At 48.6% G+C, this 534,852-nt stretch overlaps 5 protein-coding genes, 2 long non-coding RNA genes and 2 other non-coding genes across 32 annotated transcripts; 4 read left to right on the forward strand and 5 right to left on the reverse strand.

The window, feature by feature from the left end:
- The first annotated feature begins 17,672 nt into the window (after positions 1–17,672).
- ALPK3 (alpha kinase 3) lies at positions 17,673–92,321 on the forward strand. Of its 2 annotated transcripts, XM_053272327.1 has the most exons (14): positions 17,673–18,127; positions 23,738–23,776; positions 31,546–31,667; positions 47,032–47,149; positions 55,039–56,497; positions 69,531–71,355; positions 73,174–73,321; positions 74,578–74,705; positions 75,605–75,640; positions 76,906–77,180; positions 79,043–79,131; positions 80,498–80,718; positions 82,547–82,595; positions 84,923–92,321. In XM_053272327.1, the coding sequence occupies exons 1-14, from the start codon at positions 17,964–17,966 to the stop codon at positions 85,251–85,253; spliced, it is 5,004 nt and encodes a 1,667-aa protein (XP_053128302.1). In that variant the 5' UTR covers positions 17,673–17,963; the 3' UTR covers positions 85,254–92,321. The 2 variants fall into 2 exon arrangements, with proteins under 2 accessions (XP_053128302.1, XP_053128303.1); XM_053272328.1 differs by lacking the exon at positions 23,738–23,776 and having other exon boundaries at positions 17,674–18,127.
- Positions 92,322–94,622: 2,301 nt separating this feature from the next.
- LOC128334929 (sodium/nucleoside cotransporter 1-like) lies at positions 94,623–119,254 on the reverse strand. Its single transcript, XM_053272504.1, has 17 exons — positions 119,162–119,254; positions 117,779–117,874; positions 117,609–117,691; positions 115,541–115,638; positions 113,890–114,079; positions 113,324–113,465; positions 112,166–112,279; positions 111,295–111,372; positions 108,438–108,518; positions 107,448–107,528; positions 105,986–106,111; positions 104,525–104,655; positions 101,829–101,997; positions 100,222–100,419; positions 97,668–97,749; positions 95,055–95,153; positions 94,623–94,743 (listed from the first exon to the last, which is right to left on the reverse strand). Exons 1-17 carry the CDS (start codon positions 119,252–119,254, stop codon positions 94,625–94,627), a joined length of 1,980 nt encoding a protein of 659 aa, XP_053128479.1. The 3' UTR covers positions 94,623–94,624.
- Positions 119,255–123,120: 3,866 nt separating this feature from the next.
- On the forward strand, positions 123,121–139,799 carry SHF (Src homology 2 domain containing F). Of its 3 annotated transcripts, none has more exons than XM_053273120.1 (7): positions 123,121–123,254; positions 129,978–130,107; positions 133,235–133,459; positions 134,279–134,485; positions 135,836–135,968; positions 137,554–137,673; positions 137,946–139,799. In XM_053273120.1, exons 1-7 carry the CDS (start codon positions 123,246–123,248, stop codon positions 138,151–138,153), a joined length of 1,032 nt encoding a protein of 343 aa, XP_053129095.1. In that variant the 5' UTR covers positions 123,121–123,245; the 3' UTR covers positions 138,154–139,799. The 3 variants fall into 3 exon arrangements, with proteins under 3 accessions (XP_053129095.1, XP_053129096.1, XP_053129094.1); XM_053273121.1 differs by lacking the exon at positions 123,121–123,254 and adding an exon at positions 126,936–126,984; XM_053273119.1 differs by lacking the exon at positions 123,121–123,254 and adding an exon at positions 127,059–127,653.
- On the forward strand, positions 123,314–123,385 carry TRNAH-GUG (transfer RNA histidin (anticodon GUG)). Its single transcript has one exon. It is a non-coding gene; the product is annotated as a tRNA-His (tRNA).
- A 4,334-nt stretch (positions 139,800–144,133) lies between the features above and the next one.
- Positions 144,134–208,545, forward strand: PARP6 (poly(ADP-ribose) polymerase family member 6). 5 transcript variants are annotated; one of them, XM_053272883.1, is made up of 23 exons: positions 144,140–144,524; positions 152,977–153,222; positions 155,572–155,649; positions 158,380–158,474; positions 164,867–164,927; positions 165,425–165,515; positions 167,306–167,372; positions 168,443–168,592; positions 170,721–170,871; positions 173,772–173,825; positions 174,188–174,283; positions 176,738–176,830; positions 178,918–179,043; positions 180,847–180,912; positions 182,031–182,098; positions 185,209–185,257; positions 186,812–186,924; positions 188,122–188,194; positions 192,579–192,648; positions 201,317–201,396; positions 204,159–204,222; positions 206,703–206,787; positions 207,987–208,545. In XM_053272883.1, the coding sequence occupies exons 2-23, from the start codon at positions 153,220–153,222 to the stop codon at positions 208,087–208,089; spliced, it is 1,836 nt and encodes a 611-aa protein (XP_053128858.1). In that variant the 5' UTR covers positions 144,140–144,524; positions 152,977–153,219; the 3' UTR covers positions 208,090–208,545. The 5 variants fall into 5 exon arrangements, 4 of the variants coding, with proteins under 4 accessions (XP_053128858.1, XP_053128856.1, XP_053128859.1 ...); XM_053272881.1 differs by having other exon boundaries at positions 144,141–144,524; positions 170,721–170,898; XM_053272884.1 differs by having other exon boundaries at positions 144,141–144,524; positions 186,815–186,924.
- A 6,211-nt stretch (positions 208,546–214,756) lies between these two features.
- CELF6 (CUGBP Elav-like family member 6) lies at positions 214,757–458,672 on the reverse strand. 17 transcript variants are annotated; one of them, XR_008311402.1, is made up of 15 exons: positions 458,088–458,672; positions 445,850–445,932; positions 300,802–300,850; positions 277,558–277,686; positions 272,353–272,432; positions 264,316–264,459; positions 262,003–262,150; positions 257,429–257,578; positions 254,511–254,573; positions 249,495–249,575; positions 243,662–243,706; positions 243,377–243,520; positions 240,729–240,884; positions 233,273–233,319; positions 214,757–228,855 (listed from the first exon to the last, which is right to left on the reverse strand). XR_008311402.1 is itself a non-coding variant. In XM_053272141.1 (14 exons), the coding sequence occupies exons 1-13, from the start codon at positions 458,422–458,424 to the stop codon at positions 240,757–240,759; spliced, it is 1,578 nt and encodes a 525-aa protein (XP_053128116.1). In that variant the 5' UTR covers positions 458,425–458,672; the 3' UTR covers positions 214,757–228,855; positions 240,729–240,756. The 17 variants fall into 17 exon arrangements, 15 of the variants coding, with proteins under 15 accessions (XP_053128116.1, XP_053128115.1, XP_053128114.1 ...); XR_008311403.1 differs by lacking the exon at positions 233,273–233,319 and adding an exon at positions 233,476–233,580; XM_053272141.1 differs by lacking the exon at positions 233,273–233,319 and having other exon boundaries at positions 277,558–277,683.
- Positions 346,712–346,783, reverse strand: TRNAA-UGC (transfer RNA alanine (anticodon UGC)). The gene has a single exon. It is a non-coding gene; the product is annotated as a tRNA-Ala (tRNA).
- A 32,036-nt stretch (positions 458,673–490,708) lies between the features above and the next one.
- On the reverse strand, positions 490,709–494,380 carry LOC128334710 (uncharacterized). Its single transcript, XR_008311366.1, has 3 exons — positions 494,277–494,380; positions 491,666–491,775; positions 490,709–490,822 (listed from the first exon to the last, which is right to left on the reverse strand). It is a non-coding gene; the product is annotated as an uncharacterized LOC128334710 (long non-coding RNA).
- A 12,346-nt stretch (positions 494,381–506,726) lies between these two features.
- Positions 506,727–519,879, reverse strand: LOC128335176 (uncharacterized). The gene is made up of 3 exons (XR_008311533.1): positions 519,587–519,879; positions 517,730–517,824; positions 506,727–507,161 (listed from the first exon to the last, which is right to left on the reverse strand). It is a non-coding gene; the product is annotated as an uncharacterized LOC128335176 (long non-coding RNA).
- Positions 519,880–534,852: the final 14,973 nt, after the last annotated feature.

The following is a 534,852-nucleotide window of genomic DNA, read 5'->3' on the forward strand; positions in this document are numbered from 1 at the left end:
CAGCAGGGCCCAACAAGCCACCCCCGTTCCCTCGATCAGGGGCTCCCAGATGTGGTCGACTACAACTCCCATAATCCCCAGTCAAAGGCCTTTGCCGCTGGGGATGCTGGGAGTTGTAGTTAACAACACCTGGAAATCCCTGTTAGAGGAAACACTCCTTGACCCGCGCTTTCTGGCCCGCACCTCCTCCAGCATCGACCCCTCATACGCTTGCCATATTCTGGCTTTCCAAATCCGGGTGCCTAATTTGCATGTTATGTCAATTGGCTTGAAAATAATGTTTGAGCACGGTTTGCTCCAGAACTCCGCTTCTACAAGGGCTAGAGCTTGTAGAAGCTCTAACTTGGTTTTTGGTGTTTTTTTTTTTTTAAATGAAAGCCAAAATCCAGGTGTATCTGGGTGGGTGAAGCAATCTGGGTGATATGCTTAAAATCCAAGTGAAACCTGAAATTCCAGGGGCATGGCAACTCTAACTAGGGATGTGCACGAACCTGTTCGGAGGCCCGTAAAAGGGCCTCCGAACCGGTTCGAAAAGGGGTGTGTGTTGAAGTTTGAAAAGGGGTGTGTGTCTCACTTTAAGGGCGGGGGTGCACTTACCCCTCCCATCGCATCCCCCCACCGGCACTTAGAGTTAGTAAAAGCCTTCGGGGTGGCAGTGTACCTCACTGCCCCTTCCCCCTCTTCGGCCTTTTAAGGGGCCCTATAAGGTTTTGAAAAGATCGAGAGGAAATAGTATCCAACAACTTCATTTTCTTTTTATCTTTCCCTGCCTTTCCCTCATCAGTTTCTTTTTGAGAAACAATCCCGCCCCCATGTGCCCAGCTGCACAACAAGAACTTATTTCAGGCTGCGCAAAATGTGTCTGGCTGCAAGTTAAAATAAGCCATGCCTCCCCGCACATCCCTTCTTTCCGACCCAACAGCTTCCTGCATTGTGTTTTAGTCGGCTACTCTTGAAACTACTTATTCCTCACCCCTGCAATTTCATTCTCTCTTTTTTAAAAAAATAATGTTAATTGTCTATCTATCTCTATCTATATCTCTATCTATATCTCTATCTATATCTCTATCTATATCTCTATCTATATCTATATATAGCAAGCAAACATTGGTAGGAGGAAATTGTTTTGTCAGCAAATCAGTTATAATATGGACACAAGAGGTCAGTTTTGGTTGGGACAGGTGTGTTTCTGGTGTAAAACTGCTGAAATAGCAAGTTTTATCCATCTATCTATCTTCTATCTATCTAAAAGGGTTAGGTGGTCCATGGCAAATGGTGTGTGGCAAGCCCCGCCCACACAGTGCTTTACCAATTGGAGGTAACAGAGCAGGAGCACCATGGTGATTGGGCAGTGGGCATTCCATATACAGATAGGGAAGAGGAGCTTATGATGGTTAATGTCAGTTGGAATGCAGCTCTTACTAGTGGGAAGATTGTAGAGGAGAGAAGAATCTATCTATACATTTCTTTAAGGCATACCTGTCGCTAATCCCATGTGTGGCAGCTCTCATGAGATTTCACGAGCAAAGGAAGGGGGAGAGGAAGGCAAGCGGTCAGCGACAAAAAGGAGCAGCCAGGCCAGCTGCCGGCCTGCAAGAGGAAGCAGCAGCCAGAGGAGGTGGTGGCCGGGCTGGCCGGCCGCCTGGCGGGGAGAACGAACTGGGGCTGAAGGGAGAGGGGAGAATGGCAGAAGGGATGTGGGGAGAGACAGGGAGAACTAGGGGTGCAGATGCTCTGTGCCAGGTCAGCTAGTATGTATATGTCAGGATGCCATGTTACCTGGTCGCCTGGGTGGCCCTGTAGAGTTTGGAGAAGGACATGGCATCCCTCTTCTCAGGTTTTCATTCCCTTTGGGGGGTAGTGGGGATGAGAAAGGCCCAGGCTGGTTGGATCCCAGTGGGGTTAAGAGGGCAAGGCAGGGAGAACAGCAGGAAACAGCTAGGTTGGGTGTGGCAGGAAACAGGAAGCCAGGTCAGGAAGGGGGCGGGGCTGGAAGTCAGCTTGAAGCCCGGTCAGCTCTGCACGGGAGCATTTAAAGACCAGGCAGCTGACGGTGAGGGGCTGCTTCTGAGCAGGGGAGCCGGGAGTTCTCCAGGAGAGGGAACTGGCTGAATGCAGCAAGCCAGGAGGAGGACTCGGGTGACAAACTAACCTCCTCTTCTCTCCTGGCTGTCCTTGAGGCTGACTTTTTGGGGGTGCTCCCGTCATTCTGAAGTTCCAGAAGGTCTAGGAGCTCACCTTGTCCCCTGGGAGTCTGACAGTATATAAAAGGATAGTGGGCAGGGGTCTTCAAAGAGAGGGGCTGTGAGGGAGGAAAGAGCTCCTTCATGAGAAGGAGGCTGCCGTTGTATGAATTAGATGAAGAAACAAGACGAACAAGATCTGTTAACTCAGGAAGGGAGAGAAAGAGAGAGCGAGAGAGAGCAGGGATGTGCACAAACCTGTTTGGAGGCTCTTTTACGGGCCTCCGAACAGGATCGAACACGGGGCTGGTTCGAAGGCCCGGGGGTGGCACTTTAAGGGCGGGGAGGGTGCACTTATCCCTCTCGCCGCTCCCCCCCCCTTTTTTTGTAAAAACCTTCAGGGCTGCAGCGTACCTCCCTGACGCCCTGTTGCCCCCCTCAGCTGGAAGTACCGAGTGCGCATGCATGCCAGTCTGATGTGCATGTGAATGCACACGCTGGGTACACACGCACCCAGTACTTCCGGCCATGGAGGGCGGCAGGGAGGTACACTGCTGCCTTGAAGGTTTTTATGAAAAAATGATGCCGGTGGGGGGAAAGCAGCAGGAGGGGTAAGTGAACCCTCCCCCTGCCCTTAAAGTGCCACCCCCGCCCAGCCGTGGTTCCGCGCATGTCCCTGAGAGAGAGAGTAAAAAAAGAAGGGAGGGGAAGAAAGACAGAGGGGAAGGGCAAGTGGAAGAGAGAGAAAGAAAGAAGGGAGGAGAAGAGAGAAAGAAGAAAGGGCAAAGGACGGTCCTGGGTCTGTCAGCATCCTGAGGGGAACAGGCAGCCATGGCGGCGGCGGCGGCAGTGAGGAAGGGCCCAGTCAGCTGCTGCTGCTGCTGCTTCTCCTGCAGGGAGGAGCAGGAGCATGGCTCAGGTGAGGGTGGGGACTGGGAGGTCTCTGGGGTTAGGGGGCTGTGGCTTGGCCAATCAGTGGAAGCAATGGGATGCAGGAGCAGGAACAGAACGCAGCTCCGGTGAGGGTGGAGAGAAAACCGAGGTGAGAGGGCTGTGGCAGGGGTAAGGGGAGCAATCAAGTACTAGCATGCAGATGCTCTGTGTGGGTTAAGATAGATTATATTTAATTTGGAATGTATTAAACCACCTTTCACATTGTCCCAAGGTGATGCATGTAGTGAAGAACAAAAATGCAAAACCCACAATGAGCGAGAATAAAAGCAGCAGGTTTCAAATGGCAGAAACAGATAAATGGAGCAGATGATCCCAAACGCTAATCCAGTTGAACATGAACGCTTGCTAATTCTCATGTGTGCATGTGTGTGCAAGGCTGCACGTGCATCCTTACTTGAAGCTCCATTGAACATAGCACAACTTCTTTCTGAGTAAACGTGCAGGATTGGTCAGAGAACGGGTTCAAAGAACCCAGGCCGCCACCCCCAGGGTTGTGCCTCGTGGCCCAAGACACGCCCTCGACATCTGACATCAAAAGCAAGGGGCATTATTTCACTCCCAAACAGAGTAGGTAGCAGAGGATGATTTGGATATTGCAGCTATTTAGAGAAAAGACATGGAGATCCTTGTATGACTAAACACTAAACATTTATTGGTTAAATACACTTAGATAGGAAAGACCTATCTCTAATCTAAAGGACTACATAGTGCATAGGTAAGGAGAGAGAGAGAGAGGTTTCCATCTGCTCTCTAGGAGGAAAGGAAGGATTGTGGCTCAGCACAGGAAGTGCTGCAGAGTCTGTTCAGGGGTCAGAGAGTAGGGACATATAGGGAGACCCTGACTCACTGTCTCTACTCCCAATGCCCCTGGTGGTCATTAGGACAGTTGGTGCAAAGTTCGATGCACTGGAAGTTCATCTTCAACAAATCCTAGGCCTGCAGAGCCCACCAGGACCACAGAATACTCTAGTAGGGAGTGAGAAGGGAGAGGAGTTGGAGCTCATTAATTATTTGTTATTAGTGAAAATAACTGGCTTGATCTGAGCCACAGTTTCTTCCCATTAGCTGAAAATTAGGGACAAATGGCATCCTGTAAGGGGTGGACAACTTTTGGCTGAAATAAGGGACGTCCCTGCTAATAAGGGGCTGTTGGTAGCCCTAGTGAACACCCACCTCATCCTCCGCAAGAGTTAATGAAAAGGAGGAAGCAGAAGAAGAACTGATGGAAGGGGAGTCATCACTTCCGGCTCTGTTTCTCATCCTTCTTACTACTCGGAGTGGTGTGGCAGAGCATCAGAGGACATGTGCTGGGCTAGGAGGAGGAGGCGGCAGCGCACTATCAAGAAGAGTGCACCATCTCGGTGGCTATGGCACTGCCATTTGGGGGAAGAGCTGGTCTGAAGGTGGTGAGTGGCAGGCAGCAGAGCGAGGCAGGCAAGGAAGCCGGGGGGGGGATCTTGCTGCCCTGCTAGCACCCCAAAACTCTGCTGCGGAGGCGGAGATCCAGTCTTGCAGTAGCAAGCATGGATTGTCCCCCTTTGCTAAGCAGGGCCTGCCATGGTTTGCATTTGGATGGGAGACTACATGTGTGAGCCCTGTCTGCTGCAAGACATTCCCCTTAGGGGAGGAGGTCATAGCTCAGTGGAACAGCACAGTATGTTTGTAAAGCAGAAGGTCCCAGGTTCACTCCCTGGCAGCATCTCCAGGTAGGGCTGGGAGAGACCTCCTGTCTGAAACTTTGGAGAGCCTCTGCCAGTCATTGTTGTGTAGTAGACTGGCAGTGTTTTGAATATTTTAAGTTGTTTTCCTCATGGTTGTTTTGTTTTATTGTGTTCTATTGTATTTATGGTTTATGGGCCGCCTAGAGCCTTCTAATGGCTCTGAGGGGAACTTACTGGCGCAACGGGGAAATGACTTGCCTAGCAAGCCAGAGATTGCCAGTTCGATTCGAGATGGTATGTTTCCCAGACTATGGGAATCACCTCTATCGGGCAGCAGTGATACAGGAAGATGCTGAAAGGCGTCATCTCAGACTGCGTGGGAGATGGCCATGGTCAACCCCTCCTGTATTCTACCAAAGAAAAACCACAGGGCTCTGTGGGCGCCAGGAGTTGACATCGACTCGACAGCACGGGCACGCTTTACCTAGAGCCTTCAGAGTCAGGCATTATATAAATTAAAATACATTAAATAATTAAATAAATAAAAGATTGAGCTAGATGGACCAATGGTCTGACTCTGTACAAGGCAGCTTCCTTTGTTCCTATGCTCTCACCTCACCTTATGGAAGGCTCACCCCAGTTGGTTAAAAAGACAAACCAACCCACTATCTTTTAATAGGTACTGGTCAAAACACAGCTAATTTTCATTAAGACTCCTACTGTGGACTGTCAGTTGGACCTTTGTGGTATTTCATTCTGATCTTGTCCGCAAAGCACATTCTCTGATAGCTCGGTTTTTTTCTTTGCTTTTTTTTCTCTTTCTAATTTTGCAGTGATCAGTGGTCAAAGCAAACAAGCTGAAATGAGAACTTCCGTGAGTAGGGTCTCTGCACAATCGAACTGTGAAATGCCTTCCCTGGGGGATGCTTGCATGGTTACCTTGCTCTTCACCTCTTGACAAAATGCGACTGCTTGTAAACCTTTTGGCTGGTTTTAATTGTGCTTCCTGATCTTGTACATTTTCTTTTGGCTGTTTTAGCCAGACCCCCTCCCCAGCTCGTTTATATTGTTTTGAAATTGATCGTTTTTAAATGTTGTCTCATAAGCTGCCCTGAGGGTCTATGTTGCTTTATTATTACATTAATAATAAATCAGGTATTGATGGAAGCCTTGGTCCACACATCCTTTAAAGCACATGGTGATAGGGATGGGAGCTTGTCTGCTCCCCTGTAATGAATTAATGAGAGTTCATCAAAGTACAGTAATCCCTCGCCAACTGCTAGGGTTATATTCCCACAAAACCCCATGGTTGGCAAATTCATGGTTGGCGAGACATAGGTATGAATGGGAAACAGGAGACTAGGGAACTGTGCTTGCAAAAACACCTCAAAATAAAGGGGAAAATGCTCGAAAAATGCTGAAAATCACCAAAAATCCCTTCATATCACCAAGAGGAATGAGCAGGTTGAATCTCTGGAAATTTTTTTGAACCTCCATAAATCACTCAAATGCACTTTAGATCAGGGATTCTCAACGTTGGGTCCCCAGATGTTATTGGACTTCAACTCCCATAATCCCCAGCCCCAGTGGTCTTTGGTTGGGGATTATGGGAGTTGAAATCCAAAAACATCTGGGGACCCAACGTTGAGAATCCCTGCTTTAGATCACCAAGAGTCACCAGGAGTCGGCAAGGGCCGCTAAAAGGAACAAGCAGATTGAACCTCTGAGCCCCCACAAATCACTCAAATGCCTCGCCAGCCGTGGATACTCAGGTCATGTTGACAAGGCCGGTCACAATTCCCGATTCATGGATACTTTAAACTGTGGTTGGTAAAACCATGGTTGGTGAGTGATGACTCATCATTGACCAGGGCTGAGCCAGTTTTACCAGAACTAGAATGGATGCTGATCTTCATATACCGAAAGGGGGTGCAGCGTGCCAGCCATCTCTGGTGGGGGAGTGGAAGTAGGACGAAGGGCGTGTTGATTGGAAGGGGGTTCGATCTGATGCCTCTTGAGGTTCATTGCTGCAACTGATGGGAGGCACCCCAGCTCAGTGGAAGGGCACGTCATGGGGGCTATTCTTATGATCACAAAAATCAGGCTAGGGAAATTTTTGTGATCGTAAGAACCACCAGGCTCGGCTGCGAGCCTGGTGGTTCTGGAGTGGCAAACCCACTCCTGTAGCCTGCCCCTTAGCCCTGGTTTGCAGAGTGAGCGCTCCGCAAACCCGGGCTATCTGCTCGTGAGTAGCTGCGGCGTGGCTCTGCACCCCGGCTACTCATGAGTAGACCCCCGGCCAGGAGGCTTAAAAGCAGCCTCCCAGCTCGGGGGTCTCCCCAGTATGCCCTGCGCGCTCGCGCACGGCATACTGGGGCTTCTGGGGGCCGTGTGGCCCCCAAGCTCCCCAGCCCCGGCCGGCTTTGTCTCGGTGCCGGCCATCGTATGGGCGGCCGATCCGGCTGCCCAGGGCTCCCTTGCCACTCGTGAGCGGGGAGAGTGGGCTTAGCCCGCTCTTCCTGCTCAGCGCCCTAAACCAGGTCTTACTGATCGTGAGACCCGGTCCATGGTTTGTATCCAGAAAGTCCCAGGTTAAATTGCTGGCAGCATCTCCAGATAAGGCTGGGGGAAACCTGTCTGAAACCCTGGAGAACTGCTGGAAGTCAGTGCCAACAATACTGACATAGGAACATAGGAAGCTGCCTTATACTGAGTCAGACCCTTGGTCCATCTAGCTCAGTATTGTCTACCCGGACTGGCAGTGGCTTCCAAGGTTGCAGGAGGGAATCTCTCTCAGCCCTATCTTGGAGATGCTGGGGTGGGGTGGGGTGGGACTTGGAACCTAAATGCTCTTCCAGGAATGGCTCCATCCCCTGAGGGGAATATCTCACAATGCTCACACTTCTAGTCTCCCATTCATATGCAACCAGGTTGGACCCTGCTTAGCTAATCGAACAAGACATGCTTGCTACCACAAGACCAGCTCTCCTCTCCACTGTCAAACCACTTTGGGCTTGTCATTCACTGGCCATTGTTTATAGGTAGAGGCCACACCGTTCCATCCAGTTTGACACTTTATTGATCAAGGTACCAGGCATCAATCATGAGGTGAAAGGGCCCCAATTAATGGCGGTTACAGATGATATATCAAAGCCTTATCACATATGCAAATAACATGATCCAGACATGCACCCGTACATCGTCCATCCTCAGACCATCTCCAGGCCAGCACTGACCAATGTTCTATAGCTACTGCACATGTCCAACCCCAGAGAGGCCTTTGTTTTTAATATCTGCACCTGCAGCATCTTTCCAAAGACATAGACAGGGAGTCAAAGTTTGGTTCATTTCTCCATCTTTGATTCCTCTCCTCCACTTCAGATTTTTTTTTTTAACAACACCATCCACACAGGCTGCACATTTAACCCTCAAATGAGCAGCTTGTTTGGCTCAAGTTAAAACTGGGGCTTCACATCTCTCAGCTGGGGTCCCCTCCAAAATCCTTGCCTAGGGCACCAAAAAAAGTGGGGGGAGACCCCAAGGGCTTGTGGCCAGCACCTGACTGATATTCCCTGGGGAAGCAGCCATTCTGAAACAGAGTCTACAACAAGGGAAATACATTGGGCTCGGGACACCAGTGGTTCCCAACCAGGGTCCCTCCATATGTTGCTGAATGACAACTCCCATCATTCCCAGCTACAATTTATTGTGGCTGGGGGTGATGGGAGCTGTCGTTCAGCAACATCTGGAGAACCCTGGTTGGGAACCACAGGTCTACAAAGAGCCCAGCATATTTCTATACCACCCAGAGATGCCTATATTAGGTGGTAGGTGTGGTGTTTTTGGTTAATCTGTTCCTTGATCCAGGCCAGCTTTTGAATGGAGCTTTAGTTGTATTCCAGTCCTGGCGTAGAGGCGGGGCTAACAAATAGCCTGCAGCAAGAGCACTGAAAGGAGGCGGTGCTAACAAAATAGAGGTGTGGCTAACAAACAGCCAGCAGCAAGAGCACTGAAAAGCAGTGCTCTGTACATAATATCTATTTCATTAAACTATTAATATTCCTGATTCCACTCCACTGCCTTGTTGTCCTTGTGTACCACAACTCTTTCCCTTGGATTCTACAGCACATAAATATGCTAAATAAATTAAATAAAGGGTCAGCCCTGCTACTGGTCTAGGCAGGTGCAGCTTTTTAAATGATTGTTTTATTTCAGAGCCATACTGAGCAACAGATGTTCTGCAGGGCTCTGAAATGAAATAAGCCATCTCCTCTCCTGCAGAGAAGTTGCATGCTGTATCTCATACAGAGGGAACATCTTGCAAATGCTTGATAGCTAGTTGCGAACGCACTGTTCGTTGCATGCTCTTCTCTGTTGTTGAATACCAAGGATAAAATATTAAATCAGATAAATACCTTTGGCCTTTTTGCAGAAGAGGATAAAAAAGTCTTCTCGACTCTCTGCTGAAATGCCACCATTTTCACTGAAAATGCTAATGGGATTATGTAAAAGGTTATTTCGTTCATTTGAGAGGAGAATCACGTTGACACCGTTGTGATGCCCTTTGTTTATGTGGCCTTGATAATTGTTTCTTTTTTATCTCCAAGCACCTCGGGTCTTGTGTACAGTTTAAGTCCTCCAGTCTCTCACTTCAAGTACATCCCTAACTTATCAAGTAGTTTGTGAGCAGATCTAATGGATATTAATGAGTGCCAGGAAGGGGCTGGTGTGCTCCTCTGGTGGAGAACATGTCTGTTGCTGATTCACGATGTGTTTTATCAGTCCTGGTTTGATAGACACTAGACAGCAAGACAGAGTAGACAAAATGGGACAGAATCTGCCTCGGGGGATGATGGGCACTGGGTAGATTCTGCAGCCAAACGGAAATGCTCAGCTCTGATCTGCATATATGGCCGTGGATATGTGTCTGTAGACTTCCATAAATGTACAGGCATGTCGCAGTGGGAGAAATGACTTGACTAGCAAGCCAGAGGTTGCCGGTTCGAATCCCTGTTGGTACGTTTCCCAGACTTTGGGAAACACCTCTATTGGGCAGCAATGATACAGGAAGATGCTGAAAGGCATCATCTCATACTGTGTGGGAGATGGCAATGGTAACCCCCTCCTGTATTCTACCAAAGGCAACCACAGGGCTCTGTGGGCACCAGGAGTCGAAATCGACTTGATGGCACACTTTACCTTTTAATTAGGAGTGTAGCCACCTAATGGCACAGCGGAAGTGGCGCAGCAGGGAAATGACTTGACTAGCAAGCCATTGGTTGCTGGTTCGAATCCCCACTGGTCTATTTCCCAGACTATGGGAAACACCTACTGTATATCGGGCAGCAACGATATAGGAAGGTGCTGAAAGGCGTCATCTCAGACTGTGAAGGAGATGGCCATGGTACTGCCCCTCCGCCCCGTTCTGGCAAAGACAACCACAGGGCTCTGTGGTCTCCAGGGGGCAACATAGACTTGATGGCACACTTTACCTTTACTTCTACACATACTGTATGCAAAATAAATACAAATTTCCCAGTGCCCTAAAGCAGATGTCTGATGCAATGCTTCATCCTGCTTCTTCAATGGAGCTAGAAGCAGGAACAGTTTTGTTTAAAAGTGGTATATAAATGTTTATAGTAGGTGGTAGAGGAGGAACTGCATCCATGGGTTCCTGATTCGAGCTCCCACAGATAGTTGTATCTCAATGGCTACCTGGATTTCTCAGTGCCATTTTTTATTTGTTTCTTTGTTTGTTTGTTTAGCATGTTTAATTTATTTAGCATGTTTATTTAGCATGTTTATGCTAAATACATAAATAACCCTAGACTTACGTCTATGGACAGTTTCCAATAAAACAACACATATTAAAACAAAATTATTATTACATTTATATCCCGCTCTTCCTCCAAGGAGCCCAGAGCGGTGTAGTACATACTTGAGTTTCTCTTTCACAACAACCCTGTGAAGTAGGCTAGGCTGAGAGAGAGGTGACTGGCCCAGAGTCACCCAGCTAGTATCATGGCTGAATGGGGATTGGAACTCGGGTCTCCCTGGTCCTAGTCCAGCACTTTAACCACTACACCACGCTGGCTCTCAATGAATGAAATGAAAACATTACAACAGTTTAAAAGGAAAGCCAGATTCTAGAAACTATATCCTTTCTGTGCTGAGTTCTCTGATCATGGCTGCATCTTCACTGTGTGTTTTCTTCTTCTTGGCAATGCCCTGTCCCGTCCCCCGCTTTCCATTCTTGACTCTCCTCTGCAACTGAGGCCTGCCATCAAGATCACCTGCTATTCCATCTGCCTCCCTTTGGGATCTTCTCCTGAGTTCACCCAGTTCCTGCTCTGGTTTTCTCTTCCAACTGCTGTCACTGAATCCATGACTACCTTTACCTGATAGGACCCTATCAAAAACAACAGCAAAACCCCAGACTCTGCCACAAAGCTACAGTCTGGCACAGGGGCGTAACTATAATAGGGCCAGGGGAGACAGTTGTCTGGGGGCCCACTGCCTTGGGGGGGGCAGAGGCAAGTCACATGACTGACTCCCCCAGCTGCACACCCACCTGGGCTTCCTTCAGTTGTAGTCATCCTCTGAAACTTATGCAAGTTTTAAGACCTGGAGCTACCAGAACAGCAGGTCTTTCTCTAGTACCATGAAATGACTTGCATGGTCCACAATTTACAAAACCTTAAAAAAAATAATTTAAGATGATGTTCTGTTGTGGCACATAGGTTATATATATTCAGTGAGGGGGGGGGCATTTTAAAATCTTGCTTTCTGGGCTCACTCCAACCTTGCTACGCCCCTGGTCTGGCACAAAAACTCATATGCCTGTAAAGTGTGCCATCAAGTCTGTGTCGACTCCTGACAACCACAGAGACCTGTGGTTGTGTTTGGTAGAATACAGGAGGGGTTGACCATTGCCTCCTCCCGCGCAGTATGAGATGATGCCTTTCAGCATCTTCCTATATCGCTGCTGCCCGATATAAGTGTTTCCCATAGTCTGGGAAACACACCAGTGGGGATTCGAACCGGCAACCTCAGGCTTGCAACTCAAGTCATTTCCCCACTGCGGCATTAGGTGTCTACTCTTCTAATTAAAAGGTAAAGTGTGCTGTCAAGTCAAATTCGACTCCTGGCGCACACGGAGTTCTGTGATTTTCTTTGGTAGAATACAGGATGGGTTTACTACCATTGCCATCTCCCGTGCAGTAGGTTGCAGGAAACTGGCAACCTCTGGCTTGCTAGGCAAGTCATTTCCCCGCTACTACAAATATCTATATACCGCTTTTCAATAAAAGTTCCCAAAACAGTTTACATAGAGAAATAAAAGATAAACAAAGATGGACCCCTGTCCCCGAAGGGCTCACAATCTAAAAAGAAACATAAGATAGACACCAGCAACGGCCACTGGAGGTCCTTTGCTGGGGATGGATAGGGCCAGTTGCTCTCCCCCTGTGCAAGGGGGAGAAAATGCACAAAGAACAAAGAAAAGAGAATTCTCCTTGTGGCTCCCTCCAGGTTAAAGAGAGTTGCCATTTTTAAAAGATGTTGTAGTCCAACAACCTCTGGGGACCCAAGGTCATCTGAAGATATGAAAAAGATGACAGAGTGATGGCAGTGGGCATAAATCGACAACCTGGTAGTCTTTCTTCACAAACCTTCATTTACATTCTGATCTGGTTTGTAGTTCATAAAACTTAGTTTGGATACTGATTGCTCCCTCCAACTTTCGGATCACACAATTTGTCCTGGTAATTTGTCCCCTTAGTTAAAACTCTGGACCTGAGAAAGTCCATCCTGCCAACATTTCCTGCCTACCTTCTTTGGAACTGGAAAGCTCTGGGCTATGAACTTCAATATTTGCTTGACCTTGAGGTCTGCTTACCTTATTTTAGGGGTTCTCAAACTTGGGTCCCCAGATGGTGTGAGATCACAAAACCCATCATTTGAGATACCCTGCCTTGTTTGAAATAATCTAGGATCACTTCATTGGCACAGGAAGAACTGGAGAGCTGAAAGAAATGGCTTATGTGCTTTTATACAAGTTGTACTGAAACTTATTTTTCTCTTTTGCCATCTAGACAAGCTGGGCATTAGAATATGCACGATGTAGGTCTATCGTAGCAGAAATCTCTAGCATGCTTACATCCTCCCTGTATTTTGTAAGATGTAATATCTCAACTGTTTCATCAGCTTGACACCCAGGCACAAGAAAAGAAACTTAATGAAGCCAAAATGATCAAAGGGGTTTTAGTTTTTAATTGCCATTTGTGATCTCTGATCTGTGCTTCCATTTGTGCAAAGTCTGGACAATCATTGGATAAGTCTAAAAGAAGATTTCTTGACTCCTTATGAAGATGTGTGAAAGCCTTTATATTTGAAAGGGTTAGTGAGGACGCAAATTCTTCCTTGATCTCAAAAGATGAGGTCAGCTGTCAGGGCTTCAGAGAGGCTAATGATGTAGAAAAACAAGGATCATTTCAAAAAGCAGAGTGAGTGGGGACATAAACTTGCAGTGGTGAGGGTGAGGGGAAGGAGGAGAGAAGGAATGTGGAAGAGCGTGATTTGGTCACTATGGCCTTGCTCATCAATGGGATGGTCCTGGGAAGATCAAATCTCCCTCCCTCCATGCTTCAACATTCTATCCCATCCCAGGATGAGCCAGGACATTTGTTTGTTTATTTATTTATTGTTAAATTTATATACCGCCTTTCATTAAAACAATCCCAAGGTGGATTACAGCAAAATTTAAAAACAAGATTGTAAAAAAGACACAATTAAAATATTAAGCTAAAAATATAAAACAAATCTGATTAAAAATTTAAAACACAAGCATAAAAGCAGTACAAAAGTACTCTGCTCTACCAGCAGCAGAGACAACAATATAAAAGCCTGGGTAAAAAGCCACGATTAAACATGCTTTCTAAAAGCGGTGATGGAAACTGAGGAGCGAATAGCCACCGGGAGAGTATTCCAGAGTCTGGGGGCAGCAACAGAGAAGGCCCTGTCCCGCATGCACAACAACCAAGCCTCCTTCATTGTCGGCACCCAGAGCAGAGCCCTCTTAGATGACCTCGACAAGTGGGCAGCAACCCTTGGGCCAAGGGAGGGATCCAGGAGGATCCCAGATAGCTCCAAGGAAAAAGAAGGCCAGGACCTCAGGCCGATTCAGGGTGCTTTCCAGGTTAGACCCTGCAACGGGGTCACAATGTGTCTCTGAAGTGTGCTTCCACACTTCCTGTGTTGTGACACCGCAGTCCTTATGCGGACAGTAGGGTGCTGTTCACATTTCCGATGCCTTGTTCAGAATTTAATCGCTGTGATATAGTGCTATAACGTCATATATCTGGTGCCAAAAAGTTGCTGTTTTTCCAGGTTGTTCGTTTTCGTGAGACTGCCCCCCCTGCTGGGTGCTTTGCTATGTATGTTTTGAAAGCGATTTGCCTGAATGGAAGCATTTTGCTGCTGTTGAGTGGCTAATCTGGAAAGTGCCCAGGCAGGCAATCAAGAGTGCTGGGTACAATAGGCATAAGGTGGATGTTGCTCGTTCCTTACGCATCCCGACTTTGCCCTTGCGGTTCAGGCGATATTGAGACTACTGAATATGTTATTTTACATTGTGACCTCTACAAGAATGATCAATCAACACTTATCTTGCCGTATCTTGTGATGTTTCCTGGTTATCCAGATGAGTCACTCTTACAAAATTTATTGTCAAATTTTAATTATAAATACACCAACACAGTGGCTAAGTTTTGTTATATTTTATGCAAATTACATTCTGTTGTGTGTGATAATGTTTCTGGTCAATGACCGAAATAAAGTATGTTCTGTTCTGTTCTGTTTTGATGTTGCTCTAGCAGAGCCCTGGAGCAGACTGGATCCCTGGATCTCCAGCAGATCTCTGGAACTGACTTCCATTTTTTCTAGCTATTGCTCAGGTGGAGCAAATATGGGGTAGAGAGCTGGTCTTGCCAGACCAAGCATGAGCTGTTTTGGCTTGGTAGTCAAGTCATTTCCCAGCTGCGCCATTAGGCGGCCAGCCTTGGACTACGGCTTCCTTATAGAGAAAGTGGGACACGAGCCACATGAGCACCAAGACATGCTGTCATGCCCAGGACAACCAGCAGGGGTCAGCCTCTGCTAGTACTGTTTTCTTTTAGTAAGTAAAGCAAAGTGTGCTGGTTGACTCCTGGCGACCACAGAGCCCTGTGTTTTTTCTTTGGTAGAATACAGGAGGGGGTTACCATGGCCACTTCCCACACAGTCTGAGATGATGCCTTTCAGCATTTTCCTATATCGCTGCTGCCTGATAGAGGTGTTTCCCATAGTCTGGGAAACATACCAGTGGGGATTCGAACCGGCAACCTCTGGCTTGCTAGTCAAGTCATTTCCCTGCTTTTAGTAGGGTAGTGATATAGCTTGGCCTCACTCTCCACCCCCAAATTCAAGGATGCCTGTTACTTATGCACCTCAGTTGCTTTCTTTTGCATGAGTCAAGGCATAGCCAAATAAAACTCTTTAGATTTACTCCATGTGGATAAGAACATAGGAAGCTGCCATCTACTGAGTCAGACCATTGGTCCATCGAGCTCAGTATTGTCACTGACTGGCAGCAGCTTTCCAAGATTGCAGGCTTTGCAGAACGTGAATCTAAAAAGTCTGGGTTGCCTTGAATTTGAAACCAGAGACAAACCCCAAAATGCAGAAACAGGTAACTGGTTCATAAGAAGTGATTCCCCTAATCAAGCACTCCACTTTCAATAATATGATTAACGTGTGTGTTTCCCCTGTCTTATAAAAGGATTTTAAATGCATTTTGTTGTAAAGACCTCCACAAAATGCAAAAATAAACTGTTGAAATATGTCCTCAAGTATTCCATCATTTCCACTGCACAGAGTTCAACCGTCAGAGTCCTGTAATTTTTCACAAAGCATATCGAAACCCTCTCAAAGTATCTGAACCAAGCAGCAAATTTCTTTTTAGGATCTGAACCAGAACTGAAAAGGAGAGTTTAAATATAAAAATATGAATTGGAACTGGAACGAAGTCCTCCTCTTTGGAATATCTGTCTGCAGAACTTTAGGTCTGAGTTATTCAGTTGTTCTGGTTTTAAAAGTGCACCCCTTGGACCTTAGATTCTATCCCCTGGTCTCATTAAAGGTAAAGTGTGCCATTGGGTCGGTGTCGACTCCTGCCAACATCCCATTGAACTCAGTGGGTCTTCCTTGTAAATAAACACAGGTTTACACAGAATAAGAATATCGTGGGTGGAGGTGCTGCCAAGGAATGAACCTGGGACCTTCTGCGCAGGTGCAGATGCTTTACTACTGAGCTATGACCCTGTCCCCGAAGGGGAATATCTTCCAGCCGACGGTGCTTACATGTAGTCACCCATCCAAATGCATGGCTGGGATCGCCTCTCCCTGCTTGCAAAGGCAGAGAGCTGCGTTCCCAGCCAGGCTGGGAGCCCAGAGCTGACTGAAGCTTCTCAAAAACAGAGCTGGGTGGCCCAGGCCTTCATTAGAGGAATGCCTTAGCCACTCTGGTTCAGCAATCTCTATCTTTCTTATCTTCTAGATCAGGATTCTCAACGTGTGGGTCCGCAGATGTAATTGGACTTCAACTCCCATAATTCCCAACCAAAGGCCACTGGGGCTGGGGATTATGGGAGTTGAAGTCCAATAACATCTGTGGACCCACACGTTGAGAAACCCTGTTCTAGATCATTATAAACTTGCGAGTTAGCCAAGTATTTTATGCATCACTACTATCACAAGGCCAGCATAATTCTACACCAGGACAGACTAAAGAAGATTTGGGGGGCCCCCACACAGTGTGGAGGCCCGCCCTGGACTTCAGCCCTGAAGTCCAGGGGTGAGAGCGCCGTCACTCTGTTCTGTCTTTGGGCTAAAGGCGGGGTCCTTGGCCTCCCTCTGGCGCTTCTAACCCACAGCCCTTCCGATCCACTCAGGAAGGCACCTCTAGTCCCCAAATCCTATGCTGCCGCAGCCGTCGGGCAAGCTGCGCGGAGGAAGGGGGAGGAGAGAGAGGAGCGGGATTTGAAGAGGCAGCAGAGGAAGCGGGTGATGATGATGATGATAAAGGGCTGCCCGGCTTCCATTCTCCAGGTTGCAGGACTTGCGGCTGCGCTCCAGCTCGCTCGACCACCCAGGCTCCCCGAGGGAAAGGGCGCAGCACGCCTCCTCCAGCTGCCTCTCTTACGCCGCCCGCCCGCCCCCCTCCGGAAGGCAATGGTACTGCACTTCTTCGCGCCGCCCCGCGGGACAGGAGTACCCCCCCATCCCGCCCGCGCCTTCTTCGGCCCTCTCCCCGCAGCTAGTCTACTACGCTTGGCTCCTGAGCGGCTCTGCTCCATGGCCTTGCAGAGAGAGCTCTGGTCTCCTGGCCAAGGGCAAGCGGGGGCCTCTCCTCCTGCCGGCATCGCTTCGAATAATAATTAAAAGGAAAAAGCAATGGTGACCCTCTCCTGACTCTGTGCTCGCCCGCGGCACATCTGCACCAGAGCTCACTGGCAGAGTCCCTGCCTGCACGCAGAAGGTCCCCGGCTCCATCCCTGACAGCATCTGGGAGAGACTTCTGCCTGAAACCCTCCAGAGCTGCTGCTGAAAGTCAGTGCGGACAATACGGAGTTTGTTAGATGGTCCAGCAGTCTGGTTCATTATAAGGCGGCAGCTTCCTGTGCTCCTTTTGGAGGGGATGCCGTTGTAGAGAGCATCGGAAACCCTGGCGAGCTGTTGCCAGCCAGTGTCGACAATACAGGCTCCGCTACACCGAGGGCCCGACTCCGTAGCGGGCCGCTCCCTGCGTTCCTCTGGGCCTCCATGCGCGGGCGGGCGGGCGCGCGCAGCCCAGCCTCCTCCTCCGAGGTGCCCCGTCGTCGGCGGGCAGCTCCCCTCCCATCCCGCCCGCCTCCCCTGAGCGACAGCTCCATGTGCGGCCGGCTATAAATAGCGGGGTCGCGGCCCCTCCTGGGTGATTGATTGACGGCTGCCGACGCCGCTCGCTGTCCCGCAGCCGAGGAAGAGCTGCGCTCCGGGACTCTGCGCTCTGCCGCCCCAGCTCCCCGCTCGCCGGCCGGGCCAGGAGACCCCCGCGCCGCTCCTCTGCGTGGTGGCGGCGGCGGGGCAGATGGGCTCGCGGCGGAGGCCCCTGGGCCGCTCCTACTCGGGCACCGGCCGGTACTCGGCGTACAGCCCCGGGCAGAGCAGCGACGGCGAGGACAACAACGGCCCCCTCGTGGAGAGCCGGCCGGAAAGGCGCAGCTATCTGCTCAGCGTGCGCCCGGAGAACAGGTAGGCTGGACCGCGCAGCAGCTCGGGCAGAGAGCGGCTCTCACTGGAGCTGGGGGGCCCCGAGGCTCGCGCCCGGTGGGCGAGAGCAGAGCAAGGGCTGCAGGCGGCGGGCCGGGAATGAGTCGCAGCTCCACCGGACGGATTGCCAGCGTGCGGATTGCAGGCAGCGCGATTTTCATGCGGGTGGGGGAGAGAGAGAGGAGCAAGCTCTACCTGACGTGACGAACTCTCCCTGACCGACGGCCAGCCTGCGGGCCGCGCAGCTCTCATGGGCGGCGGGTGGGAGGAGAGAGCGCTGCTGCGGGAAGCCGAGGCAGCTGTGCCTCTCTTGCTCCCTCCATGAGGACCAGCTGCTCCTGCAGGGAGGCCCTCCCGGGACTGGGTAGCCGGAGGGAGCTAGCCTGTTCTGGCTGGAGGAAGCATCCTAAGATTTTGTTCCTGGCAGCCTTACGATGCAGGATGCACTTGTCGGAGCCGGGCTGTCCCTTTGTGTTGGAGGCGGTTGGCAAATCAGAGCAAGGCCTTCTCCACAGGGATGTGTCCTGTGGAATTCCTTGCCACAAGATATGGTGCTGTGGAGACTAGCTTGAAAGGGGGATTAGACAAATTCACGGAAGAGAGAGGTCTGCCAGAGCTAAATCGAGCCTCCGTCTTCAGAGGCAGTTAGTCCTGAATACCTGGTGCTGGAGAGCAGCCGCATCAGTCCACAACTGGCCTTCATGATTTGCTTGTGTAGGCTTCCTGGAGACCACTGGTTAGCTGCTGTGGGCAGCAGAAGTTTGGCTGGACAGACCCTCAGCTTCATCTGGCAAGACTAAAAAAAATGGCTTTAATTTTTAATGGTTTCTTCGTCTTGTTTCTATTAGTGTGAACCACTCTTAGAGCCTCTGGGCTAGGCAGTATAGAAATTTAATTCATAAATCAAAGTATTCTTCTGATGCGTCTGCTGCAGCATGGCCGGGCCTATTTCATTCACAGAGGTCTTGTACCTGGAACTGGCTTTCAGCCCCAAAGCTGGGCCCTGAAGAGGGAAAGTGTTGGGTGGGAGGGGGAGAGGAGAGAGTGCCTTGGAGTATGTGCAGAATGCCCACAGCCTTTGGCTACTGAGTTCTCTACGATGGGGCCCCTGCCAGTGTCCCCTCTAACAGGGATTCCCAGATGTTGTTGACTACAACTCCCAGAATCCCCAGCTGCGATGGCTTTTGCTTGGGAATTCTGGGAGTTGAAGTTGACAACTTCTGGGAATCCCTGTTAGAGGGAACACTGGCCCCTGCCTGTCTGGAGTTTCTGGGAAGAGGGGGAGCAGTTGGTAGACCAAGGACCCTGTGACTTCCAGGCAGGCTGGAGCGCTGCCTCCACGGATGGGGCCCCGCTTTGGGAAGAGGCCAGAGGATGCTTGATTGGCCTTGCGTGTGAAGTGGGGAACTTGGCCACCTTCCCCAGCCAGGGGACTGGAGGGAGGAGGTGGCCGTTCATTCGCTGGGTTTCCTAGAGATTGGAGGAAAATCATTTCGCAGGGGTGGGCTGGGAATGCGTTTGGCCTTCCCCTGGGCCTTGAGGAATGCCTGGAGAGGAGGGAAGGTCCTTTCTGCTGCCTGAAGAAGCAAAAGGAGCTGTCCTGGCAAGATGAGGCTTGCAGGGGTGGGACCACGACCAGCTCTCCCTTCTGGACAGCTCTGAGCAACAAAATAGTTTGCTGCCCCCCCCAAATTGAAGCCATATTGTTCCAGGCTGTGTGTCTGCAAGGGGCTCTGTACATACAGGGCCCTGGGCGACCAACCGCTCCAGCCCTCCTGTTCAGAGTAGGGTTGCCATGTCCCCTGGAATTTAGGGTAGCTCCTGGATTTTGGCTTCTCCACCCAGCTGCTAAATTCCACCTGGATTTACATGGATTTCAAATGTGCCGCCCAGATTTTATTCTGGATCCGATGCTGCATAATTTGCATAATGTGCCAATTAGGCCACCTGGATTTGGGAAGCTTGAATATGGCAACCCTAGCAGGCGGTCCTGGATGAGACTCCGGCTGGAAGATCCACAATGCCGTTGCATTGTGGCTGTTAAACTTTGTGGTGGCGGTATTGAAGGCTCTGTGTGCTCTAGCGAAGGAAATGGTAGAATCTGTTCAAGTTGGAAAGGGCCTGAGGTTCTCCCCACCCTCACTCCAACATAGGAGCACTTGTAATGCACGTGAGCATTCTGGTTTTCAATTGTCGGTTTTCTGTTTGCCTTGCAAATGGATTGACTGAGAATGGCTCTAAGCACTGTCATGTTCGGTGGTGCTCCAGTGTCTCGCAGAATGCCTCTTGTGTCATCACCTTGGCTCGCAGCCCTCAATGAGGCTGCCCTGGGGGTCCTGTCTCTTCCACTTGCAAAATTAGTAAGTGTGAATGCAGTGGCTTACCCCAAATGCTCCTTTGTACAAGAGAGATGTTTGTTGGCTTTAGATGTGACCCTGGTGTCATCCATGTCTTGGAACACAGGATGTACTGCATAGCTGTGGGCAAATGGGGGGTGGCACTTTCAAATGGAGAAGGAGAGATCTGGAGGGGATCTTCATCTTTCTTCTGTCACTTGTTTTTGCTCCCCATCTGCTTTTCTCCCCCTTTCTCCCCAAACTGCCTTTCCCCATCTGTTTTTTACCTAATCAGGTTTATTTTCACACAGAACCTGTCTGGCTGGGAGGAACACAACCAGCACAGGGTTTATTGAGGACAAAAGTGTCAGGTGAAGGAAAGGTTTAGCATCCTCATTCTGCCAGTTCCTCACTTTATAGCACATATTTAGTTAGGCCTGAGGTTAGTGTTCTGTAGCACCCCCTGCTGATGCCCAAAAGACTCTCTTGATGCTGATAAAGAGGAATCTTCTGAAAAACCATCATTCTAGGGGAAACAAGTGGTTGATTGCTTTTGTAGTTTTCTGCAACATCACTTTCCCTTCTGTTTTGAAGAGATCAAATTACTCTTATCTTGAATGGTCAAATGTTAATGTTTTGAATTCTAGGGAAGGAGGCTTAATTTTTGGTTAAGAAACTGAAGACAGCAGTAACTATGCTAGCTATCCAATTTTTAACAATAAAGTGGAGAAGAGGCAACCTATTTATTTATTTTTATTTATTTGATTTATATACCGCCCTTCCAAAATGGCTCAGGGTGGTTTGAGGGCTGCATCTCCTATATGGCTGCTAATTTGCATTTTATTTATTTGACAGATTTGTATACTTCTCTGCCCTCCCATGTGATCGGATCCAGAGTAAAATCCGGGCAGCACATTTGAAATTTGTGTAAATCCAGGTGGAATTTGGCAGCCGGGTGGAGGAGCCGAAATCCGGGGGCTACCCTAAATTTTGGGGGACATGGCAACCCTAGTTAAAAGGCAGTCTGGTAGCAGGTGCTGAGAAAGATTTCTGCCTGTATGCTGCACATACATCATCTTGGTAGTCTTTCCAAGAATCATGAGGGTGATCTTTGTTTTACAGGCAGGGCAAATGGCTTGCCTATGGCGCTTGAGAGCATTTTGGGCCAAGCTGAGACTTGAACTAGAGACTACTGTTCCCTCTAACAGGGATTCCCAGATGTTGTTGACTACAACTCCCAGAATCCCCAGCTACAGTGGCTTTTGCTTGGGAATTGTGGGAGTTATAGTCCACAACATTTGGGAATCCCTGTTAGAGGGAACACTGACAGAGACATCCAACTCACCACTCCAACCCAGAAAGTGTCCACAATGCCTGCACAACTACAGCCTATGCAGCAGCAGTCATGATAACTGACTAGAGGCAAATGTGGCAGGAGCACTGAGGAAAGATAGAATGTAGTAGTAGTAGTAGTAGTAGTAGTACATGCTTTGCATGCAGAGAGGATCCCCTGTTGCTTGCCAGGGGCAGAGTCACCATTGAGCGGACGGGTACAAAGAACCTGGGCCATCCCTCATCAGGGGCCACCCCTTGTGACCCTGACACGCCCCCTGCATCTGACATCAGATGCAGGGGGTGTGGCTAACTGCTCCCTATGAGATGCTGATTCAGCGGGTGAGGCTTGGGGGGGGGCAGTGTCCAAAAGCCACTGTGGCCTGGGATGGGAGTTGTAGTCCACCAACATCTGGGGACTCACGTTCAAGAACCCCTACAGAGTAGTGAAATTTACGACGAATATGACACACATTGATATATATTGAAAACCGCCTTGGGGTTTTCTTTTAATGAAAGGCGGTATAGAAATGTAAAAATAAATAAATAAAAATTAAATAAATAAAATACTGCTTTCCAACAAAAGTTCCCAAAGCGATGTACATAGATATAAATAAATAAAAATGGCTCCCTGTCCTCAAAGGGCTCACAATAATAATAAAAAAGAAACATAAGATGGACACCAGCCACAGCCACTGAAGCGATGCTGTGCTCGGGCTGGATGAGGCCCGTTGCTCTCCCCCTGCTAAATAGAGAATCACCACCTCAAAAAGGTGCCCCTTTGCTCAGTTAGCAGGTTTGTGGCCGACCGGGAATTGGAAGCTGCCCCCCACTTTTTGCCACCCGACACTCTAACCATTGCGCCAGACTAGCCCGAGGAAGGCGCATCAACACACTCTCAACAAATGCCTAGCAAGTGTGCACTTACTGCTGAGAAGTTATTGTCTGGAAAGGTTGACAGATATTGCTATTAGAGTTAGAGAAGTGACCGACGAGCTGAGAAAGCACCGGGCAGGCTATTTATATCTCCCTTCTTCGCTGGAATGCTGCGCTCCAAGGCAGCCACAACCAGATCCTGCTCCAGCGGCCCTCTGGTTTCTCCAAGAGGTATGCTGGCACCTATGGACTGATTAACCCAGAGCTCACATGTTCCAGCTGGGGTGTGTAACCCCTTGTGGCTCTCCTGTGTGTGAATCCTATGCCCGGAGGTGGCTGGTCCTAACAAGCCGGAGGGGTGTGTGTGTGTGCGTAATGGGGCACAGCTCGTTCCCGGCAGCCGTCTTCCTCATCCCACCCTATTCATCAGGTAGAGACGCAGCTCTACCTGATGAGTGGCCAGCCTGCCGGCAAGTGCGGTTCTCGTTAACAGGTGGGATGGGAGAAACGGGCCCAGTCGGGCTGCCAGGAGCCAGAGACAGCTGTGCCTCATTTGGCGTCCCCGGATCATGACCTGCTGCTGACTGAGCCATGCGTTTTGTGAGAAGTCCATGCCAAGGAGATGGGTGGTGGTCTGGTCTCAGCCGTGCACTTTTCGCCTTGACCTTGCTGCAAGGGTGGGGATTTCCGGCTAATCCAGACTACTAAACTGGCCATCGCTGCTTTGCGCCCAGACTCTTAAAATCACGTGGTGTTTGGGGGAAATGTAACCCATGAGCTGAATGTAACTCTCCTTGCTGCATTTGTCCCCTGCTGTTCATAACTCTTCTCATTCACAGCCCTTGGTTACAATTTACAACGGAGTTTGCTTATACTGGCAGGCGGTTGAAGGCAGCTGAATTATATTAATAGTAACTAAGACCTGTGCGAGGCGACTGATTTAATACATCCCCATCACGGTTGTTTAAGTGTCCTTCAAAGCTTCTGGTGGTGGTTTTTTTTTTTTTTAAATTAAATCTTAATTCTTTTGTTTGATGTCTCTGCTTAGCTTACCAACCAACCGATTATCTCCCTCCAACTTTGGAAGGTAAAGCATATTGTATTCGCCTTTTCTGACTGCAGCTTTCTGGGGTCAAGGCTTTGATGCAAATCACTGGTGGTTCAGGGGTACTAACCGCACTGACTGACCTTGGCCTTGATGCTGCATGCCCGTGCTTGCTTGTGTTGGAAATAACATCTTGATCTTTCATGCTCCGTTATATAAAGCGTGTGGAATACCCAGCTTGCATCACTTGAGGATGAAGAATGCCGTCCTGCCACTTTGGAAAACTCCTCATTCTCTTCAGCAGGATATCCATGCCTTATCAAACTGTCTGTTGCTTGAAAACACAGAGGCCTGAGTGATTTCTAGAACTGCCTCCTCCTGTTAAGGCAGGCCTTGACGAACTTTCTTTGGATCTAGGAGCCAGCCTCCCAAATGCAGGAGCCGGACAATGGATGCTTGGCAGAATTGCTAGGTTTAGTGACGGACATTATGGGAGGATGGTGAATGGTCCCCTTTACAAGGAACGAACTTAGAGCAGCTCAGGGCTGCCTGGGACAAGGAAATAGTTTTGGCTCATTCACATGATGTCCAGCCAGGGTAGAGAGTTGGGCATCTTCCTGATTGGAGGTTGTGAGAACTCCAAAATCAAGGTAGGGACAGTGATTATGTGGGAAGTGGGAGCTGGGTTGGACGGCTTTTCATCCACCCTTGGTCAAATGCTGGAGAGGGAACCTGGGTAAAGCGTACCCATCTGACCCATAGGAACATAGGAAGCTGCCATATACTGAGTCAGACCATTGGTCTATCTAGCTCAGTATTGTCTGGAGCAGCTTCTCCAAGGGTGCAGGCAGGAATCTCTCTCATCCCTATCTTGGAGATGCTGCCAGGGAGGGAACTTGGAACCTTCTGCTCTTCCCAGAGCGGCCCCATCCCCTCAGGGGCATATCTTACAGTGCTCATACCTGTCTCCCATTCAAATGCAAACCAGAGTGGACCCTACTTAGCAAAGGCACAATTCATGCCTGCTACCACAAAACCACCTAATGGTACAGCGAGGAAGTAACTTCACCTGGGAGTTATTCACACTTGGCTTCAGACTTCAGGGTAAACATTGAAGCTACTTTGAAGTACACTTTGAATAAGCCCCTCCACTCTGCTCTCAGTTTGCTTTTGAAACAAGTCCACATGGCAGCCCATGAGTGTTTTCCTTCTAGCCAATGGGTGGGGGCGGTTCCCTGCAGAGATAGATTTGCATTTGTAAAGAGAGCGTGCCTCTTATCATGCTTATGATTCTATGCCAATGCCTCTCCCATTGGCGTTTTCAGAAAAAGTTGCTTAAGACCAGCATTTTAAAAACCCGGAGAAACATTGAGATAATCTAGAATTTGTATGACAAAGCCCAATTTGTGTGTGGAGTGGATCCAAAAATCTCGAAGGGACTTTGAGGTAAGTTTGGCTGGTGTGTGTGTGAATGCACACACTCTCTTCTGAAGGCGATTCAGTGCAAAAGCCTCCTGGCTGGGTTGTGATGTTTAGTTTATCTTTTGGGCCTGCATTCCAACAGGCAGTTTTTAAGCATGCAGGCTTCCACCCAAGAGAGAACTCTGCAATCCACACTGCACCCAGTAGCACTATCTGTCACTGCGCCCCACTTGTGTGCATGTGTGTGCACGCGTGCCCTTGCACAATAGCTTGTGCCTCATTAAAATGGATCACATTTTTGCACAATTGGTTGGGGCAGAAACCTTTTGCTCTTTGTTATCCAGCCGAATTACCTACAGTGAATGTGAACCAATTCACCTGAATTTTCACCAAGACTCTCTTTTTATTGTTCTTTTAGCACAGTGTTCTTCATTGTAAATTCTGAGGGCCAGTGGCAGCCCCATCCACCTTAACTGCAATTCCCCGACTCATGGTTTATTGAGTCTGTGTGAAGCTTTGGCCAAAGCACTGAAAAAAGCACAGTGCAGAATGGCTCTCAAACTGAAGTGTGTGTGTGTGTTTTTTTTAACCAAAGTGGCCCCCAGTTGAACAATAGTGAAGGCCACTGTTTCAGCAGCAGCTAAGCCTGCTCCTTCATGATCCCAGAACTCGGTCTTCATGATCCCACTTCAAATTCCCCACAGTCCATGGCTTCCCCCAAAACAAAACTCTAGGCTGAAATTCCAGGAGGAAGCATGCATTTATTATGGGAAACGAATGGATTATTAGAACCAAGAGAGTGAGGGGCGAAACCAAAACATAATGGACTGCAACAAGAATTTTGATCTGCCCCCCCCCCTCCCGCCCCTCCACTAGATCAGTCCTTGGTTTTAATGGGCAAGGCTGTTCATATCTACCATTCTGTGCATACCAAGTTGTGTGAAAGCCGATACCCAGTGAAGAATTTGGATCCCTAAGAATCTCTGCTTATTTTCTCCCCTTAAAGTAAATATTATAGTCCGGGCTGGAGAAAATATTTCAGACTTCTAGGCACTAGCATCAAGTTTCTTGATTCCTGGGATTTATCTTGGTTGTAGAGATACACTTGAGGCAGTGCCTGTAAAAGGCTTATTTGTCCATAACCCACATTGCAGTCTTAGTGTCTGTTAGTTGTATCCAGCTCATCCAAGAGAGCTGTAGTGTTAAACATACAGGGAAGAAAGTGGTAAGAAGCATTGTAACAGGGTACCAAATAGTGTGGGATTTTGCCATGCATTCTGTTCTTACCATTAGCAACAACTTTAAATCCTGTGATCCTGTGCTTGATCCTTTAGGAGTAAAACCTATGGAGTTGAACCCAATGGGACTTGCTCCCAAATAATGCTCATGGGATTGTAGCCTTTATAGACAGCAAGTTGCACTGAGTTGGTGAGACTTATGTCTGAATAAACAACAATTTGGGTCATGCTGCATGAAGTATAGCGTATACTTCCTCCCTTCTTGGACATGCAGAAGTTGATCTGCATGTCTTAAAATTCCAAGTGAAATGGAACTGGTTGTAAATGGTTCAACATCCTTCTCTGTTACCCTAGGTTTGCTTGTAGGCACAAAGCTTGTACATTAGATTGGAGTATTTTGTCAAAGGCTCAGAATAATTGGACTTGCACCTCTAAAAACAAACAAACACCCGCTCCTTGTGTAGGCTTTTAACTGAACAGTAGGTGCCACTTAAAACCGTGGAAGAGCATGTTGGACCAATTGCAGTTATTGTGAAAAAACCGATGGATGCTTCATTGATGAAGCACTGTGGGCTAAGCTATGGTGCTTCATCAAGCCTGCCATTAAGAGATGGGCTTAATGGCAAAACCTATCTCCCCACCACCACAAAAAAGGAGACATGCCGGGGGGGGAGTGATGGAGGTTGGGGCCATGGCATGTGGGGAGGGGGAGCATGTGGGGAAGAGAAGCAAGCTTACACTTTCCTTCCAGCATTTTCTTGCTGAAAACCACCCCTCCCGAAATGGCTATTTGCATCTGTATGGAAGAATTATTCTATGTGTTATCATCTTCATGTGATAATTCCAGGGATCCGTAATGCTGAGCAGGAAGTCAAACCATTGCAAATCTGGGTTTGGTTCATTGGCTGATAAAAATTTTGGAATATGCGGAGATGGCAAAACTTACAATATTGATAAGAGACCAAAATTTAGAATGTTTTAAAGAAGATTGGGAACCCTTCTTGTTGTATCTAAAGAACTATTTTCCTACTATTGATTTTACAACAGGGTTTGAAATTTAGTAATTGCAGGTGGGGTAGATTAAAATCGTGTTTGTAAGGTTTAAATCAGTGATGCTCAAACTTGGGTCCTCAGGCGTTATTGGACTTCAACTCCCATAATCCTCAAGCAAAGGCCACTGAGGCTGGGGATTATGGGAGTTGAAGTCCAATAACACCTGAGGACCCAAGTTTGAGAATCCCTGGTTTACATTTAAGTTTTGAATTATTATTAGAGCAAGGGTTAATTCTATAGTTGATGATTCACGAGGAGGTGTGAGCGGGAAGTCCATATTTGTTGTGAATGTTAATGTTATTGTTAAAATTAATAAAAATTTAATTAAAAAAAACCAAACAAATCTGGGTTTGGTTCTGGACCATTGGTATTTAAAAACAAAAAACAAAAACAACACTCTGGGACCTGCCCCCATTGTGCGAGGGTGTGCAATGTGCCCAGACCACAAGTGCCTGGGAGCTGCCATGCTTGCTGCCTCTGCCTGCCCCCAGGTGGCTCGTCTCCACCTTTGCAGCCACAGGCTGCAGCCCCGATCCCAGTGAGAACAATTTGTGAGCTGCCTAGAGCCAGCGGGGCGAGGCAGTATAAAAACCTAATTGATTAATTGGTCCCTTTAAGCAGGCCTCTTCTCTCTGGCAGTTGGGGCAAGTGTGGCCCAACAGGCAGGCCGCTGGCAAGTGAGGGGAAGTGGGAGGCCAGCAGCAAGTGAGGGGCTGCACTGCAAATTTTGCCCCGAGCTGCCTCCAGTGTTGCTAAGCCACTGTCTGGTAGGGTCCCAGTGGGATGCTCTCTTCAAAAAGTGGTCCAGTAACTGGTTCAGACACATTGAACTGCTTTAGATACATCTTGTGAAGGCATCATCACTGCAGGGTCACTGTTGCTTGCAACTCTAGAAAAAACATACAATTATTGTTTCACTTGAGGAAAAATATTCTTATTAGGGGGTGTGCGTTTCGTTTCGGATACAAAACGTTTTGTGTACAAAACAGGCCATTCCGGCTGTTTTGTAGCCAAAACAAAACGCCCAATGCTCAAAACAGAAAATTTTGTAGCCAAAACAAAACGTCCATGTTTTGGATACAAAACGTTCTGTTGTTTCGGCTGTTTTGGAACTCCATTTTGCAATCGCAAACAGTCTTTCTCCTTCAGTCTGCATTTTGAGTTTTGACATCTGTTTGAATTTCCAGCCCGCAGATTGGCCAGCAAAAGCATGCGCTGATCTGCTGGCAATTGCCTCCTTATTCCCTTTAAGCAAATTTAAGGGTAAATTTTACCCTCATTGGCCAGTGGGGCAGTGTGCATTTCATTGTTGTTGTTTCACACTATTGTGTGTAGATCAATTGCATTTCAGGCGGGGGGGATGTGGATGTGCATGACCTTTGGAAATCTGCCTGATTTTCTTCCAAAGCTCTGCTGTTGTTGATGTGTGATGTTATTTGGGGTGGATTTGGGGCAGAAAGGGGGTTTGGGGGGCAGAAGAGTGGTTCAGGTGATAGTGCCCCAATGGGTGCCTGCTGCCACCCAGATTCCAGACGAATTGGGGAAAGGGCTGATTTTTAAAGAATTTTTGAAAAAGGGGCAGAAAGGGGGCCTGAGGGGCAAAACAGTGAGTTGGGTGGCAGTGCCCCAAGGGGTGCCTGCCACAACCCAGGTTCCAAAGGAATAGGGCAAAGGGCTGATTTCTTAGGAATTGTTGAAATTTATGCTTCTTTAAGGTCCCCCCCCCGGGAATAATGGAGGTTTCAGCAGACCCATAACTCCACCTGGAGGGCACTGGGGTGACCGGGAGCAAGTGGTGGTGTAGTGCGCATAGGGTGCCAACCGCCCCCATGGGTTGCTAACCCACGGGGTGCTGGGTTCTGTTGTTTCTGAAGTGTTCTGAGTGTAGATTCTCTGGTAGCATATGAGATTTTCAACGACAAACCATGAATCCACTCTCATATGCTACCAGAGAATCTGAATCTACACTCAAAATATCTCAGAAACAACAGAACCCAGTACCCCATGGGTTAGCAACCTATGTGCTCTACACCACCACTTGCTCTGGGCCACCCTGGTGCCCCCCAAGTGCATTTATGGGGCAGGAATTATGGAGGTCCATCATTCTCTATGGGGAAGAACTTTACAGATGCAGAAACTCCATTGCATCTTTAAAAATCAGCCTTCTGCCCAATTCCTTTGAAATAATTCTGGCAGCTTCCTTGCCACCACTGGGCACTACCACCCACCCTACTCTGCTCTGGGCCACACCTTTCCCCCCAACATGAAGCTATACTTTTGCTGAAACCTCCATTCTTCCCTATGGGAAGAATCCTATACTTCAAAAATTCACCAAAAACCAGCCCTTTGCCCAATTCCTCTGAAACTTGGGTGGTAGTTTCCACCCATCAGGCACTACCACCGTTTTTCCCTGGGGCCATTTTTAAAAATCCAAAACGTTTCAGATTCGGATTTTGCAATTTCGAACAAAGAACAAAATTGGGGTGTTTCGGATTCGCTGATTTCGAACAAAGAACAAAATGGGGTTGTTTCAGATTTGGGCCAAAAACAAAACAGAAAACAAAACAAAACGCACAACCCTAATTCTTAATTAAATTGGTTTTGATTTTTTAAAAGCATTCGTACAAACAAGATGCATGGAATGGGATTTTTTAAAAAGGAAAATACTAGAGATGTGGGTTTTCCAGAACATGTTCAACTGGAAAATTTTCGTGGGGGGGGGATTTCCAGAAGGTTTTCCAGAAAAAATTCCCATGCAAGATTTTTCATTGGCACAATTTTTTCCACAGAAAATTTCATGATGCAAAACTTCAAGATGCCATAAATAGATTGTGTGATCAGGTTATTTGAGTTGTATATTTAGTAACCCCTGCTTATTAATTTCCCACATTGTATCTGAGTACTTTCCAAGTAGGCAAGTAGCAGAACTGAAATAGTTGGAGAAAAAGGAGGAGAGTCATCAGGGGATGAAATCATTAAAGAAAGGAACATAAGTAGTTGTCATATACTGAGTCAGACCATTGGCCCATCTAGCTCAGTATTGTCTTCACAGATTGGCAGTGGCTTCTCCAAGGTTGCTGGCAGGAATTTCAGCCCTTTCTTGGAGATGCTGTCTGGGAGGGAACTTGGAACTTAGATGCTCTTCCCAGAGCGGCTTCATCCCCTGAGGGGAATATCTTACAGTGCTCACACTTCTAGTCTCCCATTCCTATGCAACCAGGGTGAACCCTGCTTAGCTAAGGGGACAAGTCATGCTTGCTACCACAAGACCAGCTCTCCTGGTCTTTTTGTATTAATAAATGTAGTTTAAATGTTATACTGAAACAAATGCAAAGCTTTATGTGGAAACAAAATTTAGAAATAGACAATTTTCACACACACACACACACAAAATAAGTATGGGAAAATTTTCTGTGGGAAAAATGTCAACCCCATATCTCTGGGAAATGCCCTGTGCAGGAAGAATGACAGCAAGAAGAAGCTGCAATGCTGAGGAAACACAAGAAACCTTCGGCCTCAGTTCCTGGAATCCTCCACACGGAAGCCTTGTTGCGAGGCAGGCTTCGACTTGAGCACTCGGACTACCATTCCTGGGCCTTGCCCGCCATCCTCTTCTGCTTCTCTTCCTCTTTTTTCTTTCTTTTCACATGGGGAAATGCAGTTTCTCCCAATCTAGCTGGAGTAGAGAGGAGTCCTTAGCCACCCCTTAAAAGTGCCTGTTGATTTTCCGAACCGTTTAGGTTACCACTTCTTTTGGTTTGTTTAGGGGTTCAGTTCCCTTTCAAGGTCAAGGCCACCGGGAGTGTTTAGGTTCAGTTTTCATTTCGGTTCACTGAAGAAACCGCTCTGAACCAGCGTTTGGGTTTGGTTTGGTTTGACTCCCTGCCCAAAAGTTGCCTCCTGGTCGGTTGTCGCAGACCCGTTGCTTCTTTAACTCGGTGTCCCAGCCAGCCCTGGGAGCCATGCTGGGCTTTGAGCCTGGGGCACAAGCTGGATCACTGTGTGTGAGTAGCAAACCAGGGCAGGGAGGGGATGGGTTCTCTGGCCTTTCTCCAGCCCTCTCCTCGGGTTCTAATCTTGCTTCTTGAATTGTTTTAGGAGCACCTTCTGCACAATTATTGCCCAGCTGACAGAGGAGACCCAGCCCCTTTTTGAAACCACCCTCCGCTCGTATGCTGTGTCTGAGGACGCAGACGCCAAGTTTACGTGCATCGTGACAGGTAATTAGCAAAAGGGGAGTGTTGGGGGTACTTGATTATCAGCAAAAGCCAGGGATGAGGATAAAGCCATATTTCTCACCCTCAAGCTAGCTCTGATGGTGGCAGCCACTTCTGTTTATATGTCTGCCTGGTCCTCATATAAATCAGTGTATGTGTGTGTGAGGAAGTCTAATTCTAATATTAAGTGAGGGGAAACTGAACCTTCCTCTCCTTACATAGGAAGCTGCCTTCTACTGAGTCAGCCTATTGTTCCATCTCACTCAGTAAGGCTCATCTCGGGCCCGGTTTCCCTCCATCGTGAGACCCACCAGGCTTGCAGGCGAGCCAAGTGGTTCAGCGGCAGCTAGCCCGCCTAGGGAGCCCTCCCCTAAAATGAGGTTAGCGGAGCGCTCGCTCCTCTAACCCCGTTTTGCTGATTGTGTACCACCACGGCGACACATGAGGAGAACCCCGACCGGGAGGCTACAAGCAGCCTCCCAGCCTTGAGGGTCTCCCCTGGGAGACTCCCTGGGGCCGGGCGGCACCCAATCCCCGCCGCCCCTGCTGGCTCTGTGATGGAGCTGGTAGTCCGTGCTTGTCTGCGGGGAGAGCAGGTCAAGCCCATTTCCCCCGCAGAAGCCCTGCAGGTTCTCCACACTGCTTGTTTGGAGAGCCTTAGTGTGTTGTATTTGTAGTTTTAAAAGGACTGAGGAAGGAAGCCCAATCTTCTCGCTGCCGGTTCCTAATCTTCCAGGCAAGGATGGTTGTGCTTATCAATGTGGTCCATGTGGTCTGCGATCTGAAAGTTCACTGCTCCTGGATGAGACCTGTGTCTGGGACAGAATTTGGAATACTGGGGACAGAAAGGGGTAGAAGGCATTGGCAGGCTATCCATGTGGTTCCTGTTCTCAAGAGCCTTTCATGTCTGAGCAGACAAAGCGTGTTTTTTTGGTGCTTCATTTGTAAACTGTTTTCACTTGTTGGGACTGCTCCGAGATTCATGCTCCAAGGTTTAAAACTGCTCCAAGGGTCACGACTGACACCAAAACTGCAAGCCAGTCAGGGCTGTGCAAATCCAGCTTCTACTGGAAAGCAGAATAATAGGCTTCCCTTGGACTTGCGGGGAAATGCTGGACTAACAAGCAGAAGGTTGCCGGTTCGAATCCGTGCTGGTAAGTTTCCCAGGCTATGGGAAACTCCTATATCGGGCAGCAGCGATAGAGGGAGATGCTGAAAGGCATCATCTCATACTGCGCAGGAGGAGGCCATGTTAAACCCCTCCTGTATTCTACCAAAGACAACCACAGGTCTCTGTGGGCGCCAGGAGTCCAAATCGACTTGACGGCACACTTTACCTTTACCTTGGACTTGGACAAATGCTTGGGTTGCAGTGAGTGTGCTTCTACAGCTGACTCACTGTTAAAATTTTATGCCTTTAAGAAACCTAAACTGTTGTGTTATTTTAGCAGATGTGGTGTTGTGTCTAAGAATGTGAGATTCCTTGCACTGATGTAAATAACCATCTAGCCAATTGCCCACTCATTTGCCTCCGAGTTTATGTTAATATCCAATTATGATCCATTTCCTAGGGCTGAGTCAGGAGTGGCTAATAGCTGACCCTCTCTATTTCAAACTTTTGTCTCCCGGACAGACATTTTGACAAAATAGCTCTTTGAGGTGTTTCTCATCTCTCATGACAGAATGAGATAAATGACTGCAGGCTGGAGCCCTTTGTTCTGATAACAGCCTGGCTCTGGGTGCTTCTGACAGCCTCTTCGTGGTGTGGAATTCACAAGATTTCTTTTTTCCACAGGCTGAATTCACAAGCCTGTTGCTTGGCTGGAATTCAGTGCCTAGCAGGAGTGCAGATCACCCCCCCCATAAACATTTGAGGAATCCCTTCCCTCATTTTACTGAACTTTCCCCAGACCCTTTGGGGAGGGCGGGGGGGAGGGCTATTGCCTTGGGCCCCATACATGGAAGCCCCCCCCTTGCAAAGTATGGTTCAGTATTTGAAATGATCCAGTTGACCATTCCATTCAAGGCAGTAAAACTAAACCGTTATATTATAACCAGGATCCAGAGTAGTATATCTTTGTCTTTCAATAATAAAATCACAACATATTGTTATGTTTATTTTGATGTCAATATAGATGGTTTTCAAAAACTTTATATGCATATCTAGCTTTTTTTTTAAACTGAGGAAAAATTACATGGACACAGGATGCAGTGAGAAGAAAGTGTGTGTATGTGTGTGTTGGGCTCAAATGAATCTTTCAGAGTCTTAAAAATGCCCTACTCACCCCCCAAAGAGCCCTTCCCCCAATTAAGTGAGGTTTTTGTTTATTTAGAGGTTTGTTCCAGTGGGGATCCTGTAGAGCAGGGGTTCTCAACGTGTGGGTCCCCAGATGTAATTGGACTTCAACTCCCATAATTCCAAACCAAAGGGCTGGGGATGATGGGAGTTGAAGTCCAATAACATCTGGGGACCCACACGTTGAGAAACCCTGCTGTAGAGAGTATGCAGGGTGAAGTTAGAAAGGAAAAGAGAGGGAAAGGAGAAGGAGAAAATGGAGTTGTTTCTCAATAAACTCTTAGTTAAATCTATATAAGATCACTTTGGTGTTTGTGAGGGACCAACCTCCTGAAATCCAGGCTGTTCAGGCTAAATCCTTCCAAACCCAATCTTCTCATATGGCACTGCCCGATAAAGTTGCAGTACAAGAGAGGAGCTGCTGCTGATGTGGAGATTCTGCCCACAAAGCCAATTTTGCTCACTGTCCTGCACAGAAGGTCACTTTCAAGAGGTGCAAGAAAAGAGGACGCTTTGCTAAGGTTTGCAAGTCTGCCGTCTGCTCCATTACTGATTCAGCATATGATAAGAATGAGGCGAATTACAGATGATGGAGCATCCATATGCTGATGTAATTGCTGATTTCCCGGACATTTTTTCTAATACTCCTGGACTTGCCATACATCTTAAAAATAGAATCCAGATGAAGGCAGATACAATACAGGTACAACACAAAGTGAGGAATGTACCCATATCATTGCGCCAACTACTTAGATAGAAGCTCTTAAGATTACAGTGTACTGACATCATGGAACCTGTTGATTCATCAGAATGGGTCACTCCCATTGTTCTTGTGAGGAAATCAAACAGTACACTTCAAATATGCATATATTTAAGAGATGTGAACTCTAATATAGTACTGGATTACCCAATATATCAGTGAAATGCTGCTTACTCTGAACGAGGCCTCAGTGTTCACAACTTTGGACTTGTCTTCGGCCTGTCGTCAAATTCCTCTGCTCAAAGGTTCTCACAAATACACAGCCTTCATTACCCCAGAGGGACTCTTTCAATACAAAAGACTGCTCTTTGGATTAGCTTCTGCAGCTTTGGTATTTCAAAGAATGATGCATGCAATTTTGGGGACTATGGATGGCATCACTTACTTTCAGGACAGCATCTTAGTGTCTGACAAAACCATTGAGGAGCATGATGCAAAACTGACAGAAGTCTTAAGAAAACTCTGACAACACAGACTTACTAGCTCGGCAGAGAAAAGTCAATTTTGCACACACCTGGTGACTTACTTGGGACACACAATATCTCAGAGTGGTGTACATCCCAAAACAGACTTGGTAAAAGCTATTCGGGAAGCCCCAGAACCGCACAACAAGGATGCACTTCACTCATTTTTAGGACTCTGAGAGTCTGACTCTAAATTTGTTAGACAGTTTGCCTCAAAAGCTGCTCAATTGCATCTTCTTTTAAAGAGAATGTAGCATTTAACTGGGATGCATCCTGCAAGGGTAGTTTTCAGACTATCAAATCAGCCATTGCTGAAAGCCCTGCTCTTCTTTTGACAGTAACATGCACACTATTGTAAGCACTGATGCTTCTGAATCTGGTTTGGGTGCTGTCTTATTTATTTAGCATATTTGTATACCGCCCAAAATCTTTGGCCGGTTTACAACCAGAGATGTTTGCTGTCTTGACCCAGTAAAAAGGGGACAGGGAAGTTACAGTTGCTTTTGCTTCCAGAGTGTGTGTTTGTTTGTTTATTATTTATTTATTTGATGTATATACCACCCCTCCAAAAATGGCTCAGGGCAGTTTACAACAAATAAAAATAATTAAAATCAATTTAACAGTTAAAATCAAAACTAAATCAATTAAACAAAATCATGTAAACATTAAAAACATTAACATTAAAATCATTTAAAACCAACATTAAAATTTAAACCATGTTTAAATCATGTTTACTGCATCAGAGAAGATGTATTCTGCCATTGAAAAAGAAGCTCTAACATGTTTCTGGGCAGTGAGGCACTTCAGGACTTACTTGTGGGGCAGAAAATTCATTTATGGTCAGACCATAAACCATTATTTGCTTTATTTACTACTCGGGGATCAAATCGAGCAACCCCAAGAATAGCCAGATGGATCAACAGACTTATGGATTTTGATTTCCAGGGGGAATGTCTTCCAGGTCTTCAGAATGCAACTGCAGACTGTTTATCTCGACTTCCATTTCCAGGCCAAGAGGAGATCCCAAAAGATGAGGATGAAGGAGTCGTAATTGCACAACTAGCTTCATCCACTCATGAAGTGATCACATCTTCTGAGTGGAAAGTGGCCCTCAGTCCTGACTGAGTGCTTACTGAACTTAAACCTTACCTAACTAATGGATTGCCATGCAAAAACAAGGTACCTGAACATCTTCAACCATACATACATGTAGGAAGTGAGCTGTCTCTTCTTAATGAGTTGGTGCTGAGGACTGATCGTTTGGTGGTTCCAACCTCCTTACAAGCAAAAGTGATCAAATTTCTTCACGAAGGTCACCTGGGCATGAGCTTGACTAAAAGGTGAATCAGAGAAAGTCTTTGGCCAAGTATGGACAAACACATTGAAGATGTGATTGAGTACTATATGGCTTGTGCTGTATCTGGCAAGTTGCAGAAGACTTTTGCCATCCCCTTGACTCCAGTAGAGTGTCCCAGTGGTCCCTGGGAAAAACGTACTCTGGATATAATGGGGCCTTTTGATAAGACTTGTTATAGTGATGATGGATTACTGTCCCAGGTGGCCAGAAGTTTCATTTGCTGACAACATTACTACAATCAAGGCAATCCCGTTCATGGCTGCAGTTTTTGTGAGGCAAGGTCTTCCTAAAGAAGACTGACAATGGGACACAGCTTACCTCATTTGAAATGGAGCAATGATTGTATAACCGTGGGATAAAACAAAAGACTCTTTCCTTGTATCATCCTCAAGTGAATGGCTTAGTGGAAAGAATGAACAGATTGGTGAAAGAAGGTTTACAACTGGTTACTATGCAACAACAATTGCATAGGGAGAGGCAATCGGTGAAACTCTATTTGCTTATTGAACTACTCCTCATTCCACTCCAAGAAAATCACCTTTTGAACTGCTGAGAGGACGCAGAGCTATCACCAAACTTTCCCAATGGCAACAACTGATAGGGTTTTCCATGTCATCTCACCCCAAGGATGCAGAAATTTGAGATCGGGTAAGGGAGAAGCAACAAAAATACAAATTGTACGTGGATCAGAAACGGGGTGTGAAACAGTGAGCATTTCAACTGGGGGACTTTGTGCGAGTACAGCTGTCAAAAATTGCCCCTTTCTTGCTACAATTAATTGGGAAATGCTGGTAGCCTAATTCTCTTGCTGCACTGGTGCTTCCTCACTCCATATGTCAGTCACCAATTACAGTCACCAAAAGCCTGGTTAAAAAGGTGCATTTTTTAAAAAAAACCTTCTTAAAAGTTGCCAGAGATGTTAGGCCATTTCAGCAGGAAGTGCATTCCAAAGCTCAGGGGTGGCTAGAGAAGCCAATAAGTAAATATGTTTGCATAGTTTTCCTGGCTGCCACACTGGGATTTCCTTGGCACTGAACTGCATTTGATTGTGCTTATTCCTGTTGGCACAGACTAGTGCAAGTAGCACTATCTTTAATTTGATTTTACTGCAGACCATCTCTGGATTATGGGAGTTCCTGCAGTAACCTTTCCATAGAGTGTTCTTGTCTATGTTCCTGCCACCTCCTTTGCCCTTCTGTTGCACTTGGGAAACACGCCCCCCTGCCTGTTGGCACTGTGGGACCTCCCCCACCCCCATTGCTTGCATTCCTTAACCAATGGCTGTTATGGGAAGCTCCATCATAACCCTAAAACCAAATAAAAATAGCAGCTCCCAGACACATGCCTGGCTTTCTCAGGCATGTGTCTCAACAATTCTCAGCATAAATCTCAACAATTTATGGTCTCAGCATCCCTTCCACTAAAGTATTTCCTTCCTTTTTGGAGGCAGGGCAGGGCAGCCCAGAGAGTTAGAAAAGAGGCAGCCATGCTAAATTTAAAAACATACAGACATTCAAAGCCATCATTTTTCCTCTAGCAGGGGGGAGATGAATTGATTAGCAAGCCAGAGGTTGCTTGTTTGAATCCCCGCTGGTATGTATACCAGGCAGCAGCAATATAGGAAGCTACTGAAATGCATCATCTCAGACTGTGCAGGAGGAGGCAATGGTAACTAGGGTTGTGCGTTTTGATTTTTTTTCTGTTTTGTTTTTGGCCCGAATCCGAAACACCCCCATTTTGTTCTTTCTTTGAAACCAGACCATTGGTCCATCTCGCTCAGTATTACCTACCCAGACTGGCAGTGTCAGGCAGGAGTCTCTCTCAGCCCTATCTTGGAGATGCCTTGGAGATGATCTGGGACCATAACCCCTTTTGTGCTGCTCTCCCTAAAAGGGAGTGCAGCTGATGCCTTCATTGTTATCAGTTAGGCCAAGGGTTCTCAACTTCAGGTCCCCAGATGTTTGACTACGGTTCCTATTATCCCCAACCAAACGGCCTTGGGCTTCATACCCTCCTGATCCTCCTTTGCAAAGGAGAAGCAGCAATTAGACTTTGAAATTAAACTCTATTACCACCACCATCCTAATTGTACTAAGTGTGATTAACTCCTCCAAGTAAGACAAAGTTGCGTATCATTTGCTGGCTTTGGTCTGTTAAAAGAAAGAAAAAATTATCTGTGTGAAGTATCTGGATTTTTAAAGAAAAATAGACCAAATGGGACTAAGCAACAGTTGCATCTTATGGTTCACAATCTTAAATTCTATTAAATGGAGGTGAATCCCACATAATGCATTGCACACTCGTGCAGTGCATTGTGGGATCTCCAGGAGCTAGGATGACGCATCCCGATCCTTGCACCTCTGTGCTGCCTGTGTCCAGTTAGCCCAGTTACGGCCTGTGGGAGCCACAGACCATCTGGGCACGCAATTAGTGCACCCAGCAAATCCCAGAGGATCGTCTGTGAAGGAGGTGAGCTTCTGCTGCCTGCCTTCAAGCCCTCCAATTTAGGGATGCCATCTTCTGGCTTTCCAAATCCGGGTGCCTGATTTGCATATTATGTCACTTGGCTTGAAAATAATTTCTGAGCAGAAGAGTGACGGCACGTTTTGCTCCATAACTCTGCTTCTACAAGGGCTAGAGCTTAGCAAAAATTAAAAAAAAAGAAAGTTGAAATCTGGGCAAATCTGGGTGGGCTAAGCAATCTGGGTGAGATGCTTCAAATCTGGGTGAAACTTGAAATTATTTTTTTTGGGGGGGGGGCATGGCAACTCTGCTCGAACTGGATTGTGAGGGGAAAGGGCTCATAGACAAAGGAGGACTGCATGTTTCCAGGCTATTCTTTGCATTCATAATTACGGCCTTAAGAAGTAACCCGAAAGCTGAGATTTTGTGAGGACCTCTATATTGTGTGAGTGTGGGAGGGGAGTTCTTGGCTCTTGAGCCGTGCAGGGCACCCTCAGTGCCAGCAGATCCTGGCTGCCCCCAGCAAACACCTGTGGCTCTCTCTGGGTGATGTGTCTGAGAAATGTAACCGGAGCCCATGGAGGGAAAGGGGCTAACCAAGTTCTTGGACAGTTCCCTCACATGCTGCTGGGGGCAGGGTGAGAGAAAGACAGCTCCTCTTACAGCCTCCGACCACTGACCCCGTCATTCCTCTGATCCTTGGACAGAAGATCTGCTGAAGGGGCAGCCATATAGCGATCAGCCTGGCCCTTCCCTCTGCCCTGGCCTCCTTGCTGCAGCCCCTTCCATCCCTCCCCCCAGTATGAAGCTGCAGTGTCCCAAGAGGCTGATTCATGACCCTCACGGTGCAAATTAAGTCATGCAGGGTAACTCTGAGAACAGTCGAATGTGGGATCTAATGTAGAAGCAGGACCTATTCTAGAACAGGGGTCCCCAACCTGTGACACTCCAGATGTTGCTGAACTGCAGCTCTCCTCATCCCCCAGCCAACGTTTATTGTGGCCCTTTCTGGCCCTCCCAACCGGTTCGAAAGACCGGCTGCTCGGCCGGTTCGAAGGCTGGGGGGATATCTTTAAGGTTGGGGGAAGGTGCTCTTACCCCTCCTGCCGGATTTCCCCTGCTGGCGGTGCCTTTTAAAACGGTTCGGTGGGGCGGCAGCATACCTCCTTGGACCGGAAGTGACTTGAGGTTGCAGCTGTGCATGCGCATGTCACGATGTGCACATGCACAGCGGCAACTTCCGGTCCAAGGAGGCACCGGAGTGGCACGGAGGTATGCTTCTGCCCTGCCAGACTGTTTTAAAAGGAAGCTCTGGTGAGGGAAATGCAGCGGGCGGGGTAAGTGCACCCTCCCCCATCCTTAAAGAGATTTCCCCCCCCTTCGAATCGGCAGGCGCTGGTTCTGTGCACACCACTAGTAGAGGGTACCTCTGCCCCTTGCAGTCCAACTTTGAATAAAGTGCTCCTGTCTGTTTATATACCACTCCTGTATATACCTCTATAAATATTTAGATATCATTTTTCAACCAAAGGTCTTACAGTGGCTTATGTTGAAAAATAAGTATTAAATTAATAAGATTGGTCCCCTGTCCCCAAAGGCCTCACAATCTAAAAGAAACATAAGGCAGATACCAGCTACAGCCACTGGAGAGATGCTGTGCTGGGAATGGATAGGATGATGTTCAATTTCAGGTTTGGGGTTGCAGAAGAGCTTTTTTTTAAAAAGCATATGATGAGATTCACTTTGCAAAGCAAAGACCACTTTATACCGCTGAATTTGGAACTATCTTTTAGGGTCCTTCCAGATGGCAGAAACCTACAAGACGTGAAAGGTTTTTGCAGTCTGGAAGGGCTGTTAGTCTAGCGAGAGGGGGCAATGTACACGCACTAAAGTGATGCTGCATTGCTTTCTGTTGTGACAACCGAAACTCCCAGCTTTCACTCCAATAAGAAACTAAGCTTAAGAGCTCATAGTGCAGAGAGAGAGAGTCACTGTCCAATGCCAAGGGTTTAAAAAACAAGGTCAGGTTGAAAAGAAACCCAGAACTCAGTGTGTGTGTGTGTGTGTGTGTGTGTGTGTGCATTTATTTGAAAACCCTCTTGTGTTTTTGGGATTTCTCCAGTGTTTTTCACACAGGGCTTTTAGCTCGCATCTCCTCCGGAATGGAGGGTGTGCATTCACATATCGGCCAGATTTACCCTGAGCTCTTGGGAGCTTGATTTGGGGTTTTCATTGCATGTTAGAGCCTAGCCCCAGTTATATCCAGGGTTTAAAAAAATCCACTTTTTGCATTGGTTTTTTTTTTTTTTTGGCAACTTCAAACTCGCAGTAAAGCCTTGCAGTAAACTCCCAGTAAAGCCTGCTGTATGGAAATGCAAAGATCTTTGCAATTGAAAAAGATGATTTCTAAAGAGTGTTATAGGGTGTGTGACACTGACATCCCCACCAAGTGTATTTTTGACCTCTTTTGTAATTGAAAATGTCATGCCAGTGATGACCGAAAAATGCAAGTAACTATGTGGGTTCACCTTAAGTGGTGCAGCGGGGAAATGCTTGACTAACAAGCAGAAGGTTGCCGGTTCAAATCTCTATGGGTATGTTCCCTAGACTATGGGAACTATATTGGGCAGCAGGGATATAGGAAAGATGCTGAAAGGCATCATCTCATACTGCGCGGGAGATGGCCATGGTCAACACCTCCTGTATTCTACCAAAGACAACCACAAGGCTCTGTGGGCGCCAGGAGTCGAAATCTAGTTCAGTATGTCCTGCCAGCAAATTAGCACATCTAGGTATTATCACAGCCTGTGTACCAGTCTGAAACTGGCTGTTTCAGACCTGGCCGTAAGGAGAGCAAAGAGGAAGTGAAAGCCTTTTGAGTGCAAATGCAGTCTTGTGCATCTTTCCTTGGGGGGTGGGGGAGAGATCTGCAATGGAAGCCTGGAGGCTGGGCCAGAGCTCAGTGGTAGAGCATCTGCTTTGCTTGCAGAAGGTCCCAGGTTCAATTCCCAGCATCTCCAGGTAGGGCAGGAGAAGGGTCTGAAACCCTGGAGAGCCTCTGTCATTACTGAGCTAGATGGACAAATGTTCTGACCCCATAGAAGGCAGCTTCGTATGTTTGTCAGGAGCATCCACAGTTCAGTGGTAGAGCTTCTACTTTGTGTGCAGAAGGCCCCAGGTTCAATCCCCAGCAGCATCTCCAGGTCGGGCTGGGTAGGATTCCTGCCTGCAACCTTGGAGAAGCCGCTGCCAGTCTGTGAAGACAATATTGAGCTAGATGGACCAATGGTCTGACTCAGTATATGGCCGTTTCCTGTGTTCCTACCTATGAGTATCATTGCTTGCTGTAGCAGGCAGTGGACATCCAGGATTGGCGGTGGAGGTCTCTCTGGCTGTGCCGACCACCAGCTGGCTCTCTCTCTCATGTGTATTCGAGAGAGAGAGAACGAGCCAGCCAGCTGACACAGACAGAGAGACCTCCACCACCAATCCTGGATGCCCGCTGCCTGCTACAGCAAGCAGTGTCATGCCAGCCAGAGGCAGGCAGTGGGCATCCTAGTGGCCGGTTTTCTTGACTCAGAATCGTTTTGCCTGTGCTCTGCCCCTGAGCTGCAACTCCCTGTGCTCGGGGAGACTTTGCTTAGACCAGGCTTTTGACTAGAAGGGATCAAGAGCTCTTCGTAAGTAAACTTTAGCCGGGTGAAGGAGCCCAAGGGGCCTGCCAAGAGGGCAGCAGGCTGGGCAAGCAGGAGGAGGAGATGAAGCCAGGTGTTGGCTACTGCCAGGTGTCGGCTGCCTGTGAGCTGAGGTAACTGTTGAGCGTCACCCAAGCACAGAGATCTAAGCAGGAGAGGGAGGGAGAGAGAGCCACTGGAGGTGACCTTGGCTGTAACCGGTCGGAAACATGGGCTGGGGGGGAGGGGACTGTTGCGAGAGGCTGCTTTTAGACTCGAGCAGAAAAAGGAGTCGCTGCAGAGAGAATAAAACGCAGGAGTTACTCCCCCCCACCTTGCATTCTTTATTAAATTTGTATCCCACCCTTTCTCCAAGGAACTTGGGTGTGCAAGGTGAGTTGTTGTCCCCCCGCCCCACTTTAATCCTCACAACAACCCTGCAAGTCAGGATAGGCCGAGAGGCAGACCTTGGGCCAGTCACAAGCTGGCCTTTGCAGACTTGAAAGTGGCATGGGCGGGGGGAGGCGGTTGCCAGCAGCATCTTCTTCTCTCTTTCTGCTTCTTGCACGCTTTGCAAAGTGTCTGAGGTGCCCTTTGCAAGGCTTGCAAGGCTCAAATTCATCCCGAAGAGCTGCTCTGACAGCAGCAGCAGACATCTCAGCATCCTGCCAGCACCCCAATAATCTGCCACCTAATGCAACCGCTTCACCTTGCCTCATGAAAGGGCCGCCCCGACTAATGATCCCCAAACCCCACTACTTGGAGCAAGAGGCTTCAGACTGAAAGATGATCAGAGGTAACCAAAAATGTAACTGTCCTAATTCCCTAAGTAAAACATTGGACCTCACATCCTTAGAGACTGCTAGTCTTCTTGATCGCCATGCAGATGGCATTGCGAACCTCTCTTGACACTCATTGCAAATCATGTTCAAAATCAGCCTCCAGATGCAACCAGAAATGGTTTCATTTTGGGGTCAGTGCTTTTCTCAGATGTTGATGTGCGTGTTGGTGTGCATTCTAGAGTGATCCTTCCTCCTACCAAGCAGAGATAACCAAGTAAAGCTTAGACATGGGGCAATATGGAACCAGTGAAAAGCAAACTATCCTCTGGGACACTTTGCCTCTGCAGCATGACAGCGTGTAAAGAAATAGGAATGGTTTCAGGAAACAAGTCTCTTGGGTTAATGTGTCGGGGTTTAAAGCTGTAATTATCACTGTGCAAACATCCCTAAGGCTGAGAGGAGATGCTGCTCTGCCTTCACCAGAATACAATCTAAGTTCACGCAGAGTTCCTAGAACTATGCTATGCAAGGGCCACTTAGGGACCAAACTCTCTTGAGTTGGTACCTTTTATATTTGATCAAGGATTCAAGAAGTCTCAGCAGCCTTTCTGAAATCCAGAGGCAGGAGAATTTTTCCCGTTAACCACCCGGGAGTTATTCATACATGCCTTCATGCTGAGGGGTATCTGAAGAGCGAATCTACGTTGCAGCAGATTCACAAGATGTTTAATTCGGGGGATTAAATGGGCAGTTCACATCGGGTTGACTCCTCTCTGCAATCCCTGGCAGATCTTTTTCCTGCCAGGCAGTGCTGTGCTTGACCCAGCTTCTTTAAGGGAACTTGAGCCCTCTTGGGCCCCAGTGCCATCTAGGAAGGGCACAGCATGGAACATTGGGAAGTGTAGTCTTTCCCAGCGCTTTCCCCATAGAGCTGTAGGGAGGAAGGACTATGCTTCCCAGTCCTCCATGCACTCCTCCAAAGATGACGCTGGCGCTCAGCAGGGCTCTGCTTCTCTTAAAGCCACCCGCTCCTCCGCCCAGTGCTGGGGAAAGCACGACAATGTGCAGTGGCAAACTAAAAGCTGGGTGTGAAAAAGTTCCTGGAAACACAAGGCTCAGTGACATCTCTGCTTGGTATCCCAGGTTCAGAAACATGCTTAGCTTTGCACATAACATCCGGAACACCCTCTGAATTTCCCAATGTTCTGTTTGGGCTTTGAGAGAGGCTCTGTGAGCAAAAGCTACCCTCCGAAGACTCTCTCCTTCCATGTTTTCTGGCAAGGAGGAGTGAAGACTGGTAGAAGCTGCTTGATAAGGCAAGCCAGTGACTTTGATTTGCCTGGTTGGGGCTGGGGGCGGGGGGCTGTGGGGATCAGTTATTCAACCCCCCCCCCCACAAACACATCGCTGATCTCTGCAAGAATACACTGTTTGGCTCCGAAGCAACCAGTCACACACCTCATGATGTCATTGGCCTGAAACGGCCGGCAGCATCTGTTGTCCAATGGCATTTGGAGGGCACAAGCAGGCGGTGATGCAACGGCTTCTGCTTCGGTCCAATGGAAACTTTGGGTTCAGTTTACAGTGTGATGCTTGGTTCTCCATGGAGCCACCAGCCTTCTGCTAAGTGTCTGTTTTTTAACCTTAGGCAACAGTCCACCAGAGCAGGCTCACTTCCTAGAACAGCCTGGATGTTCTCATCTCCTGTCTATGTCAAATGTGACTAGAAAAGACCACCTGATCCACACAACTCTCCCAAAGCAGTTGTTTTTCCTACCAGTGCAAAACAGCCAGGAGCTTTTTCAGACAGCAGTCTTCACCACAGGTTTACTGTGAGACTTTACTGCGAGTTTGGGGGCATAACAGATAAGATACTCTGACACAAAAAGAGGATTTCTTTTACCCCAGACATAAATCAGACTGGGTTCCAATACGGAGGGGGAAACCCGAATTGTGTGTGATGTGCTCTCTGAAATATTACACAGACCTTGGAGTAAATCTGGCCAATATGTGAACGCACACCACTTTCCCAAAGTAAAGTTGCCATCTGGAAAAAGCCCCAGGGACTTTTACACACAGCAGGCTTTACCGTGAGTTTACTGGGAGGCTTTACTTTGAACTCGAAGTCGTCCCCCAAAACCAATGCAAAAAGTAGATTTTTTTTTACCCTAGATATAAATTGAGCTACACTATATCCGGGCTACCCCGGATATAAACGCACAGAGAAAAACCCGAATTGTGTGCAAACTGCTCCCTGATAACGCGCAGGGACTTCGGGGTAAATCTGGCCGATATGTGAACCCACCTTCTCCATTCTGGAGGAGATGCAAGTTAAGGGGCTTTAAAAGCCCTGTGTGTAAAACTTCCAGGAGATATGTTATATAGTTCACCGCTCTCCTTTCCTCTTGAACTAAGGGCAGTGCATGCTGCATTTTTCTTAAAATGCATTTAAGCAGGGATGAAAAAAACCCAGGGATGCATCCTGGTTTAGCCCACTTCTGGAAGATACATTAGGAGAGTCCAGCCTGGTTTGCATTTGGATGGGAGCTCTAATACCCAGCATTTGACTAAGGTAGGAGGCAAACCCAGCTTTTCCTCCTACCTTGATTCCCAACCTGGGTGCCCAGATGTTATTGGACTACAATTCCCATCATCCCTAGCCATGATGGATGATGGGAGATGTAATCCATCAACATCTGGGGAACTAAGGTTAGGAGGAACCCAAGCATTAGGATGTGTGTAAGTTGCCATCTGAACTAACCCGCTTGTGAAGCCCACCCCACCACCCTGGTGCTACAGCAAAGCTAATGTGGCTCTTTCCATTTCATGGGGATGGTGATATAGTGCCACTGATATTGGACCAGGGCTAGCACAATGTCATCTCTTGTAATAGCAAGCTCTTAGGGGATCTTTGGGGATCTGCCCTGAAACATCCAGAAAACAGGTGCATGAATCAAACATCAGATGCTTAGTTCATGTAGGAGTTTTCCTTATGATTTTGGGGCTCGTGCTTTCAACCAGGGTACATCAACGCTGAAAGCAGAACCTCTCAGTGGGTGCTGAGTAAGATGCATTCTGTGTTTGACTGCTCCTTGTTTATCTTCAGGGTCTTATCTTCTTTTCTGCATAGTTGTCCCTAGTTTCTTGTGTCCGGCCTTTCCACTCCAGTCCACGAGGGTCATTCACACAACCAAAAACTGGATAGGACAATTTGGGAGCTGTGTGTCCTCCCAATTTTTGGTTGTGTAGGAGCAAACAACTAGGTAGGAGGAGGGAGAAATGATTGTGTGGACTGTGCTGTCCTGCCCAGCTCTCATACCCAGCATTTGACTAAGGTAGGAGGCAAAGCTGACCTACCCAGCTTTTCCTCCTACCTTGATTCCACACAATCACTTTAGTTGTGTGAATGGCCTCCCGGTATCATACTGTAAGGGCAACCTCACCTAAAATTATATACCAGTTGCAGGATGTTGAGATTTCTGCTTGCAGTTTAGAATTGTATTCGTCTCAGAAGTAGACAGTCTTTGACATGGATGCCCCTGTGACTGCTAATGTGTAATGTCCTAATCAGGCTATCCACAACCAGAAGTGACCTGGTACAAAGATGATGAAGAGATGGACAGATACTGTGGCTTGCCAAAGTATGAGATCTTCCGTCATGGGAACCGACACACACTGCAGTTGTACAGGTAAGGACAGTGGGAAATGGCTGTGTCTTGGGGATACTGATAAACTGCCTGTTATCTGTCTGAATGGAGTAGAGATCCAAAATGCCCACTTTCTGAAATCAACAGTTTATCTGGGCCTCTCCCACTTCATGGACATCCAATCAAGCTTTCTGTTGTTAAAGGGGTTCTTGCATGCGATTCCAGACATAACCAAAAAGGCCACAATGCAGATTCTTAGATTCCTTTTAACATCCACATATCTGTAACCCAGTCTCTATAATTGTTTTTAAAGAGGAAACCTGACAAGACAAGTTTGACAAGCCATCGATTGATGGCTTTGAGGTCCCCCCAAAAGCTACAACTCAGGGTTAAAAGCTCTCTACTACCCGCAGTATGATCTGAGCAAAACAGAGTTTTGATCTTTAAGTACTGACAAAGTAATCAAACACATACATCTATATCTGAACACACTGAAATCAGCTCCTATGCATATACTGTACCAAGTTTTGCTGAAAATCCACCAGGCAAGTTTCAACAGTTGTCTTCAGTGGTTACAACACTGACCCCATATATAACAAATCATAACTTAACAAGAATCTGAAATGTGAAAAGCCAGTAATCATGAAACACATTTCAATGCGTTAACACCTCCAAACAACCAACATTGCAAACCTTCAAAACTCACCAGTGAAGTCAGTCACCAGCTTGGGAATAAGGTCATGAAGCATTTCATATTTTTGTGAGCTTTCAAGACACAACTTTTTAACCAGGCATTTTAATTTTAACTTTTATTTGAACTTCAGTTTTATTTAATTGTGGTTTACTGTTTTAACTGGTTAAAAATAAATAAACAAACAAACCACCTAGAGATTTTTATTAATATATGATTGAATCATCTAAATCTTTCACTGTTGTTGTTCTAATTGTGACTGCAAGGCTGACTCACTGAATCTCCCTCTTTTAAGTTTCTTGAAATATAACACATCAAAAAGCTCTGAAGAGTTTGTGTGTAACTCTCTGTTTTTTTGATCTGTTACATTTGGAGGACCTTAAATGAAGGATCTTCAATGAGTCAGCCTTGCCGACACAGTTAGATGAGCAACAGTGAAGTTTTTAGATGATTCAGTTACTCCGGCGGGGGTGGGGGCTGTGACTTGACTGGTGAGTTTTTGAAGTTTTAAATTTTTGTGGACCAGCAGTGTTAAAAGAATGCTTTATGAGTACTGGTTTTCTATATTTCACTTTCTTGATATGTTGTTACTCTGTATGTATGGGCTTAGTATTTGCAACTGTCGAAGAAGACCTTTTGTTGAAATGCATGGATTTTTGACATATACACTGGCACTTACATAGGGACACAGGAAGCTGCCATATACTGAGTCAGACCCTTGGTCCATCTAGCTCAGTATTGTCTACCCAGACTGGCAGCGGCTTCTCCAAGGTTGCAGGCAGGAGTCTCTCTCAGCCCTATCTGGAGATGCCAGGAAGGGAACTTGGAACCTTCTGCAGGCAAGTAGGCAGATGCTCTTCCCATCCCCTAAATCTATTTAGATTTCTATATATGCCCTTGAGGGCCAGATCAGGCATGGTGGAGTCATAATTCATGCGTCCACCCTGTTCACATGTATAGTGGTAAATAATACTTTAATGGGTTTGTTTTTTAAGTGTGCATGGGAGAGAGTGCTGAACCTATTGTGGCTCTTCCATGAGGCAAGGTGAGGGAGTTTCCACCGGCAGTGGGTGGCCAGTAGGTTGCCAGTCAGCTGGCAAGATGGCCCCTTGCCCCTGCTTTAAAATGGGGGGAAGAGAGGGGAGGAGAGTATGCACAAAGGGGGTGGCATTTGGCACCCTGCCTTGGGTGCAGCAACATCTTGAACCACCATTGCCTTTCCTCCCCACATTCTACTGTCCTGCAGCTGCTCTTCTTTGATTCCAGCTCCAGTATCAGAAGTTAGTTGGAAATGGAGAAAGGCGCATTGAGCAACAGATTGAGCCAGGGGCGGCAGCCGGGCAGGGGGGGGCATGCATGGTGGGGGCGGAAAGTATTGATTTATTCTGTTCTCCCACCCCTCTTCCAAGGAACATAGGGCAGCATGCATGTCCCCATTTTATCCTTGCAAAAATCCTATAAAATAGGTAAAGATGTGGGTTTTCTGGAAAAAAAATTTGAATTGGAAAATTTTATAGAAATGTTTCTGGAAAAATTTCCCTATGCAAAGCTTTCTCATTTGCATAAAATTTGCATGACGTTTTCCTCAGAAAATTGTACTATGCAAATTTCCCAGATGCCCTAAAAAGATTATAATTGTGTGTGTGTGTGTGTGTGTGTGTGTGTGTGTGTCTATATATATCTGTGTAAACCGCTTTGGAAACTTTTGTTGAAAAGCAATATATAAATATTCGTAATATTCGTACCTGATTTGGCATGAGTTATATATTTAGTAAGAAACCTCAGCCATATTCATTTCCCATGCTGTATCTGTCTCAAATTTTTTCAAGTGGCCAAGGAGTTGAACTGAACTATTTGATTAAGGCCAGGTGGAGGAGGGAGTGATATCGACAACGGCACTTAAATGTGGCTTAAACGTTATACTGAAACAAATTCAAAGTTTTATGTGGAAATAAATTTAGAACTGGAAAAATTTCCACAGAAATGTAACGTACAGGAAATTTTCCTGGACCAAATTCACTTTGCAAAGTTTCCCACAGAAACCCTACATCTCTGAAGGTGAGTCCGAGAGTGACTGGCCCAAAGAACCCAGTCCGTTTCCTGACTGAGTGGGGATCTGAACCTGGGTTTCCCCAGTCCTAGTTGGACACTCTAACCCCCACACCTTGCGGGTTCTCCAGACAACGGTTCAGTCTTCTGTCTGCTCCTTTATTGTTGGCATAAGACCCCACACCCACCCCTTGCTTTATATGTAAAAGGGGCAACCACATGAGGGTGAAAAAAAAAGTCCCCATCATATATTCTTGTGCAAATGGTTTTATTACAGCAGAGGCCTGAACGTTGACCCACCGTCTGATAGTGGCCGACCCTTGCACTGGGGATCCAAGCCAGCCTTGTCGCCTCAACCCCATCTTCACTAGTGTCCCCTTTCATTCTTACAGATGAAATCATTTTCTGGATGATCTTTTCATTGCCTCACAAATACACAGCTGTTACCCACTTATGGGTGTTGGAATTTTTCTGTGTAACTAAGCATTGTCTCTCTTCTTGCCTAAAGCATACTTACCTCTGTATGTATGTGTCTATGTTGGGTCCTTGGGGTGGAGTCAGTCTTCAGTTCTGTTGGTTGTTTTATCAGTTCAGTTGGTTTTGCTCTCTCCGTCTGACAGAAGTGACTGTCAGCTTGTTAGCTTGTGTTAAGAAAGAATAAATAATTAAGATGTGTCTGCAATGAATGTTAAGCCTCTTTTTGATGCAAATGGGCTGTGTGCACTAGGTGCAATGCTCTTGTTTAATTCCTTAGAAATCAAGGAATCACTGCAACCATGGGGAATGTGAATGTCTTCCCCCCACTTAGGATATCTTTTGCATGGAACTGTAATTTTTCCAGCACTCAAGCTGCACTAGTCTGTTGCTGAAAAATGTGTGCATGCATATACACACATTGGCTGGGTTCGGACATAACACAAAACAGGGGGTTGGAGAACTGTCGGGTTCCAATTTGAAACTGTGAATTGCATCGCAGGCATTTGTTCAAATGCAGCCTGATATCCCCCTCCCTGAGAGCCCCTCCCTGCTGCCCGGCCACCGAGGACTATCCCAGCAAGCCCCGTGGCCAGACTGTGGGAAAAGCATCAGCAGATCAGAGGAGTGGTCCCCTCACCTTCCCCAACCTTTCTATGAAAATATAGAACTTGGCTGCTCGAGAATTCTTGCTGGGGGCTGTCTTTTAAATGTGACCCTGGGCACACCCCAGCCATTTGATTCCCTCCCAGTGCTGTGACAAGGTGCCTTGCTTATGTTGCCACCTGTAGTGTTGTGAACATACATCATTGTTGCTTCATTCTCGAGCAGCAAAACACTCAGTGCCCGTCCAGTCATCCCATCTGCTTTCCCGCCTGCAGGTGGCGCTGTAAAAATCCCGCAAGCTTCAGGCTCTGCGTCTGGCCACAGAGTCAAATCATGCTGTGTGGGGCCCTATGACCTTCTGTGAAATAGTCTGGAGACACTGCTAGAAACTTGTGCAGAAGTTTTTTAAAGGCTGCTTTTAAAAAACTGCTTTTTAAAAAGGCAAACTCACATCTGGAGAAGCCCACTTGGAACTGCTTTTGAACCAGTTTAGATCGATTTCATGCAGAATAATATCAAACTTGTTGGCTTGCTGTATAAGATGAATACAGTGCCAACTGTTTAACTTGAGAGAAAAAATATTTATTTTCTTAACTGTTTGTTTTTGAATTTTAATGTACAGCGGAGTAAAAAAAAGAAAGATGAGAGCAAAATGTTAATCCTGCATCTGAAAGCTGATAGTCCAATGACTGAAACATGTGTTTTGAATTGGTTACCTCTTCTCAAGTTTAAGGGTACGATTCAGATTTAGGTTAAAGGCAAGCAAGAGACTTTAGGTTTGGGTTCAGTTCTGGTTAAACTGGTTTTGGGGTTGGGGTACGGACGGGGTTTGACTCCCTGCCACAGTGTGCTGTCCTTCCGGGTGCAAAGACCGAGAGAGCAGTAGGGACTGCACATGTCTAAGAGTGCTATGAGGCTCAGAGGAGGAGAGGGTGCCCCTGCATGAACTTTGGAGCTGTGCCGACTGACGATTAAATAGCTCCTGACTAAATTTGTATTAATTTAGTTCCTAGATGCAGGCTCGTGATCCTGGTCTCTTCTGTGCATGTGTGCCTATAGTGCTGTCTAAGAATGTGCCTTGGGAGCTCTGAGAAAGGCAGTTTAGGCCTCATCCACATACCCACTGCATTTGAGGGCCTTGCTCAAATGAGGATGCAGGGTCCTTTCCAACCCTTCTCAATGCATGCCAATGCCCATTCAGAATGACAAGCCTTTGCTAGAACTTTATGCAGCGCAGGCTTACAACCCATCCTGGTGCATTCAGAGTGACCATTTGGAGTGACGAGCCTTTGTATACGTTTTTTCAGAGGCGTGCAGGTCAGGATGCAGGATCCCAGCCCAGTCTAATGCTTTGCAGTGTCCGTTCAGAAAGGCAATGATGCTTTGTCGGGCTATTTGGCGACAGTCCCTAAACACCAGTGTGCAAGCAATGGATGATCCTTTGTTTAATAACAAAGGATCATCATTGTTTAATAGCAAGAGCCTTATAGCACCTTATAGCACCTCAAAGGGTAAGGCTTCTTGGACTGTAGTCCACTTGATCAGATGTACCAGGTCTCTTAGAGGGCCAGTTAGAAAACAGAATGAGGGGTTGATGTTTGAGACCCTTCCTGCAAGCCCACAAAGTGGCCTGCTGGCAAAAGCTATTGCCACAGACTCCCCCCATTAGCTGCCAGATTGGCAAGAGCAGGGCCTTTAAAAAAGAAAAGAAAAGTACAACCAGATGCAAAATGTGCAGTTCCAAAAGAACATCTGTGCATTTTAAAAACTGCAGTCATGCAAAAGTTGAATTATGTTAGATGAAGTAAAAAGCGACTGATGGCCCCGAGAAAGGGAAACTGAGTAGTCCAGACTCCTCTAGGACCCATACCTTTATCAAACGGCCCCGTTTCTCCACCCGCCCGCTGCCAAAGACGCTTCCTGCAGACTCCACTGCTACTCCCCACAGAGCCTTTACCCATGAATATGGGTATACAGAATATGCCTTCTGCAACAGCACTGCCAAATTCCAGGAGTCTGCATTTAAGGACGTTGAGCCACCAGCTGATGAAATTGATACAGGGTTATAGATTTGGGTGTTACCAGCATATTGATAACACTCTGCATCAAATCTCCTGATGATCTTTCCCAGTGATTTCATGTAGATGTTAAAAAGAACTGGAGACAGTATGGAGTCTTGTGGAACTCCATACATTAACTCCCTCTTTTCAGAGCAACAGTCTCCAAATGACACCATCTCAAATCTGCCAGAGAGGTAGGAATGGAACCACTGTCAAACTGTGCCACCCAATCCCAACTCCCTTAGGCGACCCAGAAAGATACCATGGTCGATGGTATCTAAAGCTGCTGAGAGATCCAAAAGGATCAACAGTCACACTCCCTCTGTCAATACTCAATTGGGTCAGGCCAACCAAGGCAGTCTCAACCCCACAGCCAACCCAAAAAGCCAATTTGAAAAAGGCCTAGATAATGTGTTTTCTCCAAGACTGCCTGGAGCTTATGTTTGAGAAGCAAGAACAAACTAGCCCTAAAACATCCTGTGAAACATCCACTTTACGTAAGCATGCTTGAAAAACACTTTGCAGAACCAAAGGTTGTAGGTAAAAAAGGGTTATAGATAGGCCATCATCTCTAGTCCTAGGAACATAGGAAGCTGCCATATACTGAGTGAGACCATTGGTCTATCTAGCTCTGTATTGTCTACACAGACTGGCAGTGGCTTCTCCAAGGTTGCAGGCAAGGATCTCTCTCAGCCCTATTTTGGAGAAGCCAGGGAGGGAATTTGAAACCTTCTGCTTTTCCCAGAGTGGCTCCATCCCCTGAGGGGAATCTCTTCCAGTGCTCACACATCAAGTCTCCCATTCAGATGCAACCAGGGCAGACCCTGCTTAGCTAAGGGGACAAGTCACGCTTGCTACCACAAGACCAGCTCTCCTCTCCCTGAATCAAAATGGAAAAAAAGGAAAGATGGGGTAATTGTATTCCAGTCTCGATCATAAACGGAAGACTGTGCAGCATGTCAGAGTTACTAGTGTCAGAACTGCCTATGTACAAAGTAGTAGTCGTGTGATGTTACCCATGTTAAACCTTAATGTTTGCTTTAGATCGAAGGCCGTAAATTTAGCTCTGGATTTCAAGAAGCTCCAAAGACTCGCTGGATCAGTCCAAAGCCCATCTAGTCCAACCAGTGGTGTTCTTACCCTGGACTTCGGCAGGTCCAGGGCCTGCACAACCCCTCCACAAATCCTTTTTAGTCTGTCCTGGGTGGTGGTGGTCACTGCTCGCCCGCACAGAGCTGGGTGACCGAGTGTGGTTATGACCTGTGCCAGGTGCTTTAGAGATAGAGGGGGGAGTGGGGAAATAAATATGTGGGATGGGCATATGTTAGGTTGCATGTTGAAATGTTTCTGCTACTGCATATTTGCATATACACAGAACTGTTTTATATTCTTAGATTCTTGTAAGTTCAGTTGCTGTTTGTGCCCTCAAAAAAGCCATGTGTTAAAAATACTACATTTGACATGGTGTGTGTGTGGGGGGATAGTGCTTAACTTGCAGGGAGGGGGCGTCCAGCAAGGGCGAGGGGCTCCAAAGGCCTTTAGGTCCAGGCTCCAAAATTATGTAAGTGCACCTCTGAGTCCCAGAGTGACCAGCCAGAAGCACAGGATGAAGGCAGCTGCCCTCCCCCCAACATCCATTCTCCCCACATGTTTATTTTATTTTTAAAAATACAAGATGAGACGCATGCGTTTCCCCACATGTCCATGTTTCATGGCATCCCCAGTTCCCACTTTCCTGAGGCACCTTTTAGCCATCCTCCTCCCTGCATTGGAAGTGGCTTATCTGCGAGACCCAATCACCTGGGTGGGAGTCCATCACGTGAGACTTTACCATGGAACTGGCAGTCTGGGGTAGTGCTGATTCCATGGAGAAGTCCCATGAGATTGGCACTTGCCCATGCGGTTGGGTTATTAGAAATGTTCTCCTGGCTGCATGGGGGATGTTCCTGGATAAACAGCTCCTAGATTGTTAGGAGAAGGCCCAAAGGGCACCTGCAGAAGAATTCTTCTCCCCCGTGGTTGCTCATAGTGTTGTTTGGCTTCATCCCCAGGTGCAGAGAGGAAGACGCGGCCATTTACCAGGCTTCTGCGAGAAACAGCAAGGGCATCGTGTCCTGCTCGGGGGTCTTGGAGGTCGGAACCATGACAGAGTATAAAATTCATCAGAGATGGTTTGCCAAGCTCAAGCGGAAGGCCGAAGCCAAGTTGCGGGAGATAGAGCAGAGCCGGAAGCGAGGGAAGGAGAACATGGAGATGGAGCAGCTGAGGAGAGTGAGCCCAGACAGGTTCCAGCGGAAGCGCCGGCTGACGGGAGAGGTTGGCATGCGCTCTGGGGCCTCCCTCTGGGACAAGGAGGAGGTGGCCAAGGTGCATATTCCAGATGGGAAACCAAGGTTTAGTGAAGACGATCGAGCCAAGGGCAAAGGGCCTCCTATCCATGCAGCAACCCTCTTCTCAAATAACTTTATAACTGGACGTCTGGAAGCAGAAGTGAGCACCAACGGGGACTCTTCTCTGGAGAGCGGGGAGGAGAACGGGGAAGAAAACACCAATGGCTTCCTCACGTATATCTATGAGACGGTGGAGAGTATTAAAAACAAGCCTGTAACCAAGGAGTTTTCTGCTAAAAAGAAGAAGAAAGAGGAGGAGACTACTGCCCTTCCGAATGCAAACCAGGACATTTTCCAGCGAGAGGGTGGGACACAACAGAGGAGAAATACTGTAACCCAGAGAGATGTTCGGCCTTCTGAGAACACACCTTCACTAGCAACCAATGGGGAGCAGATGGAAGCAGAGTCCAAAGACCTCCCAAGCTGGGTTACCGAAAAGCATACGCCTCTGCCCTATTCCACGCCTTCCAATGCAGATGTGTACTTTTCTCTGAAAGACATGTATTTTGATATCAGAGCAAAACCTGAAGTGGAACAGAAGTCATCGGAAGAAAAGGCAAGTAGGGCTGACATGTGCCCACCAGGTGTGGATGTGCCTAGGTGGGAAGAGACTCCTCCAGCCGCCAATGTGGCTTTGGAAAGGCTCAAGCCGGAGGAAGTGCCAAATGAACCCTCCGCAGAAGAGGAAGCCAAGGACAAGGATGCCGGCGAGACACAAAACAACCAAACAGCTCCTGAAAGGGCAGGGGGGTTAAACGTGACATCATTCCAGTGTCATAACTGGAGTACGGCACCCACGGCGGAGGGACAGCCTTCCCTTTGGACGGGAGACACAGCCGAGATTTCTGACAACAGCATTTCCAGAGCAGATGCCCAGCCTCCTAGCTGGGCCGCAGAGACGGATGTTGGGGCGAAGGAGAAGGCGATGCTTTATGCAAACCTCAGAGAAACCGACCTGCTGGACTCTCTACCCACGGACGATGCCGAGCCAGACCTGCAGCCTCAGACCCTGCCCCGGAGTGCTGCCTCAGAGCCCTGTGTGGATTCGTCTTTGCACATGCAGAAGGCCGCGGGAGAGCAGCCGCCGCCCTCCTTGGGAGAGCCTGAAGGGCCTTGTGAGGTACTGTAAGTTCTATTTCTTTGGCTAGGCTGACCTCATGCAAAATGTTTCCAAATCAGTTAAGCAGCAACTGCTGAAGCTCGGCCTGCTATTTATAGCCGGGAATGCGGGATGTGTGCATGACCAGCAGCAAGTCGGGCGGCTTCTCTTCAGGCTCGCCTTGACTCCTGTCTTTAAAACACTCCGTTCGCTGGTCGTTGGGCAGCCAGGAAAGCAAATGGGTGGTGTGCGCACTGGGTGCAGTGCACACAGTACTGTACGCTCATGGAACATCCCATTTCAAGACCTACATTCACTTCGGCTCGAGCCTGACACACCGACCCACACAATCCCGCTCCCCCAGATCATGGCTGCAGCATGCAATCCCAGAGAGTCCTCTAGCTGTGAGCAATCTTAAAGGCAGCCCTGCTTGTCCTCACAGCGGAGTGACAGTTACACAACAAATATACACTATAAAAATTAAATTGCATTTCAGGAGTATGTAATGCAATCAGATGCCTTTGAGCGCATCTGGCTATTTATATGGGCTACTTATATGCTAACTGGGCAAAGAGGCACCTTTTTAAAGTGGTGATTCTCTTTATTTAGCAGGGGGAGAGTAACTGGCCCCGTCCACCCCCAGCACAGTACCTCCAGTGACTGTTGCTGGTGTCTATTTTATGTTTCTTTTTAGATTGTGAGCCCTTTGGGGACAGGGATCCATCTTATTTATTTATTTGGTTGGTTGGTTGGTTGGTTGGTTGGTTGGTTAGTTAGTTATTTCTCTCTCTATGTAAACAGTTTTGGAAACTTTTATTGAAAAGCGATATATAAATATTATTATTATTATTATTATTATTATTATTATTATTAGTAGTAGTAGTAGTAGTAGTAGTAGTAGTATATGTGCGCCTTTAAACACACGAGTCTTTATAGATTCACTTAGGAACACAGAAAGCTGTTGTATACCAAGTCAGACCCTTGGGTTTGTAGGCGGCGTGGTCCGTCCCTCGGCCTGTATGGTGGTTCTACTCGGCAGCAGGACCTCATTGTGTGGCCTGCAGCCGTGGCCCCAGCTGTCTCTGACACTCATCGTTCCGGTTCAGTTGGCGTCTATTTCTGTCCCTGATTCCAAAGCGCTTTCCATGTAATTCTGCATTCGGAAGGAGGCCGGGTCCTTCATTAACAGGTTTCCTAATGCAGGGTCTCGTGCTTGGGGATTCGGCTCCTCACAGGACTGGCATCTGAAGAATCTGGCCAACAAGGAGGGAGTGCGTGGGGGTGCGTAGGTGGATTTATCTGCGCAAGACTTGCGTAGGCCAAAGAGGTGAAGCTGATCTCTCGGCCCAAGCAGCTGCAAGTGTATTCCGGCTCATCTTCCCAGAGGATAAAGGCCTACCCTGCCTGGGAACTCCAGAGCCCAGTAGCTGTTGAGGCATTCTTTCGGCATGTGAACATAGGAAATGGCTTATATTGAGTCAGATCATTGGCCTGTCTAGCCCAAGAACTGTCTGCTCTGAATGACGTTGGTTCTCTAGGATTTCAGATGTGGGTCTTTCTTGGACCTCTTGGAGAGGCAAGAGGTTGAAGCTGGGGCCTTCTACAAGCAAAGCACTGTAGAATGCTAGAGATCTAGTGTGGCCGATCCTATTTTATTTTAAGAACATAAGAACAGCCCTGCTGGATCAGGCCCAAGGCCCATCTGGTCCAGCATCCTGTTTCACACAGTGGCCCACCAGATGCTGCTGGAAGCCTACAGCAGAAGTTGAGGGCATGCCCTCTCTCCTGCTGTTACTCCCCTGCAACTGGTACTCAGAAGCATCCTGCCTTTGAGGCTGGAGGTGGCCTATAGCCGTCCGACTAGTAGCGGATGATAGACCTCTCCTCCATGAAGTTATCCAAACCCTTCTTAAAGCCATCCAGGTTGTTGGCTATCACCACATCTTGTAGCAGAGAATTCAACAAGTTGATTATGCGTTGTATGAAAAAGTACCTCCGTTTGTTGGTCCTAAATTTCCTGGCAATCAATTTCATGGGATGACCCCTGGTTCTAGTGTTATTATTTTATTTTATTTTATTTTATTTTATTTTATTTATTCGATTTCTATACCGCCCTTCCAAAAATGTCTCAAAGTGGTTTACACAGAGAAATAACAAACAAATAGGATGGATCCCTGTCCCCAAAGGACTCACAATCTAAAAAGAAACATAAGATAGACACCAGCAACAGCCACTGGAGGTACTGTGCTGGTGGTGGATAGGGCCAGTTACTCTCCCCCTGCTAAATAAAGAGAATCACCAAGTTATAAGGTGCCTCTTTGCCAAGTTAGCAGGGGTTATGTGAGAAGGAGAAGAATTCCAATCCTGTGAAGTAGCTTAGGCCCAGAGAGAATGACTTTCTCATGATCACCCAGTGTGTGTCATGATCGAGGGGGGATTTGAACCCACTAGCACACATTGAGATTTCTTCACTGTGCTTCTGAAAGTCTGTGCGAGTCAGCATGGGTCAGGCTGCATGCTGGGAATGTGGTGAAGCAAGCACATGACTTCTGCCCCAAAGTTTGGTCACCCTGGGTGTAACTAATGCCTGATATGCCATGAATCACATTGGATGCTTTTGGCTCAGACACTGGTGCCCGGCTTAATCAGGTGGTTGTAAGAATGAAATGTGGTATCCTTTGTACACTTTCCTTGGAGGAAGGGCAAGGTGTAAAAGTGAAAAATAGGAACATAGGAAGATGCCTTATACTGCGTCAGACCATTGGTCCATCTAGCTCGGTACTGCCTATGCTTATTGGCAGCAGCTGTCCGGAATTTCAAGCAGGGTACCTTCACAGCCCTACCTGGAAGTTATCCAGACTTCATGCCATGGGTTATCTGAAGAGTGAATCTGCTTCGCAGCAGATTCGCAGCTGTTTAATTTGGGGGATTAAGTGGACCGTTCACATAGGGTCAGCTCCTCTCTGCAATCCCTGCAGATCTTTTCCCTGTGTGCGTTCCCACAGCTTGTTCTGGGTTTTTTCTCCAACCAATCACATCCCAGAGGAGGAGGCGAGAGAACTTTTTTTTTGTTAGTTTGACAATCAATTGCGGAAGACTGGCGAAACAAGTTGCCACGCATCCTCATCAAGGCCAGGGACTCTAGTCTGCAGTTGCACATAAACCAAAGTAGCTATGTTGGGGATCAGTCCTGCCTCCTGAAGTGCTGTCCGCCCAGCTTAGGTCTCCTCCGGGCATCTGTCCACCACGGATGGAGTTCCTCGGGATCCGTCTCCCTGCCTGCCTGCTGCTTTTGGCCTTACTCAGCCATCAGTGGTGTGGCCATTTGGCGGCATCTCGCACTTTGCAGTTAGGAAGGACTCCAGCCGCCTTTGTGCAGATGAGAGAGGTGCTGGCCACCAGAAGGATGGGGCGAGCAAAGAGAGGTCTGGGGCGATTGGGGCTCCCTGCCTTTTGGTGGTTGTGTTTGTGGTTGCCTTCAAAAAACCTGTGTGGGAGGGAGGGGATTTGGACCAGGCAAAGCGGGCTGGGGCAGGCGCCGTTATTAATTAGGATTCCCACTGGTTCCCAGCGTCAGTCTCATTGCCCTCCAAGTTGTTGTTAGCCACAGAGAGGAAAACGTTGGGGCACGATTTGGGGCATATTATAAGAAAGTGGGAAAGTGGAAATGGGGAAAGGGGGGAAAGAAAAAAGAAAAGGGAAAGGGGGAAAGACAAGATGGGAGACTTTCCTTCTAGGTGCTCTAGTTGGACCCTAACCTTAACCCTCTCTGCTGACACTTGGCGGTCCGCAAATCTATCCAGCAAATATTTTTAAAAACACATTACGGAGAAGCATCAGGGCATAGCAGAAACCTCGGTTCCCCTCCACAGAAAAAGCTGCTGTAAACAGAGGATTTTTTTACCCTGGACATAATTTGGGCTAAGCTAGAATACTCAGCCCTCATTTGGGGAAAGCCAGAATTGTGTGTGAAATGGTCCCTGATAGCCCACTGTAACTTTGGGGTAAATCTAGCTGATATGTGAACTCTCACCCTCCTGTCCGGAGGAGATGCGAGCTAAAAGACACGTGTGTCCCAGGAAGTTTATCACACCCGGCTTTTAGTTCACAACTCCTCTGGAATGGAGGGTGCAGCGCTTCACACACAATCTGTGTTTTTCATCACACATTAGATTGTGGGCCAATCTATATCTGGGGTTAAAAAAACCCACTTTTTGCATTGTTTTTTGGGGGGCAACTTCAAACTCACAGTAAAGCCTCACAGAAAACCCCCAGTAAAGCCTGTTCTCTGAGAAAACTCCTGGAGATACTGCCTGGGATTGAACCTGGAACATTCTGCATGTAAAGCAGATGCTCTGACACTAAGTGGCGGCTTTAGTAGATAGTAATATTATGGGTTGTGTTGTAAACCGCCCAGAGAACAATTTGTTATGGGGTGGCTAATGAATAACTTCGTAGTAGTAGTAGTAGTAGTAGTAGTATGCTATTTATACACAGTCTACCAGATGTTATTGACTGGATTTGGTACTTTAATTATTGGGCCCTTTCCAAGGGTCTAGGATAAGTAAAGACAAATTAAAGATAGTGTCATAGTATTCATGTTGTCCTGAGCAGTGTGGCCTTCTGTAGTTGATGTGTTGTAATTTTATCGATGCCCAAGGTGTCGAGATGGTGTTCAAGTTCTTTTGGTAGTGCACTGAGGGCACCAACAACTATTGGCACCACTATTGTTTTCTTTTTCCAGAGCTGCTCAGTTTCATTCTGAAGGTCCTTGTATTTAATTATTTTCTCCTATTCTTTTTCGTTGACTCGTCTATCCCCTGGGATTGCAATATCAATAATCAGAACCCGATTCTTCTCAATGACTGTCAGATCTGATGTATTGTGCATTAAATGCCTATCAGTTTGTATTCAAAAATCCCAAAGGATTTTTGCCTCCTCATTTTCTGTGACCTTCTCAATTGGATGATTCCACCAATTCTTGCTTGCTGACAATTTGTAATTCTTGCAAACGTTCCAGTGGATCATCACATCAACTTTATTGTGTCTTTCCTTATAATCAGTCTGTGGGATTTTCTTACAAAAACATACAAGGTGCTCAACTGTTTCATCCGCTTCCTTGCATAACTGACACTTACTGTCTTTCTGGGTCTTATCAATTTTTGCTTTTATAACATTTTGTTGTTGTTGTTGTTGTTGTTTGTTATTATTTATTAACAACAACAACAAATAGATATGTGCATAGGCACGTATTTAAATTAAAAGGGAAAACTATGTACAAACAGATGTAACTTAGCCATAGTTAAAATAAGATTTATTTACTTTGTTTTTTGTTTATTTATTTATACTATATACTGCTTTTTTACAAACCGTTTTCAAAGCAGTTTACATAGGAAAAGGAATCAGATGAATTATCTGTCCCAAAGGGGTTGACACTCTAAGAAGAAAGACAAGTTAAACAGCAGTTCATCCATTGCTTGACACAGAGAACCACCATTTTATAAGGTGCCTCTTTCTCCAGGTAGTGGGTTAAAAAGCCAGTAAGGTTAGAAAAAGGCCTCTCTAAACGTATAGTTAAGTAAAGTCCAAAGGGCTAATGCAGACAAGCAGAAAGAGCATGTGGTGGAGTATTTCTGGGACTGTAACGTTTCAGATTTCAGGTGGGGATTGCATGTTTCAATGCTGCCACATGTTAAAACAATATCATGGAAATCTAGCACATCAAGGAGAAGAGAAGACTAAAACCCTTCAATCTGACAAGCTGCCTTTCATATGCTGGGTCCTGCACCTTATTGTTGTCTGGACACCCCCCAAAGAATGCCACTGTGCAGATGGTAGCTTACCTTTGTGTCAGTGTTCCTGCTATTTTCCCCCCCATCTGTGTGCAGAATGAGTTTTGTTCTGGGTGGCAGTATCAAGGCACTGTGTGCACACATGCATTCATAATGAGGCCTTCCTAATTCAACCTGAGCAGGATCTAAGATGAACTGAGCGGACATCTAAAAACTTATATGCACATGGACATGTGCGCGTACACACCTTAGATGAAACACTGCTGTGTGTGTGTGTGTGTGTTTTAATCATTAGGGTGTCATTTGCTAACATAAGTAGGAGTGAGGGCTGGTTGTCCTTGAGCCCTGTATAAAAGTAAAGTGTGCCATCGAGTCAGTGTTGACTCCTGGTGCCCACAGAGCCCTGTGGTTGTCTTTGGTAGAATACAGGAGGGGTTGAGCATTGCCTCCTCCTGCACAGTGCGAGATGATGCCTTTCTGCATCTTCCTATATCGCTGCTGCCCGATATGGGTGTTTCCCATAGTCTGGGAAACATAGCAGCAGGGCATCGAACCGGCAACCTCTGGCTTGCTAGTCAAGTCACTTCCCCACTCCACCATTAGGTGGCTTTGAGCCCTCTATAGTCGGGGGCAAAATTAGCTGCAGCAGAGCAAAACAAGGTCCATTCCAGCACCTAATTCAACAAAGCAAAATAGTTGACTAAGGCTGCATTCACACAATCACAAAAATTCACAATTCACACATACTTTTGAGTATGAACATAGGAAGGTGATCTTGAAAGTTTAAAAATGAGCAAATAATAAAGATAAGCAAATAAAAACCAGAAAGGTTAAAAACAAGCATCTGAAGCTCATTTAGATATTGAGGCTATTCCCATGATGGACGGAAAGCGGGCTAAGGAAGCTTCGCCCGCTTTCCGTCGATCATGGGAGCCACCTCGTGCCTATAACACCCTCCCCTTAAATGAGGCTAACGGAGCGAGAGCTCCGAAAACCTAATTTCTTTGCTCGTGTGTCGCCGCGGTGTGCGGTGACACACGAGTAGACCCTTTACCGGGGGGCTGCAGCCAGCCTCCCGGGCTCAGGGGTCTCTCCAGGATGCCCCACGCACTTGCGCGGGACGTCCTGCGACTTCTGGGGACTGTGTGGCCCTCAATCTCTGCAGCCCCATGACAGAGCTGGCCGGCAGACATGTGGGTGGCCGATCCGACCGCCCCAGAACTGCCCTTTGATCGTCTGCGGGGAGAATGGGCTAAGCCCGCTCTCCCCGCAGACCCACCCGAAGCTCTTCTCACAGATCGTGAGAAGAGCTTTGTTATGTGTTAACTTTCTACCAGAGGCGACATGCAGAGGTGGGGCACAGCCAAGCATGATCGTAATCTCTGCTCTGGGGCTGCCTTGATGCTGAACATGACAGAATATACCCCATAAGATGTTGGCACAACAGCACTTGTGAAGGCCTTTACTGTCTTTTTTGTTTTTAAAAGAATGAGCTTTTTATTTTTGGTGGAGGCAGAAAAGGCTTAGCAGCCAAAAAAACCCTATCTCTAGCTTTTTGTTGATGAAATAGCATTATTTTGCAATTCAAAGAAATAAAAGGGAAAAATACTTATGGGTTTGCTCTGAATTGTTTTAATTTATTTGCAGAATAGAACTGTTTCCATGGGGCAGAGGAACTGAGGAAGCTTCTAATTAAAGCTGTTAGGGGTCACTTGTTGAATGGAGCATATTTCTTAGCCAACGTTAGAGAAGGATCTTGGCCATGGGAAACTGCTGGATCATATAGCATCATGTGGAATAACCATTTGAATTCTGGTTTTTGGTTATTGCAGGAAAGAAATGTCTCAATATAGCCAAAGAACCCTAGTTTGGAAGCAGTCCTTATTTGAATCTGGTGCTAGTCCTAGGTGATTCGTCTCCTCTCTGTAAGCGAAAGGTCACATATGCCTGCAACCTTCCCAAAAGAGCTGTTCATTTGCTCTGCAGTCAAGGGGGTCTAATGGCTATCCATTCCTTCCTTCCGTGACATCGCAACGCTGCTGAGTGGGCGCTCTTGGCAATGCTCTGTGGAGCAAAACTGGCCAGTAGATGGACTGGGAGCCTGTGTTTCTGTGGAGAGGCTACATCCCAGTTTACTTCCTTCTCTCTGAAGGTGCTTATCAGCCTCCCAAAGTGCCTTTCAGCACTTGAGTATGTGCTAGTGGTGGTGCCGCCGCCCAATTGGAATTTGCTCGGTGCGTCACCATTTTAGGAAATGAGAAACAGTCTCAGCCTTTGACAAGGAAGAGTTGCTCTGTGCTAATAATGGGAATAGGCATGCCCATTGGAACACTGGTACGATGGCTGATTCCACTTCTGCTCTCTGAATGAAAGGTGTTGGGATGGCTGACTGTAATCTCTGACTGGCGACTCAACTTGCTGTTCAATATAAAAGGGCCTCATTTAGTGATTTTACCCCATCTTCAAGTCTAGACTGATTTAGACCACAAGTCTAAAATACAGTGGCCACTACTGTGCAATGGTTGGAACAATAAACTCCTTGATCTCGAGCCGAGACTTCGTTTATGGTGGAATTTGTCCCTTAGGAGTCTCAGGCAGGGAGTTGTCTTGGCTAAGAATTGGAGTTAGGGTCCGTACTTAGAATCACAGAACTGGAAGTCATCTTCAAGGTCTTCTAGCCCAAGCACTGGCTCAGTAGTATAAGAATCTACTATGGCAGATTCTTACCAATGTGTTTGTCAGTGGTAGCTGTAGGAGGTGGCTTTGCTGGTGAGTGTGTGTTTTTAGGGATGTGCACAAAATTTGCTCATATAGGTTCAAATTCAAATAGAATTCAAATTGATTCAAATTTAAAACCATTGAATAGTGTGTAGATTTGCTCAGATCAGTTTGTATTTGCCCAACGTCAAATCGAATCTGGTTGAATTTGACTGAATTTGATTTGACTTTGGGTGAATTTGAATTAATTTCAGCTAATCTCCACTCTGTTCAGTGGTTTCAAATTCAAATCAAATTCGATTCAAATCCAAATCGATTCGAGTGAATTTCATGCACATCCCTAGTGTGTGTATGCCTTGTTGTTAACCATGGGTTGCATATTGTCTCAGAGCTCACCACATTTTTCTGCAAACCCTGCTAAATATAAGAGAATCACCACTTTAAAAGGTGCCTCTTTACTCAGTTAGCAGGGATTCTGAGTAAAATGCATTAGCACTGGGGAGGCCATATTACTTACCGCCATATTTCTTGACTACCCAGCTTCAATTTCCCAGCTGGCTTTGTCCCACCTTTGTTTCTCTGGGATCCTGCAGTGTCCTCCTTGGGACCATCCCTTCTCTGTCCACTGCTTTATCTGCAGCCTTGTGTACATCCCTAGCCCTCTGCCTCTATTCAGCTTGGAGAGAGTTGTGGGACCCTCACAGACATGTTTTAGGGAGGCACAGAAGACAATGAAAAAAGACAGTGAAAATCTTCCCTTCCCCCTTGTGCCATGAAAAATGATCTTCCACAAGTGTGTGATGTTAGTCTGGATGTGAGCCATTGACTGAATTGCTAGATTGCTATTGACTGAAGGCAGACTGAGCTTATCAGGGCTAATGGTGCATTAAGTCCATGATAGAATAATCGGACCTTAGAGTTGAAACGGACCTTGGAGCTCTTCTCGTCCGGTCAGGAAACTCCTCCTAATGTCTAACCTGCCTACTCTTAGCCAAAAGCCTTGCCTTTCGGGATCCAGCTGTGTCCTGTGTTGTGGAGAGTGCTGTATGACATAAAGAGCTGTGCTGATGGCTGTTGCCTCTTAGAGGCCCGTCGGGGTATGAATCGTTCCTCCAAAGCCACACTTGATACCTCCTAGGGATGCTTTTACGCTTCCGATTGCTGCGGGGAACAGCCTGAGCTGTGTTGCAACCTGACCTGAAGGCACGGGAGTGTTTGTCGCTGCATTATTGCAGCCTTCTCCTTGGGTAGCACTCTTCCCATATGCATCCATATTGGAAGGAGCAGCCACCGAAAAGACAGCAACTTAATCCCAAAGCATCCCTACAGAACCAGAGAGTTATTAGAACCAGAGAGTTCTGGGGGAAACCAAAGCTACGTGCTGATTGTGGCTGTTTTTCTGACTTTCAAGAGAACTGAAGCACTAACCTGTCGACAGGTGGAGCAGCAAAACGCAGCCACTTTTCCTGGCAGGAGGTGCGTTCTTTGAGGTTAGAGGGACATGCTTGGGCGGTGCCTTTCCTGGCTGGACTGCCAGTTGGTTCCATTCTCCAATTGCTTTTCAACAGGGGCAGGATGGCTAGAGTGGGCTTGGCTTCCCCCTACATTTTGCCCCTAATATTTATTTTACAAATTATAAGTGCTCCAGGCCAGGTGCCTGCTCCCCGCCCTTTTTTCTGGTGCCCCCTTTGAACCTCTAGACAGATGATGGGCCAGCTTTCCAAGAATAAAAAGAAAAGTGGTGGTGGAGGGAAGTGCACTAGCCCTCAGCTTTTCCTGGGCGCTTTCCAGATTAGCCACTCAAAAGCAGCAAAATGCTTCTATTCAGGCAAATCGCATTCAAAAACGTAAATAGCAAAGCACCCAGCAGGGGGAGAAGTTTTGAGAAAACTGACCCGAGAAAACAGCAATTTTTTAATGCCAGCTATACAACATTATAGCACTATATCGCAGCGATTAAATTCGAAACAAGGCATTGAAAATATGAACGGCACCCTGCTGTCAGTGTAAGGACTGCAATGTCATAAAACAGGAGGTGCGGAAGCACACTTCAGAGATACATCGTGACCCCGTTGCAGGGTCGAATCTGGAAAGCGCCCTAGTCCATGCTTTAGATGTTCGTCTTGATATCTTCTCCTCTCCTCTCACTCTTTGTCAAAGCATCCTGGCACTGATTGCTCTCAGAGGCATGGAAAAGCTGCCATCTTTTTTCTTTTTTTGCCCCATCTCTCTGCCTTTGGATTCCTTCGCAGATGGTTTGACACTGCTGTCATGGCCCCACACATCCCCTCCCCGCTCCAGCAATTGCTTAGCCAAGCTTGACAGATATAGCTCTTTTAATCTTCTCCAGACGTCAGTCCTTCCAGCCACCTGATCTGGTTGCTCCCTTCAATCTGTCAGTGTTGTTCGGATGCTGCCCATACCCGGGGTTGCTATTCCTGGGCCGATTGCACCAGCCCTCAAGCAGAGGAATTGTCCTCTCTTTGCACTGTATAAGGAGGCCTCGGTTGCCATGGCTACAGATTGGCGGTCTTGGTTCTCACGGGCAAAGTTGGCCAAATATGGTTACCATTTTTTGTTAAGTCAAAAACCTGCAGCTAGGAATTACCCAAGAGCCGAATTGTGTGATTTATTCTGAATGCAGTTTGCAGTTGGAGAGTTCTCTGGTTTGGAGAGGTGTGAGGACAGAGACCGAGAGCTAGATTTCGAAGGAAGTGGGAATTGTGTAGAGGACAGGGGTGAAGAGCGGAGGCGAGGGACAGGGAGCTGACCCTCAGCCACCAGCAAGCAATTTGTTCTCTCTGAATCTCTGGGCTTTCAGTAGAAACTATACATCTTCAAACATCTGTGTGCAAACATGAGGGCCGCACACTTTTAAAAGAATAAAAATTAAAATTGAAGCAGGGACTATGAGAACAAAAGTATGGCTTCTTCTGGATATTCTGGGGTCAAAGAGGTGTTCACTATATATAGTTGTTCTTTTTGAGAAATATAGATTGCCACATACACACATTGTAGTACAAAAAACCACCCTCAAAACCAAGCTCTTTGTAAATTCTAAAATTTTGAGATCATTTTTGCTTTATTTTATTCTTATAAAATACCATATGTTTGGAAAGCTGGTTTATGTGGAAGACTTTTTCCTTATGCATCATGTGCATAGTCCAAATTGCTCTGTGCATACATTGCTTCTAAACATCAGTTTCAGGAGAGCAACAGCAGGAGAGAGGGCATGCCTTCATCTTTTGCCTGTGGGCTTCCCATAGGCATCTGGTGGGCCACTGTGTGAGACAGGATGCTGGACTAGAAGGGCCTTGGACCTGATCTGGCAGGGCTGTTATTATTTTATGTACTGGGTTAGTCATGTGTCAGAAGACTGGATAATTTGGATTTGCTATTACATCAAATAGCCACCTAATGGCACAGTGAGGAAGTGACTTGATTATCAAACCAGAGGTTGCCAGTTCAAATTCCCACTGGTGTGTTTACCAGAATATGGGGAACTCCTATATCGGGCAGCAGCGATATAGGAAGATGCTGAAAGGCATCATCTCATACTGCACGGGAGGATGCAATGGTCAAGCCCTCCTGTATTCTACCAAAGACAACCACAGGGCTCTGTGGACGCCAGGAGTCGAAACCGACTCGACAGCACACTTTACCTTTACATTTATTAAATCAAATACAGGTACAAAGAACCTCTTTAAACTTCACCAGATGGTCTAATGCTACTCCTCTGGGCACATCCTTACAGTATTTTCATATACACAGGCTGACATTCTGGTAAATTGCTCAATGAAAGTCCTATTGAAATTAAATAGTCCTTTAGAGTAACTCCTGAGTAGCACTGTTGAGTAATTTAGTCTGGATGTCAGCCACAAAGTATGGAGACAGTCTATTCAGTGTTGTAAAGGAGTTTGCATTTGGCAGAGCACAGGGATCTAGTCAGTGTCGTTATGATCCCTTTCTTACGATCGAGAGAAAGGACTCAAAAGGGGCAAGGGGAGGAAGCCTCAAAATGCTATTAAAAGTAGTGATGTAAGTTCCGACCAGCAGGTGGAGCTATGAAAATTATGCAAGGTCCATGCTCAGCGTGTTGCCAGAGAGTCAAATCATGCTACGAGGGAGCATGGGAATCTATGGAAGCCTACAGAAGCATCTGGACATGTGTGAAACTAGTGTGGAAGTTTTTAATGCCTGCACTGAACTGTCATCTGGAAAGACCCAAAGTGGTGAATGTCACCAAATTTTATCATTACCAGGTTTTAGAACACAAGTTCAACAACCCTGTAATACTCAGAGGTAGGAAAAATGGAGCTATGATTAGTGTCCATCATTTGGACAAAAAAATAGGTGACGTTTTGAGGCACCATTGAAAACTCACTGGAAAGTGGAGGTGCTTTTAGACAATAGAAGCAAAACCGCTTGGGAAACAGGTGGGCTTTTTCTGAGAGTTCTCGGAGAAATCATAAATCCTGTGCCAATTCTGAATCGATTCGAGAGTGCACCCGCTGCTCAAATAACCCTGTGTTCTTTGTTCCTAGGCTCCAGAAACTTTGCAGCCAGCAGAGTCGGCTGTCCATAACATCTCACACTCACCAGATTCAGCACTTAGAGAAGAAAATAAGCAGGAAACCGGGTACCTGACAATAAGAGAAAGTGCTCCTGTAGAGACGGGAGATGAATGGTCCAAAAAGAGAGACAGTCCTAGTCCAGAGACCCAAGAATCGAGAATGGTAGTGGTAAGCCAGGAAAACAACCAGTACACCTCAGTGACTTCCCAGAATCCTCCAGCTGTTTCCCTGAGCGGCATACAACCAACTGGGCAGGACAATCTGGTTTTGACAGAAGATGTTGGGAGGCTTTCCCCAAGTTTTGAGAGGGATGAAATCCAGCACAGGAAAGCTCCAAGTCCCGAGAGGAAGGAGCTGGTCACTCCTGGATCCCCAGCCCAGAGAGCCGACCTGGAGTCTAGGCCTTCAGACCGATTGGACCGAGGTGTCCCACAGACTGAACCAGTAATCGGAGAAAAGCAAGAACAGACTTCTGAGTTGCTGAGGGACAACAGTCTTGACCTGAAGATGGATTTGGGGCTCGAGGCTGAGAGGACTCCTGTAGTGACAGCAAGACCATTGCTGCTCCCGGAGGTTGCTGTAGGGACTCCGGTTCCATACCAAAATGCTCTGGAGAAGCCACATCCCGTTCCCACAGTGGTGGTGCCTCAGGCACGCCATGAATCCCAAGGGCCACCAGCTGTGCTTTCTCCAGTCAGTGAAGGCCTTGCTGAGAGGAACCAGTCTGTGGCCCATTTGCTGAAGGATGTCAAGAGAGAAATGGATGCTCGGCTCCCAGTCAATGGATTCTCTGTGGAGAAGGGCCAGGCCAAAGAAGGGTCCCTGTCGCCTCTGATGGGTGAAGAAAATGGACAACGAGGGTTGATTCTTGGCAAGGAAGTTGGTGCTAAAGAAAGGGGAAGAACAGCCCCAGTACAGGATTTGCCACAGCCGGAGACCGCTATGGAGGAAGAGAAAGCGCAGAATGCAAATCTTGTGAGTTCCCTGAAGAATTATTTGCTGCTTCTCTTGAAGATGACCACAGAGACAGATAAGAGTAAGGGCAGCCCCAAGCAGGAAGTAAAGGCTGTGGAAGAAAGGAGTCCACTGAGTGCTATTCCGAGGCATCTGCCCGAAGTGGGTATTGCTGGGTTAACTCCCAGGACATCAAGGAAGATCTTTGAGCGGGTGGAAACCGACCAGCTTTTCCAAAGCGCGGAGAGTCTCCAGCTGACTCCTAAGACTTCCCGGAAGATCACAGGGATGATCAATCGAGAGCTGCTTGCCTGCCAGGAGAGCCTGGGGGCCGAACCAGAGGCCCCTCCGTTGCCCTGCGTGCCGTCGATTGTCGTGGGGAGTGCCCCTGGTGAGGCAGTCGGGCTTCCAGATCTCTCTCCAGGGAGTCCCAGTGAGGCACCAGCAGCTCTGCCTAGTGCTACCCCTCAGGAGCTGGCATCTGGGGCCCGCCGTAAAATATACCTGCCTAAATCCAAGCCATCCGATGAGATGGAAGGGGCCGTCCCAGACGGCCAGGAACGCCCCCAAAGAGAGAGCCCCACCGTGTCTCCCCAGCAGAGCCGCAAGAACGTGTCTCTCCTGCAGACCCCGTCCCCGGCTTCGTCGCCGCCTGTGGAGAGGCGCTCCCCGACCCTTGCCAGAAAGATGGCCACGTTAGAAGTGCCCAAGATATACGAGGAGCCCACAGAAGAAAGCAAGGATGTGGCTGACGGCTCCCATGGAGCCCTCGAGGGTTTGGAAAAGACTGGGCCGGAAGGGCAAACAGGGGAATCCCGGAAAGCAAACGACCCGTTTAAAGGTGAGCGGGATTGTTGCCCTTCCTCAGAGAAGCCGCCTGATACTGTGTCAGACGATCTCGCTCAGTCTTGCCTGCACAGACAGGCACCAGCTCTTCAGTGATTTAGTTGGGTCTTCCCCAGCTATACTCACTTTTTTTTTTAAGATTGTGACTCTTTTGGGGCAAGGGAACCTTTTTTATGCATTATTTATTTTTTCTACGTAAACGGCTTTGAATTTTGGTTGAAGAGCGGCATATAAATATCCATAGTAGTAACAGTAGTACCCAGAGGTGCCAGGGATAGAACCTGGGACCTTCTGCATGCAAAGCAAATGCTCTGCCACTGATCTACTGCCCCTTTCTCTGTTTATGTTTTCGTTTATGTATCGTTCAATTTCTAGACCATAAAACTCATTCCAAAGTGGTTTACAAAAGTTAAAATACAATAAAACTCCATAGAAGTAACATTAAAATGTTTTTTTAAAAATCAATTAAAAGGGGACATCTCAGAATGTCCCCTTCCCATTTCCAGAGGGGGGCAGTAGTGCACTTTTTATACCCCTTTAGAAGGGAAAGGCAGAGTCACATCTGGAGGGTCCCCCCCGTCCCCCCCGCAGCTCCCAGAGCAACTCTGCCTCTTGAGTAATAGGCAGCGATTCCTCACACTCCTGGCCTTAAGCTCCTCTTGCAGGAACTGAAATCCTACTTTCCCTAGCAGACTCCAGCAACAGCCACTGGAGAGACACTGGGCTGGAATTCAATAGGGATGGTTTCTCTTGCTGCTGCCCCTTTAAAAGGTGCAGAGGTGATTCCCAAACTGCACGCTACAAGAGAGCCTGAAGACGGTCCACTGCCCCAAAGAGGCTCACCGTCTAAACACAAATCCAAGGGAAGCAACAGCCATTGGAGAGATGCTGTGCTGGGCTGAATAGGGACAGTTGCTCTCCCCTTGCTTAATATAAGAGAGACCACTTTAAACTGGTGGCCACCACTTGGCCCAGTTAGTGGGAGTTTCTGTCCTGTCCCTCCATTAGGGACCACAATCCAAGAGAAAGCCCCTGAAATTGTTTACAGGTGCCTAGATACATGTCACACCCAGTGCAGCTCCCAACATCTCATGCAGCTCTCAAACATGGAGTTCTTGCCTCCCAGGCAGGGCGGCCCTTCTATGAGGCCAGGGGAGGCAATTGCCTCAGGCAGCAGGTTATTAGGCCCCCAGCAACATGGACATCTGCAGGACTTTTTCCAGGGGGCAGGGTGGGCAAAAGCTGCAATTCTATACTCACTAACTTGGGAGTAAGCCCCATTGAATTCTGTGGGATTGGCTTGATCCAGGGGGAGCAGCTGCTCCTCTTCTCCCTGGAAGCCCATGGCCAAGCAAAGTAGCAAGATGCCTCTTGCCTTCTTTTATAAGAAGGGGTGCACACAAGGGGGGAGGTGGCATTTGGCACCCTTTTTTAGGCACACAAAGACCTTGAGCTGCCACTGCTCCCTGAATCCAAAGTATTAGCCCCTGGTGGCGCAGTGGTAAAACTGCCGCCCTGTATCCAGAAGGTTACAAGTTCGATCCTGACCAGGGGCTCAAGGTTGACTCAGCCTTCCATCCTTCCGAGGTCGGTAAAATGAGTACCCAGAATGTTGGGGGGCAATATGCTAAATCATTGTAAACCGCTTAGAGAGCTTCCAGCTATAGAGCGGTATATAAATGTAAGTGCTATTGCTATTGCTATTGCTATTAAAAGGGCAGCAGGCAAAGGACCAGCAGGTCTGGAACCCCTGCATCACACAGCTGGCACACAGAATTCCCAATCCGATATACCAACCTTCATCTTTTTGTAGCCCCGCAGGTGATTCGCAAGATCCGAGCAGAGCAGTTCTCAGATGCCTCCGGGAACCTGAAGCTTTGGTGCCAGTTCTTCAACATTTTGAGTGACTCAAAGCTGACCTGGTACAAAGATGAGATCCCTGTGACAGATGTCAGAAGGAGGTTAGTTATGCAGGAACTGGAGGGAGCAGCCGGGCTTTTGGTGACCAGGAAGAAGGTTGCTTTACTCAACACCATTCCTTGTCCTTTGGGGTCCTTATTGCAAGCCTACGACTCCGACCTTGCTTCTTCTCCCTTTAATCCTTGCCAAAGTATTTTGCATTCAGTGAAAATTCAGATATTCAGAGCAGCTCAGTGTTATGGTTTCTGGACATTAGACAGAATAGCATTCTGTACAAGGCAAAGTGAATTCAGAACAGAGTTAACTGTGCACCGTTTCTACTATTTAGTCCCAACACAGCATTCTGAGTATTAGCGATATGCCTCCCACATGCAGAAAGATCTCCGTGAGTACAGAGAACCCAGAGAAGACATTTCTGCTTCGAGGGCTGGAGTGGAAGCCAAGAAAGGCCACCTTGCTGGCTCAAGAACCTCCTGTCTGGTGACTCGGTGACCTTCAAGGAGGGCATGCTGCTCCTTGCTTCTTGGCTTAAGGGATGGTGATGGTGGGGGTGTCAGTTTGCCATACTTTTTCCAAGGACGCCAGTGATGTAATTTCTCAATCACATGTTATTGTTGTCATTATTTCTGTATTTGAAGATATCCTGCTTTTCCACAAAGAATTTTTCCCCTCTTTGTGGAAAAGAAGTTGTTGCATTTAACAACAAAAGGAATGAGAAGGTGGTTCCCTGTCCCCAAAAGGAAACACAAAGATGATGCCAGCAACAACCATTGGAGGGGTACTATGTTGGGCTGAATCCGGACCATGGTATTAGCCTCTGATCCACAAAAAACACACCCTTGTGCTTACAATTCTGAATGCAGGCTCTTTTTTGAGTGGGTGGGTGAATGCATGGTGGGTAGCAGGAGAGGTTGCAGAGTCCTCCTCAGCGAAGGACAGCGGAGCTAGTGAGCGATGTAGGCAAAGGCAATTGAAAGGAGTAGGTGTCATTTTAGTCTGTTTCTGACAGGGGATAAATTATATATATGACAAAATATGTATATACCGCTTTTCAACAAAAGTTCCCAAAGCGGTTTGTGGAGATAGATAGATAGATAGATAGCAAGCCATGCTTGCTGCCACAAGACCAGCTCTCCTCTCCAATGTGCCCATAGGGGCGTGTGTGTGTCCCACCCGACAACATCTCATCCTGGGCCCCTCCAGACTTGGAGCAGGCCCTCTTTCCTTTTCAGAACAGCTTGAATGGGTTTCCCTGCAGGCTGCCTTGCTCTCAACTCTCTGGGGGATTCTCTTGCAGCTCCGGAGACGAAGGGCAGGCTGCCCTGGCCATTGTGCAGGTGTCACTCAAGGACTGCGGCGTCTACCAGTGCACCATCCAGAATGAATACGGCACTGATTCCACCGACTTCCTGCTGAGCGCAGAAGGTGAGGCTTTCCACAGCTGCTCCTTGGAGACACACGCCTTGGAGACACACTCCCGGGTGGTGGGAATCTAGATTAATCCCATTCTGTATCATGGCTTAGGTATGTGGGACAAGCTTCCGTGAAATGTACTAGCCCTCTTTCATTTGCTCAGCTACAGTTACAGTAATCTTTTTATGAGGAGCTTGTTGCACACCGAAGGCATGGAAATTGAATTAATCAAGGGCAGCGGGGGGTGGTGGGGGGGTGCAGGCCCTTCTCCTACACACACACACACACACACACACACACACACACACACACACACACACACGCATTCCTGTTTTCCAGATGTAGAAATACTCCATTTGAAAATGGAAGTTCTTCCCACTTGGCCTCACGGCGTTCAGATGACATTGCTGGCCATTGTACAATTTCACACTGCCATCTGCTGGCCACTTGCCGCCAATCTTTGATGAGAACAGAGGCTTTTAGTGGCAAAAGACTGCAATCTCATCACAGACTGGCTGCAAGTGGCCAGCAGATGGCACTGCAAAATTGCACAATGGCCAGCAACATCAACTGGACGCCCTATGGGGGAGCAGTAAGAATTTCTGTTTTCAATCAGAGTGGGTCTCCATCTGGAAACACCCAGAGACACAGACTTGTTTTTGTTAAGTGTGCATGTTGCAGAGGAATGCAGTATCTGAAGCTTCTTGGGGCAAAGCACCCCTTCCCAGGCACTTCAGAGGTGTGAGGCAGAGAAGCAAAGCAAAGCTTGGCTTACATGGGGACACCCCAGAAAGGGAAGAGAGCATGCCCACGGGTGCCCATCCAACTGGGGGAAGAGCTCTTCCTCCCTTCCCTGCCCCTCTTCTGCTCAGAGGCCTGCAGCCATGACCCATCTCTGTATCTCTCCTCAGTGCTGTCGGGATTTATCTCCAAAGAAGAAATAGAAGGTAAAGTGTGCCCAGGAGATGGCGCGGTGAGTCTGTGCCCCACCAGGTAACATGGCCCCCACCCCACACGTGAATCCCACCTGCTCCTCCTACATGCCCGAAGTCTCGTAGAAGGCCTAGTATGCAGAGGGCCCGAGGGACCAGAGAGAAGGGCTTCTCTTTCATGTCAAGGCCAGAGATCGGGGAGAGCATTCTTTTCCCCCATCTGTTCTGAGCCTAGCCTCCTGGCCTCTGTCTGTCTCCCCCTCTCTGACTCCAGCTAACCTTTCCTCATCCATCCGCCCTGGTCCAGAATTCCTTTCACCCAGGCATCCGTAGCCACAGCAGCTGGGCATTCCTTGCTAAAGTCTCCATCTCTCTTCCTCTCTTCCTTCTCCTCTTCCATGCTGTTGTAGGAGCCTGGAGGGCTGCACGTTGCTCACCCATCTGTGGTCTTGGGCCCCTTGGACTTCTTGCTTGCCATCTCTGCTTGCTCTTGCCTGTTCTCCCCAATTCCCTCCTCTGTTCTCCCTTCTCCTGCGGAGCAGCAAGAGCAAATGCAACAGCAGTGTGCTGGAAAGAGAGTCCTTCTTAACTTTTGCTGCAGCAAAAGTTTCCCTAGATCATATGGGAGGCTTCTACTGGTTCAGACCATTGGTACATCTGGCTCAGTATGGTCTACACCAAGCCTGCTCAACCTTGCCCCCCCCAACTGTTTTTTTGGATGACAACTCCCATAATCCCCAGCCACAGTGGCCAATAGTCAGGGATTATGGGAATTGTAGGCCATTTGCAGGAGGGCCGAAGTTGAGCAGCCCTGGTCTACACAGACTGGCAGCGGCCTCTCCAAGGTTGCAGGCAGGAGTCTCTCCTAGACCTATCTGGAGATGCTGCCATGGAGGGAACTGGGAACCTTCTGCATGCAAGCAGGCAGAAGCTCTTCCCAGAGCAGCCCCATCCCCTAAGGGGAACATCTTACAGTGCTCACATGGAGTATCCCATGCAAATGCAAACTGGGGCAGGCCCTGTATAGCAGAGGAGACAATGAATGCTTGCTACCACAAGACCAGCTCTCCTCCCTTCTTCCTCCTCTTCTCCTCCCCAAGAGAACAGAATCCCACAAAGCAGGGTTTCTCAAGCTTGGGTCCCCACATGCTGTCGCCCAGCAACATCTGGGGACCCAAGGTTGAGAAACTCTGCCATAAGGTAGTGAACCCTTTCCCCCTGGCCCCTTCACCCACCCTTGAGCTCAGCCCTCTCCCCCATGTCCTTTCCCTCTCTTGCAGTCGGTGAGGAGATCGAGATGACACCCATGGTGTTCGCCAAAGGCCTGGCTGACTCTGGCTTCTGGGGAGACAAACTCTTTGGCCGGATCATGATGGAGGACCTGGAAGTGGGCCCCGGTTTTCTGCGCAAAGCATGCCGGGCCCGGGCCATCTACGGCCTCGAGCCAGTCTTTGAGTCCGGGCACACGGGCATTATCAAGGTCCGCAACCTCATCGCCTTCGGTGGGCGCAGCGAAAGCACGCTAGTCGAGAGGAACTATGACATCACCATCCAGGTGGGTAGAGGGAGACGTGGCTCGCTGCCCATCCCCACATGGCATTTCTTTCTTTATTTTCATGTTTATATCCTGCTCTTTCTCTGAGGTGTCCAGAGCAATGTACATGGTATTGTCTGTCCTCACAATAACCCTGTGAGGTAGGCTAAGCTGATAGGTAAGTGACTGGCCCACAGTCACCCAGTGGATTTCATGGCTAAACGGGGATTTGACCTTGGATCTCCCTGGTCCTAGACCCACACTTTAACCACTACACCGCAGAATAGGGATGTGTACAAACTGATTTTTTAAATTCAATTTGTACCTGAATTGAATCACCCCCAATTTGTTTTGGGTCCGGATCTGGCCAGCAAGCACAGGGGTGATTTTTTTTGTCCACAAATCTCCTGAAACAGGTAGATTCGGGTACAAATTGTTTTGTACCCAAATCGATTCACACATCCCTACCACAGAATCCTTGATTCTCTGCATGAAAACTCTCTCTCTCTCTCTCTCTCTCTCTCTCTCTCTCTCTCTCTCTCTCTCTCTCTCTCTCTCTCATATTTTCCCACTCTGGAGAGGGAAGAGCAGAATGAGCATCTAGTCAGACTCATTCAGGAATGTGTCTTGCCAGTCTGTGCTAGATTACCCTGGAAAATAAATACAAAATTGCAAATAAATACCAAACAACCCACCAGCCAACAGAAGTGATTTAGCAGCCCACAACGTGCGTTGCAATCAATGTATGCGCCTCGCAGGCAGCTCACCAGGATGGGTCTGTTAACTTGTCTCAGGTGGGAAGGTGGCTCACTGCCAGGCTGAATGGAGCATCTACTGGTGAAGCAAGTAGGGCTAGTTAATCTGTGAGAAACTAGATCAGAATGATCCAGTTAAATCGCCAGCCAGCCTGGGGCACGTCCTCACCCCCAGCTGCACTCCTAGGTCATCCCCCATCCCATGGATTCTGCTCACAGCGGCCACTGCTGGCCAAGTGCTGGTTGCCATGTTTTCCTAGGATGTTGCACCTACACCCAGTACAAAGATACTGCAGACATTATACAGATTTTATAATGATTATCATAAGTATTTACATGCCACTTTTCAACAACAAAGGTGGCATGTAAATACTCACAGTAACCATCATAAAATCTGTATAATGTCTACAGTATCTTTGTACTGGGTGTAGGTGCAACATCCTCTTCAACAACAACCAAGCCACCTAATGGCGCAGTGGGGAAATGACTTGACTAGCAAGCCAGAGGTTGCCAGTTCGAATCCTCACTGGTATGTTTCCCAGACTATGGGAAACACTTATTCCAGGCAGCAGCGATACAGGAAGGTGCTGAAAGGCATCAGCTCATACTGCGCGGGAGGAGGCCATGGTCAACCCCTTTTGTATTCTACCAAAGACAACCACAGGGCTCTGTGGTTGCCAGGAGTCTACACTGATTTGAGGGCACACTTTACACTTTACCTTTCAACAACAAAGCTTTCAAAATGGTTTGCATAAAGACATCAGGTGGTTTCTTGTCCCTAAAAGGCTCACAATCTAAAAGGAAACTCAGGAACAGAGGAAGCTGCCTTCTACTGAGTCAGACCATTGGTCCATCTAGCTCAGTATTGTCTACATCAGGCAAGGCGTACACACAAAAACCCTGCAATGTCCCCCGAAATGTGGCAAGTCAGTTGCAATTCCTCCTGTTGCTTAGAATGCAATGAGTGGGTCACACAATCAGCCCTCAGTCCAGACCACCCCCCTTCATGTCTAGTACCGGTTGGCCTATCCTTTATGCTAGCATGTTTTTTACTCTTTCACTGCAGCACCTACTAGGTTAGGGAGGTTCAAGGAGGATAGTCACTCTAGTGTGTTTGCTTCCCTGCAGGAGTGTAAGATCCAGAATTCAAGCCGGGAATATTGCAAGATCTTTGCTGCAGAGGCCCGTGCCATCCCTGCCTTTGGGGCAGTGCCTGAGTAAGTGGGACATCTCGGACAGCAGAGGAGGGTGGAGCATCCTTGCAGCAAGCTCAGAGAGACTCCAAGCCTTGGCAATGTGTGCCACAAATCTGCACATGATGTTTTTCCTACCTAGGGGTAGGAGGGGGGAAATTTGGTACACGCTTGTATTCTATTATGCGTGTAGATCAGACCTGCTCAACTTAGGCCTCCCCCCAGCTGTTTTTGGACTACAAATCCCATAATCCCTAGCCGCAGTGGCCAATAGCCAGGGATTATGGGAGTTGTAGGCCAACATCTGCAGGAGGGCCAAAGTTGAGCAGCCCTGGTGTAGATGGTACATAGGAACATAGGAAGAGGCCTTATTCCAAGTCAACCCCTTGGTCCATCTAGCTTAATATTGTCTACTCTGGCAGCAACTTTCCAAGGTTTTAAGCAGGAGCTTCTCCCAGCCCTACCTGGAGATGCTGCTAGGGATTGAACCTGGGACCTTCTGCATGCAAGCAGGTGCTCTACCACTGAGCTAGACCCCTATCACTAAGGCACATAGGAAGCTGCCTTATACCGAGCCAGACTACTGGTCTATCTAGCTCAGTATGATCTACACTGACTGGCAGCAGCTCTCCAAGGTTTCAGGCAGGAATCTCTCCCAGCCCTACCTAGAACTGTCAGGGATTGAACTAGGGTCTTCTTCATACAAAGCAGATGCTCTACCACTAAGCCACAGCCCCATCCCCTAAGGGGAATGTCTTACAGTGGACAGCACTCACATGTAGTCACCTGTCCAAATGTAAATCAGGGTGGATCCTGCTTAGCAAAGGGGACCATACGTATCTGCCGCCGCCAGACCAGCTCTCCTCCTACAGACAGGGGGGTCTGTATGCATGTGCGGGGGAACTGCTGCCAATTGCGGCTTCCTAGCATACCATAATCATCATTAATAGTGAACCAGCACCAGGTTGTTGACACAAGTTCTGTCTTAGCATTTGTGTGAGCAAAGAGATGTCATAGGAGCATAGGAAGCTGCCATATACTGAGTCAGGCCATTGGTCCATCTTGCTCAGTATTGTCAACACAGACTGGCAGCAGCTTCTCCAAGGCTGCAGGCAGGAATCTCTCTCAGCCCTATCTTGGAGATGCTGCCAGGGAGGGAACTTGGAACCTAGATGCTCTTCCCAGAGTGGCTCCATCCCCTGAGGGGAAGATCTTACAGTGCTCACACATCAAGTCTCCCATTCATATGCAACCAGGGTGCACCCTGCTTAGCTAAGGGGACAAGTCGTGCTTGCTACCACCAGCCCAGCCCTCCTTCCCGTGTCATGTGTGAAGCATCTCTTTTGGACAGAAGCTGCTCTAACTGCAGTGCAACTCTCCTTTGGCACAGAATCATCCCTCTGTACTTGATCTACCGCCCGGCTAACAATATTCCCTACGCGACCATGGAGGAGGACCTGCCTGGCAAGTTTGAGCGCTACTGTGGGCGAGCGCGAGACTCCAGCAGCCTGGCCCCAGCCAGCGCCTCCGAAGTGGGGCACAAGTGCTGCACCTTTCAGCACTGGCTGTACCAGTGGACAAACGGCAACATTCTGGTGACGGACTTGGAAGGTGAGGCTCCCTGGCTGCGGGAGGGGTGGGAGAGCCCTCACCCCTTAGCTCTCCGGAAAAGGCCCAGAGGAGGGGCTCAAGGGCTGGTGGCTCTTGTTACTGAGAATGCTTATCAGTTGCTTTTCAGCAAAAAGGTTCTCAACATGATTTGTGTGGGGAAAGGAATACGGCGATTTCCTGCTCCAAAAGGGCTCAGAGGTCATCTATACAATCAAAAACTGTCTTCTACCCGGGTTTTAGGGATGTGCAAATGTTTCGAATTCTAACCGGTTCGAATTTGAGCCGGTTTGGTTCGATGATCTGAATTCGAACCGAACCAGCCATCAGGTTCGAGCTGCAGGTTCGAATTTGAACCAAACTGGGGGGTGGTTCGATTTGAACTGGTTTGAATCTCCAAAAGTGGGTGGGGTGGTAGCTGGCACCCATGGGTACTTACCACGCAACCCCCAAAGCAATCAGACACTCGTACAAATTTTTATGAATTTTTGAAATTTATTTTTATTTTTTCTCATAGGGTATAATGGAACTTGAATCAGCCCATTATTCCCTGTTGTGGAGCACCCATGGGTGACAACTACCACCCAAACCCCAAAGCCATTGGACCATCCTACGTTTTTTTATGAATATTTGAAATATTTTTAATTATTTTTCTCATAGGGTATAATGGGACTCAAACCAGCCCATTATCCCCTGTTGTGGAGCACCTAGGGGCAGAAAAGTGGGGTGGGTGGTAGGCACCCAGGGGTGCCTACCACCCATGAAACCCCAAGGCAATTGGACACTCCTCCGATTATTAGTGAATTTTTAAAGTATTTTAAATTTCTCATAGGGAATAATGAGGATTCCAGCAAATTTATCGCTTCACGTCGGAGGGAAAGGGGTGGCCTAGAGAGGAGTGTTGTGGGTGGTAGTTCCCAAGGGGAGCAAGGAAGCTACCAGAATTATTTGAAAGGAATTGGGCAAAGGGTTGATTTTTAAGTGATTTTTGAAGTTTACGCGTCTTTAAGGTTTTTCTCCATAAGGAAGAATGGAGGTTTCAGTAGCCCCATAACTGTACTTGTGGGGTGCCACCGTGGCCCAGAGCAAGTGGTGGTGTAGTGCACAGAGGGTGCCAACCACCCCCATGGGTTGCTAACCCATGGGGTACAGGGTTTTGTTGTTTCTGAGGTGTTCTGAGTGTCGATTCTCTGGTAGCAAATGAGATTTTCAATGACAAACCATGAATCCACTCTCACTCTTGAACCTCCGCTTTTGGAGGTTATAACCAGTTCTAACTGGTTCAAATTCGAACCGAACCAGCTGGGTTCGAGCAAAACCAAAACTGAACCTCTCCCTCCCGGTTCGAACCCGGTTCGAATTCGAACCGAACTGGGTGAACTGGCTTTGCGCACATCCCTACTGGGTTTGGGAGCTGTGTGTGCTCCCAATTTTTGGTTGTGTGGAAGCCAGGTAGGAGGAAAAGCTGGGTGGAAGTGATTGTGTAGAGGCCAGGTAGGAGGGAAACCTGGGTCACTTTTCCTCCTGCCTTACTTCCACACAGCCACTGCTACCCATGTTTTCCTCCTACCTTGCTTCCACACAACCGAAAATGGGGAGCACACACAGCTCCCAAACCCAGGTAGAACACAGTTTTTGACGGTGTGAATGTCAACAACTTGCATCATCCCTAACCACTATGGCCTGGGGTGGGGGGAGTTGTAGTCCAAGAACATCTGGTAACCCCTAGTAGAGAGGACAGCAGCCTTGGCTGTATTTGCTTAGCAGAGGAGGAGGAGCGACCAGCTCTCTGCCAACCTGCTCCATGACCCAGGCTGGGCTTCTTTTGCAGGTGTCGGGTGGAAGATCACCAATGTGAGGATTGCTACCAAGGCAAAAGGGTAAGTGATCACCCAGCAACAAGCAGGGTTTGGGTATTTATCTCTGTCCCAGATACTCCGTTCTGGGAAGACCCAGGCCGTTGGGGTGCCCAGGCCCATGCAGAGGTTGTTCAGCCAGAGGAGGAGGTTGGATGTCAAAGGACAGTTGTTCCACTCCTACGCACTCCATGTTTTGGAGCTAGTGCCTTTGCCATTCTGTCTGCATCAGCTGGAAGCTCAGGACAGATGGCAGAGGTGGTGTCTTAAGTGTGGATCTTCCATGACAGGCACGGAGCCTGACCGCCAGCGGCCCGTGTGAGGCCACAGCGGCGGCCCTGCTCACCCTGCCCGCCGCATCTGACATCAGATGTGGGGGCTAGCCATGCCCCTGTGTCTGACGTCAGATATGGGGTGTATGGTCTGGCTCCTGAACAGAGCTGTGCAGCTCCGTTCGGGAGTTGGAATCCAGCCGGTGTTGCGTTCGCAGCGCCGGCCATTTAACTCCCAAAGGGGCCACAAGGCACCTTTGGGAGCTAGCGGCCAGGAGCAGCTCTTCCCTGCCTTAAAATCAGGGAAGAGCCACTCCTGGCCATGCCGTGAATGCAGCAGCATTTAACTCTCGAACGGGGGCTGCGCGGCCTCCGTTCAGGAGCTAAACCAGCGTCCCTGCGTCTGACATCAGACACGGGGGGCGTGGAGGTGCGAGGCGCGGCCCCTGATTGGGCACAGCCCGGGTTCTTTGAACCTGTTTGCCCAATGGTGGCTCTACCCCTGTTCCAGGAGCAAATCCAGGAGTGAATCTTTGCTTCTTAACCTAGACTCTCCTGTTCTCTGGTCATTTTGGGATGGGGCTGGGAGAGACTGCTAACCAGTGCTCCCTGTAACAGGGGTTCCCAGATGTTGTAACAGGGATTCCCAGACGTTGACAAACCCCATAACCCTCAGCCAGGGGCAGAGCCACCATTGAGCCAATGGGTTCAAAGAACCCGGGCCGCTGACCAATCAGGGGCCGCGAGAGCGGCCCCAACATGCCCCCCGCGTCTGATGTCAGACGCGGGATTGGTAGTTTAGCTCCTGAGCGGGGACCTTCGGGAGCTAAACTAAGGCTGGCGCTGCGTTTGCAGCGCCAGCCAGGAGCGGTTCTTCCCTGCAAAGGCCATTGCAGCTGGGAATGCTGGGAGTTGTAGTCAACAACATCTGGGAATCCCTGTCACACTGCTGCTATCCCCGTTCTAAGGAGTCTCAGGGCCCTGGGAGAAGGGTAAAAGCAGCACAGAACAAGGTGCCCCCAAATGCCATGCCAGTTTCCTTCCAGTGTTGCGGTGGTATCCAGCAACACAGGAGCACATCCTGAACATCCCGAGAGACAAGCTGAAAACGATTGGTTGGGGGAATTGGCAGCCCTGCCCCCGCCCAAGCAAGGTTCTTCTGGTTATAACTGCATCTTCCAGAGTCTAGATAAGCTGTTTTATGAGCGCAGACAGGGATTAGACCAGGGCTACACTGGGGATTTGCACAGAACTGGGTGGGGGCGGTTCGAAGGTGGGGGGGTGCATCTTGAAGACTGGGGGAGGGTGCACTTATCCCTTCCTCTGCTTCCCCCCCGCCAGTGCTCTGTTTGCTCTGTTTGTCGATCAGGGTGATAGTGTACCTCCCCGACACACCTTCGAGTGTGCACGTGACTGCGACGTGCGTGTGCCCATGCCCAGCGTGCGAAGGCACGTCGGATACTTCCAGTTACTTCCAGTAAAGGGGGCAATGGGGCGGCAGAGAGGTACGCTGCCGCCCCAATCGACTTTAAGAAAATGGAGTGCCGGTGGGGGGAAAGCGGAGGAAAGGATAAGTGCACCCTCCCCCGCCCTTAGAGATGCACCCCCCGCCTTTGAACTGGCAGAACCGCCCACCGTTCGAACTGGTTCCGAGGCCCATAAAGGGCCTCCGGATTGGTTCTGTGCACATCCCTAGGCTGCACAGCTCCAGCCCTCCAGCTGCTGTTGACCTCAGCTCCCATCCTCCCCAGCCACAGCGGCCAATAGTCAGGGATGATGGGAGTTGTAGGCCAACATCTGCCAGAGGGCTGAAGTTGGGCAGCCCTGGTTTAGACACTTGACCACGCTATGCCCAGGTTAGCCCACCCTTTGCATCAGGGCCCTCCAGCTGTTATTGAACTACAACTCCCATCATGCCCAGCCACAATAAATTGTGGTTGGAGGTGATGGGAGTGGTAGTTCAACAGCTTGAGGGCCAAGTTTGGCCACCCCTGGTAGACATCGAGGGCAACGGGTAGCTGGGGTGGGCATAGGTGGCGGAGGGGTTCCCCTGGTGAGTCACCCCCTCTCTACCGCCAGGTACCAAGGCCTGAAGGAGAGCTTCTGCCCCAACCTGCTGGAACACTTTGCGGCCTCTCATCAGTGCAACCGCTACTGCGAGCTCCTGGCCCTGAAGAGCCTTGAAGTCCCACAGCCTCCCCCCAGAAGCAAGGGCTCCAGGAGTCCCATCACGGGCAGGAAGGCCCCGTCGGCCCAGTCCAGCCCCCAGCTCCCGAAGAAAGGCCTGGCCAGCCCCCAGGCCCCCAGGAAAGGTTCCGTGAGCCCCAAGAGCGCCCGGAAATGCCCCGAGACGCAGGAGGCAGCCAGGCCCCAAGCAGGGGACAGTGGCAAGGCCAGCCGGCGGCCATAGCGGGCACGGGCCCCTTCTCCGAGGTGTGCTGCGTGGCCTGTGCTTGCCTCCCTGCCACCGCCGCGCCCACCCGTGGCCCCTTCCCTCCCGTGTGTGAGGCCTGTTTGTGGTGTTTGAGGGAGGGGAGCCACGCCCTGCTCTCGGGGTGGCTTGGGAAGGGCTCAGGGAAAAGAGAGAACCAAACAAGGACTCTGAAGGCAGCGGCTTCGTCTCTGCAAGCCCCACTCAGAGGAGCGCCCGCCACATGCCCACAGCTCCCCCACATGGGCCCGGAGCCCTGCTTCTTCCCGGGTGGCATTGCTGGGCCTCCTCTGTGTGTGCTGTAGATGCAAGAAGCTCAACTTGCACTCCAGGCCGCTCCTGGGTTGGATGATGTCACAGGCAGGGGCCAGGCACCCCTGTGCTTGGATTCCTTCTGGGGGTGACAAATTGGCCCTGTGTACCGTCGGCTCCAGCTTGGGGCGGCCTGCCTCTAGGCTCCCACGCCGGGCACTGCCTCCAAGACCCATCGCTGTTCCCGCCATGATTGTGTGGGCCGTGGTCCCCGCGACCCCTTTGACCCTCCCTCGCCTGCTCCACTCAAAAGCAGGAGGAAGAGATGTCTGGATGGGGCCGCGGCTGAGGTGGATCAGGCGGTGTCTGCCTGCCTTAGCACTCAGGATCGTTCACGTGCCAAGTGCTTTTTGTGGCTGATGAGTTTCGAAGACGTCTCGAAAGTGGTGGGGCACAGGGCTGTGAGTGCCCATTGTAGAGGAGGCGGGGCTCTTCTTTTGATCCTCTCCGCCCTCCCCTCCCCTCCCAAAGTGCCACTCCGTCAATGACCTCAGCAAGACCCCGCCCCATCCCTGTGGTGCATTGGCCTGTCAGTCTCCCCGTGGGGTAGAAATGTCTCTTCCTTCGCACAGAAACTTGCTTCCCGTTGCCCTCCCGTTGCCCTCCCATGCACCCGCCCTAGCCTGCCTGCTCCCACAACCCCTCACCCATTGCATGCCCGTGACAGACCCTCCCTCTGCTGCCCACATAGAGGGAGGGGCACAGCCTGCTGCCGTTGACCCGTGCACCCCACAGCCCTGCCCTATAAGCAGCTCTTTCCCGCGTGCTGCACGGCTTCTCCTGGGCTGCGGCCAAGGGCGGCACAGTGAGATTCTGATGGAGGGGCAATTTGAAAAGGATGCTTTGGGGCAGCAGACACCAAACGCTTGTCACTGCTTTGAATCCAGGTGTCACCAACCAGCTAATGATGTCCGGCAGGCAGGCAGGCAGGCTCCTCTTTGACCCCTTTGATTCTGACTCCTCTCTTTCCAAACGGCGACGCCAGTAAATAACACTTGTGCTTTCCCACTGCCCTCTTAGCTGTTTCGGGCGATATACGAGGACATGGTCAGAGCTCACAGAGGTGCAACAGTTCATCTTCTGAATCTGCCTCAGACTTATACCATTGGTCCATCTAGGTCAGTGCTGTCCCCACAAACCGGCACGCAGCCGCCCTCCTGGGTTTCAGGGAAGGATCTTTCCCCCCACCAGCCAGGGATTGAACCAGGGATCTTCTGCATGCAGAGCATAGGAGCCCTTCCGATAAGGAACTGAACGTGCATAAAACCATACTGAGCTGCCTTGTACCAAGTCAAGCCCTTGGCCCAGCTCGCGGTTCAGTCTCGGCTGCACGCACTGGCAGCTGCTCTGCAGAATTTCAGACGGGGCGTCCTTCCCCTGCCGGAATCGACCGTGTGACTGCGCTTGGTATACTGTGTATAGTTCTGGTCACCACACCTTAGAGAGTGTATTGTAGAACTGGGAAAGGTGCAGAAAAGGGCTACCAGAAATGATCAGGGGGCTTCTCTACAGGGAAAGGCAACATTTGGGCTTTGTTTTTAGTTTAGAAAGAAGGCAGGTAAAGGGGGACGTGATGCAGGTGTGTAAAATTATGCATTGGGTGGATCAAGTGAGGAGAGAGTGTTCTCTCTCTCTCCCTCTCTCTCTTTCTCTCTTAATATTAGAACCTGGAGGTCATCCATTGAAGCTAAATGCTGGTTGATTCAGGACAGACAACAGGAAGTAGTTAAGAACCTAAGAACAGCCCAAAGCTGGATCAGGCCCATCCAGTCCAGTATCCTTGTTTCCCATAGTGGCCCACCAGATGCCTCTGGGAAACCCACAGGCAAGAGCTGAGGGCAGGCCATCTCTCCTGCTGTTGCTCCCGTGCAACTGGAATTTAAAGGCATCTTGCCTCTTAGGCTGGAGGTGGCCTATAGCCCTCCGACTAGTAGCCATCGATCCTTCTTAAAGCCATCCAGGCTGGTGGCTGTCACCACGTCTTGTGGCAGAGAATCCCACAGGTTATTTATGCATTCTGTGAAAAAGTACTTTCTTTTGTCAACCCTAAATTTCTCAGCAATCAGTTTCATGGGCTGACCCCTGGTTCTGCTATTATGTGAGAGGGAGAGAGGAAAATACACTTTTGTGATTTTTCTTGTGTAAAGAAAATTTCTCTCGTGTGAAGAAAAGTTCTTTGCACAATATGTAAACTATGGAGTTTGCTGCTGCCGGATGTGGTGATGGCCACCGATCGAGATGTTTATAAAGAGATTAGACAAATGCATGGAGGTTAGGGCTATCGCTGGCTAAAGGTAAAGTGTGCCATCAAGTCAGTGACTCCTGGTGCCCACAGAGCCCTGTGGTTTTCTTTTGGTAGAATACAGGAGGGGTTTGCCATTGTCACCTCCTCTACAGTCTGAGATGATGCCTTTCAGCATCTTCCTCTATCACTGCTGCCCGATATAGGAGTTTCCAAAAGTCTGAGAAACATACCAGCAGGGATTCGAACCGGCAACCTCGGGCTTGCTAGTCAAGTCATTTCCCCACTGTGCCATTAGGTGGCTCATCACTGGCTACTAGCCTGTATATTTTCATCAGGGTCAGAGGGGGGAAATGCCCCCAAACAGCAGGTGCGAGGGAACAGCCATGGGCGGGGGCAGTTGCCCTCTTTCTTTCTTTCTCCCACTTTCCCCCGATGTATCTTGTTGGCTGCTGAAGCAAGATGCTGGACTAGATGGGGTTTGGGCCTGATCCTGGAAGCAAGATGCTGGACTAGATGGGGTTTGGGCCTGATCCTGGAAGCAAGATGCTGGACTAGATGGGGTTTGGGCCTGATCCAGCAAGGCTTCTTCTTGTGTTGTTCTGTTCTCACCTGGAGAGGACAGGGGTCAAAGCCAAGACCTTCTGCATGCCAAGCAGAAGTGTTACCACGAAGCTCCAGCTCCTCCCCTTATTCTTTCCTTCCCAGCCGCTGGGATTTCCTTTGCAGCCTGGCCTGCTGTGCAGCTCCAGTTCTGCCCATGGCTTGGCACCAGTATTCCTGCCCAGCCCAGAATTTCTCTCTCTCTCCTTCCTCCCCCCATTAAGACTTGATGGTTGCATCTAAGATGCAGAGGAGAGTCTGGGCAGTTGGAGCATGGAACAACAGGGAAGGAAGAAACCCACCTTGGCCGTCAGAGCTGCTGCTGAGACCCTGCCAGCGTGGCTCTGGAGGGCCAAATGCTGACCACGAGGCTCTTTCTGATGCAAGAACCACCCCGTGGGCTCTCTTGCAGGAACAACCCTTCCACGAGGCAAGGTGAGGTGGTCATCTCAGGGAGCAGATTACTGGGGCACCAGTGAGCCAGCAAGATGCCCTCCGATTCTGGGCGGCAGTATATGGCGCCCCCTCCCCATCTCTGTCTCACAAAGACCTTTGGCTGCCAAGGCCTCTCGATCGGACTGATCAAGACTGATGGCTTCTCTGGAGAGAGGTGGACTGAATGAGAAGTATCTTCTGGGACCAAAGAGGGTAGGACAGTCTAATTTCTTGGCCCAAGGAATGTTGATGAATGAGTACAGCCCTTTACCTGGGCCCTTTCCAGACGAGCTGCTCAACAGCAGCAAAATGCCTCCGTTCAGGCAAGTCGCACTCAAAACGTAAACAGTAGGGGGAGCAGTCTCATGGAAACTGACAACCCCCCAAAACAGCAACTTTCTCACACCGGATATACAACGTCCTAGCTCTATATCGCAGCGATTAAATCCGAAACAAGGCATCGGAAATGTGAACGGCACCCTGCTGTCCACGTAGGGAATCACACTTCTGAGATCCGGGCGTGACCCCGTTGCAGGGTCTAATCTGGAAAGCTCCCTGCTGAGAACTGGCTTTTGAAGTTTTGGGAAAACACAAGGAAATAACTAGTTTGGAGCAGGGGGCAAGTTTCAGCAGGAAAGGGGCACAAGGGGAAGGAGTTGATTAAACTCTCCTTCCCCCCACACCATGGTCCCAAGTGGGATTGCCCAGGGCTGTTCTTTAATAAAAAGAGGTTTGTGCCCCTTTGCCACGTGTTCCCATGAACATATGGCTCGACTCTTACGATTGGTCCTGTTTCCAGACTCTCAGCAAAACTGCAGAATCCAGACTGGAGAGCATTTGTCTTCCCCAGATAAACAGGGATGGGCATATTCACTCTTTTTAAAAAAGCCAAAGTCACCGATGGAAGGGCAGCTCTGAGTGAATGCTCAGAGACAAAAACAGACAGAGCCCCCCCAAATACACCTTCCCCCTCCCAGTGACGGAAGGGATTCTTTCACAAGCCCTTCTGAACTTCTCTGCAGTAAACTCTTCGTGCCCTCCTGGAATTTCACAGGTCACAAAACTGAAAGAAGTGAGCAGTCACTGTTGTGTAACTTCCCCCCAAAAGGAATGACCTCCTGGTACCTCTGGTGTTCGCACTGGAACATGCAGCCCGAAAACACGTCAAGCGTTTTTACACATACTGAGAATTGCTGCACTCTTAGGGAAAGGCTGACCTCCGCGTGCTATGCTGTTGCTACATTCTGTCCAAGAACTACTTTGCAACTTGAATTGCAATGCACACCATTCTACTTGCATCACACAGACACACACGTCACACTTCTGCACACAGTTTTCCAGTATAAACAAATACTTTATTGCTTGAACCGGTAGACCTGGTCCTTTGTTCAGTTGAGACGCCCTCTTTTGACCCTCTCCTTTGTGCTTAAGGTCTGGCACAGACGGTGACATTATAGTGGCTGCAGCACTGGCTGAGATACATCACCAAAGAGCTGAAATCCACACTCCCCCAAGCGCCAGAAAATGACTCATTGTTGGTTGAGGTGCTGTGAAAGAGAAAAGATACCAGAACTGTGACATTAACATTGCTGTCTCCTCCTAAAGGTGAAGTGTGCCATCGAGTCAGTGTCAACTCCTGGCAATCACAGAGCCCTGTGGTTGTCTCTGGAAGAATACAGGAGGGGTTGACCATTGTCACCTGCGCAGTAAGAGATGATGCTTTTCAGCATCTTCTTATATCGCTGCTGTCCGATAGAGGTGTTTCCCATAGTCTGGGAAACATACCAGCGGGGATTCGAACTGGCAACCTCTGGCTTGCTAATCAAGTCATTTCCCCGCTGCACCATTAGGTGAGGGCTCTCTAATCTGCGTAGGCCAAAGCAGACACACAGCAGTTGCCCTGGCAAAAAGGTACCTGCCAGTAGCACAGCCACTCTGCTTCGTAGCTTTATTGCATGCCTCCAGCATTAGGCATAGGGGATTTTGCCTGCTCTGTCCAAGGGAAGCTAGTAAGGGATGCCAAAGCTCGGTGTGCCTGTTCTAAAATGAAGACCACTGTGTTATAAGGTGTTCCGGATTAAGGACCAATGAAGCCAAATAAAAGGTCTTGCAAAGCTCTGACATAGAAGGGGAGTAATGGCAGGAGAGAGGGCACGCCCTCAACTCCTGTCTGGCTTCCAGCGGCATCTGGTGGGCCACTGTGTGAAACAGGATGCTGGACTAGATGGGCCTCCATGGGCCTGATCCGGCAGGGCTGTTCTTATGTTCTTATAGAAGCCTACATGGCCAGGGCATTGTGTGCAATCTGGCTTTTGAGAGAAAACTCTGGTACCTTCAGTGTCCTAAGAATCTTCTTTCATTTTTGAAAAGGATGCTTTGCTAGCCATTGTGGTTGAAGAGAACACCTGAAATGCCACTTGGGCTGTCTCTAACATTGACAAGTTCACCCCGTGAGAATACACATATGGGCAAGATAGTAGGATGATGACTTGTCCATGGTGTGATGCTTAGAAGGTTGGGCTAGAACCGGCAAGACCCAAGTTCAAATCCCCATTCAGCCATGAAGCTCACTGGATGACTCTAGGCCAGTCACTTCTTTCTCTGCCTAACCTACCTCACAGGGTTGTTGTGAGGAGAAACATAACCATGTACTATGCTCTGGGCTCCTTGCAGGAAGAGTGAGATATAAATGTAAAATAAGATGAAACAGTCTTGGGAGGAAGTTCTTACATTCAAACTGAAACTAGGGATGTGCACAGAACCACGGAGGCGTGGTCCGGCACTGGGGGAAGTGTGTCTTTAAGGGCGGGGGGTAGTACTTACCCCCCGCTGCTCGCACTGCATACATCATTGCGGGTCCTTACTATTGATGGGAGACTGTGCATCATGTTGGCCATCCTTTGCAATCCCATTTTGAGGGATGGTTGTCTGATTACAGAAGGGGGGAAAGTGAAAGGAGAGCTGGTCTTGTGGTAGCAAGCATCCCCTTTGCTAAGCAGGGTCCACTCTGGTTTGCATTTGAATGGGAGGCTATATGTGAGCACTGTGAGATATTCCCCTCAGGGGATGGGGCTGCTCTGGGAAGAGCGCATGCATGCTTTAGAAGGTTCCAGGTTGCCTCCCTGGCATCTCCAAGATAGGACTGAGAGAGACTCCTGGCTGCAACCTTGGAGAAGTCGCTGCCAGTCTGGGTAGACAACACTGAACTAGATGGACTGATGGTCTGACTCTGATGTTCCTATGAACACCTCCGGAATGAATGTAAATAGGAAATGCTGTGATGCAGATTATTTGTGTAGTGGAATACCAAATGCACCACTGTATGTCATCCAGTGCCTGACAAATCACCCTGCCATGTTTCTTTGTGGGAAATTAACTATCAGCTGTACGTTTGCTGAATCATTTGAAGCAGTCAGCAGTTTTAGGACTCCCAATAAACATTTTTTGAAGGAAAATGGGTGCCATCTGCTGGTCACTTGACGCCAGAGGAAAGAACTTCAATGAAACGGAGAACTTTGTCCTCATTCTTGGAAGTTGTCCATCAACTTCTATAGACACAGTCAGGGGTGCTCCTTTTATGAGGCAAGGTAAGGCGGCCACCTCAGGTGGCAAATTATTGAGGCATCAGCAGGGCAGCCAGATTTCCCCCCCACACACACCCACACACTCCCATCAGATCAACTCTTTGGGCCAGACATGACCTCTTGCAACGTCTGCAGGTCACATGAGGAAAGAGGTGACTGTTGCTGGCAACCTTCCCCTCTCCCTGCCCCCACATCACTTCCAAAGCTTGAAAGGCTTGGTTTTGAAAGAGGGCTAACCTGGGCTGTGGGATACGGCAGCAGTGGGCGTCTTGCCCAAGTGCCACAGCCCCCTGGCCACAAATCATGGAGCCCAAACACAGACTATCATGGCACCTTCCACATTTGTCAGGAACTTCGCTCTCATTGCTGCCACCCTGGTGCAGATGCTTCCATGCACCTTCTTTGCTTGGAGAAGAGGCCTTTCTCAGTATTCAGCCCTACAACCTGCTTTCAGTCCTAGGGGCCAGCTCTCTAATACTTCAAGTAGTAGTTGTGGTGTGTGTGTGTGTGTTTGATTTCTCTCTGTGCTCTCTTGATTTCTCACTGGATGGATACAGGCAAGCAGGCTTGCTCCTTCACTCCCTCGGCTTTTGCAGTCGGTGGCAAGCAATTGGATCCAGCTGCTCCTAGAGTTTCAGTGAGAACATCCTGCAGTGGGTCAACGCAGCTGGAGAGGCCACGGGAATCTCTAGGACTACTGGATTCACACAATGCCGTGATGGGAAATCATTGGGCCCTGTGGGGGGAAATCTGGCTGTCTCAGATATTCGAGCTCATATTTCCAGACAGATCAGTGTTGCTGATCTTTCCCATCACGCACCAACAGCTGCTGCACTTCAGGGACTGGCACTTTCATGCAGTGTGCCTAATCCCCATCATTCACCCATGAGTTGTGTGTGTGACTCAGAGGGGGCAGCACTTAGCTCGGTCAACGTGGCTCACACAGATGACTGGGAGACCAGCGCAAACTGCCTTGCTTAGGTTGGCTTCCTAAGGGTTCTGCTTTCTTTCCAGGGGTGTTCCATGGGTTGAATGCCACAGAACCCAAGCAAAAGGGCAGGCAGCACCAACAGCAGTGGAAAAATGCACTTGAACATGTGAGTTCATTGAAGTATGTATTTTAAATGATCTCTAAAGTTTTACCATTCAAAACAGAATTAGCCCAGGACTACCACATGCAGTCAGGATTAGGGTTCCTGCTGGCCACATTCCAGTGCAGGCTGAGATGAAAGCACACCAGCCCAGTAGAGATGTGCACAAAATGGATTCTGTGACTTGTTCTGAGCTCGAAATGCAAAGTGGATGAAATGTTTTGCTGAAACAGCAGTGGAACTGGCTGTTTCGATGAAACAACTCGAAATGTTTCAAGTGTTTCGGCCATAGGGAACAATGGGGAAACTCGAAACATCCCACTGTTCCCCATTGGTAGCTCCTAGGGACACCAAAGTGGCTTGTGTGGTAGGGCATGATTTGTGCTACTATCACCCAACCCACAAAAGAAATGGACAAGCAGGAGAAAACAAATTTTTAACCATTTCCCCAAATCCCCCATAGGATCCTATGGGGGTTCTGGGGAAAGGTTAAAATTCTGCAACCTTTCCCCAAAACTAGAGCAACTTCAACCACATTTTGACTGAGTATACTTTGCAATGCAGATTGCAGAGCAGACCAGCGCAGTGAATAAAGCACAAGTTAGTTTCAAGACCAGACATGGAGCTCATCACAGCAATTGCTCAGAAATATTACACACAAATGAGAGCTACCATTGTCCATTTCTTGCTACAACACTATCTCACAAACAAAACAAAACCCAAGGCAGGCAGGCAGGTACCCGAATTCTGCCTTTGTTAATCAGATCCAGCAAAACCAGATACTTACAGCAGCAATAGCACAGTATATTATACTCACCGCTGTGGAAAGAAAACCACAAAATCAAACCTTACTCAAAACCAAACCTCTCCTGATGTATCCAATTTTGGTCAAACAGACCAGACTGGCCAATTCGCCTGAACCAGTTCGGCAGCACACGGTTCAGATTGAATTTAAGCCAAACTGCGGTTTTTTGGTTTGTGCACACCCCTACCTTACACCATACTCCTTGCACTCCCCCTGCTGGCTAGAGGTGGCATTGTATACTGCACAACATCAATCAGCGTTGCAAGAGGTATGAGTGCTCACCTGGTAAACAAGTCATTACAGCAGACATAGATTGGGTAGCTGGTAGAGGTTAAGTTGGTGGTGTTGAAGAAGCCAGGGCAATCAGTCACTTCTCCTCTGGGCACATAGAGGATACCTGTGGAGGTGGGAGGAGAAAGGGCCATGAAGGGGATTCTCTCTTGAAGACCTGGACACAGAGCACTGCAATGCAGAATCAGTTACACCCATAGGGGACACCTGTCCAGTAGCTTTGCATTACATATATTTTGGCCTCTCCCTTCAATGAGCATATTCAGTGAATGATCCAAAATCAGCACCACCCAATTTCTCCCACCTCCTGTTTCAATCGGCCAAGAATTCCCCCTTTCATTGCTCCTGGTCTGGAACTTGATACCCCCCTCCCCTAATTCCTGGGACAAATGCTGTCCCCAGACACCAAGGCCATACCTGCAATGCATGAATTGATCAAGGAGACGGTGGCACCAGTGAGCAAAGCCCGTAGAACAATGGTGGAAAATTCACTCTTGCGCTGTGGGGCCATGGTTGCTGGGCACAAAAAGGAGCAAGTAAGTAAGTAAGTATGTCTGTCTGTCTGTATGTATGTATGTGAGTAAGTAAATCCTTTATTACGATCTTTGACCAGATGTAATATCACATAGTGGTAATATAACACCAGATGTGATGTAATAGGAATATAAATCATATATATAACAGTATTATATGTAATGGCAGTATAACAGTAACAGTTTTTGCATCTCAAAAAGAATGATAGAATAAAATATCAATTGAAACCGACTGTGCACAGAGACCAATTAAATTCAACAAGCTGGCCTGGGCGCAGAGCATCTGTGCCTCTAGTTCTCCCCCCTCCCCCCCTCATTCTCAGCCCTCCCCCACTCCTGCCCCCCCCAGCCGCTGCTTCCTCTCCCTGCTGGTCGGCCGCCCGGCCACCCATTCACCTTTCTTTTCCTCCACCGCCATTGTTTCCTCTCCCTCTCCCAGCAGCTCGCTCGCGAACTCTCGCGAGAGCTGTCACACACAGGATTAGCCACGGGTACGTCTTAGATTATTATATATATATATACTAGCTGGGCTGCGTGCAGTGCATCTGCGCCTCTGGCTGGCCCACCCAACTGCCTCCACCTTTTTCTCCCCCGCTGCAGCTTTCTGGTGGCTGGCCCACTTCTTCTCTCCCCAGCCGCTTCTCTGCCCCCACCCCCCGCGTTCTGGCCAGTCGGCTGGCCTGCTGCTTCTCCCCCCCCTCCGCTGCAGCTGATATATAAACGTCAATAGTTTATCATTTCTCAGTTCACCCAATTACCACAAAAAGGAGGACAGAGCAGAATAAGCGAGCCAGACACTGCCAAGGGTCTTTTTATGGTTTGTGCCCAGTGGTGCAGGGCTGGGCAGGGATGCAGTCCTGGTACTCTGCCCCCCGCCGCCCCAAGGTCTCAGCAGGGATGCAAAACCTTTGGCTTTCTACATGGAGATAATGCACTGCTCTTGCTACTCCAACTGTTCTTTACCATTCCTCCTGTTTGGGGAACTTAGGAAGCTCCCTTATACTGAGTCAGACCCTTGGTCCAGCTAGCTCAGTATGGTCTACTCCTAGGTTGCCAGAACCTAAGGGGTATACTCGTGGGTCAAATGGGCCGTAACCCAAAGTTTGGCTTTTTTACTCTGACTGGCAGCAGCTCTCTCCATGGTTTCAGGCAGGAGTCTTTCCCAGTCCTTCCTGGAGATGCTGCCAGGGATTGAATCTGGGACTATCAGCATGCAAGTCCTACAGTGGAGTAGAGTCAGGGCATCCTAAAAATGAATAATTGGGAATGCCCACTGAAATGCACTGGTTCCTTCCAAATGGCCATGGAATGCTTTGAATTTCCAAATGACCAATGGCCATTTTGAAATCCCATGCATTCCTATGGTCATTTGGGAAGAACCAGAGCATTCGAGTGGACGTTCCCAGTCATTCATTCTAGTACATCCCCTAGAGTCTACAACTTTGGCCCTCCTGCAGATGTTGGCCTACAGTGCCCATAATCCTTGGCTGTTGGCCACTGTGGCTGGGGCTTATAGGAGTTGTAGTCCAAAAACAGCTGGGGGTGGGGGCAAAGTTGAGCAAGCCTGGTCTACATGATCCTTGACTTCTTGTAACATAACCTCCCAAATTATTGTGTGGCCACTGGGATGGGGGGGTGGCTGTCATGGTGGGGGTGGCTATGGGGGCTGTCATGGTGAGCCCCTGCCCTTCTGAATTTGCAACCACATCACTGTTTTGTGCCTGCCAGGCTGAAGCCCCCAAGATCTTCCCCAGTGGAGACAGTCATGGTTATGACAGGCAACCTTGGGCGAGCAGTAGCAGCATGGGTCACAGCCAGAGGTCCACCTAGGTCATTTTGGAGCCTGGACCAAAAGGCCTTTGGAGGGCCCCCCCTGCAAGTTAAGCATCATTTATAACACATAAGGCCTTGAGGGCACAAACCACACCGCCCAGGACAGTTTAAAGAGGATTTGGGGGGCCCCCAGGGGGTGTGGAGGCCTTGGACTTCGGCCCCAAAGTCCATGGGTAAGAGTCCCTCTGGTCACAGCGCTGGGCCAGGCAGTCCCTGCAAGGCATTTGGGGTCTCAGTTTTAAGGCCTCAAGACTTGGGGACAGGGGTGATCCAAGCAGCTGTGGCTAAGTGCCCAATGCCGCTTTGGCCCACAATTCTGGTGAGGGCCAGCCCCCTTTCAAAACCAGTGCTCGTTGCAAACTTTGGAAAGTGGAGCAGGGTGTGGGAGGAAGGAACATTGTCAGCAGCCTCTTCTCGCCTTGTGCTTCTTGCACGTTTCGCAAGGAGTGTCAGGTGAGGCTCTCCTTGAAAAGCCTGCAAGGCTTTTGGCCCTGAAGGGCTGCTTCAAGGGCAGCGGTGGGAGGCCTCTTACTACCCTGCTCGGGCCCTGATAATCTGCTGCCTGAGGCCACCGCCTCTCATCGCCTCATGAAAGGGCGCCCCTGCCCTTTGCTGAGCTCTCGGCCTCAGAACCTGGACTTTGCTCACTAGGCTGCCAACTCACTCAAGCCGCCCAACATGATCCCAATGGAGCTGAGGTTGGCAAATCCACACAGGGCAAAGGTGGTGATGGTTTCAGCTCTCACCTGGGGAACGAGAGAGGGAAATGTGATCAGTACCATGATAATGCCGCTGATAGTGTCATCTGCCCTTGCTGTGCCTAATCGACACGGGTTGCTTCCCAGGCTCTGCTGCGCTTATCTACAGAGCAGGCACTTTCTGGGGAAGCAGCATAAGCATCCTCTTGCAACTCACCATATCTGTAGGGTGACCTCTGTGTTTAGTTGCCAACATGACCCAGAACTAGGAACATAGGGAGCTGCCCTATACTGAATCCAGCCATTGGTCCGTCTAGCTCAGTATTGTCTACACAGACTGGCAGCGGCTTCTCCAAGGTTGCAGGCAGGAATCTCTCTCAGCCCTATTTGGAGATGCCAGGGAGGGAATTTGGAACCTTCTGCGTGCAGAATAGACGCTCTTCCCAAAGCAGCCCCATCCCTTAAGGAGAATAGGATCTTCAGATGTTGTTGGACTACAACTCCCATCATGCCCAGCCTTCACCATTGTGGCTGGGGGTGGTGGGAGTTGTAGTCTAAGAGCATCTGAGGACCCACGTTTGAGAACCCCTGAGGGTAACTAAAGAGGCAGGACTCAGATTTGGTCCTAAGTTGCTGCACCAGATGCACTCAGAGGATCGGCCCAGTGCCCTTTCACCTTGCTTGTTATGTGTCCGGGAGCTGCTCAGCTCTCCAGCTGTTGTTGAACTACAGGTCCCATCATCCCTGGCCACAGTTTATTGTGCTAGGACAGCTCACTTCTGCCTGGCTAGGAGGACACTGAATGGGTTGACCAGAGAATATGCATTTTTCAACTCATTGACACTGACTCTTGACAGCCTCACTCAGAGGGTTTAACCCAGGGATTCTCAGTGTCGGGTCCCCAGATGTTATTGGACTTCAGCGCCCATAATCCCCAACCAAAGGTTGCTGGGGCTGGAGATTATGGGAGTTGAAGTCCAATAGCATGTGGGGACCCAACATTGAGAATCCCCCTACCAACGTACACAGGGCAAACGGGTCCCTTCGTGAAGCAGGGAAGAAGTCCTTGGCCAGAACCTCATCTATGTTGTACAGGATGGGGCCAATCCTGGAATTTTCCAGGAAATATTAAGGCCTCTCTGTTACTGAACGTCATAGCCTGGGATGAGTTTTAGATATGTTCCAAGCTGCAGGCCCTGGTGTTTGCATCTCAGAACCACGCTTGGGTGTTGCAGATGGGTCCCAAAAGGTATCTACCAGGAGTGACAACTGGCAAGGCATATCTGGCAGGGGAAGAATACCGGTCCTAAACTGGTTGCCAGTTTTTGTGTGAGAACCACCCTGAGCCATTTTTGGAAGGGCGGTATAGAAATCTAATAAACAAACAAACAAATAAATAATAAATTTCAGATGGGTGTCTAAGTGCTACAATGGAAACTGCTTTGAACATTTTGTCTTGTTTCTGTCAACTAATGGTGCAGATAATGGCCACCTAATGGCTCAGTGGGGAAGTCACCTGCCTAGAGAGCAGGAGTCTGTTGGTTCGAATCCCTGCTGGTGTGTTTCCCAGACTATGGGAAACTCCTAAATCGGGCAGCAGGGATATAAGAAGGTGCTGAAAGGCATCATCTCATACTGCGTGGGAGATGGCAATGGTAAACCCCTCCTGTATTTTACCAAAGAGAACCACAGGGCTCTGTGGTCACCGGGAGTCAACACCGACTCGATGGCACAATCTTTCCTTTCCTTTCCTTTCCTTGTTTCTGTACAGGCATCTAGTCTCTCTCAAACTTCACCCAACCTATATTATTTCATTACTTTCCGGAATAAATGTCCTGCTAGTTTTACTATATGTTGGACTGAGGATCATGTATGTGGAACTGAGGGGTGCAGAATGAAGACAAATTTGCTAACTCTAGGCCTATTGACTTGAGGAAGTCAGTAAAGCTGTTATCATGAGCAGCCTAACCCAGGCTAGGGCAATCCAGGCAAGAGCAGGCTGCTTTTTCAGGGCTCCTGCTGCTGGCTGGTTTGTTTTAGCTCTGCCTCTATTCCAGGACTGGAATGCAAGGAACTCAAGCCCCATTCAAAAGCTGGCCTGGATCAAGGAACTGATTAACCAAAAACACTACATGTATCCTAGGAGAGGAGAGCTGGTCTTGTGGTAACAAGCATGACTTGTCCCCTTAGCTAAGCAGGGTCTGCCCTGGTTGCATATGAATGGGAGACTTGATGTGTGAGCACTGAAAGATATTCCCCTCGGGGATGAAGCTACTCTGGGAAGAGCATCTAAAGGTTCCAAGTTCCCTCCCTGGCATCTCCAAGATAGGACTGAGAGAGATTCCTGCCTGAAACCTTGGAGAAACTGCTGCCAGTCAGTGAAGACAATACTGAGCTAGATGGACCAATGGTCTGACTCAGTATATGGCAGCTTCCTATGTCCCTACATCAGTAGCGTTAATGACGGTCTCCCTCCACGCTCACCTCTCAGCCCCCAAGTCCCATTACTGATGCACTTACCGAAATCCACTGCTTGTTTGTTCCATCCCACTCCGGCAGCCCATCCAACCGTCGCTGCTTGTAGGTGGACAGCTGCTGATAGGCCACAAATTCGTTTAGGAAGATCTTGATTCCCAGCAGCTCGGCTACCACCCCTGCATCTTCCCAGCTGGCCCCTAACAAGAATGCTACAGGCATCAGCACATAGGAGCAGATCAGCTGGAAGCAAGAAAAGGGGTTCTCATAAACTCGGTGACCAAATCACTGGACACCTGCTCACTCCACCATCCCATGCCATCTTTCTTACCCACCCCCTCCAGCTTCTATATCATGGCCACCATTATGGGTCCTTCCAGATAGCAATAAATTGTGCAACCTAGAAGCACTGACTTAATGACCACACACATGCTCCTGTAGGCTTCTGAGCTCCTTCCTATTGGGAACATATTCTCCGACTGTGTGCTGATTAGAGACCTTGTGCGATTTCCTCAGTGCCACCTGCTGGCCAGTGCTTGCAATTTGAGATGAACCCTTTCCTTTTTCTATACTACTTTTGTGATGACCTGGTTCTTCTCAGAATGTAGGCACTGTCCAGCAGGTGGTGCTGCAAAAATCATACAGGGTCTCTGATCAGCATGTAGCTAGAAAGTAAGATCTTGATAGGAAGGAGTGCAGAAGCCTAACAGGTGCATTTGTACAGTCAATAAGACTACATTTTGGAATTGCATAGAAGCTTTCAATGCCACACAATTTATTGCCATCTGGAAGGTCCCTATCTCTCTTCCACACAAACTCACTTGTCATCTGCTCCTGACATGTTTCCTTCTTTAAGACCAGAGGAATCAATCTAGTATAACTCTACACTCATCATAGCCTAGAGAGAAAGAAGTGGACCTGGTCAAAGTTGCTTCTTAGCATCCTTGAAACTATCCTGGTATAGGGATGTGCGAACCGGCTTGACCCATGACCAAACCCAGGTCACACAAATGCCCAGCGCACATGTCAAAGAAATGGCCTCCATGCATGCACAGAGGCCCAAAACAGGCTGAAGAAGGCCTGAGCTGGCCCTGGACACTGGGTGTGTGTGTGTGGGGAGGCTGACAGGGGTCGGGGGAACTGCGGCCGCACCCTCCCCTGGCCATCACAGCAGCCGCCAGTGCATTTAATGAGAAATTTCTGTTATTTTTTCTACTTCTTAAAACACTTTTAGAAGCATCCCCACTTTTATGCCACCTTAAGTGGCACAGTGGGGAAATGCTTGACTAACAAACAGAAGGTTGCTGGTTCGAATCCCTGCTGTTACTATATTGGGCAGCAGCGATATAGGAAGATGCTGAAAGGCATCATCTCATACTGCACGGGAGGCGGCCATGGTAAACCCCTCCTGTCTTCTACCAAAGCCAACCACAGGGCTCTGTGGGTGCCAGGAGTCGAAACCAACTTGACGGCACACTTTACCTTTACTTTTAAAAGCCCCCTGCCGGATTCCCCTTTGCTGGAAGGGCTCCAAACTGGGCCCAGACCGGTTCGAATCCAGTTCGGATCCAAACCGAGCTGGGAAAATGAGTTTTGTGCACATCTCTGCCCTGGTGTGCTCACACTTGGGATGGCTGACTTGCGGGCGGTACCTGGAAGGAGAGTTCTGGCAGGTTGACCAAGCCTCCCAGCCAAGCCAGGCTGGCGTTGATGAACTCCAGCACAGCCAGGAAGGCGATGAGATTGGCTGCAATGTTAGCCACCAGCCCCACAGAGACTGCAGCGCCATTGCCAGCAGCTTCCAGAACATTCTTCTCCTCCCTGTGAGGATACATCAAGGATGAAGAACGTCAAGAGGCCCCGGTTTAGATTTTACAGCGGCAGCTACACATCCCTTCCCCAAGTGTCTTGCCAGAGCAGGGAAGGCCAACCTGAGGCTCTATAGCCATTAGACTACAACTCCCATCATCCCCAGTCACAATGGCCAATAGGGATGATAGAGTTAGGAGAGCTGGTCTTGTGGTAGCAAGCATGACTTGTCCCCATAGTTAAGCAGGGTCTGCCCTGGTTGCATCTGAATGGGAGACTTGATGTGTGAACACCGCAAGATATTCCCCTCAGGGGATGAAGCCGTTCTGGGAAGAGCAGAAGGTTCCAAGTTCCCTCCCTGGCTTCTCCAAGATAGGGCTGAGAGAGATGCCTGCCTGCAACCTTGGAGAAGTCACTTTCAGGGCCAGAGCTTGCCCAAATTTCAGGGCCAGAGCTTGCCCTGGGCGCCGTTTCCCCCCGCTACGCCGCTGCCAAGGCCCATCTAGTCCACCATACCGTTTCGCACAGTGGCCCACCACATGCCACTGGAAGCCACAGGCAGGAGTTGAGGGCATGCCCTCTCTTCTGCTGTTACTCCCCTGCAACTGGTACCCAGAGTCACTCCGTCCCCGAGGCTGGAGGTGGCTTACAGACATCCGACTAGTAGCCGTCAATAGACCTCTCCTCCTGAATCCTATCAAGTTTCACCATTAATGGACACACACACACACACACACACACACACACACACACACACACACACACTTTCTTCATATTTACATACTGCCTGCTGCATACTATGAAGCCTGAGAAAGGTACAGACATATTTATCTATCAAGGGCAGGTGTAAAGCTCCAAGGGGGAGGTGGTGAGTTCCTGGCCTTCCTTGAACCCAGAATTACAGGATGGGAGCAGACAAGGTCAGCCTCAGAGTAGGCCAAGGGAGGAGGGCTGACTTCATCACCTCAGCCCTCCTCCTCCTCCTGGCTTGCTGCACCCAGCCAGTTCCCCCTTCCGACTCCCATGCCCAAGAAGAGCAGCCCTCATCACGCAGCCAGCCCAGAAGGCCATTATAGAAGGACTCCATTGTGTCGCCATTGAGCAACTATGCCCTTGTGGCTCAGGGAAGATTGACATTACCGAGCATGTCCTCCTCCACAGTTTGATCTCTAGAGACGTCCATCCCTCTCTCCTCCTCTCATTGCTAGGCAAGCATCATCCGGGACGTTTGAGCCGATCCTACAGCTCCTTGCTGCTTTCTGACTTTAAGCCTGCCATCACATACAGCGTTGCCAGATTCTGTACAGCAGCAACCAGCATTCGTCGGCGGATGGTAGGCAGTGGGTGTTCTCAGCCTTACTCTGACCCTTGGTGACCCAGGGTGGGCTCTACACTCTGCTCACTCAATACTGATTCAATAGAAAGAATTCAATTATTTGAATTCATTTAAATACAATCAATTATTTAGGCTCCTCTATGGATCCTCCCTTCCTTTTTTTCTTACTGGCCCTTATAGTCTTATAGCCTTACAGAAGTTATTCCCACGATCAGGAGAAAGCGGGCGAAGGGAGCCTAAATTGCTTTTTACCGATTGTGGGAGCCACCAGGCTTGCGGGCGAGCCCGGTGGTTCCCAGGCGGCTAGCCCACCTAATTCACCCCACCTTAAATTAGGTTAACGGAACGAGCACTTGGTCAACCTTGTGTTATTGCTCATGTGCCACTGTGGGGCATTCGGGGACGTCCGGGGACTGGGCAGTGCATGATCCCTGCAGCCCCCACCGGCTCCATGACAGAGCCAGTAGCCATGTGGGTGCCCGATCCGGCCGTCTAGGGTTCCGGGCATGGTTGTCTGCAGGGAGAGCGGGCTACCTCATCGAGGCGCTTATTCATTCATTCATTCATTCATTCATTCATTCAATTTCTATACCGCCCTCCCAAAAATGGCTCAGGGCGGTTTACACAGAGGAATAATAAATAAATAAGAAGGCTCCCTGTCCGCAAAGGGCTCACAATCTAAAAAGAAACACAAGACAGACACCAGCAACAGTCACTGGAGGTACTGTGCTGGGGGTGGATAGGGCCAGTTACTCTCCCCCATGCTAAATAAAGAGAATCACCATGTTAAAAGGTGCCTCTCTGCCAAGTTAGCAGGGGATATGAGCGTGTGAAGTGCCTCATAGTCTGGCCGTTATCCAGTTTTATTACTTAGGCTTTTATGCATGTTTGGCTTTTCATGTCTTTTAATCTTTTTACATCCCTTCTAATGCCCCCCCCCCATCCTTTTTATGCACTTAGATGCCTTTTAAGGCTTTTTTTTATGCCCTCATGCTTCCTGTGCACTTTCTATTATTTCTGTGATTAATATCATTATGTAGCTAACATCATATGATTCACTGCCGTGCTCTATGCAATCACCCTGTGTACTTGTTATCTGCTCTTCCTTTCGCTGGGTAATCCCCCCTTATGCTTTATGCGGGTCCGTGGCCGTAATAAAGATGGGTTGATGGCAGTCTGGTGACCCTGTTCTGCTGCACTCACCCGCAGGCAATTTTCACGCCCTCCTGGCTCCGGAACTTGGACTCTTCCACTTCTGGGTAGACCAGTTTCGCCATGGCCAAAGCACAAGGCGCAGCCATCACTGAAGCTGCAATCAAGGATGAAGCGTCAATCTGAAGCAGGATACAGAGCACAATGAACGGAGGCAAGGCGGGCCGGGCGTCTCCAAGAGGCACAGCAGTGGGATCACGGGGAGGCGGCCGGCAGACTCCCTCCAGGGCAAAGGCTGTGCTGGAGACCACGGTGCATTTGTCACCCTAACCATGACGTAATTATGTTTATGATCATGAGTATTTATATACCGCTTCTCCACACAAAGTTTCGAAAGTGGTTTCCGCAGAAAAAGAATACACAGAATAAGATGGCTCCCTGACTGCCCTCCCCCCAAAGGCTCACAATCTTAAAAAGACACATAAGGTAGACACCAGCAACAGCCACTGGAGGGATGCTGTGCTAGGGACGGATATGGTCAATTGCTCTCCCCCTGCTAAACACAAGGGAATGGCCACTTTAGGAGGGTAAGGAGGTTAAACATGTGCTTGCCCCATTTGCTATAAAGTGGGAGTGGGACGCCCCTCTCTCTCTCTCTTTCTCAAGCGGAAGTGGAATGCACCTTGCCCAAAAGGAGCAGAGTGTGGAGGGGAGTAAAACCTGCCCCCTCCCCAGCCTGACCTCGCCATGTGCAGCTATTTTAAGCAGTTTTCTCCCCGCCTGGCACACTTCTAGTGTCAGAATCAGGCTAGGGCAAAAGTGTGTAAAAACAGGGTTGCTCTCCTCATGTCTGCCCTGCTGTTGTGTGTCAGTTTTGTATTTTGATCGTATCATTTTAATGATTATTGCGAAGTTGTAAGAGGCCTTGGAGATTTTTAAAATGGAAAGGCAGCAAAATAGAAATATTTTAAGTAAGCAAACAGAAACGTAGGGACACAGGAAGCTGCCATATACTGAGTCAGACCCTTGGTCCATCTAGCTCAGGATTGTCTACACAGACTGGCAGCGGCTTCTCCAAGGTTGCAGGCAGGAATCTCTCTCGGCCCTGTCTTGGAGATGCTGCCAGGGAGGGAACTTGGAACCTTCTGCATGCAAGCATGGAGATGCTTTTCCCAGAGTGGCCCCATCCCCCCCAGGGGAATATCTTACAATGCTCACACATGTAGTCTCCCATTCAAATGCAAACCATGGTGGACCCTGCTTAACCAAGGGGACAATCCATGCTTGCTACCACAAGACCAGCTCCCCTCCCCAGCAAGCCCTTGATCTGCCTACAAACACATTTATGCAATTGCTTCCCAATATATGAAGTCAAGTCAAAATCACCATTTGTTGATTTTTCACAGTTCTTGGTGGGGTGCCCCAGTTAACTATGTGTCGGGTTCTGGGAAATGCTCCTGTCTAGAAGAGTTCTCCTCCGCCTCTCGATACTTTCTTCTATGGCATACTCACCCCAAAGGAAATATAGGCTCCCATCACGCTGCCTGCAATGGTGGCAAAACCGCCCGTCATCACAGCATGGACTTCTGAACTGGTCATCTCGAGCAGGTAGGGGCGGATGAGCAGTGGGGCCTCTGTCTGAAGGGCAGAAGAAGGGCTCAGACTGCGAACAAGCACCCTCAAGAAACAGCACCCACAAGCAATGGGTGTGATGTGATAAAGCTTCCGAAAATTATGCATGGTGTGGAGAGAGTGGACAGGGAGAAATGTTTCTCCCTCTTTCACAACACTAGAACCAGGGGTCATCCCATGAAACTGAAGGCCAGGAAATTTAGAACCAACAAACGGAAGTACACAGCACATAATTAATCTGTGGAATTCTCTGCTGCAGGATGGGGTGATGGCCACCAGCTTCTGTGGCTTTATGTGGGGTTTAGACAAATCCTTGGAGGACAACTCTATCAATGGGTTACTAGTCCTGGTGGCCATAGGCTACCTCCAGATTTAGAGGCAGGAGAACACCTCTGAATACCAGTTGCAGGGGAGCAACAGCAGGAGAGAAGGCATGCCCTCACCTCTTGCCTGTGGGCTTCCCAGAGGCATCTGGTGGGCCACTGTCAGCAACAGGATGCTGGATTAGATAGATCAGCAGTTCCCAACCTGGGTTCCTCCAGATGTTCCTGAACTACAACTCCCATCATTCTCAGCTTCAATTTATTGTGGCTTGGGGTGATGGGAGCTATAGTTGGGCCTGATCCAGCGGGGCTGTTCTTATGTTTAAGAACATAAAGCAGTCTGACAGAACAAGAAAAGGAACCCCTGAAATAAGGATGTTAAGAAGGAACAGAGCATGCCCCGTCTACTTGTCTAATAGTTATGATGGCTATATACATAGTGTGAGTGAGTGTGTGTGTACACACACACACACACACACACACACACACACACACACACATATATATATAAAATAGAGGCAGTATAGCGATGGTTGGGGCCTGGGGTAAGGTCATTGCCTTCATGTCCCAGACATGGACAAGCTGCCTTATACCAAGTCAGACCATCGGTCCATCTAGCTCAGTATCGCCTGCACAGACTTGCAGTGGCCCTATCTTGGACATGCCAGGGAGGGAACGTGGAACCTTCTGCATGCAAGCATGCAGGTGCTTTTCCCTGAAGAATATCTGAGAGTGCTCACACAGGTAGTCTCCCATCCAAATGCAAACCAGGGTGGACCCTGCTTAGCAAAGGGGGCAATTCATGCTTGCTGCCACAAGACCAGCTCTCCTCTGCCTTGGCTACTGTGGGGGGAAAAGCTGGGCGCAAGCTGGGCTCAGCGGACCTCAGCTCTTATCCAGTGGGGCTCCTCTTATGTTCTGGTCTGTTCTTGCTTAGATCAAGGCAGGTTGGGCTTGCCAGGAGCACTCAGGAGACGGCCCCCAGTGAACAGCAATAACAAATGAAACCATGTGCTCACCATCCCCACAAAGACATTTCCTACGATGCTCAGAGACTCTGTGGCTGCTGTGCCCATGGTGATTTGCAGGATCCAGGACAGCTGCAGGAAGGAGCCAGAGATGGTCAGGCAGGAGGCCACAGCTTGCAGGAACCAGACCAGAGGTTCTTAAGCAGGCATGATTCCCCCTCCCCTTGCTCATTCAAGCCACCTAATGGCGCAGTCACCTGCCTAGAGAGCAGGAGGCTGTTGGTTCGAATCCCCGCTGGTGTGTTCCCCAGTCTATGAGAAACTCCTATATCGGGCAGCAGCGATACAGGAAGGTGCTGAGAGGCATCATCTCTTACTGTGCACGGGAGATGGCAATGGTGAACCCCTCCTGTATTCTACCCAAGACAACCACAGGGCTCTGTGGTCTCCAGGAGCCAACACCGACTCAACGACACACTTTACCTTTACCTTGCTCACTCACTTACTCACCTTGCAGCTCAGTCACACCCCTCCCCAACCCACGCAAGTTTTCAGCACCTGAACTCGGGCTTCATTCAACGTCATCCACATGGCAGACGCCCCAGTTTGGAAAGCGGAGCCTGAGAACCTGTGATTCTTCAACGCCTTTATGATTACAAATGGGCGGCCCTTCCGTGAGGCGAGGTGGATGACTCTGGTGGTGGATGATTGGGGCGGCGGCAGGGTGGCCAGATGTCCCCTACTGCTGCCATCATGGAAGCTCTTTGAGACCAATCTGACTCTTACCTTTCTTCTCAGGCTCCGTGCAAAGTTTGCAAGAAGCTCAAGGCGTGAAGAGTGGGCCTCCTGCAAACATTCCTCCTGGAAAGGATTGTTTTTGAGAGGGTCCCCAACAGGGGGTTTGGGGCAAGGCAGTATTTGGTGCCTTGTCTCGTGCACCACAATACCTTGGGCCACCCAGACCACCGTGTGAATTTCAGCCACACTGTGGGAACTCACAAGCACCTCCCCACTCTCGACATGCTGAATGCACCGTATTACCTTCAGGATCACCCACTGCATGACTCCCAGGTAGTAGAGAATGGACATCACGCAGCTGAAGAAGACAATGATGGGCAAAGCCTGGAGACAGAATGGCACCGCACAGGTTTATTTTATTGTTGCATTTATATACCACCTTTCATTAAAAGACAACCCCAAGGCAGTTTACAAAAGTTAAAACATACAATAGAAAGGCAATAAAACATCAAGCTAAAAAAATATATAAAAACATATAAAATACAGGCATAAAAACAATACAGCAGATAAAAACACACAAAAGCAGCAGTAAAAACGATTATGTAAAAGCCCGGGCAAAAAGCCAAGTTTTAACAAGCTTTCTAAAAGCCGTGATGGAGTCCGAGAAGCGAATGTTGGCCGTTAGCAACTGGTAGCCAAGGTTGGCATTTATTGCTGCTTAGATCAAGGCAGCCTGGACTTGGCAGGGGCACTCAGGAAACCACCCCCACCGAACAACAAATGAAACCACGTCCTTACCATCCCCAACAGTTAAGTTTCCCACGATGCTCAGAGACATCACCCCCTGCTAACTGAGCAAAGAGACACCTTTTAAAGTGGCGATTCTCTCATATTTAGCAGGGGGAGAGCAACTGGCCCTTTCCAACCCCAGCACAGCATCCCCTCTAGTGGCTGTTGCTGGTGTCTACCTTATGTTTCTTTTTAGATGGTGAGACCTTTGGGGACAGGGGACCACCTTATTTATGTATTATTCATTTTTATATGGAAACCGCTTTGAGAACTTTGATTGAAAAGCGGTATAGAAATATCTGTAGTAGTAATAGTAATAATAGTAGTTGTTTTATTTTTATTTTATTTTAAAATATTTATACCCCGGTCCTCCAGTACACTACTGCTTGGGGTGGCTCATAACGTTCTAATAAAATAAAATATTAATTAGCAAGTTAATAAAATAAATTATTAATAGAACAGAAACAACAGCAAAAAATTAAAAATTAATAAAAGGAGCACACTTCCAAAAAATTAATAAAAGGAACACACTTCCACCCAGGGACATAGTCGAAGGGCACATGACCCAGCCACGTTGCTGAAGCTAAGCATCCTTGGGTCGGATCAGTGCCTGGATGGGAGACCATGTCCACTTGAGAACCCCCGAAAACTTTGCTTTCCATGCTGGGGAAAAGTGGGACAGAAATATAAGTTAAGGGGTATATCATTGCTTCTGGCCAACACAGGATGTCAGCACAGGTTCTAGGATGCAGGCTGGTCTAGAAATAGCAGGCACTGGGAGCTGAGTCAGTAGCTGGGATTGGCATAAAAACCCCTCCAATGGCTGTTGCTGGTGTCTACTTTGTGCTTCCTTTTAGAATGTGAGCCCCTTGTGGGACAGGAACCCGTCTCTTTTTTCTTATGATTTTTCTATGTAAATCACTTTGGGAACATTTTCATTGGAAAGCGATATATTAATAATTGTAGTACGAAAGCAAAATGAAGTGGAGTTAACATTGCCAAGCCTGTACATAGGTGAACAACAGAGAGGCATACTACTTGGCTGTTCTGGTCCATTTTGGGCTGAATCATTTAGAGCCAATATGATATCATGTTTAGTGTTGGACTAGGACCAAGGAGACCAGAGTTCAAATCTGTTGGAGATCCTTATGGCATCGACTCTTAACACCATAATCCATATTGACCACTAAGGGCACCAGGAGTAGATAGTGAGCAAGAAATTCCCTCTATGACTACGCTTTCTCTACTCCTTCCCTTTTGTTAAACTGATGGGGTGTGCACAAACTGGATTTTGCGATTCGACTTCGAATCGAATAGCAAAATCTTGAATTGATTCAATGATTTGATTGGTGAATTATCAAATTGATTCAATTTTCCTGTGGAGAGCAGGTCTACCCATTAAACCCAAATGGTAGACCAGCTCCCCCAAGAAAAACAGTGCTCAAATTGCACTGGCATTAATGGGTAGACTTGCTCTCCCAGAAAATCTATTGGTAGACCTGCTCTCCCCACAGAAAACCAGTAGAATGGGCAAACAAAATGGCGGTTAGAATCAATGAATCAATTCATATCAAATCAGGGTTCATTTGATTCAACCTCTAGAACCGCCATTGAAATCAGTGATGATTTGATTTGAGGTTGGATCATTCAAATTGACCTGATTCAAATCAAATCAATTCATCCTCGAATCGCTGTGCACATCCCTACTGATAGTCTCAGGATTCATTCTCTCACCTGGAGAGAGAAACTTCCATCTTCTTCCTTCTCCTCTTCCTGTATGGAGCTAGCAGCAAGGCACGTAGGCCTTAATCTATCTCCCTGATAGATTTCCTAAATAAACTATTTTATTTATTGATTTGATTTGATTTGATTTGTATACCGCCCTTCCAAAATGGCTCAGGATTTATTTAGAACTTCAACTCCATTGTCTGTCTCTATTGTCTCCAGACAATATTAATTAGCAGTGCTCCCTTACCTGTGCACTTCCGCTATAGCTGGGGCAGATAAAGTAATCTCCCCTCCTGAGCTCTCTAACAAGATCCCCATTTAGCTATGAAACTCACTGGGTGACATTGGGTCAGTCCCTTATCTCTCAGCCTAACCTACCTCACAGGGTTGTTGCGGGGATAAACATAATCATGTATACTGCTCTAGGCTCCTTGGAAGAAGAGTGGGATACAAATGTACATATGTCTGAATAAACAAGGTGCATGTCCCTTGCTTAGATTGCAGCCCACACATTCGGGTATAAGTCTCATCCCAGGCATGGCATGAAAAGTCAGCCTCTGATGTCAAGGACTCAGTTGTAAAGGTGACCAAGGATGAATAGGAACCAACAAGGAAGTTCTGTCAACCGTCCCTTTCAGCTGACCTGAAAGGCAAAGGCCTCTTGGATCAGGTTGTTGCCAAAGACGAAGCTGGATCCAGCTGTGGTGTAGTTCAGGAATATCTGCAAGGGAAAAACAAGGGGTGCTTGAGTCGGGGAGGCTATGGTTGGGTTCACCTGGAAGAGAAGGTTGCAAAGAACTTCTCGCTCATTTCCGAGCAAATTTGCTAAAACCGGAGTTCTCAAACTTGAGATTCCAGAGGTTGTTGGACTACAACTCCCATCATCCTCAGCTGCAGTGGCCAAAGCGGCCCTTGAAAACTGCGAGGCAGGCCTGCGGGGAGGCCTGCTTGGCTCACACACACACCCCCATGCACATTGGCTGCTAAAATTAAGGTAAATTTGGTGGTTTGGCACGGTGGGGCAGGTGTGGGGTCGCGGTAGGAGCCCTGCCCAAAATCAGGGGGGCCTGGTGTGGGGGGGCTTGTGGCAGGCACAGGGTGGTGGCAGGAGGCCCCTCCCCAAATGCAGGGGCACCTCACAACAGGGATAGTCCAGGTACCAAAATCACCTAGGTGCGCCACTGCCTAGCCAGCTTTGGGAGCTGTGCATGCTTCTGATTTTCAACGGTGTGTGAGCCAACAACTAGGTAGGAGAAGCAGGTGATGGTCTGTGAGAGAGGGGCTGAGGAGGATGGCGCTGATTACACGACCGCACGTTGGGAGTGCTCCCAGTTCCTGAAGTGCATTCCTTTCTTTCAAAACCTTAAACAGAGTTTTTCCTCCTCAACTCTGCTCCCGGAGATCTTTTTCACTGGAGATACCAAGGACTGAACCTGGGACCTTGGGCATGGCAAAACATGGGCCCTACCCCGCCCCGAGCGACAGCCTCTCCTAACGATGATGGTGAGCCATACCTGGATTTGTTTGCCAAGCCACTGGAAAGCCTGAAATCCAGGTTCTGTCCGGATGATAAAGACACCGAGGACAAACTGCAGACCAAGACCCCAGAAGACGGCTCTCCAGGACACCTGCAATGCAAGTGCATACCACGAGAGAATGGGACGTGGGATGTCGGAAGGAAGCTGAGTTGGGCCGTCCAGCTCAGTATTGGCTACACTGACTGGCAGCGATGACTCTCCAAGGTTTCGGGTCTTCCCCAAGATGGCAGGGAGTGAGCCTGGGACATTCGGCATGCAGGTCCTACAGTGGACTAGTGTCAGGACATTCTAATATGAACGGCCGGGAATGCCCACTGAAGCAGAGTTTCCTTCTAAATGGCCTTAGGAATGCATGGAATTCCCAAATGGCCATTGGCCATTGGGAAATTCCATGCATTCCATGGCCATTGGAAAGGAACCAGTGCATTTCAGTGGGCATTCCTGCTGAACTACAACTCCTAACATCCCCAGCCATAATAAATTGTAGTCGCAGAAGAGGGGTGGCACATCCTCCTTTCCTAAACCCTTGCTATTTGGTCATTTTTATTGTATATTTGATCTGTTTTGATCTGATTTAATCTCAACACAATCTGTCTCAATCTGTGTTGAGATCAGCTAGCTGCCTCATGAGTCTTCTTAAGAGAGGAAAGGTGAGAGACAAAATAACCAACCAACCAATCATCCTGCCAATCTTATAGAATGCATGCAATGAGCAAAAGGGAAAGAGTCAATGTCTTAGCTGTGCCCCTTAACCGAAGTGAAGCTCACTGGCCTGGTTCACACAACCATTTGAATCTAAGCTTAAAGTTGGTAACTGACATCAGTGTCCTTGTGTGAACCCTCACCAAGATTACTGATGTCTGTTTGGGTCCTCAGCTAAATCTGAGATTCCTGCCTTAAAATGGGTTCACACCACCACACTAATGTCAGCTACTGACCTTAAACCTAGGTTCAAATGATTGTGTGAACCAGGCCAATATGCAGGTTTTAATTTAAACCACCCAGTTCTATCAGAAGGGGTAGATATTTCTGGGGAAGCAATGGAAAGGGCGTGACAATGTGGATTGCTACACCTAATTCTCCAGGCACGCCAAGGGAAAGCAAGTCCAAGCCAAAGGAAATGCTGCTACTTACAGCACAGTGGTGTTTGGAGCACATGAAGAGCATCAGCACCAGTGCACAGAAGCCACCCAAGGACACCAGCTGCTCCCGCCTCTGGAGCATGTCCAGAACCAACCAGGTGACCAGGCCAATTAAAATGATCGCACACAGCACCCTAGGAAAGGAAGTAGCAATCATTACCGGGATACACCCTACTCCCCGACTAATTGTGGAGCCGGATACTCTCTGCAGACCCCTGGCATTGTGTGTGGGGCGGCTGTTCCCACTGAGCAGTGCTGTGCTCTGTCCAGCACTGGTGGGGCTCCTTTAAGGGAATGGAGCTCTCTCGTCCCCCAGCACCATCTTGGAAGGTGGTGCATCCCCAGGACCATAAAAAGAAGGGAAAGGGGAGGGCATCTGAGTGATGTGTGTGGAGACTATTGAATTCTAAGATGGAATAAAACAGAAGGGAAGAGGAACATGATACTATCTAACAGAGAAGGTGCAGGCGCCACATACGTGGTCTACAGATGACAGAGCTGACCTGCTTTTCCATGGGCTTAAGTCAGACCCATGAGGCTGGCTGGTCCCCAACTTACCATTTCAGCCAAGGCCAAGAGTTCCGGAAGCATTTCCCACAAGGGCTCAGCATCTGGACAATCCTTGGGCCCCACCACTTCTTGATCATGCTGTAGGCCCCGAGACAGACGCCCAGGCAAGTTAAAACGACCAGAGCCAAAGCTCGCTGGAAGTCCAGCCAACAGGCCACGGAGAAGTATGCCAGGTAGGCTGGAGAGAGGAGACACCAAGAACGGCACCCGTGGGTCAAGTCAGCAGGGCAGGGCTGGCGTTCCGGCTTCCATTCATTTGCAAGGCAGTGGGGCCATTCACATGACCTACTGGATGGGTGGGTGGGAGAATGCTTCCCAAACCTTGCTTTCTCCCCAAATGACCCTTTGTTGTTTGGTTGGAGCACACTTCCACACGAACAGCCCTGCTCAGAGGCGTAGCTAGGGGAGGGGGGGGCCTGTGTCCACCCCTCTCCCTGGCAGCCCCTCAGGGTGAGGGAGATAAGAAAATAGAGGAGGGTGGAGCTGGGGCCCCTCAGGAGCTGGGGCCCCCGGGTTCTTGGAACCTATCTGCTCAATTATAGCTACACCCCTGGTCCTGCTCCATTCAGCACCCGGGCTGGGCATCCCTAGGCCGGGTTAGGCTGCACATGAGAACAGCTTCAGTCTCTTGCATGGGGCAAGGCCACTCCGTGCCCAAACTTCACACTGTATCTGCATTTCATCCGGCATTTAGGCTGCGTTCACATGAACAACCGTCAATAGCTGTGGGCCCTTTGGGAGGCGTTATTAAGAGCAAAGGCCTTCTGTGCTACCCTCATGTCCGTTGCCTCTAATTCAAGCATTCCTCCCAAACTTCCATCTCCGGTTGTGGCCATCTCTGGTGGGTTTTTTTTTGCAGAAGGAGAGGAAAAGCTACATCCTCAGGAATCTTAGCCTGTGTCCTGTGCCTAAGGTCAGAACTCACCCTGCTTTCTGAAGACAAGGCAGAAGACTCGGGAGGAGAGCGAGATTAGGGAATGCTCTTGGTCCAGACTCCACAAATGCCCCTACTCTGCCTCAAATGCTCTGCACAACCCTAATCCCTGCACAACCTTTGCACCCTCTCCATGACCCAAGGACACGTCTCTGCCCTTTCCCTCCGATTTGGAAGTTCTCCTGAGGACCGAGAAAGCAAATCATGGCCAACTCTAGCATTATTAGAGCCAGCACCTGCAAAATCTGGCAAGGGCCCTTTAAGAGAGCATTTCCAAGGAAAAGACAGAGCCCACCACAGCAGCAATATAGGAAGATGTTGAAAGGCATCGTCTCATACTGCACGGGAGATGGACCCTCCTGTATCCTACCAAAGACAACCACAGGGCTCTGTGGCCGCCAGGAGTTGACACTGACTCAACGGCACAACTTTACCTTTACCACACGACTAGACAGGAGCTTCCATAAATCCAGAACTTTGCTAGAGCAATGTCCAAACCTCCTCTGGTGTTAGCATCTAGCACCTCGCCTTGGAGCATGCAAGACCTTGCTTGAATGCCAACCTTCCCTTTGTGCTGTCCGTCCAGATCCCCTGCTAGAGCGTTTGCCTCTGCCTAGACCCCCTCCTCCAGCTGGCGTCCTGGCTTGGACAAGTGACCCTACCCAGAACAAATCGCCTGTTTCCCTCCATGCTCCCCAAACTCACCTGCACATAAGATGCCCAAGAGGATTTTGCGCAGAATCTTGTCATGAGCCTTGCAAAAGTGCCTTGCTTTGGATAAGGGCTGAGCCACACTCCTGATCCTGAGGAGAATCATACTGTCAGAATTTACCAGCTCCCAGAGCCTGATGGAACCTACTGGGAAGATCATGAGGAGTCCCCTTTAGCTTCCAGGACATTCTCGGACCAGGAACTGGCTCCCCTTGCTGGGGACACCCCACCTTTAAACCTCACTGAATCTGGACGTATACTCCTTGCCATATGTGTGTGCTTTCTGTGCCCCCATAATCACACCCTAGACCCCAAGAACAAAGGCAGTGGGGGACCCAGAGACCATTTAGGGTTGCCATGCCCCCCCATAATTCCAGCTTTCACCCGGATTTTAAGCATCTCACCCGGATTGCTTAGCCCACCTGGCTTCGCCCAGATTTCAGCTTTCAATTTTTTAAAAAGCTAAGCTCTAGCCTTTGTAAAAATGGAATTATGGAGCAAAATGTGCAGTCACTATTCTGCTCAACTGCTGGACTTGGATTAAGAGAGGAAGATCACAGGAGGCTAGCTGGGAGGGTTTCACTTTCATAAGTACAGGAGGAATGTTGCCTTACTTTTTTTTATCAGCAGGGGATCTCTATCGGGCAGTTGAGAGAATAATTTGCTTTTGATATACATCAATACCTGCCTACCAGGCTGTGTATTGTAATGTTTAAGGACTTTCTTGGCTTTACATTCAATGCATGCCTACCTAGCAGCAAGAACCATTGGTTTCAATCAGATCTCTCAAATAAGTGTGTACAGAATTGCAGCCTTAATTAAAAAGCTGTGCATTTTTTGTTCTATCGCAGTTGTTAATATGTCAAGGAAAATGGTTAGGCAAGGATATCTTCCCCAATGATTGTTGCTAGATATCCAGAATAAATACAAGTAACTGGAAAGTAACTGAAAGTTGCATACACATTATTTGCAAGTCAATTAACATAATATGCAAAATAGGTGTCTGGATTTGGAGAACCAGAATATGGCAAACCTATCACCATTAGAAGTAGGGAACCCAGAGAAATGCTACCATTTGTCTGGCAGCACAAGGCCTTCCTTCACTGAGCCATGATCTAGATAGTGAGATGCTGGCAAATGCTTCCAGGATCATGGCTTCCACCAATGCGTTTTTCTTACCAAAAATCCACTACCCTCCAACGTTTTGCAAATGAACATAGGTTATGCTGGTAAAAACCAATTTTCATACCAAGGATGACTGGAGAGGTTGCTGGATCCCTGAACAGTGACAACTCTAGTGGTTCACTTGACCAAAACTGAACAAGACCTCCCCAAGCAGGGACAAAACAGGGACAAGTGGTTTACTAGGAACAGGAAAACAAAGGCTCTCCCTGGTAAATACAGACAGAGCATCCTAGGAATCCCCTTTGAAGCTGCTACAGTAAGGGCTCTGAACGTGTCCTTCAAACAACGGCATCTTCAGGGGTCCATAACAGATGTGATGGGGAGCAGTGTTCTCTCTAATTTTTTCATCTGTGCGTGGAATGAGTCCATCTTTTATGTGTGTATTTCTAATGAACGACAATATTACTATTGTTAAAATTAATAAAAAATGAATTTGGAAAAAGAGAGTTTTGTTCTGGGTTGGGGTATCAAGGCAGTGTGTGTGCACACATGCAGTCAGAAAGGAACCCTCCTGATTCAACCTGAGCGGGATCTAGAATTAACTGAGCAGACATTAAAAAAACTTGTGCGTGCCAGCATGTTCGTACGCCTTAGAGGGAACACCGATGGGGAGGTTGGCAGAAAAATGGCATGGAAGTAAATTGTCAAGCACTTACAACCTCTGGGCTGCGGTCCAGGTCTGGACTGAAACCATACACGGCTGCTATTTTGACCTTAAGTAAACCCCAAACCAGATGCACAATGTCTTATCTATTTTGGCCTGAATTCTCTCCCTCCCTCCTCCCCTTCCCTGGAAGAGCCCTGAGATGGATGCTCTCTCCCCTCAACAGAGTCTCCCTGCCACCCCGCCTTCTCTCTCAGGCCTACTTTTCTGTACCTCCAGGCAGGAGCATGTGGGGCATCATTTCCTTCCTGGAGTTTAGGAGAACGGCCATCCTCGGCTATCTCTCCTTCTGATTCCTGCCAAAAGCACAGTAAAAGCTGTTACCTTTAGAGGAGGCAAGGTGCAAAGGGCACACACACCTAACGAGAGCAAGAAGGATTTACCGTCAGCTCCAGTGCTGGATTCTCCACGCCGCTGTCCCGTTCTTCCAGCGAAATCTGGACTTTCCCCATCTTCCGGGCACTCTGCAGAGACCAAACCTGAAGGGAATCGGAAGGCACAGCACACAGTCAAGCTGGGAAAGAGTGGGGCCCTTTTTCACCACTTCCCTGGGGGATCCACAAGAATGACTCCCCCATGCTGACTCCTGTCTTGCAATCCTGCCTGCCTTAATCCTATATAAGTGCAAATCTTATGGAGCCACAAAGAGCCAGAGACAGAACGCTAAATTCATCTTAACATGTCTTGTGATGCCCAGTAAGAGTCAGGCATGGACAGACAAGATATAGTTTGTTTGGGGCCCTGGATGTCATCGATAAAGAAAAGAGATCCGTGTCGTCTTGACTGCAGTCAGACGGCACATTCTTTCCTACTCAGAAATGCTTCCAAAGCAGGAAACCCCTCCATCTCTGTTCCACGGATTCAGGTATGCCCCAATCCCTGCTCCTGGGCTTGCTCTTCCTCCCACAGTGGAGCCTGTTCATTATCCAGCTCTGAGCGCCTGGCCGGTCAATAACTCACAGCAGAATCAAGCTCTCTCCAGCCCTCTGGAGATTTCCTTCTCCTAATCTGCTCACGCCTCAGACTGGATCAGTTATCAATTAACAGCACAGTCCAAAGAACTGGAGGTGAAACTCCCATCCCAGCAGAGTCCTCCTCCTTTGCTCACATACCTGGAGGAGAGCGCTCCTTTCGCCGCTGCTAACTGAGGAACGAGGCACCTTTTCAAAGTGGCGATTCTCTTGTGTTTAGCAGGGAGAGGACAACTGGCCCTATCCACCCCCAGCACAGCATCCCTCCAGTGGCTGTTGCTGGTGTCTATCTTACGTTTCATTTTTAGATTGTGAGCCCTTTGGGGTCAGGGAGCCACTTTATTTATTTTTAACTTTGGTTGGAAAGGAAAGGAAAGGTTGTGCCATCAAGTCAGTGTCAACTCCTGGCGACCACAGAGCCATGTGGTTTTCTTGGTAGAATACAGGAGTGGTTTACCATTGCCTTCTCCTGCACATTATGAGATGATGCCTTTCAGCACCTTTCTATATCGCTGCTGCCCGATATAGGAGTTCCCCATATTCTGGGAAACACACCAATGGGGATTCGAACCAACAGCCTCCTGCTCTCTAGGCAGGTTGCTTAATATCCGTCATCATTGTCTCTACCCTGCCTCCAGATCCCCACCCCTTTTTTCTGTGGTCTTCCCATGGCAAATTTTAGATTGCATGCACCTTGGGGCGGGGACTTATACTCTTGTACTTCGAATAGTTCTGAGTACATGGATCGCTTAACAACAAGAGTGCAAGAGGTTTAAAATGCCAACGCTAACTCACAGGATTGTTGTGAGGATAAAACTGCGAAGGGGAGCCATGCATACCACCCTGAGCTCTTTGGAAGAAAGGAGGGACATAGGCAATGATGACCATGGTGACAATATAAAAATGCTATGTAAAACACATTTTCTAGAATGGAGCATACAATATGAATATAAATACAGTCTGAATCTTTTAGAAGTACTGTATATGGGCAGCTTCAATCAATCACTTCAGCATGCTCTCAGTCAAATACACACAGGCAAAGGGGCCATGGGAAGCAGCTTGGGAGGCAGGGGGTATTGAGGTTTCCCTCTGGGAGCAAGTGCAGACAAATTCCCTGGCACTTGCCCTCTGCTGTAAAAAAACACCACCTAAGAAGCGTGCTAAATTAAAATTCTCAGAACAATTTCCAAGTGCTTCCATGAACAGGCTTTGCAAATGCAGTGTGAATTATATTGGTGGTTTCAGGTAACAAACAAAAGTGAAATTGACTCACTTCTGGAAATGCTTACGTAAAACTTTGCATATTTACTCAGAAGGACATGCCATCATTCAGTTCAAAAAGACTTGACCGACTAGCAAGCAAATGTGCATCAAATTGCAGGCTTCGTAGAAGAAACGGGAGCACAACAAGAGCTGGTAGAGAGCAGGAAATAGAATAGTTGACGATGCTAAACCTTCTCATCCAGAGACCTGTGATAATTTATTTATTTTAATAAGAGCATTGTCATGGCAGCTTGCAAGAATTAAAATCAAACACACACACATACAAATAAACATTGCCACGAGATAATATCAAATGTGACAACAGCGAAAAAATATTATTCATTAAGGAGCAGAAAATATCCAAAATGCAAGACCTGGAGAATTGAGAGCAAAAAGATCTTAGTTCTTGTACACTGAAGGAGCAAAGGTGAGTATATACAGTTCATCACTGCTTTCACCAAGAGTAACCTTCTGCAAGCTAGTGATACTCCAAAACTGTGATATTGGTGCTCATTCTAATATGCAATCTGTATATTAGACTTTACTGGGTGGGTGTGCGTTCACATATCGGCCAGATTTACCCAGAAGTCCATGTGATACATCAGAGAGCACGCCATACATGACTCAGGTTTTCCCCTATGTATTGGAGCTTAGTTCTATTTATATCTGGGGTAGAAAATTCACTTTTTGCGTCGGCTTTTTGGGCAAATTCAAACTCACAGTAAAGACACACAGTAAACCCACACAGTAAAGCCTGCTGTCTGAGAAAGCTTCAGCAGATGCAGATCTTCTGTGGAAAGGCAGACAGGTTGGGTGCTAATTGGATCTCCTAGGGTAGGGTTCCTTCCACATCATTAGCCACATCAGGTAGACATTGGTACTTGGTCAATACTAGGCTCAGCCAGTGCAAGAAATGTTCTGCACCAAAACAACCCAAACCCTATTCAATGTTCACGTTTGCACACTAGCTTCTGAGATGTATGAGACCTTGCCCAAACACACAACGAGCTACCTTTGAAATATGAATCTTCCTAAACCGGAACATAAGAACAACCCAGCTGGATGAGGCCCAAGGAAGCCCATCTAGTCCAGCATCCTGCTTCTCACAGTGGCCCACTAGATGCCTCCGAGAAGCCCACAGGCAAGAGGTGAGGATATGCCCTCCCTACTGCTGTTGCTCCCCTGCAACTGGTCCTTAGAGGCATATTGCTTCTGAGGCTGAAGGTGGCCTATAGCCACCAGGCTATAATCATTGAAAAAGCTGTCCTCCATGAATTTGACTAAGCTCTTTTTAAAGCCATCCAAACTATTGGCCATTACCGCAGAGGCAGTGTGGTGGAGTGGTTAGAGTGCTGGAGTAGGACCGGGGAGACCCGAGTTCAAATCCCCATTCAGCCATGAAACTAGCTGGGTGACTCTGGGCCAGTCACTTCTCTCTCAGCCTAACCTACTTCACAGGGTTGTTGTGAAAGAGAAACTCAAGCATGTAGTACACCGCTCTGGGCTCCTTGGAGGAAGAGCAGGATATAAATGTTGTTGTTTTTTTTAAAAAACCCAACAATTAAAGGCCCCCCTGCCGCTACCCCCTTAATTAGAGCACCACATGAAATTTGGATACAGAATGGGTCAAGATGGATACAGAAAGTAGTATTCCAGGAACTGCAGCTTTCCTGAAATGCAAGGAGACAATAGGAAGGGTTGGAAAAGTTGTGCTGTCGAGTTGGTGTCCCGGGAGCATAGTGATTCTTAGGCAGTAATCTGTCTGATTATGGCAGCGGTTTTCCCGACTCAACTTTTCTTTGTTTGTTTAACAATCTCTTGGTGCACTTGCGCAGATCTGCCAGGAGGGGTAAACACCTTTTTTTAAAAATGCCTTTTGTCAATGCAGACTAGCCAAGACAAGCAAGGATAATTTTCTTTTATTTTAAAAATCCAATGGTAGAAAGGGAAGGAGGAGGCAGAGAGGAGGCGAGCAGTCTGAGGACGCGGGTGGTAGCGGGGGTGGGGGGACAGTTACTGTGCACAAGGATTTACAAACCCCTTGTCTTGATTGGGAATGATCTGAGCAACCACATTGCCCGACATGCCTGTGTCAATATGGTTACAGGCAACCAGGCCCAAGCAAGCTCCAATGAGATGGCACCTAGGGACAGAAGCCCTGCTCTCAGACCCACCAAACCTCATTGAGGACCAGCCACTTGCATCACACTCAAATACCAGTGATGCCAAGCAAAAGGAACAACAGGTGCCCAGAGTCAACCCAGAGACCAATCCGGTCCAAAAAGCATCCGATATAATGATGACCTACACTTACCATCAGAGGCAATACATGATGATGGCCTTTAATACTTGCAACATTCACATGGGGAAAAAAGCAATGTGCTAAAGTCCCCTCAGGGTTGGTTTTCCTTCAATGCAGGGGGCATCAATCACTTCACCAACCTTGGAAGGCACTGATAAACTGCTGGTAGCAACTTCCGTGTTCACACTAAGCCGTGCAGTTCGGTGTTTATTTCCAGTGTTGGCCCACAACATTTTGCTGCCTGAGGTGAAGCACCTAACGGTACACCTCCCTTCCTCTCTCTTCTCCCACTCCATGGAAGTCACACACTATTTCAGTATTACACATTTATTTTGTTATTGTTATCCCTTCAGAATGGTAGCTCGTTGCAGCAACAACAAAAGGCGGGGAGGAGGTCTTATTTCTCTTCTTGCAAAGGGTCACTCTGCTGATTCTTATATGAATTTTGCATATAATTGCATTTTATGCTCGTTTGACTCCATTGTTCACGTATGTATGTATTATATATGCCAAGCAAAGGTAATACTTCATTTATTAATCTGATGGCTGGACTCACGGAAGCTTCTGCTTCCTGAACTGGAGGGAGTAGGGATGGAACCTAGAAAGATGTCTTGCTGCTGTCCAATATGTCATTGTAGGCAGACCAGAGCATGCTGTTTGTTGGGGATACTTGAGAGTGGCCATATCCACGTTTTCTCCTCCACACCAACACAAGAGACACACCACCAATAGCTCCAAGAGAGAATCTGTGCTGGGCTGTAAAGACTGAAATGTTATACCCGTTCAGCCAATAACCTTATGCAAACTGTACTGTTCATGTCTTTTAATTTACATAACCCCTTTCCACAACAAAAGTTCTCAACGCGGCTATAAAGCTGCTGAGAATTTTGCGGTGGGTGGGTAGTTCCCTGCCCCAAGGAACTCACAATCTAAAGAAAGGGGAGGAGACATAAGCTTCAACAAAAAGGGCTCCTTGCTCAGTTACACAGGAATATCTTCTTTGCGGGGAAGACAATCGTGGATAAGGAAATAAATCTGCCCAATCTAGGAGAGAAATCGTGCAGGAGAAAATTCGCTTGCCTAAGACGTAAGCACTAGGGAAGCGAAGGGAGAGGACCGACAGTTGTCTCTGCGCATGCGCTTTACTTTCTCGGCGCCCCAGTCACACGACTGAAGCCCGCCCCGTAGACGACGATGGGATATCGCAACTAGAGCGCAGGCGCACTTGGGGAATTAACAAAGTACACGTACGCAAGAGGCTATGCTTCTAAGGAAGGGGCGAACAGAAACCAACCAATTGCGAGACACGCTGTGATGACGTCAGTGAGTATAATAATGAAGAAGGCGGTTGGCAAAACTTGATCGCAGAGCTCAGGTGGCGCGCCGTGATCGTATAGTGGTTAGTACTCTGCGTTGTGGCCGCAGCAACCTCGGTTCGAATCCGAGTCACGGCACAATGGAGCTCAGTATAGCTTTTTAAAAAACTCGATCTAGGAAAGTGTTCTCGGCAGCTTGGTGCTTTCCTAATTATTGTTCCAGGATGGAGCAAATATTTTGATGAGAAATGCAGCAAGATTAGGCAAAGCAGAAAAATACGTCTATTTTGTACTGATGTGATTCAAAGCACAGAACCTAATGGCTTGGCCGTTCCTGGAACAGCTGAGGTTTCTTTACTCTCCAGCTCTTTATAGTGTCTGGATGAATGTGTAGATGTTTGTGGGGGGACATTTTTGTCAGCGACCCCTCCCCCCCAGGGCTTGAATTATGGGGGCAACTTAATGGAACTGAGCCTCCTGCAATGGCTTACTAACAGCAGCAAAAGGGGCCATCCCAAATACTAAGGGTGCTTTGGACCTCTCTGCCTCCCTGTAATTCAAATGCTACACCCCCAAACAAGTCATCTGGATTGGGCCCCTCTCCATAGCTTTCATTGGGGAGGGGGCGTGGGGAAACAGAAGTGCAAGGGCAGTGATGCTTTTATCACTGTGTACCGTTTATCTGAAGGTTGGGTGTACACTTGTGGACTTTTAAGATAATTGTTTCATCCTCACACACCACCCAGATATTGGGGGCAGCTCCCAACCAGGACAGAATACAACTGGATCATATTCACTTGAATTTTTCAGGGGTTTTTTTTCAAGGGAACTCTGAGTGCTTCAAAGCCAGCCTGGACAGGGAGATTTCTTAAACTTCCAAAATCTGCCCAAGCTTTTGGTGAATCTCCAGCGAAGGGTGTTGCAAAAGAGGGGGGGGGGCAATCAGGAGAATGAGATCTGATGCTTCAGTTGTATAATTAAGAGGGTGCCTACCATGGATCTTGGGGTACAACCCCTGCTAACTTGGCAAAGAGGCACCTTTTAATGTAGTGATTCTCTTTTATTTAGCAGGGGGAGGGTCACTGGCCCTATCCACCCCCAGCACAGTCCCTCCAGTGACTGTTGCTGGTGTCTGTCTGATGTTTCCTTTTAGATTGTGAACCCTTTGGGGACAGGGGTCCATCTTATTTGTTTGTTATTTCTCTGTGTCAACCACCCTGAGCCATTTTTGGGAGGGCGGTATAGAAATCAGATATAAATAAATAAATAAATAAATACTTGAGAGAAGGCACTAGATATTAAAGCAGAAATGTGGGCTTCAAAATCTTGTGTTTCTTTCCTAATGCTAATCTGGGGACAGGACTTTGCAGGGGAAGGCAGAGGCTTATTGTTTCCCCACCTACTGATTTTCTTTTGGAAATGTCCCTTCAAGATTGTTTTAAGCTGACTCCCCCGACTCGGGCTCCAAAACTGGACTGATAACTGAGTAGAGGAGGAGAGACTTCTAATCTTCTAGGGGAGAGTTGACAGGCATGGAAAGGGTTAAGTATGTCTTGCTCCTACCTGCTGGGCCTGCCCTGTAATTTCTCCCCTGCTCCCCTGTTTAGATCACCTTGACAAATGTGTCAGAGGACCAGCCAATACAATAGCCCTATTCACATGTTATCTGCAAAACTTGTAGGATGGGTGCACACAGATACAGATGGGTACAAGCAAGGTCTGTACCCATTTTCACTTTTAACATGAATGCAGGTACAGTGATTCACACACGCACATGCATGTGGACACAGACATCTGTCCATTTGTACAACGTAATGTCTGAACAGGGCTAATGTTTCAAGAAATTGTTGTGACAATTCTTTAAACGTCTTTAAAAGACGTTTAGAAGACACGCTGCTGAAGACATGTTGGCATCAAGCCAGCAGCCCTCAGGAAACAGATAGCATGGCTGCAGCCTGAGGAGTTAAGAGGGCTTTGAGTCCCTCCTTCAGGTACCCCCTTTTGGGAACCCTTGCATTCTAGCATCCCTCCCATGGCTGTTGCTGGTGTCTCTCTCTTGTGTTACTTTTTAGAGGGATAGCCCCTTTGGGGATGGGGAACCATCTTCTCCTTACTTTTGCTGTGTAAACCACTTTGAGGACCTGTGTTGTTGTTGAATGTGGTCTATGTATTTCCTTAATGATGATGGTGATACGCTCCAAGAAAGAAAAAAGGCCTAAGATTTTGGAAGATTTTCCCCGTGAGGATTTTCCATTTCTGAATTTCTCCATGAGGATTTTCCCATGAGGATTTTCCATTTCCGAATTTCTCCATGAGGATTTTCCCATGAGGATTTTCTCTTTCCGCATGGAGAATTTTCTGGAGGATTTCCCATTTCTGCATTTTCCCATGAGGATTTTCCCATGAAGATTTTTCCCATGAGGCCTAAGATTTTTGGAAGATATTCAGCATAGCATCACCTTCCCAGTGGTTGTTATTGGTTCCTTGGGTTTCTTTTTGGGGTGCAAGGCCCTTTGGGACAGGGAACAATTTTCTTATTCCCTTTGCTATGTAAAGTCATCTGGGAACTCCCCCCCCCTGAAAAGTAGTATATAAATAATTTTAATAATAATAATACAACAACAACAATATAAACAGCCAGGGCCATTTTAAATTAATATGCATACAGAAAAAGAGATCTAAAATGCCAGGAAAAAAGCTCATTAAAAGCTGAAAAAATAATCTCTTCAGCCGGCCTTAGAATTCAAACAGAGGGGGAGCCAGCTGGACTTTAGGTGGCAGGGAATGGGGGCCACTGTGGAGAAGTCCCTGCCCTTCTCGCTACTGTCCCCAGTCATTAGTGTCTCTCTAGTGGCTGTTGCTGGTGTCTGCATTGTATTTCTTTCTAAATTGTGGGCCCGTTTGGGACAGGGAACCATTTGTCATTCTTTTCTTCGCTCATCCCTTTTGCTATATAAACTGCTTTGTGAACTTTGTGTTGAAAAGTACTACTATTATTTATTTATTTACACAGTCAGACAGGTGTTATTGACTGGTTTGTTTTATCCAGACATCGAGTCCTTCCCAGGGACCTGGGATGCCAGAATTTTATTGTCAATGTTGTTGCTGTTATAGATATCGTCGCAGAATATAGGCTGTTCCCAGTGAAGTTGCTTTTTGTAATTGGCTGATGGTGATTTCTGTGACCCCTATGGTGTTGAGGTGCTCTTCAAGGTCTTTTGGGATTGCACCCAGGGCGCCAATTACCACTGGGATTATTTGGGTCTTCTTCTGCCACAGCCTTTCAATTTCAATTTGTAGATCTTTGTATTTGTTGATTTTTTCCTATTTCTTTGTCTTCTATTCTGCTATCCCCTGGTATTGCTATGCCGATTATTTTGACTTGTTTTTCTTTCTTCTCGACTACAGTTATATCTGGTGTATTGTGTGGCAGATGTTTGTTTGTAATCGGTTTGTCTGTTTGTAATAATATTATTTCTTGTTTACACAGTCAGACAGGTGTTATTGACTGGTTTGTTTTATCCAGACATCGAGTCCTTCCCAAGGACCTGGGATGGCTGGATTTTATTGTTACTTGTTGTTATTAAGAATGTGAGCTAAAGTCAAGATGTGTGTACACAGGTGCAGACAGAGAGGGAAAGCCCGAGGAGTCACTCATTTGATTTCTTTTGTGGAGGAAGGCGAGACCAAGGCATTTGCGTTCTGTGCTCAGCTCGGGACCAGGCAAATAAACGAAGGCTAGTAGTGTGTTACCAGGCTCGGCTACCAGAAACGAGTGCCTGGCAAACAGGAAGGGGTCTTGGCACATATGGATTCAGAGGGGGTGGGTGCCCTGAGGGCGCGGGGCCGTCGGGCGGCGGGGTCGTGGAGAAGGCCACGGCGGCGCGCAGGGCGCAATGAGGGCCGCCGCGGGGAGGCGAGCCAAGGAGCCTACGCGGGCGCAGCGAGAAGAAGGGAAAGGAGGGGGAGACGATGGGCGGGCGCAGGGAGTCAGCAGCGCCGGCCGGCCAGCCCGGCAGGCGCTCCTCGGCTCCAGCTGCGGCCTCCCGCTTGTTGCCGGCGCTGGGGCTCCTCAGCCAGACGCCCGCCGGCGAGGGCGCACCATGGCGCACTGGCTCCGCGATCGCCTCCTCTTCCGCAGCGCCAAGCCGGCGCCGCCGCAGCCCGATTACGCGCCGAGCCCGGAGGAGCAGCCCGACCTGCTGGCCGCCTACCGGCTGCAGAGGGAGCGGGACTTCGAAGACCCCTACACCGGCAGCGCCGCCGCCGCCGCGTCCTCCAGCACTGACGGCCGCCGCTGCCGATCGCCCAGGCGCCTCCTCATCAGGGTGGAGGCGGCGGCGGCGGCGGAGATGGCACCCGCCGCGGCGACCCGGCCCGGGGACCCCACCGGCCTGCCAGAGAAGGTCTGAGCGGCGCGTGTCGTTGCCCCCCTCGCTGGGTGGGCCATCGGGTGGGGCGCGCGGGTGCTGCCGGCGCGCGGTGCTTCCCCTTCCCTCTCCGCGAGGGACCCTGGTTTTCTTTGGGGAGATACTGAGCACTGAAGGCAACGCTTTCCTTGCGCGTCGCCTGCGAAGTATTGTCCATTGTTTTCCGGGCTCGGATATACAGTCTGTTTTATTGCACACACACCCACACACACACTAGTTTTTATTATATAAATGCATACACCCCCCCTCTCCGTCTATAAATACATACAGTACATACACATCTGCTTGTGTAGTCATAAATACACACATACAATTACACACACACACACACACACACACACACACACACCCCATACCCATATGTGTGTACCATATATTAATAATAATAATAATAATAATAATAATAATAATAATAATAATAAATTAATTAATTCGATTTCTATACCACCCTTCCAAAAATGGTTCAGGGCGGTTTACACAGATAAATGATATATACATAAGATGGATCCCTGTCCCCAAAGGGCTCACAATCTAAAAAGAAATGAAAGATAGACACCAGCAACAGTCACTGGATGTCACAGTGACATACATGCACATATACTTGGATTTTTGAGACATATGTAATGCTCTATCTACCTATATCTACATCCAGGCTCCTATAAGCACATATATAACACACGCACACCCCTATACGCACACACAAAGATCTAGAATACCCATATGTGCACCATAGATATGTACATCATGCACATTTTATTTATTTATTTATTTGTCAGATTTGTACACCGCCCCAAACTCTCGTCTCTGGGCGGTTAACAACAACATAAAACAAGTTAAAACATACACAAAAATCTTAGAACAATTTGGACAATCTAAAAGTCGAAACAGATCAAAACTTAAAAATTTTAAAAACTGAAAAAGCCTGGGTGAAGAGGTGGGTTTTCAAGTTCTTTGTAAAAATTGTCCGATTTATGTGCGTGTTTGATACATATTGTAATGCTATATCTTTAGTATATCTTAAATCTCATTTATTTATTATTTCTCTATTATTTCTCTGTGTAAACTGCCCTGAGCCATTTTTGGAAGGGTGGTATAGAAATTGAATTAATAATAATAATAATTAATAGTTCCTAGCAGAGCAAGTGGCTGTACATTATGCTGTCCTTTATTGGCCCAATACCCCGGGATAGTCTGTCAACAGCAAAAGCCGAAACAAACCTTGTTGCACTTTAAAGATGGGTAGATGCCCAGCCCGGAGTGCAATCCTATGCATGCTTACTCAGAAGAAGTAGCTCCCACTTTGCTCAGTGGGGTTTGCTCCAGTGACATATGCATAGTACAGTTGCAGCCTAATTGTGGCAGAACCTTTATATGCATTAAGATCCCCCCACATCATCATGAAGTCTTCACCCACAGATGCTGCTGAACTGGGCTCTAGCCATTGTGCACTCCTGCCACCATGATTATTATACCTTATAACTGTGCAGTGAGGCAGCTTTTAAAGTGGAGGCTCTCTTATATCTTGCGGGGGGAGAGCGACAGCCCCCCATCAGCCCAACACAGTATCCCTTCAGGAGTTTTGCTGTGAGTTCAGACTTGCCCCCAAAACCTGGCACAAAAATCGGATTTTTAAAAAAACCCCAGATATAAATCTGGCTACACACTTAACGCACAATTACAACCCTGAATTGTAATTGAATGTAATTGTGTGGAGTGTGAATTTAATTGTGTGAAGTGCTCCCTGATAGTTTGTGGAACTTTGGGGTACATTTGGTCAATATGTGAAAGCGTCACACGTCACACTCTCCATTCCAGAGGAGATGCGAACCAAAAGCTGGGTGTGAAAAACCTCCAGTGGCTGCTGCTGCTGTTTCCTGTGTATCTTTTTTTGATGTATTGATTGTGAGCCCTGTGGGAACTGGGAAGTATATTGTCATTCCTTTTGCTCTGTAAACTGCTTTGAAAGCTGAAAAGTATTTGTTGAAAAGTGTGTGCGTGTGTACACACACACACACACACACACACACACACACACTTCTAGTCTGACCACACTGTGGGATGTCCTGGCCCCAAACAACAACCTACCTTCTCCCCCAACTTGGGCCAACCAACTTTCCTTCCTTGACTGACCTCAAGGTAGCATCCGTAGGGTTTCTCGGTCAGACTCCCATACAGACGCTGATCTGCTTGGCTTCAGCACAGTTGATACATCACCTTGCTGTGTTCCCTGGCAACAGCGACAGGTGTTTGCTTTGCTCTCCATCCTGAAGTAACTCTCTGGCTCTTCTTTCCATGGCCAGATGATGATCCTGGAGGACTACGCCGATCCATTTGATACCCGGCAAGAAGTCAATAGTCAAACAGGAGAGCAGGAAAGGGTGAAAAGTGGAGGCTACATGGAGCCATATGAAGCACAGAAATTGTTGGCTGGTAAGGTACCCGTTTTATGTCAAGCCCTCTCTCTTGCTGAACTCCGTGGTTCAGGTTTCTGGAATGTGTCCTCTCCCCAACATGGAACCAGACTTTGAAAACACAGTAGCCCTATTCACAAGTTATGTTCAAAGCATGTGCAACCTAGCTCTGTTCAGACATGATGCTGTACATGTGTGCAGGGGTCTTTAGACATGTACATATGTTGCTGTGTGAATGCCTGTACCTGCGTTCATTTTAAAAGTGAACCTGGGTAAAGGTAAAGTGTGCCATCAAGTCGATTTCAACTCTTGGTGCCCACAGAGCCTTCTGGTTGCCTTTTCGGTAGAATACAGGAGGGGTTTACCATTGCCTCCTCCTGCACAGTATGAGATGATGCCTTTCAGCATCTTCCTATATTGCTGCTGCCCGATATAGGTGTTTCCCGGACTATGGGAAACACAGACTATAGGAAACATACCAGCAGGGATTTGAACTGGCAACCTTCTGCTTGTTAGTCAAGCAGTTCCTTGCTGTGCCATTTAAGGTTCTAGTCTAAGGCCCCACAAATGCCTGGTATAGATAGAAGCCCTTTTCAGACATTAGGTTTGTTCACATGAGCATTCACTGGCTATGGAAAGAGTCCTACCTAGTTTCTTCATTTTTGATCATCTGCAAGGGAACCCACTGGGTAAGAGGGCTCATACTGCATTCAACTGCTGAGTACAGGGAAACCTCGTAATACGTGGAACTGCTGTTCGCGGTTTTGCGTATCCGCGGGTGGCAAAAAGACAGCTGATCTCTTTTTATTTATTGTTCAATTTTTATACCACATTTCATAATGCCTCTCAAGGTAGTTTACAAAAGTTAAAATACAATAAAATTCCATAAAAGTTACATTTAAAACCTTAAAATCAATCAAACATTAAAACCATAAAACGGCAAGAAACAAAAAGAAACACATGCAAGAAAGCTGAGAAAACTGGAGCCTCTAGGAAGTAAAAGCCTGAGTAAATAAAAAAGTCTTTAGTTGTTTTTTAAAAGCAGCCACGGTTGTCACAGAGCGAATGTTTACTGGGAGAGCATTCCAGAGTCTGGGGGCAACAACAGAGAAGGCCCTGTCCCGTCTGCATGGCAATCTAGCTTCTCTCAACGTCTGCGCATGGAGCAAAGGCCCTCCTGACGATCTCGTTGGGCAGGCAGAAACCCTTGGAAGCAGGTGGTCCTTCAGGTATCCAGGGCCGAAGCCATCAAGGGCTTTAAAGGTAATAACCAGCACCTTGAATTGGATCCAGAAATAAATTGGCAACCAGTGCAACTCTTTCAGAATAGGTGTAATATGCTCTGAGCGAGAAGTTCTGGAGAGAACCCTGGCATTCTGCACCAGCTGAAGTTTCCAAATATTTTTCGAGGGCAGCCCCATGTAGAGCGCATTGCAGTTATCCAGCCATGATGTGACTAAGGCATGGGTAACTGTGGCCAGATCTGCCTTCTCAAGAAAGGGCCGCAGCGGGCACACTAGCCGAAGCTGTTCAAAGGCACCCCTGGCCACCGCAGCATCCAAAAGCAGAGCTGGGTCCAGCAACACCCCCAAGCTGTACACTTGCTCTTCCAAGGGGAGTGCAACCCCATCCAGAGCTGGTTGAATCACCCTATCCCAATTGGCTTTCCTACTGACCAACAGCACCTCCACCTGATTAATTTATTATTTCTCTGTGTAAACCACCCTGAGTCATTTTTGGAAGGGTGGTATAGAAATCAAAATAATAATAATAATAATAATAATAATAATAATAATAATAATAATAATAAAATAAATAGCAACTTTACTGGGAACAGCCTATATGTTACGACAATATCTATAATAATAACAACAACAATATTGGTAATAAAATTCAGCCATCCCGGGTCCTTGAGGAGGACTCCATGTCTAGATGAAACAAACCAGTCAATAACACCTGTCTGGCTGTGTAAACAAGAAATCATCATCATCATCATTATCGTCATCATCATCATCTTGTCTGGATTCAACCTCAGTTTGCTAGCCCACATCCAGCCCATCACCGCCTCCAGCCCTCGATTTAGGACATCCACTGCTTCCCTCGGATCTGATGTCAGGGAAAGGTAGAGCTGAGTGTCATCTGCGTACTGATGACACTTCAGCCCAAACCCCCTGATGATCTCTCCCTATATCTGCGAACTGGTCTCTGGGACAAACCAAAGGGACCAAATAACACCAATTTTTAAAGAATTGCATTGGCTGCCGATACATTTCCGAGCAAAATACAAAGTGCTGGTTATTACCTATAAAACCCTGAACGGCTTGGGTCTAGGGTATTTAAGAGAGTGCCGCCTTTGTCATGAACCCTGTCACCTATTAAGATCATCTGGACAGGTCCGGTTACAGTTGCAACTGGCTTGTTTGGTGGCAACTCGGGACCGGGCCTTCTCTGGGACATAGGAAGCTGCCATACACCAAGTCAGACCATTGGTCCATCTAGCTCAGTATTGTCTGCACAGACTGGCAGATTTGCCAAGCCCTGTCTCAGATGATGGTAGTGATGCACACCCTATCTTTGCAAGGGCAGGCTTTTGTTACCATAAGTGGAGCGGCATGCTGACCACAAGGTAGAAGGAGAGGACATTTGCTCAGGTCTTTTGGGGCAAATCAAATCAGATCAAATTTATGACGGTCCACAACCAACCTATAGGTCTCTTGGGGCAAGGAGTTCCATAGGCCAGACGTCATCACTGAGATGACATTGGCTGGGAACACAAAACAGGGCCTCCACTGAAGAGCTAAGTATGTGGGTTGGACATGCAGGAATTCTTCTTCCTGCGCAACATCTTGGGGAGGAGGCATTCCTGCACAACTCCTTAGGGGAGGAGGCATTCCTGCACAACACCTTAGCTTTTCTGTCTCCATCTCCTGTTGTACCTGCCAAATAGTCTCTCCAGTACAAACATCAAATAATAGCCCCCACTGCCTCTGTGCCTCTCCAGTGAACAACAGCAGGGTGTTACTCAAATGTCCCGCAAGACATTTAATCTGGAAAGTGCATCTGATTGTCCAGGTGAAATTCCAGAAATGCAATACTGAAGTCCAGGGAGGGAATATGATGTGGGTGCTTTCCTTCTTTGCTTCCAGAGATTCAGAGGAAGGGCTCCAGGGAGGCGCTAGCTGTTCAGAAGCCACTGCACTTGTACGACATTCCCTATGAGGCACCGGAGAATGGCGGAGATTCAGACTTCCAGCACCTGCCGGGCATCCGGTGCCGCTACTCGTGGCTTCCTGAAGATGATGAGCGGCCACCGGAAGAATATGACCAGCCTTGGGAGTGGAAGAAGGAGCGGATCTCCAGGGTCTTTGCAGGTAAGCAGCAAAGGGAGGCTTCGGCGCATGTTTGGTGGGGCGTGGGAGGTGAGGATGAGGCTGGGGCAAATATTCCCCTCAGGGGATGGAGCCGTTCTAGGAAGAGCGGAAGGTTCCAAGTTCCCTCCCTGGCAGCTTCTCTAAGATAGAACAAGAGTTTTTTTTTTATAGGACAAGATTTTTTTATTGAACCAACAAACTACCAAAGCATACAGTACCGAGAGCTGGTCTTGTGGTAGCAAGCATGACTTGTCCCCTTAGCTAAACAGGGTCCACCCTGGTTGCACATGAAAGGGAGACTAGAAGTGTGAGCAATGTAAGATATTCCCCTCTGGGGATGGAGCCATTTTGGGAAGAGCAGAAGGTTCCAAGTTCCCTCCCTTGCAACATCTCCAAGATAGGGCTGAGAGAGATTCCTGCCTGCAGCCTTGGAGAAGCCGCTGCCAGTCTGTGAAGACAATACTGAGCTAGATGAACCAATGGTCTGACTCAGTATATGGCAGCTTCCTAAGTTCCTTTCCTGGCAGCTTCAAGATAGAGCTGAGAAACACTCCACTATCAAAGCATACAGGCTATCATAGTGTCCTACTTATCTCTTCTCTCTGCCTTCAAAACAACCTAACCTATAGGCTTCTCCTATTAAATCTCCCCAGTTTTCTCAGCTATATATAAACACTACCTGTGTATAACACCCTTCATTTCTCAGAACTGCCCAGAGAAGGAGGTCATCATTCCGTGCTCCAAGTGTGGCCTCAGCCAAACAGGAATTTAGATAGTTGCTGACCAGTTTTCTCTTTTCTGTTCTGATAATTTATCCAGTTGAGATTGAAGGGATCAAGGAGTTACCCTGGCCACCGCCTGTTGGACAGCTTGATAGCATTGCTAACCACCTGGAGGCTGAGGAACCTTTCTCCCTCCAGAGCATCAGTGCCAGATACCTGTCTGTAGACACCCCACCAACCCTTCGGAACATCAGTACCAGCCTGCCAGATTCCACAACTCTGTCCGATCCTTTGGATGTCAGTGGTAGGTATCCCCAAAGTGTACAAACTTTGGAGGGGGAGTATGGATGTTACAGCCATTGAGATCATCTCAGTGAGATCATCTCAATGAGAGGAAGAACTGGTCTTGTGGTAGCAAGCATGACTTGTCCCCTTAGCTAAGCAGGGTCTGCCCTGGTTGCATATGAATGGGAGATTAGAACTGTGAGAACTGTAAGATATTCCCCTCGGGATGGAGCCATTCTGGGAAGAGCATCTAGGTTCCAAGTTCCCTCCCTGGCTTCTCCAAGACAGGGCTGAGAGTGATTCCTGCCTGCAACCTTGGAGAAGCCGCTGCCAGTCTGTGAAGGCAATACTGAGCTAGGTAGACCAATGGTCTGACTCAGTATATGGCAGCTTCCTGTGTTCCTGTGATCTAGCCAGAGGTTCTAGGGAACTGCATTGAGTCAACTGTGCTACGGATGGGAGGGAAAACACAAAATCCTGAGGACCTCTGGCTTAATTTTATGTTTAAAAGCCAAGCTTCCAGTTCTTGTAGTTGTACAGCATAACCGGAACATGTGGACGGATCTTGTTTACATGTTATGTGCAATCCCATGATTGTTTCCCATAACTTTTCTTTTAAAAATAAATAAATCTAAAACAGCCCCAGGTAGCTTCAGGCTGAGTGGAGAAATGGGATGGAGGTGAAGGTGCTGTTAACCCTAACCCGTGCTCAATCTACCCAGTTTCCCACCATGGGGGGGAGTCAGAACATGAAAATCTGCTGCATCAGACCAAAGTCTATCTAGTTCAGCATCCTCTTTCTTCCAGTGTACAGACAGACCATGGGCCTGCTTGACCCTCTCTTCTTCCTATTGTACTTTAGGGTCTAGTAAAGGTAAAGTGTGTGCCATCAAGTTGATTTCGACTCCTGGCACCCACAGAGACCTGTGGTTTTCTTGGGTAGAATACAGGAGGGGCTTACCATTGCCTCCTCCTGCGCAGTATGAGATGATGCCTTTCAGCATCTTCCTGTATCGCTGCTGCTACAATATAGGTGTTTCCCATAGTCTGGGGAACATACCAGCGGGGATTCGAACCGGCAACCTCTGGCTTGCTAGTCAAGTCATTTCCCTGCTGCGCCACTTAAATTCCTTGTATTTCTTCCCCAATCCAATTCAATTCATTACACTTCTATCCTGCCCCATCCGATAGTCCTGTATGGTTTACGAACAATTAACAATTGTATTCTGTCTTGGAAAGCACATGAATTCCGGAGATCGGTGCCCACCATCACTTACCATGCCATCACTAGACATCACTTGCCTGGCAGAGCCCACTCTCACTTGCCCTTACTTGACAGCTGTTTTTGATGTTGTTGTTTAATCCCAAGGCAAGGGAGCAGTGAAAAACCAGCTGCCATCTTGCCTGGCGAAGAGGAGAAGGAGTGCGTGCTGGCTGAGCATGGAGTCTGGATTAGCTTTCGGTGAACGCGTCAATCCCAGTTTGCCGCTGGAGAGCCAGGCGTGAGTAGCCTGGGAGGTGGGCACCGGGAGGTTGCAAAAATGTGCAACCAGACACAGAAAGAGCTGTTCTAAAAGAACATTTGTGTAGTTCCAAAATCCAAGTCAGGTCAAAGTTGTGTTCCCTTAGATGATGTAAACAGTGAATGAGAAAAGTGACGTGTGTTATCCAGGCGCTTCCAGAACCCAGACCTTGATCAAGCAGACCCGATTCTCCTCCCCTTCCCACAGACTCCACTGCTACTCCCCACAGAGGCGTCAGCAATGAGTATAACACTCTTCTTCTGCAATGATGCTCTCCAATTCCCAGCTGTGAGGATTTCCCTCCCACTTTATGTTGGCTTGTAAATTGTGCCTGGGGATGATGGGAGTTGTAGTTCAACAACAGCTGGAAGACCAAGTTTGCTCAGCCCTGCCATAGGGTGTAGAATAGGGTGTTCTAACTTTTTTTACATCTATGACCCCTCCTCACCAGATCCTCAAGTATTACCAGTGGTCCCTTCACTCTCTTTATATATAGTCATAAGGTAAAGTAAAGTATGCCTTCAAGTCGGTGTCGACTACTGGCAACTACAGAGCCCTTTTGTTTTCTTTGGTAGAATACAGGAGTGGTTTACCATTGCCTCCTCCCACGCAGTAAGAGATGATGCCTTTCAGCATTTTCCTATCTCGCTGCTGCCTGATATTGGTGTTTCCCATAGTCTGGGAAACCTACCAGCGGGGATTCGAACTGGCAACCTCTGACTTGGTAGTCAAGCCATTTTCCCACTGAGCCATTAGGTGGCTCATAGGCTCCCCTAAAAATGAGAGAAATAAAAGAAGTACTCAGGATCCTTATTTTCAGGAACTTTATTCTGCCTCACCTGGAAACAAACTAAATTCAGGGCAGCAAAGATTTTCCGTGGACCCCCAGATTAAGAATCTCTGACAGAGGGCGGCAGGATCTATCAGTGTAAGGCGTGGGGTGGGGCAGTATTTTCTAATTTTTTTTCATCTGTGTGCGGAATGAGTTTAGTTCTGGTTGGCAGTATCAAGGCAGTGTGTGCGGACATACATTCAGAGTGGGCCCTTCCTGATTCCATCTGAGCGGGATCTAAAAGTAACTGAGCAGACATCAAAAACTGTGTGAGCGCGCATACATGTGCACGCCTTAGAGGGAACACTGGTGTGCGTGTGTGTGTGTGTGGGGGGTCTCATTAATACTGTCTTACTTTAAGCCAGTCACAAGCTGGTCTTGTGGTAGCAAGCATGACTTGTCCCCATAGCTAAGCAGGGTCCACTCTGGTTGCATATGAATGGGAGACTTGATGTGTGAGCACTGTAAGATCTTTCCTTCAGGGGATGGAGCCGCTCTGGGAAGAGCATCTAGGTTCCAAGTTCCCTCCCTGGCAGCATCTCCAATATAGGGCTGAGAGAGATTCCTGCCTGAAGCCTTGGAGAAGCCACTGCCAGTCTGTGTAGACAGTTCTGAGCTAGATGGACCAGTGGTCTGACTCAGTATATGGCAGCTTCCAATGTATTAGATGGCTATCCATGTCTCTAGACAATGGTTCCTGAAGTAACTCCTTGTGCCCTTCTCCTTCCACAGGTGGTATCATGGGACCTTGAGCCGGGTGGATGCTGAGGGGTTGCTGCGCCTTTGCAGAGAAGCCAGTTACCTGGTGCGGAACAGTGAGAGCAGTCAAGACGCCTTCTCCCTCTCCCTCAAGTGAGTGCTTCAGCATGGAGGATTCTTCATGCCTGCAGCGGGCAATCTGGTGGTTATTTATTTATTTATTACTACATGTATATCCCGCTCTTCCTGCAAGGAGCCCAGAGTACATGGTTATGTTTCTCCTCACAACAACCCTGTGAGGTAGGTTAGGCTGAGAGAGAAGTGACAGGCCCAGGGAATCTCTTGCAGGAGAGATTCTGTACTTGGGGAGAACAGAGGAAGAACACGGAGCATGCTGACCACCATCCTCCTTTCTCTTCCCCTAGGAGCAGTCAAGGCTTCCTCCACATGAAGCTCTTGCCGACCGACGACAAGAAGTTTGTCCTGGGCCAGCACAGCCCACCATTTGACAACGTCCCCGAGATCATCCACCACTACGCCAGCCACAAATTGCCCATCAAAGGGGCGGAGCATATGTCCTTGCTCTACCCAGTCACCACGCAACCCACCAGCTGCCTTGCAGCAGAACAGTGACCTCTAGAGGAGGACTCCGAAAGGACAGGGGCAGACTGAGAAGGGCAGTTGAACGGCAGGCAAGAATCGGATGTTTTGGCGTCTCTGTACTGCAGGTGTGTGCAACGACCAGGAGAGGAAGGGCTCAAAACACAGCAAGCCTAGCGATTAATTTCGGCAGCTCAAGCAGAGCAGTGGCCAGGACTAAAGGGCAGAGTCACTGTTGAGTGGAAGGGTTCAAAGAACTCGGGCCGCCAATGAAAAGGGCCGCCGGAGCCCTCCTTGCGTGTGATGTCACGCGCAAAGGGGCGTGGCCCAAGCTCGGTGAACCCACGCACCTTCTTCAGAGCTCATTTGGCTGAGTTTATTCCCCCCCTCCAACAAGGGAGAGAAAGGGACATAAATTAAAATTGGTAAATTGGAAATGCCACCAGAGGGCTGGGGCGGACCTTCCGGTGATTGGGCCACGCCCACTGTGCATGATGTCATAGACCGCGGGGCCACCAGTGGGGCGGAATACAGGCTGCTGTTCTGCTGGCTATGCCACTGCCAAGAGCACGAAACTAGCGGCCTTCTGTCGTCTGCTCTGTATTTTTTCCAGAAGCAACTGTACTTTGCATGTTGGATCCCAGGACATCTGTTTGGGGTGCCTTAACCCTGTGATATAATCATAGCAAATCCCCGCAAAATAGAAACAGATCAGTTCTCAGATTGGAGGGCCTGGAATTACAGGATCCACCTTGTGGACTGTGGAGTCCAGTCCCTTGCACTAGTGCGATTCCATATCTTCAGTCGTATCCAGCAGGTGCTCATTCCAGGCCAGTTCACACATGCGCATATATATTGTATGTTGACTGCAGCATGTGTGAATGAAGCATCAAAAGCCGAACTCTCATATCCTTTGACATCAAGCCAAACCCACTCGTTTTCAATGGAGACAGTTGCAAAATGTGACTTTGTGTCATCAAGGGACGAGAGGTCAAGCGAGGGAATGCGCATGTGTGAACCAACTCTCAGCTTGCTGTTGATTTCACAACTTCACTTGGACATTGTTCCCTCATCCAACTATACATAGCTCTACAGTTTTCTCATCACTTCCTAGCTTGACCTCCATTTGCGGCAACTTTATATTTGACCAAGAGAGATGTCTTCTGTCAGTAGACAAACTTCCCACAGGACTTTTCATCCCGGCTGATGTCACCCTGGACTTAACACAGATGGATAGACTGCTGCACAACATCTCCTCCTTCTTTAATGGAGGGGATGAAGCTGGTTGTGATATCTCTTATGACTCGATTGCATGCATTGAATCGGGGCAGTTTTCCCAATTCAAGGACCGAAGAGACCTGAGTCCAGTTTGTAGCAGCCAGCCTGGCAGCTGGGTATTCGCTCTTTATCTCGCTGGTGAAGTGGGAAGCAGAAATGGGAGCTTCAGAGTGGCTCATGGAGGATCCCATCAGCATCTCCCAGGCAGTGATATGACGAATCGAGACCATTAAGATGAGGATTTAGGGAAAGAACAATTGTAAGAGAGATGGAGTGTTTGCATGTGTTGGTATCCCTATTATGAATTTACCCTGGATGCATTGTTAACTCCTCATTTGATATTGGTCAGGTGGTCTTTCTCCCTGGCTTCTTTGAATGAAATAAAAAAAGATTCTGTGGAATACCTTGCTATTTTTCTTCATTTTTGTCAATAAACTTGGGTCTGAGATTTATGCTTGCCTATGGCTTTCCTCTCCAACCCCCACACCTAGGGGTGTAAAGGTAAAATGTGCAGTCGAATTGGCATGGACTCCTGGCGCCCACAGAGACCTGTGGTTGTCTTTCGTAGAATACAGGAGGGGTTTATCATTGCCGTCTCCTGTGCAATATGAGATTATGCCCTTCAGCACCTTCATAGTAACATAGGAAACTGCCATATACTGAGTCAGACCATAGGTCCATCTAGCTCAGTATTGTCTTCACAGACTGGCAGTGGCTTCTCCAAGGTTGCAGGCAGGAATCTCTCCCAGCCCTATCTTGGAGATGCTGCCAGGGAGGGAACTTGGAACCTTCTGCTCTTCCCAGAGCGGCTTCATCCCCTGAGGGGAATGTCTTGCAGTGCTCACACATCAAGTCTCCCATTCATATGCAACCAGGGCAGACCCTGCTTAGCTATGGGGACAAGTCATGCTTGCTACCACCAGACCAGCTCTCCTCTCCAAATTGCTATATCGCTGTAGATACCGGCGAGGATTTGAACCGGCAACCTCTGGCTTGCTTGTCAAGTCATCTCCTGCCACCATTAGGGGGCTCTCCTAGGGGTGTAGAAAGACTTTTTTTCATTGGGGGTAGTGGTGGTGCAGAGATAAACACTGGACAGACAGGTCACAAACAGTGAGCCTCATGTGCTACCATGGAGCATGTCATGAGACCCCCCAAATTTCTGGGTTATCGTGGTTAAATTGTTGCAGTTAAGCTTATCTATCAGTTAAATTCTGGTTAATGGCAGCAATTTAACCGGGATAGTGCGGACGTGCCAGTTTCTCATGACACACTCCACAAGAGCAGCTGGGGCTTGCTGAGCATGTGTCACTCTTTCATGCTGAGTGTGTCACTCTTCACCTGTGATTGTCCTCATCGTGAGAATGTGGACGGCCCACATATATCTCAGGGGGCCTGTACCCAGGTTCACTTTTAAAATGGACACAGGTATGTTCATTGACAGAAGAACATGTGCACGTGTACAGACATCTGAACACAGGTGTAGATATAAGGCTGTTCTCATGAACGGAGCTACCTCCTGGGTTAAGCCTCTTCTACCCAGCTAGCTCTGGTCATCTGCAGCAGCGGGAGCTCTCCCGAGCCAGAAGCGGCATCCCTGGGTAGCCCAGATTGGTTACCCAGGTTAAAAGTGAGGTAGGAGAATTCACCCCTTTCTACTACCCCCATTGGTCATGTGTGCTGCCACGGCTTCCAGCGTGGCTCCTGGGTGGTCAGAGAGGCCGAGAGCCAGGGGGGAGGAGCAGCCAGGCAGTGTGGAGCTTCCCCAGGGCACCACGCCACTTGTGCATTGCACTGTGGAGTGTCTGTGTAGAATCCAGAGGGAAGAATTGGGCTATGCAAGGACAAGGCAGTGGAGTGGAATCAGGAATATGAACAGTTTTAATGAAATAGAAATTATGTACAGAGAGGCAAGTGGAGGCTGCTTTTCAGTGCTCTTGCTGCTGGCTGTCTGTTAGCCCCGCCTCTTGTCCTGACTGTTAGCCCCACCTCTTTTCAGTGTTCTTGCTGCTGTCTGTCTGTTAGCCCCGCCTCTTGTCCTGACTGTTAGCCCCACCTCTTTTCAGTGCTCTTGCTGCTGGCTGTCTGTTAGCCCCGCCTCTTTTCAGTGCTCTTGCTGCTGTCTGTCTGTTAGCCCCGCCTCTTGTCCTGACTGTTAGCCCCACCTCTTTTCAGTGCTCTTGCTGCTGTCTGTCTGTTAGCCCCACCTCTTGTTCTGACTGTTAGCCCCACCTCTTTTCAGTGCTCTCGCTGCTGGCTGTTTGTTAGCCCCGCCTCTGTTCCAGGACTGGAAATCAAGTAACTCAAGGCTCATTCAAAAGCTGGCCTGGATCAAGGAATGGATTAACCAAGGACTGGAATACAAGTAACTCAAGGAATGGGTTAACCCCAATCGCCACAGTCTCCTGGCCCAGATTTCGTTCGCCCCTCCCAATCACTGTTGGGCTCACCACCCTAATGCTTGTGTGGGCACATGGACCGTGGAGCCCCGATGGGCAGATGGTCATCTGGGGGAGGGCAGGTGGGTGCGTGCCTTCACCCCAGCCCACCCCCTTGTGGTTGTGGGAAGGGCAAGAGCTACCCAAATGCTCAAGATGCTTCCTGGTGCTGTAGGAGCACTGGGGGGTGTGCTTGCTCCAGAAGGCGACTCCCAGGGACACCCTCCCCCTTTCCTTCCTTCTTTCCAGGCAAACGGGAAGCCCGCCAGGACCTGTCACGATTCAACAGCCTGCCCGCTGGTATGTGGGGGCTGCAGAAAGGCGGAAAGAGTTTGGAAGGCTGTCAATGTGTCTGATGACAAAGGGGTAGGGAGGTTTCTCAGTGACTCACATGGTGGATTGGCAGAGTGTCTGGAAGCACAGATGCGTGCTCTCTCCCCCTAGCCTTATTAAGTAAGGTATGGGCCTGGATCACACAAACATTGGAATCGAGGGTTAATCTGCACCACTTAATGGTGCAGCGGGGAAATGACCTGACTATCAAGCCACAGGTTGTCAGTTCGAATCCCCACTGGTATGTTTCCAGACTATGGGAAACACCTATATCAGGCAGCAGCGATATAGAAAGATGCTGAAAGGCATAATCTCCTACTGTGCGGGAGGCAGCAATGGTAAACCCCTCCTGTATTCTACCAGAGAAAACCATGGGTGGGGGGAGTTTGCAATGGGGTCCATTTTGTTACAGGGAGAGCTGGTCTTGTGATAGTGAGCATGAATTGTCCCCTTGCTAAGCAGGATCTGTCCTGGTTTACATTTGAATGGGAGACTACATGTGAGCACTGTAAGATATTCCCCTCATGGGATGGGGCTGCTCTGGGAAGAGCATCCACACACTTGCATGCAGAAGGTTAGGGCATCTCCAAGACAGGGCCGAGAGAGACTCCTGCCTGCAACCTTGGAGAAATTGCTGCTAGACTGTGTAGACTAGGGATTCTCAACGTTGGGTCCCCAGATGTGAATGGACTTCAACTCCCATAATTCCCATCCAAAGGCCACTGGGGCAGGGGATTATGGGAGTTGAAGTCCAATAACATCTGAAGACCCAACGTTGAGAACCCCTGGTGTAGACAATACTGAGCTAGATGGACTAATGGTCTGACTCAGTATATGGCAGCTTCCTATGTTTCTGCTATTCCTTGGAAGGGATAGGGAGCTAGCCACCTAGTCAGGTGCTGAAGCCTCTCTGCTTGTCCCTGATCACTGGAAACCCTACTCATCCCCACTCTAGATGATTGTCTGGATCAGGGATTCTCAACATTGGGTCCCCCGATGTTACTGGACTTCAACTCCCATAATCCCCAGCCCAAGGCCAGGATTATGGGAGTGGAAGTCCAATAACATCAGGGGGCCCAATTGAGAATCCCTGGTCTGGTTGACACTGGAGATTTCCTCAGATGTTACCCTCACACTTCCCAGTGCATCTTCACTACCAGCGTGGTGTCGTGGTGGTTAGAGAGTTGGACTAGGACTGGGGAGACCCGAGTTCAAATCCTCATTTAGCCATGGAACTCACTGAGTGACTCTGAGCCATTCTCTTCTCTCTCTCAGCTTAACCTACCTCACAGGGTAGTTGTGGGGATAAACGTAACCATGTGCCCCACTCTGGGCTCCTTAGACAAAGAGGCAGCATACCAATGGAAGGAAGGGAATAGCCTTTACAAAATGAAGAGAGGAGAGCTGGTCTTGTGGTAGCAAGCATGACTTGTCCCCATAGCTAAGCAGGGTCTGCCCTGGTTGCATATGAATGGGAGACTAGAAGTGTGAGCACTGCAAGATATTCCCCTCAAGGGATGAAGCCGCTCTGGGAGGAGCAGAAGGTTTTCAAGTTCCCTCCCTGGCAGCATCTCCAAGATAGGGCTGAGAGAGATTCCTGCCTGCAACCTTGGAGAAGCCACTGCCAGTCTGTGAAGACAATACTGAGCTAGATAGACCAATGGTCTGACTCAGTATATGGCAGTTTCCTATGTTCCTATGAAGGTTGACACCCCCAGAATTCTGCCTTCCGCAGCCAGGGCTGTGTGCCTGCCCGGCCTTTCACACCGCTGCAGAACGCACGCTGTGCAAACAGATTGGAGAAGGCCGCAAAGCGAGACAGTGGCCTGCTTCAAAGCGGCGCACCTGTAAACAAAGCCATATGCAAGGCAGCGAGGCCTTTTCTCTCCCCCTTGGCGGAGGCTTAAGTCTGCGCCAAGAGCCAGAGACCCACAGTGCGAGTGGCCAAAGGGCTGCGCTTTCTCCCCGGCGGAGGGGCCGCTTTCCCGGTGCTGCGTGTGCCTGCATCCTTGCGCATGGCTGCCTCTTCCCCGGCAGCCTTCGGCCGAACCTGTTTGCCGAGCAGCACAGCACCATGTGACTCCAGCCCGGAGCTGTACTGAGCATGGGCGAAGCCATCTGGGCCGCGGTGCTCCTTTCGGAGAACAACAAAGCCAGCGGGAGCAGCCCGCTGACGAGCCTTTTTTGTTTCCGCCCAGTCAAGCGGCTGGGTGCTCTTTTTCTCTGGCCCTTTGAGCAGTGGAGACCGCTCCGATTCGTGTGCAGGGCTCACGGCTCTGGCAGCGTCGCATCGCCGGCCCCTTGAGCGCACCCCCCTTCCCGGGCCTTCAGCAGCGGCGGAGGCAACTGTCATGTGTGAGTAGGAGACCCAGCGTGTGGATGTGCCTGTTTGTTTTGCTGTGCGGATGCTGATGCTTGCAAAGGCGGGAGGAGAGAAAGAGGGGCCCCTTTGATGCCTCTTTTGGTCATCTTCCAAAGGTTCCTTGCTGTGCATAAGCAGTGTGCATTGGGGCGAATGTCCTGCTTTGTAACGGCCCCATCCTTTGGGTCATAGGTCAGTGGCAGAGCGTCTGCTTAGCTTGCTGAAGGTCCCAGGTTCAGTTCTTGGCAGGGCTGGGAAAGACTCCTGCCTGGAGAAGCCACTGACAGTCAGTGTGTAGACAATCGTGAGCTCGATGGACCAACGGTCTGACTCAGTATGCAACAGCTTCATTTAAGGACGGGGCCGTAGCTGTGAGGTACAGCATTTGCTTTGCATGCTGAAGGTCCCAGGTTCAGTCCTTGGCAGAATCTCTAGGTAAAGTTGTTCCATCGAGTCGGTGTCGACTCCACAGAGCCCTGTGGTTGTCTTGGGCAGAATACAGGAGGGGTTGACCATTGCCATCTCCCACGCAGTATGAGATGATGCTTTCCAGCATCTTCCTATACTACTGCTGCCTGATATACAGTAGGTGTTTCCCATAGTCTAGGAAACACACCAGCATGTGAGCACTGTAAGATATTCGATGGGGCCACTCTGGGAGGAGCACCTGCCTGTTTGCCTGCAGAAGGTTCCAAGTTTCCCTCCTTGGCATCTCCAAGATAGGGTTGAGAGAGACTCCAGCTGTGGAGAAACGTCTACCAGTCTGTGTAGACAGTACTAAGCTAGATGGTCCGAGGGTCTGTCTCAACCTTTTGGAGGAGGAAGAGGAGGAGGGAGGAGGAGGAGGATCCCACTCCAGCGGACACCCCCCAGCCCTGATTAAAGATTGGGCTGGGAGAGACTCCTGCCTGCAGCCTTGGAGAAGCTGCTGCCAGTCTGTGTCAACAATACTGAGCTAGCTGGCCCAATGGTCTGACTCAGTACAAGGTAGCTTCGTATGTTCCTATCTAGGAGGAGGAGGAGTTTCAGGTGGGGCTGTCTCATCTGGCCTGGGGCTTTTCATATTATCCTGGTAGCATGGGAAGATGTCCTTTAATAGCTTTTGCACAACCAGCATCAGGGAAGAAGGGAGTCAGGCCAAATTACACATTCCCTTAAACCAGGGGCAGGCCACCTTTGGCACTCCAGCGGATGCCAAACCTTCGTCCCATCTTCCCCAGGCCACAATATGTCTGGGGATGATGGGAGCTGAAGTTCAGCAACTCAGCTGGAGGGCCAAAGGTAGCCTATCCCTACTTTAAACCCGTTAGGAGCAGATGGGCTCAGAGCAAGAAATGAACCAGAAGCGGCTCTTTGAAGTTCCCAAACAATGATTCATTGTTTGGGAACCCACTGATCTGCATTGAATCAGATCAGTGGGTGATCTGATTCAATGCTGGAGCACATTATCTGGTGAGGGGGGTTAGTGCTTTCTGCTGCTATTCTTTCCTTGCTGAAAATCACTCTCTAAGTGGCCCTTTGCCCCCAGAGCAGCCATCTGCAGATATAGTTGTTTTGAGTGTGTGTCTATGTGTTTTTTTTAATAGAGTCATAGAAAATTAGAGTTGGAAGGGATCTTGTTCTTCTTGTCCAACCCTCCTCTGCACAATGCAAGAAATTGCTACAGCATCTCTGACAGATGACCGGCAGTATTCTCTGTAACAGGGATTCCCAGGCATTGTTGACTACAACTCCCATAATCCCTAGCCAAAGGCCACTTCAGCTGAGGATGCTGGGAGCTGTAGTCAACAACAACTGGGAATTCATGTCACAGGGAGCCTTGATGACCATCCAGTCTCTGCTTGAAAACCTCCTGCAAAGGACAGCCCACCATGAGGCAGACTGTACCTCTGTCAAGCAGTTCTTAAATTTAGAAAATCCTTCCTAATGTCCAGCCTGATTCTGCTTCCTTGTAATTCCAACCTGTTAATTGATACTGGCACACCAGTGCCAGCAGTGTTCCCGGTAACAGGGATTTCCAGATGTTGTTGACTAAAACTCCCATAATCCCTAGCCAAAAGTCACTGCAGCGGAGGATGCTGGGAGTTGTAGTCAACAATAACTGGGAATTCCTGTTACAGGGAACATTGAGTGTCAATATAGTTTAGGGTTGTGCGTTTTGTTTTGTTTTCTGTTTTGTTTTTGGCCCGAATCCGAAACAACCCCACTTTGTTCTTTGTTCGAAATCAGCGAATCCGAAACACCCCAATTTTGTTCTTTGTTCGAAATTGCAAAATCCGAATCTGAAACGTTTTGGATTTTTAAAAATGGCCCCAGGGAAAAATGGTGGTAGTGCCTGATGGGTGGAAACTACCACCCAAGTTTCAGAGAAATTGGGCAAAGGGCTGGTTTTTGGTGAATTTTTGAAGTATAGGATTCTTCCCATAGGGAAGAATGGAGGTTTTAGCAAAAGTATAGCTTCATGTTGGGGGGAAAGGTGTGGCCCAGAGCAGAGTAGGGTGGGTGGTAGTGCCCAGTGGTGGCAAGGAAGCTGCCAGAATTATTTCAAAGGAATTGGGCAGAAGGCTGTTTTGTAAAGAAGCAATGGAGTTTCTGCATCTGTAAAGTTCTTCCCCATAGAGAATGATGGACCTCCATAATTCCTGCCCCATAACTGCACTTGGGGGGCACCAGGGTGGCCCAGAGCGAGTGGTGGTGTAGAGCACATAGGTTGCTAACCCATGGGGTACTGGGTTCTGTTGTTTCTGAGATGTTTTGAGTGTAGATTCAGATTGTCTGGTAGCATATGAGAGTGGATTCATGGTTTGTCATTGAAAATCTCATATGCTGCCAGAGAATCTACACTCAGAACACTTCAGAAACAGCAGAACCCAGCACCCCGTGGGTTAGCAACCCATGGGGGCGGTTGGCACCCTATGTGCACTACACCACCACTTGCTCCCGGTCACCCCAGTGCCCTCCAGGTGGAGTTATGGGTCTGCTGAAACCTCCATTATTCCCTGGGGAGGGGGGGAACCTTAAAGAAGCGTAAACTTCCAACAATTCCTAAGAAATCAGCCCTTTGCCCTATTCCTTTGGAACCTGGGTTGTGGCAGGCACCCCTTGGGGCACTGCCACCCAACTCACTGTTTTGCCCCTCAGGCCCCCTTTCTGCCCCTTTTTCAAAAATTCTTTAAAAATCAGCCCTTTCCCCAATTCGTCTGGAATCTGGGTGGCAGCAGGCACCCATTGGGGCACTACCACCTGAACCACTCTTCTGCCCCCAAAGCCCCCTTTCTGCCCCAAATCCACCCCAAATAACATCACACATCAACAACAGCAGAGCTTTGGAAGAAAATCAGGCAGATTTCCAAAGGTCATGCACATCCACATCCCCCCTGCCCGAAATGCAATTGATCTACACACAATAGTGTGAAACAACAACAATGAAATGCACACGGCCCCACTGGCCAATGAGGGTAAAATTTACCCTTACATTTGCTTAAAGGGAATAAGGAGGCAATTGCCAGCAGATCAGCCCATGCTTTCACTGGCCAATCTGCGGGCTGGAAGGGCTGGAAATTCAAACAGATGTCAAAACTAAAAACGGAGCCTGAAGGAGAAAGACTGTTTGCGATTGCAAAATGGAGTTCCAAAACAGCTGAAACAACAGAACGTTTTGTATCCGAAACAGGGACGTTTTGTTTTGGCTACAAAACTTTCTGTTTTGAGCATTGGGTGTTTTGTTTTGGCTACAAAACAGCTGGAATGGCCTGTTTTGTACACAAAACGTTTTGTATCCGAAATGAAACGCACACCCCTAGTACAGTTAAGAGGAAGAGTTGTTTCAACATTATACTGTTATTAGCCCTGGACATTCTTTTGGTCATACAATCAAAGCTGTCTGTCAAATCTGCCTGACCGTTTGTAGACCTCAGCCTGGTAACAAGAGACACCACCCTTCCAAATTTGGTGCAGATCCACTGAAAAACGACAACCGTTATAATATCAGCTCCTGAAAAGAGGGGTTCCCATGCTGGCTGTATGTTTTGCCATCAGATAACATTTCTTAGAATTCTTTTAATATTTTAAATATATATATATATATATATGTATGCTGATGCATTTATTGTTTTTTGGGGGAATCGATTCAATATTTCCTGAGTTATTAACTCAGTCCCCATAGCAACAGGGTAAAATCAGCTAAGGGAATTTATCACTGATTTTGCCTGCTGAGGGTTCTGAAGTCAGAATTGGAAGGGACAAATCCTGGCAAATTCTGCAAAATGACTTCCTGGTTATGAACATGCCTGTTTGATAAAACTCTGGCACTTGCGGAATTAAACAAACGTCCCCTTCCTCCTCCCTTTCTCCTTTGGGGCTTTAATTTTCTCCTCCCACTGAATCAACAATGAGGTGGCAAATAGACTTGGGAGGAGTGATTTGTGAGCAAGCGTGCGGTCTACTCATGTGTAAAGGCATGGGTGTATGGAGCCTCATTCCTAAAACAGCATAAGACTGTACAAAGTCCTTACATCATGTGCAAGTTAAGATGGGTGCCTTAACTTGCCGTTTCCATGTTCTTTAGGGCACCGTTGAAAATTGAAATCATCTTAACTTGAAGGTTTTGGGATGACTGAATCTAATTCTTCCCTAAGGATCAGCAAAGAACAAGTCCACTCTTTCTTCTCTGAGAGTCCTCCAGATATCTGAAGAGCTGGTTTGGTGGTAGCAAGCATGGCTTGTCCCCTTTGCTAAGCAGGGTCTACCTTGGTTTGCATATGAATGGGAGACTACATGCATCAGCACTGTAAGATATTCCCCTGAGGGGATGGAGCAGCTCTGGGAGGAGTACTTGCCTGCAGAAGGTTCCAAGTTCCCTCCTTGGAATCTCCAGGATAGGGTTGAGAGAGACTCCAGCTGTGGGGAAACGTCTACCAGTCTGTGTAGACAGTACTAAGCTAGATGGGCCGAGGGTCTGACTCAACCTTTTGGAGGAGGAGGAGGAGGAGGAGGAAGAGGAGGGGGAGGAGGAGGAGGAGGGAAGAGGAGGAGGAGAAGGAGGATCCCACTTCCAGTGGAGACCCGCCAGCCCTGATTAAAGTCTTCTAGATCCATCAGACTTTGAACAACTAGAGGCTGTTGCCCCTTCCTTTGTCACATTTTATGTAAATTGCGATTGGCTATTGTGTAATGTAATGTTTTTGGTCAATGACTGAAATAAATTGATTGATTGATTGATTGATTGATTGATTGATTCAGGAAGCGTAGCTGGGGGGGGGCTGTTGGCGGTGGGCTGAACTGGGCCCGCTGCCGGCATCCCTACACCACTGCCCTGCAAAGCTTAGAGGGAACACAAACCAAATAAAACAATCCACAAAACATAAAGGGAAGGAGTCCTTCCTTCACATTAAAGGTAAAGTGTGCTATTGGTGTCAACTCCTGGCAACCACAGAGCACTGTGGTTTTTCTTTGGTAGAATACAGGAGGGGTTGACCATTGCCTCCTCCCACGCAGTATGAAATGATGCCTTTCAGCACCTTCCTGTATCCCTGCTGCCTGATATAGGTGTTTCCCATCGTCTGGGAAACATACCAGTGGGGATTCAAACTGGCAACCTCTGGCTTGCTAGTCAAGTCATTTTCCCACTATGCCATTAGGTTAATATATGGCAAATCAGGAAGGAGGATTTACAATGGCATTTCACTCTTTGTTTTTTGTGTCACCTTTGAACAGTTGTGTTCCCCCTTATTCACATTTTTAGTCTCCCACCCACACTTTAACCCCTCCTCTCTGTTCTGCAGTAGTGTCTTTCTTTGGGTATGGCTCCTGTACCCAGTTCCTCCTCCTTTCCCTTTACTATGGGTATGTGCTCCAAGGCAAGTTCCAGAGCCTTGCCAGTTTCATTGATACCTCCTCAGTTTGTTTGTGAGTAGGAGTGCTGTGATGACACTTGTGCTCTTTTACACTTTACACTTGTGCTCTTTTGGGGGTGGGGAAAGAAAAGACAAAACTGACAAGACCAGTCTCACAAAACGACAGAGTAGGACAAGGCTTGTCAAACTTGGGTCCCATCATGATCGGAGTTGTAGTCCAATAACATCTGGAAATGCAAGTTTCCAGATGTTCCAGATGTTTTATTCACCCCTGGAGGTGAATAAAGATGGTGGTGAATAAAATGGTGGATGACAATGGTGGATGCATAAGAGGAGGTTTCACACTGTTAGACCATCACCACATCATTCAGTGGCAGCACTAGAAAAAAACTGGGGGGGGGGGCACAGAAGGGGCAGCGTGCATTTCTGGGTGGGCAAGCCATGTATGTCCCCACATGTTCGAGTTCTGAAACAGAAATGGAAGGGAGCAAGCTACTTGTTTGAGGTGTGCTTTCTCCTTGCTCCCCTCCGCCTGCCACCTGTTAATGGCACTGCTCCCAGGGGAATTGGCAAACATCCCTGACTACTTTTTGGGATTGTGTGGGGAACTAGTGAGGTTAAATGGAGCAGCCCATTTCAGAATAAATTTGTGCAAAGCTTTGGTCTTGGAAAGAACTGACAGAGAGGTTGATGTTCAAAAATAGAATCAGGTTTATTTTAAGGTTTAGGGGCACAGGAAATGAAATATTGATTAATAAGCAACACCAATATTAATTGGTAAAACTAACAAGACTAACACAGCCTTGATGGGATTGCCTCTTAATCTAGCCAAAGGGCAGTATAGGCCAGCATCTGGGGCAGACAAGTGGGAGAGTGTCTTCCCCTTTCACTCGCTGGAAACTTGGGTTGTGTGTGAATGCCATGACATTTAAAGTGGGGAAAGTATATCATCTTGTGAATGGAGATAACATGCATCAACTGAAGCTGCGCATAGTTCCTGAGTGATCTTTGAAGTGCTTTAAAAATGCACAAGTGAATTTGACCTCTGTCCCTGCTGGGCCCTGTGGCACGTCAGTGACTCATTCTGTTTCTGATTCCGTTCCTCTTCAGGAAAGTAGGAATATTAATGACTGGCCTCAGAGGGGTTTTATGAGGATTAAAGAGAATGATAATTTCTGTAAAGTACTTTGCATGCTACAATATGCTGTAGGAATGACAGATAATAACAACAATGAAGATTGGTGCAGGCATGGTTCAGACTCCTAATTATCTGTCAGCTGCTGTGTTTTTGTAGATTTCTTTAAGAAGTCAGAGTCTAGATTATAACTTGCTTGGACTGTGAACTTATTTGTTTCCTAGATACAAAGCACAACAAACTGTTTTCCCATTTCTTTAATTTGGAGCTGAGGCCATTTTGCACAAGTGATGCTTACATCAGTTATTACATTTTCTGGTCCAGCAAACTGAATCTAAAATAACCATAGAACAGAATAGATAGATGTGATTTTAAAGTGGCTCTCTTTCACCTTCTGTTTTGCATGGCACATGTGACTTTGACATTTCCAACTTGCTTCCCAAAACGTTAGAATTGTGAGGAGCATGAATTGTTTTTCACCAAGAGCTTTTTCAGACAGCAGGCTTTACTGCGGACTTACCACGAGGCTTTACTGTGAGTTTGGGGCACAACAGATCCTCCAACACAAAAAGAGGATTTTTTTTTTTTAATCCCAGACATAAATCAGTCTAGGTTCCAATACGGAGGAAAAACCCCGAATCGTGTGTGAAGCGCTCTCTGAAATCTCGCACTGACTTCGGGGTAAATCTGGCCGATACGTGAACGCGCACCCACCCTCCCAAAGTAAAGTTGCCGTCTGAAAAAGCCCCGACAGAATACACACCAGAAAGGAATGAATACCACTGACACAGGGGCGTAACTATAATAGGGCACGGGGGAGACAGTTGTCTGGGGGCCCACTGCCGTGGGGGGCCCCCTAGAAGCAAGTCACATGATGGACTCCCCCAGCCACACACCCGCCCAGGCTTCCTTAGTTGTATTCATCCTCTGAACCTGATGTGAGTATTAAGACCTGGAGCTCCCAGAACAGCATGTCTTTCTCTAGTACCATTAAATGACTTGCATCGTCCACAATTTACAAAACCTTTAAAAAAATAATTTAGGATGATGTTCTATTGTGGCACATAGGTTATATATAGGATATATATAACTATGCTTTTTGTTACCACTATACCACTATTCAGCCTCATTTAAAATTTCTTTACTTCATGAGCTGAGCTTCAGTGGGGGGGGGGCATTTCAAAATCTTGTCTCTGGGCCCCCTCCAACCTTGCTACGCCCCTGCATTGACATTATGGCTATGAATGCAAATGTGATTGCGTATCATGTTGTGTGGGTCTGTGTGTGCACTTTGATTTGTATTGCAGTATGGGCAATAACATTTCTCCTTCCAGGTGGATGGCCAAGGACTAATGCTGCAGCTTGGAGAAGGGGAATTCTTGCCTCCGCCTCATACACAGTATTTACTATAGGCTTCCACTGAAAGACCAACAATGTCTTGGGTTTCCCTTTCAGGAGGCCGAGTTTGCCCTGGCCAATGAGGAGCCCGCAGCACAGCGCTGACGTCAGGCCCAGCGCTGCGCTCTCAGCCTTTTGGAGTGACTTGGTTGCCCGGGCGACGGAAGCACATACTCCCTAGACTGGCTCACCGCCCTGACATCAAGGCTTGGATGTCTCTCTTGCCGCTTCCAGGCTGGATGGTAGCATGGAGGGGAGAGGCCTATAGCCCTGCAGAAGGAGCTGTCAACCACTAAGCAAATGGTAAGCAGCATGCAGTGCGGCTCAATGGGTGGATTGGGGGGGGGGGGCGGCGGCGGCAGGCAAGCGGGCGTCGAGTGGCCACTGGCAAGGGAGGAAAAGGCTGTGCTACCTGCTCTGGGGACTGACAGAGGATGTGTGTGTGTGCGTGTGCATGTGCATGTCTGTGCCTGTATGTGCGCGTGCTAAGGTTGCCCAATCAAAACGGCAACGATCCAAGGCGGATCATGCTGGGATGCTGGAATTGAGAGCCATCTCTCACATTGCGTGGAAGGATGGATGACATGTGGAAATAGAAGGTGCAAGCAATACTCACATAAGCCCTGTCCAGGCATTATGGTTCCCTGTGTCCGGATGTCTGTAAACATATGCATATGAATGTGCACCTGCATTCATTTTAAAAGTGGATCTGAGGGCAGGCCTCCTCAAAATGCAGGTGGAGTTAGGAAGGGTGCAGTTTATGTGTGTGCAACCAGGGGTGCAGAACCCCACTAAGCGTTTGGGCCCCCATTTTACGGAACTCCCCCTGCCAAACCGATTTGCCCATGGGCCATATCTTCAATCCTGAAAACATTTTTCTGTCTCCCACGTGTCTTTCCTCTCCACCCAGAAATTCCATTGAGGAGTTGTTCCTTAAGCTTGCCCTCTATCTGCACCCCTGCATTCAGCATAACATGTGAACATCTGTGCACATGTGCAGTGGTATGTGTATCTGTAAGCTGTGCGGTATAGAAATTGAATTATTATTATTTATTTACACAGTCAGACCGGTGTTATTGACTGGTTTGTTTTATCCAGACATCGAGTCCTTCCCAAGGACCTAGGATGGCTGAATTTTATTGTCAGTGTTGTTGCTGTTGTTATAGATATGTTTTGTTTTAATGTAAACCTCCCTGAGCCATTTTTGGAAGAGCAGTATAGAAATTGAATGAATGAATGAATGAATAATTGATTGATCTAGGATCAGATTTGGTCTAGTCATCCCACCAGACAAAAGGGACCAGGATCCACTGATTGTGTGAAACCATGCCAGGATAGATCAGTCCTGGTAAATAGGAACATAGGAAGCTGCCTTCTACTGAGTCAGGCCATTGGTCCATCTAGCTCAGTATTGTCTACACAGACTGGCAGTGGCTTCTCCAAGGTTGCAGACAGGCGTCTGTCTCAGCCCTTTCTGGAGATGCCAGGGAGGGAGCTTGGAACCTTCTGCATGTAAGCATGCTGGTGCTCTTCCCAGAGTGGCCCCATCCACTAAAGGGAACATCTTACAGTGCTCACATCTAGTCTGGTTATCTGTCCTAGTCAAATGCTGGTTAACTGGAGTAGTTTGATCAGGATTGCCCTGAAATTCTGTTTTCACACCATCAGCTCTGCTGGGCTTACTAATCCTGATTAACTTTTAATCAGGACCCTTGTAATTGTATGAACACAGCCATTTAAAAACACATTTACCCATTCCTCCTCACTTGGTGTCCCACAACAGCATATCATTTAAAAAAACCCTTGTAAAAACACATGTCTCTCAAGTCTGTTGGAGTATATCAGGGCACGGATGGTGGAAGTGTAGGCCCCTTGTCTTTGAGCCTGAAGCCAATGGAAAACATGCACACTAATGCTGCACATGTGCACCGAGCAAAAGTATGCACACAGTGACAACATCTCCACTTCCAAAATGCAAATGCAGTATTATGTGCATGTCAGCCAATATTGATTTTATGTTTGCCCCAAAGCTTTTATCATCTGTGAGGACTAGCAGCTTAATTTATTTTATTTTTTTTAAGGGAAGAGTTCTGTGATATTGGATGAAGCACCAAATTGTGTGATTCATTATGTGATTGTGACATCTGTTTACCAGGATGGGGTAGTGGTTTTGAGTGCTGAATAAATCCTGGGGAGACCTGTTCAAATCCCCACTTAGCCATGAAGCTCACTGGGTGACAGGGGTCACTCTCTCAGCTTAACCTACCTTGCAGGGTGGTTGTTTAAATGTCAGGCGAAGTCCTTCTTGCTCACCCAGGCCTTAAAAAAAATAAATCTGTAAAACATTTTGAAATTAAAGAATTTAAATTAAACAAATTGATGCTTTCTATTTTATAGTTGCCTTTTGTTTCAATGTGCTTTGAACTGTATATTTTATTCTGTTGTTTTATTGTCTTTGAGCCTCCCAGAGAACAATTGTAATGGGGGCGGCCAAGAAATAAAATTATTATTAGGATAAAATGAGTGGGGTGGGGGTGGGGTGGGGAATGACACCATGTCCTGTGTTCCTTGCAAGAATACTGGTCTAAAAATGTAATTAATAAATCTCCCCTTGCCCCACACACCTGCTCTGACGTCTTTCTTGCCTTTTAGGACATCAAAGGCCAGTACTGGACTGATGATGATTCCGATGGCGACAATGAGTCAGAGGAATTCTTATATGGAGTACAGGTGAGGCTGCTGGTATCTCTGGAGGGGGAAGGCTGTGTGCTAGCGGCAGCTCAGCCAAGGTGGGGTGGGATCAGGGGCATAGCTAGGGGAGAGGGGGCGATAATGAAGAAAATAGGGTGGAGCTGGAGGGCCCTCAGGAGCTAGGGTGGGGCTCCCCTGTGTTCTTTGAACCCTTCTGCTCAGTTATAGATACACCCCTGGGTGGGATTCTTTTAAATTCCCTGTAGAGCTTGAGGGTAAGCAATATGGACGCATCTTAGGAACTTATGAAGCTGCCATATACTGAGTCAGACCATTGGTCTATCTAGCTCAGTATTGTCTACCCAGACTGGCCGCAGCTTCTCCAAGCTTGCAGGCAGCAATCTCTCTCAGGCCTATCTTGGAGATGCTGCCCGGGAGGGAACTTGGAAACTTCTGATGCTCTTCCCAGAGCGGCTCCATCTCCTGTGGGGAATATCTTCCAGTGCTCACACTTCTAGTCTCCCATTCATACGCCACCAGGGCAGACCCTGCTTAGCTAAGGGGGCAAGTTGTGCTGGCTACCACAAGACCAGCTCCTTTTATTGCCAGCAGCAATGATGTGAAGGCGATCCTTCTGTGACGTCTTGGCCATCTTTCCCAAGCCTTAGCAACCTGTTTGTCCAGCTTTTCTGAGCTGAAAGCTAGGAACTGGGTTCTGTGGTAGAAAATTACTGAGTACAGAATGTTCCTTCTTTCTGCCATTTATTTTATTTCTTTTTTGAGGCCACACCTGATGTTATTTTAAAAACATGCTCTGTGGCTCCCATGCTTGTTTTTTCAGCAAGCCCCACCCCTGAGCAGGACCACAGTGGGAGAAGTGGGCTTTTAATAGGTTTCCATCCTTGGGTTGGACTACGACTCCCCTCCCCTCCTGCTGAGGGTCATTGTGGCAGGGGATGATGGGAGTTGTAGTCCAACAATATCTGGGGAGCTGTGGTTGGGAACTTCTGCTTTAAGTCATTCCCTTTGCTATGGTCTTGATCTGGATTGCCACACTGCCTCCCCCACGGTTGCTTTTTAACCAGGGAGGAAAGCTCCTGTTGACTAGGATCGGGGAGACCCGAGTTCAAATCCCCATTCAGCCATGATACTAGCTGGGTGACTCTGGGCCAGTCACTTCTCTCTCAGCCTAACCTACTTCACAGGGTTGTTGTGAAAGAGAAACTTGAGTATGTAGTACACCGCTCTGGGCTCCTTGGAGGAGGAGCGGGATATAAATGTAAAATAATAATAAATAATAATAATACATGGGAGCAACTGGGGCTACATTCTGGATCAAGGCTGTGGTACAGGCATGTTGCTGAGTCGATCTCGACTCGTGGCGATCACATATCCATGTGATTTCCTTGGCAGAATACAGGAGTGGCTTCCCATGGCCTCCTCCTGCACAGTATGAGATGATGCCTTTTCCAGCACCTTCCTATATCGCTGCTGCCCGATATAGGAGACTACAAATATATTTTTCTTTACTAGGCACAGTCTGGGAAGCACCCCACCGGGGATTCGAGGGCCACCTCCAGCCTCAAAGGCAGGATGCCTCTGAGTACCAGTTGCAGGGGAGTAACAGCAGGAGAGAGGGCCTGCCCCTTTCAGCTCCTGTTGTGGGCTTCCAGTGGCATCTGGTGGGCCACTGTGTGAAACAGGATGCTGGACTAGATGGGCTTCCTTGGGCCCGATCCAGCAGGGCTGTTCTTATGTTCTTATGCCTCTTGCACTCTGGGCAACTTAAAGTATTGTCTAGTTCCACAGTGTATAAATTAGTTTAAGTATCAACCAGTAGGTGCTTAGCTCCACCTACCCGAAAGCTGCTCTGCGCAGCAGTGTGCCAGACAGCATTCCCCGCAGCGGAAGATCAGCTCCACCACTGACCTGGCTTCTGTGGAGCTGATCTCTCGCCCGGCGGCCGGGTGCGTGGGAAAGGGGCTGCAATGGAGATAAGCACTTACTAATTTATGCACAAAGGTGCCTCTCGCCCACCCACCCTGGCGGCACCCTCACTGGCCACGGCTGCTTATACTGAGTCAGACCCTTGGTCCATCCAGCTCACTATTGTCTACACTGACTGGCAGTGGCTTTGCCAAGGCTTCAGGCAGGAGTCTTGCCCGGCCTTTCCAGGAGGCTTTACAGACACGGCTGTTACCCCGAGTCCCCTTCGGGAGAGTGTGTGTGCGCGTTCACACACCAACCAAACTTACCCCGAAGTCCTTTCGAGGTCCTCGGACCCACTCCACACACAAATTGGGCGCTGTGATGCGAATTCTAACTTCTCGACTTATGTCCCGGTTTTGAAAATGCCGGTTTTAAGCTGCTTTTTCTGAAAACGCTGGGGCAATCAAGGAGAGGCACTGAGGTAGAATCACTAGCATGATAAGAGGGATACTCTCTTTACAAATGCAGATGTAGCTCTTTAGTAATTTCTGCTCCCCCTCCCACCATTGGCTAGCAGGAAAACACGGAGGCATGCCATGTGAACTTGCACTGAAAGCAAAACCCGCTCAACATTTACCCCGCAGCATGAAGTCATGTGTGAATAACTCCCTGGAGATGTTGCCAGGGATTGAACCTGGGACCTTTGCATACAAAGCAGATGCTCTGCCCCTGAGCTACAGTCCTTCCCCCTCTGGGCTAAAATGATGCAAAATCTCTCCCCCTCTCTCTTGGGCTCTCTTTGGATGTGTCCCCATCATTATTGTGTGTGTGTTTCTGCAGGGGACCTGCGCGGCGGACCTGTACCGGCACCCGCAGCTGGATGCGGACATTGAGGCTGTGAAGGAGCTCTACAGTGAGAATTCTGTGTCTGTCCGGTGGGTACTGCGGCGTAGACCTGGGCAGGACTTTTTAAAAGGGCAACCAGACAGAAAAGGTGCAGGTTTTTTTTAAAAAAGGCTGTTCTAAAAGAACATTTGTGCAGTTCAAATTTTCAAGTCATGCAATTAAAGGATTTAAAGTGACAGGTAGCAATGAGAAAAGTCTAGGTTCCTCTAGTTGTCTAGGCTCCTCTAGAACCCGTACCTTGATCAAGCATTCCCATTTCTGCTCCAACTGCTAAAGGCCTTTCCCTCAGACTCCACTGGTACTCCCCACAGAGGCTTCCCCAATGAATATAACAGAGGCTTCCCACAGAGGCTTCCCCAATGAATATGAAGAGCCCCTGGTGGCGCAGTGGTAAAACTGCTGCCCTGTAACCAGAAGGTTGCAAGTTCGATCCTGACCAGGGGCTCAAGGTTGACTCAGCCTTCCATCCTTCCGAGGTCGGTAAAATGAGTACCCAGAATGTTGGGGGGCAATATGCTAAATCATTGTAAACCGCTTAGAGAGCTTCCAGCTATAGAGCGGTATATAAATGTAAGTGCTATTGCTATTGCTATATAATGCTCTTCTGCAATAGTGCTGTCAACTTCCTGGTTCTGAGGATTTTCTTCTACTCTGAGTCAGTTTCTGAATGTCATGGAATGTACCTCTAGGCTATAAAGTATGTGTGCACAGACTAGGAATATAGGAAGCTGCCATATACTGACTCGGACCATCTAGCTCAGTTTTGTCTACACAGACGGGCAGCGGCTTCTCCAAGGTTGCAGGCAGGAGTCTTTCCCAGCCCTATCTTGGAGATGCTGCCAGGGAGGGAACTTGGAACCTTCTGCTCTTCCCAGAGCGGCTCCATCCCCTAAGGGGACGATTTTACAGTGCTCACATGTAGTCTCCCATTCATATGCAACCAGGGTGGACCCTGCTTATTTAAGGGAACAAATCATGCTTGCTACCACAAGACCAGCTGTTTTCCCTAGACCAGCTCTCCTCCCTAGTCTAGGAAAAGGCACTGGCGTGTGTTGTAGTGAGGAAGTTTATGAGTGTGAATTGACACTTGCATATCATTGTGGAGTTCTGAATTTCCATTCTAAAAAAGCATTGGACCTCTGTTAACTAATTTAGGCTTCCAGGGCCAGGGTTCTTTCCCGACTGCTTGGGAAGAAGTGGTGTAAAATCCCATGGCAAAGCCTAATGTTTTGAAGCTGGTTAGAGTTAGGTGTCGGAATTTTACACTACTTTCTGCGCTGAGGTTTTGAGCGGAGAGGAAGGGGCAGGTGACGTGATGGCTTTCCTGCCCCTCCTCCCCCACTTTGGTGAAATTGCTCGAGCAACGGGCTCTTGCAAAAAAAAAAAGGCTTTTTTTTCCCAGTACCACTGGTACCATTGTGCAAGAGAATGAAAGGGAGCACCAAAGCAAAACACACACACAAGCTGTCTCCCTCAACTAAGAAGCAGACAGGACGTTTCAATTACTCACAACAGTAATAATAAAACACACAGATACACACACACATACACACAAACACCTCTCAAAGGCATGGAGGGAGAAATACAGCTGCAATCCTATGCATTCTTACTTTGGAGGAAGCCCATTGAACTAAATAGTTTACTTCTGAGGAAACTCAGCAAGCCTGCAAACTGTTCTCAAAACTAAAAACTAGCTACTCTTTTATCACGCACATTTAGAGCTTTAAACCTGAAACGTCAAGAAAAGACATGAATACAGGCTGTGGCTGTGTGAACGGCACCTTGCTGTTCCCATATCCAAGATGGTGTCAAAACCCAGATCGTACGAACGCACACCAAACCTATATGTAGCAAAGTAATTTTAAGTTCCCTTCTGGAAAGTACTCAGGTTTCATGTTTTCTGTGTTTATGTATTTTAGGGGAGTTAGGGCAAAATTGGGGGCATACTCCTATCTCTTGCTTGTGGGCTTCTTAGAGGCATCTGGTGGGCCACTGTGGGAAACAGAGTGCTGGTCTAGATAGGCCTTGGGCCTGATCCAGCAGGCCTCTTCTTATGTTCTTATGTGTTGCTGTGAGATCTCTGAAGGTTCCCTGAGGTCTGTGTTCAGCTCTCTGAGTCGCGCAGTAAATGGAAGCAAGATCCTGGGAAGGCAGCACTAAGAGCTGGAGAGATGGCTATAGTATTCTCTTATGGGGAATCCCTCAGTAATGGGGCCAATCCCTGGCAGCATCTCCAGGTAGACTCCTGCTTGAAACCTTGGAGAGCTACTGCCCGTCTGTGTAGACAATACTGAGCTAGATGGACCAGTGGTCTGACTCGGTATAAGGCAGCTGCCTATGTTCCTATCAGCCTCTCTGTCACATGCTGTTTAACAAAGAAAAAAACCCAAGCACGCATATGCACAGTATATGCTTAAAGTAACATCTAACTCGACCCCAAATTTTACTTCTAGAGATCCTGGAGGAAGGGAGATGAAGCTCGCAAACTGATAACATTGACAGGAAGCTTTTTAACAATTCATTTCACTTCATTTTATTTATTTTTTACATTTATATCCCACTCTTCCTTTTGAGGCGCTCAGAGTGGTGTACATGCTTATTTTTATCCTCACAACAACCCTGTGAGGTAGGTTAGGCTGAGAGATACATGACTGGCCCAGAGTCACATGGTTGAATGGGGATTCGAACTCGGGTCTTCCCGGTCCTAGTCCCACGCTCTAACCACTATGCTATGCTGGCAGGTCCCAAAGTAGAAATAGAGACAACGTAGGGACAGTGATTTCCAGGGGCAGAGACCAGTTAATAGGGACTGTCCCAGGTAGGCAGGTGACCCGCCTGTGGGAAGAGACTTCCCTGAGGACAAGAACAAGCAAGTGGCTGGGGTTGGGGGGGGGGGATAAAACCTGCAGATCCCTCATGTCAATCCTTGTCTAAATCAGATCAGATCCCTATCTAAATGGCAAGCTCTGGTAACCAGACTGCAGTGCAGCTTGCAGTCTGCACGACGGACGTTTACTTCCTCACTCGCATGGTGGATTGTGTGCACACACCCCCTACGAGGTGGGGAGAACAGGAATCAGCGTGTACAGGAAAACATCTTTGCCGTTTCATGGAAAGCTCTCTGAGTGCTCCTGCTTTTGCCGTCTAAATATAGTCACACTGGACGAGCAATGTAATCTTATTCAGGAGCATTCTCTGGCTCTTTACAGACCATGTGTGTGTGTATTTGTGAGCTGCCAGTGTCCTGGGGCAAATCACCTCTTCTCCTCCTGCCTTCTGGAGCAGAGATGCCAATTAGCAATAGCAGCAGCTGAAAGCCTGTGCCCAGAGAGATAAGCCGGAGATGATTTGCAGCCAGCACACTGAAGCCAAGACTAATGGGGTAATGCACATACCCCTTGCAGCTGAGCACAAAGCCAGCGAACCACGAAAGCAGCCCTGAAGTGGTTGCATGTCTTGGCACAGAAGGTCTTTGCATAAAGGCTGGTGCTTTAGGTTAAACAGGAATGAGAAGGATTCGTACAAGCAGGTATGATGCGTTTCACAATTCAGGGACCTGGAGTGCCATTCCACGAGGCAGAGTGAGGCAGTTGCCTCAGGTGGTGGGTTATTGGGGCGGCAACATGCTCCCCACTGTGGCCACAAGAGCAGCTCTTCGGATTGTTTGCAAGGGCATGATTGCACCATGTCTTTAACAATGAGAGGATATAGGTGAAGCTGATTTTAGGATACAAACCGATTTGTAAGGGAGAAGGTAATTCTTGATTAATTCTTATTGGGCCAGAATTAGGCCATTCAGGACTTCAAAGTAGGCGTGCGCAGCTCTTCAGATCGCATCAGAGCTGCAATCCAACCCTTGCAAACTTTGCGTGGGGTGTCTCCCCTCACACTCCTTGCAAATTCTGCAAGAAGCACCAGGAGAGAAGCGGAGGCGCTTGGCAACCTTCCCTCCTCTCTGTTCCCCATGCCACTTTCAAAGTTTGCAAGGCTCAGTTTAGAAAGGGGGCTTGCCCCCACTAAAGACGTGGGGCAAGGCAGCATTTGACGCTTTGCAGAGCTGGATTCAAACTAAGCTGGCTAGGCTCGGCTTTGATTCAGGTCAAACTGGACCTGATCTGGTTCGACCACTGAACCGATTAGATTCAATTCGGCTCTCTACTGGTAAAGGGGAATCTGGTGAGGGTTCCTCTTACCAGTAAAGGTGGGTGGTGGTGGTCAGGGGGGCTTTCCTAAAGGTAGAGCAGGCAGGAGGGGCATCATTTACTACTCACCACTTCCATTTACTACTCACCACTTCCATGGCGGCCGCAGGGGTGGGCGGGTGGGTGTGGAGGCTCCCTGCTACCCCCACTGGCCTCCCCCAGAGTAGCCCTGGCCGGTGGCAGCCTTGTTCGGGCCTTCTTTGGCTCAGTTCAGGTCTCTGTGTACTTGTGGCGGCCATTTTAATGACTTCTGTACACACGGGGTGTGGAAGTCACTAAAATAGCCCCCACATGTGCACAGAGGCCTGAACAGGGCCAAAAAAAGGCCCAAACTGGACCTCTGGCAGCCCCGGCTAATCTGTGGGATGCCGGCGGGGGTGGGGGTGGGAGCTGTTGCTCCCCCTGCTCCCCCACCCACGGCAGTGGCGGATGAAAGCTGTGAGTAATAAATGACTCCCACCCACTCTACCTTTAGAGAAGCCCCCTGCCCTGCCCTGTACTGGTAAAGAGGAATCCTCACTGGATTCTTCTTTACCAGCAGAGATCTGAACTGGTTTGAACTCAGATTGGCCGAGGCCGGTCTGGTTCGACCTCCAACCTGTCGAGCCGAGCTGGTTAGATATTGAGCCCCGGTCGCACACCCCTACTTTAAAGTCCTGTATGGCCTAATTCTGGCCCAATAAGAATCAATCAAGAATTACCTTCTCCCTTACAAATCTGTTTGTATCCTAAGATCAGCTTCACTGATATCCCCTCATTGTTCGAGACATGGTGCGTGACTGTTATAGAGAAGAAACAAGCCCTTTTGGGGGATGACACCACAATGCTGCCATGTCCTCCTCAAGGCTCCTTCTCTTTCTAAGTTTCTATGGGCATTACAAATGCTTCTATCCCCCTCCCCCCCAAAAAAGGTCTAGTGGTTGACCTGAAATTTATATTTAGTCTTTGCTGTACTTGTTTTGAACTGTGCATTTCATACGTTTGATTTGTGTCAACTGATTTAATTATTTTTATTTGGCCTGTCTGTCAAAATGTCCGATCCCGACAAATGTGTATCATCACCCCACTGGTGATGTGCTCCCAGCACAGCCAGCTCTGTGCAGTTCCCACCATCTCTAGCACTGGGAGAGCCTCTTCTACAGAACTGGGGTCGCTAGGAAGGTGCAAAGGAAATCTGGGAAGTGTAGTTCCTCCCTATGGGGAAAGAGCTAAGGGAAGCTACACTTCCCAGCTCTTCTTGCACAGCTTCCTAGTTATCCCCGTGTACTATAGATGAGACTCCCCCGGTGTCGAAGACTATGGACTCATTCACATGTAACAGGGGACCGGAGTTGTAGGGACCCACGGTTTCCTTACTGTTACATCCGAATGCGTGCAACTTTGATCCTGTCAGTAGTGTGGCTTGAGGCTGTGCTGAGAATACTCCTATTTGAACCTTCAGTTTTTAATGAGTTTCACTGCTCCAAACTGAGGGTCCAAGGAGTCTCCCTGCTGTCCGAATGCAGCACTGGAGGCTGCATTCAGCCAGACTGGAGTTGAGGGAGGAAGCCCCTCCCTTTCTCCCTCCCTGATTGGCTATGCAGGCTGTCCTTCAAGCAAGAAGGAAGCCTGCACAGCCAGCTCCCCCGCCTCTCTGCAGTCTCACTGACTGAAGAGAGGATGCTCTCCAGAACATCCAAATACAGACAGGAGAGCAGGAGGAGGGGAGGTGTGGAACTGCGGGTCCATTGGACCCGCGGATCTGTGCTACATGTGAATGCAGCCATGAGGGACTTCATGCAGCTAGCTGTGCTGGGAGCACTTGCATCCATGCAGTACCCAGGGTTGGGGGTACGTATTAGACACACAGGCCTAACTCCCTCCCTCCCTCCCTTCCTCTCCCCTGGAGACAAAACAAACTGGTTTCTAAAGCCCAGATCCAACACAGGAGTCTTCATCAGCTGTTGCTTTCTCTTTCTGCTGGGACCTCAGAGCAGTTAAATCAAAAATTAAAAAATAAGAGACACCCTGGAACTATGGAACATCTTTATATAGAATGCTGTGGAGCCAGGAATTGGGACTGTGTAGTAAGCAACATTTATTACATTTGGTGAGATGGTTCTGTTTTGGAATAAGGGGCACCTAGTAGCCCTGCTAGAAAGCCCTCATCCTTCTTCTCCTGTTCCTGCTATTCCTTTTCACATCATGTGTTTTCTTAACCCTTCTGATTTGCTCCACAGAGAATATGGGACCATTGACGATGTGGACATTGACCTGCATATCAACATTGGCTTCCTAGATGTAAGTAGTGGGCAATCTAACAGTGTGTGCATTCTACAAATGGCAGGAGTGGAGAGGGTCACACGAATGTTGGGAGACCCCTTTCTTCCTTTCCAAACATCTGTAGGCCTAGAAGCTTGAGAGTTCCAGAACTCTTGGTCCAGTTAGAAAGGCTCAGTTTCTGGGATTAGAACGTCACCCTCACACACCCCTCTGTACTTTCTAAAGTGCAATTATCTATCTATCTATCTATCTATCTATCTATCTATCTATCTATCTATCTATCTATCTATCTATCTTTACATGTATCTCGCTCTCTTGCTTCAAGAAACCCAGAGTACATGGTTTTGTTTATCCTCACAACAAACCTGTGAGGTGGGTTAGGCTGAAAGAGAAGTGACTGGCCCAGCGTTATATGGTGAATTTCGTGGCTGCCTGGAGCTTGGGACTCAGGTCTCCTAGTCTAACACTCACAATCTCAAAACTGGCCCCAGGATTTGATCTGGTTCTCTTTGCAGGAGGAAGTGGCAACAGCCTGGAAGGTCCTCCGGACCGAGCCCATCGTTCTGCGCCTGCGGTTCTCCCTTTCCCAGTATCTGGATGGCCCCGGTGAGTAGTCCATCTGCAGGACTTGGAGATAAGGAAGTGGGGTGAGGAAGCTCAGATGGTCCATCTAGCTCAGATCCTAAAGGGAGTGAGAAAGCTGCCACTAGAGACACCGTCTGTGGTGTTGGACAATGATGCCCACGTATACCTTGCAATGATGCATCACAGTGGTTGAAGCTTCCAAAAGGATGGGGCTGCAGCTCAGGGGCAGAGCATCTTATTTGCATGCAGGAAGCCCCGGTCCAGTTCCTGGTATCTCTAGGCAGGGCTGGGAAATGCCCACTCGAAACCCTGGGTTGCTGCTGGCAGTCAGTGTAGGCAGACCTGAGCTAGCTAAACCAATGGCCTGTCACGGTATGGAGCAGCTTCCTGTGAGCCAGCCCATTGAGCTTGATATTAAGGCCGTTCTCGTGACTGGCTCTACCTAGGCTAGGGAAGCCCTACCTGGGTAGAGCTGGTCATGAGAAGCACCAGGATGAGTCCCAGTCGTGGTGCTCTGTGACTAGGTAGCCTGTTGTTGTTTTTTAACCTGGGCTTATAGTATGGTAGAAGGGTGTGAGCGACCCCACTCCCTGGTCATGTGACTGCTTGGGCTGCCCATAAAGCCGGACGGCAATAGTGCCCAGCAGCGGCGGAGTGCACAATGCAGTGCATTGTGGGTTTTATATATATTTATTTACGACCCGTTGTCAGCTTACAAATCAACTAGAAATAGTAGAATAAAAGGAATCCTATAAGAGGTTAACAGTTGCTAGAAAATAATAAAACATCAATCACAGACAGTACCAGTCAAAGACTTGACTAGCAATGGCTAACAATAAGATATAAATATAAACTAAAAATTCAGGAAGAACATATGCATGAAATAAAAAACTGACGTAACCACATAGCATTAGAGCAAAACTTCACCACCTTATATGTAATAGATGGAGATTGATCTGGCGGAAGAGGAGAGCTGATCTTGTGGTAGCAAGCCTGACTTGTCCCCTTAGCTAAGCAGGGTCTGCCCTAGTTGCATATGAATGGAAGACTACATGTGTGAGCCCTGTAAGATATTCCTCTTAGGGGGTGGAGCTGCTCTGGGAAGAGCAGAAAGTTCAAAGTTCCCTACTTGGCATCTTCAAGATATATTGCCGAATCACGTTTCGGCACATCCCTCGTAGGCAATACTGAACTAGATGGACCAATGGTCTGACTCAGCATAAGGCAGCTTTCTATGTTCCATACTTCCTGAATGGCTAAATCTTGTTGCTATTGTAACACTGATTTACTGAACCACAAAGAAGGCCTTTGCAGAAAACCATGCTGCTTTTGACTGTGCTGGCCAGTATTTCTCCAAAGAGACTGGTGGGGGTTAGCCTCTTTTTAAAACTGGCACAGGTTTGAAACTGGCATGAGGGGCAAAGGACAGGGAACATTGCCAGCAGCCTCCTTTTCTCTCCTTATGCTTCTTGCACGCTTTGCCAAGAGTGTGAAGAGAGACTCACCCAGCAAAGCTCTCAGAAGCCAGATCGGTCCTGAAGAGCTGCTCCAATGGCAGCAGTGGAGACTATCTTGCCACCTGGCTGGTACCCCAATAATCTGATGCTGGAGGCAACAGCCTCACCTCGCCTGATGGAAGGATCTCCTTTCTTCATGTCCTCATCCAGCAGCCATCTAAGCCACTAAGCATTGTGGGTACTGCATATTCCATGGGTATATGTTGCATATATTGTGGTTACTGCCTTGAACAAAAAATGATATATAAATGCAGTAAACAAATAAAGCAAACTAATGAATTCCTCTTTCTCTAGAACCATCCATCGAGGTTTTCCAGCCATCCAATAAGGAAGGGTTTGGACTGGGCCTACAGCTGAAGAAGTGAGTAGGACCTTTTTATCCTTCCCAGTGAAGGATAGCAAATCACTCTATAGACATCTGTCATTGCAGAGCAAATTGGACACTTTTTGGCAGGAGGCGGGGAAAGGACCATTGTCATTCATTTAAATGTCAGAAAAATTAAGGTTACTACATGAGACTAAGAGGCTATTCACACGATGGGGCAAAATTGGGCTAGTGGAGGCTAGCTCGATTTTGCCCCATCGTGTGAACCGGTGGTTCCTAGGCGGGTAACCCGCCTAAGTACCCCAGCCCTCAAACCAGGTTTGCGGAGCGAGTGCTCCACAAACCTGGTTTTAATAATTGGGAGTAGCTGCAGCGTGGCTTTGTGCCGTGCCTACTGACGAGGAGACCCTTGGAGGGGAGCTGAAAAGCCACGTCCCGGCTCCGGGGGTCTCTCCAGCATGCCCTGTGTGCTCACGCAGGGCATGCTGGAGCTTGCGGGGAGCGATTAGCCCCCGCTTCCCCCAGCCCCCGTCGGCTCTGTCACAGAGCCAGCAATCGTATGGGCAGCCGATCCGCCCGCCCAGGGCTCCCTCTCTGCTCTTAGTCCGCTCTCCCCTCTCACCGCCCCAAACCGGGTCTCACTGATCGTGAGACCCGGTCCTAGATGTGATAAGAAACAAAAATGGGTAAGGCTAGTTATTGACAAACACCCATTTAAAAGGTTTACAAAGCAGTTTACATAGAAAGAGAAAGAAGCATTAGACAATTCCCTGTCCCAAAAGAACTCACATTCTTAAAAACAACAACCAAGCAAACCCCAAACTATTTGTTTCCAATAACTGCTGGGAAAACACTGTGCTGGGGTTGGATAGGGACAATTCCTCCCCCCTTGCTCAATATAAAAGACTCTCCACTTTAAAAGATGCCTCTTTGCTCAGTTTGCTGGGTATGTGTGTGTTTTTTAACTGTCTATTGTCCTTCTGTGTGCAACTGGGATCCATTTCCCATGGCAGTTGCCAAATCTGGGGAAACCAGGCTCAATGGGGTCTTATCACACTGCCTTCCCTACTGATTGACTATGCCAGTCACTGTCATCTTTCCACTAGGATACTGGGAATGTTCACATCCCAGCAATGGAAGCACCTCAGCAATGACTTCCTCAAGACCCAGCAAGAAAAGCGGCACAGCTGGTTCAAGGCCAGTGGCACCATCAAGAAATTCCGGGCTGGTCTCAGCATCTTTTCACCCATCCCCAAGTACGGTGGCACCCCATCTGCTGTCTCTTCCTAGGGGTGGTTTCTTTTCATCTCCCCCCACCCCGCAACCTTCCCCTTGCTGCTGCCCACTTCCAGGAGTAGGAGCCCCCTCTTGATCCAGAGTGGAGTCTTTGGACCAATTGGAGCACTTCACTTGCACCACTTCAGGTTGTTTAAATGCTCCTCTGCTTGGTTCTGCATTGCCCTGAGGATTCATATATTTAAGGGTGCAAGGCTCAAGGAGCAACCTGCCTACTTGGCAGTGTCAGCCCATGGTATTCTGCGACCACTAAACAGCCCTCTCCCTCCCCTCTCCTTTTTCTTCCTTATCAAAAACAGAACTCTCAGTTCTTTCTTTCTTTCACCTCTCTCATCCTTCTTTCCTTTTTCTGCTAGGAAGGGAAGAAGAGGAAGAGCCAATGTGGTGCCATTTCACCCTCTGCTGGGGGTGTAGGGTGGGCGGCCATGTTGTCCCTGAGAACTGGTCCACACTTTGCCACCTGAAGCAGCCCATGCCACTTTTCCTCACAATGGGGCTAGTGCAGTGGTATTTTCCCTTACCCCATGAGATTTCTTTATGCAACTGAGCATGCTCAATTCCTATGGTGGATTAAGCTTTTTGCCGCCTGTAGGCAAATAGCCGCAGAAGCCCGAAAGGGGCTGAAAACAGCCCAGCCTGTCATTTGGGAGGCAGGCGGGCCCACTAGGAGCTCTTTCCACCATTTCTGTTGTGCTGCCGCCAGGCAGAGGTGGTTTTGAAAGGTATTAAAAACAGATTTAATCCCCCCCCCAAGATTTGCTGCCCCTCAAAATTTGCCACCGTAGGCAAGTGCCTATATTGCCTATGTGTTAATCCACCCCTGCCCCCCACACCATCTGCCGGTGGGCGCTCAGCAGGCCACGTTGCCAAGGCAGTGGCAGGGACACACAAGGAGGTCATTCACACAATCAAAAACTGTGTTCTGCCCAGGTTTGGGAGCTGTGTATACTCCCAATTTCTGATTGTGTGGAAGCAAGGTTAGAGGAAAACCTGGGTAGAAGTGATTGTGTGGAAGCAAGGTAGGAGAAAAAGCTACCCAGGTTTTCCTCTAACCTTGCTTCCACACAATCAGAAATTGGGAGTACACACAGCTCCCAAACCTGGGCAGAACACAGTTTTCGATTGTGTGAATGACCTCAAGGACTCTCCGATAATGCCACCAAATCAGTCAGAACGGGGATTTGAACTCGGGTCTCCCCGCCAGTGTTCAGAGGTGCACCTAGGTAATTTTGGAGCTGGACCTAAAGGCCTTTGGAGCCCCCCTGCCCCCCCTGCAAATTAAAGCATCATCATACTCAGCTGGGCAACCAAACCACCTGGGGTAGACCAAAGAGGATTTGTGGGGCCCCCAGGGGTTGTGGAGGCCCTGGACTTCGGCCCTAAAGTCCAGGGGTAAGAGCGCCTCTGCCAGTGTTCCCTCTAACACAGATTCCCAGATGTTGTTGGCAGGGGAGTTCCTGGGTGAAGTTGGGGGAGAAAAGAGGTGTGCTTAGTGGAGCAAGGAAGGGAAAATTAACTGCCTCAGTGGAAGGGTAGTGGCAGGAGATGGCAGAGTGGTGCCCACAGCAGCAGAAGCACAGTACTTGCCACCCTGTGCCCCTCCCTGCACCTGTGTCTGAGGTGACCACTTCACCTGGCCTAATGGATGGGCCGCCCTGATTTCCTTGTTCCACTGTAAGAGTTTATCATGCATTACATTCACATCCTGCTCCTCCCGCAAGGAGACCAGAGCAGTGTACATGGCTTTATGCTTCTCCTCAAAACAGCCTTGTGAGGTAGGGGGAGAGAGAGAAAGAGAAGTGACTGGCCCAGAGTCACCCAGTGCGTTTCATAGCTGAACGGGGATTTGAACTCAGGTCTCCCTGCCAGTGTTCCCTCTAACAGGGATTCCCAGGTGTTGTTGACTACAACTCCCAGAATCCCCAGCTGCAATGGCCTTTGGCTTGGGGGTTCTGGGAGTTGTAGTCAATGACATCTGGGAATCCCTCTTAGAGGGAACAGTGCTCCACGCTCCCAGTCCAGTACTCTAACCACTACACCCCGCTGGCTCACGTGGTCTGAGAAGACTGAGAAGTCTTTGTTTTGCAGGTCTCCCAGCTTCCCTGTCATCCAGGACTCCATGCTAAAGGGCAAGCTGGGTGTGCCAGAGCTGCGTGTCAACCGTCTCATGAACCGCTCCATCTCCTGCACGATGAAGAACCCCAAGGTGGAGGTGTTCGGCTACCCCCCCAGCACCCAGGCAGGTGTCGCCCCATTCAACATCCTGGTGGGTTTCCTCTCTGGCCTTGTCCCTTGGGGCTGGCTGTGGGTTTTCTCTTGGGGATGCAGTCCTGCTTCCGTCCCACTCACACAAGCAGTCAGAGCCAAGCTGCATGCTCTGGGGCATCACATGGTTTGGCTAGTGTGGTGTTGGACCACATCAGGCTGCAGATGGAAGAATCACATCTATGCCGTATTTACCCCCAGAGAAGACAACTCTGCATTTAAGACGGCCGCCTTAAAAATTAGAGCTTAAATACAGCTTACAGCTGTATTTACAGCAGTAAATACAGCTGTATTTACCCAAAAGGAAGATGACTCTGAATGTAAGACGATTTAAACCACCACAACCCAGTCCCCCCGCCGCCTGATTTCTAACAAAGAGAATTTGGGGGAAACTTAGTTTTGGATTCTGGTAAATACGGTGTCTTCCTGTAAGTAGAAAGCTAGCATCTTAAGGAGAAAGCTAGGCTATAACTTCTCCCCGACATGCTAGTTTTCATTGTTTTAAGAGCCTGTTGTTGTTGTTTGTTAAACACAGGAAAATATTCTGATGTGATCCCTTCCCTGTAGTTTAAAATGGTACAGCCCAGCAATTGCTGTACCACCTTATGCTGCTGGTTGTGTGGCTCAACTCTAACGTACAAGCACTCATTTTGATTGCAGTTCCGCTGTAGTTGAGAGACTTTGGATCTCTGGGTATTTCTAGCTGGGGTATTTAGTCCAGGATTGTTGTACCTTGTTTATTCAATCTTCATTGGTGGGTGGAGAGGAGTCACATGGCACCATCAGCCATCCGTTGTCCATCGATATTTTCCCCATGCTGACTTAATCACATTTATTGATGCGGAAAATCTGATATTTTTTAGAACAGCGGTGCATGCACCAATAACCACAGGTGTGCTTAATGCTGTTTTCCCCCCTGCCTTTTCTTGAGAGATGCATGCCCAGATACAACAGACCGAAAGAGAAACAAGAGAGGTCAAGTAGGAGGTCGGGGAGTCAGTCTATGGGGGAGTATTCCCTAAACAAAGGAAGCTACCTTATACTGAATCAGACTCTTGGTCCATCTAGCTCAGGGTTGCCCACACTTACTGGCAGCAGCTCTCCAAAGTTTCAGGCAGGAGTCTCTTTCCCAACCCTATCTGGAGATACCAGGGATTGAACCTGGGACCTTCTGCATGCAAAGCAGCTGCTCTACCACTGAGCTACAACCCCATCCATGCAGTAGATGTGCATGAGATATTTGCTGCAGTGTGGAAAAGAGTGATTCATTTCCACGTGTGACTCCTAGCAGAAAAATAATGACAGTGTGGAATGCATCTAGAAGTGCCCTCTATCAGCAGTGGGTGCGGTCAGGAAGAGGATGCCCTTTGCTCCCAAGTTAACAGCTCTGCATGCATAAGGTCCCAGATTCAATTCCTGGCATCACCAGTTTAAATAAAAGATCCTGGGTAGCAAAGATGGAAAAGGCCAGTGGTGGAGGCCTTGGAGAACACTGCCAGTCAGAGAATGACAGAGCTGAAGGTCCTTCTCATGACCAGCCAAAACTGGGTAGGGGTGAGGAAAACAGGGTAGCAAGCAGTGTTCCCTCTAAGAAGGATTCCCAGATGTTGTGGACTACAACACCCATAATCTCCAAGCAAAAGCCATTGCAGCTCGGGATTCTGGGCATTGTAGTCAAGAACATATGGGGATCCCTGTTAGAAGGAACACTGGTAGTGAGGCTCATGTGGAGCCACAAGCCCTGCTCCTACCCTGCTGCCCCAGACCAAGGCTACCTAATGCTCTTACCTGGGTTTTAACCAAGGTAAGAGGGGGAAAGTCCCATCTTACCTCACAACCCCAATCGTGTGGGTGATCAGAGCTGTTTGAAGCAGCTCCCGGCAGCCTGGCTCACTCTCCATCAGTCAGTCCTGCCTATAGAGCAGCTCCCAAGTCTGGTTTCAAGATTGCCTCCCAGTTTTTGATCCCTTCAAAGAATCTGGTGGAGGCCTCTATTCTTTGCTGCCTGGAGCCGAGGACATCTCTGATTGGGTTATCCTTCCCGCGTGCTCCCAGGCAGGACTAATGGAAACATATTACAGGCCTTAAGAGCCTGGGATGGATAACCACGCCCAGTTCTTTTAGTCCTGCTGTGCTCCTAGGCAGATCTCCATAGCTTCTGTTTGAATGCTCTTCTTAATTCTTATTATTTCATTAATAAACCAGTGGGAGTTGCTTGGAGAGATTAGGCTTGTTCACACAACCCTAACCAGGACTGGAGGAGTGCCCAGCCAGGGTCAGAGAGCTGTGCGCGCTTCTGACCCATGAGCGTTCAAATCATTTGAAATGAACGATTTCAAGCTTCGTGAAATCGTGGGGCTTGTTTTGTTGTTGTTTTTACAAGTGCTTCTAAGATGACTCCACCCACAGGTGACCCTGACCACAAGACAACCACCCAACCACTTGTGTCCCGTATTCAGGCAATGGAATTTTGGCTACTGGTAGGATGGGTAGGATGGGCACAACCTGGGTAGGATGGGCACAACCAACCCCCATCCTTTCCCCAGCATTTTATTGAAGGTGGGCAAAAAGCTACCCAGCTCCTGCTTCCCACCCAATCAGTCTCCCCCCCACTTGATGTTTGAGTTCACAGGACCGTGGATTTGGAACATGCCTGGCTCCCCGACCCTGCCTGAGCACTTCTCCGATCCTGCTTAGGGTTGTGTGAACAAGCCTAGAATCTTTAGAAAGTGGTAGCATGGAACGGGGACAAGAAGTGTGTCACTGAGTCTCCTGCCAGACATGCGTGTGGAGAAAAGAAATGTGCCTGCCGGTGATGGATGAGCAGGTGCTGCCGAGTAATATGGCCGGGCTTCCTCTCTCTGCTCTCTGCAGGTTGGTGGCCACTGCAAAAACATCCCCACCTTGGAGTACGGGTTTCTTGTCCAGGTACGTACGGATGCTTCTGTGTCCCCCTTCTCCTTAACGCAGCCCACCACACCTGAGGGCCAAGAGACACATGATGTTAAGTCCAAAGTCAAGAAATGGGCTTAAAAGCAGAAGTGTCTCTCCTCCTCATCCCGTCCTCTGCATAAAGCAACTGAAGTTAAAGAAGGGTGGCAAAGTGGATCAGGACTGTGATGCATGTGGTGTGTGTGTGTGTGTGTGTGTGTGTGTGTGTGTGTGAACCCTCTCTTCCTGCACTGTCTTCCTGCCCAAAATTGCCCCCTGAAGTGACTGTTTGCCCCATTTATACTAGGCTGTGCATCATGTTGGGTCTGATGTAGATGTCGCCTTCCTTTCTCCCCCAGATTATGAAGTATGCAGAACAGAGGATTCCTACGCTGAATGAATATTGTGTGGTTTGTGATGAACAGCACGTCTTCCAGAATGGATCCATGCTGAAGGTACTGCCCCACTTTCGGGGGCATCAGACTCTTGGCTCTCCAGCTTGGATGGGTCAAGTTGAGATGGGTACCCCTGGGAGAGGTCCCCCCCTCCCCCTGAAAGCAGTTGAGCAAGCAAACCCTTTTCTGATGGGGTCAACTCTGACCTAACAAAGTTCCCATGGCTATCCCAAGTGTGTGATAAACAAGCATGGTGTCCAGATCACAAGAAGTAATTAGGAATAGAGGAAACTGCCTGATACAGAGTCAGACCACTGGATCATCTAGCTCACTATGATCTACTACACTGACTGGCAGCAGTTTCTCCAAGGTTTCAGGCGGGAGTCTTTCCCAGCCCTACCTGGAGATTGAACCTGGGACCTGGGACCTGAGACCTCTGCATGCAAAGCAGATGCTCTACCACTAAGCTATGGCCCCCTCCTGTTCCACTCCATTCTGGCCTCACTTGGAATAGTGGCCAACATTCTGTGCAGGGGCCAGTTGGTGTTAGGGACCCTCTGGGATCCCTGGACAGCTTGAAAGGGAGCCTCCATAGTGTGGCGGGGCTGTCTGGAAGCAGTTCTAGGTCGCTCCGTAGCCATTCTGTCATGCTACGGTGTTAGGGCCGCCTTTCAGGTTGCCCAGCAGCCCCGGGGGTGGGTCCCCTAAAACCAATGTTGCCCCACATGGAATGTTAGCCACTGTGTCCACTTCTGGGCCCCACATTTTAAGGAGGATGCTGATCAACTGGAATGGGTACAGAGGGGAGCAACCAAGATGGTGAAGAGTCTGGAAACCTTTGAGGAGGTGGGTGTGTTTAGCCTGGAGAAGAGCAGACTAAGTGGAGACGAGAGCTGTCTTCGGAGATCTGATGGGCTATCCCACGGAAGGAGAGCTGGTCTTGTGGTAGCAAGCATGACTTGTCCCCTTTGCTAAGCAGGGTCCATCTTGGTTGCACTTGAATAGGAGACTAAATGTGAGTGCACCATAAGATATCTCTCATTGGGGATGGGGCTGCTCTGGGAAGAGCACCTGCATGCTTGCTTGCATGTAGAAGGTTCCAAGTTCTCTTCCGGGCATCTCCAGGACAGGGCTGGAAGAGACTCCTGCCTGTAACCTCGGAGAAGTCACTGCCAGTGTGTGTAAATACTGAGCTCGATGGACCTATGGTCAGTATAAGGCAGCTTCTGATCTTCCTATTTAAGGAGGAGCGGACTTGTTCTCCGTTGCTTCTGAGGACAGGGATAAAACCATTGGCTCGAAATGGCAAGGAAGCAGATTTCAGCCAGACATCCAGAGGGATTTCCTCATTTTCAGTGCTGTTAGACAGTGGACCAGTCTGCCTCATGCCGTGGTGGGCTCTCCTTCTCCGGAGGCTTTCAGACACAGGCTGGATGGCCATCTGTCCAGGATGCTGCAGCAATATCTTGTTCTGAGCTTGGACCTCAAGACCTCCAAGGGCTCTTCCAACTCTAAGCTTCTGTGGTCATCTCTCTGACATCTAATTATTGCAGAATCATATCTTAGGGAGTTGCCCTGCACTGAGTCAGGATGTTGGCCCATCTAGCCAATAGGGTTGTTCACACAACCATTATACCTGGGGCCAGGGAGGGTCGGGGGGGGGGGGGGGAAAGGCAGGACACAACCTGCCTTCTCCCACATGGCTGACAGCACGCCTGCATTCTGCCCTGCTGCGTGCCCACATGGTCATCACAGTGGAGATGTCCTTAGCAGGGATCTGGAGAAGGAAGTCCTCTAGTATCCCACAATGCACTGTGTGGGCAGAGGAAAGGCTGCCAGTGTCTATACAGCAGCTCCCAGCTTCCTGGCTGCTCTATAGGCAGGACTCACTGATGGAGAGTGAGCCAGGCTGCCGGGAGCTGCTTCAAACAGCTCTGATGAGGTAAGATGGGACTTTCCCCCTCTTACCTTGGTTAAAACCCAGGTAAGAGCATTAGGTAGCCTTGGTCTGGGGCAGCAGGGTAGGAACGGGGCTTGTGGCTCCACATGAGCCTCACTACCAGTGTTCCTTCTAACAGGGATCCCCATATGTTCTTGACTACAATGCCCAGAATCCCGAGCTGCAATGGCTTTTGCTTGGGGATTATGGGTGTTGTAGTCCACAACATCTGGGAATCCCTCTTAGAGGGAACACTGCTTGCGACCCTTTTTTCCTCACCCCTACCCAGTTCTGGCTGGTCATGAGAAGGACCTTCAGCTCTGTCATTCTCTGACTGGCAGTGTTCTCCAAGGCCTCAACCACTGGCCTTTTCCATCTTTGCTATCCAGGATCTTTGATTTAAGCTGGTGATGCCAGGAATTGAATCTGGGACCTTATGCATGCAGAGCTGTTAACTCTACCACTGAGCAGTTTTGGTCCAGCCAGGAAGGATGATGACAAAGGAACATTAGCCTGGCTTGCAGAGTGTCTTGGGTGCCTCTTTAAGTAGCTGTGTGCCTTTTGTCTTCTTGTAGCCAGCAGTATGCACACGGGAGTTGTGTGTCTTCTCGTTCTATACTTTGGGCGTGATGTCCGGTGCTGCGGAGGAGGTGGCTACAGGAGCAGAGGTACCAGTGCGAGAAATGGGACTTGGATGGAGGGGTGTGCCGAGCTAGAACTAGGCAGAAGGAAGACAAGTTCCAGGTGTGCAAAGAAGAATACAGCACTTGGTCTTAGGCCCACAATAAGGGCTTATTCTTGAACATGTCATCTGTTGCTCTGGGGCGTCTCTGGCATAACTCTTTATCCATATGAATAAAGTGTCATGGGGGCGTGATGGTTGGAGTGCTGGATGAGAACTGGGGATACCTGGGCTCAAATCTTTGCTCAGCCATGAAGCTCACCTTGGGCCAAGCATCCACTCTCAGTCTGCCCTACCTTGCAGGGTTGCTGTGGAGTGAAAAAGAGGGAGAAGCACCATGTGCACTGTCATAAACAAAGGAGGGTGTGCATTGATTTGCTCTTAAGGATTTTATCTTCTTGTTCTAAGCTGTCCTGAGTCCTCCAGAAGAAGGGCATAAACCAGTAGTTCCCAAACTGGGAGCCCCCAGATGTTGCTGAACTACAACTCCTATCAGCCCCCGCACTTGTACCCGGGTGATGGGAGTTGTAGTTCAGCAACATCTGGAGGCTCCCAGTTTGGGAACCACTGGCATAAATATTTAAAAATTTATGATTGTTGGATGCAATGTACACCAGAAACTTCACAAATGCACAAGGTGTGTGTTTGTTTAAAATGAGGACTAATAAATATGTGCCAATGAGTTAATGCAGGGGTGCACAACCTTGGGTCCCCAGATGCCATTGGACTACAACTCCACTGTTCCCTCTAAGAGGGATTCCCAGATGTTGTTGACTACAACTCCCATAATCCCCAAGCAAAAGCCACTGCAGCTGGGGACTCTGGGAGTTGTAGCCCACAACATCTGGGAATTCCTGTTAGAGGGAACACTGTACAACTCCCATCATTTGTAGGCACAATGGGTGGGGATGCTGAGATTTGTAGTCCAACAACATCTGGGGACCCAATTTTCAAAACCTCTGAGTTAACACAGAGATGCAAAGTCTGGCTCAGAAGGGAGGAGACACTTTGTTGGAACTATCTGGGAATATGGCCTCAAAATCTGCCCATTCCCACGGGGGAAAAACATCCAAATCTTATGGGCCTCCCAGACATTCAAGTTTATTTTCTTGCAGGTCGAATACCTAGCCATTTTTCTCTGATCTGTCAGTGTGGAGGAGGGAGATTAGATGAGGTGTGGTGGAGGGAGGGCGCTATTCCTATCCCTGGGGCAGTCCTTTCATGAGGCAAGGTGAGGCAGTGGCCTCAGGTGGCAGACTATTATGGTGGCAGGAGGGTGTTAAGATGCCCTCTGCCACTGCTGTCAGAACAGCTCTTTGGAGCCAGTGTGGCCCTTTGTAACTATGCTTCCCTCCTCCACACTGGCAGCCCAGAGAAAAAGCTTGCAAGAAGCATGAGGAGAGAAGAAGAAGCTAAGCTATGGACAACTTTCCTTCTTCCCTGCCTTGAGCCTCTTTCAAAGCTTGCAAGGGCCAGTTTTGAAAGAGGGCTGGTCCCCAGCAGGCAGCATTTGGCTCAGCTCAGGCCCTGCCGCACCTTAGTCCACCCCTGCCTACCAGTGTCCCCTCTAACAGGGGTTCCCAGATGTTGTTGACTACAACTCCCATAATCCCCCAGCAGAAGCCTTTGCAGCTGGGGGTTCTGGGAGCTGTAGTCCATAACATCTGGGAACCCCTGTTAGAGGGAACACTGGACTCTAGGAGTATATAAAGCAACACAGAGATATATAGAGATCCACATCTAGAGAGAGTGCACAAATAAAACTCAAGGCAGAAGTTCCAAGCCTGAGTCTCCAGATGTTGGACCACAACATCCTCAATACCAACAGCCAACAACATCTGGGGAATCAAGCTGGGGGAGCCTGCCTTCAGCCATGGGTGTTTCGGTCAAACAGTATTGAGGGGCACTGTTCCCTCTAACAGGGATTCCCAGATGTTGACTACAACTCCCAGAATCCACAGCTGCAAAGGGTTTTGCTTGAGGATCATGGGAGTTGTAGCCAGTCACACCTGGGAATCCCTGTTAGCCAGAACACTGCTGACTCCTCGCCCTTCACCTGCTTTTCTTTCCCAGGTAGTGGACCTCCTTGTGGCCATGTGCCGAGCAGCCTTGGAGTCCCCGCGCAAGAGCATCATCTTTGAGCCTTACCCTTCCGTTGTGGACCCCAGTGACCCCAAGACCCTTGCCTTCAACCCCAAGGTTGGTGTGAGTCAGAGGGCACAGGGCAGGGAGATACCCCTGAACGTCTGGTGGGTTTTGTAAACATTTAACACTCAACATCTACCTTTGGAATTTTACGGAAATGAATTGCAAGTTGCAGATTTGAATCCAGTTCGTCAGGGTTGCATGTCTTTATTTCAATCGCAGGACTGGATGGCGTATAGCAGAATTGTTACATGCTTGCTATGTCCTCAAGTGGTGAGGAGTTCCAGAGGCAATGCTTTGGGCTTTCATTTCTTTCCCATAAGAATGTACTGGGGACTTAGTATCTTTGTAGCACTTAGTTTGTATTGTATATTGTAAACAAATATACAAGCAGAGCATAAGAGGAACTTCTGCGATCAGGAGATTCCCCCAGAATGGTGGTGGTGGTGGTGGGGAAGATGCACTGTACTGTGACTCTTGGCACCTAGAAGAGACAAATCTTATTTATTTATCTTATCTTATTTATTTATCTTATTTATTTATTATTTTATCTTATTTATTTATTTATTATTTCTCTATGTAAATGTCTTTGGAAACTTTTGTTGAAAAGCAGTATATAAATTGTTGTGATATGTTGGTCCCAATGAATGAGGGCTGGGGCAAGCCTGTGAGAGCTCTGATGCCCGCTGGTATGTTAGAAAAATTAACTCAGGAGCATGGGCTCAAACTTTCTGACATTCCGCTTCTGGCTTCCTTGGTAGTGATCGAGGGCAGGGGTTCTCAGCCACTGGCCCCCAGTTGAATGACAACTTAGGAACATAGGAAACTGCCATATACTGAGTCAGACCATTGTTCTATCTAGCTCAGTATTGTCTTCACAGACTGGCAGCGACTTCTCCAAGGTTGCAGGCAGGAATCTCTCTCAGCCCTATCTTGGAGAAGCCAGGGAGGGAACTTGGAACCTTCTGCTCTTCCCAGAGCAGCTTCATCACGAGGGGAATGTCTTGCAGTGGTCACACATCAAGTCTCCCTTTCATGTGCAACCAGGGCAGACCCTGTTTAGCTAATGGGACAAGTCATGCTTGCTACCACAAGACCAGCTCTCCTCTCTAAAACTTGAGAAAAGAAGAAGTGGGTAGGAGGAGGATGCAGCACCAGAAAGTCAGAAGGGAAATTGATGTGGGTCAGGGGAGGGAATTCCCAAGGGTGCTAACTGGTACCTAACCCCTGCTAACTTGGCAAAGAGGCACCTTTTAATGTGGTGATTCTCTTTATTTCGCAGGGGGAGAGTAACTGGCTCTATCCACCCCCAGTACAGTACTCCCAGTGACTGTTGCTGGTGTCTATTTTATGTTTCTTTTTAGATTGTGAGCCCTTTGGGGACAGGGATCCATCTTATTTCACTGTGTAAACCGCCCTGAGTCATTTTTGGATGGGTGGTGTAGAAATCGAATGAATGAATGATTCATAAATGGTTTATTAAATATTGCCTTGATGTTTTGTGATCAATGGATGCTCTTCTTCAGAGGGAAATATCTTTCTGTTATCTTTCTGGGGATTATATCCTGCACCTGCCTCTGAAGAAGAGCAGCCATGGCTTGAAACGCTTCAGGCACTATTGAATAAACTCTTTATTAACCCATTCAGCAACCTTGTGAATTTGCTCCTCCCTTTCCCCTTCTGAAGTACAACTCCCATCATCCACTGCCACAATGATGGCTATCTGGGCTGTGGATGTTGGCAGTTGAAGCCCAACGACATCAGAGGACCCAAGATCGGGGACCCCTGGTCAAGGGAAGCAAGACTAGGCCATATGAGTGTCTGATGCTGATCTTTCCTTCTTCATTTGTCACACAGAAGAAGAATTATGAGCGACTGCAGAAGGCCCTGGACAGTGTCATGTCAATCCGTGAAATGACCCAAGTAGGTATCCACACATTCATTCCGCCTATTTATACTGCCTAGAGAGGTACATATCAGGCAGTATTAAAATATGGTAAATAAATAATAAATAAATTCCAAACCTTGTCCTTTTCTTGGGTGTCCTGCTCCCACCAGTTTTCGTTTGGGGTGTCTTTAGCTCATTTCTAAAGAACGACACATGGCTTTATCTCTGTGATGTTCTATAGTTCAATGTTTATCCCAGGAGTGTGTAGCAGTCTTGTACATGAAAGCATTCCAGTCATTGGGCCGTTGACTGGCTGTCTTTCTGGGCTGAGCCAAAACAGTAGTGATGGGGTATTGAGCAAAACAGTCCATCCTCCAAATATGCACCCCCCATTGCCTCATTTCAGTAATTGGTTGGAGGGGGGGAGGGCTGCAAAGTCAGATAAAAAGGTCCACCCATTCAGAGTGAGGGCAGGAAGCATCGCCATCGCTCTGACTTGTCTTGTGACGTCGTCAAATAGCCATGTTTGACTATGTGGTGCTATGATATGATTACACTGGCTGTGTGATGCCTGATTGGCTGGATCGTGTCAGCAACTAGAAGAACCCTCTTTTTAAAAGAAAGGGCACCAAAGTAGATGCGGAGGAGGACAACAATCCAATGCGCAAAAGAAAGCATGGAAAACATTCCACCCCCTCTGTAACACCCCTTTTCATATTGAATATGTTCACCCGTGAAAAATTGGTGCAGACCTGATATTATTTAGGGAATGGCAGATGTCTAAGAGGGTCAGGGACAAGATGGTATTCAGATCAGATCTTCTGTTCTATGAGACCAAATGAAGTCCTGTTGTCCTCCTGTGGATGGGGCTATAGCACAGGGCTAGAGCATCTGCTTTGTATGCAGAAGGTCCCAAGTTGAGTCCCTGGGATCTCCAGGCAGCGCTGGAAAAGACCCCTGCTTGAAACTCTGGAGAGCTGCTGCCAGTCAGAGTAGACAGTACTGAGCTAGATAGACCAAGGGTCTGACTCAATAGGAGGCAGCTACCTACCCATCAGGTCCCTTTACTTAATTGTTGCTGGCACGATTATTGCATTGTGTGTGTTGTGATTATGCTGTGATTATACCTGCTTCCGCTACCCCTTTTCTACAGGGTTCCTACCTGGAGATCAAGAAACAAATGGACAAGTTGGACCCTCTGGCCCATCCTCTCCTGCAGTGGTGAGGAAGCAGGAGATCTGATTGCCCAGAGGTTGCTGGGTGGGGCAGGGCATGGGGATCAAGTGTGTGGGTATCCGTGAGGGAAGAGACCACTGCTTGCTCATAGGTGTATGTGTGGGAGCTCAGCTGGGTACAAATGGGAGAGTGAGGGGAAGAGAATAATCTTATTGTCCCGTTTGGGGTGGAGGTTAAAGTTCTAGCAAATTGACTAAGAAATATATTCCACGAGATCACTTTCTACGTGTAGTTCTTGGAACTGGGTTGGTGGTTGTGAATGCAGTGGAACCTGGGGAAAGGATGACATCATGGATTAGAGTTGCCATGCCCCGCGAAATCTCAGGCTTCACCCGGATTTTAAGTACCTCACCCAGATTGCTTAGCCCACCCAGATTTGCCCGGATTTCATCTTTTTTTTTTTTTTAAAAAAAAAGCTAAGCTCTAGCCCTTGTCGAAGCGGAGTTATGGCGCAAAATGTGCAATCACTATCAGTGTTCCCACAGGGATTCCCAGATGTTGTTGACTACAACTCCCAGAATCCCCATCTGCAATGGCTTTTGCTTGGGGATTATGGGAGTTGTAGTCAAAAACATCTGGGAAGCCCTGTTGGATGGAACAGTGGTCATTATTCTGCTCAACAATGATTTTCAAGCCAATTTACATAATATGCAAATTAGGCACCCGGATTTGGAAAACCCGACCATGGCAACCCTATCATGGAAGGACACACCATGGGAATGTTTGCCTTCGTGTCACACTGCTGCCTGCCAGGGTGGTCTTGCTGCACAGCTTCACACCAAACTCTTTATCAGGGTGCCAACCACCCCCATGGGTTAACCCATGGGGTACTGGGTTTGGTTCTTTCTGAGATGTTTTGAGTGTAGATTCAGATTCTCTGGTAGCATATGAGAGTGGATTTATGGTTTGTCATTGAAAATCTCATATGCTACCAGAGAATCTACACTCAGAACACTTCAGAAACAACAGAACCCAGCACCCCATGGGTTAGCAACCCATGGGGGCGGTTGGCACCCTATGTGCACTACACCACCACTCACTCCCGGCCACCCCAGTGCCCCCCGGTGGAGTTATGGGTCTGCTGAAACCTCCATTATTCCTTTGGGGGGGAACCTTAAAGAAGCATAAACTTCCAACAATTCCTAAGAAATCAGCCCTTTGCCCTAGTGATGTGCACGGTCTGGAGAAGTCCGGACCGGCACCGAAGGGGGGCCTTGTTTTTAGGGCGGGGAGGGCTTGCTTAGCCCTCCCGCCTCCTTGCCCCCGCCAGCGCCCGTATTTTCTAGTATAGGGGCGCTGGAAACCGGCTGCCCCCCCCGCCGCGGCGGCGGCGGCGAAAGAACTCCCCATGCCAGCCCTCCCTCCCTCCCAGCTAGCTGCCCGCCCGCCCTCCCGCCCGCTGCTCACCCGCTGCTCACCCGCTCACCGGATAGTAAACTAGAGGAGCTCCGGCACAGAGCTCCTCTCGTTTGGAAGGCCTCCGGCAGAATGGTGTTTTGCGCGCATGCGCGTGCCGCAAAGCACGCCGTTCGCCGGAGGCCCGGTCTACCCGCCGGGAAAGGGCCGGGTAGACCGGGCCTCCGATCGCTGGGTAGACCGGGCCTCCGATCGCCGGAGGCCCGGTCTACCCAGCGATCAGAGGCCCGGTCTACCCAGCGATCGGAGGCCCGGTCTACCCAGCGATCGGCGGCCCGGTCTACCCAGCGATCGGAGGCCTGGTCTACCCAGCGATCGGAGGCCCGGTCTACCCGGTCCTTTCCCGGCAGGTAGACCGGGCCTCCGGCGAACGGCGTGCTTTGTGGCGCGCGCATGCGCGCGCGCGCGCAAAACACCATTCTGCCGGAGGCCTTCCAAACGAGAGGAGCTCTGTGCCGGAGCTCCTCTCGTTTACTATCCGGTGAGCGGGTGAGCAGCGGGCGGGAGGGCGGGAGGGTGGGCGGGCAGCTAGCTGGGAGGGAGGGAGGGCTGGCATGGGGAGTTCTTTCGCCGCGGTGGCGGCGGCGGGGGGCGGCTGGTTTCCAGCGCCCCTATACTAGAAAATACGGGCGCTGGCGGGGGCAAGGAGGCAGGAGGGCTAAGCAAGCCCTCCCGCCCTTAAAGGCATACCCCCCACCCGGACCCGAACCAGACAGGGCCGGACCGGTCCAGCAGTTCAGCCATTCTTTGGAATGGCCGCCGGACCGGTTCGGGCACACCACTACTTTGCCCTATTCCTTTGGAATCTGGGTTGTGGCAGGCACCCCTTGGGGCACTGCCACCCAACCCACTGTTTTGCCCCTCAGGCCCCCTTTCTGCCCCGAATCTGCCCCAAAGACATGTAAACTTCAGAAATTCTTTAAAAATCAGCCCTTTCCCCAATTCCTTTGGAATCTGGGTGGCAGCAGGCACCCATTGGGGCACTACGACCTGAACCACTCTTCTGACCCTAAAGCCCCCTTTCTGCCCCCAATCCACCCCAAATAACATCAACATCACACATCATCAACAACAGCAGAGCTTTGGAAAAAATCAGGCAGATTTCCAAAGGTCATGCACATCCACATCCCCCCTGCCCGAAATGCAATTGATCTACACACAATAGTGTGAAACAACAACAATGAAATGCACACTGCTCCACTGGCCAATGAGGGTAAAAATTACCCTTAAATTTGCTTAAAAGGAATAAGGAGGCAATTGCCAGCAGATCAGCCCATGCTTTCGCTGGCCAATCTGCGGGCTGGAAGGGCTGGAAATTCAAACAGATGTCAAAACTAAAAACGGAGCCTGAAGGAGAAAGACTTTCTGCGATTGCAAAATGGAGCTCCAAAACAGCCGAAACAACAAAACATTTTGTATCCGAAACAGGGACGTTTTGTTTTGGCTACAAAACTTTCTGTTTTGAGCATTGGGTGTTTTGTTTTGGCTACAAAACAGCCGAAATGGCCTGTTTTGTTCACAAAACGTTTTGTATCCGAAACGAAACGCACATCCCTAGTCTACTCTACTGTAGTATGTGGTAGGATTCTGCACCATGGCATCACCCTGTCTTTTTTATAGTCCAGACTGCAGATGGCTGAATTTCTCCAGAGTTCTAATAAGCTCTTTGTCCTCCATAGGATAATCTCCAGCAACAGATCTCACATTGTCAAGCTACCTCTCAGCAGGGTAAGTGGCCACTCCTTTCCCTCGGTTTATGCCACCCCACTTACAAGGCATGCCCAGCCTTGGCTTGGATACCGTTCCAAGACACAAGAAATGTTGCTGCAATATTAGGTCCACATTCGGTCCACGCTGGCAGCTGGTTTACCCAATTAGAAAAGAAGTACAATATCTTGTGGAATAAATGGAAGTCCCGAACCGGTGTTCTTGTGCCTTCAAGATCAGAGAGGCAAGGAGGAGTTCAACAGGTGCAGCTTCACCTGTCCCTGCAGTGCTATGATGGGGTAGGGACCAACCTCTGTGCTTCTGGAACTGGCTGGCCTATTGGTGAGTTGACTTGGGAATGTGCAGAGAGCAGAGAGAACCTCATGGCTGAAAATGCAAGGACATTAGGTTGGTGTGATCTCACGGCCATGAATTCAGTTTTAGATTGGTATATTTTAGTACCTTGGTGCTGTGACATCCCCGGATAACAAGCAGGAGGTTCATGCATGATTGAAAATAGCCCTCTGACTTATGAGATTCAAAGAATATAAGTATGGGGGAAAATGTTGCAGTATATCCCTGGTGTTCATGTGCTACTTAGGCCTGAACCTGAGCATGGTGAAAGTTTTAGATACCTTCCCCCCTCAGAAGCAGGAGTTATGATTGTCTTCAGCTTGAAAAATTTCCTGATCTTTTTGTTTAAGCCCCGCTTCCCTCCCTGCCCTTACCACTGAGTTCCATTACCTCTGCCCATCTGGTTGTCTGTTAAGTACCCTCTGAGTCCGTGAACATTCTGATCCATTGAGTTACATTGGGATAGTTTTGGATTTATTTATTTTTTTGCCCCCTTAGGTTTGTTTTTATTCCAGATTTTTGTGAATCCGACTTATCTGCGGGGTACCCTGAGTCTACCATTATTCGCCCCCTCGCCCCCTGGTGCTCTGGTTATGTGTCCAAAAGGATCACAACATTTCCAGCTCTTTCAGAAAAAGAGATATGTAGATTTTAGGTGGAAGGCAAATCAAATCAAATCTTTATTACGGTCAGTGGCCAGCTTCAGGTAGTAAATACAACCGTATCAGCAGAACAAGACATTTTGCATACAGATATTTAGTCAAACTCTAAAGTCGATCGTACCGTCAAGTTGATATCGATTCCTGGTGACCACAGAGCCATGTGGCTTTCTTGGTAAAAGGAGGGGGTTACCATTGCCATCTCCCACGCAGTGTGAGATGATGCCGTTCAGCACCTTCCTGTATCGCTGCTGCCCGATATAGGAGTTTCCCATATTCTGGGAAACACAGCAGCGGGGATTCGAACCAACAGCCTCCTGCTCTCTAAGCAGGTAACCTCCCCACTGCGCCATTAGGTATAGAACTAAAAGTCAAATGCGCTAGGTGGAAGGCAGACTGCTGGCTTTTCCTGCAACAAAGAAGATGTTATCTGCAACCAACTTCCATGCATGATGGTCCCCTCTCTCTTTCTCTTTCTCTCTCTCTTTCTCTCTTTCTGCCCCCTTTTGCCCCTTTCTTGTTCCCCCCTTTCCCTTTCATGTGGGTCTGTTTCCTTTGGTAGCAGCTGAAATTTATGCACACCTCACACCAGTTCCTCCTGCTGAGCAGCCCGCCTGCCAAGGAGGCGCGCTTCCGGACAGCCAAGAAGCTGTATGGCAGCACCTTCGCCTTCCAGTAAGTCTGGATGCTCCTTGTTTCCTTTCTCCCATAAGGCCAAAGAGTTTGCCTCATTACAATGAGACTTCTTGGCCTTTCGCACTACTGCTAACTTGGCAAAGAGGCACCTTTTCATGTGGTGATTCTCTTTGTTTAGCAGGGGGAGAGTAACTGGCCCTATCCACCCCCAGCACAGTACCTCCAGTGACTGTTGCTGGTATCTATCTTAAGTTTCTTTTTAGATGGTGAGCCCTTTGGGGACAGGGATCCATCTTATTTATTCATTATTTCTCTGTGTAAACCGCCCTGAGCCATTTTTGGAAGGGCAGTATAGAAATTGAATTATTATTATTATTATTATTATTATTATTATTATTATTATTAATACTGAAGCCTCAACAGGATTTCAAATCATAATTATATATTACCCTTTTCTTCCTTCATGGGAAGAAAAGGTAGCATGCATAGGATTCCGAGGTGGACTACCAGCCCCCACCTCTTTCCTTGTGTGTTGCTGAACTGATTATGAAAAGGGGGAGGAAACAGAATTCATAATCAGCCCAGCATTGCAGAGAGGAGGAGGTGGTGGAAGTGGAGCAGGATATGCAAGCATTTATTTATTTATTTATTTATTTATTTATTTATTTAGCACATTTGTATACCGCCCAAAACGCAAGTCTCTGGGCGGTTTACAACAAAACACTCAAAACAACAAATAAAAAGGTTAAAACATGACAACAATTTGAAATTTAAAACGTTAAACCTACCAAAAACACAATTAGAACAGTTTCTAATTAAAAGCCTGGGTGAACACATGTGTCTTGACTGCCTTTTTAAAAGCTGCAAGAGATTGTGTGTCCTTATGTACGTCTGTGCAGATTGCACTGATTCATTAATCCCTTAAAAATCACAATCCACCAAGATTTCATCCCTCTGATGACAGCCTTAATTATTATGAACTAGAAACTGCTGTTGGGATAAATAATGCACATTGGACAAAATGAAAGCAATTTCCTTATTTGCATAATTGTGTGGGACTTTTTGCCCCTATAGAAGTTCGATGTTGCTCAGTGTCTTTGTTCTAGTCTTGGGTAGAAAGGGGTACATCGGAAGATGGCCACGTGGGCAGTTTGTATGTGTGTATGTGCACACACGTTTGCCTGCTTGCAGCAGGGGGACATGTGGACAACTTAAATAGTTTCTCTCCCTCTTTAGTGGCTCTCATATTGAGAACTGGCATTCCATTCTGCGCAATGGGTTGGTCAACGCATCCTACACCAAGTTGCAGGTAAGGCACCCCTTCACATGCTTCGTTTGCTTATTTATATTTGTTTCCCACCCCTCCAGTGCAATACTGTTTGGGGTGGCTCACAAAAACTATAAATCACATAAAACTGTATAAATGAGTAAAACTTAACTAAAGGAGAAACCAGTTGAAACTAGAATTACAAAGAATTAGCAACAAGAAAACACCAGATAGGGACTTCAATAAAAGGCGACTAAAGAGCCTCTTAAAAAAAAACAAAAAAACCATTTAAAGATAATGTTCTTAAACCCTGAGAGAGGGAGCACAGCAAGCTCTTCTGGAAGGGCACGCCAGAGCTGAGGGGCAACCACCGAAAAGGCCCTGTCTCTAGTCCCTGCCAACTGAATCCGAAGGGCCCTGGCAGATTTGTATGGGCAAGTGTTATGGGGCTTTAAAGCTGTGTAGGGGTGTAAAGGTCAAGAGCAGACTATGAATCCAGCCCAGGAGCAAACTGGGAACCAGTGAAGCTGCCACAGGATTGGGCATAATACTCGAGAAGCAACTAGTACCCACAGCCATCCTTGTGGCAACATTCTGGACCAGCGGAAGCTTCCGAACTGCCTTCAAGGGCAGCCACACGTAGAGTGCACTGCAGTAGTCCAATCTAGGTGTCACCAGTGGATGAGTGACCTCATTCACAGCTGGCTTACAGCTGCAGTTGGTAGAAGGCTTTTCTGCACACTGCCGCCACCTGTGCTTCCAAGGACAGTGTCAAGTCCAGGAGTGCTCTCAAGCTATGACCCTTGTGACCAGCTTCACTGGCCTCCTCCATAGGCAGATCACTCCTGCATACCTAGGCGGTTGGTGACCTCTCTTTCTCTCTCCCCCGCTGGAGGTTTTGAACCAGAGGCTGGACAGGCATCTGCTGGCGGTGCTCAGGCCCTGGATTTCCTGCAGCCAGCAGTGGGTTGGACTAGATGGCCTCCAAGGGCACTTTAGGATTCCATGATCTATAACAGAGAACTTGCTGGGCATAGCCTCTGGGTCCCTTCCTCTCACTTGTTGCTTAGACAGGACTCAGAGAGGAGAGCTGGTCATGTGGTAGCAAGCATGACTTGTCCCCTTAGCTAAGCAGGGCCCACCCTGGTTGCATATGAATGGGAGACTTGATGTGTGAGCATTGGAAGAGATTCCCCTCAGGGGATGGAGCTGCTGTGGGAAGAGCATCTAGGTTCCAAGTTCCCTCCCTGGCAGCATCTCCAAGATAGGGCTGAGAGAGATTCCTGCCTGCACCCTTGGAGAAGCCGCTGCCAGTCTGTGTAGACAATAATGAGCTAGATGGACCTATGGTCTGACTCAGTATATGGCAGCTTCCTATGTTCCTATGACTTGTTTTCTGATCCACTCTATGTTAGGTGTGTAGCCTTCACTTCTGGACTGCAATCCAGTTCCGAGCTGCTGGGTTGAGCCCAATATGTTGCTCAGTGCAGCAAGTGCCAATGTGCCTACCTCTTAAGGCAACTGTTTGTCAGACACGCCTCTCCTCACTGGGGCTCCTTGGAGAGCCACCCTGTGACCCACCGGCTCATATGGCTCCACATCACAGCTGGAGGATGAAGGATCCATCCTCTCACCCTCCATATTTGAAGTCCAGGGACGTGCAAACTGGTTCAAAGCAATCGGACACTCATACGATCTTTTTAACAATTTTTTGAAAAACATTTTTTTCTCATAGGGTATAATGGGAGTCGAACCAGCCCATTATTCCCTATTGTGGAGCACCCATGGGTGCCAACTACCACCCAAACCCCAAAGCAATCGGACACTCTTACAATTTTTTTTGAAATATTTTTTATTATTTTTCTCATATGGTATAATGGGACTTGAACCAGCCCATTAGTCCCTATTGTGGAGCACCTAGGGGCACAAAAGTGGGGTGGGTGGTAGGCACCCAGGGGTGCCTACCACCCACCAAACCCCAAGGCAATCGGACACTCCTCCGATTATTGGTGAATTTTAAAAGAATTTTTGAATTCCCCATAGGAAAGAATGGAGGTTTCATCAAATGTATCGCTTTACATCAGGGGGAAAGGGGTGGCCTAGAGTGGAGTGTGGTGGATGGTAGTGCCCAAGGGGGCAAGGAAGCTAGCAGAATTATTTCAAAGGAATCGGGCAAAGGGCTGACTTTTAAGTGATTTTTGAAGTTTACACATCTGTAAGGTTTTTCTCCATAGGGAAGAATGGAGGTTTCAGCAGCCCTGTAACTCCACTTGGGGGGTGCTGGGGTGGCCTAGAGCGAATGGTGGTGTAGTGCACAGAGGGTGCCAGCCACCTGCATGGGTTGCTAACCCATGGGGTACAGGGCTTTGTTGTTTTCCTTGTGTTCTGAGTGTAGATTCTCTGGTAGCAAATGAGAGTGGATTCATGGTTTGTCATTGAAAATCTCATATTAGCAATTCATGGGGGTGGTTGGCACCCCCTGTACACTACACCACCACTTGCTCACAAAAAAATCGTACGAGTGACCGATTGCTTTGGAGGTTGGGTGGTAGGCACCCATGGGTACCAACTACCACCCCACCCACTTTGGGAGTGTCGAACCAGTTTGAACCGGTTCAAATTTGAACCGAACTGGGGGGTGGTGTTTCAAGCAAAACCAAAACCGAACTTCCCTCTCCCGGTTCGAACCCAGTTCAAATTCGAACCGAACCGGGCAAATCGGTTCGCATCGGGCAAATCGGTTTTGTGCACATCCCTATTGGAGTCTCTCCATTCTGACAGCAATGCATGTTTTCACTTCAGGGACCACCGAAATCTCTCATGGTTAGGGGTGTATGCACCATGAGTGGCTAGTTAGTAGGTCTGCATTCTTGCAGGGGAATGGCTGGCCAGACGGACAAGCCAAGACCAAACTTTCAGTCAGGGTCATCCCGAAGTAGTAGTAGTAGTAGTAACAACTACTTTATTCATATGACCGCCTGATAACAAATTGTTCTCTGGGAGACTCACAAAATAAAGCAATAGAACAACAGTAAAATAAAACATACAACTGAAAACATACAAAACCAAAAAACTATCAACAAATACAACTAAAAAGTCAAAAGCATTTTTTAAAAAAAGCCTGAGTGAACTAAAATATCTTCACTTGGTATCTAAAAGAACATAGTGATGGTGCCAAGTGAGCCTTACTTGGCAGGGGGGGATTCCCTAAATGGGATGCCACTGCCAAATACCCTCCTCCTAGTCGCCACCTGGCTCACCTCGTTTGGTGGGGGCATGGGAACATAAGCAGCTGCCATATACAGAGTCAGACCATGGGTCCATCAGGATCAGTATTGTCTACACAGGCTGGCAGTGGCTTCTCCAAGGTTGCCGGCTGGAGCCTCCCTCAGCCTTAACTTGGAGATGCTGCCAGGGAGGGAACTTGGAACCTTCTGCATACAAGCATTCAGATGCTCTTCCCGGAGCAACCCCATCATCCTACAGTGCTCACACATGTCTCCTATTCAGATGCAACCAGGGTGGACCCTGCTTAGCAAAGAGGACAATTGATGCTTGCTACCACAAGACCAGCTCTCCATTCAGAGCACGGCTTCTGTAAAGGGTCTTGAGGTCTGGTAGCACACATGGAGCAAAGTCACCTGATCGTGAGCTGTTTAGGGCTTTAAAGGCTAAAACCAGCACTTTAAATTGGGCCTGGTAAATGGACTGGGATCCAGTGCAACTGACAAAGCACTGGAGTAATGTGACCAGAAGTATTATGGCATCCAAGGCGAGGCACCAAATGCTGCCTTGCCCCATGGCCCTGGTGGGGTCAGCCCCCTTGGCTCCCAACTGGCTCTTGGAAGCTTTGGAAGTGGCACAGGGAGGAAGGAAAGTTGCCTGCCGCCTCCTCTCCTCTGTTCATGCTTCATGCAAACTTTGCTTGTATGGGTATGAGGTTTGGTGCTCCTTTTTAAAATGGCAAGACTCAGATCCATCCTCTCTGATCATGGTGGCGGAGGTCATCTTGCCACACACCGGCAGCCAGGAATCTGCCACCCAAGGTGACCGGGCCTCACCTTGCCTCATGAAAGGGCCGCCCCTGCATTCAGTACAAGTTGTAAGGACAGGCAAACCGATCACAGGGGTTCCCAATGTCTACTCCATGCAGAGGTGAACCTCGGTAATTTTGGAGCCTGGACCTAAAGGCCTTTGGAGGCCCCCCGCCCCTGCAAATTAAGCACCATCATTCTCCACCAGGCGACCACACCACCCGGGACAGACTGAAGAGGATTTGGGGGCCCCCAGGGGCTGTGGAGGCTCTGGACTTCAGCCCCAAAGTCCAGGAGTAAGAGCACCTCTGACGCCATGCTGTGCCCAATTCCCTGGTTTTTTTTGGTTTTTTTAATTTTTTTTTTGGCTCACATTGGTGTTTTTCTGCAAGCTGCATGGAGCAGCCTATGGCAAAGGCATCTATTTGAGCCCCATCTCCAGTATTTCCTTTGGATACTCAGGTAAGCGGCTCCCTCTTCGTCCCTTCATCTGTCAGTGCACCCTCTGTCCGGCAGACGTGCTTGCTTTGCATCCAAGAACTGCTCCCATTGTCTGTGTCTCTCATCCACATTCTGGCCTCCCGGGAGCTTGAGATGTACAATATGGGTTAAAAGGGACTCTACATGGCTCGGCTGTTCCTCCACACCCTCTGGTGGACCCACATGGCATTACAATCTGTCTGGTGTCAGCTAAGCCCATCCCTGCCGGGAGCTGGGATCGTTCAGATATGATGGTCACCTGCCTTGTTCCCCCTCTGTGCATCCAAACTAGACTTGGAAAAGAATATTCTACAATTCAGCTCCCCCCAGATATTCTGTACCTTCAGCAAGAAAGAATGGCTAAAAGAATAAAATTGCACCAGTAAATTCTCAACCACGGATATTCTCAGAGAAAGCCAAGATCTGAATCCGTAAAATCCTAGTGCTTCAGGGCACAATGATGGTTCTGTGAAAAGTTAAATCTGTCTTCTTTTACATATGAATGGATGCTGGTTATTACCAGCAGTTACCAGCTTAGCACCAGGAATTAGTGTCTCTCAGCAGGGGAGGTAGAGTCATGCCTTCTCTGAAAAAGGCAGTTTGTGTCAGAATATAGAAGGGTTTTTTTTAATTAATCAATTTGATTTTTGATTAATCTCAGCATGGGATTGGCACAAGATCACTTGGTTAGCTTAGTGGTTGAGAAGGAGGACCCACCCCTGTCCTGGAACATGGCTGCACAACTTTGGCCCGCCTGCAAGTGTTGGATTCCAGTTCCCATCATGCCCTGCTGTGATGGACGATAGGGTGATGGGTATTGGAATCCAGCCACAGCCGGTGAGCCTCAGGATGGCCACCCTACCCTGACCTGGAGCATGGCTGCTCAATTTGGGCCTTTGACTCTGAATTCCATCATGCCCTGTTGTGATTGACAGTAGAGTGGTGGGCACTGGAGTCCAACCACAGCTGGGAACCCACAGGGAAGCAATATTATTTTAGAGTCATAAGGTACCAATCTCTTTGTATAAATCTGAGTATGGCCACTCCACGGTCTTCAGAGCAATGGGAAAAGAACCCCTGTCCAATTCTCCTTCTCAACCACTAAGTTAACCAGGTGACCTTATGCCAATCCCATGCTCAGATTAACTAAAGTGTGTGTGTGTGTGTGTGTATACACACATACACACATAGTCTTACTTCCATACCTTAAAACAAACTGCCTTTTCCCAAGAAGGCATGACTCAACCGCCCCCCACCCACCCCCTGCTGAGAGACACTAATTCCTGGTGCCAAGCTGGTAATTGATTTTCAGAAAGGTGCAGATTAACTTTTGATTTGCAAATGAAACTACAGAGAACATTCTGAGAGTAATTCGAAGTCCAGCAGGATATTCTTGGAATTTCCCACCTCATCCATTCGCCACACGAATCCTTCGAGAATACTTTGTGGCATATTCGTCCCAAGTCTAATCCAACCTTGATGGTGGGCCCAACATTCTTCATAGCACCATTGGAATGAATGCAAGCAGGCCGGGTGTGCCATCCATCCCATTCCTGCCATTGCACGGGAGAGGTGGGAATCGGTCGTGTCTGCTTCCATCATCTCAGGGCTGTTGAAGTGTGGTGTTGTGTACGTGCGTGAAAGAGGAAGCCGTAATTCTAAGGCAAGGTGCCTTTCCTTTCCCCACCTTAGGTGAAAGCCGGGCCACGTGGCTTCAGCCTTTCACTGTGTTTCCCCAGAGTTCCTGTTGTACAGCAAGGCTACTCCACTTCGGCTCGCCAGCTGGTTTTTGACTACAAGTCCCCTATTTCCCAGCTGCAGTGTGGCCAGGGATTATCGGAATTGTAGGCCAACATCTGCAAGAGGGCCGAAGCTGAGCAGCCCTGGCGTAGAGGGAGGCTTATAAGTTCAGTGTCTGACATAGTGCACAATGTTACACATGTGGCAGTTGTGCCGTGACAGTGCAGCCGTCCGTCTGCACAATTTGTGTGTGCGCGCGCAACAATGTGTGCTCTTGTGCAACTGCGCACAGGTTATGTTCTACTGTGCATGTAACATTGCACAGTCTAGCAGCCACTGTCTGGGTTGGGGCCGTCGCTCTCATGCAGGTGGAGCACAGTCCCGGGTTCTGTGGGTTCAGATCAGTGTTCCCTCTAACAGGAATTCCCAGATGTTGTTGACTCCAACTCCCAACATCCCCTGCTGCAATAGCCTTTGCTTGGGGATTGTGGGAGTTGTAGTCAACAGCATCTGGGAATCCCTGAACCTGAACCAGGGAACACTGGGGAACCAGGAACCAGGGAACACTGGTTCAGATGAGCCATTTTTGGAAGGGCGGTATAGAAATCGAATTAATAATAATAATAATAATAATAATAATAATAATAATAATAATAATAATACTCTGCCACACAATGAAAGAACACCCTGACAGCACATGGGGGCATTCTCCTGCCGTGACATCAGGAGGGACAGGCATGCTCTGGGTGTGTTCCCATCTGAACTGGCCCAATGGCTCTTTATTAAACTGGAAGAAGTTTTGCATGGGGTGTTGCAGAGATCTGCCCTTGGCCCAGGAGTCTTCAGTGGTGGAGGGAATCCTAATCCGCTTTGCAGATGACCCACAACTGGAAGGGATCGCCAACCTCTTAGAAGACCGGAATACAATTCAGATTGTATGCTGGCCTTGGGCTGAAATAAACAAATACATACATACAATTCAGATTGACGTCGATAGAATGGAAAACTGGACTGAAACTAACAAAATGAAATTCAGCAGAGACAAATACCCAGTTTTGCATATGATTAAAAAAACAACAACAACCGGCAATCTAAATAAAATGTGTCTTTGTATAGGATGGGATACTTGGAACATAGAACATAGGAAGCTGTCTTATATTGAGTCAGACCATTGGTCCATTTAGCTCAGGATAGTCTACAGGGAGTGGCTCCTCCACGGTTGCAGGCAGGAATCTCTCTCAGCCCTATCTTGGAGATGCTGCCAGGGAGGGAACTTGGAACATTCTTGCTCTTCCCAGAGCAGCCCTATCCCTTAAGGCAGAGCTGCTCAACTTTGGCACTCCTGCAGATGTTGGCCTACAGTTCCCATAATCCCTGGCTATTGGCCATTGTGGCTGGGGATTATGGGAGTTGTAGTTCAAAAACATCTGGGGAGCCTAAGCTGAGCAGGCCTGCCCTAAGGGGAATATCATACATTGCTGGTACTTGTAGTTTCCCATTCAAATGCAAACCAGGGCAAACCAGACCCTGCTTAGCAAAGAGGACAATTTATGCTTGTTACCACAAGACCAAGTCACCTTAAGTGGCGCAGCAGGGAAATGCTTGACTAACAAGCAGAAGGTTGCCAGTTCGAATCCCCCACTATATCAGGCAGCAGCAATATAGAAGATGCTGAAAGGCATCATTTCATATTGCGTGGGAGATGGCAATGGTAAACCCCTCCTGTATTCTACCAAAGAAAACCACAGGGCTCTGTGGGCGCCAGGAGTCGAAATCGACTTGACGGCACTCTTTACTTTATTTTTATTTTTATTATTACATTTATATCCCGCTCTTCCTCCAAGGAGCCCAGAGCGGTGTACTATATACTTGAGTTTCTCCTCACAACAACCCTGTGAAGTAGGTTAGGCTGAGAGAGAAGTGAATGGCCCAGAGTCGCCCAGCTAGTTTCATGGCTGAATGGGGATTTGAACTTGGGTCTCCCCGGTCCTAGTCCAGCACTCTAACCGTTACACCACGCCGGCTTAGCACAAGACCAGCTTTCCACTGGCTGCCACTTGGTTTGACAGTAGCACATGTGAAGAGGATTTCGGGATTGGACATTAGTTGGTAGTGTGATGCAGCTGCAAGAAAGGCCAGCCCAATTTTAGGTTACATTAATTGAACCCACAATTTCCAATTGAACCCACAATTTCCAAAAGGTTATAGTTCCACTTTATGCTACTCTAGTCAGACCTCATCTGAACTAATGTGTCCAGTTCTGGGTGCCCTGCTTTAAGAAGGATGTAGCCAAATTGGAATTGAGTGCGGAGGAGGAGAAGGAAGATGGGCAGAAGTCTGGCAAACAAGGTTGAAGGAGCTGGGCATGTTTAGTCTGGAGAAGAGGAGACTGAATGGTCATAGGATACCGAAAGGACGGCCACACAGAAAAGGACTAAGACTTCTTATCTGCTGCCCTAGAAGGCAGGACTAGATCTAATGGGTTTAAGTCAGGCCTGCCCAACATAAGGCCTGCAGCGGGGGCAAATCTGGCCTGCAGGAACCTTTTATGCTGGCCTCCAGCAAGGAACATCCTATCGCAGTGGCAGGAACCATGAAGATCTCTTGGACTGTCCTGCTGACGAGCAGCAATGGCTCAATGCAGTTGGCCAGTAGAGACCGGGTGTTGCCCGTCCACCCTCCGTCTTCCTCCCTGGCCTTTCCTCCCAGCCCCAGCCCTCAGCCACCTCACTTTCAGTGATATTTTTAAGAATTACTGTAATAATTAACACACTGAAAATTGACCTTGGCCACCCACACACCAAGTCATGGTTGGTTCTGGTCCATGGGGAACTTGAATGGTAGCTTAAGTTAGGAAGTTGGGTATGCTGCTGCCCCAAGGGGCTTAAGTTAGGAACATGGGAAGCTGCCATATACTGAGTCAGACCACTGGTCTATCTAGCTCAGTATTGTCTTCACAGACTGGCAGTGGCTTCTCTGAGGTTCCACGCAGAAATCTCTCTCAGCCCTACCTTAGAGTAGGGATGTGCATAAAACCGGTTCTCCCGGTTCGGTTCGGATCCGAACCGGGTCCGAACCGGACCAGGGTGGTTCGGTTTTGGTTTTGCCGAACCACCCCCCCGGTTCGGTTCGGATCCGAACCGGTTCGGATCCGAACCGAACCGGTTCGGATCTCAAAAAATAGCTGGTTTGAAAGGGGACCTTGTGTTCTACCTGCAACCCAAATTTCAAGTCGATTGGACCTTCCTCTGATTTTTGGCGATTTTTTAAAGTTTTAGTGACTTTGGGGCAGTTCGGGGGCATAGCATGGGATCTGGGCAAAAGGAGTGGGGTGGGGTGGTAGTGCCTAATGGTTGCAGGCTACCACCCCAATTTCAGGGGGGTTGGGCAAAGGGCTGATTTTTGGTAAATTTCTGAAAATTTCATGTCTTTGGGGCAGATTGGGGCAGATTGGGGCAGAAAGTGGGGGCTGGGGCAGAATAGTGGGGTGTGGTGGTAGTGCCTAATGGGCGGAGGCTACCACCCCAATTTCAGGGGGTTTGGACAAAGGGGTGATTTTTTGAGAATTTTTGAAGTTTTAGTGACTTTGGGGCAGTTTGGGGGCAGAAAGTGGATCTGCCCCAAAATAGTGGGGTGGGGTGGTAGTGCCTAATGTGTGGAGGCTACCACACCAATTTCAGGGGGATTGGGCAGAGGGCTGATTTTTTGAGAATTTTTGAAGTTTGGGTGTCTTTGGGGCAGATTGGGGGCAGAAAGTGGATCTGCCCCAAAGGAGTGGGGTGGGCTGGTAGATAGTGCCTAATGGGTGGAGGCTACCACCCATCCCCAATTTAAGAGTGATTGGGCAGAGGGGTGAATTATGGTGAATAGAAAAGGTGTGAATTCTCATTCTATCATAGCAAATGAGATATTTTTCAATTAAACAACTCTCATGACCCCACTTTCACTTTTTCACACTTTCCTTTACTATGAATAATATGAGGAAGTAATCAATTTAGCACACTTCACCTTATGAAGACAAACCTCATACAAATAAATTCACCATAATTCACCCCTCTGCCCAATCACTCTTAAATTGGGGATGGGTGGTAGCCTCCACCCATTAGGCACTATCTACCAGCCCACCCCACTCCTTTGGGGCAGATCCACTTTCTGCCCCCAATCTGCCCCAAAGACACCCAAACTTCAAAAATTCTCAAAAAATCAGCCCTCTGCCCAATCCCCCTGAAATTGGGGTGGTAGCCTCCACCCATTAGGCACTACCACCCCACCCCACTATTTTGGGGCAGATCCACTTTCTGCCCCCAAACTGCCCCAAAGTCACTAAAACTTCAAAAATTCTCAAAAAATCACCCCTTTGTCCAAACCCCCTGAAATTGGGGTGGTAGCCTCCACCCATTAGGCACTACCATCACACCCCACTATTCTGCCCCAGGCCCCACTTTCTGCCCCAATATGCCCCAATATGCCCCAAAGATATGAAATTTTCAGAAATTTACCAAAAATCAGCCCTTTGCCCAATCCCCCTGAAATTGGGGTGGTAGCCTGCACCCATTAGGCACTACCACCCCACCCCACTCCTTTTGCCCAGATCCCATGCTTTGCCCCCGAACTGCCCCAAAGTCACTAAAACTTTAAAAATTCACCAAAAATCAGCCCTTTGCCCAATCCCCCTGAAATTGGGGTGGTAGACTCTACCCATTGGGCACTACCACCCCACCCCAAAATTTTGCCCCTGGGCCCCTTTTTACCCCCCCGAATCGATTCGGATTCAGATTCGGATTAAATCCAAATCCGAACCAAATCAAGGGTGATTCGGGTGACCCAGATTTGGGCACAAAACAGAACAGGGGTGATTCGGTTCGGGTCCGAGCCAAATCACCCGAAATCCTGAATTGCACACCCCTACTAAGCACACACACAGAGAAGAAGCAGGAGGCGGAGTGTAGATTCTATGATAGCATATTAGAGTGGATTGATGGTGTCTCATTGAAAATCTCATTTGCTATCATAGAATCCACACTCAATACCTCAGAAACAAGAGAACCCTGTACCCATGGGGGTGCCCCTACCAGAGATCCCTGTACCCCATGGGTTAGAAACCCATGGGGGTGGTTGGCACCCTATGTGCACTACACCACCACTTGCTCTGGGCCACCCCAGCACCCCCATGTGCACTTATAGGGCTGCTGAAAGCTCCATTATAACTTATTATGAGGAAAAACCTTAAAGACGCGTAAACTTCAAAAATCACTTAAAAATCACCTCTTTGCCCAATTCCTTTCAAATAATTCTGATAGCTTCCTTGCCCACCCTAGGAACTACCACCCACCACACTGCACTCTATGACACCCCTTTCCCCCCGATGTGAAGCTATACATTTGCTGCAATCCTAATTATTCTCTATGAGGAATTCAAAAACACTTAACAATTCACCAATAATCAGAGGAGTGTCCAATTGCCTTGAGATTTTTTGGGTGGTAGGCACCCGTGCCTGTCTACCACCCACCCTGCTTTTGTGCTCCTAGGTCCTCCACAACAGGGGATATGGACTGGTTCGGGTCCCATTATACTCAATGAGAAAAATAATTAAAAATATTTCAAATATTCATAAAAAATCATAGGGGTGTCTGATTGCTTCAGGGTTTGCATGGTTGTTGGCATCCATGAGTGCTCCACAATAAGAAATAATGGCCTGGTTCGGGTCCCATTATATCCTATGAGAGAAAAATAAAAATATTTTTCAAAAATTCATAAAAAATCGTACGAGTGTCCGATTGCTTTGGGGTTTGGGTGACAGGTACCCCTGGGTGCCAGCTACCATCTGACCAATTTTCAGCTTTCCGAACCGATCCGAACCGGTCCGAACCGGTTCGAAACGAACCACCCCCAGTTCGGTTCGGATTCGAACCGAACCAGGGGTGGTTCGGTTCGATCCGAACCTCCGAACCGGAACCGGTTCGGACCCGAACCGGTTCGGATCCGAACCGGTTCGCACATCCCTACCTTAGAGATGCCAGGGAGGGAACTTGGAGCCTAGATGCTCTTCCCAGAGCGGCTCTGTCCCCTGAGGGGAATATCTTACAGTGCTCACACATCACGTCTCCCATTCATATGCAACCAGGGTAGGCCCTGCTTAGCTAAGGTGACAAGTCATGCTTGCTACCACAAGACCAGCTCTCCTCTCTGCTTATAAGAGGGCAGATTTTAGTTGGAGAAACTTCTCAACTGGGAAAGCAGATCAGCACTTGAACCAGTTCCCTGGGCGGTGGGCTCTCCAGGCAGGGGCCGGACAGCCTCCTGGCTGGGATTCTCTAGCTCTGGATCTCCTACGCCAAGTAGGGGGCTGGACGAGATGGTCCTCTCCAACTCTAGGATTCTGTGTTATCCGGGAGATGCTTGGGGGAGACAGACATGCAGTTGGGCCCTTAGCTATTGGTTTCTTCACTGTAAAGTGGGCAAGGGATGGTCTTTCCTCTCTTCACTGGGTGGGTATTCATCATGAGGCTCTGAAAAGGGGCAGTTGTGATTAGGATCCACACAGCTCCCAGACTAAGTTGCCGCATTGCAACCCACAGACCTGGCCAAGCTCTCAAGCAGTGGGAGAGTAATTTAAATATTAAACAGGGTTAATGTTTAACCACACACACACAGTGCCGTAAATCAGCCCCGGCTTTCTAGCTGTTGTGACTGAATGTATGTTTTTGCACAGCAACCTTCATGCGAGGGTTCTCAAACCTGTGTGTCCCCCTACCCCCCGATGTTGGACTACAAACCCCATCATCCACAGCCATTGTGGTTGTGGCCAGGTTTTTCTCCTCCCACTTGACACCACCGTCTCCGAACAGGCTTGCGAACAGTGTCCAGCGTTCTATTATGTCCCTCCTCACGCTCTTTATTTCCAATGCAGGGATGGGGAAAGGGCAACACAGAATGCCCTCCAAGGATGAGCTCGTGCAGAGGTATAACCGAATGAACACCATCCCCCAGGTAAACATGTGGTTTTATTTGGGGTTCCCCCCCCCCGCTCCCCTACAGGCATGAAACTTCCTGCCTTATCAGAAATTCTGGGTCCGCAGCCCCTGAATTCCACAGGCATCTCTCAGATGTGGTGACAGCCAACAACCTGGATGGCTTTATGAGGGATTCGGATAACTTCATGGAGTAGAGGTCTATCAATGGCTACTAGTCTGAGGGCTGTGCACCTGAACTCACGAAAGCACGGTTACGGGCCAAATGCTAACTCCGGTTTGCCTCGTCAAACTCCAGTTGGAGCCTTCAGTTATTGCTAAGTTTCGCTGCCGACAACTGAAGTTTTATTTATTTATTTATCCATCCATTCATCCGATTTTTATACCGCCCTTCCGGAATGGCTCAGGGCGGTTTACAATTAAAAACAGAAACCATTAAAACCAATCACAATTAAAACAGAGATATAAATATTAACACCAATTAAAACATCTTAAAAAACGATTCAACTATCATAACAATTAAAACCCTGGAAACCAGATTAGCATTAAAACGATTAAAACTAATTAAAAACCCTGAAAGGCCAGGCCAAACAGGTGGGTTTTAAGGGCTCTCTTGAAGGTCAGTAAAGAATTAAGATGACGAATTTCTGCTGGGAGTGCATTCTACAGCCCGGGAGCAGCCACAGAGAAGGCCCGCCTCTGAGTCGCCACCAAACAAACCGGTGGTAACTGGAGACGGACCTCCTCGGATGACCTTAATGTGCGGTGGGGATCATGTAAAAGAAGGTGCTCTCTAAGGTATCTCGGACCCAAGCTGTTCAGGGCTTTAAAGGTAATAACCAGCACTTTGTATTTTGCCTGGTAACATATTGGCAGCCAGTGTAATTGTTTCAAGACAGGCATAATATGGTCTCTCTGGGTTGCCCCAGAGACTAATCTGGCTGCCTCATTCTGAACTAGCTGAAGTTTCTGGGCTACATACAAAGGCAGCCCCACGTAGAGCGCATTGCAATAGTCAAGCCGGGAGGTTACCAGCTGATGCACCACTGTTTTGAGGTCATCCTCTTCAAGGAATGGGCGTAGCTGTCGAATCAGCAGAAGCTGATAGAAATCACTCCTGGCCATGGCCTCCACCTGAGATACCAGGGTGAGCCCTGGGTCCAGGAGTACTCCCAAGCTGCGCACCTGCTCCTTCTGGGGGAGTGTAACCCCGTCCAGCACAGGAAGATCTAACTCACCCCTCAGATTCTGAGCCCCCACAATGAGCACCTCCATCTTGCTTGGATTCAGCTTCAATTTGTTATCCCTCATCGAGCCCATTACTGCCTGTAGGTAGGCATTTAGAGAATGAGTGCCATTTCCTGAAGATGAAAAGGAGAAGTAGATGTGGGTGTCATCAGCATACTGATAACATCCAGCACCAAACCTCCTGATGACCTCACCCAGTGGTTTCATGTGGATGTAAAAAAGCATTGGTGACAGAATGGAGCCCTGAGGGTCTCCATATAACAGCTCCTGTTTTGAGGAGCAACTGTCACCAAGCTCCACCATCTGGAATCTACCCGAGAGATAGGAACGGAACCACTGCAAGGCAGTGCCCCCTATCCCCAACTTCCCCAGGCAATCCAGAAGGATACCATTGTCGATGGTATCGAATGCCGCCGAGAGATCCAGAAGAACCAGCAGAGTCACACTGCCTCTGTCGATTCCCCGGTAAAGGTCATCTATCAGGCCAACCAAGGCTGTCTCAACCCCATAGCCAGCTCTAAAGCCAGTTTGAAATGGGTCTAGATAATCAGTTTTTAGGAGCAATCATGTCTATTGCCCTGTTGAGTTCCCTGTTCCAGGTTCCCACCAGGGTATCGACAGAATCACCAGCCGCACCAGCGTCAAAATCCTCCAAGGCCTTTTGAAATCCCACTGGATCCAGCAGCCTTTTCAGACGGACCATCCTAATAGGCCCACCACCCCTGCAGGGGTGGATTACGGCTGTGAGACCAACCTTAACCAGGTAGTGGTCCATCCATGACAATGGGGAAACTACTGGATCCCCCACCCACAGAACACCCCCCTGAACTCCTGAGACAAGCCAGCCCCAAAGTGGGTATTGAAGTCCCCCAGCACCAAAAGTCTAGGAGACTCCAACACCAACTCCGCGACCAGTTCCGTCAGCTCAGTTAGGGAGTCAGTTGGGCAGCGCGGTGGACGGTACACCAAGAGAATCCCTAATCTATCCCTAGTTCCCAGCCTCCTGGAAACGTTTTGCCGCTGAAACGTGACGCCCAAATGCTGACTCGGCTTTAACCGCGGTTCCATGCCTATTCCAAACTCCAATCATAGAGGCAGCGGAGGATGTGCCTCGGCAGCCGGGCAGCAGAAAGGGGCTCCCCTCCCCTTCAACTGGAGTTTGGCTGGCCACGGTTTGGTGAATGTCTGCAGCACGATTTGGAGTTGAGAACTGACACCTCGGCCACACTTAACTCCAGTTGCATGTCTGAATTGGGCCTCTGTGACATAAGAGGGGACAGAAGCAGAGTTTTGGGATAGTTATGGTGATCACATCCTTCCTGCTGCCTTTAGAAGTCATGAGAGACCAGCATGGTTCAACCCCGAGGTCTGGGCAAGGACTCTCAGCCAGCCTTTTTCTTTGTTGTCCAAGTACATGGCTTGTGGTTGGCGGGTATCATCGTGGGTTGCTAATGGTGCAGGTGTTAATGATTTAGCCAGTGATGCTCCTGCCCAAAGAGAGAGGGGGTAACTCTTGTTCTTTGTTGCCTGCAGACTCGTTCCATCCAGTCCAGGTTCTTGCAGAGTCGCAATCTCAATTGCATCGCACTTTGTGAAGGTGAGTGAGAGGGAGGGATGTCCGCCAGTGTCTCCTTTCTTCTCAGAGCAGCCTCATTTCCAGGTCTGTTCAGATCTGAGCAAGTGCTCTTGCGAAAGTTCACGAGCAGCTGCCAGGAGAGGGAGAGGAAGGCTGGAAAGTGGCGGCCAGCCGGCCGGCTGAGAGAAAGCGGCAGTGGCGGCAGCAGCCGAGGGAAATAAGGCAGGCGGAGGCGGGTGGGGGGAGAGAAAACGGCCGTGTGAGCTGACACTGCTGAGTATGCAGACAGTGCCCAGCTGTTGCTCCTGCTTGAGTGCTGTGTGTGGCCTGACCACGGTTGTCCTCCTTGTGAGGAGACTGGCTGAGCAGGCAGAGGGAAGGGCGGTGCAGCCTCCTTTGGGCTCACCTGCCAGCCAAATGGCCATTCGGGCCGCACGGGGGCCCACTCAGACCTCTCTGCGCCCGCAATAAGGTACTAGCATGCAGATGCTCTGCGCGGCTTCAGCTAGTTGAAATTAATAGGATAAGTAATTAATTCAATAATTAATCAAGTAATTCATGTCCCTTTGATTTCAATAAGACTGCTTATGCATACCTTTATCTGGATGTAGGCCAGTGCCTGGAGTTGCCTGTCTCGTAACCGTGATATTTAAATTTGTGTGCCATGTATACACAAATTTCAGTGCGACCGTTAGGGAGACAGGCTATTCTCGTCCCTGGCTCACATCCACATGGAATTACTCATAAGAAGTCTCATTCTTATAAGTGGGTTATACTTGGAAGGAGGACTCAGGGTTCGTTTTCTGAACCCTGTCAATCAGGCTGAGCTTCAGCAGGTAGCCAGCCAATCAGGAGCAGCGGAGGAGGGTCTTCTTCAAGGGGAGGGTCTTCCTCCCCTCCTGCAGCAGCTGAGGATGCATCTGCTTCAAGCCAGTGACCCTCATATGGGAAACAAATAGCATGGCTTTGGTGTGGGGAGGCAGGAGAGCTCTGAGTAGCAGTAGCCCCTGTGGGGAGCCCCTCTGTTAGTGGATGTACATGTAGAGAAAGGCAAAAGGGCACAAGAGTGGTCTTACCTGGGCAGACGAGAGATCCAGCTAGTCTCGCACTCTGTCCCCATCAGAAGCTAGCCTTATGCCCCCGGGGGTCTCCCAAGCAGGGCAAGTTCTCCCCCACTCCCTCCACCCAAACACCTCCACTCCTCTGAGCAGGGAGGTTCTGTAGACCTATTATGACAAATATCGATCGATAGACAACCTCCAGGAAGATGGGTCTGCTCTTTTCCCAGAGCCATCTAATCTGTATCCATGGGTTCAGTTCCATCAGCCACTCACATTCCATGTACCTTGTAACGGAACCTGTGCACAGTTGCGTAATGGTGCCCTTTGCACACATGCCCACGTGGCACAAACGGAGTTGTGTGATAAGCAGCTGTGGGAAAGCCGTTGGTGTGTTCCAGAAGGCGAGGCTGGTGAAGGAGAGGAGGAGTGGGCCATTGAAGGAGGTGGGGGTTTTTGAAAGCAAGATAATAGTTCCTCTTCAGGCATCATCTACAACTATGAGGTAGCCACCTTCAGGACTCGGTCACGCCCTCCTTGACTCACTTTGCTGAGACATTTGCCTGGACTGCCTCATCAGGACAGAGCAGTTGGCGCCTCTGGCTAAGGACCGCCACTCCGTGACAGAGGACACTTTTTATGTGCATAAGGTCCCAAGTTATGCACCTCCAGTTAGAAAGTGGCTCTAAAAGGTCCCCCCTGGTGCCTCCAAATAAAAAGATCTCTGGTAGTAAGGCCCAGAACAGACCTCTCTTTGGGATCCAGAAGAGCCACTGCTGGTCAGAGTAAACAATAGTAAGCCAGATGGACCAGCGGCTGGACTCAGTAGAAGGCAGCTTCATAGCTGGGTTGTAGGCAGCCTCTGAAGCAGGCCTCACAAGCCTGGAAACTGGAGGCATCGTCAGAGCATTCACTCAGCTGTTCAGGGGAGCATCTAGTGAGACTTTGGAGGTGTCTGAGGAGCAGTACTCCTTGGAACAGGGATCCCCAGATGTTGATGACTACAACTCCCAGCATCCCCAGCTGCAATGGCCTTTGGGTGTTGCCGACCTCTGGGAATTCCTCTTGAAGGAAACACTGCCAAGGATCCCGAGTGCTGCGGTCTTGCAAACCAGTGGAATATTGGCTGCCACTGCTCTGTTTGTACTATGCCGAAAAGCCATCAGCGCCCATCTGTGCGAGGGAGCAGACCGTGCAAGAAGTGAGAAAGTGTGCCTGTCCAGTGGGGCATCCCAGTATCCCTGCTGGGTGGTCATGTGAGGATCCCAGCTGTACTGGCACATCACACTAGACACATCTCTCCATTGAGATGTGCTCTTTTGGAGGACCTGCCTCCCACAGGCCAGGCTCTCCTCCCTTGAGTAAATCCGAAGCTGCATCCCCAGGGCCATCTTGCTTTGTGAATGATCTTGTTGGGATGGCTGACCCCTTCCTCCTTTGCAGTGATCACGTCGAAGGATCTTCAGAAGCACGGCAACATCTGGGTGTGCCCGGTGTCGGACCACGTCTGCACTCGCTTTTTCTTTGTGTGAGTAACGCTCAGGCCTTGGGGCTGGGTGGATCTTGGTAGTTGGGTGCTGACATCTGAGGCAAGTTGCCCAATGCCGCTCTCTGACTGGGGAGAGCTGGTCTTGCAGTAGTGAGCATGAGTTGCCCCCTTTGCTAAGCAGGGTCTGCCTTAATTTGCATTGGGATGGGTGTCTCCATGTGAACTGTCAGATATTCCCTTTAGGGGATGGGAGCTTAGCTCAGTGGTAGCACATCTGCTCCCCGTGCTCCGTCGTAAAGCATTTGCTTTGCATGGAAAAGGTGCCAGGTTCAAGTCCTAGCAGCATCTCCAGGGAGGGCTGGGAAAGACTCCTGCCTGAAGCCCTAGAGAGCTGCTGCCAGTCAGTGTAGACAGTGCTGAGCTCAATGAACCAATGGTGTGATTTGGTACAAGGCAGTTCTCCATGTACCTATGAAGGACCACCCCTGGGTCTTAAGATATGGGAAATGACTTGCCTAGCAAGCCAGAGGTTGCCGGTTCGAATCCCTGCTGGTCTGTTTTCCAGACTATGGGAAGCACCTATATCAGGCAGCAGCAATATAGGGAGATGCTGAAAGGCATCATCTCATACTGTGCAGGAGATGGCCATGGGAAACCCCTCCTGTATTCTACCAAGACAATCACATGGCTCTGTGGTCGCCAGGAGTTGACACCAACTGGACAGCCCACTTTCCTTACTCGCTGTCCAAACAAGCAAGCAGATCAAAACAAGCAGGTCAAAGTCCGAGGGGCCAGAGGCAGGGATGTAGCCAGGGCTAGGCTGAAGGGTCAGCTGCAGAAACTTGACTTCCAAACCTTCCAGAGTGAGGCAAATCTGTTGGGCTGACTCTAAGGCAGAGACGTCATAGGCATAGGTCAACTGCGATTGGGCTGTGCGGGTCAGCTGACAATTTCCCCCGCTTAAGTGGCTCCAGTGCTCCGCTGAGCTTGAGGAGGCGGCAAAGCACTGGTGGTACAGGAGGGGAAGATGCCAGGTCTGGATTGCCGACTGTCCTGGTCTGAGATCTGTGCTCCACCCCACTGCACAATTCTTGGGTCAGGAGGGAAAGTGGGCATTGCACATTCCTCTTGGCGGCGTGGTAGGCTTGGGCAGTGCCCACTTCACGAGTCAAGGACAGCCAGTCTGTTCAGGGCCGTCGGACGCATCTAGACTCAAAGATCCTCCCTCTTCCCCCCAGGTATGAAGATGGCCAAGTCGGAGATGCCAACATCAATACTCAGGACCCCAAGATCCAAAAGGAGATCATGCGTGTGATTGGCACTCAGGTCTATACAAACTGAGGGGGTAGCACACTCCTTTCCTTCAGCACGGGCCAGCGCGACCCCTGCCACCCCCGCCTGGGTGGAAGGGGGCCAGGCATCAGAGGCGGCGGAAGAAGCAAGGACCACCCTGGCAGGATGAGGACCAAGACGCACAGGGGCCACGGGGTTGCCGGCCTCACTTCTGGGCAGCCGAGGCCCTGGCAGCCCCTCCGGAGGGGTGCCGGCTGCTTCACCCAGCCTGTATGTAGAGTACCGAGAGAGACTTGGAGGGCTGGACTTGGAACCAGCCCCTCGGATGGTTGGGATGGCTGACTTGGCACTCCCGCGTTTACAGTGATGATCTTTTAAACAATGAAATCAAGCAAAAAAGAAAAAAAGAAAAAAAAATTGCGAGAGAGAGTGAGCGAGAGAGCGAGAGAGAGCGAGAGAGAGCAAATGGTTTTAGCTTATTAAAATACTCTTTAAAAAAAAGAAGCTCTCAGTTGCACATGCCAGCACGCAGACTCTGGACACCTCTCCAGGCTGATATTGTGCCTGCACTCTTCCGTCCGTGTTGCACATGAGAGCAACACATCTCTCTGTGTGACCATCACACTCCTTTCCCTTTTTCTTGAGAAGGCCACTTCACTGGCACAAGCGTGTGTGATGCACACATGCAGATGTCTGCAGGGGTGCTGGTAGGTCCTCCGAAGATGCTGGGCCTGCACGTCCTGGGTCAGACTCCCACCACCTCCATTTTGAGGTGGCAAAGCTGGGGCCATTTCTCTATTGTGCCTCTCTCATAACCCTCCCATTCAGATCTAGTTTGCGTGTGTGTGTGTGTGTGTGTCTGCAAAGCTGACACATGATTTTTTGGGGTGGTGGTTTTGTTTTCACTGCCCTCTTCCTCTGCCATTGCCCCCTGTCCATTTAACTCAGCAAGCACCTCCAGCTGCTGTCTCTTCCTCTGTTCTCAAACCAGCATTGGGGAGGGGGCAATGGAGATCTGGGGCACCCAGAAAAACACTTGGGGCACGTGCCCCCAGAACCCAGGGCTAACAATGCCAACATCTGTATGTAGGACCTGGAGCGACTTGTCCTAATGAGCCGGGTGGTGGGGCGGCAAAGGAGGCACAGCTTGCTCTGCTTCCGGGAGCTCCGTTTGCTCCTCTCTCTCTCTCCCACCCCAGCATTAATGAGAGCCCTGCTGCCTGCAGGCTGGTCATTCGTCAGGTAGAGCTACGAGGTGAGCTGCGCAGCTCGACCTGACTAATGGCTAGCTTGCAGGCAATACACCTCTCATAAATGCTGGGGTGGTAGAGAAAGAGGAGCAAATGGAGCTCTAGGGAGGATAGGCAGCTGTGCCTCCTTTGGCCGCCCCCCCGGGCTCATCAGGACAAGCTGCTCCTGGTACGTATATATGTGTGACAGATATTCACTCTCTAATCCTCCTGCACATCTGAAAAACTGGGTCAAGATTATGAACATTTTATCTTTCCTTTACTCACTGTCTTTCCTGGGTTGTGTGTGTAAATGAAAGGAAGGAAGAAAAAGAGAAAGAAAGCTACTTTTGGTCCCCCATTCTGGTGTATATGTGGAACCACTAATTGTTGTCTTTTCCATTGGTGCTACTTGACTAGGACGTGCGGAAATAGGTGTTGATGACATCCAGACTAATATCACACCGTTCAACAGGGTTTTCTGTTGTATGGGATGGAGGCATTTTCCGCAGTCCCCCCCCCCCCCCCCGTCGCTTCCTCTTGCAGCTTCCTCTGCCTTCTGAAAATATGACCCTGAGGGTCCGCTGACACCCCAGGAACATACAGGTAGCCCTCGTTTTCCTTGCTTTCAACAAATGCGGTTTCACGTATCTGCAGATGGGTCTTAGAGAAACGTTTTAAAAATCTGTGGCATAAAATAGGCTAAATGTCCCCTATTTGCGGTTTTGAGTGGCCGGAAATGACTCGGAAGTGACTTCTGATGCCATTACTGGCTGTCATTTTACAGTGCAGAGCCATTTAGTGGCTCTTTAAAAAAAAAAAAAGACCTTTTTTTGGTAAAAATTGGAGGAATTGGGGGTTGGGGGGGCCTTGCTGGAGACCTAGAGAGCCAGGGGGAGTGCTTTATTTATCTTATTTATGCTCCCCTGACTCCATTTTTACCCTTGGTGTGTGTGTAGGAGCCTAACCCCTAGATTCCCATAGGGGCAAGTTTTCGTTATTCGTGATTTCCATATTTGCGCCTATGGGCAAGAATGGAACGCCCATGAATCGTGAGGGCCACTAGGGGTGTGCAGACAGATGTTGAGCCAGTTTGACGTTGAACCGGTTTGTTTCAATGGTTCAGATTCGAACTGAACCACCCCGTTCGGTCCGACCCTGGACCGAACACACCCCGACTATTTGGGGGTTCGTGGACTTCCCGCCAATTTTTTAATCTCTTCCCCATTGGGGAAGGTCATCGAAGCAGTGGTGGTGGGGTCCACAGAGGTTCCCCCTCCCCATGTCGGCCCATTCGGGACTCCGTATTTCGGGCCGCTGCCACTCATGTGCAAATGGCCTCTGCGAGGCCTGGCATGATAACAGAGGCTGGTGGAAGGAGGGGGAACCTCCACAGACCCTCCCCCCGCTGCCCCAATGGCCTTCTCCGATGGGGAAAAGGTTTTTTAAAAAGTCACCAACCGAACCGAACCAGGACAGGGGGGCTCGAGGGGGTGCCAAACTGAATTGGTCCAGTCAGGTTTGAATCCGATCTGGACTTGAACCAAACCGGGCCAGCCGGTTCCGTGCACATTCCTAAGGGCCACCTGTATTTTCAGAAGGCACAGAGGGCTGTGAGGGTGGGGAGGGGGGATCACTGAAAACCACACCCTCCACATGATGGAAAACCCTGTTGAATCTGGGCAGCTGTAGTAGAGGTGCCTCTTTTCCTTGTCATGCACATCTGGATGTTGTGTGTGTGTGTGTGTGTATGTGTATGTATTTTTGCCCTGCATTCTAGCCACCTCGCTGGGGATGTGAGGTTTGTGTTCACCACAACCCTTTGGCAGTAACAAAAGCTGTTGGGTGTGCAATACCATTATCCCTAGCCACAATGGCTGAAGGCTGGGGATGATGAGAGTGTGAGTTCAAAGGCCATTGTGGCTGGGGATGATGGGACTTGTAGTCCAGTGTCATTTGGGGGCCAAGGTGGGGGGATGCCTGTTCTAATGATAAGTCTGCCAACCAGCCTGACAACAGTCTGCAAGGTGTCTTTTATGTCACTAGGACAGCACAATGGCTTATTATGGGGGTTCTCAATGGATGTTGTTGCACAACAACATCCATCATCCTCAGCCACAATGGCCTCCAGCTTATAAGTTACATTTTACATCTGAAAATGGATATGGCCCCCAAAGGAGGCACCAGATTCATCCCTTCTGGTTTCTCAGATCAAAAACTGCCTACGCAAGGCTCAAGCTCTTCCCGCCTCCAACGTCCACTCACTTCCTGTGAGCTGCGGTCCCAGCATCATCTCTGGGCTGTGACGAGGGCATCCGTGCCTCTAGCTTCCCTTCAAGCAGGCCTACTGACTGACCCAGGCTTCATATAATGCAAGCAGAGGCAAAGGTGGTGTTCAAGTTTGCTGCCCCCCCCCCTTCGTTCCCTGTGTCACCAAAGGAGTCGCATGGTTTCCTGTTTTTATACCACCCCTCCCAAACTGGCTCAGGGCAGTTTTACATGTCATGCTGGGAGCACATAACAGGTCAGCTGCCACTTTGGCTGAAGGGTTGGCTGGCTCCTTGAAGCCTGAAGCTGCCCCTTGCCAACAAGGGGCGAGCTTGCATGTGGCCAGCTTGGATATTCACCCTTTTAGGGCAACAGATTATTGGCTCTTGTCCGTTCCATGGTTGAACCATTCCTTGATTGTACCATGGAGAAAACGAGTGGCACATTGGCTTTCATAGGGCATACTTGTGCTATGGAGTTGTTGTGGCCCAGACCACTAGCAGCAGTCAGGGCTTGCCCCATAGGCGCAAGACAAAATCCCCAACATTGTGCAGACATCATGCTCCAGGGGTGATGATGAACCAGGCAAGTAGGATGAACCAGGCAATGAGAACCTAGGAACCCAAACTCAGTCCCCAAAGATAAAGGCCTTTCACCCAGATGAACATGGCAGCCATAGTATCCAGCATGGAGAAATGGAGCTTGGACCTCCAAGGATCATGGGAGGTATCCCAGAATGCATTGCACTCACAGCAGCTCTCTTATGCTTGGCCCCTCTACCTGCATGCAGCACTCTATGACAAACATGGCGGCCAGCTGCCAAGAGCTGCAGAGAAAGGGAAGTGCCGCTCCTCTTTTCGCTCGACCACAGCAAAAACTCAGGTACAGGATCTGGGCTGCCCACATTTGAGCAGGCTGATCGGGAGGGCTTCCTGTGGGTTCTCAGGCACAGTACTAGCTGGGTCTGTCATCTCCTACCCTCCAATTATTAGGCACTTGAATGGGCTCCTAATGGAATCTTCTCTGAGACAGACCCACTCAAGGTGCCCTATTAGGAACCTCTTGCCTTTCAATGCTTGTCAATGCAAGGGATACATCAGATGAGATGGGCGAAGTGCTTGGTTCCAGGCCTGGAGGGTTGCCCCTTTAAGTATCCTCACTGTGCAAGAGAGCTTGGAGCCTGAGGCAAGCAGTGGGCCCAAGAGACAAGAAGGGCTCAGTTGGGGCTGAGACACCAATCAACTTGCTCTCTTGGGAGCTCTCCAAGGTTCTGGAACCAGGACCAGAAGGGATATGGGGTGACCTGAGGGAATACAGGACTTCTCCCTCCACCCTAATAACTGTGAACTGGACCCTTGTTGAAAGCCCCTCTTCTAGACAACCTTTTGAGGTACATGTGCTCTGTCCTCCATGTTTTCTGGTCCTCTTGGTAGAGATATGACTGGTAGTATTAGCTGTCATTAGGTCCTAGTGAAAGTGCAAGAGGACTAGCTGTATCAGCACCTGGACCTTTGTTTTGGATCCTATGGCCCCCTTGGGCTGAGGCGTCATTCAGCGTGGGCGCTGTAGCTCAATGGCAGAGCATCTGCTTTGCATGCAGAAAGCACCGGGCATCTCTGGTTGGAAACCCTGGAGAGCCGCTGCCAGCAAAATAGACCTGTCTGAGTTAAGTGGACCAAGGGCCTGATTCAGTAAAGGCCACTTCCTATTTGAAATCCAGGTCCAAATCCCCGCTTGGCTGCAAAACTAGTTGAGTGATCTTAGGCCAGTCACTGGGCTCATTCCCACAATCCTAAACAGGGTCGGAAGAGGAGCACCCAGCCAGTGTAGGAGAGCCATGTGTGCTCCTCATCAGCAGTTGTGTGCATGCAAAGATTAAGGGGAGAGGAGGGGAGGATGATAGGGAGTTGGGTAGGATGGGAGGAAGAGGATTGGGTAGGACGGGGTGGAGAAGTTGTTGGGTAGGATGGAAGGAGTTGGGTAGGACAGGAAGAGGAGAAAAACATGATTGTATGGGAGCTGGCTAGGGTGGCTTTCTGTCCACTCCTGTAAGATGCTGGGAACAGAATGTGTGGTGGCCACTCCTGTCCTACCCAGATCCCAACTCCCACCTGATCATTCACTCCTTCTCCGCCTCCCTTGAGCTTTGAATTAACACGGTTACTGATCAGGAGTACGCATGATTCTCCGACACTGGCTGGGTGTTTCTCTGGCCCTGTTTAGGGTCATGTGAACAAGCCCACTGTCTCTTGCTGAAAGGGAGGACTCAGTGGAAGCGCATCTGCTTTGCATGCTGAAGGTCCCAGGTTCACTCACGGGCAGCATCTCCAGGTAGGGCTGGGAAAGACGCCTGCCTGAAACCTTGGAGAGCTGCTAACAGTCGGTGTACTGAGTAGAAGATGGCTTCCTACGTTTCTGTTCTTCAACCCCCCAAAAACTCACCAGGGTGGACTCTTTGCAAGGTTGCTAACTTTGCTAGGTTGTTCTTTTAGAAGACAGCCCTGCTGGATCAGGCCCAAGGCCCATCTAATCCAGCATCCTGCTTCACACAGTGGCCCACCAGATGCCTCTGGGAAGCCTACAGGCAAGAGGTGAGGGCATGCCCTCTCTCCTGCTGTTGCTCCCCTGCAACTGGTATTGAGAGGCATCTTGCCTCAGAGGCTGGAGGTGGTCTATAGTCACCAGTCTAGTAGTCATTGATAGTCCTGTCCTCCATGAATTTATCTAAACCCCCTTAAAGCCATCCAGGCTGTTGACTGTCACCACATCTTGTGGCAGAGAATTCCATATGTCAATTATGTGTTGTGTGAAAAAGTACTCCCTTTTATCAGTCAATCAGTTTCATGGGATGACCACTAGAATGTTCTAGTGTTATGCAAGAGAGAGAAGAATTCTCTCTATCAACTTTCTCAGACCATGCATGAGTTCACGTCTCCCCACAGTCGTCTTTTTTTCTAAACTAAAAAGTCCCAGGTGTTGTAGCCTTGCCTTGTAAGGAAGGCGCTCTAGGCCCCTGTTCATCTTGGTTGCCCTCTTCTGCACCTTTTTTGAGATATGGGATGCGGCTATGTGCAACCTGGGTTGCTATTTTGCTCAGCAGAAGTAACAATTTTTTAAAAGGCTGGCGTGAAGATTCAAATGGGCTCGTTCCACCCAGCAGCTTCCCTTGGGTGGGAAGGGAGACCTCTTAAGAAGAGACTCACGCGTGACCAATCATGGCAAATTCCCACTGGACTGTGCTTTATTTCAGTCTAAGCAGAATATCATTAACTACAGAGCTACAGAGATAACAATGTCCATTTGTTGTTCTTTATTATACTACAAGAAATCATAAGAAGGATCAGTCAAAAGAATCATAATCCACTGGAATGCCAACGCTGCTCCCACCAGGGAGGAAACGCTCCTTTTGGAATGACAGAAACAGAAAGCCCTGTTTTGTTTTTTGTTTGGGGGGGGGGAGTGGAGAAGAAGTGTCCCTTCCGAATAGCCACTCAATGGAAAAGGTAGAGGAATGCCCAAAGAATGGACGAGACCTCAGCTGGGCACGAGTAGTCATCACAGAACATCTACAGGGCACCTTGTAGATGAGCAGCTGAGGTGTACCTAGGTAATTTTGGACCCTGGACCTAAAGGCCTTTGGAGGCCTCCCTACCCTGCAAATTAGGCATCATCATGCTTGGCCGGAAGACCACACCACCCAGCACAGACCAAATAGGATTTGGGGGCCCCCAGGGGCTGTGGAGGTCCTGGACTTTGGCCCCTAAATCCAGGGGTAAGAGCACCTCTGATGAGCAATTAGGCCCACTGATAAGCTGGGCTCACTAGAATGAAGGAGTTCGTTGGCTCAGCTTCTGGCTAGGTGGCTAACAGGCTTTGTCTATGGGGGGCACAATGGGGCCTCCTCAATCCTTGTTGAGATGTTCCACTTCTCCTTGGGTCATACTTACCTCTCCCAATACCCTTCCTATGGATCAGGTTCTCCTTGCTTTTGCTAGGCACAGATTACATTTGGGGGCGGGGTTGCATTTGGGAGATGTGACTGCTAACAGCTGCTGAAGTCACCCCCTTTAGGCTGCGGTGGGGGTGGGGGTTGAAGAGAGCCATCTGTTTTTTTAAAAGCATGTGCTGCAAAGGACCATGAGATGGTTGAGACTGAAGGGAACCCCCCCCCCCACCTGCCCTATAGACCTAAGGTGCACCCAAGCTTATTTCTGGAAACAAATACTTAGGCTGTTGGGTGGAATTTCCCACGTAACTTCCTCAAGCACATCTTTCGACATCACCTCGCCACATATTTGGGACACGATGGCTTTCATGTCATGACGTGTGCATGAAATGTTGGCATAAGCTCTCCTTCAGCTCTTGTGCCTTCTACAGGGGGCTGCATTGGGGTTTGCTTTAGCGTCTCTAGGGCCCAACTCAAACACCTACGGTCTGGAAGAGGCACCCTTCCCTCCTTGCTCTCTTCCGACGTGTGGCCTTCATGTACCCTGCATACCTTCCCTGGTGGGGCAATCTTGAAAGACTGAGGACATGCTTTGCAAATGCTTCAGAAGGGAGGTCAATACCAGCCCTGTGGGGTTAGGAGCAAGAAGCCTCATGAGTGATTCCATTTCTGGGGGTGTCGTGAGCAGTCTATGCTCATCACCTATGCAGAGACTGGAGGCAAGGGCGAGAGGTTTAGAATGGCAAATGGATCCGCTTAGAGATCAACCAAGAGATCGCCCTCTGTCACCTTAGGAATCAACCCTAGTCATCTATGGGTGCTACTGTTCCGTTAAGAGCTGTAGAATGAAAAAGGCATTGCTCAGTTGTCATCTTTCTCACTCGTTGGTGGGAGGATAGCCAGATGGTCCCCTCTCCAATCTTCAAGAACCATTTCTGTAGGTGCACACAGATTTAACAGTCTGTTAAAGAGCTGATCTGTTGCCCTGCATATTACAGTAGCCATAAAAGAAGACTGGCAAGCCGGGCAAAAAGCCCCACACTGGTACCATTGGTTTGTATGCCCCTAGAATGCAACACACACACACTCACACACACACACACACAAATAGGTAGTCTCTGCACCAGGAAATGGCAACCAGATTCCCACTAGTACTTAATGCAAAGGTCCCCCAGTTTGGTATTTGGCATTAGTATCTAATGCAGTTTGGTTCTCCAGATGTTGGACGACGACTCCCATTATCCCCGGCCCCAATGACCTGGATGATGGGAGTTGCAGTCCAACATCTGGGAAACCAAACTGCATTAGGGACTAATGCCTGAAGAACAAATTGGTGGACATCTGGGGACCCAAGGTTGAGAAACCTGGCCCTAAGGGGTGAAAAAGATTAACTGGAGAGATGCATTCTCTGACTTGGAAGATCAACTCCTACAATCCCTGACGTGGGAGAGGTGGCTGTAGGAAGTGACCAGTAAAGGGAAGGCACTCTTCTTCATGCCCACAGCACCCTCGTCTTCAACCAGGCAGCAGGCACAGAGCAAAGCACAGGACACCCAATACTCAAATTCCGACACCCAGGGTTGGTTTTTGACACAACTGCTAGGTAGAGATGTGCATGAAATGAATTTTTTGACTTGTTTAGAATACAAATCAAATTCCGAAAATTCATTTCAGATTCAAGTCAAATTTGAATCGGATCCAAAAATTCAATTTGAATTTGAATCAAATTCAAATTGATTTGACAATGTTTGCATCTTTTTTAAACCCAATCAGGGGGCCTGAATAGTTTTTTAAAAGCTGCCACATGGCTCTTGAATCAAATTAGAATTGAATTTCAAAGATTTGTTGCCAATTACCCTTTGAAGGGGTGATTTGATTCAAATTTGAACCACCCAGATTTGAATCGATTGAAATTTGCACATCCCTACTGTGCCCATCTCTGACTCCAGCAAGCCCTGGCATTGCAGGCTGATTCCTCCACACCTTCAAGAACCATTGCTTAGGTGTGCACAGATTTAAATGGTCTCACACCACAATCATGGGCATCAGCATCACCCCCATTATGGACATCCCAGCCTCGTGCTGGGAGGAGGAGCAGCAGTGACAGATGAGCGATCACATGAGCTGAAGAACAGACACTCCCAAGGCTTCGTCTTGGAAACCTCATGGCAATTTCTGCTTCCGGGAGGCAGCACATGGCAAGCATGGAGTGAGGCTCAGGGTCATGTGAGTGAGAAGGGAGGGGCAGATCAGCCTTGAGGTCAGAGGTAGCTTTGCAATAAGAACCCTCCTACAGTGTCCACCCCAAGCCTCTCTCCAAAGGTAGCAAAATATGATGGCAGCAAAAAGGTAGCCCTTCGAAACGGCAGTCACTGCTTTGTGCTCTGTGGGAGTTGAAGGTAGCGATGAGATGGTTAGGGTGAGGTCAGGGCTGATGCACATGCAGGAAATGCCCCAACACCTTCTCTTAACTAGCTGTTTAACTAAAGGCCAAGACGTCATAGTCTCTTAACCAGAACTTCTCAACCTGCGTCCCCTGTAGTTCAACACTACAACTCCCATCATCCCCAGTCACACTGGTCAAGGGCCACTGTGGCTGGGGCCGATGGGAGTTGTAGTCCAACACTGCCTGAAGACTCAAGGGTGGGAACCCCTGTCTTCCATAGCTAAGCAGTGCAGGCGGAAAACCCATCCGGCAGGGATCGCAGCGCCTGTCATCTCCAGACTCTCTCTTCAGAGGGGATTGTCTATGTCTAGGGACTGTTTTTCAAGAAGAGCTGTTTAATAAAGTTGAGCCCTCTTCTTTCCCCATGGACCAAACTCTATTCTGGGCTGATAAGGATCTAATGAGCAGGTGGTACCGACCATTTGCCCATCGCCCACCCCCTCCTTTAAAGACAACCCCCCACCCTTCCCCTTGTCCCCACCACCGCAGGGGACTTCATGCCCAAACAGCAGGTGTCTTTAGGACACAGCTCGCCCGCCCACTTCCTTTTTGTCACACAAACCCAACGGAATCTCTTGCATGTGTGAACTCCGAGTGCATAAAGTCAGTCCATCAAATTGCATTTTTAAAAGCGATCTTGTTATATACAGCTGCTGTGCATAGCTGGCAGTCACCAGAAGCAGAAACCAAAGGGGGAAGTGGGGGACACACACAGGAGCAAAGGCTGTCACAGTGTGACTGGGAGATCATGGCTGTTTGGATTCTCACCTAGAAAGATAAGCTGCAGAAATCCGATGGCACACCCCCCAGCCCTGGGCCCTTCAAAGCAGAGGATGCCAAGACAAGTGGTTCAGGAATCTGATCGGAATCCAGCCCGCACCTGTACAATTCCACCACCATTTTAGTGATGGTGGCGAAGGATTAGGAGATCTCTTTGCAAATACTTCTTTAGAACCAATGGCTGTTCCTGCAGGGACGTGGCGCCTCAGAAGCGAACCTCAAATGCTCAACAGCTCTCTTCTGATACTTGCCACTGCTGCTGGGTAGAATTCTCTGCTAACTGAGCAAAGAGGCACCCTTTAAAAGGGGTGCGTCTCTTTATTTAGCAGGGGGAGAGCAACTGGCCCTATCCGTCCCCAGCACAGCATCCCTCCAGTGACGGTTGCTGGTGTCTATCTTATGTTTTTTTGGTGGGTTTTTTTTGTTTTTTGTTTTAAAAAAGATTGTGAGCTCTTTGGGGACAGGGAGCCATTTAATTAATTAATTAATATCGATGTAGACCACTTGGGGAACTTTGGTTGAGAAGCCGTATGTAAATATTCATCGTATTCATATTCGTATGCCCAAACAGCAACACCAAACAGAGTTCTTGGAAGATTTTTTTTTTAAAAAAAAAAAGATCTCTCTGACCCTTGCGCCATCTATGGCCGAAAACGACAGTGAAGGCCTGTTTCTTTCCACGTACACAAAGGCAAAGAGACTCATAGCCACTTGTCCAGCACATGTGCCATAACAGTAGCCAGTGCTAGCAAGAGCAGGTTTCTCTGCACGTGCTCCAAGGCACTCTCTTCTTTGTGATGGGTATAACCCCCACTAGACGACAGCCGAGCGGAGAACCTGGCCCTTTGTCCCACTTGAAACTGACATCCTGCTTTAAAGGAAGAACCAGCTCTGAGTTGATATACGGCCACCTTCCCTGATCACAGACACAGAGAATTCCCACTGCTATGAAAGGGGTATTGGGAAGTGGAATAGGCAGGAAGGGACTGCTTCGATTTGAGCAAGGTGGGGAGTTACTAATGCTCCTGGAACTGGGGGTGGAGATACGATTGGGCGACTGTATGCAGTCAACACAGGCCGTCCAATGAGGTCGAGGCCAGGGGGGGTGGGTCCACCCAATGGGGTCAGTGCTGCAGACTGCCCGCCTCCCTGCCTCCCTTGTTCGCACAGACTGTATGAAGCTATCAGAGCAAAGAGGCCCCTTTTCAAAGTGGTGATTCTCTTTATTGAGCACGGGGAGAGCCACTGGCCCTATCCATCCCCAGCACAGCATCCCTCCAGTGGCGGTGGCTACTGTCTTATGTTTCTTTTTTAGATTGTGAGCCCTTTGGGGACAAGGAACCATATTATTTATGTATGGATATCTATGTAAACTGCTTTGGGAACATTATGTTGAAAAGCAGTATATACATATTTGTCCTATTTGTATGTATTCAGGCCCAATTTAGCAAGCACTCAGAGATGCCACCACTCCGAAAGCATCATGATTTGGGAGAAAATCCTTGGAAAAATGGATTTCCCCCCACAGCAAATGACCTGGCTCTTTGGAAATGGAAAGGGTGGATGCCACCCCTCCCAGACAGAATGGGCGGGGAAGGGGTGGGTGGGTTCATTTGCATATTCCTTCCAAATATATGCAAGCATATAATAGCCACAGCCTACTGGAGCAGGGCTATTTCAAAATGCAGACCACCCATTGCTGAATATATCAGAATAGTTTCAGTGTTTGAGCCCCTGTGCCCAAAGAAAGTTGCTCTCCCATATGAAATTAGATAATTAATTTTTTTTAAAATGCATAAATATTCTAACTGGCAGGAGATACTCTATCCCCTGCAAACTGGGCAAGAGGCACCTTTTATCGTGGTGATTCTCTTTATTTAGCAGGGGGAGAGTAACTGGCCCTATCCACCCCCAGCACAGGACCTCCAGTGACTGTTGCTGGTGTCTTCCTTATGTTTCTTTTTAGATTGTGAGCCCTTTGGAGACAGGGAGCCATCTTATTTATTTATTATTTCTCTGTGTAAACTGCCCTGAGCCATTTTTGGAAGGGCGGGATAGAAATCGAATGGTCGAATGGGCTGCACCACTTTAAAAGGCAGTTTTGTGTGTGTGTGTGTGTGTGTGTGTGTGGTGGGTCTCCTGGTAGGTCAGGGCCTTTATAGAGATAGTTCTTAGAACTAATAATAGCTAGGATCTCAACACAACCCCTACCCCATTCTTAAGACACATATCCCACTTTTCAGCTTTCCAGAGAATGCCTGGGGAAACACAGCCAATGCCGCTCTGGTTTTGACCGTGTGGAAATGGGTCCCTGGACTCCGCAGACCAGTTATCCCAGAGGGGGCCAGCCCTTTCCAGTCCATGCATTTCCTTCCCATCATCACCCAGTGGAGCCAGCCAGACCCTGTCCCAACTCTTCCCCATCTCCCACTCCCACCCATTTCACACAGCCGCCCATAACTCTGCAATCATGTCTCAGTACCCCACCGCCCCACCCACCCCAATTTGGGTCTCTCAGTGTCATGTGATCCCCCCTCCCCATTTTGTTTTGCTTTTTTGTTATATTAAAAAAAGTCACTTTCACAAGGTCACTCAAGTCGATTGTCTTTTTTGTTGTTGTTGTCTTGTTTTTAGGTTTCCTTTGTTTCAAATGGAGGGCTCTCCTATGTTTAAACGCTAACCGCTCTACAAAAAGCATTCTGTTCTAAATCACTAGGAAATGTTAACAATGAAGCACAAAAAAGGGGAAAAGGAAAGAAAGGAGGAAAAGGAAAGAAATCCAGAGGCCAAGCGACCGCATCAGGGAATGTGAACCATGAAGGGCGACGCAACAACTCCAGGTCCTTCATGCGCCTTGACTTCCTTTCCTTCTATTTGGCACTTTCTTAATCTTGCCCCCCGCCCCATCCCCACCACAACCCCTGACCTCCTCCTCTCCATCAGCTTCTCGGAAGAAAAGATCAAAGAAGTCGGGACATCGGTCAAGCCACTGACTCTGGCGTGCTTGCTCTTTGTGTGCAAATAGCACATGCCCAATTCAAATTGTGACCGGCAAGAGGTTTTAACCTGATGTTCCCACCAGGGTCTCGATGTGGATCATGCCTCACCATGCATGTGATTTGCCCTGGCTGGAGCCAATGAAAGCTTTTCTCCCCAGGGAAGATCGTACTCCTACGAACTGAGCAGAGACATCTTTTAAACTGGCGATTTCTCTTCCATTTAGCAGGGGGAGAGCAACTGGCCCTATCCAACCTCGGCACAGCATCCCTCCAGTGGCTGTTGCTGGTATCTGCCTTATGCTTCATTTTGGACTGTGAGCCTTTTGGGGACGGCGGGGGGTGGATGGATCTTATTTATTATTTCTTTTTCTGCTTTGAGAACTTTGGTATATAAATATTCATAGCAGTAGTAGTATATGTATGTGGGGGTGGGGTCGGTGGGTGGGATCTGACCCAGACCGGGACCATGGCAGGGGAGGGCTAAAGCTCCCCTAACCCCCCAAGTATGCCACAAGGCAGTGGCATATCAAAACTAGTTTAAATGCATTCACACAATTAAAAACAGGGTTAATTGGGTTTGGGAGTTGTGTGTGCTCCCAATTTCTGGTTGTGTGGAAGCAAGGTAGGAGGAAAAGCTGGGTGGAAGTGAGTATGTGGAAGCAAGCAGAGGTGGACCTAGGTAATTTTGGAGTCTGGACCTAAAGGCCTTTGGAGGCCCCCTCCTCTGCAAATGATGCATCACCATGCTCCACCGGGCGAACATAACACCCAGGACAGACTGAAGATTATTTGGGGGGGCCCAGGGGCTGTTTGAGGTCCTGGACTTTGGTAGAGCTTTGTATGAAGAATCTCCCAGGTTCACTCCTTGGCAGCATCTCCAGGTAGGGCTGGGAAAGACTCCTGTTTGAAACCTTAGAGAACCATTGCCAGGCAGTGTCCATAATCCTGAGCTAGATGGACCAATGGTTTGACTCAGTATAAGGGAGAGAGGAAGATGCACATGGAAGATGTGCAAGGGGAAGATGCACTCTGGAACACACTCCCTGTTAAAATAAGAGCATCTCCCTCTCGACTTTCTCTTGGGAAGACCCTTAAGACGTATCTGTATTTCCCAGCCTTTAACTGAGATTTAAATCTTCTTTAATGTTTTTGTTCACTGAGATTTTTTTATCTGTTTTATAAATTTTAACTCTTTTATACTGATTTTACATTTATTATGTTTTAACTTTATACACTGCCTAGAGAGGTCTATATCAGGCAGAATAGAAATATGATAAATAAATAATAATAAATAAAATGAGGTGAAATTGTGCATACACCAATTCTAGAATTTTAGAAAGTCTCTTAGTTAAACTGGAATTCAGGAAGAACTGAACGACAATATTGTGAAATTTGGAAACAATAAAGGAATGCTACAGAAGAAACGGACTCATCACTTATTTTTAAAAAATGGCTGGGCTGAAACATCAGCTCCAACTTTGTATAGCCTTTCTGTTAATTTGGGTTTAAAAGGCTGGATTTTGCCCATCTTTCAGCACTGTGGACAGCTCCCAGCTCTTGAACAACTGGAAGGTAAGGATGTGTTGACCCAATTGCTCAGGCAATTGGGAGAGGCTCCCTTACCTTCACATGCTGTCCTAGGAACTGTGGGGAAATTGCAGCTTGCTTTTGCTGCCTTCTTTCTTCACTGGCTGCAAACACAGGTGTTTTTACATAGGGAGCTGCCATATACCGAGTCAGACGGTTGGTCCATCTAGCTCAGTATTGTCTACGCAGACTGGCAGCGGCTTCTCCAAGGCTGCAGGCAGGAATCTCTCTCAGCTCTCTCTTGGAGATGCTGCCAGGGAGGGAACTTGGAACCTTCTGCTCTTCTTAGAGCAGCTCCATCTCCAAAGGGGAATATCTTGCAGTGCTCACACTTCGTGTGCAACCAGGGCAGACCCTGCTTAGCTAAAGGGACAAGCCATGCTTGCTACCACAAGACCGGCTCTCCTTTCCTGTGAAATCAAGGTAAGTTGGGGGAGGCCTTCTAAACTGCATATTATGGCCCATACCTCTGCAAACTCTGAAGCAACATCTGAGTGGTAAAATTCTAAAATCTCTTAAAATTTACATATCGAGTTATGGAAAAAAGTTGCTCTTCCCCCCACTGTCAGATTGGTATTTGAAAATTTGGAAAACTAACAGTCCTTAACAGGATGAAAAAGAAGTAGATGAATTTAGGGAAAATTGATTATATTTGTTACATTTTGGAACACCACACTTCATCCTTCCCCCCACCTGCTTGATGTAATGTCAATATACATTATAACTTAACATTGGTGTTGTTGTTGTTTTTTTAAAAATAATATATATACAGTGTATTGCAGTATGGGAACCACCTAATGGCACAGTGGGGAAATGCTTGACTAACAAGCAGAAGGTTGCCGGTTCAAATCCCCGCTGGTACTATCTCAGGCAGCAGCGATATAGGAAGATGCTGAAAGGTATCATTTCATACTGCATGGGAGGAGGCAATGGTAAACCCCTCCTGTATTCTACCCAAGACAACCGCAGGGCTCTGTGGGCGCCAGGAGTCAACACCGACTTGAAGGCATACTTTACTTTACTTATAGCAGTATGGAAGGGCCTATTTCTATGGCTGTTGTGCAACATCATGGAGCACAGCTTTGCATGACTGTGCAACCTTCTTGCATCAGTGCAAATTTGTGCAAGCGTTCAGTCAGGCTGTCTGCCCATTGTCTTCTGCTTTGGGATAATAACATTTAAACCAATTATCAATCTGTTGCCATTATTATTATGACCATTGCTTGAAAGGCTAGTGGTCTTAATTTTTGTGGCAGTATCAAGGTAGCCCTCGCCTCTTGCCTGTGGGCACCCCAGAGGCGTCTGCTGAGCCACTGTGTGAAACAGGATGCTGGACTAGATGGGCTTCCTTGGGCCTGATCCAGCAGGGCTGCTTTTACGGTCTTATGGTGCTTCACTGTTATCCAGACAAAAAGACTACTCAAAAGGGGTGTGTGTGTGTGTGTGTGTGTGTTGTTAAGGGCAAAATAATCCTGCAGCTCCCACTGACTCCTTGGTTCCGGGTTCAATCCAAGAGGTGAGTGGGAGCCCTTTGTCTACACAAGGAACACTCCATGTCGGTGTTCCCTCTAACAGGGATTCCCAGATGTTGCTGACTACAACTCCCAGAATCCCCGGCTATAATGGCTTTTGTGTGGGAATTCTGGGAGTTGTAGTCAACGACATCTGGGAATCGCCGTTAGAGGGAACTCTGCTCCGCATGTGCTTTTACGGAGAAGCCAGACTGAAGGCACAGGTCTTCTGGGGAATCAAACACAGGGAACGGATCTCACAACGGGAGCGGTTCTTCATATATGGCAGGGGCTGCGGCCTGGCAGAACAGCCTGATGTGATCTGAGCTTGTGGGCCCCACGTTCTGCTCCGATTCTGCCTGCAGCCAAGCCCTTGTGATGGTCACTCCTGCCTTACAATCTCTCTCTCTCTCTCTGCAAATACTTAAAAAGACTCCAGGGCTCTCTGGCCCAAATGTTCCGCTCAACAGGGAAAAGGGAGCATGTGAAGAGGGATGGGGTTGGGCACAAAAGATTTCCTCTTTGGAAGAAATGAGAAATGTGCTTTTTTCTTGTCTTTGCATCAAATACGATGGGCAGTCTTCACCCTTAGGCTTATGGTGTCTGGCATTAGAAAGGCAAAGCAAAAGGGGGCGGAAGAGTCATGGGTCCCACAAGCATCATGCTTAGACTTTCTCCTCTATTGAGCTCTTGTGGCTCAATTGCCTAATAACACATGGTATCTACTAGGGACATCTCAGTGGCACAGCTCAGAGGCAGAGAATCTGCTTGCATGCAGAAAGACCCAGGTTCAATCCCTGGCAGCATCTCCAGGTCGGGAAAGACTCTGCCTGAAATCTTGGAGAGCTGATGCCAGTCAGTGTAGTGTGCTAGATGGACCAAGGGGAGAGCTGGTCTGGTGGGAGCCAGCATGACTTGTCCCCTTAGCTAAGCAGGGGCCACCCTGGTTGCAGATGAATGGGAGACTAGAAGTGTGAGCAATGGAAGATATTCCTCTCAGGGGATGGAGCCGCTTTGGGAAGAGCAGAAGGTTCCAAGTTCCCTCCCTGGCAGCATCTCCAATACAGGGCTGAGAGAGATTCCTGCCTGCAACCTTGGAGAAGTCGCTACCAGTCTGTGAAGACAAGACTGAGCTCTCCTTCTGCCCCTAACAGGTACTGCCCCAACACTGGCTAGTTCAGGGCTTCTCAAGCTCAGCCTCCCAGAAGTTGCTGATGGGAGTACAACTCCCATCCTCCCTAGCCACAGCAGTCAAAGGGGATCATGGGAGTTGTAATCCAAAAACATCTGGCTGAGAAGCCCTGGGCTAGTGCTTGCAAAGCTGAGGCACAACAGGATCCCGTTCCAGATCGTATCAGGGGTAAAGGGACAAGCTGGAGGAGAAAGTTTATGGTTCTTGGCGTCTGCTGAAATGGATGAGGGGGGCCTGCAGGAACGCAGCTCCACAGAGCCAGTGCAGTGCAACCGCAGAGTGCTTGACTTCGACTAGGGAGACACAGGTTCAAATCTCCACTCAGCCCTGAAGCTTCCTGGGTGGCCTTGGCCCAGTCTCTCTCAGCCTAGCCTACCTCACAGGGTTGTTGTGAGGATGAAGGTGTCGGGGAGAATCAGCTGTGTCGCCTTGAACTCTGGTAAGGGAGGGTAGGATGGAAATGGAATAAAGCTCTCTGTAGCCAATCTGCTGGATGAAGCCATTTTTCAAATTTGCCCTTCCAGGGGACAGATGGAGAAGCAGACTTCAACTCGGTATCTAGCTTTTTGACATCGCTCTTGGGGTGTCCAAGCAGATTGGAAGGGGAGCGGTAGGAGACACTGAGGCCGTTCTGACACTCAGCCAAAGCCGGGCTAAGAAAGAGAAGCCCGCTCTGGGCTGAGCGGCAGAACCGCTGGGCGCCATGTGGGTCCAAGACGCAAACCTGCCTCCTAACCTGCCTTTAAAATGAGGTTAGGGAGCAAGCCCATTTTTAAAAGTTGTCCACCAGGGAGAATGTGGGGCTCTCGGCCGGCGTTGGGGGAATCCCCATAATAACCCCTGCTCAGTGCCTTACGGGCAGGTCCGGAAGCTTCCCGAAACCTCCCAGCTGCCGGCAGAAGCCGGCAATAATCTGGGCGGGTGATCGACCCACCAAGCAAAGTGACGGAGATCATCTGCGGGGAGTGAGCTTTTCGAGGTTTCCTCCCCTGCCCCTTCAAGCCCTTTCTCACGGATCATGAGAAAGGGCTCACTGGGTGGATTGACACGTATTTGGGGAACCTATGGTTCTCCCAGCATGAGATATGGCAGGAACTTGAAGTTGGCAGGGCAGACAGTCAAGGACCTTGGTTTGCTGGAAGTTGCCGAATTGAACCAGAGGTTTGCCCCCCTCCCTGCACCTCCCAGGAAGACCCTGGGCGCCATCCCAACCTTGCACTTCCCTGTGACTGGTAAGCTTCCCGACATCAGCCCCTTTGCAGCCCTTGGCCCCGATGTGAAAGGGGACTGGCCCCCAGAATACCAGAGTTCATAAAAAGCAGGGGCCCAAAAGCAGGGCAAAGCTATGGCAGAGCATTACTGGGGTGGAAACCCAAGTTCAATTCTGGGTTCCCCATCTAGGTTTCCTGCCCCGAAGGAACATGGTAGCTCCCGACATAGAGCGGGTTCACACCGTCACAGACAACTGGGTAACTGAGATTGTAACCCGACTGGGTGACCAAGACTGCAAGTAGGTTCCTCGTGATGCTGCACCCACTCACTGAAAATGATGGAGAGCCCCAGCCACTGTTGAGATACGGATGCCACCATTTTCCGGTCCTGGTACAGAAGAAGCTAGTAATTTGGATTGACTCCGTACAGGGATGAAAATGATGGCCCTGTGTCTCTTCTCACACTGGCTGATGTTTCCTTCTGAAGCATGGGAGGAGCAGGTCAGGGGCTGCAATGACATTTCCCACCCACCCATTTTCTGAAAGCCAAGGTTCTACCTGGAAAGAGGAGGAGAGAGCCACAGTGACCGCGAAGCCCGCCCAAATGGCCCTTCCTGCCAGCTTCTCCGCTCCCTCGGCCCCCTCCAGCGTCCGATGCGGTCCCGAGGCCATGGGTACATGCCACACTGGCGCACAAAGCCACATCTGCTTGCTTGCGCACTTGCACTTGCTTCTCTTGGAAACACTTGGAGCTTTGACATGAAGCTTTTTTTTTTTTTAAACCTCTTTGAGTTTCTTTTTTTTCATTTGTTTTGTTTTTTAAATTAATTAATTTATATATATATTAAAAAAGCAATAGTCCTTTGGTCCCTAAACTCTAAGGAATGATATGACTTTGAAAGAAGTTAATCCAATCTCCCTGAACTGGTGGACAAAGTGGAGAAGAAACCCCCACCCCCAATCCATGGGATATAGATATATAGACCTATTTATATATATATATCTTCTGTTAAGTTCAACATCTTCTTAGCATTTGATTTTCTTTTCCCAAACAGAGGTGGGGGAAAAAATCCCTTGGTTTTTTCCGCTTTCCCCTTTAAAAACAAAGCATTTCCCAGGTGTGACGTATCGGCCTGGTCCAAACCCACCGGCTTTGGTTTAGATCTGCTTGGCCTCCCTCATACGAAGTCTCTCGCATCGGACAAGTGCTCGAGAGAGGCAGGTCACACCAGCAGGCCGAGCGCCCGCGACCTTCCCTCTCACACCATCTCACCCCTCTGGTGGCGAGGGGCTGGAAAAAAAAGGTCTTCTCCAGAGGCCTCTTCCTGTCATGGAGTTTTGAGTCAGCAAAGATCCATGCCTCTTTTCCCCCTCTTGTCCAACACGGTCACCACAACAGCTTCTTTGCTTTCTCACGCCTTAAAGAGACAAAACCCAACTCGTTTTGGAAATCAAAAAAAGAAAGAAAGAAAGAAAGAAAAGAAAGGTACAACCAAACTGGCTCTCTTTTTCATTCGCATCTCTCCTCCGCTTTCGCCGCTGCCGCCTCCACCTCCATGATATGTTGCAAAGAAAGAGAGTTACAAGTCTGGATACTGCACTTGGGACAAGGGGAATACTCTTCGTATGCCGCATGGCATTCAATCTGCAAGACAGAAAAGGTATGATAAAAATGGCTGGAGCGGCCTGGATGGAGGCACCGGGCAGATTCACGCTGCCTCAGTCACAACTGAGCCCCATTGAAACAAACAGGATAAGTTAGTCATGACTAACAAGTCCCATTCATTTCAAAAGGACTTAGGACTAAGTCTGGATCCTGCCCATGGTGTCCAGGAGCGATGGTGTAAAGACAATGGACCATAAAACCAGGGCTGTGTCTTCTCTGGGTTCCAGAAATAAATAACGTCTACCTTCTGCAATCTGCACCCAAAAAAGTGGAATTCTGCAGTTTGTGAAATTATGCCAATAGCATGTATTCGCATAGATTTACTGCACTTGCGTAACTGATTCTGCTGGTCACCAGGAAAGGGTATGCAATGAACAATGCCCCCCAAAGATTGATTGCAGTCCTACTGCTTTTGAGATTTTATCCAACTTTCCAAGTGCACTTTTGGACTTCGCTTGGTAGCCAATAAGGACTAGAAACTTGTCTTTTAGTTTTTGTTTCAATCACGAAAGCGGAGATTCTCGGGAGGCTGAATCTGATGCCCGACCATGCATTATTTCCTGCAGTTGGGCAGAATGTGGGAATACACACAGCCCTGGGAATAGCACCAGAAAAGTACACACAGAGAGGACAGGCCCTGCATAAAGGATGCTTTAGACACCTTTCTGCCACGTCACATCAATAATGCCTCCCTCCCCCCACCCCCCGCTAATAAATGTTTCTGTCTGCTAAGGTACCACATTCCAGTCCTGCTGTTAGGGATAAGTATTTCATGTGTCAAAACCAAAACGAGATCTACATCAAAATAAGCCAAAATTGGGCAATCTGGCCAATTGAGAAATATCATTTCAAAGAACTATTGAATCTGATATATGCTGGCTCTCGTGATGGGAGAAGAATCTGTTCAGTGCCCAGGTGTCAGGCAGTCCTGTTCAGCCTCATTTTGGCTTCTGTAGATTTCACCAGCTTGTTCGCACGGCCCTAAATATTTACTTCTCCAAGGAAAGGAGTCTCAGCACAAAGAGAATCAGTAATCTTGTACATTCTTCCTTGACCATTCTCCAGGGCTGCTTCCCTGATAACCCCAACGTTTGTCATCCTGGGAGCTGAATGATAATAGTATTGTGGACAAAAGATGCTTCCTCTTGTAAATAGAGCAAGGGTAGGAAGGTGAAGTTGGTTGTTTTTTTGTTGGCTGGTTTTTAATTCATTTGCAATTCCTAGCTCCTGATGCAACAGGAAATTGGACCCAACTTTAATCCAGAGCCAAACTGGATGTGAGCAAAGGGGATTCTGCAGACGATGGCATCTAGTAGTGGCAGGGGGTTGACGCTATGGTCACTGTCCCCACTATGCTGATCACTGATCATCTGACCTGATCACTGCTAGTTGCTTGGACTAGCAGCAATCGGGATAGATGTCACCACCGATGGTGGTGTTCTCATGTGGGTGAGAACAGGGCATCCCAACGCACTTCTTTTTTATTGTTCTATACAACCACATAATCAATAGGACGGGAGTTATTAGCCCGGTTCAGACATTGTGTTCAATGCACATACACTCTGTGTATGAGGTACACATGTACAGAAGTGTGCGCACTATGCAATACATGTACAGCAGTACACATCTTCATCCTGCATTTGAGGGTGGTCTGTACCCAGGTTCACTTTTAAAATGAACTCTTCATTCACACACACACAAATGTACATGTACACTTGTATGTATACACAGCCTAATGTCTGAATGGGAATATTATCTTTGATCATCGGACTTCAGGGTTCTATAGAAAACACACAGACCCATGAATGGCCTTTGATAGTTGGCAGACAACTAGGAGTCCACAGCACCTTGGGATGTGTCCATTGCCAGGATAAGGATAAAGAGTTTGGACCGGGTCTCACGATCAGTGAGACCCGGTTTTTACCGGTGAGCGGGAAGAGCGGGCTAAGCCTGTTCTCCCCGCTCACGAGCGAGCAGGGAGCCCTGGGGGGCCAGATCGGCCGCCCACACGATGGCCGGCTCCGTGATGGAGCCGGTGGGGGGAGCGGGGGCCGTGTGGCCACCACAATCCCCAGTATGCCCTGTGCGAGCGCACAGGGCATACTGGGGAGACCCCCGAGCCGGGAGGCGGTTTTTCGCCTCCAGGTCGGGGGTCTACTCATGAGTAGGCGCGGCGCTCGCTCCGCAAACCTGCTTTTTAGCAGGGGTTCTCGAGCGGGTTATCCGCTTGAGAACCACCGGACTTGGCTGCGAGCCCGGTGGCTCTTACGACCAACAAAAAATTTGTTGGTCATGAGAATCACCCCTACGTGTCAGCCAGAATCTGTGTTGGGTAAGGAGTTTTCATTAGCATACTGTGATTCATATTGGTTTACTGGTAAAATACCAATCAGTATAACAGGGTGGTGGTGGAGGGAGAGCCCTATTTCCGCCCAGTAGGGCAGCCTAATAGGGTTTGTTTGTGCATGTGTGAGCCTGACATTTGGAATAGCTGGTTTCACCTCAGCTGCATCCCAGAATGCAGCCCGTTTACAGATGCTGCAGACCTCAGTGGAAACCACCGAGCTTGCCCCTATCTTTATCTCCCCACATTTTGCTAGGGTCACGATAGGGTCAACATGCACACGGCAATATGGCATCATTAAGGGATCTGCTGAAAGCTTTTTCTGTTTAACCTAAAACAGCTGCAGAGGGAGAAGCAGATCCACATCAGGACTATGGTGGGGTGGTTAAACTTGCCCTGCTGGTCTTTTGCTGGATCCAGCCCCCACGCCTCCACCCCTGTATTTAAATAGCCACTTCGAGGGCATACCTCAAAACTGTTTTGTGGAGCAATTTCCAGCATGAAAACAGTTCAGGGGGAAAGAGTTAACTCACCCTCTCCATACACTGCATTCCCAGTTGGGATCAGGCCTGTCAAAGCTGTTTCTTTTTTTAAAAACAAGAGATGCTTCTCTGGTTGAGCACATCCCTTAATGACACATTCAGCACTGACGTGTCCGTTTGGCATTAGCAAACAGATCCCAATCTGGCTCTGATGTACAGTATATCAGTGACCCCAGTACTCGTAATCCTAGAGGTCATTCACACAATCAAAAACTGTGTTCTACCTGGGTTTGGGAGTTGTGTGTGCTCCTAATTTTCGGTTGCGTGGAAGCAAGGTAGGTGGAGAACCTGGGTAGAAGTGATTGTGTGGAAGTAAGGTAGGAGGGAAACCTGGGTAAACTTTCCTCCTACCTTGCTTCCACGCAACCGAAAATTAGGAGCACACACAACTCCCAAACCCAGGTAGAACACAGTTTTTGATTGTGTGAATGACCTCCTAGAATGCTTACTCACTTCAGGAAATGAGGATCCTACCCTCTTCTCACATCTCCCTTTTGCCTGCCCTCCCTGAAAGTTTAAATACAGACTTTGTACCTCACCTCGTACCTTGAAAGATGGCAAAAGGCACATGACGCCAGTCCATGGGACTGAGGCCTCTATGCTGCTGATATTGTGGGATGCTTCCTTTCTCTATGCCAGGGGTGCTTAACCTGGGGTCCCATGGGAAATGCTGAATTCAATTTGTTTCCTGGTGGACCAGAATAAAGCTATGGAAAATAACAGGGTGCTTCTAGGCTGGGAAATACTTCATTTGAAAATAGAAGATCATTCCTTTGACCTACTCTCTGTCTACATTACATACCTCATTTCCGCACAATGTCTGTGCATTTACGGACTCTCTATCCACATTCCTCACTTCCTCCTTATGCTGTTTCACATTGTGCTATTTCCCGTTTCACCTGCTGGCCATCTGCGCGAAATCCGTGATGAAAATTAGAATACTTTTTAAGCAGTCTCAAAAGCCGCTGTTTTTTAATTATGGCTTTCCCACAAATGGCCAGCAGATGGCGCTGCAAGATAGTGCAAGGAGGACATAAGCAATATGGACAGAGAGTTGATAAACAGAAAGAGATTAGGCAGAAGGGAATATCTATTATGGACAGAGAGTCAATAAACGGAAAGACCTTCAGGTTTCAAATGGAGGATTTCTCTGTCTGAGAATACTCTCAATTATATGCTCCCGGGCACTTATTTTTCCTCAAATTTTTATTGGAGCCTTATTTAAATAAATAAATAAATAAATAAAGGATCCAGGGTGTCCATAGGTGCATAGGAACCTCTGCTCTAAGCCCTGGAGTAATGTAGAGGCAAAACGTTTTGTAGGCAAGAAACTCAGGATTCTTCAGGCAGTCCTCGCCACCCCCCCTCCCAGCCAGCCACTATTCCCACACAGTGAATATAGAGGGAACAAACATCATTTCACGTCACAACAACGAGAAGAGAAGAGGATACAATAGAGGACAAAGTAGAGTTCATGGGCTCAAAAATCCACAACTAGTAAAAGACTGACCAATCAGCACTCCAAAAACTATCCACCAATGGGCATCAAAGATGGCACTGCACAACCGCCAAAAGAGAGGAAGAAGAGGGGGAAAGAACCAATAAAAATAAAGCATAGATATAGAAAGATCCACGTCAAGTCATGCAACAAGGTTACAGCTGGCCACATGGCGTCATCGAAGAGGACGATGACAACATGATTGAGTCACTTACAGTTTCTGATAATTTGGGAGGGGGAGTTTTTGTTTGGGTCTCCCATAACAGCTAGAGGGTTGCTAGGCAACTGTGGGGTCATCTTGGAGCTATGATTGGCCTGGTCTGGTTAGAGACACAGTAGTGGGTGGGTTGGAGGAAACAAAATATAAAGAAAAGATGAATTGGTTGGATGGTGTTCCCAGCGTCATCGTTATTACTTCTTGATAGTTCAGAGATGGAACACAAGCCTTCACCACCATGTCCCCCTCCCTCCGTCCTTCCCTTCATGGGGTTTCACTGGGCTAGAGGCCTAAGGAATAAATTTCCCTTGGATGTACTATTCCATTAACGTATAGCTTGAATCACCACAACCCATATAAGCCGAAGTAGCTGACCTTGAGCAAAGGTGCCCTGAATATGATTGGGGGAGGGGGGCATTGTTTTAGTTGATCTGCAGCAAATCTCATCGTGAGATCACATCATCAAAACTCAGCCTAGTTTGCACAGTCATTTGAATCTAGGTTTAATGTGGGTTAGCGACTTTAGCGTGATTGTGTAAATCCATGCCAAGGTGGGTTTATGGTCCAAGATGAATCTGAAGTTCCTGCCTTTGTGTAGGTTCACACAATCACACTAATGTTGGTAGCCCACATGAAACCTAGATTCAAAAGATTGTGTGAACCAGGTCAGTGTGGTTTTAGGGCTGGAATTGAAATTCTCCAAAGTGGAATTCAAAGGATGGGTTCAGACATTATGGGGATTCTCTGTTAAAGCCGAGCTGTGTGTGACTTCCCTCGGTCTCAGTAGCGTGCACTCCCCCATCCCCACAAGGGTCTATTTCCTAATTTAGGATAAGTCAAAACTTGTTGTGACATTCTCAGCTTCTTCTAACCTGCTTGCTTCAGAGAACCCAAGATCTGAAACTCATGGGTTCTCTGAAGAAACCAAGCCAAGGTTAGAAGAAGCCAAGACTGGTGAGTTCGGATAGCACGGCCAATCTTAGCTTATTATAACCCTAGAAAGGAAGTAGAAGCTGATGTCAGGATGGAGTGGGGTGGGTGCGTGTGCACTCCTGAGGCTGAGTGACATCATGCGGAGTTCAGCTTTAACACCAGTTCTGTGTGCCGTCTGAACACATCCATAGAGCATTTAATGATTCCTCCTCCTGGGAGAAACTGAAATGGGGAAAAATATGTTAGAATTCCTACCAAGAAGAGATCTTTGGGGTGAATTAAGTAGTGCTGATCTTATCAATAAACAGCAGTTCATGAAAGCTTCAAACTAAAATGATCACAATATTTGGAGTAGGTTTTTGATTGTGGTATTCTGTTGGATGTTATCTTGTACCATTTTGTTGGGGGTGGGTTTGAAACATTCTCAAGAAATGAATATAACCATTCCAACTGAGTCTTATGCCTTGATTTTAAACTGAATTGCTAGCAAGGAAGGAAGGAAGGAAGGAAGGAAAGAAGGAAGGAAGGAAGGGAGATAATTTCAATGGAGCTTGCTTTCAAGCTAGAATTGCAGCCTAACTTCTGTTGGCCTGGAGACATTATGCTACTTTTTTTTTTTTTTTGGCTTGCAGATTTGTCTGAATTGAGGCTATCAATATTTTATTTTTTTCCATCTCTGTGGTCTAAATTGCAAATCATCAGAACTGTGATGCAGGTGATTGGTCATTGAAGTGTTAAACAGTGGTCTCTGCTTTCTGGTTGGAAAAAAGTTGTGGATAAAGAGTGAAACATGCAGGATTCCATGCTTGGCTTCACAATCTTTGGGAAGTGTAGGATGGTTTTAGACATCATGTGGAATCCTGGATTATTTCATCTAACTGTGGTTAGTTTGTATGTCTGAACCCAAGCCAGGGGGCTGCCAAAGGAGGCAGATCAAGTTGCTCTTTTCTCCTCTGCCCCGCCCGAGAGCCATGCTGCCTGCAGGCTGGCCATTCAACAGATAGAGACTGGTGGTTAACCAGCTCTGCAGTTCACCAATACATGGCTGGTCTGCCAGCAGCATGGCTCTCAGGCGGGCCAGGAGGGAAAAGAGGAACTCTAGCTGCCTCCTTGGGTGGCCCCTGGCTCGTAAGGACAAGCCGCTACTGCATGGTTTATTTTGGGCAGTCAAACCACAACTTAACCCAAGACTTGAAGCTAGTTTGTTTGCCCTAATTATGGACTCACATGATGCCTGAACCCACAATCATGTTTTTGGTAGGGGTGCCTCGCTCAGCTCTCACACACAGAGACAAACCGAGATTACGGGAGGTCAGGAGGGGGTAGGGGAAGACCTGAACAAACCAAAGCATGGCAAAACAAACGGAGATCTGGTGATTGTAGTGCCAATCCTGGTTCTGCGTGATGTCTGAACCTGCCGAGGACTTTGGTCTGTTTTCGATCTTTTGTAAACCATGCAAGCTCTCCTTTGACTGCCTTTCAACTATGGAAAGCAGAACTAAGCAGAAGACTCCAAATGAGATCTTACCGCTGAGCTAGATGTTTAGGAAAAAAAATGCAGGTGGAAGATACATAAAGTAAAGTTGTGCCGTCAAGTCGGTGCCGACTCCTGGCGCCCACAGAGCCCTGTGGTTGTCTTTGGTAGAATACAGGAGGGGTTGACCATTGCCTCCTCCCTTGCAGTATGAGATTATGATGCCTTTCCGCATCTTCCTATATTTCTGCTGCCTGATATAGGTGTTTCCCACAGTCCAGGAAACATACCAGCGGGGATTCGAACCAGCAACGTCTTGCTCTCTAGGCAAGTTACTTCCCTGCTGTGCCATTAGGTGGCTGGAAGATACATAACCGTATTAATTTAATTTAATTAAATCAATCAATCAATCAATCAATCAATCAATTTTTCAAATTTGTAGGCTGTCCCAAACTTCCATCTGTGGGCAGTTTAAAACAAAATAAAACAAATGAAAACAAAAATGAAAACCTTAAAAACAATTTTTCAAAATGAAAACTCAGACTGGCCAGTTTTCCATAGGCAGAAATGTTTTGAAAACCATGTGATTGCTTACCTGGCTTCTGGAGTGGGATAGTCTTAGAAAAACTGGACTACAGCTATCCTTTAGGGCACGGCTGCTTAACTTTCACCCTCCAGCAGATGGTGGCTTACAACGCCCGTCATTCATGACTACCGGCCACTGTGGCTGGGGTTGATGGGAGTTGTGGTCGAAAAACAATTGAAGGGCCCAAGTTGAGCAGCCCTGCTACAGGAGATGGGGCTGTAGCTCAAAGACAGAGCACCAGCTTTGCATGCAGAAGGTCCTCGGTTCAAACACTGGCAGCATTTCTAGGTAGAGCTGGGAGGGACTCTTGCCTGAAACCTTGGAGAGCTGCTGCCAGTCAGTGTAGACAAGACTGAGCTAGATGGACCAGTCATCTGACTCAGTATAAAGCAGCTTCCTATGTTCCATGTACACAGGGACATAGGAAGCTAAGCCCGCTCTCCCCGCACACGAGCAGGTCGGGAGCCCTGGGCAGCCGGATCGGCCACCCACACGATTGCCGGCTCCGTGACGCAGCCGGTGGGGGCTGGGGGGAGCGGGCGCTGGCCCTGCACAAGTGCGCAGGGCATGCTGGGAAGACCCCCGGAGCCAGGAGGCAACTTTTCGCCTCCCCTCCGGGGGGGGGGGGTGTCTCCTCGTGAGTAGCCGTGCCACAGAGCCGCGCCGCAGCTACTCACGACCGGGAAGCCCGGGTTTGCGGAGTGCTTGCTCTGCAAACCCGGGCTAAGGGGAGGACTACAAAAGCGGGCTAGCCGCTTGTAAGCCACCGGGCTCGCCTGCGAGTCCGGTGGTTTACACCATCAGCAAAAACCGGGCTCGGCTCTCCTAGACCGATTTTTGCTGATCGCGAGAATAGCCCCAATGAGGCTATTCACAAGAGCATGCAAAACTGGGCTAAGGGAGCCCAGCCCAGTTTTGAATGATCATGTGAACTACCGGGCTCGCGCCTGATCCCAGTGGCTACATGGCAGCAAACCCGCCTGTGAAGGCTCCTAGTTAAACATGGTGAAAGTAACGCTGCTTGCAGCTGTGGCAGACACACTCAGGGTAACCACCGCTTGTCTGGGCGGACAATCCACCCACCCAGCGAAGGATGTGATTGTATGCAGGGAGGCCGAGCGAAATCCGCTCTCCCCACAGACCTCGAAGCTCTTCTCCGTGATTGTGAGAAGAGCTCCCATCACTTCTACCCAGGTTGCGCTTCTACCTGGCTTCCACACAATCAAAAACTGGGAGCACGCACAGCTCCCAAACCTGGGTAGGACACAGTTTTCGATGGTGTGAATGACCTCTGTATGTTCTTTTGCTAGCACGGTCTCCCTACGCATCCTATTCTGCTCAGGATGGGAGCAGAATCATTGTGGATAAAGGACAAAGGGCCCTTCTGCCAGTAACTGGAGTCATGAACAAGGCTGAAGTTGGGTTGTAGTTCCTTATTTGCATTTCCTAGTTCTTGAACTCAGCTTAGTTTTATGACTGAATCTCCAGGAAGCACTACTACCTTGTAGTGCAGGGATATAAGAGAAACGATACAAGAGAAACTAGGAATCAGCCTCAATCTTGTGGACTGTGTTAGGAGAGCAGAACTTCCAGGGGGGAAAGCACTATTTAATAGTGCAGGGTTTTGGTGTCATGGTCACTGTCCCATCTGTGCTGCTCATCTGCCCTGACCTTTCTGTTAGTTACTTGGATTAACTGGTTGGCTAAGGGCATGCTGATTTATATCATCACAAAACTCTCCCATCGATCAGTAGGTTTCACAGAAACACAACGCAGGAGAGCCCTAACACTGCGGTTTACTGTGGGTGGGTTTTTACAATCACAATGAGCCTGGCCCAGACCTGTAGCTGGAATGGGGGGGGGGCCTTAGGGCAGCAGCACCCCCGCCCCCAGTTTATCCAAACAAATATTTTTTTAAACTGCTATATTGTAACGTGATGGAAAGCAATCGAGGTGGTGAAACCTGGCTCCCTCACCATTCTTGGTGCCCAGCTTGGACCAGTAGAAGGGGAATCGGCACGCATGCATGCTCCCCATTGTCAGTGGTAAGAACCCAGAGCCTTTCATCCATGTCAGGTTGGCACCGGGCCAACCTGGCATGGAGGGAGGGCAAGAGAGAGTGGGGCAGGAGGGGGGAAGGAGGGTGAGAGAGTGGGGGGGGGAGGGCGGGCAAGAGAGAGTTGGGTGGGAGGGGGAGGGTGGGAGGGGGGAGGGCAAGAGAGAGGGGTCAGGAGGGAGGGGGGAACAGCCGGCCCCAAAGAGCAGATGCTCTGTGCGGGTTGACTAGTCAGACGAAAATCAGTTATTTTCATGGGCTTCCTTTACTTTTTGTTTTAACTTGGAGCCTTTTCTGCTTTTAATGCTTCCTTCATTCTCTCATGCCTTCCTGTCTCCCATCTCTTCTTTCTTCATCCATCTCCGTATTCTCGTTGCTCTTCTGGATCTAACCTCACAACGTTCAGGACTACTGTGGCTTCCACCTTCCACCTGCCCTGCCTGCTGCCTCCAATCTCTTGGAATTCCCTTCTACTTGACATTGTGACATGGAAGTGATCGTGGTAAAGCTGAATATCCTGGCTACCTGTGGCCTGACCAAAGCACTCCATGGGGTCAAGAAGACGTTACATGGTAAGATGACTGGATATGGGGGGGGGAGCGGTGGGGCGGGCTAGATTGCTTCAGAGGGCAGGGGAGATTGGTGAAAGTCACCCCCACCCCCACATGGGTGCCAATGCTCCTTTGTCAGGAATGCAACAAACTGCACATGAGTTTTCTTTGCTGCACATGCGCAGCATTGGTCAGGATCAGACATTAACCTCAACTCCACTCACTGATAGCTCCACAAGACAAGTACAATTCCCTTTCTCTTGATCACAGCCATTCTGTACATATAAACACACACACACACACACACACACACACACACACACACACACCCCTACCTACACACAGCTAGGATGGGTGAACTGGACATTATTCATTAGAATAACAAGTTTCAAATGCTTGAAGTTGAGAAGCCATATATATATATATATATATAGCTGGATCTTATGATCAATCTAATGTCAGTTTGGTGGGAGGAACATTCCATGTGAACTCCGGATTCTTTTTTGCCAATCTCAGTTTGGCAACACGCCAACCTGACATGGACCTGACATGAAGCAGAGATCTGTAACCGTGAGCTGAAATCAGCTTGACCATGTCAGGTCTATGTCAGGTTGCCAACCGGGGAAGGGCAAAAAATCCTGAGTCCACATGAAATGTTCCATGGGAGTGTGCATGCCATGGGAATCTCAGGTTCCTGTCAGACTAACACTCAAACTAACATTCAGTTGATTGCGAGAACCAGTCCAGTGTCTTGATGCACCTCTGGTGGTTTTCCACCCCAGTTTTTCCAGGTCTAATGGAAGGTTAGCATCAATCAAGCATTGACGTTTTTGAACTTTGGTGCTGGAGAGGACTTTTGAGGATACCATGCCAGGAAAACAAACAAATGGATCATAGAACAAATCAATCCAGAATTTTTACTCGAGGCACCAATGAGCAGGCTCAAACTATCATACTTCGGACACATGATGCGAAGTTCCCACTCCCTTGAGAAGTCCATAATGCTGGGAAAAGTTGAAGGAAAGAGAAGAAGAGGACGTCCAGCAGCAGGGTGGATGGACTCTATTATGACAGTAATGAATGCACCACTGAGAGACCTTCAAGGCCAACCTGAAGACAGATCATCCTGGAGAGAATCTATCTATGTGGTCGCTAAGAGTCGACACTGACTGGACGGCACTTACTCAATCAATCAATCAATCAATCAATCAATGGAAGGTCAATGCCTCTTCTATAAGAAGTAAGACCCTGCTAACTGAGCAGAGAGGGACCTTTTCAAAGTGGCCATGCTCTTTATGGAGCAGGGGGAGAGCAACTGGCCCTATCCATCCCTGGCACAGCATCCCTCCAGTGGCTGCTGCTGGTGTCTCTCTTCTGTTTCTTTTTAAAATTGTGAGTCCTTTGGGGTGCGGTAGCCATTTTATTTATTTATTTATCTCTCTGTAAACTGCTTGGGGAACTTTTGCTGAAAAGCGGTATATAAGTATTTGTTGGATTCGTATCAGGAGATGGCCCTGCCTCCCCCTCGCTTGCTGGCAGCAATTGCAGATGGTTTGATGCCGACGCCAAAGTGCCCCCGTCTCTCTAGCTTGCAGTACAGCCAGGGCAAACTGGTCCCCACCCCACCCCACCCCCACCCTCCGTGCCTTACCTGTTTCCAGGGCCAGGGTGAGCAGGGCTCAGTAGGGTCTGTTGGCATCTTTTGGCCGCTTTAGTTGTACCTTTAGCCTCTTCATGCCGATCTGGAAGCCGTTCATGGCCTGAATGGCTGCCTGAGCACTAGTTGGATTGTCGAAACTAACGAAACCTGGGAAGGGGAATTGGGAGGGGTCGGGTGGCGGGACAGGGGCGGAGAAGGGCGGAAGAGGACAGTTCAGCATCTGCAGCACCAGAGACATCTTTCAGCATCTGCAACATCTTTCAGCAACATCTCTCAGCATCTGCAATACCAGAGACCACAGCAAGTAGCTTTCGAAGAACTTCGAGCAGGTGAGATGGCATTTTGTCGGGCCAGTTAGTTGTTTGAGGACACTGGTGGACATCTAGGCTACTTCTGAGTAGTTCCATTGAGATGAAGTAGTCCTTTACCATAACTTCTATGTAGCACAACTGAGTAACTTAAGTCTGGATGTCAGCCAGGGGTATAGATCCCCTCCCAAATATTTGAGGTCCTCCCCCAGGTCCCACTTGTGGATCTAATCCAGCAAGGCTCTTCTTATGTTCTCAGGGAGTTTCCCCCCAGTGTTCCCTCTAACAGGGATTCCCAGATGTTGTTGACTACAACTCCCAAAAGCCACTACAGCTAGGGATTCTGGGAGCTGTAGTCAAGAACATCTGGGAATCCCTGTTAAGACTATTCCCTACTTCTATGCCCTGTTTTCGAATGAGTTATCACCCCTTGGTGGGTGTCTTACCAACACATCAACAAGGATGGGCTACCGATCCACTGGACTGAAGGGAAGGATGCAGGTGAGGTACTGGACAGACCTCAAGGGATGGCGAGAGGGTGGAAACAGCGGCCAAAGGAAAGAAAGGAGAGATGAGAATGGATGTCGATGCTGGTAGATGTTGACGTTGGGGATGGGGCCGTAGCTCAGTGGAAGAGCATCTGCTTTGCATGCAGACAGTCCTAGGTTCACTCCCTGGCAGCATCTCCAGGTAGGGCTGGGAGAGACCCCTGCATGAATCCTTGGAGAGCTGCTGCCAGCCAGTGTGGGTAATACTGAGCTAAACGGACCCATGGTCTGACTAGGGCAGCTTTCTATGTTCACCCTTTAAGAACATAAGAACAGAACTGCTGGATCAGGCCCAAGGCCCATCTAGTCCAGCATCCTGTTTCCCACAGTGGCCCACCAGATGCCTCCAGGAAGCCCAGAGGCAAGAGCCGAGGGCATGCTCTCACTCTTGCTCCCCTACAGCAGGTATTTAGAGGCCTCTGAGGCTGGAGGTGGCCTATAGACTAGTAGCTACTAATAGACCATGAATTCATCTAAACTTCTCTTCAAGCCATCCAGGCTGTTGGCTGTCACCACATCTTGTGGCAGAGAATTCCACAGGTTGATTTCAGTTAAACCCACCTCCATGGCCACATTTTTACACATATGCTCATCATCTGGGTGGACATCTTGTGACGAAACACCCATTTAAGGGGTGGTGGGTACTTCTGAAGCATTTTTGCACACTGTCTGTTTTTGAGGGCCCTCAAAATTTGAGGCCCCCTCGCAGCTGCCAACTCTGCCTATCGGTAAATCTGGCCCAACATTTTCCTTCCCATGCTTGGAAATGAATTTTGGTGCTTTGGTCGAGTAACTTCCCAGGGGCAGAAATTAATTTAATGGGCCTATAAATCCCTCCTTTTAAAGTTGCGTGTTATGTTTGCCTTTCTCCAGTCCACTGGCACTTCACCTGTCATGCCTGATTTCTCAAAAATGATTGCTTCATGACGCCGTGATCTCTTTGGCGTCCTGAGCGTAATTCCTCATGGCCGGCTGACTTCCAATCATTCTAGGCAGTCAAAGACTCTCTGAACACTTCTTTGCTTGTCCTCACCTTTGCCCCTCCCTCGTTGTGTACATTGATTCTATTAATCATCTGGCCACAATTTATCTTGCTGGCGCACACCGAAGCAAAGGAGGCATTGACCAATTTTGCTTCCATGGTATCGCGGGTTAATAGTCTTGCCGAATGGACAGTTCTCGCCACTTTCCAGACTGTGTTTATAGAGCCTAGCCCGATTTTAGTGGATTGTGTGCTGTCACGTGTGGCTCCCAGCAACAAACTCCGCAAATTCCCCCTCTCCGTAGCCCAGGTTAGAGGAGCGAGTGCTCCGCTAACTCAGGTTTTTTGGCCGTGTGTTGCCACTCGGGGGTCTCTCCAGGATGCCCCCGATCCCTGCAGCCCCCGCCGGCTCCGTGACAAACCCGCTTCCAGCGAGTCTCACTGATTGTGAGACTCGCCTCATTATTTTAATTGTGTTTTAAATAGTTTTAAAGTTTTAAATTTTAATTGTTGTAATGTTTCAGTCTCTTCATCTGTTGTTTTTATTGTTTTGCTGTAAACTACCCAGCGAACTTGCGTTTTGGGCAGTATACAAATGTGTTAAATAAATAAAATGAAATAAAATTTTTAAAAAATGATTATTTGTTATTGTTAATTACTGGAAAACCAAGACAATATTAGTAATAATGATTTTAAAAGAGCAGGAAGAACAAAAACAGAACTCAACAGCGTCAAAGTGACTGTTGGGAGAATCCGGAAGTTGGCAGGTCAGATCTGGAAGTTGGCATGTCATATACTTACCAAAGCATTTACTTTGGTTGGTGGCCCGGTCAACAAAGACTTTGGCAGAGATGACATTGCCAAATGGCAAAAACATCTGCATAAGCTCTGCATCCCCAAACTCCTGGGGCAGGTGATAAATGAAGAGGTTACATCCTTCAGGACCTGGGGCAATCATGTAGGTGCACATACAAAGGAAAAGACAGGCCGTTAAGAGGAAAGCAACATCCAGTGAATCCAGTCATTCTATGAAGCACGAGAATTCATTGGAATGAAACACAAAATCCAAAGAGAAGTATACCGTACCTTGTTGATGAGATTGACACCACTGATTACAATCAAAGCAGGTAGCTATAAAAGAATCAATTCATTGAAATCCAGTCCCAGGAATACAATAAGTTATTCATTTTCCAGCAGCATTCCCTGTAACAGGGATTGCCAGATGTTGTGGACTACAGCTCCCAGCATCCTCAGCTGCAGTGGCCTTTGGCTGGGGATGCTGGAAATTGTAGTCCACAACATCTGAGAATCCCTATTAGAGAGAACAGTTTCCCAGGCTGCAAAAACATGGCATCATGAGAAAGACAGGCCTGGTACAAAAAGTCATTCAAATCTACACAGTCAAGATTACTGTCGTTTTTACTGACATTCATGTGATGGTATGAACCCATCTCAGATTAATCTCGGGCCATAAACCACCTTGGCGTGGGTTCACACAAGCTAATGTCGGTAACCCACATTAAACCTAGATTTGAATGATTGTGTGAACCAGGTCATAGATAAAGTGTCCTCCCCACTCCCCCCCCCAAACCCTTGTACTTTCATAGGACAACTGCAATCTTAATTTCATTCTAAACATCCAATAAGGTTGTTCACACGACCTTCTGCTAGGGAGGGGAGGGCAGGCAGGTGGGGGGAAGGCAGGAGTGTATCTACCTTCCGCCCAGATGATCCAGTGGCAATCATAGCCATGCAGTTCGCATGCGCACGTGACCACCACTGCCGAAAGCTGTGCGGCATTCTGGAGGCCGGGAAAATGTGTCCCAGCCTCCCCGATTCCCAGAATGCAGAAGGGCTGATCGGCCAGAGTCAAAGCTGGGAACAGCCCAGTCAATGCTGACGTCAATGAGGCTATTCCCATGATCAGGAGAAATCGGGCTAGGGGAGCCTAGCCCGATTTCTCCTGACTGTGAGAAGCACCAAGCTCACAGGTGGCTAACCCGCCAAAGTAACCTTCCACTTAAACCGGGTTTGCGGAGCGAGTGCTCCGCACACCCGTTTTTTTTTTGCTCGTGAGTTGCTGCAGTGTGGTTCCGCGGCACAGCTACTCACGAGTAGACCCCCCAACCGGGAGGCTGAAAAGCGGGTCTCCCCAGCACGCCCTGCATGCTTGCAACGCGCAGGCTCCGTGACAGAGCTCTGTGACAGAACCGGCAGTTGTGTGGGCGGCCGCTGCGGCCATCCAGAGCAGACTGTCTGCTCGTCTACGGGGGGAACGGGCTAAGCCTGCTCTCCCACCAACCCCCCTAGTGTGAAGAGCCTCTAGGGGGGTTGCCCCTAATCGGGTGAAGAGCCTCAATGTCTGTATCTCAAGGACAGAAAAATTAACCACTCAGTGAGGCGATTCTCACCGTCGTCCCAAAGCGGGCTAAGGGAGCCTAGCCCGCTTTGGGGGCGATCGTGTGCTGCAACGGGAGATGCGTGGCTCCCAGCAGCTAGCCCTCAAAAATACCCTTCCCCTCAGACGAGGTGAATGGAGCAAGCGCTCCGTTAACGGCATCTTTTTGCTTGCGTGTTGCCGCCGTGCACAGCAACACACAAGTCGCCTCCCAGGCATGGGGGTCTCTCCTGGAAATTCCAGCCCCAATCCCCCACCGGCTCCGTGACGGAGCCGGCCGTCGTGTGGGTGGCCAAGGACTGCCTTCCGCTCTCCCCACAAACCCCCTTCTGGCGAGTCTCCCTGATCGTGAGACGCACCTCAGTCATTAGCGAATGGCAGTCTAGAGCCAAACTGACTCAGCCCAGCAAATTCAAGGCTCCAGAACCTGCCCACTGCCTCTGACCTGCTCATCTATTTAGTAGGAAGGCTGTTTGTCCACAAGACCCTTTTCCGATGCTAAACCCGCAAGCCACATTCAGGCTGTGAATACATGAAGCTGCCTTCGACCCAGTCAGGCCATTGCTGCATCTAGCTCAAGACTGTCTACTCCAATTGGCAGCAGTTCCCCAGAATTTCTGGTGGGTCTTTTGCATTCAGAGCATGTGCGCGAACCCTGAGCTTTGGCCTCTTCTCTTAACTGTGATGATCTCCAGTCAGTGAAATCTGTCAGGAATCATATCAGGAACGAGAAGGATCAGTGCAAGAGACACAGCTGAAAACAGAGACGTTTGCCAATGGCTACTTCTTGCTTTTGGTACTTCAGGTAAACACAACAGACAACATGGTGTCATTGCACTATTGCATATTGCTCCTGCCTCAGAGATGGGGCCTCAAAGATGTGTCAGAGGCACATCATCATGATCATGACGATGCCATGATGATCCTAGCTTCCCTAGCCCGATCTTTGCTGATTGTGGGAATAACTTTCACTTCTACCCAGGTTTTCCTCCCACTTTGCTTCCACATGACCGAAAACTGGGAGCACACACAGCTCTCAAATCTGGGTAGGACACAGTTTTTGATTGTGTGAATGGTTGCGTGGGGTAGTGGCTAGAGTGCTGGACAAGGACTGGGGAGACCCAAGTTCCAATCCCCATTCAGCCATGTTACTTGCTGGGTGACTCTGGGCCAGTCACTTCTCTCTCAGCCTAACCTACTTCACAGGGTTATTGTGAGGAGAAACCTAAGTATGTAGTATACCGCTCTGGGCTTCTTGGAGGAAGAGCGAGATATAAAATGTAAAAAATAAAATAAATAAACAAATAAAATTTATGTCACAAGACACATAGGGGACGAGGCCGTGGTTCAGTGGAAGAGCATCTGCTTTGCCTACAGAAGGTCCCAGGTTCAAGCCCTGGCAGCATCTCCAGGTGGGGCTGGGAAAGACTCTTGCCTGAAACCTTGGAGAGACGCTGCCAGTCACTGTAGACCAGCACTGCACAACTCAAATGCCCTGGTGGGCCAGAACCACCCACAACCTGGCATGCAGGGGCCAAGGTCAAATTTTTAGCACAATACTCCATTAGAATTAAAAATATTTATTAGTTACTTGTGGATCTGTTTCTCCTGTCAATGGACCACTGTTCCTTCTAACAGGGATTGCCAGATGTTGTTGACTACAACTCCCAGCATCCCCAGCTGCAGTGGCCTTAGGGGATTATGGGAGTTGTAGTCAACAGCATCTGGGAAATCCCTGTTGGAGGGAACACTGCAATGGACCCATAGTTTTAACCAAGGATAGAATAGGTCCTGCCCCTGCTCAGTCAGTGGGGTCCCTGGAGTGCATGCCAGCCTCAGACAAATGCCAAGTCCTCTCCTCTCCCTAAATTGTTGTTGCTAGTTTCAGGCTGCAATCCTAGGCATGCTTACACGGGAGTAAGCCTCACTGGGCACACCATGGAGCATATTTATGAGAAAGCATGCACAGGATGGCGCTATAAGGCCGTTTCCAGCTGCTGTGTTGCTGCAGGATACCTGGGGCCTCCCTTAGCCCGGCCCAAAACGGTCACGAGAATAGCCTCAGTATAAGCCAGCTTCCTATGTTCCTTCTTATCTACAACAGCCCTCATTTAGTAACCCGCCACCCTCAGCAATTCCCCTTTCAGACATAATGACAGTCTGACGAATTGGGAGTCGAGGAGGCAGAAGACAAGTTCACAGGAGAAGTTGTGAAAGTTCCTCTTCCGATGAGATGGAGAACCAGAAAGAGCCAGAATCACAAGTTCTCCCTGCCCCAGCCTCCTCTGCCTGTCAACACATCCCAAAGGCTGCTTAATCATTCGGCACCTTCTCTTCACATACAGCCCCAACAACGTCACCCTTCCCCTCCAGCTCCCTCTCTTCCTTTCCATGGTTCTGACCTCATTCGCCCTCCTTTGTAGCCTGCTGGACTCCTGCCACTCTCCTAGCCCACCCACACGTGTGTTTATCTTCGGAGCCACCTGCCGCTCGGTCAATATCGGCCTCTTGTCATCTAATCAGCACCATCCACATAGGTGCCAATTTGCACACAACCGTTTCCAGCAACGAGCGGACCCCGATGATTGCTTTTGTGCCTGAATTCACAATGCACAAACATAATCCGGCATGCAACTTCCCCCCAACCAAATCCCTAAAATGCAATTGTGGATTGTCCAGGTCACAGTTCACAATCATACCGGGAAGCCGGTTGCATTTCATAAAGACGGAGATGTCATCTGATGGCACATGTAATACATTTTTCACACGAAAACACTGAGTGTAAACCAATGGATGCTACCAGTTTGCTCCTGTTCCTGCTCCCTCTCTCTCGATCCATACACTGAGATCGAGTGTCTAGCCTCTTCATGCTGTGCCTGCCTTTATGGTTCTTTGTAGCCCAATGGTGCATCAAAATCCACATTCAGCTCCCACTCTGTGATGGACACGTCTTTGTCTGGTTGGGTCTCCATCACTCGGAGTTAAGACTAAGAGATAGTGAGGGTCTCCACACGATCTCTGTGGAGAGCCTGGGAGGGTTCTGCAGGGAGAGTGCCGTAGACGGGCCGCTGCCCACATGACTACCAGCTCTGTCATGGAGCCAGTAGGGGCTGCGGGGATTGGAGGCCGCCCGCCCAGCCCCCAGAAGTCCCAGGACGCATCCTGAAGTCGCAGGGCATCCTGGGGAGACCCCCGACACCGGAAGGCTCGTCTTAGTCTCCCGGGGGTCTCGCCGGGAGACTAAGACGAGCCTTCCGGTGTCAGGGGTCTCCCCAGGATGCCGTGCGACTTCAGGGTCTCCTCACAGGGGTCTCCTCCCAGCGAGACCCTCCTCACGGGGGTCTCCTCTGCCACAGCGCAGAGCCACACTGTGGTGACTCACGATCGGGAAGACAGGAGTTAGCAGAGTGCTCGCTCCGCTGACCCTGTTTAAGGGGAGGGCTTCTTTGTTGGGCTAGCTCCTTTAGCCCAGTTTTCCCCCATTGTGAGGACAGCCTCAATGAGGCCATTCACACCATCAAAAACTGTGGTCTACCCGGGTTTGGTAGTTGTGTGTGCTCCCAATTTTCAGTTGCGTGGAAGCAAGGTAGGATGAAAACCTGAGTAGAAGTGATTGTGTGGAAGCCAGGTAGGAGGAAGGCTCTGGAGGTCACGGTACAGGGAAGCACCGCCGCGCGTAGCCCCGCCCCCCAGAGCTCCAATAAGGCACCACGCGAGTGTGTGGTGCCTTATTGGGATTCCTCCACTTCCCCGAGTGTGCCAGCTCACTCTCCCAACCGCCATTTTGAGGGGTGGGTTCACAGGCAGGTTTGCCACTATGTCACTGCTGGGATCGGGCCCAATTCCAGTGGTTCACACGGACCTGCAAAACCGGTTTTGCACACGTGTGTGAATAGCCTCCATATTTACTTGCAAGGTACGATAAGGAAGCAAAACCCGCCATGCATTCAGCTTCCTTCCTCCATGGATCATGCCCATAACTACTGCCATGTTCTCTTTACTGGGAGCTTTGGGGGTGGGGGTGGGGAAAGGAAATTAAGGTGCAAAGTTGTTCTTGAATGGTGCCTAATTCTAGCCCTATTCCCACACGGGGGTCATTCACACAATCAAAAACTGTGTCCTACCTGGGTTTGGGAGCTCTGTGTGCTCCCCATTTCCGGTTATGTGGCAAGGTAGGCGGGAAACCTGGCTAGCTCTTCCTCCTACCCTGCCTCCACACAATCACTTCGACCCAGGTTTTACAGTGAGAGAGCCGGTAATTGTGTGTGGGGCTGATCCGTCCGCCCAGGGAGGTCTGAGGTCTGTACACATGCACAGTCTAACCAATCGGCTTCTGTGAATAGGCTCTTGTGGAGCCCCGTTGAAACTTCCGGACCCCCTCCGCAACACAGACCTAGACAGGTCTAGCAGTTACGACATAAGACCCACACGGAGCAATCCATTTATTGACCGCCGCAGAATATTACTCAGCCCTTGTTGGTGTCTAACAGATGCCCGCCCAACCTGGCTGCTCCTACTCACCTTCTCTTTGCTGCTGGGGGATGATGGGTGCTTGCTGGGGGAAGGCCTGGCTGATCGGTGCATAGGCGGCTGGATATGCTGCTGGAACACAAACGCAGAATGGTCAAGGCACCTTCTATACGTGGGGAGCACCATTAAGGCGTCACCGATGCTGTAGTGGTCAGCGTGCGGGACTAGGCCCGGGGAGACCCGAGTTCAAATCCCCATTCAGTCATGAGACTAGCTGGGTGAGCCAGTCACTTCTCTCTCAGCCTAGCCTACTTCACAGGGTTGTTGTGAAAGAGAAACTTAAGTATGTAGTACACCACTCTGGGCTCCTTGGAGGAAGAGCGAGATATAAATGTAATAATAATAATAATAATAATAATAGTCTAGTGAGAGGCCCGGCACTGAATCCCTTCCTGGAGATGAAGTGCAGCATCTACAGAGGGGGTGAAGTGCATGCGCCATACAGCTCTCAGTTGCCTTGCACTACATTCCTAGGTGAGGAGTGTCAAGGTGTGACATGGATGGTTTCTATGGCTCCGGAGATCTGGGGAGAACTCTTGAGCAGAGTCTCCTCTAAGAGGGATCTCCAGATGTTGTAGACAGTGGGGCTATTCTCACGATCAGCAAAAATCGGGCTAGGAGAGCCTAGCCCGACTTTTGCTAATCGTGAGAACCACCGGGCTTGGCTGCGAGCAAGGTGGTTCTCGAGCGGCTAATCCGCTCAAGTAGCCCGAGTTGGCGGAGCAAGCGCTCCGCGAACCCAGGCTATCTGATCGTGAATAGCTGCGCCTGCGAGTAGACCCCTGGAGGGGAGGCGAAAAGCTGCCTCCCGGCTCCGGGGGTCTCCCCAGTATGCCCTGTGTGCTCGCGCAGGGCATACTGGGGCTTCCACACGGCCCCCAAGCTCCCCAGCGCCCGCCGGCTCCATCACAGAGCCGGCAATCGTCCCTCCCTGCTCGTGTGCGGGGAGAGCGGGCTTAGAACTGGGGATTCCCAGTCCTACAACTCCCAGAATCCCCAGCTGCAATGGCTTCTGCCTGGGAATTCTGGGAGTTGTAGTCACCAACATCTGGAAATCCCTCTCAGAGGGAACACTGCTCTTGATTGGCATCGTGCTTAGAAGGAAAGATGTGTCATATCCTGAGGTCATTCACACCATCAAAAACTGTGTCCTGCCCAGGTTTGGGAGCTATGTGCGCTCCCCATTTTCAGTTGTGTGGAAGCAAGCGCTCTGTTAATGTCATTCCTTTGCTCGTGGGTCGCCGTGGCATGCGACACACGTAGACCCCCAGCAGACACAAGCAGACCCCCAGCCGGAGCTTGGGGTCTCTCCACTCGCGCGAGGCATCCTAGGACTTCCAGGGGGCAATCCCCACAGCCCCTGCTGACTCCATGACGGAGGCAGCAGTCGTGTGGGTGGTTGATCCGGCTGCCCAGGGCTCCACCGCCTATGGTCTGCGGGGAGAGTGGGCTAAGCCCGATTGCTGTGAATCGCCTGTGCGTGGAAGCTATGTAGAAGGAGAACCTGGGTAGAAGTGACTGAAGCTATTCACACGAGCGGGCAAAACCGGTATAAGGGAGCCCAGCCCGGTTTCACATGCTCGTGTGAACCACCGGGATCGGACCCAATCCTGGTGGCTACATGGCAGCAAGCCCGCCTGAGTAGCCTCCCATTAAAATGAGGTTAAGAGAGCAAGTTCTCCCTTACCCTTGTTTTCCTTATTGTGTGTCATGTGATGGCTCACTGGGTGCGGGGAATCCCAATAATGCACCGTGCACTCATATGGTGCATTATTGGAGCACTTCCCTGCACCCTAACGCCAGGAGCAGCTGGGTGAGCCGCTGGTTGGCTGGACGGGCAATGCATCCACCCAGGGAAGGGTAGGAGATGATCTGCAGGGAAGGAAGTTAAAGTCGCCTTCCCCACAGACCACCCCGGAGATCTTCTCACCAATTATGAGAAGAGCTCCATTGTGTGGAAGCCAAGTAGGAGGAGAACCCGGGTAGAAGTGCTTATGTGGAAGCAAGATAGGAGGAAGAGCTACCCAGGTTCTCCTCCTACCTTGCTTCCTCACAATCACTTCTACTCAGGTTCTCCTCCTACCTTGCTTCCATACAATTGAAAATTGGGAGCACACACAGCTCCCAAATCTGGGTAGAACACAGTTTTTGATGGTGTGAATGACTTCTGTATAGCTATCTGAATCCAGGACTAGATCCTCCCCCAAGTTTTTTGATATTAGAAATCAGGTGGTCATCTTACATTCAGTCCTGTTCCTTTCAGGTTAATGCAGATATAACCTGTATTTAACCTCTACTTTTAAAGGGAGTCGTCTAAATTCAGTGTCTTTGATTAGGGTAAATATGGTACAGTTGGACTGTTCACGTGATTGATTGGAGATGGGTAGGCGCCTAGGGGATCTGTGACCCCATCAGCAGTATATGAGCAGAACTGGTTAGGCTCTGCTAACCAAGGGCTCAGTTATGGCTGCTGACTGTGGGTCACATTGGGCCAATTGTGGCCCATTGTGGCTGCCGAGGGCTCTATTGCTGCGACCGTCAGCTCCACGCCCTGCCCCTCCACGGAAGGTCCTCCCGAGGTTGGGAACCCCTCTTTTAGTGAATGGGGAAGCAACATTATGGGGATCAACATAACGTCGGCAACAGAAATGCAAGGACCATTGACAAAGGTGGAAGGGGGTTGGGTTAGAAATAGCCTGGCTGCAGATGTTTCCCCACCTCTGGACAAGCGGAAGTAACACCCAACTTCCTTCTTTAGCTTTCAGCTGAAATGGGCCATATTTTTAAAGAAGGTTTTCCATACAATCAAGGGAGGAGGATTTCTAAAGAATGTTTATTTATTTATTTATTAGATGTATATACCGCTCTTCCAAAACGGCTCAGGGCAGTTCACAACACAACCAGGCCATTCTCATGATCGCAGAAAATCGGGCTAGCCTCCACTAGCCCGATTTTCTGCGATCATGAGAACCACCAGGCTGGGCTGCGAGCCCGGTGGTTCTAGAGTGGGTAACCTGCTCAAGAACCCCTGCCCTAAAACCAGGTTTGCCGAGTGAGTGCTCCGCAAACCTGGTTTTGAAGATCGCGAGTAGCCGTGGCGCAGCTCCACGCCTACTCACGAGGAGACCCCTGGAGGGGAGGTGAAAAGACGACAGGATGATCGTCTGCGGGGAGGTAAGCGTTTTCGGGCTTCTTCCCCGAAAAATAGAGAGCCCTTTCTCACTGCACGTGAGAAAGAGCTCCATGTTTCTTCTCCTAGAGATGGAGCTGAATGGTGTTTTGAAGGAACTTCCATATTCATTCCTGGGAACATATGGGGAGCTTCTCTCGCCTTTTGTTGACAGTGAGAGAGAATCCCTATAACCAGGTCCCTCTGTGCCAAAGGATAAACAAACAAAAAAACCAACCTTTTTCTTACGTTTTAAAAGTTTTGCAGTTTTAAGTTTAAAGTGCTGACATGTGAAATTTGTTTGTTTTATTTGGGTGTGTTTTATCTGTATGCTGCTTACTGGCTTTGTTTTGAGAGCTGCCCTGATAACAATAATTATCAAGCAGTGATATAAATAAAGTTGTTGTTATTAATAAGCCCATTCACACGATCAAAAGCCGGGTGGGAGGAGCATCCGGCCAGGATTCCAGGCCCTTGTGTGCTCCCCAGAACCAGCCATGTGCTGGCAAAAATCAAGCTGGGAGGAGGAGGAAGTGATCGTGTGCTAGCTGTCATCTGGATAGTATGGTGGCAGGCAACCAGCATCGTTTACCCAGTACTGTACTGAGGGTGGAGGAGAAGCACTTCCTGCCCTATCTTGCCCAGATCCTAGCTAGCACACTTTCACTCAGTTTTTGTCAACACACGGCAGTTCTTGAGAATGGGTCTGGGTTCCTGACCGGACGCCCCTCCCACCTAGCTTTTGATTGTGTGAATGGGCTTATTAATAACAACAACTTTATTTATATCACTGCTCGATAATTATTGTTATCAGGGCAGCTCTCAAAACAAAGCCAGTAAGCAGCATACAGATAAAACACACCCAAATAAAACACAAAAAAACGCTAACTGAACAAAGAGGGGCGTTTTTAAAGTGGCGGCTTTCTTTATTGAGCAGGGGGAGAGCAAGTGGCCCTATCCATCCCCAGCACAGCATCCCTCCAGTGGCTGTGGCTGGTGCCTATCTTATGTTTCTTCTTAGACCGTGAGATAGATAGATAGATAGATAGATAGATAGATAGATAGATAGATAGATAGATAGATATTTTGATGTAAACCGCTTTGGGAACTTTTGTTTCTGAGATTCTCCCTCCCAGTCACGAAAAGGTGGGAGAGAGAGATGATCCTAAACTAGTCTTAGTCTCGTTCTCGGCCAATTATTCATTAGAATTGCTCCAAACGCAACAGGCCCACCAGGTTACTGGGTTTCCAGATCTAATCACTTCACAATCTAGAACCAGCAAATTTCTCTCAACTCTTGTCTCAGACTGAAGAACCTGATGTACAGACGTTTTAATGTATAAAATGCTAATGAGTTCCATATATCAGTCAAGAAAACAACCGGTAATGGCTGTGCTATCCTCCCTGTTTACAGGTGCTATCAATACTTTTCAGGTCTGAAAAAAGTCTCTCTTAAATGGCTGAGAAAGAATCAAATGCTTGATCCAGTTGATGGAGATCCCCATGTTCTGCATGGGGATCTCCATCCAAGCTAAGCATCATGCCTCCTTTCTAGAACACACACACACATATTCCTGAAAAGCTCTCCACCCCTAATTGGTATGGACCAGCCAGGGATCCCTAGAGAAGGAGCAACCAGGGACCCCAAGGGAAGGAGTAGGGAGAGCTTTTTGCCTTCTCCAGAGCATCCTCAACGCAGCTGACTCTTTTGCACACACTCATCTAAGTGCCATGAGAAGATGGAAACGAAGAAAGACGTGGGACGGAAAGAGAGAAAGATGGACGGCGGAAGGAGCGAGAGGGGCGGGGGGAGGACAGGCAAAGCAAAGTTCGGAGACCTGCATAGTGCTGCATGCCTGCGTAGGCTTGTTGGAGGGGGTCTGCCACAGTGGGACTTTGAGCTGGGGAGAGAAAAGAAGGAAGAAGGAAGAGAAAAGTAAGCAAAGTCAACCAGAGGAGAACAGCTCTCAGAGCAGTGCAGTAAGGGGGTCGGAGCTGGGGGGGGGGGGCGAACCGTATCAGATGCCCCCTTGATTTCCCATGCCACTTTCGTCCCTGTTCAAAGCCTGATGACACATTAGGGACAGGGAACCTTTCAGACAGCACAGAACTGTGCGACATGAAGAGACTGCATGCAGGCTGGAAGCAAGAGCTCACTCAGCCTCCACACACTCCTGCAAGCTTGTTTGCGGGATCTCATCGTCTGGTCAGGCAGCCGGCAGGGACCTCGTGTGATTTCTACAATGTTACAAATGGCGCAGCGGGAAATGACTTGACTAGCAAGCCAGAGGTTGCCAGTTCAAATTCCCGCTGCTATGTTTCCCAGACTATGGGAAATGCCTATATCGGGCAGCAGCGATATAAGAAGATGCTGAAATGCATCATCTCATACTGTGCAGGAGGCGGCAATGGTAAACCCCTCCTGTATTCTACCAAAGACAACCATAGGGCTCTGTGGGCTCCAGGAGTTGATACCGACCCGACGCCACAAGCTGCTGGCCAGTTCTTGCTTTACACCAGGGGTTCTCAACCTTGGGTCCCCAGATGTTGATGGACTTCAACTCCCATAATCCTCAATCAAAGGCCATTGGGGCTGGGGATTATGGGAGTTGAAGTCCAGTAACATCTGGGGACCCAAGGTTGAGAATTCCTGCTTTACACCAATAATCCATCCTTTCCCCCATTTGGCAGAAAAATACTTAATGGAAAGAGGTGGGTTAATCCTGGAGACTAAGAACTGGCCAGCAGATAGGGCCGTGGAAATGGCACAAGGTCCCTGCCAGCCATCGGGTGAGATCCCTCAGGGAAAGACAACACAAACCTGTGGGAGTTTACTTCCTTATGTTGCCCCACTTCCCACCATTATTGTCACATACCTGAAAGAGGCAACATTGGATCAGGTCCAGTGGAACCTTTTTCTCCATGGGAACTGGCCATGCACCTTTGTGGGGTTTTTTTGCTGGCAGAGGTGGAATGGATCCACACCTGAGACCCCAGAGGCATCTTCCAGCCCCACACCTATCAGGGTGGCCAAGGAAGGGAAAGTCCAGGCTGCAGATACACACAGCTCTCTGAGGTACCCTCCTCCAGGATCCACTCAGTGCACAGCCGGGATTCACTCAGACTGTCTCCGAGTGTGAAACTGATGGTCAGGATGGGCCCCAGCATGACCTGGAGTGGATAATCCCGAGGAAGCGGGGAGGAGCCAACCTCGGCAGATGGGTCCACCCCGACAGCAAACCTCCAGAGCCACCAACACTAGAGCCAGAAGAGCTTGATGCTCCCGTGGAAGCTTCAGAGGGCCTGAAAGCTCCAGCAACCTTCAGTCAGCAGTCGGTCCGCGTCCAGTACCAACTTTCCCAAAGCCCTGTCTCCAGGAGAGAAGGCAGCAGGAAGCCCAGGCCAAGTTCCCACTATGGAGGTGGAGCATAGTTCGCCTCTTAGAGCTTGCCTCATGATAGGTCTTCTCGGGATGAGGGGGAAGCCAACTCAAAGGCCTCCTCAGGAGTAGGGCTTCCCAGGCAAAGCAAGAAAGGGAGTGGTCCATTATGGACAGCGCCTCTAGAGAACCTCAGCTCAGCTCCCGGTATCCTGTCTTGCTCCTGCCCTGTTGATGGGTCGGAATCAAGGCTGGTTCTTAAACAGGTCTAAATCAGGGTTTAAATCAGGGCTGCTCAACTTTGGCCCTCTTGCAGATGTTGGCCGACAACTCCCATGATCCCTGGCTATTGGCCACTGTGCCTGGAAGTTTTTCACACCCGGCTTTTAGTTCGCATCTCCTCCCGAACGGAGGAGGTGCATTCACATATCAAACAAATGTACTCTGAAGTCCCTGCGAGCTCTCGGGGAAGCACACAATTTGGGTTTTCCATTGCACATTAGAGTGTAGCATGATTTATATCTGGGGTAAAAAAACCCACCACTTTTTGCAGCATTTGGGGGGGGGGGCAATGCCGAACTCAGAGTAAAGCCTCTCAATCAAGCCTGCTGTCTGGGAAAGCTCCTGGGGATTATGGGAGTTGTAGTCCAAAAACAGCTGGGGGACTAAAGATAAGCAGGCCTGGCCTAAATCCTGCCTTCCTCTAGCTCAGGCCTGCCTTGCTACCAATCACTGGCCCTGCAGCTTGTTTGCCCCTGAGAAGAGACACGGACTTAGGGGGCTACAGTCAGGAGTAGCAGTGTGTTTCCGTGGTGCATCGTCTCCAAAAGCTTCCAACACACACATGCGCATGCAAACACACACACACCCCATAATAGGGACCTGACTCTTTATCCTGTCAGATCATTGGTCCATCTAGCTCAGTATTGTCTACACAGACTGGCAACTCCTCTAGGGTTGCAGGCAGGAATCTCTCTCAGCCCTACCTTGGAGATGCTGCCAGGGAGGGAACTTGGAACCTAGATGCTCTTCCCAGAGCGGCTCCATCCCCTGAAGGGGATATCTTACAGTGCTCACACTTCTAGTCTCCCATTCACATGAAACCAGGGCAGACCCTGCTTAGCTAAGGGGACCAGTCATGCTGGCTACCACAAGATCAGCTCTCATTATAGCAGAAGCATCATTCCATCAGGGGTGAGATTCCACGCTCTGTGCTCATGTTCTGCACAGTATGGTCCATATGCCATCCCTGCTGAGTTTTCCTCTTAGGATCTCAAAAGGGCCAATCTCTTCTCTCCCAGCCAATCGCAGGTGGTTCAACCTGCACCCCCACGAGCCAGGTGGTTCCCCGCCCCTTTCCCCTTGCCAGCAACCTACCTGGGTATGGATGGATGCCATTGGTGTAAATAGTTTCTGATGCTGGCTGCCCATTGGTCTGGGGTGGGAGAGGGCTGAATCCATTCACCCCGATGGGTGTGGCTATGCTGGGGACAGGGGCTGTGCTGATCCCTGGAGGTGTGCTTGTACCTGAGCCACAATGGAGACAGAGCAAAAGAGAGGAAATGAGGAACGTTGACTTGGCAAGACTGGTTCAGACACGGGAGCATGGCCCCAGAGAGGAGGTGGGAGAGAGGCATGTATACAGCCAAACCAATGAGATGCCAGAATGCTAAACTGACTGCAAATAAGAGCCGATGGCTGGGGAGGGGAGCACACCTTGAAACAGAGCTGGGTAAGTGATGTGGCTTGGCCGTCTCCTTCCTGCCCACATCGCAGCCAGCACACAATCACTTCCCCCTCCTCCTTCCTCATTTTTTGGCCAACGCATGCCTGTTTCTCAGGAGCACGCACAGGGCTGGGAAACCGGGCTGGATGCTCCCAGAAACCAGCTCCCGGTCATGAGAACCAGGCCAGAGTACAGGCAATCTCTGGTCCTCCAGTTACGAGCATCCCATCATATGACTACAACAATCGGAAAGGTCATGGTCAACTGATTCATCTTCTGGAGTGACAGGAGGGCTACCAAGGCACAGGCCCCGATTCAGCACCGGCAGCTTGAGAACTGCAGAAACAAAATGGAAGGGGTGTGTTTTGGGTGAGGGTGGGATGCTCACCTGATGAAGGAAAAACAAGTTATCTCCTTTACTCATTCTAGCCACCCCTCCAGTCCCACAGAAATCAAAAGCAATGTGAAATTGACTGGACCAGATTCATGGCAATTTCTGACCCAGTCAATTTCAGCAAAAAGAGAAACGGTTTCAGAACCTTTCTAGCCTATGGGAGGTGGCGTGTGTATGTGTGATTAATCCTGGATATCAGTGTTCCTGTAACAGGTATTCCCAGATATTGTTAACTACAACCCCCATAATTCCCACCCAAAGGCCACTGCAGCTGGGGATACTGGGAGTTGTAGTCAACAACATCTGGGAATCCTTGTTACAGGGAACATCGCTCACTGTCCCATATGTACCTACTAAGGTCGCACTAAAATCTACACGCATCTGTTGCAAAAGTGCAGGCTGCGCATGGTTCTTAGTACTCACATTGGACTTTATATTGTATAATTTGTCATGGTGGAAAAACCAGAAAAACTAGTAGGACTGGAAACCAAAACCTAATGCAGTTAATGATGGTTCCACAATGTAGCCTCTAACAACACAAGCTGTCTACTCGGAAGTAAGCTACTCCCAGGAAGGTATGCAAAGGATGCCGCATTAGCCTATGATAAGCTGTCAACAATATACTGCCTGAATGTGGATATGTGTAACCATGCACATGACACATGAGCACTGCTTTGCACCCCTGGAAGCGACTGTTCAATCTTTACACAATGGTTGTTCCTCGTCTTTACTAACTTGTGGAGAAGCTCTTGGAAAGAGCTTGGAAGTGGTCTAGAATCTCAGCTATGGCAAATGTTGGCTGACATCCAAATGTGGCAATGCAGGACGTTGTATCTGGGACAAATCCAAAGCGGAGTAGGCCCCGCCCCCATATTTCCCACTCCCCCTTTCGCCTCTCCATCCACCAGACTGGAACTTCACAGCAAAGTGTCAGACAATACAGTGAGGCCATTCACACAATTGGAAACGGTGTTCTGTCTGGGTTTGAGAGTTGCGTGTGCAGCTAATTTTCGGTTGTGTGGAAGCAAGATAGGAGGAAAACCTGGACAGACGTGATTGTGGGGAAGCAAGGTAGGAGGAAAAGCTACCCAGGTTTTCTTTCTACCTTGCTCCCACACCATCACTCCTACCCAGGTTTCCCTCCTACCCCACATGAGGCGGCGCTTCACACGACACGTGCAAAGTGCCTGACGGGGTTCTGCGGGGAGAGCGGAATTTCCCTGCAGACAAGCAGCCGCTCGTAGCTGGGCGGCCAGACTGGAGAGACCCCCGATACAGAACATCCTGGAGAGACCTACTCATGTGTCACTCTGCACCGTGGAGACACAGGAGCAAAGAGATGAGGTTAATGAAGTGCTCGCTCCGTTAGCCTAATTCAAGGGGAGGGTGTTCTAGGCAGGCGAGCCGTCTTGGGAGCACCGGGCGCGCCTGTGAGCTCAGTGGTTCCCACATGGCACGGAAAGCGGGCGAAGCTCCCTGAGCCCGCTTTCCGTTGATTGTGGGAATAGTCTGCATCGCTTCTACCCAGGTTCTCCTCCTACTTTCCTTCCACACGACTGAAAATTGGGAGCACCGCAGCTCCCAAACCTGGGGAGAACACAGGTGTGGGAGACCTCAGTATTTTCTAAGAGCAATCTGGCCCATTTTCTGAATACGTTTCAAAACGTTAAGCAAGCTTCATTAGAAAGGGGAACCAACTAGCACCATTCTCTGATCTCTCGTCTCTTCAGGATTCAACGCACAGCAAAAGCCTTGCTCCCCCAATCATGCTGTCTGCCACCTTTCTGCTTCCGGTTCGAGAGTCGCCCTTCTGCTCTGGGCGAGCACAAAGCTGATGCACTAGCGACATGCACTAAATCTGTAGCTTGCTTTCCAGCTCCTGGACCCCAAGCTCTCCCTGGTTTCTCAGGTGCAGGCAGTGGCCAGGAGTGTTTTTTTTAATCAGGTTCGGCTGATACTTAGCTATGTCCATTTCCAGAGGCGAATGACCTTAGAACAGTGGTACATATGCTGGTAACCTCCAGGCTTGACTACTGTAATGCGCTCTACGTGGGGCTGCCCTTGTACATAGTCCGGAAACTACAATTGGTACAGAATGCAGCAGCCAGACTGGTCTCTGGGACAACAGGAAGGGACCACATAACACCGGTTCTAAAAGAATTGCACTGGCTGCCGATATGTTTCCGGGTGAAATACAAAGTGCTGGTTCTTACCTATAAAGCCCTTAACGGCTGAGGTCCGGGCTAAGAGAGCGCCTCCTTTGTCATAAGCCCAGCCACTTATTACAATCCTCTGGAGAGGTCTGGAGAGGCCCAGTTACGGATGCCACTGGCTCGTTTGGAGGCGACCCATGACTGGGCTTTCTCTGTGGCTGCCCTGGGGCTGTGGAAATAGGCTCCCTGCTGAAATTAGAGCATCTCCTTCTCTCTTTGTCTCTCTTGTTCTCGCAGGCTTTTAATTAGAATTAATTTTAAGAATCTTAAAACTTGTATTATTAATATATATATTATCCTATTGTCGTTTGATGTATTTTAATTTGTAACTTTTAAATGGAGATGTACATATCAGGCGGTATAGAAATATGAGAGAGAGAGAGAGAGAGAGAGAGAGAGAGAGAGAGAGATGGCACTACTGCACTGCTTCTGCAACCAGAGGCCTGCCTCATCTGCCTGAAAGTGCACTTCTGTGCAAAAGCATGGCCATGCAAGAGTACAAGTCTTCACGCAACAATGCACTCTCCTTTTGCTAGTGCAATTGTGTTCATGATGCAAGGGCTTCATTAGTCCGCATGTCTGCCATGTTGTCTCTCCCCCGCCCCACCACCCCTTGTCAACAACATTGTTTGGAAAAATCTTGAGGAAGAAAGAGAGACTTCTGATGAAAAGGACACAAAAAGGCAATTATGCAAATATACGAGAGATGGCTTTGATGTTGGTAGGTTCTTTTTCAGGTTTGTCAGAATCGGTAGGTTGGCATGGATTATGCTTGGCTGTCTAGAATTACTCAGCCCTTTCACCTGCTTGCTTTCAAACATCAAGACACAGTGGCCAACATCTTGACTGACACTGCCCTTGTGCCAGGATATAGGACCATAGGAAGCTGCCATATACTGAGTCAGAACATTGGTCCGTCTAGCTCAGTATTGTTTTCACAGACTGGCAGCGGCTTCTCTAAGGTTGCAGGCAGGAATCTCTCTCAGCCCTATCTTGGAGATGCTGCCAGGGAGGGAACTTGGAACCTAGAAGCTCTTCCCACAGCTTGATCCCCCGTGATCAAGTGGGAGGCGGCAGCAGGGTGGGCCAGTTTTCAATCCACTCTTGGTAAAATGTTGGGGAGCACACAGGAGCACAGGAAGCTGCCATATACTGAGTCAGACCATTGGTCTATCTAGCTCAGTATTGTCTGCACGGACTGGCAGCAGCTTTCCAAGGTTTTAGGCAGGAATCTTCCCCAACTCTACATGGAGGTGCTGCCAGGGATTGAACCTGAGACCGCCTGCATGCAAGCAGATGCTCTCCCACTGAGTTACGGCCCCATCATGTGATATGTTACAGCAGACAGTGCTCACATGCAGTCTCCCATCCAATTTCAAACCCGGACAGAATCTGCTTAGCAAAGGGGGCAATTCATGGGGGCAGTTCATACTACAAGACCAGCTCCCATCATACCCAGCTCCCGGGGGATCGTGTGAATGAGCCTAGTGTCTATCAGACATCAGCAGCCCGGCCACAAAACACACAAGCCCCTCACAAAGCCAGACCTCTTGTGCCTGGCTGCATTTCCCCCAGCTCGGCCCCCTGAGAAACCGCCCGAGTGCCGAGCGCCCGGTACCTGATGAGGGTGTCATGGGGGCAGCGACCAGCCCGCTCACGTTGAAGGCAGCCATCTGCTGCATCTGAGCGGCTGCGATGGCAGCCATGGGGTTGAGGCAGGTTCCTTGTGCTGCGGCCATCAGGGCTGCCTGCTGCTGCTGCATGATCTTAAGGGAAGAAAGACAGGCATGGGGAGAGAGAAGGAAAAGCAGCGGAAGGAGCCGGAGGGGGGTGAGCAGGAGAGGGATGGGAGGGAGTGCAGGGGAGAAAGCCGAGGACCCAGAGAAGGAAGGAGGGGAGAAAGCAGAAGGTGAGAGTTAGTGTTGCCTTGGTCCAATCTGTGGAATAATAAGGACCAAGCTGGACGATACGCTGATTGCCCAATGTGCTAAGACAGGGCTGCACAACCTGGGCCCTCCAGCTGCTGTTGGACTACAACTCCCATCACCCCCAGCACAGTGGCCAAGAGTCAGGGATGACAGGGGCTGTATCTGCAGGAGGACCGGTCAGGGGCAGATTAACCACTGCTGCCCATAGGCAAATAGGGCAAATCTCCCCCCCCCCATTTTGTCTCTAAAATTCGCTGCTGGCAATTTTTGACAAAAAGGGGAGGATTTCCCCTCACCCCCCCTCCCCGCAGCTACCACAGCCCCCAGAGAGGCACGGCAAAATTTGAGGAGCGGTAACTTGCCGCTCCTCAAATTTTGCCGCTGTCGCCAGATGCCTCCTCTGCCTATGCGTTAATCCACCATTGGCCAAAGCTGTGCAAATGGACAGGAACTTTTCCCCTGGGTCAGAGAGTAGTCACAGGAGGCTCACCTGGTTTGGGATAATAAGAACGGAGGAAGCTGCCTTATACTGAGTCAGACCATTGGTCCATCTGGTTCAGTACTGTCTACACAGATTGGCAGCGGCTTCTTCAAGGTTGCAGGCAGGAATCTCCCCAAGCCTTATCTTGGAGCTGCTGCCAGGGAGGGAACTTGACCTCGAACCTGATGCTCTTACCAGAGTGGCCCCATCTCCTCAGGGGAATATCTTACAGTGCTCACACATGGGGTCTCCCATTCAAATGCAAACCAGGGTGGGCCCTGCTTAGCAAAGGGGACAATTTGTGCTTGCTAGCACAAGACCAGCTCTCCTCTCACACTCTGACCATGGCAGGGGTGGAGGGTTAAAGCCTTCCTCCCCGCATGCCACGGTGCTGCTGATCTGGATCGGGGGGCCCACGTCAATGGTATTCTACATTTGAAAAACGAAGGCGACAGGCCCCAACCGCACACTAGGCATCTTGTCCTGTATGGGGCTTCGGCGACTGTGCAGCTTGCAGACCATCGGGGGCCAAGAGAGTGATCACAGTCAGGGCAGACAAGAGTGGGGCAGGAATTCCAGGGCGAGGGCCAGGTGGGGCAGAGTGAGTGGCAAGACTAGGAGAAGACGAGGAGCTTTCGTGGGAGGCAGAGTCCGTGCAGGGCAGACCTGGGGGGATTGTGGCCAGACATTTAAGGCTGAAGCCAATGATGAAGGAATGGGGAAGCCATGGAGAGCAGGAGAACTCCAGGACGGCCTGCACTCCTCCGGGGAGGGGATGGAGACTGGAGGCAGAAGAAGATGGGGATAAACGTGAACCTCCCCGCTCTTCCCTCCCTAGAATTGAGGCCCAGGGCTGGGAAATTGTGGCCCCTTTGCTGAGCTAGGGCCAAGGACCTGCAGCCTGTAAGGATGACCTGGGACTAGGAAGTTCAACCGGGGAAGAGGAGGACCTGCTGCTACAGCTTGCTGCTGCTGTTTGCTTACCTGGCAGTTCTGGCATATCAGAACAAAGGGGAGGATGTTGGCACTTCCCCGCTTTCCTCCTCCTCCTCCTCCTCCTCCACACCCCTCACTTAGGCTCCCAGAGATTCAATGGCCTGATTCACACAGCCATTCGAATCTAGGTTTGATGTTGGTTACCACCATATTTGCATGACTGAACCCACCTTGGGTTCCTGGTTGGCACCCTGAACCCACGCCAAGGCGGAGATGCTGGGAGTTGTAGTCTGACAGCAGCCGGAAACTGGAGAGCCTCAAGTTGGCCACCCCGACCCAAGCCCTCTCCCTGTGGCCTCCTCTCAGCTCCAGGCTCTCCGTCCGTCCATCTCCAACAAATCCCGAGCCTGCACAAGCCACAGATCCTTACTAGATCTCCTGAGCCGGAATCATGCCCCCCAAATCCTGCAAGATCTTCTGTAGGCTTGCTGTCCCAGCTGCCCTCTCCCCGGGCTCTCCTGCTCACCCCCTAAGTATGAGGTGCCTTATGGGGTGGCTGCCCGTCTGAGCAGGCGGCATCCCCTACCGCTTGTGTATATGCCCCGTAGGCGCCAAACTGGATCGTCATGGGATTAAAGATCCCCAGCTGTCCTGCCATCTGGTGCATCCGTCGCAGGGTCCTCTCCTTGTCTGTGTCGGCAAACTTCACCACCAGGCTGGAGGAAGCGCCCTAGCAGGGGAGAAGGGAGAGAGAGAGGGGGGCAGAAACAGAGAGAGTGGGGCAAAGTGTATCCCTTGTTTCTGCCGGCAGAGATACCTCCGCATGAGCGATAAACCATCAGGGTCACAAGACCTGGGCCACCACTTTTCACCAGATCACAGAATGTTAGAGAGGGAAGGGACCCTAGGGGTCTTCTAGTCCAGCCCCCGGCTCAGGGCAGGGAAGTGCTACAGCATAATAATAATAATAATAATAATAATAATAATAATTTAATTTCTATACCGCCCTTCCAAAAATGGCTCAGGGCGGTTTACAAAGAGAGATAACAAACAAACAAGATGGCTCCCTGTCCCCAAAGGGCTCACATTCTAAAAAGAAACATAAGACACACACCAGCAACAGTCACTGGAAGTACTGTGCTGGAGGTGGATGGGGCCAGTTACGCTCCCCCTGCTAAATAAAGAGAATCACCACGGTAAAAGGTGCCTCTTTGCCCAGTTAGCATCACTGAAGATGGCTGCCCAGCCTTGGTTCATTTTGTTTCCAGAACCTAAGGGGTATACCCGTGGGTCAAATGGGCCGTAACCCAAGATTTGGCTTCAAATAAGCCAAATCTGGCAACAGATTCTCCAGATCCGTCCCATCCAACCGCGTTGGCGTGTTGAGAATGCAGACTGACTGGGCTGATGAGGAGGGGTCTAGAAAAAGAGGCGTACAATCCTGCTCTAAGACTGGCTGCTCTGTGTCCCTCCACTCTGAAGACCGGCAGATACGCAGAGCTTTCTTGGTTGTGGTACCCAGCATTTCAAAGCATTTTAGAGTGGGGAGGGGCCTTGGAGGTTTTCCAGTCCAACCCCCTGTTCCAAGCAGCATGCATTTGGAACTCCCTGCCTCAGGAGACAAGCTCAGCTCCTTCTTTTGTATTTTTAAAATGACCATCTTTTAAAAAGTGGGGTTTCCAACTAAAGTGATCAAAACTCAGAGGGCAGAGAGGCACCTTTTAAAGTGTCAATTCTCTTATATTTAGCAGGGGGAGAGCAATAACAGCCCTCCAGTGGCTGTTGCTGATGTCTCCCCCTCCCCTTTCCCCCCCAACTGTGAGCCCTCTTCAGGGCAGGCAATAATCTCATTCCTTTTGCTATGCTGAGATCCCCGAGCAGTAGTGTACTGGTTGGATATAAATATTTACAAACATATACATACGTAAAATGGCATCCTTAACTTTTATTTGTCTGCTGAGATCTGAAGTAGTTTTTATGTGCTACTTTTAAAATGTTTTTGCTGATCGAAAACTGGACTTTGCTTTGCTGGCTTTGGCAGAAAAACAGCATATGCACTTTACAAATAAATAAGCAGAGGTTTACATGAGAAAGCCAGCATGGCGTAGTGGTTAGCCTGTTGGACTAGGACTAGGGAGACTTGAGTTCAAATCCCCTTTTGGCCATGAAACTCACTGGCCATGAAATTCACTTCTCACTCAGCCTAACCTACCTCACCAAGGGTGGTTGTGAGGATAAACATAACCATGCACACTGCTCTGGGCTCTTTGGAGGAAGAGTGGGATATAAATGGAAATAAAATAACATAACATAAAAATGAGAAAATGTAGTGAAGCGGTTACATCGGAGTTTCTCAAACTTGGGTCCCCAGCAGTGTTCCTTGTAACATGGATCCCCAGATCTTCTTGTCTATATTTCCCAGCATCCTAAGATGCAATGGCCTTTGGCTAGGGATTATGGGAGTTGTAGTCAACCACCTCTAGGATTCGCTATTACAGGGAACACTGGTCCCTGGACGTTGTTGAACTACAACTCCCATCATCCCAGACAGATGCTACTGTGGCTGAGGATGATGGGGGTTGTAGTCCAACAACATCTGGGGACCCAAGTTTGGGAACTCCCGGCTTACACCGTACCTGCCAACACAAAAAGAGGCATTGTTCATGACACTTTGATCAAAACCTTTCCCCTAAAGATCTTAGGTACTAACTTAAGTGGTGCAGCGGGGAAATGCTTGACTAACAAGCAGAAGGATGCCGGTTTGAATCCCCGCTGGTACTATATCAGGCAGCAGCGATATCGGAAGATGCTGAAAGGCATCATCTCAGACTGCGCAGGAGGAGGCCATGGTCGACCCCTTCTGTATTCTACCAAAGATAACTACAGGGCTCTGTGGGCGCCAGGAGTCGAAATCGACCTGACGGCACACTTTACCTTTAAAGATCTTAGAGCAGCATTTACAATCCCTCCTTTGCTCCTCACAACAAACTTGCTTGTGGCCCCACGGAACCCTCCGCCTCTCCAAAGCAACCGCATAGATCCATCTACAGAGTCAGACCTTGGTCCATCTAGCTCAGCATCGTCTACTCTTGACTGGCAGCAGCTCTCCTGGGCTTCAGGCAAGGATTTTTCTCAGCCCTACTTGGGAGATGCTGCCTGGGATTGAACCTGGGATGTTCTGCATGCCAAGCAGGTGCTCCACCACTGAGCTACAACAACCCCATCCCCTAGAAATGGACTTCAACTCATTTTAAGTTCGGGGGGGGGGAATGCATTGGATTTAAAAAAAAAAAACAGCAGGTCACTGTTCAACGGTTTAGCTGGATGAACTTGCAAAGTGCCTGAAAACATTTTGGTTTTTTTTAAAAAGGTGGACCTAAAGCACTGGATTTGCAGACAGTGACATTTAGCAGGGGTAGAGAACCTTGGCTTTCCATCTGTTGCTGAACTACAACTCCCATCATTTATTGTGGCTGGGGATGATGCGAGTTGTCGTTCAGCAACAGCCAGAGAGCCAAGGTTGCCAGCGCCTGCACTATAGGATCTGTCCCCTGCTGATCGATTCCTGTTAGTATGTACATCTGTACACCTCTGCTCTCATAAGGTGTCTTTAGCAGCTTGCATGGGGACGAACTGATCAGTTCTGGAAGTCTCCATTGTGCTGAAGAAACAGGAGGAAAGTGCTTAGAAGCACATAGTGACCATGGAATGCCGAGTCCTGTGACTTCAAGTTGGAGCAGTCGCCTCATAGCTCAGCTGCTGGCATTCGGAGACTGAATTGCATCCCTACCTCCACACCACCAGGAACTTTCCCAGCAGGCTTTATGGCAAATTTATGGCAAAATACTGCGAGGCTTTACTGAGAGTTTAAAGTTGCCCCCCCACAACTGATGCAAAAAGTGGATCTTTTAAACCCCAGATATAAATTGGGCTACACTCTAACACGAAGCCACCTGATGGCGTAACGGGGAAATGACTTGACTAGCAAGCCGGTTCGAATCCTCACGGGTATGTTTCCCAGACACCTACATCGGGCAGGAGCGAAATAGGAAGATGCTGAAAGGCATCATCTCACACTGTGTGGGAGGGGGCAAGGGTAAACCCCTCCTGTACCAAAGACAACAGGGCTTTGTGGGTGCCAGAAGTCAACACCGACTCGACGGCACACTTTACCTTTAAGGCAAAAATAGTTTGCAGTGGGAGGGAATCGTGAATCTAGATTGTTTCAACCCTGCCAGAACTAGAAAAGTCTCGGTTGGTGATGTACTACAGTGTCAATGCCCCCTCCCTGTAAGTGCAGAACTCTGGGCAACAACCCTCTAATCCCTGCTTCAATCCCCTGCTGACTGAGCAAAGGGGAACCTTTTAAAAGTGGCAATTCTCTTGTATTTAGCAGCGGGAGAGCAACTGGTCCTGTCCATCCCCAGCACAGCAAATCTTCAGTGGCTGTGGCTGGTGTCTATCTTGTGTTTCTTTTTTTAGATTGTGGACCCTTTGGGGGCAGGGAACCATTTTATTTTTGTATTTATATCTATGTAAACTGCTTTGGGAACTTTTGCTGAAAGTGGTATATAAATATTCGCTGTATTCTATATTCGTATTCAGATAGCCTTGTGTAAAGCCACTGCATGGTTGTTTCATCACGTACTAAACCTGGTTTAGATCTGCTCAAAAGATTTCATCAATCCTTGAGTCTGAACTGGCCTTTATATGGCTGAAGGCATATGCAAAAAAGGGTGCATGGTGTATCCCTCAGTCACAGAGGGAACTCAGCTTACCAACTAATATGACAAGCCAGCAAATTAAATGTCAACCCTATTTATGATCCCTACTTATTCAACGTTATCCGTTTGGCTTCTTTCAGGTGGGCTATCTGCCTCTTTAAAAAAAAAGGTACACAAATATTTATGTGTTCATTTATCATCATATTAATTTTAAAAAGGACACTTATTAAATTGCAAAACTACTGGGGGGAGTGCAGTGTTTCTTGGTGACATAATAGGCAGGCAGCCATTCAACACCATGAACAGCCAGGTTCTGCTGCAAACTTAGGGAGCTGTGTCTTAGAGACGTGAGTTTTAAAGATGGGGTCCTTGAATAAGGAAACAGCCCTGCTAGGAAGCTTGTGAGCAGGATCCAGGTGAGCAAAGGCTCCCTTGCAGCTTGCTTTGAGCAGAGGGAGGCAGCCTGTCAAGCGGCCTTCTCCTTCCCTGTTCGCAAACCCGAGTATCTACCTTTGGAGCTGGGGAAGGCAAATGTGGTGGAGAATGCGGGCATTCCCAGGTCCTCAGCTGAATGTCCTTTCCAGCTGGAGACTGACACGATCCATCCCGGAATCCTCAAGGGGGAACTGATGCTATTTCCATCATTTCTGTCGGAGAGGACCCAACACTAGAAGGATCAGAGGTCCAATCCTACCCTTTCATCATTTAAAGAGGGCACACGGAAACAGGCAGCGTGGGATACTGGAGGAGACTCAGGGTGCGCAGCCTTTTTTGAAATGGGCTGTGCTGACAGACCACATTTTTGAAAGCCTCTCTCATGCCCCCCACTCATATCCCCCACCTTATAAGAACCAGAAGCTGAGCTCTGAAATAACTAACATTATTTTATTTCTACAAATAATGGGCAATATTCATAGGAAGCTACCTTATACTGAGTCTAACTGTTGCTTCATCTAGTTTACCATTGTCTGCTGTGACTGGCAGCAGCTCTCTGGGATTTCAGGCAGACGTCTCTCCCAGCCCTACCTGGAGATGCCAGGGATTGAACCCGGGACCTTCTGCATGCAAAACAGGTGCTCTACCACAGAGTTATGGATACTCTGATGAACCCATGAAGCTACCTTCCACTGAATCAAACCACTGGTCTATCTCACTCAGTATTGTCTATACCACGCTTGCTCATCTGGTGGGCCACTGTGTGAAACAGGATGCTGGACTAGATGGGCCTTGGGCCTGATCCAGCAGGGCTGTTCTTATGTTCTAACCTAGCCCGTCCCAGCTGTTTTTGGACTACAACTCCCATAATTCCCAGCCACAGTGGCCAATAGCCAGGGATTATGGGAGATGTAGGGGGAAATCTGCAGGAGGGCTGAAGTTGAGCAGCCCTGGTTCTACACTGACTAGCAGCAGCTCTCCAAGATTTCAGGCAAGAGTCTTTCCCAGCCCTACCTGGAGATGCTGCCTAGAATCGAACCTTCTGCATGCAAAGCAGGTGCTCTTCCGCTGAGCTACAGCCCCGTCCACTACCGGGAATCCTATCCCTGCCTAGCTAGTCATGACTAAGCACCATTGAAATAAATGAGACAAGAGAATCATGACTAACTTAAGTCCCATTCATTTCTATGGGCCTTATTTATGGGGAGTCTGGATGTTGCCCAGTTCTGTTTGGTAGGAATAGGATTTCTTTTAACTCCATCTTGTACAGGACACCCACAGGAAGAGAGCTGGAGGCAACGGACAATCACTCAGAGTTCAAGCCTCCAAAAGTGTATTTCTTTAACCTCCGTCCCCTTAGATTGACTGGGGGTGATTGGGAAAAGGAAAACATCTCCCTTGCTTCTCCGAGGACTTAGCCCATCCCTTTGATTTCAACCGGGTGAGATAATTGTGATTAGCACATACAATGCTTTTTCCTAGCCAGTACAATTGTAGCCGTCACACCGGAGCAGAGTTCATCACCAGCCCAGCCTTCCTGCCAGGAGCAATCTCTGATCAATGCAGGCCTCTTTTATAATCATGGAGGTTCCCTGGGCTCTTTCCCCTTTCTCTCCCTCTCATTTAGAATGGTGACCTTCATTGTTAATTAAATGGCAGCTTTCTCAAGCCAGTGATTGAATTACCTCCTAACACCTGCCTGGAGAGCACAGCTGCTGATCAGAATAAACGATGGACCGTGTGTTATTTTTACAAGTGATTTGATCCTGGCGATTCTGATCCAGTCAAAGAGAGGATAAATTAGCTGGTGATTGGATTAAGGAGAAAACACTACCTGGTGTTGGGCGGAGGGAGGTGAGAGGGTTGCATTGTGGGGCTGCCATTTCTCTGTGCCTGTTAGTGTCTCCGGAGATTGCTTTTGTTGGTAGGTTGTTGTGTTTTTTTTAATGAAGGACTAAAAGAAAAATTGCAGGATCATAAGGCAGGGCTACATTCTGGCAGCTGCCTCTGAAAGTCTGTGTATTTTATTCATTTATTCATTCATTCGATTTATTCATTCATTCGATTTATTTACCGCCCTTCCTAAAGTGGCTCAGGGTGGTTTACACTAAACTAAAAAAAATACATAATTAAAATCACAAACCAATTAAAAGCAGATTAAAATTACAACTGAAACTACGTCTCAACAAAGCCAGGCTACAAAAGATGGGTCGTTAAGGCCCATCATTTACATGTTCATTTATCCTGGGGTAACAATCCCTGAACTCATTGGGGGATAAATCAGAATAGTCTGCCTCAATGGAACACAGGAAGATGCCTTAATCAGACCATTGCTCCTCCCAGCTCAGTATGGTCTACACCAGGGATTCTCAGCGTTGGGTCCCCAGATGTTATTGGGCTTCAGCTCCCATAATTCCCAACCAACGGCCACTGGGGCTGGGGATTATGGGAGTTGAAGTCCAATAACATCTGGGGACCCAATGCTGAGAATCCCTGGTCTACACCAGGACTGCTCAACTTCGGCCCTCCTGCAGATGTTGGCCTACAATTCCCATAATCCCTGGCTATTGGCGGACATTCTACGATTCTCAGCAAGAGCCGCTTCAAACATCAAAACGGCAGCAATCGCGCACGCTTGTGAAGAGGAGGCGCTTTCTGGATCGGGACTGTGATGGGTGCAATAGCTTAAAGCCCTCTCTTCTAGGGATGTGCACGAAGCATTTTGTGCACATCGGGGCGGGGCGGGGCACGGAGCAGTCACTTTAACTGGAGGAAGGAGGGTCTTACCTGCCCCTCCGTTGCTCCTCTGCTGCCTCAGCATGGAGCTGTTGGCATTAAGCAGCCAGGCATGTGCGGACGCCGTCTTGAGTGCTCTGCACCACTCAAGATGGCGTCTGCATATGCTCAGATGCCATTTCCCTTCCAGACGCTGCCGAAAAGCTGCTGGGGAAAGGGAACTGATGCAGCCAGAGCAGCGTGGCTTTTTCAACCAACAGTCCGGCTGCTTAATACAAACTGTGTTGCGCTGGTGGTGGGGAGGGAGAGGAGCAATGGAAGGGCCAGTTAAGACCCGTCTTCCTCCAGTTAAAGTGACCGTCTCTCCCCCCCGTCGTCCCCCCAGATGTGCACGGAACGATTTGGCAGGGGCAGCTCGAAGCATTTCGGCGCTTCGGAATAGAGGAGTTGAAACCCTTGGGAACACTTACCCTCTTCTACTTTAATGCTGGTTTGGATAAGGGCCCCACACCTGCCCTTTATTTATTTATTTAGCACCTTTTTATACCGCCCGAACCACACAGACCTCAGTTAAGCCACAGACATATTGCCTCGGACGGCCCCCGGGAGCAGGAGTGGCTTTAAGAGCAAGGGCATGACAAAATGCCTTCCGCTTGGCTCTCAGACCAAAGATGGGTGGCGTTTATGGACGCTGCCCCTGTCGATCTGGGCGTTTGCCCAGCACTTACCGGCATGGTCTGGCTGCCGTGGAGACTGCTGATAGCTGCTTGGGCTTCTGCATGGCTCCCATATTTGACAAAGGCACATCCTGGAGGAAGAAAAGACACCAATCATCAAAGTAGGGGCATACAGCAAAATTCCCAGTGATGGATCTCTTGTCAGAGTACTGGTTGTATAGCAGCGACCAGGGAGCCTTATTTCCAAGCCATTGTTTAATTCTGGGCAGATTATAGGGGTTATGTAGGAAGCTGAGTCAGGCACTTGGTTCATTCCGCTCAGTACCGTCTACTCTGACTGGCAGCAGCTCTCCAAGGTTTCAAGAAGTCCTACCTGGAGACGCTGCCAAGGATTGGACGTAGGACTTTCTGCAGGCAAGGCAGCAGCATCTCAGTTCTACCACTGAGCTATGGCCGAATCCTTCAAAATGGTCCTGTAAGTTAGACAAGTAATTATCCTCAAATTGTCAACAGGGAATACTTGGGGATTAGTAGTAAGGCCACTCAGCATGATGAGGGCAGAGGCAGCTTTTGAAATAAGGACTCCCCAGCTCATATTCATAGAACATAGGAAGCTGCCTTCTACTGAGTCAAACTATTGGGCCATCTAGCTCATTTTTGTCTACTCTGACTGGCAGCAGCTCTCCGGGGTCACAAGAAAGGGGTCTTTTCCAGCCCTACCTGGAGATGCCATGGATTGAACCTAAGAACTTGCACATGCAAAGCAGATGCTCTACCACGAAGCAGTGGCCCCATTCCCAATGTGCCTTCTTCAATCACATCCCCTGAATACATTTTTCTTTCTGAACTTGAGCCCATATTTAAATAGCAAAACACATATTCAGCACTGTGAACGGAGGGTGCATATTGAAACAGATGAGTTTCCCCACATGGAAGCAGATCCTCAGGCTTTTCTTGGTGCTAGACGTGCAATTCAATTCATGTGTGAATCTATTTGTGCCGAACCGGAGGCAATTTGTGAATTGGACCTTGAATCAAATCACCCCTAAAACGGAGGGGCCTGATTTGAGGTTGAATCGGATCAGCCCCAATTCAACACGAATTGATTCGAGCAATTTGCCTCACGGGCGTCATTCTGTCTCCGTGTTTTTCCCTTGCTGATTGGCTTTCTGGCACCAGCTTCCGACTGGCTTGAGATCGCCTTGCTTCTTGGTTGGCTCGTTGTTATTCAGATCAAGTGTTGGCATGGGCAACTGTGCCCCCATTGGCTGAGGGGAGGGAGCAGGGAGTGGGGAGGTCAGAGGAGGGAGTTTCAAAATGTTTTAAGGGGCTGCTTGGAGGCAGAGAGACAGAGAGACATTTGTGCCTCCGGAGAGGAGGACTAGAGAGAGACTGCACCAGTGCCGAGAGGAAAGCAGAGACTGTTGCTGGTGGTGGTCTAGGCCTGTCTGCTGGCCTGCCTGCCTGGCCGTGAGTAGAGAGGGAGACAGAGGCTTATCTGACTCACTCACTCTCTCTCTCTTTTTAATTTGCAGTGCTACCAGCAACTGCTTTTATTTTCTTCTAATTTTTTTAAACAGCAGCTCCAGTGGCTTGAACTGGGTGCTGCTTGGAATTTTATTTTCCTATTCTTGCTTCTAGCTATCCCCGTCCCCAGTGGCTTTTATAAGTGGGGTGCTATGCAGATCCCCCCCCCAATTATTTTAAAAATTGTACCAGCTGCCCCAGTGGCTTAACTGGGTGCTGCTTGGAATTTCCCCCCTTGGGTGGTTCCTCCCCTACCCCAACAAGCTTATTGCTTTTGGATTTTCCCACCTACAAGCTTATCTCTTGTAGCTAGCCCCCAGTGGCTTTAATAACTGCGAAGCTGTTTTTAAAAACATATATTTAAAATCTTACAGCCCCAAGTTGCACCTCTTCTTTGCTGATGCTGTTCTCTGAATTGATTTTTTCTTTTTTCTTTCCTTTCCTTTTTTTTTTTTTTTTGCAGGCTAGTGTGCTGTGACCTCTGTCTGGTGCCCAGCCTGCCCAGGCTCTCTCTGTTTCACTTTTTTCTGGGTTCTTTTTTGTTTTGATTGTTTGGATGGGTGGGTGGGTGCCTGACTGGTGCCCCCTCCCCTCCTCCAGCTGTCGAGTCCTGGTGTCCGCTCCGCCCAAGAGTGCCTCTGAGTGTAACACCTGGCAGACTCCAACCAAAGACTCTGCTGGAAGCCTCCAATCGAAGATGCCGGAAGGTGAGAGACCCCCTCCTTGGTCAGGTTAAGTTCTTTAAATAGAGCCTAGTTTGTTAAGTGGGAAAATGGCGAAATGCTTGACTAACAAGCAGAAGGTTGCCAGTTTGAATCCCCGTTGGTACTATATCAAGCAGCAGCAATACAGGAAGATGCTGAAAGGCATCATCTCATACTGCATGGGAGGAGGCAATTGTAAACCCCTCCTGTATTCTACCAAAGACAACCGTAGGGCTCTGTGGTCGCCAGGAGTCAAAATTGACTTGACGGCACACAGTTTGGGGAAGGGAGGGAGTTGGTGGCAGGAATGTAGGACAGGAGGGGTGGGTTAGAGAGAGACCACAGTAATCCCTTGCCCTGTGCCTTCTCTTCTCTTATACTTGTCCCATTGTTGTTTGGTCCCCTCCAAAAAACAGCCCCCCCCCAATAAAGCCTGCTCCTTTATTTGGGGGGATTTAATTTTTCTAGCTCCTGTGTGTGCACCACAGTGCTATAGATAGTGCTGTGTGTGGCACACAGACCACCCTCAGGCCCACACCCCCTTAAAGGTGCTTCTCTCCCCCACCCTTCAGAGTTAGGACTTAATTTTTTTAGAGCAGAGTGGCAGACAGAGAGAGGGGAGAGACTGGTCAAAGTCGGCGACAGCGAGAGGGGGAAACTCATCCCCATCCAGAGGAGCCTGGCCCGCAGCCGAGGTAGAAGTTGGGGGGAGGTCCCCCCCTGTCAGGGAAGAAGCTCTTCTTCCTGTGGCAGCAGAGGAGAAGGTGTCAACGATTGCTAGCCCAGACAGATTGCTCTCTCTACCCTCCCCAATCTTGGGCGTGGTGACACCCCATCACTCATGCTTGGATGCTGAAATAGTGGAGTGGCTGGTCTCCCTGAAGACCAACTGTCCCAAGCTGACCATGGAGGGTGAGTGACCCATTGTTTCCCTCACCCACTACAAAACCACTGGCAGCTTGCCCCACCCTGGCTAACACCCAGATGGGTCACAGTCTGCCCATAACTGCTGCTGGCACACGCAGACACACATGCATGTCACCACCATGGCTGATGACGAAATATGGACTGCTACCCTGACCCACGTGTTAGGCTGTCATCTGGGGCCCAGCACCAATCTGAGGCCATGGTGTTATCCAGATACAGGCAGGCAGGCAGGGTTGTACACTTATGCTGGAGAAGAAGAGAAGAAAGAAGACTACTTCTAATGGTAAGAGTCTAGAGGTTTTTCTCTCTCATCAGACCATTGGTCCATGACTGCTGCTCTGCCCTCCTGTCTCTTTGTGGCAGGCAGGCAGGAAGGAAGGGAGGTTGGAAGGTTTGATTTTGTGGTTTTCTCAGCACTAAGTATAATATGCTTGCTGTGCTGAGTTTGCTATTGCTTGCTGTTAACTATCTGGTTTTGCTGGATCTCAGATTGACAAAGGCAGAACTTGGGTGCCTGCCTGCCTTCCTTGAGTTGTGGCTTGGTCTGTTTGTGAGATGGTGTTGTGGTGAGAAATGGATAGTGGCAGCTCTTTGTGTAATAGTTCTTGGTGATTGCTGTGATGAACTCCATGTTTGGCCTTAAGACTAACTTGTGCTTCACTCACTGCTCTGGTTTGCTCTGCAATTTGCATTCTAGATTCCAAGGTGTACTCAGTCAAAATATGGCTGAAGACATTCCAGTTGAGATTATGCCTTGCTGGCTGCTAAGAGTGCTTCTGTGGCAGCTGTTGCAAGTAAGGACAGAGTCGTGATTGTAAGTGAGAAAGCAACCTGTGCCAGTGGTGTTACTGTAGCGCAGGCACTGTGGCTGGCAGTGGATTCAGGGTCAGTGATTCTTTTTTGGCCATCTTTGGACTGTGTATTTGACAAGATGTGTTGTTCTGCGTTGGGAGGGACTGTGTGTGCTTGTTTTTCAAGGCAGGGTTGCAAAATGTGTGCACTCTGCTTGTTCTGCCCATAGGGAACATGGGGGACTCAAATCACTCCATTGTCCCCCATGTATAGGTCCTAGGGACACCAAAGTGAATTGGGTGGTACAGAGTGATGGGTGCTACCTACCACACAACCTTAAAAGAAATGGGCAAAAGTGTGATTAATTTTTTTTTAACCTAAACCCCCATAGGATCCTATAGGGTTTTTTGTGGGGAAGTTTAATTTTTAAAAAAGAAAACCTGCCCACTTTTCCATTTCCTTTGTAGGTTGGTGGTTAGGTAGCACCCATCATGCCCTACCACCTAACCCACTTTGGTGTCCTAGGACCTACATACCCATGGGGAACAATGGGGTAATATGAGTTTCCCACTGTTCTCTATGGGCAATTCATGACACACACACCCGCCCCATTTTTGATTCAGTTTTTTCAACTGGCCAGCAATTGCTGGCTGTTTCAATGAATCGATTTGAGTTTTTATGGTTCGATTTGAGGTCAAACCGAATAGCAAAAACTGATTCGTGCACATCTCTACTTGGTACTGCTTTTGTGTGCATGGCAGGAAAACATAAGGGCCTGTGCATTTCCCCCATTAATGGAAACATGTAGCTAAGACTCAGGACCCCCATTGTAAAGGAAGAGCCTATTCTCACATCCCATTTGGAACATGAGTGCAGAAAATACCTAATCCTAAATGACAAAAGGCACACATAGTACCATCAGTTGTGTCATTTAAACCTCAGTATTTTCTGTACCCACATTCAAAAGGGATTCTGAGAATTAGCTCCAAATCCCTTTGCGGGTGCTGACTTTTATCTACAGATGTCCATTTGTGGGAGAGCTGTATGGAGAACATGCTCTGGGCTGGTCACGCCTCTCTCCGCCTAACCCACTTCACAGGGTCGTTGCAAGGATAAAGAGAGGAAGAGCAAGAAATACATGTAAAATGAAAAGAAATGAAATGACATGAAAGTTCATTTCATGGTTGCTTCTCCTGTGGCTCAGAGAAGGTGCAAAGCAGTCCTCCCAGGAGGGCTCTGACTGGCAGCCTAAGCCGTCGTCCTCGAGAAGGGCGCGAGCTGTCCCGTCCCGTCCCTGGTGCCTCACCTTTACTGGCTCCATCTGGGCCTCTGAGGATGGTGCATTCTTCAATCTGGCCAAAGGGCTCAAAGAGTCGCCGGACGTCATCCTCGCTCTGCTGCTTCCCCAGCATGCCCACAAAGAGCTTCCTGTCTTCTAAAAACAAACCACTCGTCATTAGCAAGAGCAACACACAGCCCGCGTGGTGAACAGAGCAGCGGGGAGGCAGCGCAAGGGCTCCAGCTAGGGTTGCGCCCGGACCGGTTCGGCGAACCTTAGGGAAGCGCCGAACCGGTTCGGAAGCCCACATCCGGACCGGTTCTGTTCCTTTAGACACCAGGTAAGCAGGTCCTTACCTGCTCTTCAACCACCCCACCACTTTTACAAGCACAGCGCTCGCTTTCCACAAGGCTGCGCTCGGCTGCAGCACTGCTCCCAGCAGGTTTGGCTTGGGCAGCCACACGGAGGTTGCCCACATGCGCGGCGGCCATGTGCGTGCTGACGCCGTGCACTGGCTGCTGGGACCCGTTTGGAAAGCGAGCGCTGTGCCCAGAAATGCGGCAGAGCAGCAGAGGAGCAGGTAAGGACCTGCTTACCTGGTTTTTAGAGGAACCGATCCCCGCCCCTCCCGTGGCTGCCCGCACCGATTCGGGCACATCCCTAGCACCAGCTCAGATGGTCCGTGCCAGGGCAGCATAGGGCAGCCACGGCCCTGAGAAGAGGCCCTGAACCTCCCACTTCACCGCTGTAAGAGTGTGTCGTGGCTGGTGACATTCTATAGCAGAAGAAATTCCATCTCCTTCCTGGCTACACAAATCTGTGGCTGGGGATCCCAACAACATCTGGGACTCAAGGCTGGGAACCCCTGGTTGAAGGCTTTAAAGATCAAAAGCAGCACTTTAAATTGTGCTCGGAAGCTAATGGGGTGGCTTGACTACCAAGCCAGAGGTTGCTGGTTCAAATCCCCGCTGGTATTATATCAGCCAGCATCAATAGAGGAAGATGCTGAAAGGCATAATCTCATACTAAGTGGGAGGAGACAATGGTAAACCTCTCCTGTATTCTACCAAAGACACCCCCAGGGCTCTGTGGTTGCCAGGAGTCGACACCGACTCGACGGCACACTTTACCTTACCTTATACCAAACCAGTCCATCTAGCTGAGTATTCACTGGCAGAGTTTCTCCAGGATTTCAGGCAAGAGTCATAGCCAGCCTTACCTGGAAATGCCAGGGATTGAACCTGGGACTTCCTGCATGCAAACTACCGCCACCACTATGGATAATTTATATATGGTTTTTCGACAAACATTCTTAAAGTGGTTTACCCAGAAAATCAAATATTAAATAATTCCTTATTCCAAAGAGGATCACGGCAGAAAAATAAAACTGAGGGAGACAGCGGCAGCGACAATCACCAAAGGGATGCTGAAAGGAGGTTGTTCCTTTGGGACAGGGAACCCTGTTCAGAGGCTGCTGTGGCACACAGTTTGGGAATCATCCCCGTTCACTGGCAAAGAGGCAGTTTTTAAAGTGATGGCTCTTTTACATTGAGCAGGTGGAGAGCAACTGTCCCTGTTCAATCCCAGCACAGCATCCTACTGGGAGGGAGGGAGGGAGAGGTGTGTGTTTTAGATTGTGAACCGGGTCTCACAATCAGTGAGACCCAGTTTGGGAAGGGAAGTGGGGAGAGCGGGCTAAGCCCGCTCTCCCCGCACATGAGCAGGGTGGGAGCCCTGGGCGGCCGGATCGGCTGCCCACACAATTGCTGGCTCTATGACAGAGCCGGCAGGGGCTGTGGAGTTCGGGGGCCGCGTGGCCCCCGGAAGCTCCAGTATGCCCTGTGTGAGTGCACAGGGCATACTGGAGAGACCCCCAGAGCCGGAAGGCGGCTGTTCGCTTCCCCTTCGGCAGTCTACTTGTGAGTAGCCGCAGCACAGAGCCAGGCTGCGGCTATTTACGATCAGAAAAACCGGGTTTGCGGTACGCTTCCTCCACAAACCCGGTTTAAGGGGAGGGGTACTTAGGCGGGTTCACCGCCGGGAGGCAACCGGGCTCGGCTGCGAGCCTGGTGGCTCCCATGGTCATCCGAAATTGGGCTAGGCTCCCCTAGCCCGATTTTGGCTGATCATGGGAATAGCCTCTGTGAGTCCTTTTCAGGCAGGGAGTCCTTTTGTGAGTCCTTTTAGGGCAGATCTCTTTTTCTATATAAACAGTTTCGAGAAATTTTGTGGAAAAGCAGAATAATCATCATCAATCATCATTACAACTCCTGAATTACAACTTTGGATTACTGATATGTGTTCTTTGTCAGCATTTGAACTGGGTTTTGTTTTTTGTTTTGGCAAAGTAAAGAAGAGGAATTCTTAGCAATTTAGTCAAACTTTAATCAACTGTTTATGCTTTGAATTATAAGTCAAATATTTTTGAAAAAGGTGGTGGTGTTTCAAAATCTCTTCCTGTTGGTTGTATCCTATTAAGTCAAGCTGTGTTAAGGGATTTCTTTTCTTTTTTTCTTTTCTTTTTAGTTATATTTACATGTCTCATTAGCATAATCTGTGATTTTGTCTATATATTGTAATTTTATTGCAATAAAGGAAAAAAGGGGGAAATAATCAGTCATCATCATCATGTCTCTCTCTAAAGAGGTATCAAACATTTCCAAACCCCACACACCTTTATTTGCATAAGCAAATAAAAAGTATACACTAAGAAAATTGCTTATGAGTGTGTGCCTTTTATTTGCTTATGCCCATGCATTTGTTGCTCTGCCACACTCACTACACTTCCCTTGATTCACTCTCGTGCCAAAGACACAGAGCCCAGACGGACATGCAGGGAAAGGCAGAGCAGATTTGGGGGTCAGCAAGCGGAAACGGGAAATAAAGGAAGACAGAGAGAGGGACTGCTAAGTAAAGTTGCACGGTTATGATTGACTACCTGAATAACCCACCATAGCCAGCCCAGCCCAAGGGACATAAATAACTTAAACACGATCGGAGTGATGGTAAATAATGAGCACTTCATGATTATTGCCAGCATCTGTCTTCCACGGCCCTCACCCCAGTGCTAGGCTCTAATCGCGTTTGACAACGAGAATCAGGCAGCCTGTCAGAGCACAGCCTGGAAAATAAATAAATAATGGCAGGGCCCGACAGATGCTTTGTCAGTTGAGACACTGGGAAAATTAGTTAAGGGATCAGGGCTTATATACTGTCTAGTTAAACATAAACCATCTCTCTCTCTCTCTCTCTCTCTCTCTCTCTCTCTCTCTCTCTCCATACACACACACACACACACACACACACACACACACACACACACATTGGCCTTGCATAGAGCTGTAGGCTTCTGCCTAGCTTAATTGCCCCTGGTGGTTCTATGCCGCAGGATTTCCATGGCGAGGGGCAGTGATTCCCCCGAGAGGGGTTCCAGAAAAATAAAGACGATTCCTGGAAAATGGGGTCACTAGGTGTATATTCTATAAACTTGGAAAACCAAGGGGCCTCTGGAAATCCCAATGTGGTGAATTGGCAAATGTTTCCAAATATGTCCTTTTATACTCTAGGACTGAAGCCACAAGGAGCATGGGATCCCTGGGGCACGGCCAAACGTGGACTTGGAATTCTGAATGTCACCCGGATTTTAAGCATCTCACCCACATTGCTTAACCCACCTGGCTTTGCCTGGATTTCTACTTTCATTTTTTAAAAAAGAGCTAAGCTCTAGCCCTTGTAGAAGCAGAGTTATGGAGCAAAACGTGCCGTCACTCTTCTGCTCAGAAATTATTTTCAAGCCAATTTACATAATATGCAAATCAGGCACCCGGATTTGGAAAGCCAGAAGATGGCAACCCTAGCCCTAGGGCATGCTCTGAAGGCACATGGCACAGCCCGCTTGATGAAGCTAAGCAGGTCTAGCTCTGGTCAGTGTGTGGATGGGTGACCACCAGGGGAGTCCCCCGTGAGATGCCTTGAATTTCTTGAGGGAAGCGGCCTTCTACTGAGTCAGACCCTTGCTCCAGCGAGCGCAGCACTGTCTGCACTGACTGGCAGCAGCTCTCCAAGGTTCCGGGCAGGCGTCTAGGGCAGCCCTACCTGGAGATGCTGCCAGGATCCAAACTTGGGACCTTCCAAAACAGATGCTCTACCACTGAGCTATGGCCTCGTCCTGGGTATTATGGAAGGAAAACCGGGGTGGGCAGGTGAGATTAATAAATGTAATAAATGAATATATAAATGAGATTAATAAATGTAATAAATGAATACATCTAAAACTCACATTGAGGCGCTTCACACAATTAGTGTGAAGCGCGGGGAGGGTTAGTGCGGGGAGAGCAGGCTTAACCCGCTCTCCCCGCACACGAGCAGAGTGCTCGTCCTGGGTGGCCGGATCTGCTGCCCACACAACTGCTGGCTCTGTCATGGAGCTGGTGGGGGCAGTTGGGATCGGGGGCCACCTGACCCCTGGAAGTCCCATCATGCCCCACATGAGTGTGCGGGGCATGCTGGGAAACCCCCAAGATAGGGAGGCTTAACGGAGCCTCCTGGTTGGAGGTCTCCTCATGAGTCGCCACGATGCGGCTTCTTGCGGCCTGAAAACCGGGGTTAGCGGCGCACTCGCTCCGCTAACCTGGGTTAAGGGGAGGGGTTTTGAGGCAGGCTAGCCGCCAGAGAACCACCAGGCTCGCCCCGCACACCTGGTGGTTCTCACAAGTGCGCCAAAGCGGGCTGGGCTGCATTAACCCGCTTCCGCGAGGTCGTCTGAATACCCTCGTTGTATCCACCAGATCTGTGTAGCTGGGCAGGAGACCGCTGCCTCCCTGAGGGCATCTCCCACCACACGCCTCCCGGCCACAGATCTCTGAAAGCAGAGGTTCTCAGCCTTGGGTCCCCAGACGTTGTTGGCCTACAACTCTCATCATCCCCAAAAGCAACGGCTGGGGATGATGGGAACTGTAGTCCAACCACGTCTGGGTTGAGAACCTTTGTTCTAGACAGGGGAGCCTCTGGCTGGCCAGGAGCTGGAAATGTGAACACAGTCCAATGGGATGGCCAGGTTTGGGGCCGGGAGAGTGCCGTTCCCTTGCGAAGGGATTTCTCCTCCGAGCTCAGCTGAGGCAGCTTGCTTGCTCTTGCCTGTCTATTGATTTTTAATCCCTCACCAATTACATTCTGTAAGTGGGTAATTTATTTCCCAGTTCCCTTTGGGACATATGCAGCTTTTGCTGGCACCAGCTGAGTCGTGTTTAATAACTACATCTCTCTCCGTATACACTGTTATTTACCCTGTTCAAGCCACTGAACCCTGGAAATAAAACATCGCTAGGTTTAAAGGACCCAGGCCAGGGTTTAAGGCAGGGCTGCAGAACTTTGACCCTCGAGCTGATGTGGGGCCACAGCTCCCATCATTCCCAGCCATAGTGGCCAAGAGTCAGGGACGATAGGAATGATAGTCCAGCAGCAGCTGGAGGACCCAAGTGGGGCAGGCCTGGTCTAAGGACACAAGATATAGGCCCCGCCTGAAGCTAAGCAGGTCTTGGTGTGGTCAGTCCCTGGATGGGAGACCCATGTATGCCACCTTTGGGGATGGGGCCATAGCTCACTGATAGAGCATCCGCTTTGCATGCAGAAGAGCCCAGGTTCAATCCCTGGCAGCATCTCCAGATAGGGCTGGGAAAGACTCCTGCCTGAAGAGCTCTCTTCCTTGGAGAGCGGCTGCCAATCAGAGCAGACAATACTGGGCTAGATGGACCAATGGTCTGACTCAGTGTAGGGCAGCTTCCTATTAAGTGTGTGCACAAAATTAATTTGTTCGGTACGAATACAAACCAGATTCGAACCAGACCAGCATGTTTGGTTTTGCTTAGCCCATACAGATTCACCTGAATTTCAGCTTGCTTTCTTTTCTTTTCTTTTTAAAGCTACGCTCTAGCCCTTGTAGAAGCGGAGAAGCCAGCGTGGTGTAATGGTTAGAGTGCTGGACTAGGACCGGGGAGACCCGAGTTCCAATCCCCATTCAGCCATGAGACTTGCTGGGTGACTCTGGGCCAGTCACGTCTCTCTCAGCCCAACCTGCTTCACAGGGTTGTTGTGAGGAGGAACTTAAGTATGTAGTACACCGCTCTGGGCTCCTCGGAGGAAGAGCAGGATATAAATGTAATAAATAAATAAATAAATAAATAACGAGGAAGAGCGGGATATAAATGTAATAAATGAATGAATGAATGAATGAATGAATGAATAAGCAAAACGTGCAGTCACTATTCTTCTCAAAAATTATTTTCAAGCCAGTTCACATAATAAGCAAGTTAGGCGCCCAGATTTGGCAAGCCAGAATATGGCAACCCTACTCCAGAGCCACAAAGTGTTGGGGTGGGCCACTGGGGAATTCAATTGACACAAGCACTCTCGCCGCCTGACTCTCAGCACCTAGAGAACTTTTAAAGGGGCCCCAGTAGTGGGCCATTGGATCCTCTGCCCCACTGCCCAGTGAACACTCAGGGCGAGCTGTCAAAGATGGCCGGAGGTCTGGTATTAGAGTAGGGGGCCCCAGCTCTAGATGTTGCTGGACCACAATTTCCATCACCCACAACCATGATGGCTTTTGGCACACGGATATATTAAAAATATCCATGCCATACTTACCCTAGTGGGCGCAGCTCAGGATTTCATGGCCTCCATCAACATTCCAACCCATCCCTGCTAATTGGGCAAAGAGGCACCATTTAAAGTGGTAGTTCTCTTATACGTAGCAGGAGGAGAGCAACTGGGCCTACCCAATCCCAGCACAGCACCCCTTCCATGACTGTTCTTGGTATCTCTCTCACGTCTTTTAAAAAATGGATTGAGAACCCCTGTAGGACGGGGAACTATTTTTACATTTCTCTGTTGTTTGAACCACTGTGAACTTTTGCTGGAAAGGATATAAAAAATCTAGATCATAATAATATAACGGGACATACACCAAAATTGCTGTTCTCCTGCTCCGGCCAGGAGAGTGATGGTCTAGAACTGGGAAGCTTTCTGATTCAGTTTGTGTGATAGAGATAATTCACACCATCAAAAACTGTGTTCTACCTGGGTTTGGGAGCTGTGTGTGCTCCCAATTTTTGGTTGTGTGGAAGCAAGGTAAGAGGAAAAGCTACCCAGGTTCTCTTCCTACCTTGCTTCCACACAATCACTTCTACCCAGGTTTTAATTGCTTCCACACAATCACTGCTACCCAGGTTTTCCTCTTATCTTGCTTCCACACAACCAAAAATTGGGAGCATACACATCTCCCCATCCCGAGTAGAACACAGTTTTTGACGGTGTGAATGACCTCATTGTCTGATCACTACATACTCAAGGTGTAGATGAGAGTAACTACTGAGTGGAGGACTCATTAAGTTCATTTGCCCCTGGAGACATTTGAATACAGCTCGATTCCAGAATGCTCTCAAGGCTACTTCAGGGGATTCATCAGGTGACTCTGCTGATGTCCGAGTGCAGGCCTGGAACAGTGAGTTAGCTGGGGCTGTGATTGCATACTGGTGGCATTTCCTCTGCCCTCAGTAATGGTTTACAGAAGAGCTGGGGAGGTATGGAGTGGCTGCAGAAGCAGCTGGAACACAGCTGGTAGAAAGCTCCCTTAGAGGGTGGTGGTATTTGTTTTGTTTTGCTTTTTGCTTTTCTAAAAATGTATTTACAGAAGTTTTTAGTTATGTCAGTTATTCATTCAACCTTCCCTTGAAGGTTGATCCAGGAATCCACCTATCACCTTGCATGTAGACCATCCAGAGTGAGAAGACAGGCCTCATTTCAGTGGGGTAACGGATGGCTGTAGTCATAAGTAAATTTACATGACTGCAGTCATAAGCAATCTGGCAAGATGTAAAAATATGGCCTACTATAAGATAACATTTTTACAAAACCCTTAAATATCATAGACTGTGTCTGAAACATGCAAAATACATTTGTAACGGAATCAGAAATGATGTCCAAAAATTCAGATTTTGTTACTGCCACATTTTGCATGTTTCAGATGCTATCTATTACATTTAAAGATTTTGTAAAAATATGGCCTTACTGCAGGAGATGTTCTCTTGCCAGTGGGTATATAATATCACCCTGAAAATTTGCTAATGGCCATAGTAATTGAAAAAATGGCAACATGCCTGATTCCGTTACCCTTGGAATTGCCCATTGTTGGGAGGAGCAGATCAAAAGAGTGGTGTTTTGGAGTCTGATGTCAAGGTGATAGGCTGGCTAAACAACATCTTAGACTTGCAGACTCTTTTGTGAGTGTTTGCTCTTTGTTCTTGCCTTATTGATGGTTTTACAGTAATCACATTTTTATGGGAGCTGTCTTGAGGGCCCTTAGACAATAAGATTCAGGACAGGAACGAGTGAATGAATGAATGAATGAATGATGCAGTGAGGGAAGGAAGTCAGTTTGTGGGGCAGTGCAAACTATGGTTGCATGGACATATTCTGGACAAGTCTAATTATCCTGTGAGCTTCACTGAATCTATCTATCTATCTATCTATCTATCTATCTATCTATCTATCTATCTATCTATCTATCTATCTAAGGCATGCCCGTCGCTAATCTCATGTGTGGCACCTCTCGTGAGATTTTGCGAGTGAGGGGAGGGGGAGAGGAAGGTGAGTGGCCAGCGAGAGAAAGCTGTGGTCAGGCCAGCTGCTGGGCAGTGAAAGAAAGTGGTGTCCAGGCTGGCTGCCGGCCGGCGAGAGGAAGCAGTGGCCAGGCCAGCCATCGGGGGAGATCGAACTGGTGCTGAAGGGAGTGAAGGGGAGAACAAACTGGGTCTGAAGCGGGGGAGAATGAACTGCGGCTGGGGAGAGAATGTCTGAAGGGATGGGGGGAGAGACAGGGACAACAGGGGTGCAGATGCTCTATGCCAGGTCAGCTAATTCAAGTTAATTTATTATCAGTTTATTTTTTGTATCTTGAAAGATGGCAGTGGATAACTTGCTGTTCCATATCGACACCAAAAGGCTCAACTGGCTACTAGTTCTCCTTGTAACAAGGATTCCTAGATGTTGACTACAACTCATAGGAACATAGGAAGCTGCCATATACTGAGTCAGACCATTGGTCCATCTAGCTCAGTATTGTCTACACAGACTGGCAGCAGCTTCTCCAAGATTGCAGGCAGGAGTCTCTCAGCCCTATCTTGGAGAAGCCAGGGAGGGAACTTGGAACCTAGATACTCTTCCCAGAGCGGCTCCATCCCCTAAGGGGAATATTTTACAGTGTTCACATGTGGCCTCCCATTCAAATGTAACCAGGGTGGACCCTGCTTAGCTAATAGGACAAGTCATGCTTGCTACCACAAGACCAGCTCTCCTTTCCCAGTATCCCCAGCTGCCTTGGGAATACCCTTTACAGGAAACATTGCTGGCTACCCAAATTTGGGTTCTGTGCAGAAAGTGTGTCTTTCAAAAGACACTATCAAGAATACCCACCATCCTTAGTGAGGATTGCTATACAAATCCTATAAAGGTAGCTCAGGGAGAAAGATTGATAAGACAGGTGTGATCATTCTTAATCTGAATCAGCGGTGTTTCATGGCCTCTGTGCACTTGAGGTGGGCTGCCAAATGCTGCCCTCTCCCCCCTTTTATAAAAGTAGGGGGCAGAAGGGCATCTGGCCACCATGATGGTACCCCAGTAATCTGCTGCCTGAGGTGACTGCCTCACCTTGCCTCATGGAAGGGCTGCCCCGATATGAATGCATTATTCTGCTTGCAAAATTAGAATGATTTTACAGAGCTGCATTTGATCACAGATAAGGATGATAATGGCTCTACATAACTCTGAGGAAAGCAGCTATATGGCATGCATAGATCCAGAAGGGGAGGAGAGAAGTCACATTGGTGTTCTAGGTGAAATAATAAAAAGCCATCATCCCACCAGCTAGTGAACCTTGAGAACAGTTCCTCAATGATCCCAGCAGGGAGGGAGGCCTTCTTCATCTCTAGATTTCTCTGCTACATACTGAGATGATTCACACCATCAAAAACTGTGCACTACCCAGGTTTGGGAGCTGTGTGAGCTCCCAGTTTTCAGTTGTGTGGAACCAAAGTGGGAGGAAAACCTGGGTATAAGTGATTGTGTGGAAGTAAGGTAAGAGGAAAAGCTACCCAGATTCTCCTCCTACCTTGCTTCCAAACTATCATAAGAACCTAAGAGCAGCCCTGATGGATCAGGTCCAAGGCCTAACTAGTCCAGCATCCTGTTTCACACAGTGGCCCACAGGATGCCTCTGAGAAGCCCACAGGCAGGGGGTGAGGGCTTGATCCCCTGCAACTGGTATTTAGCAGCATCATGTCTCTGAGGCTGGAGGTGGCCTAAAGCCACCAGACTAGTAGCACAGATAGACCTGTCCTCCATGACTTTGTCTAAGCCCTCTTTAAAGCCATCCAAGCTAGTGGCATCACCACATCATGTGGCAGAGAATTCCATAAGTTAATTATGCACTGTGTGTGATGACTTCTACCCAGGTTTTCCTCCTACCTTGCTTCCACACAACCAAAAATTGGGAGCACACACAGCCCCCAAACTCAGGTAGAACACAGTTTTTGATTTTGTGAATGACCTTATTGTACCCTAGTTTGCCCTTCTCCTCTGTCTCTCATGAGTGTTAATCCCCAGATCCCAAAGGACTGCTGCAGTTCGCACACTACAATCCCACTGAACTCTTTCCATGATGGGAAATTTGCACAATCATAATTATCAGGCAAGGTGGCAGAGAAAATAGCATCGAACATTGTGGCAAACAGCTTGAACAGAAGTTTAGGAATCTAAGCTCTCTTTTAGGTTTGTAATATGCCCATTTTGCTTTTTTGTTGTACAGTGGCAAGTTGCTAGTCCCTCTGGTCCTAGAGCAGGCTGCTCAACTTCAGCCCTCCTGCCATTGCTGGACTATAACAACAACAACAACAACAAATATTTATAAACTGCTTTTCAACAACAACAAAAAAACCCCGCAAAGCTATAAACAGAGAAATAACAAACAAATAAATAAGATGGATCCCTGAAACACGACAGAAAGAAAGAAACTCAAGACAGACACCAGCAACAGTCACTGGAGGTACTGTGCTGGGGGTGGATAGGGCCAGTTACTCTCCCCCTGCTAAATAAAGAGAATCACTATGTTAAATAAAAGGTGCCTCTTTGCCCAGTTAGCAGGGGACATAACTAACGTCCATAATCCCTGGTTACTGGCCACTGTGGCTAACATCCATAATCCCTGGTTACTGGCCATTGTGGCTGGGGATTATGGGAGTTGTAGTCCGAAAACAGTTGGCAGGCCAAAGTTGTACTGCCCTGATTTAGACTATAAACTTGTGTCTTTAAAAGAAGTGATAACTATACAGTAAAGAAATACAAACTTCCTATATAGCACATTTTGTTTAGGTTTTCTAGTACTGTACTATACAACTATTAAAAACTTTTAAAAGAAAACTTTTTTTAAAAGTCAAAATAAATGATGCCGCTTGGGCAAATAACCAGGAAATGGCTTAATCTCCACTTTACCCCCGCTAACGGGGTTAAGAGGGCCCTTTTAAAGTACAGCTTTCTTAGGCTTAGCAGGGGGAGAGCAACTGTCCCTATTTAGCCCAGCACAGCATCTCTCTAGCGCACAACTCTGGCCCTCCAGCTGTGGTTGGACTGCAACTCCCACAATCCCCAGCCACAGCGGCCAATAGTCAGGGATGATGGGAGCTGTAGTCCAACATCTGCAGGAGGGCTGGAGTTGTGCAGCCATGTTCTAATGGCTGTTGCTAGTGTCTCCTATGTGAGTGTGTGTAGATTGTAAGCCCCTTGGAACAGGGAACCATATTTTCTTTTGCTGTGTAAACTATCTTGAGAACACATTTTGTTGAAAAATGGTGTATGCATATTATTATTATAGCACAGTCAGACAGGTGTTATTGACTGGTTTATTTTATCCAGACATCGGGTTCTTCCCAAGGACCTGGGATGGCTGAATTTTATTATCAATGTTGTTGTTATTTTGTTGTCGATGATGATGATGATGAAGATGATGGGGGGCGGGGAATAGAGGCTAAGCCCTGGAGGGCTTCATTGCTGTTCTAAGCCCCAACCAGCCCTTCTAATGAGAATCAATTTCATCCAGCATCAGCATTCACATAATGGTCAACCTGGTGTTTCTAAGGAGACAACAAGCAAGGCACGAGAGCAGTAGTCCTCCCATGCCGTTGCCCCTCAGCAATTCTGAGGTAGAGTGCCTCTGAACTAGGAGGTTCTATTTAGATAACAGATCATGGCAAATAGCCTTGGAGGTTGAGCCTGGGCCAGTTACACTCCCTTAACCTAATCTACCTCACAGGACCTCTGTGAGTAAAAGGTGGGCAGGGTACAATCTGCTGCCCTGAGCTCCTTGGAGGAAGAGCAGGATAAAAATGGTTTTTAAAAAACAGCGTGACAGTTGATTCTGTATATTTATGTGTAATGTGAAGCTCTTTCTCTGAATGTCAATTTTTTTGTTCTTAAATTTTTCTGTATCTCTGGCCTTCGTGATTATACAGATGAGGCTGAATATATTATGGAGAAAATTTAAGTCGTGGTTCTTCATGCAGAGTCTGCTGCGCATCCCGAGAGCTGGTCTTGTGGTAGCAAGCATGACTTGTCCCCTTAGCTAAACAGGGTCTGCCCTGGTTGCACAGGAAAGGGAGACTAGAAGTGTGAGCAATGTAAGATATTCCCCTCTGGGGATGGAGCTGTTTTGGGAAGAGCAGAAGGTTCCAAGTTCCCTCCCTGGCAGCAACTCCAAGATAGGGCTGAGAGAGATTCCTGCCTGCAACCTTGGAGAAGCCACTACCAGTCTGTGTAGACAATACTGAGCTAAATAGACCAATGGTCTGACTCAGTATATGGCAGCTTCCTATGTTCCTATGTATGTAAATAAAACAAGTCTGGTATTTCCCCTAGGGGGTGCTGGTCAGCCACCGGCTACAATCTGTGAAACTTTTTGAAGATGCCAAAAGAGCAAAAGTGGGCTTAACAGTGAGCTAAGACAGGGTGTTACACCCAAGCAGTCAAGGTAGAACTAGTGTACATACTGGTGGCCCTTCAATAACAGCCCCTTATTTAAAAATAAATGAACACAATGTTTTCCAAGAGTCGGGGCAAACTGTACCATGACTATTCCGTTCATGTTTATGACTGATATCAATGAATGTAGAAGTCCCTGTTGTGCAAATACAAAGTGCTATCAAGTTAAAGCTAGCTAGTTATAGGTAGGAAGGCAGGCAGACAGACAAGACAGACAGCAGAAGAGTCTCAACTTCAGTATAGTGTGCAGCAGTGTTCCCTCTAAGAGGGATTCCCAGATCTTGTTGACTACAAATTCCATCATCCCCATCTGCAATGGGCAAGGATTATGGGAGTTGTAGTCAATCATCATCTGGAGACCCAAGCAGTGTCCCCTCTAAGAGGGATTCCCAGATGTTGTTGACTACAACTCCCACAACCCCCAAGAAAAAGTCACCACAGCTGGGGATTCTGGGAGTGGTAGTCAACAACATCTGGGAATCCCTCTTAGAGGGAACAGTGGTGTGCAGTACAGTGTTGCCAGGGATAGGCAAACTTTGGCACCCTAGCTGTTGTTGAACTAAGACCACCCATCATCCTCAGTCACAACTGTGGCTGGGGATGATGGGAGTTATAGTTCAACAACAGCTGGAGTGCCAAAGTTTGCCTACCCCTGGACTAGCAGATATTTAAGTTGACTGGTTGGCTGGTTGGTTGATTGATTGATCCATTTTTTATACCACCTTTCATAAGACATCCCAAGGGACTTTACAAAAGTTAAAATACAATAAAACTCCATTTTAAAAAAAATCACATAAAAAATCTTAAAATCTGTTTGTTCCACAGTAAAAACCATAAAACACCAAAAAACAAAAACAAACAAAAGCTAACAACACAGAAAAGACGAACAGAACCAGGAGAGCCGAGAGACCTGGCAGCCTCTAAGGGGTAAAAGCTTGAACAAATGAAAAGGTAGCAGCCGCAGATGTCAAACTGCAGAGTTCTAGAAAGCGGGCCACCTATGAAGAGGGGGCTCAGCTGAAGGTTTCGGGTAGCTAACCAAGGAACTATGACAGGATCACCAGATAGAAATCAGGAATATTATGGTAAGCGGAGGGGGGCTAAATGGGAGGGGAATCGTTGCAGAGCAGCTAGACTATAAAAATAAGTGGGGAAATGACTTGCCTAGCAAGCCTGAGGTTGCCGGTTCGAATCCCCACTGATATGTTTCCCAGACTATGGGAAACACCTATATCGGGCAGCAGCGATATAGGAAGATGCTGAAAGGCATCATCTCTACTGTGTGGGAGGATTGATTGATTGATTGATTGATGAAGTGTCATCAAGTTGGTGTCAACTCTTAGTGACCATCTAGATAGATTCTCTCCAGGATGATCTGTCTTCAACTTGGCCTTTAAGGTCTCTCAGTGGTGCGTTCACTGCTGTCGTAATCAAGTCCATCCACCTTGCTGCTGGTCGCCCTCTTCTTCTCTTTCCTTCTTCTTTTCCATTGAGGGAGGAAGCAATGGTCAACCCCTCCTGTATTCTACCAAAGACAACCACAGGGCTCTGTGGTTGCCAGGAGTCGACACCGACTCAACGGCACACTTTACCTTTAATATGGGAATACGTTTCAAGTTATACTACTTGTCGTGAGCTGTTAGGCAGAATATTGCCTGCTCATTTATCCTTATCTTTCCACAAGTAAAATGGCTAGAGACATACTGCAAAAATTAAAAATAGAACCTTTGGAGGGGGGATTGGCTTATCTCTAATGGGAAGACCCTTAGTTTGGTTGCAGTTCTGAAGGCATTGCATGTGTGAGCTCCGTTTTGTGGATAAGGGGTATCTCGGTTAATAAAGCTGTGGAGCCCAGTATGTTAAATGGTGAGCCACCAAGAATATCCTATTTTGTGTCATTTCTTAAAAATGTCTTAATTGTATCATATGTGGTCTCCCACCCAGGTACTGCCCAAGGCTAGATTTGCTCAGGTTCAGCAATGTAACTGCATAATGGGCGACCAGACCACGTTCTGGGCCTTCCCATAGGTTATGCTTAATTGCTCAAATGCTCAGTGCTTTATAAGCCATGAAGTATACGCTTTTGCTAATGCAGGTTGATTACTTGCGTGGAAGATATATTTTCTTCTCCCCCTTGACAAGCTACTTAGCTCATGTTTCCATTCCGAACACTGCACAAGCATGGACATTTGAAACTGACGAGGGAGGAGCAATTGGCAGGTCTGATTTATGGGCTGTTAATGCTGCCGTCCATGAAGGCAGATGACCAGCTCCCTGACCCCATTACTGCCATGGTCACCACATTTCAGACCTGCGTGCAATTTTAGTGCCCACCACTTAGGAACAGTGTGAAAAAACAAGAAGAGATCCACAGCCAAGTGCCAAAAGAATCGGTTTAAACAGAGCCAGCTGACAGCCCTGTATAAGAACACGACTAGGGAGGGATGGGCCTGAAATGGCAAATGGCCATCAGCAAATGGAGGATGTGAAGATGGTTTGCATGCAGGTTTACTCCCTGGCGGCATCTCCAGGTAGGGCTGGGCGAGTCTCCTGACTGTAGCCTTGGAGAGTTTCTGCCAGTTAGCGCAGATCTGAGCAAGATGGACCAATGGCTCATTATAAGGCAGTTTCCTATGTAAAAGAACAGCCCTGTCCAGAGAGGTGCTCTTACTCCTGGGCTTCCGGGCAGAAGTCCAGGGCCTCTACACCCCCTGGGGCACCACAAATCCTCTTTAGTATCTCTCCTGGGTGATGGATGATGATGATGATGAGGAGGAGGAGGAGGAGGAGGAGGAGGAGGAGGAGGAGGGCCCCATAACAAAATATTTCAGTAAATCCCTGTTGTGCATGTGTTACCTGAACCTCTGCCTGAGCATGGTGAAAGTTTTAGGTACCTTTTCCCCTCAGAAACAGAAGGGGGTTGTGACTGTCTTGAGGGAGTATTCTCCAAGCTGAGAAATATGCTGCTCTTTTTGTTCTCCCCACTCTTTGCCACTAAGTTCCATTAGCTCCGCCCAGCTGGTTGTCCATTAACTGGCCTCTGAGTCAGCAAACACTCCACTCCACTGAATTACATTGGGACAGTTTTGGGTGGATTGCCCCCTTAGATTTCCCCACCCCTTCAGATTTCTGTAAAACCATCATATTTGTGAACTACCCCAAGCCGATCAGTATCACCCTCTCGCCTGTAGGTGCTCTGGTTGCGTGTCCATAAGGATCATAACATTTCCCACTTGTTTGGAAATAGATATCCGATAATGGACACTGCAGTCAAGCCGATCGAGAGACACATGCAAGAAACCACAGACAGAGCCAGAGCTCATCTCTCTCACAGAGAGAGAGAGAGAGAGAGAGAGGAAACTATTATTTTAAGTTCCCCCAGAGAATCACAGTCATTAGACAGGATTTTCCAGTGGTCAGTGATGGCTTGTCTTTGCCCTGGGAGTCCTGTGGTTGAATAATTTCTCAAGCTCATTTCTGCCATCTGTATAATGGGCATAATCATGGTACACGCTGTGGACTCTGTTTTGAAATCCAATGCAATGCAAGTAGCCCTTAATTTTTCACACTTATATAGGGAACATAGGAAGCTCCATATACTTTGTCAGACCATTCGTCTATCTAGCTCAGTATTGTCTTCACAGACTGGCAGCGGCTTCTCCAAGGCTGCAGGCAGGAATCTCTCTCAGCCCTATCCTGGAGATGCCAAGGGGGAGCCTCAGATGCTCTTCCCAGAGTGGCTCCATCGCCAAAGGGGAATATCACACATCAAGTCTCCCATTCAGATGCAACCAAGGCGGACCCTGCTTAGCTAAGGGGTCAAGTCATGCTTGCTACCACAAGACCAGCTCTCCTCTCCAATGAATATGAATATGACAAACATTTATATACTGCTTTTCAACAAAAGTTCCCATTTGTATTTATGTACAAATATAGCTATTTATACATAGATATAAATAAATAAATAAAATGGCTCCCTGTCCTGAAAGGGCTCACAATCTGAAAAAGAAACATAAGCTAGACACCAGCAGCCGCCACTGGAGGGATGCTGTGCTGGGGATGGATAGGGCCAGTTGCTCTCCCTCTGCTCAAAAAAGAGAATAACTACTTTGCAAAGGTGTCTCTTTGCTCAGTTAGCTAAGGGCTTCTGCTGTCCCCGTCCCGATCTGTCTCTGAGGCCTTCTGTTGGCGACCGTTTTCAAAAAAAGAGCAGCCAGCAAAGTCAGAGGGCGCAGGGAGAGGTCACACGGGCCCACAGCAAATACATAGGAGCTCTTGACCTTACAACCTCCATCTGGAGCAGTGTTCCCTCTAACAGGGAATCCCAGATGTTGTTGACTACAACTCCCAGAATCCCCAGCCAAAGGCCACTGCAGCTGGGAATGCTGGGAATTGTAGTGAACAACATCTGGGTGTCCCTGTTAGAGGGAACAGTGATGTGCAGCTGTTAGAACCCACATTCCAAATGGCTTCTTTTGCTCAGGAGTAATTGCACTGGACATGAGAAATGGAACAGCCTCATCAGTTAATCAGAAACCAGGCAAAGCCCACTTCTTCATTGATTCCTGGGGCATTTATCTCTACATTTTCTGTGCTTCAAATGCAGTAATCACAACTCTCTGTCAAATCTGGAAGAGGGACCGTGTTTAACTGCAGGCAGAAGTCACAGAACCACCTCGAGGCAGCTTCAGAGTAGTCGCCTTTAAGAGCAACATAGGAACACAGGAAGCTGTTTCATACCGAGTCAGACCATCGGTCCATCTAGCTCAGGATTGTCTACAGTGAATGGCAGCAGCTTTCCAAGGTTTCAGGTCGGAGTCTCTCCCGGCCCTACCTGGAGATGCTGCCAGGGATTCAGCCTGGGACAGTCAGTATGCAAGTCCTATAGTAGACTAGTGTCAGGACATCCTAAAACGAATGACAGGAGATGCCCACTGGAATGCTCTGGTTCCTCCCAAATGGCCATGGAATGCATGGAATTTCTGAATGGCCAATGGCCATTCATGCATTCCTATAGCCATTTGGCACTGGAATGCCCTGGGTCCTTCCAAATGGCTATAGGAATGCATGAATGGCCATTGGCCATTCAGAAATTCCATGCATTCCATGGCCATTTGGGAGGAACCAGGGCATTCAAGTGGGCATCCCCTGTCATTCGTTTTAGTACACTACATAGAGTTTACATGATCATATGCATGTCAGCCTAGTGAAATAGGAACACAGGAAACTGCCCTAATCAGACCCCCTTGGTCCATCTAATTCAGGATTGTCTACACTGACTGGCAGCGGCTTTCCAAGGTTCCAGGCAGGAGTCTCTCCCAGTCCTACCTGGAGATGCTGCCAGGGAGTGAACCTGGGACCTCCTGCATTCAAGCAGGCAAGGTGCTCTTCAACTGAGCTATGGCCCCTTCACAGTGCTCATGTAGACTTCCACCCAAATGTAAACCAAGGTAGACCCTGCTTAGCAAAGTAGACAGTTCATTCTCACTATCACAAGATCAGTCTCCTCCCCAGATAATGGACCGGATCTCACGGTCAGTGAGACCTGGTTCCTAGCTGTGAGCGGGCAGGGAGCCCTGGGCAGCTGGATCGGCCGCCCACACGATCGCTGGCCCCGAGACGGAGCTGGCGGGGGCTGGGGAACTCGGGGGCCACGCGGCCCCCAGAAGCCCCAGTATGCCCTGCGCGAGCGCACAGGGCATACTGGGGAGACCCCCGAGCCGGGAGGCTGCTTTTAAGCCTCCTGGCCGGGGGTCTACTCACAAGTAGTCACGGCGTGGAGCCACGCCGCGGCTACTCACGAGCAGATAGCCCAGGTTTGTGGAGCACTCGCTCTGCAAACCCGGGCTCAGGGGCAGGCCACAGGAGTGGGTTAGCCGCTCCAGAACCACCAGGCTCGGCTGCGAGCCCGGTGGTCCTTATGTTCACAAAAATCGGGCTAGGATTTTCCTAGCCCGATTTTTGTGATCGTAAGAATAGCCCCAATGTTTGAAAACAATGTTTCCATATTCATGGCCCCAGCAGAGTCCACACTGAGATCAGAGGAGACAGAGTTAGCTTTCCCTCAGGTTCACTCTTCTTAGCCCATTGCCTACTCTACCTTCAGCCACCTTGACTTTGGGCTCTTTGTCCCTGAGCTTTGCTGTCTTTGGGGACCTCTTCCCAGTTCTGTCCACAAGGCTGCTCCTGTCCATAGGGCTACATGAGGTTTTAATCCCAGCCACAGTGACAACTTTCCCTTCCCTCACAAAAAAGGTCGGCGCACATTCCAACAGCTTTGCTAGTCCAGCAGTTGGAACGTTCACGAATATTTCCTGCCATCACACCACCTCAGCCAATAACTGTCAAGCGCATCACCACTGCATGAGTGCCATACAAGATAGGTATATGGTATACATACAAAGGTGAGCGTTCTCTTGTATAAGCAAAGTATAGAAAAGGTGTAGAATGCATTTCTGAGTGAAGGATTCATCTTTACGAGAATGCCAGCTTTCACTTAGATAGGCAGGTAGGTAGGTAGGTAGGTAAAGCAAGTCATTAGACTCTGTGGCTATGAAAATAGGTTGACGACATGGGCAGGAGGAAGAGGGAGGGGGAAACAGCCAGCCACAAAGCGCTGCACAGTTGCTCTGTGTGTGGTTGGCTAGTAATAATAATAATAATGTCACAGGAAGGGTGAGCTTAGTGTTTCTGTGTAGGTGTGTCCATGAAGTTCTGTGAACCAAGGCTCCAAAAAACAACAACACTCATTTCTGAAGCAGAAGTGAACTTCCTGAGCCTCGAAAGTTCTTCAGAGCTCAGAGAAATTATCCACTCCCCTCCGCTAGCCTGCCCTTTTCCTTATCAGGCAGAAGGGCAGTGAGAGAAGCAGCAGCAGCAGCAAGTGAGAAGGAGGAAGGTCCTTTCTCCTCCCTCTGCATTGTGTTGGGAGCAACCCCCCTTCCCACCCAGCATAAGAACATAAGAACAGCCCTGCTGGATCAGGCCCAAGGCCCATCTAGTCCAGTATCCTGTTTCACACAGTGGCCCACCAGATGCCACTGGAAGCCACAGGCAGGAGTTGAGGGCAGGCCCTCCCTCCTGATGTTACTCCCAGCACCAATGCTGCTGCTTCTCCTGCTACTACCAAGATTGCGAAGGAAAGGATGGGGGGCTGGCAGGGATGGAGTGGAGAACTTCTCCAAGTTTCCTTGGGCTGGCTTGGCAAATGATCCACATTCTTCCGGATTTGGGGAGAAGACCACTTCCAGGCTAGTCTGACACAAATTGGCCTATCTCTACTTCTCCCTGCCACCAGGCAGCATCTGGAATAGGCCCCCACCTGTAGATCAGGACTATGAAGAAGATGGGGGGACATTAATCTGTCTCTCCATCACAGTCCAAACCCAGATTGGGCTCTTTCATGATTGCTCTTTGTCAAGGGGAGAAAGCTCTCGGTGCCAACAGGGTCATTTCTTTTGACAAATAGCAACCACGGGGACAAGAGGGAATTGAGACATGGGAAGTCATGTCAAAGCTCTTCCCCCTACTGTGGCCCCAGTGTTCACTTTAAGGCATGCACATGTGTGCACGCTCACATGTTTTTTGATGTCCGCTCAGGTAATTTTTGATTCTGCTTAGGGATGTGCAAATGGATTCGGGTACAAATCGATTTGTACCTTAATCTAGCTGATTCAGGTGATTTGGAGACAAAACAAATCACCCCTGTGGTCCATTGGTTAGATTCAGGTACAAATCGAATTGTGCCTGATTTGATTTGGCTCGATTCAAGATTTGGATCCCTCCTATTAATTCCCCCAGATTCCCAGCTTTCTTTTTTTTTATAAAGCTAGGCTCTAGCACTTGTAGAAGTGGAGTTACGGAGCAAAATGTGTGATCACAATTTTTCGTGTTTGGATTATTTGGTGTATAATAACTTCCCCTCAATGAATCCCTATGATGATTCAGTACACACCATTTCTTCTATTCCTTTTGACTGTCTGTTCAACAGTGCCAACTGTCAACTGCCATGTGCCAACGACAACCCACTCCCACCCACAAGGCAGTGGGATACTACTCAGTTTATGTTTATTTCCCCCCACCCCTAGTGTTTAGGCTCTTTGGTGTCTAATAACCTTTCCTTGTAATGAATCCTTATGAGGATTCATTACACTCTGAAGAGTCTAAACACCTCAAAAAATCCTAAAATATAAACTGAGTACCCAGTGGCTTGTGGTTTGGGGGGGTAGTTGGAACACGGGATGCCACTAATTCCCCACTCCCACCTGCAAAGCAGTGGGGTCAAAATGAACAGAAGAAATGAAGGCATGTAATGAAGACACCAAAGAATCTAAATACTTCAAAAATACCTACCCCTGTATGTGTATGTGTGTAGTGGGGGGCGGGGTAGCTGATACATGGCAGTTGACAGTTGGTACTGTCCAGTGACAGTCAAAATGAACAGAAGAAATTAAGGTGTGCAATTAATCCTCATAGGGATTAATTATGAGGAAAAGTTATTATATACCAAATAATCCAAACTCTTGAAAACTAATGATTGCACATTTTTCTCCATAATTCAACTTCAACAAGAGCTAGAGCTTAGCTTTTTTGAAAAAAATGAAAGCAGGGGATCCGTGTCAGGGTTAGGATATGGCAACTTCAAATCCCCATTGTTTCCTATGGTGGAAATGTTCAAAATCAGTAAAAAATAAAAAAAAACCATTAAAAGTCAACCAAGTGTTACACTGCCTTGAAACTTGGGTGGTAGGTGGCACGCATGGGGACCTACTCATGACCCAAATTTGGTACCCCTAGGACCTTGTTAAGTGGTACCAATTGGTCCAAATCTGAATCAAATTAAAGCAAAAACAAATCGAATCTGGGGTGATTTTGAGGGGGTAGATTTGGACACAAAACAAATCAGGGATTATTTGTTTGGGGCACAAATCAAATAAAAAAAATCGATTTGTGCACATCCCTAATTCTGCTCAGGTTTCATCAAGGAGGTCCCACTCTGAATGCACATGTGCACACACAGCCTTGATACTGCTGCCCAGAACAAAACTCATTCCACACACCGATGAAAAAGATTAGATAGAAGACTGATTGCAATGCAGCTCTTACTTATTTGTTTTAAAAATCAAACACAGATGAACAAGGCGCATGCATTCTATAATGTGTAGTGTGACCCTAATTTGGGCTGTGCTTTCTGGTATCAGGTTCAGCAGGAAACAGCAGTCTTGTTATCACAGCCAGAAGCTGGGTAGGCACAGTGTCCAGCCAGGCTTCAAACCCCATGCACACCTTGGAGAAACGGCCATGTGTTGGCAAAAATCAAGGGAGGAGGAATGGGAAGTGATTTTGTGATTGTGTGAGAAGGAAGTGAGGAAGTTATTGTGTGAGGTGTGACTGATTGTGTAATGATTGTGTGAGGTGTGACTGTGATTGTGTAAATGAGTGTGTGATTGTGATTGTATAATTGTTTGATTGTGATTGTGAGATTTTGTGTGATCGTGATCTCCAATCGTTTGATTGCAATCGCATCCTAAATCGCATCCTATTTTAGATTGTGAGCCCTTTAGGGACAGGGATCCATCTCATTTATTTGTTATTTCTCTGTGTAAACCTCCCTGAGTCATTTTTGGAAGGGCGGTATAGAAAGCAAACAAACAAACAAACAAACAAACAAACAAAATAAACAATTGTGATTGTGATTTTTGATTGTGATTGATTGTGATTGTGTACAATAGGTTGTGACTGTGTCCGCCAATCAAGTGTAATTGAGATGTGTCCTCCAATCAAGTGTGATTGTATGATTGTGCAAATGATTGTGTGATTGTGTGAGGGGTGATTGTTTGAGGGGGAAGTGATTGTGATGGTGTGCTGGCTGCGATCTGGGGAAGGCAGGACATGCTGCTCCTCCATCCTCATTACAGTGCTGGGTACTAGCCGACGATCACTCCCGCTGCCCAGCTCAGTTTTTGCCAAGACACAACCATTGCTCAGGAGCATGCACAAAGCTTAGGGCCTGGCTGGTCGCTGCTCCTTCATCTCAGAGGTTGGTTGTGAGAAGCAGCCCAGTATCTTCGCCATCTTTGCCATCCATGTATCCACACAGCCCTGATCCCTAGCAAAGCACGAAGGGCATGCTCGGGGCAGCCAATCGTGTGCAAGCCAATGTGTTTAAAATGAAGCGTCACCTACCTCCTCGGCCCTCGCTGTCCGCCGGCTTCACTTGGATTGGGCGATTCATCTGTCAAACAAACAAAGGCACACTCAGTTGAGAGTTCGGCCACGTGCATGCCCCAACCCGTTTCACATCGCATGATTAGCAGCTCAGCAATTCCGTGAAAACAATTTGGGGATTATCGCAAATAAAGGGCAGGTATGTGCTTGGAGCAGGCAGGATTGGATCCAAGTCTGGATTTGGGGTTTTAACAGGATGGCTTTAGTATGTATGATTTTATTATTTATTCAATTTCAGGGCAGCTCACAATGCTAAGAAAAATACAACAACTCAAGCCAGGCTACGATGGCTATAATGCACTCCATTCATGGACGGGGATTTTCCCACTATCTCCATGGTAACTAGCGAGAGGCACCTTTCAAAGTGGTGATTTTCTTTATATTTAGCAGGAGAAGAGCAACTGTCCCTATTCAGCATAGCAAACCCCGCCCCCCCTTGGTTGCTGCTGGCATCTCATAGGAACACAGGAAGCTGCCACGGGGGCCATTCACATGACCAGGAAGGGGTGGGTGGGCAGTGGGGGAGGCTGCTCCAACTTACCTTCCCCCCAGAAGAGCAACAAAATATTGCTCGGAGCACAGACAGCACTCCCAGACAATCCAAACTGCTCCCAGCAGCATGGGGCTCCGGAGCGTGGGACAAACGCATCCTGGTCTCCTGAATCCCACAATGCACTGTGCCTATGGAGATTCCCCCAGGAGTCGGGCGCTCTAGGCACCTGTCTCTGTGACAGCCACTCATTCACTGCTGCTTTCACCACCAGCTTGTCTCCCTTTGCCGGCTGCAACTTGGTCTAATGGCGCCACTGCGCCAGCACTCGTTCTCGTTGGGATGGGCTCGTGCTGGGGTGGTGACGGCAGCATTGAGCGAGTGGTCAAGCGGGGGCTACCGAGGCAAGCAGTGGCTGGGTGGCTGTGGAGGCGGCAAATGAGAAGCAGCTGCAGGGTGGGGAATCTAGTGATGGGCTGTCCCCAACATCGCTGTACCACTGGCAGGTACAGTACTACATGTACTAAGATATACAAGAACTTTAGGGGGCTGGGAATTTGAATCTGTGTTCCCCAATATGGACGGAGTTGGGTGCAGGGTTCCCTCTAAGGCGTGCACACATGTGTACACACACAAGTTTTTTTTTTTTATGTCCACCCAGTTAACTTTAGATCCCACTCAAATGGAATCAGGACGGTCCCACTCTGAATATACATGCACACACACACGCTGCCTTGATACTGCCGCCCAGAACAAAATTCATTCTGCTCACAGATGGAAAAAAATTAGAGAGGACACTGGCTGGGTGCCATGGAATAAACCCCTGTAGTTTCCAGTTCAAACAAAGCAGCTGAGGTAGGGCTGACTGGGCCCTTGCGGTAGCTGCCCGCCCCCCACCCCAGGTTTGTACACCTGTAAGTTTTGGGCGATCAACCCATTGTCCTGTTTCCCCATCTTCTGTTGAGGGAAGGCTACAGTGTTCATCAGCTGATTCTCAACTCTAGTGAATGCTCTCTAGGCACTACCTAAGGGGATACGATTGTGGCAGGCTATAGCTGGAGGAGGAGGAGGAAACTTTATTGAACTAGCCATGCACGATGACAGAATAGCATCACTATGTACATGGTAAACCTTACCATCAGTGACACAGGAGGCTTGTTCACACAGTTGTTTGAATCTAGGTTTAATGTGAGTTACCAGCATTGAAGGGATTGTGTGAACCTATGCCAAGGTGGGAATCTCATGCCATAAACCACCTTGGCATGGGTTCATGCAATCCCTTCAATGCCCACATTAGTTCTAGATTCAAACAATTGTGTGAACAACGCCAAACATTAGCAAACTTTACAGTCAGTAGACATTCCAGCCTCTGCTTTTCCTGACCTCTCACAGCAATCTTATTCGTTTCCCTTTTTCCTGATTGTCTTGGCTGCCAAAACAAACAGAGCCATTTTTATGGGTTACAAAGGCATTAGTATTGCCCAACAGGAAACACAGGACTAGGGAGTCTGTTCTGTCTTGCTCCAGCCAAAGATGGTCCCCAAACAGCTCCTTGGCTGGCCGTGCGGCTTCTTCAGTGCTTCCCAGAACCACCTGACCACTCTGCTCCTGCCAATCAATCTTGCTAATTGATTTGCGTATCAGGAGAAGTTGTTGATGTCATTTGATGGCTATTAAAGTCAATTAAAGCTCCTTTGCCTCATCAGGGTGACAGATGAAAGGATCCTGATGCATCCGATCATTCATCTCTCTCCCCTCCCCACCTTGCCTGACACAATCTCTCCCTCCCTCCCTCTCTCCCCCTCCCTCCCTCTCTCTCCTTGTCTCACTCCCTCCTTCTCCCCTCTCTCCCCTCCCTCCCTCCCTCTCCCTCTCTCCCCCTCTCCTTGCCTCCCTCTCTCTCCCTCTCTCTCCCTCCCTCCTTCTCCCCTCTCTCCCCTCTCTCCCCTCCCTCCCCCTCCCCCTCTCCCTCCCTCTCTCTCCTTGTCTCCCTCTCTCCCTCCCTCCTTCTCCCCTCTCTCCCCTCTCTCCCCTCCCTCCCCCTCCCCCTCTCCCTCCCTCTCTCTCCTTGTCTCCCTCTCTCCCTCCCTCCTTCTCCCCCTCTCTCCACTCCCTCCCCTCCCTCCCTCTCCCTCCCCCTCCTCTCCCCTCTCCCCCCTCTCTCCTTGCCTCCCTCCCTCCCTCCTTCTCCCCCTCCCTCCCCTCCCTCCCCCTCTCTCCTTGCCTCCCTCCCTCCCTCCCTCCCTCCTTCTCCCCTCCCTCCCCTCCCTCCCCCTCCCCCCCTCCCCCCTCTCTCCTCCTCTCTCCCTTCCTCCCCCCTCTCTCACACACACACTACCACAATCATACATATTTTTGCTTGTGGAGCCCTTTGCTGGGCAACTAGGAGCTCGCTTGGAGCAGATGGAGACATTCTGCCTGGAAACCACAAGGCATCTGGACCAGCAGGCCTGGGGATCCAGGAAGAAGCAAGATGCCAGTTCAGCCCCCAGGAGACAAGAGATTCAATCATGTGTGCAGCTGAAGTTCTCTTGTGGATTTCCAAGTGAGTGCATGCAGTCACTTAAGGAACCCTTCTGAGAATGTGAAGGTACATTTGTGAGAGATCAACCCCAGCTTCTAGGAGCCAGCACATGCTGGAGATAAACAGATGTTTGTTCTCCTGTCTGAAGAGGCAAATTTAAAATACCAAGGGCCCTTCCGACGAAAGAAGTATTCCTTGGGTTTGCTTGCCTATTCAAGCCCTATTCACATGTTAGGCGCACAGGAAGCTGCCTTGTACTGAGTCAGACCATTGGTCCATCTTGCTCGTGATTGTCTGCACTGACTGGCAGCGGCTTCTCCAAGGTTGCAGGCAGGAATCTCTCTCAGCCCTACCTGGAGATGCTGTCAGGGATTGAACCTGGGACCTTCAGTATACAAACAGATGCTCTACCACTGAATGATGCCTAATCATTCTCATCTCCTAATTCTCATCTCCTCAGGGGCGTAGCAAGGTTGGAATGGGCCCAGAGACAAGATTTTGAAAAGGGCCCCTCGCTGATATACACACACAAACACACTTCACAATATATAGTGCACTCCCACTCACATCCCCATTACGAATAGGGTGATTATCTAGTTCACAGGGAAATCCAGCAGGAAATTACAGGGGGTGCAATGAGAATTTCCCCCATAAAAGATTCCACCCCCATATAAATATTGGGGCTTGGATTTTCTCTCTCTTGCAAATGCACTATGCCAGGGGGTGTCAAACAAAAATTTGGTGGTGAGCCAGATTAGTTTCTGATGCACCTCTGGTGAGCCACACATAGCCTTGTGCCCATCTCACACCACCTATCTTCCTCCTCCTGTCTGCTCTTTCTCTCATTCCTCCCCCCCCCTTAAATTAGCTGAATTCACTACTTTTTACACTAAAATACACTCAGGGAAAGAATGATTTTTTAAAAATTATTTTTTAGAAGAAATTCGGAACATACTTGCTAATACTAGCTTTTTGCATGGAAAATTCTATCACTCTTCCTCTCTCCCTTACAAAGGTGTTGCTAGGTACTTAAAAGATCCAGGGGGTGCAACACGGGCAGGCGAGGAGTCATGTGACGTGCCTCTGGGGTGCCCCTTGGGGCAGTGGGGCCCCAAGACAACTGTCTTCCCTTGCCTAACGGTAGTTACGCCCCTGCATCTCCTAATGGGAATATCTTACAGTGCTCACATAGGGGGCCGGCCTTTGGTGCTGGGCCTTCAGTGCAGGACTGGGGTCTTTGGGGAGGGGAGCTATAAGGTGGGGTTGGAGGTCTAGGTTGAATGTTGTTAGTCCTCCCTTTTATCGGGTTGTGTTGTTTGGGTTCTCTTGGACAGAATGATGCCGGGTTTGTGTACAGTGGCTCTGAGGCAGCTATTACTGTTGTGGTGGGGAATAGAAGAATTGGCGTTGGCAGAGCAGCTGGCCGTTACAGGGGAAGGGAAACCAGTAATTTAGTAAGTGTTTCCACTTCTGGCTGCCCTGTCAGCTCTCTGGCCTAGGGGAGCAGTTCCGACTTCCCACAGAACCTAGCCTTGCTCCTTTGCAATGCCAGGTGAGTTCAGAATAAAACCGAAATCATCCATGACTTGATCATGGATGAGGGAGCCGACCTGGCTAGTATAACTGAGACCTGGATGGGGGAGGCTAGTGGCCCAGTTTGGGCCCAGCTTCTTCCACCAGGTTGTGGAGCAGGCTAGGGGGTGTGGGCGCGGGGAGTGGCTGTGGTCTATAAGGATACCATTCCCCTTACCAGGACCCCTGTGTGATAGTTGACTTACATTGTGTGTGTCTTTCTGAGGCTGGCAACTAGGGATAGATTGGGGATTCTGTTGGTGTAGCATCCACCCTGTTGCCCAACTGACTCCCTAACTGAGCTGACGGAGCTGGTCTTGGTGTTAGAGTCACCCAGACTTTTGGTTCTGGGTGACTTCAATATCCATTGTGAGGCTGACTTGTCTGGTGCAGCTCAGGAGTTCATAGCGGCGATGAAAACTGTGGGCCTATCCCAACTAGTTTCAGGACCAACTCATGTTCATCAAAAGACTTGATTTGGTCTTTTGTTCAGATCGGGGGGTGTTCCGTGGGTGCGGGATCCTGTGCTTTCCCCATTGTCATGGACGGACCACTACTTGGTTAAGGTTGGTTTCACAGCCACAACCCAGCCCTGCAGGGGTGGAGGACCTATTAAGATGGTCCGCCTGAGATGGCTGTTGGATCCAGTAGGATTCCAAAAAGCCTTGGAGGGTTTTGATGTTGGTCCTGCCAGCGATTCTGGCGATGCCCTGGTGGGAACCTGGAATAGGGAACTCACCAGGGCAGTAGACACGATCGCTCTTAAGCGTCCCTTCCAATCTGCTTTAAAAGTGGCCCCTTGGTATACAGAGGAGTTATGGGGTCTGAAGCAGCAAGGTAGGTGACTGGAGCGCAGGTGGAGGAGAACTCGGCTTGAATGTGACAGGACACAGCATAGAGCCCATTTGAAGGTTTATGCGGAGGCGATGCATGTGGCAAAAAGCAATTCTGGTCTGTGCGCATTGCTTCTGTGGGTTCGCGTCTGGCAGAGCTGTCCCGGGTTGTGAGGAATCTGATTCAGGCTCCATCCAATTCAAACCAATCCTCGGGGACTTTGTTCTGCTGCGATGACTTTTAATGGGTTCTTTGCGGACAAAATCTCCTGTATTCGGGCCGACTTGGACTCCATGGTTTCTGCAGAGTCTATTAAGGTGGTATCCAGCTTCTTGCAGTATTAGATTGGATCTGAGAGACAAGCTGCTTGGGGCGGTGCTTGTTTCTCTGGATCCTTGCCCAACTTGGCTGCTTCTCTCTAGCAGGGATAGAATACAGGGAAGGCTTAGTTAATATCATTAACTCATCGCCGAGGGAGGTTAGGATGCCTCCTTGTTTAAAGGAGGCAATGATTAGACCACTTCTTAAGAAGCTTCCCTAGATCCCTCAGTGATGGATAGTTATAGGCCAATCTCCCATGGTTGGGCAAGGTGATTGAGAGAGTGGTGGCTAACCAGCTTCAGGCAGTTTGGGAGGAAACCGGTTATCTAGACCCATTTCAAACTGGCTTTAGAGCTGGCTATGGGGTTGAGATAGCCTTGGTCGGCCTGATGGATGACCTTTACCGAGCAATCAACAGAGGGAGTGTAACTCTGTTGGTTCTTTTGGATCTCTTGGTGGCGTTTGATGCCATTGACCATGGTATCCTTCTGGATCACCTGAGGGAATTGGGGATAGGAGACACTGCTTTGCAGTGGTTCCGCTCCTATCTCTCAGGCAGATTCCAGATGGTGGAGCTTGGTGACAGTTCCTCTTTAAAATGGGAGCTATTATATGGTGTCCCTCAGGGCTCCATTCTGTCACCAATGCTTTTTAATATTTACATGAAACTGCTGAGTGAGGTCATCAGGAGATTTGGTGCAGGGTGTTATCAGTATGCCAATGACACCCAAATCTATTTCTCCTCCTCCTCCTCCTCCTCCTCCTCCTCCTCCTCATCATCATCATCAGGAAATGGCATTCACTCCCTAAATGGCTGCCTACAGGCAGTAATGGGCTGCATGAGGGATAACAAATTGAAGCTGAATCTAAGCAAGATGGAGGTGCCCATTGTGGGGGATTGGAATTTAAGGGATGAGTTAGATCTTCCTGTGCTGGATGGGATTACACTCCCCCAGAAAAAACAGGTACGCAGCTTGAGAGTACTCTTATATCCAGGCCTCACCATGGTATCTCAGGTGAAGGCTATGGCCAGGAGCGCTTTCTATCAGCTTCGGCTGATTCGACAGCTGCGTCCATTCCTTGAAGAGAACAATCACAAAACAGTGGTGCATCAGCTGGTAACCTCCAGGCTCGACTACTACAATGTGCTCTATGTGGGGCTGCCTTTGTACGTAGTTTGGAAACTTCCGTTAGTTCAAAATGCGGCAGCCAGATTGGTCTCTGGGGTAACCTGGAGAAAGCATATTATGCCTGTCTTTAAACAGCTTCACTGGCTGCCAATATGTTTCCGGGAGAAATACAAAGTGCTGGTTATTACCTTTAAAGCTCTGAACGGCTTGGGTATGGGCTACCTTAGAGAGCACATTCTACGGTATGATCCCCATCGCTCATTGAGGTCATCTGGAGAGGTCTGTCTCCAGTTACCACCGGTATGTCTGGTGATGCCTTGGTACCGGTCTTTTCTGTAGCTGCTCCTGGTCTATGGAATGCACTCCCGGCAGATATCCGCAGTTTAGGTTCGCTGTTGGCCTTTAAGAGAGCCCTAAAAACTTATTTGTTTGGCCTGGCCTTCCAAGGCTTGTAAAGTGTTGTTGTTTTTTAAAAGTATTTTATTTGGTTTTAAATGGTTTTAATTGTTTCTGAATTGTTTTTATATTGTTTTTAGCACTGTGTTTTTAGCTGTGTGTTTTTATGTCTTTTTAAAGTTGCTGTACACCACTCAGAGCCTCTGGATGGGGCAGTTTATAAATGTAATAAGTATAATAATAAATAATAATAATATAGTAATAAATAATAGTAAACAATAATAATATAGTAATTAATAATAATAATAATAATAATAATAATATAGTCACCTGTCCAAATAAATAAATAATAAATAATAATAATATAGTCACCTGTCCAAATAAATAAATAATAAATAATAATAATATAGTCACCTGTCCAAATGCAAACCAGGCCAGGCCCTGCTTAGCAAAGGGGGACAATTCATATTTGCTACCTCAAAACCTGCTCATTCCCCCAAAATAACTTTTAAGAACTTTTCTTTGTTGAAAAGTGGTATAGAGAAACTCTAAAATAATAAAAATATATTGTGAGACTGTGTTACTTTGATTTTTGTACAGCACCGAGAAATTGTGTGTGTTCTATAAATCACTGTTGTTGTCATTGTCGTCATCATCATCATCATCATCAAAAAATGTGAATAGGTACATACGAGAAGGCCAAGTAAACTAGTTCAAGGTTGTTTAGAGATTTCCCAAGGAACTGAAAATTCCAGTCAAATCCCATACCCCAAGACGAGATCCTCTGCACACCTTCCCTGGAGATTCACACACACCATCTAGCATGCCACTGGCAGACAGCAAGATCATAATCTGTTTGGGGGTGTAAAGACCGCATGGGACCCTTTCTCACAATCGTGTGAGACGGCTTCAGGGCGGATGGCAGGGAAGGCAGCAGAAGCGCGCCTTCCCTACAGACGATCCAGCTGCTGGGTCTCAGAGGTCAGGGCGGTTGATCCTTCCCCCACAGCACGGAGGGGCAGGGTGGGGATGCATCATCCTGGCCCCTGGAACTCCCACAATGCACGTGAGAGCATGCAGTGCATTGTGGCGATACCCCCAACGATGCAGCGTTGGCACATGATCACAACAACAGGGCTGACCTTGTTTAGGAGGCAGGCTCCCTAGGCAGCACCACCAGGATCAGGCATGATCCTTAGCCCAGTCTTGGATGCACGTGAGAACAGCCGCATGGTCTCTGCGAAAACTGCAATTTGGGAGAAAATCCAGGAAGGAACCAAACCATGACTGAGACCCAGGACAGCCAGTGGAGCCTCTCGAGGTGGGTGGAAAGGAGCAAACTGCCTGTGGACTCTGGTGCTTAAAGTGCCGCCCCCCCAAAAAAATGCACTGTGGTAGGCAACCCAACCAGCAGCCCAGCAACTGCAAACTTTGCTGCGAACGTCTTGTCCGCCAGAGACCAATGACAAATATTTCCTTTCAATTACCCCCGGTTCATAAAGCTAATGTCTGTTCCAGGCGGCGGGCCGTATCTATCATTCCGCGGGCTGCCTCCTCACTACATTAGTTTTATGGCCCTGTGCCTATGATGGGCACGTCGGATCCTGCCAGCGATAAGACTAACAAATTAGTCAAACTGACACCGAGGGGAATTTTTACGAGGCCCGGCTCCAGCCTGTCTCCTGCTAGCTCTGCTCCTTGGCCGGCGGGTGTTCAGAAGCAGCAAGGCGGCCCGTATATACTGGGGAACCCAACTTGTCCCCCCCCCAATTCCTCACTTAACATCAATCAGCCCTTTAGAACACGGGGTGGGGTCATATGTCAAGCCGTCTCCCCAGGAGAGCAGGAGCCACTTGTATACTGCCAAGTGGCAAAAGCGCAAGCCATTACTGGGTCACAGAGGGCAAGGAATGAACTCACACATTCCCTTATCCATGGGTCAGTGTATGCAAATACTGGAATTGGGGGAAACCCACAGATCTGTAGGCAAAACACAAATGCATACAAGCGCGGATGACCGCAGACACACCCCGCAGACACACCTCTCTTGCTTTTCCCATGGGTTGGCAAGGCAAAATCGAGATTTATTTATTTTTTAAGAGGGACAACAATGAAAACAGATTGTTTCTTTCTCTCACACGGAGAGCAGAAGATATTGCATTTCTCAACGCCTTCTCTCCAAATGTTAGTATCTTTGTAACAGAACATCAGGAGAGACCCAAGCTCTGAGGACATAGAAAGCTGGCATACTGTAGTGGTTAGTGTTGGACTAGGACAAGGGAGAGCCACCTAATGACGCAGCAAGGAAATGACTTGACTAGCAAGCCAGAGGTTGCCGGTTCAAATCCCCGCTGGTATGCCTCCCAGGCTATGGGAAACACCTATCTCAGGCAGCAGCAATATAGGAAGGTGCTGAAAGGCATCGTCTCATACTGCATGGGAGGAGGCAATGATAAACCCCTCCTGTATTCTACCAAAGACACTCTGTGGGCTCTGTGGTCATCAGGAGTCGACACTGACTTGGCGACACACCTTTACCTTTAGGACCAGGGAGACCTGAGTTTGAATCCCTGTTTAGTCCTGAAAATCACTGGGTGACTCTGGGCCAGTCATTCGTCTCTCAGCCTAAACTACCTCATAGGGTTGTTGTGAGGATAATCATAAACCATGTACACCACTCTGGGCTTCTTGGAGGAAGAGTGGGATACAAATGCCACAAACAGACCAATAAATAAATAAATGCCATGTTAGGTGCTGATAGTCAAGTAAATACTAGAAGAATTCCTGTTTCTCTTCAATTTCTGTATATTTCTAAAAAGAAAAACATGGTAGACAAAACTTTCTGTACCCTGTTTTTTTTTTTTTTTAAATTAATGCAACAGCAACAATGGTGATAAATCCGACATCTCTAGCCAGGAGAAGCCCAGGCAGACCAACATCAACATCCACTCCATGACTGGGGGCACAGTGAAGACCCACCTGCCAGTACAGCACCCACACTCAAGGGGTGTTCTTCCCCATCCTCCATCTGTTGTCTCTTTTTGAAAGCTATCTTCTGTGCCTTGAGTGGGCCACAGTTATGTCAGTGGCCCACAGGAAGTGGAGCTTAAAGATTCTCCCAGTCAGCAGCGCCTTTCTTGTCACCAAAGGTGTCACGCTCTGCCTGTTGTGTGTCCCTCCATCTCGCTGCCCCTTGTGGCAATGGCTGCATTGCAAGCAGACTCCTAGGCTTCTGATGTCCTGGGCAAATCCTGCCCTATGGGGTCACCCATTAGACTTCTCCTGTAGCAGGACATATAAAAAAACTTCCGGGTTGAGGCAGGCCTTGCCTTAGTATCAAGGTCCTCTTGTGCTAGTCTTGCTGCTTCTCCTGATGGTCTGCTCGGTGCTTGTTGTGATCCTTGGCTTGTTTCTAACACCCAGCTCCTGTTCACATCCTCTGCCTCGTCTGCTACTTGGCTTGACCTCTGGCTTGTTACTGGGTTTCAGCTCCTCTCTTGACCCTCTGGCTTCTGGCTGTCTACCTGGCTTGACCTCTGGCATGATTCTTGGCTCCTATCTAGATCCAACTGGCTTGACCTTTGGCTTGACTCTTGGCTCCTATCTAGATCCAACTGGCTTGACTCCTAGCTCCTATCTAGATCCAACTGGCTTGACCTCTGGCTTGACACTTGGCTCCTATCTAGATGCAACTGCCTTAACCTCTGGCTTGACTCTTGGCTCCTATCTAGATCCAACTGGTTTGACCTCTGGCATGACTCTTGGCTCCTATCTAGATCCTCTGGCTCCTGTCTACCTGACATGACCATGGGTGTGTTCTTGGCTTTCCCAGTCCTGGCTTTGGGCCTGTGCCCCAAGATACAGTGACTGCTGCTCATGAGTCAGCTTTTGATAGAAGGAGCCAAAAGGGTGAGGCATCGTGAGGCCTGAAGCAACTGGGGAAAGGCCATATTGGAGGAGGACAATCCCCCTTCTGTTGAGCCTTCCCATGATTCTGTAAATGGAGCACCATGTGGAGATGCAGCTAATGGTTAATCAGTTATAATTATTTCTCCCTGTGTTTGTTTCTCCAGTTCTTGCACTCCCAGAGGATATTTTCCAAATCCTGTTGACAGAGATTACACTGGCAGCAAGATATCGTCCCTGGGGAGAGGAGGCAACCTGGCAGCCTTTTCACAGCACAGAGACAGCACATGAAACCATTGGTAGGACTCGGGCCCACTCTCCGAAGCGATACCCACCATTGGCTTCTTCGGAGAAAGGCCAATAACCCTTGCAACTCAAGGCCATTTGCTCCGATGGGCAAAGCTGAATCATCCTCCAGTTTGAGAGAGAAGTGGAACCCCACAATGCCGTTAAAGAAAAAGGGGCTCAATCTCCCTGCCCATATGCCTCACAGCTAGCCCCAAAGGCCCACTACAGCCCTCGCTAACTCCAGAGACGATCCAGAAAGCGGGGGGGGGGGGGATTTACTGAGTCATATATAGAGGACCAAGCTAGCCACACGGCCACACTGCTGCCAGAGAAAGGGTAAGAAGATGGGGCTTTTAAACAGTGACACTAGAGAGAAGCAGTGAATTCTGGAGAGAAGCACCAGCAAAAATGGTAAAATTCATTAAAGCAATCTTCCTGCTCAGATGCCTGGGCATTTTGTACCCAGGATGACAATTTTCCTACTTCCTGGACAGAACACCCAATTCCTGGATTCTACTAAACACCTTGTCCACATCCTTGGGTTCCAAACTCACCCAACAGAACTGGACTGGATGGTACCCTGGACACCTCCTGCAAGGATTCTTCATTAATGGCAGAGTCTAAGTTAGGGCTGCTCAACTCTGGCCCTCCAGCAGATGTTGGCCTACAACTCCCATAATCCCTGGCTTTTGGCCACTGTGGCTGAGGATTTTGGGAGTTGTAGTCCAAAAACAGATGGGGGGCCTAGGTTGAGCAGGTCTGGTCTAAGTCATGACAGACACAAATGATTTTACCCTGAACACCTTGAGCAAAAGCATCACAACAGGCTAGCAAGGGTTCAACAACATTCTCCCCTGGATCAGATTTCATCAAGCTCCGCACACCACTCAGAAAAGCACAGCCAGATGGCACTGAGAGTTGTCAATTACACCCCTAAAAGAGGCATCAAGAGACTTTGGGTTTGTGGCACAAAACAGCAGAAAAATCTAGTAGAGGTTTTAGGAGGGGATGATTATTTATTTATTTGTTTTATTTCTATACCACCCTTCAAAAAAATGGCTCAGGGAAGTTTACACAGAGAAATAATAAATAAATAGGATGGATCCCTGTCCCCAAAGGGCTCACAATCTAAAAAGAAACGCAAGACAGACACCAGCAACAGTCACTGGAGGTCCTGTGCTGGGAGTGGATAGGGCCAGTTACTCTCCCCCTGCTAAATGAAGAGAATCACCACGTTTAAAAGGTGCCTCTTTGCCCAGTTAGCAGGGATTAGTGATATGACAATATTTAACGTTTCCTGGGAATCACAACTTGCGGTGTCTGGTACACCCCTAAAGGAAGAGACACAGAACTTGGAGTTTGTGATACAAAACATTGCAAAAGTAGCACAACACTCTGGTAGAGGTTGGGTGGAGGGAGGGGATAGGACAATATTCCTTTCCCCCAGCATTTCCTGAGAACCACAACTTGGGGTGGCTGGGGATGATGGGAGTTGTAGTTCAACAACAGCCAGTGTGCCCAAGCTTGCCTACCCCGACTGCAGTGGTTCCTTGCACTGAGAAGGGGGTTAGACTAGAAGACCTTCAATGCGCCCCCCAACTAGAATTCTAAGATCCCATGAAAGGCCCCTGGCTGTCCATTGTCTCCTCCCTGAAATAAGCCACCAGCCAATGGGTCTTTCCATTCCCTGATGACAGGACCTGGCCTGGCAAAAGAGGGGTTCCATGTCATGGAAAGGAGAGCTGGTCTTGTGGTAGCGAGCATGACTTGTCCCCTTAGCTAAGCAGGGTCTGCCCTGGTTGCAAATGAATGGGTGACTTGATATGTGAGCACCGGAAGATATTCCCCGCAGCAGATGGAGCCGCCCTGGGAAGAGCATCAAGATCCCAAGTTCCCTCTCTGGCATCTCCAAGAGAGGGCTGAGAGAGATTCCTGCCTGCAACCTCGAAGAAGCCGCTGCCAGTCTGGGTAAACAATCCTGAGCTAGATGGCCCTAAGGTCTGACTCGGTATATGGCAGCTTCCTATGTCATTCTCTCCATGCTCTGCAGAAGCCGGGGCCTTCCTGGCTATTGCACAGGGGTGTGGCTAGGGGAGAGGGGGCCATGTTCACCCCTCTCTCCGCTGGCCCCTTGGAGTGATGGAGATAATGAAGAAGATAGGGAGGGGTGGAACTGGGGGGGGGCCTCAGGAGCTCGGGGGGGGCTGGGTTCTTTGCAGCCATCCGCTCAGTTATAGCTACCCCCCTGCTCTTGAGCATCCCCCATGCTTCGCCCTCCAGGCCACCGGCCACGTGGGCCTCGGAAGAACTGTAGGGCCCTGCATGAAATTAGATAAATGGCTCTCAAATGAGCTAACACGGTGTGAAATATTCTCCAAGGCAGACACTATCAATCTTTCCTCTGGGCAGCACAGTGATGGGAGTGCAATGAGGGGCCAGCCTAGGACAGCACACGCGGGCAACTGCCGATCTCGCTCCCCGACAGTGTCCGGAGAAGTCCCCAGAACGCAGGGCTGGAGAGCGGCAAGGAGAGATAAAATTAGCCAGCCGCCCAGCTGCTCCCCCTTTGCCTTTACCTGCAATGTTCCTCTCTGGTTTTTCTTCTTAAATTCCCCATGTCCTCTCTGCCTCTGTTATATAGGTATAAGAAGCCTATGTTATACAAATATGAAAGGTAGGTAGGTAGGTAGGTAGGTGGCGGAATATGTCCAGGGGCAGCCTCTCCCCTCCTCACACCCCTTATGATGGGAGGGGAGCTGATCTTGTGGAAGCAAGCATGAATGGTCCCCTTTGCTAAGCAGGGTCTGCCCTGGTATGCATTTGAATGGGAGACGGCATGTGAACACTGTCAGATATTCCCCTCCCCGTAGGGGATGAGCATGGGGCCACTCCGGGAAAAGCACCTGCAGAAGGTTGCAAGTTCCCTTCCGGGTATCTCCAGTGAGGGCTGCGAGAGACTCCTGCCTGTAGCCTCGGAGAAGCCGCTGCCAGTCTGTGTAGACAATGCTGAGCGAGATGGACCAATGGTCTGACTCAGCAGATGGCAGTATATGGCAGCTTCCGATGTTCCTATGAGCTGGACACTCTGTCTCTGTTCGTGCACTCCAAGCATGCATTCGCTTTTCTAGCTTGTAGCGACTCACACAAGTCTCTTGCAGTCCTGGACCTTGCAGGTAGAACTTGAACCCTTTCGGATACTGCTGCTGTGGTGTTTCTGAGACATGGAGGCGATTCTCGCGACTGCAGGGAAACGGGCGAAGGGAGCCCAGCCCACTTTACTGAGGTCGGGTTTTCCTGGTGGTTAGCCCGCTGGAGTCCCCACCCCCGGGGGTCTCCCCAGGATGTCCCGCGCACTCACATGGGGCATCCTGGAACTGATGGGGGCCAGGCAGCCCCTGATACCCACAGGCCCTACTGGCTCTGTGACGGAGCCAGTCATCACGGCTCCACGGGGCCTCATGTGTGGAGGGAAACCGCTCTTCCCGCCTAACCCCATCTGGCTCTCCACCCTGCTTGTGTGGAGAGCCTCACGGAATAAAGCAAGGGGCCACCCCAAAAGGCTGTATGGCCTTGCTGGGTCTCTGGCTATGGCTCTAAAAAGCCCTAATGTGTTCTGTATCATGGGAACTCAAGTTGTCTAAAATGCACAGGCTGTCAGGCTACACAGCATCCTTCCACGGGAATGGTGTTCAGAACAAATGAAACAAAACGGATTGCATGTTGATTGTGCATCCGTTGACATATCTAGGACTTTTAACTTGTTCCCAAGGTAGCACATGGTGAATATTTATTTGAACTTATGTTGTGCAGTAAGAAACGGCACCTTGTCTTTCTCAACTACCGACTGTTTGCTCTCCCATCGTAAATATAACCCTCACCTGGTAAAGATGCATTTTAAACCAGATCTTTGCAGTGCAAAATCAACTTGATTCGGTAAAGTCATGTTCAAACGTGATGTTTCCCCTAAATCTAACCTGCAGGAATGCTCTTCTAAGAGTTCCTGACATTCACTGTTATCTTCACGTGCCACTGTCTCTGATTCCTCACTAGCACTTTCAATATGACTGATGATATCAAATATGTGATTTGCCTATCTCAGGGTTTCTTAACCTTGGGCCCCCCAGATGTTGTTGGACTACAACTCCCAGAATGCTCAGCTGCAATGGCTTTTGCTTGGGGGTTATGGGAGTTGTAGTCCAACAACATCGGGGGGGGGGGGCAAGGTTAAGAAACCCTGGCCTTTCTGGTAAATGTCAGAAGTCAGGCCTAGCACAGATTTACCAATCTGGCAAATGGCAGAAATCAGACCTAGTACAAACCCAGCTTTTTAGACTTATAATTTCAAGACTCTGCAATGTGCTCCCTGCTGAAATAAAGCCGCCTCCATCTCTGGCAATTAAAAAAAAGTCTCTAAAGACACATTTATTCACCCAAGCTTTTTAACTAGACCTGTGGTTTTAAACTATTTTTAAGTTTTAATTTTGGTTTTAATTTGTTTTATGTTGCTGTAAACCGTAGTTTGAAGTTTGAGGTGGTGTACAAATATAATAGATAGATAGATAGATAGATAGATAGATAGATAGATAGATAGATAATGAAATCTGACCAGGGGCAGCCTTTCCATGAGGCAAGGAGAGATGGTTGCCTCAAGCAGCAAATTATTAGGGCACCAGGTCTGTCCCCGAACAAGAGCGTGGAGCTTCTGAGCTATCTAATCAGGGCAGATAGCCCGGCAACAGGGAGGAGAGCTGGTCTTGTGATAGCAAGCATGAATTGTCCCCTTTGCTAAGCAGGGTCCACCCTGTTTCCACTTGAATGGGAGACTACATGAGAGCACTGTAAGATATTCCCCTTAGGGCAGGCCTGCTCAACTTAGGTCCTCCAGCTGTTTTGGGATGACAACTCCCATAATCCCCAGCCACATTGGCCAATAGCCAGGGATTATGGGAGTTGTAGGCCAACATCTGCAGGAGGGCCGAAGGTGAACAGCCCTGCCTTAGGAGATGGGGCTGCTCTGGGAAGAGCAGAAGGTTCCAAATAGCTCCTCAACTGAGCTACAAGCAGAGGAGCCATAGTGCTGGGGGGTGGGGGGGGGAAGCTATCATCCTTACCCGCCATTGGCCTCCGCAGCCCAAAGGCCCCCCCACCGGCTTCCGTGGCCCCCTCTCACCATCACGACCCCTTTGTTTCCCTTTGCTGGCTGGACCATGGTAGAATGATGTCACCTCCAAACTACCCTCAGGCAAGAGTTCTATGGCTTCTTGAGGCCCGCTCTGATGTTGCCCCAAGGCTTTGGAATGTGCTCCCGGTTGAAATAAGAGCCTTCCCACCTCTGACAACTTCAAAAAGGTAGTCAAGACCAGTGTCCCCTCTCACAGGGATTCCCAGATGTTGTTGACTACAACTCCCAGAATCCCCAAGCAAAAGCCATTGCCGCTGAGGATTCTGGGAGTTGTAGTCAACAACATCTGGGAATCCCCTCTTAGAGGGAGCACTGGTCACGACACCTCTGTTCACCCAGGCTTTTAATTAGATTTACAGTTTTTAATAGTGTTAAACAGTTTTAACATTGTGTTAAATTTTGTGTTACTGTTTTGATTCTGTTTTAATTTTGTACCGTTTTAAATTGGAAACCGCCCAGAGACATGAGTTTTGGGTGGTATACAAATGTGTCAAATTAATTAATTAATTAATTAAATGAGAAAACCTCCAGCCCTGATGTGCTGATTCAACGCTCCCATGACAAGCTTGTGCTCCACGTACCTTGCTGCCTGCTACCTGCCTTGTCTTACCAGGCTCCCTGCCTTGCCAGACTGCAGGATCGGGCACCAGTCTGGCTGCGCCTGTAATTTGGCTGCTTGGCTGCTTCTCTGGATCCCCGGAGAACAAGCAGCAGCAGCAACAAGCAGCTCTCGTTAACACCAGGGAAGGATATGGGAGGGGGGGAGAAGAGAGCTGATCTAAAGGAGGAGAGCTGGTCTTGTGGTAGCGAGCATGAATTGTCCCCCTTGCTAAGCAGGTCCTGCCTTGGTTTGCATTTGAATGGGAGGCTACCCGTGTGAGCACTGCAAGAGATTCTCCTCAGGGGATGGAGCCGCTCTGGGAAGAGCATCTGCATGCACAAGGTTCCAATTTCCCTCCCTGAAATCTCCAAGAAAGGGCTGAGAGAGAGAGACTCCTGCCTGGAAGCCGCTGCTAGTCTGTGTATACTAAGCCAGATAGATCTCCCTGTAGCTGGCATCTCTCTTTATTGCCACTGCCCCCATACACTTCTTTACCTGCAGAAAAATACACACTATCAGGACAGAGAGAACGTCGACTACCTCCTGCTTGCAACCGAAATACAGCCCCCATCAGAGTGTTGTCCTAGACAGCTGCCTAGGTACAACCTTGTGCACACACTTGGCTGTGCCTGGATCCCATGCCTACATGTGAAGAAGAGGGACATAGACAGGCTAGCATAGGATTGCTCCCTGCCCTGTGTACGTATATGGAAAGACTTACTGAAATACATACAGGTGAAACTCGGAAAATTAGAATATCGTGCAAAAGTCCATTAATTTCAGTAATGCAAATTAAAAGGTGAAACTGATATATGAGACAGACGCATTACATGCAAAGCGAGATAAGTCAAGCCTTCATTTGTTATAATTGTGATGATCATGGCGTACAGCTCATGAAAACCCCAAATCCACAATCCCAGAAAATTAGAATATTACATGAAACCAAGAAGACAAGGATTGAAGAATAGAACAATATTGGACCTCTGAAAAGTATAAGCATGCATATGTATTCAGTACTTGGTTTGGGCCCCTTTTGCAGCAATTACTGCCTCAATGCGGCGTGGCATGGATGCTATCAGCCTGTGGCACTGATGAGGTGTTATGGAAGACCAGGATGCTTCATTAGCGGCCTTCAGCAATTCTGCATTGTTGGGTCTCATGTCTCTCATCCTTCTCTTGGCAATGCCCCATAGATTCTCTATGGGGTCAGGTCAGGCGAGTTTGCTGGCCAATCAAGCACAGTACACTGTATACTTTTCAGAGGTCCGATATTGTTCTGTTCTTCAATCCTTGTCTTATTGGTTCCATGTAATATTCTAATTTTCTGGGATTGTGGATTTGGGGTTTTCATGAGCTGTACGCCATGATCATCACAATTATAACAAATTAAGGCTTGACTTATCTCGCTTTGCATGTAATGCGTCTGTCTCATATATCAGTTTCACCTTTTAATTTGCATTACTGAAATTAATGGACTTTTGCACGATATTCTAATTTTCCGAGTTTCACCTGTATTGGAATGCACAAGTCATCCTGAAATGCACTAGTCTTGCGGCAGCAAGGAGACTCCCCTTAGGGGATGGAGCTGGTGGTGAATGCAGAAGGACCGTGGCAGCATCTTCAGGTAGGGCTGGGAGAGACTCCTGCCTGAAACCCTGGAGAACTGCTGCCAGCCAGTGTGCACAGTGCTGATCTAGCTGGATCAAGGGTCTGACTCAGTATATGGCAGCTTCCTATGGCCCTATGAAATATGTGCTTGTATTTTGAAGCCAAAGTAAAGGTAAAGTGTGCCGTCAAGTCGATTTCGACTCCTGGCGACCACAGAGCCCTGTGGTTTTCTTTAGTAGAATACAGGAAGGGTTGACCATTGCCTCCTCTCACGCAGTATGAGCTGATGCCTTTCAGCATCTTCCTATATCGCTGCTGCCCGATATAGCACCAGCGGGGATTCGAACCGGCAACCTTCTGCTTGTTAGTCAAGCATTTCCCCGCTGCAGAAGCCAAAGGGGCAGAAAATTCACATCCTTGGCCCTGACTGGACCAGTTTCCCAATGCACCTCTGCCCTCCCCGCACCATTTTCACGGTTCCGCCCAAAGCGCCCACCCACCCCCGCCAACCATTATTATCAGCTCAGAAAGTAAATTGTTCATCTGTGGCTGCCTACCCAGTCGCCATGGTGACCCTATCAAGCACACGGCCCATCTCCACGGCAACGCCAGGGAAGCACTGGCTGTTGCCGGAGCAACGGATATAATTGTAGTGCTTGTACCGATGGGGAGGGAGGATCCAGAGGAGAAAAGCAGGGCGACAAAGCATGAAATTACTCGGTGAGTTCATCGGAGGGAACAATGAAACAGCAAAACAGCCCCATCCCCTTGGTGCATGCACAAGAAAGCGAGCGACATCCCCTGGGTGTGGATGTGTGCGCACACGCCTGGAACACAACAAGCACCTTCCCTCCATGCGAGTGTGTGTCCTACATGACAAAGCGCAATGCTTTCCCCTTTGGTGGCTGTCGGATTGCCGGAGCCGAGTTTCAAAAGTGCGGCTCTCTTCAGAACAGTGACGTCAGCGGTGGAAAGTTCTACGGAGTTCTTCTTTCTGCAAGAGGAGGGTCCGGCACAATCCCTACAGAGAAGGGGTTTCTCTAGGTTGCAGGCCATGCTTCTGAAGAACAAGGATGCTAGGGCACCTCGCATTTCCCCACCTGCACAAAACCGGTCTGCCCAGTTCAGTTCAAGTCCGAACCGGACTTGAACTAAGGGCTGTTCTTAGAGAGCCCTGGTGGGGTGCAGGGCCCGAGCCAAATCAGCCAGTGTGGGGGCCCCTTCCAGTTAATTCTAGTGGGGGTTAAAAGAGGCATGCCCTAAGGACAGCCCTGCTTGAACTGCACTGGGCATGTTTGGTTTTGGCACCCCAAACGAGGGGCCTGGCTCGTTTCGAATTCAAACTGGTTCGGGCCCGGTTCAGGCGTGCAAGGGATATTAATTATTCGGTTGCTTTCACAGCCTCGGGTGTGTGTGTGCGTGCTGCTGCAGCCACGGGGGAGGTGAGTTGTCTCCGGCAGTCCCCCCTCCACCTGCCAGCCCTCCCCAGGTCTGTTTTGGGCCTCTCCAAGTGCATGGCGGCCATTTTGGAGGCCACTGAGCATGTATACAGCCCGTTTGCATGAAGCTATCCAACTAGAGGGCTAGGACAGAGGCAGGGCTTGGATGAAGTTTGAGAGTTGGATACAGTGTGAACCAACCCCATCATTGGATCTCCTTTGACTTCCAGGGTTCCCAACCTTAGATTTTCAGATGTTGTCGGACTACATCTCCCATCTCCATCACCCCCAGCCCCACTGGCCTTCAGTCATTACAAAGATATTCTAGAAGAGGGGTTCCCAACCTTGGGTCCCAAATTTTGTTTTACAACTCCTGTCTTGGTACTTGGTTGAAGGAGTTGCAGTCCAACAACATCCTGGGCACCCAAGGTTGGGAACGTCTCTTCTAGAAAAATGCACATGCCCTAGACACTTAAAACAGGTTGTCAGTAGTTCAAAATATACTTCATCAGCTCTCCTTTGGGTCAAAAGCTATTGCAGAAAAGGATCACCGCCCTACAATACAATCACTGCCCTTTTGCCTTTGCTAAAGCTACAAATATTCTTTAGCAGCCCACAGTGTCTGTGAAATGGCTGGTTGTGCATTGCACAGCACCTTGGTATTCATGTACATGCACTTACAAGCATGTGCACCAAAGAAATGATGCATCCACTCCCCACGTGGAGATGTAACATCAAGGGACTCCAGGGAGAGACCCAGAATGACAACTACATAGGAACATAGGAAGCTGCCATATACGGAGTCAGACCATTGGTCCATCTAGCTCAGTATTGTCTAGCCAGACTGGCAGTGGCTTCTCCAAGGTTGCAGGCAGGAATCTCTCTCAGCCCTATCTTGGAGATGCTGCCAGGGAGGGAAACATGGAACCTAGATGCTCTTCCCATCCCCTAAGGGGAATATCTTACAGTTCTCACACTTCTAGTCTCCCATTCATAGCAACCAGGGCAGACCCTGCTTAGCTGAGGGGTCATGTCATGCTCGCTACCAGAAGACCGGCTTTCCTCCCTAGGAACTCAACACAAATAGTGTAAAGGATCTGAAAATAGGGGATGCAGAAAAACAATCTAGCAGATCCAATAAACATAACAAAAACTCATGTTTGTTATGTTTATTGGATCTGTGAGATTGTGCTTTGTAAACTCGAGCAACTCAGCATTTTTTAATCAAGCATCCGCTAAAGGCAAAAATCAGGGACAGGTTCTAGAAATAAAGATCAACGCTATGCATGGGGACATTTGGAGCATATGGCTCAGTTCAGATGTAACGCAGAACCACACTCCCGCACCACCCGTCCGAGTTTGGACAACAGGGATTGCTGACTCTCTGCAGTCAGCAAGACTGCAGAGGGGTCGGGGAGCTGGCTGTGCGGGCTTCCTTCTTGACAGAAGAACAGCCTGCACTGCTAACTGGGCTGCAGGGAGGGAGGAGCTTCTTCTCTCAACTCCAGTTCTATGAGGCGCAAACTCCGGTTCCACGGGGCCCAAACCGCCAGTGTTCGGATGTAATGCTGGCACTGCAAAACCAGAGGTAAGGACGGCGAAAATCCACTGTGACCGAAGGTCCCTTTTTGCACTTAGCTCCGGTTTACCGAAGTTACAGCAAACCAAGTTTGGACGTCTGGCTTAGGAAACCGGAGGTGAAGAGACCTCTGGGTTTCCTATCTGATCTGAATTTGGCCTATGAGTATACAGACCTTGCTGGAAAATATGCAATAACTCCTTTTGTCCTTCTCTCCACTAGGGGGCAACATGGCGGCCACTTTGCAGCCATTCACAGCCTCCTCTGGGTATTTGTCACAGAGATGATATGCAAAAGGGTGGGGTCTCGAATCGAGACTCCCAGCAGCCATCTCTGGCACCTCACCTCATATGCCACCAGGCCAGGCGGATTAAGCTTCCACTGGAGAGGAGCACCTCAAGGCTGCAGTTCTGGACTAAGCAGTCAGCTAACCCTAATCTAAGTATGGTCAGCTCATTCTCTGGCTCATTGAGGAGGATATAGGAACACAGCAAGCTGCCATATACTGAGTCAGACCATTGGTCTATCTAGCTCCGTATTGTCTACACAGACTGGCAGCGGCTTCTCCAAGGTTGCAGGAAGGAATCTCTCTCAGCCCTATCTGGGAGATGCTGCCAGGGAGGGAACTTGGTACCTTCTGCTCTTCTCAGAACGGCTCCATCCTCTGAAGGGAATATCTAACAATGTTCACACTTCTAGTCTCCCTTTCATCTGCAACCAGGGCAGACCCTGCTTAGCTAAGGGGACAAGTCATGCTTCCTACCACAAGGCCAGCTCTCCTCCAAGCTACAAGACCTTTGCTTCCAAGATGACCTGGCAGTCTGTGCAACCTGTCTAGGAACATAGGATGCTGCCTTATACTGAGTCAGACCCTTGGTCCATCTAGCTCAGTATCTTCTATACAGACTGGCAGCGGCTTATCCAGGACTGCAGGCAGGAGTCTCCCTCAGCCCTATCTTGGAGATGCTGCCAGGGAGGGAACTTGAAACCTTCTGCATGCAAGCAGGCAGGCAGGTGCCCTTTCAAGAGCAACCCCACCCACTGAATACCTTACAGAGCTCATATGTTGGGGGCCTTTCTCACGGTCAACTTGGGAGGGCGGGCAGGAAGGCTTAGAAAGCGGACCTCCCTTGCCGACAATCATCCTGTTGGTGCTGGACAGGGTGGAGGTACGGTGGTCAGGATGCATTGTCCCAGACCCCTCCCCCCCCGCCCCAATCCAGCGGGCATCCCTCAGGGTTTCAGCACCAGCTGAAGCAGGCATTGACATATGGTCAGGTAACCCTTGGGAGCACCAACTAGATGGGTCTGCCATCAAGGCCACATTCAACAGGCAGGCAAGCCTGGGCCTAGCTGCCCTAGGCTGGTCTTGGCTGCTCGTGAGAACAGCCTCGTCGTCTCCCATTCAAAAGCCAACCCGGTTGTACTCTGCTTAGCAAAGGGGACTACTCCTGCTCACTACCACAAGACCACCACCTAATGGCACAATGGGGAAGTCACCTGCCTAGAGAGCAGGAGGCTGTTGGTTCCAATCTCCGCTGGTGTGTTTCTCAGACGATGGGAAACACCTGTATCAGGCAGCAGCGATAGAGGAAGGTGCTGAAAGGCATCATCTCAGACTGCGCGGGAGGAGGCCAGGGTGAACCCCTCCTGTATTCTACCAAAGACAACCACGGGGCTCTGTGGGCGCCAGGAGTTGAAATCGACTTGACGACACACTTTACCTTTATCACAGGACCAGCTCTCCTCCCAGAGACGGAGTAGCCTTTCCTTTCCTCCTCCACCCGCCAGCCCAGCTCTGACCACATCTTCCACTCCTGGATCTCTGCGGTATCGGCCTCACTGAGTACCCAACCCTGGCCTGCCCTCTAGCACACACCCAACCTCTGGTCCCTTGCCAGCCCCACTCAGGCTCAAATTGGGCCACCGCACTGCAGCCGGACTGGGCACATGGCCAAGGCATGGCAGACAGCAGTCTCTGATGAGAAGCGCCCAGTGGCCATTTCTCCCATTAAGAATCATGGGGGGGGGGTCCTCCTCTGAATTTGCCCTAGGAGGAACTCATGCTAATTGGGGGCTCTAGGCGAATCAGTGTGCTTGGACTGGCCTGCTGAATCTTCTGAAGTCAGACCACAAAGTCCATATCTTTAAAAGGTACACATGGAAGATAACTGACAGCGGCTTCATACGCTATTCATGCACTCACCCAGAACGGCCAGCTAGAAGAGGATGGCTCAGGAGGGGCAAGGAGATGGTTCTGTTCTGCCATGCATTAAACATAAATCTTATCCCGCCCTTCCTCTGAGGAGAGTCTCCCACTCTTCCTCCGTGTCTTCACGACAACCCTGTGAGGCAGGCTAGGTTCAGAGAGGCTGACTTCACCGAGTGAGCATCATTGCTGAACAAGGATAGGACTCTGGATTGCTCTGGTTCTAGTGCAGTGCTACCCATTAGGCCACGCTGCCTTTCACGTCGAATCCGAATGAGCAACTGAGTATGCAGAACAGTGCTGATGTGAGGCTAATTAATCTGAAATAGAAGTAAAAGGTGTCAATGGCAACCACCTAATGACGCAGCGGGGAAATGACTTGAGGTTGACCAGAGGTTGCTGGTTCGAATCCCCGCTGGTATGTTTCCCAGACTATGGGAAACACCCATATCGGGCAGCAGCGATATAAGAAGATGCTGAAAGGCATCATCTCATACTGCGCAGGAGGAGGCCATGGTCAACCCCTCCTGTATTCTACCAAAGACAACCACGGGGCTCTGTGGGCGCCAGAAGTCAACACAGACTCCACGGCACACTTTACCTAAAAGGTGTCAATGAGTCCATTCTCACGATTGAGTGAGAGGGCTACTGGGCAGGAGGAAGGTGAGGCTGCTTAGATTTTCTTTCCCTGCAGACGATCCCTTAGATTTTCCTTCCCTGCACTGGGCATGCAGACCGTGCACAGACACAGGTTGCCCCGGCAGTGCAGAGGGCCAGGGGCCAGGATGCATCGTCCCGGCCCCTGACCCTCCGTGCTGGCAGGGGCAGCCAGTGTCCATGTAGTCCGCACATCCAGAACAGACTGAGGACCCTCTAACTGAAGTGATGGGCTCTTAGGTTTGGTGGGGGAGTTCAGGGAAATGAGGGGCGAACTCCTCAAAGGGTTCGGGGGGGATCTGCACCCCGAGTAAGGGATGCCGTCTCGGTTTTCTGCACTGAGCAGGGGGTTGGACTAGAAGACCTTCAGGGTGCCTTCCAACTCTAAATGGCTACAATTCTATAAGAGTGCAGGAGCTGCCTGTCCTTGGATGTGCAGACAGCATGCCGATTGGATGCCTGGGGTCCATATATATAGTGGAGGAGAGCTGGTCTTGTGGTAGCAAGCATGACTTGTCCCCATAGCTAAGCAGGGTCTGCCCTGGTTGCAGATGAATGGGAGACTAGAAATGTGAGCAATGTAAGATATTCCCCTTAGGGGATGGGGCCATTCTGGGAAGAGCATCTAGGCTCCAAGTTCCCTCCCTGGCAGCATCTCCCAGATAGAGCTGAGATTCCTTCCTGCAATCTTGGAGAAGCCACTGCCAGTCTGTGAAGATAATACTGAGCTAGATGGACCAATGGTCTGACTCAGTATATGGCAGCTTCCTATGGTTGCTATCTGGCCTGAGAAGGAGGCTGTCAGAGAAAAAACTGCTCTTACTGCTGGATTCTCCCTGCTTCTTGCCTTGGATTTCTCTCCCCAATGTACTGCTTAGCTTCTGGGAAATGCTGGCATCGCTGTGATAAGGAAAATGTTTCCACTTCCTGCCCGGGTGGCCAAAGGCATCTCAATAAGTTCCCACATCGGGAATGAAGCCTCCGACCGCAGCCCTGGACACCACAAGCATCGAGATGTGCTACAGACAGGAATCCAAACGTCTGAAGAAGCACAGTGGAAATAAATATCTTTTTTTTTTTTAAAGTGGGGAGGGGAGCAGGTACGTCCCACTGCCGGGCTGCCAATCACCTTTATGACTGAAATGGCCTTTGATGGAATCTATTTCCCCAGCCTCTGCGCTATATGCTTAATGTAATAAAACTCCAGTGAGTATGATTTAGAATAACATTTATTGAACAGGCCAATGTCATTTTGATGTGTCTCTCTGCTTTGCTGGCTGGTTATTAAACTCTATTGATTCTCCGGGACTGTCTGATGTTTATAAATGTCAAGCCACCTTGTGTAAGCTGAACTTTGGGGACTAACCTATATGAGATGGGGATGTGGGGCTGGGGAGGAGGATGCTGGCACAAAGGGGTGGGGGAGAGAGAGGCAGCAGGATTCCACCCACCCTCTTCAATTCAAGCAGCTGTGGTCACCACCAGCCCCCACTCCCCCAGGTTACAAAGACCACTGGCCAAGGCCTAAGTAAGTAAAGTGTGCCATCAAGTCAATTTGGACTCCTGGTACCAACAGAGCTCTTTGGTTTTCTTTGATAGAATACAGGAGGGGTTGACCATGGCCTCCTCCCATGCACTATGAGATGATGCCTTTCAGCATCTTCCTATATCACTGCTGCCCAATATAGTACCAGCGGGGATTTGAACTGGCAACCTTTTGCTTGTTATCAAGCATTTCCCCGCGGCACTAAAGTTGATGGCCAAGGCTTGCAGAGATATATATTCTCTCTCTCTCTCTCTCTCTCTCTCTCTACACACACACACACACACACATACACACACACACACACACACACACACACACACACACTTAAAATGATTCAGCTTAGAATCTTTCAATGGCAAGTTGAGGAAGAGACTAGGGGGGTAAACAGATGACGCAGGAAGAGTGCGCCCCATTATTTCATCAGCTAAGGCAGGGATTCCCAGCCCTGGGTTGCTGGACTACAACTCCCATCATCCCCAGCCACAATGGCCTCTGGCCATTGTGAACATAAGAACAGGAAGCTGCTCACAACAAGCCCGATGACTGGTCCATCAAGCCCAGTCCTGTCTACATTGGCTGGCAGTGAGCCCTTTCTCACGAGCGCTGAGCAAGGGCCGGAGGGGGGCGGGGAGGACGGCTGCTTGCACTTGCCTCCCCACAGACGATCCCTCTGCCCAGGGGCGTATCTAGGGTAGGGCAGGCAGGGCACGTGCCCCGGGCGCCACTTGAAGGGGGGCGCAATTTTTTTAAATGAAGTTTTTCTTTAAAAATGGCCACTGAAAACAAAATGGCCATTTTGCATGCCCAAATGGTCTCTGCAAGGCCCTAGTATCTGGGAAAAGTCAAATTCGCCATTTATTTTTAAAACTTATGTAATAGTGATGCTACAATGCACAGTAGCGAATTAGACAGGCACTTCTGTTTAGTTTTCCAAGTACACCTCCACATAGTATTTGGGTATTTCATGAGCCCCAGCATACTGAAATTTGTAGTTTTCCAGCATTTTTTGGTCTGGCTACATCCACAGCTAAATAGTTTTTGAAATATTAAAAGATTAACGAGCTTGACTTGTATATTTGAGCTGATATTATGGTAAAGTTATCGGAAAGATGGGTGTCAGATGTTTGGACAGGGGGCGCAATTTCAGTGCTTGCCCTAGGTGCTATTTTCCCTAGATACGCCTCTGCCTCTGCCCTCCCTGGGTGGGTGGATCGCCCGCCCAGATGATTGCTGGTAGTTGCCGGCAGCACGGAGTGTCAGGGGTTGGGATGCGTCGTCCCAGCTCCTGGTATTCCCATCATGCACTGCACAAGGGAACGGTGCATGATGGCGACTCCCCTGGCACTGGCTGCTGGTGTCTAAGTGCTGCACGGAGCCATGCGGCTCCGACGCACAATCAGTTATCCCGGACTAGGGCCCACTTGCGGCCCTCACCTGGGGTAACAGGCGGGGCTCCTTGGAGGGTCTGCTACTGTGCCGCCACCACCGGGAGCCCTGCCTGCAGGTGAGAACAGCCTCAGCGGCTCTCCGTGGTCTCAGGCAGGAGGACTGAACCTGGGACCTTTTGCACACAAAGCAGATGCTCTGCCACAGAAGGATGGTCCCATTTACCCAGGATGTGGCTGGGAATGATGGGAGCTGTAGTCTACCAATATCTGGGAGGCCAGGTTAAGAAGCCCTGAGCTAAGAGCCGAACTGGATGGCCCATTAAGTCCATCATTAGCACTGGCAGGTTTAGCTTTGCAAAACAGCAGCCTGGCCCCACCCCATGGAGAGACTGTGACCAGGAGGGGAAGAGGTCTCTGTGTCCATACCTGGTCTAGCAAGGCAGCCGCTGGAGCAGCTGTGGACCCAGCAAAAGTTAGTTGCAAATGGAGGAGTTACGGAGGAGCCAGGAGCACCGTCCCTTCCAGGAGCTCCGGCTGGCCCTGATCCAAAGCAGGTGCATGAGATGGCTTCCCATTCTTCCCAAGCAGGCCTGTTGGGAAGGAGGCTCTGAGCAACCAGGCAATGGTTGGTATTGCACTGTATTGTAAACGACTCTGCATGAAGACAGAGGGAGTCTATGTGGTCGCTATGAGTCAACACTGACTTGATGGCACTTAATCAATCAATCAATCAATCAATCAATGTGTTAATAAATAAATAAATAAATCGGGAGCAGACTAGCAAAAGGATGCTACCAATTCTTGCTCAGCCCTATATCTCACTGGATGGCCACCGTACCTTGCGATGGGCAGGTACAGACACCACACAGAACCACTGTTTGCTTTAACTAAGGTTTATTTCATAGACCTAGATTGGAGCCATCGACAATCGCCAAATCCTGATTTAGTTTACCATAACACCCAATTTGTCATATCTTTGTTTCTCCTTCTCACCTCCCATGATCGAGACCTGCCTCTCTCTATGACAGAAGCAAACCACAATTGAGGGTGCAGGAATCGCGCGGGACAATGGTTAGGAACAGACCCAATTTCAAGCCTTGGGTTCAGGCTGTGCTTTGACTGCCTCAAAGAAACCAAGACGTGTTGATTGATACAGGTTCAGATAAACAAACCACAAAGATGAAATAAACCATGGTTCCGCACGATGTCTGAATCCACCTTTCAGCCTAACTTACTGCACAGAAAACATTTTTTAAAAAACCCATCTTGTTGTACCTTAATGAATAACAGGTTTGTTGTGGCAGATAACACAGCCTAGAATCTGCTTCCTCTAACGTATTTATTAAGTGTTAAGTCTCAGTTGGCAGATGTGTACATATTATACATGAGCAGAGAGACAGAAATTGTAAACCGGGTGTCCAAAAGACAATGAAATGCATGCCCATTAAATTAGGAACATAGGAAGCTGCCATATACTAAGTTGGACCACAGGTCCATCTAGCTCTCAGCTCAGTAAGGTTACTACCTGGCTGTTTTTGTATAGTTGGGATTTTTTTAGGAACATAGGAAGCTGCCATATACTGAGTCAGACCATTGGTCTATCTAGCTCAGTATTGTCTACACAGACTGGCAGCGACTTCTCCAAGGTTGCAGGCAGGAATCTCTCTCAGCCCTTTCTTGGAGATGCTGCCAGGGAGGGAACAACAGTGCTCACATGGAGAGCCAGGTCTCACGATCAGTGTGACTCGGTTTCAGGAGCTGCACAGGGAGAGCGGGCTAAGCACGCTCTCCCCGCACACGAGCGGGGGTGGGGGGGAGCCCTGGGCAACCAGATCGGCCGCCCACACGATTGCTGGCTCTGTGATGGAGAAGGCGGGGGCTGGGGAGCTCGGTGGCCGTGCGGCCCCCAGAAGCTCCAGTATGCCTTGTGCAAGCGCGCAGGGCATACTGGGGAGACCCCTGGAGCCAGGAAGCAGCTTTTCGCTTCCCCTCCGGGGGTCTACTCACAAGTAACCACAGCACAGAGCCGCGCTGTGGCTACTCACAATTGGGAAGCCTGGGTTTGCGGAATGCTTGCTCCTCAAACCTGGGCTTCGGGGAAGACTAAAAAAGCGGGCTAGCTGTAGTTTACACGATCAGGCAAAATCGGGCTAGGCTCCCCTAGCCCAATTTTGCCTGATCGTGAGAATGGCCCCGGGGTCTCCCTTTCAAATGCAACCAGGGTGGACCCTGCTTAGCTAAGGGGACCTACCTGCAGATGCCAGGGAGTGAACCTCAGACCTTCTGCATGTACAGCAGATACTCTACCACTAAGCAGAGGTCCCCTCACATCTCACAGTAGACAGTGTACCCCTCCAAACAGTGTTTCCTCTAACAGGGGTTTCCCACTGTTTTTGACTACAACTTCCACAATCCCCAGTGACAATGGCTTTCACTTGGGGATTCTGGGAGTTGTAGTCAACAACAGCTGGGAATCCCTGTTAGAGGGAAGACTGCATCCCAATGCAAACCAGGACAGACCCTGCCCGGCAAAGGGGACAACTCATGCTTACTACCGCGAGACCACAAGCTTAATCAAGAGAAGCAGAAACAGCAAAGAGTCTTGTGGCACGTTTAAGTCCAGTGCAAGCATGAGAGATGCATCTGAGCAACTGCCTCAATCAGTGGGATCGTTTTTAAGGTGCCACAAGACCCTTTGCTTTGGGCTGGCTTCTCCCTTTGCTGTCCTCCTTCTCCAGCTCTGTCTCTCCTGGATCTCCTTTCGGCTTTCTCTTTTCACCACATCTCACTCTCCCTTCCTCCTGTTCCCCTCCCCTGTTCTTGCAGTGCCTGTAGCAAAGTAGCCAGACATCTCGCGCCCAGCACCATGCTCTGAATACCAATTACTGGCTGCCTGTATCAGACAGGACAGCCAGGTACACACACACACACACACACACACACACACCATCACAACCAGAGCTGCTGTGCCTAGACAGGCACCTTCTTCCCCTCTACCGGAAAACCCTGGCCTAATCCAGTGCACCTCAAAGTTGGGTCCCCAGATACTGCTGAAACAACAAATCCTGTCATCCACAGCCACAATGGCCAAAGGATGATGGGAGTTGTAGCCCCACATCATCTGGATGAGGCTATTTCCTGGTGCTCTGCTGCCTACACACTTCTAAGCCGCTGCCAGTCTGTGTTGACAATACTGAGCTAGATTGACCAATGGTCTGACTCAGTATATGGCAGCTTCCTATGTTCCTAAAAAAATCCCAACTATCCAAAAACGGCCAGGTAGTGTTAGCAGTTCGTTCCCTGTTAACTGAGCAAAGAGGCACCTTTTAAAAGTGGTCATTCTCTTGACTGAGCAGGGGGAGAGCAACTGGCCCTATCCACTCCCAGCACAGCATCCCTCCGGTGGCTTTGGGGACAGGGAACCATTTCATTTATTTATATCTCTGTAAACCGCTTTTGGGAACTTTGGGTTGGAAAGCAGTATATAAATATTCATCGTATTCATATCCGTACACATTCCTCTCGACCAGGAGCAGTTCCTGTGTTCTGGTCCCGATCCCTGGCCCGTGCCTGACCCTATTTTGTGCCTAGGTTGGCCATTTGAGGACGGGAGTTGCTAGAGGGCTCATTATTCAGAGCTCAGCTCCCTTCCTGGGATCTTTAAATTGCGGTCCCTGAATTGGGAGGTGGCTGCCATTCGTCTCTAGTGCGCATGCATATAAATTCACATGCATGAACACTAAGGCACGATGCAATGCACAGCTGGCATTATTTCACATAATGCAGCTGCTGCAAAGATCTACCTGGACTGTTGATAACATAGTGTAGGGCAATGACGTTCTTCGACGATATCTTTGAACCAAAGGACAAACACTCCGTGGCTCTTCAATCAGCAGAGGACAGGTTCATGCAGAGGCAGTGAAGCCTGCAAGCAAAGGCATATGCAAAGGGAAGGGGACTCAGGAGAGATCCTTCTTGTGAAAAGAGGGTTGTCAGAAGCATGTCCTTTTCATCAGTGAAATGCTGGAGGGTGGGTATGACTTCTCCCCTCACCACCCCCGCCATCTCCAGTACTTAGGGAGAAGCTAGATATGATTTTATGAGAACTGGTCAGATCTCACTTGGAATACCCGATTCAGTTCTGGGCCCTGTATTTTGAGGAGGACATTGATACGCTGGAATAGGTTCAGAGGTCGGCCATGATGTTGAGGGGTCTGGAAACCAAGTCCTAAGAAGAATGGCTGAAGGAACTGAGGAGAGCTGGTCTTGTGGTAGCTAGCATGAATTGTCCTCTTTGCTAAGCAGGGTTTGCCCTGGTTTGCATTTGAATGGGAGACTACATGTGTGAACGCTGTAAGACATTCCCCTTAGGGCAGGGGTGGGGAACTTTGGCCCTCCAGCTGTTTTTGAACTACAAATCCCAGCATCTCTTTATTGAGCAGGGGGAGAGTAACTAGCCCTATTCACCCGCAGCACAGTACTTCCAGTGACTGTTGCTGTTGTCTATCTTATGTTTCTTTTTAGACTGTGAGCCCTTTGGGGACAGGGATCCATCTTATTATTTGTTATTTCTCTGTGTAAACGGCCCTGAGCTATTTTTGGAAGGGCGGTATAGAAATCAAATGAATGAATGAATGAATGATACATCACTAAAGGCTCTATGCTCTCTGCTGTCTCTAGGTTCTCTGCTGTAAAAACCAAGCTGTTTACTCTTTAGGTTAATAGTACACTAGAAAATTTTTGTTGATGTACAGTCTGTTATCACAAATTGAAAATGGAACCTCACCAGAATGAAACATGACAAGCTGTGTGTCATGCGGTGCCTTAATGCTCATGCATATGCATGGCAGTGCAAATAAGACGAGATGCACCCAGCCACCCATTCAGAACCTTACCTTCTAGAGTTCCTGGGGACAGAGTTGAATCCTGCTCTAGCAACTCACTTTCTTTCTCCCGAATCTATCTCCCGAAAGCAAAAATTGTCATGTAACCTGATGCAGGAACACCCTACCACCACTGGGGGGCAGGGGTAGGCAGTGCAACAGATGAGGCAGGGTGAGAGGGCCTTGCAACCCAGACTGGGCAACTCCATATAACACTCAGACCACCCACACCAGGAGAACCAGGAGTATCAAGTCAATAGCCCCACCACGACCAAGGACACAATCCTGCCTTCATCCTCTGACTCAGAAGAGAACCTCCAAAACCTGCCAGCTCAAATAGTGTCACCAGAACAAGGTCTCTTTAAACAACAAATAAACAGCATATTGAGCAAGGCCTCTTTAAGCAACAGAACCTTCCCTAGGGAAGTGGGCACCAGTTATAACAGCCAGCAGTTCCAGATGCTTAAGCAGCATTTCTCTTATGTTGGAGAGATGCTGGAACAACATCTCTCTTGTGTTGCAGAGATGCTGGAACAACATCTCTCTTGTGTTGCAGAGATGCTGGAACAACATCTCTCTTATGTTGGAGAGATGCTGGAACAACATTTCCCTTATGGAACACAGCTCTCCTGTGTTCCTCCTGAGAGCTATCTGAAGTCCTGATTCCTTTCCACTCAGAACTATACAAGGTCTGTATCCCTCCCAGACACCTCCCTTGATGGAGATTCCCACTTGGCCTAGAACAGGATAAACGCAGAGACAATTCCCAGAGAGAGGCTCCATAATATAGGGATTGTTCCTGAAAGACAGGGGCAACTGGGGTGGATGAGTGCAGCTACAAAGAAGTTGGAAAAACGAGTCTCCTCTCCTTTGAAAAGCTTGCTCCCTGCTGTGGGTCCTGGCAGTGAGATGACCGAAGCCTGTCAAATAACTTGAGAAACCAGGATGTTTCCGGCGGTAGACAGTGTGATGGTGTCCTGGATCCCAGCAACAGTGGAGCAAAGGAAGATTTCTACAACAACTACTACTACAAATATTTATAAACTGCTTTTCAACAACAACAACAAAACCAACCCAAAGCTGTTTACATAGAGAAATAACAAACAAATGAATAAGATGCCACTCCTATCCCCATGGGGCTTACAATCTAAAAAGAAACATAAGATAGACACTAGCCACAGCCACTGGAGGGATGCTGTGCTGGGGGTGGATAAAGCCAGTTGCTCTCCCCCAGCTAAATAAAAAGAATCATCACTTTTAACAAGTGCCTCTTTGCCCAGTTAACAGGGAGCTTCCGATTTCTCTCTGAAGGCTGAGCCTGTAGGCTGGAAGCTGCTCCCTCGACTGCAGCATGAGACGCTGCAAGTTTGAGTCATACCTGTGTGCATTTTTTCTTTTCACCAGAGTTCTGATCAAGTAGTTGCAATCGGCTTCCTCTCACGACTGGACCGGCTGACGGGTCTATTTAATTCAGCCATTTATGAATAACCACCAACGCTAGTAAACAAACTGTATAGAATGCCAAAAAACGGGCTGTTTAAAAAAACAACAACACATCTACCCTCAACACAAGCACATTCACATGTGCATGTACAAATAAAGCATTTGTGTTATTCCTCTCGGCGAAGCACCTCGTCCATGCCGTCAAAGGCTATCAATTTGCAAACCATACCGCTCCATTTCCTACCCACTCTCTCTTGGGACCCTGCCTTTCGGAAAGAGATTTACCATCACCGGCAGAATGGAAAGCGCAACCCCAGACCTAGCATGCACTGTTTATACGGATCAGGTTTTTTTGGTGGGGAGGACCTCTGCAAGGCAAGGTATGAGCAGAAAAGTTGCCCCCCACTCTGTGCAAGAAGAGATTCCTTCGCCATCAGCATGACTCGAAGGAGGCTGGGGGAGTCAGCTAGACACAGACCTGTGCCAACAAACACAAACAAGCATCTGTCTAGACAGGGAGTCTTTCGCAGAAAGAACAGCATTGATTTAGGATTAGACTCACTTTTCTTGACGCAGTTTCACGGTAGACATTTACATAATTTATTCTGAGCACAGAATTTGTCCTCTCTCATGGCACAGAATTTGGAGATGGCTTTCATCAAAGCAGGGCACGCTCCAAAACAAATAAATAGTGAACCCTTGCTGGAATAAATGTCTCCGAAACACCAGACTTCAAAGCCTTATAGAAAGCAAGATCTATTAGTGGGAAGGGGCTTAGAGAAGCAGCCCCCTCTATCATCACATTAGGAAGTGTCCTTGTAGAAAGGAGCTCATAGAGCAGGCTGGCTCCTAAGAATTCCTTAAAACATCCTTCATTTTAAACCAATTCAAAAGTGGTACAGTCCCACCCCATTGGCAAAAGTGGTACAGTCCCACCCTTATTGACAGAGAGGGCTGTCAATAAGAAATTAACCTCCCTGGAGGTCTTTACTGCCAGGGTAGAGTTGCCAATTGATCAGCAATGTGTACTATGTGCATTGCAGGAGGACACATCACCCTAGCAGTACCAATCATGCACAACGAGATTGTTCCAGGACCTTGGGATGATGATTTGAGAAGATGTGCCTGCTCTCAGCTCAGTAAGGTTACTACCTGGCTGTTTGGGGTTGGTTGGTTTTTTTAGGGACATAGGAAGCTGGCTGCCATATACTGAGTTAGACTACTGGTCTATCTAGCTCACTATTGTCTTCACGGACAGGCAGCGGCTTCTCCAAGGTTGCAGGCAGGAATCTCTCTCAGCCCTATCTTGGAGATGTCTGCGAGGAAACTTGGAACCTAGATGCTCTTCCCAGAGTGGCTCCATCCCCTAAGGGGAAGATCTTACAGTGCTCACATGTAGTCTCCCTTTCAAACGCAACCAGGACGGACTCTGCTTAGCTAAGGGGACAAGTTATGCCTCCTACCACAAGACCAGCCTGCTTGGTTTTTCCAGTGCAGGAGCCAGCAAAGGCAACAACAAAAAGCAGGATTTGGTCACTATAGGTCCACTTGAAGCTGCTTAATACTGAGTCAGGGTTTGGGGCCATCTAGCTTACTACTGTCTACTCTGACCGGCAGCAGTTCTCCAGGGCTTCAGGCAGGTGTCTTTAGTTCGGCCCTTTCTGAAGATGCCAGGCATTGAATGGGGGAGCTTCTGTATGCAAAGCAGGTGCTCTGCCACTGAGGCATGACCCCCTCCCCATCCCCAAATGCAAATTCATCTTAAAGAGGTAGGGCTGGAGCTCTGCGGGAGAGCTCAGGAGGAGGGGCCATAGCTGAGTGGCAGCGTCCCTGAGCCTTGCAAGTGCATGCCTTGACTCCAGTGGCTGTAGCTGGACATCAGAACCCCTACGACCCTCTGCGACTCTCTCCCATTGGCACCTCTGGCTGGGATGACGAGGGCCTAGCAAAGCAGATGGCAGACCCCACACTGGCAGCCGGGCACAGAGGAGCTGCCTATGCTCACGGTGACAGACTGCTCTATGGTCTCGTTTTTAATTGGGAAAGTATCTGGCTGCGTTACTGCTGTTTCATTGCAGATGGGCTATGTTTTTTATTGTGATATGTGTCTTACCCATCGTTTTCAGATTCTGGCTCCTTTTCCTTTGTTTTGTGTACATACAAAGACGGGAAGCTTTCTTATACCAAGTGAGGCCATTGGTCTATCCAGCTCAGGGTAGTCTACACAGACTGGAAGCAACTCTCCATCATTTCCAGCGTGGTGTAGTGGTTACAGTGCTGGACTAGGACCGGGAAGACTCGAGTTCAAATCCCCATTCAGCCATGATACTAGCTGGGTGACTCTGGGCCAGTCACTTCTCTCTCAGCCAAACCTACTTCACAGGGTTGTTGTGAGGAGAAATCATACATGCAATGATTTCGGGCCGGGCACATCTTTGGCATGCAGAAAATCCATAAGTCAAAACCTGGGAATGGAATCTCCAGGCTGAGAAAGACTCTTGCCTGAGAGATGCTACCAGTCAGTGTGGAGAACAGAAATGTGCACGGAACAGGCACCTGCCAGTCCGAAGGCGGGGGGGGGGATTACTTTAAGGGCAGAGGAGGGTGCTCCTACCCCTCCCACCGCATTTCCCCCACCGGCACTGCGTATTCAAACGGTCTGGCAGGGCAGCATCATCCCTCCCTGCTGTCCCATTGCTTCCTCAGACCAAAAGTGACCAGAAGTTCCCGGTGCGCATGCACATGTATGTGTGCATGCGTGCGGCATGCGATTGCATGTATGATGTGTGCACGTGCACCAGGAATTCTAGTCACTTCCGGTTCAAGGAAGCAACAGGGCGGCAGGGAGGGATACTGCCGCCCCACCGGACCATTTGAATACGCAGCACCAGTGGAGGAAACGTGGTGGGAGGAGGAAGAGCATTCTCCCCCATCCTCAAAGTTATCCACCACCACCACCCACCTCTGAACCCGCTTGAATGTCCACGGATCTGGTTCGGTGCTCCTAGAATGGCTCGCCAAATGGTTCCATGGACATCCCTAGTGGACAATACTGAGAAAGGTGAACCAATGGTCTGACTCAGTAGAAGGCAGTTTCATATATTCAAAGGAGGTATCACAGCACATTTTGTGTCCCACTTTGAAAACAAACGTGGGAATTATGTTGGTATTAAATCTTTGGAACAAAACTCTGCCTTGTTCATGCATGTCAAGTTTGTTTCCAATATCATCTCTGTGTCGAAAGGAGTTATTGTATAACACGCACACAAGATACAAAACTGGTGAGTTAAACCATAGAGCTCACTTTGCACAACCAACCCATCACCAGTCAAAGTAGAATCTCAGGTTTTTCTGGCACAGGAGTCCAATTCTGTCCTGTGTGGCAAAACAGCATGTTGAGTAGGTTTATCATATTTAAAAACCCAGATTATTTTGGAACTGTCACATTTTCAAAAAAGCGAGGGGAGAGAGATTATCTAGGGTCCTGGATGGGGAGGGAGAAAGTGTTGTTTATGTAAAGGACTGGTTCACCCGACCATTTCTATGCCAGTTCAAAGAAAATCTGAGATCCCCATGGCGCATGCTCTCCTACAGAGCATACTGTGAGAACTCTGGATTTTTCAGCAATCCCAGATAGTAGCCTCAACTGACCAACATTTCGCTGACACTGACAAGCCAACTTCTGAACCTAGATTACGGATCTCAATACACACAAGGCAGGGATCTTGGATGTTCATTTAACTAACCCGGGCATGATTTTATGAACCAGTCTTAAAACCCCCATCCAAACAAACAATGTCTGGCAGTTTCGGTACTTTGATCTTCCTCTGACTGTACTCCTAAAGGTTAGTTCTGGCCTCATGTTCTGAATGAAATGGCAGCAGTCTTTTACTGTGGGTGAGAAAACTGAAAACACGCCGGAGGAAAACAGCAAACGTCAAACTACAACCATTGTAGTATGACAGAACTGTCTAATGCAGACATCACCAAAGCCCCCGAACAACAACGCGCAAGGAATATTCCTGCAAAGGCAGATAATAAGGAGAAGCTGATTCCTCACACGGCCACATCACGACACCCTTCCTCGTACTCTACACATATCAGCCCCACAACTCCGTTTTCAATTTTTCAAGCAAGCGCCTCTACCCGGCACAATGGGCGGACAATGTGGCCCATAAACACGCACATACGGTTGATGACGTCAGGTAATCGGATGTTCTTTCACCATGGCAACCCTGTCTCTTTGCGCCTGTCAGCCTATCCTAACAAGCCGCCTGGTTGCAGCCTTTGGCTTCCCAGGATGCAATGCAGCAAAACACTTGACCGGGGCATAGGATGGGGTGACACCCTGCTCACAAGGGGGCGTGGCCACCCGCAGAAAGACGGGAGAGGCCCGGCTGCCCACTGCACTCGGTGTCTCGTTCCCGTGTCAGTGCGGTTTGGGGCGGATGTGTTCTTTCTCTTCCTGACCAAACGCCAATGGCGTGCAAACGAAGCCCAGTACAGCACGCCAGGTGTGGGCGACGGATGAGCAGAGACGAACGAGTGACTCTGGCAGCCCCCAAAGGTGTGAGGTGAAGGTGGGGGGAAGCCATTGGTGTCCACCGGAAGTGCTCAGGGCTGCGGTGGCTGGAGGACACTCGTCTTCCTGTGCTCAATGGTGGCCACACACCTACGCTTGACCAGCGTGCTGGGGTTGAATAGGGACAGTTCCTCTCCCCGGTTAAATATAAGAGAACCAGCACTTTAAAAGGTGCCTCTGTGTCCACTTAGCAGGGGTTATATTGTGAGGGATTTATATCCTGATGGCTCCCTTTTCCAAAGGGGCTCCTAATCTTTTTTTTAAAAAAAAACATATACACACAAGGGAGGCATCAGCAATGGCCACTGGGAGGGATGCTGTGCTGAGGCTGAATAGGGACAGTTGCTCTCCCCTCGATGAGAGCCACCACTTTAATCAGTGGGCTCCCAATAACCACACACACACACACACACACACACACACACACACACACACACACACACACACACCAGCAACAGCCATTGGAAGGGATGCTCTTCTAGACTGAATAGGGGCAGTTACTCTCCCTCTTCTAAATATAAGAGAGTCAGTGAGGTCATTCACACAATCAAAAACTGTGTCCTGCTTTGGGAGCTGTCTGTTCTCCCAATTTTTGGTTGTGTCAAAGCAAGGCAGGCGAAAAACATGGGTAGAAGTGATTGTGTGGAAGCAAGGTAGGAAGAATAGCTACCCAGGTTTTCCTCCTCCCTGGCTTCCACACAGTCACTTCTACACAGGTTTTCCTCCTACCTTGCTTCCACACAACCGAAAACCGGGAGCATACAGACCTCCCAAACCCGGGTAGAGCACAGTTTTTGATTGTGTGAATGGCCTCACTGCCAACATAGTCCCGAAAGCACAGGAATCTCTTGCCAGTTTGGGAGAAGGTTGCAAGCAACCAGTCAGAGCAGTGTAAACCACCTTGAGCCATTTTTGGAAGGGCGGTATAGAAATCGAATCAATAATAATAATTATTTTAAAAAAAAAATCCCTGTGTCTCTGGCCTGCCTGTGTCAGTGGGAGTCAAAGACTTTGTTCTCAGCAACAGCAGATGAGGTGGGAATACACATATTCCCCACAAACAGAAAGCTAGTCCATCAGGGTCAAGGCTAGGGATGAACGCTTCTCCTTCACAGGGTAGTCTTCTATGGGTGAGGAATTTTTCCTATGAAGGAGAATTCAATTATGGTGAGTCCCAACTTGTGGTCTCACACGACACAGCCCAGAAACTGGTCCCCTTCCTCTTCCACTATTTGTCAGTAAAGGGGTTCCCAATCTTGGGTCCCCAGATGTTGATCCCATCACTCCCAGCCACAATGGTCCTTCAACATCTGGGGAGGCAACACTGGAAAGCCTAGTGTTAGAAGCAGGCTAAAGAATAGGGACTTATTGGGTCACATTGTAATTTACTTTATCTTTTTTCCCCTTTATACTTTGTATTCAATTTTCACAACACAAAAGAACAAACACAAATAATACAAACACACAGAATAAAGACTTCCATCTCATCAATGGAACAAGTGTTAACAATAACCGGATCTTGCCTATAGATTAAACATTCTCTCCCCAGTCGTTCATATAGAAAACAACTTTGGGGTGTTTTTGAAACATTTGTTGTTAGCCCTCAAAAGCCTGACAGAAATCCATTTTGTGATATATTTTTAGATAGACAAGAAGAGGGTTCCATTCTTTTTTAAATTCTTCAAATTTATTTCTTCGTAGTGATGTTAATTTCGCCATTTCTGCCAATTCTAGTACTTTAAGAATCCAATCCTCTTTAGACGGGCATTGACTGTCTTTCCATTTGCGCGCAAATGTCAGTCTTGCTGCCGCTGTTAAGTACATGAAGAGGGTCCAATATTTCCTCAGGAGAGCATTGTTATCAATACCTAATAGTATTGATTCTGGATTCTTGGGAAAAGTCGTTTTAAATATATTTTTTAAGCTTGTTATATATTAAGTCCCAATAACCTCTCGATTTATTGCATGTCCCATAAATGTAAATAGGAACCCTCTTCTTTCTTACATTTCCAACATTTATTTGACATATTCTTGTAGATTACGGCCAGCTTTTTGGGCGTAAGATGCCATCTGTACATCATTTTCAAAATATTTTCCTTTAAATTAGAGCAAGCAGTAAATCTTATATCTTTTATCCAAAGTTTTCCCCATGTTTCCAAGTCAATGTTATAACCAAGGTCCTGGGCCCATTTAATCATTGAGGTTTTTACTACCTCCGTTTTTGTGTCTTCCAATGGTAATAGGCCATACATCCTGGATATGAGTTTTTCTTCCTTATCGCACAACTGTAGTTCGAATTCTGACTTTAGTTGGTTAAGACCCTTTTTACAGTCTTGTTTAAATAAAGCATTAATTTGATGGTATTGGAACCAAGAGATATTCCAATCCTGGATATGTTCTAACTTTTTCAGTTCGTATTTTACACCTTGAAGGACAAGCAATTGTCGATACGTGGGCCAGGATTGTTGCATATTTTTCTGTTTTCTAGATATAACTTCCAGTGGGGATACCCAAAGTGGGATTTTTGCTTCTAACAAAAATTTGTTTTTCATCCATACCATATATAGACTTTTTCTAACATAATGATTTAGAAATTCTTTATTTACTTTTACCTTGTCATAAAATAAATATGCATGCCACCCGAATCTTAAATCAAATCCTTCCAAATCCAACAATCTTGGATTTTTTAATGTAATCCATTCTTTTATCCAGGTTAGGCATATCGCTTCGAAATATAACTTAAAGTTTGGTAGTACAAATCCTCCTCTCTTCCTATCATCTGTTCGGTTTTTAAAGTTTATCCTTGGTTTTTTGCCTTGTCAGACAAAATTCCTTACATCTTTGTGCCATTGGATGAAAATTGACATTGAATTTATTATTGGTACTGTCTGGAAGAGATATAACATTTTGGGAAGAACATTCATTTTAATAACAGAAATTCTTCCACTTAGTGATAAATTCAGTCTATTCCATCTGCTCAAGTCCGTCTTTATTTCTTTCCAAATTTTGATATAATTATTTTGAAACAATAATGCATTGTTTGTGGTTAAGCGTCACTCCTAAATAATTTACCTTTTTTTCCACTTTAAAACTGGATCTCAGAGCAAATCTTTCAATGTCTTCTTTGTTCATGTTTTTAGTTAATACCTTTGTCTTGTCTTTATTTATATAGAACCTTTATCTTTTAATTAAATATTTATCCGCTGCTTTTTCCACTCTGGAAAGCCTTCAAAGTGGCAGACAATTTTTTAAAAACCACACACACTATAAAAAGAATGAGAGCAATAAGCCAAGATAAAATTAGACCCTATTACAGAGGCAGCAAAAAGACATTATACAGCAGCTAAATTAAAAAGTCCTGCCTTGATCAAACTCCAGGTGGAATAAGGTTTTCCACTGGAAAACTGGCAGCATGGAAGCCAAGCAGGCCTCCTAGTGGCAGGGAGTTCCACAGCTCCGGTGCCACTGTCAAAAAGACGGTGGCCCATTGCCAGTCACACAAGCAACAAAGGCCTCTGTTGATGATCTTAATGCTCCTTATGGTCTACTATCTCAGCTTCAGATCTGAGAGGGTTGGTACAGCTTACATACTTAGCCCTTACTGGAGGAGAGGCATCTTTCTCTCTCCCCACCGCCCCACAATCTGCCCTGCCTTTTCCTCCAGAGAAGTGTGACTTTTCCTAACCATGAACAAGCCTTACTAAAAACCGGGGCAGAGGGGAAATAGCACGGTGGCGGAAAGCACTCCCTGGCAGATAGCAGACTGTCCTTCTGACAGTGCATGCATCAATCAGCTATAGCATGAGAAGCCCAAAAATTATCCACCGAAAAGGCATTAAATGAAGCCATAGAAGGCAGGGGGACAATCCCGGCAAAGAAAGAAAATGCGTAAAAACAGACATTGTGTCTGGAAATTGTTATTAATAATTTTACAATTGCCAGATCCCTACAGAGGTGAAAGAAGTACAGAATATGTTGCCTCTGTTAATTTTATATGCAGCAGTACACGTGACAGGGACCTTAGTGGACCACAAGTTGATCATGAGCCAGCAGTGTGATGCAGCAGATGGAAAAGCGAATACAGTCTTAGGCTGCATTAACAGGGGCACACAGTTCAGATCAAGAGAAGTAATCATTTCGCTCTATTCTGTGCTAGTCAGAACTCACTTACAATACAGTGTCTGGTTATGGGCCCCACATTTTAAGAAGGACACTGATAAACTGGAATGGGGCCAGAGTAGGGTAACCAAGATGGTGAGGAGTCTGGAAATCAAGTCCCATGAGGGATGGCTGAAGGAGTTGGGTATGCTTAGCCCGGAGAAGAGAAGACTATGGAGAGAGATGACAGCCATCTTCAACTATCTGAAGGCCCGCCACAGTCCTGGGCAGGACTAGAACCAGCAGATTGAAATGGGAAGGAAGCAGATTCAGGCTAGGCATTCTGAAGAATTTCCTAATGTTATGAGCTGTTGGCAGTGGAACAGTCTGCCTCATGAAGAGTTGGCCTTGTGGCAGCAAGCATGACTTGTCCCCTTTGCTAAGCAGGCTCCATCCTGGTTTGAATTTGAATAGGAGACATGTGTGAGCAGTGTAAGATATTCCACTCAAGAGGATGGGGAAGAGTATCAGAATGCTCTTCCTCTTGGAGAGGAGAACTGGTCTTGTGGTAACAAGCATGACTTGTCCCCCTAGCTAAGCAGGGTCTGCCTTGGTTGTATATGAATGGGAGATTTGATGTGTGAGCACTGGAAGATATTCCCCTCAGGGGATGAAGCCGCTCTGGGAAGAGTAGAAGGTTCCAAGTTCCCTCCCTGGCAGCATCTCCAAGAAAGGGCTGAGAGAGATTCCTGCCTGCAACCTTGGAGAAGCCGCTGCCAGTCTGTGAAGACAATACTGGCTAGATAGACCAATGGTCTGACTCAGTATATGGCAGTTTCCTATGTTCCTATGCTTGCATGCAGAAGGTTCCAAGTTCCCTCCAAGATAGGGCTGAGAGAGACTCCTGCCTGTTACCTTCCTACGTCCTTAAGCTGCTGCCAGTCTGTGCAGACAATACTGAGCTAGACAGACCAATGGTCTGACTCAGTATACGGCCGCTTCCTATATCCTTATGTCCTTCACTGGAGGTTTTCAAACAGAGGCTGGATAGCCACGTGTCAGGGCTGCTGTAGCACTTCCCTGCACGAAGCAGAGGGCTAGACGACCTCGAAGGTCCCATCCAACTTTTACGTCCTGCAATTCTACTGTGGGCAGCAATCCTCGGGTGGGCACTGCATTTGTGGCTCGTTAATGTGAGGACGATTTAACTGTTACGGCGGCCGCTTGGGCCTTTCATTCGCCACTGAAACAGCCCCTCGGCTCAATCGCAGCTCCAGTCCCATCAAATCCTATGCAAATACCTTGTGAAGTGTAAAGCCGTCTGCTCGGCCCTCTTCGCACAGAAGCTTAAGGGGACGAAATATACAACACCCTAACACGCACCATTTAAATATTATTACTGAGCATAACTTCCATGCCTTTGCTTTATATCCGCTATATCTGGGGAAGCACAAACATTTTGACTTGATTTATAGAAGCTCAACGTGCCAAAGCCTGAGAAGCCACAGCCTGATACCTATCTGGACCAGACTTAAAACAAAGCGATTGGCAAACACCGCTCACATCCGATCCCATTAAAAAGTGGCTTCCGACACTGGAAATGGAGGCCGTTTAACCTTGAGGGGCTGCGGCCAGCGCATTTCCACCACTAGCCGGCCGCCTGTTATCACCCCATCGAGGTTTCAAAACAGCTTCTGCTGAGGACATAATCGCATGCAGCAGGTCCCCGGTCAAATCTGTGGGCCATTTGCAAATGACCCCAAGAAGACAGGAAGCTGTCAGGAGCACTGGAGAATCAAAGAAGCTTTACCAAGTCTAGAGGCTGATGTCTCCCTTCAACAGCCACAGGGGTCCTTTCGGTCAGAAGGAGGAACTTCAGTCCTTCCGCCAGGAGGCCCTGCTTCTGCTCTGACGGGTTGCTTGCAACCTTCTCCCAAACTGGCAAGAGACTCCTGTGCTTTCGGGACTATGTTGGCAGTGAGGCCATTCACACAATCAAAAACTGTGCTCTACCCGGGTTTGGGAGGTCTGTGTGCTCCCGGGTTTCGGTTGTGTGGAAGCAAGGTAGGAGGAAAACCTGGGTAGAAGTGACTGTGTGGAAGCCAGGGAGGAGGAAAACCTGGATAGCTATTCTTCCTACCTTGCTTCCACACAATCACTTCTACCCAGATTTTTTGCCTGCCTTGCTTTGACACAACTGAAAATTGGGAGAACAGACAGCTCCCAAAGCAGGACACAGTTTTTGATTGTGTGAATGACCTCACTGACTCTCTTATATTTAGAAGAGGGAGAGTAACTGCCCCTATTCAGTCTAGAAGAGCATCCCTTCCAATGGCTGTGGCTGTTGCTGTTGCTGTTGCTGTGTGTGTGTGTGTGTGTGTGTGTGTGTGTGTGTGTGTGTGTGGTTATTGGGAGCCCACTGATTAAAGTGGTGGCTCTCATCGAGGGGAGAGCAACTGTCCCTATTCAGCCTCAGCACAGCATCCCTCCCAGTGGCCACTGCTGATGCCTCCCTTGTGTGTATATTTAAAAAAAAAAAGATTAGGAGCCCCTTTGGAACAGGGAGCCATCAGGATATAAATCCCTCACAATATAACCCCTGCTAAGTGGACACAGAGGCACCTTTTAAAGTGCTGGTTCTCTTATATTTAACCGGGGAGAGGAACTGTCCCTATTCAACCCCGGCACAGCATCCCTCCCAATAGCCATTGCTGATGTCTCCCTTGAGCTTCGTCGTAGATTGTGAGCCCTTTGGGGACAGCAAACTATCTTCTTATACCTTTCGCTAAGTATACTGCTTTGAGAACTTTCTTTTGAGGAAAAGTGGCATATCAATGTTTTTTTGGCTGATCCGATGCATAGGAAGGGCAGTATCTGAATCCAATAGATAGACAGTGTGACGGAGACAGAAGACTACGCCCTGGGGTTCCCGCGGACTCGTAAGGCAGCCCCGATGCTGTTCAGAAGCAGCTGCTGTGCAAGCAGCACCACTACAGTTTCTCCCATTTATTATTATTTTTATTGTTTTGTGAATTCGTTTGTGAATTCATGGCAGAGCCAAGGTTTGAAGCAGGGCAGCTCTGACTGGTAGCTCAGTCTCTCAATCGCTATGCTACAACACCTCTCTCTTGTCAACACTGACTGGCAGCGGCTTTTCCGAGGTTTCAGGCAGGAGTCTTTCCCAGTCCTGCCTAGAGATGCCAGGGATTGAACCTGGGACCTTCTGCATGCAAAGCAGATGCTCTTCCACTGAGCTACAGCTCTTCCCCAGTAGTTTGTTTATCTACCAAACTGCCTTATACGGAGTCAGAGCATTGGTCCATCTAGCTTGGTACTGTCTACCCCAGTGGTCCCCAACCTGGGTTCCTCCAGATGTTGCTGAACTACAACTCCCAGCATCCCCAGCCATAATATATTGTAGCTGGGGATGCTGGGAGTTGTAGTTCAGCAACATCTGGAGGAACCCAGGTTGGGGACCACTGGTCTACCCTGACTGGCAGCAGCTCTTTGAGCTTTCAGGCAGGAGTCTTTCCCAGCCCTACCTAGAGATGCTGCCAGGGAGTTATTTGCACTTGGTTTCAGGCTTTGGGGCAAATGTTGTGCGAAGTCACTTTGAAGTACACTCATGGCATTGAGGGAAGCAGCCCCTCCCTTCTGCTCTCTTGTTTTGAAACAAGTCCACATGGCATGCTCTGTGTTTTCCTTCTAGCCAATGGGAGTTGGGGGGAGAGATTGCTCCCTGCAGAGATAAATCTGCATTTCTGAAGAGAGCATGCCTCTTATTATGCTGATGACGCATCAGTGCCTCTCCCATTTGCTCGGCGTTTTCAGAAAATGTCCCTTAAAACTAGCATTTTTAAAACCTGGACATACGTCGAAATAAGCTAGAATTCGCATCACAAAGCCCAGTTTGTGTGTGGAGTGAGTCCAAGGATCCCGAAGGGACTTCGGGGTAAGTTTGGCTGTGGTGTGTGAACGCACACACTCTCTTCTGGAGATCCGGGACAGAAGCCCTGTGTGTAAAGCCTCCAGGGATCGAAGCCAGGACCTTCGACATGCAGAGTAGACGCTTTGCTCCTGAGCGACACACATTCTGGAAGCATCGTCAGCTCCCTTCGCTTGGACCTTACTTTGCAGGGCTGGGCTTAAGCCAACAGAGAGCTTCAACACTGCGCAGGTGGTCAAAGATCAGGAACCCCGCCGGCCGGCTGAGAGGAGAAACCAGCTGCGTCAGGCAGGAATGCGAGTGCTCAGGCCTCAGAGCCCTCTGCAGGACTCTCAGGAAATAAAGATGCTCTGGCAGGCATTAATAGGCCACACAAGTGTAATTACGGGAGTCTGGGCATCAATTCTTTTGTGGTGAGAAGGGAGAGATTGCTGCCCTATAATTGCTTCTTGTTTCTGATATGCAACCCTCTTTCTGAACTTTTTGCAGTTCATCCTCCGCTGCCTCCTCCTCGTCTAGGGTGGGATCCTCAGCCTTGGGCCAACTCCCATTGTCCCCAGCCACACTGGCCTTTGTGGCTGGGGGTGATGGGAGTTGTAGTCGAACAACATCTGAGGACCCTCGTTTGAGATCCCTTGATCTGGGTACTCCAGACTTCCCTAAGCAGAAGATCGGCTGCAACGGTCCAACTATGTCTTCTCCCAGACTTGATCTTGGATCCTAGTAGCCCTGACACTTTGAGGCTGTTCTCACGGGCAGGCAGAACCAAGCGAATGGATCCAAGCCCGGTCTTGTCCGCGTGTGAGAACTGAAGGGATCGTGCCCAATCCCAGCAGCAGCTTAGCGGCACTCCCCCCCCCAAAGCCAGCCACCCTCTTAAACAGGGTTAGAGGAGCTGGTGTTCCCTTCACCCTGGTCTTCTGATTGTTCGGCAGCCCCAGCTGGGAGACTGCGGGGCTCCTGGCCGGCATCGGGGAAATCCCCATAATGCACTGTGCCTTTGCATGGTGCATTATGGGAGTTCTGGAGTGGGTGGGGCAACGTGTCCTGCCCCCGACGTGGCCCTCCGCGCTGCCAGAGAAGGCAGCTGCAGCACGTTTGGGCGCACGCTCTCTGTGCCCAGACCAGAGGCAATCATCGTCTTTGCGGAGGTCAGCTTTTCAAGCCTCCCTCGAGCCCTTTCTCTCCGATCCGTGAGGAAGGGCTCCTTGATCGTTCAAGCTCTTTTACTGGGTCTGAGCAGACTTTTTTTTAACAAGCCATTTTACTTTGGCTGGCAAATCTGTACTTGCCCACCCTGGCTCTTCCGGGCAAAGGGGGCCATCAATTCAGAGAAACGCAGAGTGCTGCAGTCTGCAGACGTCTGCTGCCTGGCTACGGCTCAGCACCCCTTGCACATGGCCTCATGCTGGTGCTGACCAAAGATGCCCGAAGAATGTCGATGGGGACAAGGAATGCCTGATCCTTGGTCCTGCCGAATATCATTCAGAGAAGCCCTGTTTGGACATGATGTTGTGCAGTGTCTGTACGCAGGTCCCTGTATTTGTGCGAATGGCTGTTTTGGTGAACCCAGTTAACTGTGCAGGGTGCTTTCCAGATTAGCCACTCAAAGAGCCGGGTCTCACAATCAGTGAGATCCAGTTTGCGAAGTTGAGCAGGGAGAGCAGGCTGCCTGCTCTCCCCACACACGAGCAAGCGGGACCCTGGGTGGCTGGACTGGCTGCCCACACGATTGCCGGCTCCGTGACGGAGCCGGTGTGGGCTGGGGAGTTCGAGGGCTGCGTGGCCCCCGGAAGCTCCAGTATGCCCTGCGCCAGCATGCAGGGCATACTGGAGAGACCCCCGGAGCCAGGAGGCGGCTTTTCGCCTCCCCTCCGGGGATCTCCTCAGGAGTAGGCATGGCACGGAGCCACACCGTGGCTACTCACGATCTTGAAAAACAGATTTGCGGAGCGCTCGCTCTGCAAACCCGGTTTTAGGGCGAGGGTACTTGAGCGGGTTACCCGCTCTAGAACCACCAGGCTTGCAGCCGAGCCCGGTGGTTCTCACCATTACAGAAAATCGGGCTAGCGGAGGCTAGCCCGATTTTCTGCAATTGTGAGAATAGCCTCAAAAGCAGCTAAATGCAAATTGCATTCAAAATGTAAAACCTTCAGGGGGAGCAGTCTTGTGAAAACTTACAACCCCCCCAAAACAGCAACTTCCTCACGCCGGATATATGATGTCCTAGTTCTATACTGCAGCGATTAAATCCGAAACAAGGCATCGGAAATGTGAACGGCAGCCTCCTGCTGTCCGCCTAGGGACTGTGGTGTCACAACGCAGGAAGTGTGGAAGCACACTTCCGAGATACGCCATGACCCCGTTGCAGGGTCTAATCTGGAATGAGCCCAGCTCTGCCTGACAAATAACCAGCTTGAAGGCAGCAGGGCTCTCAGGCAGGGTGGGAGAGAGGGGAGCAACCCAAGCAGCCTCCTTTGGTGCTCCCCAGGATCATTAGGATAAGCCACTACTGGAACCAAGTGACAGGTTTCCTGGCATGCACAATACCAACAGGAAGTTTACTGCTGTAACCGTTACTACGACGACAACTACATTTATATGCTACTTTTCAACAAAGTAAAGTGTGCCATCAAGTCGGTGTTGACTCCTGGCGCCCACAGAGCCCTGTGGTTGTCTTTGGTAGAATACAGGAGGGGTTTGCCATTGCCTCCTCCTGCACAGTATGAGATGATGCCTTTTTTTAAAAAATGGCCACTGAAAACAAAATGGCCACTGCACATGCTCAAATGGCCTCTGCGAGGCCTGGCATGTCCTAGGGCCTCACAGAGGCCATTTGAGCATGTGCAGTGGCCATTTTGTTTTTAGTGGCCATTTTTTTTAAAAAAAAAAATTAATTTTAAGAATTTGCGCCCCCCCTTCAAGTGGCACCCAGGGCACATGCCCTGCCTGCCCTACCCTAGATACGCCCCTGGGCCTAGTGTTATCCACCTGCTAAGTGAACAAAAAAGCACCTTTTAATAGGGTGATTCTCTCATATTTAGCAGGGAGGTTGCTGCTGGTGTCCACCTTATGTTTCTTTTTAGATGGTGAGCCTCTCTGGGCAAATGCTTTGAGATGTTGTTGCTGTTTTGTTTTATTGTTTATTGTGTATATGCTTTTATCTTTAATAGCTTTGTACTATGTTTAATATTGAAATTTAATATTTGTATTGTTTTAACTGTTTAATATATTTGTATTGTTTTAAAGAGATTGTCAACTGCCTTGGGATTATTTTATTGAAAGACTATAAACAAATCTGAAAATCAAGCAAGCAAGCAGAGTGGTATATAAATACCACTTTCATAGGAACATAGAAAACTGCCATATACTGAGTCAAACCATTGGTCCATCTAGCTCAGTATTGTCTACACAGACTGGCAGCGGCTTCTCCAAAGTTGCAAGCAGGAGTCTCTCTCAACCCTATCTGGGAGATGCTCCCAGGGAGGAAACTTGGAAGCTCAGATGCTCCTCCCAGAGCGACCCCATTCCCTAAGGGGAATACCTTAAAGTGCTCATATGTAGTCTCCCATTCAAATGCAAACCAGGGCAGACCCTGCTTAGCAAAGGGGAAAATGCATGCTTGCTACCACAAGACCCGCTCTCCTCCTTTTGGGTATATAATCCATGGGTTATACTTTTGTTTTGTTTTGTTCTTTTGTTTCCCACAAGAGGGGGTGCAGGAAACTAAGTCAGTGAGGGTTATGCAGAAATATTTTTATATGCTTTTTCCCTGGCAGGGCAGGCAATACAGGACTCTTAAAAAAAAAAAAAAAAAAACAGGACTGGCAATCAGCTGTGGGTTATATTCATGTGCAGCTTATTGTCACAAAATTACGATATTGGTAATAACAACAAGTGTCCCTTCTGACTGCCTAGCTCCAGACGTTACCTCTGCCTTATGGTCCCATCTATCAGGTGTCTGGCATCTCCCTGGTGCATGCTTCTCCTCCAGCTCTTGGGTTTTGCTGAAAGAGATGTCCTTGCCCTGCTGGGTGGGCGCCCCTGCCCATGCCAGCCGCCTCACCCCGCTCTCTGCCCCTCTGGCTGGCCACGCAGATCCAGCCGAAGATGCCCAATGGAGGCGGCCGCTGGCTGGAGGCACTCTCTAGTGAGAGAAGTGCTGCAGTCAGCTTGCCTCTTTCGATAAATCCACGGCTCTATTAATAGCTGGCTCTGCTAGCGGGGAGCTGGGCCTGGGCGGAGGGAAACGAAGGGGGAGGGAGAAGCCCGGATGCTTGGGATGTCCTGGGCATAGGGCACAGATGGGGTGAGGGGAAGGGATGCAATTTGCCAGGGAACAATTAGAGGAAGCGAGCTGGTCTTGTGGTAGCCAGCATGACTTGTCCCCTTAGCTAAGCAGGGTCTGCCCTGGTTGCATATGAATGGGAGACTTGATGTGTGAGCCCTGTAAGATCTTCCCCTGAGGGGATGGAGCCACTTTGGGAAGAGCGGAAGGTTCCAAGTTCTCTCCTTGGCATCTCCAAGAGTGGTTAGAGCATTGGGGTTAGAGTGTTGGACTAGGACTAGGAAGACCCGAGTTCAAATCCCCATTCAACCATGGAACTCACTGGGCGACTCTGGGCCAGAGTTGTATCTCTCAGCCTAACCTATCTCTCATGTATCTCTCAGCCTAACCTACCACACAGGGCTGTTGTGAGGATAAAAATAAGCATGTACACTGAGCTTCTTGTACCTCTGAGCTCCTTGGAGGAAGAGCGGGATATAAATGTTAAAAAAGAAAACAAAAGAAAAATATAGGGTTGTGAGAGACTCCTGCTTCTAACCTTTGAGAAGCAAGCCACTGCCAGTCTGGGTAGACAATACTGAGCAAGATGGACCTATGGTCTGACTCTGTATATGGCAGCTTCCTATGTTCCTAATAAAAGGGAGATGGCTTGGGGGTGCACCCAGTGGTATTATATTCCTTCTTATAAGCCCTGCTACAGCTAAATGAGAAAAGAGAGTCCAAGGGAAAGTAGAACCGCGACTGGGTTCATTCTCAACATAGGAACAAACATAGGAAGCTGCCTTCTACTGAGTCAGACAATCAGTCCACCTGGGTCAGTATTGTTTACACAGACTGGCAGAATCTCTTCCAGGGTTACAGGCAGGAGTCTCTCTCAGACTCATACATAAGATAGGTGTGCAATCTGTAAATTGTGGCAACCGAAATATTAGTGGTGGCCTTTCTTGAACATAGGAATATAGGAAGCTGCCTTGTACTGAGTCAGACCATTTCGGGATTGTCTACACAGTCTACCCAGCCTGGCAGCAGCTTCTCCAAGGTTACAGGCAGGAGTCTCTCCCAGCCCTCTCTTGGAGATGCCAGGGAGGGAACCTGGGATCATCTGCATGCATGCAGGCAGGCGCCTTTCCCAGAGCAGCCCCATACCCTGAGGGGAATATCTTACAGTGCTCATGCATGTAGTATCCCATTCAAATACAAACCAGGGCAGACCCTGCTTAGCAAAGGGGCAATTCCCACTTGCTACCGCATGACCAGTTCAATAATGTTGTCCACAACCCAGCCTTTCCCCAAGCCCTGCAATTCCTCGAAACGATGCTCTCAATTCCATGGGCCCTCTTACAGCAACCCCATTTCTCCGGGAGGCATTATGGGCGGAGAGCAAGGAAGCCTTTGGCTTGATTCCATTTTCTTTACTAGTAACAGTGACTGACATACCACACAAGTGTCTGTCAGCCCAATAATGTTGCCCAACTATAAAAAATAATATTACATAAGAGAAGGTCCATTGGAAATAAAGGGTTTACTCCTGTGTAATATTTGTGCATTTTTGTTGGTTTGTATGCATGCAACATTACTGGGCTGATGTTATCCCCTGCTCACTGAGCAAAGAGGCACTTTTTAAAGTGGTGATTCTCTTTATTTAGCAGGGGGAGAGCAACTGGCCCTATCTGTCCCCAGCACAACATCCCTCCAGTGGCTATTGCCGGTGTCTGGCCTATGCTTCTTTTTTAGATTGTGAGTCCTTTGCGGACAGGGAGCTATTGTATTTATTTATTTATTTATTTATTTATTTATTTATATCTATGTAAACCGCTTTGGGAACTTTTGTTGAAAAGCGGTATATAAGTATTCATCATATTCCTATTTGTACGTACCCTTGCGCAGTATATCAGTCCCAATGGACTGATATAGGACCAACAAATGGCAGTACTTTTTCACACAACGCATAATCAACTTGTGGAATTCACTGCCACCAGATGTGGTGACAGCCAACAACCTGGATGGCTTTAAGAAGGGTTTGGACAACTTCATGGTCTCTCAACGGCTACTAGTCGGAGGGCTATAGGCCACCTCCAGCCCCAAAGGCAGGATGCCGCTGAGTACCAGTTGCAGAGGAGTAACAGCAGGAGAGAGGACATTCCCTCAACTCCTGCCTGTGGCTTTCAGCGGCATCTGGTGGACCACTGTGCGCAACAGGACGCTGGACTGGATGGGCCTTGGGCCTGATCCAGCAGGCCTGTTCTTATGTTCTTAACGCCTCTTAAAAACTGACATGTGTGGCAATCTTACTACTATTGCTGCTGCTTTTCACAAAAAGTTCTCAAAGTGGTTTACGTAGAAAACAAACAGGAAGATGGACCCCTGTTCCCAAAGGGCTCGCAGTCTAAAAAGAATCACAAGCTAGATGCCAGAACCACTGGAGGGACGCTGTGCTGGGGTTGGATAAAGCCAGTTGCTCTCCCACTGCTAAATACAAGAGAATCACCACTTTAAAAGGTGCCTCTCTGCTCAGTTAGCAGACATTAACACAAGCATTTTGCTTTCCATTAGGCTGAGAAACAGGTTCAACCCTGCTTAGCAGAGGCAACAATTTGTGCTCAATTACCACAAGACCGGCTCTCCTCCAGCGAGAAGTGCACCATCTGATTTCCCTGATCATATTTTTCAACTTTAGGTCTCTAAAGAGAATAAAGCATAAACCTGTCCACTGAGCCTGGCTTGACAACCATTGCATACAGGCAGGAGTCTCTCTCAGCCCTACCTGGAGATGCCAGGGAGGGAACTTGGAACCTTCTGCATGCAAGCAGGCAGATGTTCTGCCCAGAGAGGCCCCATCCCCTAAGAGGAATATCTTACAGTGCTCACATGTAGTCTCCCATTCAAATGCAAACCAGGGCAGACCCTGCTTAGCAAAGGGGAAAATCCATGCTTGCTACCACAAGACCAGTACAGGATGCCTCTGCACAATGTGGCTCAGCAAGTTGCTTACTCCAGTGGATAATAATTAATTTAAGCCCCAGCTACCTAATGGCGCAGTGGGGAAATAACTTACTGGGCTGCCGGCTGGAATCCCTGCTGTTATATCGGGCAGCAGCAATATAGGAAGATGCAGAAAGGCATCATCTCATACTTTGTGGGAAATGGCAATGGCAAACCCCTCCTGTATTCTACCAAAGACAACCACAGGGCTCTGTGGGCGCCAGGAGTCGAAATCGACTTGACGGCACATTTTACTTACTTTACCCATGGGCAGAGATTTCTAACGAACTGAGAGCCACAGAGTTTGTCGAGACACAGTCCTTCCAAACACGCATACCCGATCATTGTGTCTCAAAGGACACGAGACATGCCATTCTGTCACAACACATACCTTTTACTTTTCTGTTATTAATGATCTGGTTGACGAAAAGACACGCCACCCCAATGCAAATAAATCCACATGCCTTGCCTTCACACAAGCACTTCTGATCAACACTCATTGACAACCTACGCCAGGATTGAATAACTCTCGCCCCCCAGCGGTCGCTGGACTATTTATTTGATTTATATACTGCCCTTCCAAAAATGGCTCAGGACTACAACTCTCGTCATCCCAACTGATCATGGTGGCAGGGGATGAGGGGAATTGTAGTCCCATAGGAGTTGGGAGGCCAACATTGTGTAGCACTGACCTATTTTTCAACCACTGATTCATTAAAAGGGTGGGGGGGATATTCCTTAGTGTAATAATGGGGAGAGGGGTTATGCCCTGAAATAAGAAAAAGACAAGCAAATCCAAAGCAAGAGCTTGTTACAGCTCATGCCTTAGTGCACGAAGGAGCAGTTACTTTTACTATCGCCTGCCTCTCCTCTGAAGTTAATATAGCCAGACACGCTCCAGCCTGAGGAATGTAGTCAAAAGCCATGACGCACCCAGCCAACATACACCTTCAAAGTCAGAGCTGTACAAAGACCGTCAACCTTATTCAGATGTGTCATCTCCTTTTCCTAATGTGCTTTTCCATGCGCAGACGCCCAGGGGCACATGGACCCTTGCATCACACAGATGGGAAAGGTTGGCCTCAGGCACCAACAAGAATGCTGCCCCGGCTCCCAGATTTTCTCGAGACAGGTCAGCCCCTAAGAACAGCCCTGCAGGATCAGGCCCAAGGGAGCCCATCTAGTCCAGCATCCTGTTTCCACAGAGACCAACAGATGCCTCTGGGAAGCCCACAGGCAAAGGGCAAGAGATGCCCTCTCTCCTGCTGTTGCTCCCCTGCAGCTGGTATTGAGAGGCAGCTTGCCTCTGAGGCTGGAGGAGGCCCATAGCCCTCGGACTAGTAGCCCTTGAGAGACTTGTCCTCCATGAATTATCTAAGCCCTTCTTAAAGCTGTCCAAGCTAGTACCTGTCACTATATTTTGTGGCAGAGAATTCCATAGAGAAATCATGTGCTATGTGAAAAGGTACTTCCTTTTGATGGTCCTAAATTTCTTCCATGGGATGACCCCTCATTCTAGTGTTATGTGAGAGGGAGAAAACAGATACATAGATAGAAATAAATAGATGAAATGGCTCCCTGCACTCCAAAGGGCTCACAATCTAAAAAAGAAACATAACATAACATAAGAAACATAACATAACATAAGAAACATAACATAAGAAACATAACATAAGAAACATAACATAAGAAACATAACATAAGAAACATAACATAAGAAACATAACATAAGAAACATAACATAAGAAACATAACATAAGAAACATAAGATTTTTCTCTGTCCACGGTCTCCACACCATGCATAATTTCATAGTCCTCTCCATTGTTGTTTTTTCTAAACTAAAAAGCCCAAGGTGTTCTAATCTTACTTAGTAAGGGAAGTGCTCCAGGCCCCTGATCATCTTGGTTGCCTTCTTCTGCAACCAAGTTTTACAATGTCCTTTTCCAGTTTTACAATGTCCTTCTTAAGATATGGTGACCAGAACTGTACACAGTACTCCAAATGTGGCTGCTCCATAGATTTGTATAAGGGCATTATGCTATTAAAGATAAAGTGTGCTGTCGCGTCGGTGTCGACTCATGGCGACCACCTGTGGTTGTCTTTGATAGAATACAGGAGGGGTTGACCATTGCCATCTCCCGCACAGTATGAGATGCCTTTCAGCATCTTCCTGTATCGCTGCTGCCCGATATAGGTGTTTCCAATAGTCTGGGAAACATACCAGCAGGGATTTGAACCGGCAACCTCTGGCTTGATAATCAAGGTGGCTCTATTATGATATTAGCCGTTTTAAAGGGCCAATTCCATGTTTGGAATCATTAGGAAAGGGGATTGAAAATAAAACTGCTAATTATGATATTGATTGATTGATTAAGTGCCATCCAGTTGGTGTCAGCTCTTAGTGACCACATAGATAGATTCTCTCCAGGATGATCTGTCTTCAGCTTGGCCTTTAAGGTCTCTCAGTGGTGTATTCATTGCTGTCGTGATCGAGTCCATCCACCTTGCTGCTGGTCGTCCTCTTCTCTTTCCTTCCACTTTCCCCTGCTTTATGGACTTCTCAAGGGAGCTGAGTCCTCACATAATGTCTCCAAAGTATGATGGTTTGAGCCTGGTCATTTGTGCCTCGAGTGAAAATTCTGGATTGAAATTATGATATGAGCAGTTTTATTTTCAATCCCCTTTCCTAATGATTCCAAACATGGAATTGACCGTTTTCACTGCTGCTGCACTTTTCAATCAAAGTTCCGAAAGCAGTTTACATAGATAGAAAGAAAGAAATGAAATGGCTCCCTGCCCCCAAAAGGGCTCACAATCTAAAAAAGAGACATAAGATAGACACCAGAAACAGCCACTGGAAGGATGCTGTTCTGGGGATGGACAGGGCTAGGCTGAGAGTGAGTGACTAGTCCCAGATACCCAGTGAGTATCATGCAGAATGGAGATTTGAACCTAGGTCTCCCCAATCCTAGTCCAACACTCTAACCCACCACACCAGCTCACAATGCAAGGCTAAACTTTCTTCTGTCTAGGCTTGCAATCTGTCCATTTTTTGCTTGGATGGTATGAGGAACTGAATCCGTCCCGCCGCCCAGTTTTTGATCAGAACAAAATCTGGAAATGGCTAGAGTACGCAGGAGCGGAGGGAGGCCAGTGGCGGCCCAGGTTCTGCCGCCACCATGGCCCCCTAGCCTCTCCCCCTGCGTCTGACATCATATGCAGGGTGCATTTAGCCACGCCCCCATGTCTGATGTCAGATGTGGGGGCGTGGTTTAGCTCCCAAACGGGGCCACACAGTCCCATTTGGGAGCTAAATGATGCCCCCCCCCCAATGTCTGACATCAGACTTGGGGGCGGCCCCTGAGGGGCGGTGGCCCAGGTTCTTTGAACCTGACCGTTCAATGGTGGCTCCGCCCCGCCCCTGGGGTAGGGAAACAGGCTCGCTATGCAGTGTTTTCCCCTAGCTGCCCATGCCTCTTCTGTGTTTGGCTGCACAACCACACACACACACACACACACACACACACACACACACACCCGTGGCCCTCCTGCTCACAATGAGCTCCACTGGTCAGGAGCATGGGGGAAAGGAGAGAGACTTGGGAGGAAGGCAGTGAATTGATTAAAGCCTAATTGGTTAAAATCCAATGCTGTAGTGCTGTGGGGATGGGCAGGGACACAGTCTTGGTACTTTCCCCCTCCAGGGTCTCAGCAGGGATGCAAAGCCCTTGGCTTTCCACATGGAAATCATGTGCTGCTCTTGCTATTCCAGCTGTTTATTACCTTTCTTCCTGTCTTAGGAACATAGGAAGCTGCCTTATACTGAGTCAGACCATTGCTCCATACAGCTCAGTACTGCCTACACGGCCTGGCAGCGGCTTCTCCAAGGTTGCAGGCAGGAGTCTTTCCCAGCCTTTCCTGAAGATGCTGCCAGGGAGTGAGTCTGGGGCCTTTGGCACTCAAGTCCTACAGTGGACTAGTGTCAGGGCATCCTAAAATGAATGACAGAGAATGCTCACTGAACTTCACTGGTTCCTTCCAAATGGTCATCGGAATGTGTTGAATTTCTAAATGGCCGTTTGGAAGTAACCAGTGTATTTCAGTGGGCATTCTCTGTCATTCATACTAGTACATTCCCTAGAGTCTACATGATCCTGGACTTCTTGTAACAGAACCCCGCAAATTGTTGCATCTCTCTGAGGGGTGTGGCCATTGGGATGGGTGTGGCCATGGGGCGTGGCTGTCAGGGTGGGTGTGGCTATGGGGGCTGTCATGAAGGGCGCCTGGACTTCTGAATTTGCGACTACATCACTGTTGAAGTCCCCTCCACCACTCACGCTTGGCTCATGAGCTACTCTCCTGTGGAATCTCAATCTATGGACACACAGAGAAAGAGGAACCACAACAGCAAAGCGAGGATGGCTGAGTGGTCTAAAGCACTGCGTTCAGGTCGTAGTCTCCCCGGAGGTGCGAGTTTGAATCCCACTTCCGACAGCATGCATTTTGTGCAAGAGAGCCAGCACAGCACAGTGGTTAGAATGTTGGACTAGGACCGGGAAGGCCCGAGTTTGAATCCCCATACAACCATGAAACTCACTGGGTGGCTCAGGGCCAGTCATGTATCTCTCAGCCTAACCTACCTCACAGGGTTGTTGTGAGGATAAAAATAACCATGTACACCGCTCTGAGCTCATCAGAGGAAGAGCGGGATATATGTGTAAAAATTAATTAATTAATTAATTAATTACTGGCCTTCGCCAAGAATGTTTTCAAAACATTCAGGGATGGGGCCTTAGTTCAGTGGCAGAGCACCTGCCTTGCATGCAGAAGGTCCCCAGTTCAACCCCCGGCATCTCCAGGTAAGGCAAAATTCCTACCTGAAGCTCTGGAGAGCCGCTGCCAATCAGAGCAGACAGTACTGAGCCAGACAGACCAATGGTCTGACTCAGTAGAAGGCAACTTCCTATGATTAGCCTGCGATAAACCAAATGACAGCAGAGGAGGGCGGAGCAGATGGGAAGACACTGGCCAGATCTCACAATCCATTCCCTTCCCAACCCCTGTCTGTCTCTGCTCTGGGCCACCAAGAAGATAATAACAGAAACTGACCATAGCTAGACCACACCCCAAATCTATCTAGTCCAGTGAAGTGTTTTTGGTTCATCCATTCCTTGATCCAGGCCAGCTTTTGAATGGGGCTTTAGTCACTTAGATTCCAGTCTTGGGGTAGAGGCGGGGCTAACAAGCAGCGGCAGCAAGAGCACTGAAAGGAGGCGGGGCTAACAAAATAGAGGCGGGGCTAACAAACAGCCAGCAGCAAGAGCACAGAAAAGCAGTCTGCACCTGCCTCTCTGTAAATAATATCTATTTCATTAATAGATATTGGAGTCGGGCAGTATGTAAATAAAATAAATATATACATGAATAAATACATAAATTAAACTATCAATATTCCTGATTTCACTCCATTGCCTTGTCCTTGCATTGCACAACTCTTTCCCTGGGATTCTACATCCAGTAATCTCTTTGCAGCCCTGACCAGCATGATGCCTCCAGTAAGCTTTGTGGCAGAGCATGAATGCAACAGCCACGTACGCCCAGCATTTACTATTCCAAGGTATACTGCTTCTGGTCTTGGAGGCTCCATTGAGCTATCTCGGCTAAGAGCTGTTGAGAGGCCTATGCTCTATGGATTGGTCTAGTAATTTGTTTTAAAGGAGACATGGAGGGCTACACCACACAAGAAGGCAAAACAAAATAAACAAAGCATCAGGTTTTCCCCATCTTATCCTTTTTAAAAGCAAAGGTTAGGTTATTTATGGGATCTGGGGAATGTTCTCTCCAATTTTTTTCATCTGTGTGCAGAACTAGTTTTGTTCTGGGCAGCAGTATCAAGGCAGTGTGCGCACATGTGCATTCAGAGTGGGACCTCTGAGCGGACATCAAAAAACGTGAGCGCACAGACACATGCACACCTTAGAGGGAACACCTGGGGCAAGACACCATCATTGTGTGCCCCTACCTGCAACCCTACATTTGTCCCCCTACCCCAAGCCCCAGGACCCCTCCTCCCCAGGACTGGTCTGTACCAGCATGGCTCTGCTTCAAAATTCATCATTTCAACAGGAAAGCCTTGTTTCCCAGCACTAGCCATCTCTTGGCAGTGATGAAAGGCGAACAAACATCTTGCAGGAGCTGCTGAATCTAGAATGTGCTTCCCTTTAAAAACGGTGACATCCACAACCGCCATAACTTAAATGTTCACACAAAGACCAATAGAGCAAGCTCTTTTCTGGAAAGCATGGCGCTGACAGTCCCAAGCATTTCCATCAGGGGTTCTCAACCTTAGTCCTCAGATGTTGTTGGACTACAATGCCCATCATCCCCAGCCATAGTGGCCACAGGCCACTGTGGCTGGGGATGATGGGCATTGTAGTCCAAAAGCATCTGGGGACTAAGGTTGAGAAACCCTGCTTAACAGGCTTCTGTGCGATGGGGTGTTTAGCAATTGCTGTTATGGACCAGGCCTTTTCTGGGCAGTATTTGGAGAAATAAATCTGCACTTCGGTGTAGTAAACGGCAGACAGCTGCAGGATGAATTACAGTCGGACATGCTTTGACTGACTTCCACGATTACAGATGCCAGAAACCAGAGCGATATACATACATTTTAAATATCTATGGGCAGCTTCAAATAACCGCCGGCGAGTGTAAGTTGGAACATTTAGGCAAAATGTCAGTGAGCGGAAGCATGCGCTCCCAACGGATGTGACATCCAAGCCAATTTTTTTTTAAAAAAAGAAATTTGTTTTATATACTGTATCTATTATTAATGTTGTGAGCCACCCTGAGCAGTAGTTTACTGGAGGGGTGGGGCACAAATGAATGAATAAACAAACAAATAAAATAAACCTGCCAAAGTCCATTTCCCAAGATCTCCGCCCAACATCTTCCTGACATTCTCAACACAACTTTCAGATCTGGAGGACAGGAGTCATGAGGATGTAAAGTAGAGCATCTCGGAACCAGATTTGCAAAGGTTTGGATGTCCTCTTCCCCCAGGTGCATGGACTGTGCCAGGCCCTGACATTTTACCTAAACGTTTCTGACTTATAGACCTACTGGCATAGGTAGGTCTATAGATCTGCAAACCTGTACCTATCTATATGTAGAGAGAAAGAGATCTAAAGATACATATGCATACTTTTCTGCAACATACATATGCAAAACTCCTTAACTCAGGAGTTCTCAAACCTGGGTCCCCAGATGTTGTTGGACTACAACTCCCATCATTCCCAGCCACAATGGCCTTCGGCAACATCTGGGGACCCAAGCTGGAGAACGGCTGCCATAACTTGGCAACCTGTTTGTTTGCTTTAATCAACAATCCAGATGACATACGATGGGGCACCCAATCCAGATGACTCTTTCCGATGTAGCAAGGGTTCCCAAGCCTGGGTCTCCAGATGCCATTGACTACAACTCCCATCATCCATGGCCAAGGCTGTGGATGATGGGAGTTATAGTCCAAGCCTGGAAACCTTCGCTATGTAGGATGGAGCCCCACACGTGTGGAAGAAAGGGATCTGGGAGCAGAGGATGGAAGAAGGTGGCCAAAAAAAAAAAAAAAAAAAGGATTTCCAGCACAGGAAGTACCCGCCTCTTCCTCCCCACTGCCAGGTTCACCCTACTGTCACTCACCTTGGAGCTCCTCCCTACACAGCTCCCCTCTGCCACTGATTTCCCATCACCGCCACAGCATGAAGTCAGGTGTGCAGAAAAGAATTCTCCTCTGCTGACCAATCCCTTCCCCTTCCCAGCATGCTCTCTGTCTCCAGCCACACCTTCACTCCTTGATGCCATCTCCTACACCCTCTCTCTATATATATTGGGGTTGGGGGGTGAGGGGAATGGAATCAGGATCGTGTCCAGGCTGTTGTTTTGCCCTAAGCTGGACATCCCGAAAAGCATCTTTAAGCCTACGGTGGGCACCCCACCTCTAGCATCAAGGCTGCTGCCCTCCATTTTAACTCTGGGCCCATGTTGCCAGGGTTGGGGGGTGGCGAGGGGGACCACACCCACATCCAGGGGCCTCCTTCTCCCGAGTCACAAACTGCAGGCAGGCACGAGCTGCCAGCTTCCTCCCCCCCCCCACCATGTACATCCCTACCACAAAAATCACGGGATGTCAAGCATCAGCTCAGACACAGCAGTCCCTTGGCATGGGCGGGGGGTGGGTGGGAAGAGGCGAGGGGGCAGGTGCCCCTTGATAGCTCTGGACCACTCCCCCCCCCCCCACAGCTCTGGCAGGGGATTCACCGGCTGCGAGACAGACCCGCTCGTAGCAGCATCTCCCCACTCCCGACATCAGCAGCAAGGCTCCACCCCACCGCGAAGACATCTCCCCCACCCCCCAACCGAGCCCCCTGCGAGCCTCTGTAGCCGTCCCTCCCCCCCTCCGTCCATCCGGCAGGAGCCCCCAGGGATCCCTGGCACATTAGATGCTGCCCCCCTCCCCATGAAAGCCTTTCCCCCTAATTGGGCACAGCTCCCTAGGGAAGGGCTGTGCCATCTGGCAGGTCCTATGCCAGGGAAGACGGTGGTGGTGGTGGGGGGTCTCCAGTGGCAGCCGGCTTGTGGTGGGGGGGGCTCAGGGCTGGGCTGGCCGGCTGAGCTCAGCTGGATCGGAGACAAAGGCCAAAACACAAGAACACACACACACAAAACACCCACCCAGACAAAGGCAGGGCAGGGGAGCGGCGAATGCTGAGCCTACCTCGATGCAGAGGAGCTTGGAGCCAGCTGGCATCCAGATGAGGGGTGCCCGGCTGGCAGGGGGGACCAGGAGCTGGGGGAGCTGCATGGTCCCCAGCTCCTTCGGCTGCCACCACGGTCGCTTTGGGGAGCCGGCGAGGTGCAGGCACATAGGCGCGCACACACACATGCACACACACACAGACACACACCCAGAGACCGAGCTGGCTGTGCTGCTGAATACATCACAGTGTCGGCCAGTGGCGGAGATGGGGGGGTGGGGCGGCAGGGAATGGCTCCCCCCACCCCGGCTTCGCTAAGTCAAGTGCAGCTGGCTGCTCCGAGGGAGAAATATTCCAGCCCCCTCTCCGCATTTCCCCACTCTCTGCACGTCTCTCAGTAGCCCCTCACCGGTTGTCAACAGCCCCATCCGCTGAGCTGCCTGGCACCACAGAGTGCTCAAGGGCGGCTTCGGTCCCTGGCCAGCCGGATACACAGTACCCGGGAGGGGTCAGGCCGTCAGCTAGCCCCACACGTGCATGCACATGCACACACCCCAAATGTCAAATTCTGCCCCAAGGAAATTGAGTCCAAGACACGATGCGCCTTAAACATGCGTTACCACCTGGACAATGGAAGCAGAACTGGAAAATAGCACAGCAAAAATGAAAGTCCTCGGGAGTGGGAGAAAGAGGCAGAGGGCAATGGGAGAAAGAGGCACAGGGGAGGCATTTCTTAATTTACTTCTGCTCTTCTAGATGAGAGGCACTGGCCGCCCTTTTATTCTCAAAACAACCTTGTGGGGTAGGCTGGACAGAAAGATCGTGCCTGGCTGGAGGTCACCCACTACATCTTATAGTTGAAGGAGGATTCGAACCCAGGACCACTTGGTGCTATCTTTAATGCTAGGAGGAGAGCTGGTCTTGGGGCAAGGTAAAGTGCCATCAAGTCGATTTCGACTCCTGGAGCCCACAGAGCCCTGCGGTTGCCTTTGGTAGAATACAGGAGGGGTTTATCATTGCCTCCTCCATGCAGTATGAGATGATGCCTTTCAGCACCTTCCTATATCACTGCTGCCCAATATAGTACCAGCGGGGATTTGAACCGGCAACCTTCTGCCAGTTAATCAAGCATTTTCCAACTGTACCACTTAAGGTGGTGGTCTTGGGGTTAGGGTTAGCATGAATTTTTCCCTTTGCTAAGCAGCATCTGCCCTGACCAGCATTTGAATGTGAATGGAATATCTGAATACCTTAGTGCTTACATGTGTAAGCACTATTCCCCTTATATTCCCTTAGGGGGTGGGGACGCTCTGGGAAGAGCACCTACATGCTTGCATGTAGAAGGCTCCAAGTTCCCTTCCTGGTATCTCCAAGATCAGGCTGAGAGAGATTCCTGCCTGCAACCTTGGAGAAGTCACTGCCAGTCTGTGAAGACAATACTGAGCGAGATGGACCAATGGTATGACTCTGACTCGGTATAAGGCAGCTCCCCATGTTCTTAATGCATGTACCACAGCACTACGCTGGCTCCAAGAGAGACTGACACAAAAATAGAGCAGCCAAAGAAGAACTAAAACCCCCAAAGAGCAAGATGGGGAACTGTACAAGACACTAAACTTCCATCCACAAATCACAGGAAGCTAGGCCCAGCCCCTTTCTGGTTTTCCATCTCTGGCAGGTACTGTCTGGATGTTTTCTTCAGGTTTTTCTTCAAAACCATGAGAACTAACTACTTGGATTTTACAAATAAATAGCAATGCTGTTTTTCTCAGGATGCCCACATACAGTGTTCCCTCTAAGGCATGTGCTCATGCGTTGTTGCTTTTTAATGTCCGTTCAGTCATTTTTAGATCTCGCTCAGGTTGAATCAGGAAGGTCCCACTCTGAATGCACGTGCACACACACACTGCCTTGATACTGCTGCCCAGAACAAAACTCGTTCCACACAGAGATGGGGAAAAATTAGAGGGACCACTGACCATGTCTCTTCTAAAAATTCTGCACATCTATGAGTCAACTTAGGCCACTTAATGGTGCAGCAAGGAAATAACTGGACTGGCAAGCCAGAGGTTGCTGGTGCAAATCCCTGCTGGTGAAACACCTATATCGGGCAGCAGCGATATAGGAAGATGCTGAAAGGCATCATCTTATACTGCGCGGGAGATGGCAATGGTCAAAACCTGCCCCCACCCCGTATTCGACCAAAGAAAATCACAGGGCTCTGTGGGCGCCAGGTGTCGACATCGACTTGATGGCACAACTTTACCTTTATGGATCAGCTTGCAGAGAGGCAGAGCGAACATAAGAACAGCCCTGCTGGATCAGGCCCAAGGCCCAACTAGTGCAGTATTCTGTTTCACACAGTGGCCCACCAGATGCCTCTGGGGAGCCCATAGGCAGGATTTGAGGGCATGCCAAGGAGTTGATGCATCCAACATTGAGGATGCAACTGATCTGGGCAACCACAGTGGCCCTGTGTGTGTGCAGGGGCTTGGTGGATTGAAACCAGCATCTAAGGACCCTGGAACAGCAGCCTAATCTGCAAGCCATGGCCATCCCAAAAAGGAGGCAGGCTGTGATGTTCCTCCCACGCCACCTTCTCTCAGTTATTCTTGGTAACAGAAGCATCTGCAGTCATTCCCCCAAAGATTCATAGTCCTTGTGATGACGGTAAACAGCAAACCGAAATGTTTCTTGAAACAAAAGATGCAGAAAATGGGACTAAAAGTTCCTACACACACATGGACCTTCCCCGAATCGATGGGGTCTTCGCTCTGTGGCAGAGCATCTGCTTCCTATACAGGAGGTCCCGGGCAGTGTTCCCTCTAAGAGGGATTCCCCAATGTTGTTGACTACAACTCCCATCATCCCCATCCACAATGGCCAAGGATTATGGGAGTTGTAGTCAATCATCTGGGGACCCAAGCATTGCTCCCTCTAAGAGAGATTCTCAGATGTTGTTGACTACAACTCCCAGAATCCCCAAGCAAAAGCCTCTGCAGCTGGCGATTCTGGGAACATCTGGGAATCTCTCTTAGAGGGAACAGTGGTACCAGGTTTAGTCCCTGGCAGTATCTCCAGGTAGGGCAGGGCAAGACTCCTGTCTGAAAACTTCAGAGAGCTGCTGCCAGTCAGTGTACACAGTGCTGAGCTAGATGGACCAATTGATTATCTGACTTGTTCTAAGGAGGTTTCCTATGTTCCTAGTCTTTGGCCAGTTGCAGATTTTGTGCTAGTTGGCCTACCCATCATCCGATTAAAAACCAGGATGTACACATCCAGTATCCTATCAGCAACATTCAGCATACTCACCGGGGGGAAATGTCCAAATGGCCCACATGCACCTACGTAGAGCCTTGATGGATCAGCCCAAGGCTCATCTAGTCCAGAATCCAGTTTCCCACAGGGGTCCATCAGATGCCTCTGGGAAGCCCACAAGCAGGAGAGGAAGGCATACCCCCTCTCCTGCTGTTGCTTCCCTGCAACTGGTACTCACAGGCATCCTGCCTCTGAACCTGAAGGTCGGTAGCCTATAGCCTGTAACTATCAGGACTAGTAGCCACTGACATGCCAGAAATGGGAGGAGAGCAAGCATGATTTGTCCCCTTAGCTAAGCAGGGTCCACCCTGGTTGCATATCAGTGGGAGACCCATATGTGTGAGCACTGTAAGATCTTCCCCTTAGGGGATGGAGCTGCTCTGGGAAGAGCATCTGCATGCAGAAGGTTCCAAGTTCCCTCCTTGGCATCTCCAGGATAGGGCTGAGAGAGAAGTACTTCTTTTTCTCCCGCCAATCAGTTTCATGGGATGACCGCTGGTTCCAGTGTTGGGAGAGAAGGAGGAAATCTCTCCACACGATGCGTAATTTTATCATTCTTATCATGCTCCATCTTGGTGGTGTTTTTTCTAAACTAAAAAGCCCCCAAACTCTTGTTAAGGAAAGTACTTCACCCCCTGATCATTATGGTTGCTCTGTCCTGCACCACCAACAACATTCTTTTGGAGACGTGGTGACCAGAACTGGACACATGATGAGAAAAAAATTACTCAGAGTAGTCCCATTGAAAACACCTAATTAGCCACTGAGGGCAGCAGGACCGGCCTATCAGGGATCTTCTCATGTAGCTCTTGCTTGGGCCCGGAAGTTTTTATTTTTAGAAATTAATATCTACTGCAAGGTCATGCTTTTAGAAATTAAAATCTCTGTGGCCAGCTCACGCATTCTACAGCTACTTATTTATTATTTATTCATTAATTCGAATTCTATACTCTAAATCATTGTAAACCGCTTAGAGAGCTCCGGCTATAAAGCGGTATATAAATGTAAGTGCTAAGTAAGTGCTATACCGCCCTTCAAAAAATGGCTCAGGGCGGTTTACACAGAGAGATGATAAATAATTAAGATGGATCCCTGTCCACAAAGGGCTCACAATCTAAAAAGAAACATGATCGACACCAGCAGCAGTCACTGGAGGTGCTGGGGGTGGATAGAGCCAGTTACTCTCCCCCTGCTAAATAAAGAGAATCACCATGTTAAAAGGTGCCTCTTTGCCATTTTAGCAGGGGTTAGGGTTACTTAGTAACATAGGAAGCTGCCATATCCTGAGTCAGACCATTGGTTCATCTAGCTCAGTATTGTCTTCCCAGACTGGCTGCAGCGTCTCCAAGGTTGCAGGAAGGAATCTCTCTCAGATCTATCTTGGAGATGCTGCCAGGGAGGGAACTTGGAACCTTCTGCTCTTCCCAGAGTGGCTCCATCCCCTGAGGGGAAGATCTTACAGTGCTCACACTTCTAGTCTCCCTTTCATATGCAACCAAGGTGCATCTTGCTTAGCTAAGGGGACAAGTCATGCTTGCTACTACAAGACCATAATTATAATCCTGCAGCGCATAATTAATCTATGCAGTTCTCTGTCACGGGAAGTGGTGATGATGGCCACTAGCCTGGATGGCTTTAAAGGGGGCTTATACAAATTAATGGAGGACAGGTGGCTACTAGTCTGGGGGCTATAAGCCATCACCATCCATAGAGGCACAATGCCTCTCAATACCAGTTGCAGGGAGCAACAGCAGGAGAGAGGGCATGCCCTCACCTCTTGGCTGTGGGCTTCTCAGGGGCATCTGGTGGGCCACTGTGTGGAACAGGATACTGGACTCGAATGGCCCTGGACTAGATGGGTCTGATCCAGCAGGACTGTGCTTACATTCTTTATTAGCAAGGATACTGGCAATAGTGGCTCAACCTAACAAGCCAGAGGGGTGCCAAAGTTTGCTCCCCTCCCTCAGGTTGTGGGCACAATCAGGCTGTGGGCTCAGAGTGCAGATAAGCAGGTGGACAGAGCTAGTTGACTAGCACAGGGGCAATTCTAGGGGTCTGTGTGGCCCCCTTAGGTTTTTTCTTCAGATTTTTTGAACACCAGTGTATCTGCAAGTCATCCTGAGTCTGCTGGCATCTCCCACTTGCCTGCTGGCTCTCTGGTTCGCCCCGAAGTATCACAACATTTTCAGCTCTTTTGGAATTAATAGATAGAACTGTGCTCAGTGGAGCTTACTCCCAGGTAACCATTCCTAGGCTTGCAGAGAAGAGAGGGGAGCAAAGGTGGAAGTGGGTTTTGAAAGAGAACTCGACAATTTGACATCTCTGCCACATGGCTGTCAAAAATGCTGTCAATCTGCCCTCTCCCGCCATCCTTCTCCACTCCCGGTTATATATTTTTGGAAATGAGGTTTTCAGTAAAGAAGTTAACCACCAGCAAATCAACTACACAGAGATATATCAGGCCATCAAAGATGCGTTACAGGAGAGAAGAGACACTGTTGTCAGAAGCCAGATCAACACCTCTTCCAAAAATGAATGAAAAAGCTACCCAGTGATTGCTAAAGAAAGCAGCCGTTTGCTTTCCTTCACATATCCTGGCCCATTTCAGCAACATGACAAATCTTTGACAATCATTCATTAAGAGAGAGGCCAATCAGCTTAAACTACTGATAGAAGCGGTTTGGGAAGAAAAATGTTTACGTGTCAGAAATGAGCAGCGTAAATAAATCTGGCACCAAATCGGATTGTGTTTTATTGACTATCCGTTTTGCACACTTCAAGAAAACAATCCATGCATTAGCTATCTGATTGTTTCACCCTTTCTCTACTCTCTGCCAGGGTTTCCTAGATGGCTGAAAGTGAGGCTTCTCTCTAAGAGACCAATATTCTAACATCGCCTGCTCTGAGTAAAGGTAAATGTAAAGAGTGCCGTCAAATCGATTTTGACTCCTGGCGCCCAGAGCCCTGTGGTTTTCTTTGGTAGAATACAGGAGGGGTTCACCATTGCCTCCTCCCCTACAGAATGAGATGATACCTTTCAGCATCTTTCTATATCGCTGCTGCCCGATATAGTACCAGCGGGGATTCAAACCAGCAACCTTCTGCTTGTTAGTCAAGCATTTCTCCGCTGTGAGATGAGTGCTCAGCCTCAATTCCCCAACTGTAAAATGGGTACATCGTGAGGATTAGAACTATTAAGACCATTTTTGAAAACTATTATCCTGATCAAGTATTGCATTTTGAAATTGTAGTGGGGTGATTATCAGGGGTGAAGAAATGTCGGCTCAGTTTATCAGCCAGACAAAATATTTTACTCGTCAAGCTATGTTGATACATTACTCTTCGGGACTTTTTTCACTCATCAGGCATCATTTTCCACTCGTCACAGACTAGTAGCCTAGTGGATTTCTGCAGCCCTGGTGATTATATACAATATTTTCATCTGCTAACCAGGAAAGAGGTGCCTTTTAACATGGTGGATTTTTTATTTTAGCAGGGAAAGAGCAACTCTCCCTGTTCATCCCAGCCCAGCCTCTCTCCCAGTGGCTGTTGTGAGTGTCTCCCTTGGGTTTCTTTTTAGAGCGTGAGTCCCTTGGGGACAGGGAACCAACTTCTCATTTATTTGCTATGTAAAAAGCTTTGATAACCTTTTTGTGGAAAAGGAATGTACACATATTCTTAAAATAACAACAGCAGTAATAATAGCCAACATCCTAATGAAATGTTTGCAGAAGTGCTAATTACTTGCTCTGGAGACTGAGTTCCACCCAGACTAGTGCCGCGCTACTGCAAATGTGCTTGTGCATGTGCCATTAAGAAAATAAGAACAGCCTTGTTGGATCAGGCCCAAGGCCTATCAAGGCCAGCATCCTGTTTCACACAGTAGCCCATCAGATGCCTCTGGGAAGCCCAGAGATGAATGCCTGCTGATGCTCCCCGGCAACTGGGATTCAGAGGCCTCCTGCCTCTGAAACCTGGGAGTATCCTATAGCCACCAAGGCTAGTAGCTCTGACCTCCATGAATTTTAAAACCATCCAAGCTGGTGACCATCGCCACATCCGGTGGCAACAAATTCCATAGATCAATTATGCACTGTGAGTGAAAGTACATTCTTTTGTTGGTCCTAAATTTCCTGGCAACCCGTTTCATGGGATGTCCCCTGGTTCTAGTGTTGTGAGAGAGGGAGAAAAATTGCAACATGCCTCAGCTATTTTTTGCACAAGAGAATGATAGCTCAAGAGCAGAGTCCCACAAATCCCTGCTTTCTAGGGCAACTATGCAATCTCCTTGTGCTAGTCCAACTTTCACGCAATCATCTGAGCATTGTTTGGTGGAGGGAAAAGCCACTACCCCATTCCTGGCAGATGAGCAGAGTCTGCATTTGGCTCTGCTAACTCAATCCATACACGAAGTTACAAGCTCCATTATTGCCTAAAAGACCTGAGTCCTCCAAGGCTCGAAGGAGGTATCCCAGAATGTATTGTACTCCCAGTAGAGAGAAAACCCTCAGTACACCAGCTGCTTTTTGACTGGTCCCTCTAGCCACAGAACTCCCTGACAAAGATGGCCGCTGGATGCCAGGGACTACTTAAAATGGGGAGTTCAACACACAATCGGCAGACCTAGATAGAGCAGCTGCTATTTTCACCCTACTTCAGTAGAAATTAAGTTTTTAAAAGCTGGGCTATCCACATTTGAATATGCTAGAAGAAAAGGCTGGGTTTACTGCCTCCTACCTTCTGATTAGCAAGGGGGCAATTCATGCTTGCTCCCACAAAGCCAGCTCTCTGCTTGGTTTATTCCAAGCCAAGCCAATTCCAGTCTGCGGGAGCTCACCCATCATGACTGTTTATAGATTTGTTAAAGCCAGCCAGCCAGAGCTTGGTTATCTTTTCAAGCTCAGCCTCAGTGCTATTTAATAGACGATTCAAATTAGCATACCTAAACGAATTATGAAATGAATGTATTTAAATGAATCAACTTGTGCAAATGAACAGTGGCCATTAACTCCCCTCCTGTGGCAACGATAACCTTAACAGCACCTTGCATCGCATGTTGGGTTGGCAGCTTTGGCTCCAGGCTTTTCTGGGCATCGGCCTAAAATAAAATCTATGGGCACGATCCAGATGCCATTCTCTTTCCCCCTGTATTGGGGGAAGGAGTGAGAAGCATGTGAAACCAGGAATGAAGATGTGGCTGAGGCCGTAGACAAAACGCTGGATGGGAAAGAGATTGGCCCACACAGGATCCTTTCCTACACACCTGATCTCAGAGGTGTGCAGAGATCCAGAGAGCAGGGTGTGTGTGACCGTGGGGTGCAGTGAAAGGGCCACTGTTCTGAGCTGTAGGGATGTGCACAAAACCACTTTACCTGGTTAGGTCCAAATCCAAACCAAATTCGTACCAGACTAGGCATGTTTGGTTTGGGAAACCCTTCGAGCCGAGCCCCAGTTTGGTTCGAATCTGAGCCAGTTTGGGCCCAGTTTGAGGGGGGCGGGGGAAAGCAAAATTGATTAGAAAAAGTAATGACTTGCTGTGTCAACCTTGGGGGAATGCTGCGGCGGCCATGGGGAAGGGGGTATCCAGCGGCTCCCCCTCCCCCCGGGCATCCCCTCAAGTCTCCCTGGCCCGGTTCAGCCCATTACATGGCTGTTCCGGCCCTCTGCACATGCGCCGCTGCCATTTTTTTGGACCACCACACATACTTACTAGCCATCTGCGTGACCCAGGTCACACAAATGGCCAGCGCACATGCGCAGCCCACGCTGATGCACAGTCAGGTAAATGGGGTTAAGGGAGCACTCACTGTCTTAACCTCATTTAAGAGGCGGGCTCCCTAGAAGGGTTTGCTGCCGAGGCACAGCTGATGGCCAGTCGGCTCCCACTGGTTCCCACGGGCAGCCAGGCCCGGGCTCAGCTGCCCTAGACTGGCCTTGGCGGCTCACATGAACAGCCTCTAGGAGTCAGGCAAAGAGGACCATGGACAGCTCCAAGCAGGAGAGGTTGAGCTGGAGAACAACACCAGGGAGGGTAAGACGTTCTTATAGCAAAATGTCTGGAGTCTGCTGTAGAGTTGTTTAGCTGCTGGCTAAGGTGCTGAGCCCCGCCCTTTCTCTGGAGAAGCTGCGGTGTCTGAAAGGGACTTTGCTTGGTTTCACAGGCATTGACTCTTTACCCATTGGGTCCTGATGGGATCCTCCAAATCAGAAGAGGAGGACAGAGTCATACGCCTGAGTCTTGTGTGTGTGTGTGTGTGGGGGGGGGTGTCCTGTGGAATGGAGGCTTCTGGGGTCTGGGCCAGGGAGGCTCCTCGCTCTGACTCATCCTCCTAGTCCTCCTCTTTGTCTCTAGATTGGGGCAGGGTGCTGTCATGCTGACTCCAGGGAAATGACAGAAGCAACCGAAGCACCATTTTAGCAAATGCAGTCTTTGTCCCTGACTCTCTTTGATGGACGCTAGTGACTTATTCCTTCATTTTAATTCCTGCCAGGTGTGAGGGGAGGCAGAAAAGCAACCTTAGAGCAGTGTTCCCTCTAACAGGGATTCCCAGATGTTGCTGACTACAACTCCCAGCATTCCCAGCTCCAATGGCTTTTGCTTGGGGGTTCTGGGAGTTGTAGTCAACAACATCTAGGAGTCCCTGTTACAGGGAACACCGCCTGAGAGCCATTTATATCTGGACGTGCTTTTAATTTGCTATGGGATGCAGTCCTTCTGCCCTGTATCCTGTTAACCGTTCACAGTTCTATGAGCGCAGAGTTAACGTGGCGATGAGAACATCACAAACAGGCAGAATAGCACAAGCAAGTTCTTTTCTCTGCTTCTGTATGGGGTGGGCACTAGAGTCAGTGGAGGGAGATCGATAGACAGATAGAGAGACAGGACAGGACAACTGCACTGCCTTTAACACAACCCAGCAGCAAATGCATCCAGCCACCGCACAGGAAGGCCCAACACAGTGCTAAAGGCAAATGTCCACCAGATGTGCATTTGTGTGCAGATAATCTATTGGGACAACCCTGCTTCCTGTTATGTAATCTCTCTGTGCTGATATTCAGGAGCTTCAATCCCTTGTAATCATGAGCACCAGTTGGAATAGTAATACTGTGTCATGGGGTGGACTATGGCGAACCCCACCATCTGATGACCCGACACAGATGATTGCAGGGGAAGCGAGAGAGAAACGCGCAATGCTAGAATGTTGGGCCAACGAAAGCACAGGATGTTACACTGTTAGCACTCAGATGCCAACAAGAGGGTGCGACAGAAGGGGTTATAGGCCACCTCTAGTCAGAGGCAAGCTGCCTCTAAATGACAGATGCAGGGAGTAGCAGTAGGAGAGAGGGTATGCCCTCAGCTCTTGCCCGTGGGCTTCCTAGAGGCATCTAGTGAGCCACTGTGGGAAACAGGATGCTGGACTAGATGGGCCTTGGGCCTGATCCACCAGGGCTTTTCTTATGGGATGGGGCCATAGCTCAGAGGAAGAGCAACTGCTTTGCTAGCAGAACGTCCCAGGTTCAATCGTTGGCCTCTTCAGGCAGGTCTGGGAAAGTCTCCTGCCTGAAAACCTTGGAAAGCCAATGGTCGGACTCTATATGGCAGCTTCCAATGTTCCTAAAAAGGTTCCCAGGGAGTCAACATCTATGGAAGGTGCTGGCCCACAACATCCCAAAATGGGTTGGTACCCTTCAGAATCCCATCAAAAAGGCAGTGTGCTCTGTGGATTCTCCCAAAACAAAATGAGGGGAAAGCTCAAGGACAGCTGTAAACCTGCTAAAAAGACACAGAGGCGAGTCTCACGATCAGTGAGACTCACCTGAACGGGGTTTTCAGGGAGAGCGGGCTGAGCCGCTCTCGTCATTCCTGCAGCCCGACTGCTGGCTGCATGATGGAGCTGGTGGGGGCTGCGGGGATTGAGGGTCTCATGGCCCCCGGAAGTTCCGTGAGCACGCGAGGCATCCTGGAGAGACCCCCCAGGGCCGGGAGGCTTGTTTCAGCCTCCCGGCAGGGATCTCCTCATGTGTTGCTGTGGCATGGAGCTGCATCATGACAATACATGATCAAATAGACGGGGTTAGCAGAGGACTTGCTCCACTAACCTCATCTACAGGGAGGGGGAATTAGGAGGGTTTGCTGCCGGGATCAGCACACGATCGGGCAAAAGAGGACTAGGCTCAATTAGCCCACTTTTGGTAGATCGTGAGAATCTCCTCATTGACAGTCCATCTGGTAGGAATAACGCTCCCTTTATTGGTATTCCCAAGGTGTTTTGATAAAAACGAGAATATGTTAGTACAGCTTGAGACAACTGTATTGACATGACCTCTAAGAAAAGGAAGAGGAGAGAGAATCGTATTCCAGGTTCTAGAATTTCCTTCCCTAGGAAGGCCCACTTGTATCCCTCTTGACTTTTTAACATATGGTAGAAACATTACTGTTTCAGGGGACCTTTAGGAATGCAGTCATTTAACTTGCCTCGCTTCTGTTCACTGTTGCCCATTTATTTCTTCAACATGTTTCCGCTCCAGTTCTCTCCCCTTAATGGGATGCTCAACTTGCATGCAATTCAACAATATCTGTGAACCTACGGTTTGGAATCACTGCTCCAATGGGAAAAGCAGCTGGCTTTCTCTCTTTCCATAGGAACATAGGAAGCTGCCTTCAGTTGTCCATCTAGCTAAATATTGTCTTTGCTGACTGGCAGCGGCTGAAAGCCAGGCAGAAATCTTTCCCTACAACATAAGAATACCAGGGACTGAACAGGAATTGAACCTGCTACAGTGATGCTTTTATTTATTTATTTAGTATGTGTCTATACCGCCCAAAACACAAGTCTCAACTTTCCACTGAGTTACAGCACCATTCGCTATAATGTTCAACATTAGCATTGCTTCTGTGGCATACCTGATCACAGTGGCTTATGGCTATTGCACATCAAAAATGACAACGTTGCTCATCATTCACAGCCAATAAACCAAGATCCCTCCTTTAAAAAAAAAAAAAAAAAAAGCAAAATGGGGAAAACATACCCAGAAAGGTCTCACAAAATATTTCCAAAAGTACCAAAGCTATGATTTGCTCAAATCCTAAAGCAATGGAACTAACAGAGAACCGATCCCTGGATGTCGTTTAAAGCCTATTAAATATTTTGCATTTGTAATTGGCAAACAAGCACAAGAGAGACAAAACTGGCCTCTGCTCTGTTCATTTTTACTAGCCAATAAAAAGCTGCAGTTTCTCTACAGGGGAGCAAGGAATCGCTTCTTGCCTAAGGTGGGCTTGAGCCACATCAAGTGGTTTTTGAACTGCAGAGCATTTGCTTTGTTATAGACAGAGCAGCACATTTTCAACTGCTTCCTTAAAACTCATGCAAGTAAGATTTGACATTTCACTACCCTTATATCAGCCCAGGAAATACTACTAGGCATGTTGCAAGGCAGAGTGGAGCCGCCAGTGAACTATGAAGGCCCTGATGCTGCAGCTTGCGTGTAAATGTCATGCTTGGCAGGCACAGAGTTATCAAGGAAGTTTATGACCAACAGAATGAGGAGACAGGCCAGTATCATCAGCCTATAAAGGGCAAAAGAGAACTCTATTGGTTGCTTGTGTCACTTGACCCTTGTTGGGCTGGAAATGGTAGTACCACATTCCAGCCATCTATAGTGGTGGCACTGTAGAGCAGTCAAGATCAGGTCACCAGCTCCCTTCAGCTGCAAACTAACATGGTGATGCAGGGACCAAAAGACCCTAATCCATTGGCCAAAATGTCTGGTTCGACCCCTGGCACCTGGCAGGAGATGACAATGAGGAAATTCCCACGATCGATGGAAAACGGGCTTCCCAACGATTGTGGGAACAACGGGGCTCACGGGTGAGCCCAGTACTCCCAAGGCAGCTAGCCCGCCTAGAACACCCTCCCCTTAAATGAGGTTAATGGAGCGAGTGCTCTGTTAACCTCATTTCTTTGCTCATGTCACCGCAATGCACGGCGACATGCAAGTAGAGCCCTGACCGGGAGGCTGCAGCCAGCCTCCTAGGCTTGGGGGTCTCTCCAGGATGCCCTGCACACTTGCGGGGACTTCTCTTGTCCCTGCAGCCCCCGCCGTGGGTCATGTGGGTGGCCAATCCAGACGCCCTGGTCTGCCCTTTGATCGTCTGTGGGGAGAGTGGGCTAAGCCAACTTATCCATGTGGATACCGATGCTGCCTGCCCACTCAACACTACTTTTTGCCCCAGCTTTTACCCAGGGTTAAGGGCGGAAGCGCGCCTGAACACCAGTGTGTGTGTGTGCTCGGGCTGCTTGTAGCCCAAGTTTGCACAGAGTCGAGGGCCTAGAGCGCCTGTCTCATGGGGGTATCCCCCAATGCACCATGCTCAGCATGTGGTGCATTATGGGATATCATCCTGGCCTCCAGAGATCCATGCTGCTTGGGGCAGTTCAGATCGCCTGGGAGTGGAAGACGCGCTCCCAGCAGAATACTCTTGATTGTCTGGGGGAAGAGGAGTTTGGCCCTGTCTTCCCCCTCGCTCACCTGCCTGCCTGCCCACCCTCACGGTCGTGTGCATATCCTTATTGTCTACAAACCTGTGGCTTCTACCTCCATTCAATTTCCTGTCTGCCTTCTTACCGACACTAAGATACAGGCTGGATCCTGAGACTCAAAACAATTATTTGTTTTTTCCGTCCTTCAGCGAGTCACTGCCTTGATGACTTGCTGACATGTCTGGGTCCCATCATTGCCCAAAAGATGGTGAAGGAGATGATAGATGCCTCGTTCCTAATGTCTAGCCAAGGGCCTGCCCTGCTCTCCATGCTCCTGAGTGGAGAGCTATTACCATTGTCCTTTTGATGAGTCAGAGAGAAGTCTCAGGGAGTTGATAAAATATCTGTAGCAAATGAACAACAACAGGAGTGGAACTCTTAACAAGGGAACTTGTAAGCCAAGGGACTCAAAAACAAAGGGTTGAGTAATGAGTCAATCTGGCCCTGAGATGCAGCCCTTGGTCAGAAGTGGAGAGAGACCCGCCTTCCAAAGCATCTAGCACGACAAAGGACCAGGACGCTCTTCCGAAGAGCCTCTCCCACCAGATACTGAGCCATCACAGGATGAGGCCCTAAAGCAGGGAAGGGCAGTCCTCTACATACCTCCAGAACCCCCATCCACAAGGGACTCCAAAGGATCTCTCTCCCACCTCAGAATATTGTGACCCTCCGACACAAACATCTGGAAGAATCCAACCACCTCAACAAGGCAACATCACAGGACAGTCCCGGAAGCCTCCCAAGGGAGATGCCATGCCTGCCTGGCTAAACCATTGGCTAAGGACCCTGGGAGTGAATGGCTGGGCCATCTCTGGCCAATGGGAAGGGCCAACCAGAGCTAGGGATGTGCACGGACCAAGGTTCATGTGCAGGTTCAGAGCTGAATCGGTTTGGACAAGGTCCGAACCCATTTGGCACCTTTGGTGGGGGAGTGGCAAGCAGGATCCTTTAAAAGGAGGACAGCAGGTCCTTCCCTGCTCTCTGCTGCCACATGCAGCTTCCTGCTGCAACGGCATTCCCAAGAATCTACTTATATGTGGCCCTGGGATGGACATGGCATTCGCGCATGTGCAGGGCACCATTTGCATGTCCAGCATGGTGCTGGGTGAAGCCCTGTGGCTGTGTGTGGACCTCTGAGCGGTGCCACACCTAGAAAAGCAGCAGGGTGGTGGCGGAGTAGGCAAGGACCTGCTTTACTCATGCTTAAAGGTACCGCTCCCCTCCCCGCTGAAACATTTGTGCACATCCCTACAGACCAGTGAAGTCATTTTTAACAGGGGAAGGAAAATACCTCCAGTTACATCAACAAGCCCTTAGCTGGTGCGTACCCCTCAGAGGAAGTCGCACTGAACTCAGCGGCTGAGTGCTTATCAATATGGAAGCAAAATAGGTGGTAGTTTCTACATACTTGGGGGGACTGCCTAGGTACACGGAAGTGTCTCCGTCTGTATATTAAAAGAAATTCTTACCCCTGCAAAACAATACAAGAAGAACCTGTGAGTTTTCAGGACCTATGTAATGCTGAAAGTAGTTGAGCTACAGAATGCTGACGTTATCATAATTGGGGGTGGGGTGGGGGTGGAATAGAAAATGGAAGGGAATAGAGAGGGGAGCTGGCCTACTCCAGCCTTTAACCGTTTATAGTAAGTATCCTGGAAGTGGGGATTAGGGTCAGAGGATGTGCACCACTAAAAAAAAATCTCCTCTACATTATATGGGAAGGTTTCAGAAAGGAGGAAAGGGAAAAGAGCCCTTCTCAAGAAACCTCTCTCCTGCGGTGGTATATGATGCTAAAGGGCTCCGGTTCAGGGCCGGCTGTCAGCCCCACACTGGTGTGCTTTATTGCTATTTAATGAGGGGGCAGATCCTCTCTCGCTAAGCTCCAAGCAGTGTTACAAGGCTCCTGTTCTAGGCTGGCTGAAGCCCTGAACAGAAACACTCCTGTTAGGAGCCGGAACACACTGAGGCTATTCTCACGATGGATGGAAACCGGGCAAAAAGAGCCCAGCCCAGTTTCCATCCATCGGGAGAACCACCGGGCTCACGGGTGAGTCCGGTGGTTCTCTGGCAGCGAGCGCCAAAGAAGCCCGCCCCTTGACGCCGATTCATGGAACGAGTGCTTCACTAACCCAGGTTTTCTGGTCACCTGCTGCAGCAGCACACCTCTGCGCCATGGCGACACATGAGGAGACCCCCTCCGGAAGGCTGAAACAAGCCTCCTGGTCCCGGGGGTCTCTCCAGGATGCCCCGGGCTGGAACATCTAGGGGCCACACGGCCCCTGATCCCCGCAGCCTCCACTGGCTCCGTGATGGAGCCAGTGGCCGTGTGGACAGCCAATTTGGCTGCCCAGGGCTTGGAGGCCTGCTCTTCTGTGGGGACAGCAATTGTGAGAAGAGCTTCACTATGTTAGGGTTACACGTTAGGGCAGCCCATGTGCCCGTAAACTGTGTAGGAGATGAGTCTTACCCAGTTGCAGGAGCTGGGCAATAGTAGCGTAGGGAGGTTCATTGGGTTCCACTGCCAGCAAACCCCCAGGCTCTGTCTGGAAACCCGCCACACCCTTTTATTGCGGAAAGAGGTGGATTCAGGGTGGCTAGAATTTCGCGACACAAGGCAGGGCATTTGGATGTAGGTCCCTTTCGCAACCAGGCTCTCCAGCTGTCTGAAACTTTGATGCGTCTATTAACATGCTCTGGTTGGAGCAAGCCCCTCGGCAGACAGATGACCTTCACTTCGGCCTGGGCTACGCAGTCCAAGTGGTGGTCAATGATCTCTGGGCAGGTCTCGCCGTTCTCATCTGCTCCGGATCCCCTATTAACAAGCAACGGTTTGAGCCAGAAGTCAAAGTCCACCCCATTAACATTGCTACCCTCAGACAATTCTGCACCTGAAGGGAAATCAAAACAACACCTTTCCCCACTTGGGTTTTAATGGCCAGCCCCTCGGAAATGTGCTCCTGAAGTGATGGTGCACAGGCCACTCCCTCCTGTGGCAAGGCTGATTTTGGGCTCACCTGTGTGTCCAAGGTGCACACATTCTGCAGCTGGGCTCGGCATAAGATGGCGAGCAAGAGATCTAGCTGCCTTTATTTCCCCTAATGCAGTTCGTTGGGGCCGCCATTACAACTGGTAAAGGTAACGTGTGCCGTCAAGTCGATGACAACTCCTGGCGACTGCAGAGCCCTGTGGTTATCTTTGGGAGAATACAGGAGGGCTTGACCATGGCCATCGCCCACTGGTGTGTTTCCCAAACTATGGGGAACACCTATATCGAGCAGCAGTATTATAGGAAGGTGCTGAAAGGCTTCATCTCATACTGCGCAGGAGATGGCAATGGTCAACCCCTCCTGTATTCTACCAAAGGCAACCACAGGGCTCTGTGGGCGCCAGGAGTCAAAATCAACTCAACGGCACACTTTACTCCTGGTTCTAGTGTTATGCGAGAGGGAGGAAAATGTCTCTCTATCAACTCTCTCCACACCATGCATAATGAATGAGCAGTAACTGCAGAGTGGCAAACAACCCACTTTGATTCATTTTAAATTTATAATTACGTGGGGGGTGGGGGCGGCGCACTCATCCCCCCCCCAAGACCTCTAGGTGACCTCCTAGTGTGTGGGCCAGTCCTGCTTCCTCCTTAAGGGTTTTCCATGGGGATGCCCACATTCTTGACAGCCTGCCCCCTAACTTGGTTCTTTCTCGTCTGTTGCTGGGTCTGCCTCTCCAGGCTTCTGCCTGGAACAGGGAATTAAGAGGCCAGGGAGGTTATCGGCCTCAGGCACCATACAGCGAGGAAGTTCAACTCCCTTCTCGCAGTCCAACTTCAAGAGCACAGTGAGAGCATGACCTATTAGGGCTGTTCAGACAACCCTAAACAGGGGCAGGGCGGGACAGGGAGCACCCAGGCAGGGTAGGAGAGACAGATGAGCAGCCGTGTGAATTCAAAAAGCAAGGGAGGAAGAGGGGAGAGTGACTGTGTGGGAGGCGGGAGCTGGGTAGGCCAGACACATCCAGATTCTCTCCCCCAACATTTTTCCCCAAGGGCGGTCAAAAAAGCTCCCACCTTCCAGCCAGTATTCCCTCTAAGGTGTGCACATGTGCATGTACTCACAATTTTTTCTGATGGCACAGCGGGGAAGCAAATTGCCTAGGGAATAAGAGGCTGTCAGTTTGAATCCCGGCTGGTGTGTTTCCCAGACTATGGAGAATTCCTATATCGGGCAGCAGCGATATAGGAAGGTGCTGAAAGGCAACATCTCACACTGCTTGGGAGATGGCAATGGTAAGCCTCTCCTGTATTCAACCAAAGACAACCACAGGGCTCTGAGGTCGCCAGGAGTCGACACCGACTCGACGGCACAATCTTTCCTTTGCTTTCCAGTAGGTTTTAGATCCCACTCAGGTTGAATTAGGAAGGTCCCACTCTGCATGCACGTACACACACACACAGCCTTGATACTGCCACCCAGAACAAAACTCATGCTGCACACAGCTGAAAAGAAATGAGAGGGGACATTGCTCCCAGCTCCACACAATCAGGTTCCTCTTTGCCCAGCTAGCCAAGGTGAGGGCTAGAGCACCACACTGTTGCTTTGACGGACGACATTTTGCCTGAAGAAGGCACCAGGGCCCTTTGACGCAGAACTGCGCCTGTGAGGCAACAAAATGATCACACTATGTCAGCTGCAGCCTCCTCATTCACTTGAACTTGACCAAGGTTCAGGAGAGGAGAGCTGGTCTTGTGGTAGCAACCATCACTTGTCGCCTTAGCTAAGCAGAGACTGCCCTGGTTGCATATGAAAGGGAGACTAGAAGTGTGAGCACTGGAAGATATCCCCCTCAAGGGATGGAGCCGCTCTGGGAAGAGCATCTAGGTTCCCTGGCAGCATCCCCAAGAGAGGGCCAAGAGAGATTCCTGCCTGCAACCTTGGAGAAGCCGCTGCCAGTCTGAGCTAGATGGACCTACCGTCTGACTCAGTATATGGCAGCTTCCTATGTTCCTAAAGGAGTGAGAACAGTTTTGCGGGGGGCCAGCTGACAGCCTGCCCCTTCCAAAAAAACCAACCCCCCCACACACACATTTGCCGAGACTTTTGGCTGTGAATGCTCAAAATGCAGCCAGGTGGCCAGAGGTTTCAGGAAAGATGCAGAGACCCAGCTGTTCTTTAAATGGCCGTAATCATACACTTGGCTAAGGGAGGAGGACTCCACCGGGCAGATGATTCCTTTCCGCACTTGCTGGTGATGCATGTGGCCTGTCAGGAAGCCGCTTCCTCGGCCCTGGCGCCCTCCATGAGCTCAACTCACGCTAACAAGCAGCACAAGTGAAGAGCAGCAGGATGGCCTCACCCGAATAACACCGGGCGAGGTCATAAAATCTTCCACTAACTGCACAGCAGGAACAGCTGTGTGGGGATTGCAGCAGCCAGCCAGAGGGTGTTGGAGTCCGCACTGAAACGGTGCACTATTTACGACACTTTGGGGGACTCTTTGAGGTCACCGTCCAGTTCTGTGAGGCAGGCAAACACTGGAGGTACCTATCTTGGTCCATTAGAAAAGCAGCACCTGGCCACTCACCTCAGGAACTAGAACACTTTTGGCCAGGGATAGTAGCTCTCTCACTGCTAAATACAGGAATATAGGAAACTGCCTTATACTGAGTCATACCCTTCATCCACTGGGCTTAGTATTGTCTACACTGACTGGCAGTAGAACCTCAAGGTTGCAGGCAGGAGTCCTTCCAAGCCCTACCTGGAGATGCTGCCAGAGATGGAACCTGAGACCTTCTGCATGCAAAGCAGGTGCTCTTCCTCCACGTCAAGACCATCACCTCTTTCAAAGATGCCTCTTTGCTCAGTTCGCAAGATTTTGCCCCTAACACGAACTAACCTCAAGGAGTTGCCTGATGCCTCCTCCACTCTGCCTCGTGGCGACTGGAGATGGAAGCAGCAGGGAGTGTCCACCATTGCCATAAACACATTGGGGTTATTCACACAATCAAAAACTGTGTTTTATCTGGGTTTGGGAACTGTGGGTGCTCCCAATTTTTGGTTGTGTGGAAGCAAGCTAAGAGGGGAAGCTGGGTAGGTGTGGAAACAAGGTAGGAGGAAAACCTAGGTAGCTCTTCCTCCTACCTTGCTTCCTCACAATCACTTCTACTCAGCTTTACCTCTTACCTTGCTTCCACACAACCAAAAATTGGGACCACACACAGCTCCCAAACCCAGGTAGAACATAGTTTTTGATGGTGTCAATGACCTCAGTACCTATCACTCCCCCTTTGCTTAACATTCAGCCTCAAGAAGAGTTCTGGTGAGCTCAAAAGCATTCTCACTACTTTGAGATGTTTTAATTAGTCCCACATTTATAGTGCTGTGCCTTCAGGTTTTATAGGACTCTGTTTTCACTTGCTTTGCTTCATTTCTGAAAAAACTTGGGCATCACTGTGTCATCCGAATGCGCAATCATCTCAGCAAATCAGAATTGGATTTCTTTCTTTTGTTTTGCGAGTGGTTTAGTCACTTGATCCAACCTTCTGGTGATTACTTCTGCTTAGCTTGTCTGTGTCACTCCTGAAATGCTCACGGGACCTTTTGCTAGCAAAGCTCCCAGACCCACAGGAGGACTTTATGTGTTGATTCAAACCATGCAAATGAGCCACATTTGATGGATATTAACTTGGCTGCAAATGTTTGCTCCAATTTCAAGCAAACACAAACCCTGCAGAGGGGAGAAGAAGGTGGGAATAAAACAATGAGGAAAGGAAAGCCATCTGTCGGGCTACTGTGTGAAACAGGATGCTGGACTGGATGGGCCTTGGGCCTCATCCACCACGGCTGTTCTTATCTTCTCCTTATGAAAAAGGTGTCTTGCATCTGATCAGATCAGTAAATAAGGCAGCGGCTCTCAACCTGGATCCCCAGATGTTACTGGGGATCATCACATCATCCCCAGCCACAATGAACTGATGGGAGCTGTAGTCTAATAAAGTAAAGTAAAGTTGTGCCGTCAAGTTGGTGTCAACTACTGGCGACCACAGAGCCACGTGGTTTTCTTTGGTAGAATACAGGAGAGTTTTACCATTGAAAAACCATTTTTTACTCAAATATGATTGGGTTGCATTCCAAAGCTTCGGGGCAGCAATGGAGAAGGCCCGTCCATGTGTAGCCACCAGACAAGCCGGAGGCAAGGCAGACGAACCTCCCCTGATGAGCTCAATGGGTGGTGTGGTTCATAGCAAAGAAGACATTCTCTTAAATATTAATTTTTTATTTAATTTTATTTTTTACATTTATATACCGCTCTTCCTCCAAGGAGCCCAGAGCAGTGCACTATATACTTAAGTTTCTCCTAACAACAACCCTGTGAAGTAGGTTAGGCTGAGAGAGAAGTGACTGGCCCAGAGTCACCCAGCTAGTATCATGGCTGAATGGGGATTTGAACTCGGGTCTCCCCTGTCCTAGTCCAGCACTCTAACCTGAGCCACACTGACTCAGAGCCCAAGCTGTTTAGGGCTTTACAGGTTATAACCAAGACTAGAAACTTATCGGCAACCAGTATGGATATTTTAAGAAGCCCACTGCAGTATGGGAGTCCACTTCAGTGCATCCCACACTCCACAATGAGCTGCCTGTCCAGGATAGGGGCATGCTTGCTGCTTACATAGGGACATAGGAAGCTGCCATATACTGAGTCAGACCATTGGCCCTTCTAGCTCAGTATCGTCTTCACAGACTGGCAGCGGCTTCTCCAAGGTTGCAGGCAGGAATCTCTCTCAGCCCTATAAAATCTTGTCCTAAACCTTCTGCTCTTCCCAAAGCGGCTCCATCCCCTGAGGGGAAGATCTTGCAGCGCTCACACTTCTAGTCTCCCATTCCTGTGCAACCAGGGTAGACCCTGCTTAGCTAAGGGGAGAAGTCATGTTTGTTACCACAAGACCAGGTCTCCTCCTTTGAGTAAGGTTCTTTACCATGTCAGTCATTAAGTCAAAGTAATAGATTTAGTAGCTATATATCACCTTCAAAGTCTGTAATAATTTTAACTGAGAACATTCAATGTTTAGTTCAAGAAAAGCATCAGAAATTCCTGTTCTGTCTACGGTGGCAGCTAAGGTTTGGAAACAGTTATCAGCCCCCAGTGGTTTCAGTGTGGTTGGAAGAGATAGGGAATCGTGCTATTAAAAATTACACATTGAAATGAAAGCTGGCAGGATACACATGGAGGCATTTACCAGAATCTGGCAACCACTGGATAGAGGAAGAACATTTGGAAACATTTTGTTTACCTTAGACTTTGGCCTGGTTCATACAAACCCTTGAATCTAGGTGTAATGTGGGTTCAGGCGCGGCTCGTGAACTCTCCGGGGGGGGGGGGGGCTTCTTTAAGGTAAACGGAGCTGGTGCTCCTTGCCGCCCAGCAGCCCCTGTGGCGGGGAATCGTCTCTGCCACTCACCTGGCCGCTGGCTCGCCTCCGCGAGAGCCAGGTGAGTGGCGGAGGTGATTACCCACCACGAGGGCTGCTGGGCGGCACGGAGCACCGGCTCCGTATACCTTAAAGAAGCCGCCCGCCGCCCCCCCGGGAGGCACGATCACGAGCCGCGCCCTATGTGGGTTACCAACATGAGCATGATTGTGTGAACCCACACAAAGGCAGGAATCTCAGATTCATCTCGGGCCATAGAGTTATGCAAATCCCAAGTGTTTTAAAACTGTTTTCAATGTTTTAATTTTTGCCTGAATGTGTGTTATGTTTGTTGTAAACTGCCCAGAGGCATGAGTTTGGGGCAGTATACAAGGCTGCTGCCTGTTACCTGTGCCCGGCAGAGGAGGAGACCACTTTCTATCTACCAGCAGGAGGGCACAGGGTGGGAGACTGGGTGCTGCTCCTCTGCTGCTTTTGTGTCACCAGATAACTGCCTGAGAGACTTCTGCCTGCCACCTCTGCTGGTTGTGTGAGTGTTGGCAAGATTGGGGCCCTTGGGCTACAAGACTGATCAGTCTTGGCTCCACCTGCCCACCCTTGGGCTATTTAAGAAGGCTGTCAGTGGCAGCGGGCCCACCACCGGCGGGGCGACACCAAAGGAGGTCCCCCCTTTGGGGAGCCACTTCGGTGAGCAGCGAGGGCCACCCGCCTGGTTCGGTGTCTTTGGGCCGGGGAGGAATGAGTCTGGCCTGGCTAGGATTGTTTTCATCCTTTTGAGTCTGTTTGGAGTTGGGGAGACGGAGGGGCATGTCCACTGATCTCTGGGCGACTATTCCAGTGGTGATGGGGAATAGAAGAAGTTTCGTTGGCAGGTCAGCAGGCCATTACAGGGGAAGGGAAATCAGAAACGTAATAGCTGTTTCCCCTTCCAGCTGCCTTGTCAGCTCTTTGACCTCGGGGAGCAGTGCCAACTACCCACAGAGCCTTGCCTTGCTCCTCTTTAACACCAGGTCAGTCCAAAACAAATCTGAAGTAATCCATGATTTGATCATGGATGAAGGGGCTGACCTGGTGTGTATTACAGAGACTTGGTTGGGGGAGGCTGGTGGTCCAGTTTGGGCCCAGCTTCTCCCTCCAGGATACTCTGCTGAGGAGCAGGTGAGGGAATGTGGGCAGGGAGGTGGAGTGGCTGTGGTCTCTTTAAGGATAATATCTCCCTTACCAGAATCCCGGTCAGAACACCTGATCATATCAAGTGTGTGTACCTGCGCTTGAGGACCAGAGATAGACTGGGACTTCTGTTGGTGAACCGATCACCCTGCTGCCCAACAGATCCTGGTCTCGGATTTGATGTTGGAGTGCCCCAGGCTTGTGGTGCTGGGGGACTTCAACGTCCACTTCAGGACCGGGTTGTCTGGAGCAGATCAGGAGTTCATAGCAGCCATGACAACTATGGGCCTATCCCAAGTGGTCTCCGGGCTGACACATACTGCTAGTCACACGCTTGATCTGGTCTTTCACTCTGATCGGGGGGGTGTTCCATGGGTGGGGACTCCTGTGATTTCCCCATTGTCATGGACGTACCACCATCTGGTTAAGGTTGGACTTACAGTTACGTCCCACCTCTGCAGGGGTGAGGGGCCTATTACAATGGCCCATCCAAGAAGGTTATTGGATCCAATAGGATTCCAAGAAGCCTTGGTTGGATTTAATGTTGGCTCAGCCGACAATCCGGTTGATGCCCTGGTGGAAAATTGGAATGGTTAACTTACCAGGGCAGTAGATGGGATCGCTCCTAAGCGTCCTCTCCGACCCGTTTCAAAAATGGCTCCTTGGTATACGGAAGATCTGCGGGAGCTGAAGCGGCAAGGCAGAAGACTGGAACGCAAGTGGAGGGAGACACGACTCGAATCCAACAGATTACGACACAGAGCTCACTTAAAGATCTATGCTCTGGCTATACGTGCAGAAAACAAGTGTTTCTTTTCTGCCAGTATTGCTTCCACAAACTCATGCCCAGCAGAGCTTTTTAGGGTTGTGAGGGGGCTAGTAGGACCCCCTGCTCCCTTGAATCAAAATCTGGATCCATCAGTTGCCCACTGTAACGCTTTTAATGATTTTTTCGTGGACAAAATCTCTCATATTCAGGTCAACTTGGACGACAGCTCCACAGTTAGCGCAGTATCAGATGCAGAGGTATCCAGCGACTCCTCTTATGTGCTTAAACTGGATCAGTTTCAGTTTGTGACTCCTGAGGATGTGGACATGCTGCTTGGAGTGGTGCGTCCTACCACCTGTCTACCTGATCCTTGCCCAACGTGGCTTACACTAACTGGCAGGGAGGTTGTTGTGGAGGGGCTGGTGGCAATTATTGATGCCTCTCTGAGGGAGGGCAGGATGCAATTATTAGACCTATTCTTAAGAAGCCTATCTTGGATCCCTCAGAGTTTAATAACTACAGGCCTGTCTCCAACCTCCCATGGTTGGGTAAGGTGACTGAGAAGGTGGTGGCCTCCCAGCTCCTGGCGGTCTTGGAAGAAACTGATCATCTAGACCCATTTCAAACTGGTTTTCGGGCAGGCTACGGGGTAGAGACTGCCTTGGTCGGCCTGATGGATGATCTCAAATCAGGACTTGACAGAGGAAGTGTGACTCTGTTGGTCCTTTTGGATCTCTCGGCAGCTTTCAATACTATTGACCATAGTATCCTTCTGGAGCGTCTGAGGGAGCTGGGTGTAGGAGGCACTGCTTTGTGGTGGTTCCGCTCCTATCTCTCGAGCGGATTCCAGATGGTGCCGCTTGGAGACTGTTGCTCTTCAAAACTTGAGCTTTTATATGGGGTCCCTCAGGGCTCCATATTGTCTCCAATGCTTTTTAACATCTACATGAAACTGCTGGGAGAGATCATCAGGGGATTTGGAGCTGGGTGCTATCAGTATGCTGATGACACCCAAATCTATTTCTTCATGTCAACTTCATCAGGAGAAGGCATATCCTCCTTAAATGCCTGCCTGGAGGCGGAAATGGGCTGGATGAGGGATAACAAACTGAGACTGAATCCAGACAAGACGGAAGTACTTGTTGTGCGGGGTCATTACTCGGGGAACTGCCTGCCTGTTCTAGATGGGGTCACACTTCCTCGGAAGGAACAGGTACGCAGTTTGGGAGTGCTTCTGGGTTCACGCCTCTCCCTGGTTTCTCAGGCTGAGGCAGTGGCCAGAAGTGCTTTTTATCAGCTTCAGTTGATACGCCAGCTGCGTCCGTTTCTTGAGATTCATGACTTCAGAACAGTAGTACATTTGCTGGTAACCTCCAGACTTGATTACTGCAATGCGCTCTATGTGGGGCTGCCTTTGTACGTAGTCTGGAAACTAAAATTAGTACAGAACACGGCAGCCAGGTTAGTCTCTGGGTCATCTCGAAGAGACCATATTACTCCCTATATTACAGGAGTTACACCGGCTGCCAATAGGTTTCCGGGCAAAATACAAAATGCTGGTTATAACCTATAAAGCCCTAAACAGCTTAGGCCCATGGTATTTAACAGAGCGTCTTCTTCTGCGTGATCCCCATCGTCCACTGCATTCGTCAGGGGAGGCCTGTCTGTGGCTACCTTCAAGTCATTTGGTGGCCACTCAGGGACGGGCCTTCTCAGTTGTCGCTCCAAGACTTTGGAATGCACTTCCTGCTGACATAAGACTCTCCTCATCTCTAGCGGTTTTTAAAAGATCCTTGAAGACTCATTTTTTTAACCAGTTCTTTTAGCTTTTGTAATTTTAAATATTGTAGATTGTTGATTTTAGGCAGCTTTTAAAGCTTTAAAGTTTTAATTGATTTTAATGTTTTACTTATTTGTATTGTTTTATTATTGTGAAGAGTGCGAAAGCACCCTTAACCTCGGCTAAAAGCCAGTTTGTTAAGGGGGTTAGGCGGGCAGGAAGCGGAAGGATCCACGAGAATCCCAATGCTTCTCATGACCAGCCTAACCCTGCTTGAGGCACCCAAGCTCTTCTGGTCGTGAGAAGAGCCTCAGTGTCAAGTTTGTAAGGTCTGTGCAATGGTATGGATTTTGTCTTCAGTTCTGGAAATTGTGTATTTATGGAAAATAAAATAATAAAAAGATAATGGCAGAAGAAGAAATGGTGCAATCTTGCCAGATTGCAATATAAAAAGGTCTGCAATGTCTGTTCCCCGTGACACTCTATGGATGCAAAAGCTGGACTTTGAAGAAGCAAGACAGAAAAAGCATTGACGCTTTTAAACTTTGGTGCTAGAGAAGACTTTTGAGGATACCATGGATCATAGAACAAATCAATCCAGAATTTTCACTCGAGGCACAAATGACCAGGCTCAAACTATCAAACTTCAGACACATTATGCGAAAACTCAGCTCCCTTGAGAAGTCCATAATGCTGGGGAAAGTTGAAGGAAAGAGAAGAGGACGACCAGCAGCAAGGTGGATGGACTCGATTACGACAGCAATGAATGCACCACTGAGACCTTAAAGGCCAAGCTGAAGACAGATCATCCTGGAGAGAACTTATCTATGTGGTCGCTAAGAGTTGACACTGACTTGATGGCACTCACTCAATCAATCAATCAATGTCTGTTCCAGCAAAAGCTTTCCAAAGCTACAGCAAGCAAAAGAAAGCTGTAAGCTGCAGTTCTAAGCACAAAACAAATATACTTCCAAATCCCTGTAACAACCACTCACTCAAAGCAAGAACTCCTCTGTTGCATGTTTGTTTCTGGTTGTCCTAAGAGCTTCTGGTAAGATTTCTTATTGTTTCCTATGAACACAAATGATAGAGCTGAAGTCTTGCTTTAAGGTTCATTTGAAAAACGGTGAATGGGAAGGACAGGTTTCCATGAAAACATGGACAATCGAGCCGGCTTAACCAAGCAAAATTTCACAATAAAATTATAACCTGTGATTGAATAAGTTTTCCACAGTGTGCTCTCAGTGTGAACCTGAAAAACCCATTAACTAGTCCTTTCAACATCAATAATGAGCAGCAGAATTCATTTTGCAAAAGCTAGGCCAGAGAATCTCATCCAGTCCCTCAACTCAGAGTATATTACTGAGCTGGAAGAGGTCTCAGAGCTCGTTTATCCCAGCCCTTCCACTGGCAGAATTCCCTAGTCCTTACTCATCCCCCGTGGCTGTTTTTACGGAGTGAACGAGATTCTCTCCCACTGCTTTAGCCTACATTCAATGGCTCTAGTGAAAGTCGTTCTAGCCTTCCTTTGTGACAACCTTTTGGATGCTTGAAAACAGCTCCTGCCCATCTATGTATCCTGCAAAGCAAGTGTGCCAGATTTGCACCCCCACACAATCTTTGCACAGTCTCTTGGGTTTAGTTTAGGGGAAAGGCGATGATGGGGAGGCATAGCAGGGATTTATAAAATTATGCACAGTGTGGAGAGAGTGAATAGAGATACATTTCTCTTCCTCTCTCATAACATCAGAACCAAGGTCCATCCCATTAAATTAATTGCCAGGAAATTTAGGACTGACATGCAGCGCATAATTAATCTGTGGGATTCTCTGCCACTTGACGTGGTAATGACCACCTGCTTGGATGGCTTTAAGTGGCACTTAGACAAATTCATGGAGGACAGGTCTTTCGGTGGCTACTAGCCCTGATGGCAAGATGCCTCTGAATACCAGTTTCAGGGGAGCAACAGCAGGAGAGAGGACATGCTTTCATCTCCTGGTTGTGAGCTTCCCAGAGACATCTGGTGGGCCACTGTGGGAAACAGGATGCTGGGCCTCATCCAGCAGGCTCTTCTCGTGTTCTTATGATTCCTCTCCAATTTCAGTACATAGGAAGCGGCCTTCTACTGGCCCATCGAGCTCAGTATTGTTGGCATTGACTGGCAGAGGCCTTCCAAGGTTTCAGGCAAGGGTCTTTCCCAGCCCTACCTGGAGATGCTGCCAGGGATTAATCTTGAGACCTTCTGCATGCAAAGCAGATGCTCTACCACTGAGCTACGGCCTCATCCCCAAACATGCTTCCTTCCATGCATCCTCCCTCAACTGGCCACAGCAGGGTGCCATATTCCAACAGAAACTCCATTAGTACTACAATAGTACTAGCAACATTTCCTCCTTTGTTGAACATAGAATACATCTAAAAATACAGCCCACGTGGAGAACTGCCATTTACCTTTTGAAGGTACACAGGCTTTTATCAATTCCTTTGTCTACATAAACCAGGATTTCCCAATTTTGCGTCTCCAGATGCTGTTGGACGACAACTCCCATTATTCCTAGCTAGAATGGTTGTGGCTGGGGACAATGGGAATTATAGTCCAATGACATCTGAGGAAAGCTGGTCTGGTGGTAGCAAGCATGACTTGTCCCCTTTGCTAAGCAGGGTCTGCCCTGGCTGCATCTGAATGGGAGACGACGAGGCTGTTCTCACGCGCAGGCAAAACCGAGCTAACGAAACCAAGCCTGGTCTTGCCCATGCGTGAGAACCACCGTGATCACACCAAGCCAGCCACTCTCTTAAACTCTCTCAGCCGCATTTTTAAAAATCATCTGTGGGGCTCCCGGCTGGCATCAGGGGAATCCCCATAATGCACCACGTACTCACAGGGAGCATTATGGGAGTTCCTTGGGCTTGGACAAAGCGTCCCAACCCCGATCCTCTGCGCTGCCGGGGGCTTCCAGCAATCATGTGGATGGGCGATCCGCCCACCTAGGGAGAGAAGGGAGATCGTCTGCGGGTAGGTACATAGGAAGCTGCCATATACTGAGTCAGACCATAGGTCCATCTAGCTCAGTTCTGTCTACCCAGACTGGCAGCTGCTTCTCCAAGGGTGCAGGCAGGAATCTCTCTCAGCCCTATCTTGGGGATGCTGCCAGGGAAGGAACTTGGAATCTAGATGCTCTTCCCAGAGCAGCTACATCCCCTGAAGGAAAGATCTTACAGTGCTCACGCATCAAGTGCCCCATTCATATATAACCAGTGCAGATCCTGTTTAACTAAGGGGACAAATCATGTTTGCTACCACAAGACCAGCTCTCTTTCTCTACAAGGAAAAGACTTTGCACTACTTACCTTGTACTACAAGGTAAGTGCAAACAGACTTCCTCCACACTCCCCCTCAAGCCCTTCTCACCGATCGTGAGAAAGGACTCCACCTGTGTGATCACTGTAAGATATTCCCCTTCGGGGATGGGGCCGCTCTGGGAAGAGCACCTGCATGCTTGCACGGAGAAGGTTCCAAGTCCCCTCCCTGGCAGCATCTCCAAGAGAGGGCTGGGAAAGACTCCTTCCTGCAACCCTGGAGAAGCCGCTGCCAGTCTGTGTACACAATTCTAGATGGACCAATGGTCTGACTCAGTATATGGCAGCTTTCTCTGTGTTCCGATGTCTCCTGTGGAGCCATGCCACATCCTGTGCACCCATAAGAAACTCATACGACACGTGCCGTCCTCACCACCTTTCTCCTCCCCCCCCCCCCCGCCCACTGAGCACACAACTCCAGTGTCAGATTGCTCTGACCTTCCCTTTAATAACATTTGCCCGGGATGTTGACATGAGTGACAGGAAGGCGCTCAGGTGGAGGCTTCGTTATTAGATCTGTGAATATCCACTGAAGCTGCCTGGTGCGTCTTTATCTGCTGCTGTCCCTGCCTCTCTCTCAATAGGAGGGGGGAAAGTCAATTCCTCTCCCTTCTCCTGCAATATCCTGTGTCATGGCACTGAGCAAATAATAAAGAACAAAGTCCCTGTTCCAGAGAAGATGGAGAGACACCTGATGCAGAGCGTCACCAGCAGAATGCTAACAAGTGCACTCCTCGGGCACAGGAAAGGAGAAGCACAGACGCAGAGATGGCTGCGTAGCCCTTTGGAGGGAGCTGTCTTCTGACCCTGGGGACAGAGACAATAGATCCTGGAGCTATTCACACGTGCAGGCAAAACTGGGCTAAGGACTCTTTTTGCCTGCGCATGTGCACTGCCAGGATCGGGCCTGATCCTGGCAGCAGACTTGGAGCAAGCGCTTTCCTAAGCCCATTTTCCTGACCGTCTGTCAGCCCCGGCTCAAACATGGGGCTCTCAGTCAGCTTCGGGGAGGGGGGAGCCCAATAATGTGTGGTGCATTATGGGAGTTCTGGGGAGTGGGGCGATGCATCCCGGCACCCCAACCCTCCATGCTGCTGGCAATAGCCAGCAATCGTCTGGGCGAGTGATCCACCCACACAAGAAGGAGCCCTCGATCATCTGGAGGTAAGCTTTTTCAGGCTTCATCCCCACTAAACGTCTTGCCTTTTCTCACTGTTCATGAGAAAGGGCTCTCTGTCTATTAGACTCAACATAAATGGTTGACCTTACGAGTTTTCATTCATCAATTAAATTCAAAAAACCCCAAACAACATTCTGAAGTCTTTCACACAGTCAAAAGCTATGTTCTATCTGGGTTTGGGAGTGGTGTATGCTCCCAATTTTCAACTGTGTGGAAGCAAAGTAGAAGGAAAACCTAGATAGAAGTGATTGTGTGGAAGCAAAGTAGGAGGAAAAACTGGGTAGATTTTCCTCCTACTTTGCTTCCACACAATCACTTCTACCCAAGTTTTCCTCCTACTTGGCTAGAAGTGATTGTGTGAAGCCAGGTTTCCCTCCTACCTGGCTTCCACACAGCTGAAAACTGGGAGCACACACAGCTCCCAAATCCAGGTAGAACACAGTTTTTGATTGTGTGAATGACCTGTCTGTTTTTAAGACTGTTTAACTAGGATTCTCACCCAGATAAAGAAAGCTTCAGTCAACTGATTGTATGCATTGTAGTTGATTGATTGACTGGGTTAAATTTGCATACTTTTGCACATGCGTAACATTATAGCTTTGAAGTGAAAAGCAATGTTTTCTTCATTTGTGGAGGATTCACTTCTGTGACCTAGTAGGTATCATACGGGGCGGCCCTTTCATGAGGCAACATACGGCAGTAGCCTCAGGTGGCAGGTTTCTGGGGGTGCCGGGAGGGTGGCAAAATTACTATTGGAATTATTGGCTTAGTGCCTCCCAGAATGATATGGCCAAAGAGAGCAGTGCTACTCATCAGTCCAGCCAGACCTGGTGAACTGAGGAACTAATGGTGGCCTGGCTTGCCCTATACACCTGTCAAAATCATCGAATGCTAGAGCTGGAAGGGACTTTGAAGGTCTTCTAGTCCATCCCTGCTCAGTGTTGCAAAGAGATGCCTGCCAGCCTCTGTTGGAAACTTCCAGAGCAGAAGAGCCAGCTCACCACTGCACGAGGTAGACCATTCCAATGTCTCTTGCAGTCAAGGAATTCCTAGCCTAAATCTGGTTCCTTGTAATTTATACCCCTTGGTTCTAGTCCAGCTCTCAAGAGCAACAGGGAACAAGTCTGCCCCTTCTTCGATGCGGCAGCCCTACAGATAATTGAAGATGACTCTCATATATCCCCTTAGCCTTCTCTTGTGTTGTTTCAATCTTGGTTACTCAATATGAGCAGCTTGTCTCTGTTATCCACACAGCCTGATCTGCACCCTTTGGAAATCCAACCATCTCCCTGACCTTGACTACTTGCCCTCCTGCCCTCTGGGTTCTTCTGTTATACCTGCATTTTGACTTCTACATTGGATTTTGACTTCTGCTGACCTGACCTCTGGCCCCTCTGATCTCTGTCTTCCCACTCCGGATCCTGACCGAAAATAAGCTGTTTACCTTGAAACCCAGCTGAGGCCTGACGCTATATGCTGTTTCTGCCTAGAGCAGGGCTGTTCAGCTTCAGCCCTCCTGCAGATGTTGGCCTACAACTCCCATAATCTCTGGCTCTTGGCCACTGTGTCTGGGGATTGTGGGAGTTGTAGCCCAAAAAGAGTGGGGGGGGGGGCTAAGTTGAACAGGCCTGGTCTAGAGGGACCCATGTATGCCTTTTCCTGTCACCTGCAGTAGGAGACTGTTTCACCCTTGGAAAGTGTAGCAAATCCCACACCCTGCCAATATTACAGGTAATGTTTACTGGGCAATGACCTGTAGATGACTCGGAAGTTTCAGCCGGCCCAAAATGCCACAGACCGGCTGCTTATGGGCAGCAGAAAGTATGGCCATGTTTCAGCTTTGTTGCGGTCACTGCATTGGTTGCCACTTGCCAGTTCACTTCCAGGTCCAATACAAAGTGCTGGTTATCACCTATAAACCCTTCAGGGTTTGGCGCCTGTGTACCTTCAGGACCGCCTCTCCCGTTCAACTTCAACCTGCCCTGTGAGGTTGTCTCAGGTAGGTCTTCTCAGAGTTCAGGGCCCAGGGGAGGTACGCGGGGCCCTAGCACGTGGGAGGGCCTTATCTGTTGCAGCCCCTTCCTTATGGAACACCCTGCCTCCTGAGATACGTAATGCCTCCTCCCTTCTGTCCTTTAAGAAACTTTTGAAAACTTATTTATTTTGCCAGGCTTTGAGAGAGAGAGAGAGAGAGAGATCCCCTTTTCCTCTCTGGTTTTCGTTGCTGTTGTTTTAATTCATGTAAACCGCCTAGAGTCTATGGAAGCAAGGCAGTCAATAAATTTGCTAAATAAATAAATGGCTGAGTTTACAAGAGGACAAGGCGGCAGCAGGGGACAGCAAATGCAACTGGCACGTGGGCCTCCATCAATCGACTGGGATTAGAGTCCCAAAATCAACCTCTGCCTTTGGCTCCACTGATGCAGATTCTAGGACCTCAGACCAGCCCTACCCTATGCACTTTGGGGTCTTGCACAAAGAATGCATCTGGAGAGAAGTCATACTGGAGAAGTGCACCTTGCTGTGTCTCAGATTCCATCCACATCTTGAGGCCATGGGCTGTGGGGAGGGAAATCCATCACAATAAAACATCTTTCCCATCTAAGGCAGGCCATCATTGTCTACTTTAGCAGCTGGGATTTTAAAAAAACAAAACACCTTATTGAGGCTGTTCTCGTGAGCAGTCAAGACCAGGCTTAGGCAGACACACCTGGGCTTGGCTGCTCATGAGAACTGCCAGGATCCGCATAGATTCTAGCAATGCTGCCCAGATCCCGGTGGTGCTGCGGCACCAAACCCAGCACCGATGCCCACCGATGTCGGCTAACTGGGCAAAGAGGCACCTTTTTAAAGTGGTGAGTCTCTTGACTGAGCAGGGGGAGAGCAACTGGCCATATCCACCCCAGCACAGTATGCCTCCTGTGGCCATTGCTGGTGTCTATCTTATGTTTCTTTTTTAGATTGTGAGCCCTTTGGGGAGAGGGAGCCATCTTCCTTCCTTCCTTTTCTCTTTCTCCTGCTAGCTGGGCAAAGAGGCACCTTTTACCATAGTGATTCTCTTTATTTAGCAGGGGGAGAGTAACTGGCCCTATCCACCCCCAGCACAGCATCCCTCCAGTGACTGTTGCTGGTGTCTATCTTGTGTTTCTTTTTAAGAATGTGAGCCCTTTGGGGACAGGGAGCCATCTTATTTATTTATTATTTCTCTGTGTAAACCGCCCTGAGCCATTTTTGGAAGGGCGGTATAGAAATCAAATTAACAACAACAACAACAACTCTCCCTCCCTCCCTCTCTGTCAAACACTTTGGAAACTTTTGTTGAAAAGTGGTATATAAATATTGGTCAGTGGTATATAAATATTGCATAATTGCAAAGAGGCACCTTTTTAGCGTGATGATTCTCTTTATTTAGCAGGGGGAGAGTAACTGGCCCTCTCCACCCCCAGCACAGGACCTCCAGTGACTGTTGCTGGTGTCTATCTTGTGTTTCTTTTTTCAATTGTGAGCCCTTTAGGGATAGGGAGCCCTTATCTATCTATCTATCTATCTATGTAAAGCAGTATGTAAATATTGGTTGTGGTTGTTGAGGTTAATGGCACAAATGCACCCCTAATGATCTCCCGGGATCGTGTGTCAGCGCAAGCTGCTTGCAGAGCGAGAAGCCTTGCAACTTGCGCTGACACAGAGAGGAGCATCTAGAGCACCTGTCCCCTGGGGGAATCCCTCAGCGCACTGTGCTCAGCATCCAGTGCTCTACGGGCCACTGGAGGCTGGGATAATGAGACCTGGCCTCAGAGCGATCCGCCCTGCTCCGTGCAGAAAGTGTGGGAGTGCGTTCCGCAATCCGAAGGACAGACTATCATTTGGGGGGAAGGCAAGGTTTGCAAAGCCTTCCGCCCACCCAGTAGGTCGTGTGAATGGTGCCGTTGTTTTACAACATCCTGGTCAGAGGCAGCTCTTCTATGAGGCGAGGTGAAGCGGTCGCCTCAGGCAGCAACTTCCTGGGGCACCAGCAATGCCACAAGGTGCCCTCTTGCCCTCCACTTTTAAAAGAAGGGGGAGGAGAGGAAGGAAAGTGCAAGCAATGGGGGCCGCATCGGGCTCCCCACCTCAGGTACACAGAGGTTGGAGCTGCCGCTGATCCTAGCTGTCCCACCGAAACCCAATCACCACCTTCCTTGCCCACAAACAAACAACAATTAGTAATGTGGCCAAGTACATAGTGGGGCTATTCTCACGCTCAGCAAAAATCGGGCTAGTAAGTACCACGGGGCTTGGCTACGAGCCCGGTGGTTCTAGAGAGGGTAACCCACTCAAGTACCCCTCCCCTAAGCCTGGGTTTGCGGAGCGAGCATTCCGCAAACCTGGGCTATCTGATCGTAAGTAGCTGTGGGGCGGCTCTGCACCGCTGCTACTTGCGAGTAGACCCCCTGGAGAGGAGGCGAAAAGCCATCTTCTGGCTCCGGGGGTCTCCTCAGTATCCCCTGCACGCTCACGCAGGGCATACTGGAGCTTCTGGGGGCCCCGCGGCCCCTGAGCTCCCCAGCCCCTGCCGGCTCTGTCACGGGGCCGGCAATCGTGTGGGCAGCCGATCCGACCACCCAGGGCTCCCTCCCCACTCGTGCGCGGGGAAAGCGGGCTTAGCCCGCTCTCCCCGCGCACTCGGAAAAATTGGGTCTCACTGATCGTGAGATCCGGTCCAGTGAGTGAACTGAAGTGAGATCTGAATCAACCCTCTAATGAACCCTCTAGGGCAGGGTTAGTAATCTGGCATGCGACAGGTCTCATTTAGCCCCAAGCCAAGGCTAGAAGTGGCTAGTCTGTCCTGTACTCCTCCTCGAGCAACTTTGCTCAAGTAATGGTGCTGGCCAGGTCTGTGTATCAACTTGGGTGATACATAATATTAGTAATTAGTAATGTGGTCAAGTACATAGTGAGTGAACTGAAGTGAGATCTGAATCAAAATCCCACTTCATTAGATAGCTTTGGAAAAGTGTCTCCATCCTAGTTCTCCCTGTCCACACAATGGGGGGTGGGGGTTACTTTACCTACCTTAAGTATTTTTTTTTAAATAAAAAGTGCTACGTAAGTGAACTCTTACCCTTGAAACAGCCTAATGCATTGTAGGAATCTTGGGTGCTCCAACTATGAGATTTATTGAGATTTTGGTGAGAAATAAAGCTTTGATTAATTCCTATTCGTTTCTCATTCTTGTGTCTTCACGAATCTTGGGGGTCATAGCAGCCAAGCCTTTGACAAGAACCTGCAGTTTCCTTTAATGTAGGACCTTTAAGACCTCCAGCCCTTCCAAGTTGCAAGGGAGTTTTGGGGCATCTCAAATCTCTTACAGTATGCACATATGAACACACACACACACACACACACACACACACACACACACACGTCTTATACACAAACTGAGAGAAGAGCTGGTCTTGTGGTAGCAAGCATGACTTGTCTCCCTAGCTAAGCAGGGTCCACCCTGGTTGCATATGAATGGGAGACTAGAAATCTGAGCACTGTAAGAGATTCCCCTCAGGGGATGGAGCTGCTCTTCCCATGAAACTGACTGCCAAGAATTTAGGGCCAATAAAAAGAAGTCCTTTTTCACACAATGCATGATCAGCCTATGGAATTCTCTGCTACAAGATGTGATGAGAGCCAACAGCCTGCCCTTTAAGAGGGGTTTAGCTACATTCATGGAGGGCAGGTCTATGAATGGCTACTAGTCTGAAGGCTATAGGTCACCTTCAGCATAGGAGGCAAGATACCCCGAAATCCTAGTTGGAGAGGAGCAACAGCAGGAGAGGGGGCATGCCCTCAGCTCTTGTCTGTGGGCTTCCCGGAGGTACCTGGTGGGCCACTGTGTGAAACAGGATGCTGGACTAGAAGGGCCTTGGGCCTGATCCAGCAGGGCTGTTCTCATGTTCTTATGTCTCGGCACTGAGGAACTAGAGGAAGCAGTCAGGAGGGAAAAGGAGGAGTTAGGAAAAGATTCCCGCGAACAGCTTTGCTGCCCCCAGACACTCTGCTGTTTGACACACAGAGCTTTTCCCATTTGGCTCAGTGGATCCGAGCGGCTTAGGGAGGCTCTTTGATACAAATGTCAAATTTACATAAACTGACACAAATGGGATGTAAAAATGCACCAGATTATCAGAACCCCAGGGTTTACATGGCAGCTGGGCACGTGGGCGGAATTCTAAAAAGAGGGCTCATATGCAGCAAAGGTAGGACTGGAGAAGGCAAGTTGGTGCGCAGGCTCCAATGCATCAGCTGGCTTATGGGCAGATGTGCACTGACTGATGCAGAGCTAGGAACCCAACCCCACTTGGTGCCTTTGCATGTCCACTGGAAGCACATCCCACCAATTTCAAAAGGACTTGCTCTCCTAGGATCTCCCGTGATGTATTCTATATAATTCCCCGGATGTTAACCAGTTCTAAATCTGCCTTGCTAAGCTTGTCCTGGGTCACTTCTTGTTTTTTGGACTACAACTCCCATCCTCCCTAGCATCTGGCAACTGCGGCTGGAGGGAGCAGTATACAGGAAACCCTCTAATACCACGGGGGGGTTACATTCCTGGAAGGTCCCGCAAGTATTGTGGATCTGCAATATTGGAGTGCTTAACCTATCCCTCAAATGGGGTCGGGTTCCACACTCAGGCTGCACAAATGACTGGGACACTTAAAGAAGTCATTCGCAACTGAGGCTATTCACACATGCGTGCAAAACCGGGCTAAGGGAGCCCAGCCCGGTTTTGCACATCCATGTGAACCGCCGGGATCGGGCCCAATTCCTGGCGCCTACACGGCAGCAAACCCGCCTAAGTAGCCTCCCTTTAAAATGAGGTTAAGGGACCGAGCACACCCTTAACCTCATTTTTTTGGTCATGTGTCAGCTGCAGCTGACACACTCGGGGGTGTGTGTGTGTCCCAATAACGCACCACGTACCCATGCAGTACATTACTGGAGCTCCACAGGATGGGGCACGTCACCCTGACCCCTGAAGCTGACGCAGCAGAGCTCTTCCTGGCATCATTAAAGTTGGGTTTTTAAAAAAAATGACTGCAACTTTTTATGAGGTTTCAGTCTTAATTATGAGGTCTCAGCCTAGACTTTCACAGCCTGCTACCTGTGTCAACAATGAGCATTCTTTCATTCTGTGCTTCACACCTTGAGTAACTGCATCTGTAGATGGGCATCTACGGATGGACACCTGTTCCAAAGGAGGCACAAGTCTGTGAAGGCCTCTAGGAAGCAGCCTGGTGAACTAGATGAGCGGTTCTTAGAAGTTGATGGACGACAGGTCCCATCATCCCCAGCCTTCTCAGCCATGCTCTGATAGGGCAACTGAACACTCCTACTTTGACCCTATTGCCTGGTAGACCTACTCAACTTTATTTAAATATCTATTAAAAGAAAAAGTTCCCAGGGTGACCTATATTTTTGCCGGTTGCTATAAGAATTAGGAAGCCATTGGTGAACTAATTTAATGGATGGATTGTTCAGGGGCTGCAGTAGGGGTACCTTGGGCTACTGACGTTTCAGTAGACATCCCTGCTAACTTGACAAAGAGGCACCTTTTAATGTGGTGATTCACTTTTATTTAGCAGGGGGAGAGCAACTGACCCTATCCACCCCGAGCATAGTACCTCCAGTGACTGTTGCTGGTGTCTATCTTGTGTTTCTTTTTAGATTGTGAGCCTTTTGAGGACAGGGATCCATCTTATTTATTTATTATTTCTCTGTGCAAACCGCCCTGAGCCATTTTGGAAGGGCAGTATAGAAATCAAATCAAATCAAAATCAATCAATCAACAACAATTCTTCATAAAGAACTATCAAAACAGTTCAATCACATTTTACACGGAGGTGATATTGAACAACTTGCAAGACTCATCTCATAATGAAAGACCCAGCAAAAGCTGCAGTTCCAAGTAATTATAGACCGATAACCTGCCTGCCAACCATGTTCAAATTATTAACTGGAATAATAGCAGATGAAGCAATGCAACACTTATTAACTAATAAGCAGCTTCCAGCTGAAAAGAAAGGAAATTGGCCGAACACCAGAGGCACAAAAGACCAGCTGCTGATTGGCAAAATGATTTTAGAAAATTGCAAGAGAAGAAAAACAAATCTAAGTGTTGCATGGATTGACTACAAAAAAGCCTTCGATTCATTGCCTCACACATGGATACTAAAATGTTTAGAAACAACTGGTGTCAGCAAAAACATTCAGATATATATATATATATAGCAATGAGCATGTGGAGTACACAGTTAACAATCAATGGCGAGACACTTGGACAGGTTAGCATTAGAAGAGGTATTTTGCAAGGGGACTCACTATCCCCTCTGTTGTTTGTAATCGCCATGACCCCACTTTCACAAATACTAAACAGAACAGGCCTCGGATACCAAACATCTAAAACATCAAGTAAAATAAACCATCTGCTGTACATGGACGAATTGTATGGAAAGTCCCAATCAGAAATCGAATCACTGCTAAACACTGTCTGTATATTCAGCAGCGATACAGCAATGGAGTTTGGACTAGACAAGTGTGCTGCATTAAAAATCAACAAAAGAAAAACAACAAAAACAGAAAGAATAGAACTGCCCAATGGAAGCAACATCAAGAACCTGGAAGAGAAAGAACATTACAAATACTTGGGCATTCTCCAGGCGGATAACATTGCACACACTGAAGTTAAAAGAAAAATTTGAAGTGAATAAATCAGGAGAGTTAGAAAAATCCTAGAGTCCAAACTCAATGGTGGGAACACCATACAAGCCATAAACACCTGGGCTACACCTATTATCAGATACACTGCAAGAATAATAGACTGGACCCAGGCAGAGTTAGAGATGCTAGATCGTAAGACCAGGAAAATCATGACCATCAATCATGCTCTGCACCCCCACAGTGATGTAGATAGTGTTGGGTGCTGCGCCCTATTGCAGAGTAAATCACCTGTGTCCCACCTGGTTGAGTAAGAACACTCCACACACAGGTAAAAGTTCAACAAAAGAATATATTGAAGTTGAGGACACTTACATGATGTATTGTCTCAGTAAGTCCAGCTACACAACGTAAGGAACATATACAACAGCAGCCAGGTAGACCACAGTGGTGCAGCATTTACCACTGTGGACAAGTTGCTCTGGTTTGAGCTTTACTCTTATACTAGTAGTGACCAATCACCACAGGCCATTACTCAAGGCCTTATTACTTGTTAACAGGCTTCACAGGTTGCCAGTTACACCACCTGCTGTAACACAGTGCCTTGCACTTCGCATTTAAAGCTGTACACACAACATCTCACAGTCAATACATCCTGACAGATAGGCTATACCTCCCTTGCAGCTCAGGTGGAAGAGGAATGCTGCAAGTCCAGCAAACAGTAGAGGAGGAGAAAAGAGGCCTTGAAGAATATATAAAGGACAGTGAAGAAGATGCACTTAAAATGGTCAATAATGAGAAACTATTCAACACTAATGAAAGAAAGCAGGCCTACAAGAAAGAACAAGTCAAGAACCGAGCAGAAAAATGGAAAAATAAGCCACTGCATGGGCAATATTTGCACAATATAAGTGGAAAATCAGACATCACCAAGACCTGGCAATGGCTTAAGAATGGCAACTTGAAGAAAGAAACAGAGGGCTTAATACTGGCTGCACAAGAACAGGCACTAAGAACAAATGCAATAAGAGCAAAAGTAGAAAAATCCACAACAAACAGCAAGTGCCGCCTTTGTAAAGAAGCAGATGAAACAGCAGACCACCTGATCAGCTGTTGTAAGAAGATCGCACAGACTGACTACAAACAAAGGCATGACAAGGTAGCAGGGATGATACACTGGAACATCTGCAAAAAATACAAGCTACCTGTAGCCAAAAATTGGTGGGACCATAAAACTGAAAAAGTTGTAGAAAATGAAGATGCGAAAAATATTATGAGACTTCTGAATACAAACAGACAAACATCTGCCACACAATACACCAGATATAACTGTAGTCGAGAAGAAAGAAAAACAAGTCAAAATAATCGACATAGCAATACCAGGTGACAGCAGAATAGAAGAAAAATAAATAGAAAAAAACACAAAACACAAAGATCTACAAACTGAAATTGAAAGGCTGTGGCAGAAGAAAACCAGAATAATCCCAGTAGTAACTGGTGCCCTGGATGCAATTCCAAAGCACCTTGAAGAGCATCTCAACACCACAGAGTCCACAGAAATCACCAATTACAAAAAGCAACTTCACTGAGAACAGCCTATATTCTGCGACGATATCTATAACAGCAACAACATTGACAATAAGATTCAGCCATCCCAGGTCCTTGGGAAGGACTCGATGTCTGGATAAAACAAACCAGTCAATAACACCTGTCTGACTGTGCAAACATAAATACATACATACATACATACATAAAAAAAATGTAAGCACATGGCTTGTGTTGCACTTATGGCTGTACAATCTTGAGGCTGTTCACACGACCAGACAGGACAGAGGGCGGGCAGTGAGGAAGACTTGTTTTACTCACCTTTCCCCCGGACGAGCAATGCTATGATCCCAGGAGCGCAGACCATGCATCCCAACCTCCAGGAATCCCACAGTGCGCCCACGCGACGCACGCGATGCATTGGGGGATTCCCCCAAGAGACAGGCACTCTAGGTGCCCATCTCTGTGTGTGGCCGGCCTGGAAGCAGCCTGAGCTCGCACATGAGCAGATAGCATGGATCAATTGAGGGCTCGCTCGCTTAAGCTCGGCTAACAGCCGGGCTAAAAAGCTGGGCTAGGTGGCACTGCCCCTCTGGGATTGGGCCCGATCCCAGCGGTTCCCATGCGCAGCTTCTCTAGCCTGGGTTAGGCTGCACGTGAGAACAACCTCCTTATGTTGTACGCATGGTTCACTGTTCATATTCTCTTTGGGTCTGGTGACTGCTACAGCCGGACCCCACGAGCAAGAACCTTTTAGCTTTCTGCTATTTCTGGTTGCATCCAAAGGGGCTCCATGGGAGGAATTACGATTAGGCAAGGGGAGGCAGTTGTCTGGGGGCCCCACTGCCTGGAGGGGCCCCCCAGAGACACACCTCACTTGACTCCCCATTGCCCCCTGCCCAGGGGCGTAACTATAATAGGGAAGGGGGAGATAGTTGTCTGGGGGCCCACTGCCTGGGGGGGGGCAGAGGCAAGTCACATGACCGACTCCCCAGCCGCGCACCCACCCAGGCTTCCTTCAGTTGTATTCATCCTCTGATGTGAGTGTTAAGACCTGGAGCTACCAGAACGGCATGTTTTTCTCTAGTCCCATTACATGACTTGCATCGTCCACCATTTACAAAACCTTTTTAAAAATAATTTAGGATGATGTTATATTGTGGCACATAGAGAGGTGTGTGTGTGTGTGTGTGTGTGTGTGTGTGTAAAAAACAGTTTGCTCTGCTTTTTTTTTACCACTATTTAGCCTCATTTAAGATTTCTTTACTTCATGAGACGAGCTTCAGGTGTGGGGGGGTGCATTTTAAAACCTTGTCTCTGGGCCCACTCCAACCTTGCTACACCCCTGAGAGGCTCCATGTTGATTTCTAAGCGGGGCTTCTCCTTCGGCCCTGCATCTAGCCGAGGCCTTCTCCTCCCCTACCACTTCTATTTCCTCTTTTCATCCCTTTGAAGCATGCCAAAGGATGCTAAGATAAAGCTCAGCGGCTGCCTCTGCCATCCGTCCCCTTATCATCAGGAAAGCAGGAAACCATCGATCGAGTCTCACAAACAGCTGGGACACCGGTCCTAATCTAACGGTGGTCTTCAGCACAGCTCAGCCTTGGCAGTATTGACACAAAAGGAGTTAATTTTTAAACACTTTGGTGTGTGCACGGCCACTTCTGTGTTTGCCTGCTAAGAGTTCACCACAAAATGTTTTGCAAAGAACTTAAAATAGAGTCAGGCCTCAATCACCACTCTTCACAAACCATAAAAAAGGTGCATACACATGCACACACACAAACACACACCCTCCAAGGATTATCACTATACAATGGAAGGTGCTTCTGGTATAACATAAAAAGAGAAAAACCTACGCCTGTTTCTCACCGGAGACAGACAACATGCCCAGTATCCACACTGGATGCTTCCTGTTTGAACATGGTGCCATTCATATGGGCAGAGGCCAGAGATCAATGGTATTCCTACAGCCCAGGCTAGGGGTTCCCAACCTTCAGCCCCCAGATGCTGTTGGACTACAATTCCCAGCATCCCCAGCCACAATGGCCAAAGGCCAGAGATTCCAGAGCAGATGATGCAGCCACCTTGCTGAAGCTTTGCAGATCCTAGTGGTAATCTATTACACAAGGGTGCAAAAAGCTTGCACTTTCCACATTTCCCTTTTCTGCAGAACTATACAACTCCATTTATTGGAGTTGTATCCCTCTTCTGCAGAACTGCTATTTATGTGAACCAGCTAGATACAGGTCTGCTCAACGTAAGCCCTCCAGCTGTTTTTGGACTAAAGTAAAGTGTGTCGTTAAGTCAATTTTGACTCCTGGCACCCACAGAGCCCTGTGGTTGTCTTTGGTAGAATACATGAGTGGTTTACCATTGCCATCTCCTGCGCAGTATGAGATGATACCTTTCAGCATATTCCTATATCGCTGCTGCCTGATATAGGTGTTTCCCATAGTCTGGGGAACATACCAGCGGGGATTCGAACCGGCAACCTTCTGCTTGTTAGTCAAGCATTTCCCCGCTGCTCCACTTGAGGTAGCTGGTTTTGGACTACAACTCCCATAATCTACAGCCTCAGTGGCCAATACCCAGGGATTATGGGAGTTGTAGGCACACATCTTCAGGAGGGCCAAAGTTGAGCAGCCTTGAGCTGCTAGAGCCATCTGGATGAGGTGGTAGGGGAAAAATTAATGTATTATATTTATTATATTTATTAATTAATATAAGCCTTGCTGTCTTTGCATCTGCTCCAGAGAGAGAAAAAGCTGGATCTGTGCCCCTGCCCCCAATTCTGCGGGTCCCTTGCCGTGGGGTGGGGTTAAAGGTGGAAGTCCTAGATCAGGGGTTCTCAGTCTTGGGTATCCAGATGGTAGAAAGCCATCGTGGCAGGGGGTAATGGGAGGTGTAGCCAACATCATCTGGACATTCATGATTGGGAAGCTCTGGCTAGACCCACGTGGATGTTGTCAGGACATCAGAGGCAATCAGCGTCTGTCATTCAGACAGCGATGAGGGAAGGGGCATTTAAGGTGATGGTGCTCAGGGCTCATACAACTCAACTCGCAGCATGTCATGAATATTGCAGAGCTGAGGGCCCTGCTTGGCTTCTGCAGGAAGGAAGTTGCGGCGCTCTTCAGCTAACATTTGCCCAATCACTGCCTCGATTGGGGAGTCAGGTTTTCTGTCACAGGCTGGGATATTCTTCATAGAGGGATGAGCAGAGAAAGAAACAGCCAGGAGAGGGGTGGGAGGTGGGAAGAGCTAATAGAAAAGCCAAGAGGTTTATTGAAAGAACATTGCAGTTAGGGAATCAAAGCACCACCGGTGAGCGCCCACCCTCAGCTTCACTTAGACTTATGGCTGACAGTTATTGGCTCAGCAAAATGCATTAGACTTAGGCAGATGGACATCAAAAAGAAAAGAAAAATCAGATTCCGTTTTCAGCAGAGATTGAGACTCTTGTTTGGGGCACCCACATTCTGGCCAGCTGTAATGCCAGTCACAGAGTCTGCGGCTGGACACTCCAGCAGAGAACCGGCACCAGGAGAGCAGACTCTTGTTTAAGTAATGTCTTTCCCAACAGACACAGGGGGGAGACATCTCTCCTGTTCCAGGTCAAGATGAGGCCACAGTGTAGTGGCAGAGCCTATGTTTTGCATGCCGAAGGTCCCAAGCTCAACTTTTTGAGAAGGTAGAAGGTCCCAACTTTCTACCCTGGCAACATCTCCAAGCAGGGCTCGGAAAGACTCCTGCCTGAAACCCCGGAGAAGCGATTGCCAGTCAGGGTAGACATTACTGAGCTAGATGGACCAGTGGTCTGACTCCGTATAAGGCAGCTTCCTAGTCCACTAGGCTGACACCATACATCTGATCATGTAGACTCTAGGGAATGTACTAACATTAATTACAGGGAATGCCCACCCAAATGCACTGTTTCCTTCCAAATGGCCATGGAATGCCTAGAATTTCTGAATGGCCATTGGCTATTCAGAAATCCCATGGATCCCTATGGCCATTTGGAAGGAACCAGTGCATTTCAGTGGGCATCCCCCATCATCCATTTGAGGACTAGTCCAACACTAGTCCACCATAGGATCTGCATATTTGCTGACAAATGGAGGGCCATGAGCTGCTCCCTCACTCCGTACTGTCTTGACTGGACCAGGAGACAGCGTAACAATGCACCCCTATAGTCACTCCATAGAAGTGCAATACACAAAAAGCAGTGTGCCCTTCCCCCCACCTTGAGTGGATCATCCTTGCTGGCTGGGTGTCCATGGACCCATCCCTCTATTTTTCCAACTACTATTGGTGGCGCAGTGGTAAAAACTGCCGCCCTGTAACCAGAAGGTTACAAGTTCGATCCTGACCAGGGGCTCAAGGTTGACTCAGCCTTCCATCCTTCCGAGGTCGGTAAAATGAGTACCCAGAATGTTGGGGGCAATATGCTAAATCATTGTAAACCGCTTAGAGAGCTTCGGCTATAGAGCGGTATATAAATGTAAGTGCTATTGCTATTGCTATTGACCCCCTGTTAACTGAGCAAAGAGGCACCTCTTTAAAGTTATGCAAGATCACTCTAAATCAATTGTGTGGCACAAATTAGATAAATATTTATTGTTATTAAGTGACACACATGCTATTTGATTGATTAGTTGGGAACCTCACCACCTCTTTTATTTTAGGAAATTAAGCTCTGGAGCTAGACATTTTGCTTGCTTTTCAAATGAAATCTGGACTCCTTGGATGGATGCCTGACAGATATCTCAGATTCTATTATCATTACACAAACAGTCATGCAGGAAACCAGAGTTCTTGTCTATGCTCCAAGCCAGATAATATGTTTCTCCAAAAAATATGAGGGACCAGAGACAAAGAGATCCTCTCTGGAGATATTAGACTTTTATCTAGTCTGCTAAGGTAAAAGCTAAAGTGTGCCATCAAGTCGATTTCGACTCCTGGCACCCACAGAGCCGTGTGGTTTTCTTTGGTAGAATACAGGAGGGGTTTACCATGGTCTCCTGCTGTGCAGTATGAGATGATGCCCTTCAGCATCTTCCTATATCACCGCTGCCTGATACAGTACCAGCAGGTATTCGAACCGGCAACCTTCTGCTTGATAGTCAAGCATTTCCCTGCTGCGCTAGGCTGCTAACCCTTGGTAATTATACGGTGACTGCAAAGACCAAAATGTCCAGTCCTAGTGGGTCAGAATCTGCAAAGTACTCAGGCTAAACTCATCTGTCCAGCAACCAAGAGACAGTAGTAATGGCAGTCTTTCGGAATGAGAGGAAAGCATCCCACACAAGTCCAGATTCCAACAGACAGTAAGAAAGCCAAGGATCTACAACACCATGGAACATTCCCAATGAACAGACAACCTGCTCCAGTTAGTTCCAGAGCCAGACAGAACTCTTATACACCTAGACAAGCTCTTGTGAGTGAGGAGAACGGGGCTGTACATTTGGGAGAGTGAATGGGGGATTTTTCAGTGGTAGAACATCTCCATAGCATGCAGAATGTACCAGGTTCAGCCCTTAGCATCTCCAAGTAGGGCTAAGAAAAACTCCTGTCTAAAACTTTGTAGTAGACAATACTGAGTTAAATGGACCAAAGGTCTGACTCAGTAGAAGACAGATTCCTATACTGATTCCTATACCCAAGGTCTGGTCCCAGACCACTTCCCCTTAGGAGTGAAGATCTAAAAGGGGTCGCAAATTTGCTTGCACACCATCCCTGTTCAATTGTGGTGAGAGTGAGCGAGAGAGACTGTGAGGTCCTGAAAAGTGCGAAATATGTTGGTAACGGAATCAGAAACAACGTCCAAAAATTCAGATACCATTCCATTATTTTGCACATTTCACATAGTATTCATAATATTTAAGGATTCTGTGTTGTTGTTTTTTAAAGGCCTTATAGTAGATGTTCTCTTGCCAGTGGGTATCTATAATATCAACTTGGAAATTTGCTACTGTCATTGAAAAAGTGGTAACATGCCTGATTGCGTTACCCTAGGAATTGCCCTTGGGATGGTTGGGAAACACTGATCCAGACCCTTTTAGGCCTAAGCAGAAGTTATGGAGGATGTACAGTCAGCTGCTGCTGGCCTACATTTTCCCCACACATCTCCTTAAGAAATCAGCTAGTAAAAGCGGCACTTCATGTGACACCACATGTGACACCGCATTTCCCTGCTCCCACTCCTGTCCATTGGTGGCCAGTTGCAAAGGCAAAAGCGAAATGCAATGCTGTCACCTCAGATCATGAGGTCCTTTTTGCTAGACACTGGAGAGAGACAAGGAACAGCCACATCAGGCCCATCGATAGGAGGGGACCTGCAACCTGCTTCCTGTTGCAACGGGAAGGAAGTCCAACCTGAGGAAAAGTGTGGCAATGGTTCTGAATGCAGATCTAGGCCAGATATTTGATGCCATAAGACCCATCAGCTCCTCAGATTAGTCTTAGACACAATTTGAATAGTTGTGATCCATAATCATGAAGTGTTAAGAGTTGGCATGGACCTTGGAGGTTTTCTACTCCAACTCCCTGCTCAGTGAAGGAAATTCAACATCCCTGACAGCCTCTGTCTGAAAATCTCCAGCGCAGAGCCCACTACATGAGGCAGACTGTTCCGCTGTCTAATAGCTCTTACAGCAGGGGCGGAGCCACCACTGAGCGAACGGGTTCAAAGAACCCAAGCCGTGCCCAATCAGGGGCTGCGAGCGCAGGCCCAGACGCGGGGGCGTTACTAATTTTCAGCCAAAATCGGCCCGCGCTTCTTTCGCAGCACCGCTGGAGCAACTCTCAGGCCGGGTGTGAGATGAGCCAGGATTTGAAAGGAAGTCCCGGGAGGTGGTGTGCAGCAGCCGCCGGGTGCCATGGAAGGGCGAGCACCACGGCTCACTTCCCAGCTCCTTCCCATCCCCTTGGCCTGGGCTGGTGACGGAGCCTTTGGAAGTGGCTTTCCACACAGGAAGGCTTCACGTGAAGCCCGCAGCTCACGAATCAGTCGCGGCGGGGCTGAGCGTGCGGGACGGACGGTACCTGCCTGGGCGGGGGAGTCGCCATGTGTCCTTCCCCCTCCCCCATTTGGCAGTGCGAGTGGCCTCCGGCTCCTCTCGCCACTGCCGTGCCTGCCTCCTGCCCTGAGGCGGAAGCGAGAGCGCCCGCCGCCCGCGAGGGAGAAGAGGAGCAGCAGCCGCCCCAGAGGAGGGCAAGGTGGGGGCTCGAGGCAAGCAGGCTGGACACCCACGCAGGTGGCCAATCTCCTTTAGAAAGGGGGCCATGCAGCCCCATTGAAAGGAGACCACACCCCCATGTCTGATGTCAGACGCGGGGGCATGGCTAGCTTGGCACGTCAGATGCGGGGGGGCCAGGGGGCCACGGTGGCAGCCACACAGCATGGTTCCACTCCGGTCTTACAGTCAAGAAATTCCCCCTAATGTCTACAGTAACCTGCTTCCTTGGCATTTCAATCCGGAGGTTCTCGTCCTGCTCCCAGGAGCAACAGGGAACAAACCTGCTCATTCTTTAAGGTTCAGGAGATGCAGGACATGCTTACAACACCCATGCAAAAAAAAATTCCCACTCCATTTTATTTTTAAGCGAAAGGAGTTTATGAAATAAGATAGTATAAACAAGGGTGGGATGAAAGAAGCCGAAGAGGTCATTCACACAATGAAAAACTGTGTTCTACCTGGGTAGGGATGTGCGAACCCTGCTCGAGGTTGAGCCAGTTCACCCTCAAGCCAGACTGGTCCCGGTTCAGATTGAGGTCGAGCTGCCTCAGATGGGCTCAGGATCAGTTTGGGAGTTCTAAAGTTTTAATCTATTTAGTTAAACACTCACTGCAAGTGGCCAGGGCGCAAGTGCGGCAGCCTCCAAAATGGCTGCCACCACCGGAGAAAAGGCCAACCCAACATGCTCAGTTCGGTTCAAGTTTGGCTCGGACTCAAACTGAACTGGGCAAACCAGTTTTGTGCACACCCCATAACCAGGTTTGGGAGCCTTGTGTGCTCCCAATTTTTAATTGTGTGGAAGCAAGGTAGGAGGAACACCTGGGTAGCTTTTCCTCCTATCTTGCTTCCACATAATCCCTTCTACCCAAGTTTTCCTCTAACCTTGCTTCCACACAAATCCAAAATCCAAACCCAAATCCAGGTAGAACACAGTTTTTGATTGTGTGAATGACCTCAAAGAAATCAAATGAAGCATGGGCAAAGTGGTGATGAGCAGACATTGGCAAGAACTGGCAGATCTGCCGAGTCCATCATACAAGAAGTCACATATTCAGTGTCCTGAAATCCTGGTCAAAAGCTTTCCACATCTGACCTCCCGTTGGAAAGAACAGAATGGATGCAAATTGACAGAAGCTCTCCCCAGTGAGAGAGCCAGCACAGGCACAAGGATGAAGGATGCACAGAGCAAGGCCAAGGCCAAAACATGGCGCAGGGACTTGGGTCCAGCTACACTGGTGGTCCGAGATCTGCAACTGATCGGGGGGGGGGGCTCTAAATTTGATTAGAAGAGCAGTGCTAGAAGAAGGGATACCGAATCCTTCCCTCCATGCCATTTCTCCCATCTATATCAACCACCACCTTCCACACACCAAAGAGGATGTTAGCCTGCAGGAGTGAGTTAATCCCACTGGGCTAAAATGCAGAGCTATAACTCTTCAAAGGCTCTAAGCTTAGAAGAGTAACAAAAAAAGAGAGGACATGTGTTTACATTTTTTTTATACTTGCAATTTCGTTTTAATTTAAAAATAATGCTATTGTAAAATGTAGTGGAATCAAGCAGCTTCAAAATACGTATTCAGGAAAGTTTAGATGGGGGGGGTTTTGAAATTTTATACGGAGACTTTTGCATAGTAACAAAAGAAAATATTTTCTGCACTTGAGGGTTTTTTGGTCCACCTAATGGCACAGCGGGGAAATGACCTGACTAGCAAGCCAGAGGTTGCTGGTATGAATCCCCGCTGGTATGTTCCCCAGACTATGGGAAACCCCTATATCGGAAAGCAGCAGGGGTGTAGCAAGGTTGGAGTGGGCCCAGAGATGAGATTTTAAAATGCCCCTCACCTCAAGGTCCAGGATTTAAGTCTGATATCTCAAAATAAGTATGCTGCCTGGAAATACATTCCACTGAATACACACATGCACACTTCACACTATATAGTGATATACATTTAACACTATATATTTGTGCTACTTTTAATGCCTAGAACACACTGGAAACACTAATTATTCAAATGGGCCCCTCGCTGCAGATTAGCAAAGAAGACTTTCAACCATGCAGTGTGAGCCTATGTACGTTTTCTCAGAATTCTGAACAAATTCAGTAAAGTTTGATTCCAGAAGGTTTTTCACGCGAGGCTTTTAAAGCCCTTTAACACACCTCTCCTCTGGAGTGGATGTGCTGCATTCACATGTTGGCCAGATTTACCCTGAAGTCAGCAAGTTATTGGGGAGCAGTTCACACACAAGAAAAATAAAATAAAATAAAAGCACCACACATGCTTCACAGTTCTCACTCAGACCTTCTGGGTTGCAAAACAACTTGAACGTAAGTGCATTTATGAATGAATAACATAAACAAACATAACATAACATACCATAACCATAACATACCCTAACCATAACGATAACATTTGTTTGTTCCAGAAGTTTTTGTAATTTTCTGCCATGAAACAAGCCACTTATAGGACTTCTTAGATAGTTGGGTTTTTTTTTTAAGCCAGCAAATTTTCCAATCTGTTTTAAATCAAATATCCAGAGACTTCTCAGTCTCCACCCCCCCCCAAAAAACTATCAAAGCCCTATGGCAAGCAGATCCCTAAGGGTGGGGGTAACCACAAAAAAGAATTCACATTCTACCTGGCCAAGGCTGGGCTGGCTGGTTGGCCTAGGCAGAGGGTCTGCTGCAGAGAACTATGGTGGCTACTCTGCCCGCCTCCTCCCTTGCTTGCTTGGGGCCTGCCAGCCTACTCGAGTTCAGGCTTCACTGAGGCCTACACGGAGGCCTCCCTGGAAGCCTCACCCACCCACCGATCAGCTGAGAGGTGGGGAGCCAGGGGGACAAGCAGGAGAGAGGAGGGTGCACAGGCAAGGGGCTGAGGGGCCTTGGGGCTGGGCAGGGGCGTAGCAAGGTTGGAGTGGGCCCAGAGACAAGGTTTTAAAATGGCCCTCCCACTCACTGAAGCTCAGCTCATGAAACAAAGAAGTCAGTATGACTCAGTATAAGGCAGCTTCCTATGTTCTTAGCCCTACTAGTGAAAAAGACTCCTTATGGGTTAATTATAGTGATATATTAAACCAGGGATTCTCAAACTTGGGTCCTCAGGTGTTATTGGACTTCAACTCCCATAATCCCCAGCCTCAGTGGCCTTTGGTTGGGGATTATGGGAGTTGAAGTCCAATAACACCTGAGGACCCAAGTTTGAGAATCCCTGTATTAAACAATATTGCAGGATCACCATAATATAGTGTTATATTCCCTATACAAATGCCTATCTCAATGCACAATATATTACTACTACTACTACTTCTACTTCTTATATACCGCTTTTCAATACAAAGGTCCTCAAAGGAGTTTACATAGAAAAAGAATGTGGTTTCCTACCCCGCAAAGGCTCGCTGTATAAAAACTGTACCTTCATATAAGCCCTGTTATAGCCAGTCTTACTCCTCCCAGCTACTTTCCTTTTGCTGAGTAGCTGGTCTTTGCCCCTCTCTTTGAAAGTGTTTCTTGGCCCTATAATTGGTTGCTTCCTATTCACTCACGTAGCCAGAGCATTCCTGAATGGCCCTTAATTAGTCCGTTCCTGTCCCCTGGCAAGGGGAGTGAATGGGCTTTAAATACTGGTTTCCTTTTTGCAGCCTGAGCACAACTTGGAAATTTCACAATTGCAATAATAATAATCATTAACAAATAATGAGCAATTGCCTTGACTGCAAAGAGGAAACCAGGAGTTAAGGCCCCTCCCTATCCCCATGCAGGGAACAAGAATGGACTGATTAAGGGCCAATTCAGGGATGCTATGGCCATGCCAGTGAACAAGCAGCAAGTAATTGCAGGGGCAGATGCTACCATAAAAGAAAGGGGAAAGCTACTGGTTAAAGGGGCAGTACCCAGGCCACCTAATGGCGCAACGGGAAATGACTCGCCTCGCAAGCATGAGGTTGCCGGTTCGAATCTCCACTGGTATGTTTCCCAGACTATGGGAAACACCAGGCAGCAGCAATATAGGAAGATGTTGAAAGCATCATCTTATACTGCACAGGAGGCAATGGTCAACCCCTCCTGTAGTCTACCAAAGACAACCACAGGGCTCTGTGGTCACCAGAAGTCGACACCGACTCGACGGCACACTTTACTTAAGCCAGAAGCCACCTAATGGCTCAGCGGGGACATGCTTGACTATCAAGCAAGAGTTTGCCGGTTTGAGTCCCCATTAGTACACCTATATTGGGCAGCTGAAAGGCAGCGTGGTGTAGTGGTTAGAGTGCTGGACTAGGACCGGGGAGACCCGAGTTCAAATCCCCATTCAGCCATGATACTAGCTGGGTGACTCTGGGCCAGTCACTTCTCTCTCAGCCTAGCCTACTTCACAGGGTTGTTGTGAAAGAGAAACTCAAGTATGTAGTACACCGCTCTGGGCTCCTTGGAGGAAGAGCGTGATATAAATGTAAAAATAACAATAACAATAACTGCGTGGGAGATGGCAATGGTAAACCCCTCCTGTATTCTACCAAAGAAAACCACTGGGCTCTGTGGTTGACAGGGTTTGATGGCACACTGTACTTTAGCCTTGAAAAGACTCAATAACCCATTGCCATTCCACACTGGACAGACTGTGCTTGGTGGGGGGGGGGAATCACTACAAATATGGTCTTTAAACAGATGACACAGAAAATATCAGAATGCAATAGATTAGCAGTGGCTTTGCCTGGATTCTTTGAAAGAGCTGAGGAACCTAATGATGTTCATTCTGGAGAAAGCAACTAGTGTGGAAGCAACCCATGGGTCACTTTTAAGTTACTTACTGTTCTGTTGTTTTTCTGTTGCAGCTGGGCAGTCTTGTTTTTGGTATTGCTCTTTCAAATAATACATTAATTGTGACATTCAAAATTCGGAGACATACATCTTAAAACCAAGAGAGACCCAGGACCGGACTTTCTCTGAGGCTGCCTCAGGGCTTTGGAATACGCTTCCTGCTGAAATAAGAACATCTCCTCCTCTGTTTTTGGGAAAAACCTCAAGACCCTCCTGTTCTCTCAGGCTTTTAATTAGCATTTTAATAATTTTAAACATTTGTTTTAATAATGTTATTCTATTGTTTATATTGTCGTGTATTTTAATTTGTGACTTCTAAATATTTTAAATTTTGAACACCTCCTAGAGATATTGCATATCAGGCGGTATACAAATATGATAGATAGATAGATAGATAGATAGATAGATAGATAGATAGATAGATAAAAACACCTATGTGCCACAATAGAACATTATCCTACATTATTTTTTAAAAGGTTTTGTAAATTGTGGACGATGCAAGTCATTTACTGGTACTAGAGAAAAACATGCTGTTCTGGTAGCTCCAGGTCTTAACACTCACATCAGTTTCAGAGGATGAATACAACTGAAGGAAGCCCGGGCGGGTGCACACCTGGGGGAGTCAGGCATGTGACTTGCCTCGGGGGGGGGCCCAAGGCAGTGGGCCCCCAGACAACTGTCTCCCCTTGCGCTATTATAGTTACTCCCCTGGGCGGAGGAGCGGCTCAGTCAGTCAGCTGGCAGAGGCCATTTGCATTGCCAGAAAATGGCCTTCGCGCATGCGCAGAGGCCAACTGAGTGGCAGAGTCAATCCTCCGCCGCAGCGGAGTTTAATTTACACTTAAAGGTGCCTCCTGCTGCCACCCCCAGCAGCGCCCTCACCAGCCACCACTGGTGTAGCATTTAAAACAATATCTACAGAAGCTTCCTGCCATCAGCTATTAAAGGCCTGGCAAAACAGGTAAGTTTTTAAAGTATTTTTGAAGGCTGGCAGGGAGGAGAAGTCACCAAACCTCTGCGGTAGAGCCTGGGGCTGCCACTGAAAAGGCCCTGTTCTATGAGCATGCCGATTGAGCCTCAGTCAATGGTGGCTTGTACTGGCAGCCTGGTGGTTCTGCCCACCCATTGTGATCTCCATCCTGGGAGGGTGGGCAGAAGGCGGTCCTTCAGGTATTATGGGCCCAAATATTATAAAGCAGGGTTGGCTAATCTGAGACGCTCCGGCTATTTTGGGACGACATCTCCCATCACCCCTGGCTATTTGCCGTTGTGGTTGTGGCTGATGGGAGTTGTAGTCCAACAACAGCTATAGACCCTCGTCCCTGGCTTTAAAGGTTTACTACTATGTTTACCTTGCATTACTCCAGCTCAGAAGCTGAGAGCTGGTCTCTACTCAATTACAGCACAAGTTACAGCATTAACGATCTATCGGCCAGAATGGGAAGTAGATGAAAGAGGGATATGCACAAAGCAAGGCTACCAAAGAGGTGTTTTGTAGAATAGAAGACTGGTAAGCAATAGCAGGCAAGAGAAACACAACACAGAACACTGGAGTCTATCACTGGAGAGTCGAGCCAGTGGCCAAGCAAAAGGTCTTTCTAAAACATACATTGAGCCCTTTCTCATGAGAGGGCTTGGCAGCAGGGAAGGCAGGAGAAGCTTACCTCCCCGCAGACAATCTTGTAGAGTCTAGGTGAGCGGATCATGATGCACTCAGGCAGCATGGAGGTTCAGGGGCTGCGACGCGTCATCCCAGTCCCTGGAAATCCCACAATGCATCCCTCAAATGCTAGTGGGGATCCCCACCCCGCCCCGGCTCCTGCATCAGCACCACGTGGCACTGACACACGAGCAATTAGCCCAGCTTAAGGGCTCACTCGTGCCCTTCACCTTGGCCAACTGGCAGGCTGCCTAGGTGGGTCTGCCATGGGTAAGCCTGGGCTTCACTGACTTAACGTGAGCTTCGCTGCCCATGAGAACAGCCTCAGTGCATGAGACTCTCTGCACTACAACTAGATCTGGAATGCATCCAGAGTATCGCATTGTGTAGTATAGCTTTAAAAGTGATTGACCTCTCCAGGCATCATGGTTTGTTTTGTTTTCACACCAGAACATTTCCTTATTTGAGGAAGGGTTTTACAACGCTGTTTTCTTCGTCCAAAAAATGCCGTCTGCCTATATTTTCAGGATGTATGTGAATATACCCAGAGCTCAGGGCTTTTGCATTTGTGGACAGGATGGGGTCACAGCTCAGTGGAGGAGAATCTGCTTTGCATGCAAGAGGTCCCTGGCAGCATCTCCAGGTAGGGCTGGGAAAGACTCCTGCCTAAAATCTTAGAGAGCTGCTGCCAGTCAGAGGAGACCAGGGCTGCACAGCTTCGGTCCTCCTATAGATACTGGACTACAACTCCCATAATCCCTGACTATTGGCCACCAGGGCTAGGGATGATGGGAGTTGTAGTCCAAAAACACCTGGAGGTGTTGTGCAACCCTGGTGTAGACCAGTGGTTCCCAACCAGGGTTCCTCCAGATGTTGCTGAACTATAATGTCCATCATTCCCAGCTACAATGCATTGTGGCTGGGGGTGATGGGAGTTGTAGTTCAGCAACATCCGGAGGAAGCCTGGTTGGGAACCACTGATGTAGACAATACTGATCTAGATGGACTAAGAGCCTGACTTAGTCTAAGGCTGCGTCCTATGTCCCGATGTCTTTGAGATGTGCCATTACGGCAGGGACTAGGGTCAGAAGCCTGAACACACAAGTTGAAGATCCCCACAGCGGTTTCGAACCCAACTAGACCATGCTATTGATTTGTTTGTCAACCACCTGCCTGTATTTTTTAGCTCTGCTTCCATGCTAAGCAATGGGCAATTTTAAATCAGCATATGTTATAACTGAATTATAATGTATGCTAATGATTGATGCTTATTGTTTTTCCTTTTCCTTGCTGGGAGAGACGATGTCCCTTCTTGCTGCATGGACATCAAGCTAAGCTGTTGCTTTAAGTGCTTTGCAGAACTCTACTGAAAAGAAAATAGGGACCTTGGGGAAATGTGGGTTTTAAAAAATTTCTTGCATTGGTTTCCAGCGTGTACCTTTTTCCTAGGACTGTTTGCTCTGTTTTCGATCTTGCATGGATCAGTTTCTTTGATGGTATTATGCTGCAGCAATGGACATTAAATTTAGGATGCATGAGCACATACACAAGATCTCTTAATAGTTAAGGCATAACCAATCTATTATGAGAAGAGAGCCGGTCTTGTGAGAGCAAGCATGAATTGTCCCTGTTGCTGAGCAGGGTTCACCCTGGTTTGCATTTGAATGGGAGCCATGTGAACCACCCAGGGACTTTTTTCTATGGGTGGTATATAAATGTGCTAAACAAAATAAAATTAAAATAAATACATAAATGTGTGAGCACTGTGAGATATTCCCCTCAGGAGACGGGACAGACTTCACCTGGAACATAGTGTCCACTGTCCACTGCGTTTTAAGAAGGGCTGCTGGCTGGGGTTCTGGTTTAGGCTTCAGGAACTGGGACTTTGCAATACAGGCTCCCAAACTGGAATTTCCAGTTGCCCCTTTCAAGGAAGATGGAGCTGTAGCTCAGTGGTAGAGCATCTGCTTTGCGTGCAGAAGGTCCCAGTTTCAGCCCCCAGAAGCATCACCAGGTAAGGGAAGGAAAGACTCCTGCCTGAAACCTTGGAGAGCTGTCACCAGTCAGAATAGCCATTACAGAGCTAGACGGACCGATGGTCTGACTCAGTCTAAATCTGGTTCCTATCTTCCTATATAAGATGAAGGGCAGATGGCTGTGGAGACCTTCCACAAGTGTCGGGATGCCTGGCCAGGAATCTTTGTAACAAAGTGTGCCAAACACCATTAAAAATTGAGCAGCCATTTGAAATAACACAAAATGGATCAATCGAGCAATGTGTGCGAGTGTGTGTATGAAAATCCACCCCAATGAAACATGGGCCTATGAATCTTTAAAGAGGTCTCTCGCCTGACTCCTGCAAGGGAGCTGATTGGAGGAGAGGGTGGAGCAAAAAACGCCTTTTGGAGCAAGGCAGAGAAAGAGCCAAACACGCCCAAGTTCACATCAGGCCATGATATCTGACAGATCTCGCAAACGCCCGTACACACCGTGTAATGTGAACTGATGTCTTCAGAGGGTTCTCCTGCTTTGCCATCTCCTTGCCAGGGAGCAGTTTTCAGAAGAAGAGATGCCAAAGGTTTGCAGGGAGGAAAATACTCTCTGCCCACCCATGCTCTATAAATCTATTTTATCCTTTCTTGGCCAGCTGGGGGATGGAGCGAGCTTTAGTGGCAGAGGATCGGCTGTGCGTGCACAAGGTCCCGGGTTCGATCCTTGGCAGCATCGCCAGGTGAGGCTGGGAGAGACTCCTGCCTGAAACGTTGGAGACCCGCTGCCAGTCAGTGTAGACAATACTCAGCTAGATGGACCAATGCTCTGACTTGGTATAAGGCAGCTCCCGATCTTCTGATAGAGTTTCCATAATAATCCAGGGTCTTGTATTTTGGAAATGGCAGTAAACCCTTCAGCAAGCAGGGCTCCCTGTGGTCTAGAGCCTTTGCTAACGATTGGTGAGGAAGGGCTTGAGGGCACGAGGAGGGGAAGCCTTAAAAAGCTGACCTCCCCAGCAGATGAGCCCTGCTCTGAGTCTGGGTGCGGAGATTACGTGCCCAGATGTTCAGCTGCCTCCTCTGGCAGTGCGGAGGGTTAGGGGCCAAAACGTGTCACCCCAGCCCCCGGAACTGGGTCTGGGAAAGGAGAGCTGGTCTGGTGGTAGCCAGCATGACTTGTCCCCTTAGCTAAGCAGGGTTTGCCCTGGTTGCATATGAAAGGGAGACTAGAAGGGTGAGCACTGCGAGATATTCAAGATATACACTGCAAGAGAGCCAGCGTGGTGTAGTGATTAGAGTGCTGGACTAGGACCGGGGAGACCCGAGTTCAAATCCCCATTCAGCCATGAGACTAGCTGGGTGACTCTGGGCCAGTCACTTCTCTCTCAGCCTAACCTACTTCACAGGGTTGTTGTGAAAGAGAAACTCAAGAATGTAGTACATCACTCTGGGCTCCTTGGAGGAACAGCGGGATATAAATGTAATGTAATGTAATGTAATTAATTAATTAAAATATTCCCCTTAGGGCAAGCTTCCCCAACCTGCAGCCCTCCAGATGTTGCTGAACTACAACTCCCAGCATCCCTAGCCACAGTTCATCAACATCTGGAGGGCCGCAGGTTGGGGAAGCCTGCCTTACGGGATGGAGCCACTCTGGGAAGAGCGGAAGGTTCCAAGTTCCCTCCCTGGCAGCGTCTCCAGGATAGGGCTGAGAGAGATTCCTACCTGCAACCTTGGAGAAGCCGCTGCCAGTCTGGGTAGACAATACTGAGCTAGACGGACCAATGGCCTGACTCAGTATATGGCAGCTTCCTATGTTCCTAACTCACATCATGCACCATGCGAGTGTGTGGTGCATTATGGAGATTGTTTCGGCACTGGCTGCTGTGTGGGAGCAGCACAGTGCAGCGCCATACAGCACCAACACACAATCATTTAGCCTGGGTTAAGGGCACACTTGCACCCTTAACCCTAAGCGGCAGGCCTCTTTGGCAGGTGTGCAGCTGCTGTGAGCCACATGGCTCCTGGCGGTTCCTACAATCCACCAAGTCCGGGCTTGGCTTCCTTCGCCAGGTTTTGGCTGATCTGAAGAACAGCCTCCTAGTTTTATTAATCCGCTTCATCTCCTATTGCTGAATGTTGCATTTTTATTCATCTCCCCCCCCCCCACCATCCAGCAGTCTTTTATTGTTAAATTTATTTATTTCATTGTTAAATTTGTATGCCGCCTTTCATTAGAACAATCCTAAGGCAGTTCACACAGAAAAATTAAAACAAGACTACATGACACAATTAAAATGTTCAGCCAGAAATTACACAATTAAAATGTTCAGCCAGAATATAAAAACATAGATATGGCTAAAAAGATTTAAAATACAAACGCTATATAATCTTACAAAATACAAAGAAGCAGCAGTAGAGACAATCATATAAAAGCCTGGGTAAAAAGCCAAGATTTCACATGCTTTTTAAAGACTGTGCTGGAGACTGAGGAGCGGATGGCCTCATGGGGAGCATTCCAGAGTCTGGGGGCAGCCACAGAGAAGGCCCTGTCCCGCGTGCACAACAACCGAGCCTCCCTCATGGTCGGCACCCGGAGCAGAGCCCCCTCAGATGACCTCATCAAGTGGGCAGCAACCTTTGGGAGCAGGCGGTCCCTCAGGTATCCAGGTTCCAAACCATTAAGGGCTTTAAAGGTCAAAAACAGCACCTTGAATTGGACCTGGAAACAAACTGGCAGCCAGTGCAGCTCTTTCAAAATGGGTGTGATGTGATCCCAGTGAGCAGCTCCAGCTAAAATCCTAGCTGCCACATTTTGCACTAGCTGCAATTTTCAAATATTCTCCAAGGGCAGCCCCATGTAGACCGCATTGCAGTAATCCAGCCATGACATGACTAAGGTCTACCTTCTCCTCTAAGGAACACTGTGCATGTGTGTGCAGGTTCACACATTTTTGGATGTCCGCTCAGTTACTTTTAGATCCCACTCAGGGCCTCATTCTGAATGCACGTGAACAAATACTGCTCCCTAGAACAAAACTCATCCTGCACACAGATGGGGAAAAAATGAGAGATAACACTGCCCCCAAGCTATCCACAACCTTAAGGCAAAGTAAGGCAAATCTCAAATGTGGGTCCCTAGATGTTGTTGGACAACAACTCCCATAATCCCCCGTCACAATTTATCCCTTGTGGCTATGGATGGTGGGAGTTTTAGTCCAGCAACATCTGGGGATCTATGTAGGAGAACTCCTGGGCTTCATCCTAGGTTCAGGCTCCCAGGTTCATCCAGACTGCCTTGGGTCAACTGCTCGCACTCCCAGGGACGGGGAGCAGATGAGGAAGGAGATCCCAGCTGCTTCTCCTGGGGAGGCCATCCACGTGAGGTGTGTGAAATATCCCCCAAACCACAACCCATTGATCTCCTCTGCCTTGTGTGCTGTTCCGCTTTATGTGGGTTTCGACCTCCCAAGCTTAACAAAGTGAAAATAAATATTTAATTATTCTCCTAAATAAAAATCAATACTGCTGCTGGTAGGCTAAGTAAATCTTGGGGCCCATAAATTTTCCCCACACACACAGCTTGTGGATCTCCCATTAACGGCTATTTTTAAAGGATGATGCACAGAAATAATAATTAACAGATGGGAGGGAGAGCCCCGTGCCTGGGTGAAGAAGCCCAAGACCACAGGGGAGAGCCTCTTTGCCAGGGTTTCCTGGGACTGGATCCGTGACGGAACCGTCACTGGGTCATGCTGTGCTGCACATAAAATGGAGTGAAGAAGGCAAAAGGGGATGGAGGAAAGGGCAGGATCCTAGCTAGAAATGTTATGGTTAGGGATTCTGAAGACACACTGGGGTGAGGGTAAGAATAAATGCAAAACAACCTAAATACAGTTGCTCAATATGTTCAAGAAAGTATTTTAACTGTATTAAATATAATAGGTACAAATGCTTGTCAGTTATCCCTTTGGCCATTGGAGCTCAGGATGATGGGAGTTGTAGTCCAACATCCGGGGACCCAAGTTTAAGTGCCCCTGTTCTAGGGAGTCAGAGATTAGGAATATAGGAACATTGGAAGCTGCCATCTTCTGAGTCAGACCATTGGTCCATCTAGCTCAGTATTGTCTACACAGACTGGCAGCAGGTTCTCCAGGTACTAGAATGACTCTGCCCACCATGCTGGCTACTGGTTCTCAATAAGAGGGACTATAAAAGCTTCCTGCCCAGACTGGGACTTTGCCTGGGCAATGAGAGTTCTGATTGGCTAGATAGACCAATGGTCTGACTCAGTATATGGCAATTTCCTATGCCTATGTTCCTATGACCGCCAGGCTTCAGTCTCCCACTGGACAACTTCCTACCATTTGGTTCTACCATTTGGGAATCAGGGGACAGCACGTCGATGGTGTCTTATGCCAACCAGACCGAAAGTCAAAGGCATGTTTCAGATAGTGTCTCTCCTATTTCAAAGGGTATGCTGCTCTTTCCCAAGAAACTCTCCTTTTGCTCTGTAGGTGTCGTCAACATATATTTTGCCAGGGCCACAAAGTGCTTCACAGGTGATTCAGGCAAGACTGCCATACCAGAACACATCACCAGTAAGCAAGAGGCAGAAACCTAGATTTTTTTTCATGGGTCTCAAAGTGTCCCCTGACAAGTGTCATGAACCCAGATTGAGAAAGCCCAAATGATGAGACAGAGTGGAAAGTCCCAATAGACCAGATCCCAGGGAAGCCCCACTCTGCTGAAATTCTCTTTACCAAGAAATCAGGGGAACTGGATCCAACACCCTGCCATGACTCGATGATACAGTTATGCCTTCATCCTCCAACTTGGAGGAGTCTCTCTAGAACCTGATAACCAAAGTAGAAGCCCCACACCCCAATGCCATCCCCTATAAAATAGGGCCAGTCCTGTTTAAGTTGCAGAGGCTTTTCCAGGGGTGGAGTAGGCCTGCAAGCTATAAACGCCTACATTCAACTCCAGATATTTGTTGGAGCAACATCTGGCCTGCTCTGTGGTTAAATTCTGGCTCACCTATACCAGCTTGGAGCTGTCCATGGTCCTGATCCCTTTGTTTGAGAGGTGGTTTCCTTTTGGAGCTGTCTATGGTATACATTCCTTCTGGGAATCTTCTCAGCACTGGGATCCCATCCCTTCTGGAAACTCTGAAGTGGCTCATGACCCCCCCCCCCCCGGGAACAAGATAGCCAACACTGAGGGTGAGGTAGAGAAGACACATGCTTTGTCTTACTCTACAAGGGACAGGCCCTGTTTTCTGCACATATCCCCTTATCTGGTTTTTGAAAAAAGAAAGCCCTGAGCGTGTGCTCATACCCACTTATGGCCCTGACTTCCCTTCTATCCTTCCCCTTGACAATTGTCCATCCAGACAGTAAATGTTGCTGAATGTGGCTAAACTGCCGCTCTTCTATAATAAGCACAGCCAAATCCACATGATATTAAACATTCTGTTAAACATTCATAAGTTTTAAAAGCCTAAACCTCCTGAGAGATTAAAAGCAGAGTACACTTTTTAAAAAACACACACCGATACTTACGGTCAGTTTACTGACACATCTGAATTAGAAGCAAGAGAAGGACAGGCTGCTACCCTGTAGCCCCTGCCATAGGCAGGGGAGGTATCTTAGGAACATAGGGAGCTGCCATATACTGAGTCAGACCACTGGTCCATCTAGCTCAGTATTGTCTACACAGACTGGCAGCGGCTTCTCCAAGGTTGCAGGCAGGAATCTCTCTCAGCCCTCTCTTGGAGATGCTGTCAGAGAGGGAACCTGGAACCTAGATGCTCTTCCCAGAGCGGCTCCGTCTTTTAAGGGGAATATCTTACAGTGCTCACACATGTAGTCTCCCATTCATATGCAACCAGGGCATAATTTTAGAGCCTGGACCTAAAGGCCTTTGGAGGTGTGTGCCCCCCCCCCCACAAGTTAACTGATTGTGGGTAGAGCCTTCTAGTCTTTAAAGAAACCTAGGTTTAAAAAAACACCTCTAATCCAACACATCAAACACAAACTGCAAAACAAATTAAACCCTGGGCGAAAAGAGCAGTGAAATTCTATAAAATCAGCCAACCTGATAAAATATCAGAATAAAATGGAATCTAGTATATATTTTGAAGCGTTTGTGGATTTATTTGTGCAAAATAAAGTCATACTTCCTGATTAACTACAGATAGCGAATTTTGCATAAACAATGCTGCCTACAGTGTGTGCTGATTACCTACAGATAGCAAACAATGCTGATTACCTACAGATAGCAAATTTTGCATAAACAATTTAGTAGCTAAATGCATGACTTTTTACAGCAGAATATGCTGGGTGAAAAGTTTTTTTTAATGTATTTTTTAGAATAAATGCAGACTATAATAATCATATCCTTTGTCTTCAACAGATTTTTAACTCTCAATAATCAGATCAATAATTCAAAAATGACATCATACCCCAAAGAAACAGATGATCTTTCTCAGATACAAATTTACTATGACTCAAATTCATTATGTATGGTAATTATTCACCAAAAGACTAATGTTTGAAGTTGAAACCCTACACATTTAAAACTGTTCTTTTCTTTCCCTTTTGTAACCACGTTAACAAAGAATCATGTTACATATATTTACTTTCTTGAACTTACCTAACAGTGTAATCTATGCAAAATGACTTTGCCCAGTCAACAATTGCCCTCACCTTCTAGTTAATTATAAAGCTCAAGTGATTAAGAAGCCTGTTGCCTAAATCAGAATAATGAAGTACCAGACAAACCTCTCTGGGGAGGGCATTCGAGAAAGACAGGGTGCCACCATAAAATAAGGTCCTCTCTTCAGAAAGCCACCTGCCTCATTTCTGAATGTGCAAGAATCTCATGGAGGACCTCAGAAGGTGGAGTTAAATGCTGGGCAGGTTCACGAAGGAGAAGACAGTCCTTCAAATCAATATTAGATGTGACAGGAAGGAACAGTGGGGAAGGAGACAACGAGGCCATTCTCACGATGGGGGGGAACCCAGCTAAAGAAGCCCAGCCCAGTTTTTCCCTGTCGTGAGAACCAGTGGCCTCGCTAACCTGGGTTTTCTGCTCGTGCATGGCGACACATGAGGAGACCCCCGTCGGGAAGCTGCAAGCAGTCTCCCAGGTTCGGAGGTCTCTCCAGGATGCCCCACAGGTAGTGCAGAGCATCCTGGAACTTCTGGGGGCTGCATGGCCCCCGATGCCCGCCGTCCCTATCAGCTCCATGACAGAGCCAGAAGTCGTGTGGGCAGCCGATCCGGCCACCCAGCTACAAGTGGCTGCTCATCTGCGGAGAACTCCCCACATCTGCGGAGAACTCCCCGCAGAACCCCCTCGTGGTACTTCACACCGATCGTATGAAACGCCTCAAAGAGCAGAGAGAACTCTGCATCGCTTTCAAACAGCAAATGCAGAGGTCATTCACACAATCAAAAACTGTGCTCTACCTGAGTTTGGCAGTGGTGTGTGCTCCCAATTTTCGGTTGTGTGGAAGCAAGGTGAGAGGGAAACCTGGGTAGCTTTTCCTCCTATCTTGCTTCCACACAACCGAAAATTGGGAGCACACACAGCTCCCAAACCCAGGTAGAACACAGTTTTTGATTGTGCGAATGACCTCATTATGTTTCAGTTGATGCCACCTAGGAATTGTAAACTAGAGATCCTTGGAATGGGGCGACAGCTCAGTGATAAACCATGTTTTTAACGTGCAGAAGCTCCCATATTCAATTCATCCAGTTGGTGCTGGGGGAAAACTCCTACTTGAAGCCCTGAAGAGCTGCTGCCAGTCAGAGCAGACAATACTGAACTAGATGGTCCGAAAGCCTGACTCAGTAGATGGCAGCTTCCTGCACTACTACAACTTCTCTGTGCTCACTGGTAAAAACATTCACCTTAGTTGTGGAGTATTAAATTGCAACTGGACGATTCTTGCCACACCAAGTTACATAATCAATACTGCCGTCATTAGCATGCAAATGTTTTCTTGTGCACACTGCGTGGTTCTTTAGGCCCAAAGCACCCTTCAAGAACCTACACTTAAACTGTCTGCAGGATGCTGAGCCCATCCAGATCTCGCTAGTGGACGGGTCTGTTCCCCATCACAAAAAACCCGAGGAGCGGCTTCTTAGTGCTTCATTCTCCACTTCAGTCCCAGCAGCCTACTGCCTGGCCTCTATTCATTCTCCTCTTGGCTGACTGTGCCATCCAAGGACATCATCCTTGGTACCAAGGTGCAGAGAGCAACAGAAAAGGCATGATGCCTGACAGCACAGGGAGAGCTGCTTGGCTCCTTCCCCTCCCATAGGAACATGGGAGGCTGCCTGACTGAGTCAGGCCATTGGTCCATCTAACTCAGTATGGTCTGCTCTGACTAGCAGCAGTTTTCCAGGGTTCCAGATAGGAGTCTTTCCCAGTCCTGCTTGGAGATGCTGCCAGGGACTAAAGCTGGCATGCATGAATAGAGAAAGCTGGCCTTGTGGTAGCAAGCATGACCTGTCCCCTTAGCTAAGCAGGGTCCACCCTGGTTGCATATGAATGGGAGACTAGAAATCTGAGCACTGTAAGAGATTCCCCTCAGGGGATGGAGCTGCTCTGGGAAGAGCAGAAGGTTCCAAGTCCCCTCCCTGGCAGCATCTCCAAGATAGGGCTGAGAGAGATTCCTGCCTGCAACCTTGGAGAAGCTGCTGCCAGTCTGTGTAGACAAGACTGAGCTAGATGGACCAGTGGTCTGACTCAGTATAAGGCAGCTTCCTATGTTCCTCTACCGCCTGACAGAGAAAGCCCCTCTGGAGCTGGAGGTGTGCTCTTCTAAGGAGCCATTCTCTCTTCCTCCATTGCCACACAGACTCTCCGGTCCCTTCGCCAGGAGAATCTGGAAAGCAACACAGAGAAACAATTCCCAGCACGGGTCCAAGTACGGCTGCAGATGCTCTCTGCTCGGAGCCGGAGCCTGGGGGGACAGAGAGACGTTTCGTCGGTAATTTATGGACAGTTCGCTCATTCCATCAAGCAGCCATCTGTCAACATGCTACAGGAAGTATCTGGGAAAGCTGTCAGCGTTTTGCCTCCAAGGCCTGCGAACCTCTTGCACAGAGACCCCACCCACCCCAAAACACACACACACACACACACACACCCAATCCTGTGTTTCATGCCACCAGAAGAGATTGTTAGGGAGGGCAGCCCAAAGACCCGATTAAGTTAGATCCAGAGAATTTTGATGGGGGGAAAGCATCTGAGAAGGGACTCCAGCCGGGCAGATGGCATGGACAGACGGAGGCATGGAGCCGATTCCTTTCTTCCCCAGTGCCCATCCTTTTTTCAGGTCGACTCCTTCATGGGATTCATTTGATATGGAAACTGAAACCTCCTTTTTCCTGGGCTCTGACTCTGAGTGGGAGAACCTGTTGGTTGCCCCCCTTAACCGGTCAACAGGAAAGCACACCGGAAGGGGAGGAGTCCTCAAAACGGGAAACATTGGAAGTTGCTGGCTTCAGAGTCAGACCATTGGTCCCTCTAACTCAGCACTGCCAACACTGACAGGCAGTGTCTCTCCAGGGCTTCTGGCAGGAATTTTTCTCTGCCTTACCTGGAGATGTTGCCAGGGATTGAACCTGGAACCATCAGCATGCAAGTCCTATGATGGACCAGTGTCCGGACATCCTAAAATTAGCTGGTCTGGTGGTAGCAAGCATGACTTGTCCACTTAGCTAAGCAGGGTCTGCCCTGGTTGCATTTGAATGGGAGACTAGAAGTGTGAGCACTGAAAGATATTCACTTCGGGGGATGGAGCCACTCTGGGAAGAGCGGAAGGTTCCAAGTTCCCTCCCTGACAGCATCTCCAAGATAGGGCTGAGAGAGGTTCCTTCCTGCAACCTTAGAGAAGCCGCTGCCAGTCTGTGTAGACAATACTGAGCTAGATAGACCAATGGTCGGACTCAGTATATGGCAGCTTTCGATGTTCCTATGTTCCCACTGTAATGCCATGGTTTCTTCCACATGGAACCATTTGGGCTGCCCTCCCTGCATGGGTGCATTCTGAATAATAATAATAATAATAATAATAATAATAATTCGATTTCTATACCGTATGGGTGCAAAGAAATATTTTCTAACATCACCAAAAGCTGAGCAAAGAGGTTTTCCTAAATATACATACTTTCTGCAAAAAAAAAAAAAAAAATCTTACAAGATTCTCTCTCTCCCTGCCCAGGTATATGGATGCTATTCTTGTAAACGATCTGTATACAGAAGAGAGAGCAAGAGCCCACGTGAACATACACTCACATGTAGTGGGTATTCTTACTCATGCACTGGAAGCCTTGTGAGGTCATGGTTAGCACGTAAGATTGGGACTGCGGAGACCCCGGACCAAGTGCCTGCTCAGTTATAAAGCTCCCTGGGTGATTTTGGACTCTCCCAACCTAACTTACCCTTGCAAGGGTTCCGTGAGCATAAATGGGTGGAAATGTGGTACCATACCATGCATTTCTTGGCAGAAGAGCGGGATAACAGTGCAATGGGGGAAGGAGCATAGCTCAGTGGAAAAGCATCTGCTCTGCATGCAGAAGGTTCCCGGTTCAATCTCCAGGCTGGGGAAAGACCCCTGTTATGTCTGAAACCCTGGAGAGCTCCTGTCCATCCGTACTGGGGTAGAGGGACCTATGGATTGACTCAGCATACAGCAGCTTCCTACGGCATAAATCTGCATGTCAATGGATCTACAATGAGGATGCAATGGGCCATAGCTCAAGAGCAGTGTTCCCTCTAAGAGGGATTCCCAGCGTACAACTCCCAGAATCCCTAGCTGCAATGGCTTTTGCTTGGGGATTCTGGGAGTTGTAGTCAACAACATCTGGGACTCCCTCTTAGAAGGAGCATTGCTTGCGTCCCCAGATGATGATTGATTACAACTCCCATCATCCTTGGCCATCGTGGATGGGGATGATGGGAGTTGTAGTCAACAACATCTGGGACTCCCTCTTAGAAGGAGCATTGCTTGCGTCCCCAGATGATGATTGATTACAACTCCCATCATCCTTGGCCATTGTGGATGGGGATGATGGGAGTTGTAGTCAACAACATCTGGGAATCCCTCTTAGAGGGAACACTGCTCAGGAGTAAAGCATCCACTTTGCATTCAAAATGCCCCACCTTCAATCCCTGGTGGCATCTCCAGGTAGAGCTGAGAAAGACTCCTGCCTGAATCCTTGGGAAGCTGTTGCCAATCAGTGTAGACAATATCCAGCTGGGTGGACCAATGGCCTGACTCAGTATAAGGCAGCTTCCTATGTATATGCAGGCCGCGTAATCTGACGGAGTCATAGGTGTGGCCAAGATGGCGTCAGGTGAGCAGCTCTCTTGAAGCTCTCCTGGGATCTTAAAAGTTTTTTTAATTGTTTTAATGGATCGGGTCATAGCTCTATGGAAGAGGATCTGTTTTGCATGCAACCTCTAGCAACATCTCCATGCAGGGCTAGGGAAGATTTCTGCCTGACCCCTTGGGGAAGCTGCCGTCAGTCAGTGTATCAGGCCTGCTCAACCTAGGCTCCCCAGCTGTTTTGGGACTACAACTCCCATAATCCCCAGCCACAGTAGCCAATAGCCAGGGATTATGGGAGTTGTAGGCCAACGTCATCAGGAGGGCCCAAGCTGAGCAGCCCTGGATACTGTGCTAGAGACAGACCAATGGTCTGACTTAGTATAAGGCAGCTTCCTATGTTCCTAAGAGCACATAAAGCCAAGTCCAATAAACTGGGTCCCATTCAATGGTTCAAGAATCCCACTGAACTGGGTGGAGTTTCCCTCCAGAACATCGGAAGCTGCCTTACACTGAGTCAGACCCTCAGTCCAGCTAGCTCAATACTGTCTATCCAGGCTGGTAGCAGCTCCTCCAAAGCTGCAGTCAGGAATTGCTCTCTCAGCCCTATCTTGGAGATGCTCCCAAGGAGGGCACTTGGAACCTTCTGCGTGGAAGTATACAGACGCTCTTCCACTGAGCTCGGGCCCCATTCCCCTGAGGGGAATATCTTACAGCGCTCACACGTGCCGTCTCCCATTCCTAAGCAACCAGGGCAGACCCTGCTTAGCAAAGGGGACCCGTCGCGCTTGCTACCACCAGACCAGCTCTCCTCCCATCAACAAGCCAAGGTGAGGGCTAGACCAGCAGGAGGCCCTCGGAAGCACCACCCCAGAACCACTGCAGTCAAGTGCGATGCTTCTTGGCTATGCTCTGCCCCTCGCCCTAGCAAGCCATGCAGTCAGCTTTAGATGTAGCAACCCTGCCAGATGTTCGAGAGCAAGGCGGCAGAATCTGCTGGGATCCCACCAGCTGAGGCACAGCAGCGGAAAAGAGACGACCCTTCCCAACTCCCGTTGTCCCCGCCACCGTGCAGAGAGCACCTTATGGGACGGCCCCCACCGTCTGCCTACGGAGGACTCCTTTCAGCCCAACCCGTCCTCCAGCAAAGCTCCGGGCTCGGAAGCGAACTGCAGCTCGGCTCCCCGGCACAGGGAGGGAGCCTGCTTGCTTTCCTCGCCTCCCCTGCTATGCCTAATCCCTCCCACGCACCGAGGAGACAGGGGTCCCAGCTCTGGGATCAGCAGGAGGCTTGGGAGCCACTTGAATGGGTCGGAGATCAGGCGGTTTGGGGAGCTGCTGATGGGGAGGGAGTGGATCAGGGGTGGTGCTGAAGAACAGCTCCTCGGCGTGAGACCCAGCAGGGAGAGCTGGGGAGGAGCCAATGCAGGATTGCACTCCTGTGCGCGGGAGGGAGCGCAGGCTGGCTTGCAGAGTGCAAACCCAGAGTCCAAACCCCCCTCCCCCTTCCTCCCCCCTCATCTGAGGCCTCGGAAATGGGCCACTCCGAAGGGGCGCGCACAAAGGGAGAACACCGCCACCAACGCAGGGAGCAAACTAATCAAAGATGTGCACCTTCTCTCCAGAGTCAATTCCCTGGCAACCAAAGCTGGGGGATATTTAATCACAGCCGAGCCTCGCTTCAGGAAGAGGGTTGGGATTCCTGGGGTACAAAACTTCACTTCTCAAACAGCGACGGCAGAAAAGCTGATTGGAACGCAGGCAGCCTCCACCGCAACTCAAGCAAGAAGTGGGCAGCACATCTGCACGCTCCCCCCCCCTCCTCCTGGTCCACGCAAGCAGTCATCTTGCATCCTACCTTGGCTCCCGCATCCCCCGTCAGCCTGGAACTGGCACACACTTCGCCTGGGCACCAGCCTGCTCTTCCATCAGCGTCTTGGCTTTGCACATGCTCACAGTGCACACCCACACTTAAAAGGGAATGCGCACAGGCCAGGTGAACCCCAATGTGCCCAAGTTTGGTCAGGTCTCAGGAAACACCCGTTCGGAGACCATCACACCGCTGCGACTATTAATATACCGCTTTCCAACGAACGCATTCTCAACGGGGTTATAAATAAACAATGGTGTCCCTTGCCCCCAAATGGCGGACAATCTAAAAAGAAATATAAGGCAGGGGGTACCAGCAACGAGGGATGTGCACAAAGGGCACATCTGGGGGGCGGGGGCGGAGGGTGGGTGCTTTAAAAGGAGGAGGGCAGTTCTGACCTGCCTCTCTGTCGCTCCTCCTCCATCGCCACCCCTGCTGCCCCACCGCGGTGCAGTCGGTATTAAACGTTGCACTGTGTGGATGCAGTGCTGTTCTTGGAAGCCCTGCCACCATGTAGATGCATGGACACTATTTGCACGGGCAGCAAGGTAAGAAGGTGAGACCTGCCTTCCTCCTTTTAAAGGGCCCACCCACAACCCACCGCAATGACTCAGCTGGGGCGGCTCGAAACATTTCGACGCCTCGCATTAGAGGCGCTGAAATGCTTTGTGCACATCCCTAACATCAACAGACACTGGAGGGCTGCTGTGCGAGGGTTGAATAGGGCCGGTTGCTCTCCCCCCGCTAAATAAAAAAAAGGATTGCCTCTTTGAAAGGTGCCACTTAGCCTAGTTAGCAATCGTTAACTGAAAAACATAATTATCTCATAATGCGTCATTTGAGGCAGAATCCAGCGTTTCCCACTGAGTGCATCAGGCAATCAACTGGAATAAAGTGTCTGTAGACCTGGGTTTTAATTCCCATTCAAAACCTCGGCTCAGTCACCATCTCTCAATGGACTCTATCTCGCAGGGTTGTCGTAAAGGATAAAAGAGGAAGCAATGCAGGGATGCCATTCTTTTGGTTTTCTTTTGGTAGAATACAGGCGAAGCTTACCATGGCCATCTCCCACGCAGTCTGAGATGAGGCCTTTCAGCATCTTCCTATATCGCCGCTGCCCAATATAGGTGTTTCCCATAGTCTGGGAAACATACCAGCGGGGATTCGAACTGGCAACCTCATGCTTGTTAGTCAAGTCATTTCCCCGCTGCGCCACTTGTGGTGACTGTGGTGTTTCCTACTGTCCCTAAAAGCCAGAAGAGGGACCATGAGGAACAAAAGGTTCTCCTGCTTGCAGAACTGGGGAGCAGCGTACATTCCTAGCCTCCTTGTTTCTGTTTTTTAAGTAGGTGTTTTCTTTTTCAAGCAGATAATTTCAGCAGGATTAATTTCTCTTTGGACCACAACTGGCACATTCATTTTGTTTGTTTGTTTGTTTGAATAAAAGGTGGTCCTCTTCTTTTTGTTTGCGTTGGTTTCATTTTTAGAGACCTTCCAAAAAATGTCCTCCTCAACACACACAGGCATCTTTGTGAGCAGTGCATGAACCACCACTGGAAATCTGGCCCAGCTCCATGTCTTGGTGTTGAACCCTTTAAGCAGCAGGGGGTGAGTGGGGCAGTGCGTGCAAATCATACATCGCTCATAAGCCCCCACTGTCGTGAGTGAGTGGGCAGTGTGCACAGCCCTTGCCTACAGTGGGGCCACCTGCTGGCGGGGGGAAGGGGAGGGACACAGGCCTCCCATGGGCTAATGACACCAGTGATGGTACAGCATCTGCACTGCATGCAGAAGGTTTCCAGGCCAATCCCTGGCTGGCCAAGGCTCCTACCTGGGAGAAACAATATGAGGCTAGCCCAGTGCTTCCCAACTAGGGTCCCTCCAGATGTTGCTGAACTACAACTCCCATCATTCCCAGCTGCCATCTATTCATTGGAGGGAGTTGTATTGATGGGAGTTGTAGGAGAGGAGAGCTGGTCTGGTGGTAGCAAGCATGACTTGTCCCCTTAGCTACGCAGGGTCCAGGGTCCGTCCTAGTTGCATATGAAAGGGAGACTAGAAGTGTGAGCTCTGGAAGATATTCCCCTCAAGGGATGGAGCCACTCTGGGAATTGCAGAAGGTTCCAAGTTTCCCTCCCTGGCAGCATCTCCAAGATCGGGCTGAGAGAGATTCCTGCCTGCAACCTTGGAGAAGCCGCTACCAGTCTGTGTAGACAATACTGAGCTAGATGGATCTATGGTCTGACTCAGCAGATGGCAGCTTCCTATGTTCCTAGTTCGGCAACATCAGAGGGACCTTGGTTGGGAAGCCCTGAGCTAGAGCGACTAACAGTCTGACTGAGTCTAAGGCGGCTTCCTAGGTTCCACACGCATCCTGCATACAAAAGGCCACCTGCTATCACGGACTGGCCATCGACTGCTCCGACTCGCTCGCCCTGCACTCTGCTTCGGGGATCTCATGGCGGGAGCAGCCCAGGCCTCCGATCGGCGGGGCTGGGCTTCAGGCCTGCTCTGCCAAGAAGCCAGAGAGTCACATGAGCCTGCGGGGCATGGAATGTGCCTGGCTGGTTGACGCCGATGGCTTCCTTCGCATGGCGCATGCCGTGCCTGTGGGTTTCCACAGCAACAGAGGCAGCGCGCGGCTTGCAGCGTGCATAAGGAATGCCTGTAATTAGATCTACAGCCACAGCTGTCAATCCTGGTTTAACAGCCTCCCATTTAACTCCTGGCTCCAGTAATTAGGGTTTACTAAACAGAATGTCAGGCAATTAGAACAGCAGGTCAATAGCTTTCCATGTAACCTCTTTTAAGGCAGGATGTAAGCCTCCTCCAGCAAGCTCTGGACAAAGGGGTGGGACCTTCTGATGCCTTATGGGAGCAGACCCCCTCCAGGAGTCAAAGGTCAGCTGCCTTCCTCTGGGACGTGTTGCACGGCAGAGATGTTGATATGACCCCTGGAAGCTACCAGCGTGGCCCAAGAGAGATCACCAGTGAAAAAGGACATGTCATGGTGCTGCCAGCACTCAAGAGCCAATCTGCATGATCAGGACAATGTGGGGCAGTGGAGAAGCACACGGTATAGTAGATAAAGGTAAAGTGTGACGTCGGGTCGGTGTCGACTCCTGGCGCCCACAGAGCCCTGTGGTTGTCTTTGGTAGAATACAGGAGGGGTTTACTGATGCCATCTCCCATGCAGTCTGAGATGATGCCTTTCAGCACCATCCTATATCGCTGCTGCCTGATATAGGAGTTCCCCATATTCTGGAAAACACACCAGCGGGGATTCGAACCGGCAACCTCTGGCTTGCTAGTCAAGTCATTTCCCCGCTGCGCCATTTGATGAATCTACCACTTCAGGATGCATGTGGAAGAATCACATGGTTAACCACACTTCTGTCTAAAGACAAACCCTGCAGAAAGAAAGTTAGCATGTCAAGAACTCTAGAGAAGAGTTTGGAACAAAGGAACATAGGAAGCTGCCTTCTACTAAGTCAGACCCTTGGTCCATCTAGCTCAGAATTGCCTACACAAACTGGCAGCAACTTCTCTAAGATTGCAGGCTGGAGTCTCTCTCAACCCTAACTTGGAGATGCCCAGGAATAGGGTTGCCATATTCTGGCTTTCCAAATCTGAGCGCCTAATTTGCATATTATGTAAATTGGCTTGAAAATAATTTTTGAGCAGATTAGTGACTGAACATTTTGCTCCATAACTCCGCTGAATTTCGGGGGGCATGGCAACTCTACCGGGAGTTGGACTAGGAACCTTCTGCATGCAGATGCTCTTCCCAGAGGAGTCCCATCCCCTAAGGGAATTTCTTACAGTAGTCACACATGTCTCCCATCCAAATGCAAACCAGGATGGACCCTGCTTAGCAATGGGAGCAATTCATGCTTGCTACCACAAGACCAGCTCTCCTCTCCTCTTTCAGATAGTTCCAAATGCTAATGTTCCCAAATCAGCTAGGTTTGGGAAGTGGCAGTGGACACTTGACCCGATTACCAGACGTATGGAGGGACATTGTGGAGAGGGAGGGTGAATGGGCTTCTTTTTATCCCCTTCACGTTAATTACTTAAAACAGAAGCAAATAAATATTGTATTAAATTACTCCAGTAGAGGCTCGGTCTAATGATCCGGTAAGGAGGGGAGTGCCCAAGGAGGCCACTTGGGTTGCTCTGCCCTCTCCCGCCCAAGAGCCACACTACCTACAGGCCGGTCATTCATCAGGTAGAACCACGTGGTTAACCCTGCAGAAATCCACAATTTGAATTCATTATTGGCTTTCAGGAGAGCCCTCAAAACTGAGGGGAATTCATTCCTGGCCTGGCCTTCCAGGGTTTTTAAACTGCTGTAAATGTTTCTAATCGGTTGTAACCTGGTTTTCCAGGGTTTTGAAACTGTTTTGAATGTTTTAACTGACTAATCCCCTGCCAACTAAGCAAAGAGGCACGTTTTTTAAAAGTGGTGATTCTCTTTATTGAGCAGGGGGAGAGCAACTGGCCTTATCCACCCCCAGCACAGGACCTCCGGTGGCTGTTCCTGGTGTCTGTCTTATGTTTCTCTTTTAGATTGTGAGCCCTTCAGGGACAGGGTGTCATCTTATTTAGTTAGTTAGTTAGTTATATCTATGTAAATCTCTTTGAGAACTTTGGTTGAAGAGAAGTATACAGTATAAATATCCATCGTCATGTCATTGTACTAGTAGTAATTGTTCTATGGTGTTTTATAATCTTTGTTTTTATAATTGATGTTCATTGTTTTGTTTTAATGTAAACTGCCCTGAGCCATTTGGGGAAGGGCGGCCGAGAAATTGAATGAATGAATGAATGAATGAATGAATGAATGAATGAATAACCCGGCGGCATAGTGCACAATGGTACATCAGCCTAGCAGCATTGCATGCGCACACATTATGCAAATGCAAAAGCTGTGCAAATGATGTTACATGAGAGTAAGAGGAGAGGAAAGCTGGTCTTGTGGTAGCAAGCGTGACTTGTTCCCTTAGCTAAGCAGGGTCCACCATGGTTGCATGTGAATGGGAGACTAGAAGTGTGAGCACTGTAAGAGATTCCCCTCGGGGATGGAGCCGCTCTGGGAAGAGCATCTAGGTTCCAAGTTCCCTCCCTGGCAGCATCTCCAAGATAGGACTGAGAGAGATTCCTGCCTGCAGACTTGGAGAAGCCGCTGCCAGTCTGTGTAGGCAATTCTGAGCTAGATGGACCAAGGGTCTGACTCAGTATATGGCAGCTCCCTATGTTCCCATTGGAAACGCTCATGTAACATCATTTGCACAGTTTTTGCATTGGTGTAACTTGTGTGCATGCAACGTTCCTAGGCTGGCATACCATCAGGCACTCGCTTGAACTGGTTGAAAATGCTGGTTGAAAACGCTGAGATCACATCCCAACCAAAACACACTTTCCCCCCTGCTTTGCGTCAATCTCTTTCGCTCCAAAGGGGAAAGGCTTTGAAAAGAGCACTGACCTACTTGGCAAACTGCTGCGCGACTATGAAACTTTCCTGAAGGCAACAGCAGCAACAGAAGGAGCAAGGCTGTTGCAGTTGTGGAAGATGCCTCTGAAAGCAAAAGGAAAGCAGGGCCCCGCAGGTGATCTAGGGAGGATACTGCTGGGAGAGCCCCATGAGCGACAAACTGCCCCTTGCTGGGATTCGGCTCCCAAATTCAAAAGCACTTAAAAAAAAAAAAAAAGTATGTAGTGCACTTCCTGAGGCAGTGTGCCTCTGGAAGGAGGAAAAAGCATGCATTTTAATGTTCCTACTTTTAAAATGTGCATTTCAAAAGAGAGAGAGAGTTCTAGTAAACAGATGGATCAAAGCTAGTCTTCTTCCTGACAGGCTAGATTTCTACATGCAGGGAATTTGTCATACAGAGAAGTGCCCAGTCACACAATTTCCCCTCTGCATTCTAAAAAGGTACAGTCCACTTCACTCCTCTCAGCCCAGAAAGTTCTGGAAATGGGACTTCAGTAAGATCTTGTGATCCTGCAGTGTTTTCTGACAAATAATAGGATCACACGGGAGACTGAACTCTTGAATATGGCCCCAGAGAGAGGAGAGTTGGTCTTGTGGTAGCAATGAGGACTTGTCCCCTTAGCTAAGCAGGATCCACCCTGGTTGCATATGAATGGGAGACTAGAAGTGTGAGCACTGTAAGATATTCCCCTCAGGGGATGGGACCACTCTGGGAAGAGCATCTAGGCTCCAAGTTCCCTCCCTGGCAGCATCTCCAATACAGGGCTGAGAGAGATTCCTGCCAGCAACCTTGGAGAAGCCACTGCCAGTCTGTGTTGACAATACTGAGCTAGATGGACCAGTGGTCTGACTCAGTATATGGCAGATTCCTATGTTCCTATGTTCCTATGGCAGCAGTCGTAAACTTGGGTCTCCAGATATTGTTGAACTACAACTCCCATCATCCCATCCACAATGGTCAAAGGATATGGTCAAAGGCTGGAGATGACAGTCCAGGAACGTATGGGCACTCAGGTTTGAGAACCCCAGGGCCAAGGTATTGTTTGTTTGTTTTTATATTTCAATCCTACTTTTCTTTCAAGGGCACTTTCCAGATTAAACCCTACAACAGGGTCACTACGCATGCTTCCTTACGTCCTCTGTTGTGACTCTGCAGTCCCTCCGCTGACAGCAAGGTGCCATTCACGTTGCCAGCACCTTATTTCAGGAATTATCTTTGCATTATTGTGCTACAACGTTGCAAGTCCGTTGCAGAAAAATGGCTGGATTTTCCCATTGTAGGTGTTTGAGATTCTGGGGGTCGTTTTCAATATGATCCTGCCAAGAAGAAGCATTTTAGCCCATTGCAGCATGTAATCTGGAAAGCACCAAGGAGCCCAGACCAGTATTCATGTTTATGCTTATTCTCACAACAACCCTGTGAGGCAGGCTGGGGGGAGAGATAAGAGACTGGCCAGAGTCACTCAGTGGGTTTCGCGGCTGAAGGGGGATTTGAACTCGAGTCTCCCTGTTCCTAGTTCAATACTCTAACCACTATACCATGCTGCCTCTGGAGTTCACTTGCTCAAAGGGGTTTCCCGATCTCTTTTTCCACTCCCAACCACAGGGTTTTCTTGGTACTTTGGTTTAGGTCAGGCAACATCAGAGCTCAAAACCCAGAGCCAGTTCTCCTGTCTTCCCTAGAAAACTTCTCCCACCAACCTGCAGTCATTCTATTGCCGGTGGCCGAGTTGTAAGTGGCAGCCAAAAGAAACACTTTTTTCTTTAACGGAAGACAAAACAACACGGAATCACAGGATTTAATCTGAGATCAGTAGTGACACAACCCCAGGCTCCCTGTTGCCGCCTGGATGCTAAGAAATGGGGCACCTTGGAATTTGAAAACATTATCCAGCAACATTTCAATTACAGGTCCAACTCTGTTCACTGGATTTACCTTTTTTTTCTGTGCTGCCTTTCAACCACACCATTCACAAAGCAGATGACCCCGCAATTAACACATACAAAGATAAAGCAAATCCAGCTAGAAACCAGATGGAAAATCATTTAAAACCACAAAAATGCAACATCTGAAATTGTTGACCAGTCCTCAAATACCTGGGCGTTTTTCACATGGGGCTTTTAAAGCCCTTTAACTCACTTCTCCTCCGGAATGGAGGTGTGCATTCACATATCGGGCAGATTTTCCCCGAAGTCCCTGCGAACTATCAGGGAACACTTCACACACAATTCACGTTGAGAATTAGAGTGTAGCCCGATTTATATCCAGGGATTTAAAAAAATCCACCTTTTGCATTGGTTTGTTGAGACAACCTTGAGTTTGCAGTAAAGCCTAGCAGCTAGAGTTGCCATGCCCCCTGAAATTCCAGGTTTCACCCGGATTTTAAGCATCTTGCCCAGACTGCTTAGCCCACTCAGATTCATCCAGATTTCAGATTTCATTAATTAATTTTTTAAAAAAGCTAAGCTCCAGCCCTTGTAGAAGCAGAGTTATGGAGCAAAACGCGTAGTCACTCTTCTGTTCAAACATTATTTTCAAGCCAATTTACATAATATGCAAATCAGGCACCCAGATTTGGAAAGCCAGAATATGGCAACCCACAGCAAACCCACAGTATAGCAACCAGGGAACAACACCAGACACTCCACAACTACTGCTGAAGAGACATCTCGTAGAAGGCAGTCTTACCCTCCTAGGGCAGAGTTTCTCAACCTCGGGTCCCTAGATGTGGCTGGACTACAACTCCCATCACCCACAGCCATGGTACTTATTGGGGCTGTGGATGATGGGAGCTATAGTCCAACTGCATCTGGGGACCTGTGCTCTAGGGCACAGACAGCATAAGGCTTCACTGGAAGAACTTAAAACCACTGCAGAATGCCAGATAAACAGATGCAGAAGAAGGTGGAGAGGAACCACAGCCGAAGCTGGGTACATGCTTCACAAAACTCAGAATTCTGTCCCAAGATGACCCCAAAACGGCGCTGAGAAAAGCTGGATTGTGCTACCTCTATTATGCAAATTAAGCAAATGTGCATAACTTTACGGCTAATCCTGCTAATGATTGATTGGGGCAAGGAGCACAGTGCCAGGTGCTGCATCTCCATTGGAAATCTTTGGCCTGGCTTCTGAGATTTCACCAGGTCAATGCCCACATATTTCACAAAGTGTGTCTTTGAAAGCAAGGATAGGAGCTTGTGTTGGGAATAATTAAAAAAGGTTTTTAAAAACCCAATTCTCAAAAACCCGCATCCTATACCCTATACAACATCCTGTGTTGTTTCCATGCTTTCACCAAACTACAGATTACTGGCTCTTTACCTTTAAAATTGGCACAAGGAAACTCCCGGAAAAACAGCACTGAGAGACACATGAAACGAAGGAGAATTCACTTCCAGAAATCCGTTTTTAACAAGAGAGCCCAGATCTTTTGAACTGGCCAATGAGTGCTTAAACGAGCAGGGCAGGAATTCCCAACCTTGGATCCCCAGATCTTGTTGGACTACAACTCCCATCATCACAGAGTTAATAGAAATTGATGGGTGTGTGTTTTTTTCAATCAAAAAGATTTGATTTTTAAAAATGTAAATCATATATTAATTTTTTAAAATATTTTTTAAGAACCTAGGACAAAGATATCATCATGAATGCTAATCATAACTCCTAATTATATTCGGTGAACTTGTTAACAGCAGTATATGGAGTTGAGAACTAACAGACCTGATCAATCCTATTCTGTAGGCATCGTACAAGCAGCACGCACATGCGCACGCACGCGTGCACACATGCACAGCCAAGCCTTTGCTCCTCTCTTTCTCCCTCTAAAAGGGCAAAGACATTAGGCCCATTCACTTGTTATGTTCAACACTTGTACAACGAGTGTACACAGGTACAGATCTCACCCAGTACAGTCACTGCGACTTAAATCATTAAAACGGAGTCCTTCTGTGAAACGATTTAAATCATGTTTTAAATCAATTTGATTTCAGTCAAAACCAACCCTGCATCATCCCCAGCCACAATGGCCTCTGATGATGGGAGCTGTAGTCCAACAACATCTGGAAACCCCAACAACATCTGGAGCTGTAGTACAACAACCTGCCTTGGAAACTCCTGGGTCAGAGACACAACCGCAGCCCAACACATCAGGTTCTGCATGCGAGTCTGAACTTGGGTTTGACCCGCTCAACTCGCAGATGATCACTAGCCCTTTGCCATGAAACTGCTGGTGGCTTTGCTCCGGTGCTCCCGCACCCAGCCCCAGCTCACTCAGGTGCTCCAGGGGTCGGGCGAAGGGAAGCGGCACCCCCAGAGCCCCAATAATGCACTGTGCAAATGCACGGGGCATGATTGAGAGCTCCCTCCCCGAGTGTGCCCGCTGCAAGAAGCAGACACACGGCCAAAAAAGACACAGGCAGGGGCGTAGCTATAGTTGAGCAAAAGGGTTCAAAGAACCCGGGCTCCCAGCTCCTGAGCGCCCTCCAGCTTCACCAATCCCTATTTGCTTCATTATCTCCCTCACTCTGAGGGACCACCAGAGAGAGAGATGAACACAGGCCCCCTCTCCCCTAGCTATGCCACAGGCAGACACACAGCAAAAAAACCGGGGTTAATGGAGCACTCGCTCTGTTGAGCAAAAGGGTTCAAAGAACACGGGCCCCCAGCCCCTGAGCGCCCTCCAGCTTCACCAATCCCTATTTTCTTCATTATCTCCCTCACTCTGAGGGGCCACCAGAGAGAGGGATGAACACAGGCCCCCTCTCCCCTAACTATGCCACAGGCAGACACACAGCAAAAAAAACCGGGGTTAACAGAGCACTCGCTCTGTTGAGCAAAAGGGTTCAAAGAACACGGGCCCCCAGCTCCTGAGCGCCCTCCAGCTTCACCAATCCCTATTTTCTTCATTATCTCCCTCACTCTGAGGGGCCACCAGAGAGAGGGATGAACACAGGCCCCCTCTCCCCTAGCTATGCCACAGGCAGACACACAGCAAAAAAAAACCCGGGGTTAACGGAGCACTCGCTCTGTTCACCTCATAGAAGAGGAAGGGTGTTTAGGCGGACTTGCCACCAAGTCGCCATCAGAAGCCGTGCGGCTCCCGTTGCTGCACACGAGCAGCAGGAACCAGGCTGAGCTCCCTTTGCCCTATTTCTGCTGCTCGTGTGAATCGCCTCGTAGAGTTGTTCTTCTACAAGTAGGGACCACCTCTTGCTGGCACAGGCAACCCATTGGCCAACACTGCCGCTGCCTCTCCAAGAAGTGTGTCCCTTTGTGATAGTGTCACCACATCGGAAGAAAACCAGAGAGCCCCGACAGGCTCAGAGCTGGAGGCAGAATGTGGACTGGGACAGCACGTGGTGCACATCTGTCCCCCAAAGCATGGGCAGATGTGCCTTTCAAAACAGGGAGTTGCACCTAAGTGGAGCAAATCTCCACAACAGTACATTTCAAAGACATATTAGGGGACGGGTGTGCTAGAGAAGATAAAGGCTACCATATCTCCTAAAACATACTACGGGGAAAAATATTTTGTTCAATTATTATCTTTGAGGGGTCATGGATTGCTAGGAGGTCAAACAACATGCCTGCCAATTACAGGAGGCCTTACTAACACAGGCCTGCAGAAGAGGTATGAAATGCACTTGGATAATTAGGTGCTTTGCTTACCAATGTTTGGATAACGAGGGCTCTATTTGTAGCAAGTCAACAAAGACCAGGTTTTGGCTTTTGCAAAGGAAAAACCAACAACTACTACCTAAAGTGCTCAGATTGGGTGGCTCTAGCCGATAGAACCTGATGTCACAGAATGAGGCTATCCACACAATCAAAAACTGAGGCTCTTCTCACGATCGGTGAGAAGAGCCTGGGGAGGATGAGCGGGGAGAGCGGGCTTAGCCCACTCTCCCCGCACACGAGCAGGCAGTCTGCTCTGGGCGGCCGAAGTGGCCACCCACACAACTGCCGGCTCCGTTACGGAACCAGAGGATGCTGGGAGGATCAGGGGCCATGTGGCCCCCGGAAGCTCAAACATGCCCTGCACAAGTGCACAGGGCATGCTGGAGAGACCCCCGAGCCGGGAGGCTGCTTTTCAGCCTCCCAGTCGGGGGTCTATTCGTGAATTGCTGCAGTGCGGAGCCATGCTAACTAAGATCATAGAGCCCAGGTTAGTGGAGCACTCGCTCCGCTAACCTGGGCTTGGGGGGGTACTTTAGCGTGTTAATTACCTGGAGGCCACTGGGCTCACCTGCAAGCCCAGTGGTTCTCATGGTCAGGCAAAATGGGCTAGGTTCCCCTAGCCCAATTTCACCTGATCATGGGAATAGCCTCACTGTGTTCTACCCAGGTTTGGGAGCTGTGTGTACTACCAATTTTTGGTTGTGTGGAAGCAAGGTAAAAGAAAAACCTGGTTAGCTTATCCTCTAACATTGCTTCGACACATTCACTTCCACCCAGGTTTTCCTCTCACCTTGCTTCCACACAACCGAAAATTGGGAGCACATACAGTTCCCAAACCCGGGTAGAACACACTTTTTGATTGTGTGAATGACCTCTAAATCCATTACAGTGCAATCCTATGCATGTTTACTCTGAAGAAAGTCCCACTGGGTTGCATTCCAAGGTTCCCTTCCTCCAGAGGGAGGGAACCTTTGGATGCAACCTACTGGCTGACACCCAAACTAAAGATGCACCTTTTAAAATGGTGATTGTCTTATATTGAGCAGGGGGAGAGCAACTGGCCTTATCCATCTCCAGCACAGCATCCTTCCAGTGGTCGGTGCTGGTGTCTACCAGGTTTCTTTTCAGGCTGTGAACCCTTTGGGGACAGGAAACCATTCTGTTTATTTTATTTACAAACCTGTTTTTGCTGGGAGGCAGTATATAAACATTACTACTAGTAGTAGGAAGGAAGCCTTTGTGCAACAGCATTGCACTGGCTATGTGATCTTCTTACATGAGCGCAAATCTGTGTGTGGTGCAAGGACTTCATTAGTCTGGATGACAACCAATGTGTTTAATGGGCCTTACAGCGAGATCAGCATGCACAGGATTGCAGCCTTGGCACTACAAGATCCTTTGCTGCTTTTGCTATAACGGACTAACACAGCGACCGCTCCGGAATGACTGCTCCACTGGCTACAACCAGAGAACAGCCCCACTTACCCCAGGCAATGTCTTCTGCTCATGCAGTGCACTCTGGGCTTTCAGGGCAGAGTCCCGGGCGCAATATGTCAGAAAGGCACAGCCTGGGAAGAAAAAGAAAGGTGGGTTATTGGACACAGAAAGTGGCTCTATATCAAGTCAGGCCATTGGTCCATCTAGCTCAGGACTGTCGACAGTGGCTGGCAGCAGCCCTCCAGGGTTTCAGGTCTTTCTCAGTGCTACAGGGCTCTGTGGGCGCCAGGAGTCGAAATCGACTGGACAGCACACCTGGAGTACAGATGTGCACAAATGGATTGTTGCAAACCAGTTCGCCTCAAACCGGGACTGGTTCAGAGGCTGATCGTGGACCAAACGGGGGGCACTGGCTGGGTAAGGAGTTTATTACCTCTTTCTGGCTGCCCCTTACATTTGAAAGAGTCCTCCACCCCTACACTTGTAAAAGGGAATCCTCACTAGGTTCCCCTTTACAAGTATATCGGCCACCCAAACCATAATAATAATAAATAATAATAATAATTCAATTTCTATACCGCCCTTCCAAACCATCAAACCAGTTTGGTCAAATAGACCGGACTGGCTGGTTGGTTTGTCCGAACTGGTTAGGAACGACACGGTTTGTTCCGAACCGATTCGAATTCGAACCGAACCGCGTTTTTTGGTTCCGTGCACACCCCTAACCTACAGTTGCAGGAAATTGAATCTGGGACCTTCTTCTGTGTGTAATGCAGATGCTCTAACATTGAGCTATGGCCCCATTCCCAAATGAGCTATGGCCCCATTCCCAAAGGCGGCATATGTGGGTCTCCCATCTAGGCACTGACCACATCAAGACCAGCTTAGCTTCAGCAAGGAGCCTGTATCGTGTACCGTTCAACCAGGCTCTGGGATCATATTAGGCATCTATCACATCACACCCAGCAAGGGGCTGCTAAGGCCTAACTTCACCCTAGGGGGAAAAAACTTCACCCTGCAGTGCATATTCAGGGTGGAAAGCAAAAGACAAAGCTATCTGAGCACAGCTGGCAACACAATACACAGCGCCTGATGCTGCCTGGCCCTCAAACAGCTGGATACTCCCTTGCAGGAGAGCCACGCTTAATGTCAAAGAGATGTGCATAATTTGGCAGCAGCCAGGTCAGAATACAGCCCAGTGGGATTAGATTTAAGGCAATTGGTGCGGATTAGCAGGGCCTGGTTAATTGGAATCAGCAGGCCCGAGGCAAACATACTGGGATTAGTGCAAAGACCTCCAGATTAGCACATCAGAGCTTCCGCCCGGCTGTGCTGGCTACCGGCAGAGTGTGCTTAAGGTGGCCAGAAGGGCCCCCCTTTGGGTTTTTGTGGGCTATTGGGGGCATGTACTTTCCCAGTCCTGTAACAGCCAATCGGCTTTGTCCATAAGCCTAGCGGCGCAGCGTCCCAAACAGGCACACACGCCCTTCAACACAGAGGCCTGGGTAGACTTTCCTCTCCCACTCTGCACTTTTATTTCGAAGGACCCAGACCAGATGCAATGGCAGCAGGTTCATATGTTTCAAGTTCCAGGGCTGCTCAACTTTGGCTCACCTGCAGATGTTGGCCTACAACTCCCATAACCCCTGACTACTGGCCACAGTGGCTGGGGATGCTGGGGGCTGTAGTCCAAAACCAGCTGGAGGGCCAGAATTGAGCAGCCCTTGTCCAAACCCACTTCAGCCGCAGCTAAATGCTTGCAGGAGTGCAGGGGCATGCGAGTATGCCACTGGCGTCCACAGCAGCCGCATCAGTTAGCAGCTTGCTCTGATGTGCTGCTTTTACTTTTATGACCACTACTTCAAATAATTTTTTTATTTGGAGTGCTCAAAGAGCTGTGTACAACCGCTTTCGGGCTGTAACAAAAGTGCACAGAAGTGCTCACACAGAAACATAAATCTATAAATGGGTTCCCTGCCCCAAAAGGGATCAACATCAAAAAGAAAACATAAAATAGACACCAGCAGCAGCCACAGGAGGGAAGCTGTGCTGGGGCTGGATTTTGACAGTTGCTCCCTCCCTGCTAAGTGTAAGAGAAGCACCAGTTCAAAAGATGCCTCTCTGCTCAGTTAGTAGGGGCACCCTACTATCACTTAACCTTACTGACTCTAACCCTAACATTTAAAGTGCTGCAGAGTGCACGCTCTCGAAATCAGAGCTGCTCCATCTCGGATGGCAATTAAAGATGCACCGGTCCAGCCAGACTTTAACTTGAATTTTACTGAATCGTCGTTTTACATTTAATTCCATATTTCTTTTGATGTTGGAAAATGTTGGCTGTTTTTATTTGCCTTGAGACTTTTGTAGTAGGTGGTATACAAATGCATGAAAGAAAAGAAGAAAGAAGAAGAAGAAGAAGAAGAAGAAGAAGAAGAAGAAGAAGAAGAAGAAGAAGAAGAAGAAGAAGAAGAAGGAAGAAAAGGGGAAGGGGAAGAATCCTGCATGGCCTGGAACCAGGATGCCTAAAGCAGGAATTCACAACCTTCAGTCCCAAAACATTGCTTGTTTATATTTTTCATTTATATACAGTCCATCTAAAAATGTCACAAGATGGTTCACAATCAAATATAATACCACTTGAAATATTAACATTAAAAACCATTAGAACCACTTAAATATTATTGTTGGACTACAACTCCCATCATCCCCAGCCACAATGGACTTTGGCCATCCTGGTGGGGGATGATGGGAGCTGTGACGAAACAGGGGTTACTCTACGCTTTCCTGGGACCCACCCTCAGTAGAGAGATTGCTCTGATCCCAATCTAGGAGCACGCTGCTCCTTCGAGGTAGGCTGCCACCAGCTGAAGACTGATCTAAAGCCACTGACCAGGCTTAGACATGACTTCAACAACCTAGAACTGTCCGGCTTGGGACTTATAGGCACTATACAGCCAAAGTCATAGAAACATAGGAACATAGGAAGCTGCCATCTACTGAGTCAGACCATTGGTCTATCTAGCTCAGCATTGTCTTCCCAGACTGGTAGAGTCTTCTCCAAGGTTGCAGGCAGGAATCTCACTCAGCCCTATCTTAGAGATGCTGCCAGGGAGGGAAATTGGAACCTAGAAGCTCTTCCCAGAGAGGCTCCATCCCTTAAGGGGGAAGATCCTACAGTGCTCATTCATCAAGTCTCCCATTGATATGCAACCTGGGCAGACCCTGCTTAGCTAAGGGGACAAGTCATGCTTGCTGCCACTAGACCAGCTCTCCTGAGTCCACACAACCCTGCTCCAGATGACAATATATTATTCAGGGAACAACTCAACAGTAATGAATGACCTTATGAGGCACATGGAGAGGAGTCTTACAGCAGCTGTAGTCCAACAACATCCAGAGACCCAAAGTTGGGAACACCTGACCTCAAGGATTGCCTATATTCGTATGAGCTCATTCTTTAGGCTTGAAGACGGGCCTAGCAAGCTTTTTTATCTGGACGATCATTATCTTGTATTTGCAAATACAGTGATTGTATTTGCTTGGCATTTAATGGGTTTTTCCTGCAAGGGCTCCACAGTTATGGAACTGCCTCCCCAGGAGTATTCAGCAGACACACATACACACCCTGCCACCGAGACTGATTGCAAGAAGGCGATTTAAAAACTCTCACTTTGCAAGGCTTTTAACCAATGTGCTTGTTTCGTGTGTCATGTGACTGCCGCTGTTTTAACCTGTTACTGATAATGTAACTTTTAGCTAAACATTTGATTGTATTTTGTATTTTAACTATTTGTAAGCTGCCTTGTGGGGTCAGAGGTCTGCAAGCTGAAATATTGCATCTTCTAAATAAATATATTGGGACTGAGAAATCAAGTGGCGCAGCAGGGAAATGCTTGACTGACAAGCAGAAGGTTGCTGGTTCGAATCCCCGCTGGTATGTTTCCCAGACTATGGGAAAAACCTAGAAGATGCTGAAAGGCATCATCTCATACTGCACAGGAGGAGGCAATGGTAAACCCCTCCTGTATTCTACCAAAGACAACCACAGGGCTCTGTGGTCGCCAGGAGTTGACACCAACTCAATGGCACAACTTTACCTTTACTGAGAAATCACCTTAGGAACATTTAGAGCTGCCTTATATCATAGGAACATAAGAACATAAGAAGCTGCCATATACTGAGTCAGACTATTGGTCTATCTAGCTCAGTATTGTCATCACAGACTGGCAGCAGCTTCTCCAAGGTTGCAGGCAGGAATCTCTCCCAGCCCTATCTTGGAGATGCTGCCAGGGAGGGGACTTGGAACCTAGATGCTCTTCCCAGAGCAGCTTCATCCCCTGAGGGGAATATCTTCCAGTGCTCACACATCAAGTCTCCCATTCATATGCAACCGGGGGGGACCCTGCTTAGTTATGGGGATAAGTCATGCTTGCTTCCACAAGATCAGCTCTCCTCTCCCTACCAAGTCAGTCCGTGGGTCCATCTAGCTCAGAACTGTCTACACTGACTGGCAGCAGCTCTCCAAGGTTTCAGGCAGGGGTCTTTCCCAGCCCTACCTTGGAGATGCTGCCAGGGAGTGAACCTGGGACCTTCTGCATGCAAAGCAGATGTTCTTCCACTGAGCTGTGGCCCTGTCCCCTAAGGGGAATCACTTACAGGCAGACAGCACTTGGGTGTAGTCACCCATCCAAATGCAAACCAGGGCAGACCCTGCTTAGCAAAGGGGACCATTCGTGCTACTGCAACACCAGCTCTCCTTCCTTAAGTCTTAAGAGACAGGCTGCTGGGAAGTAAGCCACAAGCAGGGTGGTTTTGCATTCCTCATCCATGTGCCCTCTCGTCCCTTATGTTGGATCCCAGGCCAACACTCAACACGATAACAGGCTTAAAAGTACAATCTGTTGCCATTGCATCTCGTTTGGCCACACTGCTCACAAGCCTGCCAGGAAGTGAAAAGCTCTGTTGAGAAGTGCTTCCCTGTGATGCCTGATGTGATGATGGATTGTGGTTACTCCGCAGTTAGGGAACATGGGAAGCTGCCATATGCTGAGTCAGACCATTGGTCTATCTAGCTCAGTATTGTCTTCACAGACTGGCAGCGGCTTCTCCCAGGTTGCAGGCAGGAATCTCTCTCAGCCCTATCTTGGAGATGCTGCCAGGGAAGGAACTTGGAACCATCTACTCTTCCCAGAGCGGCTTCATCCCCTGAGGGGAATATCTTCCAGTGCTCACACTTCTAGTCTCCCATTCAGATGCAACCAGGGCAGACCCTGCTTAGCTAAGGGGACAAGTCATGCTTGCTACCACCAGACCAGCTCTCCTCTAACACATCAGGAGTAGTGGGCTCGTTAGGACAGTCCATCCTTGAATTCTGACGAATCCAGATGGTTTCCAGACTTCCTTAGGGGATTTCTTCTTCTGCCAGACTTGGACAGCTGTCCCATTGAATCCCTAGCTGGCTCTTGGAATAGGTTACTTGCTCAGATCGCTGCGAGAATTATTATTATTTTACAAGAATAGTTTACAAGAATAGTTTCTAGGCTCTCTCCTTCTTGCCAGCATGCAGGCTTCCTCATAGTTTTCTGGAGGAACTGCAAGGAATGAAGCAGTTGGGACAATAACTGTAGTATTAGCAGGGATTCTCAAACTTGGGTCCTCGGGTGTTATTGGACTTCAACTCCCATAATCCCCAGCCTCAGTGGCCTTTGGTTGGGGATTATGGGAGTTGAAGTCCAATAACACCTGAGGACCCAAGTCTGAGAATCACTGTATAAGAGGAAGATGTTATATTGCTGCTTCATATAGCACAAGTGGGGATTCGAACCAGCAACCTTCTGCTTATTAGTCAAGCATTTCCCCACTGCGCCACTTAAGGTGACAGATGAGTGAATAGCAATTTCCCGGTCAGTGCCACTGGAGTGGGACCCTCCGGCCTGCACCCCAAATCCTGGCTTCTGCAAAGTAATAGTGCAACTATTACTGCATCTTAGGCAGATTTTAAACTGAAAACGCCAGTTTAAAAAATCCCACCCATTCACTAGGACTAGTTCCAATAAGACTGTGTCCATGCTCTGGCTTTGGTCTTTCGGCAAACTGTGTGAATGGCTTCTTGTGAGTAAATATCTTCATATACCCATAAACATGACAAGCCATCACACAGATGCAGAATGTGACATTAGAAATGGTTCCAAGCAGCCCCGTTCTAGCGGGCCCATCGAGGTCTGCGACTGACCTCTTCTGAGACTGGTACACAGATCTCTTTTGAGAGGTGTCACTAATGCCAAGCTCCAGAAGACATCTTGGGGTTTTAGTTGAGCAGCTTCAAAATGAAATCTTAACTTTAGGGGTCGCCAGTACATCACGACGTAAGAGGAAGAACTTTACAAAACAGGTACCTACCAAGAATGCACACACAGACAATAGAATGCAATGGGAATACGGAAATATTCAGATATAATATTCTCACTACTAATAAGTGCCAAATACCAGGGAAATAAACCAGGTAATGTAAAGCACTTTTAAAGGTAAAGTTGTGCCACTGAATCGGCATCAACTCCTGGTGACCAGAGAGCCCTGTGGTTGTCTTTGGTAGAATACAGGAGGGGTTGACCATTGCCATCTCCCGCACAGTATGAGATGATTGCCTTTCAGCATCTTCCTATATCACTGCTGCCTGATATAGGTGTTTCCCATAGTCTGGGAAACACACCAGCGGGGATTGAAACCAGCAACCTCTTGCTAAGCACTTTTAGTTTCCTTTCATTTAAGTGAGAGAACTGAGCGTGTGCTTAATTTCTCCCGTTGAAATGAAAGACCTTAAATTTCGCTGAATCGGGCCTTATATATGAACGGTCAATTATCTCCAAAGAGCAAAATAGAAAACAACTTATCCTTTACTTCCTATTGCCAGATTCAGAGCTACTTACTAGCATCTTACACCATGAGTAGTTCTACAGAACTTCCCCGAGACTGGAAAAGGGCGAGTAATACTCTTGGAGTCTGTCTCTTTCCACGGCACACACTACAAGCCGTGAATCGAAAGCGAAGATGAGAAAGGCTGTTTAACGCTGACTCACACTCATGGGTTCTTACTCCCAGAAGGAGCTCGGTTGAGCTTTTGCGAGTATGCGTTGCATTAGATTGGAAAGGGCTGCACGTTTTTGCCTAGAGCATCCGTGCCATAGCTTTGTGAAGCTGCTATCCAAAGGTAGCAGCCCAGACAGGCTCTTGCAAGCTTCGTAGCAGACCATCCCACATCATTAACAATTTTTTTCTTCTTGCCTCCACCCCCCCCCCCTTAATTAGGTCCTATATAAAGCTTCCTAAAATGATATTAAAACAGCAGCAAAACAGTTTCCCTTCAAAAACGTAAATATTTAATGAATGAAATTTGACATTGATGCATTTTTAATATTGGCACAATTAAGTCTGCCAGATGATTAAGTATTAATAACTCTTAATAAGTGCAACCATCTCGCCTTCAAATAGAACGGATTCGAGAGCGAGGAAATGCAACGCTTGTAGCCAGAAGCATGCAGACAGACCAACAGACAATAGCTCCTGATTCTTGTCGCTTTGGTTCATTTAAAACACCCTGAAAAAACTTCCACAAAGTCTAGGGAACCCACTAATCCACTGACTTGCCTTTGTGAAGGATCAAGCCACAAAAGACTCGTATTTGGACAGATGTACAAAATTAAGGAACATTTTAATTAGATAAACAGTGGCACTTAATTGCATTGATCCAGCAACATATTTAAAAGGAGAGGGGAATTTCATTTGAGGCCTGCATCGTTACAGATATGTGTAGTGACAAATAGGACAGAGTTGCGGAGATTTTAAAAATCTCAAAGCGAGCAATGTGAACAGAATTTGGTGTACTGTACATAAGTACAGGTGGGAGACAAATGATATAAAGGGCAGGGAAGGGCAGCATCTGAAGAGTGAACTACTAGCTATCCAAGGATTGTTGAAGACATTCCAGCACGCAATTGCATAATGATGTTCAAGGCATCTGCCAATTGTCACCAAAGTGCCTTCCCTTCACCTTTAAGCCAAATCTCATATTACTTTCTAGAAACTCCAGTGTTCTGCCCAGTTTCTTACATCTATCCTGGCTGGAAGGTGGTTTAGCAACAGGAACAAAACTACCTGGCTTGATTGCTTTGAAACTAAATGGTCTTACATTTAAAGACTTTTCCTGTCGGCTCATTGTCCTGACTTACATCCCCCAGTGCTTCCATTATCATTTGAACCGAAGGAGATGCTGGAGATTAAGCTATGGCTTTCTCACTGAGTACAAGTTCTGCAACACTACACTAGAATAAGATGTGATCTAAAAGCTCAGTTCTATCCTGACTTCAGAGTTACCAGTTTATATTTATAGGAACATAGGAAGCCATCACGTACTGAGTCAGATCACTGGTCCATCTAGCTCAGTATCGTCTACACAGACTGGCAGCGGCTTCTCCAAGGTTGCAGGCAGGAATCTCTCTCAGCCCTTTCTTGGAGATGCTGCCAGGGAGGGAACTTGGAACCTTCTACTCTTCCCAGAGCGGCTCCATCCCCAAAGGATAATATCTTACAGTACTCATACATCAAGTCTCCCATTCAGATGCTTTGGTAGTTTGTTGGTTCAATTAAAAAAATCTTGTCCTATTAAAAAATAATAATCTTGTCCTATATTGGAGATGATACCAGGGAAGGAACTTGGAAACTAGATGCTCTTCCAAGAGCAGCTCCATCCCCTAAGGGGAATATCTTACAGTGCTCACAAATGTAGTCTCCCATTCAAATGCAACCAGGGTGGACCCTGCTTAGCTAAGGGGACAAGTCATGCTTGCTACCATCAGACCAGCTCTCCTCCCCCACAAGACCAGCTCTCCTCTCATCCTGCTCTAACCATCAGAAGCAAACCAGCCTGAAGATTGCCAATTGTATTTCCTAGAATGCTGACAGCCCAATTTTTAACACCATTACTTGAAAGGAAGCACCATTGATTTCAGTGTGCGTTACTTCTATGTAAATATGCATGGAGTTATGGCTTCAGACTATGAACCTATGCATGCTTACGTGAGAGTAAGCCTCACTGACTCCAGCAAGATTTTTTTCTAAATAAACATGTATAGAATCGGGCTGTAAGAAAGTATTAATTGTACATGTCAGCTTTTGGAATAGAAGACTATCTCTTATACACATACAAGGTGTTTTATCTCTGTAGGTAAAGGATCAAGAGTCTTTATCTGTTACACCTAAAAAAACACCTTTAGACATCTAAAAAAAAAGTGGCTGACTAGAATGGGAGAAGAGCTGGTGTTGTGGTAGCAAACTTGAATGATCCCCTTTGTTAAGCAGGGTCTGCCACAGTTTGCATTTGAATGGGGAGGGTCTGCCACAGTTTGAATGGGGAGGGACTGCCACAGTTTGCATTTGAATGGGGAGACTCCATGTGAGAACTGTGAGATATTCCTCTCAGGGGACTGGGCCACTCTGCGGGGAGCATCTGAATGCCTGCATGCAGACGGTTCTAAGTTCCCTCGCTGGCATCTGAAGATATGGCTGAGAGAGACTCCTGCTTGTAACCTTGGAGAAACCACTGCCAGTCCGTGAAGACAATGCTGAGCTAGACGGACCAATGTTCTGACTCAATAGAAGGAAGCTTCCTATGTTGCTTCCTATGTTGCTATGTTCCTATGTTGCTAATGCACAGACACAGCAAGAGTTGGGAAGTCCTGTTAAATTAACTGCACTGATGCAGTGGAGAAGAGACCATTGTTGGCTTCCCCAGGACACCTTCTGTGCCACCTGAAAATATGTCCTTGAGGATTGCACAGCCCTTGGAGACATATTCTTGGGTGGAACAAAGGGCTTCCTGGGGAAGGGGGGTGCATCAAAAAATCCCCCTTCTCTGCTGCAGTTAGTTGGGAAGTTCTGTTGGGCTGCTCTTTCACTGCACCGGTGCATTCTTGCTCTGTATGTCAGCCAGTGAAATTAGCATGAAGAAGAACAACCAGTTAAGTGAAAAATGCAAAGCAGAAACATCTACCCATAGGCCAACTGAGCTTGCTTCATCTATTAATAAACCCATTCATATTTTCTTTGATGCTGCATTTTTGCAACTGTTTCAAACAGGCATATTTCCAGATCATTTCATTCACCTGTCATACCTGGTTTCTGTTCTTCAGTGGCTGACATGATGAGGAAAATGAGTCAAAGTAATTCCACTGAAATTAAAAGGAAAGGTTACCTTTCCTTTCCTTTCCTGGCATAGCCCAGAAGGGATCTATTTTCTGGGCTATGCCTAACATCCTTTTGATTTCAATGGGACTACTTTAAGTAATTTTGTCCCTCATCTCAGCCACTGCAATGAACATCGAGATGCTGCTGTTTATTCCTGTTTATATTAACACAGGGATCTTGTTCTGGTTTATTATCAAAATTTAATTGTTTGCTTCCTAACTTTGAAGCAACAAAAAGTTGTATATCTTGGACAAGCCAAGGTGGGTTATGAAACACCCTAATAAGAAAAACTCTGACTTTCAAAAGAGAGCTGGTGATCATTTGTGGTGAATTGTCCCCTTTTGGTAAGCAGAGTCTACTCTGGTTTGCATTTGAATGGGAGACTAGATGTGTGAGCACTGTGAGATATTCCCCTTAGGGGGATGGAGCTGCTCTGGGAAGAGCATCTAGGCTCCAAGTTCCCTCCCTGGCAGCATCTCCAAGATAGGGCTGAGAGGGACTCCTGCCTGCAACCTTGGAGAAGCCACTGCCAGTCTGGGTAGACAATACTGAGCTAGATGGACCAGTGGTCTGACTCAGTGTAAGGCAGCTTCCTATGTTCTAAAATACATAAATGTGGAGGGAGAAGTGAGGCTGCTCATAACTAAACTGTGGGGCCACCAAATCAGCTGTAGACACTGCTGCTTCCTTGAGATGAGATGGGTCTCCACCTATATATGCACCTACGCTTTTTATTTGATTCAACACTGCACACAAACTAGCCCAGCAAGAGGAGAGGAAAACCTGGTTTCCGAAACTGGGGTCTCCAGATGCTGTCGGACAGCAACTCCCACTCTCTCCCATTTGCTCCAGCCACAACTGCTGCCTATATCCGAGTCCCTGTTTGTGCACCATCATCACTAGCCCCCATTTCACGCACATTCATTCACAAATACGCAGACTCCCCGCACCCTCCCTGGCATGTCCCACAAGCACAGACACTTTTTCATCGGACCAAACTTCACGGGGGGGGGGGCAAGAGGTCTCCTCTGGTGACACCAGCCCCTGCTTCCTGAGCCAGAAGAGAGTTTCACTTCTCTGAGAGTATAAGCCACCTCTTCCTTGCTCGCCCTCCAACCCAGCTTTACACATGCAATACAATCATACACATGTTTACTCAGAAATAAGCCGGTGCTCATTGTAGCAATTTCTCCCATAACGCTAGGACTGCAACCACCGAGACTAAAATCTTGAATGGGAGAGGGCTTGACCAGCTGTACTTAACTCTGGATCCAGAAGGGATCTATTTTCTGGGCTATGCTTAGGACTCGCCTCCCCTTCCCTTTGCACATGCGTGCACAGCCTTACTAAAATCACCCCCCCTCTGTCACCCAGACACTACATGTGGCCCAACTTTATACACATAACTACTCATTACACGTGTTTGTTGGGGAAAGAGGGAGGGAGGGCGGCCCCTAGAGGAGGGAGGGCTGGACTTCTCCCTCCCCCCCCCTCCACTGATGTGTAATTTCCTCTTGTGTTTATGAATCAGTCCCCCCTCCCACACACACTCAGGCTGCAACCCTATATGTACACTTACCTGGGAGTAAGCCATACTGAACACAGTGGGATTTACTTCTGAGTAAACACACCCAGGTCTGGGCTGGACGGCTGCGATCCCCCCCCCTTTACCTGGGAGTAAGCCCTATGGAAGGCATCAGGATTTACTTCTGAGTAAACATACTCAGGTCTGGGCTGGAGTCTGAGATCCTATCCTAACCGCGCGCGCCCCCCTTACTTGGAAGTAAGCCCCACCGAACCCAGCGAGACATACTTCCGAGTAGCCTTGCCCAGACTCAGGCAAGCACGTCCCTCACTCGCACCTCTTCGCCGACACTCACACGCGCATTACGCGGCGGCGGCGGCGGCGGCTCCTCGCTCTCTCCATCCCTTTGTTGGCCCTTCTGCCTGGCCGGGGGCAGGCGTGGTGGGGCTTGCGGGGAGCAGAGTCCGGGGATCGCCCGCCCCGGGGTGGGAGGGAGAGAAGGAGCCAGGCGCCGGGCTGTACCTTTGTGCATGCCGGTGAAGCGGTCCTTGAGCACGGTGAGCTCGTAGATCTTGCCAAATTCCTCGAAGAGCGGCTTCAAGTCGCCCTCCTCCAGGTTGCGCGGGATCTGCCCGACGAAGAGCTTGATGGCATCGTGGTCCTTCATGGCGATGGCGCCCTGGCCGCCGTGCGTCAGCCCGTTCATCCTCCCGGAGCTGTTCGTGGTGCTGAAGGCAGCGCTCTCCGCCTGCGGCGGCGGAGGCGGAGGAGGCGGCGGCGGCGGGGGCGGGGGCCCGGGGGGAGGTTGCTGCTGCTGCTGATGCTGCTGCTGCGCTAGCCCGTTGGCCAGAGTAGCCATGATGTTCCCAGCCGACTCTGCCCCGCCCCGGCCGCCCCGCCCCGATGCCTGCTGCCTGCCTGTGCCCGCGCCTCGCAGGGGGAGGGGGCTGCCCAGCCCGGGCTCCCCCTCTCCGCGCCGAGCCCAGAGTGCCTCCCCCCACCGTCCCGCCTCCCCCCCTTACCTGGCCTGGCCTTGCCTTGCTTTTTGCCTGGCTCGGCTCGGCTCACTCGGCTCGGCTCTGCCTCGCTTTGCGCGCCCGCGGCTGGCTGGCTGGCTGGTTCCCTCCCTCCTCCCTCCCTCCCTTGGCGGCTGCCGCTGGGCCTGGTGACGTCAGCGGACTGGCCCTGGACTACTCGCAGGGCGATTAGCATAAGGAATGCGCCGCGGCCAATCGGGAAGGGCGGCAGGGCGGAGGGGCGGGGATGCTCAGCGAGGCATGGACGCGCGGCCCGGGGGAAGGCAGAGGCAGGAGACCCCCGCCGCGGCAGCTGCGCAGCTAGAGCCTGAGGCTCCGAGCGGCGGAGGGAGGGAGGGAGAGGCCCCGGTGCAGCCAGAGCCCCTCCCGGTGACAAGTGAGCATGGCTGCCGGGAGCCACTTCCAAGCGCGGAAGGCGGCGCCCAGAGGAGACTTTTGCAAGAGACTCCGCAGGAATTGGCTCTCTTTCCGTTCCCGCGCTCAGCCTAGAAAGAAGCCCTATTCGGACGTTATGTTGCCCGAGTGTACACGTGTCTGCACACTTATACATGTGTTTGCCTGAATGACGGTCCCTGCGTTCATTTTAAACGTGAACCTGGAGACAGGCCCCCTCAGAAGTGTGGCACAGATAGGAAGTGTACTGCTCTACCTGCTTTCACTATAGTATCGGGATACACGTACCTCCGGAGATCTGTGCCTGTTTACACTGCACGCTCCTTCAAAATGTGTGAATGGGGCTAGAGGAGTATGAGAACTGTTGAGGAGTGTGAGGAGAAACATTAAAGCCCTCACACAGCAGAGTGTGCTCTGATAGTAAATAAGTTTAACCCAACAGATTATCTGGAGACATCAGGTTGAGTTCAAAAAACAAAGATTTATTAAGAAACTAAAACATCACATACTGAAAGAGAGAGGGAAATTGAATAACGTACCCAAACAGGCACTAGCAAGGAGAGGAGAGCTGGTCTTGTGGTAGCAAGCATGACTTGTCCCCTTAGCTAAGCAGGGCCTGCCCTGGTTGCAGATGAATGGGAGACTAGAAGTGTGAGCAATGGAAGATCTTCCCCTCAGGGGATGGATCCGCTCTGGGAAGAGCAGATGGTTCCAAGTTCCTTCCCTGGCAGCATCTCCAAGATAGGGCTGAGAGAGATTCCTGCCTGCAACCTTGGAGAAGCTGCTGCCAGTCTGAGCTAGATGGACCAATGGTCTGACTCAGTAGATGGCAGCTTCCTATGTTCCTATCTTCCTTCAACAGCAACTGGACAGTTCTAACTGGCCAAGAGAGACCTATTGACATAACTCATCATGCCTCTGGTGGCCAGAAGAGGTTACTGCGGAGCTAAGAGCAATGCTTTAGAATTTAGAATGCTTTAGAATTCTAACAGCCCTCCTCATTGCCAATCAACATCTCCAGGGGTGTAGTTATAACTGAGCAGATGGGTTCAAAGAACCAAGGGGGCCCAGCTCCTGAGGACCCCCCAGCTCCACCCCTCACTATTTTCTTCATTATCTCCCTCACTCCGAGGGACCGCCAGGGAGAGGGGCAAACACGGGGTACGCCCCTGAACAACTCCCATCATCTCTAGCAATGCCAGAAAATGATCTCTTGGCAATGGCTTTGTGAATACACATCTGCTATCTCCATTGGACAGTATTTTAACTCCAAGAGACTCTTGTCTTGTACATCACATACATAATGGTATTTTGTCTCAATAGGCTTTGTTCTGGATTTTGTCTTTTCCATTTGTGGAAGCAAAATACAACTTTTATTGTCCTTAAACAATTCAGTTGGTTTTGGTTCATCAGTTCCAAAGGCTTGAAACAATTTATGTATCCATGCCATTTCCTAGCAAGCCTGAGTGGCAGACACATACTCTGTCTCCATAGCGGAAAGAGCAACAGAGTTTTGCTTTCAACTAATCACCAGCTAATCACTCCACCTCCTTAAAAGAACAGGTATCCACTTGTGGATTTATGATCTGTTCTGTCTTCTGCCCAATCTGCATCCACATAACCCACTAGTCTAGGATTACTACTTGCTGGCAATTTCAATTTTAGATGAGCTGTACCTTTAAGGTACCTACCCAGTCTCTTATTTGCAATCCAGTCATTTTTGATGGGTGTACTCACTTTTCTGCTTAAAATTCCCACAACTCCAGCGATGTCTGTTTTTTTTACTGTGGCAATATACAGAAGTTTGCCAGTTGCTTTCCTGTATTGCCCGTTGCCTGGAAGAAGCTCACTGTTTGCCTCTTGTTTAGGGGAAAAAATAACTTCCATTGGAGTGCTGACTTCCTTGGCATCTGTGAGATCCAGACATATCTTTTATTTCTGATTAAGAAGATAACCTCCCCGCTGTTGTCTTTCTATTTGTGTTCCAAGATCATAGGAAATGTTTCCCAGTTGCTTGACTTCCATTTCTTCATTCAAATGCTTTACTATTTCATCAATGTCTTCTCTGTATTGACAACAATCAATTCATCAACACAAGTTAAGATATAAGTCATTCTATTATTTCTAAACCTTGAACATAGACAAGAGTCAGATTTTCCTTGAATAAAACCTTGTTTAACTAGCAACTGATTTAACTTTGTATTCTGGGCTCTTGCTAAGAGCAATGCTTTAGAATTCTCACTTCTAACACCAACCAGGGCGGCATCATATGACTAATTCTGCCAACCCCCAGGAATGGCCTTGATCTCAGTGGAATCAGCACTGATCTCCAGGAAAGATTGAACATCCATTTATTGCATTTGTATCTTCCCTTTACATAGGAGTCTGCCTTATACTGTGTTAGAGACCCTTGGTGCCTATGTGCCGAATTGTGAGTCACATCACTTTTAAACTGAGGGCTTACACAGTGCCTTTAAAGCAGAGGAGAGCAGGTCCATACCTGCTCCTCTTCCACTCGCTGCCATTGTCTTCATCTTGGTGCTCCCCCAGCTATGCCCACAGGTCGGCAGGGCATCTCCCAGCTGCCCCTGCATGCCAAAGTCATGCAGGGAGACACCCCACCAGCACACAGGCTCTCCAAGGTTTTAAGCTTCAGCCTTTCCCAACCCTTCCTCGAGATGCTGCCAAGGATTGAATCTGGGACCTTCTGCATGCCATTACTGTATTGGATGTACTAAAGGTTTGACTCCGTGTAAGTAAGGTTGGGAAAGCCCTTTGTCTGAAACCCTGGAGCGCTGCTGCCAGTCAGTGTAGACAATACTGAGCTAGATGGATCAATGGTCTGACTCAGTATAAGGCAGCCTCCTGTGTTCCTATGCTCAAAAGGCAGGCGGATTGGGCTAATGTGATTTGCTTGATTTCCCCTGCATTTCCTGCTCAGTGTATGGAGAAAGCAGCCCCTTTGTGGCACCGTTGCTAAGGAGGCTCAGAGTGGCTGGAAGCGGGGAGAAGCTGTGCTAGCTATTAAGCCTGGACAGGCCAGGGCTTTGGTGAGAGGCAGAAGTGCCATGGATAACAATGGAATTAAGTGGGTTCCCCGGTGACAGGCTTGTCATTTCCGTGCCAAGAGAACTGCAGCCCTGCCACCACTCATGCCCGTGGCAGGCGGCACACTCACAGCTCTATAAATACAGGCTCCGTGAATAGCAAACGTTAGAGCCGACCTGTGATGGAGGGATCGTGCCATGACCTGGTTTAGTGGGAATCCTCCAGATCACAGCTTTTTGCAGAGGTGTCCCGTGGGGGAAACACACCAGTGCACAGCTGAGAGGGACACGAGGGAAAGCGAGGAGAGCTGGTCTTGTGGCCGCAAGCATGGATTTCCCCCCCTCTACTAAGCAGGATCCACCAGTTTGGGTGGGAGACTAAATGTGCATTTGGATGGGTGCAATTAGGGAGGAGAGCTGGTCTTGTGGTAGCAAGTGTGACTTGTCCCCTTAGCTAAGTAGGATCCACTTATAAATATATTTATTTATATGTAAACCACTTTGTAAAACACATTTATATGTAAACACACATTTATATGTATATGTATATGTATATGTGTGTGTATGTGTGTGTGTGTGTGTATAAACATATATATTTATTTAAAAAAAACATTTTGTTTGAAAGCAGTATATAAATATTTGTCATATTAGGAACATAGGAATCTGCCATATACTGAGTCAGACCATTGGTCCATCTAGCTCAGTATTGTCAACACAGACTGGCAGTGGCTTCTCCAAGGTTGCAGGCAGGAATCTCTCCCAGCCCTATCTTGGAGATGCTGCCAGGGAGGGAACTTGGAACCTTCTGATGCTCTTCCGGGAGCAGCTCCATCCCCTAAGGGGAATATCTTCCAGTGCTCACACTTCTAGTCTCCCATTCATATGCAACCAGTGTGGACCCTGCTTAGCTAAGTGGACAAGTCATGCTTGCTACCACAAGACCAGCTCTCCTCTCCTCTGTATGAATATTCTTATTCATATATACAGCTTTTCAACAACAGAGAGAGAGAGAGAGAGAGAGAGAGAGAGAGAGAGAGAGAGAGAGCTAGCTCAAAACAGTACTCATAGAAAAAGAACTAAGATGGTTTCCCATCCCAAAAGGGCTCAGCATCTAAAAAGAAACCCAAGGGAGACACCAATAACAGCCACGGGAAGGGTGTGTGCTGAGGATAGATTGGGGCAGTTGATCTCCCCCCTACTAAATATAAGAGAGTCACTGCTTGAAAAGGTGCCTCTGCAGTTTTGGACCCTTGCTCTAGGGCAAGGCGGCACAACTTTGGTCCTCCTGTAGATATTGGACTACCGCTTCCATCCTCCCTTACTACTGGCCACTGTGGTTGAGGATGACGGGAGTTGTAGTGCCACAACAGGCCAAAGTTGTGCAGCCCTGCTCAAGGGAGCCGTGCATTTAAGAAGCCATTTCCGCAGAGTCTCAAATGCTTCTCTGCGGCTGCTGGCTAGCCAACCCCAGCTATCATGCTCCAGGTCCAAGTTTCAATTGGACAGCTTGCGAGTGGGAGGATGTACCTTGAGGGAAGGACTGTAGCCCACTGGTAGAGCCGCTGCTTTGCATGAAGACGGCCTCAGGTTCGATTCCTGGCAGCATCTTCAGGTAGGGCTGGGGAGTGCCCTTCCGAGACCCCAGAGACCTGCTGCCTGTCAGTGCCAACTGGCATTCTAAGCTAGATGGACCAATGGTTTGACTCAGTGTAAGGCAACCTCCTATGCTAGCTGATCCACTCCTTCGGGGGATTCCTGATACATAACTGGACTGCTTATCCTAAGTCTTCTTTCTCTGGGGCTATAGGCCACCTCCAGCCTCAGAGGCAGGATGTCTCTGAATACCGGTTGCAGGGGAGTAACAGTAGGAGAGAGGCCATGCCACCTCCTGCCTTAGCGGGACCAACCTTAGTAGGACACACCAACGGCAGATACTGTAGATTTGGATCAGACCTGCTTACCTTCAGCCCTCCTGCAGATGTTGGCTGACAGCTCCAATAGTCCCTGGCTATTGGCCACTGTGGTTGGGGATTATGGGAGTTGTAGTCCAAAAACAGCTGTGGGGGAGGTTGAAGAGGCCTGATTTAGATGAACCAGTCATGGTCTCTAGTTTTAAAACAGAGGTTCTCACAGTTGGGTCCTCAGAAGTTTGGACTACAACTCCCATAATCCCCAGCCACAATGGATTTGGGGGTGATGGGAGTTGTAGTCCAACAACATCTGGGAACCCAACCTAGAGAACTCCTGATTTAAATAGTAAATTGCTGATGCCTTTGACACATGGAAGCCCCAGTGGAATCTGACATATGGAGGTGAAAATAAGAGGCTTTGGTGGGAAGTGTCTACAAGATTCCGGTGCAATGGCCAGAACTTAAAACTGAAAGGAAACTAATGCCTCTCCAAGAGGAGTTCTGCTAGTCTAGCCAATCTCATTATTCCCTGGGTTCTTCATGGATATCATTGCTTTTACTTTCCAGTCCAGCCCCTGCTCCAGATGCCAGTTTTCTGTAAGATTCAAGGCACACACACAGCCTTGTAAAATTAACGGAAGTCTGGGAAATGCAATCATGACATCTCCTATTAGCCTAGAAGAAAGGACAAAAGCACAAGAGATTTCCAGACCTCAAAGTACTCACAGGAGGTCTCCAGGGCTGTACGATCTTCATCTTCTTTGGCACATCTAATAAAAGACATCATAATTACTATACTAGGGTCTCTGGAAGCTTTTTTGCTACTTACATAATGGAAATATTTCATATACATCTATATCTCCCAAGTAAAGCAACTAGGCTATAAATGCCTGCTGTGGTGGAACCAGGGGTGGCCTCCAGGGCTTGGCATTATCCAGGGGATTTATTTTAATTTTTTTGCCTCCAGGTCCTTGGCATTATGAGGTCAAGAATTCTTTGGTTACCGCAGCTTGCTATGGCATGGCCTAGCTGGATCAGGGATATCCAGTGCATACTCTGGGCCGTCTAGACTCCTACAGACATCTAGATGTCATAAGAACATAAGAACAGCCTGGCTGGATCAGGCCCAAGGCCCATCTAGTCCAGCTTCCTGTTTCACACATTGGCCCACCAAATGCCTCTGAGAAGCCCACAGGCAAGAGGTGAGGGCATGCACTCTCTCCTGCTGTTGTTCCCCTGCAACTGGTATTTAGAGGCATCTTGTCTCTGAGGCTGGAGGTGGCCTATAGGCACCAAACTAGTAGCCACTGATAGACCTGTCCTCCATGTATTTGTCTAAACCCCTTTTAAAGCCATCCAGTGACTACCTTGCAATTCCTGGTTCATCACATTCTGCAGTTGTTCACTCTTTAACAGTCTAGCAGTGATATATACATTTCTAGAATCAATAGAGGTACCAGGGCATGACCTGAGGGCACACAATACAGCTATCTTGATGAAGCTAAGCAGGTCTAGGTCTGATCAATGCTTGGATGGAAGACTGCCTGGGAACCTTATGAGTATTGCCTAGAGTTCTATGACAAAAGAAAGCCAGGGATATTTTAAAAAATATATACAGACTGCCTCGGTTATTCAGCCTTTGGAACCATTTTGTAATGGACAAGCTCACCCATGATATGAAGCCTGCAAGAAATTATGCAAAACCGGAAGTGTTCTATGAGATGTGGGCCCCATATTGCGGGGGTGGGTGGGTTAATGCTCCTATCTTGTTCCAGGCTTGGGCCTGTAGTGCAGTGCAGGAGTTTGGCAAAGGTATCTGCCAGAATCCAGGCAGGGAAGCAGGACCATGGACAGCTCATTGGGTAGAAACAGGACCATGGACAGCTCACTGGGCAAAAACAGGCTGGATAGAAAATACCCACAAGCAGCAAGCTGCTCCAGCAAAGACCTGCAACTAATTGAGGGCTGAAATAGTCCTGCCATCAGACTGATCTCTCCGGCTTTGCCCCTGCTGCAGTAACTATTGTGACTTAAAGCAGCCTTGCCCCATTTCTGAGCCACTGGATCTAAAGGCACTGGGGAGTTTCCTGCATTTCCTTCATTCTCTATAGTCACAGGGTACAGCCATCCCCCACCACCACCCCACATAGTGTACCAGGGAAAGGATGCAACATCATGATGTTACTTCTTTTCCTGGTGCACCATAGATTGAGACCAGGCCTACAAAGGAGGGGATTTCAGTAGGCAGCCAATGTATACACAGAAGCCAAATCTTCACTAAAGCTAAGCCCCTTCACCCCAATGCATCATCAAGCTGATACTGATTGCAATGCAATGCAATCCAGGCCACCCCCTGCATTGTTAGCACAATATGAGAATTGTCAGGGCTGGGGGTGGTCTGATAATCCTGGCCATGCACAGACCTAGCAACTCATTTCTTATAGCATGACAGTCTGCATACATCTTTGTGAAAACTGAATGTCAGATAGCGGAGCTGTGGGCAGGAGGGGATGCAAGTCGAAAGAAGGGACTAAGAGGGCCAGGAACACAATGGGGTAATGCCCGATGGACAATCAGGAGCCACGAGCCATAAGCCCAGAGTGAAGAACACACCAAGGGTCCAGCCAAGGAGTAGTCAGGCAAAAGAGCAAGACAATCAGCACAAGCAGATCTTGATACTGAAGCAAGGTCTGCTCCAGACAGGAAGCCACTCATACTCTTCCTGTCTGCAGGGGAGTCAATAACAGGCCTCACTCCAAACTATATCCATAGTATATCTCGAAGAGAGATTCCGCAAACTTCCAGTGGACTAACGCCTCTTTCTATGGGAGGAGAGCTGGTCATGTGGTGGAAAGCATGAATGGTCCCCTTTGCTAAGCAGGGCCCACCCTGGTTTACATTTGAATGAGAGATTACATGTGTGAGCACTGTCAGATATTCCCCTCAGGGGATGAGGCTGACCTGGGAAGAGCATCTGTAGGCTTGCATGCAGGAGGTTCCAAGTCCCCTCCCTGGCAGCATCTCCAAGATAGGGCTGAGAGAGACCCCGCCTGCAAGCTTGGAGAAGCTGCTGCCATTCTGTGAAGGCAATACTGAGCTAGATGGACCAATGGTCTGACTCGGTATACGCCAGCTTCCTATGTTCCTATGTTCCCTGTGGCACTGACCAAGTGGAGGACATTATCCACTGTTTTACACTGTCCCAGCTATGATGTGATCGGGGGGAAATGCTGGGACAGATTATAGATAAATTTAAGGGTTTGGATGAGGAAGGTTTGACTTATCTTCTTGCCAATGTGTTTCTATATATCAGTTGTCAAGTTACCACTTTTGCTTTCCTTTCTTCTAAACTCCAAAAGAAACTTATAGCTGCCATGCTCTGTCCTAAATTGCAGCATTGGTTTTAGTTTAAGTAGATTGTTGAAGTCCATCTGTGGTATGCTGAGTTATTTCTTGTTTCTCTCTTATGTTACCTTTTGTTTCATGCTATGTCATGTTATGTTGTGACCTGTGGTCACAACAATAAACTTACTTACAGACCTCACAGGGCAGGGCCAGCAAAGGAACTCAAAGGTTCTTGGAAGTCAAATGCTTCTGCAGTGCTGCAAGTCACCACAAAGAGCAGTGGTGTGAGCAAAGTCCCAGCCTCGGGGAACTCAGCCAAGATGGCACCAAATGCCCTTCCTCTGCGCAAAGGGCAAGGCTGCCCTTCCTCTGGCCGAAGCTTAGATGCTGGTTAAGGATGAGCCTCCATCCTACTGTATAAACGTTTGCATCCGACCACAGAAAGGACTCTACATCCTTGCATTCACCCCGAGGATTGCTGCAAACTCCTGGTGCTGAGAACACAGACGATTGCCAACACTGTGTAACAGAGCAGAAAGGAGAGGAAAGGTGGTGCCATCGAGTCGGTGTCGACTCCTGGCGACCACAGAGCCCATGTGGTTTTCATGATAGAATGAAGGAGTGGTTTGCCATTGCCTTCTCCCGCACAGTATGAGATGATGCCTTTTAGCACCTTCCTATATCGCTGCTGCCCTATATAGGGGTTTCCCATATTCTGGGCAACACACCAATGGGGATTCGAACCAACAGCCTCCTGTTCTCTATGCAGATTGCTTCCCCACTGTGCCATTAGGTGGCTATAACAGAGGGCACTGGCTTTCCCTGGGTAGCAAAATGAGTGTAGGGCCTGTGGCCAGGAGCTCCATGGGGAGTCTGTATCATTGGGCCACTGCTGAGGGCTGAGCATCCTCAGAAGTGCCTCCTGCTGGCCCCAAGAGCCACTCCAGAGCCGCTCCTGTGCCCACAGGTAGTGGCAGAGCAACTGTCTTGGAGCTCAGCCAGATAGGAGGGGCCCATGAAGCCAGCACCGCCTACTACTCCTCGTGTTACTACTATAGTAATGGTACTACTATTACTACTACATATCGCTCTGCAAGCAAAGTCCTCAAAGCAGTTTACATAGAAAAATAAATGCATAAATAAGATGGTCCCCTGTCCCCAAAGGGCTCACAATCTAAAAAGAAACATACGGCAGATTCCAGCAACAGCCACTGGAGGGATGCTGTGCGGGGGTTGGAGAGGGCCAGTTGCTCTCCCCCTGCTAAATGGAAGAGAATCGCCACTTTAAAATGTGCCTCTGTGCTCAGTTAGCAGGGGTACGGCCCCAAGTATTGTGATGTATGAGGCGAGGCACTAAATGCTACTTTGCCCCATGGCCCGATGGTGGGTGGGGGGCCAACCTCCTTTTGAAACAGATCATCACGAGCTTTGGAAATGGTGCAGGGGGTGGGAGGAGGGCGGGGAGGTTGCCAGCAGCCTCCTCATCTCTCCTCATGCTTTGTGCAAGCTTTGCGTGGAGTGTGGGGAGAGGCACTCTTTACAAAGCCTGCAAGGGCCAGAAAGGTTCTGAAGATCTGCTCCAACGGCAGCAGCGGGTGGCCTCTTGCCACCCTGCTGGTGCCCCAATAATCTGCTGCCTGAGGGGACTGCCTCACCTTGCCTCATGAAAGGGCCGCCCATGTACGGAGGAAAGTGTTAAGAGGGCTCCCTGAACCTGGGGCCAGCCCTGCCTGTGGCTCGGCTCCGAGAAGAGGATGCAGTCAGGTTGCCTGGCTGAGGTTTTCTTCAGCACTTCCCCTGGGAAACAAATCAGTGCACTGTGCCCCCATGGGCAGGAGAAAAGCAGGACACGCTCTTGCCTCCAGCAAAGCTGGTTAGCTCATTAAGTGAATCCAGGTAGTCAATAATTCAATAGGAGAGTTCTACAGCAGCCAAAGGGCTCTGTGCGGAGAGATTTGTCCACAGCATGTGAGAACAGGATTGACACCCTGTCATGCCTGGGCCATATTCTGCCACTTGGTCAGGCAAAAGAATCCCTGCACCAAGTCCCCAGTCAGAACTCCATGCAATTCATGCTCTTTCCCAAGGCTCTGCAGTCGGGATGGGGCTGTAGTAGCTCAGTGCTTTGCATGCCGAAGGCTCCAGTTTTGAGCCCTGACATCTCCAGGTAGGTGAGGTTTTCCCCTTGGGGGATGGAGATGCTCTGAGACTCCTTGCCTGCAACCTTGGAGAAGACACTGCCAGTCTGTGTAGACAATACTGAGCTAGATGGATAAGGCAGCTTTTTATGTTCATGCCAGATGTTCCCAAGAGTTGGTTCTGTGGCCGATCTTGAAGCCCCAGGCTTAGTATCAGAGCAGCCCTGCAGGATCAGACCAAGAGGTCATTTAGTCCAGCTGTTGCCCGCTAGCAACTTGCAGTCAGAGGTATGCTGCCTCAGAACATGGAGGTTCCACAGGAGCATAAGAAGCTGGCAAGTCAGACCTTTGGTCCATCTAGCTCAGTATTGTCTACACACTGACTGGCAGCAGCTCTCCAAGGTTTTAAGCTTCAGCCTTTCCCAACCCTTCCTTGAGACGCTGCCAAGGATTGAATCCGGGACCTTCTGCATGCAAAGGTCCCTCTAACCCCATTCAGGTATTGTTTGTGACTAGTAGCCATCCACAGACCTGTCCTGCTTGGACTGCCTCTGGTAGGCCCACAGGGAAGGCTGGACAACCTGAGCCATTAGCTGTTCAGATTGCTAAGTTGGTAAGGCCAGAGCAAGGCTTTACACCCACACAAGGGAAGCATGCTGCCAATAATATTATCAGGTGGGGTTGGAGCTGTAATTTATCACTGGCTGCTGTTAAACTAATAAAGCTAATTTATTAAACCAAAAGAAACTAATATAAGATACAAGGAGCTAAATTACGGAGATAGTATATAAAGATGAGAGATACAATACAATTTAAAAAGCTTTTTAAAAATAAGTTAAAATCAAATTTAAAAATCAAAATTTAAAAGGCCTGAGTGAACAAAAAGCTCTTTACCTTAATGACTTTCGAAGAGATATATTTCCCTCTTTAAATAAATTTCTGAGCAAAATACAAAGTGCTAATAATTACATTGAAAGCCCTAAATGGCTTAGGAAGGACCGGGTTACCTAAGACGCAGGATGCACAACGTCGGCCCTCCAGCTGTTGTTGAACTACTGCTTCCATCATCCCCAGCCATACTGGCCAATAGTCAAGGATGATGGGGACTGTAGTCCAATGTCTGCAGGAGGGCTGAAGTTATGAAGCCCTGTCTAAGAAAGTGCCTTCTTCTGCATGCTCCCAGCCGCTTATCAAAGTCATCAGGAGAGCTCCAGCTCCAACTGCCGCAGATTTGTCCGGTGGGGGACTCAGGGTTGACCCTTCTCTGAAGCCGCTGGTGCACTGCGGAATGTCTTCCGAGCAGAAATTAAAGGCTTGACTTCCTTAATGGCCTTCAAAAGAGCCTTAAAGACTCTTTTCCCCCTTTCGCCTGGCCTTTAGTGGTTTTTAAGGAGTTTCAAGTTGTTTTAACTGCTTTTAATTGCTTTAATTGTTATTCGAGTACTTCATTGTTTAAGTTTCCATTTGTTTTTCTTGGTTGTCAACTGCCTAGAGCTAGTGGCTTGGGGGGGTATTAAAATGTAGTAAATAATATTGTTTTATTTATTATTATTATTATTATTATTATTAATTATTATTTAATAATTTAATAAATAATAATAATAATTATATTTTAATAAATAATATTATCATTATAAAAGAAAGAAAGAAAGAACGGCTCACCCTTTAGAGGGTGTTTGTTGATCACGGAGGACAAGTCTATCAATGGCTACTAGTCTTGATGGTGATGTGCTACCTCCAGGCTCAGAGGCAGGATGCCTCTAAATCAGGGGTGCTCAACTTTGGTCCTCCTGCAGATGTTGGCCTGCAACTCCACTCCAATAGTCCCTGGCAGTTGTAGTCCAAAACCAGCTGGGGGCAGGGGCGGATTAATTTTTTGGCTGCCCAGAGACAGCCAAAGATTTGCCACTCCAGGGAGAAGAGTAAGAGGGCTTGAGGGGGAGGGAATTTAAATTCTGTTTTTTATCTTTAAAAATGCCGCTGTGTAGCAGTGGAGGCTCTGCCTGGCCCCTAAACCATCACAGGAGGTGAGGTCGGGCATTGGAGGACGGCAGCAAAAAAAGTCCTCACTCAAGCCCGGCTTACTCGCAAATGGCACAGAGAGGGTGGTTTCTGGCCTCTGCGCATGCATGCATGTGCATAGAGGCCCCAAATCGCCTGCTCTGTGTCTTCTTCCAGCCCCGCCCCCTTCCTGACCTGGCTTCCTGTTTCCTGCCACACCCAACTTAGCTGTCTCCCTGCAGCTGTTCCCTGCCGCTCTCCCTGCCTTACCCTCTCAACCCCACTGGGATCCGTCCAGCCTGGACTAGGGATGTGCATGGAACCATGGCTGGGTGGTTCAAAGGCGGCGGTGGTGCCGCTTTAAGGGCGGGGAGGGTGCACTGACCCCTTCCGCCGCTTTTTCCCCGCCGGAACCGGTGGCTGTTCAAAGTCTTCAGGGTGGCAGTGTACCTCCCTGCCGCCCCGTTGCCCTCCTCGGCCAAAAGTGGCCAGAAGTACCGGGTGCACACATGCATGGCAGACAGGTGCATGCGCGCATGTGACTGGCACATGCACGCCTGGTACTTCCAGCCACTTCCGGCCAAGGAGGGCAATGGGGTGGCAGGGAGGTATGCTGTTGCCCTGAAGACTTTTAACAGCAACAGGCATTGGAGTTGGGGGAGCGGCGGGAGGAGTACGTGCCCCCTCCCCCACCCTTAAAGCAGCACCTCCGCCATGGTTGAACTTCGAACAGGCCCCATGTTCGAACCTGTTTGGAGGCCCGTAAAAGGGCCTCTGAACAGGTTCATGCACATCCCTAGCCTGGACTCTTCTCACCCCTGTCGTCCTCTGAAGGGAACAGAAGCCCCACCAGAGGGATGCCATGCTCTTCTCCAGATTCCACAGGGTCACACAGGTTCCCAGTAAACATGGCATCCTGACATCCTGCTTGTGAGCATCCAAGAGGCATTTGGTGAGCCCTTGTGGGGAACAGGGTGCTAACTAGATGAATTTCTGGTACGATCCAGCAGGGTTCTTCTTCTTATGTCTCTCCATCGAGAGTGAGGAAATGACCCAGTTGCATGTGATTCCACAGAATTGCCCACCTCAAATGAGGTCATATCATCTGCCACATCTCTGCATGGTCATACCTCCTCCCAAGCAGAAAGCATGACCAAAGCAGCAACTCACACAGAGACACAGTGGGTGACCTCCTCCAAGGGTGATAATTCTCAACATGCCCATGGAGGTGTGCACAGGGAAGTGAGATCAGAGCAATCAAGAAGCTCCAAGAAGCATTAATTAAACACTACACATTTTATGGCTCAGCGGGGAAATGACTTGAATAGCAAGCCAGAGGTTGCCGGTTCGGATCCGTGCCTGTATGTTTCCCAGACTATGGGAAACACCTCTATCGAGCAGCAGTGATATAGGAAGATGCTGAAAGGCATCATCACATACTGCGTGGGAGATGGCAATGGTAAACCCCTCCTGTATTCTATCAAAGAAAAACCACAGGGCTCTGTGGTCACCAGGAGTCGACATCGACTCGACGGCACACTTTACCTTTACCTTTACACATTTTACCACAATGCTCAAAAAGCAAATCATCCTCCAGATTAATTCAGAAAAGCATAGACTGGGTTAGGCAAATTCATGGAGGGCAAGTCCATCAGTGGTTGGGTGGCTATAGGCTACCTCGAGGTTCAGAGGGGGGATGTCTCCTAATACAAGTTGCAAGGGAACAACAGTAGGAGAGGCGGCATGCCATCTCTTGCTTATTGGCTTCCCAGAGGCATCTCGTGGGTCAAGGTGGGAAACAGGATGCAGGACTAGATGGGCCTTGTCCTGACCCAACAGGGGTCTCCTTACGTTCTCTGAACAGGTGGCACCTGGAGGTGCTTTGGTGAACCTCTACTGAAGAGGGAGCTACCCAGGAGATGAGACACAATGACCTGAAGATCATGACAACAGGGGCTGCTCTCCTAGTGACACATCCCTTTATGAATCCCACCTCCACGAAGAGGCAGTGTCCATGCGCAGTGCAACCCAGGCTAGGGAAGCCCAGCCTGGGTTAGGCTGCACGTGAGAACCTCTGGGATTGGGCCCGATCCCAGCAGGGCAGCGCCTCCTAGCCCTGGCTCTTGGCCGGGCTTAAGGGAGCAAGCACTCCCTTAACCTGGGCTACGGGATCATGTGTTCGTTGGGGCTATGTTTAGAGCTCCCCTCTCCTGGGGGAGTCCCTCAATGCATTGTGCATGTCACATGGTGCATTGTGGGTTATCCGGTCTCTGGAGCTCCACGCTGCAGGCACGTGGCATGGATTGTCTGGGACTGCAGTCTGCCAGGGCCATAGCTATAACTGAGCAGAGGGGTTCAAAGAACCCAGGCCCCCATGCTCCTGAGCGCCCTCCAGCTTCACCAATCCCTATTTTCTTCATTATCTCCCTCACTCTGAGGGGCCACCGGGGAGAGGGGTGAACATGGGCTCCCTCTCCCCTAGTTATGCCCCTGGCGGGGGGAGGAGTCATCTGGTGGGGGGGGAGTTAACAAGCCTTCCCGCCCCGCCTGCCCGGTCGTGTGAACAACCTCAAAGAGTTAAAGGCTAAAATTTGAGCAGCTGTTGAGGGCTCCAGCCAAGGGAAGCAATGGAACTCCATCTTCTTCCCATCGCTCATGTTTAATGGGGTCAATGTTCTGTGCAGGAACATTAAATTCTGAGCAAGTCATGCATGGAGGTTCACGGACATGCACATGGGCTGAGCATCTGAGAAACGAGCATGCCCATTGCTCAGCAAAAGGAGAAAAAGGTGGGAGGAGGTCCAGAAGAAGTTGGTACAGAGGCAAGGTCCATGGAGAAGGACCGTAGCTCAGTGCTAGAGCATCTGCTTTGCATGAAGAAGTTCCCAAGTTCTGTCCTTGGCATCTCCAGGTAGGGCTGGGAGAGACGCCTCACTGAAACCTTGGAAATGCTGCCAGTCAGTGTAGACAATATTGAGCTAGAAGGACCAATGGTCTGACGCAGTAGGCAGCAACTCCTTAGGCTTCTATATTCCTGTGTACCCATATGTGTGTGAGTCTGCTTTTTGGATTGGTTTACTCACCTGCCACCCTACAATGGGGTGGTAGCTTAGTGGCAGAGAATCTGCTTTGCACGCAGAAGGTCCCAGGTTCAATCCCAGGTAGGCCTGGGAGGGATTTCTGCTTGAAACCTTGGAGAGTCTTCACCAAGCAAGCAGAAGTGGTCCTTTCATGAGGGAAGGTGAGAGATTACTGGGTCACCAGCAGAGCAGCAAGATGCTCCCCACTGTGGTGGAACAATTACAATAAAATGAAGTTTAGTGTAAAGTGTAACCCATTGGGACAAAAAATCTCAGCCTCACATATATACCGATGGGGGCTGAGCTGTTGGTGACTGGCACCGAAAGAGGAAAGAGATCGTGAGGTCATGGTGGATCGGTCAATGCCAATGTCATCAACCCCTTTCCTAATGATTAACTGCTTCAGCAGAGCTGAAAAGCTTGTAAGTTTCTACAGAACCACCTCCCTACGAGTCCACTCCTGACATGCAATGCCCTTCTTTCAGTGTCTGTTAATTAAATATTTAAGCAGATTTTACATAGATAAATTAAAGAGAGAGGCATCACAGTCTGTTATTTATTTAGATCTGACAGATTTATTAGACCACTTTATCCCAACACTTTATGAGTCATGTAGCAGCTTGTGCCTAATTCATACTGAGGTGGTAAATTTTTGGCTGGGCTGTACCACTGCAACATGTGGAATCACATGGCTAAATATTTTAGACACACACACACACACACACACACACACACACACCCCTAGCATTCCAGGGAGAAAGTTAGTCTAGAACAGTGGTTCTCAACCTGTGGGTCCCCAGATGTTATTGGACTTCAACTCCCATAATCCCCAGCCCCAGTGGCCTTTGGTTGGGAATTATGGGAGTTGAAGTCCAATTTCATCTGGGGACCCACAGGTTGAGAACCACTGGTCTAGAACCTTTGCCCTGCACATGCTAGTTTTCTATGTGCAGAGGATTTTTTAGAATATGGGCAAGCACGTCAGCCTGTGAGTGAACCCCACTTGCAGGCACAGGCTTACCACGCGGCTGAGAGCTGGGCCTTGGGCTGTGAAGGCCCAGCAAGAGGCCAGTGTGAAGATCCAATGAGATGGATCATCAGTCAGCGCTGAAGCAAGTCTTGAGTAAGCAGTGCTGTGTCTAGTTTTCAGGTTTACTCTCACAGCCACCATTAGAGGTGTCCAATCCACAATGCCCTTGGCGTCTTCCCACCCTCTGTCCGTGGTGCTGAACAGCACACTGTATGATGTCTGCTTATCTTAAAGCTCGCCCCTTTGTATTAGTCCTAATGGATTGCAGCCAGAAGTAGGGATGTGCATGAATTGATTTTTCCCCCAATTCGATTTGTACCCAAATTGAATCACCCCCAATTTGTTTTGGGTCCGAATCTGGCCAGCTAGCACAGGGGTGATTTGTTTTGTCCACAAATCTCCTAAGACAGGTAGATTTGGGTACAAATGGTTTTGTACCTAAATCGATCCACACAGACAGCAGGCGCAGGCAGTGATTCTCTCAGCAGCAGGAAGGGGGTAAAAAAATTCTCTTCGTTTTTCCTCAATCAGGAAAGCGGGAACAAAAAGCAGAGAATCCACTCCAGGCAGCAGGCAGGCGAGGCGAGGCAAAGCAAAGCTCCCCTGGCTCTCTCTCTCTTCTCCCAGGAGGCAGAAAGGCAGAATGGTGGCTGGATGCCTCCTTAAGTACATTTGAAAATCCCTCCTTCAAACTCCCCCCACCCTTGACCCTTCATTGACCTCCCCTTAGCCAATGCGGGGTCAGTCAACCCTGGCAACACAAGATTTGAATGGAAATGAGCCAATCTGGAACCAGGAGGGAATTACCAGCCAGCCATTGCACATTGTGAGTCACCAATCTGAAGTTTAGGAGGCTGGGATTAAAAAAAAAATCCTGACACAAAATACATACAGCAAGAGAGATCGCCACAAAATGGAGGCCTGAATCTACAAACTTTTCAGGTCCAAAATCAGAGCCATTTGTTTTGGACCTGAATCTGACCAGCTAGCACAGGGGTGATTTGTTTTGTCCACAAATCAGCCCAAACAGATATTTGGGTACAAATCATTTTGTACCCAAATCGATTTGCACATCCCAAGCCAGAAGTCAGAGAGAGCGGTTGGTAAGAAGTTGTACTAAGAAGAGTAAGAGCGCTTTCTCACAATTGTGTGAGAGGGTTTGAGGGTGGGCGGCAGGGAAGGTAGCAGAAACTTGCCTGCCCCACAGATGATCTGGCTTCTGGGTTTGAGTGGGTCAGGATGTGTGTGGATTGCATGCCTAGATGGTCTGCTGCTGATCAGGCAGCATGGGGACAGGACCCATGGTCCTAGACCCCTGGAAATCCCCCGGTGACAGAGGCGCACCTAGGTAACTATGGACCTAAAGGCATTTGGCCTAAATGCATTTGGAGGCCCCCTCCCCTGCAAATTAAGCATCAGAACAGATTAAGAAGGATTTGGGGGGTGCAGGGACTGTGTAGGCCCTGGACTTCAGCCCCAAAGTCCAGGGGTAAGAGCACCTCTACCTGGAGACGGCCGGAAGCCTGTTCCTGTGCCATTGCTTCCTGGAAGTGTCTGGCACTTGCACACAAGCATTTAGCCCAAGTTCAGGGCACACTCCCACCCTTAACCTTGGCTAACTGGTGGGCTCTGTAGGTGGGTTTGCCGTCGCAGAACTGGCGGGAGCCACTCAGATCCCACCGGTTCTTATGGTCAGCCAAGCTCAGGCTTAGCTCCCCTCGCCCGTGCTTGGTTGCTCGGGAGAACAGCCTCTAAGAATAAATGTGGGGTGGGGAAACCCTTCAGAAATCACATTGGAAGAGGAGGAGGAGAAGGCTCCTGTGCTATTAGAAGGCCTGTGCAAATGTGGATCAATGGAGGTATTACGCCCATGTCATTTGTCTACTCTGACGAATAATGACTCTCCAAGGTCTCAGGGTCAAACGAGATATTTTAAGCAGAAGCTTTGCAAGTGTGTAACTGTTTTTATTACACATGTTAAGCAATTGGATTGAGCTCACCATGGATTGGGGCCATGAAACTTTATCCCTCTCTTCCAGCCCAAGCCAGCTCAGACCTCCTACAGATATTTGCCAAGGCAGTGTGTGTGTGTGTTTTCTCTTGGCAAATAGCCATGTGGGGACAGGAGGTGATTTGGATCAGATCCATGGTGAGGGTGAGGGTTAAAACATGGGGACGGGGGGGCTGATCCATCTGCTATTTCAACTTAAATTAACAAGCACATACTTGCAAAGCTGATGCTTCATGGAACGTGTAGTTTGACTCACAAGTTGGGATGTGTGTGTCTTTCCTCACCTTTGCTACTTGAGACCCTAGGAACTGGGACATTCTGCATGCATGGCAAAGCATGTGCTCTGCCTATGAACTATTTTCCTTTCTTTTGTAGGTGCCCTTATAGCAGGACTGCACAACCTTGGCCCTCCAGCTACTATTGGACTACAACTCCCGTCATCTCCAACTACAGTGGCCAATCATCAGGGATTGTAGTGATCAGCCACCCTTCCCCTAAAGAGTTAACTAAAAGTGAACTCTGTCCTGACTGACAGGCAGGTGAACTCCAGGGCTCAGCCAATCAGCACACCAGATGGGTGGGACTGAGAGAGCCATTGGGAGGAAGAAAGTGTTTTTTTGTTAGAAGAAGCTGGCTGTGGGTGTAGAGGAGGATATGTGGCCATGAAGATTGGCTGCAAGAAAATGCCTCTGCTGGTCCTGGGAAGCCAGGAGGGTAGGAAGCTTGAATCTTCAACCAGCGTTTGGTGAGTTCAAGGAAAGGAAGCCAGGGCTTTGGCTTCAGGAAGTTTAGTCTAGAGAAAGTTTGTTTAGTCAGATTTTGCATTAGACTTTCAGTTTCTTTTGTGTGTGCTTTGTATATCCCTGATACTGGTCTATTCTTGTTATGTAATTAAACTAAGAAACATTAACCTATGCCCATCCAGCCAGGGCATTTCAAAAGACACTGTAAGCCTTTAAAGGTGCTTTTGTATTTTCCTGCATACCTGTTCCTTGCAACTGGGTAACCACAATTTTAAAAGTGTGCCACCCCAGCATCATTCAGGGTGCTTTTTGAAGTGTTCTTGTAACCCACTGAGTATTTTTAAAGTAAAGTGTGCCATCAAGTCAATTTTGACTCCTGGCACCCACAGAGCCTTGTGGTTTTCTTTGGTAGAATACAAGAGGGGTTTACCATTGCCTCCTCCTGTGCAGTATGAGATGAGATGATGCCTTTCAGCATCTTCCTATATTGCTGCTGCCCAATATAGTTGCAGCCTGGATTTGATGTTTGAACCAGATTTGAACTGGCAACCTTCTGCTTGTTAGTCAAGCATTTCCTGGCTGTGCCACTTAAGGTGGTACTGATAATTTTTACCTGTAACTAAAATCTGAGAGAGCCTCAGATGGAAGCAATCTGTAGCATTTGAATAAAACTGTTTTTCTTTTTGTTCTTTTATTTTACAAGCCTTTCTGAGTGGGGTTTTTAACTCAGGAGATAAAGCGGGGCTGGGTCTTACTCTGGTGAAAACAAGTCCTCAGATGTTCAGCAAACTACCAGTTTTCTCACCACATGTAGGCTTGCACATGGAGGATTTTTGTGTAGTCGTTGTGTGTGTGTGTGTGTGTGTGTGTGTGTGTGTATTCTTGTATTGCTCATTTTATCATGATCAGTGTCTTAGATTTATTGCTCCTCTTGTTTTTAAATATCCAAATAATTCTGATGAGTTTTATATAAACTTATTTCTTCTTGATACATATACCAATGTCTCGCATCTGGTGGCCAAATTCTGTACAGCTGCAATTAAGACCTTCATACGATGTGTCAGTTAATACAGGCTCTTAATTCGTTTTGTTTTCATTTTGCTATCTTCTTCCATTTTACATTTTATGTAATAGTTCTTAATTCTATATTTTATGTGTATGTTTATATATATGCATGCACTGGTATCGATGTTCACTTTGGGGGACTCTTGTATCTGGATTTGATCTGTATGCTGACCTTTGATCGTAATAAACTGAATTGAATTGTTAAATAGGTTTATTGGTGAAGTACATCTTGGATAGTAAAAACCTAGCCCTGTCTAAAAGCTACATAATGGATAGGTGGAGCGAGAGAGAGATGTTTCCATCTACTCTCCAAGAGGAAAGGAAGAGGACTGACTCTCTACAGGAAGCACCTGAGGAGTTAAGGTAGAGGTCATAGAGTTGAGGTAAAGCTGAACTGGTTCAGTGTTCTAGGAATAGAATGCCGAACCAATTTGTGCACATCCCTACTCTAAGTGAGGCCAACCTAGTCCTCCCTCAAAGCCCTCCCATCACTAAAAAAAGGGCATTTCTATTTTTATTTTATACATTTATATCCTGCTTTTCCTCCAAGGAGCCCAGAGCAGTCTACATGGTTATTTTTATTCCCACAACTACTTCCCTGATGCATAGGTTAGGCTGAGAGAACAGTGATAGGCCCAGAGTCACCCAGTGAATTTCATGGCTGAATTAGGTTTTAACTCAGGCCTCCCTGGTCCTAATCCAACACTTTAACCACTGCACCATGCTGGTTTATCTACAAAATGTTGGAGAGAATGGTCTTGGTTCATAGGAACATAGGAAGCTGCCATATACTGAGTCAGACCATAAGTCCATCTAGCTCAGTATTGTCTACACAGACTGGCAGCAGCTTCTCCAAGGTTGTAGGCAGGAATCTCTCTCAGCCCTATCTTGGAGATGCTGCCAGGGAGGGAACTTGGAACCTTCTGCTCTTCCCAGAGTGGCTCCATCCCCCGAGGGGAATATCTTACAGTGCTCACACTTCTAGTCTCCCATTCATATGCAACCAGGGCAGACCCTGCTTAGCTAAGGGGACAAGTCATGCTTGCTACCACAAGACCAGCTCTCCTCTTGGCTTTGATAATCTGGAGTCATGTGCTCTGCTGGGACTTGCTTTCCATTTGGGGCACATTTGTAGTCAGAAGTGTATGCCACAGCCCCTACACATTCACAGGCAGGACCCTATTTTCATTGATGACATGTTGAAGGTTATGTTATAGGAGTCATTGGATATGAGACTTCTTCTTGCCTCCACCCAGAAAGTCGAAAGAGAAGGTGGTCAAGATCTCTTCTGGTACTCCAAATCCCTAAGCCAAAAAACCTAGGTGATGTGAGAATCCAAATTCCAGGCTTAGAAAGATTAATCCATTCAGTCTGGACCTGAGAAAGAAATTGGATTTATTAAAAAAGAAAAAAAAAACTTTTGGCCAACAATCAGAGCCTGTTAAGCAGGATATTAAACACAGGCAAATATTACAAGAGTCAGCAATGGTTTATTACTGCAATAGAGAATGAAATATTTAACAAGTTAAAGTTTAATAAAGCTTAATTGGAAGGAAATTAAAAAATAATGGGCAATAGGTTCACAAGAAATAGACATGCTCAGCCTTGCCTCCCATTGCACTATTTCACAGACAGCCTTGTGAGCAAAGATCTCCTTGTCTGTCCATTGTGCTGCAACATCTGACCAATTCTTCGACCAGCATTTCCCAACCAGTGTGCTGCAGGACACTGGCTGATGTGCCACAGTGACTGACTCTGCTAGCTCCAAAATTCACCACTTTGGAGATGACTTGCCCCATAATGCACTAGGAGGGATGTATGCCTACTGGTGCATCAGAAGCAAGCCAGCTCCAAAAGCAGGAAGTTTAAAGGTCCCACTTTTGGAGGAGACCTGCCCCATAATGCACTGGGATGATGGAGGTACTGGTGATGGGGGCGGGGGGTGGGACTACCTGTTGTGGATGGGGTTAGACTTCCCCAGAAAGAAGAGGTACCGAGTTTGGGACTTCTCCCGGACCCAAAACTTTCTCTCGTTCCTCAGACTGAGGCAATGGCCAGGAGTGCTTTCCATCAGCTTCTGCTGATACACCAGCTACGCCCAGAGGCATATCTAGGGAAAACAGCGCCTAGGGCAAGCACTGAAATTGCGTCCCCTGTCCAAACATCTGACACCCATCTTTCAGATAACTTTACCATAATATCAGCTTAAAAATACAAGTCAAGCTTGTTAATCTTTTAATATTTCAAAAACTATTTAGCTGTGGACGTAGCCAGACCAAAAAATACTGGGGAAACTACAAATTTCAGTATGCTGGGGCTCATGAAATACCCAAATACTATGTGGAGGTGTACTTGGAAAACTAATGTCTAATTCTCTACTATGCATTGTAGCATCACTATTATATAAGTTTTAAAAATAAATGGAGAATTTGACTTTTCCCAGATACTCTGAAAATAATTAAAGGATATGCAGAGTAAACTGTGTCACTGCTTGGAATATATTCTAGTCTTTCAGAAAGACAGTTAAAATGAGAGAAAGAGAGCAAGAAACTCCCAGTGGGCCTTAATACTAAGGATTTCACACTGATTCAAAGACAAACTCACCATTAATAGCCATATTATTAAGACATCACATTTAACTCACTTATCACAAGAAGTAAAGTAAGAGCAAATGAATACAATCCTAGCTCATAAGCTTCAGCTCAGTATTCACAAGCCCTGATTCTCTGTACATAGTGCCAAACTGAATATGTGTACAGTGACATATATTACATTAAATTAATACCTGTAGCGCCTTCGGGGGCTTCCTAAAGGCTGTGGGGTGGGTCTGCAAAGGTCCCCCTTCCCCTCGCTGGCCTCTAGGGCTTTGCAGGGACCATTTGAGCATGTGTGGTGGTCATATATATATATATATATATATATATATATATATATATATATATATATATGGCCGCTGAAAACAAAATGTCTGCCATGCATGCTCAAATGGCCTGTGCGAGGCCTGGCATGGCCTAGGGCCTCACAGAGGCCATTTGAGCATGCACAGTGGCCAGTTTGTTTTCAGTGGCCATTAATTTTTTTTAAATTTTTTTTTAAAAAATGGCGCCCCACTTCAAGTGGCACCCAGGGCATGTGCCCTGCCTGCCCTACCCTAGATATGCCCCTGGCTATGCCCATTTCTGAGTAAATGACCTCAAAACAGTGGTACATATGTTGGTAACCTCCAGGCTAGACTTCTGAAATGTGTTATACATGGGCCTGCTTTTGAATAGAGTTCAGAAACGGTAATTGGTGCAGGATGCAGCCACCAGATGGTCTCCAGGATTTCCTAAAGAGACCATATAACACCAATTTTAAAAGAACTGCACTGGTGGCCAATATGTTCCCAAGCAAAATACAAAGTGCTGGTTATTACCTATAAAGCCCTTAATGGCTTGGGTCCAGGGTATTTAAGAGAGTGCCTTCTTTGTCATTAACTCTGCCGCTTTCTGAGATCATATGGGGAGGTTTGGTTATGGCTGCCACTGGCTCGTATGGTGGCGACTCAGGACCGGGCCGTCTCTGTAGCTGCTCCAGGGCTTTGGAATGTGCTCCCTGTCAGCATAGGAGCTTCTCCATCTCTGGGTGGCTTTTAAAAATCCCTTAAGGCACACCTGTTTTCTCAGTCCTTTTGCTAACACTATTTTAAAATGTTTTTTATTAAAACTATTTTGAAAGGCTTTATTATTTTAAAATTGTTTTAATTGCTTTTATTGAGTTTTATTTATTGTTTTAAGCTGTGTATACCATCTTGAGACTCAGGTGTTAGGTGTTAGGTACTGAGACTCAGGTGTTAGGCAGTCTATAAATGTAGCAAGTAAGTAAGTGAGCCACCTAATGGTGCAGTGGGGAAATGACTTGATTATGAAGCCAGAGGTTGCCAGTTCAAATCCCGGCTGGTATGTTTCCCAGACTATGGGAAACACTAGTGATATAGGAAGGTGCTGAAAGGCATCATCTCTTACTGCGCAGGAGGAGGCAATGGTAAACCCCTCCTATATTCTACCAAAGACAACCACAGAGCTCTGTGGTCACCAGGAGTCGAAACCGACTTGACAGCACACTTTAGATAGGAATATAGGAACATAGGAAGCTGCCATATACCGAGTCAGACCATTGGTCTATCTAGCTCAGTATTGTCTACACAGACTGGCAGCGACTTCTGCAAGGCTGCAGGCAGGAATCTCTCTCAGCCCTATCTTGGAGATGCTGCCAGGGAGGGAACTTACCTGTAAGTAGGTAAGTTTAAAAAAGTATCCCTCCTGGTGCATTATGGGGCAAATCAGCTCCAAAGGTGAGGAGTTTAAACTCCCCTAGTTTGGTGCTTGTTTGAAATAAATAAATGAATTTTGTGCAACAGCTTTGCCAATCTCACAAAAAGGTTGCAACTGACTTTGTTGGGGGGCAGTGTGCCCCATTTTTAAATTTAAGATTGCCTCGGGATGAAGAAGGTTGGAGAATATCATTTGCCTATGAATGATAACCTCAGAATGTATGGTGCTTTATCAATGTGCATGCCTGTATCTCAGCAACGCAGTAGGGGCCGGGAGGGGGGAGCTGCCAGGAAAAGGCAGGAAGTAAACGCTCTGGGAAATAGTCCTGATCCCCACCTTGAACAATAGTACCAAATCTGACCTTGAGAAGGAGGGAGCCATTGGGCTGGAGGAGCCAAATGCACTCCTATTCCCAATCCCTGACAGCAGGCTGGAGCCTGAGCTCACCAGCTGGGTGACCCCAGAACCAGAGACCCCAGAAATGGCATTCATTGAGCCCGATCCACTTATCCCAAATAAACTGCCGTCTTCCATGCCAAGTACTTTGCACACTTCCATGCCTGCATACTAGGGCCACCAATGGGCTAGGAGGGACTTGATGGGGCAGAGGAGCAGTGCTAGACTCCAGACCAGAGGGCTGGCCCTGTCAATCTCTCTGCTCAACAGGGAGGCAGAGCCTAAGAGGGGTAGTCTGAGCCTGGAGGTTTTTAAGACCTCAGCCCACCTCTGGATCAGGCTGCTCATTGGGAGCTCTCCAGGGTGCTGCAACCCTGACTGCCCTGCCGGTTCTTGAGTGGAACCCAGGAATATAGGAAGCTGCCTTCTACTGAGTCATACCCTTGGTCCATCTAGCTCACGTCTGCTCAACTTTGGCCCTCCAGTTGGTTTTGGACTACACTCCCACACACCCCAGCCACAGTGGACAATAACCAGGGATTATGGGAGTTCTAGGCCAACATCTGTCGTAGGGCCAAAGTTAAGCAGCACTGATCTAGCTCAGTTTTGTCTACACTGACTGACAGCAGCTCTTCAGTTTTAGGCAAGCGTCTCTCCAAGCCCTGCCTGGAGATGCTGCCAGGGATGGACCCTGGGACCTTCTGCAAGGAAGCAGATGCTCTCCCCCTGAGCTACGCACCATTCCCCAAGGAGAGCATCTTACAGCAGACAGCGCTCACAAGTAGTCACCCATCCAAATGCAAACCAAGTCAACCCCTGCTTAGTAAAGGGCACAATTAATCCCCGCTACTGCAAGATTGACTTTCCACCCCCAAGGACACAAATTGTACATACTCCAATTCAGGAATTAATGTTAGAAATTCTCCTAGTTAAACTGCAAGTCAGGAGAAATGGCATGCTGGGAGAAGTGGACCAGAGGAGCAATAAAAAAGCCAAAGTGGGGGTTGGGGTTGGGTCCACTTATTCCTATGAAAATGGTTGCCAGCTTGGGGTCAGGAACAGAGTTCCAGTGTCTTTAAGAGCTGCATGACAACAGAAATTCAACAAGCTGAAACTTTCCCCCAGCATAAAAATACTGAACAGAGCTTCACCTGCTAGACTGTGTGGCTCTTCTCACGATTATCAAAAATTGGGCTAGGAGAGCCTAGCCCAATTTTTGTTAACCGTCAGAACCACCGGGCTTGGCTGCGTGCCCGGTGGTTCTAGAGCGGGTAACCCGCTCTGGAACCCCTGGCAAAAAGCAGGTTTGCGGAGCGAACGCTTTTTACAATCGTGAGTAGCCACGGCGCGCCTTCGTGCCGCACCTACTCATGAGTAGACCCCCAGCCGGGAGGCAAAAAGCCGCCTCCTGGCTCGCGCAGGGCATCCTGGGGCTTGCGGGGGCCACGTGGCCCCCGCTCTCCCACCCCCCCACCAGCTCCGTCACGGAGCCGGCAACCATGTGGGTGGCCAATCCGGCCACCCAGGGCTCCCTGCCCGCTCGTCTGCGGGGAGAGTAGGCTTAACCCGCTCTCCCCGCAGTTTCTAAAAAAGCGGGTCTCATGGATTGTGAGACCCGCCTCTTTGGCTACTCATGATTTTAAGAACCGGGTTTGCGGAGCACTCGCTCCGCAAACCAAGTTTAAGGAGATGGGTAGTTAGGCAGATTAACTGCCTGGAAGCCACTGGGCCCGCCTGTGAGCCCAGAGGCTGACATGATCAGGCGAAATCAGACTAGGCTCTCCTAGCCTGATTTCGCCTGATCGTCAGAATAGCCTCTGTCTGTCTGCTCTTGTCATCATCAATCATCATCATCATCACTGCAGCCACTGACCAGAATTAGTATAACTCCTCCCTCCCTCTCTTCCTTCCTTCAGGGTGGGCCCTTTGTCAAGGGCCTTGGTAGGTCCCCCCAACTTCTCCTGGGCTTGTATTTTAGTGGCAGGCAAAAGTGGCCTGGAGCTCTCCTTGGTGGACACCATCTTTTTTAACCCACAATGCAGGGTCCCTTCCGTGGTGTCACAGTCATGCAGTGACAGGGGCATTGTTTTCCTGTTTCACTGTTTAGTTTTACTGCTTTAGCCACCAGCACAGCTGCTAAGAAGCACTCCAGCCTGCTGCTATTCCCACTGTCAAGATAAGCCCTTGCGATGTTTACTTTGGTGGCGGCTGCAGTTCTGAGTGCTTCTCAGCGGCTTGCAAAGAGCCCTGCCAATAAGCCAGATGCACGTGCTGCTCGGGAACAGGCCTTCTTCATTGCTGCCCCTGGACTTTGGAATGCGCTCCCTGTTGAAAGAAGAGCCTCCCCATCTCTGGCAACTTTTAAAAAGGCACTGAAGACACACCCAGGCATTTATAGAGATTTATAATATTTTTAATATTGGATTTCAAAGGTTTTTAATGTTTTAAATGATTTTAATTGTAAACCGCCCAGAGACCCAAGTTTTAGGTGGTATAGGAATATTTTAAATAAAGAATAAAAATAAAGATAATTGTGCAAATGTGTTCAGAGGACTCAGGTTGCCTGCAATCTGGGGGCCGCCTCTTTCGCTTGCCCCCTCCTCCTGCTGGCTGCTACTGCTGCTCCTGCCACCCATCACCACTTGATAGCCAGCTCATGAACCGGCAAGAAAGGGGAAGGCCTGTTCCTCTCTTGGGCCTTCCAGCTTCTCACCAGGCTGGGAGCCATCTGGGAATGAAGCACATTCATGCACCCTAATGCAGACACGGCCAGCTCACAGGCTGATGAGAGGCTGGAAGGCCACATTCCTCTTTTGAACATGGCCTTCCAGCTTCTTCTTGGCTCATGAGCTTTCTTCCAAGTGGTGGCAGGCAGCAGGAGTGGATGTGGCCCTCTCTGCCCTTGCTACACATGTGTACCAGGGGTGGCAAAGGTCTTTCAGACCAAAGCAGGCGTATAATGGGGAGTATGATGAGGAGGAGTATGGGGGAGTATGAGTATGACGAGGAGAGGAGAGCTGGTCTTGTGGTAACAAGCATGACTTGTCCCCTTAGCTAAGCAGGGTCCACCCTGGTTGCATATGAATGGGAGACTTGATGTGTGAGCAGTGGACAATATTCCCATTTAAGGGTGGAGCCACTCTGGGAAGAGCATCTCGTTTCCAAGTTCCCTCCCTAGTATCGCCAAGATAGGGCTGAGAGAGATCCTTGCCCGCAACCTTGGAGAAGCTGCTGCTAGTCTGTGAAGACAATACTGAGCTAGATAGACCAATGGTCTGACTCAGTATATGGCAGCTTCCTATGTTCCTATGACCAGGAGTATGCTGGTCTTGTGGTAGCAAGCATGACTTGTCCCTTTTGCTAAACAGGATCCACCCCGGTTGCATATGACTGGGAGACTCCATGTGAACACTGGAAGATCTTCCCCTCAGGGGATGGAGCCACTCTGGGAAGAGCATCTAGGTTCCAAGTTCCTTCCTTGGCTTCTCCAAGATAGGGCTGAGGGAGACTCCTGCCTGCAACCTCGTATAATGTTTATCTCATGTTTCTTTTTAGATTGTAAGCCCTTTGGGGACTGGGAGCCATCTTATTTATTTATTATTTCTATGTGTAAACCGCCCGGAGCCATTTTTGGAAGGGCGGTATAGAAATCGAATAAATAATAATAACCACCTTGGAGAGGCCACTGCCAGTCTATGTAGACAATCCTGAGCTAAATGGACCGATGGTCTTGACTCGGTATAAGGCAGCTTCCTATGTTCCTATGTCAGTACAGTCATGGGAGAAGAACAAAAACATCTCCTAGCCCTTTCTGTGGCTGCGTCTGCTTGGATATCGATTGCGGAACCAGAGATGAGCAGCATCACCACCGTTGCAAAGTGTCATCTACAGTTGTTGCTGGGCAACTACATTATCATGTAGCAACAGTCCCCGCGGAGTGGTCTGGCTTCCTCATCCTAGAAAGAGAATGTGAAAAAAATCTAGACACCCCCCACCCACCCAAACACTTTTTAAGAGAGCCCGATCAAAACGAAAATCAAAACATTATTGATCTGCAGAACACAACGTGCTTACCTATGGTGAAGACAAGTAAGATCATTATAGCAGCAATCATGACAATCCTAGGAGTGCTTTTCTGTATTGGTCTGTATCTGTTGTAAGCCCTCTTGGAGATCATTTGATCAAAAGGTGGGGTATAAATCTTTAAATTATACAAAAATAGTTCACCTCAATATAACCCCCCTAGTTCCATCTCCTTCAGAGACTTAGAAGATAATTTAATATAATTCACTGTGCGTTATCATTATAAACATCTTCACCGTTTATGATATAATGACAATAAAATGCATTTGTGCTTTTTCTTTTTTCTTTTTTTCTTTCTCCCCCCCTTTCTTTCTTTCCTTCCTTCCTTCCTTCCTTCCTTCCTTCCTTCCTTCCTTCCTTCCTTCCTTCCTTCCTTCCTTTCTTTCTTTGGAGACTCAGTGAGACTCGCCTTTAGGGGGTTTGTGGGGAGAACGGGCTTAGCCTGCTCTCCCTGCAGACGATCGGAAGGGAAGCCCTGGGCGGCCGGATCAGCCGCCCACATGACTGCTGGCACGACGGAGTCGGTGGGGGCTATGGGGATTGGGGACCATGCGGCCACTGGAAGTTCCAGGATGCCCCGCACAAGCGTGGGGGGTCTCCTCATGTGTGGCCACAGCACGGAGCAATACGCGATCAAAAAGACGGGGTTAGCAGAGCGCTTGCTCCACTAACCTTGGCTAAAGGGAGGGGGCATTAGGAGGGTTTGCTGCTGGGAGCCGTGCATCTCCCGTGGCTCCCTTCGCCCACTTTTTGCTGATCGTGAGAATCTCCTCAGGGTGTCACAAAATAGCACAACATGAGGACAAAACCCTGGTAGAGACTCGGGAGAGAGATGGCGATGGTTTTTGTATTTTGCCGTTCAGAGGAAATAGAGCTTGACTCAACTCATAATGCACCAAAGGGATGCATCCCTCCTGGTAGGGATGTGCACGAACCTATTCGGAGGCCCTTATATGGGCCTCCAAACAGGTTCGAATGGCTGGCGGTTCGGCCGGTTCGAAGGCAGGGCGGATACCTTTAAGGGCAGGGGAGGAGGCTCTTACCCCTCCCGCCACGTTTCCCCCACCAGCGCTGCACTTCCAAACGGTCCGGCGGGACGGTAGCATATCTCCCTGTTGCCCCAGTCCCTCATGAAATTGGAAGTGACAGGAAGTACTGTGCATGTTGCGCGCACTTGCACGTACATCGGGTGCACATGCACCGGGTGTGCTCTCATGCCGACACGCGGGCGATACTTCCTGTCACTTTCAGTCTAATGAGGGAACGGGGTGGCAGGGAGGTATGTTGCCACCCTGCCAGACCGTCTGGAAGTGCAGCGCTGGAGGGGGAAACAAGACGAGAGGGGTAAGAGCACCCTTAAAGGTATCCCCCCCGCCTTTGAACTGGACCCTGCCGGTTCCGTGCACATCCCTACCTCCTAGTGCATAAATAAGCCATCAAGCTCCTGCTTTGGGAGCTGATTTGCTCCCTTATGCACCTGGAGAGACGACGACGACGACTACTACTACTACTATGCTGAATTAAGGGGAAAGCGTCTCTCCCCTCTGTTAATTCATCACAGTTCTAATTGCCCTTCTGATGGGGACAAGATCCTTTTTCTGCTTACTGCTAAGTCAGAGTACGTTTACAGGAGGGTAGCAAAAAAAATTTTCATAGCAAGCAAGATTCGGTTTAGAGTGATTGAGGCATGGGATGCCAGGCTGTGCATTTCAGATTAACCGGTTTCATTTGAATGAAATTAGTCATGTATACAGTATTTGAAGGTATTAATGTTTTATGTATTTTATTGTTGTTTTTGTTGTTCCTTTTTCTTGTATTTATGCTGGCCTTGGGCCAAAATAAACAAATACATACATACGTACATACTATGGACAATGGTATACCATTTCCCCTTCCCAGTGCATTATGGGGGGTGAGTCAGCTGGGAATTTAAATTCCCCGCTTTTGGAGCTGACTCAGAGTGAGTCAACACAGCACACCGGTTGAGAAATGCTACATCGATTACAAATGTACATTCGTTTTTTTAAAATGTCAAAGCACCTGAAGCCTTTTGCAAATGTTTTGTTGGAGAATCCTTGTCTGCAGATCTTTGGCTGGGAGTCCGAGCAGTCTTAAAGGTGCTGTATATCCCTAGTGTAGACAAAGCACCGTGGCGTGCATCTTCCACTATTTGTGCACGGTGTGGACGCTGTTATAGCAGGATAGAAGGCAGAAGAGAGCCAATTTTAAATCAAACATACATTCTAGCCACGGTGAGTTTTCCATTTGGACTACAGATGCAGGAGAAGTCGGAAGGCTCCGTTGGCTTGGCACCCCTGGGAATTAGAACCAGCAGTAGATCATTTCACTCTTGCCAACTCCAGTACGGGGCTTCAGCCAATTGCTGTGGCCCAGAAGAGACTGTCAAGAGTGTAGCCAAGGCAGCCTCCACTAGACGAGCCAACGGATTTTACAGCCAGCTCAAGTTGCATCCTTGAAAGGCCCAGCTGCAAGCCATCCAGGCCCAGCGGCAAGAAGGAAACCAGGGAGGCCAGAGAAGGCCCTCAGCTGGTGGAGATTCTGAGCAAGCGTGCCCGGGTGCACTGTTGAACCACCATGGCGAGATGGCTTCTTCGTGGGTAATTGCCTCTTTAGCAGCCTCTGGTTGCCAGTTATCCTCACAATCCTAATTAACAAGCAAACAGATAATTAGGAATTTAATTATGAAAACCAGGCGCTCCAGAAATAGCTGGCATCTTTGAAGTGTGTGTGTGTGTGTGTGTGTGTGTGTGTATGTGTGTGGCCACTGATGCATCCCTGCAGCTTCTGGAGGGGGAGAAGGTATCACAGGAAGTGGGAAGGCTGAACTGGTTTTTCCCCCGAACATCTCGAGTGGGGAAAGAAATATGTGGGATGGGAATATGTTAAGTTGGGTGTTGAAATGTTTCAGCTCCGGAATATTTGCATAAATATATTTGTTTTATACTCTTACATTCTTGTGAGTTAAGTTGCTGTTTGTGCCCTCAAGAACCCATGTGTTAAAAATACTGCATGTGTCATGTTGTGTGTGTGTGTGTGTGTATAGAGCCAGTGTGGTGTAGTGGTTAGAGGGAGTGCTGGACTAGGACTGGGGAGACCCGAGTTCAAATCTCCATTCAGCCATGATATTAGCTGGGTGACTCTGGGCCAGTCACTTCTCTCTCAGCCTAACCTGCTTCACAGGGTTGTTGTGAGGAGAAACTTAAGTATGTAGTACACCGCTCTGGGCTCCTTGGAGGAAGAGCAGGATATTTTAAAAATGTAAAATAAAAAAATGTAAAATAAAAAAATGTAAAATAAAATATATCTATGGGGGTGATGTTTAATTTGCAGTGGGAGGCAGGGCCTCCAAAGGCCTTTAGGTCCAGGCACCTCTGAAGGGAACTTCCCATTAAGACTACTGTCTTTTACTGGACAAAGGCTCTTTTAAAGCTGCACGCAAAGCAAAACATCAGCAGCTGATATATGCTCAGTAATAGGGGAACATCACCTGTTGATCCTCTGCCCTTCACACAGCACTTAATGGCACATAAGTTCTGTCTCTAGACCAGGTGGCAAAGCCTCTTTCTGGATTTCCCACTTTAGCACTGTAATACACAGCTAGACACAAGAGAGAGAAAAAACTTATCAAACGTACAGCACAGGTATAGCTGATTCTTTTTCTTAGACTATAGGAACATAGGAAGCTGCCATATACTGAGTCAGACCATTGGTCCATCTAGCTCAGTCTTGTCTACCCAGTATTTCTACCCAGGGGAATATCTTACAGTGCTCACACATAGAGGCGATTCTCACGGTTGGCCAAAAGCGGGCTAAGGGAGCCTAGCCCGCTTTTGGGCAACCGTGTGCTGCAACGGGAGCTGTGAGGTAAGGATGTGCACGGACCGGTTCGGAGGCCATTCTACTGGCCTCCAGACCGTTTCGGACACGAGGCGGTTCGGATTCGGAAGGGTTATGGTGGGGGGTTCCATTAAGGGCGGGGGGACTTTACTTACCCTTCCCGCGTTTTCCCAACTCCGGCGCCGTAGTTACTGTAAAAATCCGGCGGCAGGATCCCTCCTTGCCGCCCACTTCAATCTCCGAATCATGGCTCCTCCGTGGTAAACAATCGGGCAGCAGGATACCTCCCTGCTGCCCCCTTGAAGCCCCCTGCTGCCCCCTTGAAGACCCCTGCCGCCCCCTTCAATCTCGCCCCCACCGCTCGCTCGCGGCAGGGAGATGTCTTCCCGCCCCCTTCCCTGCCGGGCTGCAAAAGTCTTTAAGAAGCCTTTTGCGCACGCAGCCTCCTGGGCTCGGGGGTCTCTCCAGGATGCCCCATGCACTCTCACAGGGCATCCTGGAACTTCCGGGGGCCACGGGGCCCCCGATCCCCGCAGTCCCCCCAGCTCCGTGACATCCGATCCAGCCGCCCAGGGCTGCCTTTCAATCGTCTTCCAGTGAGCCTTGCTGATAGTGAGACTCGCCTCATTGTCTCCCATTCAAGTGCAACCAGGGTGGACCCTGCTTAGCTAAGGGGACAAGTCATGCTTGCTAGCACAAGACCAGCTCTCAACCGATGGATTCCAACATCTGTTAAGTGCTTGCTTTCTGCTTCCAGTACCTTCTGTATAAGGCGGAGGTTACGGCATGGGTCTCCAGCCTTAGGTGCCCAGAGGTTGTTGGACTACAATTCCCATCATCCATTGCAGCTGTGGATGATGGGAGTTGTAGATTGGCAACCCCTGGATTCAGGAACTCTTCATGACAGCCTTGAACAAACAGATTCATAAGGGTCTCACACCAGGTTTGGTGGTGAGGTTGCTGTGGCCTGGGCAGAAACTATGGTGGTTCCACAGAGTGGATCTCCGGCTCTCTTAATAAATAAATAATCTCTTGGTAGATAGATAGATAGATAAACTTTATTTGTTAGTTGCCCCATGACAAATTGTTCTCTGGGTGGCTCATAACACCAGATTAAAACATACAATAAAAACACATAGCACATTAAATCATAACAGATAAAAAGGGAGGAAAGAAAATATAAAATCCAATACAAAACATTTTAAAAACTCATTTTAAAATTAGTTAAAAATCAAATCAAATCTGAAAATCAGAATTGCATTATTAGCCTTCCGGAGAGCGCTTAAGACATATCTGTTTGGCCTGGCCTTCAAGTCAGGCGAACCTCACTGGGGAGACTATTCCATAAACGGGGTTTATGGAATAAAAAAGCAGAAGAGCACAGGTATGGATTGCTGGAGACAGCAGACTCATCTGCCGCTGTGGATAGTGCATTTTAGGAAAGAAGCCTTTTAGCTCCAGGAAATTGAGCTCCAAGGTGTCCACTTAGTCTAGCAAAGCTTGAATTAGACTTGCACGAGTCTAAAAAAGTGGTCTACTTAGGGAACATAGGAAGTTGCCATATACGAAGTCAGACCCTTGGTCCATCTAGCTCAGTATTGTCTGCACAGATTGGCAGTGGCTTCTCCAAGGTTGCAGGCAGGAATCTCTCTCAGCCCTATCTTGGAGACCTGCCAGGGAGGGAACTTGGAACCTCCTGCTCTCCCCAGAACAGCTCCATCCCCTGAAGGGAATACCTTACAGTGCTCACACTTCTAGTTTCCCATTCATATGCCACCAGGGCAGGCCCTGCTTAGCAAAGGGGGCAAGTTATGCTTGCTGCCACAAGACCAGATCTCCTCCCTGACCAGCTTGAAAGTCGATTGTTGACCATTTGCTCTGTCATATTAGCCTCCTGTGCAGAGCTTGGGGGCTTGATTAGGAATTTTCCACTCCGCGAAAAACAAAGAATCTTGGGTCACCTTGAAGACTAACACATTGATTGTGGCATCAGCTGCCGTGGGCCACAGCTCAGAGGCATGAAGTGATGGCCTCAGTGGCTGTGTGAGGTTGCAATTGCAGACACCGTTAGAAAAAAACAGAACATGAAATGCCCTTGAGAGCCTTCCAGACCTTGCATTGAGACCTTGAGAGCTTATGGAGCCTATTTTTATTTCTTCCAGGATTCACTCTAGGAATCAACATGGAAATCTATAGAGCTCCTCTCACAATCAGTGAGAAGAGCCAGCAGGTGGGTTGCAGGGAAGGTGAGTTCAGCCTACCTTCCCCACAGACGATCTCAGCGAAGTCCCTCTGTGGTCGCCAGGAGTCAACACCAACTCGACAGCACAACTTTACCTTTTACATTTGAGATAGGAAAGATCCACCCCATCTATCAGCTACATTATGAATGGCCAAGAATCTCACCAAGACCAGGGCACAGGTGGCTACATTTGTCAGAGCCTGCTGGGATTCAACCCTTCCCCAAAAATGGTCAGTCCAAGGAGCTAGGAGCAAGTTGGGTCATGCATGGCAGGCAGAGGCCGAGTTTCAAAAAGAGCCTCGAGATTCCCAAAGATGGTGCAGGCAGGCAAGGCTGTAAAGTAGCATCTCTTGGTGACAGGTTGCTCAGGCTGAGAAGCCAGGCTTGAAGCAGCAGTTATACAATGCCGAAAGGGCTGTTATTGGCTCCCCAGATCACCTGATGAAGCTGAGTCTACAGGCTGCAGAACCTCTTCCAGACATCAGCAGGTGGCACTGTGGAGCAGCAATTTCCTCTACTTGTGAGCTACCCTGGTAACTCTTTGGAGAGGAGAGCTGGTCTTGTGGTGGCAAGCATAATTTGTCCTCCCAGCTAAGCAGGGTCCACCCTGGTTACATATGAATGGGAGACTTGATGTGTGAGCACTGTAAGATCTTCCCCTCAGGGGATGGAGCTGCTCTGGGAAGAGCATCTAGGTTCCAAGTTCCCTCCCTGGCAGCATCTCCAAGATAGGGCTGAGAGAGATTCCTGCCAGCAGCCTTGGAGAAGCCGCTGCCAGTCTGTGAAGACAATACTGAGCTAGACGGACCAATGGTCAGACTCAATATATGGCAGCTTCCTATGTTCCCATGTTCCAAATAACAAGTTGCCTGGGTCTTGCTGTCAAAACAGGAACATAGGAGGAACACAGAGCTAGGCCATTGGTTCATCTACTTTAGTAATGTCCACACCAGAGCTGCAGAACTCAAATACCAATCATGACTTGGCATGCAGGGGCTGAGGTAAATTTTCCATACATCCATGCTTACATTAAAATTATTAAAAATATTAATGAACACAACTATTAATTACTCATTAAAATATGAATGAAAGCAATTATTAGTTGCAGCATGAGGAGGGAAGAGGTGTCTCCTAGCAACCTTTCTTCTTCCCTGCCCGCCCTGCAATATTTTGGACCATCCCTGGGGCCAGCAAAAAAGTCCCCATGGGCCGGATTCCACACACCCCAGGCCTTATGCTGTACAGGCCTGGTCTACAGAGACTGGCGATGGCTTCTCCAGGGTTTCAAGCAGGAGATTTTCCCCTGCCAGCCCCACCTGGGGATGCAGGGATTGAGCCCGGGGCCTTCTGCATGCCAAGCAGGCCACTGAGCAACAGTCCCCTCCCTAAGCTGAGCACAATGGTGGCTTCCTTTATTTCTTTAATTGCATACTTCTTTTCTACTGAATGTGGTGTTCAACGTTGTCTTAAAAGCAGTTTAAAGCAAGAGAAGCAATTATGCAAAAGGTAATTAGATGACTTCTTACAAACCTACGAGGCTGATGTGGGATATCATGTGATTGCTTTTTTCCTGCTGCAACCCACTGAGATCAGGAGAAGAGTTCCTTCTTGACTCTGCATTTTAGCTTCTCTTTCTTTCTTTCTTTCTTTCTTTCTTTCTTTCTTTCTTTCTTTCTTTCTTTGTCTACAGAGAGGACTATGGAGAGGAGAGCTGGTCTGGTGGTAGCAAGCATGACTTGTCCCCTTAGCTAAGCAGGGTCCGCCCTGGTTGCATATGAATGGGAGACTTGATGTGTGAGCAATGGAAGATATTCCTCTCAGGGGATGGAGCCGCTCTGGGAAGAGCAGAAGGTTCCAAGTTCCCTCCCTGGCAGCATCTCCAGGAAAGGGCTGAGAGAGACTCCTGCCTGCAACCTTGAAGAAGCTGCTGCCTGTCTGTGAAGACAATACTGAGCTGGATGGACCTATGATCTGACTCAGTATATGGCAACTTCCTATGTTCCTGTGTCCTTCCTTCCTTCCTTTCTTTCTTTCTTTCTTTCTCTCTTTCTTTCTTTCTTGTCAGGGAATCTGGCTCGTATCCCCACAACCAGAGACATTATATTAAATCCTTTGGAGACGCACTCAGTTATTTCCCCTGGGATAACTTGGCACAGAGATAGCTTTTGCTCATGCTCAGGGTCTGGCTGATCATTGTGTTTGAGATCAGGAAGGCATTTCCCACCACCAGGTTAGATTGGCAGTGATCCAGAAGTTAGAGGTTTCTGTGTCACTGGCTTTCTGCGGCAGGAGATCACTGGCTCACTTGCAGATTTGATTTCCCAAGCAAACTGCGTTGTGAGCATCTTTCTTGGAGAGTTGTGCCTTAGGCAACAAGTTGAGCTAGAGGTGTTTTGGTCCCTACCAACACCAGGATTCTGTGAGCTAGCTTCAGCAGATTGCTTCTGCTTAGAAGCAGAATGTCTATGTCCTCTGTTTAGAGGACACCCCAGTATTTAGCTGTAAGCTATATCAGGAAACTATAGTGTTTAAGGCTCCAATCCAAAGTGAGTTCAGAAGGAAAGACTCCTTCCTGAAATCTTGGAAGGCTGCTGTTCATCAGTATAGGCAATACTGAGCTAGATGAACCAATGGTCGGACGTGGTATAAGGCAGTTTGTACCTGACCACTGAAATCCTGAACGGCTTTGGAGCCGGTTATTTTCAGGACCGTCTGCTCCTTTGTTTCACCGAATTGGCAATACCCACAGATCTGCCCCCTGCCTTCCGAGGTGCAGCAGGTTGGGGCCCATGACAGGGCCATCGCAACTGTGGGGCCTTAGTTGCATGCTCTCTCAGAGAAGGCGTGGGCGGCATAGACTCTGATGTCCTTCCGGTTTCTGCTGAAGTTCTTATTTGCCCAGACTTTTTAGATCTCCATTTTAGATTTCACCTCCCATTTGGACTACTGCAATGTGCTCTGCCTGGGGTTGCCTTTGAAGATGATTCGGAAGCTTCAGCTGGCCCAGGCAGAAAATATGACCATGTTTCACCTTTGTTGCGCTCACTGCATTGGTTGCCAGTTTGCTTCCAGGTCCATTTCAAAGTGCTGGTTACCACCTATAAAACCCTCCAGGGCTTGGTGCCTGTGTACCTTCAGGACCGCCTCTCCCATCCAACTTTGACCCGCCCTGTGAGATCGTCTCGGGTGGGCCTTCTCAGAGCTCCGGGCCCAGGGGAGGTGCGTGGGACCCAGGCTTGTGGGAGGGCCTTCTCTGTTGTAGCCCCCTCCTTATGGAACACCCTGCCTCCTAAGATCCGTAATGCCATCTCCCTTCTGTCCTTTAAGAAGCTTTTGAAAACTTATCTATTTTGCCAGGCTTTTAGTTTTGTGTGTGTGTGTGTGTTTGTGTGTGTGTGTCCCTTTTTTCTCTTGTTTTCGTTGTTGTTGTTTTAATTTATGTTAACCGCCTCGAGTCTATGGAAGTCAGGTGGTCAAGAAATTTGCTGAATGAATGAATGAATGAATTTCTAGTCTTAAGCTTATGAGTGTGAGGGGAGGCTGCAAGGGCCTGGCCAGTCCTGAAGAGCTGCTCTGATGGCATTTTGCCACCTTCCTGGTGTTCCAATAGCAAAATATTTGTTTGTTTGTTTGATTGATTGATATACCGCCCTTCCAAAAATGGCTCAGGGCGGTTTACATCATTATGACATTACTGTGCAGTTTTAACTTGCGTTAGCTGCTCTGGGAGGCTATTGCCTGAAGAGTGGGGTCAGCGTCTTCTAAATCCAAATGAATATGTTCAAATCAGTACCGAAGACTCTGTGGGCTGCCCATTCATGTCTATGCCAAGGCTACCCTTTCAGGGCCACTTCTGAGCCATCCAGACTCACCTGTCTCCCCCACCTTCAAAAGCAGCTTCTGCATCCCAGCAGGAAGGACCCCTGATTCCTGGGTGCAGTGCCGACCTTAGTGTGCATCCTGAGTTGCTGGAAAGCCTAGTCCAAGAGAACATATTTATCCCACTTAATTACAGTCCATGGGACCGCTCTGGACAGCTGTGCCAAACGTGATCTGTGCCAAGTACCCACATCCAGGGACGTTTGTTTCACGGAATCTTCTACACTGACAGGCCAATGGAGCAGATGGGATGCTCACGTCCTCTCCCCCGCCAAGTAACCACAGCCCCTGAGGAGCTGGCAGGGCTTCTCTCTTCCGTGGCGAGGTCAGCATCTCTCCACATCTCCAAGACAGCAGCCTAATTTTGCTGCCACCCCTTTGTGAAGCCACTGCAGATGCTGGCAAGATCGAGGAGGGCTGCTGGTGTGGCCGATCCTCCCATGAGGCGAAGAGAGGTAGCCACCTCAAGCAGCGGAGCACCAGGAGGGTGGCAAAATGCCTTATGCCACGGCCATCAGAGCATCTTTTCGGGACTGACCCGGACCTTGCAGCTTTCCACTCTCACTCGTTGCACAGCTTGCAAGAAGCACAAAGAGAGAAGAGGAGGCTGACAGCAACCTTCCTTTTGCCCCATGCTTGCAAGGGTCATTTCTGAAAGTGGGCTAGCCCCCACCAGAGGCATAGAGCTAGGCAGCAATGAGAGCACTTTGGGCCACCCCTGCCCACCGGGTTGACTGGGCAGAAGCCAGCTCCTGCCAATGAACTCTGTCCTAAAGGGTCGGAATATGTGGGGATTAGGCTGAGTTGCCCCTTGCTGCACCTGTAGCAAGGGGTCCCAGGGATGATTGTATGCCTCCCCTTCGTGATATACTGGTAGATGGATAGTTGTCCATCTTTGCTGTTTTCAGTCTGCTCTCCTCTTACTTCATGGGTGGGATCTGGCTTCCCCATTCTGGACACTCTCATGGTATTATTTACCAGTTGTGCAATGCACAGTTAAAAACAAGGAAGTCTATCCATACCTTAAACCCTCCCATATCGGTATTTGCCTAGGCTTCCATAGTCGTCACCTAATGGTGCAGCGGGGAAGTAACTTGCCTTGGGAGCAAGAGGTTGCCAGATCGAATCCCTGCTAACTTGGCAAAGGGGCACCTTTTAATCTGGTGATTCTCTTTATTTAGCAGGGGGAGAGTAACTGGCCCTCTTCATCCCCAGCACAGCATCCCTCCAGTGACTGTTGCTGGTGTCTATCTTGTGTTTCTTTTTAGATTGTGAGCCCTTTGGGGACAGGGATCCATCTTATTTGTTTGTTATTTCTCTGTGTAAACTGCCCTGAGCCATTTTTGGAAGGGCAGTATAGAAATTGAATGAATCAATGAATAAAACAAACAAACAAACAAACAAACATAATAAAATTTATTATTTCTCTGTGTAAACTGCCCTGAGCCATTTTTGGAAGGGCAGTATAGAAATCGAATGAATCAATGAATAAAATAAAATAAAATAAAATAAATCCCTGCTGGTATGTTTCTCAGACTATGGGAAACACCTATATTGAGCAGCAGCGATAAAGGTGCTGAAAGGCATCATCTCATACTGTGTGGGAAGATGCAATGGTCAACCCCTCCTGTATGCTACCAAAGACAACCACAGGGCTCTGTGGTCGCCAGGAGTCGACACCAACCCGACGGCAACTTTGCACAAGCTTCCATAAGCAAACACCTGCTTCCAGGCTGCGTAGGCCCCTCATGACAATTTTTATTTCTCCCATGAGGGGATGAGTGGCTGGTGTACCTGAAGCTCCCAGAAGGTCTCCCATCCAGACGCTAGCTCAGGCCCAGACCTGCTGAGCTCGAGTAAGGTTGCTGCATCATGAGATTTCAGACCTGACCCTTTGAATGCTAGCATAGCAATGTGGGCAGTGGCCTGAGGCTAGCTTTATTGGTGGCTCCTGCCACCCCAGCTGCTGTTAGCCTCCGCCTGCCCACCCATCTCCATCCCTCTGCAGCCACCTGCCTGCTGGGCTGCCTCTTTCGCTCTGTTGCTGCCGTCGGCAAAGAGCCAGCGCGCACATTAATGACATCACCGCTTGGCACATGTCACGGAGCAGTGATGTCATTCTCCCGCGTGCTGGCTTTTTACCTCCAGCAGAAATAGGGAAAGAGGCAGCTGGTGGGACGGGAGGGTGGCTGTAGTGGCAGGCGGTGCACAGCTCCCCTAGCCTTGGCCCCGCTTGCTGCCCACGGTTGCCCAATGGTACCTCAGCCCTGCCTTTGAATCTTCTAAGATATCTATTCCAGCTATATCTTTTCGTGGAAATCAGTCACTGCTGGGGCATGCCAAGTGTGAGTGTGTGTGGTGTTTGTGTGTGTGTGTGTGTGTGTGTGTGTGTTCATGCGCAACTAGGATACCTGCAAATGGCTGGGGATGGAGATGGGTCAGCAGATCAAATAATCCAGGTGTGTATAAGAAAGTGGGAGGCCACCTTCACATATTAACGGCAAACTGGAGGCAAACAAAAATCTTCTTTGTGCGAATGCAGAAAGCCACGGTTTTGTCACCGAACCATGGGTCAGTTTTAGCCCCCAAACCTGAACGGTCATCTTTAGTCTGTCCTGAATTTTGCCGGTGAGACCTCAGGTTTGGAGGCAGCACCGTGTCATCTGCATTCTGTTGCTGTGTCGTAACCGGGGTTGAGGGTAGGGAGCTCCTCCCCCTCTTCCAAGGAATTGGCTGCCCTGTCTGTCCTTCATGCTGTACACTCAGCCATGCTTCCCCCAGAAGCCAGCGCTTCCCCTTTTCCCAGACTGCATGTCGAATCGTTTGGGAGCACATGGGCAGGCGGGGATGGAGGCAAATTTCAGGTCCATGGGACCTGTGGTTTGCCGTTATGTGCGAAAGCAGCCTAAGGGAAAATCTGTGCACATCAAGCATGTATGTACAAGAATGTCCATGTGGATGGATTTTTTCCCCCCCAGCTGCCAGAAGGGTGCTTTCCCCGCAACAAGGCTTTAGCAAAACCATCTGACTGGGTCTACCCGACCTTTCAGCATTTCCAGGGGGGGAAACAATGATTTTATATGGAAAACTGAAATTAATTTATACAGCATGAAGCTCCATTTAATTGACAAGTAAACCCAAAGGCAAAACATACTTATCTTTTATCATCTTAACCTGAGCAGAGAATTATTGATCCTTGCTGCTTGTTGCACCAAGAAATACATTTGTCCTTCATTCCACACTTTGGTAATTACTTTTTTTAATCTCATTTTTGACATATGAGATTTTGTACAAACATTGTCATCTGTTTTCACCCATTATATTCCCTGCTTCTTCCTGGCGAAAGGTTGCCCAGGCACCTTTAAGATGACACAGCCACACTGGTTTGCATACAGCCTTGTTGCCAACTGGCTCCTCTAATAAAGCTTCAATATTTTAGTTATTTCTGATACGTGCATCCCACCCATCATGACTATTGTGATCCCAGACCCTGAAGCTCCCCAGCTCAGCTGTGCTCTTTGGACTTCTGGGTGAAGGTCCCATCCCCCAAAGACCTGGGGGGAGCCATATACTGAGCGGCTTGCTAATTTAAGTGGCGGATTGTCCATGCAAAATGTGATATCTCTCTGCAAGTCACTGGGAAATATCTTATTCAGAATCTCTTCTAAAAATACTGAAAAGAAAATTTTCCAGCTTTCCCTGAGCATATTTTGGTGTAAAAAATAGTGAATTGCACTGTTAGTTAAAAATAGTGGAAAAATTAGTGAAAAATAGGCAGGGGGAGGCCTTTTGGTCCAGGCTCCAAAATTACCCAAGTGCACCTCTGCCCCAGGTAGGGGATGAAGTGGAAAGCCCAGGGCAAGAGACAGAATGGAAGGCGCCTCCCAGGTCCCTTCCAACTGTAATATTCTAAGATTCTAAACTGTTCCAACCATGGGCAGCTCCCCCATGAGGCAAGGGGAGATGCTGGCAACTGCGTGGCAACTGCATCATGGAGCAGCAAGTGTGGGAACTTGAGCTGCCCCCTGAAGGGTGTCATACCACTTCCTTGCCGCCCACAGCTTCCTGTTGCCCACCCTGTGTGTTTCCCCACTTTCTTGCTGCTCCTGCTCCTTGAAGCTGACACTGGCTCCAGCATGAGCCCTCTTCCCCTTCCTCGGGCTGCAGCCACTGATCCATGTTGTAGGTCAGTGGCTGCAGCAAGGGTGGAGCCTGCATGCAGCGATGACCTCTTGTCGTTGCCACTAGCCTGTGCTAGCTCCAGCACCTTGATTGTGAGCCAAGGTGCACCCAAGTAATTTTGGAGCCTGGACCTAAAGGCCTGTGGAGGCCCCCCTCTCCTGAAAATTAAGCATCGTCATGCTCAGTCGGTCAACCACACCACCTGGGACAGGGTAAAGAGGATTTGGGAGCCCCCTGTGGAGGCCCTGGTGGTCTCCTCTCTTTCAATCCTGCAGCATGTGGTGAATGAACACCAGTTGTTTAAGAGTGAGGTGCTTACCTCCCAATTTCTATGGAATTTTCTTGGCCCAGGCTGTAGGACGCCGCAGACAAGGCTTTATTTAATCAATTTTTGCAAAGGTCAAGGGGATGAAAGAAGAGAGATGCTCACCCACAACATGCCACTGATTTCTGCATGTTATACCATATAGTTGGGAAGTAGCAGAGTTCCCACAGAGTAGATGAACCATACCACCAAATTTTCATCTTGGGATCTGTTCAAAAATCCTTTTTAGCCATGAAGTTCACTGGGTGATCTACCTATGATGACTTATTCATCTGCTTACCTTGCAGGGTTGTTGTGAGGATAACCATAACGGCTCCCTGTCCCCAAAGGGCTCACAATCTAAAACAAAGAAACATAACATAGACCCCAGCAACAGCCACTGGAAGTACCGTGCTGTGGGTGGATAGGGCCAGTTACTCTCCCCCTGCTAAATAAAGAGAATCACCATGTTTAAAAGGTGCCTCTTTGCCCAGTTAGTAGGGGCAAACAACTAGGCTCCTTGGAGGAAGAACAGGATATAAATGTAAATGCGGTAAGTAGCAAGATCAGCTTTACTATTAGAAAATGTTGCAGGGGACAGGTGTGCAGTTTAAGGATACGTCTGCTACATGAGGTTCCAAGTTCCCTCCCTGGCATCTCCAAGATGGGGCTGAGAGAATCCTGCCTGCAACCTTGGAGAAGCCGCTGCCAGTCTGTGTAGACAGTACTGAGCGAGTTGGACCGATGGTCTGACTCAGTATAAGGCAGCTTCCTATGTTCTTATGGTGGGATTGGCTGTGTTGGGAGGGATTGACTATGGTGGGATTGGCTGTGTTGGCTTAAGGTAGGATCGTCCAACTGAAAGCAACAAACCATGACAGCTCCGAAGCAGGGGCCTTTAGATCCTGCAGTGAAATGGAGCTCATTGAGGGGCTTGGCATCCCCCCAGCTCCCATCTGAATCTGTCACAGTAGGCGAACCCTTTGCTCCATGAGGCATTCCGTTGTCCCCACATACACCAGGAACACTTCCCCAACCAATTGATGGATAGGAAATGGCTGCCTCCTCAGGCCTCATGCAGCTAAGACCCAAAGGATACATCTGCAGGTCGGGCAATTGTTGCAATCAGAGCGGGGACGTGTAATCCCCTGCCTGGTACATCTGTCAATCACCCAAACAGTCACTCACTGCCGAGCAAAGTCAGATCCCATCAGCTGGCCTCAGATCAACCTGGGCTGTGTGGAGAGAGCAGCAAAATCAATACCGGCTTCCGAACAGAACCCAAGATAAAAAATTCTGGGGGTGTGATGATTTCCTTGTAACCTCAAACTGGAGCAGTCGTGGCAAGGTTGTCTTGCAGGTGAGCAGAAAGAGAGAGGAACATGGCACCTTCTCAACTGGCACACGGAGGCTGGAGGCAACCCTCCAAACCTGACTCCCATAGGTAGGGTTGCCATGCCCCCCGGAATTTAGGGTAGCCCCTGGATTTTGGCTCCTCCACCCGGCTGCTAAATTCCACCCGGATTTACACCGATTTCAAATGTGCTGCCTGGATTGCCCTTATTTTACTGTGGATCCCATCACATGGGAGGGCAGAGAGGGAGGGGAAAGTATGCAAATCTGTCAAATAAATAAATAAATAAATGCAAATTAATTGTTGCATAATTTGCATAACAGGCAAATTGGGACACCCGGATTTGAGAAGCTTGAATATGGCAACCCTGCTCATAGGGCCATATTATCCCACGGTCTTTGTTTCTCCAGCAGACGCTATCCAACCCTTCTCCAACCCCAGCACAGCATCCCTCCAGTGGCTGTTGCTGGTATCTGCCTTGTGTTTCTTTTTAGATTGTGAGCCCTTTGGGGACAGGGGACCACCTTCTTGATGTATTATTTATTTTTCGATGTAAACCGCTTTGAGAACTTTGGTTGACAAGCGGTATATAAATATTGTAGTAGTAGTAGTAGTAGTAGTAGTAGTAGTAGTAGACGTAGACACCACCAAGCAATCGAAGTACAGAGATACTGTCCCCAATCCTTGCCCTCCTGCTACTCCTACTCTCAGGAAGTTGAATGGAGGGTGTGTATTCACATATCAGGCAGATTTGCCCCCAAGTCCCTGAGAGCTCTCAGGGAGCACTTCACACACAATCCGGGTTTTTCATTGCACGAGTGTAACCCAATTTATATCTGGGGTTACAAGTTCTGCTGTGAAATGTGGTGGATCCCAGCAGCTCCAGCTAAGGGTTCCTTCCTACAGCAGCCTGTCTTTTATGCCTTGTAAGGAGCTGGATGTAGTGTTTTTGGTGAATCCGTTCCTTGATCCAGGCCAACTTTTGAATGGGGCTTTAGTTACTTGTATTCCAGTCCTGGTGTAGAGGCAGGGCTAACAAACAGCCAGCAGCAAGAGCACGGAAAAGAGGCAGGGCTAACAAAACAGAGGCGGGGCTAACAAACAGCCAGCAGCAAGAGCACTGAAAAGCAGCCTTCACTTGCCTCTCTGTACATAATATCTATTTCATTAAATGATTAATATTTCTGATTCCACTCCATGGCCTTGTCCTTGCATATCACAACTCTTTCTCTTGGATTCTACACTGGAGTCATGGTTGCTGTGTAGGAACTGCACATACGTTGCTGGGTATGATCCATCGCACGGCTAGCCATCGTCGTCCCCACCTCCACCCCCATAATCCTGCCTGACTGCGATTTTATCTCTCACCCAAATGTCTTTGCACACGCCTCATTGGACAGCCAACCACAGCCAAATTTGCTGCCTTTAAAGAGCCATTTTTAAGTTATTTAAGCGCAAAAGGAAGACATTTCAAATTAATGGCTTCCCTGGCAGCTGACCTTTCTCCATGGCTGGAGAGTTCCAGAATGGACGAACCGTGGGAGAAGAGCAAACTTTCTGTGAATGTATTCGGTAATAGCAGAAAGATGAAAAGAGAGAAAAGATCTGAAGGCACAGGCCTGGAAGACTGATGCTTTGCGGGTGGAAGCTCCCATGTCAAATCTCTGGCACCTCCAGTGAAAGGATCTCTCAGAAGGAGTGGAAAAGACCAAGACCTTGGAGAGTAGCTACTATAGGAGGCAGCTTGTATTAGACCAGGTAAAGGTATGTTGTGCCGTCAAATTGGTGTCGACTCCTGGTGCCCACAGAGCCCTGTTGTTGTCTTTGGTAGAATACAGGAGGGGTTTACCACTGCCATCTCCCACGCAGTATGAGATGATGCCTTTCAGCATCTTCCTATATTGCTGCTGCTCGATATAGGCTACCTGCACACACACACACATACACACACACACTTGTTCTGCTCGAATGGGGATTTGAACTCGGGTCACCCCAGTCCTAGTTCAACACTCTAACCACTACACCACACTGGCTCATTTAGTGATGGGACTTGTTGTCCAAAAACAGCTGGAGAGCCTGAGCCTGGGCCATCCCTGTATTAGGGGGAGCAGAACTTTCTGTCTGTCCAGTTCCAAAACAGAAGAATCAACATAGCATATCATAGCACAGTGGTTAGAGTATTGGACTAGGACCAGGAAGACCCGAGTTCGAATCCCCATTCAGCCATGAAACTCTCCACCTAACCTCCACCTCACAGGGTTGTTGTGAGGACAAACATAACCATTTCATACTCTGAGCTCCTCGGAGGAAAAGCAGCATATAAATGTAAAAATAAAATAAATAAAATAAAATAAAATAAAAGGGTGTTACTCTGGCTCCTGGGGACACACTTACACCATGGGAACAGGCTGGGAGGCTATTTTGGCTGGGCGTGATGGGTGTTGGAGCCCAACAACATCTGGGGACCTAAGTTTGAGAACCCCTGGATTCCTGTAATGCCCTTTACGTAGGGCTGCCCTTGAAAAGCATGCGGAAACTCCAACCAGTGCAACATTCAGCAGCCAGATTACTCTCAGGAGCTTCACCAGGTGATCACATAACTCCAGTCTGGAAAGACATGCACTGACTCCCAGTTTGCTTCCGGGTGCAATTCACAGTGCTGTTGATTACCGATCAAGCTCTAAGGCATCAAGGCTACCTTCCAGGGGTTGTTGGACTACAACTCCCATCATGCCTGTCAACTGGCCACTGTGACTGCTGATCATAGGAGCTGTAGTCCAGCAGCAGCTGAAGGGCCAAAGTTGTGCAATCCTGCTCTAAGTGGTTTAGGCTCCAGGTACCTGAAGGACCACCTGCTCGAAAACAGCTGCTCATCTTACAGTTCCTCAGAACATGAGACTGGCAAAGACAGAGGGCAGAGCTTTCTCAGTTGCCATCCCAGCTTGTGGAACGCCTTCCTGGCTGAATCTCATATTGCCACCTCTCTGCTGACCTTTTGCAGGCTATTTAAAAATGGTGTTTATTCACTCAACCTTTCAATTAAGAGGAGCCAGGTGCTTAACTTTGCTTTCCCCCCTTCTTCTTCTTCTTCTTCTTCTTCTTCTTCTTCTTCTTCTTCTTCTTCTTCTTCTTCTTCTTCTTCTTCTTCTTCTTCTTCTTCTTCTTCTTCTTCTTCTTCCACTGCTCTTTAATAATAAATGACAATAAACTTTATTTGTTAGCTGCCCCATAACAAATTCTTCTCTGGGCGGCTCACAAGCAAGCATTAAAACAAAAACCAAAAACATTAAATCATAAATCATTAAATCATTGCCTCATTAACTCATAAGGGTGGGGTGGGTGGGGAGAAAATACAAAATACCGTACAGATGCTCTTCATGATATACACGTGGATTCAGGACTGATCTTCTTTTACTATGCTATTTTTACATGACTGCATAGGCTGATTCACACATTCATCAAAAGTAGGTTAAAAGCTTGGGCTACCCACATTTTGTGATTTCACAATGCTTGTGTGAACTCACAAAAATCCCTCGAGCCCAGGTTTCTCAAACCAGGCTAACCCAGATTCTCTACCTTACCCTTAACCAAGGTAGGAGGAAAAGAGAGCCCTCCTACCTTGCTCTTCTGGTTGTATAAACCCACTCACCTTTTCTAGCCTAGAAACAGGGTTGGAAACAATAGAGAGCTATGGCTACAGGGGACGCTCACCATGGACGCTCACCATGGGCAAAGCACACTCTACAGTCCTGTTGCTTGAACCACTTCAGCAGCCCGCCTTCTGCCCCTTGTGGCCCATCAGAGCGCAACTACTGATGTCATGAGGTGTTCCAGTGTACTGGCAATGCAAAATCTGCCAGGAAGTCCTGCAAGGCCTGGAGGACTTTCCATTCTTGCAACTCCAGATTTCAAGGATGCCCCGCTTGAAGGTGTGTTTTCTGAGTTTGCTGGCCCAAACCGAGGTCCTGCTTGAGTGCTCCAGCTAGGGCAGGATCTCTCCTGCCCTCCAGCCCAGCTCCAAAGGACTGTGTGACCAGGCCTTGAGCCCTTTCTCAGGATCCCATGAGTGAGCTTGAGGGCGAGTGGCAGGGGAGGCTGCATCAGCTCACCTTCCCTGCAGACGATCTACAAGAGTTGCTGCCGGCACACAGATTGCACGCTCAGACGAGCTGCTGCTGCTGCCCCCAGAAGTTCTGCTGCCCTCGGAAATCCCCCCTGGAAATCGCCCGGGAATTCTCCCAGAAACTCTTGCAAGTGCATTGTGCATCCCAGAAACTCTTGCTAAGTGCACAGTGATGGCTGGGAGCTTGCTCCTGTATCAACATTGGCTAGGAGCAGCTGGTGCTGACACACAAGCAGTTAGCCCGGGTTAAGGGCACACTCAGGCCCCTAAACTTGGCTAACGAGCAGGCTCCCTAGGCAGACTTGCTGCCCAGATGCCACTGGGAGAGCCACACAGCTCCCAGCAGGTCTCATGGGCAGCCTAGCCTAAGTTTACCTGCCCTAGCCCGGTCTTGGCTGCTCGTGAGAACAGCCTCCTTATCAGTGTTCCCTCTAACAGGGATTCCCCGATTTTGTTGACTACAACTCCCAGAATCCCCAGCCAAAGGCCATCGCAGCTGGGGATGCTGAGAGTTGTAGTCAACAGCATCTGGGAATCCCTGTTAGAGGGAACACTGCTCCTTATGTATCTGTGTCCTGACCCCCTTTTTTTCTTTTACATTATGATTTTAATGCTGTCTAGTTCAGGGGTTCTCAGGCTTGTGGCCCCAGATGTTGTTGGACTACAATGTCCATCATCCCAGGCCACAATGGCTTTGTTTCAGAATCCTTGGTCTAATTGCTTTCATTACATTTATGTATTGTATTGTATTGTATTGTATTGTATTGTATTGTATTGTATTCATTTGATTTCTATACTGCCCTTCCAAAAATGGCTCAGGGCGGTTTACACAGAGAAATAACAAACAAATAAGATGGATCCCTGTCCCCAAAGGGCTCACAATCTAAAAAGAAACACAAGATAGACACCAGCAACAGTCACTGGAGGGATGCTGTGCTGGGGGTGGATAGGGCCAGTTACTCTCCCCCTGCTCAATAAAGAGAATCGCCACGTTAAAAGGTGCCTCTTTGCCCAGTTAGCAGGGGTAGGCAGATTTCTAATCTGCCTTGGGATCATCTGATGAAAGGCAGGACAGGAAGGTGAAATAACAATTAAAATGAATATGTCTGCAGATGTCCTGTGGGTGAGACTGCACCCCGACAGCCCCGCCTTGCTTCAAGCAGATTAGGTTTTCTGCATCTATTGGGTAGCATCGGTCACCTTTCCCTGACTCACACCACCCTGGAAACAGCAGACCTAAGATTCCATTCACAGCAACAGTAGCAACACACCAGTTGCATGCCACCATGGCAACCACCAATCAGAGTATTCCTAGCTGCAGCATCTGAGGGATGTCAGGCCACCTGTAACCTGACTAGTAGCTTCCTCGAGTTATTTCCTTTCCCAGCCTGAACCTTTCCACATTTATACACCCGTCACTCCTGTGAGATTTCCTTTCAAGTACTACAGAGCCATTTCTCTCTGCGAAGACCGTAGAATGCTGCAAGTTGTCATCTATATGGTTAATATGCGGAGAGATTTGTTCAGGCAGTTATTGTTATTTGTCGCCGCCATGCTGACAGGAATGATGCCTCGGGCTCCTATCGTTTGAGCTGATGTGGCATCTTCTCCAGCATTCTGTCTGCTGAGGGTAGCAGTAGTCAGCCTTAGAATGTTCATGGCATCCCACACTTCGTGAGCTGAAGCGCACAGTCAGTGGGAAACCCTCACACAGGCTTAGAGACAGGAGGAGCTGAGTGGGCCAGGTTTTTCAGTAGAGGACTGAGTTTTTCAGCAGAGGTCTGAAAAACTCAGTGGGAAGACATAGGAGACTAAAGGGCAATGAGCTCAGGGCAGATGAAGGAAGAGGGTGAAGGTGACACAGAGAGAAAAAAAAGTCTTGGGGGGAAGATGGGCAGATGAGGTAGATGAGACAAGAGAAGTGGAGAAACTGGTGAAAAGGAGCAACCTTCACAGGACCTCAAGTCAAGAAAGTGCATGCTGTGGGCAGGCTGGAAGATCAAGGAGTGCTGATCAGGCAGGGAGATCATCCGGGAAACAGGGTGCTTAGAGAAACAGAAACTCAGGCTCAAACTACAGATTAGATTAATCACATCTCCTCCCCACCGATGTTTCTCTTCTTTATCTGGTGTTTTCTTTCCCCAGGAAGTTTTTCACACGGGGCCTTAAAGCCCTTTAATTCACATCTCCTGCAGAATGGAGGGGGTGCGTTCACTGCACATATCGGCCAGATTTACCCCAAAGGCCCTGTGAGTTATCGGGGAGTAGCTCACAGACAATTTGAGTTTTTCACAGCGCATTAGAGTGTCACCTGATTTATATCTGGGATTTAAAAAACCCACTATGTGCGTCGGTTTTTTGGGGACAACTTCAAGTCTGCAGTAAAGCCTCCCAGTAAATTTGCAGTAAAGCCTGATGTGTACTAAAGTCCCTGGAGATTTTTCACATCTAGCTTTTAGACCACCTCTCCTGCAGAATGGAGGTATGCATTCACATATTGGCCAAATTTACCCCAAAGTCCCTGCAATCTCTTAGGGAGCACTTCACACATGACTCAGGTTTTTGATTGCGTGTTAGAGTGCAGCCCGATTTATATCCGGGGCAGAGTTAAAAAATCAACCTTTTGCATCGGGTTTTTGGGGCAACTTTCAACTTGCAGTAAAGCCTGCTGTCTGGGAATGCTCCTGGTGTTTTCTTCTTTCCCAGTAAAGGCAGCTTGACAGGAGCAGTCTGGAGATGGGAAACCACCAGGGAGGAAAGGGTTCCCTTCCCACCCCTTTCAGTCCATACCTACTACTCAAGGGTGCGGCAAAGGGGGTTGAACACAGTTCAGGACATCGATCTGGCTTGGAAATGAAGGTCAAAGCAGAAGCCAGAATGGGAAGCAGAAGCAACGAGATAAAGTAGCAATGAGACCAAGTTCTAGGATTCCCATATTTCATTGCCAGAATGAGGGACATAAGTTTGTGGGGGCTTGCTGGGGGTGGGTGGGAGGTGTATGCAGTAGTAATCAAGAGCCTAAGTATCATTGACGTATATGTAATTGAATTATGTGCTATTGAATAAATGAGAGGAAAATGAGGGACAAATGCTGTCCCTATTGGGACCAACATTTCATCCCTAAAATTAGGGACATCCTGCATAATGAGGGGCAGTTGGCAACCCTAAGGCCAACTGAACAACAGACTGTGAGCCCATTTAGGACAGGCAACCATCTCCTCATTCTTCTTCTAATTCCTTTTGCCTTTGCAGGCTTTTTGTTGTGATACGTAAATATTCAATAAGAACAACCTGGGTCTAGGGAGGATGTGATGTTACTGTGAAGGATAAGGGCAAGGACAGCCACATCGCAGAGGAGAAAATGTGAGCTCCTGTGTGGACAACTTTGAAAGTTGTCCACACAAGGACAAACTCCCTTCCTTTCTCAAGCTTCCTGCCAATGTCAGCACCATGTTTCTTTCTATGGGAGGAACATATACAGATAGTGTAACAGTGCCATCTGGTGATTCAGGCTTAAAACAGCTGCCTGAACACTTCTGAAACAATCGGATCAGCAACTCACTATTAAAGCCTATTGACAAAAAGCCCTGGCTTGAATCATGCTTTTCTCCACAGAGATGGAAGCTGATCCCAACCCAGTCGGAGGAAAGTGAAGGATGCTCTGATTCAGCCTCGACAGTCAAGGGTTGACTCATAGTTTGCATTGCAGTGGAGAACCCCAGTTGATAATTAATACATGCATTAGTGTGAGCAGAGAGGGGCACTTTAAATTGATGTATGGTTATGGATTTTATGCCATGGTTACAAAGATATGGATTCACTTTCCCAGGGGGCTGTTAAGAGCTATAAACAAGCAGTCCAGCAAAGTCTTATTAAGCGTAATTTCAGTTCACTTAGAATACAGCCCCCGGTGGGGCAATTGGACAACTTGGCAGTTTTCACTGTTTTATACCCATTGAATAAACCACAGGGCGTAATGCCATTGGCAGCAAATCACCAAGTGGAGTAACTGGCAGGGTTGGGAGATGTGTTGCTATGCAACAGCCAATCCAACACAAGCAAGCTTCCAAAATAAGAAGGGAAGTGCATTGTTTTAAGTAGAGTTGGTGGGGGGTTCCTACTTGGGAAATATAAATCCCTCCTCTCTCCACCCCTCTGTAAAACAACCAATTTGGATTGAAATGATCAAAAATGCAAGATTAATAGGTGGCTTTAAAAAAAAATCTGATCTAATTTCCCCAAGTTTTTGTTATACAACTGAAAAGAAGTTTTGTCATTTTGGGGGGAAAAATATTGGCTGTCCTCAGTTCTGCATACGTGAAAGTAAAAAGGAGAGACCTTGGCAGAAGAAGGGAAGAAGAGAGAGGAGGGCTGGTCTTGTGGCAGCAAGCATGACTTGTCCTCTTAGCTAAGCAGGATCCACCCTGGTTGCATAGGAATGGGAGACTAGAAGTGTGAGCATTGTAAGAGATTCCCCTCAGGGGATGGAGCTGCTCTGGGAAGAGCAGAAGGTTCCAAGTTCCCTCCCTGGCAGCATCTCCAAGATAGGGCTGAGAGAGATTCCTGCCTGCAACCTTGGAGAAGCCACTGCCAATCTGGATAGACAATATTGAGCTAGATAGACCAATGGTCTGACTCAGTATTTGGCAGCTTCCTATGTTCCTAAGAAGAGAGGACTAAAGGCTCTTTTTAGCATCTAGAGGGGCAGAAACCAGCCAGAATTTAAGAGCCACACCATAGCTCAGAGGCCAGACCCACAAGTTCACAACAGGCATGGAATTATTCCTGCAGATGCCTGATACCCTGCAAAAATGTAGTGGGTAAATGATGATGGGGTGGACTAGAAGACCTTCAATGTTCCTCCCAACCCTAATATTCTGTGACTGGAGGTATGAGGATCACATCCTTTCCCACCTACAGCCAGGGGAGGATTAAGCTCTTGGTCACCCATAGGCAAAAAAGGCTTTTGCCAACCTTTTACCTCAAACAAAAACGGTTTGCCTTTTTTATACAAGGTAAAAGGGGGAGACTCCATCCTTGCTGCAGCTGCCACTGCCCTCAGAGCAAAATTTGAGGAGGGGCACAATTTGCTGCTCCTCAAATTTGCCCCCACAGGCAAATGCCTACTTTGCCTCTCCATTAATCCACCGTTGCCTACAGCTGCCAGGCTAACACCTCCACAGTGAACCCAATGGAAGTGAAACTGACTAGAGCAGGGGTTCTCAAAGGTAGGTCCCCAGATGTTGTTGGACTACAACTCCCACCATCTCCAGTCAAAGTGGCCTTTTATCAAAGAACCCTCGGATAAAAGGCTTTCCCACATGTTGCCTGCAAACTGGCAGCACTGGTGAAACTCCCAAGGTTTCAAGGCAAAAGGAAGTAGTTGCAAGTTTCATACTATGCACATAACTGAGACCCAAGGCCTTAAAAAAGAAAGAGAAAGAACAGCCACTTTGGAAGGGAGCACGTTAGACTGGAGAAGTGGTGGCGGAAAGTGGCATCTCCCCCTTCTTCTTCTTGATTGCCAATTCTCTACTTGAAATCAACCTTCAAAAAGCAAACACCCACCTGGGTGCAGCTTGGGGGTGCGGCAATTTGGAGGCAAGAAATGACAGGGTTTGAATGGGCAAAATATGCTCCGGGTGCTTTAATATGCTCTGGTGCTTTAAACTACAACGTGACCGAAGCAACTTTACCTTTTTAAAAGTGGCATTTACCTGTATCGGATTTTGTTGGTTTGTTACGGTTTTATACCGCCTAATCTAGTAGCTTTGGGTGGTCTAATATCCCTAGAACAGCAAAACGTTTAACAAACAAAACAACAATTCAAACATTTTAAAAAATTAAAACATTTTAAAAACCACCCAAGTTCAGACTAAAAAAAAGAAAACGAGTATGCCATTTGCCCCAAGGCCTAGAGAAGCCCCGTCCCAGATCCTAAATTTCATAAGAACAGCCCTGTTGGATCAAGCCCAAGGAAGCCCATCTAGTCCAGCATCCTGCTTCCTGCAGTGGCCCACCAGATGCCTCTGAGAAGCACACAGGCAAGAGGTGAGGGCATGCCCTCTCTCCTGCTGTTGCTCCCCTGCAACTGGTATCGAGAGGCATCTTGCCTCTGAGGCTGGAGATGGCCTATAGTCACCAGACTAGTAGTCATTGATAGCCCTGTCCTCCATGAATTTATCTAAACCCCTTTTAAAGTCATCCAGGCTGCTGGCAGTCACCACATCTTGTGGCAAAGAATTCAATAAGTTGATTATTCATTGTGTGAAAAATTTCAGCTCCTACAACTTCCGTTTCTCAAGATGGAGCATTCCTCCTCTCCCGCACGGGGGCAACCCGGGGGTAACCCACTCAGGTAGCCCGTCCCTAAAATCAGGTTTGCGGAGCTAAGCCCACTCTCCCTGCAGACGAGCAGGGAGGGGCTGGGCAGCTGGGGGGCCACGTGGAAGCTCCAGTATACCCTGCATGAGCTTGCAGGGCATACTGGGGAGACCCCCGGAGCCAGGAGGCGGCTTTTTGCCTCCCTTCTGGTGGTCTCCTCGTGAGTAGCCACGGCACGGAGCCGTGCCATGGCTGCTCACGATCAGAAAGCCCGGGTTTGCAGAGCGCTCGCTCTGCAAACCCGGGCTAAGGGGAGGTCTAAAAAAGCTGGCTAGCCACTTGTAAGCCACAGGGTTTGCCTGTGAGTCTGGTGGTTTCCACGATCAGCCAAAATCAGGCTAGGCTCTCCTAGCCCGATTTTTGCTGATCGTGAGAATAGCCCCAGTGTGTGCTCTGCAGAGTGGCACGTTCACAGTTGTCACCTCCTTTAGCCACATTTAGCTCTCTATAGTTTCCAGGCCTGCTAGTTCCAGTTAGCGGCTAGAAAAAGTAAGTGGATCCAAACAGCTGGAAATGCAAGGTAGGAGAGCTCTCCTCTCATAGCAACATAGAAAGCTGCCATATACTGAGTCAGACCATTGGTCTATCTAACCCAGTATTGTGTACACAGACTGGCAGCGGCTTCTCCAAGGTTGCAGCCAGGAATCTCTCTTAGCCCTATCTTGGAGATGCCACCAGGGAGGGAACTTGGAACTTAGATGCTCTTCCCAGAACGACTCCATCCCCTGAGGGGAATATCTTACAGTGCTCACACTTCTAGTCTCCCATTCAAATGCAACCAGGGTGGACCCTGCTTAGCTAGGGGGACAAGTCATGCTGGCTACCACAAGACCGGCTCTCCTCCTACCTTGCTTAAAACCAGCGTACAAAAGCCGGGCTGCCCTGCTCTGAGCAGTCTGGCAGGTTTCTCATGAGTTCGCGCCACCATACAAACCAGGGTAAATGGCATCTGCTCCTATCCTGATGTTGATGGTTGTGTGAACAGGCCTCATGCGTGTCCAGTGTGCAATGTCAATGTACATGTCGTGGAATGGATTCAGATGCGCAAATCAGCAATGGCTGTGCCTTTTTCATCTAGCTTTTCGCGTGGCTCGAGCCAAAAGAGAAAGCTTCAGAACCCACTTTGTGCACACTGCTTCTCCTTCCTAAGGAGGAAGAACCTGTCACCGCAGAGATGGGGGAAAGGGTGTAATTAGGCTGCCTTTTCCATGTTGCACATTAAGCATCAGATGTTTCTTAATGAAGCCTCGGTCTATTTTTAAGCATCCAGGCCTCCAGTGATTCGCACACTCTGTGTTCGCACATTATCCGGACAAGCCCGACATGAGAAATACAAATTAAAAATAGACATTCTTGAAGAAAGCCAAGGTGTGGTGGAACCAGAGGGGCGGAGGGAGTGCGCCTCCATCCTCCACACGAGGTGGCTGAGCCTAACAGCAAGGCAGCTTGCACATGCTAGTTGCTGGGCTCTGCTGTGGACATGAATATTGAACAGGCGCCTCTTGGAACTGGAGGACTCCTTCTGCAGGTTCTGCATCGGGGCAGCGTGGAGCAGAGGGAGAAGTGGCAGCCAGATGTGGCTTCCTGGGGAATTTCACATATTCAGACCAGTGTGGGGTGGGAGAGCTGGTCTTATCGTAGCAAGCATGACTTGTCCCCTTAGCTAAGCAGGGCCCACCCTGGTTGCATTTGAAGGGGAGACTAGAAGTGTGAGCACTGGAAGAGATTTCCCCTCAGGAGATGGAGCCGCTCTGGGAAGAGCAGAAAGTTCCAAGTTCCCTCCCTGGCAGCATCTCCAAGATAGGGCAGAGAGAGATTCCTGGCTGCAACCTTGGAGAATCCGCTGCCAGTCTGTGTTGACAATACTGAGCTGGATGGACCAATGGTCTGACTCAGTATATGGCAGCTTCCTATGTTCCTAGACAAGGTCCTGTCAGCCAGAACAAAAAGAAACTCAAAAGGGCTCTGCTTCCTTGACCCTGAGCAATGAGAAGATTGGTTCGGCTCAGGGGCGGCAATTCCATGAGGCAAGGTGAGGCAGTTGCCTCAGGCAGCAGATTCTTGGGGCCTCAGCAAGGTGGCAAGCTGTGTCCCCTCTAACAGGGATTCCCAGATGTTGTTCACTACAACTCCCAGCATTCCCAGCTGCAATGGCTTTTGGTTGGAGATTATGGGCGTTATAGTCAACCACACCAGGGAATCCCTGTTAGAGGGAACACTGGTGGCGAGATGCTCGCTGCTGCTGTCATTGAAGCATCTTTAGGGGACCCATTTGATCCCTGCAAGTTTTGGATGGAAAGCCTCACCTCACACTGCTTGCAAAGCTTGCATGAAGCATGAGGAGAGAAGAGGAGAGCTGGTCTTGTGGTAGCAAGGATGAATTGTCCCCTTTGCTAAGCAGGGTCCACCCTGATTTGTATTTGAATGGGAGGCTATGAGGTTGTATACACGACCTCGGGGGGGGGGGTTTGCGGAAAGGCCAAGAAAGTAAGAGCCAGTGAAAGAGTTCAGATTTTTCAGACAGGGGAGGAACGGGGCAGAGAGGTGTAAACAAAAAGCAGGTCTGAGTTGGGAACTGGAAACCCTAGAATCATTTGGGGCTAATGGGGTCTTAAAAGAAATTGGTTTATTTGAGATGGAAGAAGATTCAGCAGCCGACAGAGAAAGAGCAGATCTCGAAACAGAACCAGCATTGGTCCCAGAATCCAGCACACTACAGAGAATACTAAACTGCTTACTCAAGTTCAACAGATGAGAATTTGGGGGGAGCAACGTTAATCAACCAATCAATAACAAATAAGAGTGCTTCTCAGCAGACGCAAGAGTGAATGCAGAAGAAGCCATGCCTAATCTCCGGCTGAACTGAAATGTACAGTTCAGCTTCCTGTGTGCAACCTGGCAACCCTATCTGGGCGAGTGGTAGAAAAAGCCCTATGAAAGTGGTTGAAACCATTACAGTACAGCCAATTAAACGTTTGAAGCATAAAAAGGTTCTGGGTCTACTCCTTTGGGATCTGTTAACTTTTTGTCAATATCCGATGCAACAAATAAGTTGCCAACTTTTGAAATTCCCTTTCCAGGACCCTTTGAAGTGCAATAATTAATAGGTGAATTCCATGCTTTGAAAAGGCTTCCCCAGCTCATTTCTGCAGCTCAGATGACAAAGGCACAAGAGCAAGCCAGGCTGGGTTTTTTTTTTCCTGGTCAGTTGGCAATCCCTAGCACCTGGATGTATGAATTTCTCACCAAGAGATTTGTTCTGCCATCCTGTGCCTGGAAAGCTCCTTCCTGCTCAACTTGCCGTTTCCGTCTGGTAATGAAGACGTCAGAGAAAGAGAGGACTAGGGCAAATTAGAAAGAATAAATAAGGCAGACAAATGGGGTGAGAAAGATGTTCATATACCTGATCATAAATACCACCTAGTAATTGCCACCTTGCGGCTTTATTGGAGCAATCTGGGTTAATAATTAAATCCCCAGCAGGGATCGCATGTCACGGTGGGTAAACAGCAGATAAGTTACTGCAATCTTAAAGGTCAGCAGCAGGAGAACTTGCCCTTGTTAGCTTAATGGCAATGCAGAGCTCTTAGGAGAGGAGAAGCAGAACGGAGCCAGGAAGAAGAGCAAGGGGAGCCCCTGTTTGCTCTCTCGCATCCCAGCAGTCTGCTTCTATTTTTTATTTTTTTATATATTTTTTATTTTTGCAACCCTTTACATTTATGTATTGTATGCTTTATTGTGGCTCCAGGATTCTGGAGATGCCAAGTACCTGGCTGCAGGTACTTCAGATAGTAAAGTGATCTGCTAATCTAAGGTCAGGTGTTCCTGGCCTTGGGCACCCAGGTGTTGGACTACAATTCCTATCACCCACGGTCACAGAGGCAGTGGGTGGTGGGGATGGTTGTCCAGACACATGCAGTGGGTGATGGGAATTGTAGTCCAGACACATCTAAAGACCCACAGTTGGAAAACCCTGTCTTGCTCCTTTTGCTCAGATTCCTGTATCTTCCATTTACAACCTGCGGAGCCAATTATACTATTTTCTCAGAAAAGAATATCCCTGATAGGAAGGAAGGAAGGAAGGAAAATGGAGGTGCCTTGAAAAGAAACACTAGTTCAAATCAAGGTTTACTGTGGGGTTACCAACATCAGCGTGTTTGTATGAAACCACATCGAGGTGGGAATCTCAGATTTATCTTGGGCCACAAACCACCTTGGAGTGGGTTCATACAATCATGCCAAGATTGGTAACCCACATTAAACCTACATTCAAATTATTGAGGTGAGTCTCACCATGAGGGGTTTTGTGGGGAGAGCGGGCTTAGCTTGCTCTCCCCGCAGATGATCACCAGATCGGCCGCCCACACGACTGCCAGCTCTATCATGGAGCTGGCGAGGGCTGCAGGGATCGGGGGCCGTGCAGCCCCCAGAAGTTCCATGATGCCCTGTGTGAGCGTGGGGGGTATCCTGGAGAGACCACCAAGCCCAGGAGGCTGCTTTCAGCTTCCCAGTTGGGGGTCTTCTCACGTGTTCCTGCAGCATGGAGTCACACCGCAGCAATACACAATCAAAACGCTGAGGTTAACGGAGCACTCCCTCCACTAACCTCGTCTAAGGGGAGGGGGAATTAGCGCATTTGCTGCCGGGAGTCGCGAAGCTCCTGTGACAGCACACGGCCACCAAAAAGCGGGCCAGGCTCCCTTCGTCTGCTTTTTGGCGATCGTGAGAATCGCCTCATTGTGTGAATCAAGCCAGTATTCACCTTGATTTTCTGTCTACATTCTTCTTTTCTCTTCCTCCTCTATTTCCTTTTAAGAAACAACCTAAAGGTAAAGGTGTGCCATCGAGTCGGTGTAACCCACTTCCTTATTAAATTCTAGAGATGTGCATGAATCGCGATCCAGAAAGTGATTCGCAATGCCGTGTTTCCCTGAAAATAAGACAGTGTCTTATATTAATTTTAGCCCCCCAAAATGCACTAGGGCAATTAGCGGTACATCAGAAATTACTGCTAGGTCTTACTTTTGGGAAAACAGGGTATATCCCCAGCACCTTTAAAAGGGAGGAGAGCAGGTCCATACCTGCTCCTCCTCCTCCACTCACCTGCGGCTTCCTGTTCAGGTGGCATGCTCCCCAGCGGCCATAGCATGCTAGTGGTACTCTCTCCAGCTGCACACGCACAACGGTGGCACACACATGGCCTCCGCTCATGACCAGTGTAGAGAACTGCTGGAGACGGAACGGCTTCAGCAGGCAGTAATGAGGGCGCCAAAGAACAGTTCTGAAACTTACAAATTAGTTAGTTAATTTCTAGGCCCCCTTTCAGTTGAAGCTTCCAAGGTGGTTCACAAAGCAATACAACACATGTTTTAAAAATCGCTGCCTTCCTCCGAACTCTCATGACACCATGCCCCTTCCCTCCGTTTTTTTTTTTTTAAAAACACACACTTAAAGATCCATGTTTTCAGAGAAGCATTTTAGTTTTTATTATTTATTTCTAGTCGCTTTTTAATGGGTAAAACGTGTTTGAAGTTGGTCTTGTTCTACAACTGAATTTTATTAATTTTATATTGTTTTATTATTGTTTTATTAGTCTCTGTAGACCAGGCCTGCTCAACCTAGCCACCCCACCCCCCCAGCTGTTTTTGGACTACAACTCTCATAATCCCCAGCCACAGTGGCCAATAGCAGGGATTATGGGAGTTGTAGGCCAACATTTGCAGGAAGGCTGATGGAGGGTGTAGCTAGATGGACCAAGGGTCTGCCTTGTTACAAGGCAGCTTCCTATGTTCCTTTGTGCTAGGGCAAAGAGAACATGTGTCAAAACCAGAAGCAAAATGGCAGTGCTGCTGGGCAGGGTGAGCAACCTGAGCATCCTCCTTTGGCACACACACACACACGGCTCGTTAGGCTGAGCCACTACTGGCACACCGCTCCCAAACATGGGTAGCATGCTTTCCCTACCCACTTGCTGTTCATGAGAACCAGCCTTATATGTTGGGCAAGTGGCCCACATTCCAGTGTTCCATGTAACAGGCATTCCCAGATGTTGACGACTACAGTCTCCATCATCCTCACCTGCAATGGCAGGAAATGATGGACATTGTCGTCAACAACAACACCTGGGGATCACTGTTACAGGGAACACAGGAAGCTGCCATATACTGAGTCAGACCATTGGTCCATCTAGCTCAGTCTTGTCTACACAGACTGACAGCGGCTTCTCCATGGTTGCAGGGAGGAAATTCTCTCAGCCCTATATTGGAGATGCTGCCAGGGAGGGAACTTCTGCCTAGATGCTCTTCCCAGAGCGGCTCCATCCCCTAAGATAAATATCTTACAGTGCTCACACATCAAGTCTCCCATTCATATGCAACCAGGGTGGACCCTGCTTAGCTAAGGGGACAAGTCATGCTTGCTACCACAAGACCAGCTCTCCTCCTGCACTGCTCATGTGCCCAAGAACTCTCCCCACCCAGGCCCCATCCCCACCTAAACCAGAGGGCCCGAGCTCTCCTTTCATGAACATGGCCAGATACGTCAGAGGAGCTTTTTGCCCACTTTCCCAATGCCTGGAGGAGTTTTCAATTACCACTGAACAGCAGCCAGAGCCAAACTGATAGCACTGTTAATCGCCTGTGCTTGTGAGCTGGGAAGCGGCATTGCAAATCAGTGCCTGCCAACCTGGTGTCAATCAGCATAACAAGGTTATAGGATACAGGTTGAGGAATTGGGATGGATTGGTAATTTCTATCGGGCTTGCGGTGCTTGTTTATTAATGGGGGCCAGTTGCAGGGCAAAGTAGGTGTACTGAGCAGCAGTCACCATTCTGGAGAGTGCAGGATCTTCCTTAGTTTCAAGCTCCCACTGAATCCCTGGCCTTACACGGGCTTAGGATGACCTAGGAGAACTGGTCTGGTGGGAGCAAGCCTGACTTGTCCCCTTAGCTAAGCAGGGGCCACCCTGGTTGCATATGAAAGGGAGACTTGATGTGTGAGCACTGTCAGATATATTCCCCTTAGGGGATGGAGCCGCTCTAGGAAGAGCAGAAGGTTCCAAATTCCCTCCCTGGCAGCATCTCCAAGATAGGGCTGGGAGAGATTCCTGCCTGTAGCTTTGGAGAAGCCGCTGCCAGCCTGGGTAGACAATACTGAGCTCCATAGACCAATGGTCTGACTCAGTATTTGGCAGCTTCCTATGTTCCTAATGAAGGGCTGTCTCTAGCTTATGCAAGGCCCAGGGCGAAAATAGTTAGCACCCTCTGCCTACCGCATGACGAATTAATTACAGTTGTTCCAGCCCTGCCAGAACTAGAAGAGCCTCTGTTGCTGTGCTGCATTGTGGTTCCCCTGTGAGGATGGGGCCCTGAGCGACTGCCCCCAGTCCCCCTTTCAGACAGCTCTGCCTCCCTCTCTTTTGCCTCCTATCCCTGTACATTTATCAGCTGCCTAATCACTAGAAGTGGAGGCAGTGCAGGCCTTCCTGACACACGGCTAGCGAGCAACAGGAACGGTTTCCTGGCCTGCATTTCTGTTTTCCGTGCTGCTGCAACAAGCCCAGCACAAAGGTGGCAAAGCCCTACTTAAAGAGATTCAATTTCTGCCTATTGCAGCTTACTCTAGTTACAGACCTCCAGCGTGCCAGGTATTTTTCCCCCCTTTTAGACAAGACACTTAGCCAAGGCCCCTGCTGGAAATCCAATTTCTGCCTGTCAAACTCAGCCAAATGACCATCAGTTAAGAGTTAATGGGCTTTGGATGAGTACAGGGGTATTGACAGGTTGTTTGTGTCTCTTTAAAAGCTAGCTAATGAATTGGATTGTGGGTATTGATCCTGCATTTCCTCTCTGCACCTGTTATCCCTCTGTTCTTCATTATAGGTCTGTCCAGCTTCATTAAAACCTGCTGCTCATTTAATCTTTGCAGTAGGTGGCAGGGATGGGAACTATCTTTATTCGCAGGCTGCTGTGGGTGGGCGGGCGGGCAGGAGCACGCTTCCAGCAGAACATAGGAAGCTGCCATATACTGAGTCAGACCATTGGTCCATCTAGCTCAGTATTGTCTTCACGGACTGGCAGCGGCTTCTCCAAGGTTGCAGGACGGAATCTCTCTCAGCCCTATCTTGGAGATGCTGCCAGGGAGGGAACTTGGAACCTAGATGCTCTTCCCTGAGCGGCTCCATCCCCTGAGGGGAATATCTTACAGGGATCACACATCATATACAAAGTCATAGAACTATATTGCAGTGATTAAATTCGAAACCAGGCATTGGGAATGTGAACAGCACCCTGCTGTCCGCATAGGGCCTGTGGTGTCACAATACAGGAAGTGTGGAAGCACACTTCCGAAATACAACGTGATCCCATTGCAGGATCTAATCTGGAAAGCACCCTGTAGAGTCATATCAGGGGTTATAGAGTAGAGACAGGTAGAACGGCTAGGGAGAGACCCTTACTCACTATCTCTACTCCCAATGCCCCAGGGGTCATTAGGATAGTTGGACTGTGGTGTCACAATGCAGGAAGTGGGGAAGCACACTTCTGAAATACAATGTGATCCCATTGCAGGATCTAATCTGGAAAGCACCCTGTAGAGTCATATCAGGGGTTATAGAGTAGAGACAGGTAGAACGGCTAGGGAGAGACCCTTACTCACTATCTCTACTCCCAATGCCCCAGGGGTCATTAGGATAGTTGGACTGTGGTGTCACAATGCAGGAAGTGGGGAAGCACACTTCTGAAATACAACGTGATCCCATTGCAGGATCTAATCTGGAAAGCACCCTGTAGAGTCATATCAGGGGTTATAGAGTAGAGACAGGTAGAACGGCTAGGGAGAGACCCTTACTCACTATCTCTACTCCCAATGCCCCTAGGGGTCATCAGGATAGTTGGTGCAAAACGGTCAATGCACTCCAAGTCCACCTCCAACATACATAGCATGCAGGACCATTTATTTAATGTTCAGCCAGACAAAGAATGTGTAGTTCCAGGGAAGAAGTGTGCACTTCAAAAGTAGACTCATGTCAGTGTTCTTCACTGGGCAACCCAAGGGGCAATGGCAGTCTGGGTGGACCCCAGTGGTGGCCCATGGCTTACTGCTCCCTCTCAGTCCACCCCCCCGCTGCCAGAGCTACCTCAAACGCATGCACTTTCTCCCTCTCTTGCTCCCCCTTCTGTTGGGGCTGCTGTGGCATGCTCTCCCCCCCACCCCGCCCACATCTCCTGCTGACACCATGGCCACTACAGTGCACACTCTCTCTCCCCTCCTCCTGCTGCCATGAATCCTGCGGATCTCTGTCCTCCTCCACTGCCACGCAAGAGCTTAAGAGAGGCAAGACAGGGCCAATGCCAGTACCAAGGGAGGCAGTGATGGGCTGGATTGCACAATGGGGTGTGGGTGAGCGGTGGCCACCCACTTCAAAAATAGTGAAGGCCATTGACTTATGTACTGGGGGAAAAATTAAAGTCATGCAAAAGTTGTTTTATGTTAGATGTAAAAGGTAAAGCGAGTAGACTAGGCTCCTTTAGAACCTCAGGCCTCGATACTGCAAGCCAACTACAATATCTGGAATTAATGCTAGTAGGGTGCTTTCCAGTTAGCTGCTCAACAGCGGCAAAATGCTTCCATTCAGGCAAACCGCAAACAGCAAAGCGGCCAGCAGGGGGAGCAGTCTCATAAAAAATAACAACCCCAAAAAAACGGCAACGTTTTTATGCCGGACATACGTTTTATCAATAAATCGCAGTGATTAAATCCAAAGCAAGGCATTGGGAATGTGAATGGCACCCTGCTGTCAGCATAGGGACTGCGGTGTCACAACACAGGAAGTGTAGAAGCACACTTCAGAGATACGCCGTGAGTGACCCTGTTGTAGGGTCTAATCTGGAAAGTGCCAAGATCATGCATAAGGATGCTCATGCAAAGGTATTTCCCTTCTCGATCATGCCCAGCTCTTATGAACTTTTCTGGAGGAAAGGGTCCCTCAACCCCAGCAGAGTTCATTTCTAATAACCGGAAAGCACAGGTGTGTTCCAACAGCACGTGCTGCAAATCCAGATTACAATCATATATCCCTGTGCAGTTCCAAATTTACCTTTTAGAAAACCCTAGCAGAACCAGCTGCTTGTAAGAAGCTGACGACCGCAGTAGCAAACGTGAGTGGTTCACATGCTGCACACCATGCACTATTTCCAATGGGTACCCACTGTGCACAACTGCATTTGTGCAACTTTACACTGGAACGGAGCTGCCCTGGTGCACAACTCCACTGGAGGTATTTACACGCATGCAGCATTGTGGGATGGTGCCCACGGTGCACTGTGCAAGGCAGGAATTCTATCAGCACAGCAGGATAAAAGAGAACAAGGACGATGTGGGAATTCCTCAAATTAGAGGGCCCCAGATGTGCACCTAGGTAATTTTGAAGTGTGGACCTAAAGGCCTTTGGAAGCCCCCACTATCCTGCAAATTAAGCATCATCATGTTCAGCCAGGAAACCACACCACCTGGGACAGACTAAAAAGGATTTTGGGCACCCCAGGAGCTGTGGAGGCCCTGGACTTCAGCCCAGAAGTCCAGGGGCATGAGTGCCTCTCAGGGCCCAAGGACACAGCCGAGTTCCTTAAAAAAACACCAAAAAAACCACCCACCACCATCACCACAAAAGGACTTATGTAGCCCAAAGAACTTTCTTGTAAAGCAGGGGTGAGCAGATTTTGGTTTTTTATTTTGCCAGAGCTTTGGGAGGTACCATCATGAAACAGCAGCTTGGGGCAGCATAGCCGGTCACAAAATGGCCGCCAGGGGCGGCAGAGCCAGTGACAAAATGGCAGTCATGTACCCCAAAAGTACAGTCAATGGAATAAGGGATTTGAATGTCAAAACCTCTGAATTCCAGGATAATTTTGCTATGTGGCAGGAGGAGAGCAAGAGCTGTGCCTTGCAGGGGAACTGTAGAGAAATTAATGGGAGAGAAAGTAAAAGCAACCCTGAACAACACCCCCCCCAAATAGATTTAAAATGATGCAGCCATGCCCCCATTCAGCCACCCAATTGGATTTGCAGTATTGGCTGGAAGGGACAGGAGGGAGAAGCAAACCCAAAAGCCTTGAGTTACCTCAGAGAAGCCGGGAAGTTTCCAGTAACTTCCCAGCTACCTAATGCCCCCCGCCCCACCACCCGGCTGTAAAGGTCAGAAATGTATATAAGAATAATTCTTTGTTCAGGAAAAGCTCACCCAAATGGCTAGGAAGGAGTCTGGGAGGCATTGATTTACTCATCAATATGTTTGATTTTTATTATTGACAGTAACAACAAACTGCTCTCCAACTGCTGGAGGTAATGAAAGCAGAAGGGTTTGGAGGGGGTAGGTGGGGGTAGTCTACTAATTGAAAGGCAGAAGAGTGAAGGTTGTTCCCCTGAATAAATCAATCTTGTAGTGTATACGCAAACCTCACCTTTCCTCTGACTTCTAACTGTAAGTGGGGTGGGGGAGAGGTGATAAGACACAGGCATGCCCTTCCAGAATCTAAACAATGCACCAATTGCAAGAATCTAGTGGGGAAATGCAAAACAAGAACCAAAAGCTGAAGTCGTATTGGTTTGACTTGAAGTGAAGACTTTACTTCTGCAATGCGCACTGTGTAGGGTTGCCTTTGTACATAGTCCGGAAACTCCAGTTGGTACAGAATCGGGCCCATAGCCAGCCTAAAAATTTTGGGGTGGGATCACAAGAGTGTGTGTGGGGGGGTCAGGTTATATGGCAACAGCCGAAGAGCCAAGGCTGCCCGCCTTTATTTATTTTATCATATTGCTGTACTGCCTGATATGTTCATCTCTAGGTGGTGTACAAAATTTACAATATTTAAAAGTTACAAATTAAAATACAGAATAAAAACAATATTAAAACAAGTTTTAAAATTATTAAAATTAATTCAAATTTAAAACCTGCGAAAACAGGAGTCTGGAGCTTCTTCCTGAAAACAAACAGAGAAGGAGATGCTCTTATTTCAGTAGTGAGCATATTCCAAAGCCCTGGGGCAGCCACAGAGAAAGCCTTTGCAGAGCCCCAGCCATGCCTATGTACATTCTGTACATACAGTCTCTCTCTCTCTCTCTTGCAGAGCCCCAGACAAGAGTCACACATGCCATTCTCCTAGCCTCTTTTTTTGCTTTGCTAGCAGAAGTCTGCTGTCAGGAGCCATCATGGGGGAGGGAGAAGACAGACATAGGTGCACCTATGGCCTCATCTGTAAACACACACATACCCCTGCATAATGACTTGATTTCAATCAAGTCAAGAAAGCAGATCTTCCTAAGTTACCAAGACAGACTCAGCCAGCCACTTGCCCGATTTGCCCAGCTGAAGGGGAGGAGTAGAGACTGGTCCTCTCTTCTCCTCCATGTTCTGCTGCTCTGAGCTGCAGCTGCAGAGTCTCTCTCTCTCTCTCTCTCTCTCTCTCTCTCTGCAGTGGCCCTTGCGTCGGTGGTTTTCAGTCTCTTCGGCTGTATCTCTCAGCTGTTCGAGCTGGCTTCGCTCACACTGGCTCTTTGAGCAGGTGTGCGGGCGGGAGAAGATGAAAGCACAGCCTAGCAGCTGCTAACTCACTCGCTCAGCGAGAACAGGAGGAGGAGGAGGAGCAGCTGAGTACTAGTGCAGCAGGCTATGAGGTGAGCTATTCTTCTCGCTTCTCAGCTCAAGACGACGAGCTATTCTTCTCGCTCCTCAGCTCTCTTCTCGCTCCTGGTGGCCACTGGGGAGCACGAAGAATTTTGGGGGGAGGCAGGTGCACTCCATGCCACTATCTGGCTATGGGTCTATACAGAATGCAGAGGACAAGTTGGTCTCTGGGTCATCTCGGAGACACCATATCACTCCTTTGCTGATAGAGCGGCACTGGCTGATGATACATTTCCAAAAGACAAGGTGCAGGTTATAACCTATAAAGCCCTAAACAGCTTGGGCCCTGGGTATTTAAGAGAACGTCTTCTTCATTATGAGCCCCACCGCCCATTGAGGTCGTCTGGAGAGGTGCGTCTCCAGTTGCCACCAGCTTGGCTAGTGGCCACATGGGGACGGGCCTTCTAGATTGCTGCCACCAGATTGTGGAATGCACTCCCTACTGAAATATGATCCTCCCCATCTCTGACAATTGTTAAAAAGTATTTGAAAACCCACTTCTTCACTCAAGCTTTTTCAGCTTTTTTAATTCTTAGGTTTTAATCTGTTTTGACTTTTAAATTGTTTACATTGTTTTAAATTGTGTGTATGTTTTTTTGGCCCTCTGAGAGCAGGCGGCCATGCAAATGGTCCATGCACATGCACAGTGGCCTCAAAAATGGCCACCACACATTCTCAGAGGACCAAATTGGCCCCCAAACAGGTGAAACCGGTCCTGGGGAGACCAGGTGGAGGCCGGGGGGGGGAGAACCACCAGAGGCCCCTCATGGCTGCAGCAATACCCCCTGAGGCTGCCAAAGTTCTTGGGGGCAGTAAGTTGACCTTATTTTTTTTCAAATTTACAAAGCACTGGCACCTCCAAACCAGCCCCAAAGGGTTTAACTCAACCTTGAACTGAACTGAACTGGGCCCAGTCTGAGGTTGAGCCCTCGAACCGGGCTGGTTTGAGCTTGAACCAGCTCAAGGTCAAGCCGGTTTGCACATCCCTGGTAGGAGTTACTGCTCAGGCTCCACTAAATCTCCTGAGGTCTGCTGCTATTTCCCCACTCTCGTTGCCTTTTGAAAAGGCAGACACAGGGGATGGCGTAAATAGGAAGCATGAGCCTGCACTTCTTGTTCCACTTCCTGCCCCCATGCAGGGAGTGCAGGAAATTTGAAGCAGCCATCAGGAAGAGGATAAGCCTGAATATGGAAATACACAGTAAGGCCCAATGAGGTAGCCATAGTGAAGCATCCCTGCATCATCTAGTGTGCTGCCTGAAGCGACTGCTTCACTGGGCCTCATTGTAGGGCTGCCCTTGAATAAGAGGAGGCACGTGTCTGTTTAGAGTAGGGCTGCACAACTTCAGCCCTCCAGCTGTTGCTGGACAACAGCTTCCATCATTCCCAGCTACAGTGACCAATAGTCAGGGGTGATGGGAGTTGTAGTCCAACATTTGCAGGAGTGTTGGAGTTGTGCAGCCCTGGTTTAGAGTATAGCACTAAATCATTCTTCAGGAGTCTTTAAGCATAAGTTGGAAGCAATCCTACAGTATTTCCATGGCAGCCAGTTGCAGAAACACCACCTGTCACAGCCTAACCTGTCCTCCCTTTTTTTGCTGGCCACACCTTCTCAGCGATAGTGTTTTCACAGCAACCATCATAGCAACCAGGAGAGTCCCTGTTAGTACAATTGGCAAATTGTTGCTAAGAAACCACTTGACCTTTCCTTCCCTGCTGACAGCTGTCTGTGCCAACTCTGAATAGCTGCGGGAAGAGCTGCATTGCCAGGAGAGATCTGGCACCCTTTGGGGTAAGGGTTGACAAGCTACAGAGAGATGCAAAAGATGCTTAGCAGCCTCCCAAGCTTTCTGTTCTCACCTCTGCATGGTATAAGGCAGGTCAGCTGCATGATGAGGTATATGAACTTCAGGGAAACGTATGAGGTATATGGGCTTCGGGGAAAGGATAAACAAACCAGCAGGCAGCAGATTTCTCCTTTTAAAAACATATACATATTTCAAACCCACTGTGAACAAAAATGAGCATGGTTTTATTCTATTACTTTGGGTATTTTATTTCTCCATTGGGCAACCATGCTTTCTTGTAGCCTACTTGCAAGGGTAATTATGAAAGTTACACCCTCAGCTTGTGAGACTAGACTGGCCAAGTTGAGGTTTCCCCCGCTGTTGTTGGACTGTTGTTGGACTGCCATCATGCCCTGATGAAGTTGATTATGGCCGGGGATGATGGGAGTTGTAGTCCAATAACAGCTGGAGAGGCTCAGATTGGCCAGCCCTGCTATAGGAGGATCCAGAAAGACACACACGTGTGTGCAACAATCCCACCTCAGGTCTCAACTTGTACTGTGGTGTAGTGGTTAGAGTGCTGGACTAGGACCGGGGAGACCTGAGTTCAACTCCCCATTCAGCCATGATCCTGGCTGGGTGACTCGGGGCCAGTTATTTATATTTAATTCTCTCTCAGCCTAACCTACTTCACAGGGTTGTTGTCTGGGCTCCTTGGAGGAAGAGTGGAATATAAATGTAAATTAAATATAATTTATTTTTAGATTTCTAACCTGTCCCATTCCAGGGGCCTAGGATAAAGATAGCAAGTCAAAAACAGGTCCTGAGAAAGTGCACGAATTTTAGGCAAATAGTACTGGGGATATTCCTGTGTGGTAGGTGTGTGCTTTCTTTAAAAAAGAAAAAAAAGTACAGATGACAGCTGTAGTAGGGAATCAATCTCTCTCTCTCTCTCTCTCTCTCTCTCTCTCTCTCTCTCTCTCTCTCTCTCTCTCTCTCTCTCACACACACACACACACACACACACACACCCCTCTACCTCTCTCCCTGCAAGGTCAGGACCAGGCTCCATCTAGCTTAGCTTCCTGTTTCCAGCACTAGCCACCCCAATACTACTGGGAAGCCCACAAGCTGAAGACAATAGCCTTCCCTGGCTGCCCCCCCCTTCCCCAAACTGGTAATCATTGGTATACTGCCTTTGACCATGAAGGTTCCATTACAGTATAGCAGCTAATAGTCATCACTAGACCAATCCTCCTCCTGAAATGGGTTTAATTCCCTCTTAAAGCTATCCAAGGCAGCAGGCAGTAGCACATCTTGCGGCAGTGAGTTCCATAGGGTTATGGGATTCATAGAACATGTGCTGCTGGAGTACTGCTTGGCGCACACCAAACTCTACTTGCTGCTGAAATTAGAACAGTGAAAGGGGCTGCCAGAGGCCGAGGCTTACACAGCTGGGTGCATGATTAGGCTCCTCTATGATTATTTGTTGCCATGCCTTGTACACACTCCCCGAGACAACAGCATTTATTTTGCCCTCCCACTAGCTCATCAGTTATTGTATGGAAAATGCCAGTGGTGGGAAATCTCACACCATCGCTTTCAGCAGATAGAGTGTGCCTTCCTTCTTCCTCTGCATCGCCAGAATGACTAACCTCCAGCTGTTTGCTGCACCTCACATCATCACCATGGGGGATCATGCCACACTCAAGAGCGAATTTAAGGAAATTAAAGCCTGTTTTATCCATGCAGCTTTGCAAACCCTAAGCTTAAAAGCATGAGGCATGGCGGGGCAGGCGGGGGTGGGGTGGGGCAATAGTTAACACCACAGAAGACAGAATCAAGATGCAAACCCGGGGCCGGAACCAATAAGATGAACTTCAACAGAGACAAAATGTAAAAATCCTGCAGTTAGGTAAGAAAAATGGAATGTGCACATATAAGGCGGGCCAGGCACATGTGAAAGGACTGGAGCGTCTTATAGAGCCACAAATTAAATATGAGCCAGCAGTGTGGTAGAGCAGCAAAAAAAGCAAATGCAATCTTAATCTGCATTAACAGAGATATAGTATCCAAGAAGTAATAATTCTGCTCTGTTCTGCACTGGTCAGACCTCACTTGGAATACTGTGTCCAGTTCTGGGCACTGCATAGGAACTTAGGAAGTTGCCATATACCGAGTCAGACCACTGGTCCACCTAGCTCAGTATTGTCTGCACAGACTGGCAGCGGCTTCTCCAAGGTTGGAAGCAGGAGTCTCTCTCAGCCCTATCTTGGAGATGCTGCCAGGGAAGTGACTTGGAACCTTCTACATGCAAGCAAGCATCCAGATGCTGTTCCCAGAGCAGCCCCATCCCCTGAGGGGAATATCTTACAGTACTCACACATGTCTCCCATTCACGTCTCCCATTCAAATACAAACCAAGGCAGACTCTGCTTAGCAAAGAGGACAATTCATACTTGCTACTACAAGACCAATTCTCCTCGTAAAGACTTCTCATCCTTAATGAAACAAAATAAAGCTAGCTGGGTTGGGTGCAGCACATCTGAACCTCTAGTTTCCCTGGCCAACCAGCCTGCCCGCCCCCGCCTTCTTTCCCCACTTGCCCACCGCTGTCGTTTTCTTCCCCGCCCGCCGACGCCTTCTTCCCCCACCTGCCCATCCACCCCCCACCGCCTTCTCCCCGCCTGCCTGTCCGCCACTGCTGCTTTCTTTCGACTGTCGCCGTGTCCCCAGTTGTCACCATTTCCTTCCCTGCCTTGCCCACTGGCGTCGTTGCTTTCCTCTCCCCCTGCCAGCAGCTTGCTTGCGAACTCTCACGAGAGCTGCCACTCATGGGATTAGCGACGGATACGCCACACACAAACACACACTTCTCATCTCTAAATGCATGTTAAGGGCTTTGATATACAGCAACCCAGGCAGTGAGGAGTCTTGAAATCCAGAACTATGAGGAACAGCTAAAGGAGGAGCTGGGTGTGTTTAGCGTGGAGAAGAGAAGACTAAGGGGGTCTCTCCCCCTCCCCGAGTATGAGAACCGTCTTCAAATATCTGATGGGCTTTCCCATAGAGGAAGGAGTAGGCTTGTTCACTGTTGCTCCCAAGGACCAGAACCAAGGGGTTAAGATGACAAGGAAGCAGACATTTCAAGCTAGACATGAGGAGGAACTTTCACTATGATGGTTGCAAGGGGTTCCTTTTAAATGGGGGAAGAATGAAACTATGCTGATCTTACAAAGCCAGCAGCCGTGAGGAACGTGAGTGGCTAGTAATTATCCTTCTTTCCTGAAATGAGAAGCAGAGTTTTCTCCTCCGTCCTCCGCTCCTTCCCCAGTCAGCGATCCTAATGGAGGAAAGCCAGCTCTTAAGAAGGGACAGCTGCCTCTTTAGCATGCCTGTAGGCAGCAGAACAGTACCTTGCTTTACCCCACTTTCTGTTCAGCAACATAATCACACCAGCAATGTTAGTTTTTGTTCTTCAGGGGCTGCCAGGCATAAGCTGTTGATCAATGCATCATTCTCTTCACATGAAGAGGAGAGAATGATACAATTATCAACAGCTGTGCCTGGCAGCCGGTGGAAAGTTCCAGACTATGGAACTTGCCCAGAAGAGGAGAGAAGCCAAAGTCAAGAAAGATAAAGACCTCAGGAAGGAACTTAATAAGGAATTTCCGAAAGCTGTTAGAAGAGACAAGGAGCAGTGCTACAATGACATCTGTACAGACCTTGAGGATGGAAACAGACACGGAAAAACAAGGAAAGTTTTCCAAAAGATCTCTGAACTCAGAAGGAGGTTCCAACCTTGAATTGGTATGTTAAGGGATGCCAAAGGATAGATAGTAACTGGTTCAGAGAAGATCAAACAGAGATGGAAGAAGTATACTGAAAATCTGTACAGCAGAGATGTCAACATCCAAGATACTCTAGAAGATATTCCCTACTTGCAAGAACCTCTAGTATGGGAAGATGAAGTTAGATCAGCACTCTGGTCATTACCAAGTCAGAAGGCTACAGGAACTGATGGAATAGCTACAGAAATATGGCAGGCAACAGAAGAAGAATCAGTCAAGGCTCTAACCAAACTATGCCAGCAAATTTGGAGAATGACACAGTAGCCAACAGATTGGAAGAGGTCAGTCTACATACACATACCAAAGAAAAGAGACTTAACAGATTGCGCAAACCATCGCACAATATCCTTAATTTCACATGCTAGTAAAATAATGCTCAGGATCATCCAATGCAGATCAGAGGAACATACATCCAATGCCGAGGAACAAGAGACATCATTATTGATGACTGCTGGATAATTGAGAAAGCCAAAGAATACCAAAAAGAAGTCAATATGTGCTTATAGACTACAGACTTCAATTGTGTCGACCATGTCAAGCTGTGGAATATCCTTAGAAAAATGGGCATTCCCCAAACATCTCATTGTTCTCATGAGAAACCTATACACAGGACAGGAAACTACAGTCCAGACGGAACATGGTGAAACAGACTGGTTCCAGATCAGCAAACAAGTAAGATAAGGCTGTATACTTTCTCCTTATATATTCAACTTATATGCTGAACATATACTGAGAGAAGCTGGATTGGAAGAAGATGAATGTGGTTTTAAAATTGGAGAAAGAAACGTCAATACCCTGCACTACGCTGATGATACCACTCTGATAGCTGAGAATGCAGATGATCTGCAAGCTCTAGTAATGAAAGTCAAGGAGCACAGTGAAAAAAAATGGGACTACAATTAAATGTAAAGAAGACTAAACTAATGACAACGGGTACAGCAACTAGCCTCAGAATTGATAATGAAGACACTGAAGTGGTGGATAGCTTCTGCCATCAACAGTAAAGGATACCATCAACAGTAAAAGATCCAGCAGTCAAGAAATATGCCGCATACTAGCACTTGGTAGGCTTGCAATGAAGACCTTGGAAAGGAGATTTAGATGCCATGACGTGTCTATACTGGCCATTGTGATGGATGTTGTAGTGCAACAACAGCTACTCTTCCTACAAATATTTATATATGTTCCCTGCTAACTGAGCAAAGAAGCACTTTTTAATGTGGTGATTCTTTATTTAGCAGGGGGAGAGTAACTGGCCCTATCCACCCCCAGCACAGTACCTCTAGTGCCATGAAACCTTATGTTTCTTTTTAGATTGTGAGCCCTTTGGGGACAGGGAACCATCTTTCTTTCTTTTTCTTTCTTTCTTTCTTTCTTTCTTTCTTTCTTTATTATTTCTCTATGTAAATCACTTCGGGAACTTTTGTTGAAAAGTAGTATGTAAATATTTGTTGTTGTGACACTCTATGGATGCGAAAGCTGGACGTTGAAGAAGGAAGACAGAAAAGGTGTTGACACTTCTGAACTTTGGTGCTGGAGAAGACTTTTGAGGAGACTACAGACAGCCAGGAAAACAAACAAATGGATCATAGAACAAATCAATCCAGAATTTTCACTCGAGGCACAAATGACCAGGGTCAAACTATCATACTTCGGACACATGATGCGAAGGTTCAGCTCCCTTGAGAAGTCCATAATGCTGGGGGAAGTTGAAGGAAAGAGAAGAGAACAACCAGCAGCAAGGTGGATGGACTCGATTACCACAGCAATGGCTGCACCACTGGGAGACCTTCAAGGCCAAGTGGAAGAAAGATCATCCTGGAGAGAATCTATCTATGTGGTCGCTAAGAGTCGACACCGACTTGACGGCACTTAATCAAAATGCCTGGCAGCAGCAGGACAAAAAAACCTTGCTGCCGAGATCCTCTTCATTCTGTGCTGAAAGGAGGAAAGACTATCGATCGTACTTGCAAATCATGAAGGCCAGAAAAAAAGCCTGTGCAGCCAGATCTGGCCCGCAGGATCCAGCCTATCGGCCGTATGTTGTGCA

The sequence above is a fragment of the Hemicordylus capensis genome, chromosome 10, assembly GCF_027244095.1.
Source record: "Hemicordylus capensis ecotype Gifberg chromosome 10, rHemCap1.1.pri, whole genome shotgun sequence".
Taxonomy (NCBI): domain Eukaryota; kingdom Metazoa; phylum Chordata; class Lepidosauria; order Squamata; family Cordylidae; genus Hemicordylus; species Hemicordylus capensis.

Bases quoted from the DNA above. Each gene is read 5' to 3' on its own strand.
- PARP6 (XM_053272881.1), top strand. The intron at 176,831-178,917 runs GTACCAGTGCGA...TTTCTTTCCCAG, and splicing joins AGGTGGCTACAGGAGCAGAG to GTAGTGGACCTCCTTGTGGC. The intron at 186,925-188,121 runs GTAAGTCTGGAT...CTCCCTCTTTAG, and splicing joins GGCAGCACCTTCGCCTTCCA to TGGCTCTCATATTGAGAACT.
- SHF (XM_053273119.1), top strand. From the start codon at position 127,144: ATGAGGGCCGCCGCGGGGAGGCGAGCCAAGGAGCCTACGCGGGCGCAG. The intron at 130,108-133,234 runs GTAAGGTACCCG...CTTTGCTTCCAG, and splicing joins AGCACAGAAATTGTTGGCTG to AGATTCAGAGGAAGGGCTCC. The intron at 137,674-137,945 runs GTGAGTGCTTCA...CTCTTCCCCTAG, and splicing joins GCCTTCTCCCTCTCCCTCAA to GAGCAGTCAAGGCTTCCTCC.
- LOC128334929 (XM_053272504.1), bottom strand. From the start codon at position 119,254: ATGGTCATCATTGCCTATGTCCCTCCTTTCTTCCAAAGAGCTCAGGGT. The intron at 117,875-119,161 runs GTGAGTTAGCGT...GATTCCCTTCAG, and splicing joins TTTATCCTCACAACAATCCT to GTTTGGTCTCTGCAGAGTGC. The intron at 113,466-113,889 runs GTAAGTTGGGGA...TTCCTTTCCTAG, and splicing joins TCTTGGCCTTGGCTGAAATG to GGTGCTGTGTGCGATCATTT.
- CELF6 (XM_053272139.1), bottom strand. From the start codon at position 458,424: ATGGCTACTCTGGCCAACGGGCTAGCGCAGCAGCAGCATCAGCAGCAG. The intron at 272,433-277,557 runs GTGAGGCACCAG...TTCTTCCTCCAG, and splicing joins CCCAGATGGAGCCAGTAAAG to GATGTGCCTTTGTCAAATAT. The intron at 262,151-264,315 runs GTAGGGGATGCC...TCTTCCCTTAAG, and splicing joins ACGGGGCATATACACAAGCG to ATCATGCAGCAGCAGCAGGC.
- ALPK3 (XM_053272327.1), top strand. From the start codon at position 17,964: ATGGGCTCGCGGCGGAGGCCCCTGGGCCGCTCCTACTCGGGCACCGGC. The intron at 18,128-23,737 runs GTAGGCTGGACC...GTCTCTGCTTAG, and splicing joins AGCGTGCGCCCGGAGAACAG to CTTACCAACCAACCGATTAT. The intron at 75,641-76,905 runs GTAAAGTGTGCC...CCTCTCTTGCAG, and splicing joins CTCCAAAGAAGAAATAGAAG to TCGGTGAGGAGATCGAGATG.